Source organism: Molossus molossus, unplaced genomic scaffold, assembly GCF_014108415.1.
Source record: "Molossus molossus isolate mMolMol1 unplaced genomic scaffold, mMolMol1.p scaffold_m16_p_20, whole genome shotgun sequence".
NCBI lineage: Eukaryota > Metazoa > Chordata > Mammalia > Chiroptera > Molossidae > Molossus > Molossus molossus.
In genome coordinates, this window is record NW_023425356.1 from 7,852,946 (window position 1) to 8,340,532 (window position 487,587).

Here is a 487,587-nt window from a genome sequence, read left to right on the forward strand (position 1 = left end):
ACACTTGTTCTTAACTACTGGAGAAAATTAGTTAACATTCTCATTTGCATTCATTAACATTCTGAGAACTCGAACAAATGCTGTTCATAAGCTGTGTTTATACTACAATGCTTTTCCTTTTTCCACATTTTTCATTGTAAAAGTCAAATATGCTCATTATAGGCAATTGAAAAGGATAGGCAAATATTAAGAAGGAAAAAAATTAATCTATAATTTTTGACGGTTAATTTCTAGTTAATATTTGATGGTATATTTCTTGCCCATTTTCCTTGTCATTTGCCTTTGTGTTTGTCCATGTAGTTTTATTAAGGTGCAGACTTTATAAACGATCTGTTATGCTGTATTATTATGCTAGTCAACTTTTGGGGGGAATAATTTTAATTCAAAGAATAGTTGCAAAGATGGTACAGATTCAGGTAAACCCTTTGCCAAGCTTTCCCCAATATTCACATCTTCTATAACTAGTGTAATTATTAATTAAACTACATATTTTCTTCGGCTATCACCAGTTTTTCCACCAGCACCCTTCCGTCTTACAAAGTAGTCCATGTTAGCACATTGCACTTAGTTGTCATGTCTCCTTGGTGTCCTTTGATCTGGGATAATTTCTCAGTTTTTTCTTGTTTGCCAAAGCCTTGACACTTTTTTATTTTATTTTATTTTATTTTATTGATTTTGAGAGAGAGAGAGAGACTGATTTGTTGTTACACTTATTTATGCATTCATTGGTTGCTTCTTGTATGTGTACTGACCAGGGATCGAACCCTCAACCTTGGTGTATTGGGAGGACTCTCTAACCAACTGAGCCATCTGGCCAAAGCTGGCCTTGACACTTGGAAGTCTACTGTTCAGGTTTCCATAGAGCATCCCACTCTTTGGATTTCTTAGATGTTTTCTCCTGATTAGTATCCTCATCAGATCATTTCAGGGAATACATAATATCAACATAATTTATTACTGGTGAAACTAATTTTGATCGTGTCCTCATTAAGATTTGAGAAATGGCCCAGCCGGTGTGGCTCAGTGGTTGAGTGTCAACCCATGCACCAAGAAGTCACCAGTTCGATTCCCAGTCAGGGCACATGCCCAGGTTGTGGGCCCAATCCCCAGTTGGGGGCGTGCAGGAGGCAGCCAGTTGATGTTCTCTCTCATCAATGTTTCTATCTCTCTCTCCCTCTCCCTTCCTCTCTCTCTAAAAATCAATGAAGAAAAAAAATTTAAAAAAAAAGATTTGAGAAACGTTTTTCACTCTTGGTTTACAAAATTTGGGTTTTATTTTGAATCTATAAACTGTGCATTATTAATATTTCCATGGAATTCTGACTGTTTTCAATATGTTCCTTCAGAAGCTCAATAATATAAAGTTTAGCAATCTAACAACTTTGTTTCAGAAAACCTCAAGGTGAGAATCATTCAGAAAAAGTGTTTTTGATTTTTACAGTTTATGCATTTTTGACAAAAGTTTGCCTTTGCATGAGCAACACAATTTGGCAGGAAACAGCAGTGAGTGAACCTGCTGCCATTTATTTGGACAGAGCTGAAAACTGGCAGCACGGAGCAGCTCCAACTCCATCAGCGTCGCCGTTCTGATAGCATTTGACGTGGAATTCTGTCCCACGGAGGCGTCTTCGTCTGAAGGCCTCACTGGGAAAAAAGAAGGTATTTCTTGAATCTTAAGATTTCTAATATAATCTGTGTGCTTTACAACTCTCTGTCACTGTTCCCCAGTATCAGGAGGCAAGCATTTATGGAGGGTGTCAATAATATCTGTCTGTATCAAAATATTCACTTATTTAAATATTTTAAGTGCTCAAAACACTTTGAGCTAACACACAAAGGAATTTGCTTATAACCAATGATTTCTTTGATAACATGTATTTTTGCAAAAGGATATCTAAAGTGAGGGAGGAAAGAATTATAGAAAGAAATTCTCATTATATTAAGCTTAATGAGAGCTTAATATTTTAATTTATTGATTGATTTTAGAAAGAGAGGTAGAAAGTGACGAGAGAGAGGGGAAGGGAGAGGGGGAGAGAGAGAGATTTGCTGTTCCACTTATTTACACATTCATTGGTTGATTCTTATATGAGCCCTGACTGGGGATAAACGCACTAGCTTGGTTTATCAGTACAGTGCTCCAACCAATGGAGCTACACAGCCAGAGTGAGAACTTAATACTTTTTGCACTGTTGGGTTTATCTTGGGATTATGATAGCTTTCCAGCTTTAATCAAATTTTGTCCATTAAGATGGGAAAAAATATCTCTAAAAATCATCTAAATAAAAAATATTGAAAGGGACCATAGACTATGAAGTTTTAAAATAATTCATTTTCAAAAAAGAAATTAAGAAAATTAAAAATCAAAAAATTGTCTAATTCTTTTCTAATAGCTTTTCTAAAAGCAAAGAATTAAACATGTATTATGCAAAACAGGGAGTAACAATATAATTTTCATTATAATTAAAATTCTGAAAATGTAACATTAAAACTATTGATAGTCATATATAAATATACATATTGATTACTGTAACTGTAGTGTTCCACAGTCCTTTTTAAAAATCAATTTAATTGGCCCTGGCTGGTTTGGCTCAGTGGTTGGAGAGTCAGCATGCGGTCCAGAGAGACCTGGGTTTGGTTCCCGCTAAGGGCACGTACATTGGTTGCAGTTTGTCCCCGGCCCTGGTTGGGCGTGCTGGTGGCAACCACTCAATGTGTCCCTTTCACATCGATGTCTCTCTCTCTCTCTCTCCTTCTCACTCTATCTGAACAAAAAATGAGAAAATGTCCTCGGGTGAGGATAAAAAACAAAACAAAACAAAACAAAAATCAATTTAATTGAATTTTATTCAATTACTATTTATTCTGAGTAATACATATTTTTACTTTGAAAAACAAAAATAATTATAAAATTTAATCAAGCATCAGATTTTGATTTATTATTAGTAAAATGATATTCATAATTATACTATCTACCATTTACTGAGCATGACTATGTATCAGGCATTGTTCTAATTACTCTATATGCTTATTTAATCCTCACAATAACCCTGAGAGAGACTGTTATTATCTCCATTTTACAGATGAGAAAGCTGAGTCACAAAGAAATTCTCTAATTTTGCCCAAGGTTGAACAACTAGCAAGTAGTAAATGAGAGTTTGAACCCAAGTGGGTTAGTTTTAGGGTCTGTGCCGGTGCGGCTCAGTGGCTGAGCGTGAACCCATCAACCAAGAGGTCGCCAGTTGGACTCCCAGTGGGGACACATGCCCAGGTTGTGGGCCAAATCCCCAGTGAGGGGCACGCAGGAGGGGGCCAATCAATGTTCTCTTTTATCGATGTTTCCATCTCCCTCTCCCTCTCACTTCCTCTCTCTCTCTCAAATCAATAAAGAAAAAAAAAATAACACCAAGTGAAGAGTTACCCGCAGTGAAGGGCGGTGATTCAGTGAGGGGGCCGGAGGGAGCTGGCTTTGTCCCCACAGAGCAGCCTCTGGCAAGGGCCCTACATGGAGAGTCAGAAGTACCAACACCACAACTACTCTATTCAGCCCTTTAACAGAGTTAGCCTTTAAATCACATTCAGCATTAAATGAATTTTGTAAATTTATAATGTTTTTTAAATGGTTTTAATGTCCTTTCCTATAAAAAATGGACCACCACAGCTAATCCGCAGGTTTCCAGACATACCAGTTGGAAATCTTAGGGTAGGGAAGTCTTTTTAAACTGTATTTTCATAATGAGTGCCATTATTTTTAATGTAGGTTTAAAAAATTATTTTAACCTCTGTTTACAGTGCTAATGGGGATTATGGGGCAGGGTTATGGTTGAACCCCTGTTCTCCATCAACTGAAGCCACGACCACTAACTGAGGCAAAGATAAAGAAATAAAAAAAGAATAGGGGAAAAGGGAAATATTTAAAATTCTTTTTGAATCTCTACAGCATGTATTTGCACATTTAATCATACATACTGATTTTCGTAGATATTTAGTGGCTTCATGCTAAACTCTGTGTCCCAACCAGATAAAACCCTGGCATTGTCCTTTTCAATTTGTTCTACCCCCTCAGTTCTTTACCCATCATGCCACTGGGAATGCCTCCTCCTCTCCTGATCGAGCAAGTCTCATGCCACACCTGACCCCACTTCCCCTCCCCTGCGCCCCCAACCCTTCCCACAGTGTATACCTCTGCCTCAGGCTCTCTCCAAGCTCTGCCCTCCAGGCTACCAGCTCTTTAACCCTTTGTTTGGGTCCCGGGGAGCCCATGAGCCACGCTCCCGGAGTCTGTCTTATCTCTGGATGCTGTGATGAAATGGCATAGCCAAGATAACTTACACAACAAACGTTTACCCCACAGCTCTGAGGCTGTCAGTCCGAGATCAGGGTGCCATGCACGCTCGGGCTCTTGGTGACAGTCCTCTTACTAGTTGTGTACTCACATGGCCATTCTCAGGGGTGTGCATGAGACAGCGAGATGTGTGTCTCTTCTTTTTTACGCCATTAATCCCATCATAGGATCCCACCCTCATGACCTCACCTAACCCTAATTACCTCCTAAAGGCCCCACCTTCCGATACTATCACATGGCACTTAGGGCTTCAATTCGTGGATTCCGCGAGCACGTAAATATTCAGTCCATAGCAGCACCCTAGAATAACTAACGCAGAAGAGAACATTTCACTTTAAGAATTATAGGAGGTTGTATTGATTATATGGCGATTCACAGGTCTTGGGTGAGAACAAGCAATGTTACCGTCCAAGCCTCGGAGAAGGAAAACAGCAGGAATGTTTTCGGCCCCGTTATAAACATGTATTTTACAGACTCTCCCATCACTATTCTGCTTTCATCAACATTTACAGGACAAAGGGCTGGGTTCCCCCAGAGGCCTGAGCACCTGAGCTGGGCAGGCGGCTGCTGGATGCCACCGAGGAGCCAGGAGGGGCCGCCTCCGGCTCTGGGAGGGAACAGGGACGAAGGGGAGAGCAGGCAGCGCAGAAGGTACCGACATCTTTCGTTCACCCCAATTCCTTGTGAACATTAATTTTATGTATTATCATCAGTGAACTTCCCCTGGCCCCTTAACTTGTTAATACCTCTCCTCAAGTACTTGAAAAAATAACATTTAAGCGCATACTTGAAAACAGAATACTAAACAGATCCCAATAAAGTGCATTAAGGAGAAGGAGGGAAAGGAGAGAACAGGGATAGAAAACATTCTAGACTGAGAGGGGAAAGTATATTTAAAGGGGAAAAAACATTCTAGGCTAAAAGAGGTGAGAATGAGCTTGGCTTTAAGGAAAATTAAAAATGGTCCAAGGTTATACGGTGCTAAGAGGTCACAGAGGATGAACCTGAGAATGGATGGTTGGAGTGGAGATTGGAAGGAATACAGCAAAGTGGTAGGATATTTAAGAATCACAGTGAAAACAGATATCCCAATTCATCAGCCTTCGCAGTCAGCATATTAGACGGCAAACTTTGCTCAGACTTTGCAAAGAAGAGACGACCAGTGAGAAGCATTTTCATAACTGGGTAACCTTTGCCTTAGATCACCTGGTGAACGTCTCAGTGCTATTTCCCAGTTTGTGTTTTTTTAATTGGTTTTCATTTCTTTGCCAAAGAAGACATCACCCATAAAGTAGCTTGCAGAAGACGCATCACTTTGAGAGGCACGTCGCCCCATCTGGTAAGAGGAAGAGTAAAGGATGGCTGAGGGGTGACAGGTGTTCAGGGGAAAGAGAATATGGGGCAGTTTCCAGAACTTGATGCCCCAGGGATGTGAACCATTTCACAGGAATGAATGAAATGTCAGTAATTAGGATTCCCATAAACATCATTTGCAGCCTCACTTCTGACTTATAATTCCTCTGCTGGTACCTGTCAGCCCTACCACATGACTTCACATGATATGGCCAGCACAGGTCATATAGGAAACAGTAACCACTATTCAATCATTTGCTCTGAGCTACTGTTAAAATATCTTAAGCAATATTTTAAAAACTCTAATGGGTAGGAAGAAAGGTAGAAGGGGATTGTGTAGTGCAGTGTGAACCGTCTGTTCATAAGAAACAGGACAGCTGCCAGTCGTTGCTGAGGTAAAGCCTGGGCACACTGCATCTGTGCAGGAGCAGAGTCGTGCAAGTTTCACGTATCGGGTATCCCAGTGCCCTCCTGAAGCATAACTAACTTTACCTAGAGAGCAGGCGCTCGGATCAAAACTGATACGGTGACCATGAATACCATCCTAATATATATTAAACCACACTGGTTTAATAAACTCTCCCCATCTTTTACTCAATAATTTTTTAAAGTATTTTTCTATTAATCAACTGTTTTGTTTTTTCAAGTGAATCAGGCGAGAGCCTTGCTCAATATGCAGTGAAATAAACCAGTATTTTAATGTAAAGTCACTTTTTAGCAAAGACATTATTTGTATGACAGGACCCATAGCTACACAATATTGTACTTTTGAGGATATGGTCTCAGAGTCTATGGAACAGAAAAGATGATTTATTTGTTCAATACTTATCTTCACCTTAATGTACATTTAATGAAGAGATGTTGCATTAGCTGTTTCCCAGACTTCAGTTCGAACAAACATTTACTGAGGGCCTTCAAGGAATAAGTGTTCGTACGATGCACAGGGTAACAAAGGTGAGGGAGGCTTCTTCTGCACTAACATCTCCCACCCCAGAAGGGGAGCTAAGGCGCATACACAAAGAACAATAACTAGAATGCAAGAATTGCTACAAAAGAGAGAGTTGAATGACTGTTATGGGAGCACAGAAGGAACAGAGATTGGTGGTGCCAAACCCAGAGAGAGGTGGTACTCATCCTAGTTGAGGAAGACAAAGGCTCAACAAGGCTTCATTGAAGACAATGGGTTTAAGTGATACGGGTGCCTTGTTCAAGTCACAGATCATTCTTCTCTGAACATAGTTGCTTTGTGTCGTTAGTTAATATTTACCTCATAGGTTTGGAACTCAAGAAACTTTATAATATCTAAATCAGTACACAGTTGTAGTAAGATTACTATCGCAGCACTATTACTGCTGCACCGGCAGCCCTAGGCCAAGCATGGCGAAGATGGCAGAAACACTGTGAACGCTGCCCTGAAGGCCTTGGACACTGGGTAGGTTTGGATCAAAGACCCCAGATGCCCAGGCAGACAATCAAGGTAACATATAATGGGTCGGTGGTGGTGGTTTTCTGTGCTGCTCATAGCCGGGCCAACAGCCAGGGCTTCAGCTGCTGACTTCTGCATCTGAGCACCCAGGCAGACATTCAGGATCCTCCGTTCATACTCTAGGTAGAAACCACACATACTAAGAGTGGGCCTGTTATTAACCTGGAACTCATGAAACAGTTGCAAGATTTCTTGTGACCCGCCGTAAGCAGCCAGGACCCTCACGTGCCCTACTGTACGAGATGCTTTGCAGAAGGCCAGGAAAACACGGGTGAAATACCAAGTTGATTCTTTGGCTCATGTGCTGTCCTCTAATAACTTCCTGGGCTACTGCTGACCTACCCATTGTTGAATAATGCATTTATCTTACACGAAAATAACGGAAACCGAGAGGGGAGACTTCTTCCACACTAGATCGGCAAACTTGCAAACGTGTGTTGGGCAAGACATGTGCCCGTTTATTGACTATCTTATCCTGAAAGATCTAAAATGTTAATTCAATAATTTAAATTCATTAAGACCCTCACTGACATTGTTTTAAACGTGAAAACGGGTATTGAGGTGATCGCACCGGCTCACCAGAGGGATCTGTTCTGACTCCGGCTGGAGGAGTGTGGGGTGGAATATGGGGAACAGTGCAGGTGGGAGGGGGCACGACTGGAGTGGACACACCCAAGTCATCAGCCCTGGTTGGTTCAAGGGTCTGTTCCCCTTTCGGTGGCAGAGACTACACAGCCTATGCTCAGATGAGTAAACAAAGGCTCAAATCCAAATTGACTCTGAGGAGATCCGCAGGGTTTGCTTTAATCCTGAGAATGAATGATTCAGGGAGCTGCGTCCTCCCCACATGGCCTACGTCCCTTTCAGGGCATCAAAAAGGCGAGTGGATGTAATGTGGCGGCCAAAGGGTCAGAAAGAGTTCATGCAGCTTCCAGAGCGCCAAGCTCTTCCAAGAGAATATCTTGGCCATCCGGAACAGTGGGCCCAAGGTGCAGGAATAGATTCATAGAGCAATATGGGGAAAAAATGAGAGAAAAGAGAAAGAAAAAGAAAATACCAAAAAATACCCTTGCATAGACTAAAGTTTAACGGAAGAATGCACATCATAAGTCTGGCTGGTGTGGCTCACTGGTTGAGCATCGATCCATGCACCAAGAGGTCGCCGATTCGATCCCTGGTCAGGGCACATGCCCAGGTTGTGGACCTGATTCCCAGTGGGGGGCGTGCAGGAGGTGGCCAATCAATGCTCTTTCTCATTGATGTTTCTGTCTCTCTCTCCCTTCCTCTCTCTCTAAAATCAATAAAGAAAAATTTTTTAAAAGAATACACATTATAAAATATGTATTTAATTAGTAAACACCAAGTATGCTACCACATCAGTCACCAAAATCACCCTGGTTTTGAACTGAATAATGAACACAGTGGCTTAAAACATCTGACTGCCAAGAGGGAGAAGAGAGAAGCCAGCACACAGGCCTCAAACTCACAGCCTTCTCGCGCCCCTGGGAGAGAAGACAGGGGACGCGGAGCGATGAGCTGTGCAGACAGCCCCACCAGCCCTGAATAATGGAGACCCTGGGGACCCATTGCTGGGGGTTGCCAGCCACCCTGGGGGGAGGGGAAGCCGCTGAAGAAGCTTAAGGGCCTTACAGCACCAGGGGGGACCCAGAGAGGATGTGATCGCCAATGAATCTTTTAATACCCAGGAAACCAGGCTAGCAGAGAAAGCGTTTTATCCACTTTTAGCAGAAGACCATTTATTCTCTTGCAGTAGTAGTCACTCATGTGAAAGGAACATATTAATGCTCTTAGATCCAGCCTGGAACCATGGACCATTTGAACCCACGGGTTGTTTGCCCCTGGCCTGCAGTTAGCATGAATTAATGGATGGAATGTCTTTGCCGGGAATTTCCAGAAGGCTTTCCAGATGGTTCCACAGAGACATCAGTGGGTCAGCGCGCAGGGACCGGCGCACAGCGCTCAGCCGTCAGCCCGCGCTGACACGCGGAGGCGAACATTCTCACTTCCCCACGCGGAGCCGGTGCTTGACAATTTGATTACCGTTTCCTGTCAGCTCATGCACGGAATAGTTCTAGGAGCTTTCGCAATGGCACAATATTTTGATTTTCAAATGATAGTAATCCACGAAGAAAAATGTCTCCAAAATATTGATTTCTGATGAGGAATGAAGATCTGCACGAACGGAAATTACGGAGTGACTGGAGCGTGGAGGGAAGAGGTGGGGTTGTGAGAGCAGGACAGAACAGCAGTGTCCACCTGGGCTGTGGACGCCACCGAAAGGGGCGGAGCTGGGGCAGGAGCCACCGTCCCGCCCAGTGGCCTGCGGAGAAAATCCAACCACCGCTCTGCTGGCCCAGTAGACAGGGCGTGTTTGTCAAAGTCCTTTCCAAAACCTTCTTCCCGAGTAGTGTTCCACCGTATATGGGTACCACACCTTCTTTATCCAATCATCTATCAAAGGACACTTGGGTTCCTTCCCATGTCTTGGCCACTGTGAATAATGCGCAATAAATATAGGAGTGCATGCATCTCTGTGATGAAATGTTTTCACATTTTTCGGGTAGATATCCAGAAAAGGGGTTGCTGTTTCCACATCCTCATACTACTCGGCCATAAGAAAAGGTGAAATACTGCCATTTGCAACAACATGGATAGATCTTGAGAATATCATGCTACGCGAAATAGGTTGGATGAAAAAAGTTAAGAACCATACGATTTCCCTCATATGTAGGATATAAAACTGAAAACAACAAAAAACAAACAAACAAAAAGTCATAGACACAGCCAACAGTATTGTGGTTAGCAGAGGGAAGAGGGGTGGAGGAGGAGTAAATGGTAAAGGGGGTCAGGTATGTGGTGATGGAAGGAGTCTTGACTCTGGGCAGTGGGCACACAATGCAATACACAGATCATGCAGCATAGAATCGTACACTTGAAACCTATATAATCTAATTAACCAATGTCACCTCCAATAAATTGAATTTTAAAAAAACTTCTTTCTCCTTCAAACGGCTAAAGGCTGTTGGACACGTACATCAGGAGATGTTTTCTAGGAAAGGGAAGTGAAGAATGAAACTTTGTCATTTAGAAGACAAACTGTCCTTAGTTTAACACATAATTTGCATGAATGCATGTATTTAAATGATCTAATCTCAAATGTTAAAGGTCATATCTAAATGTAAGAATTTTTGTCCATTAAAGTGAAGAGAGGCTTTTTCAATATATGAGTAAGACGGGCTCTTTGTGATACCTAATAGAGATATGAAATAGGATTTGCCTTGAATTGTCGACCTTTCCCCTTGAAACGAGCATGTGCCAGGAGAGACCTCCACATTCTTTTTTGCTCCCTCAGAAATCATGAAAAAATGCAATAGTGACTACCAACATTTTCAGCACTTCTAAGAGATGGTAGTTTTCTACAGGTAAGACAAAACTAAACCTATTTCCACAAATGAACAAGACAGAAATGGCCTAGGATTAGACTAAAAAAATCATGGAGTTTTAAATGGAGGAAAATGTTCTGCAATAAAAACCTATTACTGTAGCCCTAGAGCAGAAGGTAATTTATAGGTAGACCAGTAAAACATGTGTCCCTCGATAATGCAATCAATCACTTTACCTGGAATCTAGCCATTCAGCAATGCCAAGCTCTAGCATGAATCTAGATGGTCTTGCGTTGCTATTAGTCAAATAGCTTTGAATGACTTTCTACTTTTAGACCACAGTTAGGGCTACTTAAATCTATAATGCATTGTACATTTCTTCTTAAACAGGCATGCGATCATACATGCTGACATTGCTTATATTCAGAACAGAGAAAGCAAACGGTTACAACACATGGGCTTTGAAAGCATAAATTATTCAGAGGTAAAAAGTTTCTGCCACTGACATTTCTTTTCAATTTTGTTATAGGGTATAATTTACATATAGTGAAATTAACTCTTTTTTAGTATACCGCTCTGTGAGTTTTGACAAATGCATACAGCCGTGTAACTGTCATCACAATGAAAATATAGAACAGTTCAACAATCCCCCCAAATTCTCTCCTGCCCGTCTGTAATCAACCTCTCTCATACCTCAGTCCCTGGCAACTACTGATCTGTTTCTCAACCTTGGAGTTTTATGTGTTCCAAAATGTCACATCAATGGAATCAGACAGTATAATAGAAAAATATGATTGAGATCTATGCATGTTGTTGTGTGTATCAGAAGTCCATTCTTTCAATTGCTGAGTAGTATTTTATTGTATGACTGTACCTCAGTTTGAATCAATCCCAGTTTTTAGGGATTACTAATAAAGACACTATAAATATTAATATAGGAATTTTTGTGTGAACATAAGATTTAGCTCGAGTAAATACCTAGGATTAGGGTGGCTGGGTGATATGGTGAGTATATGGTTAACTTTACAGAAACTATTTTAAAAGGTGGCTGCAACTATTCTGAGTGCAGGGAGCGTGTGGGAGTTTCAGTTGTTCCACACCCTTGTCAGCACTTGATACTGTCAGCTACTCTGCGTGTTTGCTGTAGCTGTTCTAATAGGTGGGCTATGGTATCACATTATGGTTTTCAGTTTTCATTTTCCTAACAACAAATATGTTAAGCATCTTCTGTGCGTATTTGACCTTCTTGTATTTTTTTTAATGAATATGTGTGTAAATTTTTTGCCCATTTTTTGATGATGTTCTTATTACTGTGCTTTGGTTTGTTTGTTTTTTAAAAAAACAAACAAACAAACAAAAAACCCACAAGATTTTGGCAGTTTATTACTGTGTTTTAAGAGTAAGCTAGATACAAGTCCTTTATCAGGTATGAGATTTCAAATATTTCTCCCAGTCTGTGTCTTTTAATTCTCTTAACAGTGTCATACATATGGAAAAAAGTCCTCATTTCAATGCAACCCACTTTTTCAATCCTTTTTTCATGGATTGTGCTTTTTATAGTGTAAGAAATTGTGGTTTAATGCAAAATCACAATAATTTTCTCCAATGCTTTCTTCTAGTCTATAGACTACTTACACAATAGTTTAAATACATATCGCATTAATAAAATCTCAATGATATGTCTCAGTTAAAAGAATAGACAATTAATTTTTTTAATTTGAAAAACTACAAAGACGTTCGGTATTTCACATATTTGGAAACACAAATCACACCAATGCAGTAGCCAATCACTCATTTGTTCATTTATCAAGCATTGTTTAATGGAACTACTATTTTCCCATTACTCGGCTAGATAGTGTGATAGGAGACTTTAAAATGTCCTTGATCTCTTCCCTCAAGAAGTTCACCTCAAATACAAATACATAAACAACTATTTAATTACCAGTGTTCTAAGTGCTATGAAAGAAAGTTATAGGAAGTAAAGAGAATATATAAGGAGATATAATTCAGTCAAGGAGCCTAAGGGAAGATATTCTTAAGATAAAAGTAACATGAAAATTGGAAGCTGAGCATAATTAGAAATAATCTTGGAACAGGAGGGGGAAATTCACATTCCAAAGGAAAATGCGCATTTAAAAACTCAAAAATAGGAAATAAATGAACATGTTTGAAGAACCAAGCAAAGGCCAGGCCAATGGGGAATTATGTAGTGGTTTTCTAGTTTTCGTTTATATGAGAATCACCCAGGAAGCTTGCTTAAAAACAAGATTACTGGGCCTCACATTTAAAAATGTGTATTTAGTAGATCTAAAATAACAATGTGATTATGATGTGATGTATCAACTACCACACTTCAATAAATTCCAGAATAGAGAGAGGGGAAGAGAGAGATAGGAAAAGAAACGGGGGGGGGGGGGACCAAATCATTCAGAGGAAGGATAGTTGAGCCAACCTTCAGCCTAAAAATCTTGGGGAGACTTTGAAGGATATAAAATAGGGATGAGACACAATCCAGTGTGCATGAAAACAATTACTTGAGAGTGGCGCCTCAAAACAGTTCTGTCTGGTTTGGATCATCAGCCGTGGGGCTGTACTAGCCGTGGAGCACATTCCACAGCCACATGCTGACAGGGGAGCAAATTCAGTCCCACTCAGTTGCTGAACGTGCATCTGAACCCGTTCTGGGAAGACTGATCACAACATCTGGCAGCCAAGGGGCACGTCCTGTGGCCTGCTTGAGCAGGGAGCCGAGTCCACAGTCCTGCTCAACTGCTGGACATAGGCTCCAGCCTCATATAAACAGGGAGCTTGCACACTGACTTGAAGAGCCCTGGAGCCCATCTATGGTGCTGCCCAGCCACAGAGCCTAGCCTATACTCCAACCCAATAGCTGAGTTCAGCATAGTGCACTGCCCAATTGTTGAACTATTCATGGCTTTGCCCTAGCAGGGAGCCTAGCCAGCGACCCTGACCATTTGTGGAACATAACCTGAGGCCCCACATGACCAAGAAGCCAGAACAATGACTTTGCCTAACTGAAAAGTATGGTCACTATGGACAATGAATAGATCATTCACACAGAGAATTAAGGAAAGAATGAATCTGAACAACAATATAGACAATGTGGACATAACAGACATATATAAAACATTCTGTTCCACAGCAGCAGGATACATATTCTTTTATAATATGCATGGAACATTTCCTAGGATAGATTATATCTTTGGCTACAAGACAAGTCTCAACAAATTCAAGATGATAGAAATGGTCCTGGCCGGTTTGGCTCAGCAGTTAGAGCATCGGCCTGCGGACCAGAGAGTCCCAGGATTTGGTTCCGGCTAAGGGCATGTACCTCGGTTGCAGTTTGTCCCTGGCCCTGGTTGGGTTCATGTGGGGGTCGATGTATCTCTCTCGCATCAATGTTTCTCTCTCTCTCTTCCTCCCTCTCTCCCTCCCACTCTACCTGAAGATAAATGCAAAAATGTCCTCCTGTGAGGATTAAAAAAAAAAAGGAAGATAGAAATGATATCAATTATCATTTCTTTAAAAAGTGGTATGAAACTAGAAATCTGTGACAGGAAGAAAGCTAGAAAATTCACAAATATGTGGAAATTAAACAGCACACTCCTGAACAATCATTAGATCAAAGACACAATCATAAGTTAAATAAAAATATATATTGAGCCCTGGTCAGTTTGGTTCAGTGGTTGAGCGTCAGCCTGTGGACCAGAGCGTCCCGGGTTTAGTTCCTGCTAGGGGCATGTACCACAAAAAAGAAAAAGAAAAAAAAAAAAAAAAATATATATATATATATATAGAGAGAGAGAGAGAGAGAGAGAGAGAGAGAGAGAGAAAGAGAGAGAGAAATGGAAAACACACCATAACACAACTCATTGGATGCAGCCAAAGCAGTTCTATGAGGAAGCTGTATAGCTATAAATACATTTATTAAGAAAAAAAATGTCTCAAACAATCTAATATGTACCTCTAGGAACTATAAAAAAGAAACTAAGCCCAAAGTTAGCAGAAGAAAGGAAACACAGACTAGAGTAGAAATAAATGAATTAGAGGACAGGAAAACTACAGAAAGATGAACAAATCTAAGAATTGGTTTTTTCAAAAGCTAAAACTGACAAACTATTAGCTAGAGCACCAGAAGAAAAAAAAAAAAAAGGGGGGAGAGGATTTCAATTTATAAATGAAAAACTGACATCACAGAAATACAAAGGATCATAAATGACTACTCCAAACAATTATGTGCCAACAAATTGGATAACCTAGAAGAAATGGGTAAATTCCAAGAAATATACAACATGATGTATATAAACTACATCATGAAGAAAAAAAGACCAATTATGAAAATTAAATCACTAGTCAAAAACCTCCCAACAAAGAAAAGCACAGGACTTAATTATCATGTTGTGCACCTCAAACTTATACGAGATTAAGTGCCAATTATATCTGAATAAAGTATGCATAAACAAAAATTACTCTAGCTTCCAGGCAGATAAGAGGAACAGCAAAATGGATTGGAAAAATCCACTGGGAGATAGTTCATGGACCTAAGTGAGTTCTTAGGCAAGGGTGGTATGTAAAGGTAAAAAAGAAGGGGAAAAATCCATATGAGATAACTAGTCATTAATTCATCTCAAATTCCATGGAATGCTTGTCTTGTCACTAACCATAACATCAGTAAAGGAGAGCTGATAGTGAACGTGAAAACCTGAGTCACTTTGTGTGCCCTCAAATCTCTGGGTTTTACCTGGGCATTTCTGTCAGACGTGGTTAACCAAACATCTTCAAAACACCTCCCACACACACACTCTGTATTTCAATTTAAAATTTAAAAAAATGGATTGGGTATGTTTAAAAACAATAGCCTTCTTAAGAAACTTTAATTTTAGAGAAAGATCTTTCAAATCCTCTGAACTATTTCACAAAGTAATCACATTAAAATTTATGTCGAAGCTCTTCTATATGGATACATAAGTACCAATCCTTATAATACAGTCCTGGGATTTTTTTTATCCTACTACCATGTATTTTCTGCTTACCTCTAACCCCGCCCCCACTCCCCACCCACACACACATATTCTTGGCTGGTGACACTGTCTGAGGGTCATCCAAAAACATAAGACCATCAATTGATACCATTTCCTATTCCCATACATACAGTGGTCTACATGAACATGGCTAGGGAGCAAATCCATAACTGCCAAACAGTGTAGGCAGTACATGTATTTCTTTATTTCTCTGAAGACAACTTTACCTGAATATCCCCTGTTCATGACTGTAGTACTACTGCTCAACATGTAGCAGACTCTTGCTAGGTTTTGAATTTCCTTTTTTCTTTAGACCTCTGCCCATGGGGGACAAAGGAAGAGTTGGAGAGAAGAAAGACATGAACCCTCTGCTGTCTCCCTTTTTTCTTCTCATGTTCTTCTTGAACTTTATCACAGCAGTGAGCTTATTGTTTGCCAAGAACTAGAATTTTCTCCCTGTTCCAGTTACTTCTCCAAAACATCCATTTTTTTCTCAAGTCCAACTCAAATCTTACAACTTCTCTGAAGCCTTCACAGAATAGGACACCCCATTATATTCATGCATTCACTAAACCAGTCAATCAGCAGATGTTTAGGGAGCACATACTGTATGAATTGGGACACCCAAATCCCCTCCATTTGGCATCATCTACAATTACTCATTCATTCTTGGCTTTCACAGTCTTGTTGAGTTCATTAACGTTTCAAATGCATCTACCATATCTTCACATTTAAGTTGATGGTTTCTTGATGATGTTACGGTGCCAAAAGATAAGACGCAGGAGTGATTTTCACCAAGCTATTCAATGTCAAGAACCATATTTTATTATTGTTATTGCTTTCTTGTTATTTTTTTTTAAGTTAAATATATTTCTCTTTAAATTCACTCAATGGCCAAAATAAACAGTTGGTAACTCTGTCAGAGTTCCAAATTTTCTTTTTAAATTTTTTTTATTGATTTGAGAGAGAGAGGAAGGAAAAGGGAGAGAGAGATAGAAACATCGATGAGAGAGAACATTGATTGGCTGCCTCCTGCATGCTCCCCCACTGGGGATCGGGCCCACAACCTGGGCATGTGCCCTGACCGGGAATCAAACCCACGACCTCTTGGTGCATGGGTCGATGCTCAACCAACTGAGCCACACTGGCCAGGCAGATTTCCAAATTTTATTAAACTAATGGGCTTTAATGTATGTATAAGACTTGAAAACACTGATAAGATAGTCATATTAAAACTCTCTTCATCCTAAGTAGCTCCTATTAGAACAGCTCACAGACAGAGGAAGCTCAATAAATATCTTAACTTGTTTAGCCATTTTCTTTCTGTAAATTATTCTCATCAGAAATCCCTACTCTTTATTTCCTTTGTCCTATTTTCTAACAACTTGGTAAGAGATCAAAGTGTGTACGGGAGATTCTGTAGTATGAATCAGTGCATTTTCATCATATGCACAAACTCAAGTTTACTCAAACTCAAGCACATGCACTCATAAAAGGGATGCGAGAGGGACAATGAAACAGTACGAGCTTATCCCAGGTCACTCCGCTGGCTGAGCATATGTCCCCGAGTGAGCACGAGCCGGAAAGCGGGACTCTGCCTTTCCCTCGATTGGCTTCCCTTCCCACGCGCCTTCTTAAAGTCATCTTGCTGCAGTTCTGCGCGTTCTGGCTTTAAACACATGTATTACGTATGAAATGACTCCCAAATGCAATGCGATTACTTCATCTTGTGCTCAACCAAAATAGAAAAAAATATATATCTGTTCCCAAGCTACAGGGATAATTGGCCGTACTGGACTTACTGAGAGATAGTATATCAGTTTTCAACGTGGCCCTTTCCTAAAGGACTTTCAGGGGCAAGTTTGCTATATCAACTTTTCCTTCGCTGCTGAGTCTAGACATCATTCCCACCAAGATGCCACTGGACTGCGGGGCACGGCACTCTGCCCAGGAGGGGCGGTCTCACTGTGACAGTCCACGTATTGTATGCAAGGTATTCTCTGTTTGTACCCGAAGATTCCAAACATCACATCACCGACCGTCATTCTAAGGCTTTTAGAAGCACTGTGATCGGTGACAAGAAAGTGTAGAAGGAAAAACCCTAGAACAAAGGAGGAAAGCTTCAGTGCATGGTGCCCACAGGAAAGAGCGCGAGGCAGGGGAGGTCGGAGCGCAGCGTGCGGGGCAGGGTCACTCAGCTCCAACTGCTGTCCCCAGGCAGGAACACGAGCCCGGCCTTGCCTTTTTTCTCCTAAGAGAATCTAAAAATCTGGGTTTTAGAAAATAATTTAAAAATATGGAATTTAAAAAATAATTGAGGATCCTCTGGGTCAAGGCCACCAGGGCCCAAGAAACCAGATCTGAAGGTCTGACAACACAGCTGCCACCATCCCAATGCCGCACCGCTACGCGGCTTTCTTCAAGAGCAAAAACACAACCATCGGGGCAAATCCAGCACTTAATTAACTTTCTGCAAACTGCGTGATGTGTGCTTTTCCTTCTCTTGGGCAGTTATGGCATTTTGCTGAATCAGCAAAAATGCAATTCATAGTTGGCTTGAGAGAAAGTATGTAATACCTCCCAACACAGGACATTGAGCACCATGCCGAGTCCGTACCTGTAGTTCTTTCTGTTGGTTAAGAAACGCTCCCTGTTACCTGTTTCCCTAGGAGTTAAGGAAGAATATTATTTAAATAGTTCCCTGAGCCTAGAAGATGGAGGGATTTCTTTTTCATGGGATCACTGTACTAGGTTCCTATAAGACACACCTGTAAACACAGTTGGACGGTTTCTCTACACTAAAACAATTTCTGTAGCCCCCACCCCCCAATTCCAGCCTTCTGTATGACTCAGGAGATTCTCATCACAACTTGCAATTCTGAGAGGGAAAGCCAGGGCTCTAATGACACAGTTGTTGCCAGGGAACGGTCTGACTTTGATATACACCGCATCTGAAGCCATAGCTTGGAGGTCGAACCCTTGGATCATTATTCCATACGTACAAAACCCGTTCGCTCATTTCTGTAATCATTCACAGAGCACAGAAACCATCAGAGGGGAATAAGCCCAGGAAGGCAAATTGTGCTTCTTACAGCTGTAAGGGATGGGAGGGCTCAGAGTGGAATTAACATTTCCAGCAAAATAAATCACAGGGTTCCCCTAATTTTACATTTCTTGTTGGTTTCTAGATTTCCATCCAACATATGCTTAATAAAAATATCCGAGCCCATCTCAGACATGAAAGGCAAAAGCTGCCTCACAATTTGATGGGCCCCAAAGAGCCTGGTGCCAGACATGATAAATCCATCTTTTTTATTTGAATTATTTGCACATCTTTCTGATGAGCATGTTTTAAAACTGCATGCAAAATGGTTCAATTAAAACTATCGCTTCTGTGACTATTGTCCAGTAATCCAAATTGCCTTGCATAGAATAAATGTGAAAACTAATACAAGCTTAAATATAGGCAACCTCTTGTAGTTGGGGATGAATTCCCATCTAATAAATGAAGGGATATGTGTTATACATTAATCAAGCTGGGGCAACTCAGTGGGTGGCACCAAATATGTACCTATCATTGCATTGCCAAAATAACACAGCAGACATTGCCAATATTTACCTATACGAAATACAGGGGGATGAACTGATATTGACTGATCTTGGGTTTTGAGATCGTTGTCACTCTGTGTTAGTGTCAAGGTCATGGGAAAAATGATGTACACAAACATGCCCAGCAATTTTACGGACATAATCCTCATCCCCGACCTTTAAGAGCACCTATCTCTCCCAAAGAAATGCTTAATTACTGTTCTCCATTTATGCTTATTTTACTGTTAAAGAGATTTTCAAATGATTATTTATAGCTCATATGCAAGAGCTATTTGAACAAACGCTGGCATTTTAATTACACAAGTTCAGAGTTCTACGTTGTATTTCATTTTTCTTCAGAGCTCCATGTTGCTGGTGGGTTTCAAAGCCATGAAGTAATCTGCACAGCTGGGGTGCTGCATGCCATGCAAAGATCATGAAATTAATGAGGTCAACTTTAAAGGGACCACATTTTCTTGAACAAGTTTGATTTGAGCAAAAGGGACTTGTTTTCATGTAGTCTTAAAACAATTTTATTAGAGCTATTTAATTTTATGACACTGGTCCAAGGACTTTGCCAAGAGTCAGAAAAATCACCTGGATATATATCTCTCTCCCTCTTTTTTTCTCTCTCTCTCTTTCCCTTTAATATATAATCCCTTATCTACTAGAACACTCAGATTTCAAGGGTACTGCTAGACTTGGGGTAAGTTTTGAATCTTGAAATCAACATCAACACCAATGTAAACTTCTCTACATTTCACCAGTTTCCAGAACTTATTTGAGAAGCTCCTACTAAGTGCATATAAAATTTTAACCAAAGTCACCACAATAAATTCAGTGCACAAGAAAAAAATTAATTAATTAAAAATGTTTTCCAGTTCTCCCAATATTAAACAAAATAAACAAACTATGACTTCTAACTCAGGTATGAAAAGAAATAGGTTTGAAATTTATTTCCATGAATCGGAAGAGAAGATTGTGTCAGTTCTCTTATATTAATGTTGAGCTAGTCCTCCATGGAGACCTAGTGATTAATGAGAAAGTCATTTAGAACACTATAAAGACATATAATTTGTTTCAAATATTTATATTACTACTAATACTAATGATAATAAAATGTTCGCCATCATAACCACAGCCTTGCACATACCTGTGTTCTTTGTCTATCATTCTACTGCTGAAATCAACATAATGTGCGGGTACCTACTGTGATTTTGGCACTGGCCAATAAAGAGGTGATGTTGTTCTCACCCTGAGGTAACTTCAGATCTAACCGGCAAATTACAACATACATGCGCACAAGCTTTGGAAAAAATCATGTGTATGTGATAAAATAAAAAACATATTTGCATGTAAGCATAACCAATAGACACAGACAATAGTGCGGGAAGGCGGGGGCGGGGAGGAGGGGCCCGATGGGGGTAAAAAAGGAGGGACTTCTGTAATACTTTCAACAATAAAGATAAACGTTTAAAAATCACAATTAAGTCCTGGCCGGTTTGGTTCAGTGGTTAGAGTGTCCACCTGCGGTCCGGAGAGGCCTGGGTTCGGTTCCCGCTAAGGGCATGTACCTCGGTTGCAGTTTGTCCCTGGCCCTGGTTGGTCGTGCGGGTGGCAGCCACTCGATGTGTCCCTTTCACATCGATGTTTCCCTCTCTCTCTCTTCCTCTCTCTCCCTCCCACTCTGTCTGTACAAAAAATGGAAAAATGTCCTCGGATGAGGATTAAAATAAAAAAAAAATTACAATTAATATAATGTCTTATAGTGTGAGGGACGAACACTGAGTGTCCCATGAGGGAAGGGGTATTTTTAGCAGTCGCTGGGGAAATTTGACAGGAGGCATCTTTGTGGCTTGCCTTGACCTTTAGGCAGAGCTTCATCCGCATGGAGCAGCGTGTGCACTGTGGTGCGGGGTGCATCTAGGGCAAGGTGGAAGGGGACCAAAGGTTCTAGACTTTATGAGGACAAACCATTTTATGAGGCCAGTGAGAACACAGCCTGACTTTTCCAGGGACTTCTGAGCTGCAGCCAAGCTGAACAATGTGGATTTTTATTTAGCAATTAATTAGAAATGTTAGATCTCTTCTGCATTTTCTATCATCTTAATGATTACTATTTTCATAACTTTGTTATTTTCTGTCTAATTTTGTGTTTTCCCCATTGTACTCATTCTATCTATATGCTTTCAGTCACTTTTGTTATATTTTAAATTGCTTTCAAATATGGCTTCCCTTCCGATATAGAGTCTTTGATCCCCTACATTTCATTTTGGACAAATAACATATAGTTTTTAATGTTCTTCTATTACATAGATGTTTAATTGGGCCTTTATATTTCTTTTTGACTTCTTTGAGAATAGCAGTTGTTTATGTAAATTCTTCTTGTGTATTTTTAGGTAGGAATTCTCATGTCACGTTTACTTTGCTATCATGTCTACTTCCTCCCCCTCCCCCTTTCACTCCACTCTCACTCCAGTGTGAATGACTAGCTGCCTGCTGCGGACAATGTATAGGAAGACGGGGAGAGTGTGCTGCAAGGCAGGGGTCCGGAGCCTCCGTGGAAATCTGTGGTCTCCCACACTCTCCCAGCAAACCACTTATTTCCTCTGTCACGAGTGCATGACTCCCGTCTGTACAAGAAGTCACTGGGACTCAGACGGTCCTGTTACGTCAGCTGTTCCGTGTGCTGCTGCCTGTCACCCTGCCTCACCTCGCCGAGGACACCAGCCAGGCTGCAGTCAGCAGTCACCACAAACGCCAGTGGGGTTTCCCATCCGGAGCCCCTCCCCGGCCACTCTCTGCCATTCAACTTACATCCACAGGGAGGGTCTGAACTTTTCTGCGGCCAACCAACCGCTGGATCTTGTCATCTTTAATCAAACAATCATTGCATGTGCCTCTCTGGCTTATAACGTTTGCTTTTAGAAAAATCGATGTCAACCAAAGTTCCAGAAGGCATGTGCTGGCTCTCATCACCCTGCCCTGTTTGGGCCCAGGTTTTACATCTTTTTAAGGGTGTACTGATAGTTCACGGTTTGAGATTTTAGTCATTTCTTCTTTCACTTTTAGCTAGAAGTGCTTTTGTTTTTCTTTTTAAAAAATCACATTGCTTTTGATGGATTTGAGAAAGAAAGGATAAAATTGCCTCGACCCCACCATCTTAAACCGTGTGCATTAATCTAAAAGTCCCGAGACAGTGCAGCACGGCGACAGTCCTGCGAAGAGATGATATGTTATTGTGATTCCTCGAAGAGCTTAGCGAGCTGGGAAGACTGCGATTCCAGAACACGAAGCTCTTCCCTTTTGAATCTGGACCTTTAGGTTGCACAGAAGGGTGAAGAGGAGGATGGCCTGGGCACGGAGGGAGAAGTGACCCAGGCATGTTAAGAGTAAGAACATCTCCGATGGCATCTTCCTAGCAGACACCTGCGCGCGGTGACAGGCCGCACCCTTCATCGGCCTGGTTTTAAGAACTTGCCCTAATGCTCTCGATTTTTTGTTACAAGGAGAAAACAAAAATTCTGCCTGAAAGATTTCATCCCTCAATCCATTTTCTCCCCCAACCTGACCCTGCAGTGAAGTCAAAATGACAAATCTGTGACATCATCATCATTTTTTCCCCAGGAACAAACCGCGAAGCCATTAACACGGGACGGTGACTTCACTGCGGGCGCAGCAGCTGGCTGGGAGGAGGAGGCGCAGTTCTAGTCAAACACACATAGATCTTCAATAATAACCAGGGAAACGCAGAAAATTACTGTCAAAGTAAATTGCATTTGGTCTAATGCCATCTCCTTTCAAGTTGCCCCAGCACGATCATCCTTCTTTATTTAGCGGTGTTGCCCTTTACTCCTCGGGGACCTTTAGCAAAATCTCCTTTTCTAGTTCATGCATCATTAAGATGACATAAATGAGTACGAATGGGGCATGCCTGACATTTATTTTTAATTATATACATAAATAAAGAGGTGTTGTTAATTTATACCTACTAGAGTTCTGAATACATATATTTTTTACCGTGTGGATTTAATGCTAATGTTAGAAGAAAACCCTGAACAGGTAAGACCTATTCGGTTGTTAGCTCACCAGGCCAATAGCGAGTGTTTTGACCCAAGAGAAATTCTACAAGTTGATGACACTCAGTAACCACGGTTCCTGTTTCTCTTCAGATCTACGAATGGTGAGGGAGAGGGAGAAAGTGTAATATATATTCCGTGCACTCCCCAGACGGGGTAATACCTATGAAAAATTAAACATTCCCACAAGGAAATAGGAATAATGCCAAATGAGCAGTCCCGGCCACACGTGCCAGTTCAGCGGGGACAGTCACGGCTTGGAAGGCTGGGGACAGAGAGGCTGGGCTATGGGGACGTGCAAGGCTCGGGTCTCAGCTCGGCACTGAACCTCTGCATGACTTCCTTCGAAGCTGAGGTGTCCTCAGTGATAACACAGGAGCGGACGCCTGCCGCCGGCGGCTGGGCATCGGCAGGGAGCCTGTCGACAGCGCAGAAGCCCTGGCACGTGGAAGCTCAGGCAACGTCCAAGGCCGTACGAGCGGCAGTATTCAGGTGGGGGTAACAGAGAAGCCGACTTCAGGATTGTACGTCGAAATGAGCTTTAGAAGACAGAAGTCTAGGAAGAGGAAATCATTTTTGAGAATTTTCAAAAGGGAGTTTGAAAGGGAAGCTCACAATATCTTTGCAGAGAAAGGACTCCGGTAACCTGTGTGGAACCCAGGATTTGCAGAGAGCGACAAAGAAAGACGTTAAGAAGTAGATTGGGGTCAAATTGTGGAAAACATTGAATTCAAGTGACATTTAGAGTGGATTATTGATTGTTCATTCAACAATTTTATTGAAAACCTACTGTTTACTGGACAGTCACCTAATAACTGATATTATAATAATAATAAGTTACATCAAGTCCCTGTCTTCATGGAGCGTACAGTGAGCAACGGAAGGATGTCGATGGCTCTGAACACGGACATAATGTGATACCATTTATATTTTAGAAATATTCATTAGATGGTCATAATAAGGAGAAATGAAAGCATGTAGGGACTAGTTTGCTTATGGAATAAGAGTGCAATGACTCAAAATGATAGGAAGAGATTCAGGATTAGACTAGAATCTGTGAAGCCAGAAAAAAAGACTTAAGATTGCAAAGAAAAAGTTACAAGAAGTAGAGACTTACTGAATGTGAAAATTATAAATTTCAGAGGAAATACGGTTCTTGTTTTAAATGCATTCAAATATTCAAGAGAAAATTCAGCACATAAATTCCATAAGAAGTTTGTGACTTTTCTTTCTTTCTTTTTTTCCCTCTTTCTTCTTTCTCTCTTGGAAGCTATTTTCTTGGCACTAATGTTTGAAGATACAAATGAATAAAATGTTTGACAGCTGACGTTAAGAGATAAGAGAAAATGACCACATCCTTAGATCGTCTAGAGAAGGAAGGAAATAAAGCAGAATAGGGAACAGACAAGAAGCAAGGATACATGCTTCAAAACATCATATTGGCCTAGACACCAGCAGAAGAGTTCTGTGATCGAGGAAGTGGTCAAATGTGTTAAATGTACCAAAACATCAAGAAAAATGAGGACCAGGAAAGGACTGTTGAATCTGACAAATGAGGATGTCAGTCAGCTGAAGCCATTTTGGAGAGCAATCTCAGGGTGCTGATGACAGAAATCACTCGATGGCAGCAGACGGAGGCAGTAAATAGACCCCACTCATTCAATGCGTTTGGCCTTAAAAGACAGAAAGAAGTTTAAGTGTCTCAGTGTCAAGCCGGGGAGTCAGTCACTCCTCTCCTTCCCCATTCCAGATGTTACCCATGATCCCGAACGGCCACTGCAGACGTGCTTGCTCTTTTTATTTTTTTAATCCTCACCAGAGGATATGTTTTTATTGATTTCAGAGAGAGAAACATTGATCAGTTGCCTCCTGTACGTGCCCTGACTGGGGATCAAACCTGCAATCTAGGTACCTGTCCTAACCGGGAATCAAACCCACAACATTTTGGTGGATGGGACAATGCTCCAACTCACTGAGCGCCCAGCCAGGAGAAACACCTGCTTTTGATTAGTCAGAAAACTGAGTGAACACACATAAATATGGCTTGAGGTAGGTTCACCAATGTTGCAAGAGAAGAATGCATTCTCATGATGCCAAGTAACTGCATTATCTTTGTAGTCCCAGCATGCAATTCATTTTTTTTAATACTACACAAAATAGTTCCTTAGGAGACAGGAACTATTTTAAGAGGAAGAGTCAGAAGGAGAACCTTTGCCTGCTGTGTGCTGAAATGTTCCCATCTGCGCGGAATTCTAACAGACTGTCTCCCCATCACACACAGATTTATGGATGAGCTCTTTTATTACCAGACACCTTTCTTTCTTGTAGATGACAGAAACCTACAGCTGTCAACCGCTAATGGGTGATAGTTTTCTTGCGTTACAATCCACTCTACAATGCGTTTTCCTTGTAAAGTCCCAAGGGTGGAAAAAAGAGATATATCTGCAGCCGGCTGCAGTGAAGCTGTCAAACCTCTAAGCTGATTTGTATCTCTGTCTCATGTCTGAATTAGCACATAGAGTGCTGGGGCGTTTACGTCTACCAAGGTGAAGGCAGAAAACACGACACCCTTATCATCCCTTTCAAACCTTATTATCACAAGACACATGCAGTCTGGCTTCTTCAGATTTGTGTTTCTTGATTAGATACTACCTATATTGTTACCTCTTCTGAGAAGCCCTGCATTCGGCCCTAATGATGGAGGATTAGAGATGCAGAGAGAGGATCCTCCCATCAAGCAACTGGATACTCAGTCCCAGAAATTTTTCAGGTTATCAATATTTTATGCATGTTCTGAGTCTCACTCACAGAGGACAAGCTGACTTCTCTATTTCTTTCAGAATTTTGTATTATAACAATGGAAGCCCTTAGAGCACTTGACTTTTCCTACCTTCATTTTCCCTCATGTTTAGTGGCTACCACAGAAGGATTTCTTCTATAAGTAACAAATTTTCCCCAAATCTTTTACCACTTAACTACAGATTCCAATGGGCTATACTGGTACCAAAAGAAAGTCATTGCCCATACTGGTTGGTGGCCTTTCAAGAAAAGAATAGCAGTCATCACAAGTGTCCATACTGCCATGGATTTTTAAAAAGAGAATGTTGGAAGTATGATATTTTTCAAATAAAATATTTATCCTACAGTTCAAACTCGATCATGAAAAAAATAATACCTTGTAGAAAATATATGGCAAAAACCTCACATCTAAGACACGGTGAGTCCTCCAAGGGGCTTCTAGTTCTAAGGTGAAAGCTACTTGTACATATGAAGCAACTAGATAACGACAAAGCCATGTACTCCTTTAGCAACCATTTTCTTAAGAGCTACAAACCTAAGGGCTGCAGGTGCCCAGCTGAAGAGTACAGCTCAAGGGGACCACAGCTCTTCAGCTACGATTGTTTGTTTGTTTTGCTTATTCTTATGCTAATAGCACCTGTTGAAGCAAAAGGTGTATATGGTAAAATACATATATCAGAAGCATATAGCTCAATAATGGCCCTGGCCGGTTTGGCTCAGCAGTTGGAGCATCAGCCTGCGGTACAGAGAGACCCGGGTTCGGTTCCCGCTAAGGGCATGTACCTCGGTTGCAGTTTGTCCCCGGCCCTGGTTGGTCATGCGGGTGGCAGCCACTCGATGTGTCCCTTCACATCGATGTTTCTCTCTCTCTCTCTCTCTCCCTCCCGCTCTATCTGAACAAAAAGTGGAAAAATGTCCTCGGGTGAGGATAAAAAAAAAAAAAAAAGAAAAGAAAAAAAAAAAGGTAAATGCATCTAATCAGCACCAATATCAAAATAAATAATATTGATCACACATTTCCCTTTCCAGTCGATTCCTCTCCCTCCCCTTCCCCCACCAGCTCTGAGACAAATTGCCATTCTGATTTCTAGCATCATAAGCTATATTTTCTTATTCTTGAACTTCACTATATATGGAATCATACAGGGTGTACTTTTTATGCCTGGCTTGTTTTGCTCCATAGAATTTTTTTGAGATTCACCCGTGTTGTTGTGTATCAGTAATTTGTTTTCCATTTTTTGTGTATGTGGTACGTGCCCCTAGCAGAAACCGAACCCAGGACTCTCTGGTCCGCAGGCCGAGGCTCAACCGCTGAGCCAAACTGGCCAGGGCTGTTTTCGTTTTTAATGTCATTGAGTAGCAGCCTCCGTGTGGCTGTTGCGCAGTTGGCTAATCCAGTTTCCTGCCGACAGGCATTGGGGTTGTTTCCAGTTTGAGACTTACGATTAAAGTTGCTATGACCATTTTTATGTCTTTTTGTGGACACATACATTTATTTTTCTCGGCTAAATTAGGAACAGAATTTTTGGGTCATATTTTAGATATATTGTTAACTTCATGAAAACTTTCAAACAGTGCTCCAAAGTGGAGACAATGTTTTCAGTCCCGTTGGCAATATGAGAGCTTCCATACAGCTGATTGTTGAAAAGTGAGATGTGGGTTCAGTATCACCATATCTTTTTTTTTCCAGGAAATCAAGAGATGTCAATATTTAAGTAAAAGTTCTCGATTTTTAAATATTGGCAAGTAATTGACCTGGAGAGTATTACGCTCAGTGAAATAAGCTAGTCAGAGAAAGACAACTACCATATGATCTCACTTATATGTGGAATCTAATGAACAAAATAAACTGATGAACAAAATAACTACAGGATCATAGATACATGGGACAGACTGACAGCTGTCAGAGAAGAGGGGTTTGGGGAGCTGGATGAAGAAAGGTGAAGGGCCCTGTCGGGTTTGGCTCAGCGGTTGGAGCGTCGGCCTGCGGTCCAGAGAGACCCGGGTTCGGTTCCCGCTAAGGGCATGTACCTCGGTTGCGGTTTGTCCCCGGCCCTGGTTGGGTTGTGTGGGTGGCAGCCACTTGACCCATCAAAACACATTCACCAGCCAGATTCTTCCTGCAGGCCACCAAATGCAAAATTCTGATGTACTATGTATGTACTTCCCCAACTTCTTAAACAGAGTCATCTCAACAGATCCAGTTATTTCATTATGACTTAGACTGTTTATAAATACCAATTGTATTCTGTATCATTACAATCCTGATGTCACCAGAATCTATTGATGTACAAAAGAAGATCTCAATCCACAGGTCTAGGACTTATTCTTTTACATCAATTCTGTCTTTTGTAATTTTTCTGTCTCCTTTGTTCTCACCAAGCCATCTGTAAATTCCTGATGACATAGATAGGACCATGCTTCCCGCTTCTAATTTATTGCTTATTAATCTCCTTTGTAGGAATCCAGATAATGACTTTTTCTTAAGGAAGGATGTGTAAATAAGGACAGAGACACCTCCGTGAGTCGAGTGAGAATTCGGGACACACATTTTGTGACAGCTGTTTCAGGTGCAGACCATGTTCGGGGGCCTTTGCCAGCGAGCTGAATGTTTAGATAGCTAGAGTGTCAGCCTAACATCAATAAGGGATTTTATTCAAGGACAAAGACCCAAATAAGGGACTAAAAGGTAGAAGGATAAGATGTTCTCATAATGTACATTTCTTCAGGAAAAAAACAAAACATCTCTACACGTGCTAGCCTTTCATTATACAACAGGATAGTGTTTGTGGTATGTATTGTGATTATTTATACAGGCTGATATGAACCATTGAATTTCAAATGACTATTAAATATTTTCTTCGAATGCAAAAAATACTCCCAACTTCTGGTTTAATTTGGAACAGTAATTGAATGGGTACTACGTGCTTGGCACCATCAGAGCATTTGACATGCATTGTTAATCTGATCCTCACGCCATTCAATTAGTGTAGTGATTATTATCAGACCCGTATTCCAGCTGAGGAAACTATAGCCCAGACACATTAGCACATGAATTGAGTTCATTTATCAAACTTAATAGATGGTGGGATCAAAAACTGAACCCAGAAAATTTTCTTAACAGAGCCCATAATACCATCCACAACATTCTACATTTCTGCGTCTACCTCTTATTCTCTTCTAGGTTGAAATCTTAAGAAAATAATTAATTTCATTAATGTCACATTTGCAATTACTTTAATCACGTGCAATACATCATTGTCATAGTTCCCTACACTCTACTGTAAACTACCAGAAATCACTACTGAATGAGCAACGTGTTCTGAATAGGCTGGTTCTTAACAAGCCTCTGTACTGAGGGACAAAAGCATTAAGCCAAACTGCTCGCCTACATGATAGATGCCTGGGAGGTATTACAAAGAAGACTGTCAATGGTCCATTGCGGTTGTTTCCACAGCCATATTGACAGTACATTCACGTGCCGACGCTAGCTATGACACAGCACTTAGAAATCAAGTGATTTGTATTCCAGGTATTTACAGAGAACAATTAGCTTTCTATTTGGAAAGAAAAGAATCTGAAAATTTGTACACAGACACAGCACTCGCTGCATAGTTTCCTTGTGCTAAATAATTAATCACTTATCTCTAAAAATGTTCCACTTTCTTCATTTACTAGGAAGGCTTTTCCCTGTTTGCTAGCTGGTTCACCAAGCCCTGCCAAAGCTATAATTAGGAATGAGTAGGATTTCTAAGTTTGAAATAATATTTGGTTGGCAATGAACATAAATTTTAATATAAATGTGAATGGCTTTGAAGGTGTTCTTTAAAAACAACTCCTACAAGAATATATAATGTGGGGTCTTCGGATGTTGATGTTCCTTACCCACAATCTCACCAAGCCTCACCCCTCTCCCACTTTGGAATTGGAAAGTCAGCCTGCAAGTGCTTCTTGTTGGCAAGACAGCCTCTGCTGATGGGGTTTCCACCCTCATCTGAAGTTCAACCAGGGCTTGGTGGGAACCTTGTCATGGGGCAGCTGGGCTCCTGTGACTCATTCAGCTCTTCACTCAGTCACTGCACAGTGCCCGCCAGTGTACACCAGCTTCTTCCAAAGCAAACAGGAACAAAGAGCACGTCCCCTTGTCCCTAATGACTAAGCGGCCCCCTCTCCCAAAGGGAATTATTGTTCTCTCACAGTTTGCAGAAAATACTAAAAAATTCATGTTTGTTTGTTTTTTAAAGAAAATACAAATAACAATGCAAGTGAGGGCTTTTGTTTCAAACATAGGTTTCAAACCCTCTTGTTTAACAGAGTGCATATTAAAACTTGTCCTAATATCTTGAAATGATCATCATTTTTATTTGGTTGTCTATGTAAGCTTTCAAATTGTTGTTATAGGTAAAAGAGTGACAAGGACTAAAAGAGTCTGGTAAATAATGCCATCATCATTTAACAGAGAAGCCCATTTTACATAGATAAAATATGTTATGCGGGATGACATCTGGTTCAAGTCCCACCAACTTGCAGAGTCTAAAATTCATTTTCTGAAGACCTCTGTTCATACTAATATGGACACACAGAGGAATGCAGAAGACATGACAATTTTAGGTCATTCAATATCCAAAGCAATTGCCATGATTAGGAACAGGCTTTGAGGTTGTTCCCTGAATGACAATATGTTTTGACTAAGTGTTCAGTGTTTGGGATCATTAAGCAAATTTAAACATATCAATAGCTTCAGCCCACCAGGAGTTCCTCTAGTGGTTAAAGACACCCCACTGACACAAGACAAGGCCCTCTGTTTTTGACTCCAACAGGGTCCCATCAGATCCCCTCAGCAACAGTCCTGAGGAAAGTTGTATATGAGCTGCTATAAGAATATTTTGGTACCATTTCCCTGGGAGATTAATAAGTTCTCTGTGGGGTTGCTGCACGTTTTAAAGGCATTGCATTTTAATGCAGAAAATAGATGGCACTCATTGTTCTTAAGGACAAAACAGAAAGAAAATGGAATAAAAATTAACACAACAGTTTTATAACATTGAAAAGGTATAACTTTCTTAGAGCAGCAACTGATACAAATTATTGGAATGTATTACGGAAATGTGTGTCTCTGGAGGTCTAACTGGGGCCTGCGGACTGGATCTGATCATAGACGCATCCCTCTTTGCTTGCATTGCATTTCAAAACCCTGAGAGACGCCACGTGAAGAGCTGGCCATGATCGCAGCCCTGGCCAGTCAGCGGGCGCCGGGCGGTGACTGTCTCCGGGCCCCCTCCACCTCCTGTGGCCTGCTTTGCACATCGACTTACCTGTCTGGCCCTCTGAGGTAACTGTCCTTTCAACACCTATTTCAGCCACCATCCTAGCTAGTGACGATGTACTGCATTTCTGTTTCTAAAGTTTCACAAAATATATGAACTCCCTTTCCTCCTCCAACTTGTCACAATGCACAGAATGGAGCAGCAGTGGATTCAAAGGGTTCAGTCTCAAAAAAATGAAGAGTCCATTCTAAGCAAACAGCCCATATAGTCCAGTCTCTGGACAATGTTGAGTGCTAAAATATTCAGCTTCAGCCCCGGCCGGGTGGCTCAGCTGTTTGGAGCGTTGTCCTGTACACTGAAAGGTTGTGGGTTCGCTTCCCAGTCAGGGCATGTATACAAGATGCAACCGATCAATGTTTGTCTCCCACATCAGTGGTGTTTCTCTCTCACATTAGTGTTTCCCTCTCCCTACCCCCCTTCCTCTTTCTCTAAAAATCAACAAAAGCTTGTCCTCGGGAGATATGGGTGATATACATACATTCAGTGGCAAAGCATTCAGTCAGTGTCTTCTGAGTCCATCCCCACCCTCGGGCTGCGTGCTGGGTGCAGATAAAATCAGAGTGAAGTCTAGGACCCCTCAAGGTCAGATCTTCTTCCTAAATTCTGTGTCAAGGGGATTAGATAAGGTCTTATTTGACAAAGTAAAGAAATGAAATACTTCTGATGAAGAAGTCTTTCCAGGAATGATCATAATTCTCCACTAGCTAAGACCTAGCTCAGCGGTTCTCCACCTTCCTGACGCCGCGGCCCTTTAATGCAGCTCCTCATGTTGTGGTGACCCCAACCATAAAATGATTTTTGTTGATACTTCATAACTGTAATTTTACTACCATTATGCTGTAGGCAACTCCTGTGAAAGGGTCACTTGACCCCCAAAGGGGTTGTGACACACAGGTTGAGAACCGCCACCTAGATCATTCTAGTGTTCAAGTTCGGGACATCAGTATTTACATATCAATACAAATACAAATTTTTGTAAAGTTTTGATACAGCACTTGAATGGATTCTGAGGACTCCTCTGAGGATGCAGGTTAAAACAAATGATCAGTTCTAGACCTTTTTTTGCGATGAATTCCATCTGGCTAGTGCAAGGCAGAGATTTCAAAGCCACTTCTTTTGTCCAGATACCAGAATCAATCCCTTAATATTCTCGTGTCTTCCTTCCCTGCGAGGTAACCAATTTAAGTGAAATAAAGCGATTTTTAATGGAATAGACTGTTCAAATGACCCTATTTCCTGAAGAGGGCATTTTCATGAATATTTATTTAATCTCTTTTACTTTTCTCAGGTTTTATTTTAAATTATGTTCACCAGTATAACCTCGGGAGTTGAAAAATCTATTTTTTCATGAAGCCACTGACTAATAAACATATACCTGTTGCATAAGTTTCTAAGAGATTTCTATAACTTGCTTTTTAAATATTCATCTAATGCCATCCTGCCACAAATAACACATATACCTCCTTTTTTCTTTAGAGTTTTAAAAATTAGCGTTCAAAAAAGGCACATAGAACTGATACAACTGAAAGATAAAACCAAATAATTAACTTTGTTTAGAAAGCTATCACAAATATGAAATATTGATGAAATGGGGAAATATGCAAATATACTGAATGCAAAATTTTATCTCTCTGAAATAAGTTTTTTTTTAAAAAAAACAGTTTGCATAAATCGTTTTAAGACTGCTCATCCCGCAGAGGGAGTATGTTAAATATTAATACTAGCTTGGGCAAGAATAACTCATTTATAAGTTTTCCTTTCACCTGTTCTAATCAGAATCATTAAAATCTTTATTAAAATTCCAATTTGTGTTTTGAATAACTGAAAATAATTGGTGAGCAAATTTGTTCCACAATGATTCTTTTCCTAGAAGATCACCATTATTTGAGTTAGTGAGAAGAAAAAAATAAGGCAGGTGTGGCTCCGTGGGTTGAGTGTCCTCCCATGGACTGAGAGCTGGATCCTCCCCAGTTGGATTCCCAGGCAGGGCCCAGGTTGCAGGCTCAATCCCAGCAGGGGGCGTGCAAGAGGCAGTTGATTGCTATTTCTCACACCGATGTTTCTATCTCTCTCTCCCTTCCTCTCTCTCTAAAAAAATAATCAATGAAAACATATTTAAAATTTTTTTTCCCCACAAGAAATTCCATTATGCTTTCTCCAAGTTCTAACCCAAAAGAGAAAACATGTAACCCTAGACTCGTGGTTAACAGATTTTTTTAAATGACCATTAGGTACAAGTGCCTCTGGCCCAGGCTATCCTGTCCAGCCCCCAAACCTGCCGCCAGGGATCTCCCTCCTTGGACATCCTAGAATAAAGTCACAACAGGCTCACCTTCCAGAGGATCGATGCTAAAAACAGTATTTATTAGCAGGCTTTGGGAGAACTTTGAATTGCAGCAAGCCCTCGAATAAGGTCATTTTGCTCAAGGTATTTCCTTATAATTGTGATGAGGAAAGAAAAACCGACCCCTGGTGAGGCCACGGCCTGTGTGGAGCTGGCGTGTCCTCCCCGTGTCTGTGCGGATTTTATCCGGTTCTTCGGTTTCCTCCCACGTCCCAAAGGTGTACAATGAGGTGAGCTGGCGTGTCTACCTTGTCCCTGTTTCAGTTAGTTGGTGCGGCTGTGGGTGGCCCTGTGATGAAGGGGGTGCCTGTCCATGGTGGGTGCCCACCTTGCTCCCTGAGCTGCTGGGAGAAGCTCTAGCCACCCAGGACCCTGAACTAGAATAAGCTGGTTAGAAAATCATCATCTTGCCCTGGCCGGTTTGGCTCAGCGGTTAGAGTGTCGGCCTGCGGTCCTGAGAGACCCGGGTTCGGTTCCCGCTAAGGGCATGTACCTCGGTTGCAGTTTGTCCCCGGCCCTGGTTGGTCGTGCGGGTGGCAGCCACTTGATGTGTTCCTTTCGCATCGATGTTTCTCTCTCTCTCTCTCTCTGTTCCTCTCTCTCCCTCCCACTCTACCTGAAGAAAAAATGGAAAAATGTTCTCGAGTGAGGATAAAAAAAAAAAAAGAAAATCATTATCTTAGTTATTATTATTAGTCTTTCTTAAATGTATGTATAGCTTGTGTTTATTGCAGTATTTAACATAATAAGAGTTTTGGGCCTTTATTGAGAAGTTTGGAGATGTTTTTGTGACCAGAAATGTGCCCTAGAAACTTAACTCTTATTTAAATTAATTAGCCTAGAGTGAAATTGGTTTCCTTATACTGTTTTGCTTCAAGTCGCAGTCTCCAAGAACCCATGGACGATAGTGAGTGAGGCCTTCACTGGCCTCTCAGCCATCACTTTGAGCACTTTCAACACTGGAAGCCTTCTGAGCCTTAAACAAACACCAACATCAGCACACCACGCCCGGGGCCCGCTAAGTGTCCACAGAGTCGCCGCAAGCGAAGGGCTGCCGCTGTGTCCCTGCCCCTGGACAGGCAGCCACCGTCAGGACGGCGCGGAAACAGGGAGGTGCCCGTGGGCGAAGTGTCAGGCAGGCTGCGTTCCATCCCCCTGCCGTTCCATCTGCACACAGCACACAGACAAAAAGGACGGGCAAGACTCGGGAAGGAGGAATGAAAACTGGCGAAAGAAATATCCATCACTTACGATCTGCAGCTGACACGTCTTCCTGGCAGAAGGCGGCAGTGATTGGGACGGACTTCTGCTGAGAGGAGAAGAAAGTGCCAGAGCAGGCCCGAGTCTGAGCATCAAGAAGACAAATCCATGACCACGGGAGAAACAGACAACCGCAGCACGGCCCAGGAGGACCTGAGCTTGTCCAGGGTTCGGATCACCGGGTCCAGGCCTCAGCTCCAGCGCCGGCCGCAGCCGGGAAGCCAGGAGCAGGCCGGGCTGGGAAGGGTGAGTCATGTGTCGCCAGGACCCAGGCGAAGGTGGTCCACACCCTCATGTTCCCGTTACGGGGTACAGATGTGACCGCTGGAGGGTGACGAAGGCTGGTAGGGAAAGCCTGATTCAGTGGAAACGGGGTGTCGGGGGACAGCTCGGCAGAGGCCCTGGACCACCCAGAAGAGGAACAAGTGGGTCCTGGAGCAAACGAAGCCGGAAACATCACTGGCAGCAAAAATGACCAAGCTGAAGCTGTCCTGCTTGGGCACATCGTGAGAAGGCAGGTTCTTTGGAAAGGACCATCCTGGGGAAATGGAGGGCAGCAGGGAAGGAGGAAGACCAAGCATGAGACGGACTGACTGCATACGAGAAGCCACAGGCAGGAGGTACAGGAGCTGAGCCAGGACACTGTGGGTGTCACTCATCATCAGGAGTCGGTTCCAACTCAATGGCATGTAACATACACACAGAGTTCCTTTATTTCCCTTTTACTCAGTTGCTGTGCTTCCTACATAAGATTACATGGATGACTAGTGAACAGTATGTTAACATCACGCCCGGTCTAAAGAAGTTGGCCAATAAAGTAGATATTTTCTTTCTTCTTTTCTCATTGTTCTCCCCAAAAACCTGATTCTAAGAATCCCAGGAGCAGATGGCTGCTTCAAGTTGTCATCATACTAAACAGTTCATCTGTCGGTCTCAGGTCTTAAAGGGAGAAAACCCAACCCTGAATCTGAGAGCCGGCACGATCCGGGTGAGTCACGATGTGCTCCCTTTCGTCGTTAGTAAAATAAGACGAAGAGTCCCTGTTCCACTGAGGCTGTGTGAAAAGTCCAGTGAGGTGACACATGAGGAAGAGCTTTGGAAGCCACTGAGGGTCACACTTATGAAACCAAGCAGAAAGCTCGTTCTAAATGCGAAGACAGATGCCTCCATGAGCCCACTAGAACATTCGGTCGTGTGACAAAATAAAAATCAATAACAATAAACACTAGTCCCTAAGCAGATTTCTGCCTTCATATATTTTCTTCTCAGAAACCAAACGCTGAGCGGAAGGGCAGCCCCACGACTACAAACATTATAAAGCAGCCAGAGCCTCCCCGCTGCTGTGGCTCAGCGGTTGAGCGTGGACCCATGCACCACGAGGTCGCCGGTTCGACTCCCGGTCAGGGCACATGCCCAGGCTGTGGGCCCGATCCCCAGTGGGGGGCATGCAGGAGGTGGGCAATTGATGTCCTCTCTCATCAATGTTTCCATCTCTCTCTCTCTCCCTTCCTCTCTCTCTGAAATCAAGAAAGAAAAAAACCAAAACAGTCAGATCCATTCCAATGCAAAACCTGGAATCAATGCACTATTCTTCGTCTTGTCATTCTTCCCTAGTGCCATGGGTAAGGCCACAGGCATGAAATCTGGTCACTGTGGCATTTCCCATCAACGTTCAAAAGGAACAAAGCACAGCATGCGCTGAGCTTATTTTGTTCACAGGTGTAACACAAAGACCTAGCGGCTCTTCATGTGAAAAAGTCCCAAGGCTTTACATTGACTGTAAAGTCAATATAATCTTACCCTGTGAAATATCCAAAAATAATACTAATTACAGAATGACAATAATAATAATAATAATAATAGTTAATAGTCCCTGAGCACTTAAAATATGGCAGGTATTGTTCAGAGATCTTTCCATGCGCTGATTTAATCTTCCTCATGATGCTATCAGATAGGTATTATTCTCCCCATTTTCCAGATATAAGCAACTGACAATAACAGCTACCACTGACTGCAAGCAAGCCAAAATACAAAGAAAGGAAAGCCAAAAGTAGGACTATGATACAGTAAAACTGAAAGCCCGTGTTTTCAACAGAGGTGGTTGGAGACTCTTCAGAGTGCTCTGGGAAATTTAGGACCCTAGTCCCTAACCACAAACTGTCAGTAGTGACCCTTCCTGAACATCAACAATCAAAACATTCTTACTCATTTGTTTGTTCTCTCTAGGAGACCATCATAGCCCTTTTGAGAACAAAGTTATATGGAGAATGGCAAAATACTTCCTTGGATTTGGCCAGAATTAATTTTGGATATTTGTTCATTCATTCATTCATTCATTCATTCATTCAATAACTGTTGAATGGGCATATTCTGTTAGTAAGGCTAGGTAGGTATCACTGTGTTAGAAAGAAGAAACACACAATACACATCTTGTATACAGTGTATACAGGGAGATAAACCATAAATAGGAATAGCCATTTAAAAGAAAGAAAACGATGTGTATCCTAAGACCTGTGCAAATTAAAATGTTCTTGGAGCTTAGAGAAGAGTAACCATTGCTAGGTGGAGAAAGATCCAGAAATGTCCATGGAGAAGATAGAGTCTAGGCCTGGGCTTTGAAGGAAAGTAGACTTTGGACAAGTAGAGTCGGAAATGAAGAGAATTCCAAGCAAATGATCAACATGTGTCAAGACATAGATGGGCCAAAATGTAAGGCATTTTGAAAAACAGTGGTGCCATTATGGCTGAAGTCGGCTGGTGTGTGGGTGTTGGGCGGGGGCAGCAGGAGCAAGGAAGAGAAGATGGGAAGGAAAAGCAAGGAGCATCATGAGAGTCAAGCTAGAATGGAGAGTCACTGAACATTTTAACTAGAGGGGTGCAAGGGGCACTTCCTTTGGAAATACTTATCCGATAGCTATATTAGAACAGATTGAAGACGGCACTGCTGTAGATAACGAGACGTATAAGGAGAATCCTGCCTGTGTCCAACCAACAAAAAATAGTAACAGAGGAAAGAGGGTTAGAGTCAGGAAATGTTACTAAGACAGGCTCCACCTTTGGCCTCTGATGTGATGTCGGTGGGGACAAGCTTCTTCACAGTGAGGTTTTGAGCTTAGGGGTGAATTCATGGAGTTATTTATTCAGCCCAAAATCACTAAATTGGCAAAGCACTGTCAGGTACTAGAGATGCAAAGGTAAATGATCCCAGCCTTGGGTGAATGGAAGGGGGTTAATGCCAATTTGGGGGAGCCAGGAGGAGTCAAGGTGGGGAGTAGATCTCAAGGGCTAATAGATGCAGATATTCAAATACTGTGTTTAAAGATCTGGCTGAAACATCCAAGATGTGTTTAATAAATAGATAAGACAGACATGTTACAAGCCAGCTCTGTCTTCTTTGTAAAGTACTTTCCTGACTCATTCAACCAGCATTTTTTTGAGCACCATCTATGTTCTTATCACTGCACAAGTCTCCAAGACTACAAATATCTAAGTGCCGTTGACTGCTTGATTCCTCTCTCTCTGATCTGCCCGACTCTCTTTATTCCCACAAAATCACTGTAATTCAGGTCTCAATCTCCTCCCAACTCGTGTATCACTCTGCCAGCCCCTCTCCTGCAGTTCAACCATCTATAAGTCTATAAATCTATTCTCTACACTGGAGCCTGAGTGGTTTTCTAAAACATGAATCAAATCATGTCCGTCTCTTGCAAAACACTTTTCAGTGGTTTCTCACAGCTTGAAGAATAAAGTCCAGATTACTCATCAAGACTCACAACTCCTGACTCCTACTCATCCACCTCCCCAGCGTTCCCCTCAGCGTGACTTCCCTCCCATGCCAGGCTTCGGTCACACAGCCAATCGTCAGCTCTGCCACCCTCCCCTCCCTGTTAGGTCTTCAGGACGGTGTTCTTGCTGTATGGACTTTCATCCTTCATCTACCTGACCGCTCTCCATCTTTCAATGATCAATTTAGACATCTCTCCTTATACCCCAAAGTACAGATGTGATGTTCCTAAAATGTGCTCTCCTAACACACTGTATTTCTGTAACCATAGCACTTGCCATTATTACATTTTCATTTCCTGTTTATTCGGAAGTGCCTGTCACCTACTAGACTGCAATAAGAATGGGGTTATCTTTATCTAACTCACTATTGTATTACAGAAGCCTAGCAGCACCTCCCACATAACAAGTAATTAATAAATATTTATCGAATTAATTAAAAGGGCTTACATTTTCATGCAATTGAACACTTTTTCTACCAAAGAACCCTACCATATCTGGTATCATTATCCTCATCGCCACATCATTGCAACTATTTGTTATGTGTTTGTCTAATGTGTCATGAACTCCTTGAAGTCGGGACTGCATTTTACAATGTCTGTATGCCTTGTACCTTCCAAGCTGCCTTTAACATGGTGGGAACTCAATAACTGTTCCCTAAGTGAATAAAAATCAGTGCATTACATATACCATTGCATCTAATTTCCCCAGCAACCTGGGTTATATTTATAGATGAGGCATCTGATAATTTTGCCACTTACCAGCAAAGTCTATTTTCTAAAATCCTAGATAGACAATAAATTCACAATAGCTCGTAACATAAACTCCCCCGAGACTCACTTGAATCAATTCTTTTTCATATTATTAAAATAGACTGAAACAGAATTCCCCTTGGGCAGGATATAGACCAACTTCCTAAGAACTACTTGGGGTGCTAGTAAAACATACAGATCCTAGGGCCCCACCCACAACTCATGAATCACAATCTTCTCACTAACCAAGATTGAGAAGTACTAGAGAGTATAAGAGTCAAGGAACCGTGACTCACACTGACCTGAAAGATAATGTAACAAAACCCAAACTGTTGCCCTTGACAGAATTATCATCACATCTTTTCTTAGGAGTCTCTAATTTAGGATCCAGGCATGTTTCAATTACCAGTTAAAAAACAAAAACTCAAAAAAAAAGCACAGACCACAGACCAGAGCTGCATTCCCTGTATGAGCACCTCTTCCATAAACAATGCTTCATCTTTGTTCTCTAAGGTGATCACATATTTGACATTATTTAGTAATACAATGTCCCCTTGCAGAAGCATAACTAATCTTTTGATAGAACACAAGGCTTGTGCTGGGCAGAGGATCTATTTACTGTGTACATATATACATATTTAGAAGGACGCAGATGATGAGGCAAACGCTGCCCAGAATAATAGGTAACCAAAAAAAAAAAAAAAGAGAAAACTTAGCTTCTTCAGAGTTCTCTTAAGAAAGATGTTTGGCTCAGGGGTTAGAGCATTGGCCTGCGATCCAGAGAGACCCGGGTTCGGTTCCCACTAAGGGCACGTACCTCGGTTGCAGTTTGTCCCCAGCCCTGGTTGGTCGTGTGGGTGGCAGCCACTTGATGTGTCCCTTTCACATCGATGTTTTGTTCTCTCCCTTCCTCTCTCTCCTTCTCGCTCTATCTGAACAAAAAATGGAAAAATGTCCTTGGGTGAAGATTAAAAAAAAAAAAAGAAAGACCTTTGGATTTTCATTGTAAGATCCATTCTTGAAAATGTATTTAGTGCTACTGAATGATCAATGTGTCATGTTTTTATTAGTGTATATATTTATAGCAAAATGTAACTCTGGAACTGGCTGAGAATTAGATTAATCTATTAATAATAGAAGTTTCACTGTGTGAGAATATATTGTGTTCTGTATTCATCGTCATAGGCTGCGAGGGAAGCATTTTAGTGGTGGGAAATTTGTACATTGCAGAGTCTTGCTTGCATGACTGTGATCCTGAGAACATCATTTTGTCATTTGATTTTTCTCATCTACTATATTAGTGAAGGTTCCTATGACTGTAAGCAATGAAAAGCAACCCAGCTTACTTCAACAAAGAGATGATTTATTGAAAGGATATTAAGCTATTTCACAGATTTAAAGAAAGAGTTTAAAAAAAAATAAAAGCAGTCCTGGCCGGTTTGGCTCAGCGGTTAGAGCGTCGGCCTGCGGTCCTGAGAGACCCGGGTTCGGTTCCCGCTAAGGGCACGTACTTCGGTTGCAGTTTGTCCCCGGCCCTGGTCGGTTGTGCGGGTGGCAGCCACTCGATGTGTTCCTTTCACGTCGATGTTCCTCTCTCTCCCTCCCACTCTACCTGAACAAAAAATGGAAAAATGCCCTTGGGTGAGGATAAAAAAAAAAATAATAATAAAAAATAAAAGCAGGCTTCTAAAAGGTAAGGGACAGGAACAAATCATGAAATTTCAGTAGCAGCTCATGCTGTCATCATTGTATCTTAAAAATCAACTCAGCCTTGTTATCTCTAAGTTTAGATTTTTTTAAATTCTAGAGAATTCTTCTACTAGCATGACTGCATTGAAATGAAATATTTCTGTCCAACAAGAATTCTATGTACAAAGTAAAGAAGGAGCTGATAGACGAGAAAATATATTTGCAACACCCCAAACTGACAAGGTATTTATGATCAGAATACACCAAGAAATCCTGCAAATTAGCTAGAATTAAAAAAAAAAAAAAAGGAACCCCAGTAGAAAAATAAATGCAAGTAATTCAGAAGAGAAAATCCAAATATTCATTAAGCTTGTGGAGATGCGAAAGGTTCTGGTATCAAAGACATGCAGATTAAAGCCACAGTAAGAAGTCAGTCTAAATGTCTTTGTTCAGGGGAAGTCAGCACGTTGATATTGCCCGGTGTTGGCAGTGAGGTGGGCTGTGGGAACCTTCAGGCTCTGTTGTTGGGAGTGTGAACTAGAGCAGCTATTCTGGAGACCAATCTGGTCCTACCCTGTCAGAATAGTAAGTGTACAACTTAGCATTTCCAGTTCTATTTTGGATCTATATCCCAAAGGGGACATGTGCAAGGATATTCCCTGCAGTGTTATTTGTGGAGGCAAACTTGTGTGTCCGTCACTGGGACAGCGACACATAAGATATTTTGAATGCACGCCGTGGAGTTCAGTACAAAGTTAAAGCAACCACTTAGGTGTAATCATAGCCATGTGAATGGATGTAAAGGCATAGCTCAGAGTGAAAAACAGAGGCTGAACCAAATATACTACAGAATGCCATTTATGCAACTTCAAAATTACATGTTAACAAAATAAGAACACATCTTGCAAGAGTGCATGCAAACAAAAAGATACATGATGTGTATATTTGAAAATGTGCCTATAGTGGAGAAGGGGAGAGAGATGGGAGTTGAGAATAGGGGGGCAATGAATGGATCATTAGATAAATAAAACAAGGGAGGGGTCTCATATGGACTAAAGATGATAATGTAGTATGAACTAACCAGTTAGTTATACTACTCATCACATGGCTATGCATTTACATATGTATATTAATGTAAATCTAATTAAAAAATAAAAATAGAAGCCCGTGTAAATGCACTATTTTGATTATCTGAAGAAGAGTCCAGGTTGGGGGTAAGGAAGCTGGATATGAACACAGATTAAAAGTAGCTACTCAGCTTTTTAAAAATATTATGATCCATTGTTCCTTTGACTATCCCAGTACATTTTACCATATTCTACTTTTATTGCTACAGGTCTTAAAACCCCACAGTATCTAATTATAATTGTACAACTGTGTACATATTTTTCTTCCAGCTCTATCTTTCCTTTCATTCTTACTGATTTACATCCACACCATGACTCATTCAACTCTCCATCTCAGCTTGTGGCCCCTGCATGTATCAGCCCACAGCTCTCTGTCCTGCACACTCATGCACAACCGGACCGCAGTGTAGCCCTCACTGGCACGTGGTTTTATTCTCCACGGTTCTCTAAGAACTTCTCCCGTTCTCTAAACCCACTGCTTCCCACTGCCACTGAGTCCCAGAGCCCAAGCACAGAAAATTAAGGAAGGTGACTACAACTGTCCCCTCGATGTCCCAGCTATCTAATTCTTTTCCCACTGAGGCATGCCCACTTCTCTCTGAGCAGATGGCCTCATTTCAGGCTTTACTAAGGGTGTGGAGCGCCCTCACCACCTGCACCGCAGTTCTGCAAATGTTGATCATTAGCCCTGTCTACTCACCCTTTTTTTCTCCTTCACGGGATAAAAAATATTTCTTCTTTCTAATTCCTCCAACTCGGTCATAAGTCCCAACGCTTTCCAATTCCTGAGAAACTCTGCTTTCCTCTTCCCTAGTAGCCCCGGGTCCTCCCTCTTCGCTGGGCCCTGTTTCTTGAAGCATATCTGCGCTTTCCCTCATCTAGGAAAACCTCGCACCGGATTCATCCCTTCCATCCTCAGCCTCTCGGCCGACCCTACGGACGCACGGACTGCCCTTCTTAGAGGCGGTTAGACACATACCACCTTCATTGTGGCTTAATACGTCTTTATTTGGGGTAATTGTCTCACTCTACTGATCCCCCACCACACACATACAGGGACACACAGAGTTGATTTCTTAGAGTGCAAATGTTAGAAACGATTTTGTTCACTCTGTGGACATCCTTTCAATAGCAAAGCCCCAGAAATATGAATTATTCACAACTCTTGCTTACATAATTCCCACTGCTTCCTAACTCACTTCGCTGTCTCTATTTCTCTCCTTTCTAAGCTTCCCTTTTTCTGCAACACAAACACCTGTACTGGCTAGAAAATAAAGTTCATCTCTCTAACACGGCGTGCAGTCTTCAGCGTGGAACATCGTATCTTTAAAAAATGTATCTCTAAGCCTTCTTTTCAGTTTCATCTTCTCCAGAACCCTTCTTGCCTACGTGTCCCAGCCAGATCATCCAACTCTTTGCATTTCCTAAAAACAACCTGCTACCTTTCTGTCTTTGTTTTATCTGCATGCTTTCTACTTTCTGGTTGATCTACCTGGAAGGTCTGTTCTCGTCTCCACCTAATAAGCCCTTACTCAGCCTTTAAGACCTCCTGGATTATCACTTCCCTGTGGTTTTCACAGGCAGTGAGGTGGGAACCACGATCCCGTCCCCATGGCCCCCTGTGAGCCCCAATGCACAGCCAGCAGAACCCTCATCACACCGGGAGGAATGCCCTATGGACTCTGCCTTCACTACCAGGGCGCAAGCAGGACAGCCTGTCTGATTACCGGCATAGCAGCAGCACCTACGTCACTGCCTGTGAACACACGGGGTCTAGAAGGCTGGCTGGATGCAGAGGAGAAGGAACGAGGGACCTGGCTGCATTCATCTTCATGTGTCTTCCACTGCATCAGCCACCCACACAATTGTTCTAGAGCAATAGTTAGTGCTCAGTGAACACTTGTCAGGTGGATAAATGGAGGGATAAGTTAATGAATAAAGTCTTCTATTTTACTATATCTAGACTTTATCAAACCATGCCTACACACACACACACACACACACACACTTAAATTTGTTATTAACCATTAATACTGATAACAGACTAAACTCTCTTAGCTTTATGAGTCCCTGGCACATTAAAAAAAAAAAATTTAAATATTTAAAATATATTTATAAATCTATTTTCAGGATAGTTTACTTTATATTGTTATTGTATCAGGGGCATAGGAATAGATTAATCATAATCTTTGGTTCATAAACATTATTACTATTGCTTATTATTGCCCTTTTAAATTTATGTATGCTTATTTACTAAGTGTGATCCCATCAAACCACCTAGGAATATAATATTACCAGTGACATATCTATCTCTGTGTTCTTCATGCACACCCTCCCTCCCCCACGGTGCCGCAGCGCCTCGATACTGAATTGTGCTCTTATCATTCCCTGGTTGGCTTTTTCTCCTTTATCACATAGAGATGTACGCTTGCTTTTGAACTGTATAAAAAGGATGTTACACTACATATATATTCCCTCTGGGAATTCCTTTATTCCCTGAGCATCATGCTATGAGAAACCAGCCAATTTCTGTTTTTCCTGTATAGTAATTCCCCTCATCCAAAGGAGATGTGTTCCAGTAACCGAGGGAGGCCTGACATGGCAGAGAGTACCAAACCCTATATACACTATATTTTCTTCTGTATGAACATACCTTTTCATTAAAGAATCACTTTGTGGCTTCTCTTGGCATATCTAAATTGTCAGCATCTTGCACTTTGGGGTATTACTAATTAAATAAGGGACTCTTGAACACAAGCACTGTCATACTCGGCAGTGGATCTGATAACCAAGACAGCTACTAAGTGACTCATGGACCCGGAAGGACTACAGCGTGGAGACACTGGACAAAGGGATGATTCATGTCCTGGGTGGGACAGAACAGGACAGCTCCAGATTTCATCACACTACTCAGAACAGCGTGCAGTTTCAAACCTATGATGTTTATTGCTGAAATTTCCCATTTAATATTTTTGGACTGAGGTTGACCATGGTTAACTGCACATAAGGGGTGACTACTATAGCTATAATTTCTTCTTAAGGGATGGTTAAAATTCACTGTATTATCAGTTACAGGAGAGCAACACCTCCTCTCTGAAAAGAATGGGTCCTCTCAGATATGATTTTGAAACACATGTAGTGATAAAATTAGTATAATTTCATATGGAGACTTATGAAAAGGTACTAACTAAACTCTAAGAACAATGCCCAGTGATTTATTTATTTTTTCAGATAAGGCATAAAGTTTCAAGCACACAAGTCAACAGCAAACTATCCAAATACATCTGGGATTACCCTGTGCCTTGTTAATAGGAACACAACCTCTTCTTGTCTAATTTGTTCATTTGGGAAGCATTTATTTTTTTCAGCCTGCTTATTGTGTGCCTGGCACTAATTATAATGCCAGTTACCTCTTTTGTTTGGTAATTTTCCTGACTCATCTTTGCCAACCAATCACATAAGGCGAAACTCTGCTTATCAGAAACCCAGTGTGCAGTGGTGGGTATACAGTGCTCACCGGCCAATAGAAAATGATTTAACAGGAGACAAAAGCTGGGGAAGCAGCAGCCAACTTGGATGCAGTACAGTGAGATTGACCCCAGAGAGGGAGAAGGCACCCTGGCCGGGTGGCTCAGTTGGTTAGAGCATCCTCCCTGTTCACCAAGGGTGAGGGTTCAATCCTGGTCAGGGTACATACAAGAATCAACCAATCAATGTATAAATAAATGGAACAACAGATAGATGTTTCTCTCTCTCTCTCTCAAATCAACAATTTTTTTTTTTTTTTTTTTTTTAAGAGAGAAGGCAACAAAGTATAAGGATGAGGAACATGAAGACACTGTAGTACCTGGCTCAGCCATCTTGTCTGAGCATCCTTGAGAAAGTTACTTAACCTCTCTGTACCTCAGTTTGTTCCTCTGTATAATGAGACTAACAACAGCACTGGCTTCACAGGGTTGTTATAAACATAATATGATTTGATATTTATAAAGTTCTTAGAAAAATGTCTGTCACCTAATACAAACCAATATAAATATTTGATTAGTAAATAAATGATTTTAGTGATATCTCATATTCACTTGCTTGTAACTTAAGCTGCCTTTTGATTCCTTAAAAAAAAAAAAAAAAAAAGTAATAATGGTCTGTTGGCAAATTTTTCCAGTGAGAATCTTTCAGTTAAAAACCAAATCTTATCCATCATTGCATTTCTGGTATCATAAGACCTTACTCTTGATAATTATGGGTTGGGATTTCACTTTGCATATGTGTACATTTCAGGTGAGGACATGGTGTTGACCTGATTCATGCAATTATGCAACGAATGTTTGCGGAGCAAGTGCTTTAGTGAATATAAAGTGTCCCAAATCCTTGGAATTCTCCAATAACAACAATGATGCTGATAATCCATAAAATTAAAATGTTGCCAGCAGACTGTTTATTCTCATAGTAATTATTCTATATAAACACAACAGGTAATTTTAAGATTGCTTTCTTTAAAATAGATATAACTTAGTGGAAACTATAGGGTGTCCCCAAAAATGTATAAGGGTGTCTGTAGATTCCATTACAAACATCCTGAAAATGAAAATGAAGTGTGGGTCTTTTTGGTTTTTTTAATCCTCACCCAAGGACATTTTTTGCATTTACTGTATCTTCAGATAGAGCTGGAGGAAGAGAGAGAGAAACCTCGAAGTGAGAGAGACACATCGACTGGTTGCCACCCACATGACCCCGACCGGGGCCGGGTACAAACTGCAACCCAGGAACCGAACCTGGGACTCTCTGCTCCGCAGGCCAGCTGTTAAACTGAGACAAACCAGCCAGGGCAATGAAGTGTATTTTAATAAACACTGGCTTTATAATTATTCAAAGTTGTGCATACATTTTGGGGGGACACCCTATATATAAATAGTAACACTATAGGGATAACAAATCAAATCAATCATGGTTCAATGCCATGAAAAAAAATCTCCCAAGACTGAAGTTTGGAATGAGAGCATTATTTCTGTCCAAATACAATTTCATTTTCAAAGTGTTCTTTCTCTGTGACCCCCCCTTAGATATGAAAGATAAAGTCCAACCCTTCATTTAAACTTGTCACTTTTCAAAACATAAGAAATAGAAGGTAACTTCTGGTTTTGTTATTAAATGTCATTAAATATTCTTAAAAGTATCTTTTCATATTGACATAGCTCACTTCTCTAAGATACTCAAACCAAAACTCTCATTGTAGTAAATTTCTTACAAATTAGAACTTCAAAATGTACCAGGACAAAGTATTTAAATTCCAGCTTCACTGTGAGTGAGCCCCCAGAGACTGGGGACCTGCTGGCGGCCGGGTACAGGGAATGCAGTATGGCAGCACCGCCAGAGTAGGGTTTCCACACTTTTGTGCTCAGGGCACACACACTAATTACTAAAATTCGGCGGCACACCAAAAAAATATATGTTTTGCTGATCAGACAAAAAGTGGGTATACTTTTGATTCATTCAGATTGGACAGCTATTGTATTGGCTGTTGTCATGTTTTATTTGACAGTCTAAGGGGAAAGAGGTCAGCTAAACTGTCCGCCACTGCCTGTTCCCAGAGCTCCTGCCGCGGCTGCAGACGCCAGCAGCCAAGGCTCTGCCGTTGTGAAGACGTGTGGGCATGCAACCCCCTGTCTGACAGCCTCTGGGGCTGGGCTGGACGCCTTGCAACAGGATGAAATGGAATAAAAATGGTTTGTGTTAGGAAGTAGCCAGTCTAAGCCACCCAAGCACAGGGATGGAGGCGGAGGTGAGCGCTGAGACTGGCATTAGCAAGGCCTGAAGCCGGGAGCACCACCCCTCGAACCTCTTGCACAGCAGGAAACCCAAGCGGGCTGAGCACCTTCCCAGGCTGCACAGCTATGCCCAGCGGAGAGGCCTCAGCAGCCCGCCCCCAGGCCGGTCCGCGCTCCGTGACCTAATAGTTGGGGACAGATAATGGGTGAAATTGAATACCACAGCCAGGTTCTCGGTTTTCCTCTAGAAGAAGGGATTTGATGCTGAAACCTTGGGGCAGCAGCAGACACCCTCTCCAGGACGTCGAGGTGCGGCCGAAGCAGCGCTGAGACTGGACGGAAGAGGCGGGGCAGGGGACAGGCAAACGCGTCCGCGGCTGAGGCTGAACCAGGGACCTGGCACTGGGAACACCTTGGATGGGACCCGTGAGAGGTTACTGTGAAAGGAGAACCAATCCACCAGATGGAGAAGCAGAGAGGAGAAACGAAAGAGAAGCGAAGGTCACACCAGCTGTGCAGCTGCGGGCCAGTTAGCCTCTCGGTGCCTCCTTTGAATGAAGTGCTACAGGGCAATGCTTCTGCCCGTATTCTCGGCATTATCACACCATTGCAGACCTAACGCTCCCTTTGCACACAGAAAACACGGAGCACAGCAAAGGACTCTGAGCTCCATCCCAGCTCCTGCTCCCAGCCAATCTCTCCCCAGGCCTCACCTTCCGTAGTACCAGCCACGGCCTGGGTGGTGCGTGACACGGCTTCTGACCCTCAGGACAGTGGTTCTAAGTCTCAAGTGTGAGCAGGGGCACAGGGGTAGGGCGGCCAGCTAGAAAGATGCTTCCGCCTGGAACATCTCTGAAGATGGAAGGGCACAGCGTGGATGACCAAGTTCCTTTCCTGTCTGAGCTCAAGGAGAATTCTGCTTGGTTGTCACCCTCGCTGAACTCTGAAGTCGAACGCGTGGCCTGAGGAAGTGGCAGACGAGATTCTAGACAGATGTCACCAAGCAGCTTGCCTCCACGCAGCAAGGCCCAGAAACAGCACCCCACCCCACCCCCACCCCCAAGCCGAGGCCGCCTGGCGCCTGCCCTTTCTGACAGCTCCTGGAGCAAGGGTCTGAGGGTCACCTGCCCTGGCGGGCAGCAGTCTGGGAGGTATCCTCAGCCCTCAGGAAAAGGGTGTCTGTGAGTACGCCTTGTTGAGTACACGGCTTTCTGGATATTGGAGAAGACCTCCCCTTTTGGTCAACATCTTCTTTTGTTCCTTATGTTCCAAAAATAAGTAAGATCATGTGGGACTTGTCTTTCTCTGACTGGCCTGTTTCGATCAGCATAATCCTCCCCCTTTTCATTCCATTATCCACACTTGGTGTCAGGAACTAGGACTGATCTGTGCTTCATCCACAGCCCACATGTCTCCTGTCTTCACTGTACCCAGTCACCGATCCGAGCTCCAGACACATTCTTCTGAGTGGCTTTTTCTGCTCCTGAGCCAACGCAAGCTGTGGCACAATGTGACGGATAGAGCTCTCACTATCAAATAATCAATTATGCAGAATGCTTCATTAACAGTAACAACTAGAGTCAACGGCCAGGGTCCTGGCGAGGGGCCGGTCTGTGCTCGCATCCGCTGACCCTCCCATTCTCCTTGTCAGGCGATATCAAGGAACAGATTCGTCAGGAGTCCCAGCCAGATGTCTGCTTGCTAATGATCCTTCCGTAATCACAAATGTGATGACCACAGAACACTTCATCTTGTCGAGTTTCGTGACGGAAAACATGCCTAATTTATCATCAGCTCTGCAAAAAACAGAGCTCTTGTGTGTCCAAACCAAACCAGAAAATAGAATAACTAGAATTGAGTCTTATTTGCACCAGAAACCCCACATAAGCTTTGCAGTTTTTGGCCACACTGCTTCTGCTTCTAGAACATTCTATAAGTTTAACATTGGAGACTTGAACAAGCAGCTCCCGGCTCCAAGTGCTGAGCTGGGCTGAGTGCCGAGCCACAGGGAACACTGATGGGATCCATGCCAAGCTCTTCAGTCTGGCCTGCGCCCCCCACCAGCGCTGTCTCACCTGCGCAGTGGGGGCCCTCCCAGCATCCGCAGCCCTGGCGCTATAGCACCTCTGCGCTGAAACACGCCTCCCCCCACCCCCTGCACCCTAAACGTCCCGTAGACTATAAGCACCTGACAAGGTGTGCCTGCTCCATCACCTTCCAGCAGGACTTGTGCACTGAAGGTCTAACCTCTTTGTCCACTCATTCATCCCTCTCCCAATCCATTCTCAAACAGTAGCCAAAATGATCTCTATAAAACGCAAGTCTAGTTTTGTCACTCCCAATGCTCAAATCCCTTTAACAGCTTCCTGATATTTTTTTAGGAAAAAAAGTCAAAGTTAACAAAAACCTAGTCGCTTCTTCCTGACCTCGCCACAACCTGCTTCTGTGACTTTTCTCTCGCTTCCTCTCCGCTGCTCCTCGTGGGCTCACTGTCCTGCCCAGACAGCCCAGCCATCCCCAGGTCAGGTCCTCCTCACACTGCTCTCCGTAGGCGCAGCACACCACTAGCTCCAGTCCCTCTCATCCGGCTGACTCCTACCACCCTTCAAGTTTGGCTTGAATGTGACCTCCTCAGGGAGACTTGTCCTGACCCTGGAGTCCAGTTTAGGGTCCCTATTATATTCTCTTAGGGCATGATTATATTTCCTTCAAGACACTTAGTATAATTACATATAGCTGTTTGTGTGACTGTTGACTTAACGCCTATATCCACCACTCTAAGCATCAGGAGGGCAGAGCCTGGCTCTTTTGTTTGCCATTGTATCCCCAAGCCTAGAGCATCTATATATAGTGTCAGTGCTTTGTTGAATTAATTCATTAGTCAAGTCTTTTTGTTTCTCCTTAACCAAGCAGCTACATTCCCACACAGCCATGCTTCTGTCCTAACCAATGGCTGCAATGTTTCGAGAGCTCACGATGTGCCAGGCACTGTGCTAAGACTGTCATGGACCTTATTTTTATGACAGCCGATGATGCAGTGGAATTATCACCCTGCTCAAGGTCAAAGAGATTCAAAACCAAGCCTCCAGGCTCCCCTGGCCCATATTCTTAAACAAGTCACTATACTGCTCCCTTGCAAGAGATCAGTCAGACCTTGTGGGGCGAGAAGAGTGATCAAAAGCATGCGTTTTGTTAAAAATCAGGCTATCCATTGTGATGGCTTCTCACTGACCCAAGGACACCGTTTTTCTCTGCATTTGTCATTGCTATTGACAATTACTCTTGCCACATCGCACTGAAGGGGGAAATGTGTTTCTGGTTTCTATAGGATAGAAGCGGCAGACAGGAATGAATCGCAGCTTGTGCCTTCTCTGAGTGTGTTTTGAAATGTAACATTTCTCCTTTACTGCCATCAATACCGGTTTCCCTGCTTGGCATCCTTGATGGCCAAAATGTGTGGGTAACAGAAAGAGCAGGGCACATGTAACAGGATTTACACCAGGGAAAAGGAAAAAGGGGTATTTCCAAGGAAAATTAAATACACCCTAGTTTTGCTTTAATCAAAATGGTGAATGATGTTGTTTAATTTGTTTTTTAAAAAGGCAGCCAACTCTCGGGTCACAGGATTATCTCAACCTGCAAACTTAACCATTAAAAATCCTGGAAATAGCCAACTCCTCTGTCTTATAAATACATCTTCAGGTCTTTGCTCCTCGAAAACTGTTCCCTTGGTGACAAGTCTGTTCCCTGGGTGACAACTGATGGATTCTTCCCTGATGTCACACAGGCGATGACTTTAATCTCAAGAAAGGATTCAGCTTCTTCTGAGGCATTAAAAACAGGATGCATTTATGGCTCTCCTGAGGATGAAAAAAAGGGAGCTTGATTGTAAGCAGGGAGAAGCCGCATTCTGTGCTAAAACATTGAAAAAATGCAGCAGAATTGCTTTGGAGAAATATTCCATGTTCTTGTCCATTTGGGCTGGTTCTTCCCGACGTCTGGATTCTGGGCAGAGATGTCACTAGTGAGTATAATTTACTTAGCCTCCTCTCATCACTGAAGTGACAGTATTTCACAGTCCTGGAGAAAAGCTTAAGACAGCTCACCCTGGTAAGCCAATTTATGGAAGAGAGACTTATTTTTTCTTTTAATCTATTTTTATGGGAGGCTGCGACTGCAGTCAGTAAGACTGTTTGGTGTTTATTGTTTATTTATAAAAATGTTTATTCTGTGTACTTTTTTCTTGCTATTAAACATCAAGTGTTTCAGGGGGGAAAAATAAGGCAATTAAAACTTTGAAGCAAGCCAAAATCATTTTCACAGTACAATTGTTTTTCTCTAATTTCCTGCAGATGATAAAATAACCAAGCCCACAGGAGCAGAAAAACACAGCTGATGTCCACCTAAGACTACTAAGTGTTTTTCACAGGAATCATTAGGTGGCAAACAAAACATTCTAATGTTGAGTATTTACTTTGGCCATTGTTCCAAGAATCCTGCATTATTTGAAGGAGTTTTCGGCAGGAGCGAACCCGGTACAGGTGTGAGCTTTCTAAATGAAGGCTTTCAGATCACAGCGGAGGTCTTCACGGCCTCGTTTAGATGGCTTCACTTTCATCATGGCTGCCATTAAGAGCAGGATTTGGAAGTTCACGTGTGCTGTATCAAAATGCTGCCTTTGGGTTGTTACAGAATTGATCCTCTTAGAGCCACAGGTGAACAGATCGATGGGCTCCCTGATAGAGCTTTTAATACTCCCGTCCCACCTGCATCTCAACACTGTTGACTGCTGCATCTCCGCCTTAAAATCCTGCAATAAATAAGTAATCACCTGCCAACTTTCTCTCCGTGACTTCTAATGAATATTCCAGGGGTGGGGGCAAGAAAAGACAGAGACCTTGTCCCATGGGTGGCAGGGGAGGGAGGACTGTGAATCCAGAAGTGACGAAGAGAAGAACCTAATTTCTAACCCAGACTCAGCTGCTCGTTTCTTTGGCCATCACACGTGAGCCTGCAGGACGTGGCTTTACTCAGATTATGTCGTGATGTCTCCACCGTTTTCCTTTTTGTACCTTCTTACTCCCCAGAGTATCAGTGCTAATATAGTAGTTTGACTCTACAATTCTGAAGGCGAAGACTCAGAAGCAATACGTTGAAGGTTTCACATTATGAGGAGAGAATATATTTTACCCCAGTTTTTACTCTATTGGTGTTCCCTGAAGTCACAGTAGTTCTTCACAGACAGGAATGACAAATGTCACCAGATACGCACTTCAAGTGTGGAGACAGTCTTTGCCATTTCAGAGTACCACTGCTAGGCATACAGTAGAGACTTAATAAAAATGTGAATGAACAGAAGGGGGTGGGGGATTTGACACTGTAACTGACCAGGGCAGAATCTGTCTCTTGAGAAAGCAGCATAAATTCTCTGTGGAACATAACAAAACACTTTGATGAGCCTTTTGGTTTTGGGAGAAAATAAAACTCGGGAGGCAGAGGGGACAAAGGAGAGCTAAATTAGTATTTCTCTCCCTAATTAGGATGAGCTCGGGTGTTTCCAGGAGGACAGGGAGAGAGGGACAAGTTTACAGAGAGGGGCGAGGAGCTCAGAAGGCTCAGTCCGTATGGAAGAGCCACTGAGAAGGGCCTGGACTTCGAACACTGTGGGAACAACTCAGCTTTCTTTATTTTTATATTTCTTTTTTTTTAATCCTCACCTTACATTTATCTTCAGACAGAGTGGGAGGGAAAGAGAGAGAAACATCGATGTGAGAGAGACACATCGATTGGCTGCCACCCCCACTACCCCAACCAGGGCTGGAGACAAACTGCTACCGAGGTACGTGCCCTTGGCCAGAATCAAACCCAGGACTCCCTGGTCCACAGGCCAACACTTTAACTGCTGAGCCAAACCGGCCAGGGCTATTTTTATATTTCTTATTGAATTTATTGGGGTGACATTGGTTAATAAAATTATACAGGTTTCAGGTGTACAATTCTATAATACATCATCTGTATATTGTATTGTGTGTTCACCTCCCCAGGTCAAGTCTCCTTCCATCACCATTTAGTCATTGATCCCCCTTTACCCTCTTCCACCTCCTCCCACCCCCTTCCCTCTGGTGATCACATCCAGTAAAGTAGCAGGATACAAAATGAATATCCAGAAGTCTGTTGTATTTTTATACACCAATAATGAACTATCTGAAAGGGAAACTAAGAAAACAATCCTATTTACAAATGCATCAAAAAAACAAGAATACCAAAGAGTAACTTTAACTAAGGGTGTAAAAGACCTGTACATGGAAAATGATAAAACACTGAAGAAAGAAACTGAAGAAGATACAAATAAGTGGAAGCATATAATCACTGTTCTCATGGATAGGAAGAGTTAACATCATTAAAATCTCAATTTTCAATGGTTTGCACATGAACAGCAAAGTAACCCATTGTTCACAAACTTCAGTAAATGACTGCTAGCCACACAGCCTTGAGTCACTGATACGCTGGACCAGAAGGATCAGACTGTTGTCCAGTCGTGAGGGGCCCCTGGAAAAGAGCTGGACATATTTGCAATGACGGGATCACCCACAACTACTTGAATTCGTAGCAGCAGAAATGCGGGGCCAGAGAGACTAAGAAGTATATACTACTCAAGTTGCCCCATAGAAATAGAGAAAGACATTTCAAAACCCAGGGCACCCCACATAAATCTGTGTTACCAGTAGTACAAACATTAATAACTTATTTAAATATGTTTCCTGCCTTCCAGATATTGGTAACACAAATGGTATCTAAACTATAAACATAAGCCTATACAGTCGTCCCTCGTTTATCACGGTTAATCTGTTCCAGACTCTAGCGGTTGCACCTGGCGTTGAAGGATCCCTGGGGTGCTCGAGTACACGGGCCTACAGTCCATACGTACAGTGATTTTAATTTTAATTGTAATACAGGGGTGTATAATTGACTCAGACAACCGAGCATGCGCTGTATCATTTTCGCTGTCTCGATCAACTTTTTAATGAATATATTTGAAAAAACCGCAATAGAATGAGGCCGCAAAAGTCAAAGTGCGAAGTGGCGAGGACGGCTGTACTACCTAACATTTTGTTGGCTCTATTTAATTGTGGCATCTTGGGTGGTGGCTCAAGGTTTTTTGTTTGGTTGGTTTTTTACCTATCTTGAATTACATAAAAATGCATTTCATTTAATGACCTCATCAAATTCTCACAGCAAGTCTATGTAAGAGGGATCAGTATCTCCATATTACAGAAGAGAAAATTTAGGTTCAAAAGTTAAGAAACTTTTCGAGAGTCACACAGATAATCAGACAGTCAGAGACTGAACCCCACACCTACCCGGCTCTGAGGCCTGCAGTTATCCTGCCTTTTGAAATGAGCCAAGAAGAGAGAAAAAAGTATGCCATCTGGAAAGAAAAACAGTGACGTTCTCCTGAATGAGCCTCTGGTCCTGAGGGGCTGGTCCGTCAGATGAGCCTTGTGCGGGCCTGCCTTACCAGGACAGCTCTGAGCCCCACAGGGCTCACAGATCAAAGAGAGAACCCGGTGTCTTCCCGGTACCGCCCGCATCCCCAAGCCCAGCTGGAGTGGCCCTGATGCGTGCAGGATGGGAAGGAGTTTAGTGATGCGGTTAAGGTCACCTTGAGGCCCACAGTGCAGACCTGGGCTCAGCTCCTACTGTAATAAGCACTTCTCTGTGTCTGTTTCCTCATCTGAAAAACGGGTGTTTAATAGTGTCTACCTCCCAGAGTGTGTGAGGATGAGATGAGACAATGGAGCTAGACTACGTAGCACACCTGCTTCAGACAGAGGTGGCGCCGGAGGTGCTGACACACAGCGTCACCGTTCCCGCTGGGGTGAACAGAAGTGTCCCAGGTCCTTGTCCAGGCATAGCGCCCTCTTTGAATTAAAATTCCTCCTGTTTGGTTCAGGCGTCTCTGTGAGGGGGTAGCGAAAGTCTTTCCAGTAATATTTCATCTCATTATTTTTGGTGAGGCTAAAGGCAAGAAAACCTCACAACGAGAAATCGAGCCCTTCACGTTACGCAGAGAATGACGGCAAAAGCAGCGGGTTACATTCGCTGCTTTATTCTGCCGCGTCGGTTCCCATTGTCCAGCAGCCTAAGGCGGTGACTGAATGCGGGAGCCTCCCAAAGGACCGAGGACACAGCAAAAGCACTTTCTGAGTAGCATTGCTTTTGAAGACTTCTTTGCCAACCTAGGAACTCACAGCAAAATCCAAGCTAATTAATGTAAAATAAATAAATGAATATCCCTTTATAGGTCATGAAGAGGATGAGAAAAATGACACCTATTTCCTCTCTCACTGACAAAGACACACAAGAAAAAACAAGCAGACACGCTACTGGCTTCCAGGTGTGTTTAACTAATTGGAGAAACACTGAATTTTGAACAGATTTGCTCTGTCTGCCGAAGGCCACATTCCGCCACCTAGGAACATAGCTGCTGCTAATGTGGATTCAAGCAATGAACTCAGAGCCCTTTCAGTACCTTGCAGAAGTCACAGAACATGGGGGGGAGGGGTGATATGGTCTGTCTCCTTGACAGATGGACACCAATTTGGCCACCGCATCCCCAAAGGGTTGAAGCACAGTGACTCGTTAAGGGGGGAGAGACTTAGGAACTAATGAATCTTCACTGCTGCATGGTGCTTCCACAGGTTGCTACTGTAATAAAATTAGGGTGCCACTTTATTATTGCACTGGAAGTAATCTTATTAACTCTTCCAGTCAACATGTACACACAGGACGGCGAGAGCAATCAGTGGCCACACTTGTTAGCTCACTGATTAAATATGTTGTCACCTAACTCTGAACTGGTTAAGGGAAATTGAAGCTGTTTGTACATTAGCCAGCCCGGCATGCCCTGTGACCGGCTAGCACAGCTCGCTCCCCCTTCCCTCTGCCGCCTTGCAGATCGCTTCTCTCTCCCACTTGCAGGTCCCCCCGGCTGGCCAGCCCGTTAGAGCTTTGAGTCTTTGGGGGGTGTTGTTCATGAGAGCTATTCACATCTCTTCCCAACTGATTGTGGAAAAGACTGCAGAGAAGAAGCACTAGAGTACTATAGAAATAGAAAATTAATTAATATAAGTTTTAATAGGATGCCACTACTTGCAAGTAGACCTATGATTTTTTAATTCACCATGCTGATACTGGTTAATAAGATTATCTACTTGTATTATCAACTCTATAATACATCATCTGTATACTGCATTGTGTGCTTACCACCCAAAGTCTGGTCTCCAGCCATAGCCATATATTTGACCCCTGTACCCTCTTCATCCCCTCCCCCAACCCCCATCCCCTCTGGTAACCGCCATCCTGTTGTCTGTCTGTGAGTTTTGTTTGTTCATGTGTTACTTTCTGTTTAATATCCCACGTAGGAGTGAAATCATGGAATTCTTGTCCTTTTCTGTCTGACATATTTTGCTTCTTGTGAATTGGATCCCAAAGGCAAGGGAAGTAAAGGCAAAAATGAATTTCAATAGAAGTCAAGCTACAGATGGACCTAAGGAATTGCATCAAGCAGCTGAGCCGGGGGAACCGGCCTGAATCCTGCTCCGCTGGACGCTCACCTCCTGCCTGGGAGGATCCCGGCCAGTGGTGTTGCTTTGATCTATGCCCGTGTTCAACACCCCATGACCCAGCTGCCTCAGGGCCCTGAAGTTGATCTATTTCCCAAAGCAGGTGGATGTCAGTAGTCTGTTAGCTCTGAAATCTTATCATTTGCTTTGTTTATTCCTTCTGCCAGTGGAAAAGCAACTTCAGGACTTCGGGGATCCAAACTAGAAAGCTCCCGGAGGGCTTCAAAGGAATGGAAGGAAAGAAAGATCTAGAATGAAAACTGAACTATCTGGCTGTCCCAAACCCACTGTACCCAGGTGACTTTCCAAAGTGAGAAAATATCAGTACTTTGCATCTCTGTGATGCTGTTTAACTTTTCCAAAGCACGGTGACCTATGTTATCCCATGGAATCCAGGAGCTAGCTTTTATAAATGATAAGGTCATAAGTGATCCAGGGTGCTTGCTTCTTGAGGTTTCCAGCCAAAAAAGCTGTCTAGATTAATTAAAGTAAAAGTGTCCAGAAGAGAATCAAACCAATACTGATCAAGCTGCATTCGGGTTATCAGGAGAAGATAAAACCTGTCATTTCAATGGTTGAGAATTCAATAATTTACGTCATGTAATAGCAATTCTACGCAGTACTGAGTGTGTGGGGATCAGCTGGAACCACTTTTAGCCAGGACTGATTGCGTTAGTTTCAGAACACCTTGTCAGCCAAACCAGTCAACCAAGGATTCTCAACTCCATTGGTTATATTGACTTTAAACACAATTCCTCTGCCTGACTGGTGTGCTCACTGGTTGAGCGTCGACCCTACACCAAGAGGTCACCAGTTCGATTCCCCGTCAGGGCACATGCCCAGGTTGTGGGCCCGATCCCCAGTGCAGGGCATGCAAGAGGTGGCCAATCGATGTTCTCTCTCATCAATGTTTCTCTCTCTCACTTCCTCTCTCTCTCAAATTAATAAAGGAAAAAAAAAATTTTTAACTCAATGCCTGTACCTTCTCTGACTTTGAAAATTATAAACCCAGGAGACAGGCAATCTGGGATCAAACTTGGGGTTGGGCAAAGGTAATGTTTGTGAATTTTAAAATAAAATAAAAAAGAGGGGCTACATACACAGTACAGAATAGGAAGTGGAAAATAAAATTAGGACAGAGAGTGAGCAACACAGCCACTGTATAAGGTTCATTTTTTAAAGAATTGCTAGTCTATGAAGGAGCAAAGAAGTACTTTGGGCAAGTCACTGGATGAGGTGTTTCTCTAAGATCCCCTGCAACTTTAATAGGTTATAATTCTCTGAAGAACCCCTTGAAAATGTGGCTTATCGGCATCTCCATTGGTCATAGCATATAGTCCTTTACTCTGTCAGTCACTCACCGAAAACAGAGAGACCAGTTTATAACAATAAGAGAGGGAGGGAGGGAGGACGGAAGGAAGGAAAAAAAAATAACTTCTCCAGTGCCATCAAATCCATTTCTATACCTTGTTTGGATGTAGAGTCTCAGAATTTTCCATGAGCTTCCAGATGCAGTCCCAGAACACTCTGCTGGCTGGCCCTCATTAGCTGCCAACTTAATCCATCAAGTGCTTTAACTTCAAGCCCTGGAGAGCTGAGGCAGCCAAAGGTATTGGACTCCCCCAGCAGAGCTGAGGAGACATCCCCTCAATAGCCATGGAGACATGGCCCAGGATGGCTTTTTCACTAAAAGGATGTAATTGCTAATGTAGTTATTGACTCGATGGATCTTGTCCCAGCTTATTTCATTAGGGCTGTTTCCTCGGCCATTTTAGGATGAAATTTCCTAGGTACCTTATTACAAAAAAAAAGTCTGTCTTCCTTTTCTCTTTTTCTTCAACATGTCATTAAAATTGATTCATGTTTTTAAAGGGGTCACGAGGCCCTAAGCACTCCGTAATACACGGCTGTAATTGCTCCGGTAAACACGCCTCCCAGTGAACAGGAAAGAGCCTCCTTCCTTGGTCCCCGAGATGTCTACGCAAGGCTTTGCTGCTCTCCTGGGTCCGTCATTTCGGTGCACTGGTGGCCCGTCGGGCCTCTTCAACAGCTGCTCGATCAGCCCCTGTTCATCAAACACTGGGCAAGGTCGCCAAAAAAACAGTTGTAACTAGAAGCCTTGGATTTTCTTCTTGTGGAGTCTGCATTTTGAAATCATTTCTCAGTTGCAGATTAGGAGCCCAAAGCCCTTATTTCCCGTCTGTTAGCCAAAGAAAGACCCCCGGTGCTAACAGTCATAGAAAGCAGCTCTCAAATCCAAGTCTGAAGTATGTTCACAACAGCTCAGAAACTGGATTCTTCAGAGATGGCAGATTGCTTGGATCAAAGTTTAGGAATGAAACTATTCATTATAACTCTAAAGATAGTATTTTTTGGAAGGGGCAAAGAAACTGAAATAAAACAGAACTCGTGTACAAACTCAATGACTTTGAAATACACATTTTCAGAATGCCAGAGCCCATCGACACGTGACATAGTGTGAGTGAAGGAGTCACCCCCATACCGCCCCCCAGCCCTGCCACACTGTAATTAACATAGTGTGAGCCCTGCACTGGAAACTAGGGCTATGATTTCCAGAGGTTTATGACTCAACCATAAAAATTCACTCTCGGCTGAACACTGGCACAAGGCAATGAACCTTGAGAATGCAATTTTTTGCACAGAAAATCATGTCAGCTCTTTTAAGGTTATAGAAATTTTTTTCCCCCAGTTTTCATGCTCACATAATGCAAATAAATCTGCTTTGTATACACATTTTATATGAGTTTATTGAATTTCAATAATCCATAATGTTTAAAGCTCTACAATATTTCATTTATACCTCTTCCTACCCCTCAGTAGAAGTTTTTGATGCAAATATTGGGACTTGCAGAATTTGAGTTGGAAGAAAACACAAGGGGGCATCAGATCTAATCGCTTTGTTCCATGAAGTTTCCCTGCTGATTCGTCCTTTCTTCCCTCACTTCCTTCTGCACATTGTTGATACGTTAAGACTCATTTCTTCCTGGGTTTTTCAAGAATTCTTTTTTAAAAATCTGCAACACTTCCAGGGAGATGGCAAGATCTATTCTAGTTGGAAATAAAAGAGAATTCTATCATTTTTTTATAAACTGTCTTTAGAAGAATCTAGAATGTGGTAAGAAGGGTGATGTCATTGGCGCCTCAAAGGCTGTTGATCAAAAGAGTTGATTCGGCTGATGTGGATGAAAACAAACAAACAAGCTTCTCCCTTTGGGAGAGAAGAAGCAATGGGATCAGAAGGATGGATGGATATTTCAGGTACGGGAGTTACAAACCTACTCTTGCAGAGGATTCTTTCAATAAAACACTTTTAAAGTCACACATCTTTGGATATCATTTGCTCCATATAAACTGTCACTTTAAGAAGATCTTAAAAAATATGAAGACCCATGGATGAACTAACAAACTCCTTCCTTGAAACAGCAAATATTATTAACAACAAAAAGATGAATTTATTCTTTAAGCATGTTTTATTTCTCTATTCTTGCAAAAAAAAACAACAACAAAAGTATAAACAAAGAAAGCCAGTCGTAAATCTGTTCTCTGATGAACTATATGTCTTTCTGTATCAAACATACTATTTTAATTCCATTGATTTAAAATAATTTAGATGGTGACAGGTATATTATGAAAATACTTCAGAGAAAAAGAGAAAACTTATGTTAATTACTTTAAAAGGTAAGTGAATTAGAAGAAATGAAATAAGTTACCATTTAATCAGCATCTGTCGTGTACCAGGCGGTTGGCTAGGCATTTTACTTTTATATATTGCTTGAGGAGCTCAAAACATTACAGTTGAAGCTGATGCTTTCTCTAAGAGGTTCAAGGAGCTGCATCACAGGAGTGGAGGATGATGGATGGAAATGCCTACCAGAGTACAATTCCATGTTGCTGATGAAGAATGCTCTTTCTTACATTCTTGTGAGTACACGTAGCGGATGCACCAAACCCAGAGGCGGAAGACATAGACCTTCCTCGGAAAGCACATGGGAAAAATTACCCCCATGTCAAGTCGATCAAGCCATAAGCTTAGAGTGATTTATACTCTCCCAATAAGTGTGAGGTCAATGAAGGAAAAGTGCTCTTACATCCTGGCTCCCTTGGTAAAAGCTGAATATCTATCTCCGAATGGCAGAGTTCCATCTTGACTCATCGTGTTTTAAAAGGTGAGCTTCCGCTCCCAGGAGAAGAATGGAATATTCCAGGTGATCAGAAGAACAACTGGAGGAAACTAAAGGAGCTTGGGCTTGTTGTGCAGCAGGCAAGAAAAATGTGTCCAGTGACCCAGTTTGAAGGACTATCACCTTGTGGGGCATAGAGAAGACACAACAGCCTGCAGGACAAGTAGGGGTTCCATGAGCAGAGGTGGAACAATGCAGTTTGACATCGCTCTTGCTTTGAAGCCAAGACCACCAGCAGAGAGCACTTGGCAAGCTGCACTTAGAATTCTTGCTCAAAGGACAGGCTGGACTGCAAAGCAGTGTGTGTGCAGAACTGCTGATTGGCCTCTGAGACCTTCAGCCACCCACGTCAGCACACACAGAGGGGAACTCGGTCCTTCAAAGCATAATGGGCTGGGGCAGAAAATGAAGGGAGCCCTAAAGACTAGGGGCAAATCCCACCCAGGAAAGCATTTTGAAACAGCAAAAATATTTTTCCCACAGAATGGACATGGGTCTTTGTTTGGTTATTGTTGTTTTGTTGTTTTTTAATGCATCCACAATAATTTGTCAAGTGAAAATATGGACTTCATATTTTTTCTTTAATATTATTTTTCTAAATGAAAAAATGGTACTTGACCAGAGACTGTATTTTGAGCACTTTCTACTTTCAATCTGAAAGTTTGGACAAAACAGAATTGAGGTAGATATGGCCTCCTCACATTCTGAATTTTCTCACCATCCTTCAACTTATATAACATGTTTTTTTGCCAAGTAAATTTGTGAGATAATTATGCACAAATAAATCAAAAATACTTTTATATATCTTTTAAAGTCTTTGTATTCATGAATCAATTTAAATTTGGGATGATTTATATTTTGATGTTCAAACCATAATTGGGGCAGTTGTCGATTTGTAGACGAGCTCTTAATGGATCTTTGATGTTTCATGAATACCAGCAAGGAGAAATTATCATTTAATTATCTGTGCCTGAAGCTATTCAGTCTTTTCTGACTGAAAAAAAGCTAAACTATCTATTAACCCAACTTCCCTGGACCTAATCTGTCCTCCCCACTTACGCTCACAACGCCTTAGAAGCTGGAAAGGAAAAGTGTGCAGCTATGAGCACGATTCTGCCCGCAGGGACAGGGACACTGTCCACGGGCGATGCTGCGACGGACCGCACAGGCTTCCTCTGCCCATCCTGGCTCACGCTCCCCCAGCCCACGGCTCCATCTCTGGCACTGGACGCCTCACCTCAGGCCATCTCCCATTTCCCGGTCTCTTTCCGATCCTCACCGAAACGTCCCTGCTAGCTGTCACCTTGGAAATACCAGTTCCAGAAAATCATCACCAAGCAGCACAGCCTTCAGTGTCTAACTCAATTCCGATCCAGGAGCCTCCCCACAAACTCCGGGTTAGATGAGTCCTTCCTATCACGCACTTGAAAGAACTTTGTCCTTCGCAGGGTCCACCACTATTACGACCATACACCTGCTGTGTAATCATGTGCTTAGTGTCTGTTTCTCCTGCTGTACCATACGATGCCCAAGAGAAAGGACATGTTCTGTCTCACTCCTGCTGAGCGCCTAGCGCCCCGCCTGGAAGAGAGCAGGCCCTCCCTCGTGACACTCTCGTCACTGCTGGGACGTCAGCAGACACATGGGATTTAATATATTAGCCCGCACGTGGAGCGTCTGCCTTGTAAGGAGAGAGGGGAGGCGTGTGTATTGGGCCTCCTCATGGTCCATAGGATCGAAAGCATTACCTCACTGGCCCCTCAATAAACCCGTGCAGAATGGATTACCACTCTTATGTCAATTCCTTATTCAGACTCCCGTAGCCAAGCTGGGGTTTAAACCCAAATCTGCCTGACTCCTAGGTATTTTCACTATGTCTCACTTCCTTTGTCCCCAAAGGAAACAATCCCTATGACAGAATGCACAAGATTTATTTCTGACCCTTCATTCATGTGGCAAAAGTGACCACGTATATAATGTTGGAGATTTCATCGGGTCTCATGGCTTACACTCCTGCCTCTAAAAATCCTTTGGCTATTCAACAGCCAAAGTGAACCTCTTAGAATGTAAACCCAGCATGCTACCCTCTCAAGTCCAAATTCCTAGTGATGGCGAACAAGACCTCTGTGATCTGGTGTCTGCGAGCATTCAGACCTCATCCCTCCCCACACCCCTGTGAGCACGGGCCCCTGTCATGTCCAGTCCTCTCCCCTCAGCCCCCTGAGCTCGGGCCCCTGTCATGTCCAGTCCTCTCCCCCCTCAGCCCCCGTGAGCACGGGCCCCAGTCATGTCCAGTCCTCTCCCCTCAGCCCCCTGAGCTCGGGCCCCAGTCATGTCCAGTCCTCTCCCCCCTCAGCCCCCGTGAGCACGGGCCCCAGTCATGTCCAGTCCTCTCCCCCCTCAGCCCCCGTGAGCACGGGCCCCTGTCATGTCCAGTCCTCTCCCCTCAGCCCCCGTGAGCACGGACCCCAGTCATGTCCAGTCCTCTCCCCTCAGCCCCCTGAGCTCGGGCCCCTGTCATGTCCAGTCCTCTCCCCCCTCAGCCCCATGAGCACGGGCCCCAGTCATGTCCAGTCCTCTCCCCTCAGCCCCCTGAGCTCGGGCCCCTGTCATGTCCAGTCCTCTCCCCACACCCCCGTGAGCACGGGCCCCTGTCATGTCCAGTCCTCTCCCCACACCCCCGTGAGCACGGGCCCCTGTCATGTCCAGTCCTCTCCCCTCAGCCCCCGTGAGCACAGGCCCCAGTCATGTCCAGTCCTCTCCCCTCAGCCCCCGTGAGCACGGGCCCCAGTCATGTCCAGTCCTCTCCCCACACCCCCGTGAGCACGGGCCCCTGTCATGTACAGTCCTCTCCCCTCAGCCCCCGTGAGCACAGGCCCCAGTCATGTCCAGTCCTCTCCCCACACCCCTGTGAGCACGGGCCCCTGTCATGTCCAGTCCTCTCCCCTCAGCCCCCGTGAGCACGGGCCCCTGTCATGTCCAGTCCTCTCCCCTCAGCCCCCGTGAGCACGGGCCCCTGTCATGTCCAGTCCTCTCCCCTCAGCCCCCATGAGCACAGGCCCCAGTCATGTCCAGTCCTCTCCCCTCAGCCCCCGTGAGCACAGGCCCCAGTCATGTCCAGTCCTCTCTCCTCAGCCCCCATGAGCACAGGCCCCAGTCATGTCCAGTCCTCTCCCCTCACCCCCGTGAGCACGGGCCCCAGTCATGTCCAGTCCTCTCCCCACAGCCCCCATGAGCACAGGCCCCAGTCATGTCCAGTCCTCTCCCCTCACCCCCGTGAGCACGGGCCCCAGTCATGTCCAGTCCTCTCCCCCCTCAGCCCCCGTGAGCACGGGCCCCAGTCATGTCCAGTCCTCTCCCCCCTCAGCCCCCGTGAACACGGGCCCCAGTCATGTCCAGTCCTCTCCCCCGTGAGCACGGGCCTCAGTCATGTCCAGTCCTCTCCCCTCAGCCCCCGTGAGCACGGGCCCCAGTCATGTCCAGTCCTCTCCCCCCTCAGCCCCTGTGAGCTCGGGCCCCAGTCATGTCCAGTCCTCTCCCCTCAGCCCCCGTGAGCACAGGCCCCAGTCATGTCCAGTCCTCTCCCCCCTCAGCCCCCGTGAACACGGGCCCCAGTCATGTCCAGTCCTCTCCCCCGTGAGCACGGGCCTCAGTCATGTCCAGTCCTCTCCCCTCAGCCCCCGTGAGCACGGGCCCCAGTCATGTCCAGTCCTCTCCCCCCTCAGCCCCTGTGAGCTCGGGCCCCAGTCATGTCCAGTCCTCTCCCCTCAGCCCCCGTGAGCACAGGCCCCAGTCATGTCCAGTCCTCTCCCCCCTCAGCCCCCGTGAACACGGGCCTCAGTCATGTCCAGTCCTCTCCCTCGTGAGCACAGGCCCCAGTCATGTCCAGTCCTCTCCCCCCTCAGCCCCCGTGAGCACGGGCCCCAGTCATGTCCAGTCCTCTCCCCTCACCCCCGTGAGCACAGGCCCCAGTCATGTCCGGTCCTCTCCCCCCTCAGCCCCCGTGAGCACGGGCCCCAGTCATGTCCAGTCCTCTCCCCTCAGCCCCCGTGAACACGGGCCCCAGTCATGTCCGGTCCTCTCCCCCCTCAGCCCCCGTGAACACGGGCCCCAGTCATGTCCAGTCCTCTCCCCCCTCAGCCCCCGTGAACACGGGCCCCAGTCATGTCCAGTCCTCTCCCCCGTGAGCACGGGCCTCAGTCATGTCCAGTCCTCTCCCCTCAGCCCCCGTGAGCACGGGCCCCAGTCATGTCCAGTCCTCTCCCCCCTCAGCCCTCGTGAACTCGGGCCCCAGTCATGTCCAGTCCTCTCCCCCGTGAGCACGGGCCCCAGTCATGTCCAGTCCTCTCCCCTCAGCCCCCGTGAGCACGGGCCCCAGTCATGTCCAGTCCTCTCCCCTCAGCCCCCGTGAGCACGGGCCCCAGTCATGTCCAGTCCTCTCCCCTCAGCCCCCGTGAGCACGGGCCCCAGTCATGTCCAGTCCTCTCCCCTCAGCCCCCGTGAGCACGGGCCCCAGTCATGTCCAGTCCTCTCCCCCCTCAGCCCCCGTGAGCACGGGCCCCAGTCATGTCCAGTCCTCTCCCCTCAGCCCCCGTGAGCACAGGCCCCAGTCATGTCCAGTCCTCTCCCCCCTCAGCCCCCGTGAGCACGGGCCCCAGTCATGTCCAGTCCTCTCCCCTCAGCCCCCGTGAGCACAGGCCCCAGTCATGTCCAGTCCTCTCCCCTCAGCCCCCGTGAGCTCGGGCCTCAGTCTTGCCAAGTCCTCTTTATCTGCCCAGACGACACGAGCTCACGCCTGTCTTAGGACTCCGTCCTCTCCTGTCCTCCTGAAATTCTACGCCCTGGCATTCCGATGGCTGCCTCCTCATCTCTGCGCCCACTTCCACCTTCTCCTCCTTTTTTAATTTATTCTCTTCAGAGAGAGAGAGGGAGAGAACGAGAGAAACATTGATCTGTTGTTCCACTTCTTTAGGCATTCAAAGGTTGATTCTTGTATGTGCCCTGACTGGGTATCTAAGTCGCAAACTGGGCGTATTCGGATGACACCCTAACCAACTGAGCTACCCGCCAGAGCCATGTGTCACAGAGATTAGCGATTTTTGTGTATGGCATTTAAAGTGTAGGAAACAATTTAAAGGTATTTAAAGTAATTATTATTTTAAGCAATTAAGTAATTTATTGTGTATGTTATAATTTATTAGTATAATTGTTTTAAGTAAATAATTAGCTATTTAAAATAATTGTCATCCTGGCCGGTTGGCTCAACGGTTAGAGTGTGGCCCGCAGATCCGAGTCCTGGGGTCGGTTCCCGCTAAGGGCATGTACCTCGGTTGCAGTTTGTCCCGGCCCCAGTTGGGCTGTGTGGGTGGCCGCCACTCAATGTGTCTCTCTCATGTCGATATTTCTCCCTCTCTTTCTCTCTCCCGTTCTATCTGAATAAAAAATATAAACTAAAAGAATTATGTTTATAATTATTCAGATACTTTAAGTAAGTAAAGCGTGGTGAGTATTACAAAGAGAAGGCACAGCGAGCCGTGGGGCCCGAGAGCAGAGGCACGTTCCAGCTGGGGCAGAGGTCGGGAGTCTCCAGGCCAGGGACGGTTCAGCCGAGCCCTGCTCTGGGAGTCGCGGTCAGCAGGCCGGGGTGGAGTGGAGGGTGCGGAGGGAAGAATGTAGGAATATTTCAGGCGCCTGTAACTCCTGTGTACCCTCCGCTCACTCTGCCTCCTCGCCGTTTTCTTCACAGAACTCACCAACACTCGGAAATGCGTGTCTCTATGGCCTGTCCCTGTAAACCATTCAAAGAAAGTTCCATGCAGTGGGGACTTTTTCAGTCCTGCTACCGCTATACTCGAGTGCTTAGAACAGGAGTGGTCTTTTCGGGGGCGAAGGGCCAGTGGCTTCGACCTGGATGTGTGGGGGTCTTGACGCAGTCGGGGTGAGAGAGACACTGCGCTGAGCACTGTGGCTGTCACACGAGACGGGAGGAGATCTTGGCGGAGAGTGACCTGGGGCAGAGCAGACCTGGGAAGCACGTCAAGGACGGTTGGGCTTTATGCAGAAGTAATGAAAAGGTATGTCTTTAGCAGCTGCGTTATGTGATCAAGTATGTGACGTGCAAACACCGCTGTAGCTGACGTGCAGAGAACGAACTGAGGAGCATCGACACCGGAGGAATGGCCAGGCCGGAGACTTTCGCCACTGTCCACATGAGAAGTGACCGTTCTCGGACCAAGGTGGAGGCCACGGCAATAGAGAAGAGCCGCTGGACTTAAAACGTGTTTGAGTGATAGCACTGAACTGACGGACTGGACGACCGGCTGCGGCCAGCGAACAGAGAGGCAGCGCTGATTCCCAGCCTCCAGCCGCAGGACGGAGCCGTGGCCTGCGCAGGGAAGTCGCGGGAGGGAGAGGAGACGTTTCCCGGGTGGGCCGGAGGGGCTCTGAGATTTCCCAGTGGATGAGTCTGCTAGGCAGGTGGACATACAGGTTGACAGCTCAGGTAGGTTAGGCTAGAGACAAACACACCCAGGAGTGACCTGCATCACTGTCGGTTCTTTGGTAGGCGTGGCGGTCACTGCCTATCGATAGGACGCTGGAGCCAAACTGCCTGAATTTACATCTGGGTCCCCTCCAATTTTGTTGAGTGATCTTGGCCAAGTTACTTATTATCTGAAAATCTGTTTTCTCATCTGCAAAATAAAGTTAATAAAAGGACCCACTTTTCAGTATTGTTCTGAAGGTGAAATAAAAGGTAATATGCATAAAATATAGCCTTATATAGGGTAAGCTCTTAATGAACGTTAACAATTCTTAGCCATGATTAGCCATTTTGGCATTTTATAAAGGCTACTAAATTCATGGATTTTTGTTAAACACAGAGATAATGCAAAGCCAATAGACTCTCACAGGTTACATTTTTGCTCTAAATTCACCCAAACATAGATCATATCGTTCAAATCCTCAATAGTGATACCTTCGTTCCTATTTAAAGGCTGATGTCTTCAATTGTTATAGCAACTGATACTATTTTTGACATATTCTATTCCATGTTTATTGTTCTATTCCATGTTTAATCTGTTCTTCAGATTATACTTCTGTCGCCTTTGCTAAGTAGTTACTGGAACACAGATGCACATTAGACTAGTAAGGAAGCATTGATAGGAATTAAAGCTATTTATCCTGAATTGTCATAATTATTGTTCCTGCCCAATCAATGAAAAGCATTCACATTGTAATATAATGCTTCCCAGAGGTATATGCTGAAACATGCCACTGCGTAAGTGGTTCACTTTTTACCTATAATAGATAATATTACGTCTAAAAGCATAAGTGACTTGATCGGCTGTCTTATCTTGCTTCTCTCTTTCATCAAAAGACAATATGGAATGAGACTTAACCACTAAGGGGACACAGGTGTAGGTGTGTGTGTGTGTGTATGCGTGTACACATATACACATATTCTTATACACATACACATATTCGCCTACCCATACCTATATAAATACGCACAGAGTAAATTATAATGGAATTGAATATACACACAGAATACTTTGTAAAATGTAGTGAATCTTCTCTGGAGAGGACCCTAGGATCACACAGCCCGGTGGCCTCGTCCCACAGATGCGCTGGCGTCGGAGGAGGTGAGGTGTAGCCCGAGCCTGCAGTGCCGCGGGGCAGAGTGGCGATCGGATGCTGGGCTGCACCTCCCGTGACGAGCAGATCTACGCTGCCCTCTCCGTTGATGCTGATGGAACCATGAACATGCTTGTTGTGTTCAAAATTCCATCTCTCTGCTAGTAACTAACCAGACTCAAACTAAAGCTAAACTGCTTATCCATGTCTCCTTTATTTAACCATCTATTATAGCATTAAAAAATAAATAACCCAACACAGACAATTAAAAGATTCATACAGCGAGTCATTTCTACAAGAGCTTTGAAAATAAGGCTGACATCTGTTACAAAGAAGGATTAATTAGGTATTACTTTAAGTGATGAATTCTGGCTCTATTTCCCATGAGAACAGTTGGTGAATGTACTATTCTAATTAGGGATTTGGATCAAAATATCATCTTATTCTAATCATGAAGTCTATTAAGATTTTTATTAATACTATCAGTTTTACTAACTATGTACATCTCACATGTTTAAATGACAAGCACAAATACTTTTCCTCTGGTGAAAAAACAATCTTGTAAATGGTATTAACATTTATAATTACTGGTTATTAATTTAGGACTAAACCGCATTATAATCCCTTTATCACAACAGACTTTCTTCCTGATGTCAAGCACACGATGCGGTTAAAACCGCAGAGGGCCTGCGAGTGACGGGCACGAGAGCCAGGCCATGCGGGAGGTTGTGGATGCAGCTTCCCCATCGCACTTGGACTCGGCAACAAGGACGAGTCCCTCCAAAGCGACTGCCAAAAGCAAGCCGGGGCCATGAGCCACACCTCTCACTTCTGTCTTCGTTTCCACCTGACGTGTCACCTGACTTGCCCCAGCCCCTATCGTGCAGATAATAGGAAAAACACAGAAATATGGAGCGTTGTGGACTTAAATCCTGCCTGTATTGCTTACTCCCTCACACTGGAGGCTGCTTACCCAAGGCCCTGTCCTCCTCCTATCTTCCTGCTGTCATTATAAGGAGAAATTACGATGATAATGTTTCTCAGGGGTTATAATGAGAATTATATGAGATCACTTATGGGCATTCCTCAAAGAATCATTTATTCAATACTGATCAAGTGCCGCGCCTAGAATTGGTGACTCACTGTTCTACATCATCCACCAGCAGGTGGGGACAGGGAGAGTGTGGGAGTTCACGCGAAAGTCTATGTGCGTGTAAAAAACATTGGCTCGCCTGCAGACTTCTACTGATAACACGCCTATTTTTTAATGAATGTTTGATTGTTTATTTATGGAAAAGAATTATCTTCATCTTAGGGTAACCACAGAAAATTGCCTCTTTTTAAAAAATTTTCATTACAGTGGGCCGGAAGGTAAAACACCAAAGCATCCTATTAAATAATGGGCACTTGGAAATGCACTGTGGTCGGTGTGTCCTCTCTACCACCTCAGAGGACGGGAAGGTGATGTGGCTGGGATGGGGTCACGGGGCGTAGACGGGAAAGGGTTATTTGCTGGATGGGTTTTCACAGCTGGGAAGGAGGGATCCTTGTAAGAGGACTAGTTGTGTGTAAGTAGGTAGTTAGTTCATCTTTAAAGAAAGAACTACTGAATGTACATCTTAAGGGAGAGTATATTATAAACAGGGAGTTATCATCAAAAATTTTAAAACATGAAAGTTCGTTCCTCTACATATGTGCCCTCACCTAACTGATATTCATAATTAGATTCATATTTTTAAATCTCTTTAAGCAAGTTTGTAACATCTCTCACTCAGGAGGCCAAGCAAACGTCCATGATATCTGATAGCAAGGAAGTTTCTGGAAGCAGCACACCTTCCTTGGCATTTCCTTTCAGAAATGCGTGACAAGTGCAGGCAGCGGCCCCACAGCCATGGCCCCTTACCCTCCGAGCCTGAGGCTGCCCTTAACAGCTCCCACCCTCTCAGAAGTGAGCTAAATCCCTGCATGAGGACCGACTCAGAATGAATTTTTGTTTTAATCCTCATCCGAGGATGTTTTTCCAGTGGGAGGGAGGGGGAGAGAGAGAGAGAGAGCAACACCGATGTGAGAGAGACACATGGACTGGTTGCCTCCCACACCACCCCGACCAGGACCGGGGACTGAATCACAACCAAGGTACATGCCCTTGACCCGGGCCAATGCTCTAACAGCTGAGCCAAACTGGCCAGGGCCAGAATAAAAATTTTAAACGATGTCTGCAAGACCCGTATTTAAAATTCAATATGAAAATAACCTTTGTAGCGATACTTGAAAACATGTATTCTTCCAACTTCGATTACTTAGAGAAGAAAGCCAATGAAATGAATTGGCACTGCCTTTTAGCTGTTAAAATTCTCTTATCTAGACATATTTTGGAAGTAGCAATAAAGAAGCAGGTGTTAGTCTCCCAGCTGAACACACATCGCTGGGCACATCTCAACAGTAGCGGGGCCTCATCCAGCTCGCTGCTTCCACGCAAAGTCTGCATCGGTCTGCACCCCCAGCTCAAGCAGCTGCCATCACTCCCTCGTAAACTGCCCTGTTGGCTCCCACTCTCTGTGCGGCTGAGACTGAACAAAGCTGGACACCCCCACCGTGTGCCTCTGGGCAGCATCCTTCAAGCTGAGCAGCAGTGAAGAGAATTATACAACCCAGGAAGTTTGGAGCACCCCATTTTTATCATCATTAACCTCTTCTCCTAACAAGAAGTCCGTCTGCTTCTTTTCTGAATCCCAGGCTGTCTTACCTTCTCAAGGAAGCTACTTCTGTGGTTCTTCTGTCCACTCAGTTGGATTATTCCTATTAACATATAAGCATATTCTACTATTTCTGATCTTAAAGAAAAGAAGAAGAAAGCATCTTGTCTGCTCTATATTTCTCTTTCTGCTTGTATCCAAAACATTAAAGAACTTTCTTCCTGCCCAGTGTTACTTTTGCACTTGCTGTTTGCCCTTCAGCTCGCCTGGATCCGGCACTGCCTGCACCATCCACCTGACTCTTGCCCGGGTGCACACTGCCCGCCACCACGGACGGCTAAGCCTTTGGCCCAGATGGCCACTATTTCTCACAACATGTGCTGCATGGATGCCCTGACTTTTCATTTGCTCCGACTTCTTTGGTAATCCTTTCTAAATCTGCTTCAGTAGCTCCTCAGTTTTTCAGCCTCTCCATGTTCGAGTTCCTTGGGTTTAGACACAGCACTTCTTGACTCTCTTCCGGAGTGGTCTCATTCATTTCCATGACTGTAAATACTGCCTGTGCTAATGACGTCCAAATTGATTTTGCCAGTTCCGACCCCCTGAATTGATTAGAAGGCTCAAATCCAGTTAATGACAGCAGGCCCTCACATCACATCGCTTCATCTACGTCATTGCAGTATGACATGCTGCAAGAACTTACCTCTTCTTTATATCAGTTGGCCTGTGGTAAAATTGGTTTTGGTACGTCATTTCACTTGAAGTCACAGAAACTGGTAAGACATTAAGTGAGGACTTACTGTACTGGACTCAGTCATTTCCACACCTCGGGTCGTTGGAAACCAGCTCCTCCAGTGACAGCCCTTATCCTGCCCCCCACGACGCCATTCCGTGGCTCCCCATCTCACTTAGAGTACAACGCCACCTTTCTAACGTGGCCCCGCAGCTCTGCATGACTTCTGGGAGCTCTGCAAACTCATCTCATGTTCCTGCGTGGCAACCTCCTGGAACCATTTCAGTTCCTAGAAAACACCAACCTCTTGCCTGCCTCAGGTTTTGCATGTTATTTCTCCCACCTAGAAAGCTCCTTCACTTCTTCCCACCCATCAGTAAGTAGTCGTAACTTGGATAAAATTAACTCATCTATTAGGGCTCAATTCAAATATTATGAACACCCACTATCCAATCTAAGTTAGCTCCCCCTCCCCAGATGTTGCCTTCTTTCATGGAGTCTAGTTAATGTACTTCATAGAAGTCATCACAACGTTTAATAACATCATTGTACATGTTCATGTCCAAAGCCTCTAGTGGATGGTGAGCTCTATGGAGCAGGGACATTTTCTGTTTCTTATGTAACATGCTGTCTGGTCCATAGCCATGATTCAGTACACATGAGTTCCTGAACTAAATGAATAAAAGTTCATTACTAACTACTTAAATGGACTAAGCTATTTAATCTTTGTAATGATACTACATGTAATACTGTCCATGTGTATTAGAAATATAAAACATTTAGTATTGTGTCTCACATAATATCTGAATGTACATAGGTCTGTGATGAGGCACAAGTACCTAGAAAGTCCTCCCATTTACAAAGTGTCTTCGTTTTGTATCATTGCATCTGAACCCCCAAACATCACTTTTGTTAGCAGACAATGCAACTGTGCCTTAGAACGATGACACTTGAAGTCCACACTGGTAGTAAGGTGGCAGCTCTTAGTCTCGCATCCAAAGTCTTCACATTATATTGCTCCAAGACTCCATGTTAAACCTTTGGAAAGACAGAGCCAAGCACAACTATAATGTTCCCCTTATTCCCTTGACAGACAATTCTAGAAACATCAACTTTGATGCCATTAATAAGATTTTATTACCAAATTCACTCCCCACTCCAAGCAAGTCTAATGTAAATAACTCTGGCACTAAAATGAAAACTTTTAAAATGATTCTATCTAGCCCTGGCCGGTTTGGTTCAGCGGTTAGAGCATCGGCCTGCGGTCCTGAGAGACCCGGGTTTGGTTCCCGCTAAGGGCACATACCTCGGTTGCAGTTTGTCCCCGGCCCTGGTCGGTTGTGCGGGTGGCAGCCACTCGATGTGTTCCTTTCACGTCGATGTTTCTCTCTCTCTCTCTGTTCCTCTCTCTCCCTCCTACTCTACCTGAACAAAAAATGGAAAAATGTCCTCGGGTGAGGATAAAAAAAAAAATGATTCTATCTAGAGACAAACAGCATCTTGGATTCCTGGTGCCATCTCCTGATTAATGTGGAATAATGTGGTAGGGAGAAATCTCCCTAACTTTCAGGAGAGGAAAATGGCAAAAGAAACAACCCAACAAACTAAATCATGAGGATGTGACTGTTGTACATGACTTAGTTTGAAAATCCTGTAATTATATTTTCTAACATCCCATCTGGGTATGGGTCAATTAAAGAGTAAATATATGATACCATGATGACATATGTGTGTGTTCAATATCAGCTCTTTTACAAAAATTTTGTAGTTTAGTTCCCTATGGATGTATATTTGTAAATTTGGATAATTACAGCTTATAGTTCAAAAAATAGAATACTGTAGCTTGTTTGGATTATAAATTATACATGTACCATGTCAAATTTCCAGTACATGTCTGCATCATGAGTGTCTTAATTTATGAGGAAACCATTTTTTTTTTTTACCATCCATTATATGGTCCTATAAGATCTGTACTCATATTGTCACCATGAAAACAAATACATCTTCAGTGTTCACCTTTACAAATGAACTAACGAAGATGTTCAAAATAATATCAGATGTTTCACTTTCCATATAGTGAACTTTTAAAGTTGACTTAAATTCTTTGAATTGGCTTAAAAGTAATCAAACCATTACCGGAAGGTAACTACTCTTGCTGTTTGCAATTTGAGGGCTGATATGAATGTGTATGAACTCATTCTGCTGTGGAAGGTGACACATGACTACGTTTGCATGTGAATGAAGCCCTTCAGCTATGGAAGCCACGTGTGAACAGCTACCACATCACTTCATAGCTACACAGGAAGTCTTAGAGTCATCGCAGCAAAATTAACTCACAATGATCATTGGTTCTCAGCCCCTGCGGTCCAGGGGAGTTCTTCTGCCCCAGCCCTGGCTTCCGCGACTTCACAACGGTGTCCTGGGGCTTCTGGGGGAGTTGTAACTAGGCACCAGCTGTGTCAAAATTCTGATGATGTCACCTCCCCTTCTTTCAATTATTCTTAAGACAAAAATTTTAAATATGCAAAGTATTGATTTCTTCATAGTCTCAATCTTTGTTTCATTAAAAGTGTCCTGGACATAGCACACCTTCATTCTCGGTTCGCCACGACGGCACCTTTGCAAGTGGTTCGGAAGCGCCTTCAGGTGGGCGCTAGCCGCCTTCCAGGAGCTCGTCGTCATTTTTCAGGATGAAAATAGTTTTCTCCTTGCTCTGATTTCGATTTTGCCATTGAAATCGATATTGCTTTTGCTAATTCAGATTTTAAATCCATTTCTGGTGTCGCTGAGAGTATCCCACAAAGTGTCCGCCCTGTTCTCCGCGCCTGTCCTCGCTGAAGCGCGTGAGAGCGCCGTGGCCTCTAGAGACCGTCGGAAGGCGGGACGGTGGCAGCGGCACCACCGAGCTGGGAGAACTGCGCAGGCCCGAGAGCCTCGGCAGCGGCACCGAGCTGGGAGAACTGCGCAGGCCCGAGAGCCTCGCCGGCAGCGGCACCGAGCTGGGAGAACTGCGCAGGCCCGAGAGCCTCGGCAGTGGCACCGAGCTGGGAGAACTGCGCAGGCCCGAGAGCCTCGCCGGCAGCGGCACCGAGCTGGGAGAACTGCGCAGGTCCGAGCGCCTCCCCGGCAGGGCGCAGCCCGGGTCCCGTGTCGAATTGCCTATTTAATGACTTATTTTGCTTTTAGAACCTGCCATTTCTTGGACGGCCACGTATATGTCTTGGAACACCACTCATAAGTTTTGCGTGACGTATTTTATAAATATAAACTATCACTGTTTTCATTTCTAGAATGACTCACCATGAGCAGCAGAGAGGGCCAAGAACATGCACTTATAAAATGACACCGGCTACAAGAATGACCGACTGCAACCATGACCGTTCCTTTCCGTCATGTCCTTGTCCCTCTTCCCCAGGCTGGATGACTGCCTTTCGGTGTCCAGAAGAAGCTGATCGCTAACATCCCCATTCTCAGATTCTCAGACTGTCCCGTGCCCCGTGCCAGTGAACCCCTCAACGCAAAGGCCCAGACGCAGGCATGGCTAACTTGCCATCCTTCCTGAAACGAGGGATGAGATTATACATTTGATTAGATATTTATTCCACTTCAGAAAAATTTATCTAGGGAGACCACACATTATCTTGGAGGCTTGAAAGTTGAAAGTAGGCCACCATTTGAATGCTTCTATATTACATTGGGAAACAAAGTCAGATGACCTTGAAGCCACTTAGACTTTAAAGTGATTCTAAGGTGTTGATGTCAGTGGTTAACCTGTTAGGCCACACCCCTGGCTGCCAGCATTATGACACACTGAGGCTCGTATGAGCCCCTCTGCTGCTTGGAGTTTAGTTACTATAGAAAAAGAAAAAGTCAGATTAAGCTGTCATCCAAAAAAATTAACATATGCACCTAACTGGCTTAGGTTTTCTTATTATTATTATTCATACAATTACGATTTGTGTCTATAGAAAATATAGCCATTATCTGTAAATTACTATTTCAGAAAAGCAAGTTATCAATACTAAGGCTGTGATAGAAGTAAGGGAAATTCATAAAATATACAGAAATTATAGCTCAACCCAAAATGGGCATATCAGTACATAAGTAGGAACACATTTTCAACTTCCTGATATGCTTGGCCTCTATCCCATACCACTAATTACTTCTCAGCTCCAATGGGCAAAATCGTTAGCAATTTGCTTGGCAATAGGTAAAAAGATATGTTTCTTTTTTTTCCTTCCCCTGTGGAAAATTGTCTGCATTGTACTGCAATGCTGAGCAAGTTATTCTTAGCAGCATGTCTCCTCAGACATTTTATGGCAGCTTGGGGAATATTAAATGTAAGATTAATAAATAATTACAACTACGTGTCCAATCTTCAGCTCGTATTCAAAAGGAGTTTTGACTGGGTGAGGCATTTCAGAGGCGTTCTGATAACAATATACAACTTATACATTTCAATTTAGATATATTCCAGCACGGCGGTACACACAGTTACACATTCCATGCATATTTCACATATAGAATTATTTCACCGATTACCTGTACACAACGACCTCCAGGGGACAGGCAGTGAGGGATCTAGCAGCAGTGAAATACAGTAAACAGCAATGCAGGACAGGAGGTAAAGAGCATTGTCAACATGGAGAATCTGAAATCAGAGACAGAATTTTTAATGAGGTGGAATGCAATTACTCAGCTGGAATCTATGCACGTTACAAGAATGGGAACGTTTGGTTATTGTTCTGGAAAGTGCTTTCAGATATTTCATTAGCAAACCAAGCAGAAAATCCCATTCCAGTCTTATTCACTGCCCCTCTCTCCACCTAAGAGCACAATGCAATGTGAGCTGAGCTTATCTACCCCTGTGCAGTGATGTGATATTGGAATGATTACAGCATTTGCAGCCTGGTACAGTCATGGTGAGTATGGGTCCCGAATGCTCTGGGGGAAAAACAACAACAATTTCCTAGTTGATCAAAGGGTAGCACAGAGCTCAAATTCACTATGGATTCAGTTATTAAACTGCTGTTCCCTCTTTGGACTCACAGTGTCCTAAGAAATGGGTTTCGTTCTGGTAACTATGAGAAAACAGATTAGCGAGGAGAAACCTGCCTACGGTCCCACCTATAAGTGACACCCAATATTCAAATCCTTACAGGTCTGATTTCAAATGCGTGCTCCTTGATCTCTGCTTCCCCAGGGTCTCCAGAGGTAATGCAAGCTGATCATTGCTGTTATAATATGTGTTGGCCCCAAGTGCATTGTTCACAACATATGGAACAAGCGTGACTGTTGGACACAGAGTGATTGAAAGCAGTGCTGGTTTTACCTTCTCACAGTAAAGAATGACAACAAAGGAGCAGATTCTGCAGCGAGACTGCCTGTGTTCACAGGGTCAGCTCTACCACTCTCTGTGACTCAGGTCCCTTTCTGCTAAGTGGACACAACACTACCTAATTCAGAGAGTTATTTACCTATTAAATTAATTAAGAAAGCATTAGAATCGTTCCTGGCACATAGGAGATGCTATACAAGTGCTTCTTGTTGATATAAGTATCACTGCTACTGCTGCTACTCTGACTGGGAAGGTTGGGAAGGGTGAGAGCAGAGACATTTAGTAGCAAGAACTACACAGATATAACCATGGTCCTGTAGAAAACGGTAAGTGTGTTTCCAGCTTTCATTCAAACATTCCTGTCAAAAGAAATGTAACCCTTCTTCCTCACAAACCATTGCTTTTTAGTTGCAGAAGGATGCTGATCCCCAAAGAAGGGAGACTTAAAAGGCTCAGTTTAGAGATATAGACAGATAGCTGGGGATTAGAAGTGACCAACTAACAATCAACAAGAACAATGAAAGCCGGCAAAGCCTTCCACAGAAACTAGCCATCAGAAAGTCAGCTCTAATAACTAACCTGAAAGCAAGGACATAAGGAAAAACTAGAACTTAGTGGCTACATCCAGCTGACCTGGATGAGTGAGAGCAATGTCATGCACAGAAGGAGGTGCGAACGGGAATAGAGGCATCTCCTTGGCTACACCTGTTCAAAGCTCCCAGTAATTAATGAGCAATGAGGCAAAGGAAACTGACTTCAGAAATCTTGTAGAGCCTTGAAAATGTGTTGCATTATGTAAACAGTATATAGCTCTCAGTACACAAGGTACCCTTGGTCATTTTCCCTATTTGTAGAATCCTAATGAAAGAGTCCTTTCAGGTCTTAGAAAGGAAGTTGCCTAAACTGGCTGGACTGCACTTAGCTGTTAGATTTAAGATTCTGATGATCAGAGTATACAAAATAAGTAGCACTTGCAATATTCCCTCTTAATAGGGGTTATTTCTGAGAGGGCTCTCCTTAGATTTGCCTTGGTAGGGTTTCAGCTTCCCATTTGCCTTTTCCTTTATTTGCAGCAGAGGTAATTGCTTGAAGAGATTTTTTGAGAGATCCAATGAAGAGGGTCTCTAAGAGGACTGTATATTTTAACACACTCTTCTCTCTTCTGGCCATGCAGCTAGCTCTTTCCTAAAACCTGAAGTCTGAAGGGTTTGAAACAGAATGTTCAACATTACAGAGCTGAGTCATCGAAAGTTTTTAAACTTGACACTGGATCAAGGACCGAGAGAAAGTATCATCTGATTTAATGCCATGAATTCTTAGCAGCGAGGTTAATTCCCCGGGAGCAGAACAGAAGAAAACAGAAAAGGCAATGCTTAATTGAACCAAAATGGGCTACTCTGATAAATGGGGAAGTCAACGCTTTAAATGACAAATTAAAATAGAGTAAAGAAAGCAAAGGTGGTGTTATCTTTTGTTCCCGGAGGCTGTTAACTGATCTAAGGCCATGGCTCTTGGATTTTAGAAAAATGATGTTTTCAATGGTCCCCTACAAAATGAAGTCACAGTGGTTAAGTTTTATCATTCAGTGCGATTTATTTGATTGAAAGGAAGATTCCTTACTCTCCTTACCCTGGGCGTGTGTTCTACCCACATTTTCATATGTAAGTAGAAAGATGGAAGAGATGGCAATAACACTGGTAGTTTTTGTTGTTTGTTTGTTTGTTTTTTTCATTTCAGTGCCGTTACTGATCAAAATTATAGGTCAAAACATGACATCCCCAGCCCCAATCAAAAAAATTAGTCCTGATTTTTGAAAAACAAAAGTCTGAGACCCAATAATCTAATTCTTTCTCTTTCAAAGGGTAGATCAGAATTACCTGGAGAGCATTTTCAAAGCAGACACTCCCCTTCCCTCTGTGGTGGGCTCTCAGAAGGCAAGGGGGCTGGGGGAGGGGAGACGCCTGTTTCTAGGTAAGATTCTGATACAGACCCTAATTGATATCCACAGTTCTCAGGAGGAATGAGCAACTATCACTCTTGGAAGTCCCATATCTTCTTTGCTTTTGTATTTCTCTTGAATGTATGCATTCACCTCTGTGGACAGGTGACAGGTTACAGTGGATTTCTCTGAATAAGACAAATAATGCTTCAGGAAACAAATTTTTATGCTCCACATAAAAAAATATCTTTGAAGAAGCAGTTTCAAGCAAACAACAATTTTTTTCTTAAAGAATCGTAATATTAAGACTCTAGGGATATAACCAATATATTCTTGACTGTGGTGGCAAGCTAAACAAAGTCCTTAAGCTAATTTTAATGGGAAAAGTGTCTATCTACAAACCGAATCTATAAATATATATTTCTTAAGCTCTCAAAACAAATATTCAAGCTGTGTAAGATGGGTAAAAGTATAAAAGTAAATCTAGATTTCTTTAGCACTCTGAGGCAAAATAAAATGTTGAAGATACTGAGTTCCTCTCTGTCCTTAAGGAGGTCAGTCTAATAGTATCATTTGGTTCCAATCCAGCAGATTTCCTCATTGACCTGTGTACATATATTGACTTCTTTAGCAACTGAGTTCCATGAAAGGCTTTGTTTCTTTACAATGTTATTGCAACTAATGCTATCACTACACCCTGCGCCTCCCCTCACTCCACCCTAATGCCAGCATAAAATGGGTCTCAACTCTTCCTAAGCAAATCCCACTCATTCTCTAATGCCTACTTGTTCATACAAACACTGGACCTTTAGCGTGTGCCAGACATTTGCTAGACCCCAAAAGACCAGGCGGTGCAATTATAGGTTTTAAGCACAGCTGTGTTTTCACTGTGGACTATGGCTTGGAAGACACCTTGGATAGAAACAGGGAGATTCATTAGGAGACTGTATATTCTAGGACAGTGAGTGTCAAAGTGTGGTCTCCAAGTCAGAAAAATAAGCCACGTGGCAATTTGTTAGCAATGCACACTGCCATGTCCCCTTCCAGACCCACCAAATCACAAACCCAGACCCCCTCCCAGCAATCACATTGCAGTGAGCCGTCTGGGTCATGATGATACACATTGACACTGGTGAACCACGGGCCTAAGGAGAAGAGCCATTAGACACAAGTCAGTGGCAGTGGGTTTGGAGAGCAGCAAACACAATTTCCAGATGATACTGACCTAAAAGACATGGTGACCAGTTAGATGACAAGGAGAAAGTAAGATATAGTTTGAGGCTTGTGATGTGTGTGCCTGATGCTAGGAGGCTTCCAGAGGTAGAGACAGACGAGAACACATCGGGACTAGGGTGTTCAGTGTAGAACATAAGTGCTTATTTCATATTGGGATGTGTCAGATCTGAAATACTAGACATTCCAGTGGAGGCGCCCAGAATGGTAGTTTAATAGAGAGATCTGAACATAGGAAAAAGATTACGATAAAAGTGGTTTTAGAGGTGATTAAAGTTGAAAAGCTAGTAAAACAACAACAAATACAAGAAAAGGGAAGTCACCAACAGAGTATGAGAAGAAGCGAAGGAAACTGAAAACACTACATTTAGAGAGGAGAGAAAGCCAAAACATAATTGTGGTATTTTTGAAGTTCAGCAAGGCAAGGCTTTTCAGAAGGAAGACTGAATCAATAGTTGTAAATGTCACACAGAGATTAAGGTAAGGAGAGAAATATATCCACTACATTTAGAAATGAAGACAGTTGTGACTTCGCCGAGAGAAATTCCAGTGGTGGAGACATTAGATGGCAGCAGGAAGGGAAATGGACTAGGACATCTGGTTTTAGTCCCATCGCTAAAGAGCTTGAATTCATCAGTCTTCTCCTGACCACAAGAAAAAGTTAGACAAACTAAAAATAAATGATTTTCCATGAACCCATTAGAAAACTGAGGTTTCAGGGTAAACCATCACCCCAAAATCTGGAGAGAAGGATCATCCAGGAAGAAAGAGGCCAGATACGTAGCCTGAAGTAGATGCCACCAGAACCATAAACGGACAGCAACACTTAAAGAGTGACCTCGGCAAATTTTTGGAGGATGAGTATGAACTAGGGTGAGTTTGAGCAACTGGGGACCTGCCTAATCTCATGGGCACCTCTTCCAGGTGATGATCAGATAAAGAGCCCTCCCTGAGATGTTCATAAACAGTGCTTTGATTACTTCCTCTTCACCCCATTGGGGAGGGATTGATTCCACTCTAGGGTTATGGGGATGGCCAAACACACAACAGCCAACACTAGACACGTGAGCTGGACAGCAATGTATTAGTCATAGATACAGCCCAGCAGAGGGGGGCGCCCCACACAATGCAGGAACACCTGTGGCTTTCCCTTGGGAACAGAATGAACAATCGAGGGCTGGGGGAGGCAGGCTTTGCAGTAGCAGGAAGGCAAGGGTGCCCCTTAGCTCCTATACAGAGATGTGACTGGCTGGTTTGAGTAACTCTGCCAGCTGGCAGCAAATTCAACCAGACACTTGGGATCAACAGGAACCTGCATGTGGTCCAACTGATAAGGAGAGCTCTTAGGTAGGGGACCTGGTCCAAGGAGCAGAACGGGAACATAGCAGCCAAGTTTTCTAGTTTCTGTGTTTGATGCTCTGACCCCTGGGCCCTGCTGATTCTGGAGGGACTGCCCCTCCCAGGGCTAGCCAATTCTTAGAGGTAGCTAAGAATTTGCTTGTGAGCACACCTTTCATATGCAAGCCGACCAATTCCTAGCCCACACTCTGTGAATTGATTGAGTTCTTCTACTTTGGGCATTATTCTCCTGCTCTAATGACCCCAGGACCAGGTTCCAAACAACTAAGGACAATCCTTATACCCCCCAAGCCCACTGAAACTTCCAACTTGCCAATTGGAAGCCCGTTAACCCTGCTTTTCCTGTTCCTTCCTGTGAGAGCCCCAATAAAGACTCCCTGTATTGTCCCTCTGGCTCCATGTCCTGATGGACCCTGGTACTTCTTCCGTGACCACGTGTCCACGCTGAGCCTGCTGTTTCTAGGGACCTGTGAGCATCGAAACATCTTCCTTCAGGACAGTCACGTCTGTGTCCGCATGTCTACCACACCTGATTAAAACAAATGCTGGCTACTTTTAAAACATGGGAATTTCAACTGGTTCATCCAAGGCCCTCCCAATTTACCCAGATGCCAAGACTGCACATAATATTAATATTTGGCTTTACATCTTAGAAGGAGAAGAGTCATTGTGAATTATGCCCAGAGCCTTATGAGAGCAAATCCCTATGATCCAGAGGAAAATACTTTGCCAAAGCCCAATTGGGGGAAGGGCATTTTTCCATTTTAGCTCTATCTAGGCTTCCTGTTTCACAGAAATGAAAGATCACACAAACAATACACTGCACAGAGTCAAGGTTTCAAGAGAACAGAGAGGCATGCTAAATCCAGGGACCAAAAGAAACACAAACAAACCCAAATCTATACCACTGGAACCTCTTGTAGAAGGCATCAACTTAGACTCAGATCCATTCAAACACTGAGACTTAGTTGGGAGACTCAGAACAGCTCTCCCCCCACATCCCAGCATCACACCACAGGCTCAGGTGGAGGGAAGCAGGAGGCCTCCCCAAAGTCAAGAAGGAAAGACAAGCAGATGCCAAGGAAGTTGAAGCCTCTGTCACCTGGAGCTACAGAAAGTATAAAACAAGTCACCATATCTCTGCACATTAACCCCCAACTACCCAGTTCCTGTTGTCTGATACCAGACATCCAGCTTTTAACAAAAAAAATTATCATTTCTTATGACCTTGAAAATGACTACTCAAACACACACACGCCTCCATTTTAACTACAATAAATCTCTAGTTCACCTCCAAGAGACAATAACATTTGAATAAACTGTCTCTCTACTGCTTAACTTTACATCTTTTGTACCTAAATGTCAATATGTTATCTTTTTAACTTGATGATGAAGCTGATAACTATCCGTGTGGTGAGGTCTTTCTCTGGGAAAGGCTGACACAGGACGGTAGTAAAAGAAAAGGAAGTTCTGTCCACATTAGGAAAGGATGAAATGAAACCTAGTGAATTGCTTGAAGGGTAAGAACTAAGCAATGACTAGAGTGGAGGCAGTTGACGTGTTCAAAGCAGAACCAACAGGCAGAGGTAGAAACTGGGGATACGTATCATGCACAATATGTTTTCTAGTGTGCACTGCCCCACAAGGAAGCACACCACGTCTGCTTCAGAGTCGCTATGGTGACGGGCAGTCTCAGATGAGAGTGTGACACCAGCTACCAGAGACTTTAAAAGGGATTCTCATGGCACACGGGAAGTTGCAATTTCCCTTATGGAAATCATGATTCACGATGAAGTCTATGGCCAGGACCAAGTCAAATCCTGTGATCTTATAAGATTGTAATAGAGCCCTGGCCGGTTTGGCTCAGCAGTTGGAGCATCGGCCTGCAGACCAGAGTCCCATGTGCTAGGGGCACATACAAAAACAAATTGTAATAAAAACTTTTTTTTAGTATCCTAAACTAACCAATTTCTTCATCCAATAAATTTTAATAATGAAAAGGAAAAGTTAATTTGTTATAAAGATCTTGTAGAGGGTTGACACTAATAATATCTACTAAATCTTACCTATTCACTACCTGCCAAGCACTGTTCTAAATACCATATATTCACTGTCTAGTGGACTCTTCACAACAATTACTGAGATATCACACTGTCCCCATTTCACAGATGGGAACACAGACTAAGAAATCCACTAAAAATGAAAGGGCTGAGATTTTAATACAAATGGTATGATTACAGATCATACCTCCATTCCTTACAGGTATACCGTCTGCTCCCATATGTTTTTTACTGAAGTCATTTTTTTTTTCCACTGACATATTTATTCTCGTTTTATTTATTTTACTTATTGATTTTAGAAAGAGAGAAGAAGGGGGGGGGGAGAGAGAAAAACATTAATTCTTTGTTCTACCCATTCACGCATTCATTGGTTGATTCTTATATGTGCCCCAACCAGAGCGTGAAGCCGTAACCTTGGTGTATTGGGACAATACTCTAACCAACGGAGTTACCCAGCCAGGGCCTCACTGATATATTTATTCTAACATGGGAAAAGTACAAATTGAAGCAGGGAAAATTATCTCAGCGTCTGCATCACTGTCTGATAGCTCCTTAGACAGTCTTTATTCATCCTTCAGAACTTTCCTCCTGTTTGTAGGACTTTTCAATTAACTAGCATGAACTCAGAGAAGTGTCTTGCCTAAATGAAGTTTATTTATGTCTATAGTATTGCGATGCGGTATGGCAAAACGACCTTTAGCATCTATCAATTCTCACCTCACAAGATAAGCTATTCTATTACTAGGAAAGGCAGACACACCTTTCACAAACAAAAGATGTCATATTTCCTTGTTTCAAACAAACAAGACTGAACTGGTAATTATCTATCTATAAGTGTATGTTAAATAAATTATCAGAATTATGGACAAAGGTTTATGTAAAAGATGTTATTTAGAGTAGCGAAAAGTCAAAATTATCTAAATAACCCCACAAAAGGTAACAGTTAAATAAAGAATTGTGGATCTACAAATAGATTTTTACCTATCCATTGAAAATTATGTTTTGAAAAACAGTTAATGTCACCAAAAAATTCCCATTATATTAGGGGAAAGGATGCTAATACATGCATAAAATATTTTTTATTGTTTCACTTATAATTTTTCTGTGTTCATGTAAGTAGGTGGGTTTTCTTTTTTTAATAACATATAGCTAGGTTTTTAAACATTTCAAGTCTGACCATTTCTTTTCAACTGGCAGTTTAATCTATTCATATTTATTGTGATTGTAGACATGTTTGGATATATGTCTCATTTTGTTCTTTATACTTGTATTATGTGTCTACTTTGGTATTTTTCATTTCCTACCTTCTTTGAGATTCATCCACTTTATTATTATTATTATAATTATAGTTATTATTTCATCTCCCTACTCGTTTAGAAGTTATTCCCTCCATATTTATTATTTTTGTCCACATTAAGTGGTTTGATATGTGTAACTGATTGCTAAAATGGACTCTTTCTTTCTTGGAGTTTCAGCTAAAACCCCAAAATCACAACTAATAGATGCAAGTAACCTCCATATTCAAAAACAAGTATGGCCCCACCAGTGTGGCTCAGTGGTTGAGAACCAACCCACGCATCAAGAAGTCGCTGGTTTGCAATATATCAAAAAAATTATTCACTGTGACCAAGTGGGACTCATCCCAGGGATGCAAAACTGATACAATATTTGCAAATCAATAAATGTAATACACCACATAAACAAAATGAAAGATAAAACTCACATGATCATATCAATAGACACTGAAAAAGCATTCGACAAAATCTAGCACCCATTTTTGATAAAAATGCTCAGCAATGTGGAAATAGAGGAATCATATCTCGACATAATAAAGGCCATATATGAAAGACCTACAGTCAACATCATACTCAATGGGCAACAACTAAAAACATTTCCCTTAAGAACAGGAACAAAACAGGAATGCCCACTTTCACCACTCTTATTTAACATAGTACTGGAAGTCTTAGCCATAGCAATCAGACATGAAGAAAAAGTAAAAGGGATCCAAATTGGAAAGAAGGAAGTGAAAATGTCATTATTCACAGATGACATGATATTATACATAGAAAACCCTAAAGACTACATCAAAAATTTACTAGACTTAATAAATGAACTTGGCAAAGTAGCAGGATACAAAATTAATGTCAAGAAATTGACAGCATTCTTATACATCAATGATGAACTCACAGAAAGAGAAACTGAAAAAACAATCCCATTTACCATCATGGCAAAAAAATTGAGATACCTAGGAATAAACTTAGCCAAAGAAGTAAAGGATCTATTTGCAGAAAACTATAGGACATTGAAAAAAGAAATAGAGGAAAATATAAAAAAGTGGAAGCACATACTTTGTTCATGAATTGGAAGAATTAATATCATTAAAATGTCCATACTACCCAAAGCAATCTATAGATTCAATGCGATCCCCATCAAATTACCAACTATATATTTCACGAAACTAGAACAAATACTTCAAAAGTTCACATGGAACAAAAAAAGACTCCAAATAGCCAGGGCGACCTTGAAAAAGAAGGACAAAGTAGGTGGGATTACAATACCAGATATCAGGTTATACTACAAAGCTACTATAATCAAAACAGCCTGGTATGGCACTAGAACAGGCAAATAGATCAGAGGAACAGACCAGAGAACCTGGAAATTGACCAAAAACATTGTGCTCAATTAATATTTGACAAAGGTGGCAAGAACATACAATGGAGTAAAGACAGCCTCTTTAACAAATGGTGTTGGGAAAGTTGGACAACTACATGCAAAAAAATGAAAGCTAGACCATCAACTTACACCATACACAAGAATAAACTAAAAATGGATAAAAGACTTAAATGTTACTCATGAATTCATAAAATTCCTAGAATAAAATGTAGGCAACAAAATTTCAGACATCACACACAGCAGAATTTTCACTGATACATCACCTAAGGCAACAGAAACAAAGGAGAAAATGAACAGATGGAACTCCATCCAACTAAAAAGCTTCTGCACAGTAAAAGAAACAACCATCAAAATGGGAAGGGAGCCTACTGTATGGAAGAGCATAATTGCCAATGATACATCAGATAAGGGGTTAATTTCCAAAATATATAGAGTGCTCATACAACTCAATAACAGGAAGACAAAGAACCCAATTTAAAAATGGGCAGAGGAGCTAAATAGACACCTCTCCAAACAGGACATACAAATGGCCAAGAGACATATGAAGAAATGTTCAACATCACTAATCATCAGAGAGATGCAAATTAATACAACAATGAGGTATCACCTCACACCTGTCAGAATGGCTGCCATCAACAAACCATCAAACAAGAAGTGTTGGCGAGGGTGTGGAGAAAAGGGGACTCTAGTACACTGCTGGTGGGAATGCAGACTGGTGCAGCTGCTATGGAAAACAATATGGTGTTACCCAAGAAAATTAAAAATTGAACTTCCATTTGACCCAGTGATCCCACTTTTAGGAATATACCCTAAGAAGCCTGAAACACCCATCAGAAATAATATATGTACCCCCATGTTTATGGCAGCACTATTTATAATAGCTAAGATCTGGAAACAGCCCAAGTGTCCATCAGTAGATGAATGGATAAAAAAACTGTGGTACCTATACACAACAGAGTACTATGCAGCTGTAAGAAAGAAAGATCTCTTATCCTTTGAGACAACATGGAGGGACCTGGAGAGTATTATCCTAAGCAAAACAAGCCAAGTAGAGAAAGACGAATATCACATAATCTCACTTATTTGTGGAATATAATGAACATAACAGTCTGAGGAACAGGATAGACCCAGAGACGTGGAAGTAGGGTACAAACTGACAATCTTCAGAAGGGGAGGTTTGGGGGAGGGAAGAGATAAACCACAGAACTTATATGCATTACCGATGGACATGGACAACAAAGCTGGGGGCGGGGATGGGGAGGAGGGTTTCAATGGGGGAGAAAGGAGAAACATCTGTAACAAAAATAAATTAAGAAAACAAAATTAAAATTAAAAATTAAAAAAAAAAAAAAAAGAGGTGGCTGGTTCGATTCCTGGTCAAGGCACATGCCCAGGTTATGGGCTCGATCCCCAATAGAGGGCATGCAGGAGGCAGCTGATTGATGTTGATGTTTCTCTCTCATCAGTGTTTTTCTCTCTCCCTCTCCCTTCCTCTTCTTGTAATCAATAAAATCTTTTTTTAGAAGTATGTTAGATCATTTATGAAAAATTTTCAAAATTGGTGACCAAAAACTTGTTCACATCCTAGGCCATCTCCAAGCCATGGGGGAGAAGGCAAAGTATTCATTGGAGGTAGATTGAGTTGAAAGTTCACTGGAAGATGTTGTCTTTGCGGTGCTATTCACCTTCTCCTTGCCCCATCTCCACCAAGCCAGCTGAGATGGAATTGAAGGGTGCTCAGAGAAACACTTGGGAAACTACTCTGAACTCCTCGGTGTTGATCACAATGCTGCTGGAACTGGACTCCCTCCTGCAGAAGTTTGAAGGTGAGTGCATGGATCCACCTCAGGGGAAGGACAGACAGAGAGGGTTCAGGTGTGGCAAGCTGTCACTTGGCCTCATGAATATATGGAGACCAGACTTACACTGTTTTTAAGCAAACACCTGAGGGGAGAGACATAACACCTGGACAGAGCATTTCACATGTTAGGGCATGAGGAAGAGGAGTACCCCATGAGGATGCCCCCTGAGAAACTCACACAACAGCCACATCAGAGAAAGAGCCAGTATTCATGTGTCTGCTAAACAGAAGGCTCAACAACACATGATTATTACACACTGGAACCTCAAAAACACTGGAACTAGAACCTGAAATGTGACAATCAATGTTTCACAATAAGAGCAGCAACTCGCTCTAGCCAACTCACAAAATGTGGCAAAATCCATTAGACTCTAATAATCCAAATATTTCTTGCTTTTGACTTTGTCTTAGACACTTTCTTAGAGGTATACCTCAAAAGCTATAAACATCAGATATTGAGGATACACAGGACACTGTTTGTCAGTGTATTTGTTAAGGTTCACCGGAGTTAAGTCTGAAAACTTTTCTTCCCTCTTGCAAACTTGGGGCCTTCTCTCAGTAGATCTGCTGGCTGGCTTGTACTTTGACCTTTCTCTGCCTATCCCTACTCTTTGATGTTTTCTTATATTTAACATCTCTGCTCATTGCCAAGAAACTAGTCCTTCATTCGCCCTTTTATCCTATTATAATAAAGCTGTTATAAGGGAAAATTATGATAGCCAATGGCCAGGAGCTGACTGCATCTTTAATTATTTGTGTGATTGTGGAGTGCAAGATATTGAACAGAATAAATGAATAACTAAAACAGATGCTTTTTAAAAAGTCTCAATTTCCTCCTTATTTCTTAAATCACTAATGGATTCTTTGCTTTCCAACATGAAGACCATCCAAAGAACTAAGAACACATGGTGCTCTCTACTGTACAAGCTTTCGCCAGTCACACATGCAGCCCTGTGTCACTGGACTGAGTCGGCGATGGGAGCATTGTGCTGTGTGGGTGGCTACCTCTAGCAGCAGCCATTACCAGCCAGTCACGTCATTGCTACGGCTGTTTCTTCTTTGAGGCACATGTCTGAAATCTGAAACTCAACTGACATTGCCTAAGTGTAAAGCGTCCACCATCCTTGGCTCAGTTTTGGTGTGAATGAAGCTCTCCAGCTTGTGTGTGGATCTGGGCTAGATGCCAGCTTCTTATGCTCCCTGTCTTTACCCACACTCAACAAGCCTCCTACCACCGCTGTGTCCTTGTGGGGACCCTCTGGTTTGACTTCCTCCTGTCTGTCTCATGTACACAGCCAGGTGGCTTCTTCCCAGATTTAACTCATCTGTCGATTCTTTCTGTCATCTTTTGAGGAAGACAATCTAGGGGAATACCTTCTTCTTGTAACTTTAGAAATGCTGTAAGAGATTTTTTTTTTTTTAAGAAGATCAAAATGAAGATACCTGGGATCTCGAAATTTTCTACCAATCTTCCAATCATCCCCGTAAGTAGTTGGAATCAAGTGCTACAGCAGCAACAAATCCTCTGAAAGGAAACTTAAAGTTAAAAACACTGATAACATGGCTAGATTTCCTAGGTGTAATCTCATTAAAAATGTAGCCAAAAAATAGAAGACTAGTGCTGCAACAGAGTATGAAATTTCAAAACTCTTTATCTCCTAACTTGTGTGATTCATAATAAGAGAGAAGATTAATTTGTATGTAAAAAGAGCAAACACAAAAATTGTTTCGAGTTGACCTAGCCACAGGAACAGCGTTAAAACAAATAGACACAAACGGTCATCACTGATTGAGACTGTGATCCTGTGACTCGTCCAGACAACTATGTTAAACAAGAAAATGCTTAGAATTCTAAATTTTTTTCAGCGGAACAAATAGATGATAGATAGATGGATGGTAGACAGATAGACAGACAGGAAGACAGATAGGTTTCTTTTCTGTGACCTTCCATTTTCAATGAATTTCTGCTATTCTCCACTGTTACAGCTATTTCCCAACTTCTCAGGATTGCATTGTTGTCTAAAACTGAATTTCCGCCCTGGCCAGTTTGGCTCAGCGGTTAGAGTGTCGGCCTGCGGTCCAGAGAGACCTGGGTTCAGTTCCCGCTAAGGGCATGTACCTCGGTTGCAGTTGGTCCCCAGCCCTGGCTGGGTCGTGTGGGTGGCAGCCACTCGATGTGTCCCTTTCACATCGATGTTACTCTCTCTCTCTCCTCTCTCCATCCCACTCTATTTGAACAAAAAATGAAAAAATGTCCTTGGGTGAGGATAAATAAATAAATAAATAAATACTAAAAAATAAAACTGAATTTCCTATTCATCATTTTTACAATAAGCCCACAACGTGGAAAGGACTGATCAGGAACCGAGAAAGACAATTCCTCATTATCTCAAACCTTCCTCAACATTATAAGATGTCTATCATCTCTGTCCCCACCCACCAAATTCCAGAAGGGCCCCTTCCTTGCAGTCATGTGACAGTGGAAAATGCTCAAATACATTTTCAAATTCCCCTTCGAGGGGCCCCCTAAACAACCCTGGTGAGAACCGCTTAACTAGATGCTTTCTGATGGTTTCTTCCAATCTTCTGGTTCTTTGATCTCCCGCATACCAAAGAAAAACCTCTCCTGATTCTTTCATTTCAGGATGACATGTTCTTCAAATAGAAACATCAAGGTTCTCACACTGAAGAAATGTCATTTTATAGACATGCTTGAGGTTCGATAAATTTAATCAAAGTCAATTCAAGAGACAAAACAACAGATGATAACGTAAAGTTCGAAGTGCAGCCAGAGGAACCGGGTGTTTATTAATAACTGTTGACTTCGTGTGATTGGTCAGTGTTTCCATAAACTTGACATTTCTCTCTACTGTTACTGTCTTGAGTTTCTGCCTGATTGCTTCTAATTTCCAAGTTCTAAAGTAATTGCTATAAATAGCCAGAATTGCCTAATCTCCATGACATATTTCCATACATTTTGTCAAGGGCATTCCTTGTTGTCAGAGAAGTTACTTTGGGCCATGCTGCCTTAGGACATCATAACTGAAGTTTGCACAATCCGAGTAGAATACTGCATCTAAAATAGATTCTCTATTTCAAAAATCACATTTTACCAAATATTAAAAACAAACCTTTCATCCATGAGGAAGCTATATCTTTCTTAGACAAATTTAACCAGGTAGATATTTAGTGACCTTGAATTTATTTTTTTAAAATACAGTAAAATCCTTTCCAAGCTCATAGTTTTCACATGTCAGTTGACATGTATGGGAAACGGTGAAAGGGAAAAAGAAATTTGAGCACCTGCACGGAGGTAGTAGAGGTACATTGGGCTGAGATTAGGAGGGGGCCGTCTTAAACCAGAGTTACAAGCAGAAGAGAAAGAAAAGAAACTGAGAAGTGGTTCTTAAAAAGATGGACTGGGAAGCAATGAAGTGGCCACTCAAGCCAATAGCGGCGGCACATTAGATTACTAGGAAGTTAATTTGATTTTAATTTAAAAGACTTGTAATGTTTTTACCAAAGTCTGCAGCTTTTCTAGAGGCATATACTTTAAGTTCTTTTGAGTATATAACATATCTGACAGAAAGCTATGTAAAATTTAAGAAAAAACAACTACTTGATTCTTGGATTTAGAAGTAATTCTACTGAGGACTGTACAATAGCCTTTATTTTTAAAAAAAATTATATGAGAAATTTCAAATATATACAATGGTAGAGAGTATGTGCAATGAACCCACATGTATACATTATCCAATTTTAGCCATTATCACCATGAGGCCAATCTTGCTCTTTGAATAGGCTTTAATTTTTGACTATTGCTATCTCCCCAGAGAGCCTGAGCACAGTCTGGACAATCTCTGAATTTCCATCTTCAATTACTAAAAGTAACTTTAAAAAGATTAAAATCTCAGGGGAAAAAACCAACCATCTACTTTTTATTTCTCCAAAAATTCCCACCCAAACAGCAGTAAGTGTGCTCTCTTTGCACAGCATCCCCCGCAACGGGGCACACGGGAGAGGAGAGGCCGTGGGGGCTGGAAGCGGATGCAGGCAGAGCAGAGCTGACCGGTGGATCCTAAATGAGAAGCGTCGGAAGGGAAGCCCCAGACCCCGAAATGCTCACGGCCGTTCATCCCCACACCAGTGAAGGGAGGGCCCTTGTCCGCAGAACCTGCCTGACCCGAGCCCTCAGGATGGAGACAGCAGGTCTCCAGGCAGCAGCCCAGCCAGCTCACCTGCAGCAGAGCTGAGAGGGTGAAGGTCCTTCGGGCTCAGAGCTTCCCACCTGGGTCTTTAGCCCCCTCATTTGAATATGAGAAAACCAAGTAGTACCAGGCATTGGAAGAAAACATCTAACCTGAGAAATTAAGGTCAAATAATCAAACAGGAAAAGAAATTTGAAGGAAAAAGGGACTATAGAGTAGAAATAACTCTTAAAAAAAGAAATCATAAATATTCTCAGAGACACAAGAAGGTATTACAACCAAGATACAAGAATAGATTTAAAGCGAGTTCTGTGGGGGGGGGGGGGGGGATCATAACAGATATGCCAAACTCAACAGATAACACTGAGTACACCACAAACAGTAGGGGGGAAAATCCCAAATAAATGGGAAATGGTAAAAAAAAAAAATAGATAAGAAAATAAGAGGATTAATCTAGATGTTCCAAAATCCAAATGATAGAAAGAACAGAAAACTCTAAGAGAAAAATCATGCAGGAAATAACAAAAGAAAATTTCCCAGAACTGATTGAGAGGCCCAAGTGTCAGCAAAAATGGTAAAAATACAACTACGCAACATCACCATGATATTTCTAAACACCAAGAACAATGACCAGCTCCCAAAAGCTTCCAGAAAGAGGAAAAAAGAGAGTCCCTATACAGAGAAACAGGAATCAGGCAGCCTTGGGCACTGGACAGAGCACTCCAGTGACTCAGCTCACTCCACAGCAGCTCTGGATGAATATCCCTCCTCTTCATAATGTAAACACAGAAATCTGCTCCACCCAAAATTACAGTACAGCTAAGCATACTGAGAGGATGAGAGGGAGAAGGAAGAGAGATGGGAGCACCAAGGAAGTCAAAAGGTAACGATATAAGCATGTTTTTTAGATACATGAGGTAAATACACATACAATCTATAAATAGATGGATGATAGGAGGTTGGATGGATGGATGGATAGATAGTAGACAGCTATTTATTTTTATTTTTTATATTTTTATATTTTTTTTATTGATTTTAGAGAGAAAGGAAGGGGGAGAGAGAGAGAGAGAGAGAAACTTTGATGAGAGAGAACATCCATTGGCCACCTCCTGCAGCCCCACACTGGGATCAGGCCCACAACCTGGGCATGTGCCCTGACCAGGAATCAGACCGCCGACCTCTTGGTGCATGGGTGGAGCTCAACCAGTGAGCCACACTGGTGGGGCAAGACAGCTATTTGAAAGGTATGAAAGTGATTTTTCTGAGAGGGAAAAAAGGACAAGAGAAGAAAGAAGGAAACTTTTCCCATCAAATCTTATTTAATGAATTAATTTATCTGATTCTTAGGGTTACTTAATTATTTGCTTATTAACATTTGAAACATCTATCATTTTGATTCAAATTTTAAAATGACAACATAGGCTTTAAAAAGAAAGCCAGCCCTGGCCAGTTTGGCTTGGTGATTAGAGCTTAGCCCAGACCAGAGTCATGGGTTCGATTCTGATCAAGGGCACGGACCTCAGGTTCCAGTCCGACCCGGCCCTGGTAGGGGTGTGCGGGAGGCGGCCACTGTGTCCCTCTCACATCAATGTTTGTCTCTCCCTTTCTCTCCCTCTCTCTCCACTCTCTCTGAAGATAAACAGAGAAATATCCTCGGGTGAGGATTATAAAAATAAAAGTAAGCCATTGCCAATGTTTCTGTGTTACTTGCACATTGACACCGCTCAGGTCGTTGGACAGACTCCTCACAACCGAGGCTGCGGCGGAGGAGGCTCCCCAAGGCTGATTCGAGCCTGGGCTTTGACAAAAGTCATGAAAGGGAAACAGAAAACAACCGACCCACTCAGCATTTGATTTGTCTACTGGGCACACAGACGTTTAATTAGCTGCAGCATGGTGACAAAGTAAGACCTCCCTGATGGCTCAACAATTTCACACGAGGGGAAGACGCTATAAACCCGGACTGAGAGAGTCACGTGGCCGGATTGCTTCCAGCCAGGTGGAAGGTGGGCAGGTGCTCTGTCTGGGGGACAAAGGAGCTGGAGGGAGCCCCGCAACACACCGGCGGGTGGTCGTCTGCAGCGCCGGAGACCTCCTGGAGGGACAGCACCGACGGCGCGGCCCTGCCCTCCCTGCGTGCTGGTGGGATGCAGGTATCCCAGAACCTTCTGGCCACACTGCCAGTGTCCCCCGCCTACCCTCTAAAATTACCACCATGTGACCAGTAGCTCCAGCCACCGCGCGGGCACCAGGCCCCAGTTTCATGCCCCCCTGCCACCCGCCACCACCCCGAGAAATACTAAAACTATAAAACTACAGACGCTCGAGATGAGTCAACTCTGACAGAAGTCCTGGGGGAAACACGGCTGCTTTTATTCATGGGACTTCCTATTTTGGAATGTGTCTGAGGAAATGCAAAAACTGTGAAATTTTAAATAGATTAATATTTTAATATTTATAGAGGGCTCGTACCAAATCATAAGTATGCACACAGAAACTTCCTTCCACCCAGTTCAAAAGAGATGCAAAGACGTCTGAATGAAATGAGTTAAAAATAAGGGTACAGAAGTAACTTCAGAATACCTTTAGTTCCGACTTCTGTCACCAGGGTTACCGTTGTTATTGTTACACTGGAAGACATTAAAATTATCATCCTAAATTGTATCTTTATGTTGTTATTTAAGTTAATTCAACAAGTGTCCCTTCAAATCATTTATTTTAAAATTTACATAGCTCTTTCATTGTTGGTTTAATATCCTTTGGTCTTTTAGGCTATAGCAAGCTCTGAGCAATCCGTAGGGGAAAATGAAGTCAGGTTGTTTCAAAATGAACTCCTTTTAATTATTTTGAGGCTTTAAAAAGAGAAAAACGTGGTACACCCATTTAGTGAAGACTCCTTATGCAGCCATTTTTTGTGTGTGAGATAAAAAAAACAGGTCTGTGGCTTAATATATATTTTTAATTATTTTCATCATTTAAAAACTACAACAGTCAGGATCACAGTGTTGTGATGGGAAGAATTCTTGGTCTCTTTACTCCTTCCAAGTCCAGGTAAACCAAGAACAGACCAAGAACCCACACAAGCTCTAAGGATCACAGTTTCACTTGACATATGCTCACAACCATTCTTTTCATAATTCATTTCACAATCCTGTCCAGGTGCATTCAGGGAAATACTATCGTTGATCCATAAAATTTCTTTGCATTTATTGAAAACACAAATTATATATATCATTACATATTTATCATGATTCTTCTAAGATTTCTGGCAACTTAACAATATCTTCAGGCGTCCTGTTTCCTGCAAGATAATTCATCTGAATCAAGAGATTTAAATAGTTGGGACTGCTGAAGACCCAGAGACTGCATAGGGGACATTTCCCAGAGGCCAGGAGGCGGGGTCACTCTGCACAAACTCCTGTCAATCATTAAAGGAGCTTAGCTCTCAAATATGCCTGGCCTGCCCCTTTGAGACTGAGAGATCTCCACCTCTCCAAGGAATTGGGGTTTCAGGTTCCTTGCACTGACATTTGTTCTACTCTTTTGTATTTACCCTCAGTAAAAGGCAGAGATAACTTCTTAGCGGAGAAGACAGAGCAGTTTGGGTTCTGTTTCGACACTGGAGAATACAAACACCTCTTCGTCATCCTTCCTTTAGTTCCTAAGACAGCCGTTGAGATGGTCTACATTTTATTCTAGATTTTACAGTTCTTTGGTTGAGTCATATCCTGGCTGTAATGTTCTTTCAAAATACAACCCAATCTGACTTCCGGTCAAGAAGGCAACTGTGCAAACGCAGTCTCGCCTCCTCCCTCAACCACATCAAAATTATAACGAAACTGCAGAACGACCATCATTCAAAGCCACCTGAAATCTAGTAAAGTCCTACAACTAAAGACATCAAGAAGCCACATGGAGCCTGGTGGGAGGGGCGGAATTGCAGAAAGAGCTTGTCCACACCCACGTGCGCTGGAGCAAGACCAGGAGGGATCTCTCCACTACAGAGCTCCCTCCTGAGGAGCAAGGGGTCCCAGCCCCACACCGGACTCCCCAGGCCAGGGTTCCAGTGCTGAGAAGTCCCCTTAACATCCGCTTGAAAACCAGCAGGAACTGTGGCTGACATAGAAGGTTTCCTAGGCGTTCCTCTTAAAAGACCCATCACGGACTCACTCAGACCCGCAGCAGCAGAAAAGGTGCCAGGGGCATACAGGGAGGTGCTTGGAGAGGTCATTGTTCCATTGCGGAGCTGTCCCCCACACATCCGGCGGGCAGGCGCCACATAGCAGTCTCCATCAACCTGGCTCTTCTGCAGAAACAGTCTGGCTGGGTTCTCGCTGCATAGGTTTATAAAATCTCTCCAACAGGCAGCACCTGGCCGCACTAAGTGGCCCCGGGCCCAGCACTAGCTGCAGCTGGCCTGGGTTCACAGCTTGGCCCTCCCGGGCATCTCCACGTCCAGGGCAAGCAGCAGCCATCTGCAGATCTCTTTGTGCTCAGGGACAGTGGCTCCAGGAAGAGTACAGGTGGCAGCTGACCTGAGCCTGCATCTTCCAGGAGGCCCCAGAGCCAGCGCACCTGGTAGACAGCCTCAGACCACGACAAAGCACAACCCAACCACCTCCACAAGCAACACACTCAAGGGGCAGACTCAGCAGACACCAGAGCCCCGCTGAGGCACAGCATGACTGGACTTCGAGGGTACTGCGCTGAGTGAAAGAAACAAGACAGAGAAAGACAAATGCCAGATGACTGTGCTTATATGCGGGCTCTAAAAACCAAAATAAATGAGCAAGCAGAACAGAAACAGACTCATAGATACAGAGAACATTTTGATGGTTGCCAGATGGGAGGGGGCTTGGAGGGATGGTGAAAAACAGTGAAGAGATTTGGAAGTACAAATTGGTAGTTACAAAATAGCCACAGGAATGTAAAGTACAGCAAATGGGATTAGTCAATAATAGTGGGAGGATTCCAAAATGGCGGCGGAGTGAACGGAGCTACACAGACCGTCTCCCAGAACCAAACTGGAATTATAACTATAACACAGACAAATCGCTGGGAAAAACCAACAGAAAGGCAGCTTGCGAGGACCAAATAGCCAGGGACACTGACTCAATCCTGGTAGGCTTGCGAAGGTGCCAGAGGGGGCTGGGAGGCCACAGTCAGCAGCTCGGCAGCAGCCTCAGCTGGGAGCAGAGCCCTTGGGTCACACTCCCAGGCGGCTCCACAGCGCAGAGCCGGGACAGAGGCTATAACAGCCACAGCCACTCACCTTGGGCTCCGGCACAGGAGGGCAGACTGGACTGGAGCTGTGTCGGGACACTCAGGATTTAAAGGGCACTCAGAGCATTTGCTGAGTGGCAGCCACACAGGACAGTAGCCATATTGCTCCTTCCCAGGGCTCTGGAGATCCAACCCCACCCTGTGGGCCATTGAAGTGCTAATTGAAGCTCATTAACAACCACCATCTGCCCCACCCTCGTGAAAGCCCCTTATGTTGACCACCTGAGGGAGTTTTTCAATCAACTGACAACCCAAAACTCTTCAAGTAACCTCGACTGCTAGCCTCCGGGCAAAAAGCTAGAGGATAACAGTACCTTTCCTGGGTTAGCAACTTTAACCAGGAAAGTAAGACTTGACAGTGGTGTTTAACGTGGGGCCTCCCTTGCTCATCTAAACCCAGGAGAGGGAGCCACAAACAGCAGAACACCAGCACCCACAGGGAAAACTTTACAGGCTCCAAAGCTCACAGTGATAGCCAAAATGGTGAAACACAGAAACAGAAGCCAATTGAAAGAGCAAGAGACCTCCAACGAAGATAAGATTAATGTGGAGCAATTCGGCATGTTAACAGAGCTAGAATGCAGAGCCATGATCTTGAGGAAGCGGAACACCATGAGTAAGGACATAGAGACACTGAATATAAGCCAATTGGAAATTAAAAACCATCAAGAAGAGATAAAAAATGACATATCAGAAATGAAAAACACATTGGAAGGTCTAAAAAGCAGAGTAGAGAAAGCTGAGGACCAGATCAGTGAATTAGAAGACAGGGTAGAAAAAATGAACCAATCAGAAAAACAAAAGGTAAAAACTATTAAAAAACAGGAAGACAGCTTAAGAGAACTGTGGGACAATTGGAAACGTAATAATATTCGCATCATAGGAGTCCCCGAAGAAGAAGAAAATGAGCAAGGGATAGAGAATATATTCAAAGAAATTGTGACAGAAAACTTCCCTAATTTGGTGAAGGAAGAAGGCATTCAAGTTCAAGAAGCAGAGAGTCCCAAGTAAGAAGAACCCAAACAGGCCCACACCAAGACACATAGTAATTAAAATGCCACAAATTAAAGACAAAGAGAGAATCCTAAAAGCAGCAAGAGATAAGCAACAGGTTACCTACAAGGGAAACCCCGTAAGGCTCTCAGCTGACTTCTCACAAGAAACACTACAGGCCAGAAGGGAATGGCATGAAGTAATCAAGGTCATGAAAAACAAGAAACTGAATCCAAAACTACTCTACCCAGCAAGGTTATCATTCAAAATGGAAGGTCAAATAAAGAGCTTCCCAGACAAAAAAAGGCTAAGGGAATACATTAGCACCAAACCAGCACTGCAAGAAATGTTAAAAGAACTGCTGTAATTACCAGGAGAAATGGGAAGGAAAATGGAACCACACTAAACAAAAATGGCAATAAATAAATACATATCAATAATCACCTTAAATGTAAATGGATTGAATGCACCCATAAGCCCTGGCCGGTTTGGCTCAGCGGTTAGAGCGTCGGCCTGCGGTCCGGAGAGACCCGGGTTCGGTTCCCGCTAAGGGCACGTACTTCGGTTGCAGTTTGTCCCCGGCCCTGGTTGGTTGTGCGGGTGGCAGCCACTCGATGTGTCCCTTTCACATCGATGTTTCTCTCTCTCTCTCTCTCTTCCTCTCTCTCCCTCCCACTCTATCTGTACAAAAAATGGAGAAATGTCCTCGGGTGAGGATTAAAAAAAAAAAAAAAAAAAAAAAAAAAAAAAAAAAAAAAAAAAAAAAAAAAAAAAAAGACACGGAGTAGCTAATTGGATAAGAAAGCATGACTCATCTATATGTTGTTTAAAAGAGACCCACCTCACAACAAAAGACTCACATAGGTTGAAAGTGAAGGGATGGAAAAAAATTTTCCAAGCAAATGGAAAGTAAAAAAAAGCTGGGGTAGCAATACTCATATCTGATAAAATAGATTTCAAAATGAAGGCCATAATAGAGACAAAGAAGGCCACTACATAATATTGAAAGGATCTATCCAACAGGAAGATATAACCTTGATAAACATATATGCACCCAATATAGGAGCACCAAAATATATTAAAAATCTTCCAGAGGACTTCCAAGGAGAAATCTACAGCAATACAATCATAGCAGGGAACTTCAACACCCCACTGACAGCACTGGATAGATCCTCTAGACAAAAAATCAACAAGGAAACAGAGACTCTAAATGAAGTACTAGACCAAATGGATTTAATAGATATCTACAGAGAATTACACCCCAAAACTACAGAATACACATTCTTCTCAAGTGCACATGGGACATTCTCAAAGATAGACCACATGATAGGACACAAACTAAATCACTACAAGTTCAAGAAGATTGAAATCATACCAAGCATCTTCTCAGATCACAATGGCATGAAACTAGAAATCAATTGCAAGAAGAATATGCAAAGACATTTCAACACATGGAGGCTAAATACCATGTTATTAAACAATGAATGGGTCACCGAGGAGATCAAGGAAGAAATTAAAAACTTCTGGGAAACCAATGAAAACGAACACACAACACAAAATCTATGGGATGCAGCGAAAGCAGTTCTGAGAGGGAAGTTCACAGCACTACAGGCCTACCTCAAGAAACAAGAAAAATTTCTAATTGACTGTCTAACCTCACAACTTAAAGAATTAGAAAGCAAACAAAAAGAAAACCCCAGAGCAAGTAGAAGAAAGGAAATAGTAAAGATCAGAGCAGAAATAAATGGCATAGAGACCAAAAAAACAATTCAAAGGATCAATGAAACAAAGAGCTGGTTTTTTGAAAAGATAAACAAGATCAATGGACCCTTAGCTAGACTCACCAAGAAACAAAGAGAGAGAACCCAAATACACAAAATTAGAAATGAAAGAGGAGAAGTAACAACCAACACCACAGAAATACAAAAGATCGTTAACAGCTACTATGAACAACTATATGGCAACAAATTCGACAATCTAAACGAAATGAACAAATTTCTAGAAACACACAGTCTCCCAAAACTGGACCGGGAAGAGATAGAAAACTTGAACAGACCAATAACAACTAAGGAAATTGAAGAGGTAATCAAGACTCTCCCAGCAAACAAAAGCCCAGGCCCAGATGGCTTCACAGGGGAGTTTTACCGAACATTCAAAAAAGAACTAACACCCATTCTCCTCAAACTATTTCAAAAAATTCAAGAAGGAAGACTTCCAAACTCATTCCATGAGGCCAGCATAATTCTAATTCCAAAACCAGAAAAAGACACTACAAAGAAAGAAAACTACAGGCCAATATCCCTGATGAACATAGACGCCAAAATCCTGAACAAAATATTAGCAAATCGGATCCAGCAATACATCAAAAAAATTATTCACCATGACCAAGTGGGATTCATTCCAGGGATGCAAGGCTGGTACAATATTCACAAATCAATAAATGTGATACACCACATAAACAAAATTAAAAATAAAAACCACATGATCATATCAATAGATGCTGAAAAAGCATTCGACAAAATCCAGCATCCATTTTTTTTTTTTTTTTTTTTATCCTCACCCGAGGACATTTTTCCATTTTTTGTTCAGGTAGAGTAGGAGGGGGAGAGAGGAACAGAGAGAGAGAGAAACATCGACGTGAAGGGACACATCGAGTGGCTGCCACCCGCACGACTGACCAGAGCCGGGGACAAACTGCAACCGAGGTACATGCCCTTAGCGGGAACCGAACCCGGGTCTCTCGGGACTGCAGGCCAACGCTCTAACCGCTGAGCCAAACTGGCCAGGGCCCAGCATCCATTTTTGATAAAAACGCTCAGCAATGTGGGAATAGAGGGATCATATCTCGACATAATAAAGGCCATATATGAAAGACCTACAGCCAACATCATACTCAATGGACAGAAACTAAAAACATTTCCATTAAGAACAGGAACAAGACAGGGATGTCCACTTTCGCCACTCTTATTTAACATAGTACTGGAAGTCTTAGCCACAGCAATCAGACATGAGGAAAAAATAAAAGGGATCCAAACTGGAAAGGAGGAAGTGAAACTGTCATTATTTGCAGATGACATGATATTATACATAGAAAACCCTAAAGACTCCATCAGAAATCTACTAGACTTAATAAATGAATTTGGCAAAGTAGCAGGATACAAAATTAACGTCAAGAAATCGATGGCATTCTTGTACACCAATGATGAACTCACAGAAAAAGAAACTGAAAAAACAATCCCATTTACCATCGCGCCAAAAAAATTAAGATACCTAGGAATAAACTTAACCAAAGAAGTAAAGGACCTATTTGCAGAAAACTACAAGACATTGAAAAAAGAAATAGAGGAAGATATAAAAAAGTGGAAGCACATACCCTGTTCATGGATTGGAAGAATTAACATCATTAAAATGTCCATACTACCCAAAGCAATCTATAGATTCAATGCAATCCCCATCAAAATACCAACGACATATTTCACAGAACTAGAACAAATACTTCAAAAGTTCATACGGAACCAAAAAAGACCCCGAATAGCCACTGCAATCTTGAAAAAGAAGGACAAAGTAGGTGGGATCACAATACCAGATATCAGGTTATACTACAAAGCTACTATAATCAAAACAGCCTGGTATTGGCACAAGAACAGGCAGATAGACCAGTGGAACAGAACTGAAAACCCAGAAATGGACCCAAGGCAATATGCTCAATTAATATTTGACAAAGGTGGCAAGAGCATACAGTGGAGTAAAGACAGCCTCTTTAATAAATGGTGTTGGGAAAATTGGACAGCTACATGCAAAAAAATAAAACTAGACCATCAACTTACACCATACACAAAAATAAACTCAAAATGGATAAAAGACTTAAATGTGACCCGTGAATCCATAAAAATTCTAGAAGAAAATGTAGGCAACAAAATTTCGGACATCATACGGAGCAGAATTTTCACTGATACATCACCTAAGGCAACAGAAACAAAGGAAAAAAAGAACACATGGGACTACATCAAACTAAAAAGCTTCTGCATAGCAAAAGAAACAATCATCAAAATGGAAATGCAACCCACTGTATGGAAGAACATCATTGCCAATGATGTATCAGATAAGGGGTTAATTTCCAATATATATAGAGTTCTCATACAACTCAATAACAGGAAGACAAAGAACCCAATTAAAAAATGGGCAGAGGAGCTGAATGGACACCTCTCCAAAAAGGACATACAAATGGCCAAGAAACATATGAAGAAATGCTCAACATCACTAATCATCAGAGAGATGCAAATTAAAACAATAATGAGGTATCACCTCACACCTGTCAGAATGGCCGCCATCAACAAATCATCAAACAACAAGTGTTGGTGAGGGTGTGGAGAAAAGGGGACTCTAGTACACTGCTGGTGGGAATGCAGACTGATGCAGCCACTATGGAAAACACTATGGTGTTACCTCAAAAAATTAAAAATTGAACTTCCATTTGACTCAATGATCCCGCTTCTAGAAATATACCCTAAGAAGCCTGAAACACCAATCCGGAAGAATATATGTACCCCCATGTTCATAGCTGCACTATTTACAATAGCTAAGATCTGGAAACAGCCCAAGTGTCCATCAGCAGATGAATGGATAAAAAAGCAGTGGTACATATACACAATGGAATACTATGCAGCAGTAAGAAAGAAAGATCTCTTATCCTTTGAGATGACATGGAGGGACCTGGAAAGTATTATCCTAAGTGAAAGAAGCCAAGCAGAAAAAGACAAATACCACATGATCTCACTTATATATGGAATATAATGAACATAACAGTCTGAGGAATACGGTAGACCCAGAAACATGGAAGTAGGGCACAGACTGCCATCCCTCAGAAGAGGGGGTGGGGGGTGGGGTGGGAAGAAATAAACCACAGAACTTACATGCATGTATGCATGACCAACGGACATGGACAACTAAGCTGGGGATAGGGCGGGGGTGGGGTGGGGAGGGGGGTGCCAATAGGGTAAAAAAGGAGAAATATCTGTAACAAAAAAATAAATAAATAATTTTTAAAAAAATAGTGTAATAACTATATATGGTGTCACATGGGTACTAGATTTATCAGGGTGATCACCTCATAAGTTACATAAATGTGTAGTCACTAGGCTGTATACCTAGAACTAATATAATATTGTAAATCAACTGTAATTGAAAAATTAACAATTATTTTTTTAAAAGTCTGACCCAATCTGAGAATATCCATCTTAGCTTGGCTTCCACCAGAAGACCCTGAGCAGGTATAAGTGCTAGGTCATCCTAGGAAGAACCCATAAAAGATGGAGTAACTGACACAGGGAAAGGAAGTAATTCAGTGCAAGGTGTGCTAAAAAGCCGGACACCACCCTGGACAACAGAGGCTCTGTTCTGCTGAGGATCTTGGGAAGCTGCATAGAGCCCACCTCAGAAGGCCCAGGAAGCCGGCTCACTATGCACACGCCTGCCAACCAGTAGTGAAAGCTACTGCCAAAGACATCAGTTCTGAGCCCGTGTCTGGCTGCCCTTCACAGGCTCAGAACCCTCCACCTCCCCAGGAACAGTCCCAGGCAGGGAGAGGCAGCTGTGCACAGCAGGAAGCTGTTGGGTCTGCAGTCACAGGGACTCCAGGGGTGGGAGGGATGTTGACAAAGACTCTGACAGTCTCTGCACAGGCACTGCGGTGATTCTGTGTCTCTTTAGAAAACAACCATTCTATGTTTTGACATGCTCACTATTTCACTGTTAGAATGTTTTCCGAAACTAAACCCCATTCAGCAAGCATATCACAGAAGGTACTGCCTGTCTTTCGACGTCAAGCGCCCGGGCTCTGGTGGCCTGGGACCACTTCGGGGAGTCACTCCAGTGTGAGGACACCTGCGCTTCCTGTCTCCGGCTGGTGGGCACGGATTTCAGTGTCCTCCTCCATACAATGAAATAATAGTAAGATTTGATTATTGGGTGACAAAGATTAAGGAGGTTAATATAAGTCGAATATTTATCATAGTTCCTGTAAAATAGTAATCACACTAGTGTTAGCTATTATATTGTTACTGGTATTACTATTATTAAGAACTGCTTCTCAAAAGACTTAACTTCCCTTTTTCCTTCTTCATCAAAAGTACGCCTAGAAGAGTAGTTCTCTTCACCTTGAAAATATTCTAGGACAGGGTTTCTCAACTCCAGCACTGTTAGCACTTGGGGTGGGTTGATTTTTGCAGGGGAACTTGCCTGGATGCTGTGAGGCATTTGGCAGCACCCTGGCCTCTGCCCGCTGTGTCCTCATAGCACCCCTGCCCCACGTTATAACACCGTCGAGTGCCCACTGGGGTTGGGGGTCAAAGTGGTTAGGAAAAATAGTACATGACACATAAATAAATAGTCAATAAATATTTGTTGAAAGAAAGAGGAGAAAACAATTAAAAAAGGATGAAGGAAGAGAGAGAAGAAGAGGGCGGGGGAGAGATAAACTGGGAATAAAGGAGGAAAGAAATACAGACACAAAGAGATTTCCTGCAAATGGCAAGAATGTATCCCCTGTGCTGCATTTGGCTAAAGGAGAATATCAGTAGATGCTACCATACGCTGCCTTTCCGCTCACTTTACCATCAGATGCACAGATATACAGTCCATGTACTTGACCTGGATACGCAGTCCTCTGCTTCAGCCTTTAGGTTCATGGGTGTTTGTGGTGGGTGAATGTTGTCTCGACAAGTAACTTTACTTGATCTCTTTTGCTTAGAGCCCTGTTGCTTCTAAACCATCTCTAACTGCCCTGTCCAACAACAGTAGCCACTAGCCAGTAGACTTATTACATATATATAATAGCTGATTAATAATTATGTTTGATTACCTGTTGGAATGATATTTTTGATATACTGAGTTAAGTAAAATATATTGGTGATACTAATTCACCTGTATCTTTTCAATTCTTTAACGTGTATCCAGAGTTAGCCAAACTGTGAAGTCAGGAGCATAATTCTCCAGACTGTCAAATGTGCCCAAGACTTCTGACACCAACTGTAAGGAAGTAGAGTCCAACTAAAAAGTTAGAGGCAAATCCTCACTCATTTCACGCACCAACTACTAGTTCTAGGGGTTCCCAAAATCACCGTCCATTTTGATAATTTACTAGATGAACTCAAAGAACTCACTGAAAGCTATTATACTCACAGTTATGGTTTATTATATGCAAAGGGTACAAAAAGAAATCAGTCAAGGGAAGAGACTCATAGGAGGGTCGCAAATGTCAAGCTTCCATTGGTGTTGGGATGAATTACCACTCTCCTGATATCAGTGTGGCAACACACAGAGTATTGCCAACCAGGGGCGCTCACCCGAGTGTTGGTGTCCCAAGTTTTTATCGAGACTTCATTTCAAAGGCAAGATTGATTGACTGATTTCCCACATGGTTGAACTCGGCCTCCAGGTTACTTGATAATCTATAACCCAAAGTTCCCTCTCTAAATCATATGTTTAGTCTTTCTGGCATGACCAATGCCCCCTCTAAGACTATTGGGTATGGCTGGTTCCCACCCAAAGCAAGACACTCCTATCAGGTACGACACAGATTACTCCTAAAAGAACAAAAGCCACTCTTGGGGTCAAATTCTTTACTACACAATGTGGCTTCTAGAAAAAAATGCTAAATTACATATATGGCTCACATAATAGTTTGATTAAACAGCACTTAGCTACACTTTTCTGTAGCCAAAATTCTTGTGGTCAATCCTACCATACTAAACCTCATGCTGATTCATATACCCGAGTTGTGCCATCTTCTGTCATCTTAAGTATTTCCCTTTTTTTTTTCTCTCCCCATTTCCAGTATGACCTTTTGAAAATGCTCTCCATTATTTTTCCTCTTTCTAGATCAGTTTCAGGTAACTGAATATATTTCTGTGTTTCAGAATCCCTGGTCTATTTTCAGCTGATAACCTGTCAGATCTCTTAGTGAATAAGTTGTATTCATCCTTGGAGCTTCATTTTGTTTTTCCCGACATGAGTTCATTGGGCTATCTTAAATCACTCTCTAGGAAAACACTGATATCACCTAGCAACCAGGTTCTTCATTGGGTTATATTCTCCTTTCTCTTCCATAGTCTATACCTTATATGGAGAAAGAGGAGCCCAAGGCTTTATAGACCCTAGACATGCTCTCTAGGTCTTTTTTAGAAGTTGTATTTACCCTTTAAAATAGTAAAATTAGAATCAGACTCCATAATTTTCACCAGGTCCCCTGTGTAATTGCTTCAAAGACAAAGTCCTCTTCCCAGTTAGACATTTCAGGACAATACATGGCTCTCTCTTGATCAATACTTTGACCAGTGATCAGATATAAAGTTGATAGAACATGCCCCATTTATTCAACACCTGGATATTAAGCCAGAGCAATAAAAAGATGAAAAAGAAAGTTTCTTTTCTCAGTGAATTCTTACCTTGTAATGGAAACTTGGCCAAAAGGCCTTGCTTGGTCCATGCATTTTAAGATTATGAGCTTTGGGGACAGGCAATCTGAACACACACAAAGAAATGAACTGCTCAGTCCAGACTATTTCACACAATTGAATTTATTTCACACTATCATTCATCTACATCTTGTCAGAAGAAAAAGAAAGTTGTTAGGTTTAATAAGACTTCAGTTAACAAATACAGCCCTGGCCGGTTTGGCTCAGCGGTTGGAGCGTCGGCCTGTGGTCCAGAGAGACCCGGGTTCGGTTCCTGCTAAGGGCAGGTACCTCGGTTGCAGTTTGTCCCCGGCCCCCGGCCCTGGATGGGTTGTGTGGGTGGCAGCCACTCGATGTGTCCCTTTCACATCGATGTTTCTCTCTCTCTCTTCCTCTCTCTCCCTCCCGCTCTATCTGAACAAGAAATGGAAAAATGTCCTCGGGTGAGGATAAAAAAAAAAAAGACTTCAGTTAACAAATACAGACTCTTGTACATTCCCATACACCATTATGCCTTCCCACTAGCAATGAATGAGAGTTCCTGTTACTCCACATCTCCACCAGCATTTGGTGTTGCTGGTGTTTTGGATTTTAGCTATTCTTTTAGGTGGTTAGTGGCATCATCTCATTGTCGTTTCAATTTGCAATTCCCTGATGACCAATGATGTTGAGCATCTTTTCATAGGCTTCTTTGCTATCTGTGTATCTTCTTTGGTGAGGTGTCTGTTCTGGTATTTTGTTCACTTTTTAATTGTGTTGTTTTCTTATTGTTGAATTTTGAGAGGTCTTGGTGTATTTTGAATTCAAATCCTCTTCAGATAGGTGTTTTGCACATATTTCTTTCTGTGATTTGTCTTTTAATTCTCTTAACAGTGTCTTTCACAGAGTAATTTTTGCTTTAATAACGTCCAATTTATCTTATGTTACTTTCCAGAAGACTTAGAGTTTTGTGTTTTACATTTACATCAATGATTTTACTTTTTAGTTTGTAGGGGTTTTTTTGGGGGGTGCTATTAATTTCTAAATATGAGAGCATTTAACTACTGATTTCTAATATCAATAAATTATAAAGAAAAAAAAAGCCCACTCTTAAGGAATGTGTACTTCAGGAACTGAGTAAAACCAAATTAATTATCTATGTCTTTGCAACTGGGATTCCTACATCCCGGATCTTATGAGGTTAAAACGGGCCATTAATTACGTTGAGTTGGAGTTCATCTTCGTATACCACTCTGTTGAAATGTATACACGTTGTTTTCCTGAACACATTAAATGGGAATAACAATCACTAGTGCAAAAACAAATAACTAAGTTGTTCTGTTGTGATTAACTCTGGCAGTGGACACTGTAGGAGATTCTGCAGCCTCAAGCATCTCTGTGGATGCTTCTAATCCCTGGCAAAACCATGGAGGATGACTCTGGTGGGTGATACATCTGCTCATGTGCTGTCGATTGTCTTTCCTTCATTCTTGTTCTATCCTTGATGACTTTGCACATTTGTCATATTTGGGTGAATAATGATAAATACACTTCTGCAATGTGTGATACTACAAGGTACAAACAACTGAACATCCACTGGGCGGCCGAGAATGGGAATAGGATCACGTAGTGTCGGGGACCCCCTCACTGAAGCCATTGGTGCCTGGGCAGGAGTCAGGAAAGCTAACTGATGCAGTATTTCTCCTCCCTCGCTGAAAGTTCTTAGGGAAATTCCTCCACTTTTTTGCTTCAATCATTCATCTGAAGAGTGGTGATAATTATGTGTCTCAGTTGCTTCAGAAGGATTATAAACATTAATTGAGGTTATGTTTAAGTACTTTAAGAAGTCTTTCACAAGTCTACAAAGACTTTTTCTTCAAGATTTTATTGACTATATATTTTTACATATATTTTTTATTTTATAAAAAATTAAAAGGTTGAAGAACATTAAGTGAAGTTTCCCTTATACATCCCCCAGCCTTGAAATAATTAATCACTAGTAATTTTGTAACTAGTAGTTAACTGGAAAACCACTATGTAACTTTGATGCATTAGTGTTATTATCAGACTTTTTAAGAATATGTTTTTATTGATTTTAGAGAGTGAGGAAGGGAGGACAGAGAGAGAGAAGTATAGATGTAAGAGAGAAATATCCATCAGCTGCCTCCTGCACACCTCCTACTGGGGACTGAGCCCACAACCTGGGCATGTGCCATGACCTGGAATCGAACCCGGGACACTTTGGTGCATGGGATGAAGCTCAACCAAATGGGCCACATTGGCCAGGGCTATCAGACTTAAAAAAAAAAAAAAAAGACTATTCTCATGAAATACAAGCAAGCCAGACCATTTGTTTCCTTTGATCCTGAAGGGGTTCAGAACAAGCCACCCCAACATGTGCCTTGACCACATACTGTTTCAATGAGATGGCTTCCACACCAACAGAGTAATCAGTGCCTCTCAGGGAGCAGGTTGGAAATTCTTATTACTTGTTTATAAGCCTGAAGTTGACTTCTGCAACAGAAGTCATAATGTTTTGATTGCCCATCAAATGATATTAAGACAAAGCCAGCAATTAAGAATCTTCTCAAATGTTCATTCAAATCAGGGCTTTAGCTGCCGCTGAAGAACCACAAACTGTTTCAGGAAACTTTTGATATTTCTTCTTTTTTGTCAAGAGGTGGTTGTCCACTCCCTCCGTTACTAATTCATTCCTTGACAAATAGCTGTATTACCATCCAGTGGTCAAACAAGAGTATTCTACCATTATTCTGTGCCCAGGGAAATGTTTTCTGCTATTGCTTCATTGCAAATGAACTCAATGGTGCTGAAATTAATCATCCAGACTCTTTATCTCTATTTAGAAAAATAGGGACTCCTTGGTTTTTTGTCATTGGTACCAGGAGGAGTCCCACACAACTTCTTCATTGCTTATAGTGCTCTATAATTTCCTTAATAGGACTAATTAGTACACTGGATTTTGTTTTCCAAGAGCTTGCATATTTTTAATGGGTTTGCTCCCTTGCTAAATGGTCTAAGTGATTTCCCATGAAGACCAATTCCAAACAGAAGCAGACCGTGTATCAATAAAAAGACTAATCTCAGAAAGTTTCCCCATGATTTTAAGTTCAAATGTTTAGTGCTGAGTTTTTACCAGTTACAAGCAAACTACATTAACAGTGAAATTTCTAATCTCTTAAGAACACACTTTGCATATTTTTAAGTTTAAATATTTAGAAGTGAATTTTTCAGTAGTATAAGTAAATGTGCTCTGTTAAAAATAAAGGTACAATGTCTAATTTTGGTTCAGGAGATATTTTCCAAATTACTACAGTCAAAATGTTCAATAATAAAATACCTGAAAAGCACTTCAAAGTGCTTTCATACGCATTATTCATACTAATGAATCTTAAAAGTTCCAATTACTGGTGGGATGTAGACTCTTTAAAGATTTTTACGTAGAAATAAATATTCTCTTTGTGTTTCTTTTTCATGAATATTTTTACAAATTTTTGCAAATTGGGTAGAGTATAAAGATTGGTGGAAATTCTGACAGTTTATTTGAAGGAAATCATTTGTTTCCATATATTGCTACCGAAGAAAAAGATTATGGAAGATACTCAATGGGACAGGAATCACAGCATCTAAGGAAGATACAATATATGACTTTTATTTAAAGAAAGAAAGAAAGAAAATAAGAGAAATCAAAAGCTGTGCTCCATAGATCAGATATTTTGAGACTTGGAAGTAAAGGAGAGAGCCCACAAGGAAATAATGAAAATCCCATGAGGCAACAGTGCTCAGCATATGCAAGGAACAGAATTGGGGTACCTGTAGCTAGACCCATAGCAAATCCATCTTTAATTAGAATTCTTGTTAAAGTGACTGAGATTTCTACACAGTAGTTTAAAATGCATACTGTCTATCACAAGGCAAAAAGAGAAAAGCCTTTGAACAAAATGCATAAACATACTGAGTAAAATCAATAATGTGATCAATATGTAGACCACATTTATGTTGAGGAAAAAACCACTACTGTGATTTATAAAACAAAAACAAAGGCACTATTGTTTTGTTTCTTTTTCTGATGCCTTGGAAAATTATTTAATTACATTTCTCTGAAAAATTAAAATGTAAGTTAAATTTAATGTGAAAGTCAAAAAAATGCTTAAGCCTTCACTGAGTACCTGTGGGAAACCAGAATGCAGCCCTCACAATATAGTGAAACCGAGTTTTCCTTGTCAAACTCCCTTAAGCATTAATAATAAAATGCTCTCTCTTAATGTATATGTTTTATAATAACCAGGTAAAGACGCACAAATATCTATTTTTAAATTAGGATTTCCATAATCCTGGATTTTATGAGATTAAAACAAACTATTTTTCAAAACTCTTAAAAATATTTTATTTTAGATAATGCTGGCTTTCTTTGTAATCATTTATACAAATTTATTCTGCCACAGAGGCTGGATAGAGAGATGATTGATAAATGGATGGATAGATAAACAGATAGATAAAAGTATATATGCATTAATTTTATAAATGTATTAATGATAATCACTTATACAAAACGAAAATAATTAAGATGTTCTTATATTATTTGCTTTGAAGGTTAATCTTACATGAGATTTTGTCTATCATATAACTAATCTAAACAATATTTAGCAGTACAGAGCGAAGAGAACCAAAATGTCTTTTTTAAGAAAAGAACACAGACGTTGTATAATCCTGGCTCTGCCACTTAATAGCTGTATGACTTCAGCAAGTTATTCAACTTCCCTGAGCCTTAGAACCCTCTCCTTTAAAACCAAAATAATAATCCCTTATTGTTTTAAAAATACACTATCAAAATCCATGGCACTATACCAGACATCTATTAGGTGCTCAAAAGCTGGTACTTCATGAATCTGTTTGCATAAGTGTGGCAGGAGGTCTATAGGAGGTTATTTATTGCAATATGAAATATCCTACTAAACTACTAGAAACAAACAGATCTTCCTCAGCAAGACCTTGTTTAAATGAATGATGGTACCTCCATCAATGGAATACTATGCAACTGTATAAAAGAATGTGGTGCTTTATATTTTGATAACGAAGAAGCTCTAAGATATAGTGTTAAGTGAAAACTGAAAGAAGCAGAACAATGATATCTTGTTTGTGTTTTTTAAATGGATAAACGATAACATAAACACTGGAAAGGTATAAAAAAAATTAATAGAAATAGTTACCTGTGAAGTTGGGAGGTAGAGACTGGGAAAAAGAGAGGAAAAGGTGGGAGTGAAGTTTTTTATTATGTATCTTTTTGTATTTTTATATTATTTTTTAACTATGAAAAAGTATTTCTATCCTAAAAATCAAATAATAAAAAATAGTCACAGAAAAATAGCTCACAAGAAAATGTTATCAGTGCTACAATATTGAAATGCCAACTAACTTCATTTTATAAACACCTTGATTGAACAATTTATATATACCAAATATGAAATCAGAGAAAAAGAATATTTCTCCATTTGGACTCTGGGAAGTTTGTGATGAGGGAGAAACAGGTACTGGTAGAGAATTCCTTACTATTATGTGTTAGATCCTGTAGGCCTTGCAAACATGTCAGGAATCCAAACCAAACAAGTCTGGGAGCAGTATTAACATCAAACACAAGCACTGACAGTGAGCAATGTCACTTGCAGAATGAATAAACAGGTGTATAGCCACTTAAAGATTAATTTCCACATGATAGGAACAAATAGATAAATAAAATAAGCCTTCCACTGAGACTAAGAAAAATTGGACCACAGAGCAGTAACAGCACTGTCGCTGAAATAACAATCGAGATAGTGGGTGATGGAAACAGAAGGAAACAGAAAACAAAGGAAACCCTCCTCATTTTGCGCATCTGTCAGCTCCTTATCGTGGAGAGTTCAAGGTCCTCAGCTGGAAAGAGATCTCTGTGCCAATGCTCCCAGCTTGGGGTCCAGAAGTGGAGAAGTGGTAAGTACAGACAAGGAGGTCTCTCCCAATATGGCTTCTCACAGGAGTCTTGACCAAAATCTGAGACAGCAAAGGAGTCCAACTAAATGACCTTAAAATATAATTGAAGAAGAATGGAGAATAGATGTAATGGGGAATGCTTTACTGAGAGAAGGGAAGGGTCGCCTAGCCGGTGTGGCCCAGGGGATTGAGCCTCGTCCCATGGACTGAGAGGTCCCAGTTCAATTCCCGGTCAGGGCACACGCCCGGGTTTCAGGCTCCATCCCCAGTGGGAGGAGTGCAGGAGGCAGCCAATAGAGGTTTCTCTCTCACATCAATGTTTCTATCTCTCTCTCCCTTCCTCTGTCTCTAAAAAGTCAATAAAAACATATTTTTTTAAAAAAGAAGGGAAGGGTCAGAGAAAGAGTAAGTATAATTAGCATCAATAAGAATATGTATTGTTTGATGACCAACCATTTCAGAACTTGGGAATCAGAGAATAAAAATAAAACACAAACACTCTCTTCAAAGAGCTGAGAAGATGGGGCATACACGTGAAAACAAAGCTTGTACAAAGCAGAAACAGACTCATAGATACAGAGGACAGACTCGGGCTGCCAGAGGGGATGGGGTGTTGTGAGACTGGGTGGAAAAGGTGAACAGACTGAGAAGTGTGAGAAACACAAGTCGGCAGTTCCAACATATTCATAAGGATGTAAAGTACAGCATGGGGAACATAGTCAATAATATTGTAATACGTAGAGGGGGTGCCAGGTGGGCCCTGGAAATATCAGGGGGACCACTTTGTAAAGTATGTGATTTTCTAACCACTATGCTCTACACCTGAAACTAATACAAAATAAAGTTAGACTGAAATTGAAAAATAAAAAGAAGAGCAAAAACAACAACAACAACAACAACAAAACGTTTGTAGACTTGTGACTCGTGGGTAAATCCAGCATGGAAATGTGTCATATAGAGAAGGGTATGTCAAGATGAACACTATTAGGAAATCTCATATAAAAATCTGGATTTTCAGCTTCTCTTCAAAACCTGGGACACAGAGTATTGGCAGGTGTCAAGAGTAGAAAGTTTTCTAGGTACCGAGGGATGTATTTTACACTCAGAGGACGTTTGGAATACGACCAAGTACAATGCTAAGAAGTGTATTAATCAGCTTCGGTGGCCATAACAAAACCTGTGACCAGGTGGCTCAAACGATGGGAATTTATCTTCTTAAGTTCTGGAGGCTAGAAGTGGAAGATCAGGGCCCATGTGGTCGGGTTCTGGTCAGAGCTCTCTCCCTGTCTTGCAGATGCACTCACGTGGGGGAGAGACATCAATCTCTCTTTCTCTCTTCCCCTTCTTAGAAGGCTACTCCTGCCATCACAAGAGCCCCGTTCATGACCTCATCTAACCCTAAATACTTCCCAAAGTCCCCATCTGCAGCCACACCACATTGAGGGTTAGGCATCGACACACCCTGGGGACAGGGTGCACGCCTTGTCCACACCAGGAGCCAAGCTCACTGCTTGCGGCGAGAAAGGCGCGTGTGGGGAAGACTTGTCAGAAGGAGAGGATTTTTCAACGATCTCCACTTGCTTGCATTTTAAATGTGATGTACTTAAAAATACTTCCTCATGCCAAACTTGACCTTCTGAAGTACCAATTTCACACCTCGACAAATCATCTTATAATTCTCATCCCTGTCATCATTTCTAGAATAAGCGACATTCATTTCACAAACTACATGAGAACATTGTTCTTGAAAATTTATGTTTACCTTTCATGAAAAAATAATTAATATTTTTAGTGAGCAAAGATTTAAAATTGAGTCTATAGTTCGATAAATCAATTTAGCTAATTAAATTAACATAACGATGCTAAATACAGTCAAATGAGGTCACCAGTTTTACTTTTAAATTAATTACCTGTGTATATTCTTTAATAATACGAAAGCATTTCACTTATTTTCCAAAACAGCTGTTAAATATTTAGTTTCTACAACCATACTGCTAAAAATCTGCTTTTGCCCATAAAAGTCACCATATTTATCTCTGTGTTATTCTCCATTCCTGCTCCTTCTTTCTAAAGCAGGTGGCTTGCATTTCAGAATTAGCAAAATACTGAAATAGATCATCCAAACGCAATTTTGTCAAGCTCTTAAAAAAAAAACATGTATACCGTAGGACAGTCCAATCTGTACTGGATAGAGCTGGTCAAAGGCCGGCCTCTGCGGGTCGGGTCTGGAACCAGGGTTCTCCCTGATCCATGAAGGAGAAGCGCAGGCTTGTCTGATCCCAGATTAGCCCAAGAGACCTCACGCCCACGGGAAACACTCCAGATCTGAGAGCCATGGTGCCCGCAGCCCCACCACTTGCTAGCTCTTTGGCCTCTTAATCTCTCTGAAATCCAGTTCCCTAACTGCAAAAGCGATACAAGAATACTGCCTGCTGCCTGGTGTTATGAAGTGAATCCTCAGCACAGTGTCCTGTCGAAAGGGGCCACTGAGGTGCCGGTGGGAGAGCAGACAGCATGCACAGTTACTTTCTCTCCTTCCGGTATCAGAGTGCGGTTGTTTTGCTTTAAGGCACAAAGCTACAAAGGAAAAGGAGAATAGAAGAGTTAGAGAAAAGGAACAAATGTTTTGAAGCCAGAAAGTAAATAACTCACTCATTGTAACTGAGAGCAGACCCAGGGAGGCAAATGCTACGCGGGTCATAATGGGTCAGGGACACGCAAACTCCCTTACACCGCAGACCTGCGCCTGCCTGACGTGTAGAGGAAAACAAGCCCAAACACAAAGATTGGTGAACAGTCTCTTTAAGAACTAGTTATCCCACCCACATGAAAGCAGATCATCTGGGTGATTGTCTCTCCAGGTGGATATTTCCATCCCGAACGCTGTAATCCCACGTTCTTACCCCTGGATTTCTCAGAGGTTCCCAGCCAGGTCTGTGTATAATTTCAGGTGGGAGACAGGAAGAGCTTACTCAGAGGAACCTGGCCTCTACCTTGAAAGACAGGGACCCACACAAACAAAAGTGGCAAAGCTTCTCAGAAGAATCAGAAACAATGCAGGGAGAAGTTTCTACATATTATTAAGACCCTTGGAAATAGAAGATCAGGCACCTGTGGAAAAGAGAACAGGACATTATATGTGAAAAAGGAACAGCAGAGAACAAAGAGGAGCGTCCCGGTCTCCTCCCCAGGTGGTACATGCCATAAGTGAAGACTTAGTGTGCTCCTTGATCAAGATTTCCAAAATCAGCGATGGCCATATATCACATCCCTTCTTTACCTTCTTCTTCCCTCCCTCCCTCCTTGAAATATCGTTTCCCTGTGCATACATCTTTGAGAGCACATATCGCATACATCATGATTTCTGTCTGTCTGTCTCCCATACCGAGAGGGTGAAGTTTCTCCAGGGAAGGAACTGAGTACCACCAACACAGAGCATAGCGTCTGGCATGTTAGGAGGTGTTCAGTGAATGCTTGTTGAATGGATAAGTGAACAGATGAGTGAACTTCTGCCATGCCCATTCGCTATGGCCCTGGACTATACTTCTAAAAGCCCCTTGTCCGTTCTGCTGAGCCCCTATGTTAAACTCCAATACGCCACGGTCTTGAGGGAAAGAACCAGAAAAATGCTTCTGGTAGAAGAAGAAGGAATGGATGAGCTACTCTCTTCAGTAACGAATGCCAATTTGCCCAGCCAATGTGGCTCACTGGTTGAGTATCAACCCATGCACCAAGAGGTCGCCAGTTCAATTTCCGGTCACGGCACATGCCCAGGTTGTGGGCCCGATCCCCAGTGGGGGGCGTGCAGCAGGTGGCCAATTGATGTTCTCTGTCATCTATGCTTCTACCTCTCTCTCCCTCTCCCTTCCTCTCTTTGTAAAATTAATAAAGAAAAAAAAGCTTTAAAAAAAGAATGCCAATATGAACAAATTATAGCTAATTTTATACAAGAAAAACAACTGTATGGAGCATCTGTAGATGTCTGCCTTCAACTGCCAAGGCAAATGCTCTATTATTATACTTAAATTTTAAATGTCCATGTTTTAAAAAGAGTGATTATATTTGAAGTTATTTTCTTCATTTTGCTTCTATATTTTCTGATGTTTCCACATGTATTACTTGGATGATAAAAATTAATTTTATATACATAAAATATATAACATAAGATAAAGTCAAATCAGTGCTGAAATATACTTTAAAAATTCTCACATCATTATGAAACGTACTTTGAACTAACAGTGGTCCAGCATTTTCAATCCTGTGTGTGTGTCATAAACTACATTTGTCCTGTCTCCCCTCAGATGCACAGAACCGAGTCTGCGGGAGAGAGGCCCAGGCCTGCGCGTGTCTGACAGGCTCCACAGGTGAGTCTGCCATCCAGGCGGGTCTGAGAATCACTACTTATAGGACACACAAAGGCTCATTAGCAGTCCATGATCTTAATCCAAGAACTAGGGCTCCACCCAATAATTGCATTCAATGACTTCATTGAGCACTTGTAGGTGGGAAAGTAATCATCGGTTCAGTCAGAAGAGGGATAGGTGGAGAATGAATAAAGAACAGGGCTTCTCAGCGTGACTACTGAGCACAGCTTAATCCAGACTCAAAGTGCCTGTTACATGAAGACAATGGGAAACATAGGATTCATCAGGCTTATTTCAAGTTTATCTTGCTTTTCTGGATTTCTAAACTGCTAAGGAGTAATTTCTTAGAGGACTGCCTCTATTTAAACCCTCCCTCTTATCCTTTTTGCTAGCAATTCTTTCCAAAGTATGTAAAGCGTATTTCAGTTTTTAAGAAGCTAGTTGATCAAAAGGATAAGCAAGTGCACTTGCTTGGTGTCCTTTGCTAAGAGCTGACGCTGAAACCAGTATATGCATCTGAGCTGCTGACCTGCCTGCTATCCATTTATCTTCCCCCTTCTTTTTCTAAACACAAAAGCTGGAATTCTGTCAGCCTGCCACTTTATTTTTACTCACCATATTATGTTTGACCAGCATCGCCATTATATTAATGTAATAGATCATCGCTATAATCGAGTGTGAATACTATCTCTCTGCACCCTTCTAGGTGTGGCTAAGTGGTTAGAGTGTCGGCCTGCACACCAAAGGATCACAGGCTCCATTCCTGGTCAATGGGACATACCTGGGTTGCAGGTTTGATCCTCAGGCCCAGTCAGGGTGCATGCAGGAGGCAAGCAACTGATGTCTCTCTCACATCTCTCTCCTCTCCTCCCTTCCTCCTTTCCACTCTCTCTAAAAGTTAATGAAAAAAAAAAAATATCCTCAGGTGAGGATTAAAAACAACAAAAAGACCCTTCTGGAGTTATTAATTTCAGTGTATTCATTGTATTTTTTCATGTAGCTGCACAGTAAATAATACAACACAAAGAGGCCTCAACCTGTTCCCAAACCCTACAATAAGGCTATAAAGCCAGTAGTGTATGAGCTTACAAAACAGCTCAATCTCATCTTGTAAAAAAGGAGATAAAAGGTAGTTCTGTCAGTAGGATAGCCGTGCTTAAAGTTGTAAACCATAGTTGAAAGTAGAAAGAGAAGCTGGGAAGCATGTGTTGAATTTTGCTTCCTGTCCTTGGAGAAAGTCTTCAATGCAATGGACATTAAAAAAAATACAGCCCGGCCAGTGTGGCTCAGTGGTTGAGCATGGACCCATGCACCAAGAAGTCGCTGGTTCGATTCCCAGTCAAGGCACATGCCCGGATTGTAGGCCCGATCCCAGTGAGGGGCATGCAGGAGGCGGCCAGTCAATGTTCTCTCTCATCGATGTTTCTATCTCTCCCTCCCCTTCCTGTCTCTCTAAAATCAACAAAGAATAAATAAATATAGCTATTTAAAAAAAATTCAGTCACACAGATATTTCCTCAGGTTGACTATGCTGAGAAAGCATAAACCTAACAACAGCAATGATAATTATAATGTCATTTCTAGCACTTTACAAAGGGCTTTAATATCCATGAAAGTGAAAATGAGTTCATTCTTAAGTATGGTTGTTACACTATCCAATGATATCCTAAGGCATAAGTAGAGAACCTCACAGTATTCATCAGAAGTAACACAAAAGTTCCCCAAACAGGCAACAAAAATTCAGTGCAAACTAAATATCTGCAGAGCCATGGAGGAAAGATATTTGGATAGTACAAGAACGAGCCTTGAGTTTTTGAGAAAGACACTCGGCATCCAGGCAAACCACAGGCAGACCTGGATTATAAAACTGGCCATGGATTCTGAGCTCTATGTATTGTTACTCTCACCCTCACGAGCTTCCTGGGTGAAATCTGGAACAGGCCCCCATACAAGGAGAGCAAAGAGATGGAATAAAATAGTCAACCATTCAGGCAGGTAGGTGGCAGTTTTAATAAATGAGTGAATTTACATAGGAGGCTTGTCTAGGGTCCTATCAGACAGTAGACTCTGAACCCGCCAGAATCTTAAAAGTTATGGAGAGGATGTGACACTGTTGACCTTGGAGCTGGACCTGGGCAGTTGGAGGCATAACAAACTATTCCAGCACCGAGCTCTCCTGAGTAAAGCACATGTAAAGATTAGACAAAAACGCAATGTCTCATGTGTTTTTAATCCTACATTTTTCCGTTTCAGTATAGAACAGGAATGAGGAACTCAGCTACCTTCTCTATGCAAAGAGAACACCCTACAGCAAGCTCAATGGAAGAACTGCCGTTACACGCAATCACATGGATGAATTTCTACATACATAGTATAGAGCAAAAGAATCTGAGCCAAAAACAAGTCTCTTGGCCTCTTTTTGTCTATTTTCTGATCTCTAAATGGAGTTATTGATAATACCTGCCATCTAGGTTTTGTGAAGACTGGGTTGTCTCTGGTGTATATAAAGCATGAAATAAATCTGTGGTGCCACACTAGACACTATGGGGATGTAAAGGAACTGGTTTCTGCCTATGAGGGGGTTATATCCAGTAGAAGAGATAAATAAGAGATGGATTTAGCTATTATGTGCTTTGGTTTCCCAAACTGTGAAAATAGAGATAATAATATCCACCTCATAGATTTTGAGAATTGGAAATAATTCCCTAAAATGTAAACTCTATAAAAATTGGGATTTTTGTCTGTACTTTCTGATACAGAGTATCAGTTGTTCAGTAATATTTGTTGAATGAATAAGTAAATGAAAGAATGAATGATGCATACGAAGCATTTAGGCAATGCCTAGCACACATTAAACACATGTTTTAGGTGTTATTAGGCAGTTACTATATAACATGATAATAAAAATAAACTATTTATACAAAGTAGAATATATTAAGAGTCAAAAGAACTATTCAGAAAAAAACACCTATGAAATTCCTGGTAGAAATAATTATTCCCATCTCAGAGGATCCATGCAAAAATAGAAACCTGGTTAACAAATTATGACATGTCCATACAACAAAATACTATAAAGGAGAGCAACAAAAGTGAAGAAATACTGCTACCCATAGTCACCTACATGAATCTCACAAGTGTAGTGGGCAAAAGAAATTAGACACAATGGAGCACACACTACATGATTAGATGTATGTGACGTTCAAAACCAGGCCACTGAATCTTTCATACTATTACCAGTACACTGCCTTTGGGAAAGAGGAAAAGTGCAGGGCTGGAGGGACATAGGGCCAGTTCTGGCACTGGGAATGTTTATGTCTTGACCTGGGCCATGGTTCTACACTGATCATGTATTCTGTATGTATTACTGTATTCCTAAACTTTGTTTTTCAAATAATTTATTTTTCAGTCGCAGTTGATGTACAGTGTATTCGTTTCAGGTGCACAACCTAGTGATCAGAAGTTTTGTTTTGGCTGCAGTAACAAACCCCCTGTATCTCAGTGGCTTACAAACGTGTTCATTCCTTGCTTTCGTGACATGAGAGCTGCAGTCTGCTGGGTTCTTCTGCTGGGTTCTTCCCAGCAGACTGCAGCGTTCTTCTGGGTCCACTTAGGCTCAGCTCAGCCCGGCTTAAAATTCCAGGAGTCTTCTCTTCTTGGATCCAGACTAGAAAAGTAGCCACGCTTCAGGTATGGTTTTTCCCACTCAGGATTCGGAAGCTCACAGCAAGGGAGTAACTTGGACTAGGGCCCTCCCTGAGGTCAGAGCCTGGAAAAGTGCCATGTGCCAAAGAACTGCCAGCAGCCTCTAAGAGCTGAAGTGCCCCCCCCGCCCCCATCTGACAGGCAGGAAGAAGAGGGAAACCTCAGTCCCACAACCAGGTGAGCTTGGAAGAGCGTCCCAAACCCCAGAAACATGCAATCCCACCCACACCTCAGCGCAGCCTTGCAGAGGACCCAGAGCCTTAACTCTTAACCCAGGGACACCACGGAATAAAAAAATGTTTGCTGTTTTAAGCTGCTAAGTTTACAGTAGTTTGTTACAGGGTAGTGTAACATGCCCTCCGCTGTACACGCCCTCACACGGCCCAGTGCAGTCACGTCGTGTGCAGGGACTCACCGCAAGAGCTGTTAGAACAGGCAGCGGAGCCCCGCCCCAGAGAGGCCGATCCATTGAATACAGAGTGAGGTCCGTGCTTGCATAATCCTAACAATTTCCCAGGTGATGCTGATGCTATTGGTCTACAAGGCACACTTTCAGAACCATAAGACTACCATGACTATATTTACTTCCACGCACTTTAAATGCTCTCGGTGGCAGAATACTATGAGACATAAGCGTCCAATTTAAGCAAACAGTTAGCATCCTTACAAAATGTTTCCACAAAAGGAGAGAGAAAGAGAAGATTTTATTAAGTTACATTTATAAGGCTTAAAGCCACCTGATTCATATTACTCCTGGGGCCGGTGAGCAGACGCTCATTTCCATAGATGCACTGATGCGCAGCTTCCCCCATATTGTAATTTACACCCCTCCTTTTTTCTGTACTGTTTTCATTACAGTAGTCTGATTTATAGTAGAAATTGTTAAAATGTCATAGCCTATATTTATACTTGAAATTGGTAAAATGCCATATTCAATACTCTAAGAGGGCCCAATAAATTTAGACTGATTAAGTTCATAGTATCCCTTTTGCCACTGCCTAAACAATTCAATACAAACATTTTAAAAAGAATCACAACTACTTATAATAATGCCATCAAGGAACTATGACTTTGCCATTCATCAGATTTAGTATTAGGGTTAATAGCTGGGTCCATGCACCATGGATCCAAAACACACCACACACATCAAGAGGACAGCATGCACTGGGGCTTTTTATGTTTGATATTCCAATTCATTTCAATTTTTGAAAAATCACCTTTTATCTTCATTTTTTATAAACGGTTTATTTTTTATTATTTTTATTATTATTATTTTGACAAAGTACCTCTTTCTATGCTAGCGACTTCCAATACACTGCAGAATGGTGAGAACTACATTTTCAAATGTGTATGCACATCAAAGAGATATTTATAACATTTTTCATATCATTGCTCTTTTGCCCTTCCTCAACACACACTTCGAGAATAACAATGAACTCTTGAAATCCTGAAGGGATAACCTTCTTATACTAAGCTTTAAAATGCACTTTTAAACTACAAACCTTCAAATGGAAAATGAAAAGAAATTAGAAATAAGTATTTGTGGGAGGAAATCACATCAGTAAATCCAAGATAAAATAATATAGGGAAGACACTTGAGAGTTTAAATTGATATGATAATTTGTGTAAGTATAATAATTTGCTTATAGACAATGTAACATTAACACAAAAATATAAGCTCCTGGGGGATAGGGATTTTTGTCTTTTTGTTTATTGATATGGCCCCGGTTTCTTAGCTATTGAGCACAGATTAGAAGTCCAGAATGTTGTTTTGTTTTTTTTTGTATATTCCCCTAGCAGGAACCGAACCCAGGACTCTGGTAAGCAGGCCGACGCTCCAACCGCTGAGCCAAACCGGCCAGGGCAGAAGTCCAGAATATTTGTTAACTAAATAAAGATTAGATAAACACATGAAAAATAATCATGTTTCCCTCAGCCATACAAAAACGCATCTGTGATCCTTGTGTACTCGGCACCAACAGTCTGGAATGTGGAAATGTTTCAGATTCCAGCACAAAGTGCTAGATTTTCAACATAAATGTAAAAAATACAAAGCCCTGGTGTTCCATTGTCCACCAACTGGCATGGAAAAGCCAGGTATATAAATAGCTCTGGTACAATGGGATAAATGAAGAGAAAAAGAGTTATATATAAATTTTATCAGGCCACAGACTGGTTGAAAAAGCTCCAAATGAATGATAACATTTGAGCACTACCTAAAAGGTCAGCGAGAGGACAAAAGAGTCACAGTTCACAGTGCTTCTGAAGAACAGTCAGCTATGGATCTCAATCGTTTGCACTGTAACCTGGAGCAGGACATACATACATAAAACTGAAACACGTTTTTTGAAATAATACCCATCTTTACTCATTTTATGCATTTAATATTTTCTATTCTATTTCTTTCTATTTTTAATGCTGGTGAAATGTACTAAATCCATTTCAAGATCCATTATGTGTTTGAAAAACATGGGGTCTGGGCACTGACTAGATGTGTTGAGCAGATCACCGACCTGCAAACACATGGAACACTCTGCCCCCAGGGCTCCAACTCTCCTCCCATCCAGGGGGTTTGCTGCAGAGTTGCAATGTTAGAGAAGGGCTATGATCTAGATCCCTGTCCTACTTAATACAGCTCAGTGTGGTAGACAAGATGAGTAAAGAAATCCCTTTAGGGCATAATATTTAGGGCTTACCATTATCCTATCTGGAAAGGCTAGGAGTGTTTGCAAATGAAACGATTCTTACATCTGGAAGCATCTATACCTGGAGTTATCTCAGAGTTTACCAGAGTCCAATTGTCATACTGAACCACAAAAAGCCAGTCTCTTCTCCTTCCCTTGTGAATAGCAATTTAATTATTTCCACAACAGTCTTCCCTGAAGAGTAATGAGTACTTTCTTCTGCCAGGCTCCATTCTAGAGCAAGGAACCACAACAGTGAGGAAACAAAAGTCCAAGTCTCTTGGAGCTTTTATTTTACAGAAAACAAATGAACAAATAAATACATTCAGATAACAATAAAGCTATGAATACATAGTGTCTTGGGTTAGAAAGTAGTATTTAAAGTAGCCAGCGAAAGAGCTTCTTAGGATATAATACTTAAGTTGATGGATGAGAAGGAACCACTGAAGTGATATGCTAAGGAGAAAAACAGTTTCCCAGGCCCTGGAAGAGAGTAAGTGAAGACCTGAGACAGGAAAGAGGCCTGATACTAAATAAAGGCCAGTCTCTGTTGAGCCCAGTGAGGAGCTGGGAAAAACAGTATAAGATGAGATGGGAAGTTACTTGAAGTTACGGGATTATTTCAGTAACCGGAAGGGAAAGTTACTGAAGAATGACAGGGTTCAATTTGGGTGTTTACAAGCTCATTCTCCTAACTACACGGAGAACGGATTGGATATGGGGTATGACTAGAAGTTGAGAGATCCCTTAGGAGATTGATGCCCGAGCAACAAAGGAGACGGTTAGACTTGGGTGTTGGTGGAAGAGAAGGAGAAAAGATGACGGCTCAGATATATTGAAGGTAGAACCAACAAACTTATATTCAGAAGTTTCTAAAAAGAGACCACAAGTAAATTGAAAATCGGGTAGAGGAGTGAATAGATTTCAAAGGGAAGGAAACGATTTTGAGAAAGGAAAGAATGGAAGAACAGACTAAGGAACAGCCTAGACGTATTCAAGTGGTCGTCTTTACAAACCGGAACCCCATATCCTGCTCTGGGCCTCTGTTTTCTTAAAACAAGATATTAAACCAGGAAGAAAGGAAGGAACTCCTCTGAGGGTTTTTAGCCTTAAATAGATAAGCTTAGGCACCTGAAAAAAAAAGATAACTTACCCAACGAAAATAATGAAGCAAAATTTAACTAAGATTATTTTAGTGAAAAACAGTGTTTCTCACTCTGGCTACACATTCAACTCCCTGGGGCGCTTTTAAAAAGTATATGCCCCACCCCTCCAACACACCACACACACTGGAGTTCTGATTTAATTAATCTGAAGTGGGACACTGGGCATAGGTGTTTTTTAAAAAACTCCACAGAAAATTGTAATGAGCAGCCAGAATTGAGAGCCCTTAGAAGTACAGTTGGGGATGTCAGGTCAATAAACCTATTCCATTAAGTGACGGATTAACAGCGAGAATGGGGCGACGGAACTTTTTTAAGGAATAGAGACAGGCCCATTGGTTAAACAGACATAGTTCCTGACTACAAGAAAATGATCAATTTTCTTCCGTGTGATTTTTTTAGCAGAGAAAAATGTTACTCTCACCTTCTTAAGAACACAGACGCTCATACCGACATCACACATATTTAAAAATATTTTTTCCTTCTATGATGAACAACAAAGAGGTGAGAGATTAGTAGCTGATGATTGACTGAAAGAGGAAGAGGGGGGGTCCCAACCCTGCCCAGACACAGGAAAAAATAAGGGGTGGCAGTGGAAAGTGGTCAAGGGATGAAGGGTTCCGTTATTACTGCGGGGAGGGAGGTGTGATTGGGGATCAGACTACACGTGGCCATGGGCTTCACTGACCTGAGCCCTTCCAAGATTTAACTCTTGAGTGAACCACAGAATCAACAAGGCAGGACTAAACGCCAAGTAACTATTTCCCTGAAAATTCGACCAGAACCCTAATTCTTGGTGAGCAGTGAAGATTCCTTGTTGCTGCTGGGTGAGTGGGTAACGGAAAACAAGAGCAGTTACATCGCCTGCCCTCCTCAATCAACGAAGTCGCCGTCTCCTTGGAGTCGGGACCAGGGTTTAACATTGCTAGGTGTTGTCTTTGTTCCACTTACACCTGCTTTGCTCCACTCAAACAGAAAAGAAAAACGTGTGGTGCAGCTTCTAAATCTCAGGTCTGGAGGGCTTTGAGTCCCGGCTGCTCAAGGGAGGTGCTAACGTGGGGAGATGCCGCCCAGATGGTTCGCTGGAAGGAAATCTGGGAATTGGGCTTAAAAGACAAAACGTGGGTTGAGTTCTCAGTGGGCGTGTCCACTGCCGAAGGGAGAGGAAGCACAGGAGTGAGGGCCGAGGGAAGCAGGGGGACGTGAGGAATCACAGGCTGGGGCGCCGGGTGGGAAAGGGATCCCGGCACACCCAGGGAGAGAACGCGGCGGAGCGCGGAGGCCGACGGCGGGCACCGGCCCCCAGCCCGCAGGCAGAGGGAGCGCGAGCGCGCACTACAAGTCCCAGCAGCCCCCGCGCCCCGCCGCGCCGCGCCGCCGCGCCTGCCGGGAGTCCGCCCGAGCCGCCAAGATGTCGCAGCCCAAGAAGAGAAAGCTTGAGTCGGGGGGCGGCGGCGCAGGAGAGGAGGGAACTGAAGAGGAAGATGGCTGAGAGCTGGAGGTGGCCCTGCTGAGACCCCCCAGGAGCCAGCAGGAGCTGGACCAGCTGTTCTACCAGAGCTACTGGGACATATCGGTGCAGGAGGAGATGGTTGCGAACCGCGTCCGCACGGATGCCTACCGCCTGGGCATCCTGCCGAACTGGGCAGCGCTGCGGGGCAAGACGGTGCTGGACGTGGGCGCGGGCACCGGCATTCTCAGCATCTTGTGTGTCCAGGCCGGGCCGGCGCGTACGCGGTGGGGGCAGCGCCATCTGGCAACAGGCCCGGGAGGTGGTGCGGCTCGGCGGGCTGGAGGACCGGGTGCACGTCCTGCCGGGCTGGTGGAGTTGCCGGAGCAGGTGGATGTCTTCGTGAGCGAGTGGATGGGCTACGGCCTCCTGCAGAGTCCACGCTGAGCTCCGTGCTTCACCCGCGGACCAAGCGGCTGGAGGAGGGCGGTCTGCTCCCGGCCTCCGCCCAGCTCTTCGTGGGCCCATCAGCGCCCAGATGCTGGAGCCGCGCCTGGGCTTCTGGAACCAGGAGAAACAGCTCTGTGGTGTAGACATGAGCTGCCTGGGGGCTTCGCCTCGCGCTGCATCGTGGGCCCCTGGGGAATCTGGTGCAGGACCTGTCCGGGAGGACGTGCGCCCGGCGCAGTGCTTTGCTCGGCTGGACCTGGCCCGCGGCCGCAGCAGGAGCTGGAGGCGGGGCGGGCGGACGCTGCCTCCTCAGCTGCTAGGGCTCGGCCCCTGCAGGCTTCCCATCTGGTTCCAGGTGAGCTTCCCCGGAGGGACTCGGGGAAACCCTGGTGCTGTCCACCTCGCCTTTTCACCCGGTCACGCACTGGAAGCAAGCTCTCCTCTACCTGAAGGAGCCCCGTGCAAGTGGAGCAAGATACAGACATTTCCGGAGAGAGAAGCTGCTACCCTCCCGGGACAGCCACCGCCTCCTGCACGTGCAGCTGTGCTACAAAGTGGGCGACCAGGAGGAAAAGACCAAAGACTTTGCCATGGAGGACTGAGCGGCACCTGTTCTCCCTGCTGCCTCCTGAGGCTGCCAGACCTGCATGGTTGAGGCGAGGGGGTGCCGCAGGAGAAAGGGAAATCCCACCTGCCAAGTAGGGGGCATTATCTTCTGTCTGCCTTTTCCCTCATGGCCCCTGGGGAGGGAGAGTGACTTCCCTTTCCCTTGGAGGAGATTCTTCTGGCACCATTTATTTTCAAAATGACCCTGATGCTCCTAAGATGGAAACAGAGTGTTTGTTAATAGGCTTTTAAGCCTCAAAATTACGTGGTACCAAGCACTTGTATTTCTATTTTTTGTTTGTTTCACGGAAAAAAACAAAACAAAACAACATGGAATAAAATGTCAGCTTATGAAGGTTCCATGCACAGCCCTGAAACGTCACACCTTATCTAACTAAACCTGAAGCCAGGGAGAAGGGCAAAGAGTTTATAGTCAGACTCCATAAATTTCCAGTATGACTTTAATGTCTCTCCAGAGCCATATTCTTTAATTCTCTGAATTCCCTCCCTTCCTAATGGCCTCTAGGCCACAGTAATTTGTCCTTGTTTTTTGAATAAACTTTACTACTGGCCAATGAGGGAAGAGAATGAGGAAGCAGTTTAACCCTGTTTTCTTTACACTTACTACTTCCATAGAGTGCTAAAGTTGCTGAACACATCATTAAGTAAAATAGACTTTATATGTAATTGTACAGCCTCCCTAAGAAATTGAGAAAAAGACCTGAAAGGGAAGTAGTGTAGAATTTTTATTCTTGCCTTGAGTATTAAGATTTAACCAAGAAACTGTTTCCTGTATGTTCCATAATATGTTTTTGTGTAATTTTATGAAACAGACTGCGAGAGGACGTTTCAGAACCTGAGTCAGGGCTTATTCATCACCATGGGCAAATTATTTAAGCTCACTAAGTTAAAATATATATATATATTTTTTTCCCCCAGCTAGAAAAGTTTACTAATTCTTTAAACTTCCCTCATTTACGTGGATCATGTGACTTGCCTACTTGTTAGGACGTTTCTTTTTTTAGTGTTTATTTTTTAGCTCATCCCAATGGGAAAGTGGTGAATTTAGGGAAGTAATTTGTAATGAAGTGTGAGTCATGTTATCAGATTTATTCCACTGATGTTTCCCCCCTCATCCCTGTGGCAAATAAAACATTGGCATTCTGTTTTTATAGATGAAGTAAGAAGTCTTGTGTACTGTCTGAGTGATAATGCTTTTGCCTTTGTAATAAGGTCAGTTCTTAAGGAAATGATTAAAGCCCTTTCAGAATATAGCTTCAGGGTCATTCAAACTATGCTGAGTTTTTTCAGATTATTGGCTTTTGTATGCTTATAGAAAACAGGTGTGAAAAACTTCTTCTGAAGTACTCTAACAGTTTTAATTATCATGAGTTTTCTGCACCTTGTTTCAATGTATATTAAAGTACTTAAGTATTATAACTAATTTGCTAAAATTTGGAGAACACAGGAATATCTGTCATTATGAAGGGAACCATAAATGTACAAAATCATAGACTTTACAAGATCCTTCAGTGGCAAGCAATACAATTAAAGCTGTTACCTTTGATGTCAAGATAGTTAATAGCCTATGTAAATGCAAGTTAGGTGTGGTTTAAGCTAGAGGTTTAAAACAGCTTCTTATGTTAAGGTCAATTGTATTGTAAGTCAAACATTTATTTAGAATTTTAGCATACGGTTCTGAGTAGATTTCTGGTGTGTTTTGTTGTTTTTATTTATAACTTGCTATAATCCCTTTGCTGTATGGGCGAATGAAAGTCTTCCAAATTCCATTTTAAAAAATGTTTTCTTACTCTCAGTATAAGCACACAAAGGGAACACTAGTTAAAACTTTGGATAACTGTAGAAGTAAAAGGTAAGTTTCATAACTAGGCAAAGTACACTTTAAAGTTCTCATTGTTGCTGTTTCCCAAAAGAAAAATGAATTATCATAAAACTACAGTTACAAAAGCAGCAGTCTCAACCTGTAGGTCGCGACCTCTTTGGGGTCGAACGACCCTTTCACAGGGGTCGCCTAAGACATAACAGTAACAAAATTACAGTTATGAAGTAGCAACAAAAATAATTTTATGGTGGGGGTCACCACATGAGGAACTGTATTAAAGGGCCGCGGCATTAGGAAGGTTGAGAACCACTGTAAAGCAATTAGTCAAGAGGCAGCATAGCATTGTGGCTAAAAGTCCAGATGCTGGAGCCAGACAGCTGCTCGAACCAAAGCTCTACCAAGCTGTCTGACCTTGGGCAAAATACTAACCTGTTTTTCTCTAGTGCTGTCATGCCAATTGGGGATAACAATTGAAATGTGAGGAAACAATGAGTTAATACATATAAGCACACAGTACCTGGAATACAGGAACTCAGGATCTCCTAGCCGTTGTGATTATAGAAAAGTAGTATGCAAACCTGGAGCGTTTGGACACAGGCAAAATGGGCTACAGAATAAATATTGAACATTTTGGTTTTTTTCAGGTATTGTTTGACAGCTCCAGCAAGGCTGTATATGACAAGCAGTGTGTGACAACACCAGAGGATCCAAAGGAAGCCCAAGCCCTTTGGCGTGAGGACACGTGCAGAAGGATGCGAGTGGGAGAGGCATCAACCTCCAGGCACTGTCCAGTTCCTGTAGGAACTGGTACTGATTGCTTAGGGCGGTGGGAGCCACGGGAAGGAGCTACCAGCCCTAAGGAAGGGCACCTGGTGAAATTCTACCTGCTTTCCTGGAATAGCTTACATTTATTCAGCACTGTGAAACTGTCCAAAGATTTCCTTTAATTCACTGAACCAATGGAAGTTGTATTGAGTATACACTGTAATGTAATAAGCACTTAGGATACAAGCCTATGAAACAGTTTCTGCCTCCAAATAGGTATGTTCAGAGGATAAACCAGAAAAATCAAATAAATAAATTACAGTTGGATAAATACTGGGATGGCATGGTGTTAGGGAGGACAGGTAATTATCTTTACATACTAGAAAAAGTCATATACAGAGTTAGCCTACGGTCACATAGCTAATTCTTAACAATTGAACATAAGGTTTTTTTTGTTTTGTTTTTTCCTTTATTGATTTTAGAGATAGAGGAAGGGAGAGAGGGAGAAAAATCAATGTGAGAGAGAAACATCGATCAACTACCTCCTGCACACCCCTCACTGGGGATCAGGCCGGAAACCTGGGCATGTGCCCTGACTGGGAATCAAACCAATAACCTCTTGGTACATGGGTCAATGCTCAACCGGCCGAGCTGAACATAAGTTTTTCAATTCCTTACCTCAAACAAAAATTTTAATTAATCCTTGTGTGCTTATATATTTTTTTAAATAAATACATACCTCCAGGATGGCTTTTTTTAATCTTGTGATGAGTGAAAGAAGTCCTTAGTTTAAGATAGTCTCATTAGAGATCTATCCTGTGGAACTCAAAGATCCACCTTCAGTATATAGATTCTCAAGGCTGACAGAGAGTAAGCAGTCATTGAAACAAACCCTGTACCGGTGTTCCTAACAGAGCTAATGAAACGTGGCTCTTTCTGAGGTCCTCGGGAAACCGAACACAGGAGCAAAAGTAGATGAACTCGGCCATTCTGGCTCCATATGTGGTGCTGGAAAGCGGAGAGTCTTCCAGGGAGGCATTCATTCAGCTAATCATTTAATAAACACCAACTATCTAACAATTAAGTTCTATGATAAATAAGCAAATCCTAACCTCAAAGAGCTGGGATACAGTAAGGGAGTAAAATTACCTACATCAATAATTTGCATACAGCCTAGAGCCTGTAAAGACCTCGCTCCGGCAGAATCCTCTGCTAAAGCAGGGTTGAGAAGCTAGTCCTCATGTAATTCCATTTTTAACTTTCTCCCAGGTGCGAAAAATATTACCTAGCATTACATAGATTATGAGAGCTCAGAGAAAAATTCCTCTACGGTGTTAGTTCCAAAAATAAATCTATGTCCTCTAAATAACAGGTTTATTTCAGCTGATGGACACAGTCTATTGGGTAGATGGTTCTCCGCACACTGACTGTTAGACAACGAAGCCGTGTATGACTGACTGGTTCTCTTTTTTAGCTTTATATCTGACTCCATTTCCAGACCCCAGGTTGTTGTTTTTTAATTCTTGATTTATTGTCCCTCTCACTTATAATTAATATTGCATGTTTTGTTGGAATTTGTGTATCTTTGTTCTCTAATACTTTTGGGCATTAAAATATGTTCCTACTCTCCGGAATACCTGCAGAAGTTCTGAGGGCAAGGTGATAGAGAAAGGGCCGGAGGATTCGGAAATACGCCCCTTCATTGCCTGTGAAATGTGGTGTCCCAGATTGCTCATATGGATGGGTAGCTGATTGGATCCCATCTTTTTAGCCAACTTAGAGCATTTTACATTTTGTAGACAAGATTTCCAGATGTGTGAAGAATTCTGAGACTTAGACAATCTTGAGGAAACTTGGAATGTTCTGCAGCTCTTTCTAAGCCTAGAATAGGCCCTAATTGAATCTTAAATACAACAGTAAGGAAAATGGAATATTGCCAAACCTGTTCCAAAAATGTGTCAAAATAGTTTAAAGTGATGATGAGGAAGATGGTGCAAGAAGACTACTTCTCAAACTACCATACATGCTTATAGGAAAAGGTGTTCAAAACAAAGAATCCTGGAACTAACTAAACACAAAGAGAATTTTAATAAAAATAAGACATGATCATTGTATACATACCTTCCTTCTATTCTCTCTCTAGGTGGTCTCATCCAGTCACATTACTTTAAATAATGTACCATCTAGGTGCTAATGACTCCAGCACAGGTCATTTACATCAGATCATGATCAATGGTGAGTGTTCACTGAGTGCTTGTTACTTGAGAGTACTAAGTTTGCTTTTGGTTTATCAAGAAACACAGGGGCTAGGTCCCTGGTCTGAAGAAGCTGAGTCTTAAGTGGAGAGTAAGTATCTCAGCTTTCCAAAGATAACTGTTGTTATAACGCAACACACGTTCAGTGCCAAGCAAATCACAGACTAGTGCCATTGTAAGAGTTTGGCTATTGCAACATGGAGGAATCAGACCTTCTCACTGAAGTGGAGAAATGGAACTGGTTCTTGCTGGTTCTCAATCATGCCAAGATCCTGCTCTCTGCCTGGAACATTCTTTCCTTAGACTGCGTGTTATACACTCTCTCCTTTCAGTTCTCTGTTTAATTGTCACGTAGGGTAGTTTTTCTTGACTACCATGATACACACTGCAGATACGGTTTTCCACTTGTATCCTGAAATTTAGCTGTTTACTTGCTTGCCTTTCTTACACTATAAGATTATGAGAGCAGGAATCTTGCCATTGTCTACTCATTGCCTAAAACATTAACTAACACAAAGTAGGTATTCAATAAATGTTTGTTGAGCAAATGAGCCTTGTATACCAAATGGAACTTACATAAGAGGGCAGAGTAGCCATTCTAGGCAAAGACAGTGGCTTAAAATACAAGTGTTCTTTAATTCTTTCCATCATAGTTTGATAGCTTTCTACTCTCTACGTGGAAATTCAAGTAATACCTGGGATACTGATACTATCACTGATGAACAGTACAAATGATTGGGCTTGCGATTATTGTTATAATCCCTAGTCAGTTTTATGGCCAGTGAGTCTTCTCCTGTATTTATCAATTTTCCCTGAGCACACAGAACACAATTTGTCAAAGAAGACTTGGTTGAATCTCTAGAAATAAAATTTACCAAGGCATAAGGCAAATAAAACTGTTGAAAAGATTTTCAAAATGATTGACTTAGTTTTCAGGATTTCCCTGAATAAAAGAGAAAGACTAATAATTATGACAAAAGATGAAAATGAAACCAAGGTATGACTTATTAAGATTAATAAAAACATTTTCTTTCAAAACTGTATTTCGACAACCAGTTTACTTAGGCTTCAACCCATCTACTGTTTGACAAGTAGGTGTCTGAGGATCTCCTCTTCCCCACCATACCAGAGTGGATAGGATCCCACAAAACTGCCAAAAAGCCACTGAAGAAATGACAAACCATGTGCTCCCCAGTGTAATCCCTGGCTTAGTCCATAGGGGGTTAGCATGAGTCTGCATCTCTTCCGTCGAGGTACGAAGCAGACAGGTTCTAACCGGGTGCTTTGAGCGGCTGAAGCTCATCAAAGGCATGCCTTATGAGACAACAGCCACGGGGTGTGGCTACGCACGTATTTTGACAGAATTTTACTTAAAATATTTTGAAAACAATTCACTAATTGTAATAGTATATTTTTCATTAAGAAAGTGATGCATGCTTGACCCGTCCCGCAGGTCGAGCAAGGAGGACTCTAGAGGGGGAGTGAGGATGAGGAGGGACAAGAGACACGAGAAATGGAGATAAGACAGGGCTCTGATCAAGTCTCGTTTATTCAGGGGAAATCCACACAATATATAGGGGAAGAAGCAGAAAAACAAGATTATTTGTTGCCAAGTGATAAGTTATTGAGTAACCTCCCCGAAGCACCGGGTGGAACAAAAGATTGAGTAAATGGTTCCAAATGCAGAGATAAAGCAGAGATATCCTGCCTTGGGGCAGAAGATAGCAGAGCAGATTTTAACAAAATGGATGCCATGCAAAATGTCTCCCACACATGCTGATGATGGCAAATTTCAAACAGAAACAGAAAAAATAATAGATCGCCAATAGTTTCACCCCCACAAAGTATTTTCTAAATCTTTTTTTTTCCTTTATTGATTTGAGAGAGAAAGATAGAAACACAGATGACAGAGAACATCAATTAGTCGCCTGCTGCATGTCCCTCACTGGGGGTTGGGCCCACAACCTGGGCATGTGCCCTGACTGGAATAGAACTAGGACCTCTTGGTGCGTGGGCCGACGCTTAACCACTGAGCCACACTGGCCAGGCCCCCCTAAAGTATTTTCTATTCCAACTTTTATGTATACTTGTTTTAGAACTTTATAAAAACAATATATCATGCTGTCTTTTATAATCTTAATTAACTATTTGATTTATATTAATTAATTATAAAACCCCATGTTTTATTTCCAAACAACACCTATTATCATCTGAACTTATTATATTCATTTATTTACTTCTGTACTGACTTTCTCCAAAGAAAATCTACATTTTATGAAGAACAGAGTTCTCTTATTTCTTCTGTACTCAATACATTAGTTAATTAATGAATAAATGTTAAATAAATGTCCTTTATATATTACCTTACATACTAGTATTTTACCTTTAGTATAGAGTTCCATAAATATTTTGCTTATTTTAAATTTCAGTAAATCCCAATAGATTGCCTTCTGGAAGATTGTCAAAATATATATTTCTAACAAAGATATATGAGAAAGTCTGTTTCTTGATATTCTTACTCATCTAGATTTTTTTAAATCTTGTTTATTTATATTTTTTATCCTTACTGGAGGATATTTTTACATTAATCTTCAGATAGAGCTGGAGGGAGAGAGAGAGGAAGAGAGAGAGAAACATCGATGTGAGAGAGACACATTGACTGGTTTCCACCCACATGACCCCAACCAGGGCCAGGGACGAACCTCAACCGAGGTACGTGCCCTTGGCCGGAATCGAACCTGGGACTCTTTGGTCCGCAGGCGACACTTTCACCGCTGAGCCAAACCAGCCAGGACTAATCTTATTTAAAAAATTTTTTTTTTTATCCTCACTCGAGGATATTTTTCCATTTTTTGTACAGATAGCATGGGAGGGAGAGAGAGAGAGAAACATCGACGTGAAGGGACACATCAAGTGGCTGCCACCCGCACGACCAACCAGGGCCGGGGACAAACTGCAACCGAAGTACATGCCCTTAGCGGGAACCGAACCCGGGTCTCTCCGGACCGCAGGCCAACGCTCTAACCGCTGAGCCAAACTGGCCAGGGCTTATTTTTTAAATTTTATAAGTACTGTAGGGTCTCTCTTCAGAGTATATACATCTTTCACCTTTTAAAAATTTATAGGTAAAAAAATACTAGCTTCTTATTTTAAGTTTTATTACCCCGATTCCTAGTGGTCGAGCAGCTTTCCTTATATTCATTGGCCCTTTGCATTTCGCTTCCTGTGAACTTACTGTTCATTTTACCCATTTTTCTATTAGATTTTATGGCAATTGCGGGGGAGGGGAGCTCTTTGTTAATTAGGAGTAATCTATCATGTGCTGTAATAGGTTCATTTAATTTTTTTTTTTTCACTAATTTTGGGTCATTGAGACTTTTTCCATTTTAATGAATACAAATCTAGTTATTTTGTTTGTAACTGCTTCTGAGTTTGTTTTCTGATTAAAGCAGACTTTTTCTCATTGAAAGTTGGAAAAATACTCCCAAAGTATCCTTCACTTTTCTTTATTTAATTTTTAAATTTAGATATTTAATCCCTGTGTAATTTGTGTTTTGTTTTGCAGTTTAAGGTATGTACTCTTGTTGTCAATGTAAAAGCATAGAATCCGCATGATTAATGTCACCAGATTACACTTTCAGCATACGTTGGTTTCTGTGACTGGGCTGCATGGTTTCTGTGCTGATCTTCGCTGGAGCGACTCATGAGGCCGTGATCAGACCACAGTGAGAAGGACGGACTAGAGCAAAGGGGACGGCCGCTGCCCTTGCCTACGCGTCACATGGAGGGTCGGGTTGTTTCTGCCCTGCACACTGCATGCATTTCCTCCTGTTCTTCACGAGGGAAGAGAGTGTTGTACTTTAAGGTAGAATTCCTGGCCAAACTGATCTGACAAAAGGCCTTAGATAAACTTAGCATACATATGTGAGAAAACTTTATTACTCAAAGGAAATCAAAATACTGTATTCCAAACAGAGATGAATATATTTTTATTCATTTATTTATTTATTGAATGTATTGGGATGACATTGGTTAATAAGATCATATATAGGTTTCAAGTGTGCATTTCCATGACACACAGTACATTTTTAATTGAACGATAACTTTAAGACTAAATTCTGGCTGGCAAGATAATAAAATAAAATTGAACATGTTATTGTTATTCAAAAAAACCTTGGCCAATTTGTAACAAGTTTTACTGGAAAGAAATTTATTTAAAACTGCAGTGCATTTCCAAGTGTTGCTAGAATGTATTCAAACTGCCTCAGTGTAAGGTCTGTGGTCCATCCACATCTAATCTGCACGTATGAAATGTGACGTTGTTATAAAGTGTAATTACTTCCAGAAACTAAAATAAAAAGCCTTTTTAATTAAACATCTGTCTGACAATATATTAACTGTGAGTCACTTTATCTCAGAAAAATAGGCAATATTTTAAATAGATCTTGACAAAAATGCATTAAATCTATTTTTTAAAATGTTTTATTACTTGCAAGTTTCAGCCTGATGTGATTTTAAAATAGCCAAGTTATAAAGCCCTGAAAATGGGAGTGTATAATGGAAACACTGACAGACCCTCCACTGTCAGAAGGACGGTGTGCTGCCGAAATGACGTCGCAGGTGGCAGGGCCAGGCGGCCAGCTGGAGGATTTCAATATAAAACTGCTGGAATAGTTGCTGAAATGTTTTCCTAAGTTTCTAAAATTTTAGAAAACTAATTTCTTGTTTTGGGAACTCCTTCTCTGTCAAAAGTTGTTACAACAAACAGGTTTGATGGCCCCCTTCCTCTCCTGTCTACAAATCGCCCTAAGTCATCTCACCTTCTCCAGGGCTGCTTTCCAGAGCTTTCCTGTCTCAGTCTGTCCTTCCTCCGTCCAGCAGTTGCTCATTCAAGCAAGAAAACTAGACGTCAGTCCTAACCCCCATGTCACTTCCTCACCAGAGATGATTGGTTGCAAATACTGGGGGTTTTAGTGGCAGATGTGTTTCCAAACCATTTATTCTTTATCGCCACTGCTGTCACTTTAGTCCACGCCACCCAGCCCCGGGCCAAGACCATTGTGGTGGCTCCTGCCCTGCATTGCAGGATAACCAATAGTCAGTGGAGGCCAGTTTGTATTCATAGAATTCTCAAATAAAGCAGTAGGAATGATAGAATTAGAAAATCACCATGTTGCAATTCATGATAAACATGGATCTCTGCAGTCATCACCCACAGTTGCTAAAACCAGGCGGGGAGTGACCAGTGGAGAATTTCATAATGAAGGAGTCAGACGGACATACTCAGAATCCATCAGTTGCAGTAATCACGAAAAGTGGGAAAACCAGTGACTATGTGTCTTAAAATACGATGAGCACAACAGGATGTATACTTGCCTAAATATTGAGCCTGATTCTAGTCAGGCCTCTAGATGATGGGACACATAGGGAATGGAGGAATAAGTTAAACAACACTATGAAAACGCAATCAGCCAAATCTAGAATGTGAGGATTCTACAGAAAAAGTAGTCTGATTTCTCCAACCAGTAATGGCATTTAAAAGGCAGTAATGATGGGGGATAGTTGTTATAAAATAAGTCTTAAGAGACACAAAACACCTGAATGCAGTATAAGTACCTATTGATCTGGTTCACACAAGCCATTTGTAAAACTCATATTTGAGACAATAAGGAAAATTCAAATATGAACTGTATCAAAAATATTAAGAAGCTTTTGTTCATTTTTAGGTATGAGAATTGAAATGAGGTTGTTTTCTAAAATATTTTTGTCAGACATATATCTATATATCTCTATATAGATATGTATAATGAAGTATTTGTAGGTGAAATGACATAATATGTGGGATTTGCTTTAAAGTGCTCCAGGAGCCCTGGCCGGTTTGGCTCAGCGGTTAGAGCGTCGGCCCGCATACCAGAGAGTCCCGGGTTCGGTTCCCGCTAAGGGCCCATACCTTGGTTGCAGTTCATCCCCAGTCCGGTTGGGGCTGTGTGGGTGGCAACCAGTCGATATGTCTCTCTCACATGGATGTTTCTCTCTCTCTTCTTCTCTCTCTCCCTCCTACTCTATCTGAAGATAAATGCAAAAATATCCTCGGGTGAGGATAAAAAAAAAGTAATGTACTCCAGGAAAAAAGAGGGGGAAGTGAAAGAAGGAAGAATATCAACATACACTGATAATTGTTATTATAGGAACTGAACACAGGGGTTCATCATACTGTTTTTCTTATTTTGTATATATTTGACATTTTCCCTAAGAAATCATTTTAGAAGGCCATGTAAGCCCTCTATAAAAGTAATGATAATGCCTTAGCAAATGTCACAGTGGAGAGAGAGAAATATATAGATTTGGGATATATTTTTAAATTAATGGGACTTGTTAATGAGTTAGAGGTGGAGGTTAAGGGAAAAAAATAGAAACCAATGGTGTTTCCTTGGTTTCTTTTTATTTTTTTTAATTTATTATTTTTTTTTATCCTCACCCGAGGACATTTTTCCATTTTTTGTACAGTCAGAGTGGGAGGGAGAGAGAGGAAGAGAGAGAGAGAGAGAGGAAAACATCGATGTGAAAGGGACACACCGAGCGGCTGCCACCCGCACGACCAACCAGGGCCGGGGACAAACTGCAACCGAGGTACATGCCCCTAGCGGGAACCGAACCCGGGTCTCCCCGGACCGCAGGTGGACGCTCTAACCGCTGAGCCAAACCGGCCAGGGCTGTTTCCTTGGTTTCTGACTGAACACCCAGGGAGATGAGGGTGCCATCCACTGAGCTAGTTTAGACTTCAGAGGGACCAGCTTGGGGATGGGTGAAAAACCCGATGTCCGACAGTGACACCCGGATTCGCTTTGTGTTGATGCTGTAGCAAATTACCATATCCTTAGAGGCTTAGGGACACAAATGTATTATCTTACAGTTCTGAAGGTCACAAATCCAAAATCAATCTCACTGAGAGAAAGTGGACGTGTCAGCTGGGCTGGTACCTTCTGTAGGCTCCAAGGGAGAATCTGTTTCCTTCTTCTCCAGCTTCTAGAGTCTGTCCTCATTCCTTGGCTTCTGGCCTCGCATGCCGTCCCGTTTTCTTCCTCTGTTTCCATAGTCACATCACCTTCTCTTGCTTTCACCTTCTTGCATCCCTTTTATAAGAACCCTTTCGATTACATTGGGCCTACCAGGATAATAATTCACGACAAACTCCCCATCTCAAGATCCTTAATTTAGTTACACGTGCAAAGTCATGTAAGGTAACATATTCACAGTTCCAAGGATTAGGATGTAGACATCTATGGGGGACTATTATTTCTCCTACCTCAAGGTCTAATATGTTTGAGGCGCCTATTGGGTATCCTAGTGGAGACAGCAGATGGATAGTTATGAATGTAGATGGCAGAAGAGAGAGTTGAGAGACTAAATGTGGGGTTTATTGGCATACAGATGTGATTTAAAAGCAAGTAATGGTTGAGACTGAGAAATCCCAAATTTAGAGAATGGGCATCGCAGATGACTCCAGGAGTTCAGAAAGCTGAGACAGGGCTGCACCTGAAAATCCAGGACACCAGCCCATTCGTGTTGTATGGAGAAGTGCATCGAATGTGGCCCAGAAAACAAGCAAGAGGAAAAGAATTCATCACAAATGAAGTTAGTCATTTTTAAAAGAGCAGTTCTAATCTAGTTGCGAGTTGAGGGTGAAACGGATCCAGTAAAGGAAGGCAAAGCCTCACTAGAGAATCAGTGACTGTACAGTAAAGGCCAAGGAAGGTGGGGCCAAGGAAGGTGGGGCCAAGGAAGGTGGGGCCAAGGAAGGTGGGACCAAGGAAGGTGGGGCCAAGGAAGGTGGGGCCAAGGAAGGTGGGGCCAAGGAAGGGTGGGGCCAAGGAAGGTGGGACCAAGGAAGGTGGGACCAAGGAAGGTGGGGCCAAGGAAGGGTGGGGCCAAGGAAGGTGGGGCCAAGGAAGGGTGGGGCCAAGGAAGGTGGGACCAAGGAAGGTGGGGCCAAGGAAGGGTGGGGCCAAGGAAGGTGGGACCAAGGAAGGTGGGGCCAAGGAAGGGTGGGGCCAAGGAAGGTGGGGCCAAGGAAGGGTGGGGCCGAGGAAGGTGGGACCAAGGAAGGTGGGGCCAAGGAAGGGTGGGGCCAAGGAAGGTGGGACCAAGGAAGGTGGGGCCAAGGAAGGGTGGGGCCAAGGAAGGGTGGGGCCAAGGAAGGTGGGGCCAAGGAAGGGTGAGGCCAAGGAAGGTGGGTCCAAGGAAGGTGGGTCCAAGGAAGGGTGGGGCCAAGGAAGGTGGGTCCAAGGAAGGTGGGGCCAAGGAAGGTGGGGCCAAGAAGGGTGGGGCCATGGAGGGTGGGGCCATGGAGGGTGGGGCCAAGGAAGGTGGGGCCAAGAAGGGTGGGGCCAAGGAAAGTGAGGCCAAGGAAGGGGGTGCCACGGAAGGTGGGGCCACAGAATGTGGGACCAAAGAAGAGCTGTTTTCCTTTTCTCAGGAGACAAGATTAAAGAATATGCTTATTTGTTGGTAGAAAAAGATTTAGAATGAAGGAGAAAGAGGAGTAAAGAAAGCAGGGAACTTCTTAGCAAAGAGATCCACCAAAGAGAATGGTGTGGAGCAAAGCCCCTCTCTGGGCATAAGGAAGGGAAGGCAGGTGGGTACAAGTGGCAGGTGGGTTTGCAGAGCAGGAGGGAGCTCTGCTTTCATCGGTTTCCTTTGTTATGACAGTTGCAAGCGAAGTTGGGGAGTCAGTTGATGAGGGAAGGTTGGCAAATTGTTCTACCAAGAAATACTAAACTCCCTTTCAAAGGGCCAGTTTGCCCCTGGCAATGAAGGGGGAACAGGTGGGAGGAAGCCTTCCCCTGGTGGTGAGATGGACTGGGGAGGCCAGTGTCCTGAGTCCGACATTTATAAACACATTATTCTGGAGTGCTAGTTACATTATAGTCAAATGTAATAAACGAATAGATTAGAAGAAAGTGTTTCTTTTGTGGTGATGCAGTAGGTGTATGTTGGCTGTTTGAAATTCACTGTACAGAAAGGACTTAAATGTTTGACATCTTGTAATGAGTGGTTAAAAAGTAGACTTAAAAGTATGTAAAAATGATAGACTGTAGCCTTGGTGAGCATTTGCCCCTAAGTACTGACATCAGTTCACACCCAGAGTCCCCATGAAAGTAGCTGTTTTATCCCAATTAAAATAGGACAGTCGTTTTGACAGTCTTACTTTGCAGCCAGAATAATATTTTGCCCGTCCTCTCCCAAAGCGTAAGCAGATGATATTTCAATGGCCGAATTTCTAATTCACTGTTTTTCAGTGCAACACACAGAATTGTTCAAAAACTCTTGTTTCATTCAAGAAAAAAAAATACTATAACTACATGTTTCATATTTGACTTTAAATTGGGTAATCAGCAGCCATTACCTTCCTAGTGGGGGGGGTCTCCCTCCTATTATACTTGATGTAGCTGGTTCTATATGGATAAATGTTCAACTACATAGTTGCTAATTGAGAATTGATGCTTATTCTTACATTATTTTGGTATGTCCCTAATTACTTAATACAGTCTCTTAGATGTACTAGGTACTCAATAAATATTGATTAATATTTTAAGTTATTTAATTCTAACATTTCTGAATTATAGGAATGTTATATTAAGAGAGAGGAGTTTGGGTGATTGAGTAGGCAATTAAGCCATTTAAGGACTCCATGGAGATTGGACATGATTTTCTGAATTAGACAGTTGAAGGAGAAACAAGAATAAAACAAAATGATCACTTTAAGAGAAAATAGTTGGATTACAAGTCCTCTTGCAATATCATAGAGTGTTGGGATGTTGGCAGAAAATAGGCTACAAGGTGGCCTTTCCTGTGCAAAGCGATGCTTTCTAGAAATCCAAACATCAGGGTCACCGGCTGAGTAACCAGAAAAGTGACGCTGGGGAGGGGAGGTGATGATTGAAGGGACCATAGAAGTACTCAGCTGGCCACATCAGTGATTCAGGAGAGTCCCAGGAAATGCCAGGGAAGAGCAGAGAAGCAAATGCAGCCTGTCGGGAAAATCCTGCAGCATCAGAGCACAGGTTTTACACACTAAGGCTGCCTACGTATCCTGAGTCTGCGCAATATCGAATTAAATTTTTAATGGAAATATCTTTATTGCTTTGAGCTTCTACTATGTGCTAAGCAGAGTTAAGTGCTTGGGGCCAAGGATAAAACTTGAACAAAACGGACAGTTAATAAATGTAGCTTTATATGTTTTGGTTTTTCAGAAAACAAACTTTATTTTTTTAGAGCATTTTTAATTCATAGCTAAATGACAGAAAGGTACAGAGATTTTTTTATATACCCCTTGTTCCCACATATGCACCGTCTCCCCCCATTGTCAACATCATTCACCGTAGTACAATTGTTATAAATGGGGAACCTACACTAAGCAATCATAACCAATGTCCGTGGTCCCTTAGGGTTCACTCTTGGTGGTGTGCATTCTGTGGGTTTGGACAAATGGGTAATGACATGTATCCCTATGATAATATCATGCAGAGTATTTAACTCTCCTAAAAAATCCCCTATGCTCTGCCTATTCGCTCTGTTCCCTCCCCCACCCTCCACCAACAACTGACCTTTTTACTGTCTTCATAGTTTTGCCTTTTCCCGAATGTCATACAGTTGGAATCACACAGGGCGCAGCCGTCTCAGAATGGCCTCTTCCACTTAGCAATATGCATTCCAGGTTCCTCCATAGGTCTTTTCATGGCTCCATTGCTCATTTCTTTTGTGGGCTGAATAATAGTCCATGGTCTGCATGTACCCAAGTTTGTTTACTGTTTCACCTACCAAAGGACATCTTAGTTGCTTCTGAGCTTCAGCAATTGTGAATGAAATATGCTTTTATCTCCTGTGGGAAATACTAAGAAGCACAATTGCTGGGTTATGTGAAAAGAGTGTGTTTAGTTTTGCAAGAAACCACCAGGCTGTCTTTCAAGGTAGCTGTGCCATGAGTGTGTCCCCAGCGATGGGGCACTCGCTGCTGTTCAGATTTGGCCTTTCTGATAGGCGCGCAGGGGTAGATCCGCTTTTAAATGGGCGTGTCCCTGATGACGAGGGAGGTGGAGCACCTTTCCACGGGCTTGCTTTCCATCCCCGCGTCTTCCTTAGTGAGGTCTCTGAGGAGGTGTTTGGCCCTTTTTAATCAGATTACTTGTTTTTGTTTTTTTAAAGAGTTCTCTGTATTTTTTGGATAACAGCCCTTTATCAGATGTATCTTTTGCAAACATTTTCCCAGTCCATGGCTTGTCTTCTCATCCTCTTGATAATGTCTTTTGCAGAGCAAAAGTTTTAAATTTTAATGAAGTCTAGTTTATCAATTATTTCTTTCATGGATTGTGCCTTTGATGTATCTAAGAAATCATCTAAGTTTTCTCCTGTGTTATTTTCTAGGAGTTTTACAGTTTTGTGTTTTACATTTAGGTCTATGATACATTTTAAGTTAATTTTGTGAAGGGTGTAAGGTCTGGGTCTAGATTAATTTTTATTTTCTTTCATGTGGGTGTTCAGGCATTCTAGCACCATTTGTTGGAGATAATATCTTTGTCTCATCAAAAATTACTTAACTACGTGTGGGTCTATTTTTAGGCTCTCTGTTCTGTTCCATTGATATACTTGTGCGTTTTTTTGTTTGTTTCTTTTGGTTTTTGTTTTGCCAATACCACATTGTCTTCATTACTGTAGCTTCATGGTAAGTATTAAAGTTGGGTATTGTCAGTCTTTCAACCTTGCTTTTCTTCAGTATTGTGTTGGCTATTGTATGTTGCCTTCTCTCCACATAAACTTTAGAATCAGTTTGCTGATATCCACAATATAACTCACTGGGATTTTGGTTGGGATTGCATTGAGTCTGTAAAATCTGATGCTCAGTTTAGGGCCTGTTTTTCTCCTCCTTTTCCTCCTTCTCTTCCTTCTCCTTTTGTCTTCATCTTCTTCTTCTACTCCAGAGTTTTCAAATTAATGGTCCCTGTGCTTTCTTTGACTCAACCGTGTGTCAGCCTCCAAATGTTTTCTTTTGAATCGTCACCTGAGTGTACTTTTTCCACTGATTTTTAGAGAGTGAAAGGGAGGGAGGGAGAGGAGGGAAAGAGAGGAAAATCATGGGTGTTAGAGAGAACATTGATTGGTTGCCTCCCGCGCACACCCTGACTGGGTCAGAGAATCAAACCGGCAACCCACCTACATACCCTTGACAGGAATTGAACCCAAAACCTTTTGGTGCTCCAGCTGACTCTCTAAATCCTGAGCCACACCAGCCAGGGCCCGAATGTTTTCTTTTTAAATACAGTCTTAAATTCAAATAGTTAAGGATCAGGAGATTTTACTTAAAAATCTGGAATTTTGACTTGAGTGATCTGCAGTACTGACCTAGAATTCCTCTTGGTAACAGGTGATGCTAAATAACAGGCATTTCTGTTTCCAGACCAGACCTCTTTAGTGAGCAGTGGACCATGTACGAGCTGTTTACTGACATTTCCGTATCCATAGTGCTTTTTCGATATCCTATTATTCCTAAGGAAAAGCCAGAACAAACTATTGTTTTCAGCCTTTGCAAATAACCTGCTCATTTTCCTAAATACTTGGGAATTTTTTATTTACAGAGCATACATATTGAGCACTAAGTCCCATGACGCTCAGTTCACAATGAAAACTTGTCATTCTCAAATCTAGCCCCTGCCTCCAGAGCCCTTCCCAGACGGCAAATTTACCGGGAATGGTTCCGATTTGCTTCACTTACTCTCTAAAACACCATACAGAGTACTCCCTTTGGAAGGGTTACTTAGTGTCAGTTTACAGGGTCTACTTCCAATTTTGTGCAGTTTATACCGTTCCTGAAAAATGTCTCATGAAGTTTATAGAATATTTTTTAAACTAATTCCTACTTTCAAGTTTCTTGCTTATTTTGCTCATTGTGGTACATTTCCATGGGGGCTGAGCTATATAACCCCTCTCTGTTTTCTACACATTCCCTGAAAATGTCTTCACTTTGAGTTTGATCTGCAAACATAGCCTGTGGTGCATTAGACATGTTTGCGATCAGAGGGCTTGCTTCTTTCCCTTCTGCAGTCCTGTTCAAGGGTAGGATATATGCTACCTGTAAGCATTAGGTAAAGCTAACTGAATAGGGGAACTTAGGAACAATTTCTTCATGGAGTTGCTACATGAATAAATACTTGGCTGGTGTCCACGGTTATTCAACATAGTATGTCATCCCTTTTCTTTTACCTTAATCTATCAGTCAGCAAACAAGATTTTAATCTTTTATTTAATCTGAACATTCTAGAAACTCCCAGTTGAAAAAAATTTTTTTATGCAGATAGAGTGACTTTTCTAGGGTAACCATAAGATGTATTAGTCCTGGGTCTCCAGAGAAACAGAACCAACAGGCTATGTGTTTATATCTCTGTCTATTAGCTATCTATCTATCTATCTATCTATCATCTATCGAGAGAGGGATTTATTTTAAGAAGTTGGCTCATACAGTTGTGGAAGGTTGACACGTCCAAGTCCAATGGGGTGAGCCAGCGGATGGGAGACTCAGACAATAACTGAAATTCTAGACCAGAATCAGTCCACTTGCAGAATTCCTTCTTACTGGGGGGAGAGTCAGTCTTTGTTCTATTGAGACATTCACCTGATGGGATGAGGCCCACCCACATTAAGGAAGATAATCAACTTTACTCACAACCCACCCATTTTAAATTTAATCCCATCAAAACCACCTTCACAGAAAATACCCAGAATCACCTTGCACAGCAGATCTGACCACTGTGGCCCAAAGTTGACATGTAAAAGTAACCGTCACAGAAGATAATTTTTATAGGTGTTCATACTTATAAGAATAGGTTTTCTGGTGTACTTGGGTTGTTGGAAAAGAAGATCGTCCTTCGGTGAGCCGGCTGTCTGTTTACTATTAATGTGTACTGACTGGAACAGTAGCTATTTTAAACCAGCATTATCAGAACACATTACAAGAACTGCATATGCTGAAAAACAAACTGGGCAGTAAAACATATTGATGAGTAGTTATTGACAGCTTTGACCCAGGCATGCATTTGCAGGAACGGTGAGTCCATATTTTTGCAACGGGCAAGTTCTTATCAAGCCCGCGTAGGCCACAGTATGCAGGCAGTCTAAGCGCGGAAACGCGGGGGCTGCCTCGGCGTCCACAGAGAGCACCTGGAAAATGAGACCCGCCTGAGGATGCAAGTATGTAGGAAGGGGCTGTGCACTTCCGCTTGGGACACTGCAATGCTGTTTGTACTTTGTACATAACTGTGCCCCCCCCCCCAATAGGAATAGAGAAAAATATCAAAATATTTTTTTCTTCTGGAAATATTTACCTACTACATATTCTTGCCTTTATTATTAATGTTTGCAGTGATAGAATGTTTGCTAACCTCTTATCATTGAGCACTTAGCAGCGAAGCCTCAAAATATCCTCAATTCTTTTCCGCCATCTGCGCTCAGGGATGCCCGGGGCCAAAACTTGGCACTGCGGAAGTTAAATCAGTGATTTCCCTTCCAAGCAATACAATGATTCCCCAATTGCTGAAATAATGTTTTAGTTACTACCCATAGAATCACTACAGGTTCAGGTTATTCACCACTATTTTGCAATATAACCACCATTTAAAAAAATAATTCGTATTGCCCTGGCCAGTTTGGCTCAGCGGTTGGAGCCTCGGCCTGCGGTCGGGAGAGACCCGGGTTCGGTTCCTGCTAAGGGCATGTACCTCAGTATCAGTTTGTCCCCGGCCCTGGCTGGGTTGTGTGGGTGGCAACCACTCAATGTGTCCCTTTCACGTCGATGTTTCTCTTTCTCCCTCCCACTCTATCTGAACAAAAAATGGAAAAATGTCCCCGGGTGAGGAAAAAATAAAAATAAAATAAAAAATAATTCATATTTGTGCTGATGTCACCCTTTGTCCGGGAAAAGTTTCCACCCCTTTTCCAAGCCCTGCCTTAAAATATCCCTCTTTCCAGAAACAGGACTGAAGTGACTCTGCCTCCGGGTTCCAGCTCAGGGCCCGTCCCCCAGGGCTCGCGGGGTCCTGTGTGCGCTGTGGGGCACCGAGGGCCGAAGGACCGTCCTCCTGCTGGGCTTTCAGGCTGAAGGTGGGTGTGTCCTAAGTTTTCTTCACGGCTCCAGGAGATTCAGCTAATGAAGTCCCAGGTGCTGGTTCTGCACTGCTCTTCGTGGCTGCGAGCTGAGGGCTTGACGGACCAGCCCAGCCCCCGGGCGGCCTCGGTCATCCCAGCCCCCGGGCGGCCCCGGTCATCCCAGCCGCCGGGCGGCCTGGGTCATCCCAGCCCCCGGGCGGCCCCGGTCATCCCAGCCCCCGGGCGGCCTCGGTCATCTCAGCCCCCGGGCGGCCTCGGTCATCCCAGCCCCCAGGCGGTCATCCCAGCCCCCGGGCGGTCATCCCAGCCCCCAGGCGGGCCTCGGTCATCCCAGCCCCCGGGCGGTCATCCCAGCCCCCGGGCGGCCTCGGTCATCCCAGCCCCCAGCGGGCCTCCGTCATCCCAGCCCCCGGGCGGCCCCGGTCATCCCAGCCCCCGGGCGGGCCTCGGTCATCCCAGCCCCCGAGCGGGCCTCGGTCATCCCAGCCCCCGGGCGGGCCTCGGTCATCTCAGCCCCCGGGCGGGCCTCGGTCATCCCAGCCTCCGGGCAGGCCTCGGTCATCCCAGCCCCCGGGCGGCCTCGGTCATCCCAGCCCCCGGGCGGCCTCAGTCATCCCAGCCTCCGGGCAGGCCTCGGTCATCCCAGCCCCCGGGCGGCCTCGGTCATCCCAGCCCCCGGGCGGCCTCGGTCATCTCAGCCCCCGGGCGGCCCCGGTCATCTCAGCCCCCGGGCGGGCCTCGGTCATTTACCCCCCAGGGCGGGCCTCGGTCATCCTAGCCCCCAGGCGGTCATCCCAGCCCCCAGGCGGGCCTTGGTCATCCCAGCCCCCGGGCGGCCTCGGTCATCTCAGCCCCAGGGCGGGCCTCGGTCATCTCAGTCCCCGGGCGGCCTCGGTCATCCCAGCCCCCGGGTGGCCCTCGGTCATCTCAGCCCCCGGGCGGGCCTCGGTCATCTCAGCCCCTGGTCTTCCTTCCGTCCGCTCGTAGGTTCTTCCTTCTCTCCTTCATTTTTTGAAAATTGTACTGGAATCCGTTCTGGACCTTGAGGCACCTCCCTGTTGACCCCCAGGAACACAACGTGTTTCTCCGCCCGCGGTTCTTCCGTGGCTCCTGCCCCGTGGACTCCGCCCCGGCCGAGCGCGGGGTGTGGGCTGTGGGCCCAGCACGAGGGCAGAGAAGAGGGGAAACGGAAGTGCAACCTCCCTGCGAAAACAGACTCAAAGTTCTTGTTTGGCTAGGATGTCTATGTATGGAAACAAAAACATTCAAAACGTGACGTTTTCTCCGGACTCTTCGTAAATACACTTGTTTCCAAGTGGGTTCACAGAACGCTGCCTGCGGGCCGCCCGGGGCTGTGGTCAGCTCTCCTGTGTCCCCTTCCGTGGAAGCAGCTTCTCCTCTGTGCCCTGCCTGCTGGGCAGCCCGGCCGTGAGTCCGACCGCCGAGCTCTGGGCGGGCGGCTCCCGCAGACCAGCGCGGGCAGGACGCATCCCTGCGGGTGAAGAGAGATGCCGGCCTCTGTTCCTGCCGGACTTGCCTGCCCTTAGGAAAGAGAGATGGGGGGAACCGGGGGGACAGAGTGAAAGAAAGGAATGAAGGAAGGAGAAAATAAAAAAGAAGGAAAACAAACCTCGTATTTCCCAAGTTGGAGGCCTTAAAATCACTGCTCTGACCGCTAAAATGCGCCCGGTGGTCCAGCACCCAGGCCCTTGGCGCTGCTGCTACCAACGGGGCATGAGCCCCGTCCCACGGCGCTGTCCGCCTCTGGCCCCCGCCTGCCTTGCTCCCCTGTATTTCCTCTCCTCCGATTGCATTTACTTGTCTGACTCGGACTTCTCGTTCCAACTACAACCCCTCAATTGCAGGGACTCTCCCGTAGTTGACGTTGATTCTGCCAAGAACACAGTGGACACTGAATAAAACTGGGTAATTATTTATTGAGAATCTACTGGGTACCAAGTCATACAGAATGTATGCTTTCTATTTCTGGTGTTTATATATTTCACTAACATTTGAAGATGAAATTTAGATAAACTAAATACAATTTTAGACCAATTATTTTATTAAAACCTTCAAGGGAAGAGGTCATTTATTGTTCAACACCTCCCCTCACCAAAGGGAATATTTTATAAGTAATGTTTACTGGGCAACCATTTTTACTAGCAAACTAGATATGTATGGGCTTCATTTCTGTTGTTTAATTTAGAGTGCGGTTGCTCCAACTTGGCACCGCTCACACATCCTGGGCTGGCTGATTCTTTACGGTGGGGCCGTCCTCTGTAATGTGGGATGTTCAGCTGAATTTCTGGTTTCTACCCATGAGGTCCCACTAGTACCCCTCCAGTCTGGTTTTGACAACCAGACATTGCCAGGTGTCCCTGGGGGTCTACAATGTCCCTGGTTTGAGATTCAGAGACACTGCTTGGCACTTTTTAGCTCTCAAACAAGAAGTCTAACTGAGTGGAGGTTGTGGACAAATTCCTCTAAAACTGATATTTAAGAAGTACTAGAAAAATACATCCTAGCCAGAAAATAGTGCACTATAGTAAAAATGGAATAAGATGGTTCACCGAATATACATATTAATGAATGCGATACTTACAATGCAGAACAAAACCAGTGAATAGTATTTTGCTCCAAAAACTGTGGTGGTAAACCACTTGAACTGTATAAATCGCATGACTGGCTTTCTCAAACCCATAGAAGAGATTTATACCTCACCCTTCTCTAGAATTATCTAGCTACATAGCTAGAGTGTTTTCTTAATTTAGAAGATTTTTCTTCTTGGCTATTAAAACTCTTACAGCATTTTTTTCTGCCATACTCAATGTTTATTTATTGTAATGCTAATAAATGTCTGTGAGTTTGGTTGATCTTTTTCAGTAGGATAGTTCAAAAATGATTTTAACAGGTGAAGTTTGCAAAGGGATTGTCATCATATTGTCTAATTTTTCTTGGTATTTTGAATAAATGTCTTTCAAATTGCTGAGATATTATGCTCTAGAAAATGACTTGAGAGTTCTGCAGTAACAGCTTTTCATTTGAGTTATGAGTCTTAATATTCACTTATAGCATCGACTCAAGTAGTTTCAAATATGCCATGATGAGCCATTGGAATTTTAAGGGCATTCATAAATATGTGCATACTAGAATTGTTCCAATTGGCTGAATAAGTAATGTACATTTAAAAATTAAAATAAAATAATATCAAAATACATACATAGTTTGGTTAAATAGAGTAAGTGTCTTTTGGTCATTAAAATAAATTCTTCATCACACCGAGTAAGCCTTTCAGAAATGTTGTTTTTGCATTTTATAACAAGTAGCAAAGAGATGCTAGAACTAGCAAATGTCAGGAATTAGAGTAAATATTTCAAATAAGAAAAGAGTATCCATTATTTTGATGAAGAGTGAGAATTCAAAACCTATTGCCATTTGGTTTTCAATGGCTTTTTTGAATATTTTTATTAAGAGCATTGAAACAAAAAATATACAAAAGAATCAGAAATTTTTATTACTTTGTATTCAGCACACAGGGTGTCTGGAGAGAATCAAATTAGATCACATGGACTGAAAATTAATGGACTAATAGCTACTGTTTTTTAAGTTTCTTATCTATTCAGAGACTTTAGAACAGAAGAAATGTCAAAGAGCTTTGATTTGCCAAAATCATAAATTTTCAGTCTACTTGCTGTCCCCTCACAATTCAATGATACTGGAGACCATGGGACCCACTCTGCCCCTCGCCTTGCCCAGACCTTCATGGTCCTTTTCAGGGTGTGTAGCTGCCTTACTTCTGAGCCGACGTGACCATGGGACTCCAAGCCTGCCTTGGCACAGGCGCAGCCATCACCATCTGACGTCCTACCTGGCCCTCGTGTGCTGGGACAAAGGGAAAACAAAACTTCTTTACTGGCCCAGCAGTACTTGTGTCCTCTTGGCTCAGGGTCTGGCCATCTCCATCATCCTCTTGGATGCTCACTTCCATTTCCTCCCCTTCCTGAGCAGACCCGTCTCCTCTAACAAAAGTTTCAAGATGGCTTCAGACAGATCTTTAAAGTAGCGATTAATTACCAGTGGGGCAAGAGAAGCAAGAACCAGAGATTTAGCTCCTCTTCCATTCTTTCTGTTCTCTCTGAACAGTGAGAATAAATCAATATTTTAATAGGCTATAAATTATATATACTGCCTCTATCTATATTTCTTTGTTCCTCACAAAACTCTTGCAGTACACATTGCCATTTCACGGACTCAGAATGACACGGAGAGTGTCTAGCTGTCTGCCCAAGGTCACAGAGCTGGAGCGGCAGAGCTAAGACTGAAGCCCAACTCTGTGCGACTCAAGACCTTCCAACTCTGCAGGAGTGTCCTTGAATGGCTGAGTTAATGAAGGACAAAGAGCTGCTACTGAATTTGAGCTGTGCTGATTACAAACAAGAATTTCCATCCCAGTGTTTGTAGTGGGTGGCAGGTACCATCGGAGCCCCACAGAGATGCCCGTCCGAATCCCCCGAGCCTGTCAATATGTTAGGTGAGGGAAAGTAAGTTTGCAGACGGAATTAAGGATGCTAATCAGATGACCTTGAGATGGGGAGATGATCCTGATGTACCCAGGCAAACTCACTGAAATTACAAGTCCTTAACTGGACGAAGGATGCCGAAAGGTGAGGTTCAGTGCGATGTGACCAGAGAAGGTCTCAACTGGCCGTTGCTCAAGGGGACAACAAGGCAAGGAATGCAGGCCTTCCTGAGGAGCTAGAAACGGCAAGAAGACAGAGGCTCCCCCTAGCGCAGCGCTTCTCAATCTGTGGGCCGCGACCCCTCTGGGGGTCAAACGAGCCTTTCACAGGGGTCGCCTAAGACATAACAGTAGCAACAAAAATAATTTTATGGTTGGGGGTCACCACAACCTGAGGAACTGTGTTAAAGGGCCAAGGCCCAGACTTTCTGAGAAGGAACGCAGCTCTGCCCACACCTGTATTTCGGCCGGTGCCGCCGGCCCTAACTCAGCTCCAGAACCGAAGGCCGTGCTCCTGTGTTGTTCTCAAGCGCGAGTGGGCAGCACTTTGTTCCAGCAGCCATGGAAAGCAGTCACAGTCTCTATCACTTTTTATAATATTGTTTTTATAATATTCTCATCACATTAGAAAATTTTAGAAAACATTAAAAAGTTGAAGAAATTCGTATTCCATTATCATTAAGAAATTCTCAGCCCAAGGCTATATTAAAAAAAAAAAAAATTCAAAATTTCCAAAGGTTTTCTTTATATGTATTCAGGCATAGACTTATTTAATCAATAATTATTATGGAGCACCTAGTAATAACGGTGTGGAGGAGATGATGGGAGGCAGAGTAGACAAAGTTTCTGCTCTCCATAGATTTATGACTAGAACGTCTCAAAATGTAATTCATTGGGTGTTCACTTTATATGCAAATTGGTCCCGTGAAATGAGAGTTGCAAAGAAGCTCATGATAAAGTCAACTCCTGATCCAGAGATGAGATGATGCAAAGTCGTGCTCAGCCCCAGAGTTTCTCTTCTGGCTCATCCCACCAGGACACAGCACAGCACTGCAAGAGCCTTGGGGACCACTGCGCTGAACACAGAGGCACCTAAGGAATTGCCTTTGAAGAAGACCTTGTCAATGAAATAAATGGTGTCAAATGACCTCATTTCCTGTTCTGTCACTGTAGAACCAGTGAGTTAAATGGTGATTAAAACAAAAACAAAAACATATGATTTCCTTAAATAGCATCCCCCTCCATTCTCACCTTTGTCTCAGCTGCAAGTAATGGACTTTTAAGGTGTCAAAAATCAAATTATGCTGCATAACACACAAGCCCCTGTGTAATTTGTACACATTTTCTTCCAACGGTGATGAGGAGGTGGGACGTTTGCAGCTTAATGTTAACTCTTTGGGTGAGAATAATAGAGAAATCAAGACCACTTCCTAGAGCAATGCATACTACCTTATTAAAAATGACATAGAAAATAACAACAAAGCATATTCTAATCTTTCCTAAGACTTCTGTCTCATGAATATCACCTTCTCCAGGGAAATGTCTATAGCTTTCCAGGAAGAGTGAGTGTCCTTCACCTATGGGCTTCCATGTGTGTCTTTGGATGTATATACTATATATTTGTCATATATGGCACAATAAAATTGCTCATAATGACCACTCTCCCCCCTTCAATGTGAATTGAATTTTAATGAATTTCAATGAATTTTAATAATTTTTATTAAACTTTTTATAATTTGACTATCAGAATAACAACTGTACCTTACAGTCATACTACAAATTCTGTAATGTTCGCTGAATTCAGTCAAATTAATGCATTCATGAGTTAATGACTAGTTCTTTATATTTTCAAGATAAACTCAAGACTTTGGAAAAACTAAACAACTAATAAAAAGAGAAAGAAAAAGAAATAAATATTATATTTTTGAGATCAACTAATGCCCATTGCTCTTCAGATTTAATAATGGGACATCTGATAACAGTAGCTGTTTGGTGTTTGTTCCAAGGCAAGAGGCCAGATAGGAATTCCATGCATACGTCAACCCTGGGGGAAAGTTTAACAAAATAGTAGAAATAGGAGTTTATCCTACAATTATTGCATAACCAGTACTTCTACTAAACAGATGCCTGTTTGGGTTGCTTTAGAATCTCTACTGAAGAATTATGTCTACTGCGTAAATCTTGAGTTCTCAGTAATGTTTGACTACATCTCACTTAGAACTAGTTCTATCTATTTTTATTGTTTGACCACATCTCATTCAGGGATTGCTATACTCATCTATATTTAAACATAATTAGATACAATCAAGAGAAAGGTCAAGCATGTGTATCTTCACCAATGTTTAGTTTAAATAATAAATGCGAAGATTAAACAGCAAAACAAAATGCATCACTAAATTCCAACAGCTGAACTTCTTTGTTTTCCCCTCTGTTTGCTTGAGTAGATGTTAAAGAAGTAAAATTTTCTGTGCCCCCAGGTTTCTGCCAAATCACAGCAGCCAATAGTCACAGTGAATCAATGCATATTCTTCATCCAAGTCCCTTCGGTGTTGTTGAACTGCAATAAATGCAACTCTCCAGTGAGCTGGGCTGTGATCCAGGAAAATCTTGAATTTAGAGTCTATGCTTTTATCTGCAGCTCAGCAAAACATTCCAAATTTTAAAGAAGATGCAACAACAGTACACGTAAATAATGAAACCGGAACTGTTTTCATTGAAGAGGCGACACCACACTCAATTTGGGAAATAATTCTTTTTTGTCTAGTTTGATTTCAGGTTGTTGTGTCATTACTTAGACATGCCTTCTATCATATACAATATATCTTTGGATAAGTATTTTCTGTTTTTGCTGTTGTGATTTTTTTTTTTATCCTCACCTGAGGACATATTTTTTGCATTCATCTTCAGTAGAGCGGGAGGAAGAGAGAGAGAGAGAAACATGGATGTGAAAGACACATCAACTGGTTGCCACCCACACGACCCCAACTAAGGCCGGGGACAAACTGCCACTGAGGTACGTGCCCTTAGTGGGAACCGAACCGGGGACTCTCTGGTCCATGGGCCGACGCTCTCACCACTGAGCCAAACCGGCCAGGGCTGCTGTTGTGATTTTAAACATTTTAATTTTAGATTCAATATTTGTTATAGTAACTTAGTAACTATGAACTTCGAAAATATTCTCTCTGACAGTGTAACTATTAGTTGTATTCCCACTAGAAAGTAGAGCTTATGCCCTGGCCGGTTTGGCTCAGCGGTTAGAGCATCAGTCCACGGACCAGAGAGTCCTGGGTTCAGTTCCCACTAAGGGCACGTACCTCAGTTGCAGTTTGTCCCCAACCCCGATTGAGGTCGTGTAGGTGGCAACTAGTCAATGTGTCTCTCTCACATCAATGTATCTCTCTCTCTCTCTCTCTTTCTCCCTGTCTCCCTCCTGCTCTATCTGAAGATAAATGCAAACAAGTCCTCAGGTAAGGATAAAACAAAAAAAAGTAAGTAGAGCTTAAAGTTCACCTGGGTACATGGGCAGGTGAGTCCATGAATGGAGACAAGATATTTTTTTCACCAACAATTCGATCAGAGACTTAGATGAATTGATTCTTAGACTTAATTCACTTAAAAAATAATTTTGGACCCTGAAACATTTTATGATTTGTACAAGTTTATTATCTTAAAATTGTAGTTCACACTCAGAGAGATAATTAAATAGTAAATGCGTTACCATAAAGCTCCCTATAGTTTCCCCTATAAAAGAAACTTAATTAACTTCTAAAACACGGTAGATGTGTGAGGGCCGGGGAAGGCGAGCACGGAAGCCAGCCCGTGAAACAAAGCTTGCTTCATGTCCAGTGTTAAAACACTCTGCTCTGAGATTTATTTTAGAAAAGAAAGAGAAAAAGAATATAATCCATTTCTAGAGTTTCTCAGGGACCCAGGCTGTTAGTGATGGTCTCTGATTCTCAGCAGCTAGTGAGGACAGAATGAAAATACCCTACAGCAGTGGTTCTCAACCTTCCTAACACCGCGACCCTTTGATAGAGCTCCTCGTGTTGTACGGGGGCATCTGCATGTGGGCGGACCTGCCTGGGGACACGTAGAGGAGCAGAGTCTGGTTCCTAAGACCATCGGAAATATGTGTTTTACAATGGTCTTAGGTGACCCCTGTGAAAGGGTCGTTCGACCCCCAAAGGGGTTGCAACCCACGGTTGAGAACCGCTGCCCTAAAGGGCAAGGGTTGGGTTCTACTTCTTTTCTTCCCCTGGAGCCTCTCATCCGTCCATTGTTGGAGTACTGATGGAGTGTCTGGCTCTCCGATAAGCACGGATGAGACTGTGGTGGGCTGGATTTTCCAAAGACAGCGGAGTATTGATGGCGTGGCACTCTGCTAAGCAGGGGTAACACTGTAGCATTACTAGCTCCCATCCCACTCGCTTTTCTTTTCTCTTTCTTCTTCTTCTTCCTTTGTTTTTGTTTGTTTGTTTGTTTTTGTGAATTCTTACTCACGGATATTTTCCCATTATTTTTTAGATAGAGTGGAAGGGAGGGAGGGAGAGAGAGAGAAACATCAATGTGAGAGAGACAAATCCATTGAACGGTTGCCTCCCCCATAACCCCAACTGGAGCAGGGATTGAACCTGCCACCCAGGTATATGCCCTTGACCAGAAATCGAGACCCTTCACTCTAACCACTGAGCCAAACCTGCCAGGGTACCCACATGCTTTTCTACAATGTGACCTGGCTACTGTTCTGTCGGGAGGTGGTGTCCAATTGCTCTCCTTTGCAGTGGGGCTAGCCTTAGGACCTCTCATACCCAGTAGAATGTGTAGCAATGAACATGCATGTATCTTGAGGCCGGTTCCTAGGCGGCCATGCGTCTTCCGCCTGGTTCTCTTGAAACTCTGGATCTGGGGGAAGACAGTCAACGTGTGAGAAGTCTGGGGAGCCTGAGACTGACTGGTGAAGAGACCAGGTGAAGACACTCCAGCCAACTATTTTGCTGAGTTCAGTCTTCCTTCCATTCTCCCCAGATCATCAGATGTTGAGTGAGGTTGTCTGGAGCCCACCTGACCAGGTGGTCATAGTCAATTCTACAAGGAGTAGGAAATTGTCCAGATAAACCTGCTTGGATTTCTGACCCACAAAATTATAACATAATAAAATGGTTGTTGGTGTAAGCCACTAGGTCTTGGGATTGCTGTGACCGATATGTAATTATACAAATACTACTAATAACAGCTAGCATTATTAAATTCTTCTTGCATCCAAAGCACTTATTTAATCCTTGAATAAGTATTAATATTATCTGTATTTTAGAGAGAGGCCAAAATAAACTGGCTCAAGATCACAGAGCCTGGAAGAGATGAAGGAGAGTTGAAATGCAGGACATGATTTCTGACCCCAGTGCTCACGAGTCCATGCCCTTAAGGAACTCATAATGCCATGGAGAAATCGACTCATACATAATTATAATAAAATGTGACAAGCGTCAGAACATGGGATTCACAAGACACCATGAGTGTTTAGAAGAGAGAAAATATGATTCTTTTTGGAGTGGGAAGGAGAGGGGGGAGAAGAGAAGAGCCTCAGAAAGATGTTGAAGAATAAGTAGAATTTGATCACTTAAAGATCAGGTGTTTGAGTGAGAGAAGAACATTTCTCTCTCTCTCTTCCCCCCTCCCTCAATGGCAGAAAAATATGCTGAAGCAAAAAAGACTCCTAGGGTAGCCCTGGCCACTGGTTGGAGGTTGCCCCATGCAACAAAGGTTGCCAGTTAGGTTCCCGGTCTGGGCACATGCCTGGGTTGTGAGCCCGAATTCTGGTAGGGGGTGTACAGAGGGCAGCCAATGATGTTTCGATCTCACATCGATGTTTCTCTTTCTCTCCCTCTCTCTCTAAAAATCAATTTAAAAAAAATCTTTAAAAATATAAAAAAGACTAACAGGATAAAACAACCACCAAACAAACAAAACAACAACAACAACAAAAAAAAATGAGGAGACAAGTCAGGAAGGATTAACGTGGACCATTTTATTCCATGTTCAACCTTTGGTATTTTTCTCCTATTAGTGATAAGGAATCACTGGAGAAATGTTGACTGGGAAGCAGTAAAAGAAAGCTCCCATTTTTACAATATAATTCTGGTTGTAATATGAAAGATGAATTGGGTTGAATTTAAAATTAGGTACTCAAATACATGCTGTAGTTTATATTAAAGAATAAATGAATTAATTTAAATTATAATTTTGTTTCTCTCTCTCTACTGCCTTAGGCATTTTGCCTTATCAAGTCACAGCAAAACAATACAGCATGTACAAAATAATCCACACAGTTAGCAATAATGGTAACTACCACTTATTGAACACTTATTATGTGTGTCATTTAACCTATCAACAAAGTACGATGTAAGAATTATGATCTCCTTTTTGTGGAAGGGGAAACTGAGGCAGGACTTATCCAAGACTACATAGCTGGTCGCAGAGCTGAGACTGAGCCGTGGCGGCCCGGTTCCCGTGACCCCACGTGTTCTGAGACACAGTTTGGTGGTGGCAGATCCTGAAGCAGACGGTTTCACCCTGGCTTAGTGGAGGCCACTGCTGAGTCACGCGCAGAGGCGGGGACAAGAGCGGGAAGGGCAGCGTGGAACACAAAGTCAGGAGACGGCTTTCAAGAAGAGGTGACGCGTGAGTGAATTTCAAGGGTAGATTTCTTTCCCAAGCAGGCATTCTCTCATTCATTCCTTCATCGGGTGTTTTTTTGTGCCAGGCTCCCTGCTAGGGGCGGAAGAATTATTTTACCTACTTGAAGCACAGGTTGTAGTGTGTAAAGTTAATCATCAAATAATCAGAAGCTTCGAAAATGCCACCAAGGAGAGGTACGAGGTCCATCTAAACTCCTAAAGGAATCCTCACCTACTCTGGGGAGGTCAAGGCTGAACCAGTGCTGAGGGTGAGGAGGTTATTGCGGTGACTTGGGAGAATGTGCTGTAGGAAGAGCACTGTGGGCGGAGGGGAAGTCAGGGAGCAGGCGGAGAGGAGGGGGCACGTGGAAAGAAAACACGCCCAGCGAGAGGGCAGCACAGGAGAGTGACAAGCAGGACCTAATCCACGGGCAGCTTGACGGTGTCATACGGACTGTGGGGCCATGTGAAGGCATTTTAGGATTTAGATTTATTAAATCCACCATGGCCACTATGTGCAGAATGAGTCGAAAGGAGGAATGAGTTGAAAAATAGAAGCGGGGCCCTGGCGGTGTGGCTCAGTGGGTTGAGTGTCATCTTGTGCACCAAAAAGTTGCAGGTTTGATTCCCACTCAGGACACGTGCCTGGATTTTGGACTCGATCCCCTATAGGGGGTGTGCAGGAGGCAGCAGATTGGTGTTTCACTCTCACATAGATGTTGCTCTCTCTCTCCCTCTCCCTTCCTCTGTAAAAATCTATACAAAAATCTTCAAAAAGAATGGAAATGGGGAAATAGTGGGGAAAAGCGAGTATGTTTTAAATATGTTTGGGAAATTCAATTGATAAGATTTTATGATTGATGGCATATCAAGATTGAAAATAGAAAGGGCAATTTACAAACAGACTGTAGAACTGGACAGACGGCCATACCAAACACGTTTCATAGAACTGGAAGGGGACAGTGGAGCGAGGGAGAGGGACGGAGGGGCCAGGGACCACCTACGTGAGAGTTCAGACATAGATGGATATACGGAGCGAGGAGTGATGTCTGGACTGAAGATACAGCTTTGAAAATTCCTGGAAGATAGATATGTGGCCAGTGAAGTTAGGAAATGCTCAGGGGGAAAGGGTTGCATGATAAGAGAGACTTGGTGGAGGGTTAAAGAACATTTCTGAGTTGCCTGTGTTAGGAGACAGAGAAATTTCTTAGAGTTTGAAATTAAAACCAAACAAGACAGCATTATAGAGAAAACTTTGAGGTGAAAGACAATGTCATTTTGCTGAAGAAAGAAAACGTTGAGCTGAGAATGAAATGTTGGACTTGGCCACCTCAGGTCATGGGGAAGGGGTCACTCCCGTGGAAATTTTGCAGTAAGGGTTACGAGACAGTGACTAGGGTGAGACATGGGGACAAGGCAGGTGTTTTATTGTTTGTCATTTGTTTTTCTTTCCCTTTGGTTTTGTTTTCCAGTGGACGACCCCAGGCAGCGTTTGAATGTTCGAGCCAGTGTTCACCAAGCAAAGGCAAGCGCTTCTGTATCAAGTCCTGCTCCTCTATGAAGAGCAGATTGTTTCAAAGTCCAAGATCAAAGAGATCAAAGAGATCACAAAGATCAAAATTCGCTTGGAAGGTGACAGCATGACCAGAAAATATATTGATGCAATAATTTTGAGAAATCTTTCCCAGAGTCATTTTTTTTCTCTCATTACTTTAAATAAATCCGGTCATTTGTATAGCAGTTAATTCTTCCCTGTGGGTTGCGGTTCTTACTGTGGTTAATAGCTCAACTGTTTATTGAGAGGAGATAGCAGTTCAACATGATGCATGTTACATTGTACTACATTTTCCAGTGTGTACTTCCCAAATGTCTAAACTCATCTCCACATTACCAACAAGAATCTGCCTTCTAAAAATAATTGTAGATTCCTGATTTCTAAAAACAGTAAGAACACAGAGGCTGCTAGCTCCCTTTATTGAAATCCAACCCTTGGTATAGAAATGAAATAAAATTTCTCACTGAAAAATCACCAGCAACAAAAGAATCCCTCTGTGGGTGGTCCCCACCCCCTGGGGCTGTGCAGCAGGGCAGGGCATCCGTGGCCAGCACCGGGCAGAGGCAAGCCCAGCGGCACCCACAGCCTGTGTGGTATGGAGCACGTGTCTCCGTCCTGGGCATTTCCTCTGCCCAGAGTTCTTCCCTCCTCCACCTCGACACCCAAGGGGCCATGGCAGGGTTGGCACAAGCAGGCGGCCCACTGCTGGGAGCGGGGACAATGAGCTATGGTGGACACACTGCGGAATACATGTGACAGTCAGAAGCAGTGAATTCAATGCTCATTCATAAACATGGATAGATGTTACGATACGCCAGAGTTCAAAAAGGGTACAAAACAGCTCCGGCTGGGTAGCTCTGTTGGTTGGAGTGTTGCCCTACACCAAAAAGGTTGTGGGTTCAATTCCTGGTCAGAGCACATACCTAGATTGTGGGTTTGATCCCCAGTTAGGGTGCATATGGGAGGCAACTGATGGATGTTTGTCACATCGGTGTTTTTCTCTCCCTCCCCACCACCCCCACCTCTAAAAACCAATAAAGAACATATTCTTGGGTGAGGATATAAAAAAAAAAATGTAAGAAACAAAAATAAAACTTTAATGATCTCAAGTACAATGCCACAGAAGAAATTCAAAACTTGATTCCACAAGGATAGGATCCACAAATGGACATCTCTTACACCACACAGAGTGTGCCTTTGGTGGGAGGAGGGGCAGGACAGGAACGGGACCAGTGGCTGTTGAAGAAAAGAGACAATTAACTAAAATACGCTGAGGACTGCGGATGGGAGTGCCCTGACCCTGTGCCTGTGATTCCGAGTCTCTCTACCAAAAACAAATGCAAAAGATTGTACAATGAATATGCAAGTAGGTTCGTAGTGGATGAGACTGTAGAAGACTGGAAGCTTCCCAAATGTAAATTTAGAAGTGGGTGGGCTTTCTTCTGCTGAGCCATTTCAGAGGGAGAAAAGAAATCAGCAGCCAGCCCTCCAGGCGACTACCGATTCATCAAACTCCAGAGCAGTTAGTTCCCCAAAGTACACAGTGAGAAGGGTCACAGAGGGTCCAAAATGAGATTTTGAATGAAGTGACCCCTTGGTGAAAGAACAGGAAATGTGGGAGAAGGGTTAAAGAAATCTCAGTAGGCTGGTAAAAACCTCAAGAGAGTGATCAGTTTTGTCATGCTAGTTTTGAGATTGCTTTCATATATTATGAAATAGTTTTGAGAGGCAAAGACCTAAAGGCTTTACCAATTTATAAATACAGAAAATCTATGTACTGAAAAAGTTTATTAAATTAATATTTTGTCCTTGTGTTGAATGTCCAGCGTGGCCCGAATGATGCTGTGACTTTGAATGAAACAGAAGAAGGTTAAAACCGCCCTTCACAGGAAGGTTTTATATTCTGACAGCACGGAGGAATGAAACACTTTCTCATCTGAAGCAGCAGTTGTCTGGGAGGTTCTTTTATTCTTTCATCAGCACACAGTAAATTGAGTCTTTTCAACAGGAATGCAGTGGGGAGCTTTAAAGATAATCAAGAAACATAAAATAATGCCAATCTTCTCAAACAGTTGGAGTATCAGTTTTAATCTCTCTCCTTCAAGAGCATTAGTATAAGTTTATACTCTCATCATTAAAAAAAACACATTTAAATATATACTAAGAAAAAAGTCTATTAACTACAGAAAAATAAGATGTTTGTTTTTATAAATATTTAGTAAGAGCGATAGTCGACATGTATTGCTGATATGCGAACAGAAATATTTCCAAAATTTGTTGATATAATGTAGTGAAATAAAATAAGAGAAAGGAACTTCCGAAATAAAACCAGGTTTGCTGACCGGCTCTGGTAAGTGTTGGCATCTTGTAGTCTCCTGACTGTCTGGGGGTCACAAGACACACGGACGAGGTGTGTCTGTCTGTCTCCTCACAGTCTCCGCAGTGAAACTGATTGAGGTACAGCAAGCATCTAATTGATCGAAATGCCAAATCCTACCCCACAGCCCCGTGGTATACGCTGTGTCCACAAGGTTTCCAAGAATCGCGTTCAATCAATGGAATCTGAGAGAGAGGCTTGGGATCCCCACCGGCGCCTTGGGAGCTCAGGAGCGGGCCTCAGCGCCACCCCGAGAGTCGGCTCCCACGTAAGTCCACGCAGGTGGGGGGTAGGTGGCCGGGATCTCATTTGTACCCTGCTCTCTCAAGGCTACCGCCCTCACTCCTCTGCCATCAGCTTCCACAACATGAAGTCTTATCACGAGAGATATCACTCCCAATTCAGATGGGTCGATCCTCGGGAGAACATGTATTTCCCCCTGAAAGGTTCTTAATATGTTAAGGACATAGACCTTCAAGCAATCAACATTTGGCTGTCCCCACCAGAGTCAGGCGCAGTCAATCTCTCACTACCAGGTCTCCGACTCAGGGCAGCGGTTCCCTCCTTGGTGTCCATCATCCTTGTAAAAGTGCAACCTTAGAAATCATCTAACATAAACTCCTCAGTTTATAAATTTACCAACTGAGGCCAACTCCCCAGGTTGGTAACTCCAAGGTGTTTGCTCAGATTAAACCTTTTAAACCTTGTTCCTGCTTGAAGACACGCAGGGCGGCCCTCTGTCTGCTCCCGGGCTGTCCCCACTGGAGGCGCGTCACGTCCTATTTACTTACTGTGTTTAATGTGCATCTTTCTCCCACCAAGTTCCATGGAGGAAGGGGGGAGGGGGGTTCGTCTTTAATACTGTGTATTCAGTGTCTAGAACAGAACCTCGCATAAATAAGTAGCCAATAAATATTTATTGAATAAATTAATGAATAGAAACTGAGAAATGCTTCAGAATTCTCTCTCTCTCTCTCTGAATATACTGCTTTATTCTCCTAACTCATCTGGCTCCTGGCACATAGTAGGTGAATAAATAAATGGGTTCCCCATCAATTTGTGCCTTAGTCCTGGTTGTGGCTTAGCTGATGTGGTTCATCAGCTAGTTCATTGGTCCATTCCAGTGTCTGCTATCATTCCTCAACTATTATTTAGTGAGTCCTCTTCCAGGCTTTCGATTCTGACAATTGTCTGTGGTCCGATGGAGCGTCTCTCCCTCCATGTGCTATGCCCTGGAAGGCCCCGCATCTGTCCTTTACGAATGCTCCGTTCCAACCTCTCCACCTCCTTGCCTGCTCATGACAGGAAGTCCTACCTAGACCGCACTTCGCTGCCCCTATCTGGTTTGGGCTGTTAGGGTATCAGCTGATGAATTTATGCTCAGTTTTGGGTGTTTATGTTCATCTCATTTGGACATTCAGGGAACATAAACTCATTTGATGCAATCTTCCTTTACATAGTCATACTATATCTAAAATTGTGGGTCTTTAATCCATTAAAAGACCAGCCTATTATAGATCTAATTTCTATAAACATATTATGAATGTTGCAAGGTTATATAAGCTTGCAACTTTAAAAATAGCAAATATTTATTGAACTTTTATTATAGCCAGACACTGTGCTAAGCATTTTCTATATATTACTTTATCTTATTTTTCTATAACTATGAATTTTAGCCCCACTTTTTTTTTTTACTTACGAAATCTCAGATTTGGAGAGGCTAAGAAATTTTCCCAAGATCACATTTAGTAAGTAGCAGAGTAGAAATTCATAGCTGGTTGTGTTTCTCATCAAGGCTTATGTTTTGAAGGACCACATTAAATAGGCTTAACTAGTCATGGCTGCCATAGGAGTTTTACCGCAACTCATCCGTCAAGTAAGTGAGCTGTGTAAATTCAGAACCAAGCATTCTTTTAATTTACAACACAGAACAGAAAAGGGTATTTTTGTTACTCAGACATATCTTATGATTTGGTAAGTTCCCAAATGAATACTGAGATCATAAACAAACAAATGGATTTCAATAAGACAGAAATGTCTTCTCCCCCCTATTTTAATGCCAATATCATCTTTCTTTTACTCATTTTTGATGCTATATTGTATTTACAGTCCACTGATTAGAAATAACAACAGAAAATTATTTATCTAACATTTCCTCTTCTACTTCTTTATATAAGGACTTCAACTATTTAGCCACCGGACTAGAGGCAATGGTCACAATTCTAATTAGTAGTTTAGATCAATGCAGTGGCAACCGACTGGCAGTGCCGAGCTAGACCCGGAGAGCTTGGCACTCACCAGGTTCCTCACCAGTCCTCACGCTGCTCTCATTGCAGTGTGGTTGGGGACAAATGCCATCTGACGAAACTGCTCTCCCTCTTCACGCGGCTCAGCATGGGGCAGCTGTGACATGGATTAGAAAACAATGTTCCTAATGATTTTTAAAACATATTTATTTTTATTGTTGGAAGTATTATTTTTATTTCAAAATATGTTTCAGGTTTTTCATGCTGTGACTTCGTAAACTGCCGAGATGGAGCAGATGCTTGGCATCTCCTGCCATCACTTCTGAGATCTCGGGAGTGTGGGGATCTTCAGGACCCGGAGTTGCTCTGGGACGAGCCCCTCCTGCGCACGCTGCTTCCCGGGCTGTTTCCGTGGCCCCTGAAACAGGAGGGCAGAGAAGGTGTCAGCTGAGGGTACAAGGGAGACGAGCAGGCTACGGCCGCCCCAGGACACGGCCCCTGCAGGCCGCAGTCCTCCGCAGCGTCCCAGGGCCCTGTGACCCGCGGCCCCCACCGCCCTGTGACCCGAGGCCCCCACCGCCCCGCGGCCCCCACCGCCCTGTGACCCGCGGCCCCCACCGCCCCGCGGCCCCCACCGCCCCGCGGCCCCCACCGCCCTGTGACCCGCGGCCCCCACCGCCCCGCGGCCCCCACCGCCCCGCGGCCCGGCCCCCGCCCACAGGTCAGCACTCAGGACCCTCAGGCCCCGTGCAGAGCCCCGGCTGCCTCCGTCGACAGCCACGCCGGCTCACTGCTGCGAAAATAACTCTGAGTAAAAAGTAAGAACCAACCAACCAAATACAAACATATTTTGTCCCTCAGCATGGCAGCGGGAGGGAAAGGACCCGGCGCTGTGGCAGTCAAGGCTGGTGAGTAAGCCTGGGAAGTCACCCCGAGGCCTTGGCGGGGACACAGCCGTGGAGCTGCCCACTCCTCGGGGACGCAGCCCTCCTGCCCCTCGGCCGATTGTCCGGTAACCGGGACCCCGCCCCCCACCCCCACCCCCACCCCCACCCCCACCCCCGGCTGTGGGCTTCCCCCGGGGCTGGTCCAGGAAGAGCAAGGAGGGGGCTGAGCGCCTCACCTGTGATCTCAGTACAGAGACGCAGACCGTGAAATACATCTGCTCCTGCTTTGAGGGCAGAAAGTTCTAGAAGCCCATAAAATAAGGTAGCTGAAATTTGAGTTTTGAAGTGTTAAATGACGAAAGTAAGTTGTGTTCCTGTCTGCGGGATAAAACCGGGGTCTTCGGGGGGCGATGGGAAGCGGGGACGGTGGCCTCAGTGCGTCCCGTACCCGCAGACGGAGCCACGTGGCGGGGCCAGCCCTGGGCACCTTCCTGTTTGCTGGCCCTGGAAACATAGGTGGGCGCACTGTCTTACTGAGACTGTTAAAGTGCTGCCTGTATCACAGCAATTATGTGCCATCACGATGCAGGTCACATCCTTATTACTGTTTACAGACCTGAAATTTTGGTCTTAAACAGATCTGAAAAAATTGTCTCTTAAACCACTTCCCTAAGGCCCAGGGAGAGTACAGACATATTATCAAAGAGATTCCCTCAAAAATTCCATTTTGATTTTCCCCTTCTATCAAACGATCACCCCCCCACCTTTTTTGGTTCCTTCCATAGATTGCCTCCCACAGGCAAACCCCAGTATAAAATCAATTGTTCTAGAGGTCCTGTTGCAGCCCCTCCTGACCTTTGGCTGCACACCAGGTACCAGGGATGTGGTGCTTTCTGTAGAATAAAATGCTTTGAAAGCTCTACCAGAGCCCTTCCAGCTCGCCAAGGACGCCCCACAAATGTACTGCTCATACCAGCACGAGAAGGGTACCCTCGCAATGCCCCTGACTGGGGAACTGGGTCTCTAATGAAAATAATAAAACATTTGAATATTCCAAACACTCTACCCGTTGGATGCCTTCCTCTACAGTAGTTCAAGAAAGTTGTGGTATTTTAACTTCTTTGGTACAGGCTATTTCAGATCCATATTTCAATCAACCTACAAAAAAAAAAAGTTAGGGCCCATTTCTAGCTCTTCCACTTAAAACATTAACTCTAGAATCTCTCCTTAGTGCATCTATAGCAAGAGTTTAGGCCTGATACAACTTTATATTCCTTGTACCTTGATCCCACACCTGGAAGTACATCCTACTCACGTACTTTAGGTTTCAGTCAAACTCAACGAGCAGATTCTGCAGTTCTCTTGGTGAACATCACACCTATCACAGGTCATGATGTGCGCCTCACTCTTGGGGGTCGGCTGAGACTTGAGTCAGGCTATAGATCTGGGACAGTGACCAGGGTGGGCCCAGAGGACGACCAGAGGGCCTGGCAAGGCCACCGTGTCAGAGGAGGTCAGTACAGTCTTCCGGAAAAGGAAGACTCGCCTGTTGGGGAGGAAGGCTGCTTCCACTGGCAAAGAGGGCTCCACAGATTTTAAGACATTGGGGCATCAATCAGTGTCATAACTTTAAGAGGCTTTTCAAGTTTGGGAATTCAATTTGCCTTATAGTTCAGCCACATACAGGATTAATCTTTGAGTTTGATTTTCAGAAACCTTGGTCCCACTATTATAGGAAATACGAGTTTCCCTCAGGGCAGACCTATAAGCTTCCAAGTCTTAATGCAAACCTTGACATGGGATCGTGAACACCGGGAGCTTGTTGCCTCTAGTTCTCCAGCACAGTTAGAAGCAACCAACCAACCCCATTATATTCCGTATTTTACTATAATAGTTTAAGCCTGCAAATACTTGGTCACCTAGAAATTTGCCTTCTAAAGGCAGTTGATTACAGGTATCTAAAGGCCATTCATTGAGTCACCATGTTTCCTATGTTATCTGTGCTCCTTTTATCATGGGGTGCAGGACTATTAATGTCTGTAAATGTAATCATGAGAGACAGAGAGATGGATTTGTTACAGGGAATAGATCTCATGCAGTTGTGGGGACTGGCTTTTTTCTTCACATTTGTCGTGGAACCTTAAGTCCACAGACCAAATGGTGTCAGGAAGGGAAGATGGGTGCAGGGTGGGAAGAACAAGAATAAGCTGGAACCATAAGCCTGAGCTGAACTCATAAACATAAGTTTCACGTCTGGTCCTGTCCCGTCCCACTGGCGGGGTGGGTGTTCTGCAGAAGCCGCAACTCTTCATTGTGAAGCTTAACACACACGCTCCCCAGGAGTGGTGAAGCTGAAGGAAGAATCAGGAATGTTGGGGCCACTGCAGGCCAGGCTGCTGCCTCGTGCAGTGCCCGCCGGGTAGGTGGTGAACTACAGAATGGCTGCCCTTTCACTTACATCCTCCAGGTCTTGCAAAAGAATCTCTCTTGGGCCCACTGGAACAGGAAACACACAGGAAAGGGAATTCTGGGCAATGTAGTTCAGCCAAACCAGTTTGACACATTATAAAGCCCTCCATCCCCCTGAGGACTGTTCCATCAGAAATTTTCTGGAAATCTTTGGCAGTAAATAGGAAGAAGAGGGTGTGAAGCAACGTTGCATGAGTAAGAGGATATAACAGCAAATAGCAAATATCCTTAATGGAGAAAGGAAACAGTATAAGAGGCTCCTGAGCATCATAACAAATTTATCACCTTAGCATATATGCAGGCTTCTGATTCCCTTTATTGATATCTTACCCAAATGCTGCTATTTGTTGATTTCCCTTGGATTCTGATAAAGATTTCCTCTCATGGAAATTAGATGTAGGTGGGCTGTGTGATTCCTGTCGTGGAATACTTAGACTTTGACTTCTCTTTCACTCCTTGGAGCTATTCCCACATAACTTGTTTATTTGCAAAAACAGTAACAAGCTTATCTATATATCATAGAATTGATGAGTTTATTAAACATAGAATGGTTCAAAGTGTTATATCAATACTCAATAGTTGAATCAATCATTAAGTATAACTAAGTAATAATTGAAAAATAAATTAACAATGATTATGGCTAGATTATGATGTTCCTACAGTATTATTTATGGTTTTCATTTCCATGGTAGATGCTACTGATATCTTTACTAATGACATTAGGATATAAAATTTGTTAGAAAAGATTAAATTTTCTAAATCCTTTGCATTTCTGATGGAGAAATAACCATGATGGACACTGTCCCAGTGGTGAACCTCCCACCTAGAAATATGAGCTTCACATTACATTATATTTCCTCTCCCCTCACTCACCCGAACTGTTCTAACTCCAAAGGAAATGATAACTGCCATTTACTGAATAATGTTTATGAGGCTTGTTGATTTAACCTTCCAAAATTTGAAAATGGGCAGTTCTACTATGCACCTTCCTATGACAGTGTTTTCAAACACAAGGTCCACCTGGGGAAGGGTGGAGAGTAAGGAACAACAAAATAAAGAGGGAGCTAACTGCCGTAAAGCAAGAAAGCCCAGGAGCCAGGGAGGCGCACAGTGGGGACACCTGGTCAACCTTGATGTGTCAGAAAAGGTTTCCAGAGGAAGTGAGCCTGAGGGTATTTTGAAATCAGGAAAAGATTTAATAGAAGAAAAGAGAGAATAAACACCTGTGAAGCCCAAAGCTAAAAAATGAAAAGAACTGTGTAAGAAACTACAAATAAGTTGGCCTCGAGCACAGATTACGGTGTGTAGAATGGAAAGGGAAGCAGGGTTCCCCTCGAGGGCAGGCCTGAGCTGGAAGGACTCCACTCCACCCCAGAACAAGAGGAGCCACAAAGACCAATGAAGACGGGGTCTGATTAACTCATCGTTTTAGGACAATTACCCTGGATGACTTTACAGAAAGAAATGAAAGAAAAGGCTGGAGGTAGATGGGCTGGTGCAGAGGTGAAAGAGCCAGTGGCCCAACTAAGGAATGACCTTAAAAAGAAGTGGATGGAGCAAGAAACACTGAAGTGGTAGTTTTTCCCAAGTCTAACTAGGTGAGAGGAAGGGGTGAAATCCATGATGATCCTCAACATTCTTACCCGGGCATTGGGTTGATGGGGTGCCAATCACTGAGTCAAGGAGCAAAGAGAACACTATCCCTTGCTTTGGGTGCTATTATACCCATTTTAGAAATGAAGCTCAGAGAAGGTAGATAAATCCCCAAGTTACAAATCTTGTAGTGGTCGAGTCTCTAGGACTATGTCCCTGACTCCCGAGTCCCTGCTGTGATAGCAGATGCTATGATGTGCTTCCCAGAGCCCCCTTTGGGACTGAAGAACTTACTCTCCTGGTGGTTGGGAGTGCCCCTCCAGGAAAGGAACCACACCAGTGATGCTCAGAGTATGATCCCTGGATTGTCACTTGGGAACTTGTTAGATAAGCAAGTTCTCAGGCCACATCCCAGACCTCTGTACCGCAGGCCGACGCTCCAACCGCTGAGCCAAACCGGCCAGGGCACACATCCCAGACCTAATCACGAACTCTGGCAGTGGGACCCCAAACTCTGCTTCGTTAAACTCTACTGGGTGCTGAATGTGATAAATGCTAACATTTGAGAGCCACTGACCTATGCTAATGAGAAAAGCCCCACTCCTTTCTGCCCATGTCCCAACTTGGAGCAACTCTGAAGGGCTACCCCAGTTTCATATTCCTCGTGAAGCCTTTACTGAGACAGCACAGCAAAGCACCCCAACTTCTCCCTCTGTCCAGTTGCGTTCGCTTTCCTTCAGCCTCAGGTGTACATCCTGTGTGCTAATCTTCGCTTCACAATTTGCCTCATTAGGAACCCAACCGGCAGTAGATGCCAGAGTCCAGAGAGTGCAGACACTGAGGGGGACAGGGAAGCCGACCGCCTGCCTGTCCCCTGGCAGTGAGGGCCCTGTTGCTGTTGGCAGATGGAGCTCCAGGGAAAGGCAGCAGGGACATTTTTCAGATGCTCACTGGTGGTGAATGGGATTGGTACAAATGCAGAAGCGCATAAGTGCACAAGTGGCTACAATGTAAGAAATATATCTGATATAATGGTAAGGATAATGGAATGGTTTTCTTACTGGGGAGGAAAACTGATGCTTTGGAAAAAGCTGAGCCTGCAGCCCTCTTCCACAGTGTATAGAGTCTCGCTTAACGCAGCTGGATGGCAAAAACGTGCCATGAACTAGGCTCCAGAATTTAATTTAAAAGGCAGCAGAACTCCAAAGAAAGCTGAATTCTCCACTTAAGCAAATTTGCTATGTCAGGGTTAGGACATTAACTGAGAAAGAATGAGATCCCGATAGGATGCACGTGAAAATCTTCATCCCCAGTTTCCAGAACCCCCTGAATCTACAGAGTTGTCCCCTTTTCTCTAATAGGGCAGCACCCCCATTGCTGGATGATGGGTGATGAAGAGGCCCAGGCGTTGAGCAACCCGTGCTCCCCCCGGATCCACCGAGCCCCCAGAACAGTAATTAGGGTTCGAATCACATATAATCCAACACAACCTGGCTAGGAAGGTGCTAGGGCCGAGTGTGAGGGAGGAAAGGGCTCTGGCAGGAGGGGCAGGACCTAGTCAGCATGTGCTGGGGATGCGAGTGCATCTGCCAACAGGGTCGAGGTGCTGGGTCAAGACGGGCGGAATACAAAGTTAAATAAGCAAGAGTGGTTGATGTAGGTTCACTCTCCTGGGCGGCAGGACTCGCACCCTGGCAGGGACTCTCGGAAGAATGCAGCAGGCACGCAGGAAGCAATGGCTCCATTAAGTGGGGTAGAAAGGTTGGTGGAAGAAGGGAGGAAACGTGGGCTCAGAGGAGAGAGCACGCGGGGGTGGCTGCATCACACAAGGTCTGAAATCCCGTTGACGTTCCGAGATACTCCATTTAGCAAAGCAACGGAATTCCCCGGCGGGGGGGCGGCCCACATCATCAGATGGTCACCGGGGGCTCCCCGATGTAAGCCAGGGCTGTCGGAGAACCAGGCTCCCAGAGAGCAGCACAAGGCAGCACCTGGAAACAGTGCATTGGATGAGGCGGGTTCTGAGGCTGCCTGCTACTCGCTGACCTCGCCCTGACATCAGGGCTCGGGCCCGCCGGCATGCACCACTGCGGACGCTGCGCCGTACATCACGGCATCCATCCGCACGGGCTGCAGCCAGTCTCCGCAGCGGCCGCCCGCGCTCCGGCTCCTCACCCCTGGAGGCGAAGCCTGGGCGCAGCATCTAACAGAAGGCCGTGCCGGTCGAGTCTGGCGGGACCTGCGCCATACTGGTTGTTTAACATTTTGATATTTTCAAGGGTAGTAAGCTCATTATGAAGATTTGAAGAAAATATGCAGACATTCCATTTATTACATATATTACATATGTTTGTATTTATCATCTATTTCAAAATCATGCAACATCTTCTTTTTTTTTGTATTATGATACATTTACAATATTCACTTGAAGGAAAGTACACCAGGATGGTATGGGCACCACCGTGTTCCAAAAAAGTGGGGCAGGGGAAGGAATGGAAAAAACAGATAACTCCTCCCTGGTTACAGTCTATGCTGAGATATCAAATACACAAGCAATGCTTAATTGCCACCTCACTCACATTAATTCATAACTAATAAACAATTCTGTTTTTGCAAAGCTTTAGTTTTATGTTAAAACATCCCTTTGAATCCATGATATTTTTAAGCTTTCAATAAAATGTATATTTAAATCCCTTCATTTGCTGATCTGTTACTGAAAAATCATTGTTGGTAATAAAAACACTTTTTAATAATTCTCCCAAATCAAAGGGATCCCAGCTAAATATTCTCCAAATTTGAGACAACAAAGCCAGTAGATGAAAATGAATCAGTGATGCTGTCTGGAATTTCAGCTCAGTTTTTTTTTTTTTTCAGTTGCTCAAATATTAATAACTTGGGATCTGATCTTTGGAAACATACAGAATCTGCTTAAAGCTTTCAAAAATAAAAAGCCAAACAGGCCGAGCACCGCAGTGGGGGGGCAGTCTCGATGTGGTAGGAGGAGGAACTAGGCAATTGCTGGACATCCTAGGGCTGTCACTTGTGTGCATTTCCAGAGATTATGTCCCGAGTGGGCCCCTGTGAGGCAGTGGAGTGGTGCTGTGGGTACAGGACTGCATGTGTGCTGTTTCACACCGATTCAGACACCAACAGAAATTGCTGGCTGGGTGGGCCTCTTACCACAGGTTTGAACAGAGAGAAGCAAAATGTCAATCAACTAAAAACACGGCCTGTTGCATTGACAACTACAGGAGAATTGCAAAGACTGAGAAATAAGCATTGCATTTTTAATTGGAAAATTATATATATATATATATATTTGCTGTTCAAAGTATGAAATAGAGAAGGGGGGGGGCTTCAAAATCATACCAGGTTACCGAAGCTGAAGCTGCTGTCTTACCAGTGTTAAAGTATAAGGAGGGGACGGGAGTATGACATTTCTTGGGAGGAGGTGAGCACAGTGTCTACCTGCCCAGCCATCTTGACCAGAAGCTGTCTGAGTATTATTTTTCTTAAAAAAAACTATCCTTGTAGTATATCTCAGCTTGAATTTTTTTCTAGTTGGAATTTGCTATGTGCCTTATTTCCTTTATCTCTACAGTGGGAGTTGCAATAGTAACTACTCTATAAACTTGTGTCTTGGGGGACTTAACATATACCACATGTGGATCACGTCACCTGGTAGGTCCTACATGCTAAATACACATCAGCTGTGGTTATCAGTGGACTGGAAAAGCCATGGTACTTTTAGTCGCAGAGCTTTGCTATCTTGTAGGAAAAATCGGTGTGTATGGCCTTGGAACTTAACTCGTTTCCATGACAGTGACCTTATGGGAAAGTCAGTCCCCGCCCCAGCAACCCATTTATGAGTAACAAATGGATTGACAGCATTTCCGCTGGGGCCCGGCTGAAGCAGGCGCTGTGTACTGAGTGCCTGGAAGAGCCGGTTAGCCTAATGTTTTCTTACGAGGCCTCACCTTCGGAAGGCAGTTCTGACGATGAGACCCGCTTCTTTCCTCGCCGCCGGTGTGGACACTGAGAGGCAGCACGTTCGAGGCTGGTCTGGCTGAGCAGGCGGGCGCCAGATCATCTGTCCTGACAGGTCACCGTAAGGATTTTGTTTTCATCCCAAAGCAACGGAAGCCACTGAGGGTGTTGAGCAGAACATGGTACAGGCCAGATGGGTTGACAAGAGGTCTGGCTGCCGGGTGGTGAACGCGTGGGGGGCCAGGAGTGTGGGCACGTGTGAACGGCAGAGGCACAAGTGGTCTGGCCTGGTGGAAACAGCCGTTCGAAGCGGGTAGAGATGGAGAGCAGACAAGTACGTGAGATTTCTTTCAGAGAGTCGGATTCAAATCCAGACTGTTGTGCTGACATCTTTCCTCTGTTTCCACACTGGTGAAGTAGCGAGATGATGGTCCCTGCACATGGCCACGGTGGGGGATTCTAGGCCACTCGGCCAGAGGCAGGGCTGCGGAGACGGAGGCCAAGTCTCTGACCCTGACAGCTCTCCCCAGGGGGCTGCCTTGGGATGAAATGAGGAGATGCTTACAGATGCTCAGAGCCGTGCCTGGTCGAGTGGACCTTCTCACTAGGTGTCACCCATTGCTGTGGTTGTTAAATAAAAACTTCTCAGTAAATTTTAAAGCATCACGACAAATAAGTTAGAAGGGAATCCGTCGAGCAAGTCAGATGCCTGAGTGTCAGTCACACTTACAACGGGCTGGTTTTCGAGTTCAGCTGCAGGGGCTTGACCACCCGCAGGCTGTCTGGAGGGGCTGTTCCTCCGCAGGCGGCTGTGTGCCCTGCCGGCTGCTCTGGTGGTTTGGACGGCATGTCAGGAAGGATGAATCTGGGTCTCAAAGCCCTTATCTGAACAAACAAGATGAACACGGCTCCCTTCCTGACTGGGATCCACCCTTGTATAGAGTCCTCCCTCCTCTCTCCTCCACCAAGAAGGAAACAGTCCCCACGGTGTTAACTTGGCAGGATTCCTGCTAAGGTCTTAGCCTAAGCATGGCAGCTGAGAGCTGAGCCCTCAGGTGGGGGCTGCTGAGGGGCACTGGTATCTGGTCCAGGCCATGCTCTGAGACCCAAGTGTACGTCTCTTGACTTTATAAAAAAATAAAAATAAGCAAAGCACATGGGTTTGGGAGCCAGCATCAGGGTGCGCTATGAGAGAGGTCACGACCTCTCGCGGTTTGCTCCCCACGCACGTGGAGACAGGTGAGTGCCTGCTGGCGCCTTCCACGTGGGACGGGAAGGGCAGACTCGGGAGCAGCTGGTGCCTTCCTGCCTTTCCCTTTTGTCCACACACTCTGAATGAGCCTTCCTTTTTAAAGCACCAGCTATTAAGGAGTGTTTATTTAGGTCAGCACTTGGGGGTAGGCTGCCCGGGAAATGGAGTTATCCCAGAGGTCCTCTGCAGGAGTTCTGCCCTTGCCCAGGTACACCCCCCAAACCTATTTATGGGGCTGACGGGTTGCGACATTTGGAAGGGGTAGAGGGCCCCCAATTCCATTCCCAGGGATGGCTGAGCCATGTGTCCTTGCCCAGAGTCCACAGTGCTCGTGACGCCAGGGGGACCTCACGTGCATGAAAATCGTGCATGGCACACGGAGCTCCAGGTGGCCGTAAAACCTGGAATGCAGAACTGAAACGGTGAATTTTCCATCTGCAAAAAAATGGTCCATAAAGTGAGTCAGCAAGAACATATCGTGACTAGTACTGTTAAAGGAGCTGCCGTGAAAAGGGCCGGGTTACATCTCCTCAGAGCATCTGCCACAGAAGCTGTGACCTTTGCACACCTCTGTCACCTCTCCTGAACGCCCATCCCACCGTGGACCTGCTCTCCAGCTTACTGAATAATTGAGAAAGCGCTCTGTCTCTCTTCTAAATGCCATTAATTCCCAACAGCTTGCAGTATTACCATACCACGAACTCAAGCAAAATGCAAATTCTAACGTTTTACAAAAGCACAGCCTGGGTCAAGATAAAAGAGGAGACGCAAGTAGCCTCCTCCTATTGTTCCAATAGACACAAAAAAGCGAAGGAGAGAAATAATAAATCCCAACCAAAGGCAGCATTTCTTGGTGACTCAGAAGGAGGCTTCCTGATCGTGTCTAAGGCAGACGTATCCATTAAGTTTGCCACCCAAAGGGCACTGTAGTCGACTTTCATTACGGCCCTGCAAAATCTCCCCGGGACTGGCCTTGCTATTCAGGAGAGAAATGAAACAAAGCGTTATGATACTGAAGAAAGTAAGAAAACAACTTTTTTCAGCTCAGGGTGAGACTCACATCTTTAAGCAAAATGTGTGCGGGGCCAAACGAAGGCGCTACGTGTGAGCTGCTCTGTGGACCGGCCAGCGGGGGGCTGGTGTGGATCAAGCTCCAGGGTGGGCTTCAGCATCATCCCCGTGCTCCTGCCTCCGTCTGGTCTGTAACACGCGAGTGCTGGCACCCCCGTGGGCTGATAGTGCTCCTGGACTCTTTTTCTTCTTTCGACAGCGTGGACTCTGAATTGTTCTGTCTGTGTTCTGTTGTCTAATCAGGATTTCGAAAAACAAAGTGATAAGGGCATTTAGATTATGCAGCGCAGCCCACTGAAAACTGATGCCTACCCAAAGAGATATGACTCTAACTGTCCGCTCCTTAGCCGGTTATGTGCATTTACTCTTCCGTCCTCCACGTCTACAGGTGCCAGGTGTGTGGAATCGGCTGTCTCCTGGAGGAAGTCTCCTGAGGTCCGTGAACAGCCGAACACATTCCATCCTGCATTTGGAGTCAGGAGGGCAGAATGACACAGGAGTGTAGGGAAACGCAGAGAGTACCCAGCTCGTGGCACTTTTCAGAAGAAAGAGGGGCCCAGGTAGGTCGCACAGGTGGCAGGGCTTTGAGGCCAGACAGCGTTGGGCTCCATCTGTGAGACGAGAATGTACGAGCAGGTTACCCAGGGCCGGGAAGCCTTGGTTTCTTCGCCAGGAAAAGGTGTAAGAACATCGACCTCACAGGCCTCTCCTAAGAATGCAATTAAGTGATGATACCAGTGTCGGGCACACGGCAAGGTGCATGATAAGCACACCATGCGCTTCCTTTGCCCCTCTTCCCTTGCCCCGGGACACACCTCTAGTCACCTCCAGTCAGTGGCAGAAGGGCAGTGGTGATGCAGGTCTCTGGGCTCCCCTTACACAGGGCCCATCTTTGATTAGCTGGGGTGAGCTGTGGTCGACCTCCTCAAAGAAGCCCGAGCAGCCGAGGGACAGTGTCTCCAACCCACCAGCAGTGACAAGGTGGGGTGGCAGAGGGCAGAGGAGCCCGGCACAGGGGCAGCCCACCTGAAGGCAGAGTTGCTCATTCCCCATGGATTTCATTCTCCTTGAGCTCCTACCAACTTCAAAAGGAGGTGAGTTCCCCTCCCAGTCTACTGGGTGAGGCCACTCATGTCCCTCAGCACCAGAAGTAGGTAAACACCCTGGCTAAGTCCTAAGAACAGGGGTCAAGACGTTCATGCTCACGATGGTCCCATGACAGAACCATGTAGCAGGGGGAAGGGGCTGTATTTACCCATCGAGCAGGACGAGGAAGGAAGCACTGCTTCCAACCAGACTGTGAAATAGGTGTCATTGCCCCCACTCACACCTGGCTCGGAATTCACGGAAGTAGGAGGGTGGTCAGCGTCAGGCCAGGGTCCAGGCAGGCCTGACTGCAGAGCTCCAGCCCTTCACACACCCAGGGCCCCCAGAATGCTTCAGTTACCGCGGGGGCGGGGCGGGGCGGGGGGCTGAGGCTGCTCAGATGAAACTTCAAGCACAAGCAGCTGGGTCTGACCACAGGTCAGCGGGACGAGCTGCTCAGACTGTCCCAGGGCCCGTCACACAGGCACTGAGCGGGACGTGCCTTTGACTCGGGAAGGACGACACAGCTAGTCAGTGGGTAAGAAAGCATTTGCTAATTATGTTTTATAGGAACACATGTTTTCTAATCAGTTTTTAAAACTGGTCCCACTGGTCAGAAGGTCTAGGATAGTTTCACTGTGAAAAGGTATAACATTGGTCCCCCCCCCCCCCAGTTCTTTCCCATGTGAAACCAAATAAGTAACTTTAAAAAAAAGTGAGAAACTTAGGACCAAGAATATTTTTTAAAGCACTTGAAATGAAAAAGAAGAAATAAATTTTCCCCTGGTAGAAGATTGGAACAATAGAATCTTTCTAAATATTTTAAACAAGCTGTTTATTTTTTTAGATAGTTCTACTTCCCGCCTTGGACTGTTAGGGTAGCTCAGGTGAGTGGGGACCGGTCTGCTTGGCTGTGCGCAGGGCAGTGCTGACGTCCCAGAAACTGTGTGTGGAGGAGGGTTGGCCATCGTAAGAACACCCCAAATAATCTGTCGCCTCTGAGTATGGAAGTCCAGGGCCCAGGTGGTCCGTCATTCCAGGAGCCAGTGTTGTTATCTTCCCTCTGCACCCTCAACACCTGGCTTCTGTGTCCCGGTTCAGCTTGGTGATTCCCGCTCTGACCTTCACGCCTACCTCCCAAGGGGAGGAGAAAGGGGGAGCAGGATGGCCCATTCCCTCTAAGAGTATTTCCTGGAAGTCTGACGTGCCAGTGCAGCGGGCTGGGACATGTCCTCCAGTTCAGTCTCTTCCTGAGCAGGGAGGGAGACCAGCGAAGGGACAGCTCCTGCAGAGGCTCGATCGGCTATTCATGGTGCGGATCTTACAGTTTGAAAATTGCTCTGTTGGTGCTTTTAAAAAAAAAATTTTTTCTTTATTGATTTTTAGAGGGAGAGAGATATAGAAACATCGATGAGAGAGAACATCAATCGGCCACCTCCAGCATGCCCCCCATTGGGGATTTGGCCCACATCCTGAGCATCTGCCCTGAACGGGAATCGAACTGATGACCTCTTGGTGCATGGGTCGATGCTCAACCACTGAGCCACACCGGCTGGGCTATATGTATATATGCATAACCAATGGACACAGACAAGTGTGGGGAAAGGCAGGATTGGGGTGAGAGTGGTGAGGAGGGGGTTAATGGGGGGAAAATAAGAAACATCTGTAATATATGCAACAATAAAGATAAGTTAAAAAAATTGCTCTGTTGGAAGCTATTTCAAGTTGTATAACTTTACAAATGTGACGGGACATCCTGGGACATGCACATGAAAGAGCTCGGTGGACCCGAGAGAGCAGACGACCGTGGGTCCTTGCAAATGAGCTGTGACCTTAGCCCTTGAAACCTGTCACACCCAATAGGTTGTAGAGATTAACAAAGATCTCCCAATAAATAAGATTGCCATTAAAAATATTACCTGATGCTTTCTAAGAAGAAAACAAGTACTCATCACAAATTTTACTTTGATATAATTTATAAGTAAATGCAATAATTATTTTGCATTAGTAAATACTGAAGGTTTATATAGTGTCTTATTATACTATATAAATGTTCCATTTTAAGTGTAAATATTCCATATTCCATATGTCTTCAAACAATCCAAAGTGTCAAATGTTACATAACACGGAGTGAGGTAAAAGTAGGTTTACAGTTGTGAGTATGCAAAACACAGAGTTTATTCTTGTATTATTATTTGTTAATTATTGTGTTATTTTCCATACAAACTGTAAATCTACTTTTGCCCTGACCTGTATGTTCTCTAATTGATTTGCCTGATACATTTATACTAAAAAACAAACAAACAAACAAAACAACAACATTGTCACAAGCACAGACCATTTAACTTGACCCTTTCAGGAGCTGTATGAGTTGTATATTATACTCATTTTATCCAATAGAAAAAAGCGGAGGTCCAGAGAGGACAAAGTCATTTCTTAAGATCATACAGGTCTGTGTACAAATCAGAGATCACATTCAAGCTGTCTGCCTCCAAAGACTCTGTTGTCCCCGATCCAAAAGCCCCAAATCTAGGCATAGATACTAACGGCCATCCCGGAAGATCTGAAGCCATTAAAAGTCCTCACATCATGCTCGTAACCAGTGATAGAAAATTAAAGTGCAATGAGCCAAGTACGGGCTGTCACTTCCTCCTCCTTCCCTTCTCCTGACTCATTCCAATCCCTTAGGATAAACACCCCTCCCCTCACTGCCAACATATTGTGATGACAACTTAATGTAAGCAGGGAGCTCTGGTAAGCCCAGCCAGAGTGTCAGTGGACTGAGCTTCGTCCCATGGACTGAGAGGTCCTGGTTCGATTCCCGGTCGGGGCACATGCCCCAGTGTGTGGCATGCAGGTGTTTCTCCCTCACGTGGATGTTTTTATCTCTCTCTTCCTTCCTCTTTCTCTGAAAAAATCAATGAAAACATATTGAAAAAAAAAAGAAAGTTCCTGCAAAGTATAAAATGTGTTGTAAGGATTCCCTCCCCCCTCTCTTGTACACATTATTAGCCAATGGTAAAGAATGAGTTTGAGCCATGCACTTCTGAAAGCTGAAGAGTGTGTTGAATTTAGAACTATATCAATGGGGGTTCCATGGGCTGTAATTACTCTTATTTTCAATTTCAGATCAATAAGGACTTTGGATGTCTACGCTAGTCAGTAAGATATTTTTGAATGGCAGACTAGAGCGTGAGACATATTTAGGTGTTCCCAGAATAGGGGCAGAAAAAACTTTGATTTCTGCTTCTGTGTAGGTTGTGTAAGAACCAAATGATTCTGACATGACAAATGGTCATTTCATTATAAATTTTGGGTTTTGTTAAGATTATATTGTTTAAAGGTAGCCAATCGGAACCATGAGCACAGTACAATAAATTTGCAGCAAATACCTTTACATCCAACAAAAGCAAACATTTTTATTAACAACACAAAATAACCATTAGGCTTTATTACTGAGCGTTGCAAAGCCCTTGGCTGTGGATGCCCTTTACTGGTTTGCAGTAATACCACAAATCACCTCATGGTTAGCTGTCAAAGGTCAAAGATCTCCAAGCTATGCATTGTTCCACATAACACACATGTGTGAAGGTCAGCCAGAGAACCATCTGAAATAATGACTCTTCTTCCCCTGGGACTCACAGAGCTGTGTGCTATTTATTATGTATGCCCGTACCCCTACTTGAAATCAGGTTCATCAGAATTTCCCATTTGTTCTTTCACTATAACTTTACATATTCCAAGGGGTCACCAATGTCCTTATAGCACACAAAACTCATTAACGTCAGGGAGCAGAGATTTTCACTGATTTTCACAGAAATCTAACGTAAGACATAATTAAGAGATGAGAGTGAGGCAAACCTAAGTCACCGTAAGTATGTAGTGGGCACCCCATCGAATGGATACTATACCACCACCAGGCTTATTTTTGCTTTCCCAAAGCAACTTTTCCGAGAATGGTCATTTCCTGGGAGGGTCTTCGATTGTCATCTTTAATTTTTATTATTATTATTATTTTTTTTTATCCTCACTCGAGGACATTTTTCCATTTTTTTGTTCAGATAGAGTGGGAGGGAGAGAGAGGAAGAGAGAGAGAGAGAGAAACATCGACGTGAAAGGGACACATCGAGTGGCTGCCACCCGCACAACCAACCAGGGCCGGGGACGAACTGCAACCGAAGTACGTGCCCTTAGCGGGAACCGAACCCGGGTCTCTCCGGACTGCAGGCCGACGCGCTAACCGCCAGGGCTCAATTGTCATCTTTATTATGATGCTGCCTTGCAGAGCTGGACAGCCACTGATGTTATCTCCTGGTTATTCTGAAGTGTCAACGTGCTGCTCCTGTTTGACTGATAAGGGGTGATACTTACTATTTCACACAACCCCAATTTAACAAGTTTGGTAAGACTGGACTGTGGGACAATGAAGCCTCCCAGTGTGACCTGGGTGGGGATGTCTCGGCTCCTTGGCTCTGCGGTAGTCAGGCTCAAGGGTTCCCAGCACCAGACGAAAGGTGCCAGTCTCTTTCTCTTTAGAACTCTCATAAGGATGCGCCACGGAACTAGGAACAGCACCCAAGATTCCCTGGTTTGAATTCCGTGTCTGACGGAACAAGGGACAGAGAAGTAATTTGTAGAGTTTGTAAACATGCAGTTATGTGACATCTAAAGTGAGATTCTTTTCTGCTAAAACAAATATTGTTTTATGTGTATCCATGCCTTCCCAGAGGTGCTCAAGATAATCAGTCAAAGTTGCAAACTTAACTGCTTTTCCTCTGGAACATTGTTTCGTCCTGTTTATTCGTATCTTGAGCAAGAATACTATAAACACACACACGCACACACACGAACACAACAGTTACTTCATCACATCATACTCTTCTGTGAGGACCCCCAGGAAAAATGCATGTCCAGTCTTATTATAAAAAACAGTTACACATTTTCTATATACCTGGCTTTTTAAAAAGCCTGTAGATACTGTCAGTTAAATTATGAGAGTTTTTCTTTTTTTTTTGTCCACTACTCAGCTTAGGGGGAAATGGTGGTGGATGGGCATCAGAAAGTGTGTTGTTTTGTTTTGTTCTTTTATATTTTGTTCAGATAGGGTGGGGAGAGAGAGAGAGAGAGAAACATTGACGTGAAAGGGACACATCGAGTGGTTGCCACCCTCACGACCCAACTAGGGCCGGGGACAAACTGCAACCGAGGTACGTGCCCTTAGCAGGAACTGAACCTGGGTCTCTCTGGACCGCAGGCCGATGCTCTAAATGCTGAGCCAAACCTGCCAGAGCTGTTCTCTTTTTTAAAGTTAACTTTATTGGAGTAACTTTGGTTAATATTATGTTCTCTTGTAAGTGCTCTATCTGAAATGTGGGGGTGGCACAAGTTTAAAAATGGGCAAAAGAGTTTTAATAAAACATCCCAGCAAAGTACAGAAATGAAATCTGCATCCAAAAAAATCAATGATATTAATAAAAACAAATAAGGCTCGCTGACGTCAACTGTGAAAGGACTGTTCTCCGTGCTTCCTGTCTGTACCCAGGTTCTCATTCCCCGTCGGGAGGCGGCGCGGGAGGCGGCGCGGGAGGCGGCGCGGGGCACAGGCGGTGCAGGCAGGGCCGCGCCTCCGCAGCTGCAGAGACATGCACCCTGGGATCTGCTGTAGGTTTCAGTCGGGTGTTATAAACAAAATTCTAACCCTCTGACCGTGGCGATCACTCCCAGCGTGCCAGGGAGGCTACGGGCCTTTGCATATAGTTATTTCTTCTTTCCGGAATATTCTCTCCCCAGGTGTCTGTGGGACCAGCTCTCTTTCCTTCTCATCTCTGCTCAGCATCACCTTGTCCGCGAGGGCAACCCAGCCGGTCTGTTTTACAGTACAAGTAGCCTGCACCACCCTGCTCTTCCCCTCTCTTGTCCCCATCTATGTGGTGTCCCCCAAAAATGTATACACAAAAAAAGTATAATTAGAAAGCCAGTGTTTATTAAAATACACTTCATTTTCAAAATGTAATATAATCTATAGACACCCTGTATACATTTTTGGGGGGACACTCGATATATTTTTCTCTTTTGAACATGGTAGAAAATTTATTTATTAGGTTTGTTGTTTATATTCTTTGTCTTCCAACCACAATGGAAGGTCCACAAGTTCAAGCTCCTGGGACATTGCCCATATTATGCATCCAACAAATATTTGGAAAGGTGTGTGCATTTTACACATCTGAACAAAAATGAAAACGTAAGAGCGGACTTCCGGTCAAGATGGCGGGTAGGTAACCATGGTATCGCGTCCTCCCACAACCACATCAAAGTTACAACTAATCTACAGAACAACCATCATTCAAAACCGCCTGAAATCAAGCTGAATGGAAGTCCTACAACTACGGAATTAAAGCAGCAGCCACAGCCAGACTGGTAGGAGGGGCGGAGGGGACGGGCTGGGTCCACACCCACGTGTGGCGGATAAAAATCAGGAGGCTCCCGCGGCTGGGAAGGTCCTTCCTGAGGACTGAGGGGTCCCCGTCCCACACCAGTTGCCCCGCTCAGGGTTCCAGTGCCAGGAAGAGAATCCCCATCACTTCTAGCTGGAAAAACCAGCGGGAACTGAGGCTCAGGGAGGCTGAGGCGGCTGGAGCCCCAGGCAGCTCCTTAAAGGGCCCGCGCACGGACTTATCGGACTCTCTCCCTCTAAGCTCGGAGGGGAGGCAGCTCGAGGGGCACCAGAGACACACAGGGAAGAACTGAGCTGTTTGGCACTGGAGCGAGGGCTGGAGAGGGGGCTTTCTCGGGGACAAACGTGCTGTCAGAGGCCTTTGTTCCTTTGGTGAGCCCTTCCCGGGGGCGGCAGACAGTTGCCATACCTGGGACTCCAGCAACCTGGCTCACACTGGTAGCCCCGCCCTGCTGACTCCCTGAGGCCCCGCCCCGCCCAACTTTCAGGCCCACCCAAGCTGTTGCCACTTGCTTAACCATAGGATTGGCCTGTCTTGGATCCTGCTTCAGGTTTTTCCTAAATTCTTTCAAACGAGCAGCATCGGGTCTCAGCAAGCCCCATACCTCTCGTTATTAAGTAATACACAGAAACACAGAGAGGCAGCCAAAATGAGGATACAAAGAAACAGGTCCCAAATGAAAGAACAGAACAAAACCCCAATAAAAGAAATAAGCAAAAGGGAGATAAGCAACCTAACAGATACTGAGTTCAAAATACTGTTTATAAGGATGCTCAATGAACTTAGTGAGAACCTCAGTGAACTTAAGGAGGGCCTCAAGAGCATAAAAAAGGACCAGTTAGAAATCATGGATACACAGTTAGAATTGAAGGAGGCAATAACTGAAATAAAGAATAATTTACACAGCTTCAATAATAGAGTATGTAAATCCAAGGAGAAAACCATCGATTTGGAATATAAGGAAGCAAAAAATCCCCAATCAGAACAGCAAAAAGAAAAAAGAATCCAAAAAAATGAGGATAGTGTAAGGAGCCTCTGGGACAACTTCAAGGGTGCCAACACTCGCATCTTGGGGGTGCCAGAAGGAGAAGAGAGAGAACAAGAAATCGAAAACCTGTTTGAAACAATAATGGCAGAAAACTTTCCTAACTTGGTGAAGGAAACAGACATACAAGTACAGGAAGCACAGAGAGTCCCAAACAAGATGAACCCCAAGAGGCCCACACCAAGACACATCATCATCAAAATGCAAAAGGTTCAAGACAAAGAGAGAATCTTAAAAGCAGCAAGAGAAAGGCAACTAGTTACCTACAAGGGAGTTCCCATTAGGCTGTCAGCTGATTTCTCAAAAGAAACTTTGCAGGCCAGAAGGGAGTGGCAAGAAATATTCAGAGTGATGAAAACCAAGAACCTACAACCAAAATTACTCTATCCTGCAAAGCTGTCATTTAGAATCGATGGACATATAAAAACTTTCCCAGACAAGAAAAAGTTAAAGGAGTTCATCACTACCAAACCGTTATTATGTGAAATGATGAAGGGTCTTTTTGAAGAAAAAGATAAAATGTATGAACAAACAAAATGGCAATGAATACATATCTACCAACAATGGAATCTACAAACAAAATGAACAGGAAGAACAGAAACATTCTCATAGATACAGAGAACATTTTGTTGGTTGCCAGTTGGGAAGGCGGTTGGGGGAATGGGTGAAAAGGTGAAGGGATTAAGAAGCACAAATTCATTGCTAGACTGACAAACCTCAAAGGGAAAGGGGTTTGGGGGGTGGGAAGAAATGAACCAAAGAACTTATATGCATAACCAATGGACACAGACAATAGTGTGGGAAAAGGTGGGAGGGGGGCGGGAGTGGGGAGGAGGGGGTCAATGGGGGAAAAATGTGGAACATCTGTAATACATTTTACATCCAACAATAAAGATTTGGGGAAAAAAACCAAAACAAAACAAAACAAAAAAAAACGTAAGAGCTTTATTGGACTTTTTATTCCCATTAATTTAAAAGAATTATTTAGTTTAAAGTTATTTTTAAAATAAATAAATCTGCCAGAAATCTCATCTATTTTTTTTCTTTTCTATTTCAACATCCAACATTTTAGCATAAAATCATGACTACCTGGCTTCATACAGTATACTCCCAATCGCTCTCCCTACTTCCAGTATGTCTGTACTCTGATCCGTCATGAACAATACTTTCAGATAAATGTGTAGAAATAACTCAATGGGTATTCCCTGCTCAGAACTCTCATTGCTCCATATGACCTCCTGGATAAATCTCAAACTCTTCTCTGGGGAATTCAAGGAACATTGATCTTCAGACTCATCTAATGCTCCAAACGTACACCCACAGGTCCTCGACATGATACCTTAATTCTAGTGACTCCGCTTCCCCGCCCTCCCGCTGGGCTCCCTGCCTGTGCTGTTGTTCAGTCTCCTGCTAAAATTCCCTCCTGTTGACCTAGCAAATCCCAAAGCCTTCCTCCTTCTACCTTCGTCGGATAAACACCCCCTGATCTTGGAAGACCAGTTATGCTCACCTTTGGTCAGTTCTTACCATTCAAATGTCTGTTTTTAACCTTATACTGTGTGATATTGTTGTAAAATCCTCAAAGTGACTTAAGCTCAGAAATGACAGCGTCTACTTCTCTCCTTTTTTTGCAGAGTATTTGGTGTAGAGGGTTAGAAGCATAACAGATAATTTTTAAAAATGCTTGTTTATTAAATAAATAAATAAATAAATAAATAAAGACAAAAATCTAAGAATGTAGGCTGACATAATTATGGAAGTTTCAATAGTATAATATGGGAAGTAAGTAATAATATGTGTGGTGCTTTTTTAACCAAATAGCACATTTATTCTTCACAGTAATCCTGTAAGACCCTCAGCATCATTCCTGTTATTTTCATCTTGCGGCTGAGGGAAGAGAAGCTCGGGACGATTACGCTGCTTACCAAAGGCGGTGCCACTGTTAAGCAGTGTAGGAAGGACTTGAACTCCGGTCCTACTACATTTCATAGCGACTTTGACTTGACCACACAGAAAATATATGCATGTATAGGACCGATACACATACTAATATATAGTTTGATCAATAAGTTGTCAATCTGAAATGTTTTGAAAGTTCTGACTTTTATGGAAGCCTAATTGTAAAAATTGACAAGTGCATTTTGCATAGTTATATTAGTTCTTGCTATTAAAGAAAGCCCAATAATCACTGGCTGATTTGGGACAAACTCAACCCGAATACAATGTTCAAAAGCTTTTAACACCTCAGGACTGCACGGTAGGTTTCAGAACCGGTGTTTACAGGCAGAGTGATACACTTCTAGGAGAGAGTTATGGCAGCTTAGAGCTAATGTCTGCAGGAAATTGGGCCTTAGAGAGCATGGTTACAAATTAACTGTATTATGTAACAAATGCTTGATTTCTCCCCTTCTTAAAAATATGACTCCAAAGTCCTTGGCCTTCATTCTATCTAATCTTTCAGGGAATCAAACATATATCCCACTTAATTCTAATATATAGACATTGATATACGACTCTTAGAAATCAGAGTTCAGATTCTATTATCCAAGAATTTGAAGGATACATTTATTTTTGTCTCAGCTTTCATTTAAATTAATCCCAACTTCAAAGCAAGACTCAAAATGCAAAAGCTGGAAGAAATCTTAAGCTAGCGATCCTCAAAATTTAAAGTGCTTAAATAAGAATTGCTCGTGGAGGTGCTGCTGCCTGGGGAAGCTGCGTCCGGCAAGCCTCCATGGCCGTTCCGAGGTAGGAAGTCCGTGGACCCCACTTCAAGATTCATCAAACTCAGCCTCCCCATTTCACAGTTCAGGAGCTGAGGCCCAGAGAAGTGAAATGACTTACCCAAATTCACACATCCAGGAGGTATCTTAGCTCCTAGGGTCTCTTGGCTCCTAGCCCAGTGATATTGAAACTCTAGTACCTCACTATATTTTCTAAAATAATAATAATAATAATAGTTTGAAGGATCTAAACATATAATGGTCTCAGATTTTTTTCATTGCTGAAGTCTGGGCTTCTGCTTCTCCATCCTTAAATGAGCTGTGAGCACTCAGCTCCCCTAGTCTATCCATTAATTCTTAATATGAGGACAATTGCAACATCTTGGTAACATATACATCATATTACATGGTCACTGACAGTCTAGCTCGCTGTTCCTTTATTTCGGACTCAGCCTTCAGACTCCTGGGGGCAGATAGAGTTTCAGGCAAGTGGCTGAGAAGAGAGGTAGTTTGGTCGTCTCATCTTACATAGACATCAAGAAGACTTCGGTTACAAATGCAGAAAGCAGTTGGGAATGTGTGGGGAGGGCAGGTAAAAAACGACCAGATTATTCCCTTTTTTCCTCATCGCCAATCCTGGATTGGTCATAAACAACTAAAGAGCTTGACTGATTATCCCTTCTTCACCAAACAAGAAAGAAAATCTGAATTCCACGTGGACTTAAAGAGTATGTTCTGTAAACATGCACTGTTGCTGTTTCCTTCCATTATTCATCATAATTTCTAGAGTTCTTGAATGCTAGCATCTTTCCTATCTTGTTTTATGTTATATGCCCCCCCCCCCCTTCCTTTTTGACAAATATTCTCCAACAAGAGTTTGAAGCGCACTGATTTAGAACGGCACAAGTGTAAGCCCTGGTGGAGAGACTGGGGACTAGTTCTGCCATCTAAGGCTTAATTGGTGTCTGTAATTACTAATTAGTCAACTCTCCATTGTGCACATGTGGCTTATTCCTGGTTAAATGCTTGAACCCTGGGTTTCCGGCCACCAGTCTGCTCTGCGGCAGCCACCTTCCTGATGCCACCGCTGGCCTGCAAGCCCAGCGCCCGAATCCCGGTCTGAGCACAGGACCTCACCGGGAAGGTAACTTGGCCGAAGAAGGCGTCTCATGTATCCCAAAGCAAATGCGGACGTTTTAAAATTACTTGCTATCTTTTATCACTCTCTTCTCTTAAACAAGTGACTTAGAATGGGCAGTATTTGATCCTATTTGGTTAAGACATAAAGTTGCCATTTTTGTAGGTCAACAATGATTTAAAATTGGCATGTTCGTATGTCTCATCCTAAATAGCATAGGATACTCCCCCTTTTGGAAAGGGTTAGTAATGTTTTAAAGGGTAAAGGTAAATGTTTGCAAAAGGTGGAAACTGGAAATTGTGTTGTTGCATGACCTTGGCTCAGCCTTTTTTTGAGTCCAGATAAGGTTTATCTGGATTGTCCACAAGGCGATGGATGACCCAGCAGATGCCTGACAAGATACCAGACCAGCCCTGCTGCCAGGTGGGTAATGGGCAGATAAAGTACATCAGCAGGAACTGCCAGAAGCTAAAAGTAGGGGATATAACTGACACCCCAACCCTAATTCAAGGCTGACCCCTTCTCAGCTCAGCCCGCCTGCACCCAGGCACATGCAATAAAGCCATTTTGCTCTACATTGGCCTTGCGTTGTGGATGTGATCTCCTGCCAGCTCAGACCTTTTACTTTTTAAATTTTATCTTCTGTTGCTCTCAACACTTGCTAGAGATTTTCAGTGTCAAAGTCTCCTGAGCTCTGGGCTAAGAGCTGCAGCTGGGGTGCACGGGGAAGAGCGGGGGGGGGGGGCAGAGGCCCGCTGATCAGGCCTCCGGCTGTTCCCTACACTTCCTGCTTGGAGGACTTGTGCTCTTTTGTCTGCTGGGTGAATATTTACTCTTCTTTTGAGGTGTAGGTTATGTATCACTCCACCGACTTAGCTTTTTTTGAGGGGTTGGTTTTTAATTCTTTTTTCTTGAACTTACTGAAGAGAGATTGGTTAGTAAAAGGACATAGTTTTCGAGTGTACAATTCTATAACACACACATCATATTGTATATATAGTGTCATACTTACCCCTAAGACCAGTCTCCTCTGGTACTCCTTTACTCTCTTCTGTCTGCCCCACACCCCTTTCCCCTGGTGATCACCATACTGTTATCTGTGTCTATATGGTTTTGTTCGTGTGTTAGTGTTTTTTGTTTGTTTGTTTTTGCTTAATCTCAGCTTCTCCCAGGATCCCCAGGGAGAATGGTACCCGCGGGCTTCCGGCTCCATCACTGCAGCAGCAATACACTGTTTACAGTTGTGTCTTCTCCATTCGATGGGAAGCCCTGGGCAGGATGGCCTTATTCATCCTGTTCTTTCTAACGCAGTCCCGGCACACAGGGGGTGACACATGCTTGAGAAAGAGGAAAGGGGAAGGAAGAGGAGAACAAGAAATAATTCCTGTACTATCGTAGAAATCTCCCAACTGTGTGTTCTTAGGGGATGTCAAAGTTTGGGCAACTGACACAAGTTTCTTCCCTGCTTATTGAATTAGGAAGAGAATTAATGCCTCTGATTTTATTCTCCTCCGTTACAAATCAAGGTTTTAAGAGAGTCTGTCATTTTCTGTAGGACAGGGATTCTTCTTGCCAAAGGAGATGGCAGCCCATTGGAGCTACAGGTCCCTGGCACAAATCCATACACTCCCGAGAAGTCGACACTAGCATATAGACACGACCTCATCCAACACGGAAGCTCAGGGATGGGAGCCGCAGGCAAAAACAGCAGTCACGATAATCAATTCGGAACAGCAGACCTCAATTTAAACCCAGAAGCAGGAAGTCAAGAAAAACAGAGAAACACCTGGGCAGAGTGCACACCACATCAGCGGCTCCATGTGATCTCAGATGCCTGTCCCTGTGTTTCTATTCTTGGAATATCTTCCATCAGGGATATTCTCGTTGCATGGCTCACCAAATTTCAGCCCCCGCTTCCTAGACAGTCCAGGGGACTGTTGCAGAGGCTGCTGAGCCGCAGAGGCTGCGCTCTGCTGTACTGTGGGCCAATGGCTGGTAGAGATCTTTGCAGCCTTGTACCCTCATCTGAGTTGTGTGCCTCTTTGCCCCATCTTGGATGCAAAAGAAAGCTCTAGACTGGACCGCTGTAACTGCATTTCCCTTAAGCAATCTCTAGTATAGCATTAAAAATGCACATGATGCCCTGGCTGGGTTTGCTCAGTGGTTAGAGTGCTAGCCCCTGGACCAAAGGGTCATGGGTTTGATTCCCAATCAAGGGCATGTACCTGTGTTGCAGCTTCAATCCCCGACCATGTAGAAGGCAACCAATGGATGTGTCTCTCTCACATTGAGGTTTCTTTCTCTCTCTCTCTCTCTCCCCCCCTCTTTCCCTCTCTTCCTCTCTTCTTCCCTTCCACCCTTCCACCGTGTCCAGAAAATCAATGGAAAAATATTCTCAGGTGAGGATTAACAACAACAAAAATGCACATGACCGTTCAACTCTCGTGTCCCACATGCTGTGGGCACTTGGCTCAGGAGCGGTGCCTCGCCCCCAGAGCCTGGTACGGTTCCTGGCAGATAGTGTGGGTCTGTCAGTATTTGCTGAATGGAACTGAAGAACCGCTGGGATGGAATTGATGGGAAAATTTTAAAATCAGGCAAGGGGTATAATTCAATCTTCCTTCATATTTTTTTCCCTTCTCAGTCTGAAAAGACTGCAGATTTTGTTGTTGGAGAGGAATTGAAAATATGAAAATTACATGTGAGGAAATCTACACAGCTGTTGATTTTTGAAGACTGAACTTTTCCAGCCTGTGTACTAGATAAATTATGAGATCTCTCTCTTTTCAAGGAATAAGTTAATTGTCTTAGACAAACTATGAGCAACACAATGTAAATTAATAGAAGCTCACTGAATTGACTGTGTTTTGAGTCTCAAAAAAACTAAAATTGGTTTAAAAAAAAGCTCAGGGTGTCATAATTTTGACAGATTTCACTGGTTGGATAAAAACGTCTAAAAATAAAATAAAAGTGTCACATGCTATGGGAGCATAAAAATTAAAAAGTGATTTCTTCTGGGTGAGACAGGATAAATAAAATATAAATATAAAAAAAATTCTCCTGCAAACACTTCTAGGGTCATAAAGTTGGAATAGTAAAGAGACATGAAATATTTGACTAAAAAAAAACTTATCTTTGAAGTTAGCATACTCTCCTAAAGAAATACCAAAACCCACATTTGGGGTTTTTAAATATATTATTTTAACCAAGCAGCCAATTTTATTATTTTCAGGCTATTTCACACGTGCCGTGTACTGGAAAGCACATACCCTCCATCAATCATATACCCTTCATCAATCGTCAGCTATCAGTGGCTTAGACCTTCCGCTATTCCTCATGTTCTAGAATCAGTAACAGTTAATGTGTGTATTTTCTTATATTAAACAACATGTCCTTTGGTCTGCTATTAATCCTCAGAAGAATTCAATGAAATTGTAGATATACCTATGTTGGGCATGCTTGATATTTGGGTAGTTTGGGCTTGTAAATTGACAATTTCAAGTTAAGAGTACTTGGTAGTCTTGTAATTGAGCCCAGACCAGACGCTTAGAGCTTGTAAGAGGTTTAAATGTGAAAATAAGCATTAAAAAATCCTGTTAGAGAAGGACTTCAAAACCTGTCAAAACTGCACTGCTAATGGTGCTGTAGTAAAACATGTCCCCGAGCACACACTGGAGGCGAGATTGAGCGGAAGGTTTTACAACTGCCCGGAAGGATGTTTCTACCAGGACACAGGCAGCAGCTACAAGAAGCATCTATCACATTGTGTACAAGTAGCCAAAGAGAACTTGTCCCTGATGTGGGTATTCCAGACATGATTCTTAGTTTAATATAGTGGGAGTTCGTACCTGTTACCAAGGAGGCCATAACCAAATCCTGGGAATGGACAAAAATTATTCTCACCTGCAATGAAGATTGACCTTATACCTACTTTATGTCAAGTATCTTAGAGTATTTATAAGAAGGCATGTTATCTTTTGGCACCAGATATATTGCAAATACGCTACCACTACCAGTTTGGCAGATTGATGTTACAAGTACTTAAACAACCTGCCAAAAACTCCACAAAGAAGGTTTTTGAGCAGCTAACAACCCAGAAAAATGAACAGTTAGAGACCTAATAGGATTACAAATAAATGAACATCTAAGTTGAAGAAGAAAGGACGGCGTGGAGACCAGCCAGCGCTGAAGCCAGAGGACGAAAGATCAAGCAATTCTCTACAAGGGGAGAGAGAAAAGTAGAGTGGAAAGGTTAACCAAAAACGGACAAGGTGTTCTTTCCAAAGAAAATTCCTGATTGGTGTGTATTATATAAACAAATGTGCAAAGGTATATTCCAGAAAGCTGGTTTAAGATATAAATGTTAGTTTACAGGTTCTCAGTTTCAGGGAGAATATTAGATCCACTCCAAGTGCTTTTTGGAGAGAAAGTCTTTTCCACCCCATCCCCACTGGTGGAGGGATCAGGATCCCAAGGGGAAAGGAATTTAATGTTGAAAGTTTTCTTCTGGGGATTCTGATTTCCTGCCCAGAGTTGAGATCCACATGTTTAGTTGGTGATTTACTGAGTCTGTGAAAAGATCAGAGCACATACGATAAAACTACCTAACTGAAGAGGGACCCCATTCATATATTAGACTCAGTTGGGACCAATGTCTGCCTCCTAATCCAAAGAACCCTAGAATGAGGGTCCATTTAGTACAGGAAGAAGGGGAAGGGGTTCCGTGCCAAGATTTTGGCAGATGAGAGAGAGCATTTCTCCAGATTGGGAACCAGTATCACCAAGATCTTGGTCTATCCCAAAAGGGAATTTCCTGATATCTGCACAGATTTCTTTTCTTTATTTTTTACTGGAGAAGGACCTAAAAGATCAGATAAAGCTGAGAATGAAAATTCAGAGGGGTTGTCCTGGCTTGAGGGGAGAGAGGTCAGGCTGAGGGCTTTCAGCTGTCTGACAGCTCTGTGCCTCAGGCCAGGCCACAGTAAGTGACAGGGCCACCTGGGTGCTGCTTCTCAAGTCCTACTGGCTCTTCAGAAGGGACAGGCTGAGGTGGGGTAGGGTGGGGCTGGAAGGGAGGGTTAGGTGGTCAGGGGCATCTCCAGCTAATCAATGTACTTCAACGCTGGAGGAGGATGGGTTGGGCCTGGGCAAAGAGCCAGGAATGGGCACTGTCAAAGGATACCTTCTAGGAGTTTCACCCCTGCAAGGAATCATTATGTAATGTGGATGTTTCAGCACAGAGGTGGAGGAGGGAAGCGGAGGAATCCCAGCCTCCTGCCCTGGAGGGAGGAAGGACGGCACTTGGCCTTGCAGGTGGTGGGCTTCTCAGGTCCAGGTGCCTGGAATCCCTGCCTCCTTCCTGGTTGCTCGGGGCCAAGGAGGTCTGGTTAGAGGCTCAGTTCGAAGACCTTCTCCCCCAGGCACCGTCTGTTCCCACCAGCCCCGTCATCGCGGAAAAAACGCTGCCTCTGCTGTTAGCTCTGTGCCTTCATCGGGCACATATTAGTGACCTTGTGTTCACAATTGCCCTTTCTTTCCGTCTGCTGTGCCTTGACCATCCCCACTGGGTCCTAAACTGGGTGCATGTCCCCAGATCTAAGCATGCACTGAAAGGCAGGACAGCTTCCTCCTCAGTTTATTCCCTAAATCCGTGACCACCGGGAAACATTTCTTGTCAGACTACGCATTGCATGCCTTGGTTTCTCCCCCCCATCAGCCCAACTTTCCCTCACTGCTCACTGTCCTTGTCGTATAAACAGTGTGAAAGCCAGTTTCTGTCGGGTTTTGAGATGCCTACAGAGGTCTGAGACCAAAGCGTCCCCCTATTGCAATCGTCTTTTTTTCTAATTAAAGTATCTTCGTGTCTTGATTTTGTTGTTGCTGGTGTTCGGGTGTCGCCAAGCCGTGATCCCAGGTAGGTCTGATCCTCCGCTGGTGGGACTGAAGTCTTGGGGGTTTCAGTCTCTCGGGAAAGGCGAGAGGCCTGAAATGCACCACTCTTTCTTAAACTTCAACTTTTCCAAAGGAGCCTATGAATTTCTAAATGAGGAGGTTCTAGGCTTGCGCTATAGGGGCCACCGGCTGGGCAGGGGAAGACGGACTGAAAAACAGTTGCCATCCCAGCTAGGGGCGAGGGGTGCGCGCCGGCACGGTTTGGGGGAAAACCAGGAGTGAGGGATGGGACCGGCGGGGGCGTAAGTGGCAGGTGCGCGAAAAGTTCCTGGAAACCCTGTTTTCGTGGGCGAGCGCGGGGCGGGGGAGGTGCCAGTGGTCTCCCAGCCTCCGCAGCCTGAGGTCGTGGAGCGGCGGCCGCGGGGACTCCAGCCGCCGCCGCAGCCGCCGCCGCAGCAGTGAGCGGGACGGAGTTAGGACCGCTCGGAGCGCTCAGGTCTCGGGTAGTGTAAGGTTTGCAATCCTTCCACTTGCTGCCAGTTGCAGAAGAAGATCCGCTTTTAAGTGAAACGTACACACCACCCCTCCGCCGGCTGCGGCTTCCCGGGGCTTGCTCCTGCCTCTCTGGCGTCCCCCGCCCCGCGCCCACTCCTGCGCTTGCACGCGCCCCGAAGTTTGCCCGGAGCTCGCCGGCCGCTCGGAGCAGGGTCCGGCCGGGGGCGGCGGGCGGGCGTGCGGGCGGGCGGGGAGCCAGGCACCGCGATCCAGAAGCGTCGCGGGCCATGTATATTTCATCAAATGGACTTTGGGTGCGTCGCGTCTCGCAGCCATCAACGCGATGTGCAGTGACATTTCTGACTTGAGTGGAGGAATGCGCGAAGGAAGCCCGGGCGGAATTGGTACTAAAGGATCTTGGCGCCAATGCTAATTGTCCTGATTTATGTCCCTTCGGACTAAGCTCAACGTCTTCATCTGGAATAAAATGAAAGCTTTGCCAAGCAGGGTAGAACCGCCGGGCTGCTGGCTCTGATCCCCGGGAATCAGGAATCGTCCAGCAGCTTAACAAATTTTTTAAAAAGGGGGGGGAGGGATAGAGAAAAAAAAATCAGAAATAGGAAAAAAATATCCCTCCGTAAAAGTTTAAGGCGAGAAGTGGCAGAGGCAGTGCGGGGAGGTGCGGAGGAGAGCCGGCAGGCGGGGGACGGGGCTGCGCGACCTCCCGGAGGCTGCGATTCCGTTATTAATATCACCCGATTTTTGGAGGGAGAGGCACCTTTCCGGTCCTCGCTTCCTCTCCGCCCACCCCGCTCCCTCTTCCTCATCTACCTGTCAAAGTCACTGATCTTTTGCATTTCGGAAGAGGACGTCAACGGGAAGGAATTCCCCCGTCTCGGCCAGGACTCCGAGAGGGGGCGACGCGCAGGAGGCTCCCCCCAGGGGCGCGGAGGAGAAGGTAATTAAGCGGCGGGGAGTGGCGGGCCGGCGCGGGGCTGGGGCGCGCGGAGTCCTCTCCCGCGGCGGGCCAGGCGCAATCGGGAGCCCGGGGCGGCGGCGGCCGCCGCGGGTCCACACCCCGCCCCTCCCGCTGCGCCCGAGCTCCCCGGGAGGCTCGGCGGGAGCCGCCACCGCCTGGCGAGCGCCACCCGCGGGCTCTGCCGCCGAGGCCGCCGCCCGAGGTGCACCAGGCTGGGCAGGGCTGCCGCCGGGTGCCGTCGGCTCGGCTCCCGCGGGCTCCAGGGTCATCGGGCCACACGGTGAGTGCCGCGGCGTCCCCTCCTTCGGCCCCTCTCCCCCTCGGCTGCCACTCCCTCCCACCCCGCTGTGCCCGCCGCCGGCTGGAGGCGAGGCTCCGGGTGGGCGAGGAAGTTTGCAAAGCGCGGGAGGAGGCAGCGTGCGGAACCCCTGCGCGAACACACCCGCGCACTCCCACCCCCACACTCGGGTCCGGGTGTGCGCCCCAGCAGGGGACGCGGGTTGTATCCAGCGCCCGGACGCGGGTTGTGCCTCCGAGGACGGACAGACTGGCCGGCACACAGCGCGCTCCATCTCCATAGACCTGACCACACACCACACCACGCACTGAAGGGTCCTTCTTTTTTTTTTCTCCCTTCCTTTCACCAGTTGTATTTGCTTTGGGGCTGGGGGCGGGGTGGGGGCGGGGAGGAAACTTGCCCTCTTGCCGGCCCTTTGCAGCCGGTGTTTCTACTGATTGCTTTGGAAGTTCCCTTCATTTAATTCCCTTTATTGGTGCGAGGTTAAAGCCTTACTATCCCGCGTTGTGCAGCTTGGCAGAAGGGAAAATTCAAAAAGGGAAGGACTTGGTGTAGGGATGCTGTTTGGAACATTTTCCCAGCTTCTTTACTGTCATTGCATTAATCGGTTGATGGATCCGGCTAGGGACAAAGAATTGCTCTCCGGTATGCATCTGTGGATATCTATATATAATACAAATAATACTGAATATTATTGGGCCAAAATAACCAATTAAGTGAGTCATACACGGGAAAACTTGGACCAAAAAAAAGAAACTGCGCCCTCTGCTGTTTATTTTAGTAACATCACCTGGGGACACTTTTTATTTTCTTCCAGAAATCCACTTAGGAGGTTGTCATTTTAAGGGGCAAGGGAGGAAAATTCCTAGCGGGGACTTTAAAGCAGCTTTATGTGGCAGAGTTGGAGGGTGTTTCCCTATAGTGCAGATTTCCAGAGAGTGGAGGCTTTTCTCTCCATCCCCTTCCCCATTCTCGTGCCCCCGGGAAAGGAAATGGAGCCTCTCCTTTTCAGTTTGTCAATCTTCCAAATGGAAAAGTCTAAGATTAAGCATTTCTCTAAACATATAGTATATCTGGTAGCAGCTTTGCTCTAGAAATAGGGCCCTATTTTATGACTGAAAATACCGTTTTCTTATCTTACAGAAAGGAAAAAACAAACAAAGACCTGACAACAAAACCTTTTATTTAAATATACTTAATGGATAAAAGCTTCTTAGAAAAAGTTTTCCAGACATTCTTTTTTTCGGAGCAGGGGCAAGTTTGGGGATTTGTGTAGCTCCTGAAGAGTATGTCTAACCCCTGGGGAATGAGCAGCCCCCTTGGTTTCATTGAATATTTTGAACTGTGTCCCTTTGAATGCCTAAGGTGCCCCAGCCCCTTTCTCTGGCAAAAAGATAAAAAACAAACAAACAAACAAAAAACAGCAGCTCCGTGACTGTCCAAGATTCTCTTGGAAGATAAGCAACTTTGAATCTTTACATGTAGATCACAATCCAAAGAAAAAAAATGCCTTTCATGTTCCTATATATCATGTTCTCCCAGCTTCCAGACATAAGGGGTGTATTTCCTTTCCTTTTCTGGATGTCATGAAATTAAAGACGAACAGGATGGCATTCAGAATGCCATCTATTTGTCTGTTGATTTGGTGATACTTCCTAGGGTGGAATTTAAGTGGGAAAATCTTAAAATGTTGTAAGAAAAGACTTTATTTGCACTATTGCGATGTGTGTTTTGTCAGCTTTCCCTGGGCATGTGAGTAACAGTGGTGCAGGCTCACTTTTGTAGGAGGAGGCCAACAATGTGTCTTACAGTGTCCTTCGGTGTATTTATAATTGGAGCAAAAACCTGTCTCTGCTTCTGTTATTGTTCTGGGAAACAAAATTAGGTATTATGCTTTAAAAATTAAACGGTTACACATTTAGTTGATATGTTTTCTAAGTGTAAGATTTTAGGAGACAGTTTTAGTTACAGAAGCCCCAAGTTTCTCGAAAAGAAATAAAATTTCATTCAAGTCAAAAAGTCTTTTATATGTTCATAGAAAAATGTGTGTGTGTGAAGTGTATTTTAGATCAGTAAGAGATTTAGCATACTTTAAAAAATAATTTTATCTTCAGAACCCGGAGTTTTGTTCCAGAACTTCAGGTGGGTGTAGAATTCCTCAAATGTGTTCTTTAGGCCTTGGTTCTCTGGATCCCCTACAGGAGAAGGAAAGACTTGTTCCATGGTAATGAAACAACAGATTTCTTCTAGGCTTAACTGATTCTGAAATGATTTCACGAGTTATCCCATCTTCTAACATCCTGCCAAATATATGCTGTCTAATTTCTCTAATCAGTCTTCTGCCGGTGAAAGCAAAGACTCTTTCCAATACTAAGGTGTGCTGTTTGGTTTTATTAAGAATCTCATGATAGGCAGTTGCTTGTAAGCCCAATCAAATATGAGTAAAAAAAAAAAAAAAAGCCAATCACATTGCAGAACATGTTAATTTTTTTATATTTTGAGAGACAGTTAACAAAAGGAGAGAAGCAAATGTTTCCCATGAAGATGGCAAGAAAATACTCTCTTCACAGCCAATAAATGAATGCAAAGAACATTCAATATATATTAACTACTTAATCTAGTTAAGCTCATCTGGACTGTGTTGGAAGCTGCTAATTTTGATAGGTTTTGGAATTTGTATATATCATTATCTCTTTATATTTTTCATTCAGTGGAATATGGAAATAGTATTTTTGTCCCTTCCCATTCAGAAACAAGCATATGTATAAAATCCTTAATGTCTATGAGTCAATAACTATCTATTTCAGGTGCCCCAAAGAGCTGAGTATTTATGAAATAAATACCCTACAAGCCACACCCCACCTCTGAGCAAGAGTATATAATAGAACGAGTGTGGAAAGCCAGCTAGAGCTTGTGGTTTCACTCAGTATTTTTCTCTCAGTTGATGAAATCGGCAATTGGTTTTGGAATATAATTGTCCGTAATTTGTATCGTTATTACTCCCATGTAATATTTTGGGAAGACTTATTTTCCGCTGAAAGAAAGGGCCCGTGAACTACCTTGTGCAGAGTTCATCCTGGGAGGAAGGGAATTGGCTACAGAACCCTGGAGAAAGATAACGTCCCACATATGCAAAGCCATTTGATAGCCCGTTTTAGTCCAGATCAATAGCATCCATCAACTTGAGGACATGACATAATTTTACATTTTTATGTTGGTGCTGCAAATGTGTGCACCAGTCCGAGGCCTCGGAAGTACTCACAGCGTGGTAATGGGTGTTTTCATCGGGAGACTTCTCGGTGCTCTCGTGCACAGGTAGCGGTGCTGGCAACGTTTGCCTTGTGGCGAGTTCCCACGGTGTGCAAACTGGAGAGCCGGAGGTGGGCTGCCTGGAGCGCTCTGGAGGGCGACAGGAGGTGATGGCACACCTCAGACAGACTCCCGGCCCACGTCACTTGGCAGTTAGGCCCGTCATGGGCCAGCAGGGATTAGTTCAGTACATTGGGTCCCCAAATATGTCATTGACTGTCCTTCTTGTAAACGGTGTGCCTAGCTATTTGCTGTGATGACCTAGCTTTTAAGGAGCTACCAGCGATTCCATCCTGGCTGAAGGCATAGCCAGATGGGGACTGTGCCAGTAGGTAAAAATTGACATAAAAAAAAAAATGTTTTTACATTGTTTTGATTTCATTGAAAACTCCATAATTATACTTGAGTAGAAAATTCCTGGTTTTGACAGAGGCTCTTTGCCACTGTGTGCCATAAAAGTTCATAGCTTCAATTTTCTACTAATTTTATATCCATTGGTTAAAATATATTCAGAGGATTTTCTTGGACGTGTCTGTAGCACCGAAAAGGAAGGGAACCCCACTATGAAGGGTATGTCCTGGGTGACGCACACCACACATCTAAAATATGAGGATGGAATCAAATCATCATGTTTAAGAGCAGCTTTGCAAGCCTCCTCTCCTGACCTCTAACCTGCCGTGGTCGATATCATTTTCTGTGTCAATGGGAGCTCATTAAATGTAAATCCTGCAGCCCGACCCAGCCATGCCATATTAGTGCTTGCCAAGGCTTGACATTTTTAATACATTAATAGTACGTCTGTAATGTAATGGAAAACTATTAATCACGACTGGTTATGTGCCAGAAATATAAGCTATAATTGGCTGCTGCTTGTCAGGAACGTCTGTTGCGCAGGCTGCAAATGCGTAATATTCCAATGCCTAGCCCTGCTCTGCATTTTCCCTTGTCACTTCTCCAGGTTCGATCGACGGTCCAGTCCATAATTCTGGGTAATGGCCATCGTTATCATTCTGGTATAGTTTAATGAGAATCCGTTAGTTACAGTGGGATGGCTGTTGGGTCAGGAACTAGTCATAGGTTCACATACACTTCCTTCGTGTCCAAAATTTTCACGTACATATGTACGGTCACCCTTTATTTCGTGGTGGCAGGAAGGCCACATGCGGATAAAGACAGTAATCAGGAATAAATGGATTAGTGGGAGGGTCACAGCCATTGGTTTAGAAAAAAGTGAGGATTAATCTCAGGGAGAATTCCAATGTATACTTGGGGTCCTATCTTAAAAATAATGTTAAGAATTAACTCCTAATGCTTAGTCAGTTCAGAGCCATTGCCATTCATTTCAGGACTCAAGACTACATTGTCTTTGGCAGATACGTTGCTGTGTATTTGAAGAGAAAAACTGAAGTTAGTAATTTCTGGTCCTAGTGGATTTTCTAGGGCTTCCGTTGTAATACCCCCTATGCACCGCATGGAAATGCTGGTTCTGGTTCTAATAAAATAGCAAATGCCTTTGCAGCTAGAAAATGTACTTTTTTTGTACTGCTTTAACACCTTTTTGGATTATTACTTGTCAAATTGGTAGATGTTTCTGAAAATATCAACTTACATATACTCATGAATCTGAAAAATGACACACAAAAACAGAAGGCCGTAGTAGCCACACCACGTGCTCCTCTGTGATGTTTTTCTTTTTAGCTTAAGGTTTCAAATCATGCTCAACACAGTGCCGTCTTTACGTTGCAAGGGGGAGGCAGATTCAAATCGGTAGTTGATCCATGTTTAGACAAACTGCTAATTATTGCTTCATAGGAACTCAGCTATTCCACTTTTCCTAATAGAAAATATCACCATTTGCAGCTGTATGATAACATTTTATGAATGGGGTATAATGAAAATTGTACTTGCATCCATAAAGCAATTATTATAAATTACTTTGCTATGGAAACACAATTCAGCCATCTGCTGGCATTTCATAGTTTCTGTGGCTGAGTTCATTTTAAGATGTTGCATTAGTTAAATATAGTGGATTCCTTTATGAGAGTGTTTGATCGTGAACGTCCATATTTAAACTGCTTCCTATGAATTGAAGGGTCTCTAATGCTATTTTCTGGAACTCTGGCCTTCTTGTCCTTTTTCAGTGGTTTAAAGATAATTAATGGGACTATGACAACATGGACCAACTAATTAAGCAAGTACACTTTTTGAAACATGGAATCAAAATTTTATCATTTAGATAGGGGCTGTGATCTCCAAAGAGAAAAGTTGCCAGTTAAACTCACCGATGACTTACACCCATAGTTATGGAGGCTGAATTATCAGTTAACCAAGGGTATTTTTAAACAGTCACTTTTATTTTCTCTTAGAATTAGTGCCATATTATTTTGCTTCATGGCCTGTTAACTCACCCTCGGCTGTTTTTAAATGTGCATTTTAAACTGTGCGTTTTACTACAGAGCTTTTAGTTTTAAAGCGGCATATAATATTCACCTTCGGGACAAATTCTCTTCTCTTTCAGAAAGTAACTACAGATGTGTATGTCATGTCCGTAAAGAGATATAAGAGAATAGAGAATTCTTATGAAAGGAAAATGTGTTCCTTCAGTTTTATTTTGAATGTTTATTTTCAGAGCACCAAATTATCTTTATGACTAAATGCAACCAAACAAAAGATGCCCAGTGTTTCTGATATAATGGCCAACTCCAAAGGGGCCGGCTGGTGCTAACAATGACAGTTTTCACTCCGCTCACAAAAAGCTAAGAAATGTGCAAGGAATTTGGAAATTTTCAGGGTCTCTGCCAGGAGACAAAAGGCAGACAAGCAGCTGCCACTTCTTGGTCATGTTGTGAAAGCACTTGCCTCCTTCATTGTTCTCCTGGAAGACTTTCCAGCCTCCCACATCTGATACATGCTCCAGTCGGCTCCTTGCTCCCAGTTTGGTCAAGATGGAAACAGAGTTTTCAAAGCGAAAACCTGTAACTCACCTAGAACACACACACACGTTTCTTGGTTACATACAAGAATTCAATCCTTCATATGGAAATTCTCTCCAATGGCAATGATTTCTGTGGTCTGCTCATTCTAGCAAAACAGCTGAGTCAGCGTGACCCGTGGCCCACTAGCTGAGTCAGAGTGACCCATAGCCCACCAATTTGCTTTACATAGCATCCAGCCTCCCCAGTGCCAACCTCTCCTACCTCTGGTCATGTGTTGATTCTGGGTCAGTAACTCTTATTCTTATTGTTTCTAAAGGGGTGTTGGTGCCAGCAGAAGAGAATGACTGATGGGAAACAGACACCAGGCTAGAGACATTCACCGTTTTGCTTCAGATCCTGACATCTGAGTGCGTCTGAGCAGCCCCTGTGAACTTGGAACGCCCAGGATCTCCCAGGGTTATTGGATGCACAGCCAGAGAGCCCTCCTTTGCTGAATCATCATCTGCAATTGGACATCTTCTACAAAACCAAACCAGACCCCAGTCCAGTGGCTATGCCCTAGGACAGGGAACAGCCCGCTGCTGCCCATGCCCACCGCACCAGTCAGTTAGCCTTTAGCCTCCCACCAAAGTTCTCACTGTCCCTGAACACGCACGGTATCTCAGCCCTTCACGTTCAGTTTCGAAGTGACTTTGAGGTCTCATCCTCTTTTTTTAAAACATACAGCCCTACCTACATGTAGACATCTATGTATGTAAAATAGGCACAGACCACCGCTAAGCAAGCCCTGCGTCAGTGACCGCGCGGATTGCCAAGAACTTAGAGATGTATTTGTCAAGATTCCTGTCCATTCACGCCCTTTGGGTCACGGTGTCGTCAGTGATGCAGCCCTACCCGCTGGTGTGGGGACATTATGACGTGTGTAAGACTCAGATTTACACGGAAGAAGGCAAAGTGTGGGATTACATGGCCTGTCAGCCGGAATCCACGGACATGACCAAGTACCTGAAGGTGAAACTGGACCCTCCCGACATCACCTGTGGAGACCCCCCTGAGACGTTCTGTGCAATGGTGAGGCAACCCTTTTGAATAGAATATTTCATAGAAGTGGGGCCTGTGGTGGATACAAACGAGGGGAGTCAGAGACGGCTCCTGCAGGGGCTGGCTGGGGGCGGATCCGGGCCCCAGGCAGACGTGTGCCGTCAGGATGCACAGCGCGGTGCGATGGAGGCTCTGGACCTGCCTCCGCCTTCCACAGGGTTCACGGAGACCAGGGCACCGTATGTAGTTATCGAAGGAGACATCCAGCTGAAAGTTACATTTCAGATTGGCGAGGGGGTCTGATTAGGCCGTATATGATATGCTAGGAAAACCTATGGGCAAACCAACTTCAGCGACAGAGGTTTCTTCCTGTAGAGATGGAAGGCTGGCCCCAGGTTTCACAGTTCGAGGCTAGAGTAGATGTTTCCTGGTCAGGAAACTGCTGTGATTTGGAAATCTCTGGGTAGGAGACCAGTGAGAGACGCAGAGGGGAGAGGAGCTGTGCACCCTGGGAAGCGTCCGTATGTCAGTTCCTACAGCCCCGTATTTTCAAGGGCTGCGGTTTTCCATGGGTTTTTTAAAGATGAACTTTGGAATGTTGGAAACATATCTGCTGAAAGGTAATGGTGCAGAGCCTACAAATGCAGGTATGGTAAGTCCTCACCTAACTTCATTGACAGGTTCTGTGACTTTAAGGAAACAACGTATAACAAAACCAATTGTACATCAAGCTAATTGATACAAACAGGAGTCCAGTGCTTCTGGTATCTCATCAACACTGTAACTAGACAACATTGAATGAAACTCTGTTATTTGAGGACCTGCTGTGCTCTCCTCTGGATGAGCAAAGTTATGAAATTCATTGTTTTCACTGTGTAACTGAGCCTTTTTCCTGGGTGGAAAAGTACATGCTATGTGAAGAGGTAGCATTGGAGTGACGCACTGAATTTTCATAGGGACATTGCTGAAAATATCCCTATAAGGTATTGTGTAAGAGTTTGGTGATTAAAATGATGTAAATCAATGTGCTAAGGAATTTAGAAAGCATGTTCGTTTGATATAGGTCATTTTTTTTTTTTGGTCATGGGGGGGGGTCTTCATTCGATATAGGAACTGTGATTCCATTTTTCATGTAACTGATACAGTCGTATGGCAGATTTTAATAGTATTCTTACCTGACTTTATTATCCTGAACCTGGCCAGGCATTTTCAGGATAGTGAAACTATTAATCAAAGTAGCATCTGTTCACAGTCCCCGGTGAGTTGAATTAGCATAAGATCATCCTAGACCGGTGCTGGAGAATAGGTTTTGCAAGAGGAAACGATTCTGAGCAATAAAGAGTGTTTTCACCTAAAAGCTAAGGGCTTGCCATTTTTCAGAAGTACCCTTGGGGACTGGTTTGAATTATAGTCTAAACCTGATTTTGTGGAGAGTGAGAAAAAGAGCTTGGCGATTAGGTGTCACTGTGACTAAAGTGCCCTGAAAGACTAACCGTTTCGAAGAGAGGACCCATGTCTCTGGGAGGTGGGCAGGCATGCACTTTGCAAAGTTTCGTCTTATAAACCAGAGACTTCCAGGAGAGGCGTGTATTCAAACACGTTAGCAAAATGACAATATGTCTGTGAAAAGAGCAGGGGTATTTATGGGCTTTGTCTGAGGCCTTTAATCATCTCTCATCAAAGGTCAGATTTAAGAAGTCATTGCTAATCTGGGGAAATTGACAGGCTGTGCAATCTGTCACTCCTTACAGCACAGAATGAGTTCTGGGCCAGCTCTTCATGTTATTAAGCACATTCTAGCTCTATATATTGGTTCTCATGCACTTACAGCAATATGCCACTTTGGGGCTTGTTCCATAATTCACACGTCTAAGTGAAACAGAAATCTCCTGGTTCATTCGTTGGTGCTCTGTGTGATGTGCTCAGCGGTGCTCTGACTGTGCAGCTCCCCGACCCCAGCCTCTGGCACCAAGAGAGCCTGCTCAGCACTGCCCCATGTGCTCAGGGGTGTACTTGGTGTCTTCTGCACGCCCGTCTCCCATCGTGAATAGAAAGGGAATGCTATTGAACTTCTCTTCCTTGCCTTTCACACGGATGTGATCTAAGGTCCTTAACCAAGCCAGGTCCTACCAGCCTACTGGCTAAGGGATGTTAGAGACCAAAAGGGAAAAAAGAACTCAAATGATACCCCTCAGCTTCATCCCCTGAAGTCACCTATATATGTGCGAAACCCTACAGGGCAGTGTTTTTAAAAGGCTACATTTTACTAGGATGTCAATGTCTGGAAGCCTTGGTGGATTTCAGACTGTCATTGAGCTCAACTGTTTTTCAAGGGAGAATGCAAGGTTTGGGAGACGTTACCCATCAGTGCTTAATTTGGACTCCTTAATATGCATATGATTGGCATAAGAGATTTAATAATCTGTCCTATAAATACCTACTGTGGGACTATTTGTGTGCATGTCGCGTGCAAGTCAACAACAACAGCCCAGTCTAGAAGCACGTTCTCTGAGCAGGTTTGGACTTCCCATACAGCTCTTTCGTGGAAGGGCTCCTGACCCAAGGTGGTAAGGCTGCCCGGGGATGCTGTCATGCAGACCTCTTGATGGGCTCCTCCGCCCCAGGTCTGATGGGAATCCCTAACATCTGTGTTAGGACTTTCACGCTCTCCCCTCCTTGACACACGCATCCTTACCTGCTCCCTCAGAGTCGTTACAGCCCATTACGTCAGGGAGCTGCCGCTCCAGCAGCCACGGCTCAGCCCTCACATGCAAATGTTTGCTGCAGAGTGGTTTCCGTGATCACCTGCTCAGCTGTGACACCCTTATTAGCTGCGACTGGAGCAGTTCTGAGCGCCGAGGGGGCATTTGGTCAGAGCAGTACCCTGTAATTCCCACAGCCCATTTATTTCATACAAAGTTGAAGTTCATTGGCAATGCATTAAGAGTCTGTGTGCTGCATTTTGCATTTGCTTCTGCGTTCTGTGCCCTCCACGAACGCTGCATTTCCTCCAGAGCGAGTGGTTAAGAAAAAGGACCATGTGATTCCGTTTAACAATAGATCTCTGCTGATTAACCCGGGTGACCCACTTAATAACTCTTTTGTGCCTGGTGATTTTAAATTGTTGTATATTAATAAGACCAGCATTTTAAACATTAGTTTTATGGGAGAATTCTGCCATTTCTACTCAGGACAGTGGAATAGGGGAATATATATATAGATTTAGGTATATATGTATTTATGGATAAACTGTATTTTGAGATTTCTTTTTATTTAATATAATGTATTTCTTTTACGTTTTGGTGGCTAAAACAGAGCTGGTTTTGTTCAGGGGATGGACTGAAGGGTCGAAGAGGGTTGAGTGTTTGCCCCAGGCTGGTTACCATGTTAGGATGGGCCATAGCCGTCCTTGAGCCACGTAAAGCTTCAGGTAGCACAGCCTTGTCAGAAAACACAGACCATCTGGCAACTGCAGCTCGTGCTCTTTGCAGAGAGAGCAAATGGCACGACGGGAGCCCGTGTGCCAAGCTCAGGGACCACGCAGAGCGGTGCCCTGTCCGTCGTTCGGACACACGGAGCGGCCGTAGTGCCACACCACACCCCAGTGACTTAAACATGGCCACATGACCTGCAGTAATCTCCAGCCTGTCGCTGATTTTCTGGATAAGTTCAACGGAAGCTTTGCAAAGAAGCCTGCAGACGGAGGCCTGGGCGCCTGTGCGGTTCGTGGGCAGAGGTGCTGACGGCAGGGAAGGCGAGCCCTTGAGTGCAGCTGTGGGTTTCAGAGCCAATCAAAACTAAATTAGGAAACAAAGATTATTAAAAAGTCTTCTGTGCATGTAATTTTGGCATAATATTATGAGGTGGACATTAAATGTTTCCCTTGGAGACTCTAGGCGTCATTAATGTAGCATGCCTTTAATTACAAGTAGGCTCATATTACTAAAAAAATGGAGAAAATAAAGTACTCTGAGGGGTAGTTAGCAATACCCTCATTATGTTTACTGAAATAATGAAAAGAAGGAGGCGTAATTTTTCTAAATAAAATGTCAGAATTTGAAATGGAAATGGATTTTCTTTAGGAAATTTACTAATGGGTGCCTGCGTTCTTGATGGGCATTTATTCAAGCACCATAGCAGGTCTATTAACGATCATTTGATATTGTGCTGCTTCTAGATAGACTCCTATTAAGAAGAAAAAAACTTTAATTATTGTAAGCATTGTGGATAGAGCATATTTTATTATGTTGAAAGATGGAATTTGTGAAAGTAGCAGAAAGCCTTTGTGTCTTATGATTTTAAGGGAGCCCAGCGGGATGGGGGAGTGGGAACGCATGGTCTCGGGGCTCCCATAACTTACATTTCTGATTTGACATCAGCCTAGGAAAGCCATCTGGTGGCTATCAGGTGGCCTCTGAGAAGTTCATTTGATAAACTCAGTTACGTTTTCAATGACAAGGCATTAATATCAATTTTCCCAAAATGGGAAATGACATTGACTTACATAATGATCGAATAACCTTAAAAATGCACTCTGTTCACATGAAACATAAGTCAATAAAGAAATGAAGTTTTAATAACAGCAACATATTTCATTTGAACTGATTTATCCCTTAATTATGCCAGAATGGAATTTTTAAAAACCTCAGTTCCTTCATTATTAACACTTCATTGTTTTTAGTTCATTATTTAGACTTATTTCTCAGAAAAGTTTAATTTATGTTTGCAGTGAATTAAGTTCCACGGAGATCAATCTTTCTGATATGTCACTGTAGTAAGTATTCCCTGTTGAGGAGCCTACGGTAGCTCCATATTCTCTTGCATCAAGCATGAAGCACTCCACCTGACCTTTAAATCAGTGTGTACAACTTTCTTCCCATTACCACCCGTCAGTGCCCTGGGGCGTGCCCAGGGGATGTAAGGCTAGTAATCTGATTGGAAGGGAACCCTTGGACTTGGCTTGAAGCCGTGTTGGCATAGCAATGCATGGTTGCTGGGAAAGGTTTGGGAGGGAGCTGATGAAGATCATGGCTGTGCTAACAAAGCCTAAAGCCAACCCATGTCACGCTTTGTCCCCAGACAGTGTTCTCTGTGTGCACAAGTGCCCTTGTCTCTCTCTGTTGGGCTCATGCTTCACAGATATTATGGTAGATGACTGTGTGCAGAGTGAAGTGAATAGAACATACAGCACATGCAAAACCCGGTGGTGGAGGTGAGGAGCCAGTCAGATAGCATGGCGCCCCTGCCTCCAGGGGGAGCATAGGACAGTCTTAAGCAAAATGAATGCAAAACAGTGTGCACCTGGAGGAGGGAGGGGAAGTGAGAGCAGGCTCAGAATTTAAAGGCAGAACATTATTTTGCTGCATATCAAAGGGCCACTTGGAAAATATTCTCTGGTAGTCAAGTGCCAAATGTTAAACAGTACGTGAAAAAGACAAGAACACAGGGTGGGTGGCATTAAATGACAGCATAGTGGCCTGTTTGATGGTAGAATGATTTCTTATATCTGGCAGGATGGGAGAAGAGCAAAAAATTGTAGAACCTGATGAGTTAGACCTGTTATATAGATATTTTTTCTTAACCGAGGACATGCTGGAGGATGCTGAGTGGATAAATCATGGCTCATCTACCTGGGGCTCCGATTTCACTCTAGGATAGGGGAAGCATTGAACTGGAATCACAAGATGTTTCGTGGGAAACATGAGACTTCAAAACAATAACTGCTTGTAGTAGACACTTGGACTCACCTCCTTCAGCCCCACAGGTACCTGGCTGCTCTCAGTCTAGAGGAATGTCACTAAGTTGGAGAAGACGTGTCCTAAAACATCATCTGTCTGGACTCTGGGGGTGCCTCAGGCATATTCATTTTGGGGGGATGGTGGCTTGCTGTGCTTTGCTTTGGAACTCTACATGGGTCTTAGGCTGATATCTTGATCCTCTGACTCTGAGGACTAGGATCATCCCCTCATATCATGTGTTTTCTCCACGTGGACAAGCAGAAGGCATTCCTCCTGCTTGGATACTCGGCTGTTCTCCTCTTATCCCAGCCCCTCCCACCCGGCAAGGTCTAGTTCTTTTCTCTGTACACTTCCTGTTAATTTCAGGTCATATTCTCCTGACCTTTTAACGTCTCTCTTTCTGTGTGTTTGTGTGTTTATGTGTGTAATTACTGTGCCTGTGTACTCAGACTCTACTGCATTCCACCATTTAGCACTTTAGTACATTTTATTGATTGATACACCAACAAATGCATTGTTTCACATGTTTACTATGTCTTAACTCTTTAGATCACTACTCTTGACTGAGATAATATGACCAAGCCCATTGTATACATCATTTTGTAACTTCCTGTTTTGATTTCAACATTGTTTTTGAGACAGACTGTTATGTAGGTCTCTGATGCAGAGAGAACAAGAGACTGGACCTTATATTGCTTTTCTACCTCAGAGCATTTACCACACTCCCAGATAACAAATAAATCATAACATGTTTTTAATTGATCATTGATTGAGTACAATATTGATTTTCCGGAATGTTTTCTCCTTCTTGAGCACTTTGATCAGGAATCTAAGGTTGTTTTTCTTCTGTACATGAAGACACAGCGAGAGAAATGTAGCATTGCACTTGTGCAGCGCGATGATGTTCTCAAAAGATGGACGGGAGGGGCAGCACTCTGAGCTGATACTAAAGCATGTGAGGGGATTTTCCCATTTCTTTCTTTTTTTTTTAATTCTCACCCGAGGATATTTTTCTATTTATCATCAGGTAGAGAGAGAGGGAGAGAAAGGGACAGAGAGAAATATCGATGTGATAGGGACACAGTGACTGGTTACCTTCCACACGACCCCAACCAGGACCGGGGACAAACCGCAACTGACATCTGTGCCCTTGACTGGGCTCAAACCCGTGACTCTTTGGTCTGTGGGCCGATGCTCTACTGCTGAGCCAAACCAGCCAGGGCGGATTTTTCCCATTTTTAATGGAATCCTTTAAAAATATTTATCTGTTTGCATCAACATGAATGGGTCTTGAGAATATCATGCTAAGCAAAATAAGTCAGAAAAAGTCAAGAACCATCTGATTTCACTCATGTGTAGGATATGAAACAACAGATGAACAAACAAGACAAAAACTCGTAGCCACAGGCAACAGTGTGTGGGCTACCAGAGGAAAGGGGTTTGGGGGGTAGTAAAGGGTCAAGCGGTCAAATATATGGTGATGGAAGATTTTACTTTGGATGATGTATCAAAGAAATGTACACTTGAAACCTATATAATCTTATTAACCAATGTCACCCCAATATATTTAATTTAAATATATTTATACATATAGAAAATTTGGAAAAGATAGAAAAGCCTCACACACAACACCAAAATTATTTTGCCATATTTCTTGCCAATCTCTCTCCCAAGCTATAACATATATTTTGTTTTATAGAATTAGAATCATATCACATAGTTTTTCATCTATCATTTTTTAGTATTTGCTTATTATATAGTCTTAAAATATGATTTTGAAAGCTATCAATATATTACTATGTGGATATACAGTATATTATTTAATTAGCCTTCCACTTTGATGACTTGACGTCATTTCCATTGTTTTCTGTGACAGTGCTGTGATGCACCTGTGTAGGTACAGTCTTTATAAACATATCCTTCTTCCGTATACCAAACCTACCACAGTAAATGCACATGTTCGGGGGAGGTTGAGCTCATTATATTGTATTTAGCTGAAGCTCAAGGGGAGGGCTGTATTCCTGTGTTCTAGGCATGGAGCCGTCACTGAATGGAATGGGCATTCTGGATGTCAGTCATGGGGAAGAAGATGGTGTGAAATCAGGAGGGACCTAGGCCTGTCTCTGGGCTTGCTGTCTTCTGTCTCGACGTGAGCAAGCGTCTGGGGTGGAAGGGGCACAGGACCTGCCAAAGGGTAGAGAGCCAAGTCAGGAGGCTCCTCGGGGCAGCCAGCTGAAGACAAGCACAAGACACCTTGCAAACTATGCCTGTAGCTTTAAAACTTGCTTTAGATGGATCCACAGTGAGAAATGCATTTTACATTGACACGCAATAAACACACACTTATCCATACCCACAACCAAAACAATAGCTTCACAGAACAGTACTTACCCTTTCTTTTTCTTTTTCTTTTTATCCTCACCTGAGGACATTTTTGCATGTATCTTCAGATAGAGCAGGAGGGAGTGAAGGAGGAAGAGAGAGAGAGAAACATCAATGTGAGAGAGACACATCAAGTGGTTGCCACCCACACGATCCCCGTGGCCGGGGACAAACTGCAACTGAGGTACATGCCCTTAGTGGGAACTGAACCTGGGACTCTCTGGTCCGTGGGCCGACACTCTAACCCTGTGGTTCTCAACCTGCCGCGACCCTTTAATGCAGCTCCTCGTGTTGTCTGTGGGCGTATCTGCATGTGGGCGGACCAGCCTGGAGACAGATAGAGGAGCTGTGTCTCAGTTCCTGAGACCATTGGAAATATGTGTCTTCTGATGGTCTCAGGTGACCCCTGTTAAAGGGTCGTTGAACCCCCCAAGGGGGTCGCGACCCACAGGTTGAGAACCGCTGCCCTAACCAGAGCCAAACCAGCCAGGACAACTTACCCTGTCTATGTGCTATGCCCGCTAATGCTTCTTTAGCAAATAATTGAAAATACTATATTGATTACAATCCACAAATGATATGCAGTGTGGTTTTAAAACTTGCATAAAGGAGAAAATACGGTATACATCATTGTGTAACTTTCTTTTTTAGGTTTAACACATTATGTTGTTGAGATGTGCACTATGTTGTAGTACTCTGCTATTTGGATAGTTCTTAACTCAATCTTTTCTTCATTGACATTTAGGTTTCTTGGTTTTTCACGTTAAGGCTCTTGACCACTGTCAAATTTTTCTCCAGAAAGATAGTTAGCAATTCGTATTCCCACCAGCATTTTGTGAAAATATTCTAGTCACTAGGTTCTCATCAACACAAGGCAGTGTATTCTTGAATTTTTCTCTAATATAGGGCCATAGCAGATAAATAAAAATAAATAGTTTACCCAAAAGGTAATAAAATTACCCTTATTCCCATCACCTTTTTTGATAAAGTGATCATTTTCAAAATTTGTCACTGATAGAGGACCCACTGGAAGGTGACAGCAACATTTTATTTTTTAAAGATGTGTTTATTTGCTTATTGAAAAGATTAATTTCTGATGTTTCTTGGCCATTTACATCTTCTCACTCACTGGCGCAGTCTAAACCTCCGCACTTTGTAGCCCTTTCTAACTTTTTTACTGAAGCTTGTTTTTTAAATATGTACATATGTTATATTTTTAATTTAATATTTGAGCCTTTTACACAGATGCCTTTTTTATTGTTGTTAGTTGACCAAGTTAAAAACTCCGAACACCGTCTCACCAGAAGAGCAGGTCCTGTTTCAGAGACTCCCACGCCCTTCTTCCGCGGAGAGTGTCCACTTGCCCTGCCGGGGCCCGAGGGGCCGCCCTGGGCCTGGAGAGCGCCTCCGCGGGCCCTCGCGGCTCTGGCCCCGAGCGGGTGAACTCTGAGCCGCTGTCCTTTGCCCCAACAGTGTCCCTTTCCCTTCGAACAGGCCTTTGGAAGCAGCTGCACAACGAAGTGTAGTCTTTGTGTGAAACGACAGGTGTGAAATCTGCTCGTGGGTTTTCAGTCACCAGATCACGGGCGATGCAGGGCCGGGTGCCGGTGTTTGGGCTGCAGCACACTCTCCTGACCGGGGGGAGCAGGGTGTCAGCACCCTCTCCTGAAGGGGGGGAGCAGGGTGTCAGCACCCTCTCCTGAAGGGGGGGGGGGAGCAGGGTGTCAGCACCCTCTCCTGACGGGGGGGGGGGAGCAGGGTGTCAGCACCCTCTCCTGACGGGGGGGGGCAGGGTGTCAGCACCCTCTCCTGACGGGGGGGGGGAGCAGGGGTGTCAGCACCCTCTCCTGACGGGGGGGGAGCGCAGGGTGTCAGCACCCTCTCCTGACGGGGGGGGGGGGAGCAGGGTGTCAGCACCCTCTCCTGACGGGGGGGGGCAGGGTGTCAGCACCCTGACGGGGGGGGGGAGAGCAGGGTGTCAGCACCCTCTCCTGACGGGGGGGGAGCAGGGGTGTCAGCACCCTCTCCTGACGGGGGGGGAGCAGGGTGTCAGCACCCTCTCCTGACGGGGGGGGCAGGGTGTCAGCACCCTCTCCTGACAGGGGGGGCAGGGTGTCAGCACCCTCTCCTGATGGGGGGGAGCAGGGGTGTCAGCACCCTCTCCTGACCGGGGGGGAGCAGGGGTGTCAGCACTCTCTCCTGATGGGGGGGAGCAGGGGTGTCAGCACCCTCTCCTGACGGGGGGGGGAGCAGGGTGTCAGCACCCTCTCCTGACGGGGGGGGCAGGGTGTCAGCACCCTCTCCTGAAGGGGGGGGGGAGCAGGGTGTCAGCACCCTCTCCTGACGGGGGGGGGGAGCAGGGGTGTCAGCACCCTCTCCTGACGGGGGGGGAGCGCAGGGTGTCAGCACCCTCTCCTGACGGGGGGGGGAGCAGGGTGTCAGCACCCTCTCCTGACGGGGGGGGGCAGGGTGTCAGCACCCTGACGGGGGGGGGGAGAGCAGGGTGTCAGCACCCTCTCCTGACGGGGGGGGAGCAGGGGTGTCAGCACCCTCTCCTGACGGGGGGGGAGCAGGGTGTCAGCACCCTCTCCTGATGGGGGGGAGCAGGGGTGTCAGCACCCTCTCCTGACCGGGGGGGAGCAGGGGTGTCAGCACCCTCTCCTGATGGGGGGGAGCAGGGGTGTCAGCACCCTCTCCTGACGGGGGGGGGAGCAGGGTGTCAGCACCCTCTCCTGACGGGGGGGGGCAGGGTGTCAGCACCCTCTCCTGAAGGGGGGGGAGCAGGGTGTCAGCACCCTCTCCTGACGGGGGGGGGGGAGCAGGGGTGTCAGCACCCTCTCCTGACGGGGGGGGAGCGCAGGGTGTCAGCACCCTCTCCTGACGGGGGGGGGGAGCAGGGTGTCAGCACCCTCTCCTGACGGGGGGGGGCAGGGTGTCAGCACCCTGACGGGGGGGGGGAGAGCAGGGTGTCAGCACCCTCTCCTGACGGGGGGGGAGCAGGGGTGTCAGCACCCTCTCCTGACGGGGGGGGGGAGCAGGGTGTCAGCACCCTCTCTTGACGGGGGGGAGCAGGGTGTCAGCACCCTCTCCTGAAGGGGGGGGGGAGCAGGGTGTCAGCACCCTCTCCTGACGGGGGGGGGGGAGCAGGGTGTCAGCACCCTCTCCTGACGGGGGGGGGCAGGGTGTCAGCACCCTCTCCTGACGGGGGGGGGGGGAGCAGGGGTGTCAGCACCCTCTCCTGACGGGGGGGGAGCGCAGGGTGTCAGCACCCTCTCCTGACGGGGGGGGGGGAGCAGGGTGTCAGCACCCTCTCCTGACGGGGGGGGGCAGGGTGTCAGCACCCTGACGGGGGGGGGAGAGCAGGGTGTCAGCACCCTCTCCTGACGGGGGGGGGGAGCAGGGGTGTCAGCACCCTCTCCTGACGGGGGGGGAGCAGGGTGTCAGCACCCTCACCTGACGGGGGGGGCAGGGTGTCAGCACCCTCTCCTGACAGGGGGGGCAGGGTGTCAGCACCCTCTCCTGATGGGGGGGAGCAGGGGTGTCAGCACCCTCTCCTGACCGGGGGGGAGCAGGGGTGTCAGCACTCTCTCCTGATGGGGGGGAGCAGGGGTGTCAGCACCCTCTCCTGACGGGGGGGGGGAGCAGGGTGTCAGCACCCTCTCCTGACGGGGGGGGCAGGGTGTCAGCACCCTCTCCTGAAGGGGGGGGGGAGCAGGGTGTCAGCACCCTCTCCTGACGGGGGGGGGGGAGCAGGGGTGTCAGCACCCTCTCCTGACGGGGGGGGAGCGCAGGGTGTCAGCACCCTCTCCTGACGGGGGGGGGGAGCAGGGTGTCAGCACCCTCTCCTGACGGGGGGGGGCAGGGTGTCAGCACCCTGACGGGGGGGGGGGAGAGCAGGGTGTCAGCACCCTCTCCTGACGGGGGGGGAGCAGGGGTGTCAGCACCCTCTCCTGACGGGGGGGGAGCAGGGTGTCAGCACCCTCTCCTGACGGGGGGGGCAGGGTGTCAGCACCCTCTCCTGACAGGGGGGGCAGGGTGTCAGCACCCTCTCCTGATGGGGGGGAGCAGGGGTGTCAGCACCCTCTCCTGACCGGAGGGGAGCAGGGGTGTCAGCACTCTCTCCTGATGGGGGGGAGCAGGGGTGTCAGCACCCTCTCCTGACCGGGGGGAGGAGCAGGGTTGTCAGCACCCTCTCCTGACCGGGCGGGGAGCAGGGGTGTCAGCACCCTCTCCTGACGGGGGAGGGGAGAAGCAGGGGTGTCAGCACCCTCTCCTGACCCGGGGGAGAACAGGGGTGTCAGCACCCTCTCCTGATGGGGGAGGGGAGAAGCAGGGGTGTCAGCACCCTCTCCTGACGGGGGGGGGGGCAGGGGTGTCAGCACCCTCTCCTGACCCTGGGGAGAACAGGGGTGTCAGCACCCTCTCCTGACGGGGCGGGGAGCAGGGGTGTCAGCACCCTCTCCTGACGGGGCGGGGAGAAGCAGGGGTGTCAGCACCCTCTCCTGACAGGGCGGGGAGAAGCAGGGGTGTCAGCACCCTCTCCTGACAGGGCGGGGAGAAGCAGGGGTGTCAGCACCCTCTCCTGACTGGGGGGAGCAGGGTGTCAGCACCCTCTCCTGACCGGGGGGAGCAGGGGTGTCTCACACATACTCCTGGAAGTGGACTTGCAGAGGTTGGCAGGCTGTAGACGTTTCTCCTCGTTCTGGGAACAGACAGGTTCACAGTGTCAGTTGCATGAAAATTAAAGATGTGAGTTGAGGAAGAAACCAGAATTGGTTTTCACTCTTTGACCGACTTGGAAACTGATTTCTGAAATATGAAATGGGGAATTGAGCTGGACATGTCTTCAGCACAAAGAAATGCCCTTTCGTTCCAGGGGGTTGAGGTCCACTGAGAGGGCAGCAGCTGACATTGTCATCTGGTCGTGTCTGAACAGTGATTTTTCACCCTCACCTGTAACTTTTTCCCTGTTGCTCCCTTTCCTTTTTGGAAATGATAAAATAAGGAAATCCAATATACTCCCAAGCAACTCTCTTTCAAGGTAGAGGAGAGCCCAGAGTTTTTGGTCTGCACAAGTCTTGGGTGAGGATGTGTGCGTGGCATGGAACTGAGCCAGTGGCCAGTGTGTTCATGAGTTGGTTGTGATGCCTGGTGGATTCTTTTATTTTTATGGTAGGTGCCCCTAGCGGGAACCGAACCCGGGACTCTCTGGTCCGCAGGCCGACGCTCCAACCACTGAGCCAAACTGGCCAGGGCACCTGGTGGATTCTATCGATACCTCCACTGTGGCTCAGCATAGCGCTCTGTCCCTGTTGCTGGGATCACGGCTTCAGCAGAGCTGAGCGTGTGTGATGCACACTGGAGGACTTGCTGCACCCTGGTTGAATTGAACACGGGCTGTATTTGTACGAAGAATAGTGTAGCTGATGTTCATGAAGAATTTACATGGTGCCATGCACTGTCCTAAACACTTGGCCTTTGTTGGTTGCTGTAGTCCTCAATCTGCCGTTGTCCTTATGTAATGAGTGGGTGAAGTAACAAAGGCATGAGATTAAGTAACACTTCCAGCTAACTGAGGGGACAGGATGAAATGCGCGTGACACCTTTGACGACTCTTAGCCTCTGCAGTAAACTCTCCTAATTAGATTTGTTTCATGTGGGATAAAACCATCGCAAAAAAACCCTTTTAAAAAATCACATTTATGATTTGGTCTATGAGCTACAATACTGTGATTTTGTTATTTAAAAAGGCTTTTATCTGAAATAACTTCAAAAAATTGGATTCTGTAAACAGAGCACAGGGAATGTTGGAAATACGCATCGTGGAGGAGCGTCCTTATTCAGGAATAAGAGGACCATCTACTGTGTTGGTTTCCACTCCCACTTTTTCCCCATGTACGTGCTTTTTCATATAAATGGAAATCATAGAGATTGGAATACATATTGTATTCACCATCACAAACCAGAATAATATAAGGCAGCAACTGCTGGCTAGTTAAAAAAAAAAAATCATGTCCTTGTGGGTGAGGTGTTGACAAAAGATATTAGCGGGATACTTTTGATTTTTTGATTTTTATAATATCAATGATGACTGTTAACCATATAGCCAACTGTCTCCCTGCTGTCTCCTCTTGGATGTCTAGGGGGCATTTTCAGCGTAACGTGTTTATTGTCAAACTCTTGATTTCTTTGCCCCAAATCTGTCTTTAGTCTTTCCCATTTCTATAAATATTAGTTTACATTTACCTAGTTGCTCAAGATGAAACATATAGGAATTCTTCTTAACTCTTTTTTTTTTTTAACCCTCACCCAAGGACTTTTTTTCCCCCATTTTTTGTTAAGATAGAGGGAAAGAGAGGAAGAGAGAGAGAGAGAGAGAGAGAGAGAGAGAGAGAGAGAGAGAGTGAGAAACATTGACGTGAAGGGACACATCGAGTGGCTGCCACCTGCACCACCAACCAGGGCCGGGGACAAACTGCAACCGAGGTACGCGCCCGTAGCGGGAACTGAACCTGGGTCTCTCTGGACCGCAGGCCAACTCTCTAACCGCTGAGCCAAACCGGCCAGGACCTTCTTAACTCTTTATGTCCCTCACAACATATACCAACAAGTCTTATTAGCTAAACTTTCAAAACACACCTCGAATTAGACCCGTCTTCACTGTCGCTGCTAACCTGGTTCCCGCCAGCTCTATCCCCGGCAGATCTCCCTGCCTTCCTTACTCTGTTATCAAATTCATATCTGGTTTATAATATTATAACATAGTGTATAATATTATAATGTATAATATAAATGTTAGATAATTCTATTCTATAATTATAGGATAGATGCATGTACGAGTTTAAGAATCTGAGTGATTCTTGTTCAGTTTTCTCTCATAATTTTGTTCCCATTGAGAATTAAGTCCAAACCCTTCCTGCTGCCTGGAAGGTCCTGTTTAATCTGGTGCCAGTGTACCTCCCTGCCCTGCAGCCTGCTCTCTCCCACCCCCCAGGCCTCTCTTCCTGCCACTCTTGGTGTTCCTCATAAAACTGAGTTTATTCTTGTGTTCAGCCACATTCTCAACATCTCATAGCCTGCTTCTACCTTTCATTCGGGTCTCTGCTTAAGAACCCGTCTCAGAGGGACACTGTGAAATCATATCTCTTCCAACCCGTTACCTATCCCTGACCCTGCTTAATTTTTCTTCATTGACTTTATTTCAAGGGTGACGTTAAAATTATTTAACAGGTGAACCGGCACCAACACTGACCAGTCAGTGGCTCTGCCTCCCTGGACACCTTCTGACTGAATAGCAGTTGTGACTACCTGATGTTTATTATGTTATATACGGCTCATTTCTTTACATCTCTTCTCCCCTCCACAATACAAAGCTCCAAAGGGCAGGAAATTTGTCGCCTCCCTCACCCAGAGGGAACAAGTCTCATAAACTGGGTGTATTTCCTTCTAGTCCCAGTTTTTATATTTTTATATCAAGCTTATAGGTTCATAAGCAGCATATAGTTTTGACTTGTTTTTGTTTATATTGTCATCCTGAAAAACAATTCTGTAACTTGCTTTTCATTTAGCATTATTTTTGCAAATTATCCATTTGAGCTGTATGATCAAGTTTATTCATATTAAAATTATTTATATATATCTATATAATATTATATAAGTACATTCTTTATTAGTGAGAATTTAGGAAGCTAATTTTTTGTTTGGTTTGTTTTTTTAGTTTTTTGCATTTACTAGCCATTCTACAAGAAAACTTCTTATATTTGGGTGTACACGAGCGAGAGTTTATTTTGTTTTGTTTGCACCCAGAAGCCAGCCTGTTAGGTCATGGCACATACACTTTTATCAGAAATCCTTAGTTAAGTATGGTTGTACTCAGTGAATTCAAATGTCATTATACCATTTTACATTCCTACCAACAGATTTTAAGAAGTCTCCTCTCTCTCTTTTGTTTTGTCTTGTTTATTGATATGCTTCCTCCTACTATCTAATGAAAATATTTAACAAATTGTGTTTCCCTTATTGCCTTAGCTATCAGGACACTCATAGTTAGACCATATGCTCTATCACAGCGACCATACTTAACTCAGAATTTTTGATAAAGCTGTATGTGCCATGACTCTTAATCCCTTATCTTTGTTTTAATTATTTAATAATAATTTAATAATTATTTAATAATAAATTACAAGTTGTATGAGCATCCCTAATAAAAATTCATAATGGTGAATCAACAGGAAGAAACATGAAATTTGGAGAAATAAATATCAAGCTAAACTATAGGCAGACTTCCTTGACTAGCTCTTCGTACAGAGGACAACAGACTTTAAGAGTGGCATCTCACATCGGGCTTCCTGAATTGAATGGTGTGCTCTGACCCATAACAACTTGTACAAAAGTCACAGCTTTAAAAGTTATTTTGAGTATTTAGTTGTATATAATCCCCCCCCCCCCAATTCATTTCTGGACTATGACAAGAGCCCGCTAGAGCTTATACACTGGAAATCTCCTTGCTTACTGTGCAAGATGATACAGAAATATTGCCTCATCCATCACCAGCATGGCTCCCTCCTCCACAGGAACCGGAGGGCGCTGTGTGACGTCACGGATTTGGACAGCGAGGGCAGGGTTCTGTTTCTGATTAAAGCCACAGCCAGGAACTTCCATTTAGACCGACAGTGTCGGTGGACCAGTACACATTGTGTACATTTGCTTGTTTGTTTGGGGAAAATTGGGAATATTTTAGGAGTAGCGTTCGCCTCTTCATAGCCTCCTAAGAAAGGGCCGATGAGTTGCCCCTTCCAGGCAGGGAGTTTCTGGGTGCTGGGTCCTGGGCATTCAGAAGTGGATGTGCCTAACTTGGAACAGGGTGTACCTTTAGGGATATGTTATTTGGATTCCAAAAAATTGGAAGGTTCACGTTCCAACTTAAGTTATCTCATTTCTTTGCTCCCAGGAAACCTAAGGTGGTGACATTCCTAGCACGGTGCCTGGTACCTAGGACATGCTCAGTAGATATGAATCACCTTTATTATTGTGATCATCCTCTTTGATGCTAAAAAGTTGAAGTCAATCTGAGTCTCATTTTCTGCTTTGAAGGGATCTTAACATTTTCCCTTCTGTGGACTGTCTGGCTTTCCCTGACATAACTAATGGCATCTAACAGCTAACTGCTTATAGGACTCTGGCTCTAAGCCAGGTATTTCAAATCAATAACTTCACAACTGCTGTTTTAAAGTAAATGAAATGTATTCCGAATAACACAGTATTAAAATCATCATTCACGGATGCGGTGGCGTTTGTACGGAGATGATAATGGGTCAGTGTTTTAACTACCGCACTAGACAAGCCAAACAGCGACATCATGACTCCAAAAGAAAGTTAACAAAATAAATAACTATATGAAAATGAATACAATACATTTTATTAATAAAATATGGTAGCGGGCTTAATGTGTTGTGTCTCATGGAGGCTTGGAAGTGAAAGAAATTCAAGTGTAGGAAATGGAAAAGCCGGGTCTGAAATGGATGTTTCTGGCCATTACATTACCCCTTTCTCAAAAGCATCCAGTGCTTCTGATCAACAATACAAAGCATTGTGGGTGGAACCATCGATTCAGAATTCTTACTCGCTCCCACTGCATTTTTTAGTTGCGGTGGTATTTGGATACAGTATGTTCAATGAAGGCAACGGACAAGTTACAGTCTCAAGGGGACTATGAGAATTAGGAAGAGATTCTGTTTCTTTCCAAAGAGGGTAGCCTGGCATCATGGCCTGGAGAGAAGACAGCAGGTTGCATCTCAGCCCTCACCTCCCGCTTGGCTCGATGTCTTCGTGATGGGCGCACCCCGCTCACCTGCGCCCTGGCCCTCCGCACCACGCAGCCTTCTAGTGTGAGGACTGACGGGGTGCAGGGTGCACAGTGCATTTTGGATTGAGCATCACACAGGGTAAAAGCTGTTGCAGGCCACACAGAAACTTTCTTTTCATGGTATTTGATAAGAAAATCTACAAATGCTTGTCATTTAATGTAGCAACTACTTCTTGAGCACCTACTATGTGCAAAGAACTAAGCTAGAGATGTGAAGATGAGCAAGACCGATGCATTTTTGAACCTTGCAGTGCTCACGATCAAGATGGAGAAACGTGTTAAAAAAGTACACCAACAACTACTACTGTGATAATTCTTTCCACGAAGACGGTCTCTGTGGGAGTATGTAATCCTAACATTGGCCGTGAGAGGAAACGAGTAATACTCCATTGTATGTATGTCCTATAGCTTTTTTTTTTTAATGCAATTTAAACACAAGATTTCTTAGACATGCAACTGACCCATCATGGTTGGGAGCTGTCCTTAGCAATACACTTAGCACCTCATTGGTTGATTATCAGTTACTTGTCTGTCTCCCACCTGGAGGACAGGGACAAGCCTTGTTCTCTGTTATTTCCCCAGCAATCAGCATAGTGCCTGGTACACAGTGAGTCCTGAGTATGTAACCATGGAATGAAGGGTCCTTCTAACAGTCTGCTTTCCTAAAGCTCGGCTCTCTCCACTCTTGCTCTTTTATTTTTATTATTGTCCCTCACTAATCTATTCTGCCATTTGGGTTCTTTGTACTATCTTTGCCATCATTTGTGATATCAGAGTAACCTCCAGCAGAATCTGGCAGAAGGTGACCCTCGGGTATATTTCATGGGAGTATTTATTTCTTTAACTTCGTGGTGTTCCCTCCAGTTAGTTCGGTTCTGTGAGTGCTTATGTAATTTCTTGCTCTGCGGAGCCCTGTGCTGGGAGCTTAATGGGAGATAATGATGACAGGCTAGCCTCTGCCTTCAAGAAGCTTTATAAAGTAAACTGTTTACAAAGAAGAAGAAAATAATGTGATGCTAGCACTCCATAGGACGAGCGAGGGCACACAGAGGGAGCAATTCATTGCAGGCTCAGAGGATCAGGGGCAGCTTTGGAAGGAGCTGACCTTTGAGCTGAGCTTTGGGGAAAGAATGAACTGCTCTGAGATGCAAGAAGAGAGACAAGGACGTCCCCGCTTAAGGGAACAAGCACAGCTTTGTCTTTAGCTTTCCTTTTAAAACAGTTCTCTTCGGTGGCTCGAGCTCAGCGGTGATGACTGTTATGACTGTGCCATCACGGGTTCCTCTGGATTCCGCTCAGCCGTCTTCATCGTCCCCATTCACATCGTTCCTTTACCAGGCGTATTCTCCCACTCTGACCTGTCAGTCATTAAACATAACCATGGGGGTGAAGGTTCTTTTTAAAAGGCACAGTTCCATATAAATGGGGGAAGTGCTCTATGAAGGTGCTATGATTATTATTATCTATTTATTTGCAAGTTCAGTGATAATAGGTCATAGGTACTTAACAGATGACATAGAGATTCAATTCAGTAAATATTTGTTGCCTCCAAACCAAATAATTTTGAACAAATTACCTATTTCAACCTTTAGTGTTCCAGCCTCTTTTGCATGGTTTTTGTGAAGATTGACTGAAATAATTAACTTGAAAACTGAGAAAGTAGAGAAGGAGAAAAAGTCACTCCATACATACCAGCCCCTTGGTTTGACCCAGGACTTTGCCTACCAAGAGTTTTTGTAGAGAGATGAGGGTGACATGATTGAGATATGCAACAACCCACAACAACAGACGGGTGGAGATTGAAGTCACTGCTACTACCATTAGTGTCATGGGTTTGTGGCCTTGTTCAGAGACGGCACTGGTCAGAAAGACCGCAGTGAGCATAGAATTTGAATACGAGGAACTTAACCTGACCTGTGTCCATAAGCTCTGATATTCAGTGGGCCTTTCATAACCCTGCTCCACACGCAGTTTTCCCTCTTTTCCCGAAATACTGGTTCAAGACCGCCGACATGTGTACTGGCCCTTGGCTTTACCCTTGCTTTCCAGTAAGAAACATGTATGGACTGCTTAAATGCCCTTTGCTTTTATGTGCTCTGCCGTGTTCCCGAACAGACCTTCACAGCTCCACGAGCCTACTGCCATTCTTGGACTGGCCTGGATTTGTGTGCGGTCACTAAGGAGAACTTTATCTGAAAGAACCCCTCCGCCAAAGGCAGAGACTGGCGCTCCGTCCCGTTGATTAAGCAGCTGGGAAACATGAACGCACACAGTTCATCATCAGTGCTCCGCGCGTCTGAAGTTCAAGTCCTGGATCTGTTACACTGATTACTTATGTTTGTTTAAAAATGGTTTCACTCATATAGGTGGAAAAGTCTCACTTTATAAATGAGGAAGCGGAGATTTGGAAAGTTTAAATGATTTGCTCTGGTTCACAGTAACTAATAAATGGTAGATGCTGGATTATCACATATTCGTCAGCTTATAACGAACTTTTATTGAGTATATTGTGCCAGGCACTAAGTGCATAGCATGTATTAATTTAATTGTTGAATGAAAGCTTGAGGTTCAAGAAGAATGTCGATACATCGCCATTGATTTTTCATTGTTTTTCAAAGCTGTACTCTTCTCTTTTCATGCATTTGTCTTCCATTAGTTAAGAAGACCAGTCATTATTGATACCCCTCAGCTTGGGTTGTCACAAGGCTTATGAAAGGCTTCCAGAGAACAGAGCACGTTCCTCGGGGCTCCCTAGGATCAGAGACATTGAGCTATTGACAAATTGATGCCAGAAAAGACCTTCGAGATCTCGGGGGAAAGCAGCCTGCAGCTTCCGAGTGTAACTCGTGGGCCCTTTGATTCAGGGGCCATGGTCTACAACGGGCGGCAGATCTCGGGGCGCTTCCTCCGCCTTTTTTTTCCCGACGGCCACCGTTGTCACAGGAAGGCGTCTACACCGTTCTCGTTTCCATTTTAGGATGATGTGGAGGAAGAAAGGCCTCGCGTGCTGGATTCTAATAGAAATCATTTCCAGAAGCTATAGATTAATGTTTATGATTAAGTAGTTACTCATCTGTGCCATGAGGTACCGTGTCCAGGAGAGTGTTTTTCTGATATGCAAATCTTATTTCTTTTTAATATTCTGAATATTTTTTCTCTGTCTCAGTAGAAACATGCAATATCTTGAACTTAACAGTGTGCTTCTGTTTTTGCCTGTTCATGGGCATCTCTGCTCCCTTGAGGAAAATAGAAGTGGAATGACTTTCGGGTGACATTTGCGAAGGTCAACAAAATAAACTCAGTTGTAAATCTATTTTAAAATGATCATCTTTTGAATTGCATTCTGGGTGAACACAAAAATAAATGCATAGTATAATTTTTTTTTTCATATCTATAGCAATATCTTTGACCTGTCTACTATTTGACTGAGTTCTCCAATCTCAGGACAGGTCTGTCAGCATCTAGACCATAGAGGGCTGACTCGTGGAAATCACCAGCAACAAAATCTACAACAATATCATGAGGATACTGGATATTTTTCTGTGATCTCATGACATTCTAAAATATTGATCAAATTGACCCATTTCAAATGTGCACCATGTTTTTGACAGACTGAACTTTGCCAAAACCATCACAAAGTCCTCCAAAGACCAGCTAACCTGCTTTTCCTACCACAACTATACCCACATTTATTGGTATAGTGACAATGAGACTAGTCATTTCGGTTACTCTACACATGAATTATTTGACTCTGTAATCTAGGTATCAAACTCTGTTTTCTTGAGTGTGTAGATTTTATAAGAGAGTGGCAAGACATTTTTTAAAGATTGTCAAGAAAGAGTATTTTAGAGCTTCTTGATACATGGTGTGAACTGTCCTTTCGCTGATGAAATCCTGTAAAGGTGTACATCACCAGGGAGAAGACAAGCTTAAGACTGAGCAGGTATCCAAGGACATTTGGATGGAGAACTAGTTCTGCCCGGACTGGCCCATGCTGAGCTGCGGGGCGGCGACCCTTCCATCTGCCCCTTGCTTTTCCTTGGTCTTCGCAGCTCTCCTTCCTGGCTTCGACCCTCTCTGTGGCTCGAGCAGGAGTAGGGACATCTAATGGTGAAGGCCTTAATAGGAATTGTTTATGCTGTTACCTCTTCTGGAAATATCCGCATTTTTATAGCATTTCATGAGAAGTGAATGGCTATCTGATAATGAAAGTTTAAATGGAGAGTTATCAATTCTAGGGCAAGGCGTACTTTCTGCTTTCTGTAGAAAGCCCCTTGCCCCAGCCTGCTGTATCAGAACGCACCCAGAGAAGCAGAAGCAGCAGGAGACACGTATTAAGAGATGCATTTCAAGGAGGTGGCTTCTGTGATAAGGGAGTCTGGCTAGGCAGGTCCGAATGGTACGGCAGGCTGTTCAGAAGCCGCAGGCATGACCCGAAGCGGCCGGCTGCGCACAGACAGAACTTCTTCAGGGAAGCCTTGGCTCCCCCCGAGCGCCTCCTCTCACCCGACTGAGTCAGGTTATCTGGGAGAATCTTTCTTACTTAAAGTCAACTGATTATGGTCTTGAATCACATCTACAAACTCCCTACACAGCAACACCTAGATTAGCATTTGAGTAACTAATGGCTGTTTTGATACCACAAAAAGACCATCACGTGTGTTCTTGAGGGATTCTAAGAAAATCATTTCCAAAATGGACTAGTGAGTTAGGTTTATTATGCAGAGATTTAGTTTAAGACCCAAAGGAAGTGAACCTGAAAGTGTACTGGAGCCTAAGGAAGAGGAGTCAATTATCTGTTTTTCTTGCGCCGTGTCTACGTCATGCTTCGAAATTCAAGGGCTCACACGTTTTGGTGCCCAGGCAAAGCTTTATTTACCTTTATGATCAGCTTGTGGGTGATGATCAATAAGGATAATTATAATTAGCAGTGTTAATGAATGACAGATCAACTAACTACAATAAAAAATTATTGTTCCTGATGATACTGGCAAAAAAGTAATTATTTAAGTGGCAGACATAGTACCATTAAGGTTGATGGCCAGATGTACACTGAACATAATTATTGATACTGATAATCAAAACCAGTTGCAAGTGAATTCATTGGATGTGCCATTTCATATCACTTATGTTCTGTGTTGAAAGCAACTATTATAGGTCAGGTTTAGAAAACACATTATAATTTATCAAGATACCATTGCTGACCCCCAAATATAGGCAGCCATCTTTCACATTAAAGGGTATCTTTAGGCTTGTAATTCCCTTTTCTGTTTTCGGAATTCTTTCATAAGAATGGGAGATTAATAATGGGACTCTCATTACTTGTCGCAATGTACAAATATGTAGTGTCCCAGCATCCATTTCAATAAGACAACATTTCACTGTGTTGAAATTTAACCCTTACTGTGTGTCAGACCAGACTTGTGGGTCTTATTTTGTCAGATCAAAACAAGATACATTGTTCTACATGACATTTTCTGTATTTCAAATCAATACTCCACTCTGTGCCCTTTTGATTGATGTTTAAAAATGTTCAGTGACTTTTTCTCCTCACCGTGTATGAGCTTAACTACGGCACTTCGGATTTCCTCTGCGCGTCGTGCCTGCCCCGAGCCCGGACTTGGGTGGCTCCCATCTCCCAGAAAACAGCCTTTTCCCTCCCCCGGTCTCTTACCCCATCTCAAAGCCATTGCTAGAGGCTCTGACAGGATATTTAAAACTTGAGATTAAGGATTTTCTTCCCTCAAGTGTCTGGCTGCCTCAGACACTGGGTTGGTTCTTTACTGGTCTGAGCAGTTGATGCTGATGGGTTGGACACTGCAGGTCCGGCCCAGGCTCAGAGGCTGCCTGGCTGTCCTGTGCCAACCCCCCATGGGCTCTGTGACCACTGCCGGCCTCAGCCTCAGCCCCACACACCTGCTGCACCTGCACCTGTCACTCCAAACGCCACTCCTTTTGCCCATCCAGCCTCCGAAGACCCAGAGCATTTCCGGAGGCTGGGATGACGATTCACTTGCCCACGTCAGTGTGGCTGCTGAAGGCTGAGTGTAGTCACGTGGACTTTCTGGCCTCACGTTCACATTGGGGCATCGTGTGTTCGTTTGTTCTGGGGGGGGGGGGGTGTTTAGAGAGCCAGGAGTCTTTAGAACTAAACGTTCACTCACTCTTCAGCCCCATTTTCCTTATTTCCCAACTGGACCATCTAATATATATGCTGGCTTATTTGCTTTAGTCGTTTTATGCTATTTAGATGACTATTTCTCTTCACAGCAAGTGTTTCGATAGTTGGTTATTTAATTCTCAATTATAAGAGGTAGGCATCATTGTCCTTGTTTTACTTCTGATAACACGGGACGCAGAGAGGTCAAATAGTTTTGTCTGTCATCACGAGACTCATGATGGGCTGATGTGGGGTTAATTCCCAATCTCTAAATCGTCCTCCGCCAAGAGGGTTTTTGGAGACCCAATGGTAATACATTAATAGCTAACCTCTACTGAGCACCTGTTGTGTGGCACGTGCTATTGTAAGAACTTTTAAATATGCTAACTCATAACGCCTCCCGTTACGAGGCACTGTTATCGCTCCATTTTTTTAAACGAGGAAAGTGGGCGCAGAGAAGTTCTATAATTGCTCAAAGCCGTACAACCAGCAGACGCCTGGTTTCAGAGTCCTTGCATTAACCTGTGTGCCGTAATGTATGAAGTCAGAACCCCAGGGTCCAAGACTCAACATCGTCTTAACTGTACTGTCACCAGGAAAAAAGGTGACCGCTTCTAGTTTAGACCTTTTTGGAATGTCCTTTAAAAAGTTGTCTTGGAAGGAAATAGAATGTTTATAGACTCAATCTGCTTTAAGGTTTTGCCTTAAATTATACACTGCTTGCCCCGCAAGCCCTCAGTGGGGCCTCTCATAAATGTAAAGTGACTCATTTAGACTTGAAAATACAAAGCTAGCATTTTTAAAGCAATAGGTACTTGATAGGATGTTTATGGTATATGAAAATAATTTTGGGGGGGAAACTCTGAAGTAGAGAATTTGGTAGTATCCATCTGCTGTCCATGCACTGTGAACTTGACCCTTGAGAACAACTGCCTTTCTAGAGAAAGCACCCCTCCACAACGGGACTTGTCCGTTTCCAGATTGGTAGGAGATCGGAACAGGACAGCTCCGTGATCAGTCACTAGCCCACAAGAACATCGTGATGGCCCTGGAGCAGGAATGGAAGTTACACTTCACTTCCAAGCCACTATGGGGTATTCGTCAACAAATCCAGTAGCTTTGCTTCAAAGATTTATTGAAATATTCTGAGCCAGGATGCGGTTTTTGTGTGTGTTTTGTTTTTCTCAGTGTGCCTTAAAACAATTTACTGTTCTAGAACAGAAGTCTTTTCCATTTTATGCTTCATTTCTTTTTGCCCTTCTGTTCTTATTTACTTTTAGGGTTGGGGGATAGTCTAGTTCAAGACTTGGGATTCTACCAACTTCAAAGACCTGGTTGAAAGGGGTGGGTTTTTCTATTTTCCGGTAATAGGTAAATTGAATAACTGGGAATGTTTCTCTGCTTGGGGCAGAAAAGAAGGTAAGAATTAGGCCAAAGTTTCTTTGACAACAAAATATGACCCTGAAAAATTATATGCCAAACCCAGTGTCCTTCACTAACGCCCCAGCACGCCCAGGACCTTGGAAGTGAACGTTTTACAGCTCTCTGGCCTTCGGGAAACCCAGACTTACCTAGCGAAGGTGGTGGGAGACGTTTAAGAGGTTCTTATTTACAGCTGTGAAGTACAGTGAGGACCAGGTATAGCTCTTCCTTCTCGCCCATCACTCTTAAGATAGACAAGCAAATCTGAACGTCAAAAGATTCCGGGAAGATGCCCCGTTGAGTGTTTGTTCTCAGTCCTGGAGTTGAGATTTGAGTTTCGGACCTCCATTTCTATATGGAGTTTAAACCCCATTCCAGTTCCTCCAGGTTTTCTGATTGTGATGAACCAATGCATTGTACTAGTCAGTGCTGCAACTGGGAGAGAAAAACAGTCCTGTTCAGGATTGATGTGGCCTAAAAAGTAATGTGTACTGTATCCCACAGCAGGAAGATAGATCAGGACTCTTTTTTTAAATTTTTTAAATTGATTTTAGAGAGAGCAGAAGTGAAAGGGAGAGAGAGAGAGAAACATCGATGAGAGAGAATACCGATTGGCTGCCTTCTGGGGATCGGACCCACAACCCAGGCATGTACTCTGACCAGGACTCGAACCAGCAACCTCTTGGTGCATGGGTTGAGGCTCAATCACTGAGCCATATCGGTTGGATAGGACTTTTTATTTAATCACGAAATTCCATTCTTCTAAACAAATAAAAATTATAATTTTAATCCAGTAACTAAAACAGAACTCAAGTAGTATCTGGGTCTGAATCACTTGTATATACTTAATGATGGCATCTATTGAGTGTTTCATGCCATATTTTATTTCTCTTCTTTATGTAATAACCCTGTGAGGTGTCTATGATTATCCCCAATTTATACATCAAGAAAAAGATCTAAGAAGTTCAGGGACACCCTGCTGATAGTTAAGCTGAATTCTCTGAATTTCCACTCTGGGGTCCCACCTTTGGGCTGGATGGTTGCTCATTAATTTATTGTGCTAGATTCTGCATGTCTTCTTGCTTACCTTCTTAATTCTTTGCTTCTCATCTCCCTCCTCCTTCTCCTACCTTTTTGAGAAGATCTTTTGTTCTATTGTAGAAACTGTGCATCTTTTTAGTGATAAAGCTTTCCCTGGCCAGCCCTCCCTCCAGGCTGATGTCTGTGACTCTAAAATGCCCCCTTGCATCCTGCCTGTGCCAGCATTTCCTACACTGCACTGCGATCCGTCCCACTGTTCCTGCAGTTCACCCTCTGAGCAAGGATCTCGGGCCTGCTCCGTGGCAGAGCCTTCTGAGGGCTTAACAAAAGGGTAAGGGCTGGGACCTACCTCTGGGGGTGAAGTTCACAGACTTTGTTTTTTAATTGCCCAGGTCATTTTAATGCAAGTAATAGTTTAGAACTATACATTAGCCTATAAATTCTTCAAGGGCAGGAATGATTCAACTGTATTTTCAGAGTTGATCAGAGTTGCTGATATATAACAGATAGTTACTGAATTGTAGTTGTTGGTCGGTTGGTTGGTCGAATGAGTGAATTTAAAATGCCGACTTACCATGGACTTTGCAATATAAATATTTTATTTATTTGTAACGTATTGTTAATGAATGCGTGAATGTAAGGATACCATTAAGTATTCAAGAACAATTCTAATAAATACCAGCTTTAAGTGTGGCTAGTGCGCTCTGCTTTTCAAAGTAAGCTGCCTTCCCTAGCGGACCTCTGCTCGGCGGTTCTCCGATGCTTCACGGGAACCCCCAGCTCAGGAAAAAGCAGGTCGTTAGGATGATGATGGCAACCCTGTCTCTTTGCAAGTCTGTCTGTGGGTTGGAAGCACACACTGGTATGTCACATCCTGCTCCAGTTTTGTGCTGGAAGGCAAGAGGCATCTAGAATTCAGCGACCTGCGAGGGATCCGGGAAGCAGCGCACAGCGGCTGTCGCCTTGGGCAACTTAAGAGGCGAAATTGACTGTTACCCTAGGTGGCCATCAGGATATTACTAGATTTCTTAGAGCCGTAAGAACATGAAGTGGGGTTCTCAGGACTGTAATACATCCTTCGGGTCTCATTTCAATGGCAGTCAGTGCTCACAGTCCCCCCTTGAAACCACCGAAAAGCGTGCTGGTGTAATTAATGCCATTGAAGTATTGTTTTCCCCTTTGCTTTCTGTTTCGTTTTGGGTTTTTTTCCTCTCAGAAAGGCAAGTTATAAAGACAGATGTCTTCTATGAAAAGCCACTATATAATTTGAAACAAAAAACCAGTCTCTAATAATAGTGGGGCATTGGGGGACAATGAGTAAATGTGGGTGAATGGGATCAGTCATAGAAACTCTGGGGCACCACAGTTCATCTTGACACACACATTCCAAACACATTTCCAAAATGCGTGGTGAGGACAGCTAGCTCCGGAGAGATTCGCAAGTCTGCCAGTCGGTCATGTCTCTGCCTAGGATCGGAAGTAATTCTGGTGTTGACAAGTACAGATTCTTGCTGGGGGCAGGTTGAATTTAAATCTAGCAGTTGAGGGCCCATTCTTCTCAAGGCTGGGCCTTAGAGGGGGACGAAGTTGAGTAAAACAAGGTTCCTACTTCAAGGAACTTTCTTTCAGGTAGGAAAACGGCATTTTTTAATTATAAAAATAAAGTCTTGCAAAGAACCTGACGGTGTTCAGGGTAGCTCAGTGGTAGGAAGTTAAGTGAATAGCCTTTTTTTTTTTTTTTTTAATCAACTGGAGTAAGCAACTCATTTGATTAGGGAGATATTTGAAAAGTATATGATATATATATATTATTTGTTTCTGAAATTAAACTAAAAGTCACTATGCATTTTCATAGACGTGAAAAACACACTTTTACTCTTCAGTATCTGAATGCAAAATGCTCTAGAGGAAGAATTTCACTGAATTAACCTTTATAAATAACTCAGTTGTATTGTCCTCAACTAAGAAAATCAAGAATTCCCTCTACTCGTTTGTTTAGCCACTTATAAGTCTTAGCATCACCATTAAGTGCTGAAGGAAATGAGCTGCGTCTTTCTACAGGAGGAGTAAGTGCTTTAGCTGATGGGAATGAGCTGGGTCTGCCCACAGGAGGTGTAAGGGCCTTAGCTGATGGGAATGAGCTGCGTCTGCCCACAGGAGGTGTAAGGGCCTTAGCTGACGGGAATGAGCTGCGTCTGCCCACAGGAGGTGTAAGGGCCTTAGCTGAGGGGAATGAGCTGCGTCTGCCCACAGGAGGTGTAAGGGCCTTAGCTGACGGGAATGAGCTGCGTCTTTCTACAGGAGGTGTAAGGGCCTTAGCTGACGGGAATGAGCTGCGTCTGCCCACAGGAGGTGTAAGGGCCTTAGCTGATGGGAATGAGCTGCGTCTGCCCACAGGAGGTGTAAGGGCCTTAGCTGATGGGAATGAGCTGCGTCTTTCTACAGGAGGTGTAAGGGCCTTAGCTGATGGGAATGAGCTGCGTCTATCTACAGGAGGAGTAAGTGCCTTAGCTGACGGGAATGAGCTGCGTCTGCCCACAGGAGGTGTAAGGACCTTAGCTGATGGGAATGAGCTGCGTCTTTCTACAGGAGGTGTAAGGGCCTTAGCTGACGGGAATGAGCTGCGTCTGCCCACAGGAGGTGTAAGGGCCTTAGCTGACGGGAATGAGCTGTGTCTGCCTACAGGAGGGGTAAGGGCCTTAGCTGACGGGAATGAGCTGCGTCTGCCCACAGGAGGTGTAAGGGCCTTAGCTGATGGGAATGAGCTGCGTCTGCCCACAGGAGGTGTAAGGGCCTTAGCTGACGGGAATGAGCTGTGTCTGCCTACAGGAGGGGTAAGGGCCTTAGCTGAGGGGAATGAGCTGCGTCTGCCCACAGGAGGTGTAAGGGTGTGTGGTGCTCATCTGAATTGGAGTATATTGAAAACTGACAGGTGTAATACAGTACTACCACATTCGGAAAGTCACTAAAGATAAACAATATAATTTTTCACAATCTACATTTGCAAAGACTTCTGCTTTTCACCCTATCCAGGTTTTCCAAAAGGCTGGCATTTCTAACTTGTTCTTTCATTTTGTCCTTCTTGCTATTTATCCAGTTTGGTGGCTTTTTACCTATCATTTGAACATGTCTTTTTCTATACGAACAACTGTAAGCCTACTTTTGCCCACCCCTGTATAAGCATAAATATGCATTTAACTGAAATAAAAGTTTCACACAAATGCCACACTATATACAAAGTAATTTTATATATCCTTTTCTATTTTAGATTTAAAAATTTTGAGCAATACTTAATGTGTTTTAAGACTCACCATTTCACAGTGTGAAAACTGTCCAGGACATGGTTCTTAGAAATAAATACCAATGTTCTCTGGGTTTTCAAATGAATGTCATAAAGTCCCTTAAATTATTATCTTTAGTTTTTAATATCACTTTATTGATTTTTTTTTTTAGAGAGAGAGGAAGGGAGAGAGAGATAGAAACATCAATGAGAAAGTAAGACACATGGATCTGCTGCCTCCTGCACACCCCCTACTGGGGATGGAGCCTGAAACCCGGGCTTGTGCCCCAACCAGGAATCCACTGGGACCTCTCAGTCCATGGGATGATGCTCAGCCCACCGAGCCACATTGGTCTGGGTCTTAATGTTATTTTAAAACTCGCAGTCTTATTATGTGTATTTAACATAACAATTCTTAGCAAGCTTTGCTGCCTGGGTATTTTTCTCCAAAATTCAAACTTAGAGCAAAACTCACAAAACTAAAATGCAGGATTGATCTAATGATGGCCTTATATGACGATAAACACATGTGGTCATTGTCCTAATGAGGCTGTTGTGTGGTTGGTATGCCTGTTTCTTATGGCATGGAATTTACAATGTTTCAATTTTCATCAAAAAGATTTAAGCATCATTGCTTCATTTTGGTTCACTTCTATGTGTTGAGGTCCCCCTAAGGATGGCTAGAAATAGCCTAGGACTGTGCTTCTGATCCCCTCTGGCAGTGGCTGCCCGAGCCGAAGCTTCTAAATACTTGGGTGAAAGACTGTGTCACATGTGCACACACTTAGTTGAGCCCTCTTTAAAATTGATTAACATCTGGGACTAGCAGAGAAAGGGATCAACAACACACACAAGGTGGGTAGTTATGTCACACAAGGAAAAGACTTCTGTATTCAGCACTGCTTTCTTAGGAAATGAGAGACAACAGCACTGAATTCTATGTCAAAATACGTTCCAGGGAAACAGCCCAGGACTGGAAACTTGCTGTGAGCACACCCGTAGCTAACATCAGTTGATTATGTGTTGAGTAAGTGAGGGTCTGTTTTCAAATGTTATTTAAGGAATTGAATACCTTTCAAGAAGCCAGAAAGTTGTGTAAAATGCAATTCTAAAAAATGTATTTATTTATTTATTTTTATTAATTTCTCTTTGTTACAGATGTTTCTCCTTTTACCCCCATTGACACCCTCCGCCCCATCCCCAGCTTTGTTGTCTATGTCCATTGGTCATGCATACATGCACATAAGTTCTGTGGTTTATCCCCCCCCACCAGGCTTGTCAGTCTGTACCCCACCTCTATGCCTCTGGGTCAATTTAGTTCATCAGTTTGTTTAGTTCATTATATTCCACAAATAAGTGAGATCATGTGATATTTGCTTTCTCTGCTTGGCTTGTTTCACTTAGCATAATACTCTCCAGGTTCCTTCATACCGTCTCAAAGGATAAGAGGTCTTTCTTTCTTATAACTGCATAGTATTCCATTGTGTATATGTACCACAGCTTTTTTATCCACTAATCTAGTGATGGGCACTTGGGTTGTTTCCAGATCTTACCTATTGTAAATAGTGCTGCTATGAACATAGGAGTACATATATTCTTTCTGATTGGTGTGTCAGAGTTCTTAGGGTAAAATAAAATTTTAAATGGATTGTGACACGCTACTGCAAAATCTCGTGTTCGTTCATTAGGAAAAAAAGAGAAACATCTGTAACAAATAAATTAATGAAATAAATAAATGAATAAAATGAAAAAAAAGAGAGAGAGAGAAATTATTACCTTAATTGGTGGTTGCTTCAGAAAAGACAAAGCAAAATCTCCCCACTTGGGTTTGAGCATCGGGAGAGGAAGAATGTACTGCCGGCAGTTGCTGGTAGTGAAATACTCCGAGGTAATTTTTTTTTTCTGCAGGGGGTGTTGGGAGGAAGATACCCTTTTAAAGTTTCAGGAGCCCTTCCAAAAACATGTTGTTGAGGATTCCTTTAAGTAATAGCCACACCAATAATCACAGATGACAGTGCCATACAACATAACTAGGTGAAGGAAAAACAGCAACATTGTCATTGTCATGAGAGGTTAGAGCCCTCCCTTCCTGCTCCTGCGTCTCAGTGTCCCTGCTGTCTATGCTGACTTGGGGCACCAGGGCTCTGTCATTACTTGGCAGTTCCTTTCTCTAATCTCTTGTGACACAGGGTGCTTAAATCCACAAGAAATGTGAGGTGAGGCAAAGAGAATTCCTGTAGACTGACTTGCTCTGTGCAGAACATTCATTTGCATTATTCATTAGATAAGAGCCCTGATTTGCATCTCATTCTGGTTGTCTCCTTTAGGTGAAAAAATCCTGGAGAACTTTCCATAGTCCTCCAATTTTTTATATAAATAATAATTATTAGGGGAATCAGGCTTCATCGCTGTCCTAGATGTTGTCCTGCACTATTTGCAATTTCTCTTTTTAAAAAAACCTAAGCATCCCCGGGCCCCCAAACCAGTGTGGTTCCCCCACCCCCATATTTAAAATATTTAAAACTCTAACATTGGATGAAAGATATGAATACATAAATATATTTTATTGAAATGCAAAGCGAGACATTTATTTAGGATCCGTATCTAACATTAGGAATGGCAAGGGGGGAGGGGGGGAAATAACAGTATGTACAGGCACAAGTTTAGCATTTAAGTCTCCCTGAATCTCATTTTAGAGACATTTTTCTGCAGCAGAAACACGCCACAGATCAGAAGGAACTGCCGGCAGTACATTCTTCCTCTCCTGATGCTCAAACCCAAGTGGGGAGATTTTGTTTTGCCTTTTCTGAAGCAATGACCAATTAAGGTTATAATTTCTTTTTTAAAAATTTTATTTACTTATTTATTCGTTTTTATTAATTAATTTTTTTTTGTTACAGATGTGTCTCCTTTTTCCCCCATTGACACCCTCCTCTTGATAGGGTGTCATTTCTTGTAAGCTTTAGCCCCATCATTATATGCATAGAAATTCTCATGTCCTGCATGGGTAGAGCTCTGTATTGGCGTCTGGTTCCTCTGATAGGAACAATAATAAAATCTCTTCCTGATTTCCGTGGCCTGTAGTGTCAGTTCCTTACGGTCACAGTGCACTTTCAAGCACTCGCCGTTTTCTTGGCGTAGGCACTGTAGGCTTTATGTATGGCCTGGAGTGAGTCTCTGTGACTCTGAGTCCTGGGCTGCACAGGGGACCTGATCCCCACTTGCACGGTCAATCGGAACCCTTGGTGCGTTGACAAAGGAGAAGCAGGCCATGGTATGGGTGGCAGCCTTCTTTGTCCTTCTCAGGAGGGGGTCACAGACTCATTCTTCTGCCTGCTGAACTGTTCTGTCAGTTGCCCCTTGAGTAAAGGGTGGCATCTAGTGAAAGGTGCAGCTAATCCAGTGCCTGGACTAATCACACCGTTCAAAACTGAAATGGGATTCTCAGGGTAGCAAGATGACAACTGTAACCAGAAGTGTGGTGTCTGCGGTGGCCATGGCTTGTTCTGAGGGAGCTTTGCCACAGATCGCTCACTGTTTCATCAGCACGGCCACCACGATCGGACCGATTCTCTGCTTCCACCGTTTCGTGCCCCCCAGAGCCTCTGCTCCACTGGTGGGAGAGGGCATTACACACATTCCTTACCCTGGGCACCGGGCACCCCTTCACCCCGCGGCCGTTTGATCTTGGCTGGTTCATGCTATGATTCAGAGCTACCACTTCTGGTTGAAATAGCCTGTATTTGCACTGACCTGAAACAGGTCCTGATTTTTGGCCAGTGACCAGTTAAGTCAACATCAAATTTTCTTGCAAGAGTGGTGGTTGAAGGATAGTTTTTCACTTTAAGCATTCAAATGTTTTCAAATAATAAAGTGCCACTTCACATATTTAATTGGCGCTAAATGGTGACCTTTCAAAGTAATAAACATGAATTAAAAATTGGGGTTCAGCTTATGCTTAGTTATATTAGTTTGGGATGATTATGCCATTCAGAAGACATCTATCTGTTGTTCTTGTTAATGTCAGATGGGCCTGCAGTGCTCTGCTTCACAGGAAGGTCACTGGTGAGCCGGTTCTACTCCAGAAGTCTCACTGCTTTCAGAAGCCTGGGCGAACTGGGGTACACCTGACTGTCTCATGCACATGTCAGAAATAACATGGCCAGAGACAACTGTGATTTGCCATCCTGCCCCCTTCCCCCTCCCCTCCCCTCCCCTCCCTCCCTCCCCTCCTCTCCCCTCCCCTCCCCTCCCCTCCCCTCCCCTCCTAACCATTACTGATCAGCTCAGCGGGTGGTGTCACCGTCCGTCTGCCCAACCCTAGCGGTCCTGCTCGCCCCCCTTTCTCTCATCCTTATGATCTGATTACTGTTGGTTTGTAACAAGCCGCCTCAAAACGCAGAGGCACATAGTAAAGACAGGTGTGTGCAATGGAAGATGTTGCCGTAGACACCTTTGGTGAAGACTCTGTGTCCATAACTCTTCACACCCTTTCCAAATGGAAAACATGCACAGCCTTTCCTTAGCATTCCCAGAGTCGCAGCTTACCACTGCTTGATGTCCAGACCTTTTCCTCCACATCAGGCCCGGGTGCCCGCGAGGCTTTGGAAACAGCACAGCAGGCTCCTCTCCATCCGCAGAGCTGTGAAGGAAGGATTGTAACTATCTTCCTTCCACATACCCAGCATGCAGTGGGTCAGGCATAGGACAACCACTATACACATTCCCATTTAAAAAAAAAAAGAGGAGGTGCCCAGCAGTCTGTCCAAGGGCAGTGCTGGCATTCAGTTGGGCGCCCTTGCCGACCTGCTAAGGCCTCACACCTCCTCACTAGCAGTTGTTGCGCCAGCCGTTGGCTGAACCGTCCCCAGCATCTGGTTCCCTCCTGGAGCAGTTCTGCCTTTCCTCAAGGAAGGGCCACTTTCACAGCCAAGGAGTTTTTGGTTCTGCTTCTCTCCCAAAGTGGTTCATGGGTCCAGAGACCCCACCCCTTCATCTTGTGTTTCTGCTTTCAGTTCAAGTTGATACCGTTCCTTTCTTTAACGTTCTTGGGTCTCCTGAGTATCGATTTAAAAATCCACTACACCGCCCTGGCCGGTTTGGCTCAGCGGCTGGAGCGTTGGCCTGCGGTACAGAGAGACCTGGTTTCGGTTCCTGCTAAGGGCATGTACCTCGGTTGCGGTTTGTCCCCGGCCCTGGTTGGTCATGCGGGTGGCAGCCACTCAATGTGTCCCTTTCATGTCGATGTTTCTCTGTCTCTCTTCCTCTCTCTCCCTCCCGCTCTATCTGAACAAAAAATGGAAAAATGTCCTCGGGTGAGGATAAAAAAAAAAAAATCCATTACACTGGACAGAAGACACACCCAGACATCTCTTCAACATACACCCTTCCCTACCTTGGACTCCCTGCAGAGCTACTATGGACTAAACCCTTAAGAATCTGTTGCCTATTGTTTCAAAAAGAATGTTCTTAAATCTAGAAAGCTTTGTATGTATTTGAAAGGTTTATGAGGCAACGTCTTAAATTTTTCTGAAGTTTCAATGAAAGCTCTTCCAGTCTCACGCCTTCCTTCCCACGTGGAGACACTTTCCCAACAGGCCTGGGCGCATCTTCGAGCGCAGGCCATTCTTCGAGAATCTTCCGCGGGAGACAACTCTCTTCTTTTTTCAAACTCAGCAAGACGTTTTATATTTCCTTTCAGTCTTGCTTAAAAGCTGACTTTTTTTTTCTTTTTTTTCTTTATCTCTAAATAAGGTTATTCTGAATGTTTGTGGGACACTGAGTAACAGTACGAGTTGGAAATGGCGGTGTCTGCACTTAGCCCTGAGGTTACCCGGCCTCGTTTGCTCTGCGCTCCACTGGTTGGAGCAGCCGCAGCCCAACTCAAGGGAAGGAGTCAGATCAGACTTCTGATCCATGGCGACTTTCAGGAGGTAGGGCATGGAGTGTTGTATTCGTCTTTGAAAAATGACATTTGCCACATCCTTATCCTGTGCACAGTCAAATCCTACTGAGTCTGCCTCCAAAATGTATCCCTAACCCGTTCGCTTACCTCTTTTGCGGCGCACTCATGAAACACGCTCTAATTTGAATTACTGCACTGGACTCTTCTCTGATCTTTCTGCACCTGCGTTTGCCTCTGCTCACTCACTCATCACCAAACCGCAAGAAAAGAGATATTCAAACTATAAATTGGCCCTGGTTGGTTTGGCTCAGCGGTTGGAGTGTGACCTGCAGACCAGAGAGTGCCGGGTTCAGTTCCCGCTAGGGGCACGTGCCAAAAAACAAAACTATAAATTGACGCATGTCACTCTATTTAAATCTCTTTGGAGGCTTCCAATGGCAATCAAGTCCACATGCCTCCTATGGCCGAAGAGGCCCTGAATCACGTTCCCCTCCCCTCTTTGATCAGTTGCCTGGGTGAAAGGTATAACCCCTTCCTCCACCCCCAGGGCTTGGACCAACCCAAGCAACTCTGCACTGATGCTGTCTTCTGCCTGGAAATCTTTGGTTTGCCATTAGGCTCATTTTGCATCCTCTACGTTTCATGTTAAGTGTTACCTTCTCAGGTGAGAATGATGATAATAATTACAGCTAACATTCGTTTGAGTTAGCTCAAAACATGTGCCAGGCCTTGGCCCTAGTCATTCTCTCTGAATTATCTCTGTAAATCCTTATAACACCCTGTGAAAGAGGTTCTGTTATCATTATTTTACAGATGAGGAAACTGAGGCTTAGAGGTTATACACAGCGCTCCCAAGTCAGCCTACCAGACGCTCTATACGTAGACCACGTCCTGTCGAGTTGAATCGTGCCCAGGGCTGTCTGATTCCAGAGCTCAAACACTAGACCCTGCTGTCTCTAGAGAGATTCTCCCTCATTTGTTTTCAGTCACAACACCTATTTCTTTTCTTCGTCTTGCTGACCACGCTCTGAAGGTTTAAAAAAAACCTGTGTTCACTTGTTTATGGCTTATTTTTCTCACTAGCATTGAAGTATCTTTGTAATTAAGGGCTGGATCCCAGCTTCAACTCAGTGCATGGCCCATAGTACATAGATACTTAATAAGTATCTGATGAATAAGTACAGTGGGCTGTTGGTTCGAGATTAACCACCAGCTTTGGAGAGCTGGGGCCGACTCACACCTGTCTGACCGTCCAAACCTCCGCCGGGGCTGCTCTCGGGCTGCGAGCAGGCGACTCGTAGAGTTCGGGGGAACCGGGGTTCAGAGCACTGAGTGAGGAACGACGCATGTTGCAGGGAACAGAGGATCACCCACAGTAACTGGTGTTCAAGGGGCGGAGGGTTTTCCTCTCTTCGTAAGTAAGCCCTTGTGGGTTAGCTCCAAACAGATCACAACACTTTGGTGAGGCTTCAGCGCGTAGACGGACAAGAAAGAGTTAACACTGTGTCAGATACTAAATCTCTACCGCCGAGTAGCCAGAAACAGAGACCAGATACTGTCATTCCTTCATCTTTTTTCATTGCCTCAGGTGTTGGCGGGGACACATATGATTCAGAAGCAAGGGCGGGATGACTTTGTTTTATCCTTTCCAGGGAAGGGATGCAGGAGTTTGAGCAGGAAGCAGAGAAAAGAAAGGAGACGGGAAAAGCCATTCGTATTTCACATTAGGTGTAAAAATGCTCAGCTGCAGCTTTGGCTAGAGCAAGAAACTTGCTTGAGAATATTGGTTAAATTTTCTGGCCGAGTGATCATACAAAAGCCCAATTTGGGCCCTGACCAGTGTGACTCGGTGGTTAGAGTGTCATCCTGAGCACCAAAGGGTCATGGGTTTGATTCCTGGTCACATACCTGGGCTGCGAGTTTGATTCCTACCCCCGGTCAGGGTGTGTTCAGGAGGGAGGCAACCAACCGATAATGTCTCTCTCACATCAATATTTCTCTCTCCTCCCCCACTCCTTCCCTCTCTTCTACTCTCTCTAAAATCAATGGAAAAAAATTATCCTCAGATGAGGATTAACAACAACAAAAAATTAAATAAATAAAGAGTGATTGGGGATGGGTGCAGTTATTTACCTCTGTATGCAATGTGCGTGAATAGGCTTTTTTTTTTTTTTTTAATCACTATATTCCACTTGGCATTGATGACAATATCTGGACAGTTCTTCATTACAAAAATATCCATTTTTTTAAAAAATATGGTTTCATTGATTTTTTTTTTTTAGCAAGAGAGAGATAGAAACATTAATGTAAGAGAGAAACATCCACCAGCTGCCTCCTGCACACCCCCCACCAAGGATTGAGCCCACAACCCCGGCATGTGCCCTGACTACGAATTGAACCAGGACCTCTCAGTCCATGGATCGATGCTCAATCCCCTGAGCCACACTGGCTGGGGTCAGTTGGTTTTTTGATGAGCAGTTCCACACGGGTGTGCATCTGGCAATAAAGTTGAGTGAGTTTGTAGCATTGGATGGGATTGTGTTTATCACATCAGGTAGGAAAGTCTGGACGTCACAGTGGCTGGTTGCAGCACCGGCGGAAAGACCAGGGGTGATGCTTCGATCTCTTGTCTCAGCTGTGGCCAGGGTGCAGTGTGTCTTGTTTATGGGCAGTCTCTCCCCTGGCCCCCCCGGGTCCTGCACGCCCTGCATGAGGAATGCCTCCCGTGATGCGCATTCACTCTGGGATTCTGAGTGAGTACATTCTAAAATGCTTTCCTTGCTGGCATCGTGATGCAGAGTTTTAAAGTGTGTGTGTAATTAATTTCGCTTTAAAAATTTGAATTAGTACCAAGAGAAATGTCTTAATTTTTATTAATTGCCAGGCGTGAGGCTAAAGAAAACACCAACCACTTTTCCTGAAATCACATGAATAATATTGGAGCGAGACTGTCTCGGTTGAAGACAAAAATATTATATTTGTGTCTCCTGGTAATCTATCTGTTGGTTAATGGACCCAGAACCCTCTAGACAGTTCACAAATCCACATAACAGAGCAGATTTTTGCATTAGAATTCCTGACTTAGCTGAAAAAAAGTGAAAAATCAGATGCAGCCCGAGTTCCCTCTTGATTGCAAATGTGAGGATCAAGAGTAAGTTATTCCGTCTAAGACAGCATTCATTTACATTTAAAACGGTCCCTCCTGGCCATCGCAGGTCGGTTAGTGGCCTGCAAATCAGTGACACTTTTAGAGCATTAATTCTATCCCATTTGAGGGGCTTCCTGTGACACAGTGGGCATTGATGTTCCCTCAGATGTGGGGGTCTCTAAGAATTTGGGCGATTTAGAAACGCAGACGAAGCTCTGGGACACATTTGTAAGCCACTCTTACTTTTCGTTTTGTTTTGTTTCGTCTTTTAAACCGGTAGTCTCTAAAGGGAGTCCAAGTGCTCAGCACTGACAGAGCTGCTCCCCACGGCTCACCAGCTCGGACTCGGCCTTTTCTCTGCCCTTTGAGCACCACACCCCTCCAGTGTAGGGAGGAGCATAAAATGTTTCCATACTCTCATCCCCTAGAAAGAACCTTATTGTGGATAATTCACCAGTTGTCCAGCATCTTATCTGGTACGAGAATCCCCTATTCATCACCCTGGACAGATAGAAAGTTCTAGTTTGAATGCATCTAAAAATAGAAAGTTTTTTTTTTTTTACCTTTATTGTTAAGAGTATTACAGATATTCCCCCCACCTTTTTCCCCTCTTGACCCCCCCCTCCTCCCCACTTCCATCCCCCTCCTGCCTTCCCCATATCATCGTCTGTGTCCATTGGTTATGCATGTATGCAAGTAAGTTCTTTGGTTTGTCTCTTCCCACCCCACCCCTTATCCCCCTTCCCTCTGAAGTTTGTGAGTCTGTCCCTGCTTCCGTGTCTCTGGATCTGTTTTGATTGTCAGCTTATTTTGTTCATGATGTTCCATAAATACGTAAGATCATGTGGTACTTGTCTTTCTCTGATTGGCTTATTTTGCTCAGCATAATACTCTCCAGGTCCCTCGATGTCATCCCAAAGGATAAGAGATCTTTCTTACAGCTGCATAGTACTCCATTGTGTATATGCACCACAGCTTTTTTATCCACTCATCTACTGATGGACACTTGGGCTGTTTCCAGATCTTAGCTATTGTAAATAGTGCTGCTATGAACATAGGAGTGCATATATTCTTCCTGATGGGTGTTTTAGGCTTCTTAGGATATATCCTAAGAAGTGGGATCAATGGGTCAAATGGCAGTTCTATTTTTAATTTTTGAGGAAACATTATATTGTTTTCCATAGTGGCTGCACCTGTCTGCATTCCCACCAACAGTGTATTAGAGACCCCTTTTCTCCACACCCTCACCAACACTTGTTGTTTGATGATTTGTTGATGGCAGCCATTCTGACAGGTGTGAGGTGATGCCTCATAGTTGTTTTAAATTGTATTTCTCTGATGATTCGTGACGTTGAGCATTTTTTCACATGTCTCTGGGCCATTTGTGTGTCCTGTTTGGAGATGTGTGTATTCAGGTTCTATGCCCATTTTTTAATTGGGTTATTTGTCTTCCTTTTGTTGAGCTATGTGAGTACTTTATATATTTGGGATATTAACCTTATCCGATGTATCTTGGGCAAATATATTCTCCCAAAGAGTGGGTTCCCTTTTCATTTTGATGCTGGTTTCTTTTACTTTACAGAAGCTTTTTAGTTCGATATAGTCCCATTTATTAATACTTTCCTTTGTTTCTCTTGCCCTAGGCATTGTTTCAGTAAAAATTTTGCTAAGTGTGATGTCTGAAATTTTGCTGCCTACCTTTTCTTCTAGGAATTTTATGTTTTCATGACTAACATTTAAGTCTTCTATCCATTTCGAGTTTATTATTGTGTATGGTATTACTTGGTGGTCTAATTTCATTTTTTTTCATGTATCTGTCCAATTCTCCAAATACCATTTATTGAAGAGCCTGTCTTTTCTCCATTGTCTTACCTCCTTTGTCAAATATTAACTGTGCATATGATGGAAAGTTCTTAAGTCTTATGACAGTTGGTGCTAATACCTATGTCCTGGTAGGTAAATGTGAGTCAAAAATTTTTTTTAAAAGCCTCATTTGAACAGCTATTTGTACACCCATGTTCACAGTAGCACTATTCACAATAGTCAAAAGGTGGAAATAACTCAAATGTCCACCGACATTAAAACAAGATAAACAAAATGTGGTGCATACACACAATGGAATATTACTCAGACTTAAACAGGAATAAAATTCTGATCCATGGTGCAGCATGGATGCACCGTGAGTATATTGTGCTACATAAAGTAAGCCAGAGACAAAAGGACAAATCTTGTATAATTCACTTATGGGATGTGTGTAGAACAGCCAAGTTCATAGAGGCAGGAAGTGACTGTGTAATGGATACAGAGTTTCGGTCTGGGAAGATAAAAAATGTTTTCGAGACAGATGGTGGTGATGGTTGCACAATAGTGTTCCATTGAACTGTACACTTGAAAGTGGTTAAACTGATCAATTTTGTATTATGTATGTTTTGCCACAGTTGACAACAACAACAACGATAATATAAAAACATGGTGCCTTGGAGGAAGCCAGGAGCCCGTGAGCATCTGTGAGGCGTTCTCCGTCTCCTTGGTGTGCCCCGTCCGTCTGACTCTCCCTGGTGCCCCTGGCCGTCTTCCCACACATCCAGCAGGATGAATTAGCTGCTCAGTGTTTCCTAGGAGGCAGACGGGTGGACTTTGTTCAAAAGCCTTATCCTAAGGGGTGACTTCAGTTCCAGTGTGCTTCACTGTTTTCTTTTCCCGGGAGTCCTCTCATAACCTCCAGGCCCCAGATCCCAGCTGTTCGCCCCCAGATGCCAGTGTCTGGAGGTTGGGCCCTAGAGACACAAATAGTGCCTGAGCTCTCCCTCTCTTCTCCTGTATCTGCTGTCTGGGGGAACACCTTGCCTTCTCTTATTTTTCTTATAGTTCCAAAATGTGCATTGGGCTTTCATAGTCAAGAGGCATCGCTGTGCTGGGGCGGGAGGTCCCCATCACAACTGCTCTGCCACGGGTAGTGCAGTGTGCAGACCTGCAAACGACCTGTGGTGCCGGGGGTTCGATCCTAATGCTCGCTTTAATTCAGTTGGCTCACATTATATAATAAAATCTGACTAATTGTGAATAATAGAATTTAGACTACAGTGGTTTCCTGTAGAATGAGAACCATTGACTTTTTAAAAAAAAATTAAATTTTTTCTTTTAAATTCCATGTGTATCATAATCAAAGTAAACAGAAACTAATAGGTAACATGAGATACGATATAGGAGTGTGATCATTCAAACTACGCTGGCGTTATAATGCATAACCAATGTCCTTAAGTATATACTAATCGTTCCACTGTTAGATTCAAAAATGAACCTGATCTCTGTCCAAATTCCCTTTTCCTTTGGATCGTAGGATAACTTGTCTCCCGAAGGGTGGGATGCTTTTCTCTCCTGGCCTCCTCCTCGCCTCTCTGAGAACTCCTCCCACGGCCTCAGTGCCTTTGCCTCTCCGTACCGCTCTCTGCCCACTGTCCTCTCCTCTCGGGCTTCCCGACGTGATCCCAAGTTCTACCTCATGCTTGCCATTTCTTTAACTTCCACCTTTTTGTGCTTTTCAAGCCTGGAGTCCCAGCTGCCACAAAACATTTCCATGTCTCAGAATAAATTGAAATTCTAGATGCTTGAACCTAACCTCAATCTCTTCTTCCTGGTCTCCCACTTTTTTAGTGTTCCCTGCCTTTCTCTGGCCAGAGCCCTTTCTCACTCGCCTAAGCAGTAACTAGTATTAGCGAGCCCTTACCATCTATCGGGCACTTTTATAAAAAACAGCCCTTAGAAGTGTATTTAATTTCCTCCTAAGTTCACACCTAAGGAAGTCTCGTCTGAGTGGGGTTGAGTAACTTGCCTGCGAGCTCAGGGGAAGATTCTGGTATTAAGTCTACAGGGCGCATATCTTCAATGCTGTGCTTTGCCAAGTGGCCATCACGTCCTACCACCTCCTACCACCTCCTAATGTCTCCCGAATGTATCTCGTCTGTAGTTCCTCAACTACTGTCTTAGTTCAGTCAACATAATTTCACCTAAATATTCCAACTCTTAGTGTGCCTTGTTTGCCTTCAGTTTTGCCTCAGATTCATCCCCTTTACTGCTACCAGACACACAAAGCTCTCTTCCTTCCTTCCTTCCTTCCTTCCTTCCTTCCTTCCTTCCTTCCTTCCTTCCTTCCTTCCTCCTTCCTTCCTTCCTTCCTTCCTTCCTTCCTTCCTTCCTTCCTTCCTTCCTTCCTTCCTTCCTCCTTCCCTTCCTTCCTTCCTTCCTTCCTTCCTTCCTTCCTTCCTTCCTTCCTTCCTTCCTCCTTCCCTTTCTTCTTTTTTTCTTCCTCTTTTTTCAATGACTTAAAACAAAACAAAAAACAACAAAGACTGGTCATGGCTCTCTCCTGCTTAAACTTTTCAAAGGCTCCACTTTGGCTTCCCAATCAAACCTGATTATTAACATACTTGCTTCTGCTTATATTTTTAAATGAAAGTATCTATGGTGATTGTGCTAGAATATGGGTTACACAGACTTTTATGGACTGACCTGGAGTTTCTGTAGGAAAAATTCATTTCAAATCCAAATGGCAGCCTTACAGAGTTTGGAACATAGCCCTTATATAGCTGTGGTCCTCTTATGTTCGAATGTGTTGAGGCTATTTTGCATATTTAAAGAAAACTTAAATTGTTTTGTATATGTGCTTCGGGAACAATAAAAATGTAGTGAAAATTCATGATTTAGAGTTAGACAGATCTGTGTTTGAATTCCATGGCTTCCATAGATCTTTTCTGGGCTAATGGGTGGTTTATCTACCCCTCAGTTTCTTCATTTGTAACAGGAAGCTAAACTCTTCCATATGCATGAGTCAGGGGTTAGGGTTGCCAGTTAAAATACAGAACTTCAGTTAGTTAAAATACAGAACGCCAGTGAAACTTGAATTCCATGTAAACAATGAAATGTTTAGTGTTTAAAATGTTAGTAGGCAATGAGTAATGTTGATCTGAAACTCAAATTTAACTGAACAAGCTGTGGTTTCTTTTTCTAAATCTGGCCAACAGACAGGAGGCGCTAGTATACGTCTGTGATCCCGTGGCTGTGTGGGACGGACAGGGGGGCGCTAGTATACGTCTGTGATCCCGTGGCTGTGTGGGACGGACAGGGGGCGCTAGTATACGTCTGTGATCCCGTGGCTGTGTGGGACGGACAGGGGGCGCTAGTATACGTCAGTGATCCCGTGGCTGTGTGGGACGGACAGGGGGCGCAAGTATACGTCTGTGATCCCGTGGCTGTGTGGGACGGACAGGGGGCGCTAGTATACGTCAGTGATCCCGTGGCTGTGTGGGACGGACAGGGGGCGCTAGTATACGTCTGTGATCCCGTGGCTGTGTGGGATGGACAGGGGGCGCAAGTATACGTCTGTGATCCCGTGGCTGTGTGGGACGGACAGGGGGCGCTAGTATACGTCTGTGATCCCGTGGCTGTGTGGGACAGAATGGAAAGAATTTACTAGATTGTTGGTAGGTCATTAATAATCTAATGAGGAACCACAGTAGTTGCCACTTTGGGATTTTCTTCTTCAGAAACTGTGACAGATGAAGTGATTTTTTTCACCATTCAATTGAATAATACGGTGATAGCTTCTAAGTAGTACATAATAAATAAGAATGGGTGGGCAGTCTTTGAAATCATCAACTACTGGATATGGAAGAAACTTCAGAGGCAATCTTGGCTACTCTTTTTTATAGCAATATGAAGCCGGAGCCCCCTCCCCCCTGCCAAGAGATCAATAGGTTTGCACACAACTACATCCGATCTCAGCTTGGTTTTCTCCTACAGAGTTTCCCCGTGGTGTTTGCTATCTAACTCCTGCCATGACTTATTAGAATACACATGCACGCAGCGATGGCATAGGATCTGTTTCATCTCCTCTGTGTGGCACCTTGCCCAGGATCATGGCGATGCACGGACGTAGCTGACAGTTTGGGACACCTCAGTACGTAAACAGTGCCATCATCCTCGCCACTGCATTTTTCAATCATAAACTCATCTCTACTGAAATACTCTTCTATGCATTAAATTGGCTCACTTATTGTGATTATACAAAAATATTGATCTTATTTCCAGACCTTTATAATAATGCACATTTTCCCCATTCTTCAAGGTGCAGTGATATACTGTTGTTCTTAAAGGTAGATTCCCATGTGACTCTCATCGCTAGAGTTTACTCTTTTTTTTTTTAACTAACTTAGTAAAATATAAATTATTCTTGTTTCAAAACAAATTCTAAAAATGACATCTATGGACAACTGAACATTTGAACATTGGCTTTAAAGTGAGGTTAAAGAATTATTAGTGATTTTTTAAGCATGGTAATGGTATCGTAGTTGCATTTAGAGGGACTGCTGCTGTACTCAGGGATATGTTCTTTGATTTGCTTCAAAATTATACCATGAGGAGGCAGGATTAGGGATGGAACAGATAAAACAAGATGGGCTGTGACATCACTGTTGAAGGTGGATGGTGGCACATGACGGTTTCATTATACTATACTGTCTGCTTTTACATATGCTTGACATTTTTCATAATGAGAAGTTGAAACTATATTCCTGATTTTTAAACTCTAGTCTGAATATTCTGAGCTTAAATACACAAAAGCTAAGATTTTAATGCCAATACTTATTTGCTCCTCCCCCCGCCCTCCACACTTTTCTAGTCACCAGGAGAGTCACATGCAATAGAAGAAGTTTACAGCGGGAGCCTCAGAATCTAATTCTAGCAGGTCTGCCTTTTGTGAGCTGCTAACCTTGGGCAAGCTTCTTAGACCCTGTAGGCCTCAGTGTTCTCATTATGTGAAATGAGAACATTGGGTCTCATAGGGTGTTCAGCTCGAAAATTGTCTGACTCGATGATGTCACACACAGGCTTTCCAGACCCACCAGTAAGGTGGCCCTCGGGGTGTTTAGTTTTTATTCTGTCCTTTTTGATAGAGAAGTGGGCTGTATTCTGGGGACAAATGATTTTAACTTAAAGATATTAGGAATATCACACCCAAATATTGTATGCTTCCTATGGGTCTTCTGTACATGAATTTATTACTTAAGTCCTTCTGAAATTAGTTGGTATTTTTTATTGCTATTACCTAATCAATGAGTTATAGAAATTATTTCCCACTTTGAAAAGCTGAACAGTGTTTTTGGTGTGATGCTAAAATAAACTCAGGACTCAAAGGACACACCCTCATTTTAGGATTTTAAGATTTTCTTAATAATACTGTATTCTCTATATATCATTTTATGATTTTATTCCATTCAGTTATGTCCCCAGACTTCTTAATGAAATCATTTCTATATTCTCATGGAACAGGACAGTATCCTCTTCGCCCATTTTATTTATTTATTTTAACTGTCCCTTGTTTCACAGTTTGACATATATTATGCGTGTTGTGTTTAAGCCATTTTTTTAAAACAAAGGTGAGGCTTGAACTTGCGAAGTGCAGCCCTGACTCACGGTGGCCCGAGTGCTCGCAACTTCTGCCCGAGGGTCCGGCTCCAGGCAGCCTTCCTTCACTCACGGCAGCACACCCGCTCGTGGAATCAGACGTGCGCCAGGCACTGCTTTATAGCACTGCTGAACGTATGAGCTCAATATCACATCAAAAGTCATCCATTCAACAAATGTTTAATGAATGTCTTCTAGGTGTGTTAATTTTGAAAAGGGATTGCATAGGAAAGAAGGTTCAGAACAAATTACCAGAGGACACAGATTTCCAATTTTAAACTGATTTATTCATCAGAAAAATGTTACTAAGAGACACTTACTTATTCATGCACGCAGCCCTCCTCCTGCACAGATACTTAAATTACCATAATTAATTCCGAGTCCCAGCTCTGGCCCTTGGAAAGCGAAGAGACTACTTCACTAGAAGCCATAATGGAATGTCCTTATTATGCAATCCATTATCTCCACTTTTTCAAACAAATTCTGTCTGCTTACTCAATATCTTTGGGGTAATCCATCTGATCCATCACTAACTTTCTGGACCAGGGTTGGTTTGTTTGATCTCTGCTGTGTTTCCAATCGAGTTCCTGAAAACTCTCACCCCTGTGGACTCGGATTTTTCCTTGGTTAGGTGAGCTTGGAAGTTCAGAGAGGGCTGGAGTGGGAGGGATGAGATGCCTGTTCTCCAGCTGGGATGATGCCCTGAAAGTCTTTTCTAGAACATTAAATCTTTTATGGAGAAAGCTCTGAGCTTAGTGCATAAAGATTATCTTTCCTCCTTCCTCCCGGAGTCATACAGGAATCTTTGGAGTGAGAACCTGGTGAGATTCCTGGAGATAAAACCCATGGAAGTGTGAAGTGTGGGGGCCGCACTAAGACTTTGGACCCCAGAAGTTTCCCACTCTGATGTTAGCCCTACTCGGCACCTGGCAATTCATCAACAACCCTTGATAAGTGTTGCTCTTGGTCTACAGCATCAGAGGACTACCCCAGGCAGGTGGGGCTGCTCCCCACATGTCAGGGTAGGGATTTGCCATGCAAACTCAGCTCTCTGATGGACCCAAGAAATGTCAATGTTTTTGTTTGTTTGTTTTTTTAATATATTCAATTTTGTCCTTTTGTAAGGACTGGAGTGATGATTTCCAAGTACTTGACCATGTCAGAGCTGAAACCAGAATCTGTTATTGTTCAGTGTCTAGACCAGGGTACAGAGCCTCAAAGTGTGAAATTGCAATGCTCCCCCTTGACCATAAATCCTGAATACTTTCTTTATAATTCCCTTTACATATATAAAGCAGGCTTTCTGTTAAACGATTTGATCAGTTATATATATAAATAAAATTCAGTGTATATACCGAACAATGAATTATCAGAAACTGAAAGTTGCCCTGCATAGCTAGCACCCAGATGAAGCAGCAGAGTGTTCCCCACACACCCAGAAACATCTCTCTTGGCCCTGTCAACTGCCCTTCACACTTCACTAATTGCCCCCAGCCCCCCAGAAGGCAACTGCTCTCCTTTTCACAGCAGAAACGCGTGTTTGGAAACTCCCCGTGGGTGGACCCATGCAGTATGCTCTCTGTCACATCTGAGTGGTGTGTAGAGATGGCATTCTCATTGCTCATTGTGTGGCTGTGTGACAACTTGTTTGTTCATCGTACGGTGTTAAATCGGGCAGTTTCCAGCACTGTCGGAATTTTCTAATATATGGTGAACATGTGTGTGCGTTTTTCATAGGTTGACACTTAAGAGTGTAATTGCTGGGTCATAATTTATTCTCACTTCCAGCCTCAATGGACCCGGACAAGCAGTTTTCTGAAGCGGCTGTTCCTAATGCTGCCGCGGTCCCTCGCCCCACCCCAACCCACCAGCACCTGCAGGGCAGGGAGGCTCCGTGCTGCTGTGCTCACCCGATCCTAGGTCTCACACTCCTTCTCCCTCGCTGTTCTTGTACATGGTGCTGTTTTCTTGTGCTTTCCTTTTTCTTGACCTGGCGGGTAACAAAGTTGAGTACTGTGTTTTCTGGACATTAGCACGTGCCACTTATTATGATGACTTGTTCAGCAAGTCGACCTTCTCGGTAGACAGCGAGCTCCTTCCAGGAAGATCTTACATCACCCAGCGTAGCGTCTCTCCAACCCCGTGTCTTTCCCCTCACGCGCCTTCCCCCAGGGGCACGAAGCTGTCTGCTGAGCCAAATGCACGGGTAGTGCTTCAGCTTCTGCACCGAAGTTGTACCTGGCAACAACCTCAAGGGCCGTTCCTGGAGGATGAAGTATGTGAGCTTTAGATTTAAAAATCCTGAATATCTTTCAGTGCCTGTTTTGGATGGGGCGCTGTGCTGGGGGCCGTGTCTGAGGGAATCAGAAGAAGTCCTTCCCTCGGAGCGCCGTGGGGCCAGGCGCTGCCTAGATTGGGCGCTGATGCTCATTCGGATGCTCCGTCCTTTATGACCAGGCCTGGGGTTCTGGTCCCCCCTTTCTGGTGGGTCTCGAGGGGCAGAGCCCTTTCAGTGTATGAGTGTGGAGGCTACTTTGAAATTTGGTTTTGAGAGACATCTGGCCAGTCGTCTTCCAGAAGGAAACAAAATATTTTTCACTGTTATTTCTTTTAAAAAGTAGCATCAAGCATGTTCCAGAGATGGAAGCATCCCGTCACTTGGTTCCTAATTTCTCAGGTATCCTGGCCGGTCGCAGGTCGCCCTGCGGGCACTGCCCTCGGGAACAGCAGCGTCGCGGCCTCCCTGCTCCTCCTCGCAATAACTTCGACCCCTAGAGATTTCATGCCGCCTCCAACACTGCCCCATTTTTTCCCCAGAACTCTTCCATGGAACCATACGATATGTCGTAGCTGTGCACGCAGCTTTGGGGGTGCTGGAAATGTGAAGGAGATGACGCCCCAGCCCAGTTTTCCATGGTGCAGCGAGGCATCTCCCTGCGCACTTCGGATTTATTAAGAATCACTTCATTCTTTTTCTTTTGATCAACTTCTGCTCCAGAGACCAGTGAGAGAAATGGACTCTTCCCTGGAGAAACTGTCCATATATTTAGCGTCCAGGGTATAAGTGTTGGCTGCTTTTACATTTTTAATGTTGAAAATGGCTGAAACCTTTTTGCCTCTTGAAGATGAGGTGACATGTGTATCAACAGTTATTATAATTCTGGTTCCAGCCACTGAGCTGCCTCTGCCTTGGTATTGACAGGAAATGGTTTCTGCAGGGCGGCCCACCGTGGCCCACCCCTCACCAGGACTGTGGGCGCAGACTGGTGCTCTAGTCTTCCAGGAACCAAAGTGCCCCGAGTTCTCCGGAGACCTCAAAGCATTAAGGCCATACTGTGTGACTCAGCAGAAGGAGGGACAGAAACAGGAACTGGTGGACAGTGTGGTGGTGGCCGGGGTGGGGGTGGGGAGAGTCTAATATATGGCGGATGGATGATTTGACTTTGGGTGGTGGACACACAGTGCAACATACAGATCGTATGTCAGAGAAATCTACACCTGAAGCCTGTGTGATCCTATTAACCAATGTCATACTAATAAATTTAATAACACCTTTTCCAAACATGTCCCAGGACAGCAGGGAGAGGTGGTGCTTGCCCATTCCTGAGGGCTGGCCGAGCGACACGCCGGCTGCCAGCCCCAGGCTGCCCTCGCACCATCTCCCGCCGCCGCGACCAGGGCTTCCTCCTGGGGGCGCTCCTCTGCCGCGCTCCTGCCCAGAGGCAGAGTCCCTCCTGGAAGGCGCTCCAGTCTCTCAGGTGGGTTGCCTTCCGGACATGCCTTCACAGCCTCTGCCTCCCCCTTCCAGGGCTCCCCTCCCCGGGGACCCCTCCCCGCCCACACACCACAGCATCGGTTTGTGCAATTCCTCTTCTAGCCAACATACAGCCATTCCGGGAGAGAGCAGGCTGGTTATCCAGGATTCAGCCAGATGAAGTTCTCATTTTACGTGTGAGCTTCTTGGCTCGGGTTCTGAATTCCAAACTCGTTTGTTACTTCTTCAAACTTTCTGCTGGCTTGTCTTTCTTGGCCGCATTCCATTTCCCTCCTTCGCTTCCCTCTGTGTCCCTGCGCACTGGCCGGGCCCTGGCCCCCGTCCCTTTGCACTGGCCAGGCTCTGCCCACCCACCCCCCGTCCCTGCACGCACTGGCCGGGCCCTGGCTCCCGTTCCGCCCCCCCCCCCGTCCCTGCACGCACTGGCCGGGCCCTGGCCCCCGCGTCCCTCCGCACTGGCCGGGCCCTGGCCCCCGCGTCCCTCCGCACTGGCCGGGCCCTGGCCCCCGCGTCCCTCCGCACTGGCCGGGCCCTGGCCCCGCGTCCCTCCGCACTGGCCGGGCCCTGGCCCCGCGTCCCTCCGCACTGGCCGGGCCCTGGCCCCCGCGTCCCTCCGCACTGGCCGGGCCCTGGCCCCCGCGTCCCTCCGCACTGGCCCGGGCCCTGGCCCCGCGTCCCTCCGCACTGGCCGGGCCCTGCCCCCGCGTCCCTCCGCACTGGCCGGGCCCTGGCCCCGCGTCCCTCCGCACTGGCCCGGCCCTGGCCCCGCGTCCCTCCGCACTGGCCGGGCCCTGCCCCCCCGTCCCTCCGCACTGGCCGGGCCCTGGCCCCCCCGTCCCTCCGCACTGGCCCGGCCCTGGCCCCCCGTCCTCAGCACTGGCCGGACCCTGGCCCCCCCCCCGTCCCTCCGCACTGGCCCGGGCCTTGGGCCCCCCGTCCCTCCGCACTGGCCCGCCCTGCCCCCCGCGTCCCTCCGCACTGGCCCGGCCCTGCCCCCGCGTCCCTCCGCACTGCCGGCCCTGGCCCCGCGCCCTCCGCCTGGCCCCTGGCCCCGCGTCCCTCCGCACTGGCCGGGCCCTGGCCCCCCGCGTCCCTTCGCACTGGCCGGGCCCTGGCCCCCCCCGTCCCTCCGCACTGGCCCGGCCCTGGCCCCGCGTCCCTCCGCACTGGCCCGGCCCTGGCCCCCGCGTCCCTCCGCACTGGCCGGGCCCTGGCCCCCCGCGTCCCTTCGCACTGGCCCGGCCCTGGCCCCCCCCCGTCCCTCCGCACTGGCCGGGCCCTGCCCCCGCGTCCCTCTGCACTGGCCCGGCCCTGGCCCCCCCCCCCCGTCCCTCCGCACTGGCCCGGCCCTGGCCCCCCGCGTCCCTCCGCACTGGCCCGGCCCTGGCCCCGCGTCCCTCCGCACTGGCCGGGCCCTGGCCCTTCCAGCCTGCCCGCCCTGTTTGAAAGCTAGCCCTCAGCTTGGACTACCCCTAGCAGGTATTAACCTATTCGCTTTGTGTTGATTACACATTTTGACTTATTTTGGTCTGTTTTATGAATGTTTTGCGGGGAGATTCCACTCTAGTCATGGGGGATACACCTTAGAGTATATCCTCGAGGGAGGCAGAAAAGAAAGAACATCATGGTGTAATGGTGACTTAAAATAGCAAGACGTGAAAGGTGGGAAAGAGCTTCTATGGGGTTGACTCCACCTGGACAGGTCGGAAGAGTCGGCACTCACCCGTGCATCGCCTCCTGGTAACAGCTTCCCACCCACGGCCTGACCAGCCAATTAGTGTCCCCAGTGCTGCTTCCCTAGGACAGGTCCAGGAGTAGACGTATGACCTAAATTGGGCCAACGGAAGACATTTCTCTGGAATTTTCCTAAGAAGTCTCTTCTCTCTCTGTCCAAAGGCAGTTTGCCCGTAGCCATGAAGAAACCTGCCTGTAGGAAGAAGAAATGAGGCCATTCTGTTGGGAGGAGGTGGGGAGCAGGGCCAGAGAGAGATCGGTCTCAACAGGCGTGTCATTAGATTAGGCAGTGTCTGTGCCCAGCTCCGCAGAGGTCCTACCTGCCAACACATCCCTCTTTTTGGTTTAAGTTGGTTCAGGTTTGGTTTAAGTTGCATAGGTCAGATTCTAGTCCACTGCAATTAAAAGAGGGTGGTTAAATATTTCCCGAAGGAGATGATGCTGGAGTTGAGTGTTGATGGAGGAGAGGAGCATTCCAGAAAGACGAGCCGCCTTGATTCACAGCTGCATGGTCTGTAAATGTGCCGGGGAGGAGTCCCTGATGGGGCAGGGCGGCGCTTCCGGAGGGTGTCGGAGAAGCTCTTCAAGGTAGATCAAGCAGAGGACTTGGGGTTTTGCTCTGAGGATAGCAATAAAATAATGTATTTTAGTAAGATGTTTGATGACTATACTTAATAATCCTGCACGGAACACTAGAAATATGCTAAGAGAGTGGATTTTAGGGGCATTCATCACACAAAAAATGGTAACTATGTGAGATAAGCTGATTTGCCTGACTGGAGTCATCATTTTACTATGTGTATATGTATGAAATCATTGTACACCTTAGTTTTGTACTGTGTGTGTGTGCGTGTGTGATTGTGAGTGACTGTGTGCATGTCTGTGTATGTGTGTGTCTGGGTGTATGTGTCAGTGTGTGCGGCTGTTGTGTGTATGAGTGTGTGTGAGTGTGATTATGAGTTGTGTGTGTGAGTGTATGAGTGTGTGGGGGGTGTATGTGTGAGTGTGTGAGTGGGTGTGTATGTGTGAGTGTATGCGGGTGTGTGTGGGTGTGTGTATGTGAGTGAGTGGTGGTGTGTGTATGTGTGAGTGTGTGAGTATGTGTGTATGTGTGTGGGGGTGTGTATGTGTGAGTGTGTGAGTGGGTGTGGGTGTGTGAGTGACTGTGTGGTGGTGTGTGTATGTGTGAGTATGTGTGTGGGGGTATGTATGTGTGAGTGGGTGTGTATGTGTGTGTATGTGGGTGTGTGAGTGAGTGTGTGGTGGTGTGTGTATGTGTGAGTGAGTGAGTGTGAGTATGTGTGTATGTGTGTGGGGGTGTGTATGTGTGAGTGGGTGTGTATGTGTGAGTGTGTATGTGGGTGTGTGTATGTGTGTATGTGTGGGGGTGTGTATGTGTGAGTGTGTATGTGGGTGTGTGAGTGACTGTGGTGGTGTGTGTATGTGTGAGTATGTGTGTATGTGTGGGGGTGTGTATGTGTGAGTGTGTGAGTGGGTGTGTGAGTGACTGTGGTGGTGTGTGTATGTGTGAGTATGTGTGTATGTGTGTGGGGGGTGTATGTGTGTGGGGGTGTGTATGTGTGAGTGGGTGTGTGAGTGACTGGTGGTGTGTGTATGTGTGTGGGGGTGTGTATGTGTGAGTGTGAGTGTGTACCTGGCATACCTGGGAACTCAGGCTGTCCTGCGTCACTGCCAGATGAATCTTAATAAAACACTATTTTCAATACATTTCTTCCTCTGTGGAAAGGTTGTACAGGGAGGATAGGTTTAGATTAGTTGATCTTTAAGATTTCTTCGAGTGATTTTTTTAAACAAAGAATTGATTATCTGTCACTGCCAAGTAATCTACACAAAAGGCTCAGATTCTAATCTCTCTCTCTGGCTTTTAAGCCTTCCGTTTTCATTTGGGGCCGTGCCTCCCAGTCTTGATCATGCTGCTCTATAGCTGCACTCCCCTCTGGGGAGACCTGCCTCCCAGGCTCCAGACGCTGAGCTCATCACACCCCCATCCGGAACCCTCCCCTTCTTTTCTCTGGCCCCTGGCTGGCTGGGCTCATCCAGCCTTCCTCCGGGGTGCCTCTCTCCCCTCACTGTCCTCTGCACTGTAGCCCTTGCATATTTTCTCTGGGCATCCACCTGTGCTCAGCTCCTACTTTGAAATGCAATCAGTTACACCTGTTCTCTATTATGCAGAACCCTAATGATTTTATATATGTTAGTTCGCTTTGTTAACTAAACTAATGCTTCTCAAGGGTTTCTGGAATCCGGACAGTGCTGGCCGAATTGTAGAAGCTTCCTAAAAACCAGTCCTCATGTCCTCATCCCGGCTGGAAGCCTGCCCACTCCCACGTTGCCTGTCACCATTCCATCAACAGATTCTTTCAGATGCCGGGCCATTCGGGCTCATCAAAGCCCCAGGCTAAACTATCGTCTCTCTTCTCTCTCTTTATGTAATATATTGTGCATTTCAACATGTATATGTAAATGTACATATATTTGAGCATATCTCAATTACAATATTTCTTTTTATTTTTATCATCACCCAAAGATACGTTTATTGATTTTTAGAGAGGAAGGGGAAGACAGAGAGGAGAGAGAAACATGGATTTGTTGCCTCCCATGTGCACCCCAATCGGGGATTGTACCTGAAAAGTAGGCATGTGCCCTGAGTAGCAATCAAACCCAAAACCTTTGGTGTACAGGCTCAGTTACAATATTTCTTAATATAAACTAGCATCTCCAATAATACATATTTAAGAGGCAAAAAGGGATTTTTGTTTGTTTCTTTCTTTTTAATATCCTCAAACCACCATGCCCAGTGCCATTACTTGACCCTTGGAACGATTTTTGGAGAAAAGGGGAGCTCATGTGTGTATCTATGGAGCCCCCTGAGCACACTGCAGAGGGAGGGGAAGGTTAAGCGTGTCCAGGGAATAAGCCCATCAGCAGACAGAGGCAGGTGATGGGCTCTCTCTCCAGATTAAAAAGGGAAGGGCAGCTTCATTAGGAAACACAGAGATGTCTGCTTAATTACTTGAAAAATGTCTGAGCCAGTGCATTTTATGACACCTGGAGGGTATAAACATGCCCATAAATTTAATTAATTTTCTTTCTTCTTTCATTGCACCTGTATGGCCTAAAGGCAAAGAAGTCTAATGAAAGTACAATCAAGTACTTCCGCTGGACTTCCACAATTCATTTGGGCAATATTCAGGAAATGAAATACCGAATTTTCCACCAGCTGATGGGGAGAAATGTATTTGGGAAAATGCAGCCCAGCAGTGAAATTATTCCCCCGCTGAATTCTGAACAATGCCTCCCTCAGTCTTATTTCCAAAAAAGCTTACATCTCTTCATGGATATATTAAAATATATTTAATACTCATAAATCTCTAAGATAGTATTGTTTTCCTGGAGGAAAGTGTTATATGAGAATTAGAAGGCTTAGGCGTTGGTCAAATCCTTAGAGCAGTTCATCCAGCTTGCTCTCTATTGCAGTAACGTAACCACACATTTTTGTTTAAAATCTTTAAATCTCTGATATTACTGTTTTATCAATTGCAAACTTAATAGTAATGAGTTTGCTTGAATACCTATTATAATGATATTATATCATTTAATAAGTGTTATTTGTTAGAGACCGTATTAGTATTTTATATATTTTATCTTGAATCCTCATAACAACAGCAAGAAAAACATTATTCCTTTCTAAATGACTCCCAGAGAGAGTAAGGGACTTATTCAAGGTCATGTAGCTAGTAAGTGTTGAAATTTATCTTTAAACCCAAGTTCCTTTGGGTCCAAAATCTGTGCTCATTTAATTCGGTTACGTGAACAGCAATGCCGAGCCATTTTTCTCCTTGTTAATTCAGTGTCACCGAACATATGAAAAGTCCATCGACATAGCTTGTTTCCTTAAAAGAATCTTGACATTACTGAGCTTTGAATAGTGAATTATTCATAGGAGCTTGTGGACTTGGCCTGAACAATCTGGCTCCCCAAGAATTTATACAAGAAAATTCCAGCTGCTTCTGAGTGTGTTTAACCTGAAGCACAGGGCGGGCCAGAGTAGGTTTACTGTTGTGAGTACTCAAAACACAGCTTATATTTGTATTGTTATTTGTTAATTATTGTACTATTTTCCATACAAACAGCTATAAACCTACTTTTGCCCCACCTTGTACACTTGTCTGTCTAGTTGTTCTTACAGCATCCACAAGACTCCTTTGCTCCTGTGCCAAAGGGGAAATGGAAAGAAAACTGGCTTATTATGCACCTACTGTGTGCTCAGCGTTTCGCATGTCTTGTGGGTGGTAGAGGTGACCAGAGTCAGTGCCCATGGGGAACACCCCAAGGCAGTGACACTCTTACCTTGGGAATCTGCCCTTAATGCCAAGCTTCAGAGCTGACCCCATTCTGGGATGACTTGAAAATCGCTGTTACATAAAAACAAAATGAAACATTTTTGTTTTAGCTGTGAAATCCCTTATTCTCTCATGAAATATTTTCGATAGTGTCACTTTCAGTCTCAGTCTCTCGTAAACCCACTGAGTGCTGTGTTTAGTGGGCACACACACGGACTCAAACCCATCTGATTCTGCACAGTCAAGCCCATCACACTTGTTTCAGTTGTTTGCGTCAAGGCTCTGACATCTGGAAGCACATGAGCCTGCCGGACCAGACTGGCACGAGAAGTCACGGTCAAGGGCCTGCTACTAAGACTCGTTTTCCAGGAGTGCAGACCCGGGGACGGAGCATGCGTGGAAGGCAGCTCCCAGTACACATTTTCTCCAGGTACCTCCGAAGCCCTACCTGCCTCCTCGCCTCCCCACCTCCTGGTTTATCCTCCAAGGCCAGTTATTCAATTAGCTATGACTAGTTCCTCAGTGACACTTTGGACCTAATTAAATCTGGCTGACAAACTCCTGTGGCAGAGTCAGAAATTACGTTAGTACTCGACTCCCCAGCATCATGCGTGCCTCAGTGTGACTCTATACCTTTGTGCTTTTTCTAGTCATTACTCTTTGAAGAAGCTGGTAAACAGGTCATATGCTGCCTTTGAACATGGAACATTTTTTTAACAGCCAACCTCTGATTTTATGTGAGCCTTTGCGAGGGGGCGATGAAGGTACTAAATTCATTCATGTGTTTGCTCGCATTTTAAACCTTGATTTAGAAATTCTGATGTAGATGAGCATATGTTTGTCTTTGCCCATTTAAAACAGATCCTTGATCTCTGGTGTTGGCTTCTGTGCATTTGCTTGGAATGAAGGTGGGGAGCGGGGTCTTTGTGGTCAGGCTGGTCTCGTCCTCTCTGTACCCTCACCACACAGAGACTCATCAGGAGGACCACGGAGCACTGTCCCCGAAGAAGCCGCTGTTTGGGTAGCTTCTGTGGTCCGATGTTTGTTGGTCCCTACAGATTTTACTAAATAGGATGTGATCCCTGCCCAGAATACTGCAATTTTTTTTTTAAAGCGCTCCCTACTGGATTCCTGTCTGAGTTTTCTTCTGAGATACTGCATGGTGTTTATCGGAAGCTGCAGGACTGCCGTGTGTTCATTTAATTATGCAGGGATAATGAGAAATGAAATCGCGTCCTCGTTCACATTTTACAGCAGAGGCCGGATCTGTAACACTTAAAAATAGGGACCTTTATGTCAGACGAGATCCAATTTGCAACTCACCTCTGCAAATGGTAGCATAGCTCTGAAACGGTACGGCTCCGTGTCCCACCTGCTGGACCGTGGTCACTGCCTTTGTGGACTTAGAGTGAGCAGTCAGTGAGATCGTGCCTGTCTGCCAACGAGTACAGTACTGAGCACATAGTACACGTCGAATAAATGTTAGTGATTAGTGCTTCTGCTGCTACTGTTACTCTTAGTCCATCCTCCCAGAGATTATCTCTCGGAAAAGAAAAGATTGCCCCAAGGGAAAACACGAATTTACTGTTTAACCAGAACATAAGATTTAGCTGGGATGTAGTCGAAAAGCATGAGCAATCTTCTTTTGGTGGTCAAATTCCGGGTAAGAGCTTGACTTGTGAAAGGTGCCAGGGGCGCTGGTGGGACCGGCAGCCCTCACAGTCAGAGGTGCTTCATCCACCCCACAGGTCAGAGGCAGGTGAGAGCGACATGAACACAACAACCTTGCCTGTGTTCAGTGTCAGGTTCTGTGTGAAAACAGGTAACTGTACCTGTGCAAGCTTTGTGGAGGGCTAAGATAGCGTGGGTTAAGGGTTCACGCATGACTTTGGAATTAGAAACATCTGAGTTTGAATCCCAGCTAAATCACTCTACTGTGAGCCCCTGAGCAAGTTACATAGCCTCTGGAAAATCGTGTCTTCTTCCTTTTGTGAGAATTAATTTTGATGCTGAAAGCAAATTAGCAGCGAGCCTTGCTGGAGGTAAGCCATCCGTACACGTTAGTTATCTTTTTCTCCACGTGAGAATATGACATTGGTGTGTATCCAGGCAGACAGTTTTTCTATCCCAGGAAAGTGCCCGTGTGTGTCAAGCTAAAATTGAGAATTTGTTTTTATAATCCTGGGTGACTCTACTGGTATAGAGATTTGAATAATCCAGAGATTTTTTTTTATAGAGGCCCTTCCAAATAATTAACATTTTAATTACTCAAATAGCCACTAGGGACAGCTGCAGACTAAAGAAGTACATGAGGAGGTGCCGTGGGACCACGCCTCACGGACCCAGAGCTGTTCTAATGCAGATCTCATGCTAATGCTGCGACATAGGTCAATATCATCTTCATTTAATGAGACTCGGAGATGCTGAGGAGCTGGCTCAGAGTCATGCAGTTTGTGAGGAGGCAGGATTTGAACTGGAGTCTGCCTGCCCCTGAGGCTTCTCTATTCACTGTCAACTGTTGGGCTTACACAAACATCACATATAGTGACTACATTGTAGACCAGTGCTTCTCAACCTTCCTCATGCTGTGACCCTTTCATGCAGTTCCTCAGGTTGTGGTGACCCCCAACCATAAAATTATTTTTGTTGCTACTTCATTACTGTAATTTTGCTACTGTTATGAATCGCCATTGGAAATATGTGTTTTCCGATGGTCTTAGGCGAACTTGTGAAAGGGTCATTCGACCCCCAGAGGGGTCACGACCCACAGGTTGAGAACCACTGTTGTAGACTAACATCCAAACTCCCAAGATGTTGCGGGAAACCGTGAGTTCCCCTAATTGGACTGACTTGGTCCCACGTGTTCAATACCAACCATGATGCACTGTTTTAGGTCTATTTCCCTCCCTTTGCTATTCAAATACAGTCATTAACACAGACAGGAAATAAAATGTTGCATCTGAGATAAATGCCATGATTGTGTTCCCTCTTCCCCTCTCATTGTGTAAGAGAAGACTTTTGTCATTAATGTGACACAGGTTTTATTTCTCGGGAATAAAACACGTGTAGCTTGCACGCCTCCAGGGCCGCCGGGTGCAGACCTGGAGCTCGGCACAGGGCGTTTTCCTCCCGACGGTGTCTCCGGTAACCTCACCTCCCTTGCACCTCTCCTGGTTTCCTCCGCCCCACCAGCCCAGGGGCGAGGGAAGCATTGGGACACTAATAACACAATAGTTCTTTGACCACCTGCCCACTCACAACTGTGTCCGCCATCCCTGGTTGCCTCGGGCGCTCCAAGGAGATTGCTCGGTCTTCGTCGGGTTCTATTCCTGCCGTGAAGAGGCCCTGGGTCTGTGCTGTCTCCAACTGCTTGCATTGCGGTACCTCCAAGCACACATGGGCGAGTCTTTTTTTTTTTTTTTTTAATCTTCGTCTTTCCATTTTTTGTTAAGATACAGTGAGAGGGAGGAAGAGAGAGAGAGAAACAAGAAAGGGACACATTGAGTGGCTGCCTCTCGCACAACTCAACCAGGGCCAGGACAAACTGCAACTGAGGTACGTGCCCTTAGCGGGAACCGAACCCAGGTCTCTCTGGACGGCAGGCCAATGCTCCAACCGCTGAGCCAAACCGGCCAGGGCGACGGGGGAAGTCTTAGGAGCACTGATTGGCCCCGTAACTGGGAAGCGCCAGTGGCCTGCTGTGTTCTCCGAAGTCTCAACATGACTTCTGTCTGCTTCAGATAATGAGTACCCTATTCTCTACCTGCAGACTTGGCTCCGTAAACTGGGGGATCAGACATGGTGCGGGGCCAGACTCCCTCCTCCGGGGGCGAGTTTCAGCCTTCTGTCTGGTTGCCTGTGACTTGGGCAAATACTTGGTCTTTTTGCCTGGGCTCCTCCATCCACGGACGGAATGGCACTCACTCTGGACTCCCCTCCTAGGTGAGTGTGCGTCCAGGGCTCAGTACACGTCGACCACTGTTACTCGTGTTCAAGCTGGCTCAGGCTTCCAGACAGTGCTGAGATTTTCATTTGCTCTTTCGGTGGGTACTGTGTAGCCCCATCTCCCTCGGATGGGCAGCGGCTGGGGGTGCGGGGGAGTGAGCTCCTGGCTTCATTCAGACACACCTGCGTGGTAGCGCTCACCTTCACTCGTGTGCGGGCCCTTCACTCTCCACCTCGGACTTGCTCTCGCCTCCAGCTCCCTTGAGCACATCGGTCCTGTCGGGACTGTTCTGGCAGACGTCCAAAGAGACCAAGATGTGTCTGTTGTTTTGAATTCTTGGCTAATGTTACTTTTGGTTCACATTGGAAAACAAGCACTCTCTCTCATACAAACAAGGACTTCATTTTTGCAGCATCAGAAACCTTCCATTATAATTTACTTATAAAATTGACTTTGGGCCCTGGCCGGTTTTGGCTCAGTGGTTAGAGCATCAGCCCCCAAACCAAAGAGTCGCAGGTTCAATTCCGGTCAAGGGCACGTACCTCGGTTGCAGTTCGGTCCCCAGCCCTGGTCAGGGTCGTACAGGAGGCAGCCAGTGTCTATCTCACATCAATGTTTTTCTCTGTGTCTTCCCCTCCCTCCTTCCCACTGTATCTGAAGATTAATGGAAAAATATCCTCAGACAAAGTTTAAAGAAAAGACAAACCAACTTTGGTCTACTTAAATCTCTTTTAAATACACTTTGTTAATGGCGTTTCAGTAGAACAAGTGAGATGATCGTCTCTTACGTGAACCCTCCGAAATCTTAGAGAGATGAATTGGTTCTTGTTGAAGCCAGAATCCAAGACTAATGGAAACATTTACGTTGGTAGTTTATGAAACAATACCTAGTCATAGGACTTCTAGATAGCGGATCCTCGGTGCTCCTTTTGTTCTTATTTAAGTACCACGTAAGTATCAAGTCTTCAACATAAAGTGTTTTTGCATCAACTTTAGAACAGTACTGTTTTTTTTTGCTAGGTGAGACTTGAGTCACAGCATTCCTTTCCACAGGCAGAGTTGAAACACTTCCAATACAAAAACCTCATTAACCCTTTCACCAGTAACTCCTTGAACCCGGGTATTGATCACGTTCTCTTCTCTCTTGCACTTTGTGGCTCTTCATATTGAAACACACTCGGCACCTGCTTGTACATGCCAGGAAATTCTACATCTGTGAGCTCAGACCCCATTGTTGTTCTGCGAACTACAAAATCCAGTGCGTGTGACCTAGCGTATCAGTGAACACTCCAGGGTCAGTGAGAGTGACCTCCTGGCGTGGGTCCGGGAATCAGCCCCTCCCTCCCGTGGAAGCGTGGCTATAATCTCCGTGTTAGGTTCTCCCAGACACTTCGAGTCAGCACATCTTCCGAGAAGCTGAGAAACAACAACAATAATTATTATTATTGACTGGGTGCCTATGACATGCCATCTACCCAGCAAAGTAGTTTACAGGAACCTCACAGCAAAGTCATGATGCAGGCAGTGTTATCATTGAAGATTTAGAGATAAGAAAATCGAGGTTCAGAAAAGTTAAATAGGGCTTCATGTCTGGGTATGAGTTGTGTCTTCTAATTCTGATGAGGCCATAAGTCTGGATCAACCAAAACATCACCGTTAGCTAGCGAGGAGTCCCACTTGGTGTCTTGGGTATGTGAACACAGTGGCTGGACTAGACTGTAAGGTCCTCGGTCCTCGGTCATGCTCAGCCCACCAGGCAGGGAAGGTAGCCCCTCCTGTCCCTAAGTGCATCTCTGTTGGGCTGATCACGGCTCCCAACATTCAAGTAACTGCTGTCAGGGGAGCAAGGAGCAGACCCCAGGCAGGAGACTGGTAAAGAGCCTCGAGGCTGCAGGGAGACACAGCCTGGACCATCTTCATGCTAGATCTCACGGAAGGACAGACAGCTGCACAGCCAGACCAGCAAGGTGCTAGACAGACAGCAGCTGCTCCTGCTGAGCAAAGACTTTGGCCGGCATTCAGTCTAAAACAGGGAAATGTCACAAATGGAGAACGGTTCTCAGGATGGCGGCCTCACTTACTAATCGGGTGAAGGACAATCAGTTCTGTGCTGAAGGCAGCGTGTCCTCGGCTCGTCCAGTGCTGGCCTTTCAGCCGCACCTGCGCACGCGTGGCGTCGCTCTCTCAGCAGGTGTCCCTTCCCTGGAAACCAAGGGCGGTGAGCACCACGGGGCTGGAAGCAGGGATCCCGTGCTGCTCACCTGGGCTCTTCGTCCTGTCTGTCCAGAACGACATTATTATACTGTAAGAATTTTTGATGTTTTCTCATACATGTCAGAGCTGTTTTCATCTATTTTTCAATGAGAGCTTCTGGAAGGGTTCTTCTCTGAAAGCAGACACAACTGGAGAGAGCTTTAGAGACTGATGTGCTAGTGTATGTGTCTGCCCGGTGGGAATGGGCAAGCTGCTCACTGCGATGTCTTATCTGCTTCCACCCCTCTAAAAAGTTTGCAGGAACTTTTCAAGGTTCTCTTTTTTAGCTTAAAAATATTCTTTTCAGAGTCCCAAGTGATTCCTTCATTTAAGTCATGTTGTGGCGTATTTCTGCCTGTACTGTGAATTCTGTTGCAGATGGTGACGGTGGTCTGAGAAGGGGGCTGGGAAACGTGGTTTCTCTCCTCGGGAAGGAAATACGTTTTCCCGCCGAGTTGCTAGGCTCGGTAGACCCACGGGGATATGCTAATGACCCCAAAGGTGAATTTGTTTCTAAAGAAAAGTGTTCTGTGATTTGGGGGAATTTGGTTATTTGTCAAGATGGCCGAGACTGGTCCTAGAAGTCTTCACTAAGACAAAATATAGACTACAAATTGAATCTGAGTTATAAAATATGACGGAAACATATCGTTTCATCTCATCATTATTATTTGTTGGGTTGTTTTATCTGTTTATCGTTCTTACAAGCACGTATCAGAGTCATGAGAGCTGGAGTCTAAGAGATAGTGACGTCACAAGACATTGTTACTTCTGGACCTTCCTGGGCCCGCAGTGATACAAGGGCCAGTACCTGGCAGGAAGACAAGGTAACCGTGGTGCCCGGCACTGCAGGTTCTGCTCCACCCGCTGAGGGACTGTCTGCACCAGGCAGACCCCTGGGCCGTCCGCGGTGCTTGCTCGCAGAAGACCAGAGCCGCTCTAGGGAAGACAGGAGCCGAAGAGTGGGAGTAGGCCAGCTGGAGGCCGGGCATTTCTAGGGTTCTGGAAAGGCTGAGTCCACAGAGTAGAATTTGAATACTGATTCCATCCATATGTATTAGCTAAACAAATGCTCCAAAATTCTGTTTCCTTGCTTTTTTTTCTTTTTGACTTTAGATATTTTTATTTATTGACTGCTTTTAGAGAGAGAGAGGAAGGGAGAGGGAGAGAGAGATAGAAACATCAGTGAGAGAGAACATCAATTGGCCGCCTCCTGCATGCTCCCCACTGGAGATCGGGCCTGAAACTTAGTCATGTGCCCTGACTGGGAATCAAACCGGCGACCTCTTGGTGCATGGGTCAACGCTGAACCACTGAACCACGCCGGCTGGGCAACCTTAGGTCTTTTTTTATATTGAAAACAGGGAATATATATATATTTTTAATCCTCATCCGAGGACATTTCTCCATTTTTTGTACAGATGGAGTGGGAGGGAGAGAGACGAAGAGAGAGAGAGGGAAACATCGATGTGAAAGGGACACATAGAGTGGCTGCTACCCGCACGACCAACCAGGGCCGGGGACAAACTGCAACCGAGGTACATGCCCTTAGTGGGAACCGAACCCGGGTCTCTCCGGACCGCAGGCGGACGCTCTAACCGCTGAGCCAAACCGGCCAGGGCGAAAACAGGGAATATTAATAATATCCTCACACAGGACATTTTTTGATATTTTGTTCAGATAGAGTAGAAGGGAGAGAGAGAGAGAGAGAGAGAGACTCATCGACGTGAAAGGGACACATCGAGTGGTTGCCACCCACATGACCCAACAGAGCCGGGGACAAACCGCAACCGAGGTACGTGCCCTTAGCGGGAACCGAACCCGGGTCTCTCTGGACCGCAGGCCAACGCTCTAACCGCTGAGCCAAACCGGCCAGGGCGGGAATATTAATAATAATATGCTCAATGGATTATGGTGATCTTCAAATCATGCCTTATATAGTTTTTTGAACTATATCAGAAAAGTGAGTTATTATTTCTAGTCTGCCAGAAACTTTGAACACATACCAGTTGAATTCTCAGGGCCTGGAAGTGTAGAGTAGATGGCCTTGGTGGATGACAGCGCCCTGGCGCAGTTACTAGTCCATATCAAAGACGAGTGAGTTTTCTTGTGCCCATGGCGTGCGTCCGAGTGGATAACTCTGAATGCGTTAGCATAGTTTGCCTTCCAGTGGACAGAAGCGGTGTGATGGCAGAGTGGGAACGAACTTGAACTTTGGGGTCAGGTAAAGAGCATTTGAGATCAAATTCTGGTAATGAGTGAATGTATGAAAAGTACTTGACTCTCAGAGACCCAGGTTCCTTACCTGTAGAACAAAGGCACACCCCCCCATCTTCTAGGTTTCTTAGAGGCAATGCACACAAACCGCCTGTGCGGTACAAGATGAGTACAGTGACCATGAGAGCCATAAAGTTCGTTCAACTTAGCAAACTCGTGTGCTGGTGGGACAGCCAGAGGCGCCCATCACTGTGCCCACGTGTAGCCTCTCAGTCCTGCACATGGCCTTTTGGGCCACCTTGGAGTGCAAAGGTCAAGTGACTAGGCTTTGGAGTTAAGCAACCTGACTTCAACTCCTGACTGCCATTCACTGTAGGTAGATGGTAGTTAATTCAGATAGGTGATTCGTGCTTTATATATTTCTGTGTGTCTTTCCAACAAATTGCACTCCTAGGGCTGTTCATTGTATCTTGCAGTTAATTCCTCTCACATGGCTCATCATTTGCTCCTTGTGCTATTTATTAAGTTATTATACATTACCAAGTTAATTGTAATTCTGAGAACTCTATTTCTTGCTAAATCACTGTGCCTTCCACAGAAGGGCAGATGAATAGATTAATCCCTGGGTGGTACCTGTCCCTTTCAGTCCAGTGAGGTGTACAGATTGAAGGAGGGCAAGCTCCCAGTGTCTGCTAGCTGGGCCTCGATGTCATCTGTTTCTTCTTCAGCATCGCGGATGCTGCTAGACTGTGGAAGGCATACTGTTGCCTTCGTACATATAGAGGATGAAATGAAATATATACGGCAATGACAGAAGAAACTCATTTAGTCCGTACATCGACCCCTCCATTAAGAAGCTTCAAATAAAATCAGTCTAGAGACTTACCAGGCATTTGCCATATATCTATGGGTAATTTGTACTGTGAACAGTTTTCCTATAGAGAGAAAGAATAATAAAGTCCTCTTGATTCTGGCACAGTGTGAACTTGCAGCAGACCGAATTCCAGGGTCAGCACCACCTGGTCTTCACTGGCAGTAGGTCAAGGTGAATGGGACACAGGGCTACTACTCTGTGTAACCTTCTTCATTTCCTAGTTATGAAGACATCTCAAGATCTGATCCTTTTTACTGTAATAATGAAGGCAAGTGAAGGCAAGTATAGATCCAGAAAAAACAACATATAATAGAGTTCTTTATAGGTAAAAAAAAATTCAACACAATGCCGGTTGTACCTCATTCTTAGAGAAATCCCCAAATGACTGCTTCAACCAGTTCTTGTGTACATATCTTTTTCTACTTCCATGGAAACCAGAGACTCTGGATCTCATACCTTACCTGGTTTCTCCCTTTTCTTTTCATAACTATTCCTTGTGCTGTCTCTCTCACTGATTCACGTCACCATGTGACCATGTTGCTAACAGTTTAAAGAGAGCTGTTCTTTTGAAAATATAATTTCCTTTTAAATGCATCATTATTTTGAAGTGGTCTCATAAATTTTGTTGCTGATTTGGGATCTTAAATGATGTATTATTTATATTAAAGTCAGCCTGCTGTTCATCTTGAAGGTATTATATTTGTCTAGTTAACAGAAGTGATGAACCAGATTTAATTTTCTTTCCACTCCGGAATGCTTTGCATCTTGTAATCACCATTGATCGCCTACTTACTAGTCAGAATCAATAAAAGGAGTAGATGTAAAATTGCCCAACTTCATGTTTTATAATGTAACAGTCTGGTTCAAGTGGAGGGTGCTAACAGTGTTCAGCTGCGTAGATGTTATCTGGTAATGACGGTGCATGTAGCTCAGACTACTGAGGAGCACATAAAAGTTGGAAACTCCAACACTGAACTTTATTTATTGTAGGATGCAGTTTATGCACTGATTTGATTAGAATATGTGTTTTTACTGTGTTATGGACAATATCATTTGTATCAACATTTTATCATTTTAATTGCATGCCCTTTTCAGGACACCTAGCCCTGTTTTGCCTTTGTTTCAAGACTGTGACGTGACCAAAGAATTTGCCTAAAATCCATCACTGTGACATTATGGAAACATTAGAGCATATACACCTGTGCTGAGAATAACAGCTTTCAAGGTCAGGTTTCTATAAATCAGCAGACCTTGGAGATAAAAGATAAGAAATATCACCACATACTTGGAGACGTCGGCAACCTCTCTGTCGTGCTTTATGGGTCTCAGAAAATAATTTCATGGAGCTTAAATATTTCTAAAATGATTGTTGTTTTGTATGAAGTCTATTAAACGCTGGCATCCCACGGAGAGTAAGTGGCCTGTGGATTGGTCGTTGGTATTCAGTATTTGAGGTCCTTAAGCAAGCGTCTTTGATTAGGGTGTTAAAAAGAAATGTGATGTGTACAATTTCAGAGCCTACCCAGGAAGGAGCTGTACTGAGAAAATCAATCCTAACAATTGATGAATTACATCCTCTCCTGGAGAAGAAATGTGCTCATGGCATTTTGGGAAACATTCGGTATGGGAGTCAAGTTCTTTCAGCGAGTTTCCTGACAATCATGGTCGTTTACTATCCCTGCACCTAGAGGCACAAGACCTTCCCCAGACAGCTCTCCAATACCGGGACCGGGGTGTCCATGGGATAGAAATGCCATCTGTGGATTTTGGTTATGGATTAATTACTTCATGTCCGTTGCCCGTTAAGGACGGGTGACGCATATGAGAATCTGTATTTGACACCCCTCCTCCATCTCTTGCTCCCCTTTATATTAAGCTCTCCCCACTGGAAACCACATAATAAGAACCATCTTTCACGGTCCTGTCTTCAAGAGTTGCATTTGATCGAGGGCACAGAACTACCTGTGCTAAATATGTGTCTTGTTCTGTCACTCAAGGCGCTGGAGATGGGCTGTTGGTCATCGCATTTTGCCTTTACATGGAGTGAAAATTTGTAATAGAGCAGGAATAACTTAAAAATGCATGAACATACTGAAACAGTGGTCTAGGGATGTTAGCTGCTCAAGACAGTTTTTTCACTTTTTTCCCAGACATACATGGTCGATGGAAATCATACTTAGCGCTTGAGTGTTTACTCTGTGCCGAGCACTGTCCTAAAGGCTGGAGGTCGACTCTTGACCCACAGCTGTTCCGTGAGCGCTGTTTCCTCCTGTTGTCCAGGTGAGAAAACTGCCTCACAGGGACACAAGTCACCTGCCTAAGGTGGTGCAGCTGAAATGTGACAGAGCCACTGTTCGACTCTCCACCTCCACCCACTTTTAACAATACTCCATTCCCACAGAAGCCCAAGGTCAACTGGTCCCATGAATAAAACATTGACAGTCAGGAATCATCGCGTCAGACAACGGCTAATGATTAAAATGAGGCTGCTGCCCTGGCCGGTTTGGCTCAGCGGTTAGAGCGTCCGTCTGCGGTCCTGAGAGACCCGGGTTCGGTTCCCGCTAAGGGCATGTACCTCGGTTGCAGTTTGTCCCCGGACCTGGTTGGTTGTGCGGGTGGCAGCCACTCGATGTGTCCCTTTCACATCGATGTTTCTCTCTCTCTCTCTCTGTTCCTCTCTCTCCCTCCCACTCTACCTGAACAAAAAATGGAAAAATGTCCTCGGGTGAGGATAAAAAAAAAAAAAGAAAATAAATAAATAAATAAATAAAATGAGGCTGCTGCTGAGCCCCCGCTTGCCCGTTCGTCAGCACTGGAACTGCTCACGCAGTATCTGGTGGCCCAGGTGTGGGACACGGAGGCAGGAGGCAGAGAGGCGGCAGGGCCTCCAGCAGAGGATCACAGATAAGCACAAATGAGAGCTGCCCTTGGGAAATAACAGCCACCGCCGACTTTTATTGCACACGTTCCGGGTGCTAGGCCTAATGCGGCGCAATGCCTTATTCAATTTTAGCTCCTTATAATTATTCCAGTTACATCAGTGCAGCGACTGGGGTTTTGAAAGGTCAGGCAATTTTCGCAGGGCCACCTAGCTGCTCCGTGACAGCAGCGAGACTCGGACCCACCGGCCTGAGTTCAGGTGAGCTGTGCTCCAGGACTTCGGGTCGGCTCCGACACACCAAGACTTGGGACGTCAACACTCCTGTCTTACAAGAAAAACCTGGGTGAATGGAAAATTAGGGAGTTTCTTGGATCCATCAGAGATGAGGTTATAAGGCAAATCATCACCCCTAAACCTGGAAAAACAGGCGTATATTCAGAGAGAAACAGCTCAGATCTGTGTACCTGCAGCGAAGCCTCTGAGCCATAAACTGGTGAGACACTCAATGACAATCTTGATGAGCGGCAGGCTGCTGGGTGAGGACCACCGTGAGTGTGAGAGATTCTGGGACCTCAACCTCAGAGAGCCCCCCCCACATCTATGGGTTTGCCTCCAGAAGTCCCACCAGGTTGTTGTGGGGACACTCCGTGATTGCTGTGACAAGGGGTCACTGTGAACGCGTGATTCTTCTCCACAACAAAGGCTACTCTCCAGGGAGAAGACTTGAGCAGAGCCCTGTCCTCGCCAAGGACAGGGCACCCCTCCTATTCCAGATGCTCCTAACCTTCCAAGCTCCTGAGGTTGGGGGGAACCAATTTAACATTCTTAATTCTGAAATGAAAAGTCTGTTTCCTGGAGGAACACTAACTTTTGGCCAGAGAGTGAGCCCTGTTTTTCTGAAAACCACAGTGATGACAGATCAATTCCTCCGTGTCAGAGTCTGCTGTCCAACCCGATGAGAGTTCATCCTCTGCTCTTAGGTCCATCAGACCAGTGCTGACATGGGTGTATGACCATTGGAACCATGGTATTTAGTGGGACTAGAGAGAGAAAAAGTCCACCAATGAGATGCCTATCATGCTGGGTTGGAGTAGGGGTGGGATGATGTCCCAGTAAGACCTGTGTATTTGGGACAGCTGATGGTGAATAGATCATATGGATTTTAAGTGTGTGTTTCTATGATACATGATCTGTATATTACATTGTGCCCCTACCACTCAAAGTCAGATCATCTTCCATCACCATATATTTGACCCCCATTACTCTTTACTGTCCCCCCAACCCCTTTCCCTCTGGCAACCACCATACTGTTGTCTGTGTCTATGAGTTTCAGTTTTATGTTCCACATATGAGTGAAATCATGTTTCTTAGCTTTTTTCTGATGGACTGATTTCACTTAGCATAATATTCTCAAGGTCCATCCATGCTTTTGCAAATGACAGTAATTCATCTTTTCTTATGGTTGTATTCAATTTTATGTATGCACCACATCTTCTTTATCTGATCATCTATCAAAGGATACTTTGGTTGTCTCCATTTCTTGGCCACTGTGAATAATGCTGCAATGAACATAGGGGTGCATATATATTTACAAATAAATGTTTTCAAATTTTGGGGGTAGATACCCAGAAGGGGGATTGCTGGGTCATACGGTAGCTCTATTCTTAATTTTTTTGAGGAACCACCATACTGTTTTCCATAGTGGCTGCATCAGTCTGCATTCCTACCAGTGGTGAATGTGGGTTCCTTTTCTCCACACCCTCTACAACACTTGTCATTACCTGTCTTGATGATTGCCATTCTAACAGGTGTGAGGTGGTATCTCACTATAGTTTTGATTTGTATTTTCCTAATAACTAGTGAAGTGGAGCATCTTTTCATGTATCTGTTAGCCATTTGTATGTCTTCTTGGGAGAAGTATTTGTTCAGGTCCTCTGCTCATTTTTTAATTAGATTGTTTGTTTGTCTGGTGTTGAGTTGTATGAGTTCTTTATATATTTTGGATATTAATCCCTTGTCAGAGCTGTGGTTTGCAAGTATCTTCTCCCTTTAGGTTGGTTGCCTTTTTGTTTTATTGGTGGTTTCTTAGTTTGATAGAGTCCCATTCATTTCTTTTTTTTTTTTTTTTTATTTATTTATTTATTTATTTATTTATTTATTTTTTTTAATCCTCACCCGAGGACATTTTTCCATTTTTTGTTCAGGTAGAGTGGGAGGGAGAGAGAGGAACAGAGAGAGAGAGAGAAACATCAATGTGAAAGGAACACATCGAGTGGCTGCCACCCGCACGACTGACCAGAGCCGGGGACAAACTGCAACCAAGGTACATGCCCTTAGCGGGAACCGAACCCGGGTCTCTCAGGACCGCAGGCCGACGCTTTAACCGCTGAGCCAAACCGGCCAGGGCCCATTCATTTCTTTTTGTCTTGACTTCCCATGACTTTGGGGTCAAATTCACAAAATCTTCTCTAAGACCAAGGACCAAGGTCCATAAGTTTAGTACCTATGTCTTCTTCTATGCAATGTATTGTTTCAGATCTTCTATTTGGGTCTTTGATCCATTTTGAATTGATTTTTGTACCTGGGAACAAACCATGGTCTTGTTTCAGAAAGTCTGTTAGATAGCAGTGTTCTAAAGTGTGTGGGATTGAATGATACAAGAGGGAAATGCAGCGAATGTCTTCCAGAAACAACTGCAAAGCAGCTTTTATTTATTTATTTATTTATTTAATTTATTTTTTTCTCCTCACCCGAGGACATTTTTGCATTTATCTTCAGATAGAGTGAGAGGAAGAGAGAGAGAGAAACATTGATGTGAGAGACACACATCAACTGGTTGCCACTGACATGACCCCAACTGGAGCCGGGGACAAACTGCAAATGAGGTACGTGCCCTTAGCGGGAATTGAACCCAGGTCTCTCTGGACCACAGGCCAATGCTCCAACCACTGAACAAAACCAGCCAGGGCTATTTATTTATTTTTAATTTTGGAAGTGAGGATAGTAGAGCTCATGCAGCATAGTTATCTAACTTTACCAACAAACATGGGGAGGGGGTTGTTTGTTGCTTTCAAGTGGAATGAAACATCCTCATTTTTACAGATTAGGAGACGTAGTGAAGCCATGTCCCTTCACACTGGTGGTAAATGAAAGTCGGGAACTGGAGTCAGGCTGCATACGTCCAGAGCCTGTTCCCTTGGCCTTTGTACCTAGAGATGTCCCGGAAGGCCACATCAGGACTGAGCGGTCACCAGGGGGCATCTTGCCTTCTCACAGCCAGGTTTCAGATCTTTTGTAGGGTCACTTTGACCCCCCCCCAAAAAATGCATAAAGTCATGTATACCTTGATCTATGCAAAGAGTTACATTCATTTAAAAAAACACTAAAGTATATTTTACCAACTATAAGGTTTAAAAAAGTAATTTTCTATACTAGAAAAATTCCTCAATTTATCAGTTATTTGAAACTTTTTGAAATACGTTCATTTCCCCAACCCTCTGTGTTTGCAGTTTCTTCTTTGAGAAGATGAGTCTCAGAATAAGTGTCTTTCAAGTCACTGTGGATTTAACGTTTAAACAGAGCCAATTACTTGGCACCTTTTTATCTTATTTTGCTCTTAGTTTACATCAGAGATTTTTGGAAATAGCTACTGAGATTTCTTCATTTACAAAATGTTCTTTAACAGTGAGTGAAGCAACTCCTTCGAAACCTTTTGGAGGCTGGGGGATTTCAGTTAAAGTTTCTGGGTGTCAGCTGTGAGCTGGGCCTTGGACTCTCACATACTCAAATATTTTGGAAAACCTTGGACCACTTGTGATTGGCACTTAAAAAACACAATGATCTGTGTGTCTAGCCCATGTCATGCCAGAGAATACTAAATCAATAGTGATGCTATCAGAACCAGCAATCAAATGCAAAATAGTTCCCTTGGCTTCCTGCAAAATGACCTTTGCTCTTTCAATAAATTACTAATAGGTCCTTGGATAGGAGAGCTCCTGAAACAGCCAGGCCTGAGGATAAATGGAGGGGGTGAAGCAGTGATGTTTACTGTCCAGGAAAAATGGCCTTCGGTGAACGTGCTACTCAAGGATATCAGGAAAGAGGCAAGAACATAGCCACCGTGTTGGAGTTCTGCTACAGTGGTCTGGAGGCCCCACACTAAGCAGACCCTACTTTGTGTAAGTGCAGGAGCCCCAGTAAGGCACAGCATTGCAGCGACAAACGCAACACACGGTGGGTAGTTGTGGCCCAGCCCTGCCTGGAGTACCCACCGCGTGGCCAAGGGCGTCACTGCCGTACCACGCCCTCATAACTGACTGATTGCTTGAGTTGACTTGGGGGATTGTTTGATGTCATGAACATGTTTTAGGGTATTAAAGGGGGCAGGAGGTTTATGTAATTTTCTTTAAAAGCCTAACTTTGAGAACTTTGACCACTGGCACCACAGTGCGCATGGGTATATATGTAAATGTAATATGCGTAAAGAAAAACTACTACGAAGCAGATCTGCGTACCGCTAACTCAGAGGCTGCGGAAAGTCTGCCCACCACACCCTTGTGTTAAACAGCATGACAAATGCAGATCAGGGTCTGAGCTTTGCAGAGTGCAGGATGGCATCCTATGAAGGGTTTGAAATGAAACAGCAGACAGGTCCATGTTGCCTGTGTTTGTGGTCTACAGAATGAACATACACAAGCTTTGGGTTTACTCTGATACTTACAAGGCCATCGCTGTCATTTTTGTATTGAAATGAATAAAAGTAGGACTTGGTGGCTCCAGCAAGCAGAACACCTTTTTCCTTCAGCCACTTAACCTCCTCATCTATTGAATGTTGTCAGCCAGGTCTACTGAGCTGCCTGGAACATTTGGGCCTCAAAAATACCTTTGGTTTGTTGACTTTCCAAATTTTAAAGGGGAAAATTGTTTTATACTGAAGGATTTAATGCCACTAGGGAACAAAATAATGAAAGGCCTTATTTGAGAAGAAATGATGCTTTGGAATAAGAGGTCACTCTATGTCAGCCTGTCATACACAGGGAAAGTGACCTTTCGATTACTGGGAGGGAAGGTTGCCAGGTTTCTGATTAAAATTTCTAAGCCTGATCAGAGCATCGGAGGTTTGGTGAAAATCTTCATAACTTCATAACAAAATATTTTTTGCTCACATTTATAGTTTATGTGCTATGTTTCTCCTTGTAACTCTGCATCTATTCCTGTAGAGGTTTTCTACTTGTAACATCAGCATTGAATTTGATCATTTCTAGGAAAAAAAGAGTAATTTTTGGAAATGGAAAAACGATCCACAAAGTTGGCTCTAAAAATGTTTAAGCTAAAAAACCAAACTGCGAATAACCTAAGTGAACATGAATTGGGATTGTATAAGTTTTGTGGGTGGTGCATTAATAAAACGGAATTCTATTGATCAATTTATAAGATCACAACAGTGTCTAAGACACATGGGAGGGAAGCAAGCAATGTCCTCACTGGGAGGTGCCTTGATTTTTTTCACTCAGTATGTCCATGAACCGTGTGCATGGAATCAGTTAGGAAGAATTGACTAGTAAATTAGTAATATTGCTTGTGAACAAGGCAAAGATGCTAGGGCTTGAGAGTTTGGAGATTTATTTCTCCCTGTATGGACCTTTGTGCTTCAATGATTTTACCGTAAAAATGAATAGACAGCATGAAAGAGAGAACTATTCGGATCCTTACACCTTCACTCTTTCCATGTATTGCTTATAGTCCAGAGTTCATCAAAATTTGCCGTTTTGTGCATAAAGTGGGGGTATGGATATGTAACAAGTTAGGAAGGTTTTGTTATATTTTGAAATGAAGAACTAAATTATCAACTTCCACTTGGGAAATATTTTAGAGGGAAATTAACCATTCAGCAATGACATTTTTCAACCCATGAGAATAATTTCTAGAAGATAAAATACATAAATTTGAAATATATACCTATTAATATAATTAATGCATAGCGCCAATAACTTTATATATAGGATCACCTGGTTTTTCACATTGATGTTTTATGTAGCTATAAGCCTATACACGAGAATTTCAGTGTTATGTTCAGTGAGTTATCCTGTGGAGATAAAAGTTCTAGCTAAATTGCCTGGCCAGTGTGGCTCAGTGGATGGAGTGTCGTCCTGTGGACTGAGATCCCAGTTCGATTCCGGGTCAGGGCACATGCCCAGGTGGCGGGCTTGATCCCCAGTGAGGGCTTCCAGGAGGAAGCCGATCAATGTTTCTCTCTCTGTCTCTAAAAAAAAAGTTCTAGCTAAATAGATGAAACTTGAGAATTTTGAAGTATTTCTTTTCCCTCTCTATTGCCTGTAACTTTAGAAACTCGCACTTCTGAAAACTTAGTGTTGACTGCGTGGTCTGCCCGCCTCCCCCCATCACTGTGCCTGCTCAGAGGTGTGGGCCGCGTGAGCCCCTGTAATGTCCCCAGAGCGCCGCCCCTTGGGAACCAGTGCGGCTGCCCAGAAAGAATAGGCCCGTTGCCCCCACCACGAACACTGCCATCATCTGAGCGGGGTTAGAACTGTAACTCTCCGCTCGGAATGTCTGTTTCAGCTCCCCTTGTGGGATCAGTGCCCCGTTATTTCAGTGCTTTTGTATATTGCTGTAATTTTGAGGTTCCTTTCTCCTGGATCTCTGTCTTCCCCTCTCTCCCTTTCTTGTCTTCTTCTACCTCCTGCTTGTTGGCTCTCTATGCCTCTCTCTTTATCTGTCCCTGTGCCTTTTTCTCTCTGTCTGTTACTGTCTCTCTGTTTGTCTCCTTCTCTCTGTCTCTGCCTGTCTCTGTCTCTCTCTGTCAATCTGTGTGTGTCTGTCTCTGTAAATATCTCTCTCTCTCTCTCTCTCTCTCTCTCTGTCACACACACACACACACACACACACACACACACACACACATCCCCTGACTCAGGTGAAGGGTGTGGAGCAGGCAGCAGGACCTGGCGGTGTCCTGGGGTGCGCCTCCAAGCGGTGAGCCTCTCCCTGGAGACGGTCCTGTCACTGTCACTTTGGAGCTGTAACTAGCATGCGGCTCACGCACCCCAGTACTGAAAGGGAAACTGCACCTGGTGTCAGAGCAGCTTGCTGATAAGATTTTATCTTCCTCCTGCAGACACTGATAGAGCCGGAGCCAGGTGGGCAGTAAATAAAGGAGATTTATTATGGGCTGGTTTGTGAGCTAACAGTACTTTCTCAGAACTGTATCAGAAAGGTCCCAGAAGTCTTCATCTTCCACCATGGGCACAGTGAGGAATTGTGTGGCAGGGGAGGAATTTATCTTTGCAATTTGTTTTGAACGGTGAGCTTTTCTTACACAATCAGCCTAATCCGAATAGATGACCGAAAATCCAGGGGTTGATAAATTATGATCATGGCACTTACATCTTATGCCTCAAGAACCTTAAGCAAACCCAGGGCTGTACTTGTGGATTAATTGAGCATGCATAATTTACTCCCCCAGTTTACATAAGTGTAAGTATTTTTCTCATTCTGGTAAATAGGCATTTCCAGCTTCAGGAGAAAAATCAGAACGTTGCTGCACGATGACATGAGCCATCCGCCTGTTCAGTTATTAGAAGAAGAAAATATCTGTTCTTTTGCTGCTACTGCTTTGTTTTAAATTGAAATGATTTTTCAAGTTTAATTTGCTTTTCTCCATTTCTGTATATTTCTTTTCATTCATGTTTATTGTGTTGGTTTTTACCCATGCTTGTAATCAATACTATTTTCTCATTCTAGTTTGATGCTACTGTATTTGAATTATTTAGAAAATGTTAATCTAGGAAGCTTTTTTAGGCAGACAAAGGCGAGGAGCATACAAGTAGGGAATAACACACAAACACATCAGGGTTTTGATGCCTCCTCGTAATATTAACATGTACTTTGGGGTAAATTAGCCATTAATACTAAGTCACTATTTTTCATTTATAAAATGGTAGTAATAATGCCTCCCTCACAAATGGTTGTGTTCAGTGTTGTCATGAATGTAGCACTTGTTGTGTTCAGTAAAGAGCCTGATTCAGAGCTGGGCATGTACTAGGTGCTCATTAAGTGATATTTATTTTTGTTACTATCTTATCAAAACAAAGTTTATTTTACATACCTAACAGTAAAGTCTGAATGTCTTAATTAGTAGTTTAAAGCATTTTTTCCATATGAGAATTTATTTAATTCTTAATAGTATAGGCTATAAAGGGTTTAGATGCACTGTTTGCACAATAGTTAGTTGTCTGATTGTGGCTTTATAGCAAATTTGTGCAAGTTTATGTGTAGGCAGGTGACCTAGGGGTGTGTTAGGTGTGTTCAGTGTGCTTATATCATAATGCCTGCATTACAGCTGTATTCTTTTTGTTTAAACCCAAAGGGCCCCTGTGGGAAATAAAAGCTTAAATGCAATTGTTCATAAAGGAATACTGCTCTGAATTTATTAATCCCTGTTTTACAATATGGAACTATATCTAGACCTCAATTCATTTGGTAGGCATAATCGTGAGAGGCTGGGTATAAATCTGACTTTTCTCATCTACTCCTGTTTCCTGTAATATATACATTATAATTTTTAAAGTGTTATTTTTATTTAAGCTAAAATTTTTATTGCAGTAGCTGCTAAAGCTGAAATCTTAAATTTTGCTAACTCAGGGCCACTGCGTGATAAGTTATAAAAAAACAAACATGCAAGTATAATGTAAAGAAACTGGCTACTTAAAGGAGCTTTTCAAAAAATCTTCTAAAATCCACAACCCCTTTTACAAAGCAGGTAAACGTATTTGTATCCTAAGTTACTTTTTCATAGCATCCAACACCCACACATCAATGGAAAATTCCTTGTATGTTTCTGTCTGGGTGAGAATTACAGCTTTCAGCTGGGCGCTGACTGGGTTATTCCTAGAGAGGCATGTCACAGTTCTGTCACTTCTCCGTGACTTATTGATGTGGCTGTCACCCTAGAAACCCAGTGAAGTCAGAGATGAGGCTGCTTGGCTTTTCACTGAGGTGGCTTCGGGAGACCACTGCCAGGCTCTGGTGGGAGACGCCGCGAGGATAATCGTCCACGAATAACCTCAGAGCTCTGAGCTTTCCATCTGCACACCCCGCGGGCTGCTTCTCGGACCCGAGCAGAAGTGCCGCTCCATCAGTCACGCCACAATAGCACCCTCAGTGCCACCCGAAACCGTTGTTTCCGAATTAGCTGGTCTTGCTTCGTTCTTCTCTCTCGTCCAGTCCTGTGTTAAATGGGAGCTCCCGGAGCCGTGAACGGGAGAGAAACCAGGGCGCACGAACTCGGAGCCAGGGCTCGGGTTAGAAAAGGGACTTCCACCACCTAAGACTCCGTGTTTCCTTCCGTGGAGAGGATGTGATGATAGTATCCGCCTCACCTGACCGATGGGAGGATCCGGGAGATGATACGTATGGTTTCGGTGCAGTGCCTTTCAGCGTGTGCTGCTGACTTCTAGACGGGCCGCACGCGGTGCTTCTCTCCGCATTTCTGCTCGACGAGCGGGACTGAGTCCAGCCTCGTACTTGGCCTTTCCCTTCCCTTCCGACCGTGGTCGGCGCTGCTTCCGTGGCTTCCGAGAGTCGGCGCTGCGATGCCAACCGTCGGCCACCTCGACAGGAAGGTCCTCCCTTCTCCCCCAGCTGGATTCCGTTGGGAGCACCGCTCCCCGGGCCCAGGGAAGCGAGGCCCGAGCTGGGGCCTCAGACACCAGGCCTGGAGGCGCCCTGCTGCTCCCCGCTCAGCCGTCCGGGCTGGCGCCCACCTTCTCGTGCGGCCGAAACTGGGGCGTCGAGGCCAGAGCTCCGCAGGCGAGGCCGAGAGTGGATGTAGGGGCCAACCTCACCGACCATGCTGTTCCTTTGGGTCAATGTCACAGGTTCCGGCAGAGCTTGGGGTTGTCACGCAAAATGTCTCTGGTCACTGCAGTAGACTTTGGTCATTTTTTATCTTTCATAAGATAAAAATGTGCCTTTCTATTTAAAGGGAAAATCCTACTATGTGTAATATTATTAGTACCCTGTCTCTGAATACAGAAGTCAAGAAAGGGAAATAAACATTTCCAAGGCCTTTTGGCAGCCAGGGCTCAGTCATGTGACCTCGACTTGGCCAATCAGATGCTTCTGTTTCAGGCCTTGACTCCAGAATATGATGGTGAGGATTCATTCCTGATCACTTTAGTGACGGTCAGTGACAGCATCGGATACTTGCTGGATGGCCACATATATAATAGGATGTCTTCTGCAATGGCTACAAGGGTACTGGCAGGTGGTGAAGCTAGTTTTTGGTCTGAGGAAGTCTGGGGTTTTTAGATGCCATTAAAAATTCAGTGCTACAGCACACACGGGGGTTACACGGAGTTAATCTTACCACCGAGCTAAGATTGCATATGCATGCTGGCTCTCCACTCGTCCTCAAGTCTTCTGTGACTGAAGGCAGGCATTTTTCATTGCTTGTGGCTATCAAATTGAGTTTACTGCATCTATAATGACAATCACAATATAAGCGATTTTATTAACCTGTCAATTATTCTTTAGCTTTCTTATTCTGCCCACATCCCAATTCTAGGGTGGTGTTAAGAATGAAAGAGAGCGTTTCTTCATATCCAAAGCACTGAATTTCATATTTTCCTGTCATGAATGAGAATGCGGGTGGATGTGCATATATCTAAGCTGCTTCTACAATTTAAGAATACTCCTGGTTTACTTCCTCAGAAGTTTCGATGTCATATTGATTGAAATTAGAAAGTTAGTTTGTGGAGCTATGCATGTATTTGTACATTAGCTCCTACGAAATCGCTGCTTTAATGATTCTCTGAGATAGAGGTTTTCAAAATGTGTTATTTGGATGAGACCACCCTAAAGAAGAGTTCTGTGATAGGGTGAGTTTGGAGAAAACTACATAAAATATCTTATTCTTAAAAATGTACACTATATATTAGTTCATCTATATTATGAGATTATGTATGTACTCCTTATATATATGAACTTTTTAACATGGTCTGACCCAGAGTTTTTCAAGTGTATCTGACTACCAAGACCTTTCTGGTAGAATAACAGCTATGAGCATCACCTGGGGTTAATAGTTACACTTTGTAACTATAGTGTATTAAAAGAAACACTTTGGGAAACATTGCCATAATATGTTCCTTTATTGTGCTTTTTGCCTTACCTACTTTTAACAACAGATGCCTTGGGCTTACATGCCTCCATGGTTCACTTCTGCCTGCTTACTAGTTCTGTGATTCTGAGCTGTTATTTAATTTCTCTCTGCATCATTTCCTTGTCTGGAAAATGGGGATAATAGCATCCATGTCAGAGAATATTATGAAAATCAAATTATCTTCATAAAATCAAATGATTTATATTTGTAAATTATTTAAAGAGTATCTGGCTTATAGTAAGCAGTTTATAAATGTTGGCTTTTATTATTATTATTTTTCCAGGCTAAGTTAACGTCTTTATTGACACCCCTTTTGTATGGAAGCTCTATAACATGCAGGTCTTTTTAAACACAGTAACTGATTTGTTACTTGTTACTTGTATGCTTGGGTCCAGGTTTTTCTATCTGGTGATTTTTTCCGGTTCTAGTTCAAGAAATGTTGTGTTGAAAGCCACAGAAACTGGTGCATGTAAACACGATGTTTATTGAATCAATCCAACAATCAATCACACCGATATCTGAAAAGAGGAAATTACAAGTAGCTAAGCCACTTGGGGTTAGACTGAGACGAGACTTCTTTCCGTTCTGGGGCATTTTGTGCTGTTTTGGTCCCCTCTGGGCCCTTGTACTAGTTCTCTTAGCAGACGACCTCCTCTGTTTGCTCGGTTTTGCTGTTTTCCCATATTTTCTTACACATGGGTAGGTTCAGCTTGCTGAGGCCACTGTCGCTAGGTTCTGCGCCAGGGCTCCTACAACTAAGTCTCTCAGCACCTGAATTCCCAATTCTGAGGAAAGAGTTATCTTACTGGCTCAAACCAGACTATGGTTTGGATCCCTGGCTCAAGTGTCCACTCTGATTTCATTCAGCTAAAGTCTCAGCTGGAGCTGAGATGGGCACAAACATGGCCACTCAGAACAGCCCTCCCACAGGGGTGTTGAGCAGAGAACTCCCAGTACTAGAGACGGCATGGGTGGTGCCAGCACCATGACACGGTCACCATCTTTGCAGTAGAAAGAGGTCTCTTAGTATTTTCTTCTAGAACGTCTGTTATTTTCACTTCCCTTTCCCACCCAAGAAGAACTGAAGAATGCCAGGGAACAAGTTTCGTAACCAAGCACTTGAAACCCGCTATCTTAATTTCATAGACATTTCTCAGCACAGGCCTAACAGTGCTGAAGGTGGCTTCACTCAGATTCCACGGGTTAAAACCAGTCCTGAGGGAGCACGTGACTCAGGAGGGTCGGTCCTAGAGCGAGGCTGACTGCTGCTCTGTCTGCAGCCCGGGCCGGGTGGCAGCTGGAGACGCAGCCTGGTGGCTCCTCTTCCCTGGGCAGCAGCCAACCTGCGTGAAGGTTTGGTCTTCACGATGCAAAGGAAGTTCGTGACATAAGCGCAGTAACTGATATCTGAAATTATTAAAGATCCAAAAAAGGAAATGGCTACTGAGAGATTTATATTTACCCATTTATTCTAAGTTAACAGAATTAGCTCCCATGCAAACCATTTCCCCAGGAAAATCAGCTAATTCCTTCCCCCCATTTGTGCCCTCTTCATTCACTGGGGCATTGATCATTAAGTTTACCTGCCCTCAGCCAGTTATTGGTCTAGGTCATCTGACGATCATCGCAGGGCTGTAACGCCTGGTATAGGCTGCTGTCGCACCTGTTTCCTTTCATTGAAAGTATTTGTTCTTTTTGTTTTAGCCTGACAGTGATATGTCTCCTCAAACAAAGGAATGAACATCCCACGCTGCATTAACGTGTGTGTCACACTTTGCTCTTGAAGTTAGTCTTCTTTTAAACGGGCTAACACATTTGTACTGCCTCTGACACCTTTAACTATGCCGACTGTGAAACAAAATAGTGTACAGTGAGCAAACACATCACTCGGAGCTGAAGAGATTAATTACTATTCGGGACAGTGCTTAGATTAATTATTTTGTTTGTGTATCATGTTCGTTAAGTGGTTGCCTGATTGCCGCTCGGAAGATTGATTGCTTGTTCCATTTACTGTGTGGTTTCTGTGGGGAAACATCTTTTAGGATTCATCACTCCTGGGAGCCCAGGGGGCTTGGTAGACATGAGAATACTCCAGAAAGCTGTAAAACGGAGGCCAGGCTGTGGGGAATGTGTTCTTTAAATAAACACCTACAGCGGTTGGGAGAGTGGCCATCAGGTCTGCTCACCGTCAGGAGAAACAGTTGATAAAATTGAGTTAATAAGAACTACGCGGTCTGAAAACGCAGCACCCCTGTTGGCGTGTGGGATCGAGGAGAAAAACACCTCCCAAGATTGTCTTGGTCTCCAGGAAGCTGAAATGACAAACTTCGACTTGGGTCATTTGACCTCCTGACTGTCGCATTGCACCCCACTTCCCAGTGGCAGCTGCTAATGCTGTGTAAGTCTGCCCTCACGGTGGCGCCCGAGAGCCCCAGTTCCTTCAGAAGCACCCACCGCGCAGCCCTTTGGGGAAACCAGGTGGGGTTAAGTGAGGCCTAAGAGCACAAGTTATCTGCTGTGACCATCAGCACCAGGGAAGGACGTACAGTTATAGGATTGTGTTGCAATGGGAGAGCATAACAAATTTAAATTAAAAAATACTTTTTTGAAAGAAACAGATAAGCTAAAATTAAAAATAGAACAGCTGTTTGTTTCGTGAAAGGCTGGACGGATCTCTCCGTTGGGACTGACTGCTTGTGGCTGCATTAGACAGACGGCCCTGGGACTCAAAGAGACGTCACATGTCCCTGCCAAGTACACTGTTCCTTTGCCAGAAGAGAAAGGCTAACGTGTATTTCTGTCTTTCCTACTGTTTTGATATTATTTAGGTCTATTAATCATTGTCATAAACAACTATGTACAAAAATAACAGTAAATACTTAGAACTGGGGCACTGAAAACGCTGCGACTTTTCATATGAGGGGTGAAAATTAAGTAGGCATTTTAACAAATATGCACTGAAGTAAATGGGCTGAAAATAACCAAAAAAGTAAAATAATGAAAATGAAATGAAACCTACCTCATAGCTGAGTCACAATTTTCCCTGTGTATGGCTTGAAATTTCAGAAGATAAGCCATTTACAAAACAAGACCTGGCCCTGGCCGGTTTGGCTCAGCGGTTAGAGCGTCGGCCTGCGGTCCGGAGAGACCCGGGTTCGGTTCCCGCTAAGGGCACGTACTTCGGTTGCAGTTTGTCCCCGGCCCTGGTTGGTCGTGCGGGTGGCAGCCACTAGATGTGTCCCTTCACATCGATGTTTCTCACTCTCTCTCCCTTCCTCTCTCTCCCTCCCACTCTATCTGTACAAAAAATGGAAAAATATCCTTGGGTGAGGATAAAAAAAAAAACAAAAAAAAAACAAGACCTGTTTTTCAGCATTTTAAACCATTTTGGATTTAAGGTGATTAAACATCTCAACCATTATGTCATTATGGCAGAAGTAATTGTGCTCCATAAAGGTACCGTAATTGCCAAAGGAGAGAAACAGCCTCAAGTGTGGGTATGGGACATTGACAAATGAGGGGATGAGACATGGACAGTTGTTTTGAGTTGGTTGGTTTCCCATAGTGGTTCCAGGACTAGAAATTAGAAGGAAATGCATTTGCCCAGCTGTAAATATATTCAGGGCTATTTTGATTAAATCCTTCTTTTTCTGTGTGATCTGAAAGTTGGAACTAGACAGGAATTAATTGTTTACACATTTTCCTTTTGTCATTGACTCTCTGGGTGTTTCTGTGGAAGTTCAAGTCCAGGAGGACCTTCAATTTTGACAAACTGAGTTTGCTATCTTAGGAAGTGGGGCTCAGACAATTATGGGAATAAAGTTGCCTATAAAACAAGTTTTCCATGGCTTGAAAACTCTATGTTCAGCATGTTTAGAAATAGCCCGGACTTCTGAAAAACCGGGTGCTTTTCACAGCATCCCTGATACCCTCCTCCTGTGCCCTTTCATCGTTATTATATCTTTTACAGCTAAGACCCCTGCTAATAAATAAGTTTCTTACCTTGTTGAACTCTTAAACTCTGAGAAAATTGAAAATGTGTATTGAGAACCTTGCTGGGTGGTTTACAGCAATTGTGTTAATTGTAAAAGCAGCATGTTAAAAGTATCTGTAAGAGTGTGACTTTTAAGTTAATGAAACTGGTTTCATGTATTGTTTATTGGAGTTGTTTCATTGCTCTATGGTCACACCTGAAACGTTTAAAGGTCCCTGTAATTATTTGATGGCTAAGTGTGGCTGTCCTTTTCAAACAAAAATGACAGTATTGATCCATTGTTATTCCCAACCCTCAGTTTAGTTTAATTGCCTTTTCCACTGGCCTCTCAATGTCCTCATGTAACCAAAGATATCTTTCAGGAGACACTCACCAAAGGGTGAGTGATTTCTGGAGCATTCATTTATTCATTCATTCAATCATTCATTCAGTCAATGAAGAAACACATTGAATGCTTATGCGATTTCAGGCCCTATGCTTATTATATTTTCTGTATAAATGAAAGTCATGATCCCCGACTTCGGAGAGCTCAGGGCGTTGTGGGAGGACCTGCAAAGGAGCAAGCCATCAACATAAAGAGCCTAACAGGGCCAGAGAGGTCACCTGAAGTGTCCCAGGGGAGGACCTAACCAGGGCTCTGAGGAGGTGGTCCAGGCAGAAGGAACCCTGCTCAAGACTGGCTTGTGCCTGGAGGAGCAGGAGACAGTGACGGGGCAAGAGAGGCGGTCAGGCCAGGCGGGGAAGGTCTCCGTGAGCCCTGCGTTCGGCTTGCACGCTGCAGAAACCCGAGCCACAGCGAGGACTGCATCGAGAGAATGTCTCTGTCCTGCTAGCATCTTACCTGGACTGAATTAATCAGCCACACTTCATGCGTGTTCCTGACCTGTCAAAATGTCCAAACCGGTTCTGTTATTTATTTATTTATTTTCTTTATTGTCCAAACTGAGCTGGTTTCCATTTCTGACAGGTTTGACTTTGAAATGGTTTTGCTCACCTGAAAGGTAGGGAGATTCCTTCTGGTCAGTTCTGACTTCTGCCTTCCTTCCTCAGCTACCTGCTTGAGGTCTTTCCCCATGCTAAAGTAGAAAGGCAAGTGTACTTCCAAATATAGAGCGTTTTTTTAAAAAAGTGATACACTATTTATGTAATATTAACTATCTGCCTTTGTAATTAGTTGGACTGAATGAACCAGTTTATAAGGCAATTTGGATCATAGTTTATAAAATTGAAAATATTTTCGTTGCTGTGAGAATATCACTGAAATTCACTTTTTTTGCTTTTATTTCTTTATTCCCACTATACTGTTTCTTTTTAAATAAACTTTTTGTTCTAAAGGAGTTTTAGATTTACAGAAAAGTTGTGACAGTAGCATGGAGTTCCTATATACCCCACACCAATGTACTCTACTCTTACCATTTTATTGAAATTCACTTTTGTTAAAATTTTTTTCAAGACTGGAGAATAACTAGGTCTAGGAAAATATTTGAGAAAAGTGCGCCTTATGATATATGTTCATTTCAAATATTTCTTTCATAGTTTAAGTATAAATGGGGAAATAAGAAGGTGTATTATAGCATGCCATCATCTCTTAAATACCTTCCCTCTGTGTCCCACTCAGCTCTTCAGAAATGGAGAATTTCCCCCCTTTTTACTTAAGACAATGAAAGGACTGAAACCCATCTGTGCAGTCATTTTGGACATCTTCATGATTAAATTGAGTTGCTACACAGCTGTCCAAGTCACTACTTATATCCAAAAATACCAGCTAACCCTACACAGCCGGTTGCACCACAGCCTTGCGCCAAGGTGACGGAGGACTCGGTGTGGGAGGGGTAGACGGCTTTGTGTGGGCCCAGCTGGAAGAACCCTTCCAACAAGTTTGTCCTGAAGATGCAGATGAAGGGGGCTGAACAAAGGTGCCCATGTACCCACTGGAGTTTCTCAGAACCAGAAGACCTCATTGGCCACTATGACTTCAGCCATCGGAAAGTATCCTGCATGGCCACTTTCATAACCCAACTTACTTTCCCGTGTGCTCTCTTTGGTTCAGTGGCCTCAGGCCTGTAGTAACCCAAAGAGCCTTTTCCCCAAGAATATTGTGTTATTTAGGACATCGTCAGGGATGATAGGACCTCCATTCCCATATTGCAATTCCAGGCAAGCAGGATTAAAGCATTATGAAGATATTGCCAGGTTAATCCCTAGCTTTACCATGGCACCGTCCATTTTGCCCTTTATAGACAGGATCATCTACATTTGGGTTTAGAGGATGAATTTCATTAAGTTGAATGCTCTCGCTGGGATTATGTGCTTTTTTATTTAATGTTTTGCCCAGGGCTACTCTTAATAAATATCTTAATGATTCTAAGATGGTTGGTTTTTTGTTTTTCACTTTAATAGTAGCTGAGAAAAAAAAAATCCCTGTAATGTTACTGGAAAAATTGTCATTATCACTACATTAAAATAATGCAGGTACATCTCTCTGAATTAAAGCCTGTTACTTCACGTAGTCTCTAAATGAAATGTTAAAATAAATCGAATGAAAACAAAAACAGAAACAGTTTCATAATAAACTCTCTATAATGTTTTATACTTTAAAAAGAAAAGTAATTGGAGTGTCGACTTAGATGTTTTTTAGGGGCATGTATAAACAGATACAGTTTATAATAATAGCAAACGCATAGCAATTTTTGTGTGCCATGATCTGATTCAAGCACTTACTTTCTTAATAAAAACCCTGTTTCGAGGGGCAATGATTAGATCCTTATTTTCCAAATGAGGAAACTGAGGCATAGAAATTAAAGAACTCACTTGGTTTCATAAACAAGAAAGTGGCAGAGAGGGATTGGAACCCAGGGACCATCGCCATGGGGTACCAAGGCCACGGCACTGGCATGCCTGTTCACCGGGGGAGGGGCGGTTTCCTGCACTTTGGCAATCCAACCTCCAGAGGGAGAGACTTGAGTCTGAAAGTGTGACCATCTGCACTCACACAGAACAAAGCCATTTGTTGCTGCTGCTGTTTCTGTTTGTTTTTTTGTTTTTGTTTTTTTTATAATGAATTTTTATTTATTTTTTTGTCACAGATATTTTACCTTTTTACCCCACTGGCACCCCCCACCCCACCCCCCCTCCACCCTGTCCCCGGCTTAGTTGTCCATGTCCATTGGTCATGCATACATGCATATAAGTTCTGTGGTTTATCTCTTCACACCCTCCCCGCCCCCCATCCCCTCTTCTGAGGGATGTCAGTCTGTGCCCTACTTCCATGTGTCTGGGTCTACTGTATTCCTCAGACTGTTATGTTCATTATATTCCGTATATAACTGAGATCATGTGGTATTTGTCTTTTTCTGCTTGGCTTCTTTCACTTAGGATAATACTTTCCAGGTCCCTCCATGTCGTCTCAAAGGATAAGAGATCTTTCTTTCTTACCGCTGCATAGTACTCCATTGTGTATATGTACCACAGCTTTTTTATCCATTTGTCTACTGGTGGACACTTGGGCTGTTTCCAGATCTTAGCTATTGTAAATAGTGCTGCTATGAACATGGGGGTACATATATTCTTCCTGATTGGTGTTTCAGGCTTCTTAGGGTATATTCCCAGCAGTGGGATCACTGGGTCAAATGGAAGTTCAATTTTTAATTTTTTGAGGTAGCACCATATTGTTTTCCATAGCGGCTGCACCAGTCTGCATTCCCACCAGCAGTGTACTAGAGTCCCCTTTTCTCCACTTGTTGTTTGATGATTTGTTGATGGCGGCCATTCTGACAGGTGTGAGGTGATACCTCATTGTTGTTTTAATTTGCATCTCTCTGATGATTAGTGATGTTGAGCATTTCTTCATATGTCTCTTGGCCATTTGTATGTCCTGTTTGGAGAGGTGTCTATTCAGCTCCTCTGCCCATTTTTTAATTGGGTTCTTTGTCTTCCTTTTGTGGAGTTGCATGAGCACTCTATATATATTGGAAATTAACCCCTTATCTGATACATCATTGGCAATGATGTTCTCCCATACAGTGGGTTGCCTTTCCATTTTGATGATTGTTTCTTTTGCTGTGCAGAAGCTTTTTAGTTTGATATAGTCCCATGTGTTCATTTTCTCCTTTATTTCTGTTGCCTTAGGTGATGTATCTGAAAATTCTGCTCCGTATGATGTCCGAAATTTTGTTGCCTACATTTTCTTCTAGAATTTTTATGGATTCACGGGTCACATTTAAGTCTTTTATCCATTTTGAGTTTATTTTTGTGTATGGTGTAAGTTGATGGTCTAGTTTCATTTTTTTGCATGTAGCTGTCCAATTTTCCCAACACCATTTATTAAAGAGGCTGTCTTTACTCCACTGTATGCTCTTGCCACCTTTGTCAAATATTAATTGAGCGTATTGCCTTGGGTCCATTTCTGGGTTTTCAGTTCTGTTCCACTGGTCTATATGCCTGTTCTTGTGCCAGTACCAGGCTGTTTTGGTTACAGTCGCTTTGTAGTATAACCTGATACCTGGTATTGTGATCCCACCTACTTTGTTGTTCTTTTTCAAGATTGCTGTGGCTATTCGGGGTCTTTTTTGGTTCCATATGAACTTTTGAAGTATTTGTTCTAGTTCTATGAAATATGTCGTTGGTATTTTGATGGGGATTGCATTGAATCTATAGATTGCTTTTGGTAGTATGGACATTTTAATGATGTTAATTCTTCCAATCCATGAACAGGGTATGTGCTTCCACTTTTTTATATCTTCCTCTATTTCTTTTTTCAATGACCTGTAGTTTTCTGCAAATAGGTCCTTTACTTCTTTGGTTAAGTTTATTCCTAGGTATCGTAATTTTTTGGGGGCGATGGTAAATGGGATTGTTTTTTCACTTTCTCTTTCTGTGAGTTCATCATTGATGTACAAGAATGCTGTAGATTTCTTGACGTTAATTTTGTATCCTGCTACTTTGCCAAATTCATTTATTAAGTCTAATAGATTTTTGATGGAGTCTTTAGGGTTTTCTATGTACAATATCATGTCATCTGCAAATAATGACAGTTTCACTTCCTCCTTTCCAATTTGGATCCCTTTTATTTTTTCTTCATGTCTGATTGCTGTGGCTAAGACTTCCAGTACAATGTTAAATAAGAGTGGCGAAAGTGGACATCCCTGTCTTGTTCCTGTTCTTAATGGAAATGTTTTTAGTTTCTGTCCATTGAGTATGATGTTGGCTGTAGGTCTTTCATATATGGCCTTTATTATGTCGAGATATGATCCCTCTATTCCCACATTGCTGAGCGTTTTTATCAGAAATGGATGCTGGATTTTGTCGAATGCTTTTTCAGCATCTATTGATATGATCATGTGGTTTTTATTCTTCATTTTGTTTATGTGGTGTATCATGTTTATTGATTTGCGAATATTGTACCAGCCTTGCATCCCTGGAATGAATCCCACTTGGTCATGGTGAATAATTTTTTTGATGTATTTCTGGATCCGATTTGCTAATATTTTGTTCAGGATTTTGGCGTCTATGTTCATCAGGGATATTGGCCTGTAGTTTTCTTTCTTCGTAGTGTCTTTTTCTGGTTTTGGAATTAGAATTATGCTGGCCTCATAGAACGTGTTTGGAAGTCTTCCTTCTTCTTGAATTTTTTGAAATAGTTTGAGGAGAATGGGTGTTAGTTCTTTTTTGAATGTTCAGTAAAACTCCCCCGTGAAACTATCTGGGCCTGGGCTTTTGTTTGCTGGGAGAGTCTTGATTACCTCTTCAATTTCCTTAGTTGTTATTGGTCTGTTCAAGTTTTCTATCTCTTCCGGGAATAGTTTTGGGAGACTGTGTGTTTCTAGAAATTTGTCCATTTCGCTGAGATTGTCGAATTTGTTGCCATATAGTTGTTCATAGTAGTTGTTAACGATCTTTTGTATTTCCATGGTGTTGGTTGTTACTTCTCCTCTTCCATTTCTGATTTTGTGTATTTGGGTTCTCTCTCTTTGTTTCTTGGTGAGTCTAGCTAAGGGTCCATCAATCTTGTTTATCTTTTCGAAAAACCAGCTCTTTGTTTCACTGATCCTTTGAATTGTTTTTTTAGTCTCTATGTCATTTATTTCTGCTCTGATCTTTACTATTTCCTTCCTTCTACTTGCTCTGGGGTTTTCTTTTTGTTTGCTTTCTAATTCTTTAAGTTGTGAGGTTAGACAGTCAATTAGAAATTTTTCTTGTTTTTTGAGGTAGGCCTGTAGTGCTATGAACTTCCCTCTCAGAACTGCTTTCGCTGCATCCCATAGATTTTGTGTTGTTGTGTGTTCATTTTCATTGGTTTCCAGGAAGTTTTTAATTTTTTCCTTGATCTCCTCGGTGACCCATTCAGTGTTTAATAACATGCTATTTAGCCTCCATGTGTTGAAATGTCTTTGCATGTTCTTGTTGCAATTGATTTCTAGTTTCATGCCATTGTGATCTGAGAAGATGCTTGATATGATTTCAATCTTCTTGAACTTGTAGAGGTTTAGTTTGTGTCCTATCATGTGGTCTATCTTTGGGAATGTCCCATGTGCACTTGAGAAGAATGTGTATTCTGTAGTTTTGGGGTGTAATTCTCAGTAGATATCTATTAAATCCATTTGGTCTAGTGCTTCATTTAGAGTCTCTGTTTCCTTGCTAATTTTTTGCCTAGAGGATCTATCCAGTGCTGTCAACGGGGTGTTGAAGTCCCCTGCTATGATTGTATTGTTGTCGATTTCTCCTTGGAAGTCCTCCAGAAGATTTTTAATATATTTTGGTGCTCCTATATTGGGTGCATATATGTTTATCAAGGTTATATCTTCCTGTTGGATAGATCCTTTCAATATTATGTAGTGGCCGTCTTTGTCTCTAGTTATGGTCTTCATTTTGAAATCTATTTTATCAGATATGAGAATTGCTACCCCAGCTTTTTTTTGCTTTCCATTTGCTTGGAAAATTTTTTTCCATCCCTTCACTTTCAACCTATATGAGTCTTTTGTTGAGAGGTGGGTCTCTTGTAAACAACATATAGATGAGTCATGCTTTCTTATCCAATCAGCTACTCTGTGTCTCTTTATGGGAGCATTCAATCCATTTACATTTAAGGTGATTATTGATATGTACTTATTTATTGCCATTTTTGTTTAGTGTGGTTCTATTTTTCTTTCCATTTCTACTGCTAATTACAGCAGTCCTTTTAACATTTCTTGCAGTGCTGGTTTGGTGCTCATGTATTCCCTTAGCCGTTTTTTGTCTGGGAAGCTCTTTATTTGATCTTCTATTTTGAATGATAGCCTTGCTGGGTAGAGTAGTCTTGGATTCAGATTCTTGTTTTTCATGACTTTGATTACTTCATGCCATTCTCTTCTGGCCTGTAGTGTTTCTTGTGAGAAGTCAGCTGAGAGCCTTATGGGGTTCCCTTTGTAGGTAACCTGTTGCTTATCTCTTGCTGCTTTTAGGATTCTCTCTTTGTCTTTAATTTGTGGCATTTTAATTACTATGTGTCTTGGTGTGGGCCTGTTTGGGTTCTTCTTACTTGGGACTCTCTGTGCTTCTTGAACTTGAATGCCTTCTTCCTTCACCAAATTAGGGAAGTTTTCTCTCACTATTTTTTTGAATATATTCTCTATCCCTTGCTCATTTTCTTCTTCTTCGGGGACTCCTATGATGCGAATATTATTACGTTTCCAGTTGTCCCATAGTTCTCTTAAGCTGTCTTCCTGTTTTTTAATAGTTTTTTCCTTTTGTTTTTCTGATTGGTTGAGTTTTTCTACCCTGTCTTCTAATTCACTGATCCGGTCCTCAGCTTCCCCTACTCTGCTTTTTAAACCTTCCAATGTGTTTTTCATTTCGGATATGTCATTTTTTATCTCTTCTTGTTGGTTTTTAATTTCCAGTTGGCTTATTTTCAGTGTCTCTATGTCCTTACTCATGCTGTTCCGCTTCCTCAAGATCATGGCTCTGAATTCTAGCTCTGTTAACATGCCTAATTGCTCCACATTGATCTCATCTTCGGTGGAGGTGTCTTGCTCTTTCATTTGGCTTCTGTTTCTGTGTTTCACCATTTTGGCTATCACTGTGGGCTTTGGAGCCTGTCAAGTTCTCCCTGTGGGTGTTGGTGTTCTGCTGTTTGTGGCTCCCTCTCCTGGGTTTAGATGAGCGAGGGAGGACCCACGTTGAACACCACTGTCAAGTCTTACTTTCCTGGTTAAAGTTGCCAGCCCAGGAAATGTACTGTTATCCTCTAGCTTTTTGCCTGGAGGCTAGCAGTCTAGATTACTTGATGAGTTTTGGGTTGTCAGTTGATTGAAAAACTCCCTCTGGTGCTCAGCCAAGGGGCTTTCACGAGGGTGGGGCAGATGCTGGTTGTTAGTGAGCCTCAATTAGCACTTCAATGGCCCACAGGGTGGGGTTGGATCTCCGAGGGAGGGGTTGCTGCCTCTCCTCAGAGCTCTGGGAAGGAGCAATGTGGCCACTGTCCTGAGTGGCTGCACTCCGCCAAAGCTCTGAGCGCCCTCCAAACCCCGAGTGTCCCGACACAGTTCCAGTCCAGTGTGCCCTCCCTCTGCCGGAGCCCAAGGTGAGTGGCTGTGGCTGTTTCAGCCTCTGTCCTGGCTGCGCTGTGGGGCCGCCTGGGAGTGTGACCCGAGGGCGCCGCTCCCAGCTGAGGCCGCTGCCGAGCTGCCGACCGTGGGCTCCCAGCCCCGTCTCGCGCCTTCGCAAGCCTACCGGGATGGAGTCAGTGTCCCTCGTTGTATGGTCCTCGCAAGCTGCTTTTCTGTTGCTTTTTCCCGTCGATTTGTCTGTGTTATAGTTGTAATTCCAGTTTGGTCCTGGGAGACGGTCTGTGTAGCTCCGTTCACTCCGCCGCCATTTTTCGGTCTCTCTGTTTCTGTTTGTTTTAATCATTGGGATGGAGGAGGGAGAAAACAAAGCATTACAAAGGAGACAAAATTTTCCCCTGAAAAGCCCAGAGTGAAAATGGTGAGTACTGTGAGTACACCAAGTCAAGGAATACTTCAAGAAAGCCCTAAAAGCTAGTCAGCCCTCTGATAGTGGTGACCACAATTTGATTGGAATTAGGGACAAGAAATAAAAAGCATTTAGGAAAATCTGGGCTAAAAAAAAAAGGCATTATAAAAATGATTAGGTTTTAAAATCCAGAAAGCCATTAAAACTATAAGCATGAGTTCCTAATATACCAATATATTTTTTTAAAAAAACACCTTTTTTTTTCTTTATTGATTTGAGAAAGGAAGGGAAAGGGAGAGAGAGATAGAAACATCGATGAGAGAGAACATCGATTGGCCACCTCCTGCACACCCCCACAACCTGGGCATGTGCCCTGACTGGGAATCGAACTGGCCACCTCTTGGTGCATGGGTGGATGCTCAACCACTGAGCCACACCGGCCGGGCTATACCAATATTTTTAATGCTAGTCTTATTGTTCCCATTTTCTTCCCTTATTTTTGCTTTTCTGTGTTTTTCTGGTGTATTTCTATTCAATCAAATCTCCAGAGAAATCTGTAATTTAAAATTTCCAGTTGTTTTCATCTGCATTATGGGTTCTTTCACACAAAAGTCTTCACTAGGTCAAGGTAGCAAATATGTTCATTGGAAACAACTCAGTGTTTATATACTTCATAGGAATAAATTGATGAGGGTCCTAGGAAGGGTCATCAGTATTAGGCATGATATTGTGTGAAGCATAAAACGTAAGACAGTTATCAACAACAGACACAGCAAAGACTTTAAGTCACTTAGTTTTACTCTGAACTCATTGTTTTGGATGAGTTTCATAGATGTGAATCCAGAACCTTCTAGAACTCATTTCTACAGAATTGTGATCCCTCCAACTTTGTTCTTCTTTTTCAAGATTGGTGTGATTATTTGGGATCTTTTTTATTCCATATGAATTTTTGAAGTATTTGTTCTAGATCTGGGAAATATGCCATTGGTATTTTAATAGAGATTGCATTGAGTCTGTAGATAGCTTTGGTAGTATGGATGTTTGGTTAATTCTTCCAATCCATGAGCTTTTTTATAACTTACTCTATTTCTTTTTTTAATGTCCTGTGTTTTTCTGAGAACAGGTTTTTTACCTCCTTGGTTAACTTTGTTCTTAGGTATCTTAATTTTTTTGTTGCAGGGGTAAATGGAATTTTTTTTTTTAGTTTATCTTTCTGCGTGTTCATTATTGGTGTATAAAAATGATATTGATTTCTGGATGTTAATTTTGTATCCTGCTACATTGGTGAATTCATTTATTAAATCTAATAGTTTTTTGGTGGAGTATTAAGGTTTTCTATATACAATATCATGTCATCTATGAATAATGACAGTTTTATTTCCTCCCTTCCAATTTGGATGCCTTTTATTGTTTCTTCTTGTCTGATTGCTGTGGCTAAGACTTACAAATACTATGTTGAATAAGAGTAACAAAAGCAGGTATCCCTGTCTTGTTCCTGTTCTTAAGGGAAACTCTTTTAGTTTTTGCCCATTGAGTATGATGTTGGCTGTAGGTTTGTTATATATGGCCTTTATGATATTAAGCTATGATCCCTCTATTCCCACTTTGCTGAAGATTTTTATCAGAAATTAGTGTTGGATTTTCTCAAATGCTTTTTCAGCATCTGTTGATATGATCATATAATTTTTATCTTTCAATTTGTTTACGTGGTATATCACATATATTGATTTGTGAGTATTGTACCAGCCTTGCATACCTAGGATAAATTCCACTTGGTCATGGTGAATATTTTTTGCTAATATATTGCTGGATTTGATTTGCTAATATTTTGTTGAGGATTTGGACATCTATGTTCATCAGGGATATTGGCCTGTAATTTTCTTTCTTTATAGTGTCTTTATCTGGTTTTGGAATTAGGATTATGCTGGCCTCATAAAAAGAGCTTGGAAGTATTCCTTCCTCTTAGATTTTTTTGAATAGTTTGAGGAAAATAGGTGTTAGTTCTTTGAATGTTGGGTAAAACTCCCCTGTGAAGCCATCTGGACCAGGGCTTTTGTTTGCTGGGAGTTTATTGATTACTGCTTCCATTTTCTTTGTTGTTATTGGTCTGTTCAGGATTTCTGACTCTTCCTGGTTGAGACTTGGAAGATTGTATGATTCTAGGAATTTGTCCATTTTGCTTAAGTTGTCGAATTTGTTGGTGTATATTTCTTCTTAGTATTTTCTTACAATCCTTTGAATTTCTATGGTGTCACTTGTTACTTTTCCTCTTTCATTTATGATTTTATTAATTTAGGTCCTCTCTCTTTGTTTCTTGGTGAGTCTGGCTAAAGATTAACCAATCTTGTTTATCTATTCAAAGAACCAGCTCTTGATTTCATTGATCTTTTGTAATTTGTTTTGTTTTGTTTTGTTTTGTTTTAGCCTCCATGTAATTTATTTCTACCCTGATCATTATTCTTTCCTTCCTTCTACTTACTCTGGGTTTTTCTTTTTTGTTCTCTTTCTTATTCTTTAAGTTGTAGGGTTGGTTAGTTTATTAGAAAATTTTCTTGTTTCTTGAGGTAGGCCTGTATTGCTATGAACTTTTCTCTCAGGACTGCTTTCACTGTGTCCCATAGGTCTTTGTGTTGTTGTTTGTTCATTTTTATTAATTTCCAGGATGTTTTTTATTTCTTCCTTGATCTCATTGGTAACCCAAACATTGTTTAATAACATGCTATTTAGCCTCCATATGTTTGAATATTTGGGGATGTTTTTATTAAAATTTATTTCTAGTTTTATGCTGTCGTGATCTGAGAAGATGCTTGATATGTTTTCAATCCTCTTGAACTTGTGGAGACTTAGTTTGTGTCCTAACATGCAGTCTGTCTTTGAGAATGTCCCATGTGCACTTGAGAAGAATGTATATTCTGCAGTTTTGGGGTGAAATGCTCTGTAAATATCAGTTAAATCTATTTGGTCTAGTGCATCATTTTGGGACTCTGTCTCCTTGTTATTTTTTTGTCTAGAAGATCTATCCAGTGATGTCAGCGGGGTGTTAAATTAACCTGCTATGACTGTTTGCTGTCGATCGCTCTCTTAAAGTCCTCCAGAAATTTTAAAATAAATTTTGGTGCTCCTATATTGGGTGCATATATATTTACCAGGGTTATATCCTCTTGTTGGATTGATCCTTTATGAGTCATGTTTTCTTATTCACTCAGCTTTTTTTTTTAAAAAAAGGATTTGTTGATTTTATTATTTTTCTTCTTTATTGATTTTAGAGAGAGAGGAAGGGAGACAGAGAGAGATATAGAAACACCAGTTAGCAAGAACATTTATTGGCCACCTCCTGCATGCCCCCCACTGGGGATTGGGCCCACAACCTAGGCATGTGCCTTGACCAGGAATCAAACTGGTGACCTCTTGGTGCATGAGTCAATGCTCAACTAGTGAGCCACACTGGCTGAGCTACCCTGTGTCTTTTGATTAGAGCATTTAAATCATTTATATTTAAGGTTATTATTGATAGGTACTTAGTAATTGCCATTTTTATTTATTATGCCTATGTTTATATATATATATATATATATATATATATATATATATATACACACACACATACACACATATATATATTTCTTTTGCTTATTACAGCAGTCCCTTTAACATTTCTTGCAGTGCTGATTTGGTGGTAATAAATTCCTTTAGCCTTCTTTTGTCTGGGAAGATTTGTATTTCACTGTCTATTTTGAATGATAGCCTTGCTGGATAGAATAGTCTTGATTTCAGGTCCTTGTTTTTCATTACCTTAAATACTTCATGTCATTCCCTTCTGGCCTGTAGTGTTTCTGTTGATAAATCAGCTGACGGTTTTATAGGAGCTCCTTTGTACATAACCTATTGCTTTTTTCTTGATGCCTTTTAGATTCTCTCTTTGTTTTTAATTTTTGGCATTTTAATTATGATATGTCTTGATGTGAGGCTCTTTGGGTTCTTCTTGCTTGGGACTCTCTGTACTTCCTGAACTTATATGCCTTTTTTCTTCACCAAGTTAGGGAAGTTTTTTTGCCACTATTTTTTTAAACAGGTTCTCTAACCCTTGATCATTTTCTTCTTCTGGTTCTCCTATTATGTTGATGTTATTACATTTCATATTGTCCCACAACTCTCTTAAAATGTCCTCCTATTTTTACATGTTTTTGTTTTTTTTTTCAGTTCTATGATTGAGTGATTTTTTTTCTACCCTGTCTTTTAATTTGCTGATCTGATCCTCGGCTTCCTCTAATCTGCTGGTTATTCCTTCCAATGTGTTCTTTATTTCTGCTATATTTTTCTTCATTTCTGATTGGCCATTTTTCATTGTTTTTATATCTTTTCTCATGCTGTTGAGCATCCTTACAATTGGTACTCTTAACTCTGTATCTGATAGCTTGCTTATCTCCATTTCATTTAGCCCTTCTTCTGGAGAATTATCTTGTTCTTTCATTTGGGGCTTATTTCTATGTTTCACTATTTTGGCTGTCTGTTTGGGTTTGTTCTGTGCATTAGGTAGATCTGCTATGACTCTCTGTCTAGGTAGGGTGATCTTTGTTCTGGGTGACCTGTGGGGCCCAGTGGTGCAGTCTCCTTACCTGGGTGCTCTAATAATATCCCTTGTGTGCTTTGTGGGGGCCCTCTTGTTGTGATGGAGTTTTGATTGCTATTGTCCTGTCTGTGCATGGGTTACCACCCCCAACACAGGGAGCAGGCTGATGTGCAGTTTCTTATCATGGGAAGTATAGCTCACTTTGTCAGGGCTTGGAATCTGCCAAAATTTCCCTGTGAATATCAATGATCACTGTTTGTGGCTCCCTATGCTGAGAATGAATGTGTATGGACTGGACCAAGCTTAACACTAAGGTCTGGTTTTACTCTCCCTGGGGCAGAGTCTAGTCTAAGGCCTGGCAAAGATTCAAAGCACCCAGAGAGCAGTCTCTGCCTGCAGGCTGGCTGTTAATCTCAGTCCCTTAATGCACCTCAGGATGTTGTCCTCCCCTAGACATAAACTTTACCAGCATGAGAGAAATTCCAACATGTGGGGAAATTGCATCCCCCATCCCCTTGCTAAAGCTTCTTTGATGGGAATACTCTGCCTGGGAACAATGGCTTCTGCAGTTGAGGGAATGACTCAGCACGGGACTCCTGATATCTGCCTTCCCAGCTCACTCCCCAGAGCCCCAAATCCAAGACTCTCCTCACAAGGCTTAGTCCACTCAGCTCTCCCTCTGGCAGAGCTCAAGGTGTGTGGCTATAGATGATTTAGTGTGCTGGGCCTTCAAGAAGGTGGCTGTGTTTCCAGCCATCTCTCTCTGCTGGACAGAACCTCTGGTGCTTTTCACAGCGAGGTGTTATGTGTGAACCTTTCCCAGTTCCACCACTCTGGGCTGGGGTGCCCAGCTTGGGGTTTAGACCCAAGACTTCTCCGGGGGGACCCCCACAGCTAAGATAGTCCTCAAGGATCAGCTGCTGGCTAAGGGGTCCCAGCCAGTCCTGTTGTGCCTCTGCAATTCCTACCTGACTCTATGTGGGATCCTCTTTATATCCTTGCTTATAAGGGTTCCCTCCAGTTGGTCTTCAGTTGGTTATTCTAGCTGATTTTTCTGTACTTTAGTTGTAATTCCAGTTTGGTCCTAGGAGAAGGTTAGTGTAGCTTCCATTCAATCTGCCACCATTTTTCTCTTTTAGACTGTGAGCGGCCACCACCATCCCTCAGGATTCTAGTACTTTTCTTTAAATGCTTATTCAAATATTTATAGTTTTCTTTATATCTTGAATCAGAAAAATAATTTTAAATTCTGCTATTTTAATTATAATTCTGTTGATCAAACTCCAGTATAATGACAATTTGTCACTGGGGTCAGAAACATGTTATAAATATTGAGCTAGGTAAGAGGGAAGCCATAGAATGAAGATGTACAAACATTTCATTGTCTCCTTTTGAATGCAAATTGTAGTTTATCTAAAAATGACTCTGGAATGCACAAGAAAACCCACACTGAAAATTAAAATTTTGGCCATGTCCCCATGAGAGGAAACAATAATTGAAAGTGAAAACACTCATTCGATCATCTCACAATAGTAGTTGTCTGTGATAACATCATATAAAATTGAATGAGTTTTTTTTATATTCCCAGCTTTCTGGAGTGATTTCTGATAATCAAGACTATAAAGAGGCTTTGTGGGCTGGGACAGGGGGAAATCTTTGCACTAGATACTTTCTTAGGCTACTTTGGGACCTATTTCACACTCATTTCAGAAGCGAAATGTGGGGATAATGGATCCCCATTTCACTCTGAAGGCCTTCAGTGGGGGGAGGGTTTACCTTGCCTCCAATGGCTGTAGGGACAACCACCTTTATAGCATGAGGTTCAGCTGTAGTATCAGCAACAAGACAGAACATGGTGAATCCCAGTTTGTGTCCCCAAGTATATGGTCTGATGGCCACAGTTCCTGGGAGAATGGATATGTGAACATGAGAGTGAGTGGAGATGTAGGAAAATTAATAACACTTCTAAATTAGCCTTCCTTCCCCTTCCCTTCCCTTCCCTTCCCTTCCCTTCCCTTCCCTTCCCTTCCCTTCCCTTCCCTTCCCTTCCCTTTTCCCTCCCTCCCTCCCTCCCTCCCTCCTTCCTTCCTTCCTTCCTTCCTGTCTCTCTCTCTTAATTTTCCTAAAACCTGTAAGATAGGCAGGCTTATACCTGAGACCTATAGTAGTTTTTGAGGCCCATTTTATACTCTTTCCATTTAGGTATTAATCAGGAAGTTGGTCTTTTCGAAGTGCAAATCATGAATAGTGAATATGAAACATTTAAAGAATGTAGTAGGAAAGATGAGCACTTTGGGGATGGCGGCTTAGTGGAGTGAGGTTGCTAATGAATACTCTGTGTTACCCAGCTCTTGTCATCTGTGGAAATTAGTCTTAACAAGGCAAGTTAAAGAAATTCTTTCCAAGGCTTGCACAGTGTGACTTCCCACTTAGCATTTGTCTCTTTACAAGCCTGTAACCCGAGGCGATCCCAGATACTTCCCATGGGAAAGATGTATTTCAGAGTTAGGCTTATGGCACTTGCCTTTATTAATTTTATGGAAAAAACCCATTTAACATTTGTTTTAATGTTTGAGGATTTGGGAGGCTGCATTGGTAAGTATTGTTATTATTTAAAAAAAATAGAAACAAGGTATAATGACAACAAATCATGACTCAAACATATCTTAATTAAACATTCTAAAACACCACATTCTTTTTTCTTTTTAATGTATTATGCTGTTTCTCTTAGGAGTCTTCTTATTACAGTCTGTTGAAACATTTTAAGGAATTAATAGATACTAAGCAATCTTGGTTGGTAGATGTCAACAGATGACATGAGATTAATCTAGAATCCTAGCTCTCTATTATTTTGATTGAACAGATCTATGCTGCCTGCTTTCCACTTTGTAGAATGTGTGTGCACTCACACACACACACACACACACACACTCACTCACACTCACACATATCCCCTTCTATTTTCCAGAATTCTGAACACCCCCCACCACCACCACCACTGTTTTGCCAGCAGGTTATTCCATAAGGTGACAGTGAGAGAAACTTCTTATTGATCATCTTACCTCCCACAAAATTCATTGGAGGGTGTCACACTCCCTGCCATGTTTTCTTTGTGAAGGCTGAAGGGGCCATTCATTATAGAGATGTCTCCATTAAGAAAGCAACCCCGAAGTTCTAGTGGATTAAGCCATTTAGTTACAGAGCAAAACCTTGGTGCTAGCATGGAATAATATTCTTGCTTGTGTCTTGTATCATGTCTTTCATGATACATGAGTTCTTGTTCGAGATTTTTTCTTTTCTTGTTCATACACCTGCCTTGAAATATCATAAATTCACTAAGCAGGTGGACAGCAGCAGCTTTAAAGCAGTTTTGTATTGACATCTTCACATCGGTGGCCTAGGCAATTGTGTTGCTTTTAGGAGGCTGGCTCTGTAATTTCTATTCATGCTCAAATGTCATTGACAAGCCACAGAATACCTAACAATGTGTGCCAATATGAAAAATATCAGTCAACTTCTGTTTTATCCCATGCGAGGCTTCTGCACAATGAACTGCTCCACATTTGGTGAAAACCCAATCCAAGTCACCGTAAGCAGATAGACAGACAGAAACCAGTGAATAACTTTTTAAAACGGAAAACAAGCTTAACATGTTGGCCCAATTACAGTCATATATGATTGTATTATTTTTTCAACATTGTCTGACCTGGTACTTTTATTGAGTTTTTCATGCTTTAATCAAAATCATTTTATCATTTTCTGCAAAATAGTTTTGTAAGATAGGAAAAGCCCATTGTAGTTTGCTGTGGTTGGCTGACCTGCTCGTTTGTATTCTTTGAAAGCTCAGGCTGTCTCATCAGGCCGATCTCAGTTTGCAGTGAAGATCTTTGAATTCTCATGAAGTTATATAACATCTCTAAGACTCAGTTTCCTCATTTATGAAATGGGAAGAATATGTTTACTATGAAGACTGAAATAAACAATATATAGCATTCAGTATGCATTTACTAATATTTCTATCATCAGTTATACTTTCAGGAGGACTGTTTATTAAAAGCTCATGATTCAGAGCCACATTCATCTCTGAATACAAACTTTTGCTCACTTTCCAAACGAAGCATATTCATCTGAATGCATTGACTTGACTCTCTGAAGAGCAATGTCTACTCCTTGTCCTTGTCAAGACCTGACATATTTCTTTGACCTTAAAAATTAATTTGTTCAGTGAAAGTTATGATCTGAAATGAAGACAGGTTAGCACGATTCTGTGCTTGCTTTACTTGCACAGTATCTGATTTATTTCAAGGGAAGACCCTTATATAGCTAAAGCACCCTTTACGCATCCCAATATACAACACATAGGATGATTCTAATAAGGAGGAAATTTACCACACATCAAGTGAGTCCGTGTCAAGTACTAAAGAGCTGCTTAAGCAACAGAAGTTGTCCTCAGACTCAGTCACAGGAGTGCAGGGCAAATTGCTCACCAGAAGACATAGACAATACTATATAGATGTAAATCTAAAACTAAAAAAATTTAAATAGTTACAGTAACTTTGTTTATAGAGATACGGACTACTATTTTGGTCTCCAGGAAATGTAAAGCAATTCAAAATATATTTTAATTGAGATTGTTAAGTGTGGTGATCAGTCCAAACCAGTTGGAGCTCAATAAGTCTGATCTAAACAAAGTTATCCTGTTTGTGCACTTATTCATTTGTTTATAATTTTCAAGTTTTCCTTTTCCTTTTTTTTTTTTTTGCAGATTCAGTTTACGAGTGATTAATGAATATTGTATTTAATACAACAGAAACATGTGGGTAACTGACAGACACCCAAAACCTCCATAAACCTCTGTGAAAAAAAGTCCCAAATAACTTAATTATCATATCAAACTGATTGTAAGTTATTTTGGTATAGATTGATATTTAATTAAAAATAGGTAATAGATGGTGATGGAAGATGATTTGACTTTGGGTAGTGGGCACACAGTGCAATGTACAGATCTTGTAACATAGAAGCACACACCTGAAGCCTATATGATCCTATTGACCAATGTCACCCCAATTAATTTAATTAAAAAAATAGGTAGTAGAAATAAAGATATCATGCAAAAGGATACAACACAGAGTTTTGACTCCCCTGAGTCTGGTTAAATAGACATTCCCCAACTTTGGGTCAAAAAAGTGCTACTAATCTGAGACAAGAACATGATAAGCTATAGAACTTTGCAGGATAACACTCCAATCATGTTTGGCTCATGAATATATATTAGTAACTTCAGAATCTAGGCCATGCACTGTCTTTTAAATGCATTGGAATACATGGCATTAATGGAAAGAGGGAATTATGGAGAGGTAAAGACCCCGTTCTGTCATGTTTAGTACCTGTTCTAAAAACAAGGATTCAGAGTGTTAAACGAAAACCATCTCTTCTAGTTAGAATTCCCTTCTGACCAAGTAATGATGCCGAGAACTTTTAAAAGTCAAATGGAAATCAGCTTCAGTAAAATAGCCTGCGTGTTTCCAAGGGACTCGGCAACAAATATTGACTGAGCACCTCCCAGTCAACACCATGCCTTCCCGATGGCCCAGGTCCTTATTGCCATCGGGGACAGTATTGTTTAGCACTTCGATTCATAATAGTATTAAAAACTACTAATATTCAAGAGACCCAACATATCTTTTCTTGAATGTTTTTTTGTTTGTTTGTTTTTTCACGTAGCAAAGCGTTGCTTCTCAGTGGCTGCTTTCAGAACATAGAGTAATGGGCATTGTGTCTTCCCTGAGGAGTTTATATTACAAACTAATGACTTTCTGCATTTGCTCCACAAGTTTTAACTCTCTGCTGGGCTGATGGAAGCACCAGAGTCCTTGGTGGCTAATAAGTGAGCATTTAACGAAGAGTTCCCTGGGAATATGGTATTCAAATCAGCCCTCGAGGGCATTTTGCTGCAGTGAATTCCCACAGGTCCTTGGAGCAGGACGGGGAAGGAGTTCACCACCAGGTTATTCATGCGCCTCAGCCTGGCCCTGGGGAATACCTGGAAGCTCAGAGGCAGCCCCAAACGCCTGGAGGCGCCCTTTCCCCAAGTGGATGTAGGTTGAGCAAGTGGCAGGTAATGTGTATTTCAGGAGAGCTGTCAAGGGGTGACATTAAGGTTTGATACTAAGTCACTTAAAAAGCTGCTCTTGAAAGCGATGTGTATGTACGCATTTGGCTTTCAGGGCCGCTGCATTAAGAGAGGAGGCACCAGCCTCACTTGGCCGTGAAGTAGGGATGCGCACGCGGTTTAAAGCACTCCAGTCGGAAGCACTTAGAAGCTCTAGTAAAATTGTCTGTAGGACACAACTAACCCAAAGCTTCATAAATACTTAAAGATCCCTTAGCATATTCCTTACTCTCATTATTTTCAAGCAGCTTTCTTCTTGCATGATGATAAGAAGCAACGATCAATAACTTCCCATTTCTCAATAAAGAAATGGAATGTGTCTCTGTTTTTTCCCTTTTTTATTTAATTTATTTTTTTTTTTTGGACAGTACCAGGCCGAGTTCAATGTGTGGGTGATCCAGAAGCTGACAGATGTCCAGACAGGGAGGTCCCCAGTAGGGTGGCAAGATGTGGGGGTAGTGGGGGAGGGGCAGCTGCAGGACTTAGGGTGTTTAGAGCTGGGGCTAAGATCGGGGACTCACACATTCGGATGTTTGAATCCTGGTGGAGGAAGGTCTTGGGTTGTGAATTAGGGCAATTTATAAACTCTACAGTTATTAAAACACACCCAGCTCTACGAATGATTCGGGGATGACTTGAACTATGTCTTTGGAGTGTAAAATGTAAAGCAACATCATCATTTTTGGTGGCGTGTTTGTGTGTGTGTGAGGCTTTTGTTTGTTGTTTTGTTTGGATTTTTTTGGTGGTTGAGGGAACCGATTTGTTTGATTTCGTTGTTGTTGTTGTTGTTTGTTTGTTTTGTGTTTGAATACAAGGCCCAGGAAACTGTGACAGCAGCCATTTCCATCCCCCCTTGCTGCCGGGTCCCCCGCGGGGCCTCAGGTAGGACTCACACCGAACACCTGCCAAAGGAACCTGCTGAGAAATGAGGGAAGCTTCCTTTTGTTCTCAACCTGATTTTGTTTTCAGTTGGGACTATGAGTTCCATACTTGCCTGTGGTGGTTTCATGGTTACGTGTGCGCTCATTCGTGGGGCTGTGGGCTGGTGGCCACACGGGCCGCCCCGCCGGTGCTGCTGAATGCGCGCTCGGCGGACTCCCCGCGGCCTGGACCACCACGCGCTGTCACCTCGCTTCCCCGTGGCCGCCTTTCCCGACCATGCTTTCTCCCTCTCTCCGGAATTTTACCGTTATAATGATTTCATCCTGTAACCGGACCAGGTGCTGGGAACTTGAGCATGAAGGCAGCTCTGGGCACTCAGAACTTACCATCCATTAATATCAAGCGTTTGGTAAGCTCCTATGTGCCAGCCTCCTGGTCAGACTTGATGGGCGTGTCAACGCTTGGTTGGTACAAGAATCCACCGAGGTGGGTTACCATTCACAGCTCACAGATGAGGGCGTTGAGGCTTGGGATGCTAGCCAAGCAGGCTGTCTCCAGGGCCATTCGGGGAAAACAGGGAATATTGCAGATCCCAGCAGGCGAGGCTCCTGGTCAGTCACACTCCCTCGGCTGGGATCTGAGAGGCTGCATTTTCATGGTGACTGCAATGGCTGAAACCATCCAGGCAGGACAGATGGTCCTTTCTCACTTCCACAGACTTGCACCTACGCATATTTTAAATACATGAAACATGCTTTAGATAATGAAGCAATAGACAATGCACCTGGATTCCTACAGCCATTGAAGCTACTTAGTCTGAGGGAAAACTTCTCTTGGTAGGTAATTCTGACATTTTAGAGAAAAACAAAACATTTCACAGAATAAACTTAAAATACTACAGAAAATTTTGAGCACAATTCAGAAAAAAATCAAATGAGTTTTTTTTTACAAGCAGTTTCCAATGACTAAGGTCATAGTTCTCTGGATCTTAGAGGTCAAAGTCAAGAGCCTTCCTCAAAACAACCATGTCGGATATATTGCTGATGCTGCATATCTTGTGAGGAAGAGTATGATAAAGTCAGTTGTGTAGAATAGAGCATATCTAATTTATAGGGTTTTCAATGATGAGCCTTTCTAAATTCTAGAAGGCTTTTAAAATTTGCATTCTTATAAATAAACCAGTCTCTCTTAGAAGCAACCTTAAGTCTAATAAATAAATAAAACCTAACCGTTAGTTCACATGACATTTTTTCATGCCAGAAAGACGTGATTTAAGATAAAATATGCTATAATTTATAGAAAGCAGTGCTATTAAAACTACATGATATGGATTCTCTGTTCAGTATTGATTCCACTTACCACCTCCTGCACTGAACCACTTTTTCTTATCTCTGGATATTTTCTCACGAGTTTCATTCTGTTCAAACGTCTTTTCACTTCCTCCTCATCCGCACAAATCCACGACTTCCTTGCAGATACCTTGAACTGGTAAAGGCTACCCTCTTCCAAGAAGTCCTTCCTAAAAAAACTACGCTCCCTATTTTCTTTTAGAAGCTACAACAATAAGATGAAACACTGTCAGTAGGCATTTTTATTCCTTCTGCTCCTATGTAAGTAACTTACCTGGACTAAGGAAGTACTTGCTACATGTTACCTTTTCCTTAAATTGTTTTAATTTTTTTTTTTATCCTCACTTGAGGACATTTTTTTTTCCTTTTTTTGTTCAGATAGAGTGGGAGGGAGAGAGAGGAAGAGAGAGAGAGAAACATCGATGTGAAAGGGACACATCGAGTGGCCGCCACCTGCATGACCAACCAGGGCCGGGGACAGACTGCAACCGAGGTACATGCCCTTAGCAGGAACCGAACTCGGGTCTCTCTAGACCGCAGGCCGACACTCCAACTGCTGAGCCAAACCGGCCAGGGCTCCTTAAATTGTTTTATGTCTCACTTCCCCTATTATATCAGAAAGTCTTCAAGAAAATGAATTACTCATTTTTTTCTGTAATACTCCCATTCATGCAGCAGATCCTCAACAAATGCTTTTTTTTGCTTGTTTTATTACCTTTTAAAAATTAGAATAATTGCTTATGATAAGAAAACCCCAGATTGAGAGTCTTTAATTCATTCAGCCTTACCACCCAGAGACAATTTCTTTTAATCATTTTTGTTTTTATTCCTATGGTGGATTTATCTCCATAATTAATATGCATTTACCACTCTTTCTTCATTAGACATTTTAGACGTTATCTACTGATTCCGTATTATGACATTGTAATAATAACAAAACATTATTTTTACTAATTGCCCTCTGTTTTCCATCATTGAATGGTTTGTTATAAACTTAAGCCTTTTCTTGATCATTTTTTGTAACTTAAAAAAGTATGTTTCTTAGGTCATTGAAAAAAGAAATAGAGCAAGATATAAAAAAGTAGAAGCACGTACCCTGTTCATGGATTGGGAGAATTAACATCATTAAAATATCCATACTACCCAAAGCACTCTATAGATTCAATGCAATCCCCATCAAAATACCAACGACATATTTCATAGAACTAGAACAAATACTTCAAAAGTTCATATGGAACCAAAAAAGACCCCGAATAGCCACAGCAATCTTGAAAAAGAAGAACAAAGTAGGTGGGATCACAATACCAGATATCAGGTTATACTACAAAGTGACTGTAACCAAAACAGCCTGGTACTGGCACAAGAACAGGCATATAGACCAGTGGAACAGAACTGAAAACCCAGAAATGGACCCAAGGCAATACGCTCAATTAATATTTGACAAAGGTGGCAAGAGCATACAGTGGAGTAAAGACAGCCTCTTTAATAAATGGTGTTGGGAAAATTGGACAGCTACATGCAAAGAAATGAAACTAGACCATCAACTTACACCATACACAAAAATAAACTCAAAATGGATAAAAGACTTAAATGTGACCCATGAATCCATAAAAATTCTAGAAGAAAATGTAGGCAACAAAATTTCGGACATCATACGGAGCAGAATTTTCACTGATACATCACCTAAGGCAACAGAAATAAAGGAGAAAATGAACACATGGGACTACATCAAACTAAAAAGCTTCTGCACAGCAAAAGAAACAATCATCAAAATGGAAAGGCAACCCACTGTATGGGAGAACATCATTGCCAATGATGTATCAGATAAGGGGTTAATTTCCAATATATAGAGAGTGCTCATACAACTCAACAAAAGGAAGACAAAGAACCCAATTAAAAAATGGGCAGAGGAGCTGAATAGACACCTCTCCAAACAGGACATACAAATGGCCAAAAGACATATGAAGAAATGCTCAACATCACTAATCATCAGAGAGATGCAAATTAAAACAACAATGAGGCATCACCTCACACCTGTCAGAATGGCCGCCATCAACAAATCATCAAACAACAAGTGTTGGCGAGGGTGTGGAGAAAAGGGGACTCTAGTACGCTGCTGGTGGGAATGCAGACTGGTGCAGGCACTGTGGAAAACAATATGGTGCTACCTCAAAAAATTAAAAATTGAACTTCCATTTGACCCAGTGATCCCACTGCTGGGAATATACCCTAAGAAGCCTGAAACACCAATCAGGAAGAATATATGTACCCCCATGTTCATAGCAGCACTATTTACAATAGCTAAGATCTGGAAACAGCCCAAGTGTCCACCAGTAGACGAATGGATAAAAAAGCTGTGATACACATACACAATGGAGTACTAGGCAGCGGTAAGAAAGAAAGATCTCTTATCCTTTGAGATGACATGGAGGGACCTGGAAAGTATTATCCTAAGTGAAAGAAGCCAAGCAGAAAAAGACAAATACCACATGATCTCACTTATATATGGAATATAATGAACATAACAGTCTGAGGAATACAGTAGACCCAGAAACATGGAAGTAGGGCACAGACCGACATCCCTCAGAAGAGGGGGTGCGGGAGTGGGGGGGTGGGAAGAGATAAACCACAGAACTTATATGCATGTATGCATGACCAATGGACATGGACAACTAAGCCGGGAACGGGGTGGAGGTGGGGTGGGAGGTGCCAATGGGGTAAAAAGGTAAAATATCTGTAACAAAAAAATAAATAAAAAATTCATAAAAAAAAAAAAAAGTATGTTTCTTGTTCCATCAACTTCAGTGGGCACCTTGATTTCCCCAATGTGAGGATTTTAATGCCCCTTAACTTTCTTCTGCTTTTCCTTCTCCTATTCTATTAGTCACCTTCCCAAGTACCTTTATTTTTATGTTTGTATTTTTATTACATTTATATTTTTATTGTATTTGTATTTTTTCAAGATTTGTATTTTGTGCTATATCTATAACCAAGGCTTTCATGCTCAATCCCTAAGTTAATTGAAAAAGTTAAAATTCAAGTAGACCAGGGTTACTGTGGTTATGTTGATGTTGGTAATGAATGAATTTAGTACTAAGGTTGCATTTCTTTCTCTACAGCACCAATGAGAAGAATATTTCTAGCCCAAGGTCAAGTAGATTCTTTTAAACTTACCTACCATTGCTAAAATCATGCTGCATTTTTGTTTGGTTTCTATCTGCTCTATATCAAATACTCACACTTTCTTTTACAGCTTTTTCTTTACCTCCTTGTTTTCTTGTTGACAAAGAAATGCATGTTCATCATAGTCTAAAGATTTTCATCTTCTCAGTTATAAGATCTGCTGCATATCCTAAGCTTATTTCCTGTTGACTTCCCTCTTGCACTCACCTTAGAGTCGAATTGTTTGACAACTAACATGACATCATCACTGACCAATTGGGGAAGGAGCTATTTATAAATGACCTTGGAATCCTCAATGTGAGAGATTGGTTTCTATGGCAGCAGCACAGCTGACATGCTAGGACTGTCCTTTCTGTTCTTCTGGGTTGACTTCATTATTTGTTGATGCCCCTGAATTCTTCTGTTTCTTTCTCTTTCTCTCTTTTTTAGAATGTAGCACCAGCTTATTCAGAAGAGAAATTTGGAAAACAAACTTTACATGAATGAAAAGTATGTATTTTACCTTCATTTTGGATTGATAAGTCTACTGGCAATAAAATTCTAGGTTGAAAATAATGTTCTCCTAGAATTTTGAAAGTGTGACTCCATTGAGAGGCTTTTGGCCTCTCCTTGTTGCTGATGAAAGTCTAAGTCTGCTGCTTCCTGAATTCCTGTTCCTTTGTAAGGAGGTGTGTGTGTGTTTCTTTTTACTCTGGGTGCTTTGGGGGATCATCTTTTTAGCCTTGATGTTCTTAGATTTTCTAAAGATGTACAAGTGTATCAGAGTATCGGACTTTTTTTTTTTTTAACTAATCGTTTTGGTCATTCTACAAGACCAAATCTGAAGGTTAATTTGCTCTTAGTTGTGAAAATTTTCTTTCTTTCTTTTTTTTTATAATCGCTTATGTTCTGATAATTTCTAAATGTTCTCTGTTCTCTCTGTTCGCAACTATATTAAAATGTACTTTAGATGTCCTAGATTGAATTTTGATGTCTCTTACCTCTTTTCTCATATTTGTGTATGTGTGTGTGTGTGTTGGGTGTCCTTTTACTCAATCTTCTGAGACATTTTATCAGTTTTATTTCTTACCCTTCGCAAATGTTTTAAAGGTTGTTAAATTTTCATGTCATTGGCACAGGACTGAGGAAATGGATTAATTCTAAAATTTAAAAAAAAACAATTGCCCTACACTTTTCTCATTTAGGTTTCACTCATTTTCTTGGTTCAGTGTATATCAAGCCCACCCAAAATGTGATTTGTGGATTGCTGCAAATCCATGAGTTGTTTGTTACCTGCCTTGACAGGAGAAGGAACTTGCACCAGATGTAAGTCAGCTGAACTTCTGAGCACACTATGTACTTACCTGACATTTTTTCCTAGCAAGACTTTTCCAGCGAGAAAAAGTAGCACATTGATAACATTTGAGCAAATGCTACGTATCCTGTCACAGACAGGTAACGGTTTGCTGGTCAGCAACAGTCCTGGCCCACACTTGAGAAGATGGTAGGAAGCACTTAGAATCGTGCCTGCAGAGAAGGCACTGAGAAAATGTGAGCTGAGCCTGGCACATGCTGTCCTTGGCATGAAATTTGCAAACTCTCATGATTGTTCACAGATAGGATGCTTAGCTGTTCATCTCTTTAATAAAACAATAACGGGAACATTTTGCTAATTTCTCACAGTGGAAGTTTTGCTACCCTTTAGTTTGGTAAAATCTCATAAACTCCTTTGGTTTATTCAATAGAAAACATTCATTTATGTTGCCAACAAGTCAGTCGCCAAAATGATGCCAAGCTCTGCTTGTTGCCAACCCTTGCCTGTCTGTCCTGGCGCTGGCTGGGAGCCCCCAGCCTAAGACTTCATGCCAGCTGATCCTAATTAATACTCCGGAATCTGCAAACGCTGTGTGTATTTTGTTAGAGAGCTGGGTAGTGAGTTAATATATCAATCCTAAGTTCTCCCAGTGTTTAGAAATTATCTCTGCTCGCCAATGAAAGGCAAGATGTTTCTGCGATGCTTTTGAGCCAGGACTAGCTCCTGAATGTGCACTTTGGCCAGCTGGGCACTGGTGGGCCCCTTCTGTAGGCACTCTCGGCTCCTTGGTCCTCTTCCTGAGCACTTTTGCCTAAGGAGAAAGTTCACCCAAACCCTGGCTCTCTGTCTGGTGCTAGCCCATCTTGGTTCCAGCCAGCTCCGGATTGCAAAGGTCATGTGCTGGCTCCATCCTGCAGCCTCATTCCAGATCATCCTGGAACGGCCTCGCTGCCCAGGGTGCTCTGATCATCTTTGCACTGCACTCCCAGAACCGCGCTCAGCCCCTCTCTGCAGAGACTGCCTTCCCTCCGACTTCTGCCACTCAGTCCACACGCAATTATATGGGCTGCACCCTTGTCCAGCTTGGTTGGAGTCTTTGTGACCTTCCTCAGGCACCAGCCCTTTGTTCCCTCTTAGCACCTGCCTCCTCTTCTTTCCCAGGGTGCCATGTTGGTTCAGGGCACTGCTCGGGCACCTCTTCCCAGAGCCTGCTGCAGCCCTGCTCAGCCTCAGCCCACAAGCCCCCCTTTGCCTAGTCCCTGAGGTAAGGGGTGCCAGACACATAGGATTATGTCAGTGCAGATAACCCCTCTAGTTTGTCACATACTCACTTTTATTTTCTAAATACACGTGGTAACATGATTCTTTTCTATTTAATGATTGCCTTGGAATGAGCAAGTCAGATCGATGGCTGTCTTGCTATATCCAATGACTTAGCCTCATCAGGCTTAGAGCATTTCAGTAGATCTGATCCAAATACCCTGTTGCTCTTTCCCTGCTCAGTCCAATTCGCACACTACTGCCATATTAGCTTTCTTAATCGGCTGCATGAACCCTCATATCTGTGCTGCAGAACGGAGTGGCTCCCAATGGCATAGCAGATGGAGCCCAAGCTCCATTGCCTGATGATTAAGCCACATTATTAACTCAGCCACTGACTCCTACACTCTAGGCTGTCTTTCAGTTATTCAGTCGCAGGCCCTTGATTATTGCATCTAATTTTGCTCATATTATTATATCTGAGTTCTCCCTTTCTGCTGATTCCATTTTTATGTCTCCTCCTGGAGCTTGGTTCCAATACTCACCCTTTAAGACAACCTCACTTGAGTATCTCAGCCAAATGTGATCTTCCCCTGCTGTGAACTCCTGTTGTATTGACTGTCATTTCCTTTTACTTATTGGTGTACTTATGTCCTCTCTTGTTGGTGTTAGCTCTCGGAGCGCAGGCTCCTTCAGCCTCAGTGTCACTCACAGTGGCCAACACAGTGTCCTTCACGTGGAAGACACTCACTAAATGCGCAGTGAGTGAAATTATTGATTGTTCTAAGCTAAGGAAGACTCAAGAAAATCACCATATGATGCTCATTTAATGAAGTAGGTTTGCAAAAGTTTGAACAGAGGCAAAAAGAAATGGAGCCATTGCCTGCAAATAAAACCTAATCCTTGTGGTACTGAACAGCAGGCGTGAACGTCCACCCTCCCAACAATTTGTCTCAAGTATTGATTTGTAGGTGCTTCAGAAACCTTCTTTATATGTATGCAAATAATGCTATCTGGATTGAAGGAGGATAGGAACACCTGTCATATCTGTGAATCTTCAGCAAATCTCTACTTAAGAGAATTGACTTCATGATGTATTCACTTCATGGGAAATTTTTTAATCATTAAAGTCATACTTCATCATTTGCAATAACACAGAAAATATTTACACAATGCAAGTAAAAAAAGTAGGATAAAATTAAATATAGTACAATTTTGACTGAGTTTTTAAAAAAAAACTGCATGAGAAAAACTTTGAGGGAAAGAACAGCTCTTAAAGGTTAAAGGTTAAGTGTGATGGCATAACCATAGGTGCTTTTTTCTCTTTTATAGTATTTTGCATATTCCAAGATTTTATTAATGAATATACTAGACTTTGCTATGATAAAAAGGATTAGAAAAGGAAGGGAAGATACCTCATAGAATGAGGTCCGAGTCATTGACAGCTATTGTCAGGTTCATTAGTCCACTGACTTGGAATAGAGAACAGAGATTTGTGTCCATCAAGGAGGAGTACAGTACTCTCTGCCTTAAATTCATCCTTTATTAGATTAGTCATGGGTACATCCCAGTGAGTAATTTGTATCTCATTGATTGCCACTCATATATAAAATATATTTTGACATCTGTTAAGTTTTTATGGGATAGTTGGGAAATAGTGAGTTCTCCCAAAGATTGAGTTTATACTACTTGATGCTATAGAAATATGTGGATGAAATTCAGAAATAATTTTGCATAACTCTCCAGAACAATTTAAAGTAGAGTGGATAAGTAATATCACGTCTTTCTAAAGAATTATGCTGTATAATTTAAAAATGTAAGAAAGCCTACCTCCAACCCATGCTGAGGAGGTGGGCATTGCTCTGTTGTAGACTAGCTTTCATATTTGCTCTTTTGTGCCCCAGGTGGGTGGCTGAGTTGGTTGGAGCATTGTCCCATACACCAAAAGGTTGCGGGTTCAATTTCCAGTCAAGCACATACCTAGGTTGTGGGTTTGATCCCTGGTCATGGTGCATATGGGAGGCAACCGATTGATGTTTCGCTCTCTCTCAAATTAATAAAAACATATTTTTAAAAAGCATTGGCTCTTTCATGAATTTTGGATTACATGCTTATTGATGACAAACCATAGGAAAAATGAACAACAGCTAAGTAATCAATGCACCTTTTCAGAAAAGTGAAGGTAAATAGGTCTCACTGTTGTCATTTTTATTTATGTCGACTTTCTCCCATTCAAAGCCTCGTATTCACACGAGGGTTATTGAGAGCTAAAAAGTGCATGTAACAATGATTGACTACAACAGAAGTCGAGTGCTGCACTTTGTGACAAGACTACAGCAGTTTGTTAATAGAGTATGTGAAAATAGTGTTTCTGCATACGATCCTCAATTCTGATTGTGGTGCTTGACATTCAGTGTTAATCCACCAGCTCTCAGACTTATTAAAAATGGCAGCGGACACATTAGCAACGTGGAAGCAGAGGTCAGAAATTGTCGAAAATGATGAGAGCTTTATGATCAGCCGTGAAACGGGGGTTATTTTAGAAAGCCGACTTTGCATGGGCTCCACAGGTGCAGAATCAATAACTCAGGAATAAAACTGGCGGTTGCAGATAACCCCGCAGTACATCTCAAAGGTCCCAAGTGGAGGAAAAGAACCTTCATTTGTTGCTTTTGCCTTTGTTCTCCTTTTCGTCAGATGTGGGGACTCCTCACCCTACCCGGTGCAGGTAGTCAGAGAAGTGACAAAGAATAAATGTCAGCTTCTCTTCCAAGGGAAGGAAGACCTGAGGAGCCCGTGGAGGTAGGGGACCTGCAGCCACCCTGTCACCCGTGTAGGTGTTTGCTGCCGATTCCCGTAAGCAGATGCGTAAGGCCATGAAGCTGTTTTTACTTTAACTTCTGTATCTAGAATTATCTAGGAGATACCTTCAAACCATAACTCTTTAATTATTCAGGTGCTTGTGGAAAAATGAGGAATACTTCATGGCGTAGAGGTGACTAAAGGTAGCAAGGGGAGCATCTGCTTTTCCTCCCCCACCTGCTAAATGAGTGAGACCCGAGGCCCTCATTGGTGTTCCTCAGTCCCAACCCCATGCTCTGTAGCATGTCTTTCACGCACCTCAGTGTACACCTGCCACCAAGGGTGTGCTGTCCCAGCAATGCCCAAGCTTTCTGCTGAGGACATAGGAACCATCCATGGAACATTTAGCAAACTGAGACTGACAGTGTCCTGTCACAGGCGCGCACAGCTGGCCCGTGAGGATTGCGTGCCTTGATCATCCTTCCACAACTCATACCTGATTTCCCACAGACAGTGTGGACATGGTGTATGGATATTTGTTGTAGCTTCACGGTTTGAGAAGCAAATAAGAGTTTACAATAAATGGGTGGAAGTAAGAGTAGAGAAATGCATTGTAAAGTCCCTCCCTTCCGGTGACTATTTCAACAGAGTAAGTGCCTTCTTTGTCAGTGTCCTGCTGATTGTCTTCTGGTTGTGGCTCCTCCGTGTAGAAGGGCTTACGGCTGAATATTAACTATTGGTTATTGATGTGATTCATTGTGACATCCATAATCTCTCTTATTCCGGTTCCAGAGATTTTGCCAAGGAAAATTAAAATCTCATCATCCCAAGTTGTGCAAAATCTGAATACACTTTTCAGGCCAACAAAATCTGGGGTGTTCAAATGACACTAAACGCCATATCCTTCACCCAGATGTACAATGATGTTCATACATTTATAAAAACTTTGAAAATCTGCGCAAGGTTGCAAGCTACTCATAGCAGTTTTGTTTTTGTTTTTCTGAGGCATTTTGAAGACTCCTTCTTCCTGCACATAATAGGACTCTTGCCTGGTACAAAGGGATAATAGGTGCATTCATTTCTACAAGGAAGAATGATTGCTACCAGCTGTGGACACAGAAACCCAACAAAATGTACATAGTGCATATATGGCTTTATATCAAGTAATCAAGTATTAGGATAAATTTCCACTTAAAAAAGTATCTCCTCCCCACCCAAATAAAAAGGGTAGAGATAATACACTATTCAAAACATGTTGGCCCAGGCTGTCACCAGTGTGACCGGGTTGTAACCCTGCCTCCGGCACCGGGTGCAGCACAGACACTAACGCTCTGGCCCTCCTCGCTCCACTGCTGCCATTCTTTGGAGAACTGGCACCTCAGCGATGCCCACGGCTTGGCGTCTTGCCAGGGATGGGGTTGACTGCAGTGAAGTTGGGAGGAGCGATGGGAGGACCAGAGGTGAAGGTGTCTATGTAAGACATCTTGCAGCCCTTGAATGTGAGGCCAAGGACCGAGACCTTTTCTTTCTGCTCTAGGGAGGGGTCGTGGTTAGGAGCAGAGACTGAGTTCCCCAGGGGCTCGTGGGGTGGAATTCTGGTGAGACCACGCCTTGAGCTCTATGTCTGCAGTGCTCTGGCCTGAGAAGTGGGGCAGTGTTCCTCTCGGGCTGTGATGAGGAGGAGGGTAAATAATGCAAGGTGATGGAAGACAAGCTTTGTAAACTGCCTGGGACTCCGGCAGTTTGATAAATGACAGCTGTCACTAATGAGCATAGATCACTCATGTAATTTAGGAAGATCACTGGGAATCTTTGCTAAAAAAATGCCATTCTAGTGAGTGGTGCTGATAGTGGGGGAGCCTATGACTGTGTGGGGCAGGGGCTTATGGGATATCTCTCGACCTCCTCAATTTTTTTATAAACCTAAACCTTTTCTAAATAATAAAAATAAAAATTTTAAGTCAATGAAGGCATTGAAGATGGCAAGAGAAAAGGGGTTTTCAAGAAGGTCAAGTTTGAGGAAAGTGGTATAAGAAGCAGCCAACGAATCTTCAGTTAAATCACCCACATCTTTGAAAACATCAGTTGTGAATGCAACGGTTGAGGAGGGGGTAGGGGCGTGAATAAAGGAACTAACTGAAAAATATTGCCTTAAGAAGTTTGGTACTGAATAGAAATCAAGAAGTGTTTATATTCCGGAGGTTTGATTCCTGTGTTTTATTGGCAGGTTATACATTCAGAGTCTCATTGGATTGATTATTTTGAAGGTTTTTTTTGAATCAGGGTTCAATGATTTTCTTTTCTTTCTCCCTAATTTCTCAAACAACTCCATAGACAGAAGTCTGGATAAGCTTTGAATAAGACAGGTCTGTACACAGAGTTCCCGCTTTAATAAAGTGTGATTTTCTCTGGACACTTGTCTTTCCCTCGACCCCAAGGACTATTTCGGAATCTCATTCCTCTAAACTCCTCTTCCATCCTATCACACAGTCTGCCTCCGTAAGACAGACGCCGTCAGAGAGGCTGACTCTTTCAACTTCCCACTATCACATCTAAACATTTGGCACCTCCGAAATCTCCTGGTTTTTCCTCTCCTTTCACCATGGAGCAGGCTGACCCCCTCCCTGCTACACTGCATTTCTGTCCTTCCCCCCCCCCCCCCAGGATTTGTGCTGTGGTCATTTTCTCACCGCACCTCTGTGCAGCTTCAGTCGACTCCTGTCTGTGGGCCAGTCACAGGCTCAGTCACAACCACGCATTTTTAAAGTCCTCCCTTTACGCTTTGGCTCCCTCCAGCTCCTTTTACAAAGAGATTGATGTTTTAATTCTATAGCCTCATAAACGTGGGCCAGCTTTTCACATATAACACCTCTTCTTGCCTTGAAAGAACATTTCCTGCCCACAACTCTCATCTTCCTCCCCAAGCTTCCTTGTACTCATCTTCTGAGTCTCAGCTTCTGTAGAATAAGGCTTTCCCCATTCCTAGCCTAGGAGCTTTTCTTGGTTGTAGCTACTGTAGTCACTCTTTCCCAAGAGACTGTAAATTGCACAGGAGATGGATCGCGTGCCCTGTTCATTCTTATGGAATGAAGACTGCATACAGCTTGGCATGGAGAAGCGTTCAGAAAAAATGTTGTTGAATATTTACTGCAGATTCTCATTAATGGATTCCCTACTACATGTATTAGAATGCAAACTATCAAAAATAGATTTAGATTCAATTAATTTTTATATTAATTATTTTTATCCATTGATTTGAGGAGTAAAGCAAGGAATATTTTCATATAAATTTTATTTTCTCACTAAGCACAATTATAATTTCAAATATGTCTCCACTGAAAAGGTGTTGACCCCAACATGTAATATAACCATCTTTACCAGTTCTCTATTTACTTCATGCATTATCTCTTTGCCATATGTATTTAATTTTTCAATTTGTATATTCAATTCTCCTATACCACTATAACTTAGTCAACTAGACACATAATGTTTATTAATACACATATTAAAATATAGAACAGAATGGTTTCATAATACATAAGCGTTTTCTTATGATTTGGTAATACACTTATGCATGACTTGAGAACCTCACCCACCTGCCTCCATGCCGCGATTTTTAACAGAGCAGTCCAGCTAGGGGAGCCGAGCAAATGCTAGGAAAAATAAAGAGGAGTTTGTTGGTAGAAAGCTTCCTGAGATGACACTGAGAGACCTAGGCCCTGGTCCTACTGTGGTCATCGATTGGTTATGTGATCTTGGATAAGTCATTTGATCTTCTTGACTCTGCTTCATTTGCAAAATGAGTGTAAATGAATTATACGTAACTTTTAATTAAGAGAATAAATTGACCTCAAGTGTGTATTGTGCATATAAGCATACATTTCCTAAGCACTGGGAGGAGTACTCAGAAGACAGACACGTCCTCATCCTCAAATAGCTTATCATCATATGGACCCAAACCAAAACAGTCTAAAATCTAATAAAAACATGCCGTTGTACTTGAGATGATTCAGTGCTTAATGAACAAAAGAGGTCATTGGTGCCACAGAGAAAAGTGGAACTTCTCATTAAATAGTGAGACCTCTTCCCTGTCAGTACAATAATAAGATTGAGTTAAATCATCTAATTATGCGCTTGCATGTAGAACCTACTCATGAATATGCATTGAATAAATGAATGACAGATATGGATGAATCAGTGAATTACAAATTTAAAACATCCATTATACCTGCAGAAATATTTTAGCATATTTCGTACAAATACATACGTATGTGTATATATATATATGTGCGTATATATTTTATGTGTGTATACATATATACACACTGTGTATGTGTCTGTGTCTATATGTGTCTGAGTCTTTTTCATAAATATAAAGGTAGCATTTCATATAGGGGAAAAATTAATTTTTCAAGAAATATCTTGGATTGAATTTATTCACTACTTGAAATTAGAGTTTTTATATTATACCCCACACAAAAACATGTTCAAATGATTTAAAGATTAAATAATGCCATAAGAAGGAAAATATTTGTGAATATTTAATTCAGTGGCATAAAAATATGTTCTTCTAAACCATAAAGGACAGTGCTGACAGACATGAATATATTAAGATTTAAACTCTACTGTATCAAAAACATTTGTAAGAAATATGCAGATGACAAACTGGAAGCAATTTGCAATGGATTCAGCAGAATTAATAGTCTTAATATAAAGAACTCTTTTAAATCAATAATAAAAATGAGACTTGCAACCTAAAGATTTTTAAAAGTAAAAGCAAAGGACACAAAAAAAAAAGCTTGCAAAAAAGAAAGAAGAAAACAGTGTGTCAATAAACATGTGAAAAGCTGTTCCACTTCATTAGATTTTAAAAAATTCAGGTAGAGCCCTGGCCGTGTGTTGTCCCGTAAAACAAAAAGTTGTGAGTTCGATCTCTGGTCAGGGTACGCACGGAGGCAACCAATCAATGTTTCTCTCTTACATCAGTGTTTCTCTCTCACATCAATGTTTCTCTCTCTCTCTCTCTCTCTCAGTGGAAAATGTCCTCAGAAACATAATGTTTGGTGTTGACTAGGATGTGAAGAAATAGTCACCCACCTTTCGTGCTGATGGAATGTAATTGTGATCTTTCTAGCAGACAATTTAGAAACATCGTATTAACACCTTCAAAATGTACGTGCCCATTGATCCGGCCACTCCATCTTTAGAAATTTAACTTAAAGAAATAATCAGGAACTTCGGGAAAGATAAATGTACAAATATGATCTCCTAATATTATTTATAATCAGGAAAAATGAGAAATGGCTACATATGTGTTTTGGCCAGAGCAGATGAAAAAGGTGTGCAATGATTTTTAGAATCTTTTGTTAAAAGCAACCTGGCAATGTACATCAGGAGTTATATATTTTTAATATTTATACTCTTTGACATTTTGACTCATTTTCTAGGAATTCCTCCTAAGGAAATAATTGGAAACCCAGAAAAAATAAATAAATTCATGAAGATAGTCACTGCAACATTATAGCAATTTATAATCCATTGTTAGATTCAAAGCATTGAATGGCAGAGTCCAAAAAGAGAAGAATATGGGACTATCGGAGATATTATAAAATGTTTTCAATATCTTAGAAATATGACTATATCAAATATTAAAGTGAGAAGAAAAGAAACTGTTCCTGGGCTCCAAGCATCACTTTGCCACCGTCTACCACAACTTCTCTGCGCTGCATTTTTTAATCTGTACAACGGCGGGGGCACAGGTGTGCCCGCCTTCCAGGGGTGCTGTGAGGGTGACGTGAAATCGTGAATCCAGAGCACTTAGCACCAGGCACGTACCACAATGAAAACTATGAATTCTTTTAATGGGGCACATGACTCCATAAAAGGAGAGTTGTAACTGTCTGAATATACAGTGGAAATAATTTACTGCAGCATTAACAGTGGTTCTCTTGGAATGGTGCAATGATACCTGATTTTTTTCCTTGTATATATTTTCCAGACTTGACTACTTTCATAATTTTTAAAGTACATTGGTATTGGTTTTTTGTTTGTTTGTGTGTTGTGTTTTGTTTTGTTCCCAAATGGTAGAAAACAGACAAAGAATTCTGAAAAGAAAGAGTAAATCAGACAGGCAGCAGTGACAACCAGGACGTCGGCCACCAGGGCAGTGCCACTGTCAGCCAGCACCATCTGCGCGCAGGGAGCAGAGTGCTGGCCGGCGACCCGTGGCCCGGTGGCCAGAGCAGTGCTTCCGCAGTCGTGAAATTCGTCCGAATCCACAGTGGAGCCTGAGGGGGGCAGAGATGCCAGGCCCCACCTCCAGAGACTAATTTGGAAGGACTGAGGTGGTCCACGTGCTTGAATTTTTAATAGTTACTTCACCTGTGAGTCTAACTCACACCAACATGTAAGAACCCTCGGGCTAGAGCCTGGCATGAGTGGGCCCCATCCAGGCCCCATCCCCGAGCGACTTGCGTGGTTAGCTGTTCCGAGTGCCTGCAGGCTGCGCGCCCATTGGTTGCCATGTGTCTGACCGAGGCTGAGCCAGCTCGGGCATGAATGGGAGGAAGCGAATTTCTCCTCCCCTCTCTGCTCACCGCCTCCCCACATATTACACAGATAACCTCTTCAGCCATAAAAAAAAAAAAAAAAAAATGAAATCTTGCCTTTTTTGACAACGTGGATAGACCTAGAGGATTTTATGCTGAGTGAAATAAGTCAGAGAAAGACAGATACTGTATGATTTCACTTCTATGTAGAATCTAAAAGACAAAAGAAATGAACAAACAAAACAAACGGATTCATAAACACAGAGAGCAGATCGATGGTTTCCAGGTGGAACGGATGTTGGGAGGACGGGTGAAAAGGGGGAAGGGATTAAGAGGTTCAATTTGCCGATTATGGAAATGGTCACAGGGATGTGAAGCGCAGCATGGAAATACAATCAGTAATATTGTAACCACCATGTATGGTGTCAGGTGGGTACTAGACTAACTGGGGTGATCACTTCGTAAGTTATATGCATGTCTAATCACCATGTTGTACACTTGAAACTAATTTTGCATATCAACTGTAATTTAAAAAAATTAGGAAAAACTCAGATAACCCAAACATATGTCTCATTATTGGTGAATCAATAGTCACACCTCAGCTAGACAATATAGTGCTGAAGATCAGATGAAGCGGGTGATCTAAAAAGTCATCAGTGTAACGGAGCCCATGTTTCAGAGGGGGGGTCGTTTTGCTTTTACAGTAGAGTGGTGTGGATTAGTGCATTCCCAGTTCCTTAGTGTTCATGGGGAATACCTCAGCATTTTCCCCTTGCTTTTGTCGGCATCATTTATTTATTCATCCATGAGTGTGTAGCATTACCTTAAAGCATAATGTGCTGTGAGTCTGAGTTCATCTGAAGTTCAGGGTGTTCCAACACATACAAGAGCTGACCCGGTGGGAGTTTTTCCGTCTGAAATCGTATCAACCTGAGTGCACCCAATAAGTGAAATCTTTGCAGCACTCAGACATCTGATTTTTACTTGCCCTTTTGCAAAATCCATTCCTGTTTGCTTTTGAAAATAACTTTTAATTAAAAGCATCCTGTGGCTTTTACACCATGTTTGGTTTCCAGTGTCAGGAAGGGGCTGTGTAATTGCTGAGGGCTGGTTGGGGTGCGGGAGGAATCGCTGTGCTCTGGCCTTTCGAATGGAGCCCAGTGGAGCAACAGGTGTCCCTTTGCTTTTCCTGCAGTTCTCACCCTGCCTTCTTTCTTTTCTTCAGGTTCCCTTTAGGTGTGACTATTATAAGCTTTAGTACCTAAACTTTTGCTTTATTATTTTGGTTTATTCATTGTAGAGATAATCCTTCTTCACTTTGCTTTGTATTAGCAGATCCAGCTGCTTCCATAGGGGATTAAATTGTCCAGTTTCACCCATGGATTTGGAACTAGCACATGTCATTAGTTTTCCTGTCTTGATGAAGATGTATCTGATGGCACTGAGCTTAGGCATTTGAAACCTGAAGGGAACGGTGGGTTTGTGGTTAAGTACAGAGAGACAGACCATGACATCTGCCCAAGTCAGCTCCACCCCCTCTTTGAATCAGGCATGTTGTGGGAACACTGTTTCTTCATCTTTAAAGTAGAGATGGTAATAGGGATTTTGCAGGTTTGTTTGTAAATTAATGATACTGTTTATAAAGATCCAGAGGCATCGTAGGCATTTAATAAATTGTATCTATTATTATGATTGTATATAAAGTACCTGTACAGGTATAAAGTGTATGAATGGCACTGTTAGAAGAGAGAAGGGAGATTAAATCGTTTCAACAAATAGTTCATTTAACAAGATATAGTGTTCAATTTAGCTTCCAAAAGTGGGCTACTAATTCAGAAGATATTGTAACCAATTTGGTTCACTTTATTGCAATATCCGTCACCCTCCTGAAACTTCCCATTCTCTTGACCCACCGCTCTTATTTCCTTCTTACGCCCGCGGTTCATCCGCCTCTGTCTCCATGTTCCCATCTGCTCAGGGCATCCTCTCCAGGACGTATTGCCCAGCGTCCATTTCCAACCTTCTGCTCTTCCCACGTTAGATAATCTTCCATGGGTTGGACTGCTGGTCACTGGCGAGCACTGCATTCACGTAGCCAACTGCTGACTACGTATCAGCCTAGAATCCTATGCCAACACTCTGAAAGAAAACCCATCGAGTTTCCATAAAGCTCCTGCCTTCGCCTAATTGCCTTGGTGAGTGGCATCACCATTCACTCAGACACGGAAACCAGAAATCTCCCTGTGGACCATGAGCTCCGTGAAGCATGAATTTGCTCTCATTTCTCTTCACATCGTTCATTCCTAGCACAGCTCCTGGAGAACACCAAGTGTCGTATATTAATTGTGGCCGTCACCTTGCTCATTCCGCCTCAACTTCCTATGAAACGCTAAATAAGGGAAGAGTCTTCAGCAGCAAATGCAGAACTTAATGAGCATTGAGTTGGGTCTCTGTTGTGTTTGAAATAGCAGTGGGACCGGTGTGGACCCCGCAGAGAATGATCCTCAGCGCCCGTGCTGTCCCCTGGCCTGGAGCCACAGTCTCCCACTGCTCCGTTCGGCTCTCCCTCTGGATTTGCCCTCTGCACCTGCCTTTAAATTCTGCGTTCAATCACAAAGATATAGAGAAGCTAATTAGTCTTTCCTTTTGCTTTCAGTCACTGACCAGGCCTCCCAACTCTGTTCCATGTGTCCCACTAAGTCAGTATAAGGACAGTAGCATTTATTGAGAGCTCACTGTGGGCTGGGTTACTCTAAGCACTTTTCATATGTTTTATTACTCAATAGTGATATTACTTAATATCCTTTGTGCTACAGACTCATTCTGGGCTAAGGATTCCTTCTCCAGCTAGCCCTGGACTTTGTTCCTTGACTCACCTCTTTAGTTGATCTCTCTGAGTCCATCTCCATCCGCGCGGGAAGACGAGAACCAAACCGTTTCACTCCTGGAAGGGATCCAACATCTCCCCCAGGCCCTCGAGTACAAGTGTTAAGAGTAGCTGCTCTTAAGAGCATGAACTTCAAACGCACTCACAGGCAGAACAGAACAACCAAATGCAATTTATGACATTGTTTGGAACTTGAAGCAACAAACTTACTGTGAAAGACTTTTTTTTTTTTTTTAATCACAAGGGGAATTTGCATATGCTCATATGATGTGAGGTATTAAGGAATTATTATTAATCTCATTAGGTGTGATAATGTCATTGTAGTTACTTTTTTTTCTAAGTTCTCATCAGTTAGGGATGCATTCTGAGATTTAAGTGAAAAGTCCTGATGTTGGTGCTATGCTCTAAACAGTCTAGCAAAAATTATTTTAAACTTTAGAGAAAAGGTAAAATGGGGTGCTGGTGATAGAAAAAACACAAGATGAGAACACTGTGATACCTGCTGAAGCTGGGTGGTGGATGCAGAGTGCTTTCTATATTGTTCTACTTGAGTGCGTGTCTGAAAACCGCACAGGAAGCGCTGAACGAAGACTGGTTCCGGGCGCGCGGCTCCGGCTGGGCTCGGCGGGTCCCTGGGGTGGCGGCCTGGGATCTGCGTTCGTAGGAGGCTGCTCAGGTGATGCCTGTGTTCTCTGCAACTCGAGCACCACTGGCTGAGAGTTCAGGTGTCGGGATCATATTCCTCTCTTCCCACAACAGTTGCTGCTGCTGAAGACATCCATGAACAACCTTACCTTCAGGCTTGCAGATGTCAACGTCAGTCTCAAAGACAAAGGGCCAGAGCATCAATTGGGCCACACAGACAGAGCCAAGTCATAAGAGTTCAGACATAAATCCGATCTATTTCATGAAATAGAAGATACGGTTTTCGAAAGTACCTACTTTTTATTCCTAATGAAATAAAAGAGGACATTGTCCCTACTGAGCGGAAGCAGGCCTGGGTAAGAAGACCGCGCTACATAATGAAAATGACAATAACTGAAATAAAAATCTTATTTGAAAGTAGCAAAAAGCAGACCTGACATTGCAGATAATCAAATCACCCGTACCCAGAATACTGAGAAAATGAAATCACGGGTTTAAAAAATGAGCCAGAATATAATGGGCAGAGAGGTCAGTGATGGAGATAAAACCTATAGACTCAACAAATGGATCAAAATGCATCATTGAAGATATAATAACCTGTATTTTAGAATTCCGGGGAGAAAAAGATCCCAAAATAGCAGTTAAAGAGTGTATCATGGCCCAGGTAACTTAGTAATCAGGGTAATGACAAAAACTCTTTCTTGTTACAATTTTTAAATTATAGAAGATGATGATGGTGAATCTGGTAAGTGTCAGAGTGGAAACGACCTCAGCAGGATCGAGTTACCTTTCAGCATAGTTTCCACATGCATTTTCATAGACCCGCAGACAATGGGGCACCTCTGGTGTGTCTAACCGAGGCTGAATCATGATGTATTCATATTTTATCTCAGATGTGCAAATAGTAGAGACCATGGCACCCAAGAACCCGTTTTGCCAAAGTTATTCACAAATAAAGTCATTGATGAGAAATGAAGAAAAGGGTCTCAGCTCCTGCACACTTTGTGATAATTCTGTTACATCAATCCTGAATTGCACCTTCCCCCAACAGGCTAACGTCACTGAATCAGGTCGCATACCAGTCAGTGGTGTCCTACAGCTGTTGTCTGATAGGTGGCAGCTGTGATGTGGTTGTGGTCACCTCCCGCACATGCACAGGCCTGGCTGGGGTTCCTGTTTACATGACTGAACGAGGGCAGCCACTTGACATTTTAAGACACAAAGCATTTCAGGGCAATAAAGGGGAGGACCATGAGTCCAGAGTCCTGCCTAGAAACCTTTGATTGGCACCTTCCAGTAAGATCAAGAAAAGGTAAGTATCAAAACTTGCAAAATAAGGATTAAGAATTGGGGAGGGGGAGGTCCTGCAGATGGTAAAAGCACTCTGTTGAAAGTGTTGCTTTGGGTTTGGAGTAGATGAGGTGTTATTATGTTATGCTCTCTACTAATATGCATTTTTGAAAATATTTGGAAAGTTTTTAGAAATCGGCAGGAGAAGGAGCAGGAAGAGGAAGAGGAAAAGGAGATAACACATCCCCAATGTTCCCAGTGGCTCAGAAGATATTGGGATGTTGAGTAGAAACATACAGATATGATGACTCAGTGTTTCAGTGACTCAGCAAAGTCAGTCCAACCGATTCATTTTATATTTTTCTTTTTCTGTACGCAAAGGAACAGTGTGTGATGCAGATGTACACCAAGGTCTAGAGATATTTTTCACGAAGTATAAATACAAATTCTAAAAGAAAGCATTGTGTCACAATTTAATTCGGAGCTCTTTCCTCGTTAGGAGTACATGCAGTGGCGCACACCTTTTAAAATCATGGCGTCTGAGATTCCTAATAAATAACTGTTATTTATTGAGCACTTGCTATGTTCTGGGCACTGTTTCAAGGACTTTACATGTCCTATGATGTCTTGAAAGCTGGGTGGTGTTATTTCCTCACTGTACCGAAAGGGAAGCTGAACCTGGGGAAGTTAAGTAGCATGTCCAATATCACCGCCAGTGAGGAGGAGAACCCAGATGCAGGCAGCGGGGCTCCAGGGGCCAAGTTCGCAACCGTCACATCACTGCCTCCGAGTGACTTTCAGATGACGAGAGTCTGGTGCCCTCTTACGTGTATGCAGATGAGGAACCGAGGCCCAGGGGACTTAAGTAGCTTGCCAAGAAGCATGCAATATGTTAGCGATATAGTCTGATCTTATTTTGTGTTCTTTCTATGTTATGTGACTTCAACAAAAATTTATTTTGAATATTTAAACTCTCTACATGCACAAAACAAAAACCTCCCATAAATTCCCATTATTTCCACCACTGGCAGCAAAATGGGAGTCAAGGAAGGCAGCGGATTTCAAAGAAGAGACGGACCGTTTGTGTCATTTATCAGGTGACAGGGGTCGGGCTCTGTTTCCCTCGGTGTGACAGCTGAGGAGCTTCAGTCTCGGGCAGGACTGGACCTGAGCCGAGTTCCAGCACCGACGTGCGGCAGAATGAGACTGCAAACTCAGACAGAGCTGCCTCCAAAGCCCAGGGCCTTTGATTTGCCACAGGTAGTGAAGTGCAATTGCTGATCACTTGTAGGGGTAGTCGTTCGTCATAAGCGATGTTTTCTTTAAAATTTGTGGCAACTTTAAGTACTATGAGATCACTTAAATTTTGGATTTTTGTAGCTTCTCTTAAAAAATGAGAGACTTGCCCGGCAAGTGTGGCTCAGGGGTTGAGCATCGACCCGTGCACCAAGAGGTCGCCAGTTCGATTCCCAGTCAGGGCACATGCCCAGGTTGTGGGCCCGATCCCCAGTGGGGGGCGTGCAGGAGGCAGCCAATCAATGTTCTCTCTCATCGATGTTTCTCTCTCTCTCTCCTTCTCACTTCCTCTCTCTGTAAGATCAATAAAGAAAAACTATTTTTTAAAAATGAGAGACTTTAGCAGAACTGGACCCAAATCTCTACATGGCAGCCACCAGCTGCAGGGACTGGCGATTGCTCCCCTGATCCAGTGGCCGAGTTCCCCAGGTCACCCAGACCCTAGCATGTGATTCCTTTGGGGTTGATTCTGCTGCCTGGCCCCTGTGGGCGTTGAGTCTGTGACCTCGGATCTACATGATTATTACAATCAGACAGCTGTGTTTACTTGAGCTGTGACAGTTGCAGACAACTCATTAGATGTTTTTAAGTTAGAAGCAGAAGTTAGATCTGTGCTGTGATGCTCAGAATTCTATCGGTTGTCTGTTTAACCAGTCCATCAAGCACCCCATCTCTTATTTTTAAATTTGGGAGTTATATTTGTGTCTCAAAAATGAACACATTTTACATTCTACTTTCATGTTCTGTTAACATCCTGCAGTCAGATCATGGTTAAAAATGTTAATGGCCCTGACTGGTTTGGCTCAGTGGTTAAAGCATCGGCCCAGGGACCCGAGAGTCCCAGGTTCGGTTCCCAGGTTAAGGGCATGTACCTTGGTTGCAGTTTGTGCCCAGCCCTGGTTGGGGTCATGTGGGTGGCAGCCACTCGATGTGTCTCTCTCACATCGATGTCTCTCTCTCTCTCTCTTCCTCCCACTCTCCCTCCTGCTCTATCTGAGGATAAATGCAAAAATGTCCTCGTGTGACGATAAAATTTTTTTTTAATGTTATGATTTAGTAACTAATTACAATTGGATACTTAAAGGTTTATAATATCCTTGAGAATCCAGATTGTATTCTTAAAATGGATACCAAACTTAACATTGTAAAGGCTTTGGGAAAAAGTTTTTTTTTTATAAATTCAAATAACTAGTGACTGGGTGGATTTTCTTTTTTCTTTTTTCACTTTTTACATGTACAAGCTGGAGCTTTTACTACTTTTAGACTTTTTTTTTTACTAATAAAAACCCTAAGCAGATAACAGTATTAGAAAGAAAAGAAGTATTGTTGATTTCTAGTCAGAAGACCTCTATTTGAACTATTAGTGTATTTGTTTCTTTTAAAAAATTAAATAACAATGGAAAGAACATGTAGAGTTTAGATTTTGCCCCCATATGTACTCTGAGAGAGCAAGGATTTTACTATCTTAGAAAGTGTTCCTGTGACATTGTTTAAGGGGATGTTGCCCCTACCTAACAGCTCCGGGGGCCGGGAGTGGGCCACTGGCGGGAATTCCTCCTGGGCCAACAGCGAAGGGATAGAGGAGGAAGGAGGAGGCTCCCTTTCCTGAGGATCGGGTTGCATCCTGGCAGGAAACATCCACCTGAAACTGGCCTCGTTCCTCCCCTGGTTGTCTCCGAACCCATCTGATGTGCCCCTCACCAGTAAAAGGTAGGGAGCAGGCGCCCCAATGTATGTATGTTAAGTGATATAAAAGTGGGATGCGTGTTCTGCACGAATACATTTTGTATAGTATAAAACATCTAAATAAATGATAAAGGATGAGGTGACATAAATAGAAATAGATGTTCCAATATTTTCTTCAGTGCCCAGATGGGCTGCTTTGCGCTCTCTCCTTGCTGGTGCACATCCCCGTGTCTCCCAGGCTCGTCTGTGAGACACCAGCTCCACATCGTTGTAGTAAGGATGAGACGGGTGTAATTGTCACGTAAGTCTGGAAAATACTAGGTTAAAATTAGCTTTCCTTGCCATGTGACTTCTCGTTTTTAGCTTATTTTTGTTTGTTTATTTTTATTTTTGGTGCCAAAACCCGGGATCGAACCAGGGACCTGATTTCTCGTTTTTAATACGGAATCCCACTGTGAAGGAGGGTATTTCTCCTAGATCCCTGGGTAACCTGCTCTGTTCAGATTTCCTGCTTGCTGCTTGCCAGCTCTTTCCACAGTTCTCACATGCTCGCGGGGAGATCCTCGCCGCCAGCTCCCCGTCTCTGTGCTACACGCCTTTCATCTCCCAGCTCTTCCCTCCCTTCCCAGGACCAGGTCGTCCCTCTGCACCTGGAACCTAATACATCTGAATGTGCCTGTTTGGGTGTAGCCTCAGCTCTCTTCCGTCCGTGCGGCTGGCGCATCGTGGTGGAGACAGACCTGCCCGCCTCGCTTCTCTCCAGGTCCCAGGATGGCGTCTGGCCCTGGGTAAGAGGTGTGAGATAGGGGTCCTCTACAAGTTGGGGTTCGCCACAGTTTCTCCTCCCGCTTCGTCTCGATCACAAGCAGGACCACCTGTTCTGATAACTTCCGTCCTCCTCGGACCCAGTCCCCAAATGGGATTCCATGGGTCACAGCCAGGTGACGGCCAACATGCCTGGCACTTGACCATTTTAAGAAAAATATTTAATGCTTGTATTTACACAGAGAATATGCTCATCAGGGAATCAAATCAAGTAAACTTACCAGTTAGGACCACAGGGTACCAAAATTTTGGTCAATAAAAAAAAAAAAAAAACTCAGTTAGATTTGGTTCCTCCGTATTGTTCCAGGTCACTCAAGCGCCAGCCTCCGCGTGTGCAGTTGGAATAACAACAGTGTCCTCTGCATAGGTTCGGTTTGCTGGCGTGTTTGTTTTGAGAATCAAATGGCTTAATACATTTAAAGTACTTGGAATAGAGGACTTAGAACGTCCTAGCGCATAATAGGTACACAATAAATATCCACTTTTATTATTATCATTGTTTTAAACAACTTCACTGGTTATTTTTCTGAAGAACTTGGGCATTGTTGTACTTCAATAAAACTAAAATATTTCTGTTTCATTTGTGGGTTCAAAATTGCACATTTTGTTTCTGATTTTAATATTTTTGTAACATATTACTCAATAGTGATTATTCTTAACACATGTCAAAATGCTGCAGTGGGAAGTTATGCTGCCCCGCTCTGGTTTCATATGTTTGGATCCTGGGAATTCGCGCCTCCATTTGTTTCTTTAGCACCTTGTACATGGTGTCAACATACCAGGATGTTCCTTTTGAAGGCAGCACTCAAGTGACTCAAACATTTTCATCGTGTCTTTAGGTTAGCTTGGCATTGATTTCCTTTGGTTTGATATTTCTTTTGTTAACAATAGTCAGATATGGTCTGGCCATCACATGTTCACAAATCACTGCGTTTAACGTCGGCGACGTCCCTTCGGAAGCTCGGGCTGTCCCCACCTCAGGGAGCGGCATAAACATCTTCCCCTGTGGCTCCCGAGCCTCACTGTCCTTTCAAACAATACTGATCCTGCAGCAAGAGAGGAAAGAAGGCTGGCAATAAGCACAATGTGATTTTACACTTTAATATCTAATATTAGATCCAAAGCCCAATATAAAATAATCTAATATTCAAAATTCAATATCTTCTGACTTCCCAGTTCTCAAATCACTTGAGTAGACCAGTGCAATCCATTCAGGACAAACAGATTTCCCACTGATACGGGCCTGAGCTAATATTGAGGGAGATCTGAAATTGCCTCAAATCAATCCTTATATTGCTTCCTGTTAGTGAGAGTTAACCACAGCAGATTAATGAAATTAGAAGGTGAGGAACAAAGGCGACATTTCTCCAATAATTTTAGTCTTAGAGCATCCTGGCTACTAACTAGAAAAATTTAGCCAAAAAAGAGAGAAAGAAAGCTTTTAGCATTGGGAATATATTTTTTGTTTCCAAACCTACAATATAGATACTACAGCTCATTCCCACACCTCACTCTTCTTTCATAAATGTGTTTGAATTTTCCTTTCCCACTACGTTTCTTTATGCTCTGTCGTCAAAGGTTGATCAGGCCCAGCCGGTGTGGCTAAGTGGTTGAGCAACGACCCTGCACCAAGAGGTCGCCGATTGATTCCCAGTCAGGGCACGTGCCCAGGTTGTGGGCCAGGTCCCCAGTGCAGGAGGAGGCCAATCAGTGTTCTCTCTCATTGATGTTTCCATCTCTCTCTCTCCCTTCCTTCCACTTTCTCTATAAATCAATAAAGAAAAAAAATTTTTTTCTAAAAGGTTGATCAGTCTTAGAAGTTCATCACTTGATCTTCTCCCGCATAAAACTACTACCCATTTTCCTGGTTCATTTTCAGACTTACCCAATGCGTGTTTTGAATCCCTGCTTGGCATTTGTTTCCTTTGATTTGATATTTCTTTTGTTACACTAGTGAAAAGAAATATCACCCACCAGCCCCCCCCCCTTTAAATTATTCTACCATTTTCTACCATTCCCTAGTACACTGGCTTCTGCCTCAACACTGTTATACCAAGTATTTCCAAGGTCACTGACAACCACATTCAAGACAAATCAAAAAGTGTTTTCTTACTCCTTATTGTCTCTCGAGTAGCTGGCATTATTGATCACCTTCCCCCTCCCCCTCTTTCTGGTATTTGAAAAGAATATTTTTTTATTCTTTAGGATATGAATTGCCTTTTTATTTTCTTGGAGTTCAGATTAAATTTTTTTTATTTCTCTCCTTATATACACATTCAAATATCTAGATGTCTCTATGTCATATATATTAACTCAAATGTGGGTTGTATGCTGCCAGTACAAATGGTACTTTTCACTTTATGACCAAATCCATGGACTCTTCCTTCTTCTAGGAGAGTTGCCCATTCGGCCATGGTTGGTCCAGAGAGTTCACTCCAGAAAGAGTTACTTCATCCTCTGCCCTAAATTCTGGAATAACTTGAGAACAGTGGGCTTAAGAAATTTTTAATGACCTTTTTGGAGGCACATATATGCATCCTCGTTGTAGCGGGATTTGGGGCCATCCATTTCACATTCTTTTCAAGGTAATTGTTGAAGAATTTTGTCCTTCTAGCTGAGCTGCCTTTGGTCTTTCAACCACAAACAGCATAAGGCTCAGGCGGCTCTTCCAAGACTCCTGATCACTCCGTCTCTCATTTTAGGTTTTGTTTTCTCCAGCTGGCCAGGCTATGTTTTCCATGCCTTCTGTACTCCTGTAGCTTATTAGGATGATGATGATGATGACGATGATGATGATGTACGGGGTGCTTATCCCCCTTCCCGGGCTTCTGTCCAAAGCAAATACATCAAGGACTTCAGGTGCCTGTTGGCGTCGATGGGTGGCAGAGGTCGTTTCGAGCGAGGCTGTGGGAAGTGGAAGGACCACTAAGCATGTACCCTTGGCAGACAGTTTTTTCTTTAATTACCTCTGGTCGATTATTAAAACCAATGTTGTCCAATGGAAATATACTGTATCCACGTAAATAATTTTAAATTTAACAAAGCTATAAAGAAGTAGGATTTATCGTGAAATACACAGACAGGGACTAAAAGAAGATAAAGAGAAGAAGGGGGAGAAACAGTGAGAGGGGAGGGAGCCTGTGCGGGCCAAGTTCGAGGCCGAGTCCCGGGAGCCTGGAGCGAGGAGGGAGGATGCGGGGAGCAGGACCAGTGCGTGGGGGACGTTAAGAAATGAGGGTGGAGAACTTGACAGTGTGTCACTGCGCATTACGAATCGAGTCCCCGGGACATTTTCTCAATTTTTCTGTTACAATGGATGTCAAACTAACATCTGCAAGTGAAACCCTGCTGGGATGAGGCAGTAAGAGAGTCCCAGTCTTATACTAGTTTCTTACAGAAACCCCATCACCACCATGTTCACTGTCTTCCGGGCATTGAACCTCGTTGTCACTACCGATTCTTTTCCCTGGCTGTGCACTTCTGGTCGATGTAAATCCTGCTGACGGTCCACCACCCTTCCATTCGCTTTAGTCCAGCTCCTTGTTCTCACACTTGGATTATTAGAGGTACCTCCCAGCTTGCTCTCCTGCATCCAGCCTGCCCCGTTCCATTATATCCTGCCCCGCAGTTATCATGAAATCCCACTGTGTCTAAGGTCTCAGTGCCTGTCTGAGACTTCAGTGGACAGAGAGTCACCAGGCTCTGAGCCCATTCTAGACCCTTTCTGGCTTCACAATGAGATCTCTTGATGTGTAAGTGAAGTGAGAACTAATGTCTGGGATTTGGGCAGTGTCTCTCTCTAAAAAACAAGAGAAAAGTCAAGGATCATACTTCTTTGCTTGGTATCCCAGAAATAATTCATGCAGTGGATAAAGAGTTGAAGACTTTACGGGGCATTTAATTGCTTCTTCAATTGTTGAGAATATTCATATTTTGTTCAACAGAAAGCTAATTACAGAAAGAAGCTGCTTGGCCTTCCTTTCTTGCTCATCATTCATTGACTGTCCCCTGTGTGCCAGGATTGGGCTGGACATGAAGATGACAAGACACGCCCACCTGTAGGATTCTGACGGAATCTGGCCATTTGACTCTTCTTCGTGACTTGATCGAGATGACGTCTGATACTGGACTCACGTTGAACCTTTGTTTTCTCCAGAACAGAATCTGGAAAACCAATGAAGAAAGTGTATGAGCTATGTGTTCATGACACCACGAATGACTCTCTGTTCTGTTTCTCAAACCCAAACACTCCCACCCAGCGTCCAGTGCTCTCTGAAGTCAACTCCACCTTGTACATTAAAATTCCCACAGCCCACCTCACAGCCCAGCCCCCTGGCCTTTCAAACATCAGGTTCATCTTCATCTTTGCAGACATTTATCTTGAAAAGGTTCCATGACATGTCTGAACCTCAGTCTCTTCATCTCTAAAATTGCAGTAATTCTTGCCTCGCAGGGAATTGTGAAGCTCAAGTGAAATGAGAAACGTAAAACCCCTTTCACATCCTGACCATGAAAGGTGTTCAGTGACTGCTGACCCCTTCTCCATTCCAAAAAGAGAATGTCTCCTTCTCCCATGGAGGCCTGAAGTATCTGAAAACCAAGACCCCACCTCCTCCAAATCTTTTATAATAATTTTCCAACTTTTACACCCCTCTTAAACAGTACATTTTTGCAAATATCATCTGCAAATTAGACAACTCTTTTATATATAACCTACCCAAAATAACCTTCTACAATAAATTTTCTTAATGTTAAAAATAATACGTCTTTCTCAGTGTTGTTTTACTGCTGCATTGTAGCTGATAACGAAGACTTAGCCTCATTGTAGACTAATCTATGACTGTGACACAGTGCTTGGCACATGACAGTTGCTTAATATTTTATGTCACTGAGTCTACTTAAGTAGACTAGTGGCCCTTCCAACCTTACATATAAATGAAGATTTATTTGTTGCTGGGAATCCATCAGGAGAATTATGCATCTGTTGACCTGAATAAAATAATTCACCCTTTAAAGAAACATTGGTATATTACAAATATAATAAATATTGGTATAGTATATATAACTCAGGTATGCACTTGAGCAAGGAAATTGGGTTTATGGAAGATGTATTTCAGTGTGGCAATGCCGAGATACAACATGTTAGGGGAAAAGGGAATTAATTAAAAAGTGAGAAAGAAGAGTTGTTTTAGTTAGGTCGGCCCTGAAAGACACCTCCTATGGCCCAGACAGTGACAGGACCAGATCTGATGAGCCCGCACAGCTCCACCAGCCCTCTTTTGAAAACAGACATGCAACACCACACACACGCATGCACGCACGTGCACACACACGCACACACACGCACGCACGCACGCACTGGACCAGAGAGGCAGCTGGTGTCATTGAGTGGCTTGGAGCTTCCTAGTGAATCAAACTCTGGACCAGGTGGAACTTTCAGGATCCCTCTGCTTAGGAGAGCTGTGTGAGCTACAGCCCCACAAAATACGTACGTCCCCCCATCCTTTCCCACCTAGCGCATCCTTCATTTTTAGGCTTGTGCCCCGAGGCACGGCCATGCCTGGGCATCGTGCACTTGCAACCAGCTGGCTCGCTGCTGCTCCCCTGGCCTTTGTTCTCTGCGATCACTCAGGAAGGAGCACACTGGACTCTTGGGGTTGGGTGGATAAACAAGGCAAGACAGGGTGTGGCAAAGATCTTCAGCTCTGCGGCCACCGGGAGAAACTGCTGTGACGGTGGAGGAAAACGAAGATAAAGCGAACCCCAGGAAAGGACTGGGATGTCACTGCAGCTCGGCCCTTGTCTCTGTCCCACAACTGCCCCACAAGTCCCAGGAACTGTCAGTCACTCACACAGCCCTCTGCACTTGGAGTTGGACTTTTTGGGTTTTGCTTGGTTCCATTTTGTGTTATACCGTATATTACATCATGCTGATTCCATCGACAACTTGGGGACTGGGTTGTTCTGGAAGCTTGGTTACCTGTTTGGTCCCCAGTCACCGACTTCTGAGCAAACCCCTTCTAGCCTCCCCACACTTTCGGATCTATCTAACTCGTCCTATTTACCCCACTTCCTCCCTGCCTGCCTGTCTTTCTGCTTTCCTTGCTTTCTTTCTGTCCGTAACTTTTTGTTGCTTACATATTATGTGATTCTCTCTCCTCATAGAACTCTAGTGGAGGAGACAAAAATAATTGAAACTTAATGTGATAAGTTGCATGAGAATGTATATGGTCCACTGTATGGTGTATTTGTGTGTGTGTGTGTGTGTGTGTGTGTGTGTGAGAGATATATATATATATATATATATATATATATATATGATTATACTCATTAGGTATTAACTCATTAAGTATTAACATGAGTGAGTAAAAAATTTAAGAATGCAGAGGCCAGATCTCGAAGGATCTTACAAGCCATGCTAAGGAGCTTGAGTTGTGCTCCTGAAGGTAATGAGAAACCCCTTAAAGAGCTTTAACAGGGAGCATGATACAGTTAGATTTGGATTTTAGAAAGATCACTGTAGCAGTGTGTAGAAAACAGACTGTAAGAAGACGACATAATATGGAGGGAGACCATTTAAGGATCTATTACAGTAATTCTGGAGAAAGTATTTTTAACTTTGTAACTATTTTGAAAACTAAAGAAAGCTTTGGCAGTATGAACGAGGCTGTGGTGATGGGTTGCATCTAGAGAACTTGGTTGGTGAACAGACTGAGAAAAAAGAAGGAATATAAGATGATCTCCAGGTTTTCTGCTTGGAAAGTGGAAGAATCCGCCATCAATCTCAAAGTCAAGGAATACAGGTGGCACATGTTTAATGCTCACTGTGAACTGCTGAGCACTTACTGCATGCCTGGGACATGCTAAACACTTAACATGCAATATGTGACTTTATCTCAAGTTAACATCATGAAATACATATTATTACACTGAATTTAAAGCAGAAGAAATCATGGCTCAAAAAAAGTAGCTCGTCCAAAATGACATAATAGCTAAGTGGTAGAGTGGAGATTCCCCAAACATAGGCAAATGTCACCCAGAGCCTTGGTTCTTCATAAACAATACACCGGTGTTTATCAAAGTGTGGTCTGGAGGGCGTCTGCATCCAAATCATGTAGGGCACTTGTTAAATTAGGTTCTTGGGTCCCAACCAATGTATTGAACCAGAATTCCTGATGGGCGGGGACTGAACTCACGAGGTATTTCTTATGTACCTTAAACTTTATGCACCACTGCAGTACATATTGTGTATCATAACTTCACAGAAAAAGGATGACAAATTCACTTAAAAAAAAAAAAAAAAAAAGATGGAGATGTTAGTGTGTGGAGAACGCCACACATATTGCCAGAGGTGTGGTGGGCAACAAATATTTCCAGCTGAATTTGATGCTGGGATGGTTTAGTTTTTATTTATTTAATGTTTTTTTTCTTCGTTGATTTTAGAGAAGAAGAGAGAGAGAAAAATCAGTGAGAGAGAACATCGATTGGCCGCCTCCTGCATGCCCACTAGGGATTTGACCCACAACCTGGGCATGTGCCCTGACCAGGAATTGAACTGGGACCTGGGTCCACACTCAGCCACTGAGCCATACTGGCCGGGCAGTGCTGGGATGGTTTGAACGACATCTCAGTCTGGGTGAGGCTAGTGTTGCTATAACAACCACTCCTGGGAAGACTGGGCGAGTGTCCTGGGCAGGAAGGGTGGTGGGATGGAATAATTGTCACCAAGCCCAGCCGTCCTGTCCTGACTCCTGCTTCTTCATTGTCTGCTCAGCGGATTTGGACACAAACTTCGAAAACTGTCCCAAGCATGAAATGCCAGTGTTTTTCCTAAAAATGCAAATTCTTTTTGCACTTTACACCATGGCAAGTTTCTGTTTTTAATACAAACACACGTTTAATTATACTTTGGGACAGAATGGACGCTCCAGGAAGGTGCATAGTGTTCTAGGTGACTCTGTTCACACTCGAGAACACCGAGTACATTCTCTCCAGCAGCACGGGTGCTAATTTGAGAAACACTAGATTGTTTCGGGTGTACGTCTACTCTCCATTAATCTACTCTCCACAACTCTCCTCTACTCCCCTCCACTCCCCTCCACTCTCCACTACACTCCTCCACTCTCCACGACTCTCCACTACACTCCTTCACTCTCCACTACTCTACTTTACTCTCCTCCACTCTCCACTACTCTCCTTCACTCTCCACTACTCTACTTTACTCTCCTCCACTCTCCACTACTCTCCTCCACTCTTCACTACACTCCTCCACTCTCCACTACTCTCCACTACACTCCTTCACTCTCCACTACTCTACTTTACTCTCCTCCACTCTTCACTACTCTCCTCCACTCTTCACTACTCTCCTTCACTCTCCACTACTCTACTTTACTCTCCTCCACTCTCCACTACTCTCCTCAACTCTTCACTACTCTCCTCCACTCTTCACTACTCTCCTTTACTCTCCTCCACTCTCCACTACTCTCCTCCACTCTCCACTACTCTCCTCCACTCTTCACTACTCTCCTTTACTCTCCTCCACTCTCCACTACTCTCCTCCACTCTCCACTACTCTCCTCCACTCTTCACTACTCTCCTCCACTCTCCACTACTCTCCTCCACTCTCCACTACTCTCCTTTACTCTCCTCCACTCTCCACTACTCTCCTCCACTCTCCACTACTCTCCTCCACTCTTCACTACTCTCCTCCACTCTTCACTACTCTCCTCCACTCTCCACTACTCTCCTTTACTCTCCTCCACTCTCCACTACTCTCCTCCACTCTTCACTACTCTCCTTTACTCTCCTCCACTCTCCACTACTCTCCTACAGTCTCCACTACACTCCTCCACTCTCCACTACTCTCCACTACACTCCTTCACTCTCCACTACTCTACTTTACTCTCCTCCACTCTCCACTACTCTCCTTCACTCTTCACTACACTCCTCCACTCTCCACTACACTCCTCCACTCTCCACTACTCTCCACTACACTCCTTCACTCTCCACTACTCTACTTTACTCTCCTCCACTCTCCACTACTCTCCTTCACTCTTCACTACACTCCTCCACTCTCCACTACTCTCCTCCACTCTTCACTACTCTCCTCCACTCTTCACTACTCTCCTCCACTCTCCACTACACTCCTTCACTCTCCACTACTCTCCACTACACTCCTTCACTCTCCACTACTCTACTTTACTCTCCTCCACTCTCCACTACTCTCCTTCACTCTTCACTACACTCCTCCACTCTCCACTACTCTCCTCCACTCTTCACTACTCTCCTCCACTCTTCACTACTCTCCTTTACTCTCCTCCAGTCTCCACTACTCTCCTCCACTCTCCACTACACTCCTCCACTCTCCACTACTCTCCACTACACTCCTTCACTCTCCACTACTCTACTTTACTCTCCTCCACTCTCCACTACTCTCCTCCACTCTTCACTACTCTCCTCCACTCTCCACTACACTCCTCCACTCTCCACTACTCTCCACTACACTCCTTCACTCTCCACTACTCTACTTTACTCTCCTCCACTCTTCACTACTCTCCTTTACTCTCCTCCACTCTCCTACTCTCCTCCACTCTCCACTACTCTCCTCCACTCTTCACTACTCTCCTTCACTCTCCACTACTCTACTTTACTCTCCTCCACTCTCCACTACACTCCTCCACTCTCCACTACTCTCCACTACACTCCTTCACTCTCCACTACTCTACTTTACTCTCCTCCACTCTTCACTACTCTCCTTTACTCTCCTCCACTCTCCTACTCTCCTCCACTCTCCACTACTCTCCTCCACTCTTCACTACTCTCCTTCACTCTCCACTACTCTACTTTACTCTCCTCCACTCTCCACTACTCTCCTCCACTCTTCACTACTTTACTCTCCTCCACTCTCCTCCACTCTCCTACTCTCCTCCACTCTCCACTACTCTCCTCCACTCTTCACTACTCTCCTTCACTCTCCACTACTCTACTTTACTCTCCTCCACTCTCCACTACTCTCCTTTACTCTCCTCCACTCTCCACTACTCTCCTCCAGTCTCCACTACTCTCCTCCACTCTCCTCTACTCTCCACTACTCTCCTCCACTCTTCACTACTCTCCTTTACTCTCCTCCACTCTCCACTACTCTCCTCCACTCTTCACTACTCTCCTTTACTCTCCTCCACTCTCCACTACTCTCCTCCACTCTCCACTACTCTCCTCCACTCTTCACTACTCTCCTTTACTCTCCTCCACTCTCCACTACTCTCCTCCACTCTCCACTACTCTCCTTTACTCTCCTCCACTCTCCACTACTCTCCTCCAGTCTCCACTACTCTCCTCCACTCTCCTCTACTCTCCACTACTCTCCTCCACTCTTCACTACTCTCCTTTACTCTCCTCCACTCTCCACTACTCTCCTCCACTCTCCACTACTCTCCTTTACTCTCCTCCACTCTCCACTACTCTCCTCCACTCTCCACTACTCTCCTTTACTCTCCTCCACTCTCCACTACTCTCCTCCAGTCTCCACTACTCTCCTCCACTCTCCACTACACTCCTCCACTCTCCACTACTCTCCTTTATTCTCCTCCACTCTCCACTACTCTCCTCCACTCTCCTCTACTCTTCACTACATTCCTCCAATCTCCACTACTCTCCTCCACTCTCCACTACTCTCCTTTATTCTCCTCCACTCTCCACTACTCTCCTTTATTTTCCTCCACTCTCCATTACTCTCCTCCACTCTCCACTACTCTCCTCCACTCTCCACTACTCTCCTCCACTCTCCACTACTCTCCTTTTTCTCCTCCACTCTCCACTACTCTCCTTTATTCTCCTCCACTCTCCATTACTCTCCTCCACTCTCCACTACTCTCCTCCACTCTCCACTACTGTCCTCCACTCTCCACTACTCTCCTCCACTATCCACTACTCTCCTCCACTCTCCACTACTTTACTCTCCTCCACTCTCCACTACTCTCCTTTATTCTCCTCCACTCTCCACTACTCTCCTCCACTCTCCACTACTCTCCTTTACTCTCCTCCACTCTCCACTACTCTCCTTTATTCTCCTCCACTCTCCACTACTCTCCTCCAGTCTCCACTACTCTCCTCCACTCTCCTCCAGTCTCCACTACTCTCCTCCACTCTCCTGTACTCTTCACTACACTCCTCCACTCTCCACTACTCTCCTTTATTCTCCTCCACTCTCCATTACTCTCCTCCACTCTCCACTACTCTCCTCCACTCTCCACTACTCTCCTCCACTCTCCTCTACTCTTCACTACACTCCTCCACTCTCCACTACTCTCCTCCACTCTCCACTACTCTCCTCCACTCTCCGCTACTCTCCTCCACTCTTCACTACACTCCTCTACTCTCTACTACTCTTCACTACACTCCTCCACTCTCCACTACTCTTCACTACACTCCTCCACTCTCCACTACTCTCCACTACTCTCCTTTACTCTCCACTACTCTCCTCCACTCTGCACTACTCTTCACTACACTCCTCTACTCTTCACTACTCTCCTCCACTCTCCACTACTCTTCAATACACTCCTCCACTCTCCACTACTCTCCACTACTCTCCTTTACTCTTCACCACACTCCTCCACTCTGCACCACACTCCTCCAATCTCCACTACTCTCCTCCAGTGTTTGAGACTCGAGTCCGAATGCTCAGAATTAAGAGTGCTCACACTGCCTCTCATTGCATCAGGTATCGGGGACCCCCTCATTCTCACCTTCATGTTCTCTAAGCTCCCCTCCAGGTATTTTCACCTGAAGTTCAGGCAGCTCACTTAACTTTGTGGAATTTTACTTTAAGATATTTTTAAATTTTTTTACAGAGAGAGAGGAAGGGAGAAAGTGATAGAAACATCCATGAGAGACACATCGATCTGCTGTCTTCTGCATGCCCCCAACTGGGGATCGAGCCCACAACCTCCGGGAATGTGTCCTGAATTGAACCCGTGATCTCCAGGTGCATGGAGTGACACTCAACCACCTGAGCCAAACAGGCCAGGACTCAACTTTGTGTTATTAAGATTTAAGTGTTTGTTTTATGATCTATTTGAGAGCATTTATGAGACAAAATATTGTGCCAAAGATTTTTGAGTGCTATTCTTTAAGACAATATATTTTAGAAAGCAGTTTTCCTACCGATTACAGTAGTATCATCTTACTCCAGTGTTCTGCTGTCGATGTTCTCTTTCAGACTCCCTTGATTTCATTAATATTTATCTTTCCTTCAGTATCTGCAAAGTAACGATTTAGATTGCTATGTACGATCCATTTTTGTGGCTTGTGGCTCGAGAATGTATTTGACTCCTTCTTAGAAACTTGATCTTTTTTGACCTCTGAAGCCTTCACCCATTTGAAAATCCTCACTGTGATCCTCTGGGGGATTTACACAGATGTCTATCGGGGCCCGTAGTCTGCAGCGTGGCTTCTAGCATTCTCGTTGCAGGAAGGTTAAGCCCTGGCCTCTCTGTTCCCGGTGCAGGCGCGTGTGGAGTTGGTGTCGTCGGGGAGCAGAGCGAAGCAGGGCAGCCGCGGCCAGGCCTGCAGCCCGTGTTCGTGCAGGAAGGAACCTGGGGTGAGCGAGGGTCTCATTAGAAAACGGAGCGGTCAGTTTTGCACTCCGGAGATCAGAAACAAGACTCTTTATTCTCTATTATTCTAGAGCGGCCATATTTCCCCAACTAAAATTTGCGATCATGCTCTGAGAAATACATAAGTACTTTTGTCACAGCGGTTTCAGAATATCTCAAGTTCGGACCATCCCATAATATGCTCGCTATATTGTTAGCCCACATTGCCACCCAACGTGTCGGTTAACGGGGCAGGTGACAAGTGAGATTGCAGTGCCATTTGTAGGGATTGATGAACACAAGACATGCTGCCTCGCGGGGGCCTCCTGTCTGAGGACACAGTTCATCCCCATCGCCATGGCCGTCGACGCCTGTGGGTCTTCACAGTGCTGACACTTACCATTCAGGTTGCTGGAACAGGGGTCTGCCATCTGGGATTGTATTTGCCTTTGGCTCTGCTGTCCCTCTGTTCCCCCTAAGGCCAGTAAGGAAGTGTAAGACCTGAAGGGCCGAGCAAGACCAATGGACATCAGCTCCCAGACTCCGAGGACTCTGAGTGTCTCCAAAAGTCATAAAGGAGGTGCCTTCTCATCCCAGCGCCAAGCAAGAGTCCAGGAGTAGTGAGGACTTGGGGAAGGGAGGAGAAACTGAGAAGTTCCAAGAAGCAACTGGGAGTTAGAGTCCCTCCCAGCAAAGTTATACCTCCATTGTAAAGAGACCATCACCGACCTCCCAGAACCTGCCTGCTTGCTTGGCTCCCAGGGGGCTGGAGGCCAGCTCGTCCAGATGATGGTTCAGCCCAAGTTAGAGCACGGTGCTCACGGTGCATCAGAGCTGACCATAGACTAGGCTACTGTGCCGGGAGAGTAAGAAGCTAAGAAAATTCCTGAGCAAGTGGAATGGGGAAACTGAGACAAGAAAATTAAATAAGATCAAACAATTTGAACAACTTACAGCTAGTGAACCGTCAGACCTTATCTCCCTTAACCAAGGACACTTGAGAGTAGATGGTTCGTACCTCCCCACCCTAAGCAGAGAACGCAGCGCTAAATCACCCTGGTCAGGAAATAGAGAACAGAGACCCAATCAGTGGAATCTGTGCCAGCCACACCCAAGGAGGGATGGAGTCAGGGGAACAAATGACAAAAACCCAGCTAAACCCAGACAGACCCAAAATGAAAGTAGAGCAGTGAGGCGGACCAAAGGGTAATCCCTAACTTCCCTGTGCACTCGTTTGGATGCAGCAGCCTATTAAAAATGCAAGATGTGGTACATATACACAGTGGAGTACTATGCAGCTGTAAGAAAGAAAGATCTCTTACCCTTTGAGACAACATGGAGGAACCTGGAGAGTATTATCCTAAGCGAAACAAGCCAAGCAGATAAAGACAAATATCACATGATCTCACTTATTTGTGGAATATAATGAACATAACAGTCTGGGGAACAGGGCATACCCAGCAACATAGAAGTAGGGTACAGACTGACAATCCCCAGAAAAGGGGGTGGGGAGAGGGAAGAGATAAACCACAGAACTTATGTGCATGTACGCATAAACAATGGACACAGACAACAAAGCTGGGGACAGGGTGGGAGGAGTGGGGAGGAGGGTGTCCAATGGGGTAAAAAAGGAGAAACATCTATAACAAAAATAAATTAATAAAAAAAAAATGCACCTGCAAAGCGATGACTGTTCTGCTGAAACCCTCCCCTAAGATTCTCACCTGCAGAAGAAAACTGAAAACTCTTAAGACAAAGAAAGACCCAGTGAACTCGCTCTAGAGCACACCTATGCCCCTTCTTGGGCATGAAATTTTGACTTCTTTCTAAACTTGTGGTCCCCAAGAGACTTGCAACCAGGGGAGCAGTGTGCAGTGGCAGCTCGTCCTGGGCTCATCCCCGATCCTGTCTCGAAGGCCCCCCGTTTCTCTGACTGCCCAGGGAGCTCACAGCAGCCCTGCCGTGGCTCACTTCTCCCTATAACATTTCCGGGGAGCCAAAGCCGAGCGCTGCCTAGGCTCCGCTGCTGCTTCTACCCCGAGTCCTTCCTTTGCTTCACTGTCCCCAGCTTTAATAAGCGTACCCTCAAAATCGCCTGGACCCGCCTCATGAACTCTTTCCTACAGGAAGTCAGGACCCCACCACGACAGGCAGGCCTGAGGCAGACCCGCTCGGGCCGGCCCCAGTGGTAACACCACCACTCACTCCATCCTTTCAAAGCCTTGCATTGGCACAGCTACTGTGAGGTCTGTTTCCAAATCGCAGTGAGAACAGCCCAGGTGCGCTGTCCCAGAATGTCACTGAGATGCAAACAGGTGTGAGCTCGCTCTGTTTCACTGTTTTGCACAATTGGTGTAAGTGTGACCCCAGAGGCTTCTCACAAACGCTCCCATGTGCACGCTTGCCTGCTGGGCATGTACCTACGGTGAGCAGCCAAACCTCCCGTGTGAATCCCTGCATCCCCACCGCCATTCCCAAGAGGAAGGGCAAGGTCAAGATAGCAGGATCCCCAGGTGTGACATTAATACTGCTCATCTAGGATTTTCTTTTGTAACTGAAGGGTCAAGCAGATCTTTGGTGAGCGGGTGTTTTTTCTCAGTGTTGCAGAAGGAAGGCACTTTCATCCTAGAAACAATGAGAGCACGTCTCAAAATGTATTTATTCCTCTAAGTTCTGAAAGCACATTAGGGAAGAATTACAACATATTCCACTTCGGCTACAAAGTGCTAATTAAAAACCAACTTCAATTGTCCCAGAGGTAAAATATTAATGTTATTTTTAAAATGAAATTAAACATCACAATCTCTTTCCTCTTTTCATTGTTACAAAAAATATGTAGCAGCCTTATTTGTTTAATTATTTAGGCATCTCTTAATGGCGTAAATATCATCAGCACAGCCATAAAATATTTTTCGATTTGTCCACAGTCGGTTAGGATCTGTTGCTTGCAGGACTTGGGATCTATTTTAGGCTGCCCGCTGGCTACAAAATAATTACTTATACTTGCTAGTGCATGAATCTGTTGGATTTAGCAGCAAGAAGTTCTTCGCTTTCACAAGTAGGGGAAGTTATTTTTTTGATATACATTTCTTAGTTGATGGTTTTAGAGAGGATTAGGGTGGAGTCGAAGTACTCAAAAATGTAATTATTCTAATCCCTTTTACAGCAATTGTTTTTATATTGATAATTCTCTGTAACAACAGTATTACAGATCACAGCCATGTGGAATATTGACACTAAATATTTTAGCATAAAAATCTCTCCTCTGGCTTTCTTTTTTCTATAGAGTAGAAACATTTTCGGCTTCTTTGGCCTTTTTTTTTTTCTCTTTCTCTCACCTAAAATGCAAGCTTTCTTCTCAGGGAACCAGAATAATGTTTTGGGGTTTTTTTGTTGTTTTTTTTTATCTTGCTAATTTTCTCTCAATGCCCTTGTATCTCAGAGGGTTATGTTAATGGATATCAAATAATTTATCTTCTAAAAGCGTATGAATAGGAAATAAGAACATTTCCATTGATTTCTTTCTTTTATGTGTGTGTGTGTGTGTGTGTGTGTGTGTGTGTGTGTGTTACAGTCATTTGGTTTAGATTCTCATGTGAAATGACTTGTTTACTCATTGATTTCAATAAATTGTTATGCTGTGAAAATTACCACTAAGAAAAGAAAAATCAAAGGATGAAGCTGTCCTTCTGGTCAACCTCTGATCATCTCCATTGTAAATTGGGAATTGTTATTCTGTTCAAATGTCACATTATCCAGCAGAGACTTTCTGTGACCTCCCAATATAAAATTACAATCAGAATCCCTCCTCCAAAGCTATTCTTCCCCCTAATCGGCTTTATTTTTGTCCATAGCATGTAACATTATCAAACATTACATGTTTGTTTACTCCGTGCATCGCCCCCAACTAAGATGGTCACGCTGCTGAAAGCAAGGACCCAGATATGTTTACTGCTGTGTCTTGGGAGCCAAGACAAGGGCCTTAAATATAGCGATGGAGTCGGCAATCAATAATTGTCAAGTATAGTAGGCAGTTGTTGAACGCATGGAGCCTTCCTCTCGTTTAGGCACCCACGGCAGGTCGGTGCAAAGCAGCGACATTCCCTCCTTCCCTGGCATTTGCCCTGCGCTGGCTGTCCTGCAGAGCCTGCAGACGTCCCTGTGGTAAAAGGCAGAGACTGGCTGCTTTCCCAGGGCTTGTCTTCATTAAAGGGCTGAGAGTTTGGGTTGTGCAGTGCATGTCGGCATCCACGTGTTTACCATTTCAGAGGGGTGCAGGGCAGAGAACCTCGAAGGTGCTCTTTGGGACACCCGTTGAGTGCTATAGAAATAGGGGTAGCAAACAAACAGGGCTCCACGGTCAGAGAAGATTCTGAAAGTAGGTTTGCATGAGGCTAAGGAAATACCTTAACTTCATGGCATCTCACATGTGTGATCATGCTCATTAGGGCTCTCTAATACAAGACATTAGGCTGTGTTTCCCAAACTCATTTGATGTGAGACCCTTCCTTTTATGCCAGCCAACCCTGCCCTGAGGCTGGGTTGCATCATAGGGAGTCCATTGACTTGGGAGTTGAACAGGCCAGGGCAGGGGTAGGAGAAGGCGGTCCGGCTCTGCCCTTACTGCCTTTGTTATGAGACCTCGGGCAAGTTACTTGACCCTTCTCTGTCTCTCCGTTTCCTATTCCGTAAGGTAGGGATGGAAAGGATTACCCAGGATAACATGTGTCACGTGTCTGACCCACAAGCGCTAAATAACTGGTGGTGATTGTCAGCACTTTGACTCAATACAGGAATGAATGTTTTTTAGACATCTTCAAGCATCTTTTCTAAGACAGGTTTGCTAGTATTGACCTGTTCCCCAAATCACTCTGCCGTGTCTCTTCCTCTGCGCTCTCTCCCCACCTGAGAAGTTCTGTGCATCTCTGCTGAAGAAATGCTAGCTTGCAACATGACTTGCTACAAAGTCTGATGACTCCCTTAGGGTATCCTGCAGAGTTGATATCCTGTGTTCATTCCCATACCCTTGACCTCAGACGAAGACACTTTTGTCAGGAGGAAGGTGGTGGCATCCAAGCTAATGATTGTGCAGATGGCTACACGCTGATAGATTCTGAAGGGACTATATTTTTTCAGTGAATTTCAAATGAAGGTGTGATTTGTGTAAATCTGACCCCTTCCAGTAAAATGTGCATTTACATATATTTGGAATTTATAAATCGCAACAGATTCCACAATATTTATAGCCCTCCATAAAAAGCCTTTGCCTGTTAGCAGAGTTTTGCATTTGGCTCTCTGGTATGCTTAAGAGAGTTTAAATAATAATAAATTTGGTGATTTATTCCACCTGGAACAGAAACTTACTTTCCCCTCTTGGCTCATTCTGAAGGGGATACTATAAATAGCGCCACAGACGCTGGGATCAGGAATAGGGGATTGAAATTCGAGAGAGAAGTACAGAAACATTTCCATTATCACTGATGCCTTGAATGTATTTTTGAAACAGTTCTGTTCCTCAAATAACGTACCTTCTCTTCTTTCTCTTGCCCCATCTCAATTATGCGTGAGCCCCAGACCTGTTGCCAGCTCCAGGGTTCAGTTGCACTAATGGGAGAGAGTGGGAATTAGCTGAGCAGGTAGGAGAAAGCCGCCTCTGGGGAGGCCAGAGCAATTCTCGTGTGCGGCTCACGTTTCCAGGAGTCAGCGGAACTGGGCATCGACGTCTAAAGTGTTAATTCGTTATTTGAGACCCAGCTCATGCATCCTGCAGGTATGATGACAGCTCTCAGTTCATGGAAAAGGGGGGCGGGATCTAATTGCAATTACAAGACAAAGCCTGGGGGCCAGGTCAGAGGGCCGATCTTCACCCGTCTACACTGACAATGACCCCGGACAGGACCAGCAAGAAATACCTTCATGGTTGGCTCCAGATGACATGCTTGTTTTCTTAAACAAAAATAAACAAAAATCAGAGAGCAAGTTATTTGCCGTAGGACCCCCGATGAGAGCTCAGAGCAGCCAGTCAGGGCAGCATGAAGGGTGTTAGCACTTGTGGGAGGACAAGGAGACAGATGTTAGCTTCTTGTTGGATTGGGCTGTGAAGGAAGTAGCTTTCGTGAGCGGGAAGCAATACTAAGGGCTCGCTTCCATGGGCAGCTGCCTGTGGCCAGCACAGAGCGACAGTTCGGTGGGTCCCTGGCTCTTTGCAACACCCTCCTCATTCTAAGTCCTGGGAGGTCCTGTTCGGAGAGGCTGGAGCACACGCCTCCCTCCCCAAGCCTTCCCTGAGCAAGCCCCTTGCCTCTGCACATGGGATGGCAGCTGTTTGGACTGAGCCCCAGAGCCCGCAGTATAGACCACATTCTAATGATTTGTGGTGAACAAAGTAAATGCTTTAAAAGCAGGCTTTATGAAGTGGGCCCTACTTAAGTATGATGGATTTGAGGCAAAGCAAAAAGAAGCCGAATGTCACAGGGGGGATTGTTTCCCAAACAGGACACGGGTATCTACGGTTCATTGCTAATTCTAAAGCCCTGCTTGAAAAATGGCTTTTGAAGGAACTGCGCTCTTGAGGAACGTCCTTGAGGCGTGGAGGACTTTCGTCGCCTCTCCTAAGACGCCTCTCAGAAGCCGAGGCAGCGCTGAGCCGTTCAGCGGTCGCTCGGCGTCTTTGTGCTTCTGGGACCACGTTCGGGTCTAACACATGGGGGATAAATAAACTGTTTTCATTTCTTAAAGCCTATGGAAGGAAACCAGACCGGAAAATTAGCTTATTTCCTCTTTTTAATTTTTTTTTTTTTAAGCGATTAAGTAGGAGACTCCCATTAAGGCAAACAAAAAATGATTACTGCAAACAGGTGTTTTTTCCTTCTTATTTTCTTTCTTTCCTAGCCTCTTACTCAGCAGGAGCCATATGGCAAGACCTGTGTCTAGCTCGTGTTTGATGTGCCCTCCTTTGCTCTTCTTCCGCAGGGCAACCCCTACATGTGCAATAACGAGTGTGACGCAAGCACGCCCGAGCTGGCGCATCCCCCCGAGCTGATGTTCGACTTCGAAGGAAGACACCCCTCCACCTTCTGGCAGTCTGCCACCTGGAAGGACTACCCCAAGCCTCTCCAGGTTAACATCACTCTGTCTTGGAGCAAAACCATCGAGCTCACAGACAACATAGTCATCACCTTCGAGTCGGGGCGTCCAGACCAAATGATCTTGGAGAAGTCTCTGGATTATGGGCGCACATGGCAGCCCTATCAGTACTACGCCACAGACTGCTTGGATGCTTTCCACATGGATCCCAAATCCGTGAAGGATTTATCGCAGCACACGGTCTTAGAAATCATTTGCACCGAAGAGTACTCCACGGGGTATATGACCAATAGCAAAATAATCCACTTTGAAATCAAAGACAGGTTTGCGTTTTTTGCTGGACCGTGGCTTCGTAATATGGCTTCTCTCTACGGCCAGCTGGACACAACCAAGAAACTCAGAGATTTCTTTACGGTCACAGACCTGAGGATCCGGCTGCTGAGGCCAGCCGTCGGGGAGATCTTCGTCAGTGAGCCGCACTCCGCACGCTACTTCTATGCGATCTCGGACATCAAGGTCCATGGCAGGTAAGAGCGTCTGGCCCACGCGAACGAGCGTGAGTGTGTCCAGAGGAAATGCCGGGTGTCGGCCCTGCAGCCGTAGAGCAATGTTTCTCACTTTCTACTGCACCATATTCTCAGGAACTCCAGCCTAGAGGAGGTGCTGAGGCATGTGGGACCTGTCTTACTCAGCAGTAACCTGTGGTCCCAAACGTGCTGTCATGAGAACTGACCCTGGCAGGATTTCTTAGGATTTAAGCGAAAGGGTGGGGGAAGCATCTTAGTAAAGGGATAGAAACACAAATGTATCTACCGGTTGTTTTCAAATGCAAGACTCTGTTTTGTCACAGTGCACAAACATCTCTGGAAACGAACACTGTATTTCTTCACATGTTTTCAATCAGAACCAATAAGCATTTAGGGAAAACAATGCATTTGTTTAAAAAGGGCAAGCCGTGTTTCTCAGGTTTTGGGATGCTGCTGTCTTAAGAAGACATGCAACCATTTAAAACACGGACCTGAGTCAAGCTCCCTGCATTTCCTGAGTCAAATACACATGACCCCGAGTTTAAACATGAACGGTCACGGTCAGGCATATCTGTGGTTGTGCTAATGTACCAGAGACACATTGGAGCAAGCTGCCAAGAAGCTTGAAGATGTTTAATGAAAAACTTCAATCATTAGAACCAGCACCACCAAAGTCGAGACTTTGTAAGTGTGGGATGTGATCCAAACAGCCGGCCGGTGGAGGCTGCAGCAAGAGGCAGTTGGGGAGGCCACGCTGCGTGCACAGCAGAATGAGAGGCCGGGAAAGCAAATCAAGGCGGTAGTCTTTCTAAAAAAGCCAAGGTAGCTTCCGTCAGAGTGCATGGAGATACGGATATAAACGGTACATCAGTCATGTAGGTTTAACTAAGTCATCATAAAATTTAAACAAAGCAGGATTTTTTGTTTGTTTGTTTGTTTTATCCTCACCCGAGGACATTTTTTGTTCAGATAGAGCTGGAGGAAGAGAGAGAGAGCGAGAGCGAGAGCGAGAGCGAGAGAGAGAGAGAGAGAGAGAGAGAAACATCGACGTGAAAGGGACACATGGAGTGGCTGCCACCCGCACAACCCAACCAGGGCCAGGGACAAACTGCAACCGAAGTACATGCCCTTAGCAGGAACCGAACCTTGGTCTCTCTGGACCGCAGGCCGACGCTCTAACCGCTGAGCCAAACTGGCCAGGGCTAAAGCAGGATTTATTAATGCGTCCAGCATTCCATAGGGCAGCCAGCCTTCGGGAGCCGGTGCAATGTTGACTCTCCCCGGCCTTCTGGGGATCTGTCTCAATCTATCTGATAGTAGTGCTGTTTGTACACCAGAAGGAAAAGGAGGTCACCGCTGTTCAGGGAGGGGCCAGAGTGGGCACACAGAATAGTGTGATGGCATGACCTCAGGATGGGGACCAGGGTTCAAGAATCTGAACTCTGGAAAGTGGCAGAAATGGGGGGCCGCCCACCCTCAGTTTTGTGCCAGCTTCATGTTCCTCCTGGGAGAGTCAAGGACCTTGAGCAATGGAACCTCTTTGAACAGGTGTAATCAAGGTGTTGGTGATGTACGATGATGATATCTTTACAGGGGTTCTCAACCTTCCTAACGCCGCGACCCTTTAATACAGCTCCTCATGTTGTGGTGACCCCAACCATAAAATTATGTTCGGTGCTACTTCATAATTGTAATTTTGCTACTGTTATGTCTTAGGCGACCCCTGTGAAAGGGTCGTTTGACCCCCAGAGGGGTTGTGACCTGCAGGTTGAGAACCACTGCTTTAAAGGAAAATAATGTTTCTGAGAGAAATGTGCCTGGTACCACAGCAAGCTAACAGGTTTCAGGTATAGAAGGCAGTTTGTGTATTAGCAGGGCATCTCGAGAGTACACTGGGAAGCTGTTACCTTAAACAGGGGGTTGCCAGTTATGGTAAAATGTAGCCACCATGTGCATGAATATCTTAGCAGATGATCAGTTTCCAGTATCTTATTCTTGGGGACTGTAATATAAAAAAAAATTATTGATGTTGAAATTATTAACAGTCACATTCCACAACAAAGCAGCTAGTGTTCTGTTCCCCTACAAGAATAAATGTCAAACTTAATAAGCTAAGATTTGAATTTGGATCCTACTATGACCTACATTTTAGGTAGAGTTCTCTAGCTCAGTTTCCTTGCAGTTCGAGAAATCCTTGCCCAACTTCCCCAAACACTCGTTTCCACTTGTACAGAGGGCAATCTTGTGAAGCTGGGCGATAACCATCGTCGGGGCGTATTTCTCTTGTCGCGTATCCACTTTTGTTTTCTCTGATTATTTTTAAGAGTGTAAATACACTTTAAAGCTACAGGCATTTTTATACATTTTCTACTGGGGTCAGACGTATTATCCCCTACAGATGGCATGCTAGAAATGCCAAATCCCGCCAGATTTACCGCTTTTCCTTTACCCCTCGTCCGGGTCCTCCGACTGCACTGCAGTGGTTCCGAGGAGTTTGCAGGCGCCCTCCTCCCTTCGCTGGGACTCACCTCCACTGTCTGTTCCTGTTCACCAGCCCACAGGCTGGTGAGGAGGCGGCCGGGCAGGAGGAAAGGGGCACTGGAGGTGAGCCCCTTCCACAAGGTCCCATTCTGTCACCTCCAAACTCCGTCCAAATTCCTCAGGGCAAAGCTGATGTTGGCGTGTACTGTGCTGGGCACCAGATGGCTGGGGTATTTTTAGTCTTAGGGGAGGGACTAAAGAAGCAAGGCCTGATGGCTCAGGCGTGTCTCCAGCTTCTAAGTTACATAAGGAACGTGGAGCCACTGACGGGAGCTGTTGCCTGGGTCACAGAACTTCCAGCAGAGAAGCTGATAGACGTTTACCCTTGAACATTTCAGCCTGGTTTGTCTTTCTCCTATTCAGCGTATCATCTGTAGGAACATTGCACATTGATTGATGATCGCTAAAAGAAAGTTCTAAAGGTTCCTTTTCAACATCACTCCTCCTTCTTCCATTCTCGATGATTGCAACATGTAACGGGCCTTTCCTCGTCTGTATGTGATCATTGAATAGACACGTTTCTGCCTGTCACTTCCCCCACCACCACGTAGGGACTGGCGTGGGACAGTAGAGAAATTGCCACAGAAGAGTGGTCAGAGAATACAAGATTTTTCACCTTGAAATATGAAGCTACGCAACAAACACAGTGGGAGATCTTTGAGTTGACTGGCCATGAATTCCAGTTCTTTATTTCTTGGGTACAAGTGAACACAGTGTTTATGTCTTATACTGGCTAGTGTTGTTTGATGTAAAAAAATGATGTTTTGATTGTCACAAGACAAAAGTCACATTTAAGCTCTTTTTAGCATGTGACACACCTGCTACCTGTTTTACTGGGAACAACCGGCAATCCCATCATGAGTGCTGCAGCCCCGCTGGCTACAGGCTTATTTGGCTGCCACCACCCCCTCCCCGTGCGTGTCGTTGAGATTGGGGTGGGTGAGGCGGCAGCGGGCAATCGCAGGGACTCCGTGGTCCTCACAGTGTTCGCTCCTCCTAACAATCCTCAGGGACTAATTCTGACTTATGGATGTCCTCCTTCAGTAAATCAGGGCGATTTTCTCTAATGAATAATAGACGAGTGCAGTGTGCCAGTACCTTAATTAAAGAGTGGCTCTCTCGGTCCTGATCTGATTTTAATTTACAGGGTAATACTACAATAATATCACTAATGGAAGGTGCATTAAAGGACATCAAGTAGCATTAACTGTATTAAATTATGGTACTTGTGCTAATTAACTGCCGAAGCAAGATTGTTCTAATGGCCAAAAAGGTCGTCTAATGCATAAATAAAATCTACCTAAATGAGAGGTGAGGGGCGAGGTGGAGAGGAGCTGTTTGTCCCAAACATCTTTTCATACTGACAAGGAGTTAAACTCATGGGCTGTTAAATATAAGGTCCAAAATGTTTTCTTAGTTACACATGGGAAGTTTAGATTTTGAAGGGTTTGTTTCCTCCAAAGCCTTTCATAATTGAAGAAGCTGAACATTATACCTGTCAGAGGCATTGATTTTACAGGACATAAACTCAGCCTTATTCATTGTTTCTTGGAGGTGAATAGATTCAAGGAAGTGGTGTGATTTACTGTGATGACTGTTAAGCAGAAAGACAAACACGCGTGGGATAACACGCTGGTCTCTGTGAGGGGTGCTGTGGAGGCCCGGGACTCAGACACCAGACCACAGAAATCCATTTGCAACCTCAAGACCTTCAAGACAGAATTGTAAGAACTTTTCTCAGTGGCCTGAACAACCCTAGCCCACCTCTGTCACGGCCTTATTACACAGCATTCCTGACCGTGATGATCAGTGACGTTGCTCCGGCGTTCTCCGGGTCTCCTCTGCGGCGCTGCCCACGCCCTGCAGGCAGTCGGCTGCCGGTGCCTCCTGGCAGGATTGGCCTGGCTTCGGGGCCGCTGTGGCTCACCTCCAAGAAAGGAGCCGGGCCGGGGCGCTGGCCCTGAAGTCTCCTGCGCCGTGTGGCGCTGCCCGGCTCGGAACCACGCCGTCCCTGGCCGTCCCAGGCCTGCACGGCCCAGGGACAGAGCCGCTCCAACTGGGTGTCTGGAGGGACAGGCCTGCTTGTATAACGCCTTCTTCTGTCACCGAGAGATCCGTACCCGCCGCCCCGGGCCAGACGCGGGCTGGGCGGTGGACACGCGGAGGCCAGGGGCGTGGTCTGTGCCCTCGGGAAGCTGACTCCACAGGGCACAGACATGTCAGCAGAAGGAGAAGGCCGTGGGTTCAGTGCTTTCCACGTGAGTGTGGGAATATCCTTCCGCAGGGAAGAGGCTAATTTCCCTGGAAAGCCCAGCAACATTCTGCTGTGGGCGTGGCCTTCGTGGGGCGTCCTCACACCCCGCTCGAAGAGGGCAGTCGGCCGGCAGAACGGGGATTTTGGGTGACCGATTGATTGTGCTGCAGAGCCGCGCACTCGAACGAGCTCCAGATCATTGAGAAGTGGCGGAGCAGACGTATCATGGAGATGGCCTGCCAGCAGCTCCAAGGGGCACTGCAGGGCTGTTACTCGCTGGCCTCCGAGGCCCCATGACATAAGGAAGCTAACATTCTGGGGTTCTTAGGTGAGAACATTCCAGATGGCTGTGGATGACAAGGAGGTGCAGGGAGAGACCAGGGGGACTGGGCCATTGCTTACCTGTGGAGCGACTGAAACTCCGCGTCCTGATGCTCAGTGCAGGGTCCAGAAAAGCTCCCCAAACGCCCTCATAACGGGAGGGTTTGAGATTTGCTGACCCGAGTCGGACGTGGACCAATCAGAGTTTGAGGAGAGGGGGGCTGGAGGAAAGGCAAGCTGGGAATCCCAGCGAGGGTCCACTTAAGGGTTTGAATCAGTTCTCTGGTGTCACGGGAAGGGGCTTGGATCGGAAATATGCAGGTTTGGATACTGTCTCCTTGCATGTGATGGTTGAAGTGTAGGGAGTGAATGACTTCGAGATGACAGGGTTCTTGTCCCATATAATTACAAATGACTGGTCATTTGCAGGACTCTGTGGAATACAGTCATTGGAGAGGTAATTTCTGAAGGAAATTGAGAAATAATCTGGGAAAGAGGAGGAAATCAGAAGAGGGGAATGAGTTAAGGGAATTCTAATAGCTCCCATTAATATTTAGATAGTAACCCTTCCCACCTGTGTAGCACTCGGGTTATAACGTTCTTTCTGTTCATCCTCACTAGAGACTTGTGAGGTAGGTGATCTTTAACCACATTTTACGGGTGAGAAAACTGAGGACCCAAGAAGTTCCATGACTTAAAAAAAATATATCCCACACATAGGAAAGTAACAAAATGAGGCTGCTAGTTACAGACCATATGCTTTCTCATTATGCCGTGGCCACAGCAGCCTGGCGGGACTCAGCAGTACAGGAGACCCAGCAGACTCACAAAGGAGTCTTTCAACAGCATCACCGGACCAATGAGCCTGTGGCTCTGGTCATGCTCCGTCACTGCTGCTCAGTGTTTCGCCACAGCAGTTGCTGTGTGTTTATCTGAGCTCCTTCCCTCATTTCCATCAGCTTTACGATGTGTTCTTTGGGCTAACTGGTCGTATTGTGTTGGGTCTCGGTACGTTATGGCTAAAATAAAATTATGACAATAGTTGCTCACTTTATGAGGAAACAAAAAGGTAAATAAATGAACTGAATTTTCTCAATATTAATTTTTCTCTTGTTTTTCCATAAACTAACAAGCAACTACCTTTGCTTCATGGGCATCATCAAACAGTAAAACCACAACTATTCGGGATAAACTTGGGAATGGCCACTACCTTAGCTTATTTTCAGAAAGTTTATCTTTTAATGGGAGGCAATCTGCCTTTTCTTTTAACTTCCACATATTGGGAGACAGTCTCTTTTCAGGAACTACATTGAACATCAGTGTTCAGACAACGAAATTTCATAAATTTGAAGTCCATGATCCTATCTCCCAAGTCTATTTTTTTCAAGTTAATTGAATATTTATTCTACCATACAAACTTTTTACATTTAATTTGCTTTTTTAAAAAAAGGAGAATGAAGTTTAGTAAATAAGAGTATTCAAATGAAGAGCCTAGGAACCATAATTAAAAAAACAAAAAACTTGAGCATTGCTCATTTAACTCAGTAGGAACACTTAGAAGAAAGATTGATGGCGTGAACCCACTTTAAGTGGACAACTGAGTACCATTCTGATTTGGAGCGTGTTTTCTACATCCTTAAGGAGTTCTTGAATTGAAAAGACAAACTGCACGAGCAGCTCATTCCCTCAGAGGTTTCACCACTGTTAGGAGGGACTGCATCAAGAATCCCTCCGATTAGATTGCGGACTCCGTTAGCGTGCAGAAAAACAACCCAGTTCAAGAGCTTGTCTCTTTATCCTTGGTTCCCTGGTGCCACCGATGTTTTTAAACTAGTGGGTCATTAAAGGAAAGGTATCTCCTTCCTAAGAAACATTAGGATACTGAGGCAAAATACCACATCTTAGCAAAGCAAAATAATTTCCTTCTTCACTTCACTTCACATTTGTGTAGGAAGCTACAGTCCAGCTACATCTACAGGACCGAACAATGGGAGACAGGGGTGCACTCAGCAGTCCTAACTTCTGCGGCCATGTTTTCCATCGAATCCAGTGGTTGGCATCTTTGGAAGGCCCTGGTGTTTTTTGTTCCCAGAATCAGAGGTATTTCCCAACGCATTAGGAGGTCATGTCATTGCCGGTTGAATTTCTGGTCAGGGCACATGCCCAGGTTTCGTGCTCAGTCACCAGTGGGTGGCATGTGGGATGCAGCCAGTCGATGTTTCTCTCTCCCTCTTCCTCTCTTTCTAAAAAATTAAATGAAAAATCTTTTAAAAATTAGTAGGATCTCAAACTCATTATTTGCATTGTTTTAGAAGAAATTGTTGGCTGGAAGTCAAATCGGTTCTAGCTCTAGCTGTGCTGATAAATCTGTGAGCTCACAGCGCGTCCCAACCACTGTAAGCACGGTCTCCTCGTCTTCACAACGAGACACTCATACTGGATTTGTGGTTCTCAGAATGACTCTCCCAATAAGGGCTACAATGCTCACGTGCGTTTGGGAAATGTTGTTTTCAATATTGTCTTCTAGGAGAGTCACAATGTAAGTAAATACTTCCGTGTTATTTAACCAGAGCCTCCCAAACTTACTTAGCTAAAAGCATCTATTAATACTACCAAAGAATTAGCATTCACTGAACTTCTGAGGAAAATAAAATTCCTTTAATCTTCACTATCATTGGACTCTTCATGTGATATAAGGAAATAAATGAAAGCATCTCGCGTGCGCGTGTGTGTGTGTGTAAATTATTTGCACTGCTAAGAACAGATTGATGTTTCACAGCAAGGTCTAATTTTAGCTCTTATCCTTCCTATATGTTACTATATTGGGTGAAAAAAAATGAGACTATCTTAGGGAAAGGCTAGCCTCAATAGGGAATACCTTTCGTTTTTTAACTGTTGATCTTATTTTCTGAACCTTGGGGAGAGTGTGCACTTAAGAATCATAGGAAATTAAGAACTGTATTGGAAGAGATAGGGATATTTTTGTTTTGTTTTTAAGCTGGAGAAATTGTGATGAGAGAGTCAGCAAAGATGGAAAAAATGAAATGCCAAGTGATTCAATCTGGTGCGTTTTAGAGATAAATAGAGATGCTGGAGGATTGCTATTCCTTGTGAATGTAAGCTCTTCAAACTCTCATTACACCAATAAACTAAAATCGTGCGTTTAAAGGGAAATGAGATGAACTAATGTTTAATATGTTCTTCTTCATTTTACTGAAACGACAGGCTGATTTTAGTTAAATGCATGTTGCCTTTTCTTCGGCTCCTTAGGAGAGTTCATGGATAACAAATGGAAGCCCAGTAACACTAGACCCAGCCTGCAGCACAGGGACATCCCTCGTCTGCGCCTGTGCAGCTGCCCTGGCTGCTTTCACTCATTCGGTCTCACCAGGAAATCAGGGCGGTGACGCTGTGGCAACATGTGGGTGGCATCCGTGTGATTATAGATCCTCCGGTGCTGCTGGAAGTGATGGGGAGAGGGTGGCCAAGAGAAGATGGGAGGGGCGTCTGAGGGGTCAGCGATTTGGCAGGTGGGGAGTAGATAGCATCATGAACTCCTTTACTGCAATTATATGGGCAGTGTCTATGCCCAGTGATCAGAGAGTCATAGCACTGCTAACTCATTTCTTTTAGAGCTGAAAGAAATCATGGCCTAATTTAATCTAACTCCCTCTTTCTCAAATGTGAAACAGAATAGTTAAATAAGTTAGCCAAGGATGATGCTGTTGCATAAGCAGAATTTAGACCCAGATGGACCTCGTGTTTTACTCACTCGTCCGCCCCCAGGGCCCAGGCCGGGGCCTGACACGTAGTGGGGACCAGCGCGTACTGATGGGGGGAATGAGAGAGTGGCTAAGGGACACCCGTTGTAAGTGTCGCACTCTACCCACCGGCCTCCCGTGGGCACCTTTGTCTTCCTTCCCTAAGACTGTAAGGGAACGGGAGCTAAGCACGGTATTTTCGGCAACGCTTTATCTAATCTACCATAGTTGTGAAGCTTTGGGCTTCAACCAATTGTCCAAAGTTAGAGAATAAAATTTATCAGAGTAATATACATGTATTCAGGATAAATAAATATCACCTTACCCTAGACAAGGATTGTTTCTTTTATTATTTGTCTGATGGGTGTTTTTAAGACCCGAAATTGTGACTCATAATTTTTTTTCCTGATTAAGGACAAGTCCATGAAAAGAAGTGTGCCTCTCTGCTCATCCTCGAGAAATATTGAGTAAAGTCACAACATGTTTCAAAGTTGTCTCCAAGTGATGTTTGTCTCTTGGGTTCAGCAACTAAGGAGTTGAAAATGTATGAAAGCCACCGCTGCCGGGGTGGCCCAGTTCCCCCCAGGGCCCCACGGCCCACTCCCCAGGGAATGGCTGGAAGGACCCTCATCTCGGGCAGCCGGTGCAGAAGCCTGATGGTGACTTGGGACTGCTGGTCAAAGGCAGATGCCCTGTCCCGGCCCCAAGCCCAGAGGTGGGGGCCGGATCTGCCTGGCCTGGGATGGAAACCTACAGAGGCCATGCCTAAGAGCCAAGGCGGAGGGTTCTCCAGGCCCGCGCCGTACTCCTCCACGCCAGCATTTCCGGTCGTTCTAGCCACCCCCCAAAGCCCGCCAAGGGCTCTCCGGTAACAGCCACGCATTTCCCGTCACGCTGCCTCTCGGCAGTGACAATACACATTCTGGACTAAATACGACAGCAGCTGTTCGGAGGCCCTGGGGAGGGCCCAGAGACTTGGAAGAGAGGAAAGGCACTAGTGAGGTTCCCTTTGTTCTGCTTTTCTTCTAAAAACTGCAGAACAGATACACAGAGGCTTAGATTTTTCTTCTCACCTCCCCTCGCCCACACTCAGAACACCCTGTGCACTTCCTGAGCCCGCATCGTCGGGCAGGACGGGGTGAGACTCTGGCCAACCCACACGGTCCCCTCGCGTGACTCCTGTTTGCTTAACCCGTTACCAAGCTTTCAAAACATTTTAAGAGAACAAAAAGAAAAAAAAATGTATTTCTATATTTGTGATGTATGAGACCCCTTAAAGCACAGAGCAGGGACCCGTTTTGGGTGGGAGCTAGGGCAGCCTAGTGGGCGGCGCAGGAGAGGTGATGAAGATCTACAGTGTAGGACCAAGCTTGTCATCCTAGGGAGTCAGAATTATGATGGTGCCATTGATGTTTTAGGATGTGGGAGGGGTACCTATTTGAGACTGTAATGAGCTCATAATTTATCTTACATGTGGTAATGGTCTATGGGACATTGGAATTATGAGACTAAGAACAGAATGAGAGAGGAAACTTAGAGATGGTAAGTATTTGTTAGTGAATGTATGAGTACGTTAGCCTATTGATGATCTACAAATAAAGTAAATTGCTATTTTACACTTTTAAGTTTCTGTCCAAGTACAAATATTTCTTTAGAAATAAGTAAATGGCAGTAATTATTATCTTTGCTGATTGCAGCCCTGATATTTCTGAGTGCACAGAGTACTGAGGAAGCTTTTTACCCTAAACATAGAATCCTGAATGCATTCAGATAACTGATAACTGGTATTATAATCAATGCTTTGACCCATCAATGCGTTTGCCAGCTCCGCTGTAAACATGCTAGTAATATAAGTATAGAGAGCAAGATGTTGGATGGAGAGTATGTTACAAAAATACCATGGGGATGTCTTATTTCTTTTGGAGAAGTTTTTTTTTTTTTGTTTGTTTTTTTAAAGAAAGAAAGAAAAAATAAATGAGGTGGTGCTTTTCAGGAAATCTTCAAGATGTGAGAGAAGTCTTGTAGAGCAAGTTGTATTCTTTTGCAATCCTAGCTGGAGAGCAGAGCTGTTGAGAAATCTCATCCACATTCACTTCAGAAGCACCGTGTGTGGTCCAGCCTCGTGACTGACTACAGATCAGAGAGAATACAGGGTGGAAGTGTGTCTTTCCTGGTCCAGAGGGACGTCTCCAACTCGCCAGAGCCACTCCGATGCCCCATTCCCCAAGCTCCGCCCACTGCTCTAGCCGTCGTGAATTTGGGAAGTCAGCAGGTCACAGTCTATAAGATGAGGTCTTTTCTGTGTTCCAGAGTGACCCACATAGGGGAGGAGATAAAGCCTGCTGCAAAGTATGCAGTGTTACTATCTGAGGGGACCATGGCAACCACCTTCTTAACCTCAGCAGCACATGGAATGTAAAATGTACAAAACGCCAGTATGTGTAACAGAAACTTAAACTAGGCCAGTGGGTGTTGGAAATACACTGTAATTAAAAGAGGAAAAAAGTTCATTTTGGAAACTGCAGTAAGCCATTTGATTAAATTTGTTAATGCAATGCAACATTTTGCAATTTTAAGAAAAATTGGTTTGTGGCTTAAGAAAGAAAAGAATGACCAGTTATGTTTAGTTAAATAGAAATGATGTTAAAGGCTTTGTGAGAACATGGCAATGCTAATAATAATAATAAAGGAGTAAACCATTATTTAACTGGGAATCAAATCACTTGGATTCTAATCCCAAAATTGTGACAAGGGAAGTAACACAGTTGTCCCCTCTTACCCATGGGGGATAAGTTCCAAGACCCCAACGGATGCCTGAAACCACAGAGAATATCGAACTCTATATATACTACATGTTTTCCTTTACATACGTACCTGTGAAAAGTTTAATGTATAAATTAGGCACAGTAACAGATTAACAACAATAACTAATAATGAAATAGAACGATTATAACAATCTACTGTAATACAGATTATGTGACTGTTGTCTCTCAAAGTATCTTACTGTATCGTACTCACGCTTCTTGTGATAATGTGAGAGGACACAATGCCTACACTGGAGAACTTTCACCTTTTCACTTAAAGGAAGCACTTCTCAGCTCCTTTGCCGTATCTGGATGGCCAGCGCCACTCTTCCTGCACATTGGGGCCACTGTGAAGTAAAATCAGGGTCACCTGAACACTCGCACCGCGGTGCTGCCACAGCCAATTTGATACCAGGAAGGGCTCCTGAGTGACTCAGAGGAGGGAGTGTGTTCGGCGTGGAGACGCTGGACGAAGTGGGGGTTCAGCCCGGCTGGACGAGCAGGGTGGGCAGGTTCATCCTGCTACTCAGAATGGCACGCAACGTAAAACTTACACATTGTTTGTTTCTTGAATTTCCCATGTAATATTTCCAGACCATGGTTGCTCACACAGAAAGTGAAGCTGTGTACAATGGGAAGGCTATTGTAATTACCTCACCTCCCTTTCAAGACTTTTGAAAAATGCAAAATACCATACAAATAAACGTGAGCACGCAAATATTTAGTGCTTACTAGTTCCTGGCAGCATGCCCGTGGCTAGAGCTACAGAGATGGGAAGTCACAGTTCCTGTCCTCAAGTTGCTACCATCTGGGTGGATTGATAGACATTTCACAAGTTAAATAATAAGGCAGTGATCTGTGCAGTGATAGGGACATGCACAGGTTGCTATGGTAACAGCAAGGGGGTGGAAGAGGAGGAAGACCTCTGGGATGCAGGAAGCTTTCTGGAGTACCTTTGATATGCTCTCCTTCACCAAGGTTATTTCTAGACAGTTGCCTCTGTATGGTAGGTTGAACCATCCTAAATTATTTGTATTAAATCAGTTCAAATTGTTGAATATTATCTAATGATTGAGAAGATCTAATGCCCTATTTTTTTTATGAAATTATTTTTTATTAATTAATTTATTTTTGTTACAGATGTTTCTCCTTTTAATACTAGCACTCACTTAGAAAGACGTGTTTTTCGTACTCTTTCCCTAATATAGGTATATCCAGAAAATTTATTCACAGTAGAGTTGGTTCCAGACACACAGCACTATTGAGTAAAATGTGGGTTTGCAAGATGGCATGTTGTTTAATCAGACTGAACGACAGGCTCAATTTTCAATACAAAGTTAATCCTATTTTCATCAAACATAAATGTTATTTATGGACAACAAGAGTCCTGCAGAGACAAAAGTGTATCTCTTAGGGTTACACATTTAATATTTGCTTAGCATTGATGAGCTCAAACCAAGAGGCTTCTCTGAAATTTGATTATTTGCTCCTTTCCTTGATATCGATCATTCTATTAGATTTTGCTGCTAACAACAGCATATGTAAAGACTCCGGTATTATTTTCCTACCAAAATAAGATGCCAGAGGAACTCACATAGCACGGTTCAGTTTTTGGACACAAACGAAGCAGTGTTTGTTAACCGGCTCTAGTTCCCATGGCGAGGCAGCAGGGGGCCGGGAGCAGGGAGCCCTGGGTTTACTCCCCAGCTCCTCCGCTTGCTACTTGACAGATGTCAGAAAACGTACACCGCTTAAAAATATCTCAGTGTCTCAGTCCCTTCATCTGTAAAGTGCAACAAATGTACCCACATTGATGAGTTATTCTAAATATTTTAATGTAGGCAGTATTCAAGTACATGTTAAATAAGTGGTGGTTATTATCATGAGCCTAGGAATGGTAGTAACAATTGAATATTATGACTTCAGTTTTGTGTTGTTTTCAATGTTTTTTTTATTAGTCTCACTACAATATATTGGCTCAATCAATATTAACCATTAGTATTTCTTCTTCTTCTGCAAACTCCTCTTTTCTATGCTGTTGGACCGAGCTTATATTTTATACTAATACGTAATTCACACTCTAGCGTGCCTTCATTAATGCATTTCTGTTATCTGCCTGAATTGTTTCCCTTCCCTTTAAAGACTTCAGCAGGTTCAGTTTGTCATTAGCATATTTCTAAAGTTCTTCCTTGGTAGAAATCTCCATGAAAATGAGAACTAGGCATTGCAAAAAGGCCAGATCCCATTCGGGTTTTCTAAGCTTGGCTCCTTGCGTTCTGGAGAAATGCGGCTATAGTGTCCCCGGGTCCCTGGGCCGCAGACATGAGGCTACCCCAGCGGTGACGGATGGCCTGCTCTGACATTTTGCATGGAGGGCTCTTGAGAAAGACAACCGTAGTTATAAAAGATTCATTGTTTCATCTCACAGTCACCTTGACACTCAGTGACAGAATTGTAATGTCCACTGACCCTGTTGGTCAGCAAAAAGGAAAAGAAAATGTCTTCGGATCATCTGAGACAGAAAGGGAGTTTGAGGTTTCTATAGAAAGCAATAACAAATGCCGCTGTGAGTCCGGGCTTTCGTCTGGCTTCGGGGAATCTGCTTTGGAAAGGCAGGCGGAGCCCTCTGTGCCGGGGCTCAGGGTCACGACCTGAGGGGCACACCGAGTTCGAGACCAACCCATGGGCTGCGAGGGAACCAGGGCGGAGTTTGCAGGGGAAGGAAAATGATGTTCTCACTGGAGTGGGGCATCGGGTGAAGAAGCTATGATACAAAGGAATTACATATTAAGAAATGACTTTCAAAACCCAATTAAAATTAGTGACTTTTTATTAAAACATCATATCTTTTTGGTGAGTAGTCTTATTTCATCTCTATTACATATTGAGTATGTTCTATTTTTCAAGGCAAAGTGGACTTCTTAAAATAAGCATTTTTGTGGGCTTGAGAGTAACGTACAAGCATTCTAACATTTAAAAACAAAGTGTGGCTGACCTACCAGGGAAATTCTGACATAAAATGACAACCTTCTGAATTAAAAAAAAAAAAAAAATGTGACCAAAGATTTAATAGAAATGTAATATCAGCATTACCATAAGTGTAGGACAGATATCACAGTTCAGACTTAAGTGCTTTGCACAAATAAAACAGTAAACTATAAAAAATGGAAAGCATATTTAGAGGAGGACTCTGTACATGGAACTATGTGTCTTTACACTTAATTAGCTGCTACCGAATGTTTTCGCTTTGCTCGGTAACATGTGGTCCATACATCACTGCAATATGTTCGGTGCAAACAGTTGTGAATAGAGGAACCATCTGCTCTGTGCTGGAGAGTTTGTTAAAAAGAATGGGTTGAAACACTCAAATACCAGATTTCTAAAATGAGCTGCCTCTGTGAACCCCAACATTACTAATCCTTCCTGGCCTTTTGAATTCTACACGTTCATTGCGAAACCACTCGCCACACAGTCTGTGCTGCTGCTAATGCAATCATTGCACACCTCTCCGAGGGAGGGCACGCAGAAGCATCTCCCTCTGCCCGAGACCTGCGGTGTCCTAAAGCTGTGTTCAGGGATTGAGAACAGTCAATAAATAATCAGATGATCATCTCTAGGACGTCTTTGCTAACATGAATAAGACAGTCTCTCCATCGCTGTCTCTCCTGGAAGCTGTTCCTTTATAGCGGTAGATCACTGGCAAGGTGCCGGCCGATGATGAACTGCCCTGGGCATCATCAGTGTTGCCACCTCCAGCCCCCATAATGCTCGATACCGTATTTCTCCAAAAGATCATCAGTGCAAAGGGGAGCCATGATTTCTCTCCCAACATAGTTTATTAGGTGCTGTCACAGCTTCCTAATAATGTCTGCCGGACTCACTGGTGACAGGGTAAAACATGGGAAAATTAGTCATAGGACAGGAATCAGAGCCTCTAGGTTTCCAATGTCGCGCTCCGCTCTCTGGCGGAAGGGAGTGCTCCTTAATCCTGGCCTTTCTAATCAGTCCCCGGTCAAGGTTGCTATCAGTATATTTAAGAGCCATCTGCCACGGTGATCTATTACATTAATATCCATCGGAGGTGTGCTCAAATAGAACCTTGGCCATGAAAGAACAAGCTTAGAAATTAACTGTGTGGATGAAAATCTTCAAGCACATACCTTCACTGAAGCCAGATGTAATACATGATCATTGGCCTACTGCTAGCTTGGCTTTCTCGACCCTACGTTGTTGTTTTTTTTCCAACTTTCCTCCATTCCTCTCTTTTGGCTTTAACAGTATCTGATTTAAGACTGCTTTTGGGGATTCGCCTGCGGGGGAAGAGGCTGCAGGAGAGCTCATTAGCCCAGCAGAATGCCCATCCCTGGATGAATTAGACAATGAAAAGCTCACTTCCTAGGGGCCACCAAAAAGAGCCCGGGCTCTGTGGAGGTGGGCAGCCCTGCGGTGCAATACAAGCTTTTTATTTGTTAAAAAGGGATTTTGTACTAAAAAACATTCCCCTGGGTTTGTTCTCATGAAAAGAGGAGCTCCTGAAGGCTGCAGGCAGCCGGTGACTCTGTCAAAATGAACACTTGTCCGTCTCCAAATGGGCTGCTGCCGTTGGAAGCTCCCCAGGCCCGTTCAGAGCTGAGGCTTGGTGATCAAACAACGGCCACTTCAAGGCAGCGCGCCGGCGGCGGATCCGGGAAGCTGCTGGCTTGGGTTCGAACAATGATCTCAAGCCTTTACAAAGCCCATGCTTCAGATTCGGAGACTAGGAAGAAAATTCTCAGGTTGTCTAATTACATTAGTTTATTGAGCCGTAGTACCGCTTGGGTTCCCAAAACACCACTTTAATTTAATTTAGATTTTGTTACTTCTTCCCCTCCAAAGGGAAACCTTCACCATCGAAGCCTATTTATTGTTTTTAATGCTAATGTTTGGAGACATTCACTAATTTATTTTCCCACTTAATTATAGGGAATGGAAGGATTGATTCTTTAAACCTACCGATGATATTTACCAAAGCTTTTATGGAAATATAAATGGAAAATTGCTTCATTCCAAAATTATGGTCTGATTTTTCTTTTCATTTCTTTTTGTTAAAGAGGAAGGGCCTGGGAGTTAGGGACAGGTGACGACAGCCAGCTGTGGAGACGCGGCATTCGCCAACCTTCGGTCTTCGTGGAGAGGCGCTGGGGTCCTGGCTGCGCCCCTCTGGGAGGTGGGATCCTGGGGGGCCTCCGGCACGTGCCGCCAGGCTCAGGGACGCACCCAGCAGGGAGGGCGGGCAGACACATCCCATCTGCTGGTGTTTTAACTGTTTTCAAATCCACTTGGTGAGGTGTTTGTCTGCAAATGTGTCACTCTGTTGTATTTTTGAGGTCTGGGCCCAAAGCTCTCTCCGAGATGCAAAGCAGAATTTCAAACCCTCCCTTCAGACTTTAAATATATATAAATGACTAATCGTCTCAAAATACAGGAGAGCTAACATTTTAAAACAGGTTAGAAGCTGGAAGCACTTCTTGTTATGTAATGTTCAGAACAACCAATATGTGCTGGCAGTGTCCTCGATTCCAAAGTACTTGTCTACTTCAGTTCTGACAACTGCTGGACCAGAACGCTGACCCCATCTAGTTCAGTGAAGACAGGCATTCATTTATTCTCAGTGATAAGGCTAATTTTTTTAACCTTGCCTTCACCTTTACAATGTGATATTCTGCTTTTAAAACAGCAGAAAAGGTTGATTTGTGAGTAAAATGTGTCATTTAAAAAAAACAAAACAAAGCAATACATTTTATTTTTCTATCAGGAAAAGCTACCCCACACTGTTCAAACAGTGATATTCATGGGGTAGTTCCAAAATGTCAGTTACAGTAGTTCCATTCGGTCTTCCCAAGATGCCACTCGATGTGTCCCTTTCACGTCGATGTTTCTCTCTCCTCTCTTCTTCTCTCCCTCCCACTCTATCTGAACAAAAAAATGAAAAAAAATATGAAAAAATGTCCTTGGGTGAGGATAAAAAAAAAATTTTTTTTTTAAAGTAAGAGAGTAGGGATCACATACCAGTGGTATAGATCTCATCAAGAATGTCTCATGTATTAATCTGGGATTTAAAGCCCAGCGTTCAAAAGCTCTGTGGAAAATCTGGCTGGTGTCAGGTAACCTCACACCAATTGGTGCCACAATTTGTTATCAAAACACGGGAGGGCCCTGGCTGTGTGGCTCAGCAGTTAGAGCGTCGGCCTGCGGACCAGAGAGTCTCGGGTTCGGTTCCTGGAAGGGGCATGTACAAAAAAAAAAAAAAAAAGCACAGGAGAGCTAACATTTTAAAACAGGTTAGAAGCTGAAATTACGTCTTGTTATATAATGTTCAGAACAACCAATTCTTATTCTTTGTGTGACCCTGAAGAGCCCAGAGGGTGATTTTCAAAGTCCTATGGATGGCACCAGGAGGCGGTAAGCTCAGCTGCTCACCGGACACTTGTCATCTGCTAAGGCCTGGAAGCCACAGACACAGCCACAAGGGGAAGCAAGTTACTCTGGCTTCCTCTTTCGAAATGGCATTTCTCTGAGATGGCATTGTCAGAGGGCATTTCATATTATTCACGATGGCAACCCTGTCGACACAGACCACTGACCTGGAGACCCACCTGTGGACTGAAGGCTGGTCCTCCTTGCCTGGTCTGAACGCAGCCTTGTCAGTGCTGTGGAGCGAATGCTCCCCCACAAGTAAACCCCACATGAAAAGTCTGCTTGCTGCCTGCCTGCGACTTGTGCTCTTCTTTCTTTTTCATTTAAAAACGCTCTGAATTGAACGCTCTTTGTTCCTTGAACATGTATCTGACAGGGGACACTGCTCACTCCCAGGCTGCGGGAATGTCTTCTCAGAATTGACGGTGTTCAGTATTCACTTGGCACCAATTGTGTAATTTACTGGTCTGTTTTCCAAGAAGGGGTTTCCTGGGGATCCTCAGGCCTCAGGATATCAGAAATATCAACCCAAGAAGCTGGACTCGGACTGGGGTCTGGAGTCTCCTGTCTGGCTGCTGTGTTGTGTCAGATTTAGCTGAACTTCACAGTTTCCGTAGGCTTCAAAAGAAGAAATGTCTGAGACTAAGAAATACTGGACCACAGCCAACCTGTAGTGGCGGAAGGTTTTCTCCATCAGCGATATGACTTTGGAGAACATCGCTCCCTAGACACTGGCTGTGACCACATTTCTTTGGCTCCGTGTGTGAATTTTGCATAGTTGGTGGCCAGGAGCAAAGCAGGGCTGAAGTAAGTCATTTTGGCAGCCTCAGAGACCACACACTGGAGCAAAAGACCGCTCATTGGAGAGCAAGCCAAATGCTGGCTGAGAATTTGCCCGGAAAATGTGTTCTAGACGGCACAGACCTGCCTGTGCGTGGCCCCTTCTCTGAAGACAGCTGGACCAGGGGGCTGGGGCCGCTGTTCTGGACGGAGAACACATTTCTCTCAAGGTGCACTCACAAACATGAGATAGATATATATGTATATATTTAGACTTTCCGGGGCAAGTTTTGAAAAAAATCTTCAGACATGTCAGAACAAGTGAAAAGTTTATAATCCAGATAAAATGTTCAGTGCCTGGTTTTAAATGAAGCTTTGATCAGGCTTAGAGGACCAGAATAGCATTTGGAAGTTATTGCTAGGCAATCTTTATTTAACACATTCCTTCAAAATTGTTTAACTATGTCTTTAATCATGCGCCGGTAACAACCAGGACTTTCTTATCTTGTATTTGCATTTGTAAAGAACCCACACATAGTAGGAGTTCAAAACAAGACAATTCAGTCTCGGCCCCCTTATCCCTGCCATCATCTTGTTTTTTACCCTTGAAAAGAAAAGTTTTCTTTCTTTAGGGGTGTACTGACCCTGGGAAACAGAGTAGCAGAAGCAACTGTAGCACACGTTAGTGACGCCAGGAGGAAGACAGAACCCAGCGAGACAGCAGCGAGGAGCTCTGTCACATGGGTCATCTTGGCTGCCGAGCAGACTGGGTGCAAATCCATTTCTCCATTACCGGCTACCTCTGTGACTTGGGCGTGCCATGCTCTGAGCGCACGCTGCACGCCAGTGCTGTGGATAGTAGCGGCCTCGGAGGCCCTCGGAAGCCTTCGTGTGCAGCATCCGCCCTGCCCTTGGCTATGTGCTGCTCCCGCTGGGTCATATCGGGTTTCTCTCTGTGTAAAACTCTCGCTGAATTTTTTATTTAGATGAGTTGAGTTTTATCTCAACAGTTGTGTTTAGTTTCTTCTTCAAATCTACCTGATCATTGTTAATAGTCTCTTGTTCCCCACTTGTGTTTCGGTTTTCTCTCTTTTGTTTTTGTTTCTTTCGATCCTCACCCAAGGATATGTTTTTATTGATTTTTTATTTATTTATTTATTTATTTTTGGGAAAGGAAGGGAGGAGAGACAGAGAGAGAGAGACATCAATTGGTTGCCTCCTGTACACGCCCCAACTGGGGATGCGGCCCGGAACCTAGGTATGTGCCTTGTCTGGGAATCAAACCCGCGACCTTTGGGTGTACAGAATGATGACCCAATCAACTGAGCAACCCAGCCAGGGCTCTCTTTATTTCTTAAGGCTATTAAACTTACTTATTTTGTATTTGATCTGATTATTGCAATTTCTGAAGTCTTTGTATGTCTAGTTCTTTTTACTTTTTCCACTGATTCCCTTATAGGGTGGTTTGTTTCCTGCAAGCTTTGTGGTCTTTTTTTATTATTATTTATTCTTATAATTGATAGTTTTTATATGTGTTTCTTTCAGGCCCCTGGGGCAACATGAGTTAGTGAACGTTATGACTTACACCTCATAATTTTCAGGACCATGCACATCAGGTATATTCAAACCCCAGGGCCGCTGCGTGCTGGGCAGTGGCCAGAAATAACCAGGGAGATTTGTTGACCTAACTGCCACTTAGAGCCAAGCCCAGAAGAGAGCTTTCCTTGCCGACTGGTTCTGGAGCGTGCGTGAGGTGTGCCGTGTGAGATGAGCGTGTGTACATGTGCATGCGCACAGCAGTTTGCTTTTCCCACCAGACCCTCAGCCTTCCTGGGCTCCATCTGCACTATAGGTTGGTCTTCGATCCACTGGGCTCACAGCCTGTCTCAGGACCAGTCTCACTGCACCCCCACCGCCACGCTCTGGGCCACAGAACTCTAACAGCCGGTGGCTGCAGCCTTCACCTGCTTCCCCGGCTTCGGGGTTTATTCCCGACACCAGTGGGTTTTCTTTCGCAGTCTCCAAAGTGTTTAACAAGTATTTTTAGTTCTGGTGTTGTAAGAAGGTTCTAGTGTGTTCTAGACTGACATGATGGTAGAAACAAAAGTCTTAATGAATATTTTGGGCCACTTCCTTCGTGAAACATAAGCCACGAGAGCAGGGATGAGCCTGTTCTGCTCACCTTTGTAACCTGGATGCCTGGAAATGTTCTCCAGTCCCGGTTCTGGTTAAGACCGTACCGGTGCCTATGTATCTGCTTGGGGACTGGCCTAGACATATTTTAAAAGCCCTTTAGAAAATTAAAATGAGCAGCCAGGATGGAGAAACATTGACCTAGACTGTACCTGATAGAAAGGATATTCTCAACAAAGATTCACTGAATGAATTAATGAGTTGTGAAGAGACCTCCCCACGAAGAGTTGGGCTGTTTTTTGTTTGTTTGTTTTTTGAGTCGAGTCAAATGCATATTCGGTTTCTGAAAATAAGTGGAAAAGGTGAATTCTGGGGGGGTTTGCATAGCCTGTCCACTGGGCTGACACCAGCAGTTCTTACCCAAATGACACCCCTGAAGCCAGCGACTGTGATTTGTAAATATCTCCTCCGGCAGGCCCACCCCGTGATCGGCCGACAGCCCTGGCGTGGACTCCTCCCCAGGTCACAGAGCACCAGCCGACACCACGCGGCTTGGGGGGCATCTTTCTCTGCTGGCCAGATCTGTGCCGCATTATCAACAAAAACAAACTCCGAAATGTATGGCTCAGAGGGTTGGAGGAGATGAGCAGACCTGCGGTGAGCATGAGAAAGGAGGGAAGAGCTAAAAATTATTCACGATTATAACAGCTTTTCTGGCTACCTTGGTCCTAATACCTGTTTGTTAAAGTCTTGGCTGCAGAGTCCGCACACTGACAGGTGAGCTGGGCCAGGGCTTAATTCTAGCTACTTTGTTTCTTTCACAGGCATTTCATTGTTCCTTAAAAGCTAAAGTAACTTCATCCTTTACTTGACAGATCAGAGAGAAATGGTTGAAAAATGACCAGACAGCCTGGATCACTACATGAGCGTTGGAAGGAAGAGGGGCGTCTGCCTTTAAAAGCTAACAGAGAAGGAGAAAAACCGGGGAGAGGGCAAATGCATTTTTTAACATAAAAATATGAACATATTGCTTTTGTTGGTGGTATTTAACAATTTGTTTTTTACAATGACAACTGTAAATTATTTTTAGCAGAGTAGCTGGTCCTTAGCTTTTGAATTATATGTCGTTATAATGGAGAGTTGATACAAAATAAAGGAGAATATTGATTGGAAACATTTGAAATATAGATGAAGTCATTTAGTTAGATAGAATATTGAAGTTGCACTTTGTTTTATATATCTAAGGAACATTTAGAAACTCCCAACTGCGGATTTCATAGCATTATATTCTAGTCTCCTGTGTAAGTCAAATTACTTCTTGTACATTTCTGACTACTTTTAAATAATGAATTCTTCCCTTCAAATATATGATAAAGATTTTGAACATATAGAATTTAAAATGAACCATTGTGAACTCTATTTGAACACTGTGGGAAAATGCTTACATGTCCTAAGGATACAATTGTGAGATTTTTAGTACCACGATATGCAAAATCTGAAAGTAAATATCAAGGGTATGGATTTACTTATCTTTGTGGGGGGGAAAGTAATTGGGAGAAAAAATACTCCATTGATTAATAGAGCTCTTTAATGTGAGTTACAGGCTGACCTCGGAGATAATGCAGGTTCAGTTCCAGACCACAGTACAGCACATACCACCGTAACACAAGTCACACACATTTTTTTGGTTTCCTAGTGCATATAAAAGATATATTTACACTATACTGTAGTCTGTTAAGCATGAAGTAGCATAACATCTAAAGATATGTATGTACCTTAATTTTAAAATATTTTATTGCTTCAAAATGCTCACCATCATCTGAGCCTTCAGAAAATCATAATCTTTTTTGCCGGTGGAGAGTCTTGTCTGGATTTTGATGGCCGGTGACTGATCAGCTTGGTGATGGCTGAAGGTTGGGATGACAGTTTCTCAACATACAAGAAGAATGACATTTTCCACATCAGTTGACCCTTCCTTTTATGAAGCACTTCTCTGTAGCATGTGACGCTGCTGATGGCATGTTACCCACAATAGAACTTCTTTCCTAACTGGAGTCAGTCTTCTCAACCCTGGCTCTGCTGTGTCAACTAAGCTCAAGTAAAATTCTAAATCCTCTGTGGTCATTTCAACAATCTTCACAGCATCTTCGCCAGGAGCAGATTCCATCTCAAGAAACCACTCTCTTCGCTCATCCAGGAGCAGCAACTCCTCATCAGTTTAACCTCTACTTTGAGTAGAGGTTAAACCTTCTGGCTCCACTCTAATTCTGGTTCTCTTGCTCTTTCCACCACAACTGCAGTTACTTTGTCCACTGAAGTCGTAAAGCTCTCAACGTTAACCAGGGGGGTTGGCATCAACTTCTTCCAAACTCCTCTTGTTGATATTGTGTCCTCTTCCTATGAATCACAGATGTTCTTAATGACATCTAGAAGAGTGAATCCTTTCCAGAAGGTTTTCAGTTGTCTTTGCCTTGATCCGTCAGAGGAATCATTACCTATAACCTTATAAAATGTGTCCCTTAAATAATAAGACTTGAAAGTCAAAATCACTCCTTGAACCATGGACCTCAGAATAGATTTTATGTTAACAAGCGTGCAAACAACATTAATCTCATTGCACGTCTCTGTCAGGGCCCTTGGGTCTCCAGGTTCATTGTCAATAAGCAGTCAACTTTGAAAAGGACCTTTTTTGCTGAGAAGCAAGTTTTAATGGTGGGCTTAAAATATTCGGTAATCATGTTGCAAACAAATATGCTGTTCCATTTATAGAATACAGACAGTGGATTACGTCTATTTCTTATGGGCCCTAATAAGACTTGCAGAGGGTAAATGAGCATTGGCTGAAAGCCACCAGCTGCGCTAGCCCCCAACAGGAGAGTCAGTCTGTCCTTTGAAGTTTTGAAGCCTGGCACTGGCTTCTCCTCTCTAACTATGGAAGTCCTAGATGGCATCTTCTTCCAGTAGAAGACTTTGTCTACACTGGACCCTGCTGTTTCATGCAGCCCCTTCATGAGTTATCTTAGCCGAACTTCTGGGTCACTTGCTGCAGCTTCTACACCAGCTCTTGCTGCTTCGCCTTGTCCGTGTGCGCTGTGGAGACCGCTTCTTTCCTTAAACCCCGTGAACAACCCCTGCTCACTGCAGGCTTTTCTCCTGCAGCCTCCGCATCTCCCTCAGCCTTCATGGTGTTGAAGCGAGTTGGGGCCTTGCCCTGATTAGGCTTTGGCTTAAAGGAATGTTGTGTCTGGTTTGATCATCAGACCACTTGAATTGTCTCCATATCAGCCATCAGGCTGTTTTGCTCTCTTCCCTTTCATGTGTTCACTGGAGCAGCGCTTCTAATTTCCGTGCAGAATCTGACCTTTGCATTCACAACGCGGCTGGCTGTTTGGTGCAGGGGCCTGCTCTCGGCCTGTCTTGGCTTTTGACATGCCTTCCTCACTCAGCCTAATCGTTCCTAGCTTTGATTTTAGGTGAGAATGTGTGACTCTTCCTTGCACGTGAACACGTAGAGGCTGCTATGGGTTATTAATTGGCATAATTTCGATATGATTGTGTCTCGGGAATAGGGAGGCCGGGAGGAGAGGGAGAGAGATGCGGGAATGGCAGGGCCGTGAAGCAGTGGGAACACACCCGACATTAGTCCGTTCACTGTCATATGTGTGTGGCTGTTGGCACCCTAAAACAATTACAATAGTAGAATCAAAGCTCCCTGTTCACAGGCCACCATAACAACTATGATATAATAATGACAAATTGTGAAATATTGCGAGAATTGCCCAAATGTGACAGAGACACAAAGTGAGCAAATTTTGTTGGGAAATGGTACCAACCAACGTGTTTGACTCAGGATTGCCACACAACTGCGGTTTGTGAAAAGGCAATATATATGCAGCACAGGAGAGGGAAGCACAGTAAAATGAGGGTTGCCTGTATATTTCAAGCTTACGTCATTAAATCAAGAAGATAAAGATGATACTATAGAGTTGGGCCCGAAGAGGTAGTATGTAATTTTTTTGACATCTGTGTTTCTCTGTGATTAATTAGAGTTAATCAGCAGCAAGTGGCCACTTGCACATAGGTTTAGTCACAAGTGGGGGCTTTCTGCTCTTTGGTTCTAGGTGAGCTGTCAGAAGTAGCGTATTTGTTTATTTCTAATTCACTAGCTGCCTTCCTAGAGCTGATCTCACCCACTGAAAATGTGGTGATCTTTTCCCAAAGTAATGAAAAGCCTAAATGTAATATCTGTTTTGAAAGTAATGAATTCTAAAGAGCACCTTATGATAATAATCAAATTATCCTGGGGGTTGGGGTGGGGGTGAGGCAGTTTAACAATATCCACATACTGATTTTGCTTGAAAACACATTGCGACCTGAAATTTGGGCATACTTCTACCCGTTAGACATTTAAACTTGCAGTAACACCCTGCTGTGAGGGCAGCTTTGTGCCCCAGCAGTGAGAGAGTTCAGCTGTGATTAAAGGATTGAGGTCTGTGCCTTAAATGGACAGACGAGTTTTTGCTGGGTCTTCCCTGTTAATTTGAGGCTTAACACCCCCACCGTAAATTAATGTAATGATGGCAGACTCTTACAAAGCTGATCATTGTCTTGCAAAAAATCATAAAGTACGACAGAAAATTCTGACATCTCTATCACGAAATGCTATTCCAATTTGGTGGAAACATGAACAAGGCAACTAAAACCCGAGGAAATCGCAGCCGCCTTGGTGCTGGGAGCTATGGAGCTTTGGACACGCAGAACGGAGCTCGTGGGGAGAGTGTGCCTGACTTCGGCGGCCCTGCCGGGAGCCTCTGCGTGTGTCTTCTAGTAGATCATGACAATGTGATTACATCCTGCCTGCCCAATATTTCTCATAACTGAAGTTGATAAATATAAGCCACAGTTAACGATTGTGAATTCCAGCCTGAAGCAACGTGGCATGACATTGATTGCAGAGAAATATAAATAGCAGATGATAATAGATTGATTGACTCGGTTTGAACCCTATCACAGACCGGTTAGGTCATCAGGGAATCTCAACCGCATACGATCCATCTTAGCTTCCAGGAAGACAGTGTGGCTGCAGAGTGAACAGGCCTGGGCATCGCGTGAGGGCTGGAGAGCCTCATTGGCCTTCCGCATAGTCCAAGATGATTATTCCTCTGGAAATTCTCCTCTCTGCAGACGTGAGAGCAGACGTCAGAAGTTAGGGGTGGTGTTTTCTGTCATCTCTCCGTCTTTGGCAAGCCTCCTGGCTCCCCATTTCATAACTGTGCTCTTGAGTTTGGAATTTCCTGTTTCTATGATTAGAAAACTTACAGATTCTTTATTTGCAGTCACTGTGCATATCATTAGGTTACTGAGCAGTCAGGAATGGAACACATACACGGTGCTAGCTCACCCTCAGATCTTAAGGAAAAATACCTGAGAAGGGGAGATGGAGGAGAGGAACAAGAGACATGCAGGTTATAATGATCACAACAGCTTTATCAACTCTGTGCTTTGCCTACTCACGACCTTAAACCTGCTCGTCCCACCCGGCATATATTGGAAACAATAGTTTTCTCCAAAAGCAACCATTAGGTAATCATACTATCTATAAGTACACAGTTTGTGTAAATCCAAAGAGGTCGGGCCCAATCTGGTCCTCAGATGTATTTTTATTTGTTCAACACAGTGTTTTCATTTGAATACCTTTTAATGGAGCCTAAACTTCCTAGGTAGTTGCTACTCACATCACACCTTGTTACCTGAGACAGGGTCTGCTTACCTGCCTTATGACTGAAGCATGTGAGTTGTGACCCCTTGGTCCACACCACCCAAAAGAATGATTTGGAAACATTGACTCTGAGCGAAATGTCTACCGTGTATCTATTATATGCCAGACACTGAACTTGACGTGAGCAAAACAATGAATTTTGCAACTTTAGGCAGTGATGCATACCATGAAGAAAAATAAATTAGAGTAAGGAAGAGAGAATGAGGAAACAACTACTCTAGGAGTGGCCTAAGAACGTGTCTCTGAGGGCAGGATACCAGGGCAAGAGTTAAGTGATGGGAAGGAGTGAGCCATGTAAAACTCTGGAGAAAGAGCATTCCAAAAGGAGTGGCAAGTACAGAGGCCCTGAAGGAAAACAGGAAGCAGAGCGATGGAGAGTGCTCAAGGGGGAAAGGGGGAGAAAGTATGTTGGGTGATGAACAGCTGCCGCGTTGTCCAGGCCATGGGGAGCCCCTGGAAGAGTTTTAGCACAGAAGTCAAGTAACTTATATGGTAATGAATAGATAATTTTGAACTCGTAAGTAGTATATAAACATATTAACTTATTTTAATTTCTTAGATATTCACAAAATTAAATAATGCTCTAGAAATCGTATGTATTCTATATCTGCTCAGCTAACCAATGTGGTAGAAAACATTAATTAAGCAGCTACTATGAGCAAAGTCCTATGCTAAGCTCTGTTTACAGTATAAAGACCACTTAATACATGGCCCTGGCCCGAACTGCTCAGATTCTACTTTCTAATGTCCATTCACCAGGCACTGAGTATTTTCTGCTGGGCCTCCAAAATACCTTTGTTACATTTTTCTTTGTATGATTATTAAAAGCAGACTTAGAAGCTTAGTTTTGTTACTGATCAATAATATGACACATAAACCTGCTTCTAATGGAACCTCGGTGTCGCCCTTAACCCAGGAATTATATCACTTCGGAGGGGAGCATATTGCCTCATGGAAGCTCACAGCTCCACAAAAAAAGGCAAAAGATCTCTGCAGTGGGTTTGAGAAAAAAATCATTCACTCAGTGTCAGCACCTCGTCTTCCTGCTGAAAGCTGGTGTCGTTTTTGACACATAGGAGATGATTTCTGTGGAAGGGAGATAAGCCAGTGCGCACCCTCCTCCGGTCGCCCAGGGAGAGACTGTTGGCTGTTTCAGCGCTGGGGACCACTTCATAATTGCCGAGTCCTAGCAAATGAGCATCTCGGCTTCTGGAGTCCGGAGTGTGATCGGCAGGGTCTGTGGAACACTCCGCACGGACAGACTGCTTTAGAACGAGGGACAGGGACAGGGCGAGCCCTGAGCAAAGTAATGGAGAGGGTCATGTCACACCGCCCCTCCCTGACGTCAGGAACTCCTCGGGCACCCCCCAGGCTCCCGTCCCTGAAACCCACCCATCACAATTGCTCTGACCTCTATCCACGTTGCATAGAGCCCTCTCCGACAGCTCCCCAAGTCCGTGTGCCTTGATAGTCCCATCTCAATAACATAATTGGGCGGCTCTGTCTCACCCAAAGGAATAACTGGAATGGGGTAAACTAGCACCAGCAGGCAGCATAGGAGTGTTCTGGACAAGAAACCTTTCGTCCCCCCTGGAACGCCCCCTTCTGATGTTCAGTGACACAGACCAGGCAGTGTGGTTGTTGGAGAGGTGTTGCTGCCTAAAACCACGGCTGGATATGGTAAGTGCTACACAGCTCAGCTACCCTCATTATGGGAAGGCCCGTGTTCATGAGTCAGTCCTCCTGTTAGCCGCCGCTCTAGTTAAGCAGGATCTAAGCAGGAGCGTGGACGTGTCTGTGCGTCAGCCGGTACACGTGAAGCCGAAGGTGGCAGGCACGTGATGCGGTGCAGGGGAGAGAACTTGGGGGTTGGTGCCATCCCGCTGCTCATGGGAGGGAGGTGTGGTACCCTCAGCCTCTGAGACTCCAGCGTCATCTGTAAAATCCCAGAGTTGTTGTGAAACTTGAACACAGAATATATGTTAAAACACTTTGTAAACTGTAAAGCACAAGGCAAATGATGCTATTTTCATTTTAAGCAAAAATAGAATAAGGGCAGATGAAGATTTCAAGCTTTTAGGTTTTTTTAAGTTTTTCTACCTTTCTTAACAATTTTTCTTTTATGGCTGATTACTTAAATTGTTACTTTATTTTATTTTCAATAAAATAAATATAAGCAGTTTGTTACAGAAATACTTATACATTATATTGTTCAGTCAAGCACAGATATTTATTTAGCATGTATTGTGTATTTTTTCTCCACTGGTCACAGTGGGGTGATCCAAAAGTAAAAGGGACAGTCCTCCATCCCCCTAAAGTCTACATAGACCAGCAATACTATAGGAATTGTATTAGGAATTGTCCAAAAGAAAAAGATGATTTCTACCAATAAAAAATAGCCCAAGGGCCACCAATGATGCATGATTTGCTGATGGTACACATCCATCTTTCTTGGCACTTTATGGCCCCTAAGAAACACCGGATTCCAGACCCATTTTTGAGGAGTTCAATGATAATTTAAGAAATTATACACATGAATATATTTACTGATTTGCATATAGGTAAACTGATATAATTTTATATATGCATATTTTACAGTCACTTACCATATGTGCTGTAATGATGTCTATAAATACAAACATTCAAATTCAGCCATAGTACAGAATAGACAGAATCTTCAATGAAACATAATCATGTTTTTGCATATTTTTTCTATATGCCACTTGGCACAAGATATGATTTGTAAGAACTACTTAACATAATCCCTTAGGATCTGAATTCATAAGGATTTAAAATCTATTTTAAAGGTCTTAAAACTACATTGAGTTTGTTTTGCTTGGGGGATGGCAGATTCTTAGCACGCCACTGTAATGGCCAAGCGTTATTTTGTTTTACCTTCTTTCAAAGCTTTATTAAACAGTATGAAATTAACCTCTTTTGTTTCCCCAGCAGCAGTAAACAATTCAACAGAAAGTCAATTTTCTTTCAGTTCATGAATGTGCTGCGTTCCCCACTGTGTCAAAGTACCTTCTCTACTTTGCCTCCCCAGTAAGCCGATGACAGATAAACATTCTGCAACCTTTGTCTGCTCATTGCAACAGTAGCAGTTGACACAGGTCTGTAACAACTCACCTGGTAGCTCTGTTAGTGTGGGAAACATAAAATGTGGCAGAGAGTTAAGTAATATTTTTGAATGGTGTAACCACGTCCACTCAGATGGTAATTTAATCTCCGCAGTCTTAGACCTCCCACACAACAAATTGTCCTCTGTCGGTGGCACAGTGGGGAGACGAGTGAGGGGCATGTGGCTGGCAGCTGCAGCTCAGGCACACTCCCTGCCGGTACAGACAGGTCGGAAGTTGTGGGTCCCCACTCACATCTCAGAAGGACTTCTTTGGGGTGGCGACTGAGCAGATGTCAGGGCACTTTTTAAATATAGACCCAAAAATCTGTCTCAAAATGAAATTTGCTATGACACAGTCTCTTCAGAGACCTGGAAATTCATAGCTGAAATGAACTTTAGAACAAAAAGGGTTAGAGTCAAGGATGATGTTCCAAAGAGCCCCAAAATGCCAACCCAATAGAGTTATAGATTTGTAGACAAAGGCTCCTATTTCTGTAAGTGTGTGTGTGTGTGTGTGTGTGTGTGTGTGTGTGTTTATATTTAAAGGCATTCAAGATGCAAGGGTGAAGTCAGACTTCAAATCCCTTCCAAGTTATTTAACATATAAGCTACTGGGAAAATATGAAATCTTCCACATTTTATATCTAGATTGAAATGATGCAGAATTAATTGATCTTGTGAATTGGGGGTGTAAGATGTTCTCTGATCTTTAGTCCTTCTCTGGGAAATTTAAAGGAAAGTGTATGGAATAATGTTGAAATATTTATTTCAAGGTGTTTTCAATTCATTTTGTCCACAAAAGCTGTAGACCTTTACATTTTTATTTAGAGTCCTACTTTAGCAATCCAAGAAGCTTACTTAGGTGGCTCTGTCAGAGTTACTGTAGAACATCTTGATTAAATATTTATAAATTTCTTAAAATGTATATTGCTTGCTTGATCTATTGAATACGCTTATGTTCATTAGTCTTCTTTTACAAAGGGCTGCTACAGGAACAATGCCTTTCATCTGTTTTCTGTGTGTCTAGCACACTCTGGGAGCTTAATAAATGTTTAATGACATTAAGCCATATGATAAATCACAACTATACTCCGGATATAATTGGAAAACGGGGCTGCATCCTGAATGGGGACTTGGGCATTCGAACCCGGTCTGCCTCACACAGGAGGGGCAGATCCTGATAGTTGCCCCAAACAGCTTTTATTTTCACGCAGGACTCTAAGAATGGAGACAGGAAGTAGCAGTAGGCAGGCTGGAAACTCCTGAAAGAGGGGCGTTGACCCTCTGAGCATCAGACCCCATGCTGGCCCGTGCCTCACCCTCGAGGGTGGCTGTCGTGGCCTAACAAATGTCATTGTCACTGTGATCTGGTTCTCCCTGAGGAAAACATGTTCCTGTGTGATTCTTAAACCCTAGGATGCTGTTGTACATGCAGATATTTTTGTTGCATGAGGATCAAGCCAGGAATGGCAATGGTATTCTTAGAGAACAATTTTTATCATTTTTGTAAATCAGGCAATTTTGCCACAAAATAAAAAATACATACACATCTATTTCTGATATATGAACCGCATAGAGTTTGCTAGTCCCAACCCACTGGAGTGACCCTCCACTTAGATCTTCACATAAAAATGGCAGAAGCATCTACCCAACTAGTTGGAAACCCTGCAAACCAAGTCCCCATGGTTTCCAGGGTTCTTGCAGGATTATTCTGTCTCCTCATTGCTTTTTGTCCCCTTTTCCTATTTCTACTTTCTGCATTCCATCTCCCCCGTCTTTCTGCGGTTCCCTTTGCTCTCCACCATGTGGACAGTTTGTGTGACAGGCATGAAGCACAGCCCATGGTCCCAGGTGTGTGGAATACCGCGTCTTTATTTCCTTTCTCTAAAACACTCGATGATAGAATCTCCTCGCGCAGGTTGCTCATGGGCCTTCCTCCTCAATCACCATTGTGCGGTGAGCACACTGCTCTCCATCTTACAGATAGGGACGCTGGGGCCGGGAGAAGGTCAGTAACTCATCTGAAATTGCACAGCCGGTGATTAAAGTGCCAGCTGCTGATCTGAAGACTCCCGGTCTACCCCTAATTTGACTCTGAGGCTGCTGGGATTCACTGCCTTCTCCATCGGACCCCTCTCCCCTTCCCGTGGACGCAGGGTGCTGACGGGGAGCCCTCACTGGAACCTGCCAGCCTGCGGAACAGCGATCTTCTGCGTTCTCCACGTGTGCGTTTGTTGTGCCCGATAGTAACATGCCATTCCACCTTCCTCTCGAGCAGTGTTAACAAGACGCATCTTTTCCCGTCCTTTTGTAGGCAGCGTATAATTGGTTTTGCTTTTTTATCTCTGTCTTAATTGGGTGTTTGGATTTAATGGGATTATTAATGTGGTTAGATTTCAGTCTAACACCTTGCTATTTATTTGCCATTGGTCCCCTTCTTCCTGTTCACGTTCCTCTTTTTCTGCATTTGTTTTGAACCATTGTGATTTGGGGTTTCCTTTGTAGGTTTACTGGCCACACCTCTTTTTTATTTTAGTACTGTGTTAGGGTTTATAGCACGTTACTGGAAGTTATCACAGTCTGACTCTGTAATTTACATCCGCCTGCAATTCTGTTTTGTTTTGTTTTTCCTGTGTTTCTGACATGTTTTACTCTGACTTTTAATTTGTATGATGTGGGGATTTTTAACCTGGTTGATAACATGTTACCTAGAGTAAACTTTATTAGATAATTTCTTGTCTTGCTGGGTCCCAACGTCCAGTCTTGTTCTGCTCCCCAGCCACCAACCAAGGCCCACTCTTCCACTTCACGGCTTGTTCACTCGGAAGCAGTGAGACTCCCCGTAACTACTACAGCCTGTGCCCGCTTGTTTGATGGCTTCATGGCACCGCCTCTTGCAGAATGTCAGGGAGGCAGAGGGAGCAGAGGATGCAGCTCTGCTGGGGACACTCAGGTGCCCGGAGCCTGATGTATGTGGCCCTGGGGCTCCCCTGACCCCTCTCGCCTGCTTATGTGGAGCTCATCAGTCTGCTTGCCATACACCTGACTCCCCCACTTGTGGATACCTGCTTTCTTAAAACAAGGTTGTTACAGTGAACGACACCAATGGAAGGTTTGGGGAACACTGAACTACGATATCGAGAGTGACCAGTCTTAGAGTCTCACATTCAATCTCGAGTGGCTCCCAGGTCCCGGGAGGAGTTCCACAGGGGTGACGTGGTGGCTGGGCAGGGAGAGGCAGCTCCATCATCACCAGGTAGGACAGTGGTTGTCAACCTTTCTAATGGTGCGACCCTTTAATACAGTTCCTCATGTTGTGGTGACCGCCAACCATAAAATTATTTGCGTTGCTACTTCATAACTCTGATTTTGCTACTGTTATGAATTGTAATATAAAATTCTGATATGCAGGATGCATTTTCATTGTTACAAATTGAACAGAATTAAAGCATAGTGATTAATCACAAAAACAACATGTAATTATATATTGTGAAATATTTATTTCTAATTACAAATAAATGAAATTTTGTCTTGGTGTAGCATGGGTAACAGTCTTAATATAACAACAGTAAACTACATTGCTACATTTTGCGACAGTATGCGTAAAAAGCCAACGTCAGTGCGAAGGTTGAGATTGCTTCTTTCTCACCAGATCAGAAATTCTCGGGGCAGTCTTTGCAAGAGCACAACGAAGATCATCTTCCACAATAAGTCTACTTCTATATTTAGACTTGATAACCAACAAGCTGAAAAACCTGTTTCACAAAGATATGTTGTTGGAAATGGAAGAAGAAGGAGCAACACAGTCTCAGACAGAACAGGATATGACTGCAAATACTTGATCCAGAATTTTGTAACTGGCATTGTAGAGAAATCAGTTCTCACTGCATCGCTGTTAATAAGTTCAATGAACTCCTCTTGTGCTGTCTCAGGAACATCTTCAACTTTGATTGTGAATGGGCTTCTGGCAAGTGCAAATGGGGTATCAGGTAGATTTGGAAAGTACAATGCAATTTTGTCTGCAAAAATGTGCAAGTGTTCTTTCACAGAAACTATCATCGTAATCCTTTTGTCTGGTTCAATGTCATGTTCCTCAAAGAAAGCAGATAAGGTAGGCAACATGTACATTTTATTTCCATCCAATTTTTTTGCCAAAGCTGAAGTTTCATTTGGAATGATCGGATCTTTTCAGACAAATTGAGGCATGTTGCATTTGGTCCTTGCAGTGATAAATTTAACTCATTCAAGATGTCAAAGATGTCAACCAAGTAAGCTATTTTCTGCAGTTCACTTTTATCACTGAAAAGTGCTTCAAACTGCAGCCTTGCTTTCTGATTAAAAAATGTTTTGAGTTCGTCACAATGAAGCTCAAAAACATGTTTTAAAACTTTTCCTGTTGACAACCATCTCACTTCAGTGTGAAATAGCAGAGCATTGTTCGGTGCATCCAATTTGTTGACAATTGCAAAAACAGTCGACTGTTTAAAGTGCTCGTCTTTACAAAATTGACAGAACTTATGATGCCTTTTATTACTTCTTGTAACTCTTGTGGCAGCATCTTCATTGCTAATATTTGCCAGTGAATCATACAGTGAGTTCTGACGACTTTTGATGGCTCATTCAGTACCAAAAGTTTAAATCCAGATCGACATCCTAGCATAGCTGGAGCACCATCTGTGCAAGCACCACAAGCTTTTTCCCAAGAGATCTTATGCTCTTTCAGAAATGAACCAACTGTCAAATACATCACGTGAACAAGAGGTTTGCAAAAAAGAAACTCATCTTTAAAGTCGCCATCATTAATATACCTCATGTAAACCAGTAACTGTGAACAATTTGCAACATCTGTAGATTCAAGCTGGATGCTAAATATTGGAAGTGGAGTAGATTTAATTTCCTGGATTACTTGATCAAGAAAATCAGCAGACATGTCATCTATTCTTCTGCAGACAGTGTCATTAGATAGGGAAATTGCACTCAATTTTGTAACAATTTCATCTCTGATCATAACTCGAACAATGTCTTTGGCCGCTGGCATAAGTAAATCCTCAGCAATGGTGTGAGGTTTCATAGCTCTGGCGATTCTGAGTGCCACCAAACATGAAGCTTCAATGGCTGCTATGTTTTGTTTGTGGTACTTGCCACCAGTGTCAAGCCTGGCTTTCTTGAGTCCATTAGATTTGCTTCTAAAATAGTTGGTATCCTTGCCAGCAAAGCTTGGATGTTTGCTATAAAATGGCATTTTAGTTTGTTTGGCTTCATATATTCGGCTGATAGAACTTCACAACAAATAACACATAGCGGTTTCTCAATTCCAGCTGTAATTACTGAGGTAAAACCATACTGTAAAAAACCCTCACTGTATTTTCTTTTCTTAACATTCTTCTCTACACAATCCATTGTCATGAGATGGTTTGCTAATGAAAATAATATATAACAATAGATTTAATAATACAAAAGATGACACATGGCATAGTTTAGTCAATACAGTTCATTAAAGTTTGCTATGATTTACCATTCTCTGTGTTGTTTTTTTACTTACCTGTTACTGTCACAAGGGGGCAGTATTCACATCAACCACAGCTGAATATAAAAAGACCAGTCAGCATCCAGATTAAGGTCCCATGGTACAGATATTTTTATTGCAGTAGTTGATGATTTTACAGTACATGATTTTACATTTACTCAGTAATTATAATTCATAAAGTGTCATTTTACCTCCAGTACTGCTGCTTTCAACACAGTAGCTGCTTTTAACAGTGTAGCTGCTTTCTACAGAGTAGCTGCTCTCTACACATGTGTGACTGGTCCGCATAAGTACATTATGGCACCGGCCCTGTCACATCTATGGGGTGTATGCGATGGGGTTGGTGTGATGATGTCATCACGCCAGGCACTCATATGTGGGCATATCTGTCTGTGGGTGTATCTGCATGTGGGTGGACCCACCTGGAGACGGATAGAGGAGCCGTGTCTCAGTTCCTAAGACCATCGGAAATATGTGTTTTCCGATGGTCTTAAGGGACCCCTGTGAAAGGGTCGTTCAACCCCCAAAGGGTTTGCGACCCACAGGTTGAGAACTACTGAGGTAGGCTCTCCAGCCACTGCCACACCTCCTGACCCAGGCTCCCCACTCCCTGGCTCCAGGGAGAAAGACCTCAGGAAAACTGTCTGGAAGCGTTTTTTCCTTCAAGGGAAATTCCCACCCCTACCTGGAGATCAGGGCCAGACCGGCCCAGGTGAACAGTACATTTCTTCAAGTCTGTCTAAGCCCCCATATCATCCCCTTTGAGGCACCAAGTCCACTCCACGTGGTGTGTGCCCAGCTCAGTCTGGTTCGCCTTCATAGTGTTCTCTCCACAAAAAGGACAAGAGCGATCAGACCAGTGCATTCCTCCTTGTGCCGTACACGCCCCTGGCTTCCTTTGTGCCTGGGCAAAAAGATGCACATATTTCCCGGGGACAGGGAGTTTGCGGGGAGAAGGGGCGCATAGGGCAGCATAAATTGTGATTTAGTGGGGAGTCTCCTCAGAGACTTGGATCTGCAAAGGACATCAAATATACATCACTCACAAGAAAGCTTAGCGTCACAAGTGGGAACATCTGTATTCGGGTTATCGCACGGGGCCAGAGAGGGGCAGGTGGCTGCGTCACATTGCACGGATGCGAAGCTCACTTCGCGCTTCCAGAACGAAGGGAGACTCTGCCCCACAAATGTGACCCCCGCAGCTGTTTCCAGAAGAGCCCCCATGCGACAGGTTTGCAGCTTTAATAAATATTAAGGCACATTCTCTACCGAAAATCACCATTTAATGTAGGTGCTTACTTTTTTTTAATGAATGAAAAGAAGAATAACTTTGAATGTTTGTAACATGAACACTGAGGCTCTGAGAAATTAAATAGCCTCCTACAGTCAGATAGCTTCAAGTGGTGGCCAGCAAACACTGGCGACTCCGGGTGAAGCAATGCGGCCCTGCAGGGCACCTGCGTCAGCAGCCGGAGTGCGGCCCCTCCCAGCCTGGCACAGTGCCTGCGACCCTTCAGGATGTTTCTGATGAGGTGAAAGACTGAGGGCATTGCTGGAGAGAAGGAGCCCCTCCCCCAGATCCGATGTGTTGGCAGTGATCAGGATGAAGTGAGCAGGGTCAGACACTCCCCATCAAACCATCGACAAAGAAACCGCACGGATGCACGGTGATCCTGGTGAAGAGCCGAGATTAGAATCTGACGTCCGGGCGGCAGGCCAGCAGCCTAGGACTAGAGTCACAGCCCGGGGAGCTGGGACAGTAGAAGCACCAATGCAGGAGCACGGAGCTGGGGGCCCAGCCAAGGTCAAGGTGAGGACCACCGTGGAATGTCGGGAAAGGAGAAAAGTCCAAGGTGCAGCTTCGGGGACCAGGACAGACTAGAGACAGAGCGGCTCCTCTGGCGCAGCCGAGCGTCCTGACAGCCCGACTCCCAGAGCCACCTGGCGGCACCTGTCTCCCGCCTGCAGCGGCTGTGGGGCCGGCGGATGCTGGCAGCAGGGTCCTGACCCCGATCGGTGTGCGGCGGCGCCCACAGGCCCGTCGGAGCAGAGGCTCCCGTCCGCGGCTGGCTGGCAGCCGGCGGCCCGTCGGAAGGCTGCGTGTTCACCAGCGCGTTAAATGCAGCGCGCAATGGAAGCCCTCATTTTCATGCTTGAAACATATTATCTGATGGCGCATCTATTTGACTTTTACTACAGCTTTCATTCCTCTAAGTGAGGTGATTGACCTTTCCGTGGCCACCCTGTGGATTAAAGGCGACGCCGCAGTCAGCCTTTGGTATTTCCAGCTCCGCCTGCCCGGGGGGCCACCCGTGCGCGGCTGCCGCAGAGCTGCTCGGGGGCGCGGGAAGGGACGGCGCGGCGGGCCAGGGTCCCTTCACCTGTGCTCGTGGGCGTGGGCCAGAGGCCTTCCAGAACCTTCCACCTTAGTTTCAGATGACGCATCCTCACTCCCTGCCTCTAGTGGTGGTGCTCAGGGGTCAACAGCATTTTTCTTTTCTTTTTTAAATTAATTAATTTAGTAATTTATTTTATGAATTTATTTTTGTTACCGATGTTTCTCCTTTTCCCCCATTGACACCCCCACCCCCACCTCCAGCGCTGTTGTCTGTGTTCATGGTTAGGATACATGCACACAAGTTCTATGCTTACCTCTTCCCACAGCGCTTTTCAAATTCGGTTTAAAATCTGAAAGTTTAGAATCGTGTCCAAACTGCATAGTTTGTGGGAGAGAGAAAAATACTAGTGTCATCAGTAAGAGATAAAGCTCTTTGTCAGCCAGGTGTTCCCAGAAACACTTGTGCAATAATGCAGCATGAGCGTTACAGAGAACCCCGGAGTGGGAGTCCGGAACCCTGGGTTTCCTGGGTCCCCCTCAACCTTTCTTCCAACAGCCAAAATGATGACAAGAAGAATAAAGATGATGATAATGATGGTGCTGGTGAGAAGGAGAGCAAACCTTTATTAAGTGCCAGGCATTGTTTTTAAAAGCTTTGAAGATGATAATTTGTTATTTTTCGCAACAACTCTATGAGTTAGGTACTAAATTATCCAGTTTTACAGATGAGCAAGCTGAGGCATGTACAAGTTAAGCACCCTGCCCAAGGTCACACTGCAAACGAAGAGTAGAGCTGAAACCCAAACTGAGGCATTTGGACTTGAGACGCAGGAGACCCCAATACGCGTTTGGGTCCTAAACATAGTAAAATCTGAATCGCAGGGTCTGATATATTTTAAGTGTTTAACAATTATTTCATAGTAATTGGTAACAACCGTCAGGTGAGAACTAAAGTCACCAAGGTCACCTATCGATGCTGTTGTGGCAGCACTTGACAGGCTGTCTCCTTCAAAAGTCACTTGTTGTCACCCCATTTCACAGATGAGGAACCAGACTTAGGCAGTGTCGCTAGCTGCAGGTGAAACAGTTTAAGCAAGGGGACACTCACAGCCAGGTCTCTTCTAACGCCAAAATATAATTCTTTCCACCTTAATTTTAAAAGTCAGTTCATTTTACCAAAGAAAAAAAACCCACTACCAAACTTTTTGTATGAATCGTATTAAGGTTGGAACTGGAATGGACTCCGAAATTATCTGGCATATTCTAACGTTCACCTCCATTTCTCCATTTTCCAGAAAAAGTGGGTTGATCCAACTCATTTTTCTCAGCCAGGCCACGAAGATTGTGTTGTTGATGAGTTTGTGTGACGACTGCCTTTGGGCTCTGCATGCAGTCTAGGTCCATCAGCACGGGGAGTGGTGGAGCTCTGGAGAAGTAACACGGAGCATTGCGTTAGGATGTTTTGGTTTCTGGTGACAGAAAACAATTCGAACTAGTTTCAACAAAACAGAGACCATCTTGGCTCACATAGTTGGAACACAGGGCACAGCAAGAGCAGACGGGCTGCTGCGTGGGCTGCACCCCATCAGGGCACTGCTGCGGCCCTTGCTTTGGTCTAACTTTGTCTTGGCTCTATTTTAAGCTAAAATTCTCCGCATCGTGGCCATAGTGGCCATGAGCAGCCCCAGGCTGCCTACTACCAGTTTAGCAAAACTATAAGGAAAGAAAGGGACTTCTTATTTCCATAATCTCAGCCAAGACCGGGCCATGTTTCCATCCTTGGACCCATCATGGTGTCTAAGAAGACAAATGGACTCTCTGGTCACCCTCGGAGCTGCAAGTGAAATCCCCAACCTGAACCTCTTAGCCTGGGGAGGAGAAAGGTGGTCCCAAAGGGCTGTTACCAAAAGAAGAAAGGCCTTGGGGTGCTTAGACTACAGCATGGATCCACACTATTTAGATACCCCAACACAGTTTAGAAGGCGGGGTCAGCCAGGCAGCCAATGTAGGGTATTTTTCAAACAGACCAGACCCTGCATATTTCCAAGAAGTTAGCCCAGGAAAGCTAGGGCGACCCACCCAAAGGGAATCTGCTAGCTAGTGACGGAGGCCAGGTTCCGTGATCATGTATTGCAGGACTCTAAAATAGGACTGGGATCCATATTAAATTTTTTAAAATTTCACTTCTCATTAAGATCTTCTCACACATTTGGTGTAGACCCCCCTCTTACTATGTACCCATATAGATGGAAAGATCGACTATGAATGTGGCAGTATCAATAAATTCTAGTTATATTTTCCTGACCATATTCAATCTGTTGGATCTTTTCAGAAATCACTGCTTTTCTTTATTTCTATTCTCAGTGTTCTTTGTGTTTTGCTTTAGAGCCTTTGCTTCTAATCTTAATCTTAAGTGACACAGTTAAGGTCATTGGTCCATTGGTCACAGAGGGTGAGATCAGGCTCCGTTAGTGGATGGGTCTCTCTCTCCCTCCCCCCTCCCTCTCCCTCCATCTCTCGCTCTTTCTCATCTTTGAACTTCAACATTTCCAAGGCTTATTAACAAAAGTAGGCCACCAAATAAAAGGGGAAACAAAGGCTTTGCTAGGTGCACTCTTCTCTATTAGGTGGTATTTTATTTCTCAGAGAAGGGAGAATTAGGAGAAGGCTATTTCCCCCAATTCTCCATACCACCCACGGGAATCTAATTCAATTTTTCTCTCAAATTTTGTAGTGAAAAGTCAAAGTATAGAGCAAGGTTGCTGTAGTGTATTCTTTTGTACAGATTTGACTTTTATTCCAGTCATAAAGCTATTTATTCAGCCCGATTCATTTGTAATTAGACTCTAATATAACCATTTGAAGAAATAAGGTCTTTTTTAAAGTGGACAAGTAGACATATTTATGAGATCTCAAAAACTTACCTGACAGTCTAACCTCATAAAGGAATTCTGTAGTGTCAGATGCTCTCAGGTCTGTGCCCAGAGCCTTCCTGAACTCTGGTTTTGCAGACCACAGAGGACTTTAGATTTCTTCCTGCCCTGTTTTTCTTTTGTCCCAGTTTCTTGTATAATAAAAAAAAAAGGAGACATATTTTTTAATCCAAGGAAGTAAATAAGAAATTATCATGGTGTAATTCACATCAAATTGGAAATAAAAAATAGATAAAAGAAATATTTCACATATGTGGGTGTTTTTTTTCCTTTATAAAGAGAAAGAAAAGAAAAAAAAAAAAAAAAAACAGAAAATAAATGTCACTTAGCCATTGGTTCCTCTAAACCACAGAATGGATGAGTAGGTGTGAAAATAGCGTGAATTATCAACGATCTTCGTAACTGCTTCTCTTTTCAGGAATATATTATAGTTCTCAAAAACAGCACAGCTGGCTGTCTGAGTGAGGGTCCACCGGAGGCCCACGGGCTGGGGCTCTGGCCCTGAGGACGGCATCAGGCCTGGCTTCCTTCTAGCCTCCTGCCCACCCATCATTCAACAGAGCTTCCGTTCTCATGGCTACAAAGCTGAAGTCCCTATAGCATGTCACTCTGGATCCCAGACAAGAAAAAAATAAGAGGAAAGGCAAAAAGAAAGGGCACAAAGCCGAAGGAATGATTGCATTTAAGCTGACCTTTTTCAAAAGTGTTCCTGAACACTCCACACAGTGGTTTCCAGTCACATCTCATTGGCCAGAACTGCAGAACATGGCCCACCCTAGAGGCAAGGGAGCCTGGGAGAGTGAGCACTGTAGCTCCCACGTGTGTTCAGAGGAAGGCAGGAAAGAAGGGGAGGAGGGAAGGCCTTTAAATAGCCGAGCTGTGAATTTACCGTATCTCCCCATAATAATCGCCATCATTTACTGAATACTTACTATCTGCCAGATCTGTGATGTGTACTTTGCATGCACTACTATTTCATGCAGTCTTTGTAGCAGTGCTACATTATAGGTACTAATAGTAGTCCATAGTATAGGTGAGGAAACAGACTCAGCTGGGGCCACCCAGCAGGTTCTGGCTGAGCTAGGCCTTGAACTCAGGCCCTTGGTCTCCGTAATCCAAGCTCTTAACACCATGGGGCCCCATCTCTTACAGATCCTGGTTCTGTGAGCAATGATCATTAGTATTTCTGGGACTGGAGACCCTTAGATTTTCTGTCTTCTCAAAAAGAATTAGAATATATAAGTTCACCATGCCTATATTAAGCATCTAGGGTCATCCAGTAGTTGCTAATTGGCCTTGGAGTAGTTTCGCTGTAATTTAACAAGCTCTTTACCTTGCAATCTTCAGGTTGATCGGTTGGGCAGAGGACAGTGGCTGTCTGGATTGTGATAATCATCCTGAGAAACCTGTCTTCTGTCCTCAGCACCTCTTATCTAAGCAGATTGCTCATGAGCATAGTGAACGGGTCCGAGAGCAGGTCATATACCGGCTTCAGTCTCGGACAATGCCTCCTCGCAGATTTATAAGCTCCTATTTTTACTTATAGTCCCGGTACTCTAGTCTCCCCAGCAAGACTTAGGGAAGGGCTGCGTTTACTGTTATCTAAAAGAACTAGCAATCTTGTCACCTGATGCTTCACTATGGGTAAGTTTATGATTTCAAGAAAAGTTTAAATGGACCTTTTAGAGGGTTTTTAAAATGCCAGAGGATCTCTAAGCCAGTTATGGCTTAACTGGTCCTCGTTCCATCAGTTTGGGGAGAAAAACCAAGTGCCTATATACTTAAGAAACGATCATAAGACCCCAGTGTCCGTGAAGACGTGATTAAGATCTCAGTTTTTATTTTTATACTCCCAGAGAAAACTGTGTAACAGTACATTTCTCTGTCTCAAAAAAGAAAGAAAAAAAAGGCCTATATCAGTTTTCAAAAATAATTTTCCTGAGAACAAAGCTCACAAGGGGAAGCCTCATCACCCAGGGTCCGCACAGGTCCTCAACCTGCTGGGGAGAGTGAGTCAGGAGCAGGAGGGGCTGCCCTGTGGGCTGACGGGGTGGCCCCCGGAGCCCTATGCCCCTTCTCTCCGGAATGCTTCCCCTCGAAGACAGGAATTTCTGCCTGGCCTCTCCGTTGGTCTGCTAGAGTGTGGCTGCTCTCCAAAGGTTACGTTATGAACAGATATCTATTTGACATTGGACTTTGGCCATTGCAGACTTTATAAAAATATGTCTTCTGAAAACAATTTGCTTACCGGTGATAACCACTGTCAGAATCCGGGTTTAGTTAGTGAAGGGAAGAGGGATAGAATTCTGGAAAGAATCAGGGATGAGGATCAGACCGGGCCCATTTGATATCTGAAGAGCTGGTCTTTGACTGCAAGATTATGCTTGGTAATTGCTTATCTTCAGTAAGCACCACATCCCAAGTGCTGTGTTTGGATACAGGCTCAGATGTATGTGAGAGGGACTCCCATGAGCAATGCCTGAGACGAAGCAGAAGTTGACTTCTGTCTGCCTGCAGCTAGGAGGCCGGTACCTGGGGCTGGCCTCCCTTCCCCGGCTTTGGTGGAGGTTGTCTGAAGGCCAACTTCCACTCCCGTGCTCACTAACATAGTCCACGTGGCCAGCGTGGCTCAGCACTGTGTTCCTGTTCCAGGAAGTAAGTGGGAAGTGGGGGAAGTGCAGGCCCAGCTCAGGGGTCACGGACGCCATTCCTATACGTGTCCCATGGGCTGGAATGAAGTCACATGGCTACGCTGAGCTACAGGAGGTCCTGGGAAATGCAGTCTTTATACGTGCGGCCCCATGCCCACCTTTGGTGTGGAAAAAGAAAGAATACATCAATTAACAGTCTTGCCCCGTTGTGTGGCATCATGTAATACTCCCAACCACCCTAAGGCGGGGACATAGGTCCTTATTTCACAAAGCTGTGAACTGAGCTTGGGGAACTCACCTCAGGCACCTGCTAACGCCTACTGTGTGAGCCCAGAGCCCAAACTCTTACCCACTGCTTCCTGTCGTCTTTGTGATAAATACCATATTTTCTTAACTACTTTGTTTTAATGTATAATTCAGTGGGTTTTCATATAGTCACAAGTTGTGCAAGCATCACCACTATTGAATTCCTGTACACTGCTGTCCATGTAAAGTCACTCCCCACCCTCCGCTCTGCCCAGCTCCTGGCCAGCCTCTGTCCGCACAGATCTGCCCGTTCTGGGCCTTTCACGCAGATGACAGCCAATGCTGTGCCACCTCTTGAGCCTGGCTTCTTTGAGTTGGCATGTTTGCAAGTTCATCCATGCTGCAGCGTGTACCAGTACTTCATTGTTTTTGGTCCGAATAATATTCCCCTGTAAGATACACTACACTTTGTTTATTCATGAGTTGGTAAGCATCTGTGCTATTTCTGCTCTTTTGCCCATTATGAAAAGTGCTGTTGTGAACATTTGTGTACAACCTTTTGTGTGGACACAGTTTGAATTCTCTTGGGTAAAATGCCTAGAAGTGGAGCTGCTGGTCCTAGGTAACTCTCGGTAGTGGTAGTCACAGTAGTAACTATGGAAATAGTAATCATTGAAACTAACATTTATTAAGAACTTTGTGTCAGGAACTCTCCGAGGATCACAAACGCATCGTCTCATTTGATCCCCAAAACCGTTCTTTGAAACACACCCAGTAGCCCCTGTTGTACGGACGAGGCAGCCGAGGCCGAGGCTGTCGGGAAGGCGGCGTGCCCTGTGCTGCGGTCAGAGTCCCTGCCCCTCTCGCACCAGCTGGGGCACCAGGGCTGCCGTGTTCAGATGCATCATCTAGAACTGCTAGTGCCCGTCTCGCGGGACAGCGCCAGGTCGGCGGCAGGGGCCCAGGCGTGAGCGCAGGAGCTCGGCGCTCTGCCAGGAGCCCGTGGGTGCCCGCGAGTCACCGCCATCGCCTCAGCACGTGGGAGGCAGAGACTGGGCTGGAACCCAGGCTGCCAGAGTCCAGCGTCATGACTCATCATAATCCCCAAATTATCCTGATGCAAGTTGCCCGTTTCAAATAATGTATTGAGGTAGAAAGTAAATTTTCATGTGTCAAGGTGAAAGGAGAAAGGTCAAGGGATGCAAAGGCAGAGAAAAGTAGGTGAGAGGCATTTTATAATGATCACTCTTTTTAAAAGACCGCTGCAGAACCCCGACATTGACGCTGATGTGTTTTCTAAAAACGTGTATACCCGAGACACGGGGTGCACCTGGAGGTGGCGCAGGTTCTGTGGCACCCGAAATGTATATCCTGGGGGGAAGGGGTCATTAAGGAAAAACATTCATTAATTAAAAATATATAATATCTTATTTGTGGAATTACACAAAAGCATGCGACCGTGACCACATTGCTGGGGCTCTCCTTGAGGCCCGGAAGGGCTGCGACGCCCAGACTTCATTCACTGCATGGTGACGCCCCTTGGCTCACAAGTAGCCAAAACCTTGACCTACAAGGCAGTGAGCTGGGCTTCCCTTCCGATTTTGTTTTGGAAAAAGTCCATATCAAACTTTCATCTCAGTACCTCCGAAATGCTACTGAGAGACTATATATACACACCTCTCACTCACGGGAAATTCTGGTGGGTAACATGCTTCCAAGAATAAATATATTAAGTTATGTAATTAAAACAATAACAACAACAACAAAAAAAACACCAGGCAGACTGCATGGGTTTTTTCCACACCTACTGGCAGTTGGCATAGACCCAAAAGTTGGAGCCTTTTTATAAGCAGAAGAAACTGACTCGTCACAGCTGGTCACTAAACACAGGAAAGCGCGGACCCGGCGACAGCAGGGACACACTGCGCCCGCCGCCTGCAGCACGGGTGGGCGCCCACTCTGGCTGAAGTCTGTCCCGGCAGTGCCCTGATCTGACAGCGTGTGCCCTCTCACTTACACACAAGTGGGTCTTCGAGGTGTGAGCAAGTCCGTTGGTTCTCTCTGCAGCATCTTGGTGTGAGTTGTGTGTGTGTGTAAGCAGAATTGTGACTAGGCTGAGCTCTCCAGAACATCAGATGTGTATTTCTTTGCTAGCAAAGTCCAAGACACCTCCACCTGTGTAGTTCCTCCCCCGCCTCAGGGGACGGCAGTCGTGGGAGCTGGGTGGCCGTGGACCTGGACAAAGAATCTGCGAGTCTGTCAGAGATGAGTGGATGCCTGGGAACTCATGAGGCTGGAGGTCGTAACCCCAGGAATTGAGAGCAATCTCCCAGCCTTGTGAAATCCATTCTTCCCCAGGGTAGGAGAAGCCACTCTGGCAGAGGCTCTAAATACAGGACGTCAGTGTCTGATTGGAATGGCTGCTGAAAATAAACTGAGTGTAGAACATGAAAAGGAGTCATTTCAAAATACAGGCTATGTCGGCGGGACTCAGCATCCACTCTCATGTGCTCGGCCCGGGCACAGCGACAGGAAAGACGGCCCGGAAGCTGAGCTGGTTCTGCGGATTTCCTGCTGGAGAAGTTCGAGTTTTCACCCGTGCCCAAGCAATGCTCTGCCAGGCCGACCGGGCGAACCATCCTTGCATGAGAAGTGGAAGCTAAAACATGCACATTCCAGAATAATTATACTGCACAAATACTTTGTTCTTTCTCTCCTCTGAGCTATGCTCTCTTGGGTCTTCGTGGCATTTTTTTTTTTAAATAGATCTTGTGTGAGCTTTCATACATCCGGCGAACCCTCTGCAGTTTAAATGAAATGAAATTGGGGTCCCTGCCACTGCACCCACCAGGCCGTCTGCCACCGCCGTTCAACAAGGGGCCCACGTGTGGACTTTCAGCTGAGGTCGAGAACTGGCCCCTGTCCAAATAGGAGACTCAGGAGGCGGAACTCCACAGCCAGATGAGGGGACTCATGGACCTTCTGATCCTGACTCCCAGAGGCTCTGAAGGACAGAATTATCCTGTGCACACTCAGGAATAAGCTGCAGCCAGGCTCGGTGCCTAAGATCAACCTCTCCATGCAAAACTGGCGCCAGCGACAAAACCTCCCCAACTGCATCAAGGCCACGGTCACCTCCGGCGTGTGCTCAGGAGACCTGGTTGAGGCCAGTGGCCCAGGTGAGAGGGGGGACATGACGCAGGGGCAGACGCCTGTCCTGGCTCTGGCAAGGAAGGCCACCACACGGGGGCTGTGGAGTGGCATGGACATCGGCATCAAGTACTCAGAGAAGCAGGAGCGGACCTTCAGTGATGCCACCATGAAGGCAGCCAGTGCATCATTGGGCTCCAGATGGACACCAACAAGTGTGCCAGCCAGTCAGACCTGACAGCATGTGGTACAAGAAGGGATCTGTATGACCCCAAGAACCATGTCCTGCCACCCATGGACTGCTCAACCATCAGCCTGCAAATGGGCACCAAGTGTGCCAGCCAGGTGAGCATGATGGCTCATGGACCTGGTGCCACATCTATGACACCATGCTGGGGACCAACAAGTGTGACAATTTCTCCATGTCTCTGCAGGCAGCCTACACGCAGGGCGCTGACCAGAGTGGCCAGGTCTTTGGCTTGGGCCTGCAGGAATACAGCCCCAAGTACTGCCCACAAGACCCAAGGGCCAACAGGGCTCCAGGGTCAGCCGGGAACTGCCCAAGCCCAGGGAAGGCCCCCGAGTACCTCCCTCCGACCAAGGGGAGGCAGGCTACTGAGGCCTCTGTGGGGTGTCTCCCCACGTCATCACCCCATCTGGGACTTTGGGTTTTTCTGTTTTCATCTTGTTTTCCTGTGTATTTAAGTACTTCCGGCTGAGGTTCTGTGAAGGCCAGATCCAGATGCACATCAGGAGGGGTCCTGCCAGGGCACATCCAGGTAGCGAAGTTCCCAGCTGGCTCTGAGCCAAGCTGTGGGAGGGAGAAGCCTGTGCAGGGGGGACACTGGCCCCAAGTGGCTCCGGTTGCTTCTGCCCCTCTTCCCTTTTCTCTGCTCATCTGTTTGTGGTTTCTGTACCTACAGAAGTTTCAGGCAGTTTTAACAAAACAAAAGTAATTTCTTCTTATGGCAATGGGGTAGGAATGGTGGAGGGGGATGCTGGGAAGGACATTCCCCAGATATTTTAGGCATTGTGATGGGCTGGATTTCCCTAGGACTCCCCCAGGGCCCCAGTGAGGAAACTGAGACCCAAAAAGAACAATGGCATTCTGAGTGGTTGAGGCAAAGCCAGGACTCCCCCCACCCCGACTTCCATACCTGCCCCTTCTCCCTAGACAAGTACTGCACAGGGACCCCCACCAGGAGACCCTTCTTGGGACCAGCCCCACCCAGGAGCCAAAGGCAATAAAAACCTGGGGACTTCCGGTCAAGATGGTGGCGCAGGTAACCTCAGTATCACGTCCTCCCACAACCACATCAAAATTACAGCTAAACTACAGAACAACCATCATTCAAAACCACCTGACATCGAGCTGAATGAAGTCCTACAACTACAGAATTAAAGAAGAAGCCGCATCGAGACTGGTAGGAGGGGCAGAGGCAGACAGGCTGGTCCCACACCCACATGTGGTGGATAAAAATCAGGAGGACACCTCGGCTGGGAAGGTCCTCCCTGAGGACTGAGGGGTCCCTGTCCCACACCAGGTGCCCACCTGGTTCCAGTGCCCAGAAAAGAAGTCCCTATCACTTCTGGCTAGAAAACCAGTGGGAACTGAGGCTCAAGGAGGCTGAGGCTGCGGGAGCCCCAGGCAGCTCCTCTTAGAGGGCCCGCACACAGGCTTACTGGGACTCGCACCCTCCAGGCTCCAGCATGGGGGAGGCAACTTGAAAGGCACCAGAGACTTATGGGGAAGAACTGAGCTGTTTGGCATTGGAGCAAAGGCTGGAGAGGGGGCTTTCTCCTGGACAGACGTGCTGTCAGAGGCCTTTGTTCCTTTGGTGAGCCCTTCCCTGGGGCAGCAGCCAGCCACCATATCCAGGACTCCAGCAACCAGGTTCACACTGGTAGCCCCACCCTGGTGATTCCCTGAGGCCCCGCCCCACCCAACTTTCAGGCCCACCCAAGCTGTTGCCAGTTGCTTTGCCATAGGATTGGCCTGTCTTGGATCCTGCTTCAGGTTTTTCCTAAATTCCTTCAAACAACCAGCATCTTGTCTCAGCGAGCCCCATACCTCTCCTTAAGTAATACATAGAAACAAACACAGGGAGGCAGCCAAAATGAGGAGACAAAGAAACAGGTCCCAAATGAAAGAACAAAACAAAACTTCAGGAAAAGAACTAAGCAAAATGGAGATAAGCAACCTAACAGATGCAGAGTTCAAAACACTGCTTATAAGGATACTCAATGGACTTAGTGAGAACCTCGGAGAACTTAGTGAGGGCCTCAAGAGCATAAAAAAGGACCAGTCAGAAATGAAGGAGGCACTAACAAATAAAGAATAATTTATACAGATTCAATAGTAGAGTAGGTAAAGCCAAGAAACAAACCATCGATTTGGAATATAAGGAAGCAAAAAACACCCAATCAGAACAGCAAAAAGAAAAAGGAATCCAAAAAAATGAGGATAGTGTAAGGAGCCTCTGGGACAACTTCAAGCGTGCCAACATTCGCATCTTGGGGGTGCCAGAAGGAGAAGAGAGAGAACAAGAAATCAAAAACCTATTTGAAACAATAATGGCAGAAAATTTCCTAATTTGGTGAATGAAACAGACATACAAGTCCAGGAAGCACAGAGCGTCCCAAACAAGATGAACTCCAAGAGGCCCACACCAAGACACATCATCATCAAAATGCAAAAGGTTCAAGACAAAGAGAGAATCTTAAAAGCAGCAAGAGAAAAGCAGTTAGTTACCTACAAAGGAGCTCCCATAAGACTGTCAGCTGATTTCTCAAAAGAAACTTTGCAGGCCAGAAGGGAGTGGCAAGAAATATTCAGAGTGATGAAGAGCAAGAACCTACAACCAAGATTACTCTATCCTGCAAAGCTGTCACTTCGAATCGATGGCCATATAAAGAGTTTCCCAGACAAGGAAAAGCTAAAGGAGTTCATCACCACCAAACCATTATTATGTGAAATGTTGTAGGGTCTTCTTGAAGAAAAAGATAAAAAATATGAACATACAAAATGGCAATGAATACATATCTATCGACAATTGAATCTACAAACAAAATGAACAAGCAGAACAGAAACATTCTCATAGATACAGAGAACATTTTGTTGGTTGCCAGATGAGAGGGGGGGTTGGGGGAATGGGTAAAAAAGGTGAAGGGATTAAGAAGTACAAATTGGTTGTTAGACTGACAAACCTCAAAGGGAAGGGGGGTTGGGGGTGGGAAGAAATAAACCAAAGAGCTTATATGCATATATGCATAACCAATGGACACACACAACAGTGTGGGGAAAGGCAGGAGGGGGACAGAGTGAGGAGGAGGGGGTCAATAGGGGGAAAATGAGGAACATCTGTAATATATTCAACAATAAAGATAAGTTAAATGAAAACCTTTTTAGGAAAAAAAGAAAAATTAAATTGGGTTTACAAGTTCTCACTAATTTTATAGAGAGTCCTTTGCCCATTGTAAGGTTTGTTGTGAAACCCAGAGATGGGGACACATGACTGTTTTCAGCACACGTCATGGGGTGTTTGATTTAGTCCATTGCCCATGAATGTGTCATTTCTAGTCCACTGCCGTGCTAGGCACAAGACGACAGGCTCATGAGGTTCCTGCTTTCAGGCAGCTTACTTGTTTATTTGTGATGTGTCTGTCAAATGTTTTTTGAGTACTTATTACATGCCATGCACCTGGACACATGCTGGGGGTGGTACATCAATAAGGCAGACATGGCCGCTGCTCCCAGGCGCCTACACTCCAGTGCAGGTCACGGGAGAACGAGCAGCCCCACCACAGCCCACGTCTGGCAGAGGCTGTCTGGCTGCAGCCCGCGATGGCCTGGCCGCGGTCAGCGGAGCTGGTAGGAGAGGCATTCCACGGGGAGAGGACATGGAGTTCTAAGGAACTTGTAGACCATGGCATGGAGCATGGACTCTATTCTGAAAATATGGGAAATCTTTCAATGGTCCTAAGCCAGAGTGACCCAAATGTTTTTGTGTAAATGATTGTTTTGACTATTGTGTTGAGATTGGGCGAGGGAGGAGCACGACTGGAGGCAGCAGGCCCTTCTCAGAGCCACGGTGGGGAACCAGATCCTAGATGACCAGGACCTCAACTGCAGAAGTGGCAGTGGCTAGGGCTGTGTGTATTTGGCAGTCAGGGGGAGGGATCTCAGAACCTGTGAGGCCGAGCGATAGCCAACTAGATGTGGTCGCACAGGAGAGGAGGAGCCATTCTTGACCAACTGCTTGGAAGGTGGTGCGGTTCACCGGGACCGAGCCCACAGAAGGAGGGGCATGTGGGAAAAGGGAGCCAAAGCATTCAGTTTGGGATGAGTTGAGTTTGAGACGCCCAGGAGAGGGAGCCATGATGCAGACTCAGGACTTACCAACACCTTGATCAGATCCTCTTCACCTGGTGGTAAAGGGGGGCGGCGTTTCCCTGGACCTCTGTGGGCAACACAGAAGCTCTGCATCTCCTGACTGGCTTCACATGTGTGAGCTTAGTGTGCAGATTCTATTTCTTCTGGGAACAAAAACTGGTGCAGGTTCGCTTTACACTGCCTACCGCTCAAAGGCAGTTGAGGGCCACAGCGGACACTGAAGGGCCTCTGGGATAGGTGCCCAGGAGCGTCCCTGAGGCTGACCAAGCTGGTGCAGGAAGACACCATGCAGAAGAAGCTTCTGGAAATAAACAGGAGAATCCTGAGGGAGAGAGGGCCAGCGGAAAGGGTGTGCTCTACAGTCAGATGCCCCTGAGTGGGAACTAAGGCAGGGAAAATATCCATTGGCTTTTCAACAAGGAGGTTGTGGGTGATCTTTTTTTTTTAATCCTCACCTGAGGCTGTGTTGTGTTTTTTAATTGATTTGAGAGAAAAAGAGAGAGAGAGAAACATTGTTTGGTTGCCTCCCATATGTGCCAAGACCAGGGATTGAACCCACAACCTAGGTATGTGCCCCGACTAGGAATTGAATCTGCAACCTTGTGGCGTAGAGGACGATGCTCCCACCAGCTGAGCCCCCGGCCAGGGCTGTGAAGCTGTGACTAGCTGGAAAGAGTGAATGAGTGGGAGGTGAGAAGATGAGAAACAGATGGCAAGTGTAGGAAACCCGAGAAGAGTGTCAGAGGTCAGCGGGAAAGAAGACCAGAGTACAGGTGGCTGTTTCCCCCACACACACACCTTAAGAGAGATTTATGCCAATGAGTAAAAATGTTAAAAGCACAGAGTCTTAAGTAACAATCAGCTCAACCAAACGCACAGCAGCGTTCAAGCAAATCAGAAAGGTAGAGGGGAAGGTGTCTACAGTAGGCAGAAGAGACACCAGGGAAGAGTTATGAATTGTTGAGACTTGAATGATTAATAAGCTTTTGGACAGGTGAGGCTGAACCATTAAACATTCATCTATTCTTTTCACCTTTTGTTTTTCAAAAAATATTTTCTCAGTGAATATAAAGTCTTTGGAATGGAAATGGCCTCTAAATCAGAGAGTGACCACAAATATGAAAGTATTAAGTTACACATATCATCCAATTTGCAATTGCTACTTGCTCTTCTGGCCCTCACACATGAAACCAGCCTATTCTTTGGGGAGGGTCACACTGTTCGTGTCCTCATTTGGAATTTTTAACACCAGCGAGGGTGCTAAGTTAGTGAACGCTGGTGCTTCTATCACTTAGGTTTCTAACATCTTCCATATATATATAAACACATCCGTAAATAAAGGTGCTGATGCCGGAAGGAGAAAGAGCCTTTAATACACAGCTTAGCGCAAGGAACGCCCTGTGCATAGAGACTGACAAGACCCAGCTCCTAATTAAACACTGTTTCACTTCACCGAATGATTTTTGTCTTCTCTTTTGAAAAGACTGTATTAATGTTAATTTTTAAAGGTTCTGTTTACATGTCTAAATAGAATAGGTATTGATGAAATAGTAGCCTTTCAGCTTATTACCATTTATAACTATCCAGAGGGTAGGCTGTAGCTACAAGTATCACAAATTATAGCAGAGCCCTGAGGAAGCGGAGGCTCGATGGAGCCCAGGGAAGGTGAGTGGGTGCCCTCCGCTTCGGAGGCAAGACCTTCCCTTTCAGTTAGAGGGAGGCCGGCGGGGCTCAGTAAGTCTCAGCCACCCTTTGCTTCCTGCCGAAGCACGAGTCAGTGTTCCCAGCAGCTCATCGGGCACAGCAGAGAAACTGGATGTTACTGTGCAGACATTATAGAAACCAACATTCGTTGTTAAAGAATCTTATTTTTCTACCTAAGAAAGAATGTCATTACTTTTCCCAATTCGTGACATCTGCTGCAAGACAACAAAAGTAAAACACTGCTGTATTTCTTTGTCATTATGAAAACTGACTTCCTTTCTTTCTTTTTGTCCTGGATCCTGAAGGAGGCCAGACCTGTTTAAAACTGCTCAGGTGGCCCTGGCCAGTTTGGCTCAGCGGTTAGAGCATCGGCCTGCGGTCCGGAGAGACCCGGGTTCGGTTCCCGCTAAGGGCACGTACCTCGGTTGCAGTTTGTCCCCGGCCCTGGTCGGTTGTGTGGGTGGCAACCACTCGATGTGTCCCTTCACATCGATGTTTCTCTCTCTCTGTTCCTCTCTCTCTCTCCCACTCTATCTGAACAAATAATAAATAAATAAATAAATAAAATAAAATAAAACTGCTCAGGTGCATGCATGCACACACACACACATACACATGCGCACACTCACATACACACGTGCGCGCACACACGCACATGTGTGAACACATACACACGCGCATGCACACACACACACAATAACATGTTTAGGTTCTGACTGTGACAGTTCTTGGTCCTTGATCCCCAACCTGGGGTCCCGGTTCTCTGCTCTGTGTGACACATCCCTTCCTGTGTACCTTACTGACCTCTGGTTATAGTCATTCTGTCAACTGCGGTTCACTTCTCCAGAGGGTGAGGTCCGTGCTTGGAGTGTTATCATTTATAACCTGCTGCCTCAACAAATACCAAGTTGGCCTTTGCAGTTTCACAGTCGAAGACTTTGGATACGGGAATGTATTTGTGTGGAGACTGCACATCACGCTGTTGCCTCTCCTCCAGCACAGCTTTATGCTCAGGTGCCAAAGGCCAGGCCTTTGCTAATGACCTCACGTCACTGCCACGTGTAGGCTTCGATTTTCTAGGAAATATAAGCATCTTTCAGCTGAGCCATTTGACCCTTTTCTGAGGCAGCGTTATGATGACCGCATTTGCTGGGAGTGGGGAGTCTGAGGACTAACCACCCCGGCTGGTTAGAGGGTTCTGTGGGAAACGCTTCTGATTGGAGATGTCATCTTAGGAGTGAGAACAGCTGACTGAACCCCGGGGGGGGCTACAAAATAAATCGGAATAGCACATTGTCTCTACCGGTCTTTGTAAACAAAGGAGAATTGTCTTCTGGTTTCAGGGAGAACAGCACAGAGCACAATTCTTCCAACCCACACAAAGGTGCCGTAGACTTGCTGTCACAGAGAAACCTCTAGGAGTGGCCCTGCTTTGGGACAGCGGCTGGGACCTCTGATTTCAGAGCATGATCGTCTTCCGGGAGCTGCGGCCGGAGGGAACTGGCCCACTGGGATCACGTGGTCAGAGCGGGCTGTGAGGTCGGGCTTGTCAGAACCGCCCCAGCCCAGGGGCCGTGTTGGACAGCTTCAGGGCGGGGCTGCCAGGCCACCTCTGACCAGGTAGCGCTCCAGCCCTGCAGGGTGTGAGAGCCACACCCCGGGAGACAGGGGTGAAGCCTCAGTGGTCCCTCAGACCAGCTGACTGACAATGCACTCTTGTCTCTCCTCTGCCCAGGTGCAAATGTAACCTCCACGCCACTGTGTGTGTGTATGACAACAGCAAACTGACCTGTGAATGTGAGCACAACACTACAGGTCCAGACTGTGGGAAATGCAAGAAGAATTATCAGGGCCGACCTTGGAGCCCAGGCTCGTACCTCCCCATCCCCAAAGGCACTGCAAATACCTGTGAGTAACTCCCTCCTAACCCCGTCTTTTGTGCACGATGAGCGGCTGCCAGCTCCTCAATTTCACTTGCATTTGTGCTGTGACTCCTCTTACCAGGTGTCCCATTCCTCTCCGAAGTGCAGCTGGAGCTTTTGCCCGATTTTACCACTTTTCAGCATGTTTTAGCACTCGGATCAGCTGCTAAATTCAGTCTTGCAACGCTCACATCAAACGGGTTGGGAAATGATGGAAGTCAGAGGAGGAACTTTTTTTTCTTAGTGGATGAAACAGGTGTTTCCTTTCCTCCCCCACATTAGTTTCCTATGAAAATAACAAAGACATCCCAAACCCCCAACTCTAACTCCATTTGAACCATAAACAAGTTCCGGAAAGTCTCTAAATGTTTGCAGTCCCATTTCTCACACCGGCTAACCTGGGAGATGCTTTCTGCAGAAAGGTTTTCTCTCCGATTTTAGCCGCAGCTTAACTCTGTCCACTGAAATGATTGGCTTTTCCCAAGCCCAGGAGCTGAGACGGCAGGCCTGGGTTCTGCCGGTAGAGGAGCTTCAGATCAAGAGTGTGGCTGTAGGTGGGGGCCCACGGTGTCCGGTGACAGGAGCCCCAGCGTCCTCTGTGTTGACAGGGCCCGTGAGAGGTGCCCGTGGCCACTCGTGTGTGCCACGAACGCCCCGGGACACCCACAGAAAGACGCCCTCAAGGAGAGAAACATTACTTCCAGATCATTTGCCCAGTTCCACGGATAGACCGAAAGGCCAGGAGTTGCCCTCTTTCAAAAGTAGAGGAGGCACGAGGTTAGAATACCCCCACGCGCGTGACAAGAGACAGAAAGAGGATGACAACTGGGAAGCCCACCGGCGCCACGCGAGGCAGGAAATGTGGCCAGAACGTCAAAGCAGCGGCTCAAGAAACCAAAACCTAAAATCAGTACCACAGGCACCAGGACCTTATCAAGTTAAATGTAAGAGTAATGAACCGAGTAACAAGCTGTGAAGTGTGGGGGCCTGAAATTATGATACAATTTCTATGAAGAGGAGAAAAAAATATCCCTTACTGATTCGGTTTCTATCTGTGTTAAAGAAAAAATCGACAGTCTAGCTCCTAAAATTAGCACATAATGCTCTGTCGAGCAGAAATGTTGATTTTTTTTCCAAGGAGTTTTATTAAAAGCGACTCTCTGGGCTTTCCTCAGTTGTCGAGCCATAACTCATGAATTCAGAAGGACTCTCCGGAGGTTATTTGCTGTGCTGCCCTGTGGCCGGATATCTAAGAATCCCTATCGCCACGGTCGTCGAATTGAATTTAAAAGTTTCCTACAGTGAAAATGGTTCTGATTTCATTTTCAGTGTCTGCCGCTGCTTCAGAGAGACAGGACGGAAGAAAGTGAAGGTCACCAACACTGGCTGGCATTCTGGCTGGTCCTCAGGGTAAGGCCACCAGAAGGGCAGCTGGGTGGGCTGCCGCTGAAGGCGCTGACTTCCGCTCCAGCCTGACCCCGTTCTGCCCCCTGGACTGTGCTCCTCAGCCTTGTTTAATTCAAGACGTTTGCACTGGAAAAGCTCCTTGTGCCAGCCAAGCTTTTTATTGAAACAAACTTCTTGCTACATCCTCCGTGGAAGTGACTTGCATACCCCTAACCTTGTGATTATTGCGGAACAACAGTCCACTCCCTGGCCAAAGGAACGCACCTCCTTCCGTTTTCCTGGTGGATTCCATTGTCCATCCATCTCTTAGGTTTTTACCGTCCTTTTCTAAACTGTTCGAGTTCCCCCATCTCTGTTAAAACAGGAAGATGGCAGATGGACACAGTGGCCAAGGAGGCTCAAGTCAATGTTCCAATTCTCAGTATGGTGGAAATGAGATTAAAGATTGCAGAGATTATCTGCGATGGTCCAGTCTTGCAATGGAAAAGTCTTAAAATGGAACCAGCCCCTTAAACTAAATGTCTGCCATGTCAGACTGGGCTTTAAAATGTTCAAGGATGAAAATAAGCAATTCAGTGGTTTAGCAGAGAACCGAATAAGCTAATGCACGTAATGTGTTTGGCATAACACCTGTCACAAAATAAGTATTCAAAAATAAATTTATCTTTTGGTTTCTTTTCATGAGGCACACTTGTCCCTTATTGGAGAACAGTTTTTATTGCCATAAAACTTATTTTTTAACATCAATATTGAGTATCTCTTAATTTCCAACCATGTTTTTCTTTTTAAATAGAGAAAGAACTACATTGACCACAGTTCCTTTCCTTGTCTGGATTTACATCATTAATCCTCTTTCCACGTGATGAGATTTCCATGTCTCTCACCTGGTTGCTTGCCTCCGGAAGTCCTCTCATGTTTTTGTGGGGAAGTTTAAGTCAAGCACAGGACTTGTAGCACTATGATGATTCTCGTTTTCTATTGGCTTTTTCTCATATGCGTGCATACATGAGCTCGCACACCATGCACACGTGCAACTCCACCTGGTGAATTACCGGTTCATTATTTAAGAGGGACTACTTAGATGAGGGCATATCCTAATTCAAACACGTAAAACCTGAATAGTAAAGATGAAATGGTTGCATCCTCTGATCCCTCACCATCAACTCCTCAGTGACTTAGAGATGACACCCACACTGGATAATCTCTGGATTTAGCAGCATCTCAAGCAGCCAGGATAATTTCTGAATAGAAAGGCCAGTTTCTGCCCACTCAGCAAAATAACTAAGAGGCTTTTATTAAACCAGGAAATGATAAAATCTCCCTTCAGAGACACTCAACCCATCACTCGGAGGTTCCGTAAACTAGGACCTTGCTGGGAACCCTGTGGCTGGGAAGTCCTGAATGCCCACGTGACGCCAAGGCCACTTCGGTGGGGAACATGTATAGCCAGGAGAGAAGTGTGCAGAGCCCTGCTCTCTAAATCAGCCCCCCCGTCTTCGCGACACATCAGTCCCCTGTGCTTCTCACTACAGTGGACTCCACAGAGGCACAAGTGACCAGGTGGTGGTAGTGTTTGTATTCATCACGCTTTTATTCAAGACCCGGTGTGTCTCAAAATGTTTTCCTTATTTCCTTACAAAAATACATAGACATTATGTTTTATCTGTAAGACATCTCTCTTCATTTCCCTGTTGATCTCCCTGCTATTCCTGGTAGAAGTCCATTTTGAATGTCCTTCCAATGCTATTTCTGTCTTCCCAGTAAACTGCAGCTCCGTCCCACTCTGTGCTTGGCCACAATGTTCCTGCTTCTCATTGTTCACCTCATGGTTGAAAGTGTTAAGTAACACCTCTTTAATTTCTGAGCCCTGTGGAATCACACACGATATTTTTCTTTCTTTTTTTTTTTCTTATCCTCACTGGAGGACATTTTTCCATTTTCCGTTCAGGTAGAGTGGGAGGGAGAGAGAGGAACAGAGAGAGAGAGAGAAACATCGACATGAAAGGGACACATCGAGTGGCTGCCACCCGCACGACCAACAAGGGCCAGGGACAAACCGCAACCCAGGTACGCCCCCCTAGCGGTAACCGAACCCAGGTCTCTCCGGACCACAGGCCAACGCTCTAACCGCTGAGCCAAACCGGCCAGGGCTACACACGATATTTTTCTACATAGAGATGCTGAGCACTTAATAATCAACCGTTAGGAACTGTAACTCCAGGAAGGATAATATAATATTATCTATACCTCTGCTTTCTAAACTGTTCTATGACCTCTAAAAGAATTTCATGGCCAAGAAAATTTTTAAAATGCTATACACTATGCTAACTCTTAGATATTCACATTACCTTATTTAAAAAATTGGAGAAGGCTATAGTAAAGTAATCTATTGTACCCAGTGTTCCCCAAACTTTATTGTTCATGGAACACTTAATGACTTTCTATAAGGCACTCTTTGGGGGACACGCTGTTCTAAACAATTTCTTCAGCCTGCTGACAGAAATGTCATGGAGGCAGATAGAAAAACCCAGCCAGTTCAGCTGTGTTTAATCTTTCACTTTCCTTCTACCTACACGCTCTAATATTCTTCCAAGAAAGAAAATTAAATTGGTCTGACATTGACATTATTTGTTCGTTCAGAAATCCAACTTGAATTGTTGCACAATAGCCAGGGCTCCTCTGAGTGATAGAAAGTAATTTGAGGGTTGTTCTGTTGTTTTCTCTAGTATTACATTTGCATTGATCAATTTATATTTTCCCAGGTGAAGGTGTGTGTGTTGTTAACCAGACAATTTCCAAAGTGCTCTAAGGGCATTAGTTCATTCTTAACTCAGAAAAACCTTATCAGGAAAATGCTACTGTTTTCATGCTGTAGACGTGGAATCTGATGACCAGGGAGGGGCAGAAACCTTTGAGGTTTACGTAGTGAGTCAGCGTCAGGTGGAGGATTTCAACCCAGCTGTGTCTTGACTCCCTCTTGCTTCTCAGGTGACTTCAGTGACTTCCTCTGGCCTCCACTGGGGCGTGGGCTCCATGGCAACGCTGTTCTCCGGCTTCTCTTCCTGGATCTCTTCTTGTTGTCTCTGCCCTCAAAGACTCCCCTTCTGCCCTTGCTGTGCATCTCCAGGCACACCTCCTGACCTTCTCATCCCTTCTGTACCCGGGTTTTAGTTCCTGGTACTACTGGTTTAACAGTAATCTACCCACTATAGCCTGGATTTCTCTAATGAATCCAATTTTCCAGCTATGAGGATCTCAAAGTCAACATGCTAGATACTAAATTCACTTCTTTCTCTTTGCTCCATATTGAAATTCTGCTCATTTTCAACACTGCTCCTCAGAAAAGCCTGCCCAGGTTCTCCCATGCAAAATCAATCGCTCTTTTCTCTCTGATTCTTGGCAATGTATGTGCACTTACAATTGATTATCTATAACCAAGATTCTAATAATATTGATAATAATGACAGTCAATATTGATTAAGCTTGCCATGGACTTTTACAGTTTGTGAAGTGCTTTGAGTGCTTTCTTGCATTAGATCCTTACTACTTCCCCCCGTTACAAATTGGGAGGCACAAGCACACAGAGGTTCATAAGCTGCCCCAAGGTCCCACGGTCAATGCATGACAGCAAGATTTAAACTCAGGTCTATGTGACTTCAGGAGCTAAAATCTTAGCAGTTTAAGAATGAGACTCTACATTATTCTTGGCCTTTATAAATGTTTATGGAATTAATTATTTGGTGAACAAATAAGTGAACCTAAAGACCCCTGAAACGCATGTGGGTGCATTGGCCTCGCTTGCGTCCTGTGTCTCCCGGAGAATGTGGCCTTCGCGGCTCGTCAGCTCTCACGCACGGGCCTTCGGTCTCCTCCAGGAACAGGCCCGCCGAGACCTGGGAGGAAATATGACAGGAAAAAGACTCACTTTGTTTTTGTGGGTTCTCATGGCCCATCCAGCCCTCTAGAGATGACTGGCTGACCAGCTGGTTTTCAGGCCTCCCCAGTGACATTCATGGCCTCAGTAACTGGACCACCAACCTTTCAGGCCCAGAACCTGTCAGCCCAATAGGAGAGGGCCTTCCTTGCAGGGCCTTAGGTATAGGAACCAAACTGTCGGCCTGGTCTACAAAACCAGAACACCAAATCGTCATGTGCACCGCCAGCCTACAGTCTCCTGTCCGAAGCTCATGGGGCCAGCTATGATTTGGGATTCAAAATCTGCAGCATCTTAAAAGGTAATACAATGAACATACGTGATATGACAGTAACACCCACAGTAGAATATCAGGCAGCACCACTTAATTCAAATCCTAGTTTCTGTCCCACTGACTGAGATGACCTTGGGCAAGCTCTTTGTGTTTGGGTTTCCCCCACCTGTGAAATAAACCTGCGTATGGATTTCATACGGTTGTCTAAAAGTGAAACAATTTCCTACATGTCGGTATTTGGAACAGCGGCAGGTACACAGTCAGCACACAGGCTGCTGTCATTGTCATTTCACTGAGATCTGGCACATGGCTCCATCCCAGTCTGATCAGCACAGTCTCCCTTTGGAGACAGCAGCCATATGGGGAGATAGATTGTGCCAGTTCACTCATCACAATATGAAATAACTGTTCCCGTGTTCAGAATATCCACGTCCTCATGCCCAGTGTGTTCTCTGCCCTGTGGTTAAGTCTCCTTGCAGAGCCAGGTAATCACCAGAAGGTTGCTTGGTCGGCACAGGATCAGGGAACTTCAGTGACTTGAGTGCTAATAACAGCAGGGCGTCCGAGCACAGGGCCAGCCTCCGTGACGCACGTCAGTGGAACAGTGAAGGTCCCGTTCACAGGCTGCCGTCCCTCTGCCTGAGATGCCGCTAGGCCACCCTGCCACACGTGCCTCAGGATGTCAGTCAGTCTGCTAATGTCACCTCTGCTATGCTTGTCATGTACCCTCAGGCCCCAGAGCCCTTCTTCTGTAATTAGTTGGTTTTCGTCATCTTGATCAGATCGCTCACATGGTGATGTCACGGTAGTTCTGTGAAGGTGATCGTCTCTCCTTCCCTCTAAGTTCCTGGGAGACAACTCACTGTGCGTCCCGCCCGCAGCCGTTTGGACCAGGACCAGGACCAGGGCTGGAACGATGTTGGAAGTAATGGCACCAGAATGCATTCCTTTTCTTCCTCATCACCTACGTCGTCTTTGGCTGGGCCTTTTGGAGTTAGAGATCCTGGTGGCCACAGCCAGGCTGGAAGATCTAGTCACTTATTCGTGGGCTTTTCCCAAACCATCCATCCTAACAGTGGTAATATTTCCCCACAGTTCGAAGCATGCAAGGGCTCTGCCCCTTCCCATCCCTCTCCCTTGTTCCCATCGATTCTCCAAAGAAGCCATGGCCACCAGCCCTGAGTGAACCTGCTTCAGAAGACCAGGGTGTTGACTTTTAGACCTCCATTCCTTGACTTCTTTAAGCCCAGCTACATGCCTTTTAGCCATTTACTTGGTGGGAGGGTTAGTACAATTGAAAACAAAAAAGAAAAGAACACATTATATAATTCTACTAGGTTCTCATCCTCCAAAATGCCACAGAATTCCTTTAAAACAAACATTCTCTTCCTTGTTGGAAAAACAGTTGAGTTCTTATATGAAAATAAAATCAGTTGTGTTTATATGGGTGCATGGAGGCTGGTTGAGGAGGGAATAACTTCAAGTGCCTACAACTGGGCACCCTCTCCTTTTGGCATGTGGAACCCTAGGCGGCATGCGCTTGGATCTCGGACGGAAGTCACATTTCTATTCCAGAAGCAGCAATAGTACTAGCCTCATAGACCACGACAGAGCCTCTCCTTAAAGCTCAGGCATAACTGTGTTTCGTTTCCGGTGCAAGTTGAGCAGGTCAAGGAAGCAGGCACTCAGAGTGACGTGCCCCGTGGTGCACACAGAGGGTCGACTTGACTAGACCCTCGCTTCTCGGTGCCTGCGATTTCCTCTTCTGCAGAATGAAATGCTGAGTACGATCATTTCTTAACTGCCTTCCTGCTCTCGTGTTTTTTCACTCTTGCTGAATTCCTTTTCCTCCTTCCTTCCTGTCCACCTATCCTTTATTTATCTTTCCCATGTATGTTTGAGGTTGTTTCAGGGATAGATTTAAGCTAACGAAGCTTAAATTTCAGAATCCTTCATTAGATTCCTTCTAAATAAAAAAAGTAATAATCTCAAGTTTATCTCATTTTATCTTTTAAACGTAATGTTCTTTTTCTCAAAGAGAGCTCCCACATGTGTATAAGCTTTAGGCCCCACAAGGTCTGGATTTGGCCCTGGGCAGCTTAGGAAAACATAAAAGTAAGGGTATGCAAATGGGAACTTACAAGGAAGATGTGAGAAAAAGGATAGAAGGAACACAAGCCAGCCGCTGGAGGAGTTCTGCCCAGTTGAGCACCGAGTTGAGCCGGAGTTTCTTGGAAGCAAGGTGTGAGAGCATCCAGACGTGGTCTAACTCTTGCTATCAGAATGGAGAAAATGCTCAAAGAGAACAAAAACATTCAGTAATACTGCCCTCTCAGTGAAACATTGTGGAGGGGACAAGATCATTTCATGACCAAAATGTTATTTTCACTATGATAGAATGTTCTTGGAAACAAGCGATACTTCTTTGTCAGGCATTGTCCCAGGAAGATACTGGAGACACAGAGGAGCCAGCCCCGCGCTGAGCCCCTCAGAGTCATAAAGTAAATGGCTGAGGTGCCCGTGGAGGGTGGACGGGGAGCTGGCTCACTCTCAGCAGGGAGCTGAAGCAGGAAGGGAAGAAATTCTTCTAAGTTCAGCTTTCAAGATAATATTCTTTACATAATAGTTGTCTCTTCACAGGGGATGTTACAAAAACAAAAAAGTGCCAACTCAGGTCTGAACAGTGTTTCTGAGGCTTATTCCGTGGCCCATGGGCACTGTCACTGTGATGGGGTCTGTTCACTGATCATCCCTCACCCCAAGGAAACCCACGTTCGGGGAATGGGTTGTAGCCATCCTATCTTTTTCCTTAAGCCTTTGAAAGACTTCTTGTGACTTACCCGTAGTTTTTTTAATGGATGTAAGGTGTTTATTAAATTATTTAATTGTCTGTAGGGAACCAAAATCCAGGAGTTTGAACATTAAATAAGAAACATTAGGGGGAAAAAAATATAACATCTGAAACCATACCAGTGGACATCCCTTGGCGTTCAGCTATTCTCGACTTCAAAAAATCTCTATTCCAACGAGCAGTTTGAAAAAATCTTCTCGAAGCTGTTCCCATCTGACACCAGCGGAGTAGAAAGTGGATCACCTGGTGGCATCTCAAAAAATTGCCAGCTGCAAAATGAGGACGAGCCTGAATTTTAAGCATCCAACTGTTAGGTGATAGGAAGCAGCTTCGGAAGGAAACAGGAGCTCCTGATGGCCTTGCGTACCCAGGGTTGTCTAGCTGCTCCGGCCTCCCCAAAGCAGCGGGAACATTTCTGCATGTTTCTGAAGCAGGACTTCATCAGTCTTGGGGGGTGGCTCCCCATGGCTGGGGGAAGGGGTCCAAGCACCCTGAGAACTGAGAACTTCCCTTTGCATTATGCATGGCCCTCTAGCTCCCTGTGAGTTTACAAACACATGAAAAGTCTCTTCCTGCCATCCTGACTTCCATTCTCTTTGACGGATTACAAAAGGCAGGCAGTTTCTCGCCGTGGAGCAGGGTTTTCAGCCATGGGGGAATTCGGAGCCTCCTGCCATTGATACTGAAATTATGATGCTGCCATCATTCCTCACTCAACAAGGGATTTGCAAAAGCAAAAAAAAAAAAAAAAAGATTACGTACCAAGCCACCGCTGGGCTGCGGCAGAGGTAGCCGACTGGAGGGCCGGGTCAGGAATACAGCCGTCCTTTGTAGGCAGCGTGTTCGGCTGGAGCTTCCGTTCACAGGACGGAGTCAAAACGTGCACATGGAAATTCAGGCCTCCCGTTTGGGTTGCTCAGTGATCGTAACTGAGCTGAAGCATCATAAACCCTGTGCATTGAAAATGGAGAGATTTTGAATGTATCTAATAACTGAAAATAGGATTTCATTCCTTCCAAGTTTCTTTCTTTTTAATCATTGTAAGCTTTCATTTCTCCTCCCCTCCTTCTTCAGAAATAGGAAAATGACTCTTGGTTTTAAAGAAAACAAAGCTAGAAATCTCTGAATAAGGTACATAGATCAGTTAAAATAAGCATAGGACAGTTATTTAAAATGAAATATGAAAATAGAAGTTTAATGATTCCTACAGCGACCACCTGTTTGTACACGTCACGATGTAACGAACACATCTGAACAGCTCATTAACAGCTATCATTTATTGACTGTGTAGCATGTGTCAGACATTTTTATGGATTATCTCATTCAATCCTCGCAGCCAGCCTTTGCGGGAGGTATTATTAGCCCTTTTCCAGGTGAGGAAATGGGTGTGGAGAGCAGGGAGCTTGTCCCCAGTCACCCCGCGGGTCAGCTGCACAGCAGGACTGTCCCTCAGTTCAGTCTGACTTCCATCTCATGCTTGCAACCCAAATTTAGTGGAGAAGATGGAAATCTCTGACTGTTTATTAGCAATATCTATCATGGGTTGCTTGCTTGATGAACCAACTACATCAAGAACAGTCATCATAGCGAAGATGGATATAGCACATACCACCTGCCAAGCCATGTTTTGAGTGGTTTACATATGTCAATTTCTGTAATCTTTGCAACAACACTAAGAGGCCGGAAACAGAGCCCCTAGAGGTTAGCAACTTGCCCTGAGATCACACAGGCAGTGAGGGCTAGAGCAAAACTCCAACCCAGACAGCCTGGTGCCTCGCTGCTGGCCAGGAGTTTCCATCTGGATACACACTAAATCCCTGCCCGCAGCTGTACCAAGTCCCACACATTCTGAAATGGTTCTACTACCTTTGCACAATGTGGAAATTAAGTGGAAACTGAAAAATCGATGAAGTCTATCCTCAATATGAACAACCTAATGTATTCTTGAATTATTCTGCTCAATTAAGTTTCTATTACGGAGTTTAATCCACATATCTGACAAGTAAAGGAGGAATAAAAATGATGGTTATGCGAAATTAATCAAATAACAGGCCAGGTGACTTTCATCAGCTAACACACGCCATCATAACACGTTCAAAGAGATATATTGCATTGTGTGAATCCACGTTGTGTCTGTTTGGTACTCTGTGCCCAGAGCATAAGTCTAGTTTAATATCTGTGTTGACCCACACTCAAATGTTCATCAACCTTATCGGCAAACACAAAACGTTTGATGTGAAGCTGTCTTAAGCCAGCTGTTGAAGTTGAGCATTAATTTCCTGACTATGATGGGTTCTGGAATTCTATAGTGAAAGCAAAAAGGTTTCAATGGATACATATGTATGTTGTTTTCTCTGTGCTGATCTAAATGTTACCAAGTGTTACTTACGTTCCTGAGATTTTTATATTGAGTTAAAACATCATGTACTAATAAATGTCTAACAGCTTTTCTTTATTTTTTTTCTTTTTCTCTAGGTATCCCCAGTATTTCCAGTATTGGTAGTAAGTAACAAAAAAAATCACCAAACCCAGTCTAGGCTAGCTTTGCTTTGTTGTTTAGCTCCTCGGATCTATTTTCCCCATATCCATTTCTGATATGAGTATTTTGTTGGTGGGTTGGATTGTTGTATTCTCGGCACAGATGGTGAGAGGTTGTATCCTCTGTGTATGAGGCGGACCCACCGCTGTCCTGACCACCTTTGATCGAGAAAAGCTACCTTCACAGAGGTGCAATTACTTAGCTCATTTACCAATAATACAAACAGGCCTATTTACCCATACTTAGCAACCAACCAACAAACTGAACTCTCTCCCTAGAACTAGGTATGGATTTCCACAATAATTTAGAAAAGCAGAGAACGGACCCAGTAAATGCTTCAGGCGTATTCATTAGATCCAAGGACAATACCACGCAAACACAGGGAGGGAACTTGATTGATGCATCACCTTCAGTCATTGTGAAGGCCTGAAAACGCAGGTTTGTGAGCATTAGTCTTTCTGGAGCATGAATGGTCTGTCTGTTTCTCCCTCCTAAAATACAGCGATCCCTGTTTTTCTAATTACGTCAGTTTAAGTTTGCTGGAGAAGAGGTATAAAAAAATACAGGCAGAATTAAGGAGTCAGGCTACTAGAAATTTCTGTGAGAAATCTTTTCATAGAAATAGAAGCTTCTATTCCTGTGGAACGCTGGGCCAGACCATTGCAAAGAATGTTTTTCCTCTTTGCATATAAAACAATGACACCCCGACCTTAGTGTGAGAAGCTCATTAAGGAAATGCCCCAGAACTTTTCAGAGCAGAATCTCACCTATTTTTATACATTGCACCTTTCTGATGGCTACAGCCGCTGTGTGGTGCCAGGTGACTGATTGGCAGGAATGCTCCGAGGGAGCCGGGATCGTGCACTGTAAGGGAACAAAGGAATTTCCACGGGGGTCTCGCCCCTCACCGGCTTGTCCTCCGGACTGTGCCACTCGGGTGATTGCAGGGTGATAGCTGAAGCATGACCACCCCGGTATCCAAGTAGAAAGCCATACTCTGGTCATTTAGATAAAACAACTTCCCGATTCTTATAAGTGCACATCAGGTTTTCCGATCAACCCAGTTTATTACTTCAGCTTGTGAATGGGCCCGGGCACAGATTTGTTAAGCACTAGATGTGTTCAATGCCATGAGAATCAGCGGCTCTGTAAACAGAAGCAGTGTTCTCACCCACGGGGAGACCAGCCCGCATGGGGAGACCAGCCCGCATCGCAGCACCCTGCCTGTGGTCTTGCTGAGAAAGCAACAGTGCTACAAACTTGCAAATGAAAACCTCCAGCCCTCAGAGCCTGACTTTTCTGCCTTGGTGTCTCCCTTGCCATTGGCTAAACTGTAGACACACCCCACAACTGCTCCTTTCAGGCCTTGACAGTTGCATTTGCACATGCATTTTAGAGTGACAGGGAACCCGCCGGAAGCAAGCTGAGACCGAGGATGGAGGCCGCTGTGCCCGTCGGCTTGTCTGGTTTCAGAAATGGATGGGTGGAAAGTAGCTCTCTGGCGCCTGGTGTGTCTCTGTGTCGGGCGTGTCGGGCGTGTGCTGCATGGATATCTGACTGTACTGCTCCCTCGACATCTCATCCAGCCGCCTCCACCTCATGCCTCATCTCTGAGCATCAGCAGATGTTGACCTTTTACACACTGAACCAGGAAATTCCAGTTTTGTTGTGCTTTATCTTATTGTGAAATCACTGGTGACCTGCAAGGATGCTGCATTGTGCCTTTGGAAAACATAGTAACCTACATCGTCAGAAACCTAGGGAAATGTAGCTCCCCCATCCTAACCGAAACCCTCCGACAGGTGAAGTGATAGCTGTACCCTGCTTCACTGCTCCTCACTGTTTCGCTTGGAGTGCATGGGTCTCCTCACATTTCTCCAGTGAACAGGATTAAGAGCTTCCTGGGGTCACCCAACATCACACAGGACCAGCATGTGCCTATTACCCAGCTTTAAGGTCAAGAGACTTGCGATGAAACCATCACACACGATTGTATCTCTAGGCTGCTTTAAGGGCATTCTCGCATTCCTCCTCTGTGGGCTCGTGAGTTGCTCTGGTGGATTACTCTCCTCTCCAAAGGGCAAGAATTCATGCATAGATGACTCACTGCCCATTCTAGAGGGCACAGGAAGGGGGTTTCCAAGGTACAGACCTTGGCCAGGGCCGATCACTTTATCCCACAGAAGGAATCAGTGAACGTAATTCCACCAAGTAAATGGAAAGATACCATTACAAGAAATGTAACACTCAGGAGACCCATCACAAAGCCCATTGCAAGGAAAATGAATGATGTCTATTATTGATGTACATTATTGATGTATGTAACTATAAGTTCACATACATACAATGACTAAAGATTTGGGGCCCTAATAGATTTCAGTATGGATCTCGAACTGTCAGCGTCTGTATCAAGTCAGGTTCAAATGCATGGACAGAGTGCTCATCCTTTCCTATCATCTGCTGAAAGTTTTTGAGACAAATTTCCCACTCAGGTCATGTGTACCTGCTGTTGTCTCTCTATTGGGAAACAGGTTTTCCAGTCATCCCAAAGGTACTTGATTTAAATCTCAGTCATTTCGGTGGCTTTGGTCATGGCTGCAGAAACACTGGTGGTGTTGTCAGCAATTAGTGAATCCCAGAATAGGCCTGTAGTGTTTCAGGCATGTATCTCTGTTCCCCTGATGTGGTAGTAATTCATTCAGGTTCCTTTTTTGCTTTTTATAAAATGTGTCATGCAGTTATATGTAAACATTCACCATTTTATCCAGGTGAACATTTGTTGATGCTGAAGATCCAAATTAATAGTTGGTTTGGTGTGGGTGTCTTTGTTAAAGTGCTAAACTAATTATTACCTCCTAAAATACATTATCTGATCCTTCATCCTGTAAAGCAAGTGATTTCTCTCATTATGTTAAACAGTATATTATAAAGTACATTCGAACAAAAAGAATTGGCCTAATGTGCAAATAGGTTTGTGTGGGTGATTATCACTTTAAAAAGCAGATGAGAGGAGTCTGAGGTTAGAGGTCGACCATTCATTGAAATGAAAGATGACGTTAGTAAACATCATTTCAAAACACTATTTCTTTAAAAAGTAACCAAAGAAGCAAGATGTAAACATTTTTGAACCCGAGTATACATTATTTCCTTAAATTATTTTCAGATGATGACACCGTGGCATGTAAAGCGTGGAAATGGGCGGAGGTGTTTGGCCATCCCCTTCTCTCCAGCTTCCTCAGCTTGAAACGAGAGTTCATGCAAGGAGTGTTGCCTTCATCACAGAGATAAAAAGTCATCTCTAATTGGATTTCATTGGCAGGCCTGTTAACCAAGGGACGTGTTGCCTGCAGGGATCCCTCAGCCTGTTGGGATGCTTTCATACTCGAAAACATCGGGTGCCAGTTGGAGACCTTGTAAAAGTTGTTCTCCATACAGCATCCAAATATTTCTGTTCAGTGCCGATTTACTGCAGGAACCTGGGTCGTGAGGAAAATAACAAGGTTGCTTATTTCCCCACCCAAGGGTTATTAGTAATCGTGCTCACGCTACCCAGAGAGCTGCCGTGTTTATTTTTTCCCTTTGCTTAATACTTCTAAATCCCTCAAATAAAAGTTTCATTTGAATTGCCCTTTAACTAATTAGGTTTTATATAATGAGGGGGAAATGATCAGGCCAGGGTGGCTCTATGACAAACTGCATGAGCAGCATTAATTTTGAACTGTTTGCTGATGTTCTAGACAGAAAGCTAAGGTCCCAGGCGAAACGCCTCTGGGACTCTGTTCTGCCATGTACCCCGTATTCTCATCTCAGATTCATTTCATATCTGTGTAACTAGCATCTCACATCCATGAAACCTTTGTGGTTATCCTAAAATTGAATGAACATTAGGACATAGCTGCTTCCTTAATCTTGAAGAATAAATCAAATATTTCAATGAAGGAGGGGGAAGTATCCCCCACCTCCCTCAAAAAATCTCAGAGGTTTAGCCGTTATTATTGACAACAACTGCCCACCTTGAGCAAATTGACTTTTTTCATGTATTAATTTTTTCCCAGGTGAACTTAGAATGTCAAGCCACTTTTTAAGTGTGAGCTGATATCCATACCTTTGCTGTTATCTCTGAGAGGGGGCACCCGAGAATTCCTGGCTTAAGCCAAGATTTGTCAAGATCTCTGAAAAATCCCAGGAGGAGTCTTCAAACATGTAACTGTGAACCCCACACGACGGGTGTGGGTATCATTGACATCCTGGGGTACCAATAGCGAGCTGGCCAATGAACAGCTTCACTTCCTGGGAAGAGTTACACAGAGCTTCTGCTTAGAAGAAGGGAGATGCTCCCACACGTCTACAGAGTTCCGCTGACAAGTGCTGAAGATGAGGCCGAGGGACCGGGCAGCTGCCCAGTGTAACACGGCCAGGAAGCTGCGCTCATAGCAAGTGGAAGACATTAGAATGAAAAACTGAATTTAATTCATTCCCACCCTAGACCCTTTCTGGCCCACTGCCCTGCACCTCAGGCCTGTTGATCCCTGAACTGACCCACTTCTGTGAGTATCCTGAAGAGAAACAGAAACCCATTTTCTGGTACCACAGAAGTTACCAGCACCGGCTCTGCGGAGAGAGGGTAGGGAGCGTCTTCCTCTGTCCCCAGCTTGCTGAGGAAGAGGGGACATGTAGGTGGCGAAGGTATTGCAGGACACGGGGCATTCCTGAAACAAGCTATGCAGATAAAACAAGCTTCCTGTGTCTAGGACAGTAAAGCCCTTTTTCTAAATCAGGACAGTTGCTCACAGCAAAATAAAAGGACGTGTGTCATCTCAAGTACAGACCTGCCCTGTCACATCGCACGGGGTCCTCCCCACTACCGTAATGATGCTCTATTCCGGAGAGTAGGCACTCGCTGTGAAGATGGAGGATTACCTCCGAGGCTCGGGGGATTTCTTCTGGAAGCTTTAGGGTCTTGTTTGGATTCCTCTCTAGGCATCAGTAATGTTTCCAGGTTCCCTGAGGAACAGCAGCAGTCACTGTATCAACCCGAGGGACCCTGTGACTTTGGTGTCCACCAGAGATGCTCCTCGTACCCTCCCGGCAGTGGTGTTTGATATCCAGGTGGCTCCCTGTTTCCCGGCATCTTTTAGAACCAAAGAATGATGCAAAAGTTCGTGTTTGTAGGAAACTTGAAGAGCACTGTTTCAACGTCATTTTACAGAAAAAGCTACTCAAGCTCCAATGACACTCGATTTTTGCCTTCTCCTTTTACTGAATTACTAAAGCATGAAAAGTTAAGCAGTGGGCCATTCTAGGGGGGGGGGGGGGAGGAGAAACAGCTGAGAAAGCAAGGTCACGATTTCCTGTGCTTGGAGGGTGTCCACAGGGCGAGCCGAAGGCTGCCTGTGACCGTGCTAAGCAAGCGCCAGGCGTGAGGAGGGCGCGCTGATGTTCCCGAGCAGCCCACGCACCAGGCCTCCGATGTAAACACGTGCTTGTATCCTTCCGCTTCGAGCCTGCTTTGCAGCTTGATGCCCAATGGAGTCGGCCTTCCACGGTCAGATTTAGCAATTCTAACATAGCTCTTTCCAACTGCACGAAGAGATTTCCTGGGGCGCAGAGGAGACGAAATTCTTCCAGGGCCTCATTCTTCTAACTAGAATCTCAGATTTTCCTGAACGTGAACTTCAAGTGCCACGGCCAAATTGTCACAACAGTTTTCTGAGTTCTCTCACTAAAGAAAAAGAAAAAAAAAATCAAGTTAAGACACATGTCGGTTTTTAGTCTAAACTAATGTGTTTCTAAACTTGAAAGAAACTTGGAAATTAACATTTTATCTTTAAATGTTACAAATCAAATCTTTTTCACAGCATTCCAAAATACTTTCTATTGCTTTCTGAATAATAATATTAATTGATATTGGCCCTAAACTGGATTATTCCCTAAGTAAGCTTTTTTACATATTAGAATCACTTGCTTTGGGAACGATTAAGATTGCAAAAAAAAAAAAAAAATAGGAGGCACGCATTATTTTCACAACTTTAATTCAACAGGAACTGTTCATGCTACGGTTATCTGATTTATATTATAACAGCAACCACAATTAGAATAATACGAGCTAATGTTCATTGAATGTCCACTGCAAAGACAAGCAAATATTAACTCATGCAGCCCTGACAAAGACCAGCAGGTAGTACCATCATCCCCTTTTTACAGAAGAGAAAGCTTAGATGCAGAGACATTAGGAACTTGTCCAAAGGGCAGAGCTGGGATTCAAATCCTGCCCGAGCTCTGTTTACACACACCATATCTTAAGTAAATTTCCTCTAACTTGATATTTCTGGGTTACCCATAGAAGGAATTTGAAACTTCAACAATGACAATAGAGTAATAGCATCTGATGGGCATTTCAGACATTTTGTTTTTTTTAAAGGGGGACTTATGGAGGACTTGATTGTGGTCTCCACACTGCCAGAGCCAGGGTATTTGCTGCCCAGCCATTTCCCCAGATCCATGGGGCTAGGACCTTTAAGAAGAAGGGATTGCCATAAAAGGCTATTTTTAAATGATTGGCCATCTGCAAGCCTGTTGGACATATATGGCGATCCCTCCCCTCACCCCAGTAATAATTTCTCAACTCCAGTTTGGGTTTCACTGTAACGTCGAAAGGTCCAAAGTCAAAACATGCAGCAATAATTTTTCCTTCACACGGGGAACTCTGAATCCCCTAGATTCTCCAAGGAGCACACACCTTATTCCAACAGGCGTCATCTTCCATGAACTTCCGCATGAGCCTGAGAAACCACTGGAGTGACGACACTGAGCAGCCTAGAGACGCCTTAGCCACCTGTTAGCCAGCACCTGTGTCTCACAGACAAGAAGCTGGAGTCCAGAGACATCAAAAGCCAGACCGCCCCTTGTAGCAGAGCTGGGACAGACCCCTCATTCTCTGACTCCCGTGCCTCGCCTTGCAGCAGGCGACCATGTGGAGACTCCATAGTGACCCGAGGATACCCCCTAGTTAATTCATGACAGAATGAAATTAATAAATTCTGCAACAGCTCACCTAAAGAGGCAATACAAGTACTTTTGATGTATTATAATTTTTTTTTCTATTTGCAATTTCTAACCACTCAAAACAAGTGGCCCACAGATAAAAATTCTCAGAAGCTTGATGTTATGCAAAGACTTTTGTTGGAATTGGATATGATAATATAGAATTGGTCTCAATTATTCTATTACCATAGCCTCCAATGTGCCCAGTTTGCTTCCAGAAATTGAACATTTGTTGGTAATATTGATTGACTGTTTCTGTGTGCCAGGATCTTAGAGTAATAATAGTAACCAGACAATAACTGGCTATCTTTAAGTTGTTTGCATTGCAAATATGAAACAATAAATTTTAAAGGTTAAGATGAGATATTAAATTAAAAATCTCATGATGGCCAAATAGTGAAACATGTATGCATAGACATGTAACATGCCATAGGACTTTAGGGGCTTAAAATTTCCATATATATATATATTTTAGGACATTTTTCCTCCCAAAGGAAAAACATAGCACAGAAATTGGTCCCACTGACAATATGTATAGATTAGATTAGGATTTTTTATGTGATGACTGCTGGTGGTCTTGACATTTAATTGTTCAGGAAGGTTAGGCATCCCACATAATAAATATTATTTGGGGGAAAAAATGTCTAATTATATGCCCAGGAAATACAAGGGCTATACTCTCTCCACCCCCAAGAAACTATCTTAAGTATTCAATACAAAAGAAAATTATGTTCTAAGTAGGGATCGGATTATAACAGGTATCTATCTTGATCATTCCAACCAGGTCAAGAAGTTGACAATTCAGAAACAGAATGATATACATTAATTTTTATACATACGGGAAGATCCTTAAAATGGAATCCCAGCATCCTAGAGAAAATCGTAAGCGTGTACTAAAATATATGCGTAAACAATTATTTAACATATTGGAATATGGAAGAAACTTTATGAAGTTATGTTTCAAACCTCACTTCTAAATTAATTTAGCGTAAAATTTTTGTCTTTACTTAAATTTGTTGGCAAAGCTCATTAACAAAATAATCAACCATATTATTAGTTTCATTTCATCAAGACAACCCAATCACCAAAACTGGCAAATCACCTGGATTTGCCTCTTTTATAGGAAAAAGTAGGCTAGAACCATTTCAATAAACTAAAATGTTCTTAATTTGATGCTAATAATATAAATAAATAATTATATAAAACTATAACAATGGTTTGACATTTTCTCTAAATAATTTCTAGAAATCATATAAAATCCCTGAAAACAGCAACTTTTTAACTTTTCCAAAGCAATCATCACAGTTCAAGCGGGCTCCTTCTCATTCACCAAAATGCTCAAGTAAAAAGCACCGTTCAGTCAACAACTTGTGTGTTTGCCTGCATGTTACCAAATACTACTTGGTAACGCCTGGATACAGATGTGGAAAATTATTACAAGCTCTTTCCATTCATAAGTTTTGACAGACACAGCAATACCAACATTAAGATTTCCTTAGCTTTTTGTTGTAAGGCCCACACACAGCAACAGTATATCAGCTCTCTAACAAATGTTAAAAAGCCAAAATTAGAAGGGAAGTTCCATGTCTTACAAGAATGTTATTTGCTCTCATCTGATTACGGAGGAAACAATCTAGCAACACCTGTTTACAATCGCCTCGGCACTTGATATTAATTACTCGATTATTTGATACTCATTGAGGCCTTCTGCAAGGATTTGCCCATCCGCAAAGAGACCCAATCTAATTCTGGAGATGAGAAATAGACCTGTGAGGTTTCAACTGGCAACATCAGGTGTGTTTATCTGGCAACGAGGAACCAAGAGCACAGTTCAAGGGGAGAGCTGCCCTGTGGACTTGGACTCCGGGGGTCCCAAATGACCGCTCAAGAGGTGGTCAGGAAATGACCACATTAATAGTACGTGGCCTGCTCACCTTAGCAAAGCTCCTTTGAAAGCCACTGTTAATCCTGAGCCACTGTTTTTTGTGTTGGTGAATCTAAGAAAGAGACAACATCAATTCTTGAATTAACATTGCTTATAATTATTTCTGGATTGGAACCAATCACTCCAGAAACGCATTTTGAGGTTTAAAACATTGTGAAACATATATGTGTCCAAACATACAAACCTTAGACACGATGAGAAGCACCGTGGACACTTCTGCTTCAGCCACAAGGACCAGGCACCCGTCTCTTCCTTTCTCGGAGAAACTGCATCAATAAAAATAGGAAATCAATCCATTTCTTTGCGGAGATAATGGCTCACACTTAAAACATACCCCAAAGAATCTCTCAGGAAAGTTTAATGCAGCCAGTTCGTATCTGTAAATATAAATTGCAGAGACTGGGATCCTCAAGTGAGAAATTATTTCTTCTGTGTTATCTTCCGGGTTCAGGCGCAGCTCTGTATGAGGTTTGAATTGCTACAGTCCCTATTGGGTTAGGTGTAAGGTGGTTCTGCTCCCCGCTGCAAAATTCAACAGCTATAGCTTGGTCAGGGAAGGGCTCTCTATTTAATGTCCATTCAATGTTTGGGAGTCATCGACTGCTTGCTCCTGTTTGGTGCTGGGTCGTGTTTTGTGAAGTGCCTCTCAGCCAAGTTGAAGGGCAGGTGTGTGGCTTGTGTCTTTGTCCATATGACTTTCTGTTTCAACCAAATGACATGAGAGCTGAAAATAACGTACCCTGATTTTTCCTGATGCATGCAGATCCTTCAAAGTTTAATAGGATATGGCCGAATATTTCTTCCCTTGAGGTTTCTAATCCAAAACAAGGTAGGAGCATATAAAATTCCTACTGATATAAAAAGCCCACATGTTGAGGGGGGAAACCCCATATACAATTTTTTTTAGCACTAAATAAAAGCATTATCATAAATGCCATGTCTTGGAAAGAATCGTATTTCGAATATGTTTTTTCTAATCTGGAGAGTGTCCCAGGAATACCCCAGGGAAAGATATAGGGGAAACGAGATGGCATAGGATTTATAAGCACTTTATTAACTTTACATGGAACGTCAGGCGGTCCCAAGATAATCCCAGAGATGTCGCTTTCACAGTGTAGGGAACCGATGAGTCTCAAAGACTGGGAGTGGCTCGGGCATCCTTCCACTGTCTCCCATTTACTTTCGTTCAGGAAACTGCTATGTCAGTTGCATTGAGGGTCAGGAAAAATTAATGTGAAGGCAATATTGCAACTCCTAAGGAGACCCATTTTTTTTTTAACTGTTTCTCCATCTCGACTAACAGAAATTGGATCTCACTCTCCCCCTCCCCCCTCCCTCCACCCCGCCCCATCAATCACAGTATATTTTCTCTGTTGGGGCTTTCTTTCCCTCTCGTCATCTTTTATGAATCCACAACCATTTTGTTAGCATTAAGAGCAACCCCTGTGTTCTGTCTGCCCTTAGGGCAGTCATTATTTTATGACTTTTAACATAAAAAATAAATACATGCATGAAAGAGACTGACGGACACAGGACGAAACAGAACTTTTAAGGACTGGGCCATGAAACCCGTGAGATGCAGTGATGTTCGAGTCACACAGCGTCCAGCCCAGAGCCGTACATAGACACGTATAAGCAGGAGTTTATTTTTGATAGAAAATCGTATTCTTTTGCCTTCCTCCTTTTCAAAAGGGCAAAAGGCACGTTTTGGCTTCCCCTGCCTTCATTCCACGCGGGATGTCCCTTTTGAGCTCTAATGGACACAGATGCCGGAGGGAATGGGCCAGAGGAGGAGCCAGGAAAGAGCCGCTACGCGAAGCAAAACGCGAGCAGCTTGTCGAGTCCGCTTGGGAGGGCTGCGTCTCAGCCCTGGTCACAGCGACGCACTCGAGCCTGTCCCAGGCACACACAGTACTAGTCAATGAATCATTCTAATCATCTGCTCCAAATGAACTTTTCCAAGCTTCTGCACGCACATGTGGAAGAGGTACAGCTCAAACTCACCTGTGTCAGTGGCGATCTGAGGATCCGGGCGTGTCTAGCAGCTTCCCTCCTTCCGCGGCCAGGGAAATGCCACGGAAATGCCACGCGGTGTTTCCCCCTGAGTTTCATGGTGCCACAGATGAGCTAAGGCGGGGTCTAGTACTTGCCCCTTCTCCACTGCGTGTGTGGCGATGAACAAAATTAGGCAGTGTTCAGAATCCGAAACAGACCCATTGAATAATTGTGCTGTTTGCTGTGAGTGTCACGGGACTGAGGGCTTTCGGAAGTGTCTTTAGCTAATGCCAGCGCCACCGTCTTAGACTGCAGCTAACGAGTTCAGATGAATTTATCTGGGAAGCAGCACAGCTGAATAAAGTGCTTGAACTTGAAATTTTAGCTAAAGGTGCACTTTCCACCGGGGGCCAGTTCGGTGCAGCTGTAATTTATCTTGTCAACATCTGCAGGGAACATCAGCAATATCCTGTTTGGGCTACTTTCCTAAGCGACTCTTCATGAATAATAGGGAAGGAAGTGGCAGGCAAACTTAGAGAAAAACCCCTAATGAACCGATGTCATCACCAAGGTAATAAATGTTGAGAAGAAGACCACATTTTTGGAAGGTAGACAGGTTCAAGGTGACTCAGAGACTGAGGTCCAGGTGCTGCTGGGTGGTTGACCATTGTGACGATGTTCTGTGAGGTCTGATCAGGTCAACAAAAATCATCTACCCAGTTTCTATGCAGATGAGCTTGTGGTCACACAGAAAGAATGACATGGTGGACGGAGGCAGCGAGACAGCCAATTAACTCAACAGCACAAACTACTGTTTTCAGAGAGGGACAATAGGGAACCCCACAGTGTCCACATTGTTACTGAAATAATCTTTGCATAATTGGGTTCTTGATTTAAGTGGTCATTATTCTTGCCCCTGAAAATAAAGCTTCTAAATTACATTTCTGACAATGTTAAACCATTTTCTGCCAAATATAAAACAAGACTTCCTTTGTGATTGAAACAAACTCCCAGGAAGAGCAGATACAAATAGTCTGGATTTAGGACTACTTTTCAAGTGGGTTATGATGAGTTACTGCAGTTTGAACATTTAGCGATTGTTTCTAACATGCTGTTCATTCTTTTAAACCTGTCCAGTTGCTCCCAAAATAGCTTTGTCAACAGTTTCTTCTGTTCAAGTTGCAAACCACAAGAGAGGTAGGAGTTGTTGGATTCATACAGTGAGTTCATGGTGTTATGTGTTGTGAAACATTGCACTGTATGAATCTGGAATATCTGTGAAGTGTTCCCATCAGCTTATTGGTGAGGCATGTTGATTGGTATTGATCGATGCATCCGACGGTCCTGAGAATGGCATCTGTAAGAGGTGGGGGCGGGGAGGCTTCTCAGAAATTTGCTGCAAATCCATGATGCTGCAACATTTGATTTCTGAAAGATTCATGTGTGAAAAAGAACTAGAACAGCTCAGGTTCTGTTTAACACGAATGTTAGAGTATTGACATCGTTGTCCGTGTGCACTGAAAGTATGAAAACCCCTCGGAGGTAGTTTCAAGGATGCTTTTCCTGGGAACAGAATGGCAGGCGCTGTGTACGGTGCCTGTTTGACATCGTAACAAATGAAAACCCTTGGAATGTCTACTCCCAAACCTTATTTGGAATGAATTGGGATAAATACAAGTGAGGATCTGGGTTAAGCATTGATCATGACCTGAATGTAATAATGACGTTACATTCTGCAAATGGAAGTGGACAGTACCCATCTGTGGCCATGAATGGCCCTTCCAGCATCTGTCATTCACAGAATGAAGATTTTTCAGGAAACCCAAAGACTCCTGTGTTTATTTCACCTTTTCCTTTCAATGCCCTATGTGACAGGTGTGTCTTATTTTCCACCTTTGACTGTTGGGCATATGTTATGTTTTTCTTTCTTTCTTTCTTTTTTTTTTTTTAAGGAGACACTTCCTACAGATAAATATATTTGTTAACAAAATCTGAAATTAGTTTGACCCACTTGGGGAAAATGAACATCACAGCATCCCTATTCCTCATCAAACGCAGTCACACCATTTTCCAGATGTTAGTCAGTGCTGACTCAGTCTTCTGTGGCACATGGAGAAAAGGAGGAAACTGGTCAGACTGGGAAAAGCAAACCCGATAGTACGGAGAGCACGTCTGCGTGCCTCGCGCTGAGCTTTTACGTAGCGTGAGCAGTGTCCTTTTGAGGGGTTTCCACGTGGATCTGAAACCCAGGCAGCTCATTCCTTTGGGAGCAGAGCAGCCTCGATTGGTCATCAGAGCAGTCTGGGGTGTGTGCATGCGTGACGGCCACGGGCCAGCAGGGACGTCCTTCCTCCTTGCCATGTGCACATCTGCACGGAGAAACCGGGAGGTGACAGAGGAGGGCAGCAGGGGACTGCACAGTCTGTCTCTTTCACGTGATGTCAAGCACGCTGGGTTAACAGGAGGCCTCTTGACCTGGACTTTGACCTTCCCTCGGTGAATCTGGTTTCTTGGTATCACAGCACAAATAAGATCCAAACACATCCTCACATTGTCCGAATGTTGTGTTTGGAGGGGTGAGGCTGCCCCCGGTTGTGAGGTAGGGTTGGGGTGAGGTAAGGACAGGCAAATGCCTCTTTCCCCCTGGGGAGGCCCCTGGAGGCACAGTGACTGTTAACGGGTGAAGGGGACATAGCTTTGGAGTTCTCATCCATTCGCCTGCCATCCATCTAAAGTCATTTTCCCAAATCCTTTCTTTTTGAGTGACTAGAATGAATTTCCTCCAGCTCTGACTTGGAATAAGCTTTCCTCATTAGGCCAAAAACAGCGTCTGCCTGGGTGGCATTCAGAGCACTTTATCTTACGTCGACATAGGTAATACAATGACGTAAGCAGAGGCGATTGGGGAACGGTGAGAAAGAAGACATCAAACGGAGGGTTTCCCCCTCTTCCTAACATCCTCTTCCTTCCATACTCTCTGTCTCCAAGCTTGTGTTGTCCTGCGACCCCGACCTGCCCAGGTCTCCCCCAGCCATCTCAGAAAGAGCCTCTCCACCTCCCAAGAGGTTTGGGTCCTTCCTGATCTAGAAACCAACTTGGAACACGTCTTCTTCTAAAACTCCTTACCTCCCATTGTTCTTAACTAGCCAGTTACTAAGACCGTGTTATCGTAACTGCCTTACGTGATCTCATATATGTCTTATGGGGACTTTGTCCTCCAAGAGAATTTTGGTTGTCATAGCTTTGGGGTAGAGGCCAGGGATGCTTCTGAACATCTTATATTACACAGGACAACAAAGAATTGTTTGGTCCAAAATGTCAACAATACCAAGGTTGAGACCCCCCGCATTGGGCTTCGCAGGACTGGGCCTCACTCGCGCTGTCCCGGGCCCCAGGGGGCCCTAGTGTGTACACGTCGCCGATACTGCAGCACAACATAAATGTGTTAGTGAGACCACCGTTGGGGTTGTTTACACAACAATAGTGAAAACTCGTCTGAAGAAATATATATCATCCACAATGCAGTTCGACATTGAAAAATGATATAAAACCACAGGAATTTTCAGAAATCTGTTTTTTCCTGCCTAAATTGACCTATAAAGACCTATGGTCAACTGTCTGCTAAAATAACCACTAATTCCGTGATATCTTATCATGTGGCTGTGGTTTTTCTAAACTCGTTGATATATAGGCTACAACCACACTCTTCTGGAATTCGAATGATGGAGGAATGAATTTAAACATAACTTTCCTCCGTCTCCCAAAGGAGGGTGCGGTGATTCATCATTGATTCACTAACTCATAATTTGACATTTTTGGAGAGTTTTACACATGCCGGGTGATGTTCTGAGCCCTGTGGTTACAACTGTGAACAAAACAGACATGGTCTGCACTCGGGTATTTACAATCAGAGCATGGGGAAGATTTCCTCTTAAATTTACTTTTCAGGTGCTATAGATTCTATGAAAAACAAGTACACAGGCTCAGGGAATTGGGAGATGCATGTGTTTGGGTCCAAGGTTGTCATTTCAGATAAAGAGGTCACAGAGTTTTCTTCGAGCAGAGAACTGAAAGTGAGGAAGCAGTTCCTAGGGTTGTCTGGGGGAGGAGAATCCCAGGCAGAGGTCACAGCATGTGCAAAGGCCCTGGGGAAGTGCTTGGCATGTTGGCAGAGCAACATGGAGGCATTTTATAGAGAGTGAGGAAGAGAATGATAGCAGTAAGCTCCCAAGAAGCCAAGGGGCCAGATCCATGGGAAATGATGAGCTCAAACAGTCTGTTAGTCTGAATGAAACAGGGAGCCATTAGGATTATGAGTAGAGAGATGTCATGATCTAATTTAGGTTTTGTAAGCGTTAGTTACTCTGACTGTTGTGTGGAGAAAAGACTGTCATAAAGGTGGAAACAGGAGAGCAGTTAGGAGACAGCAGCCATAATCCAGGTGGGGGAGGGAGTAACTGTGGCTTTAACCAACGATGCCATGGTACAAGGTGGTGAGAGTTAGAATGTGTTTTCGAAGCACAGCCAGAGAAAATGAGAGGTGTCAAGAACAAATCCAGCAAATCTGAATGAAGCAATTGGAGGAATGCTGTTGTTATTTACTGAGATAGGTGGGCCCCCTGGTGAGTAGCAGGTTTGGGAAGGTGACCTAGAAGCTCAGTGTGGAACATGTTGAAGTTGAAATATCTATTAAATGTCTAAGTGGAGACATTAAGAAGGCAGTTGAGTATCTCAGTCTGGATGAAGTTTGGTCCAAGCTGGAAATAACTATTTTGAAAAGGTTAGCATATAGATGGTTTATAAAATCATGAAGCTGGATTGAAAAAAACAAAAACAGAAAACAAACCTAAAAACCTAGCTCTGGAATCAGCCTGAAGACCAAAGAGGTCCAAGCACTAAGCCTGAGACATTTGAGGAGATGGGACAAAGCAAAAGAGAGGGGAAGGCAGTGGTGGGTGGGGAGGGGGGACAGCGGGAAAGAGGCCGCAGAAGCTCCCTGTTCGGGAAGGGTTGCCAGGAGGCTCTGAGGGCCCCACTGAGATTCGTGGTCATGAACTTAAAGTGAGACTTGTTTCAAAATGGTTAGAGGAAAACTGCAGCCATGCTCAGCGTTTAGGGGGCACAGGCACAGCGGGAGAGAGTTGGCTTCAACCAGGTGGAGTTTGCTCAGGAGACTGTGATTGGGGGAAGGGGGCGGGCTGGACAAGGGAGGGGAGAATATAGAAAAGGAAGTGATTCCAAGGATGGACCATGGGCTCTATTCTTGTGAAAAGGGAAGGGCGGATATGTCAGAGCCGTGAATTGGACAATCAAAGAATTATTGATCGATTCCTCTCATCCCTTCGGGATCTTAATATGACAGTGCATCTCAAAATATATCATCAGTGATCGTTAATGGATTCGGTGCCTAATTTGGAAAGACTAGCTACTAGAGAGTGATAAATGAACAGAATACTGAAAACTAATACAGCAAATTATATTTGAAATGCCTTGCATTTATCTAGTGTTCTAGTGTTCTTCAAATCATTTTCAAAGATCTTTTTCTCACTTTATATTCTCAAACATATATCATGTCCAAGGAAGACAACTTTATCAATGTCTCAGAAGAGTCTTAGAAATGTTAAAAGAATCAAGTTACTATTAGCCCATTTCCTTGATGATAAGATATCTAAAATAACCACTTATCTTCTGAAATAAGTTTATAATATTGGGTGTTGAGCTAAGTAGGATTTCATATATACTTATATAACTATTTATATAATTTATATTATTTAACTTTTCCCATCAAAAGTAATACATGGTTTTTAAAAGAGGACCCAGAACAAATAACTAATGTCAGTCCAGAAACGTATACTATTCATTAAATTGAAAGAATTGGTAACGATCATATTTGACATATCTAGAGATTCGTGGACTGGATGGAACTTGGGGATCTACAGATACATTTTTTCTGGGATGAACATTGTCGGGTGCAGCTTGGCCATTGGGTAGATCTTACAGAATCCTTCCAACACTCACAACAGAACCACGTTGCAGAACTTCCCAGGCATGATCCCTCCACTTTCCCAACTTCCTGCCTCTGCACACACTATTTCTTTTCCCTTGAATGCTCATTCCCTCCATCCCCCCCCCTTTTTTTCTAAATAAACTCTACCTGCCTGCAGAAGGTTTCACATAAAGCCCAGAGTTAAGTCAGTTTCCCTAACTCCGCTCAGTTAAGTGATGTCTCCTCGGCCCACTGTGGCTCTCTTGGTGTTCTTGGTGTTTCTTATCTGAGCACCTGTCTGGCGTACCCACTAAACTAGCGTCCTAACAAGGACTCCTGCGTAGCTCTGAGAAGTTCCTAGGATGAATATATACCCATAAAAGATACTTTTGACCAAAGTTGGATTAGTTATATGTTAGGTGCCTGAGGACCCACCTGGGACGGGGACCTGAAGGACACCCACTGACAACCCCTTCCCGAGATGGGGAGCCCACTTCCCAGGAATCCCAGGCAGCTTGAAGAAGTCCTTGGAAACAATTATATTTGCAACTTGGGTCTCTTTCCATTACCACTCCTCTGAGATGGCTCCAGGCCAAAAAGGTTCTCCCGTTTCAAACCTTCAACCAAGGAAAGTTCTAGAGGTCTTCCAGTTTCCCTAGGGAGTCAGAAATACCAACCTAAGGAAGGTGCAACTCCAAGATACAGTGTGTTGGGGCAAAATGCTTATTGTTTTCTAAGAGAATTTAATTTGGTGATGTGCAATTCTATTAATGTTTTTATTATTATTAATTTGGCATGCCCGAACCACTAAGTTTATGCAAGTATTTTCTTACCTCATCTCCCACATGGGAGCCCCGAGTTTTCCTTCTTCCTGTGCTCTCTGCCCTCTGGTCCCCCGAGCCCCATCCCCACCCCACCCAGCACAGTGCAGTGATACAGATAGCCTTCCGTAGAAGTGGCTTGCCTTCACGAACCTCCCCTTCTTGCCTCTGGAGTCCCCAAGACGCTGACCCTGTCCCTGGGAAGCTTCCACTCTACCATTTCCAGTGTCCTCTGCGTCTATCCACATTTTATTTCATTCTGTCAGCACCTTAACCTCAGCTCTCTGCTACAGTAACTGGCTCTCTCGTAAATGAATCCCTATCATTCTGATGGGAGCAGTATGTTAATTTAAAAAAAAAAAAAGAAGGCTAGGCCCTGGCCAGTTTGGCTCAGCGGTTAGAGTGTTGACCCGCAGACCAGAGAGGCCGGGTTTGGTTCCCGCGAAGGGCACGCATCTTGGTTGCAGTTTGTCCCCGGCCCCGGTTGGGGTCATGTGGGTGGCAACCAGTCGATGTGTCTCTCTCACATCAATGTTTCTCTCTCTTCTTCCCTCTCTCCCTCCCACTCTATCTGAAAATAAAAATGTAAATATGTCCTCGGGTGAGGATAAAAATAAATAAATAAATAAATAAATAAGAAGGCTAGTTTCCCTTCCTTATTCTTCCTTATTCACTTTTTTTTTCTGGTCATCAAATGCAATACTTCCAAAACTTTATCTAGGCACCTGACTTATGCCTGGTACATGACAGACCAACCAAATAAAGTATTTATTGAATGAATGAATGAATAAATAAATGAATGAATGAATGAATGAATGAGCTCAAATAGTGACTGTGTTTGGCTTCTTAGTGAGATAAAATAAAAGCTAGACATTAGCAAGAGCAGTAATTTTAGTTAAACAAGTTGTCCAGTTCACTTTTCTTTTAAATGTCCAGCTAGGTCTACCCCCATAGTTTTGAGAAAACAAATTAAATTCCCCACCTAGTTATCCGTCACCATTTGTTACAGTCTAATTTGACAATTACGGTAACCCACAGAGACTTTGTCTTTACCACTGCTTTTAAAAAGATTGAATTAAATGAACAACTTCTTGCTGTGGTTGAGATGCAACAGAGAGAAAAACCCAGACACCCTCCCCTTCCCCACCTGCTCTCGCCCTCTCTGCTCCATCTCCTTGTCTAGTTCTTGTCATTGTCACCCCTAAGCTTCAGAGGTACCTCCAACATTTTGAGGAGACAAAGGGAAAATCTGGGGACACAGTAGCTGCCTAATCTTTTTTTAGCAGACTTAGCCTGAAATTTGGAAGAAAAAGAAGTATTAAAGGCCCCTTTTTAATACAAATAATCTCCCTGCTTTGTATATTTTCTCTCCACATAAGCAAACATGCAGATTTGAGCTGGTGAAAGCTTTCAAAGGCCATCTTTCCTTTTAGCATTTGGGAAAGAGAGAGGGAGGGAGGAAGGAAGGAGAGAGCTAGGAAGGAGGGAGGGAGGGAGGGTAACTTTCTAGATCCCTATTAAGCGGGCCGTGATTTCTGTGATACCCTGACCGAATTACTCTGTTGACATAATTCATAGTGAGACTCTAAACCAAGGGGCCATGGGTGATGACACACTCTGGCCTTAGATGCTCACATGCTTCCCAACCTCCTTTGTGAGGCTGCAGATATGAAGAGAAAATGGGGGAACTGATGCAAAAACAACAAAGTTCTCAGTGTGCAAAAATTAGACTTTTGCATCAATGGAAGCCAAGCCTTCCCAAATATTAAAAGGTGTGCACCTGCCAATGCTTCTGTTCATCTCGTCTGCCAAGAATTAACAATCTTCAGTCATGTTCTGAATGTCCAACCTTTCTACCCTGCTTGAATCAGATGCTGCTTCCATGCCAGTCACAGCCACCTGCCGTCATGTGTCATGTCGAGTCGCGCACATGTAGTGCCATGCCTCCATCTTTTCTCCGCTCCTCATTTTATCCAAGCATGTAGTGTGCTATGACTCTGCCACTGTATACACTCTGTATACATTTCTGTTCTTCCTTGCAAGACTGTGAATGCTTCGGCCACTCCAATCGATGCAGTTATATCGATCTGCTAAATACAGTCATTTGCGTGAGCTGTAAACACAACACTAGAGGGCAGCACTGTGAGTTATGCAGGCTGGGCTACTTCAGAAATGCTTCTGCACAGCTGGACGATGAGAATGTGTGCATAGGTCAGTTCCATTATAATTTCAGCTATTGTTCTGTGCCTTTCGAGCGATGGGGAGCTATTGAAGGTGGAAAGGCTGGTGGTTTGCACCACGGCTGAGCCAGAATGAACGTTCTCCATGGAGAAAACATCCCTGTGGTAGACTTAAAATTCACATGTGCTGGTTGAAGTCATAGTTGGGGGGATATATTTTGAATCCTTATGTTACTGTTGCTTTAAAGATAATGAGCTGAAAAATGTTTAGGAGATAAAGAATTTTCTTTTATTTTCTTTTTTTTTCTTTTTTGCATGAATTGTTAAAGCCTGGTCATTTCAACTTAATCTTAAAATTAAGTTATGCATTCAGCATTCAAAATGGAAATTCATTATATGGGATTGAATTATAGATGTGAGAAATTAGGATGCAAACTCTTGCACATAATTGGTAACCAAAAAGTACTGCTTGATTTAAAATATTGCCATTTGCAGTTGAAAGCCACTAGCAATTGGTCTGCCTGACTTCTCTATCCACAGTAAGGAAATTCCATTTATTGCATTTTTCTACAATCCCCAAAAGGAGAAGCAATTTATCAAAATTATTCTAGATGATTAATTCTCTTAGCTTTGTGAGCCCTGAAAAACGGGCTCCACAGGGTTGGGTCCCTGGAGCACTATCCCTACCCACCATGACCACAGATCATGTCAGGTGGCCTTCCCATCCAAAACAGAAAAAACAAAAACCTTCTCCTACCTTGTGCATAGTGGGACCTGTCTTTTAAAAAAGGAGCTGATGGAAAAGTAAGAAACAATAAGTGGAATTTCACTTTATAATTTACTAGGAAGAAACACATATATTCCAAATGGTGAAGGCTATGTATCTGTTACCTGACCATGTAGGCAACCAATTTTAAAGGTAGACTTTTTCGCATAGAGACTATTTTAAATACAATACAGGAGCTGAAAAATGACCAATGGTCGTTTCAACAAAAAAGGAATCAATCTGCAATTCTGGGATTATCGTTCTCCAATTGGATTGTCAAGGTCATAGAGGTACTTGCCAAGTATCTCATTAAAATAGCTGTACAAATTGCTTTGAATTCAGTTGGGCCAAGTTTACATAATACTGTGTATGTCTACAGTATGTCCTATTTCTCAAAGCCTTCCCTACTTGTCATTTGTGAATTAGTGGAGAAATCACTGGATTTAGAGGCCGGAGTCCTGGGTCGAAGTCCCAGTGTGCTATTTAATAGCTGTGGGCTTTAGGTAAGTTCCCCGAGAATTCCTGGTCACCTCGGGGTCACATGGGATACACAGGAAGCACTTGGTGAACTGTGGACTGACTTGTGAATTTTTGTTTTCACTTGATCCTCATTAACAAAACCGTGGAGGGGTAAGTGTTCCATTGATCATGTCCTCTGTTTTCTAGAGAAAAGTACGGCAAATTGACCCACATCACACAGCGTTAGCAAAAAGTTAGTTTTCTGACTTCCAACCACCCTGACGCAATCAGCAAAGCTAAGCTTGTCAGACTGACTGACAGAGTGCTCTCTGGACGAGACCAAGGCTCGTGCACAGAGGGCGAGATGCCTTTCTAACAACACTTGGCCACAAAGATTTGAGGATACTGAGAAGAACCAAACGGCGTGTAGCTGTCTGAATTTTGAATGTAGTTACATTTTGCTGAATGTCATTTGTAAAAATATCGAAATGTCATACTATAAATATGGAAACAAGAGGAAAGGTAAAATAAGGAGGAACATGGGAATAAAGCCTAATCATTTTTACAAAATATGTAAGATTAAAACATCTTATAATTTAATTATGTATGATCTGAAATAAATCCAAGGAAAAGGCCTTGAGAGGAAAGATTTTAGTTCATGGAATTTCATCGCAGGGACTTACCAAACCCCGGTGCGTTGCTCGGGGCGGTATTCCGTCCTGGTGGAGTGCGCCGGGCGCGGTCCGACAGCCGTCTCCGAGTGCCCGACCTGCACCTCCTGCCCGGTTCTCAGGGATATGGTGCTGTTTAGATCCATGCTTGACTATCCACAGACAAGAAGACCTGTCTTTTAAAATATCAACTACAGATAAAATAGGAAAAGCTTACTACACATTTTTGTATTTATTTGTACTTTAAAAAAATCAAGATTAGTTGTTTTTGCAATTTCTAGAAAGTGTGTTGATTAAAATTATAAACCTTTGGGAAATTTTATAAATTATAAATCTCTGGAGAGCATTTATTTCATACTCTTTAAACCAAGTAAAGGAATTGATAAGCACAGAGACCATTAAAATTAGCTACAATAGCCCTCAAATGCCAAAATTCCTTCAACTGTTGCCCTTTTCCTAAGGGGGAAATTTTTTTCTAGAGAATGAACTGAAAAGTTTGGCGATATATATGTGTGTGTATATATATACACACACACACACGGTGAATCAATAACATTTCGACTCGTTTCCGTGCGAGGGGCCAGGGCAGAGAAACCCGGGCTGTCTGTGCACCAGCTGCGCGGGGTTCGCCCTCGGGCCACGGGAGCCGGCTCCACGCGGGGTCTGCAGGAGCCCAGCCCCACGGCGGGGTCTGCAGGAGCCCAGCCCCACGGCGGGGTCTGCAGGAGCCCGGCCCCACGGCGGGGTCTGCAGGAGCCCGGCCCCACGGCGGGGTCTGCAGGAGCCCGGCCCCACGGCGGGTCTGCAGGAGCCCGGCTCCACGCGGGGTCTGCAGGAGCCCGGCTCCACGGCGGGGTCTGCAGGAGCCCGGCTCCACGGCGGGGTCTGCAGGAGCCCGGCTCCACGGCGGGTCTGCAGGAGCCCGGCTCCACTTCCCGCATGTAAGCTCCCGAAAGGGCTTGAGGCAGGACTGAGAATTAGATTTGAGAGGATACACCACAAGTATCCGAGAGTTTATTTTTATACCATTTTTATAGAAAGCACTAATGTAAATGAATGGCTGTTTACCCAACTCATTTTCACAGAATTCGGCAGTGATTTCAAAAATGGTGAACTTCCTAACTAGGTCTTCTCTAAACTGTTTTTTAAAAGGCACTTTCCCAATTCTTTAACAACTGGCCATCAAATCCAGTGGGGAACAGCTCAGCTCTCTGACAAAATGTGGACTCTGGCAAAAAGGGCTTCAACTGTGTACTTGCGTCATGTTACGTGACAGGCCGTTTCACACTGCACAGTGATCGCCGCTTGATCACTGGTGAAACACCCATGTTCATACACATTCCAAGCATTGCCATGGCCACAAAGATGCATGCAGTTACCCGCAGCAATGACCTGAAAAGGACATCCTCGCACGCTTCTGTTTCATATAAACTCGAGCATTGAGCGGAAGCTAGCAGATGACTGGTTTGTGACCTTGGCTCATTACTGTTAATAATCCCTGATAGCAAGTTTGACATCGGAGTGAAACACAGGGCTCAGCTGTCGCTACTAAACACATCTCAGATGATAACCTGTTATTTTCTGCTCCCCTTGCAACCCAAGATCAGGCCATCAGCGGTACCTTCTATAGAGCAAAGCACACAAGACTCTTTAAACCTATGAATCAATTGCAGTATAATTTTGTAATCAAACCTCCAACAGTAGTTCATGTTTTCAGTCTAGCAGTTCTGCATATTCTTCCAAGTTGTATGGAATAAAATATAATTCTCAAAGCCCATCCTCATCACCCCAACACCTACCATTGACTATAGTCCCATAAATAATATTTTTAAAAAAACTAAATTATTTGTATGTAAGGTGAAGTGTAGACCACACCTCTTCTTATTACTTTTTTTTTTTTTAACCTCACCCGAGGACATTTTTCCTTTTTTTGTTCAGATAGAGTGGGAGGGAGAGAGAGGAAGAGAGAGATAGAAACATCGATGTGAAAGGGACACGTCGAGTGGCTGCCACCCGCACAACCAACCAGGGCCGGGGACAAACTGCAACTGAGGTACATGCCCTTAGCGGGAACCGAACCCGGGTCTCTCTGGACTGCAGGCCGAGGCTCTAACTGCTGAGCCAAACCGGCCAGGGCCTTATTACTTATTTTCATGACTATTTGAGTAACTTAATTACTTTTCCTATGACAACCACTGCGGTGTATCATGGTTTGGATATTTCAGTTAAAAAAAAAACTTTGTTTACATTTTTTGCCTTATATTAATTAATTGTTTATGGGCTAATTGACTAGGGTAGTATGGGAACTCATGTTGGCTACAGAAAATTCTACTACCTGGCTTGCAAAATGGTGGTGATTTATGGTGATTTACACTTTAAATAGTAAAAGAACATATTATGCTTTTGGGATAATTACATACATAATATACATATGTACAGAAAAATTTCTTAAAGCCACAACAAAAGTACTGGTTTTAAAATTTTTGAGCAACTCCCCTATACACACACATTAAAATAGAAAATGTCAATTTAAAATAACACTGTAGTTATTAAGGACAAATCTAGTCAGTCAAGGAGAGAGCATTATAGAGTTCATTTAGTTTTAATTTTACCTGTGATTGTCACTGTTAGTCTATAAATGTGTATCAGAAGAATGCTGCACTAAAAAAATGATTTAATCAACATGAAATAAATCATAGTTCTGAGGTACTCCACATTCTTGGAAGAAATTATCTAATTAGCTCCCATGACAAAAAGAGCCAGAGCCACATGGCTGGACCTCTCTGATGCTGAACCCGAATCTCCGTTGCTAATAGATGTTCAAACGATAACACTAAACCGAAATCCTCAGGCCTTTTCATGGTTGGTTGTTTGCTTGGTGTGTTTTTATTTGTTTGTTTTCTTACCTCTTAATGGGTCCATTTTTAAATAGGGAAAGTGAGAGGCAGAGAGGCAGGGGAACGTGCCCAGGACTCCACAGTGGGTGGGGCGAGAAGGAAGCTGCCCCACGAATTCCACAAGCTGCAAACCAGCTGGTTTTCCGTCCAGGCTGGTGGAACCCTAAGCAGTTCTGGTTCAGCCTTTAAGCAAAAGAGCGCTTGAGGAGGAAAAAAACCCTATATTCAGTTTCCTTTTTATTACACAAAGTTATATTGTCCTCCAGCAGATAGTATAATGGAAAATACGTCTCCAGTGTTGCAAGTGACTTGGGATTACAGCGTTGGTTTTTCTCTCGTGAGCGTTCATCCAAGCTGCACGGAAGCTGTGCGGCATGCCTCGTAGACACGCGTCTGCAGGGCGCTGTCCCCAGTCATAAAGTGCAAATGCCTTTGAACGACAAAGTGCATTCACGTTGCACTTTAAACATGTTCAGCAGTTCTCCCTACTGAGCGTAATAGATAAGTCCATTTGAATAATTTAAAACAGATTTTACACTGATGGCATATTGATTTATTCTTAATATACAAACTCCTCATGGTGTCCATGAGACCTCTAAAAGGCCCTGACAAATGGACCCTCCATGATGCTCTGTAAGCAGAGAGCACAATGTCTTATTTCCTTGGAAGGTTTCAGTTGATGTCCTCCCGTGTCATAAAAATGATACCATGGAAGGCCGAGCAAATAAATAAATGGACCTGCAATAGCCGTATTCGCCAAAGCATTTCATTAGTGGGCATCTTTCTTTAAATAAGTGATGCATTGATGTGAGCGGCGTGTGTGGGGATAACCTCTGGGCCATGCGGACTTCTCTCCAGCCTGTGTGTTGTCTTGTTTCTACAGACTGTTACTGTAACCCTTTGGGCTCAGTCCATGATCGTTGTAATGGCTCAGGATTCTGTGAGTGTAAGACTGGGACGACAGGGCCTAAGTGTGATGAGTGTCTGCCGGGAAATTCCTGGCACTCCGGCTGTCAACGTAAGTAACTCTGCCGCGGCCGCCGCCTGCTGCGGCGTGGCCCACCCTGCTTGCCTAGGCCGGCCCCGCAGCGGCTCAGAGCAGAAAAAGACCCAACGCTGACAAGCTTGCAAAGCTGCTAGAAGCGTTTCCCACTACCTGTAAGTTAAGGTTGTCACTAATATTGGAGAAGGACTTCAAGAATGCCTTTGCTTCCGGCCCAAACGCCGTTTTCCTAACAAGTCCTGGATGGCGCTGCCTGTCCATTGCTAAAGTCAAGATATTTTTCAAAGTGTGATTTGAAAAAGATTTGGGATTTTTTTTCTCTGTTATTCCTTTTCCCACTTTCTTTTCTTCCTTCCTCTTCCCCTTAATCCATCATAATAAAGAGTGAAAGTATGTTTATCACCTGTTATACTCGCTAAATAGACTTTTCTTTCCTGTATTTCACTTAGAAGCATTAACTCTCCATAGTTATTCTAAACATAAAATGAAATGAAATAAAATAAAATATGGAAGCTACTTAATGCCCCAGCCTGCGGATGGCAGAGAGCCCTGCATCAGCTGTCCAGCGGGCATCTCTGAGGCCCCACTTCGCCCCCTGACAGTTGGAACAACCTATGTTGAAATATTGCACGCAGATCCGTGTACCTGGCCAGACTGTAAATTTCGTGGCACAATAGGGACTCAGCTGGAAAACCCTCAGCGCACAATGAAGGCTGATGGGCACGTGGTTACTATATTTCTTGAACTAGCAGTCCCCTGGAGCTCCAGAGTTCATAAATTAAATGATATCTACATAACTTATCGCTACCCTTGCTGTCATACCCATCACTGACTCTTAACCAAAAACCTAAAGGTAATAAATCTAAGGGACATTTAAATGCCAGGGAAAAATAAATGGCAAAAATCAATACTGATTTGAAGCCTCTGAGGTCAGGTGCCATTCAGTGAGCCTCAGCGGATGGCAGGTGGCTCGGTCCTGCCTCGTTTCTCTGAGGTGCATCGGACCTTCTTAAAGACTTGTCAGGGCAGGCGGCGTGCCGGTGTGTTCAGGGAACATCAATTTAAAGATGTGAGCGGAAGCACCCTGCTGTCATTCCGAACCTCTCCTGCTCTTTAATTCTGCACTGACGTTGCATTCTATCTATACACACTTGGCTTGCTTGCATTTAAGAGCCACCGGGCAAATTCTCTGGAGCAGCCACAGTCCAGCAGAAAATCGTGCCAGCGAGATATGTAACGTAAATGTTTGGTTATCCATGGACGTTTAAAAAGAAAAAAATAAATAGAAATTGATTTGAACAATTTACTGTACCTGAAATATCTAAAATATTATCATTTCAACACATAATTAACATGAAAATGACCAGGGATATAGCTTACATTTCTTTCCCTACAGTCTTTGGGGTCAGATGTGTGTTTTGTACTTAAACAGAACAGCTCAATTAGGACTAGCCATATTGCAAGGCTTAATGGCCACATATGTCTACCCTATTGGACAGCACAGCCCTAGAGATTTCTCTGCTTACTTTTCATTTTTAAAAATGTCAGCATGCAGAACTGTCTAAAGCCTATTTGCACCAGGGCTATACAGAACATTTTGCTAGCTGCTTGTGGAATTTATAGTCGTCTGTAGGCTGCACTTCTACATGATGCAAAGCTCAAGTGGAATGTACTGCATGCTGATGTCACAGGCCTCGGTGAATCGTGGTGACAGGTTGAGAAAGCTGGCCGAGATTAGGATGAGAGCCAGGAGCCGGGGGTGAGCCTCTCAGCATGGCATGAAAACACAACCCAGCCCTTGCTGGGTGGCTCAGTTGGTTGGAGTGCTGTGCCGCACAGCAACCAGTTGGGGGTTTGATTCCCAGTCAGCGCATGTACCTGGGTTTCGGGTTCTATCCCCGGTTGGGGTGCATACAGGAGGCGACTGATCAATATTTCTCTCTCTCTCCTCCTTCCTTTTTCTCTCTGAAAAATCAATGGAAAATATATCCTCAGGTGAAGATTAAAATAAGTAAATAGTCCTATGTGCTTTGGGTTCCTGGAAAACACCTCAGGGGTCTGGATGAGTTGGTGGATCCCAGGGGCCACGTGAGAAGCCAGAACTCAGGGCATGGTCATCCCTCCTGGGACATCTGCATGTAGAGGTGTGGAGAAGGGCAGCCGTCAGGAGGGGAGAAGGAGGGACAGACAGAGCAAGGTCCAAAGCCCACCGAGGACTCAAGGTGTAAGGTGCGAGGTGACTTTGTAATGGAGACATGCTTCTCAAGAAGCAAGTCTCGTGTTACCTTCCTGAAGCAGCAGGACCCAGGGAATGGGAAAGACATTGGAGAGGGAAAAACCTGATCTGGCCTTAGGGGAAATGTATCCCACAGGGCCTACCCCAGTTTTTCTGTATTAATTATTGGAGTGGTATAAAATGATGTAATGTCACCAGATTTCCCTCCTGGGACTGGAAGATTGGATTTAGTGGCCCGACCATGTGAGGGCTGTGCGTGCACAGGACCCTTCGTCTCTGCGCCAGCACCCACCCCAGCACCCATATGCCTGGCACGGGGGTCAGTGAGATTGTGGGAGGAGCTGCTTCATCCTCCTGAGCATCCCCTGAGCACTTACTGTGAGTCAGGCACTGAGCTCCCAGGGGAGGTGGTGGGGCCGAGGAGCGGGGGCTGCCGTGGCCGTGTGGGTGTGGAGATCACCCTGGAGCGGGAGAGGCCAGCACCACCCGAGCAGTCTGATGGAGGGTTCAGAAGGAAGCAAGCGCTGTGTTCTGAGGGAGACCCAGGTGGGGGACGCAGCTTCCAGGAGAGGGGCACGTGGCTGAGGGCCGCAGGTCAGTAGGAGCTGTCCAGGGTGGAGCTGCCCGGACAAAGGCGTGGAGCCATCACACTGTGTTCTTCCAGAAGTGTCATGCAGTGGACATGGCAGGGGCAAGGTGTGGGGGGACACCAGGAATGTAGAAAAGATGCTGAAAAAGCAAGCAGAGGACAGAAGGCAAGGTTTCTTGAATGCCAGGTTTCACGGCAGGGAGGAGCCGAGGGAACGTCAGATGGAGGAGACGGGGTCCTTCCCAGACTCTAAGGCAGAAGAGTGAACGGATTAGATCTTGCCTGAGGAAGATTATCCTGGCTGCTCTGTAAAGGAGGGTCTAAAACAGGATGAGAGTGGATTTGCTATATAAATTTAACATATTTCAAATACATATTTGAACCCACAATAGTTTTATCTCACGCTGAAATCTCCTTTCCTGCCCTCAGACCCACGCACACCGGGCTGACATTCTGTGTGAAAATACAGAAATTTTTCTGTCATTTGGTAAATGGCTACTTCATGAAGTTTCCTTAGTCCTGCCCTTGGGATCTTTGAGACCACCCCCAAGATCCAGCAAGTAACAGGGGAACGCCTGTCATAGTGGGGTAACTTCAGCACTAGTATTATAACAGGCATCCATTCTGGTTAGTTGGTGATTGTCGGTTGACAAATAGTTTTGTATCACTTGTGTGTCAACCTTTAATGCCAGGGATAAATATGCAGGTGTCATGGGGACAGATGTAACACGTGCTGGGGACAAAGATCACAAGGGTCGAACTTATTCACAAGAAACATGTAGTAGAATTAGAAAAGAATGACATATGCCAAGAAGGTATAGACTTGGATTGTGATTTAGAAGGTAGACACAATGAATGTATTTTTCAGTCAAGACCAAAGATCTTATAGAAAAAGTATTGTGAGAATAAATGACAGATTGCACAACCATTTAGAGGCTATAGACATTGTCTACACCCAAATTAGAAAATCCAAATGCTTTGTAAATTCCAAAATGGGGGAATTTTCAGATATCAAGATGTCTACTAAAAAACATGTTCTGCTAATTACTGGCTTGCATGGATGAGAATGTCTTCACCCAAAAGATTAGAAAAAGCGGTCAACAGCTGCCAGTACCCCTTATTAGTCGTCTGGAGATGACGGTGTCACATAAGACAGCAAATGTTGTTAAAAACCTTTAGAGGATATTGTGCCAAAGCTTAAGAAAAATGCAAAATATTCTTGGAGGAAATAGGTAATACCTTAGACCCACTTTAAAACACACACACATACACACTAATTTTTTGCAATAAAAGTATAAATTTCCCTTAATAGACTACCTAGAGAAAATGGGAGATTTCTATAATAACCAACACAGCTATACAGGGTTTCTAATGAGGTTTTGAGGAACATTTACTTAGCCTCTACTGTATCCTAGACACCATGCTGTGGATCAAGGCTAACAAATGGAAAAATGCAGAGTGCTATAGAGTTGTGTTAACAGTTGTTCAGGTGACAGCAATCTTAGCTCACAGTCAGGCTCAATTCTAGACCGGGGTGCGTCATGGGTGGCAAAGCTAACACAATTTCGGGCTGAACAAAAACCAAAGGCAGTTACAGTCCCTCTAGCAGGTGCCCTGGGAAGCCTACGTCAAGAGTCTAGTCCTTGGAAACAGCAGACAGCGATGTGGTGAGTCCTGCCTTTGATGAGGGTTTTTCATAAAGACAATTGAAGCAGGTTGGTGAGCACATGACCCACGACAGATGCAGCCAGTGTCTGCAGGGTGTCATGTCAAAGTGGACGTGTTGGTGCAGGAAGACAGAAGGGGCTGTGGGTAAACAGAGAGAGGTAGGTTTCAGCTCGCACTTTCCAACGATTATTCCCTCCAGCTGTCTGAGAACAAGCAGTAGGATGCCTTGGGTAGTGAGAAACCCCAGACTCTGGAGAAGCTCAGGCAGAAGCTGGACGGGCTCCTATGAGTGACGCTTTCTGGAAAGTTTCTGCTTAAATGAAAAGTCAAGCAAAAAGACATCTAGGGCCTCTCCCGACTTTCCAGCTCCGACCTGCAGCCCATGAGGCAAAGGGAAGGTACAGTGAAAAGCTCACTCAGTTACTGAGACTCACAGCCAGGCCCTTGGCTGTCTTCCATACTCTGGAGGAGGTCTTCATGCGTCTCACCAGCCAGGTTCTCAGTCCTCACTGGTTTCCACGAGTCAGACTTCAGATTGATCTGACTCCTTTCTTCTACAGAGTAATTCCCATCATGGCTTCTTTGCTACTACAGTTTAGGAGGCTTTCTTTTCTTTCCCTTTTTTTTTCTGGTATGAGATGAACTTCTACCCACCTGGCAACTTGTGATCATTAAGATGATGCTTCCAATTACTTCTCTGAGATGAAGATGGTACCTCCCTGGATGGCTACCTTGAGCCTACCTTGTACTTTTTCAATGGCCTCTGGCTGCTATCTCCTGTTGTTTGCAGTGTTATCTGAAAAATCCGGTTCACGTTTCACTGGTTGACCTCACAGGCTGAACCCACTGGCAGGTGCATGTCTTTAAGCAAAGACGTCTTCGGCGCTTCAGGTACTGGCAGCCCTAGACACACCCTTTCACTCACTGGGCGCTGGCTCACCTCCGTTGCTAAAGCGATGGCTTCACTGGTTCCTAGTTTTTAATTTCCTTGCTAGCAACTTGAACACTAGTCTCATGTCCCTTGCTGAGTCCCCCCACCCCACCCCACACACACACAATAGTGATGAAAAACAAATACTTGGAAGGGCACTTGAATTACTGTTGTTCAACTCCTAGGGGTGAGAAGGAAGTGCTTTTTAAACAGACCCAGCAGGATTCTCCCAGAGGTAATTTAAAAAGGAAAATATTAGGAAGACCAAAGATAGAAAGTGGTAATTTGTAGGCATTGCAAACAGGCTGGGTAGTCCTCCTGCAGGGGAAGGTGATTTTGTCAGCCGGACCAGCCAGTCCCAGGATGGCTCCCCGTCATGAAATTTCTCCCGATTCGGCAGGACAACGCCACACCTCTCTGTCATGCTAACAGCCATCACTTTCCAGCTCCCGCTCTTGGTTCCCTCCCTCCTTAGCATGACTTTAATTCGGGGTTGACAGAAAAAGCACACTGCCCTCAACACATCAGGGACCTGATGCCGCCATGAGCCAGGGGTCAGGGCTCCACTCTTCACAACACTAATGACCCACTCCAGGGAACCGCAAGAAGCAAAGGCTGAAGGGGCAGTTTGAAAGGGATGAGTTGTTCAGAACGCCCTCACAGTAGGACCAGGTCTTAAATACATCCAAAACCCAAGGCTCTGAAGCTCTGAACAGGACAAACGCAGACAGTGAACATGATCAGTAATTTCAGGCTACCTCCTGCCATTCTGAGCACTGCCTACTACTCAGCTGTCCTGGGCTCGGCTCAGAGCGGGGCCTCAGCTCCGAGCTGGACAGGCAACTCTCCTTATTTATTTGGCAATCTATGCTAACTTCCCTGTTTATTTGAGGGTAAAATTGAGAAGGACAACTATGCCTGAATTCTACCATTTCACACCAAAGGACCATCTAAGTTTAACAGGAAAAGGTGTGTGAAATGCCAAAGCTCATGGAGAAATGCAGGTACATTTTGTCTGCTCACAGCTGAGGGTCGAGGCAGCAGCAAGGAGTAAGATGATCAGGAGGCCACGTGGAAATCCAATACAGGAAGTTCCTTCCTTCCTTTAGATGGCACATAAATGGAGTTTCACCTTGAGCCATTCTACCCACTAGTGAGTATCTGTGTGTGACAGTGTGTGTGTGTGTGTGTGTGTGTGTGTGTGTGTGTGCATAAGAGAGAAAGAGAATCTCAGGATCTTCTAACTGCATATATAATGTCTAAGGATGAAAATCAGTCCAACTGATAAAGTGCCGGCCCACTTGAAACCTGTAGGAGAAAAATTTTCATTTCAGCGAAGGGTTAGTTCTCAGCCACTATCACAACAGGATTCTGGGGTAGAGGAGCCACAGGTAAACCACGGTAGGAGGGTTCCTCATGACTAAATTCTAGGGAAGTCAGGGCTCCTGTTTCTGGGTGTGACCTCTACCACCTTCCCTGAGAATGTTGACTTGGCCACATTGGTCTTCTCTCTGTATCTCCTGCTGTGGAACCCCAAGGCAGGGCTTGATCTCAGACCCCTTGTTGGTCTGAAATTCTGTGATCCTGACATCTCACCAATGGTCTGACCTGTTTGCTTATGGACCAGTTTCTGAGAAATAATTATTATCATTTCCAAACAGTGAAAATAGTATTTATTGTGCATTTTCCACCTGTCGGGAATAGAAATAAGTGCATTCTCTTATTTTACGAGAGAGGTAAGATTATTTTTCTCAATTTGTAGATGGCAAAACTGAGATTTAAATTGGTTAATTCCCCAACTCAAATTGGGGATAAGTGGCAAACCAACCATTAGTGAATATTGATTGTTCTTTGAGTTTGCTGTAGCATTTTATAGGATTTTGTTGTTTTTACTTTGAAGATGGAGACAGAGGCTTTGGTGATTTATTCCAGGGGTTGGCAAACTTTTTCTGTAAAGGAACAGATAGCAATTATTTTAGACTTCACGGGCCATGTAATCTCTATCCGGACCACTCACCTCTGTCCTCTGTTGTGGCCTGAAGTCAGCCATAGACGACACATGAATGAATGAGTGTTGCCTGTGTTCCAATAAAATTTTATTTAGGGACACCAAAATTTGAATTTCATTTAATTTTCACATGCCATGAAATATTCTTTTTCTTCTGATTTTGCTTCAAACACTTAAAATGTAAAAAGCCATTCTTAGTTTATAGACCGTAGTCAACAGGAGCAAGACTGGGCTTGGCCTGCAAGTCAGTTTGATGTATTTCAAACTCACACCGCAGTGAGAAATGAAGAAACACAGGACCTTTTCAATAAAGTAGAGAGGATAAGAAGCAGGAGGCAGAAGAGAACATTTTTTAAAAAACCGAAAGCCGTCCGTTTCGTGGCTGTGCCCTCCGTCTGGACCCGGGTTCTCGGGCGTGGAGCTAGCTCATTCATATCTACCAGCCCTAATTCACATGAAGAAAACTGCTAGGATTTCCAGAAACATGAAGCTTTGACCATGTAATTTCCAGGACAAGACCAGTCAGTGCCAACCACTCACAGCCTTCGGGCCTGCCAAGCCAATTTAGCATCAATTTCGTACAATCAGCAGCTAATGAAAGAAAAGTCAGGGTGGCGGTAGTGCAGTCAGGGCTGCTCATGTGGGTGTGCGGAACCGCCCTGTCTCCGCGTGCAGGGACAGCCTGCCACCTCCAAGAGCAGCAGAGGCTCAGCGAGGAGAGAACTGCAGTGGTAACAGCAGGCTGCCCACCGGGGGTGCGGGGGAACATCCGGATCTGGGTGGGAGTGTGCTTTATACCGTCTCCGCTGACATCAGAGGGAACTGCTCTGAGCCCAGCGCACGTCCGTGCTTTGAACCCCCGCCTTCTCCGTCCCCATGCTCGTCTGAGTGTCGCCGAGTGGCTGTGCCTACGGGAACGGAGCAATGTCATGCCCGGCTCCAAGCTCTCTGCTTTTTGTCCCATCTTGTCGAGTCCTCTATTTTTTAGAAAAGTGTAGTCAGCCTTCAGTTTCCCGTTGCTGCAGGAGGGAGAGGAGCCTGCGTGACCCACAGCAGTTGACGTGAATGGGACGCAGCTGGATTTCATCGGAAACAGGCACAGACACGCGTCCCGACCGCGTGCGGTCCATCCGCTCTGCGTGGAACTCAGTCCCCAGCCCTCCGCTGTGGTTAGCACTCAGGATATTGTAGAATGAAAACACTTGCTAAGATGTATATTTTTTTATTAATTAATTTTTTTTGTTATGTTTCTCCTTTCTCCGCCCTGGAGATCTGCCCCCCCTCTCCCACCCCCCAGCATTGTCTACGTCTGTTGGTTACACATACATGCATGTGAGTTCTTTGGCTTATCTCCTGCCTCCCCCCCACCCCCCTCCTCTGAGGTTTGTCAGTCTGAACCCTACTCCTTTCTATGTCTCTGGGTCTATTTTGTTCATCATCTTATTTTGTTCATTATATTCCACAAATAAGTGAGATCATGTGGTATTTGTCTTTCTCAGACTGGCTTATTTTGCTTAGCATAATACTCTCCAGGTCCCTCCATGTCTCTCCAAGGATAAGAGATATGTTTAACAATATTCCTTCCCATATTCTGCAAAAGTGTAGGATTAATATTATGTGTTGTGGTTATTCCTTCTGAGCTACAATTCTTGGGGAAATGGGCATATGTCTCAGAGACAAAACACTACAAAATCATGAAATATTGATGTAATTATTTTTAGGGATCACAGTTAGACCTCTTTTTAATTAGTATTATTGACCCTATGGACTTAGTCTTATGTTAATCTGTATTCTTTATCATGAAAATCTATATTATGGACAACTGCATTGCTCACATGGATTTTAAGTGCAAAAAGACAAAGTTTGGGAGTTTACAGGAGGGCCTATTATCAGGATAATTTGGCAATTTCTTGGGGATGCAATGACAGGTGACGATTACAGCCTTTTCAATGATTTTGCTGACCCAGCTTTTACTAGTGCGCACTCAGGAGATATTTGGACATATTATAAGGTTTCTCCTGAGATATTGCACCCCTGTTCTTTCTAATTAAAATAAAAATTAAAGTTAACGATTTGGCACCCAGGATGCTAAACACCGTACAAACGTGATGTATAACTTCATTCTGATTATATCAGGTCTTGAAATTTCTGAAGCCATGAAGACTGTCCAGAGCCTTGGGAGGGGCAGCTTGTGCCTCACCTGTTGACAGGCCCATGTAATCAAACATGATTGGATCAGTCGTGTTCCATGTGTTCCTTCATGTACAATGTGTGAGCTCAGATTATGCCATTTTCTCAGGAGCGATGCCCTTCGTTTTCCCTTTGGCGACTAAATTCGATTCAGTCAAGGTGATCGAAGGGCTTCTTCACAGTCTTGCTAAATCTTTTGACTTCTTCTCCCCAGCAAACGGGGCTGGCTATCGGGTTGTCCGATTCATTCCTCTGTCCAATCAATCATGCGTTTATTCATTTGCTCATTCATGATTCGTACTGTCATTCATTTAAAAATACTAAAGTCCTACTGTGTGCCAGGAATGGTGATCAAGTTCAGCACCAAAAGACAAATAAAACATGATCCCTGCCCTCTAGGGGCTGACAGTTCACGAGGGGTCTGAAATCTGACAGAGCCTCACACTTGCTGGAATCCGAGAATGCGATTCTCAGTACCACGTCGCCGGCTGGATTTTCTGATCACAAACCTCTCCTCTTTGACCTATAACCTTAGACTCATACATCTGAGATGGTGGCTTAGACGTAGTTCAGTTTAGCACTCATTGTAAGTCATTGATTAGCTCTCCTGATTGCATTTAATAATAGTGGCGATGCCCACTATTTATGAAATGCCCACCAGGTGACAGGAACTATGGCTTGCTGTATACACTGCCTTGTTGAACCTGCATAAAAGCCTATTAGCAATTATTCTCACTTTACAGGTAACTGAACCAAGGCTGAGGGCAGCTAAGTAAACTGTACATTTTCCTCTGGATCCCTGCACTTACAAATGTGATCAGTCAGCATCACTTGGAAATGTGTTTGAAAGGCAGAGTCCCAGGCCGCACCCAGCCTGATCGGCATGTTAACAAGATCTCCAGGCGATTCCTATCACATTAAAGCGTGAGAGTCGAGGATGAGGTGATGCGTACGGACTTTGACTTGGGACAGGCTGATTGAAAGCCCACGTGTTTTATTTGTTTCTATCTCTCAGTGTTGGAATAATGGTGGTGTGGAGCCAAGGGCATACACGTGCCTCGAACACCGTATCTAAGGAGCAGGATTGCATATGGTCTCACACGTCATCAGTTTTTGCCGGCATGTAGTCTACAAATCCAAATCATATTAAAATAAGGAGGGTCATAAAAACTTAAACAAGTAGCCTATTTGTTTTCTTTCATCCGTATAATTTAAAAGTAGTTAATATTTGATAGGTTAATAATAAATATTTTAATATAGTATATTGCATTTGGTTATGAATATATCAAAAGGAAATACAAAGTGAGTTCCAAAAGATAAACTTTTATTGGGCACATGAAATAGAACATAAAATTTGATGGCAGTTACCATTTAATCTATTCGTGTTTGGAAACGTATTGAAAGAGAAACTCATAACTCAGTTAATTGTTATGAATTATTAATTGCTCGTTTGAAAAGCGATGAGCAGCAGGCCCTGAGCTGGTTGGAAAACTCTCTTCCTCAGTGGCTTTAACCTTTGTGTCATTGGTTTTACGAGGACAAAAGGGAGAGAATGACAGCAAGATTCCGATCACCCAAAAGTAGAAAGTGACAAGACTGTGAACCTCTCAACAACTCTATAAAGGTTAGTTGAGACTGAAATGAAACTGGTTTGGGTGGCCCACTCCAGCATACTTACGTTGGTTCTCTGAGGGCGGGCCAGGCATCTGCACTGGACAAGACCCCTAGGCAATGACAGTGTGCAGCCAGGACTGAGGACCACGTTTTTGGTACTTGTACATCATCAGAGTTTGACTCCGGATATTCTGAACCCCAAGTGGGATCAAGCTGAGCTCCGCCTTGGCAGCCCTAGCTAGAGTGTGAGGTCAGAGGGTGCCCACCTGAGACCGGAGCACTGTGGACCATGGACAGCTTTATAAAGACAGATTCCCTAGACGGCAAGTGATTTGTGATCCACAGGCCAGGATTGAGGATACGTCTGGATTTCACGATACCTGATTTCAAGATACGCTTTCTTTCTAAAAACAAAAATCAGTAGTGTCAAGTTCTTCTGTTGGATAAAAAAACACCTCCACAAAGTGGAAGCTTTTTTTTTATTAACTAAATCCAGGGACTTACTGTTTAGTAGCAGCAGCGTAACTGCTTTGTAATTGATTTTTCTGAAGTGAACTGAAGACTTGAGCACGTTAATTTCCTTTATCTCAACACACATGATTAGCATTACTGTGAAATATATTTTACCGGTTCCCAATTACCATATTTTAAAATCCACTTCCTCATTGCATACTTGTCTTGATAAAATATTTCTGAGAGAGGGAAGGCAAATGTATAAAGATGAAAATATGGCTGCTTTATTCCTGTTGATAGCTTTGTCCTCTTTCTTCAAAAAGCTGTTTATATTCAGTTATATTTTTAAGAGTGATTGGGATTATTAAAATACATGAACACCTGTTCATTTTTTTAATCTTGAGATAAAAAGTAAGAACATTATGGGCAATGACAGAAAATTAAGATAACGAAGCAAAATATAATATTTGCAACCTAGGTAATAATGTACCTCAATCCTTACAGCCTCAGTCAAGTCTTTAGTGTGCAAGAATTATAGTCCTGTGCCCGTTACCCTTACGTAGCTTTACTTTGCTCATGTAAAATGAAAATAAGAATTAGACCCACCTCAGTTCATCTGTGAGAATTAAATAATATAAAAATATTATTGAACCCTGTTTCTATCATACAGTAAGGGCACGAAATGAGATAAAAATATAAATGATGATTCCTGCCCTCAAAGTTTCATTGAAAATGGTGGAGATTGTATCAGTGAACTTAAGAAAACAACCAAGTCACCAACACAGGACGAAACAAAGGGAAGCCATAGCTGCTTCCTGAAAGAAAGATTTAAAAATCTTTACACGGGATTTTATATGTCGCATCGCATTTTTTTTGGTTATTTCCAGTTGTGACTGCGATCTATAAATGCAAATTTTTAGTTAAGATTTTCTCTCTAAAATCAGTGCCTTTTAGTTTTTCAGCTTCCAAATAGGAAAATATAGCCCTTCCAATGAACTTTTATCCATTAAATTCACCCTAACCATAGCAGCACTTTTCCATCAAGTTTAGGGTCATCCTAAATCTTAGAAAGCACCCTGTAATACTAAACTACTTGCCTGCTAGCCAGGTCTTGAATTATGGTGACCCCTTAACAAACCAAAAATTAGACCGGGTTCTGCATTCGGACATAAACCAATTTCTCGGGAGTGAGGGCTGGACAGTTCAGTCCACTGAGGCACCACCAGATCCATGGGACACCTGACTATTTTTAGCTCGGTGACTATTGATACCCTTAGGGATTTGTATGTCAGAAGTGCATTCAGCTCCCGCATTCTTGTTGTACTGCTTTTTATGTATAACCCGGGAGACTGTCCCCTGGGTTATTTGGCTATTCTTAGCAGGTTCATGCTATGTGCTATTTTTCAGCAAAGTTAAGATTTCTCTTCTTATACGAAAAAAAGACTCAAATTGAGGTCTGTTGCTTTGAACGGAATAAGGTTGTTTATTCCTACAGAAGACTAAAAAAATAATATGAGTAACAATTTAACCGCATGTCATACTGCCCTTGGAGAAGTAAGGCTGAATCTTACAGTGAACCAAAAGGCGCCCAGGAATGAGGATAAGTTCACACTCTGGCAGCCCCAACGATGTCACTGGAAAATGTGGAAACGAGAAGAAACCTCAACCTATGAAAAGTAAGGAGGGTGAGGGAACTGTGACCGTCACTAGCAGCGGGCGCGGCCGGGGTCGTGTCACGCCAGCCACGTGTGTGGTCTGCGTGGGTGAAACGTGCTGTCTGCACACTGCACTGCATATTGGTGTCTGTTGAACATGAATGTGCTAGTCACGGAAACCACTTGTCGAGGAAGGAGTGGTCAGAGCAGAGAGAGAGGGGTGAGAAGCACCACCCTGAAGGAGCAGGGCAGCGCAACACTCTGGGTTGAGGGACTATTGATAAATAACCAGACATTTCCTGACCGTGGGCTGTGAAGCACACACAGGGGGGTGCTATGTAAATAACATGTAAGCGAGGTCACAGCCTGGGCCCTCAGGAGGCCCCAGCTGAGGACACTGGAGTGCAGCACCTGAAGGGGACTGCAGTGGACTCTCCTCCCCAGAGCACTTGGACTTGTCTCCGGGCGGGCTTGTCCCAGGCGGGCTTGTCCCCGGGCGGGCTTGTCCCTGTGCGGGCTTGTCCCCGGGCGGGCCTGTCCCCTAGGCGGGCTTGTCTCCGGGCGGGCTTGACCCCGGGCGGGCTTGTCCCCGGGCGGGCTTGACCCCAGGCGGGCTTGTCTCCGGGCGGGCTTGTCCCCGGGCGGGCTTGACCCCGGGCGGGCTTGTCTCCGGGCGGGCTTGTCCCCGGGCGGGCTTGTCCCCGGGCGGGCTTGTCCCCTAGGCGGGCTTGTCCCCGGGCGGGCTTGTCCCCAGGCGGGCTTGTCCATGGCCCTCTCCAGCCAGCCGCTCTCTCTCGCAGAGCATAGCGATTGTGATCCCGGATTTGCCTCTTGCTTTGCGTCCTGTTGAGCGAGTTAGATAAGCTCTCCACCTACGATGTGACTTCTCTGTAAGAGATGCCTCCTTGGGCAGAGTTGTTGGAGAATTGAGGGAAAGGCTGGTGAGCCGGGGCACAGTCCTGGGGCGCAGTGAGTGCCGAGCACGACCGTGGTCACCAGTGCTACTCGCTGCCGCAAACCCTGGAAGGCACCAGAGAATGCTCATGAAGACCTCTGAAGGCTCGGTGACTGTCAGTGTCGTTCAACCTAACAAAGGGGACCCCAGTCATAAATGGGGGTGTTCAACCAACCTTTTTTTTTTTTTTATCCTCACCTGAGGACATTTTTCCATTTTTTGTTCAGGTAGAGTGGGAGGGAGGGAGAAGAACAGAGAGAGAGAGAAACATTGATGTGAAAGGGACACATCGAGTGGCTGCCACCCGCACGACCGACCAGGGCCGGGGACAAACTGCAACCGAGTACGTGCCCTTAGCGGGAACCGAACCCAGGTCTCTCTGGACTTCAGGCCGACGCTCTAACCGCTGAGCCAAACCGGCCAGGGCCAACCAACCTTTGACAAGACAGTTAATCCTGCGTGTCCAGAAGCCAGCAGGGGTAAGTGAGAAGTCTCTGGGGGTGGACAAGGACCTTGACACGAATTTCCTGATGTTCCGAAATTCAGTGGGGATGAGAGCGGAGACAAGGGAAGGAACTGAAAGTCCTCCCTGCACTCAGAGGGCACCTGCCTCCCAGGCCTGCTCCCAGCCTGAGTCCCCAGCCTGGCTCCGGTCGCTGATGACGCCCCTCTTGTCCTCTGAGTGAGGGGGTGGCACTCCCACTCATGTCACGTGTCTCCCTGACAGCAGTCAGTGTCACCAGACGCTGGTCAGCATTCGTCATTTGTACAGTAGAAGAGAGTTCTCTTGTGTCCAATTTCAAATTAGAACGTTATTGTTTTGTGAAAGAGCAGGGTCAGCTTTCGTCTGCGGGGCAAGGTGGTCTTTCACTTCTCTGTAATGGAGGAGGCGAGGCACCTCCGCGTGCTGGCTCCCTGTGTACCGCGAGTGCAGGAATCGTGTTTCCCGGAGCATGGATTCTGACGACAGCATCCTCCCTGACAGTCAGAAGGACACTGAAGACACATTTCTTTTCAAGGGAAGACAGACATTTCCTGGGGATCTCTTCTTTCCCTCAGCAGGTACCCGGTTCCCAGCTACAAAAGTCAACATCAGTCACTGAAAACTGGTTTGAAAACACACCGGCGATCATGGCTAGAGCCCCAGGTGGTCCCTGTGGTCTAGGACACGTCCAATTCTTTTCCTCCAGTGTACTGAAGTTCTTCCTGCTGACTCTGTCTTTCTTTTCCAATGGCCCTGACTTTAATAAGCAGGAAAGATGAATACCATCGAGGGAATAGGCTGGTGTCTTACAAATATATGCACCCATATTATAAACTTCATAAATTAAATTACATTAAAAAAACATTTTAGCAATAAACTTGCCATGTGGCATAAGCATGCTCGGACATTTCGTATATATTATTACATTGATTCTTCCAATAACCCTGCCAAGAAGGGCTCCTCTACCCATTTTAGGGAGGAGGAGCCTGGGGCTTGGGGAGTTAATTTGTTCGGAGCAAACAACTAGTAGGCCATAAAACTGTTATAAAACCAAGTTGGAGATGTGGTCCAGTCCCACACGCCCACACACTGGTTACAGGGGCTCCAGTCAGACCTGCTGTGAGCTCGCTCTCTGAGCCAGGGGTAACGGGAGCCGGCGCGTCCCAGTCCTGGAGCGCAGCCCAGCACAGGGTCAGTTTGCTCTCGGCGACATGGAAACAAGCCCAACACTCATTCATCTGGGTGATCACGAACACAGACACCACCAGGCGACAGAGAAAGCCCTCCGGGTGGAAACAAGCATCGGCTGACGAAGGTGACTGACTCTACTGTCCCTTCATCGGCTGACACAGAAGCCACCTGGCTTCGCCGCCCTCGGTGCACAGGGAATGCATTTCTCCACGCCAACGGCTCGGCCACCAGGCTGCTTGGAACCCGCTCTAGGGCAGTGCCCCGGCTCCCAGACCAGCTCCGTGGAGACCAGCATCCTTGGAGCCCAGGACGGTAGCAGGCAGAGCCGACTGCCATTCTAAGGGTGCAAATCATGCAATTCAAGCCAAAAATCCATCTTCCCCAAGGAAAAAAATTGGTCACCGATTTTTCCAAGTCACCAAATTGGTCAAAAAAATATTTTCTGGCCAATTTCTCAAGCCAATTGAAAATTCAAATTAGTAGACACCAAACTGTGCCAGACCCCAGTGTACTCCACAACCCAAAGGAGGGCACGGCACTCCTCACCGCTGTCGGATGTGTGGTCCCTGGGTCGCGTGGACAGAAGAGACCATCTCATTGCGGCAACACCACGGCCAGCACTGTCTCATCTTGTTTCATCTTCACACCGTCATCGCGAGGGCAGACACACTTGCGGGGCGTTGCCGAGGAGGAGACAGCCTGAGCGGTCGAGGCCGCGACGAGGGACGGGGCTCCGCGCAGCGCTCTCCCTCTGCAGCACGCGGCACAGGCGAGCCATGGGCAGGCGCAGGGCCGCAGCACTCAGGGCTGAGCCTGGAGGGAACCGAGGCGAGAAGCCCAGAGCACCAGGAAGCCTGTTGAACTTCGGACACTTGCATGATGACTTTCAGAAGCAAGCGGAGGTTGGTTTTCACAGCGCCGCCCCCGGCGAGTGTGGTGCTCCCCAGGGTCCAGGGAAGCAGAATGTTGGATGCTGGAAATTCCAGGAAGGTCCCCAGCCAGCACGTTCCTCACCACCGTTCCAGTGTTCGGGAAAAGTAACAAATGCCCAGTCACTCTGAGGGCCCAGTATTCTCAGATGGTTCGGGACAGCTCTGCGGTGAAACAGAGAGAAATTGCTGACACCACAGCCTCGACTGGGGAGCAAGGGGACCGCACTGGATGGCCCGGCAAGGACAATGCATGGACAAGCCTTTAGGATGTGGCAGCTCCCGTGATGTCGTGTCAGGCTCCCTCTGTTGCCCTGGAGACTCGGAGTATGAGAATTCCCTTCCTCATCAAGTCGTTGGCCCCTGGTGGTGGACACCCTGTCGGACTCTCCCCTTGGAAGGGTGTATGAGGGGAAATGGGCTGGCTGGGTATAGTGGCTAAAACTCCTGTAGACAAGCTCTTGGAAACATGGCCAGGTGTCACGGAATAGTCGCCAGTGAGGTTTGGAAAGATGCACCCTTTTCTAGAAGGGATAAGAATATTCTCCAGGACGTAACACGGTGATTGATCAGGATCAGAGAGAGTTCATTCCTTCTTAAACACTGAAAATCATCTGGTGAAAGTAGGGGTGGCAACGGAGTACGAAGGAGGGGAGACAGGGGAGCAGAGGGTGCTCTGAATCACTCGCGGCGATAAGTGCAATGAATGGGTCTGTGTGCAGTCAGGACAGGACAGGGGAGTGGCCCACGGGCGCCGTGCTGCCCTCCAGCCGCTGTTTAATAAGGCAGAGGCTCACTGGCTGTACGCTAGCTGGGTTATTGATCTGAGAGAGGACAGGAGAGGCAGAGAGAGAGAAACATCGATGAGAGAGAACATCGACCGGCCGCCTCCTGCACGCCCCCCACCTGGGATCGGGCCCACAACCTGGACCAGTGCCCTGACCGGGAATTGAACCAGTGACCTCGTGGTGCATGGGTTGATGCTCAACCACTGAGCCACACCAGCCAGGCAGAACATTCATTTCTTGGCTTTTTGTATGAGTAGTGTAAGGAAATTTTTCTGAAGACTTTTTTTCCCTATATGCCAGATTCCTTAGTTAGAGCTATTAGAAAATGAACCTATCCTCAGGAAAAATAAACTCTTTTTAAATTTGTGATATTCAAGGAAAGGGTTCTGTTTCCCACTAAAAGTGGATCTCACTTGCTCCAGTATTCCAAGTGCAGATACATTCAGTTCTGACATGTTCTCATCAGAGGTCTGGGAGCATCATTCACCATATGTCTAACGCCAAATATTTAAAAGCACACTACAACAAAAAGCTAATTCAGAATCCCTTTTCTTCCCATCTATTCGTCAGATTAATGGGGATGACACATTAGTTCCACTGTTACGCTATGCTAGGGACAATCTTCTAAAATTAGGAGCTGCCAATCCAGGGGGAGCAGAGCCCTGTGTCATTTTAGCGGGAACCGAACCCGGGTCTCTCTGTACCGCAGGCCGACGCTCTAACCGCTGAGCCAAACCGGCCAGGGCAGCCCTGTGTCATTTTAAATTGAACTTGGGCCTCCTCTGAAGCCATGGGGTCCCCCGATCGGCAGCCGTCCCATCCAGCCCAGGGGTCTTTAGGTTCAAAGGTAGAAAGCACTTTTTACCATAAACACACTGAGACAAAATTATTTTCAATGAAATTTTAATTTCAGGGAAGTAAAGTAGGTCATTACAACTGGCTTATTATGGAGGTCACTGCCTTCGCTGACCACCTGGCTTGAAACTAAAAAATAGGTATCATTTGTGACATGGGCAGAAATGAGCAATATGCTCGCAGCTCCCCTTTTTATAGACCTACAAATTCAGCTAATTCACATATTAACAGTCTTCATGAAGCACTTGCTAAAAAAAAAAAAAAAAAAAAAAAAAAAAAGAGCCTGATTGCCTTTTTGAAGTTCAGTACCTCGGGGAACAAAAAGAAACTTGTAACGTCCTCCCATTACCATTACTATGGTTACCTGTTTCCATCTGACCGGCCCTGTGTAACATTTCTGCGTGCCCAAAACTGGTGGGCCAAATTACCATTCCAATTTCTATAGTTTCCGATTGTTGGACATAAACTTCATTTTCAGGCTGGGCCCGACGTAGCCTCGTAAGGAGTATAATTCAGTGTCTGCCTACGTTTGTTCTACTTTCTACATCTTGGAAGGCATCAAAACAGTTAGGAAGTTGGACGTATGGCTGCTGAAAAGTCATTTTCAATGCATATTATTTCTTTTATTTGCTTTTATTGTCTTTCCCTGTGAATAAAGGTCACTAGTGGATTTTGGTCCACACTGCCTATTGTTACCTGAAGTGCATCAAAGAGAGAAAAAGTGAGAGCAGTTCATTGTTGTTTTTTTTCTTGGCAACTTTGCAAAGACATAAACATGTTGTTCGAGGAGAGAGAGAGAGAGAGAAATGGCCTTAATTTGGGTTGAGTCCTACCCCTCAGATAACTTGATTCCTACATCCTTTGTAAATCCCAGGTTCCAAGGTGTTGTGTTTTCCTAGAGACGCCGCTAGCTTCAGCTATTCATTCAGCCTCAAAATAGAATACGTACTTTCTGGAGGTTCCATTCTCTGTGTTCATGCTTTAGAGGCTTTGGAAACAGCCTGGCCAGCATACATAGATGTCAGCTTAGAGAAAGGAGCGGCGTGGGGGGGGGCTCCCAGGCAGGGGCAGGGAATAAGAAGTCACGCGGAGAAAAAGCCTGCATTTTCAGGTTGAGGTTATTTCTATTGTCAAGTCTTTCAGAGTTATTCGCAGTGAAGAGCAATGCTTCCTTACAGGTGGGAGAGGCCTTGGGGTGCCCACCAGATCCTCTCCTGACCAAATCTGTCATGCAGTGAGGGGAGCAGGGAGCCCGTGGGGAGGGCTGTTAAAACACCATCGGAATGGAGCATTTTAACCCAGAACCCGGCTGCTCAACCCCTCGTCTGGAAAGTTGAAGAAAAGAAGCCTTTTCAGACACAGCCAAGCGGGTGCTCCTGGAGTAAATTATTGGCGTGTGTAAATTTACCAGGGGGCGATTTTAAATCACAGATCAGTCTCCCCCTCCCCAGCCAGTTGGATGCACACGGAGGGAATGCAGATAAATGGACAAGTTCAAGTACAGTCATGGCTGGTCCCTTCTGATTTTATTCTGTGTTCTTTTTTGTTTTGGGGAACATTGAGACTAGGAAATCATCTGATTTGTTGGGAGAAAAAAACCTCAAAGCACAGTTCCCGGCAGGCTGAGATCCATGTCAGAGTCACAGATGGCTGCTCCCTTGTCATCATGACACTCGTCTCATGCGCTAATGTCATGAGCGAAGCAGGCCCCGCACGGTGACACCCGCGCCCTCGGGTCATTAGCAGCCCCTTTCGGTGACTTCACTCCTCCGCCCCTCCACAGAGGTGAGCTATAATCTCTGAAAAGGCAGCACAGATTTCACAATCTGGAATAACTGGCAATTAAAGCTCGGAAAGAAATCCAAAGGCTCCTATTTGGGATAGGAGATTATTTCCTTCATGGCCCGTGGTCTGATATTGCCTTCTTAGAATACCACATTCCTAGCATCGTGGCTGCCCTGCTGGGGTGGGGGCAGTTCTGTTGAAAGAATAGCTGTAATTATTCGATAGACTCCTTTATGGACAGCAGCACATCCTTCCACTGTCCCTTCTCCACCAAACCAGAGGTGAGGAGGTAGCGGAGCTGCAGACCCCGCTGCTGGGAGCTGCCCGTCCGCGGGGAGTGAGCTGCTCTCTGGGGGATCTCCTGCCGATTGCCAAGTGCATGCTAAGCCCCTGGAGCCACCTGCACCAACGGGTCGCAGTGACACCCCTGCTATTAGCTAGAGGGTCTGGCAGCCCAATGCCAGGCACTAATTGTGTCCATAGTTATCATCCCCTCTCAAAGCCCCAGAGGTCAGAAGAGTTTATCTAATCCTGGGCTAGAAAGGCAATTAAAATCCATCCCAGCCAGGAGAGTTGCCACAAAATCTATTATCCGTGCCCTACTGTTAGGCCCATAAAGGAAGGATGCTGGGTGAAACAAGCCAGAGAAGGCTTTCATTTATTCGAGAAACGTGTGTTGAGCATGAAGCCTGTGCCAGGCGCTGTTCTGGGCAGAGACTGTGGTGCTCAGAAGACACACAGTCCTGCTGTCGAGCTCACACGCTGGTCGGAGGCCGGTGGGAAACAGGAACACGCCGTGGGTGGACACCACCTTCACTGGTAGTCAGCCCACGTGGGAAGAGCCCACCACGCGAAGTTCTGGCAGAAGAGTATCCCAGGCAGGGGAGACACATCCTGCAAAAGCCAGAAGGCAGGGAGGAGCTGGGCCAGTTCAGAAAATGGAAAGAGCGAGTGTGGCTGGAGCCTGGGTGAGAGAGGGAGCCTGTCCGAGCTGAGGTGGGAGAGGGCGGTGCCGCGGGGCCAGATCACCATCCCGAGGCCAGGACACCAGGGGGTGTCATCCGAAGTGCAGAGGACGTTGAGCCAGAGAATGGCATGGCATGGGGTTTAAAGGTAAACGTAATAATCTTGGCCACTGTGTGGAGTTGGATTGTAGAGGGGGCGAGATTGGAATTAACCAGACCACAGCGTCCAGGTGGAGGTGTTAGTGACTTGGACTAGTTGGCAGCGAAGTAGGTGATGAGAATGGATGGATTCAGGACTGTGTGTGGTTTGTGCTGACTTTCTTGAGAAACTCAGAATTTAGTCTAAATTTTGAGGCGATCTGCAACAGAGATGTGCAGTTTGCTGTTTTCTCTTGACCTCACCACATGGATACTTTGTAATTAATTAGTATTTGATTCTATTTGGTAGAAAAGGAAACAGGAAAAAGTAGTAGCAGAAGGACTGCATCAAAGCCTACAAGCAGAATAACGAAGTGATTAGGCCCACAGGACGAGTGGGACCCCGGGCCCTGCCCCGTGTGTGATCCTAGACAGGTCATTCATCTCTGAGTCGGTCTCTGCATCTGTTAAACTGTTAGGATGAGAGTACCTGCCTTATAAGATTGTTAAAAGGATTAAATAAATCAGTGCATGAACTTCACTTAGAAAAACACCTGGCACAAACTAAGTGATCAATACATAGCATTAGCTTTTGTTGTTATTGTTCAGGTTTGATTGAATACCCTCCCCCCAAACACTGGTACATAGAATGACATCACATGCACTTTTCCTTAGAGTTACCAAACAGGAGCAGGACTGTGTAGAGAATTATTATTTTTTAATCTTTTATAAGGAGAAAAGGAATTAGCATTCAAGAAGCTCGTATTACTTGCCAGATGTTTCTAGCCAATCATATCTCATTCAGACCTCTCGTTAATCAAAATAGGTACCATTTCTTGGCAAGCTTTTTCCCTGCAGTATCTGTTTACATCTTCAAAAATGCCCTCCTGGGAAAACATGCCAGTTTCACAGATGTGGAAGCTGAGGTTCCCACAGCTGGTGAGCTCAGGAGCCAAGGTCTGCCCCAGCTCTGAATGACCACACAGTGGTCCCCACTGCTCCTGAAGACTGGGCAGGAGATGACGGCACCAGGTTACTCACACTGGTCACTTAGATCCACCATCACACAAACCAGGAAACTCGCTCCCCCCAACATGTGCCCACAGCCTGATTTCCAGTCGAGAGTGTTCTGAGCCCTCACCAGTTCGGCTGTGGTTACAGTCTCAGCCTGCACACTGAAGGGTCGCAGGTTCAGTTCCCCTCAAGGGCATATACATGAGTTACAGAGTTATAGGTTTGATCCCTGGCCACCGTCAGGGCACGTGCGGGAGACAAACAATTGATGTGTCTCTCACATCAGTGTTTCTCTCTCCCCTCACCTTCCCTTCTCCTCTCTCTAAAAAATCAATGGGAAAATATCCTCAGCTGAAGATTTAAAAAAAGAAGAATGTTCTGAGCTAGATTCCTAGCCCAGTTAGCGTGGCTGGATCATGCATTTTGATGTCATGAGATAAGTGCCCATCATCAACATGAATTCATCATGTGGTTCTTGGGAAATAAAGGTTGGAAATCACTGAAAATCCTTTACTTTTCATGTGGTCATTCAATCTTTTCCAGTCTCACATTATTGCTCTTGGCAATAGAGTTAAGGATCTACTGATGTTAACATTGTAAAATAAATCTATATCATGTAGTTTATAACTTGGCCAGACAAATGTATCTATCTTGAGATGTTGGCCTGATTCTTCTTAACTGTCTGGATTTTTGTCACAGACTTTCATTGCGATAATTATATAATACTAGAAAAGATAATATGCAATTTCAGTTTTGTGGAATCTTTGTTTCTGTGTGTTTTTTTCACACTTGCTCCCAGAAAATAAAATTGATAAATTTATTTATTTATTTATTTTCCATTTTTTGTTCAGGTAGAGTGGGAGGGAGAGAGAGGAACAGAGAGAGAGAGAAACATCGATGTGAAAGGGACACATCGAGTGGCTGCCACCCACACAACCGACCAGGGCCGGGGACAAACTGCAACCGAGGTACGTGCCCCTAGCGGGGACCGAACCCGGGTCTCTCAGGACCGCAGGCCGATGCTCTAACCGCTGAACCAAACCAGCCAGGGCCTAAAATTGATAAATTTAAAATGGCAAATGAATAATCCATAATATTAATTAAAATGTTTTTTATGTATTTAAGCATTCTATCAAAAAGAAAGCCTAAGACTTCTCATTAGAAAATTGTCAAGAATTAAAATGTACTTGTGTTTTGCAAGACTTGTTTCAAACGGTTTGCTACATGGCCTGTGCAATGCCCTGATTATGTCCTTAGACATTGCTTTCGTGTGTTCATTAAGTTACAGTTCGTAATCATTCTGAACCCTAAGAATCAGTAGCCATTAGTAACTCTAGAGATTGCCAAATGCCCACAATCTAGTAAAAATGCAAAGTTTTCACTTTTAGATACATTTCCATTTTGATGGATTAGGGTTATTTTTTAAATTACATACTTTCTTCCTAGACTGAAAAAAAAAAAGACTTCAAATCATTATTTGGGGAATATGAAAGCAGTTAGTTGCAACAGGGTGAAGGCTTTGCCATTCAAGTTTGAAGTAAGAGTCTAACCTTCAACTTAACATCCTCTGAGTTGTGTGTCTCTTCCCCTCACTTAACGTAAGTGGGGCATCGCCTTTGCACCCCTTCCTCTGAGCAGCTCTCCTCCCCTGCAGCCGCGGAGAGCTGCCCATTTTGTCTTGTTTACGGCAGGACGGCCACAGGCTGGCCCTTAGACCAGTGCATCTAAACACTGTCAGTAGATTTGACAAGCAGAAAGATTTACATCCAGCAACATCATTAACACAAAGGAATTGCCTGATTGAACAGGTCAGAGACCTGCCTGAAACATACCCTAAGAGTCTAGAGTGACAGTCGACAGATTTGATTAGTTAGGGGCACCCTGTGTAGAAAGCAAGCACCTCATGGACCCGAGTGACTTGGACCCAGATGAAAGATTGAGCGCATCTGTGACAGGTCACGGGAACCCAGGGAAGGGGGGTGAGTGGGGACAAGGAACTTGGGACCAACCAAGAGCCTGTGTGCAGAGCAGGTCGGGAGCCCCGAGGGCCTGGTGGCAAACCGGATACATGACATGGGGGTCCCACAGCACAGCGGGGAGCACGTTTGTCTGGGCAGGGTCTTCGCTTTGTCCGGCCTTGGGAAGGTCGGGATGGGAGTTCGGGGTGCAAAAGTCTGTTCACTCTCCTGCGCTTTTTTAAGGGGAATACATGAGATCCATTCATCATTCTCGTCCTTGGAGTGGAATAGCCTAGAGAGGAGCTAAATAGAAGATATAGTTTTAATTTAAGGCCTTGGAGGTTTTCAACTTTAAATGTGATCCACACCCCCCAGCAAGCAGAGTTGGAGGCACCCTCAGGAATAGGCACCACCGCTCTGGGTAGGACTGAGCGGGTGTTTCCCTCCCAGTCAACCAACCTCACCTCGCCTTCCGGTCCTCTGCCCCCTCCCTGCTGTTCTCGTTCTCTCCACAACAAAAAGAAACAAAGCAAAACAAAAAATGGAACTAAAAACATACCAAGTTAAGGGAATTTCTGAATACTTAGAGTTAGTAATGAAATTCAGATTAGTTGCAATTATATTCTCAAGAATTGTTCAACTGTTATGTGATTTTTAAGAATGGAGAAATCACTTGAAAAAACCCACATGTGGACTCCTCTGTTATGAGCCCGAAAACATAATAAGATGCTTAGCATACAAAGATAGTAGAGATGTCTGAAGATTCAAAGACGAGAGGTCTCCTGCCATCAAGGGGCATGTTCGCAGACCACCGGCTCTATGGGGAGCACTGTGCTCCTGTGTGGATGGTCACAGGGGTGCAAGACAACGCCCTGCCCTCAGCTCACTTGTGTTTCAGTCGAGACAAGACATGCACATGGAAAAGGAACGCTGGTTGTAGGTTTTGAGGAGCCAAACAAACTGAAGGATTTCATGTCAGGCACTGTTGCAAGTGCCTTATAGGTATTAATTCATTTGATCTACATAACAATCTCAAGAGGTGTTAAATTACCTCCATTTTATGAATGAAATGAAGACAGATTGAGTGATTTGCATGAGATCAAGCAGCAAGTATTTGGTGGGACCAAGACTGAAATCCAGGCTGTCCAAATTACATCTCCGTTTATAGCTATCTGTCCATCTCGATCGTCTGCCGCGAGGCTCCAGAGGCAGGGCAGGTGTCTGAAGGCTGGACGGACGGAGGAATCTCCCTGGGGGGGTGTCCATGAGCTGGACCTTTAAGGAAGGGTGGGGAGTTTAGGAAAGGACCCACCGGGAGCAGAGGCACCGACTCAGGGGCCAGCATGTGGTGGTCGAGGGACAGGAGAGCAGCAAGGACCTACGGTGCTTTGGGCTCAAGACGCCTAAATTCTAATCCTGTTAGTTGCTGGTGGGGCTTGGGCAAGATCCACAGTTTCCTAGAAAATGGAAATACTAGTAATAATAATAATTCCTATCCTGTGAGATCAGTGGGGATATTCAGCAGGTGACATATGTGAAAGTATCCAGCCTCTTAATTATAATTTCAAGTGTGTGAGTGTGAGTGTGAGTGTGTGAGAGAGTATGTGAGTGTGAGCATGTGTGAGAGTGTGTGGTGTGAGGGTGTGTGTGTGTGACAGTGTGTGTGAGTGTGTTTGAGTGTGCGCATGTGTGAGAGTGTGTGGGTGAGCATGTGAGTGTGGGTGTGTATGAGTATGTGTGGGTGTGAGTGTGTATGACTGTGCATGAGTGTGTGCATGTGAACATGTGTGAGAGGGTGTGGGTGTAAGTGTGAGCATGTGTGAGTGGGTGTGTGAGTAAATGAGTGGGTGTGAGAGTGTAAGTGTGTGTATGAGTGAGAGTGAGTGTGTGTGTGTGTGTGCAGGACAGTGACTAGATCAGCCAGGAGTAGGACGTTCACAGTGAGAAGTGAAAACGGACAATGGGGAGATGCTGGTCCCATTGTGGGGGCTCCTGACTGCACATTGTCTAGTTAGTGGGGACACTGAACTGGGCAGAGAGAGAAGTCATTGTGAAAACTCCGGGAGGAAACTCTCACTGGCCGAACACCTTTGTGCAACGTGATTTTGGGGGAGAGAGAATAAACGCAGTGGGGAGGTATTTTAGAAGTAGAAAAGAAGCAATGAAATTTGTAATTTTTCTATAAAATTTATTTATTCACTCAAAAATACTCAGTCACTGAATACGCCCTGGTCCCAGGTGCTGGTCTAGGCATTGCACGCACAACAGAGAACGAAACGGTCAAATCCGTGTCTTCATGGAGCTTATGTTCTAGAATAACTCCTTAGTAAGAGGATAGTATGTGTATTCGGAAACAAGAAATGTGGAAGAGAGGGAAATGTGTTGGAACAAAGTGTTTCAACACACGTCCTGTGATTCTCTTTAACCAGCGCGCCCAAGTCTCCTTCATCTGCTCGAACCTTGGCCAGCCTTAGTCCACTTCAGAGACAAGCACCAACACCTTTTCATGGAGTTTTAAGTCATGTCCCAGGCCTCCCAGCAGTGTGCAAACCAGCTCGTACTTGTCTCCTCTCTGTCGCGGGGTGGGGAGCCCGGACGGCACAGCTTCCACGTGCTGCTCGTCCCGTCGTGTCTGACGGGGTCTGAGGCTCACGTCTCCCCTGAGACACTGCAGCCTTGCGCTTCACAGGAGAAGCCCGGAGACGCCCTTCCCTGTACCTGCAGTAACCTCATTGCCCCTTTCAGGCCGTCCACTGGGTGGGTTTGCTCTAATTCCTACACCTTTTTCTTCGCCAATTAAGAAATAGTTCTTGCCCTGGCCGGTTTGGCTCAGGGGTAGAGCATCAGCCTGCGGTCCGGAGAGACCCGGGTTCGGTTCCCACTAAGGACACGTACTTCGGTTGCAGTTTGTCCCCGGTCCTGGTTGGGTCGTGTGGGTGGCAGCCACTCGATGTGTCTCTTTCACGTCGATGTTTCTCTCTCTCTCTCTCTCTCCTCCCCACTCTATCTGAACAAAAAATGGAAAAATGTCCTCAAGTGAGGATAAAAAAAAAAAAAGAAAGAAATAGTTCTTGACCCAGCTGACGTAGCTCAGTGGAATGAGCATCTTATGCACCAAGAGGTCACACACAGTTCGATTCCCCGTCGGGGCACATGCCCCGGTTGCAGCTCGATCCCCGGTAGGGGGCGGGCAGGAGGCAGCCAACTGACGTTTCTCTCTCATCTGTGTTTCCCTCTCTCTCTCTCCCTCTCTCTCTCTCTCCCTCTCTCTCTCTCCCTCTCTCTCTCTCTAAAATCAATTTTAAAAAACTATAAAAAAGGGTTCCTTTGAATTTGTAAGGACTCTGAGTACCTCTTGCTTCTGCCCCAAGTGTGAAGCTCAGAGTTAGTACGTTTCATCGCATGGATTCTGGACATTGCGCACGAGCGGTCTCGTCCCTCTTTACCCAAATGTCCTCTTCAGTAAGAGCTTTTGTCTGTTTCTCTCTTCATTAAAGAAAAGTGGACACGTGGGTCTCCTTTCAACAGGCAAGCGGTTCTTTTTGCGTGTAAGGAACTGTAGGAGTGAAAGATGATTTTTTACCCCAGATCATGGCAAGTGATGAAAATGAATTAGTAGATACAAGAGCATACACCGTGTACTAATGAGATGCAACGACATGAACCTAAAAGAATCAGCACCATCTCTGTGGCTCTTCCAGTCTGTATTTGTATTGTAGGACTTTGAGTCGCCCTGGCTCTTGCAAAGCACTTAATAATAATTATGGAGTTAAATCTCTCATGTTCATGACAGCCCTGCGAAACGGCCTATTACAGATGCAGGAACAGAAACTCAGAATTCCACCTCAGAGAACCGTGAGTGGTGGTGTCCATATTTGAACTCAGATTTTTGGACTCCACCACAATTAAAAAAAAAAAAAGCAATTGAATACTATACTTTGGCATTCCTGTTTTGAGTGGCTCAGGAACAATCGATGTGAGTTGCAGTGGTAAGCATCGGCGTTATTGGAAAGGTAGGCTTACAAGTTGTCCATGAGTGTAACCCCTCTGTCCTTCCCGAACCCGATAATATATTTTAGATCACTGAAACGTCTCGTCCCGGTAGCAAATGACATTTTGGAAAATTAGCAGTCATTTACTGGGAGCTCCACACCCGTAAATGACTCCTGTCATCGTTTTCACATTCTCTTGATTCCATAATGTTGTTGTCCTCACCTTGGATTTATTGACACCGATTCATTTTGCCTTGACACTGGCATTAACAAGGAAATGGCTTTGTTCCTTTCTGACATTATAAAACCACCTTCCAAGATTTGGCTTGACATTGTCAGGAGGTGGTTATGGGGACAGCAAGACCACAGCAGACAAGAGTGAATGACCACGATTCCCAGAGGGGGAGGGGAGGGAATCTTTAAGAGACGTTACTGTGTGATGTCATTAGTTATTTTTCATACTTAAATATCCCTGCTGTTTAAAAATCCTGAGAGGGCTCAGCCCATATTTAGGAAACTCCTGCCAAGTACCTATAGGAAAAATCAAGTCTCTAAGGAGACATTTGGCTATAACTCAACAAACAGGAACTTCAAATTATACTTTAGCTTTACAAAGTGCTCAAAAACATTCTGTCTCAAGAAGCAAACCACGCATGTGCATTAACGGCCCAGCTACCCCCTTTCAGCCGCAGGTACCTGGATGTCCTGATGGCAGGTGGAAAGGCCTGTAGCGTTGCTCTGCCTCCTGCTCAGAATGTGGGGTGCTTTGCACACTGGCCTTCGGCACTGAATGGGGCTGTTGGCCTGTCCCTCACGATCCCTGCGTCATTTCGAGGAACGCCACATCCTCTGACTTGCGTTCTGCTAGGTGCTTGTGACGGCTCGCAGCTCCATCCCAATAACAGTTTTACTAGTTACCTTCCAATTCATAAAAAACAAACAACAAAAAAAACTCACCAAGTTTCTTCAGGGCCCTGTCTTTTTTTCCTGCATTGTATCCACAATGCTAAGATTGTGATCAGAGCCGATGCAAAGGGAAGGGGGGGCTTCTGAGCTCCAGCTCACCCAGCCACGGTTGCTTTCTCCCTCTCCCTCCATCCCTCCCCCAGCCTACTTATCATCTCAGTAAAAGATGCTTCGCCCCGACCACTGAGCAGTGGTTAGAGTGTCAGCCCACGCACCAAAGGGTCTCAAGTCAGTCTGCTCCCCTCATGGGCACACACCTGGGTTTTGATCCCTGGCATGTGTGGGAGGCAACCAATCAATGTGCCTCACTCACATCGATGTTTCTCTCTCTCTTCTCTCTCTGTCCCCCTCCCTCCCACTCCTCCCTCCTTTCCATTCTCCCATTCGCACGCACTAAAAATCAATGGGAAAAAAAATCCTCAGGTGAGGATCAACCAAAAAAAAAAAAGAGACACTTTTATTTTCTTGAGTAACAACAATTCCTTTTATTGGCATTTTAATAGCGTCAAAGGACTATATATTTATTCTGGGTAATTTGGAGTGAAAAGTATAAAGATGAAATTAAAATTACTAAACTCCTACCAGCCAGAGATAAACACTGGTCACATTTTGGTGTAATTTGTTGCAGCACTTTTTCTGAGGATTCCATTACAGAAGGTGTATGTCGAGGTTTATGCTATCCGCGCAGGGGTTGTCCTAGATACTCACTTGTACTGTTTTCCCCGACATAACGCCATGGACTTTGAAACGACGCTGTCCACCCTGCTGTGCGCGCCACTGAACACCACCTCCACCTGGGGCGAGAGAGTAGCGGTCGCACCTTTTTATGAAACCAGACAAGTGCATCTTCTGACACCAGATGAGAAACCGATTTCCCGGCAGCGTTTTCACGAGCACCTGGCCTGTGTCTGTCTGAAGGTGTTGACCTAAATAGGATTTCAATACGTCCTCAATGATCGCTTTGGGAAAGGGGCCCAGCTTCGGCCCGTGGGCTTCTCGGGGAATTAATTATTTCTCAACATCAACAGAGGCTTTTATCAGATTGCAAATGCTGGAAGCTTTGGAGGTGTCCAGGCGGCGCCTCGAGCCCCTGCGCTGGTGGCACCTGGTGTCTCTGTGCCGGGTGACCGTGTGCTGCAGATACAGGCGCCTTCAACACGAATGCGGCTTCTCAGGGGCATTTTGAGCGGTATTTCCTTCGATTAGGCAAGAGCGGGTACCGCTCTCCTGATTGGTGCTTGTGTTGGATAAGGAAGAACAGAGCCATGTTGTCAGATGTCAGACCTGCCATCCCGATCACCAGACGTGTCCGGCCACCGAGCTGACGGCTTCCCCATTTTCCAGGCAGCCCTTCAGCTCTGCTCCTCAACCTCACTGCACTGAAACCAAGTGGCCAGATGCTGCCTGCAGGGATCATGCCCCCAGCACCTCTGTCCTCAGATGGCTGTAGACACAGAGAGCAGTGGGGACTGAGAGCGAGACACTGTGTGCATCTCCCTGTCCCCAGCCCCACCGCTGCAGAAGCCAGAAGTGGGCCATGGGGCGGTGGAGGCAGGTTGGTGGCCTGCCGCTCAGCCCCTCCCTGCCCTCCGTGCACGCTGGTTGGCACGGAGAATGCAGTGACTGCCACTCACCGGTGAGAAAATGGCTCTCCAGCCCAAGCCGGCCACGCAGGGCTCCGTGGCGGACACAGCAGCTGGAGACAAATACTCAGGAGCTTGCGTGCGTGGCCCACGCGGTCTCCATTTCACCCGCGGGGATGCGTGCACGGGATGCGTGCACAGGCTGCCTTCGAGGGCATTTGCTTCCTTTTCAAATACCTGGAGCGGGAGACGGGGTGACGAACTCATTACTCTGACAGACACAGGGTTAAGCCCGCCCCCTTCCAGCACTAGGGGTCACTGGGGAAGGCGTTGGGCACTAGCAAAGCATGCTTAGGTTGTGTTTCGTGTCTCCCATAATTCAGCCTGAGGCTGCCTAACACCTGGGAGGCGGGTGGACAGGGCGAGCGTTACTGTCCTGACTTTAGGAGGGAAGGAAGACAGGCACAGAGAGGTCAGACGATGTTCCCAAGTTCAGCAGCCCATGGACCAGAGGCCGGACTTGAATCACAAGTTCTTCACCCAGGTCTCTTCCCGCCCCTCATGCTTCAGCAGGAAAAGCTGTCCCTGTCCCCCCGGGAGCCGCGGAAGACGGGCAGGACCGAGCCAGGGAAAACAGCCGCCCGGGCATCACCGGGACTCGCGGCATCGGGCCAGACGTCGCACAGTCGGCATGGATTTTATCCTAAAGAAGAAGAATTCCTCACTCGTCGCCTTTTAAAACTCCAAGCCTTCCCTGAAAAACATTCGTGCCGGTCGTTAAGCTCAGAGAACTTGACCAACTCCTACTCCAAGCTCTTCCCTGTCCTTCTGGTCGTTAGAATGTAGCTCCACAGAAGACGGGCTGTTGGTCCAGGGCCGCGCGGTGGCCACTGTCCAGACGTCCCGGCCGGGCCGAGGGTGCAGGAGTAGACCGGTGTCGTACGAGGCTCGCTACTGTGTCTGAGGCCTCACAGTGGGGGCTACTCAGACTAAACCCAGGCTCACATCTCCTGAGCTGTGGTTCCCCGGCTCATCACGGATCATAGCCACACTTCGTGAGCAAAGATGGGAAACGCAATTAGTGTGCCCAGACTTCCACCCAAAAGGCCGTGAGGCAACAGGCTATGAAGTTTCTCCCACAGCCCCGGGAGCCAGCCTGTAGGCTCGGTTTCATATCTCCCATCTCACAACTGAGCGGAACAGCCGCCAAGGCTGAATAAGTGGGTCATAATCCCAGCTCTTTATCTCCCCGCCGCTCTCTCTCAAATGCCTGAATCAGAACCGCGCGCCGCGCACAGGCCTTGTTATTAGCCTGTTTGGCGGGGTTATTCATTCTGGACGTTGCTTTGAAAAGGATGGGAACAATTTGGAACCTCATTTCCTCAGCAATCCTGGGCTTGTTTCAGGTGGCGAAGGTAGAGGTCACTTTATTAATACAGCCATCAAGGAAGGCTGTCATGGTAACGCATTGCATCAATTCCTTGAAGTGCAGAGACAAAGCCAAAAAGAGAAACTTTCAAGTCTATAAATGCAGACCCAGCACTGCTCAAGCATACAGCTCCCTGGCAGGGCCGACCTCATGTGTAGTTCTGAATAAGGCCCACACAGAAAAAAGAAACTTGCTTTTGGTGATGTGATGGGTCATCATGACCATAACGGGAACGAGTGACCCTTCAGCCCACAGAGGGAAGAAGAAATCAAGTAGCGCAGCTACGCCCGGCTGGTGCCCTCGGAACAGACGGCCCTCCCTAGGTCTGCGTTCCGTACCTCCCAGAAAGGACTAATGGAGGGAAAAGGAATCAAAGTCTCCTAATTCACACTTTTGACAATAGATTGCAGTTTGGGAAGAGCAAATGGGTACGACAATCAGGAAACCTACCAAAATCAAGTTAAAGAAACGAGTAATTTAGCTACATCCCCGTGACTCTCATTATTCAAGCTACAGGAAAAGTAAAAAGATGTGAGAGAGGGAAGAAGAGATGTTTCTTGTTCCTGTGCTTTCACTGTGAAAATTCTGAGCATTTTCATAAACCCACAGTAATTGTGGGAGCTTATTCATCTACTGCTGCGGCTTGCTTACCTGGCTGTGATCAGAATTATGACAGCACCTCGCTGACGTGAGCCGTTCCACCAGGACCGTTCCCATCTTGTAGCCACGTCACTGTGCTGGAGTCTGACATTAATACCTTAACTTGTCCCTCGGAGGCCCAGGTCGTCTTGGCCACTCCGTCTGGAAGCATTCCTAACATCGGGGAGTCACGGGTTCTGTGATGTGCTATCAGGCAGACCATACATGAATTATTTTTATCATTGGTAAAATGATCCTTTAGAATAGAGTCAAGCTATGATTAAAGTAGTATTAGCTTTTCATATCTAGGGGTCCTATTTTGTCATCATGAAAAGGATTAATGGCACCTAGCACATAACAATGTGTATCCGATACCAGGTCAGGTGTTATGTGAGAGACTGGAAAAGGGACTTGCTGTGTTTACTGAGATGGCACCCTCTTAGACTGCGAAGAGAGAATCGGGACCTGCTTGATGTCAGTACTTCACCAAATGAGCTCCGAGTTTTCACGTCAAGGCGGATCCACACAGACAGGCACAGAGCGAGCCGTCTGGCTGTGCCATGCACGTTGGACGGAAACCTTTCCCAGCTGGATTTGCAAGCCGCAGCTTCGCACAAGATCAAGTAGAGGTGATGTCAGGATTGTGAGTGGCGTTGATCCTGATGCCAGTCCCAGGCTGGTGCCGGATGCCTGACGCCTTGTGTTGAGAAGGATTCTGAAGTTCATGGAAGAGAGCGTCATGGTTAAGTGGCTGTTTCTTCTACACACAGGGGAAGAGAAGATGAGAGCATATGCAAAGCCTTTGCCCTTCCCAACCTGGACCTTTGCTCTTCGGGCTTATATATGATGTCTGAGCTGATGTGTATCTGGTGTGCGGCCAGGACTCAGATGTGACGTGGAATGCGCCTCCTGAGGACCTCGCCCAGTCACAGTGTGGTCTGAAAGGGTGCAGAGCAGCTGGTCAGTACCACCGAGGATCTACAGATGGATCTGTGGTCTTGAGGAGCATGGGCACAGCACTGCAGCTTCCTTTCTCCTAACAGAGACCTGGGTTCTAGTTCTGCTCTACCGTAAATTTCAGGTTCCTGATCCAGCGTCTCTGAATCATCCTCAAGCTCTGATTGTACCGCGTCTTGTCAGAGCAAAGGAGAGCAAGTTCCGCGAGAGGGACTTTGGTTCCACTTATCCTTTCGTTGTGAGCAGTACTAAAGGGTCTGTCTTTGACCCCAGTCTTCCGTATTGACACCCCCAGGAAGATAATCCACTCTTTCATTTCAACTGCTAGTTCTTACTGTCTCCTGGGATCCCATGGCTCTGCACCTGGAAACTCGTTGTCTAGAGTCACCAAGGCATCTTCGTGCTCTACTCCCCGAGATTCATAAGGACGCTGTTCGTCTCCACCGCTGGGGCCGACACCCTGAGCCAGGCCTTCCTCGCTTCACCTCCGACGTAGCAGAGGAGTCGTTCTTTCCAGTGGCAGCTGTCCTGCGCGTTGAGGGACGTTCAGTAGCCTCTCTGGCCTCTAGCATGCCCTTTCCAGAGTTCTGGCCATGAAAAGAACATCTGCAGACATTGCCAGATGTCCCTTGGAAGGCACAATCACCTCCTGTCCAAAACCTCTACTTTAGATTGACACCCAAAGACCTCTATTAAATGTTAATTCCTGAAATTTCTCCACTCCTTTTTCTAACTATTCCAAAATCCCTTCTGTCAGATTCAGTTAAGAACATGCCATGCTTATTTGTATATTTGCTTCACCCAACTCAAAGTGCCCTTCCTCCCAGACCCTTCCAGCCCATCTATTTATTCCTAGACACAGTCAACTGCAGCAGGAAGATTCTGCGACCCATTTCACGCCCTCACTGCAATTTCTTAACATCTTTTCCTCTCAGCATCCTTCATAGTCATTGTTTCTCTCCTATGGCTTAAACGCTAATATTCTCCAGTGTTCTATCTCCAGTCTTCATTTCTACTTAATCTGTGTTCTACCAGGATACGGTCTTCTATTCCTGCAGCTTTGTCCCTTGTAATGATGACCACCATCATCCTCTTTCAAAATCTCCTGAACCACTAACTAGTTTTCCTGCTAACAGCAAGGCCCCTGCCAAGAGAGTCTACACCCTCAAGGTCAATAGGTGCAAAAAAGTTCATTTTCTTCCTTTACCAAACTCTTCCTCCGATCTTAATAAATTAAACTATGGTGCACACAAATACCAAGAACAGGAACCTCAGACTCTCTCTCTTTCCCATTCCAAATAACCTAGCTCCAGACCTGTTTCTTCTCTGTTCCTGTTGCTCTAGCTCAGGACAAGCCCATTCCACTGAAGGTCTGGTCTCCTGGCCTCGTCTGTCCTCGCTCTTATCTACCTCGCCTTCCCCCTTACAAACACTGCCGTATTCACGGGTCTGCGGCCGCTCCCCATTGCCTGTTTTCCAAACTCTGCAATGTGGTAGGTGGACCTTCATCCCGGCCACAGCCTTCCTGGTCTCCATCGTCTTGGCAGCTACACCAGTCCACTCGCTAATGTGTTGTATGTGACTCTCACTCAGGCTCCAGTAAGAAAACTGAAACCACAGTGGGTATTTTAACAGGGAGAATTTATTGAAGGTTAAACATGTGTTTTAGAATTTAAAAATGAAAAGAGGACAGTGAAGTAACTCAGAGATAGTGCCCGTGTAAGCAGGAAGCAGTTCTCACTCGTGGGCTGAGGGTTACAGGGAAGAGGATGGGGTTTGGGGAAACTAAGAGAGACCCCACAGCCCCGGAACCTGCACATTTGAGGAAGGGCAATGCCTAGCTGCTAGTAGCACCTCCCATATGCTAAGCAGGGCCGCTGGAACTAGAGCTCAAATCTCTAGAGAAGGGAGGCTCCCAGGTCAGTGCAGGAATCTCTAAGTGTGAAATGAAGCTGGTCCTGCAAATGCTGAGCCTTGAAATCAAATGCTGCTCTTGGGAAAAGGGGCCATTGCCGGGGTAATCCTGTTAGGAAGAGCCATGAAAATAGGACAAAGGACATCTCTTCTTCCTCCCTCTTACCTTCCCTGCTCCCTCTAGCACCCCCTGTAGGTGGAAGCCAGGAGACAACTTGCAGGGTTCCAGCCTCAACATCAGAAGGATGGATGGATTTAGAATTGAGAGACAATTGCTTAATAACCGGCACAATGCTCTTTCATGTCTCTGTGCCTTTACTTATACAGCTTCCCATCCATAAAGCTCTTTCCACCAATATCCGCCTGATTCACGCCTCTATTCAAATGCAATCTCCTTTCTTTAATCTTCTCTAATCTCCTCCAAAATAATTATTCACACCAGCATCTGAGTTCCCCTGGCAGTTTGCAAATACCTCCTTTATAGCCTTCTTTAATATTGCATCATAATTATTTCTGAATATGCTCCTTTGCTTGTTTCCTGCCAAACTGTGAGCTCCTTTAGGGCAGGTAGAGTAACAGCCATAAAATCTAGCAGGGTGCCTGGCACACAACAGATACACTGGCTGAGCTGGATGGAATTGATAAGGGCATTCTAATGAAATTAATACTAGATTATTTCTTGTACATATTTTATCTTCCCAACCACACTTGAACTCCACAAGAGCAGAGCTTCCTATTTCTCTTATTTCTGCACGGTGTTTAATGTCCTGTGCTGAAGAAGAGCTCAGTGATATTTGCTAACCACTTAGTTTATTCACTAAGCACCACAATTTTGATTCAAAGTGACCTGAAGATGGAGCATACAGGTAAGATCGTAGTTTGGTTTAGATGTGCTGCTAGCACACGATTTCAAAAGAGTGTGCTGTGTATGGTCAAGTTCTGTCTTTGCTGGAAGTATAGCACAATCAAGAGACCAAATGCATTATGTCTTATAGTGAATTCTAACGTAATGAAATATATTCTAGGTTTCTTTCTTCCTCTTTCTCTCTTATAGAAAATATATTCCCCTACTCTGTGAGGTTACATCTGTTCTTCATATGTTTATTAAATTTCTCACAATCATTAACATCAATCAGATTATTTAAACATAGGAAAGGCAATGAATCTTGTTACTCACCAGCTTCTTGAAAAAAGAAACCTCTCTTCAACAACTGATTTACATTCAGGCCCAAGAAGAAGCAAATAGCTTTTTTTTTTAAGGGGGAGTGATATTTAATTAACTATTGATTTCTTCTCAATTATTCAAGGCAAGCAATTATCGATATTGATGGGACAGATATTTCCCCAGCTCCAGAGCTCCAGTGAAAGGAAATACCCCATTCAGCAGTCTGCTGCCTGAACAAAGATGCCGAGAATCTTTACCTTTAACTGAAAACAGTGACTCGGATCTGTTTATTCCATGTTGCCCCAATTAAACAAATATTTCCTGAAGTGTAAGAAAACCAAAATCCCGAAAATCTATGCATGCTCTCCAAATTAACAACAACCAAGAAAAGAAAGAGAAGGCTTTGACGGTTTTGACCGTGACCTAACCTCTCTCCACTTGTAGACTTGGCTCAGAACTACAGCTGTTGACATTTTTAACCATGACTCATAAAATACTATCATTTGGGTGTAATACTCACAATTCCTACACCACCCAATGAGAGGTAGCTTGTATAATCATCAGCTATATATCATTTATGCCTGGAACACTCCCTTGTCTGTGAAGACTTTGAGCTGAAGGGTTTAGTAGGCCTTAGCTGTCCCTTCTACTGTTTACAGATAGCAAGTGTGAGTGCATCCAAAAATTACACCAGTACATCATGCACGTGTCACCAGCAGGTCGCCGAGGAATTGCAGAAGGTGATAACCCAGGGCCCCGTTGATGCCATTTTGTGATTGACCCTGTGAGCATCCACCACCATTTTTTCTCAGTTCACTTGCACAAAGAACATTAGCATGTTTGTAGGAAGCTTCTTCAGAAGGTGACAAGACCATTAAACATGAGTAATGACAAGGCAACATTTCTTATTGGATTATTACTTGGGAGATGGTATTATTTTGTTGTTGTTGTTAATCCTCACCTGAGGATATTTTTCCATTGATTTTTAGATAGAGTGAAAGGGAGGGAGGGAGAGAAAGAGAGAGAAACATTGATGTGAGAGAGATACAGCCATTGGTTGCCTCCTGTGAGACCCTGACCAGGACAGGGTTTGAACCTGCAACCCAGGTACGTGCCCTTGACTGGGAATCAAACCCATGACCCTTTGGTCCATGGACCGATCGATGTTTTAACCCCTGAGCAAAACCAGCCAGGGCAGGGTTTTTGTTTTGTTTAGTTTTTAATACTTTGCAGTTGATAGCAATAGTGTGTGTGTGTGTGTGTGTGTGTGTGTGTGTAATTCACATGGTACCCCTGGGGAAATTTAACCATGGTATTTTTTTAATGTTATAATTTATTAAAGAACTCCTTTTTCTGCTCTGCCCCCACTGCCCAACCCAGTGTTTCTACATGTTAAGGGCTTAAGCAGCATAAGTTGCTGGGAAGTGTTCTTGGTGCTTTTACTTTGTGTCGCTGTCTTAATTTCCCCGGTTCTGTTTAACATTCTGCTAAGTCAGTGAAACCTTGATTATCTAAAAGAATAGGAAACATGGCATTAATGAGGATAACCAGAATTTTGAAGAAATAAAAAAGTATTACAGATGAAAGTTACATGGCAGGGTCCGCAAATGATTTTTGTCTCTGGAATTGCTTGTCTTGATTTATTCAAATAGATGTGATCAATCAATGAACTCAGTGCAATTTTGGTAATCAGGGTTTCACCACTGCATTTGTTGTTATCCCCAGAAACCGAGGTAACTTTGGACTCTGCTTCCCCAATTTACAAGACAATAAAAACCCCGACAGTCTGTCAGGGGCAGAAGTGACCGCTCTTCCTCACACCTCTCCATGAAACAGCTTTCTCTCTTCCCATGTGGCTGCGCCTGCCCAGCATGCCTGCCCCGTCCCATCCTGTCCCTTCCCCTTGGCTCTGTCTTTATGCATGTGGCACTGAATCACCTGCAGGGAGAATGTCACACCCTCAGAGGTGTTCGGTCATTTTCAATGCTGCTTTGCATTTTAATCACCATCATCTGGCTTCAAAGCTCTGCATTCTTGCATGAAGCACTTGTCCTTTAAAAGCCCTGGAGGTCACCACAGGTCCCACGAAGAGAAGCCACTGCCAGACCAAGAGTATTCCCTCCCCTCGTCCTCAGTAGCCTAAAATGGACAATGATAATATCCCAGATTGCAGCAAAAATGTATAGAAAAAGAACTGATTGGATGAAAACAGAGGCAGCAAACTACATGTGTTTGGAAATTGGAGTCACGTACTTCGTTTGCGGGGTGGGGGTGGGGGGAGCTGGAGATCGATAGAGATTTTTTTTTTTAAGCTGAAAACATGATGTACCAGATGAACTTAAATTGATTCTGCTTCTCCTCCCGGTGCCCCGCTCCCCTCCCCCTCGCTCTGCAGCCAATGTCTGCGACAATGAGCTGCTGCACTGCCAGAACGGAGGGACGTGTCACAACAACGCGCGCTGCCTGTGCCCCGCCGCCTACACCGGCGTCCTGTGCGAGAAGCCGCGGTGCGAGGAGGCGGGCGGCTGCGGCTCCGACGCGGGCCAGGGCGCGTCCCCGCACGGCCGCCCCGCGCTGCTGCTGCTGCTGCTGCTGCCGCTCGCTTCGCTGCTGGTGATCTAGGGGCGCGGCGGCCGCCCGCCCTGGGCCCTGGGGAGCGGACACCACCGAGCGTTTGCTGCTGACATGAAACACACACTCAGACACCCCCACTGACACGCGTGAACGAACGAGAAAGGCCCGACTGAACTAAGCCATATTCATCAGCCGTGGACAGCACATCCGAGTCAAGACTTCATCTCTGACTCCAGAGCGGGCAGCGCCGACGGGGTCACTAAAGATCACCTTGTCAGCTGCAGAGCCTATTGCCCTCGGGAAAGGCTGGGACAGGCCCCTGCACGGGAAAGACAAAAATAAAAAATAAAAAATCAACCAACCTGAAAACGTGTGTACTCTCACGTGGTGCGCCCCAGGACCGCTCCGCCCAGAGCCTGGACCAGGCAGGAGTGCTCTTTGCTGGTGGCCACTGTGGGTGTAGGACATCTGCTTGGGCTGCCATCGCCGCCTCAGCCCCGACTCCCTCCGGCCTGTGCTTTAGTGAACGTTGCTCTGTAACCTAGTTGGTTGAAAGATTCCGTTGTCTGATGTCAGTAGTGCACATGTACGTCTAACAGGCCTGGGAGCGCCCAGTCAGCCCCTCTATGTAAGCTGCGCGAGCCTGCGGTGCCCACACCCGCTGTCCCAGAGTGGCCACAGGGAAAGAGAAGTGTATCTATCCTTTTGTATTCAAATGAAGTTATTTTTCTTGAAATACTGTAATATGTAGATTTTTTGTATTCTTGCCAATTTGTGTTACCAGACAATCTGTTCATGTATCTCGTTCGACTCAGCAAAGACTGACCTTCTCCTCCGTTCTCTTCTGTTCCGCTTCGTTTCGCTGTGCAGAGGTGTCTCTGTAAGGGCAACCGACGCGCTGGCATCAAAGAATATCAGTTTACATATAACAAGTGTAATAAGATTCCACCAAAGGACATTCTGTTTTCTTGTTGCTTTAACACTGGAAGATTTAAAGAATAAAAATTCCTGCAGAAATGATTTCAGGAATGTGTATTGCAATTTCTTAAGATGCAAGGAGAAGCCACCGAGCAGATTCACATTCACTTTACCGATTTCTATGTGGACTGAATACACTCAGCTGACGAATTTAGTGCCGAGGAAGATGGAATGATGTTCACTAGCTTGGACAACTTCTGCAAAATATGAGACTATTTCCACTTGGGAAAATGATAACGGAGAAAAAAAATCTAAGTGATTGCCAAGATTATGCCAAAGCCTGTTGGCAGAGTACTAAGAGACTTTTATTTTTCAGTCATGCTATTTTCACAGATTGATGTGACCATGTGACTCTAGGGATGCTGATCTATGTATCTTTCCAAATACAGTGTTTACATGGGGTGTCATAAGGGGCAACCTGGGGAACCAGGGAAGTCGCAGGGAAATTAAGTGATTAGCAATTTGACTTTGAATATATTCAGACGAACTATTTAGAGGAAATATCAACTATAGAGCAGCAAGTAGACATAACTGCTGTTCCTGAGAATAAAGTTTGTTTTAAGTACCGCCCAAGGTGTAATAAATTCTTGTTTCTGCCTTTTATTAGGCCAATTACCGTGCCAGACAGCAAAGGGCGGCGGGTGGGGACTGCCAGGCTTCTGAGGGGCCAGAACAGTGTGCGTCCCATTCCGAGCACACGTGTCCTACAGGTTACAGACATGTTAGCAGCAGCCTCTCCTGCATTCAGAAACAATTATCAGCCCAAAACAGAGTCTCAAAGACAATGAAGTCCTACATGACGTGGTAGCACCATAAGCTATGCCAGTGTTAGGTTGGGAGCCTGCTTCCTATCTGAATCCTTTGCCCCGAATTCGCCACTCCTTGCTGAACTGGGGCAGGCGGGGTGGGGGGGAGGGGGCGTCTTCTGATAAATAACCTGGCTAAACACTAGGTGAAGGAACAGTGTGTCTTATTGGTTTTGTTCCCAGAAAAGCCAATTCAAAGAAGGCAATAAAAGGTAAACAGGTAATGTCTGCCCTGCCTGCCACCCCACGTCTAAGTCGATTG

General features: G+C 44.2%; 2 protein-coding genes and 1 pseudogene across 3 annotated transcripts; all 3 read left to right on the plus strand.

The window, feature by feature from the left end:
- Positions 1-127,717: 127,717 nt before the first annotated feature.
- On the plus strand, positions 127,718-128,864 carry PRMT6 (protein arginine methyltransferase 6). Its single transcript, XM_036273444.1, is given in 11 exon segments — positions 127,718-128,031; positions 128,033-128,127; positions 128,130-128,189; positions 128,192-128,278; positions 128,281-128,364; positions 128,367-128,405; positions 128,408-128,548; positions 128,551-128,596; positions 128,598-128,664; positions 128,666-128,702; positions 128,705-128,864. Coding segments are annotated over 11 exon segments (1,074 nt in total). The 5' UTR covers positions 127,718-127,720; the 3' UTR covers positions 128,812-128,864.
- A 67,811-nt stretch (positions 128,865-196,675) lies between these two features.
- NTNG1 (netrin G1) lies at positions 196,676-487,380 on the plus strand. Of its 2 annotated transcripts, none has more exons than XM_036272084.1 (8): positions 196,676-197,256; positions 204,137-204,891; positions 353,687-354,327; positions 408,958-409,130; positions 420,086-420,112; positions 429,902-429,967; positions 432,271-432,330; positions 485,363-487,380. In XM_036272084.1, exons 2-8 carry the CDS (start codon positions 204,646-204,648, stop codon positions 485,587-485,589), a joined length of 1,440 nt encoding a protein of 479 aa, XP_036127977.1. In that variant the 5' UTR covers positions 196,676-197,256; positions 204,137-204,645; the 3' UTR covers positions 485,590-487,380. The 2 variants fall into 2 exon arrangements, with proteins under 2 accessions (XP_036127977.1, XP_036127978.1); XM_036272085.1 differs by lacking the exon at positions 485,363-487,380 and adding an exon at positions 445,797-445,984.
- Positions 391,468-405,273, plus strand: LOC118637105 (annotated as a pseudogene).
- Positions 487,381-487,587: the final 207 nt, after the last annotated feature.

Excerpts from the sequence above, each read along its gene's own strand:
- NTNG1 (XM_036272084.1), top strand. The coding sequence starts at position 204,646 with ATGTATTTGTCAAGATTCCTGTCCATTCACGCCCTTTGGGTCACGGTG. Across the intron at positions 420,113-429,901 it reads CAGTATTTCCAGTATTGGTA|ATCCTTCAAAGTTTAATAGG; the intron begins GTAAGTAACAAA and ends TGATGCATGCAG. Across the intron at positions 432,331-485,362 it reads AGTTGCAAACCACAAGAGAG|CCAATGTCTGCGACAATGAG; the intron begins GTAGGAGTTGTT and ends CTCGCTCTGCAG.